This window comes from Saimiri boliviensis, chromosome 4 (genome assembly GCF_048565385.1).
Source record: "Saimiri boliviensis isolate mSaiBol1 chromosome 4, mSaiBol1.pri, whole genome shotgun sequence".
Lineage (NCBI taxonomy): Eukaryota > Metazoa > Chordata > Mammalia > Primates > Cebidae > Saimiri > Saimiri boliviensis.
Genome location: NC_133452.1, coordinates 135,743,867 through 136,320,582, shown reverse-complemented (window position 1 = coordinate 136,320,582; position 576,716 = coordinate 135,743,867). Strand labels below are relative to the sequence as shown.

At 40.8% G+C, this 576,716-nt stretch overlaps 2 non-coding genes and 1 pseudogene across 2 annotated transcripts; 2 read left to right on the top strand and 1 right to left on the bottom strand.

Moving 5' to 3' along the window:
• The first annotated feature begins 425,600 nt into the window (after positions 1 to 425,600).
• Positions 425,601 to 427,487, top strand: LOC120363023 (inositol polyphosphate 4-phosphatase type II pseudogene; annotated as a pseudogene).
• A 52,103-nt stretch (positions 427,488 to 479,590) lies between these two features.
• On the bottom strand, positions 479,591 to 479,731 carry LOC141584425 (U4 spliceosomal RNA). The gene has a single exon (XR_012517484.1). It is a non-coding gene; the product is annotated as a U4 spliceosomal RNA (small nuclear RNA).
• Positions 479,732 to 481,142: 1,411 nt separating this feature from the next.
• LOC141584427 (U4 spliceosomal RNA) lies at positions 481,143 to 481,283 on the top strand. Its single transcript, XR_012517486.1, has one exon. It is a non-coding gene; the product is annotated as a U4 spliceosomal RNA (small nuclear RNA).
• The last annotated feature ends 95,433 nt before the right edge of the window (positions 481,284 to 576,716 follow it).

The window sequence follows — 576,716 nt, the reverse complement described above, 5'->3', positions numbered from 1 at the left end:
CTTACTGCTAACTCTTATATGCGTCTCTAGGGCTGGAAATGACTGTTTGTGCATTCTCCAAAGAAAGGGTTTCTGAACTGCTGTAAACACACATCAGTTTAACTCTGGAAGTTGAATGCACACATTGACCACCATTCTGCTAGATAGCTCCGTTTCGGTTTTAGAGCAAGTTATTTCTCTTTACAGCCTGTTCTCCCATCCACTGTGGAATGTCCAAACGCAGCTTTTAGAAGAAACGTGTTTCTTCCTCGCTGAATCTAAACACAGATGCAACTTCCTAAAAGGAACCAACACACAGCACATCAGTTTGTAAGAAGCGGGTCTTCTGTGTTTGAAACGCATTCTTACTGCTAACTCTTATATGCGTCTCTAGGGCTGCAAATGACTGTTTCTGCATTCTCCAAAGAAAGGGTTTCTGAACTGCTGTAAACACACATCAGTTTATCTCCTGAAGTTGAATGTACACATTGAAAACCATTCTGCTAGATAGCTCCGTTTTGGTTTTAGAGCAAGGTATTTCTCTTTACAGCCTGTTCTCCCATCCACTCTGGAATGTCCAAACGCAGCTTTAAGAAGAAACGTGTTTCTACCTCGCTGAATCTAAACATAGATGTAACTTCCTAAAAGGAACCAACACACAGCAGATCAGTTTGTACGAAACGGGTCTTCTGTGTTTGAAACACATTCTTACTGCTAACTTTTATATGCGTCTGTAGGGCTGGAAATGACTGTTTCTGCATTCTCCAAAGAAAGGGTTTTTGAACTGCTGTGAACACACATCAGTTTAACTCTGGACGTTAAATGCACACATTGAAAACCATACTGCTAGATAGCTGAGTTTTGGTTTTAGAGCTAGGTATTTCTCTTTACAGCCTGTTCTCCCATCCACTCTGGAATGTCCAAACTCAGCTTTTAGAAGAAACGTGTTTCTACCTCGCTGAATCTAAACATAGATGCAACTTCCAAAAAGGAACGAACACACAGCAGATCAGTTTGTACGAAGCGGGTCTTCTGTGTTTGAAACGCATTCTTACTGCTAACTCTTATATGCGTCTCTAGGGCTGGAAATGACTGTTTCTGCATTCTCCAAAGAAAGGGTTTAGAACTGCTGCAAACACACATCAGTTTAACTCTGGAAGTTGAATGCACACATTGACAACCATTCTGCTAGATAGCTCCGTTTCGGTTTTAGAGCAAGGTATTTCTCTTTACAGCCTGTTCTCCCATCCACTCTGGAATGTCCAAACGCAGCTTTAAGAAGAAACGTGTTTCTACCTCGCTGAATCTAAACATAGATGTAACTTCCTAAAAGGAACCAACACACAGCAGATCAGTTTGTACGAAGCGGGTCTTCTGTGTTTGAAACGCATTCTTACTGCTAACTCTTATATGCGTCTCTAGGGCTGGAAATGACTGTTTCTGCATTCTCCAAAGAAAGGGTTTCTGAACTGCTGTAAACACACATCAGTTTAACTCTGGAAGTTGAATACACACATTGACAACCATACTGCTAGATAGCTCCGTTTTGGTTTTAGAGCAAGATATTTCTCTTTACAGCCTGTTCTCCCATCCACTCTGGAATGTCCAAACGCAGCTTTTAGAAGAAACGTGTTTCTTCCTCGCTGAATCTAAACACAGATGCAACTTCCTTAAAGGAACCAACACACAGCACATCAGTTTGTATGAAGCGGGTCTTCTGTGTTTGAAACGCATTCTTACTGCTAACTCTTATATGCGTCTCTAGGGCTGGAAATGACTGTTTGTGCATTCTCCAAAGAAAGGGTTTCTGAACTGCTGTAAACACACATCAGTTTAACTCTGGAAGTTGAATGCACACATTGACCTCCATTCTGCTAGATAGCTCCGTTTCGGTTTTAGAGCAAGTTATTTCTCTTTACAGCCTGTTCTCCCATCCACTCTGGAATGTCCAAACGCAGCTTTAAGAAGAAACGTGTTTCTACCTCGCTGAATCTAAACATAGATGTAACTTCCTAAAAGGAACCAACACACAGCAGATCAGTTTGTACGAAGCGGGTCTTCTGTGTTTGAAACGCATTCTTACTGCTAACTCTTATATGCGTCTCTAGGGCTGGAAATGACTGTTTGTGCATTCTCCAAAGAAAGGGTTTCTAAACTGCTGCAAAAACACATCAGTTTAACTCTGGAAGTTGAATGCACACATTGACAACCATACTGCTAGATAGCTCCGTTTTGGTTTTAGAGCAAGTTATTTCTCTTTACAGCCTGTTCTCCCATCCACTGTGGAATGTCCAAACGCAGCTTTTAGAATAAACGTGTTTCTTCCTCGCTGAATCTAAACACAGATGCAACTTCCTAAAAGGAACCAACACACAGCACATCAGTTTGTAAGAAGCGGGTCTTCTGTGTTTGAAACGCATTCTTACTGCTAACTCTTATATGCGTCTCTAGGGCTGGAAATGACTGTTTCTGCATTCTCCAAAGAAAGGGTTTCTGAACTGCTGTAAACACGCATCAGTTTATCTCCTGAAGTTGAATGTACACATTGAAAACCATTCTGCTAGATAGCTCCGTTTTGGTTTTAGAGCAAGGTATTTCTCTTTACAGCCTGTTCTCCCATCCACTCTGGAATGTCCAAACGCAGCTTTTAGAAGAAACGTGATTCTACCTCGCTGAATCTAAACATAGATGCAACTTCCTAAAAGGAACCAACACACAGCAGATCAGTTTGTACGAAGCGGGTCTTCTGTGTTTGAAACGCATTCTTACTGCTAACTCTTATATGCGTCTCTAGGGCTGGAAATGACTGTTTCTGCATTCTCCAAAGAAAGGGTTTCTGAACTGCTGCAAACACACATCAGTTTAACTCTGGAAGTTGAATGCACACATTGACAACCATACTGCTAGATAGCTCCGTTTTGGTTTTAGAGCAAGATATTTCTCTTTACAGCCTGTTCTCCCATCCACTCTGGAATGTCCAAACGCAGCTTTTAGAAGAAACGTGTTTCTTCCTCGCTGAATCTAAACACAGATGCAACTTCCTTAAAGGAACCAACACACAGCACATCAGTTTGTATGAAGCGGGTCTTCTGTGTTTGAAACGCATTCTTACTGCTAACTCTTATATGCGTCTCTAGGGCTGGAAATGACTGTTTGTGCATTCTCCAAAGAAAGGGTTTCTGAACTGCTGTAAACACACATCAGTTTAACTCTGGAAGTTGAATGCACACATTGACCACCATTCTGCTAGATAGCTCCGTTTCGGTTTTAGAGCAAGTTATTTCTCTTTACAGCCTGTTCTCCCATCCACTGTGGAATGTCCAAACGCAGCTTTTAGAAGAAACGTGTTTCTTCCTCGTTGAATCTAAACACAGATGCAACTTCCTAAAAGGAACCAACACACAGCACATCAGTTTGTAAGAAGCGGGTCTTCTGTGTTTGAAACGCATTCTTACTGCTAACTCTTATATGCGTCTCTAGGGCTGCAAATGACTGTTTCTGCATTCTCCAAAGAAAGGGTTTCTGAACTGCTGTAAACACACATCAGTTTATCTCCTGAAGTTGAATGTATACATTGAAAACCATTCTGCTAGATAGCTCCGTTTTGGTTTTAGAGCAAGGTATTTCTCTTTACAGCCTGTTCTCCCATCCACTCTGGAATGTCCAAACGCAGCTTTAAGAAGAAACGTGTTTCTACCTCGCTGAATCTAAACATAGATGTAACTTCCTAAAAGGAACCAACACACAGCAGATCAGTTTGTACGAAACGGGTCTTCTGTGTTTGAAACACATTCTTACTGCTAACTTTTATATGCGTCTGTAGGGCTGGAAATGACTGTTTCTGCATTCTCCAAAGAAAGGGTTTTTGAACTGCTGTGAACACACATCAGTTTAACTCTGGACGTTAAATGCACACATTGAAAACCATACTGCTAGATAGCTGAGTTTTGGTTTTAGAGCTAGGTATTTCTCTTTACAGCCTGTTCTCCCATCCACTCTGGAATGTCCAAACTCAGCTTTTAGAAGAAACGTGTTTCTACCTCGCTGAATCTAAACATAGATGCAACTTCCAAAAAGGAACGAACACACAGCAGATCAGTTTGTACGAAGCGGGTCTTCTGTGTTTGAAACGCATTCTTACTGCTAACTCTTATATGCGTCTCTAGGGCTGGAAATGACTGTTTCTGCATTCTCCAAAGAAAGGGTTTAGAACTGCTGCAAACACACATCAGTTTAACTCTGGAAGTTGAATGCACACATTGACAACCATACTGCTAGATAGCTCCGTTTTGGTTTTAGAGCAAGTTATTTCTCTTTACAGCCTGTTCTCCCATCCACTCTGGAATGTCCAAACGCATCTTTTAGAAGAAACGTGTTTCTTCCTCGCTGAATCTAAACACAGATGCAACTTCCTTAAAGGAACCAACACACAGCACATCTGTTTGTATGAAGCGGGTCTTCTGTGTTTGAAACGCATTCTTACTGCTAACTCTTATATGCGTCTCTAGGGCTGGAAATGACTGTTTGTGCATTCTCCAAAGAAAGGGTTTCTAAACTGCTGCAAAAACACATCAGTTTAACTCTGGAAGTTGAATGCACACATTGACAACCATACTGCTAGATAGCTCCGTTTTGGTTTTAGAGCAAGTTATTTCTCTTTACAGCCTGTTCTCCCATCCACTGTGGAATGTCCAAACGCAGCTTTTAGAATAAACGTGTTTCTTCCTCGCTGAATCTAAACACAGATGCAACTTCCTAAAAGGAACCAACACACAGCACATCAGTTTGTAAGAAGCGGGTCTTCTGTGTTTGAAACGCATTCTTACTGCTAACTCTTATATGCGTCTCTAGGGCTGGAAATGACTGTTTCTGCATTCTCCAAAGAAAGGGTTTCTGAACTGCTGTAAACACGCATCAGTTTATCTCCTGAAGTTGAATGTACACATTGAAAACCATTCTGCTAGATAGCTCCGTTTTGGTTTTAGAGCAAGGTATTTCTCTTTACAGCCTGTTCTCCCATCCACTCTGGAATGTCCAAACGCAGCTTTTAGAAGAAACGTGATTCTACCTCGCTGAATCTAAACATAGATGCAACTTCCTAAGAGGAACCAACACACAGCAGATCAGTTTGTACGAAGCGGGTCTTCTGTGTTTGAAACGCATTCTTACTGCTAACTCTTATATGCGTCTCTAGGGCTGGAAATGACTGTTTGTGCATTCTCCAAAGAAAGGGTTTCTGAACTGCTGTAAACACACATCAGTTTAACTCTGGAAGTTGAATGCACACATTGACCTCCATTCTGCTAGATAGCTCCGTTTCGGTTTTAGAGCAAGTTATTTCTCTTTACAGCCTGTTCTCCCATCCACTCTGGAATGTCCAAACGCAGCTTTAAGAAGAAACGTGTTTCTACCTCGCTGAATCTAAACATAGATGTAACTTCCTAAAAGGAACCAACACACAGCAGATCAGTTTGTACGAAGCGGGTCTTCTGTGTTTGAAACGCATTCTTACTGCTAACTCTTATATGCGTCTCTAGGGCTGGAAATGACTGTTTCTGCGTTCTCCAAACAAAGGGTTTCTGAACTGCTGCAAACACTCATCAGTTTAACTCTGGAAGTTGAATGTACACTTTGACAACCATACTGCTAGATAGCTCCGTTTTTGTTTTAGAGCCAGGTATTTCTCTTTACAGCCTGTTCTCCCATCCACTCTGGAATGTCCAAACGCAGCTTTTAGAAGAAACGTGTTTCTACCTCGCTGAATCTAAACATAGATGCATCTTCCTAAAAGGAACCAACACACAGCATATCAGTTTGTACGAAGCGGGTCTTCTGTGTTTGAAACGCATTCTTACTGCTAACTCTTATATGCGTCTCTAGGGCTGGAAATGACTGTTTCTGCGTTCTCCAAAGAAAGGGTTTCTGAACTGCTGCAAACACACATCAGTTTAACTCTGGAAGTTGAATGCACACATTGACAACCATACTGCTAGATAGCTCCGTTTTGGTTTTAGAGCAAGTTATTTCTCTTTACAGCCTGTTCTCCCATCCACTCTGGAATGTCCAAACGCATCTTTTAGAAGAAACGTGTTTCTTCCTCGCTGAATCTAAACACAGATGCAACTTCCTTAAAGGAACCAACACACAGCACATCTGTTTGTATGAAGCGGGTCTTCTGTGTTTGAAACGCATTCTTACTGCTAACTCTTATATGCGTCTCTAGGGCTGGAAATGACTGTTTGTGCATTCTCCAAAGAAAGGGTTTCTAAACTGCTGCAAAAACACATCAGTTTAACTCTGGAAGTTGAATGCACACATTGACAACCATACTGCTAGATAGCTCCGTTTTGGTTTTAGAGCAAGTTATTTCTCTTTACAGCCTGTTCTCCCATCCACTGTGGAATGTCCAAACGCAGCTTTTAGAATAAACGTGTTTCTTCCTCGCTGAATCTAAACACAGATGCAACTTCCTAAAAGGAACCAACACACAGCACATCAGTTTGTAAGAAGCGGGTCTTCTGTGTTTGAAACGCATTCTTACTGCTAACTCTTATATGCGTCTCTAGGGCTGGAAATGACTGTTTCTGCATTCTCCAAAGAAAGGGTTTCTGAACTGCTGTAAAAACGCATCAGTTTATCTCCTGAAGTTGAATGTACACATTGAAAACCATTCTGCTAGATAGCTCCGTTTTGGTTTTAGAGCAAGGTATTTCTCTTTACAGCCTGTTCTCCCATCCACTCTGGAATGTCCAAACGCAGCTTTTAGAAGAAACGTGATTCTACCTCGCTGAATCTAAACATAGATGCAACTTCCTAAAAGGAACCAACACACAGCAGATCAGTTTGTATGAAGCGGGTCTTCTGTGTTTGAAACGCATTCTTACTGCTAACTCTTATATGCGTCTCTAGGGCTGGAAATGACTGTTTGTGCATTCTCCAAAGAAAGGGTTTCTGAACTGCTGTAAACACACATCAGTTTAACTCTGGAAGTTGAATGCACACATTGACCACCATTCTGCTAGATAGCTCCGTTTCGGTTTTAGAGCAAGTTATTTCTCTTTACAGCCTGTTCTCCCATCCACTGTGGAATGTCCAAACGCAGCTTTTAGAAGAAACGTGTTTCTTCCTCGCTGAATCTAAACACAGATGCAACTTCCTAAAAGGAACCAACACACAGCACATCAGTTTGTAAGAAGCGGGTCTTCTGTGTTTGAAACGCATTCTTACTGCTAACTCTTATATGCGTCTCTAGGGCTGCAAATGACTGTTTCTGCATTCTCCAAAGAAAGGGTTTCTGAACTGCTGTAAACACACATCAGTTTATCTCCTGAAGTTGAATGTACACATTGAAAACCATTCTGCTAGATAGCTCCGTTTTGGTTTTAGAGCAAGGTATTTCTCTTTACAGCCTGTTCTCCCATCCACTCTGGAATGTCCAAACGCAGCTTTAAGAAGAAACGTGTTTCTACCTCGCTGAATCTAAACATAGATGTAACTTCCTAAAAGGAACCAACACACAGCAGATCAGTTTGTACGAAACGGGTCTTCTGTGTTTGAAACACATTCTTACTGCTAACTTTTATATGCGTCTGTAGGGCTGGAAATGACTGTTTCTGCATTCTCCAAAGAAAGGGTTTTTGAACTGCTGTGAACACACATCAGTTTAACTCTGGACGTTAAATGCACACATTGAAAACCATACTGCTAGATAGCTGAGTTTTGGTTTTAGAGCTAGGTATTTCTCTTTACAGCCTGTTCTCCCATCCACTCTGGAATGTCCAAACTCAGCTTTTAGAAGAAACGTGTTTCTACCTCGCTGAATCTAAACATAGATGCAACTTCCAAAAAGGAACGAACACACAGCAGATCAGTTTGTACGAAGCGGGTCTTCTGTGTTTGAAACGCATTCTTACTGCTAACTCTTATATGCGTCTCTAGGGCTGGAAATGACTGTTTCTGCATTCTCCAAAGAAAGGGTTTAGAACTGCTGCAAACACACATCAGTTTAACTCTGGAAGTTGAATGCACACATTGACAACCATTCTGCTAGATAGCTCCGTTTCGGTTTTAGAGCAAGGTATTTCTCTTTACAGCCTGTTCTCCCATCCACTCTGGAATGTCCAAACGCAGCTTTAAGAAGAAACGTGTTTCTACCTCGCTGAATCTAAACATAGATGTAACTTCCTAAAAGGAACCAACACACAGCAGATCAGTTTGTACGAAGCGGGTCTTCTGTGTTTGAAACGCATTCTTACTGCTAACTCTTATATGCGTCTCTAGGGCTGGAAATGACTGTTTCTGCATTCTCCAAAGAAAGGGTTTCTGAACTGCTGTAAACACACATCAGTTTAACTCTGGAAGTTGAATGCACACATTGACAACCATACTGCTAGATAGCTCCGTTTTGGTTTTAGAGCAAGATATTTCTCTTTACAGCCTGTTCTCCCATCCACTCTGGAATGTCCAAACGCAGCTTTTAGAAGAAACGTGTTTCTTCCTCGCTGAATCTAAACACAGATGCAACTTCCTTAAAGGAACCAACACACAGCACATCAGTTTGTATGAAGCGGGTCTTCTGTGTTTGAAACGCATTCTTACTGCTAACTCTTATATGCGTCTCTAGGGCTGGAAATGACTGTTTGTGCATTCTCCAAAGAAAGGGTTTCTGAACTGCTGTAAACACACATCAGTTTAACTCTGGAAGTTGAATGCACACATTGACCACCATTCTGCTAGATAGCTCCGTTTCGGTTTTAGAGCAAGTTATTTCTCTTTACAGCCTGTTCTCCCATCCACTCTGGAATGTCCAAACGCAGCTTTAAGAAGAAACGTGTTTCTACCTCGCTGAATCTAAACATAGATGTAACTTCCTAAAAGGAACCAACACACAGCAGATCAGTTTGTACGAAGCGGGTCTTCTGTGTTTGAAACGCATTCTTACTGCTAACTCTTATATGCGTCTCTAGGGCTGGAAATGACTGTTTCTGCATTCTCCAAAGAAAGGGTTTCTGAACTGCTGCAAACACTCATCAGTTTAACTCTGGAAGTTGAATGTACACTTTGACAACCATACTGCTAGATAGCTCCGTTTTTGTTTTAGAGCCAGGTATTTCTCTTTACAGCCTGTTCTCCCATCCACTCTGGAATGTCCAAACGCAGCTTTTAGAAGAAACGTGTTTCTACCTCGCTGAATCTAAACATAGATGCATCTTCCTAAAAGGAACCAACACACAGCATATCAGTTTGTACGAAGCGGGTCTTCTGTGTTTGAAACGCATTCTTACTGCTAACTCTTATATGCGTCTCTAGGGCTGGAAATGACTGTTTCTGCGTTCTCCAAAGAAAGGGTTTCTGAACTGCTGCAAACACACATCAGTTTAACTCTGGAAGTTGAATGCACACATTGACAACCATACTGCTAGATAGCTCCGTTTTGGTTTTAGAGCAAGTTATTTCTCTTTACAGCCTGTTCTCCCATCCACTCTGGAATGTCCAAACGCATCTTTTAGAAGAAACGTGTTTCTTCCTCGCTGAATCTAAACACAGATGCAACTTCCTTAAAGGAACCAACACACAGCACATCTGTTTGTATGAAGCGGGTCTTCTGTGTTTGAAACGCATTCTTACTGCTAACTCTTATATGCGTCTCTAGGGCTGGAAATGACTGTTTGTGCATTCTCCAAAGAAAGGGTTTCTAAACTGCTGCAAACACACATCAGTTTAACTCTGGAAGTTGAATGCACACATTGACAACCATACTGCTAGATAGCTCCGTTTTGGTTTTAGAGCAAGTTATTTCTCTTTACAGCCTGTTCTCTTATCCACTGTGGAATGTCCAAACGCAGCTTTTAGAAGAATCATGTTTCTTCCTCGCTGAATCTAAACACAGATGCAACTTCCTAAAAGGAACCAACACACAGCACATCAGTTTATAAGAAGCGGGTCTTCTGTGTTTGAAACGCATTCTTACTGCTAACTCTTATATGCGTCTCTAGGGCTGGAAATGACTGTTTCTGCATTCTCCAAAGAAAGGGTTTCTGAACTGCTGTAAACACGCATCAGTTTATCTCCTGAAGTTGAATGTACACATTGAAAACCATTCTGCTAGATAGCTCCGTTTTGGTTTTAGAGCAAGGTATTTCTCTTTACAGCCTGTTCTCCCATCCACTCTGGAATGTCCAAACGCAGCTTTTAGAAGAAACGTGATTCTACCTCGCTGAATCTAAACATAGATGCAACTTCCTAAAAGGAACCAACACACAGCAGATCAGTTTGTACGAAGCGGGTCTTCTGTGTTTGAAACGCATTCTTACTGCTAACTCTTATATGCGTCTCTAGGGCTGGAAATGACTGTTTCTGCATTCTCCAAAGAAAGGGTTTCTGAACTGCTGCAAACACACATCAGTTTAACTCTGGAAGTTGAATGCACACATTGACAACCATACTGCTAGATAGCTCCGTTTTGGTTTTAGAGCAAGATATTTCTCTTTACAGCCTGTTCTCCCATCCACTCTGGAATGTCCAAACGCAGCTTTTAGAAGAAACGTGTTTCTTCCTCGCTGAATCTAAACACAGATGCAACTTCCTTAAAGGAACCAACACACAGCACATCAGTTTGTATGAAGCGGGTCTTCTGTGTTTGAAACGCATTCTTACTGCTAACTCTTATATGCGTCTCTAGGGCTGGAAATGACTGTTTGTGCATTCTCCAAAGAAAGGGTTTCTGAACTGCTGTAAACACACATCAGTTTAACTCTGGAAGTTGAATGCACACATTGACAACCATACTGCTAGGTAGCTCCGTTTCAGTTTTAGAGCAAGTTATTTCTCTTTACAGCCTGTTCTCCCATCCACTGTGGAATGTCCAAACGCAGCTTTTAGAAGAAACGTGTTTCTTCCTCGCTGAATCTAAACACAGATGCAACTTCCTAAAAGGAACCAACACACAGCACATCAGTTTGTAAGAAGCGGGTCTTCTGTGTTTGAAACGCATTCTTACTGCTAACTCTTATATGCGTCTCTAGGGCTGCAAATGACTGTTTCTGCATTCTCCAAAGAAAGGGTTTCTGAACTGCTGTAAACACACATCAGTTTATCTCCTGAAGTTGAATGTACACATTGAAAACCATTCTGCTAGATAGCTCCGTTTTGGTTTTAGAGCAAGGTATTTCTCTTTACAGCCTGTTCTCCCATCCACTCTGGAATGTCCAAACGCAGCTTTAAGAAGAAACGTGTTTCTACCTCGCTGAATCTAAACATAGATGTAACTTCCTAAAAGGAACCAACACACAGCAGATCAGTTTGTACGAAACGGGTCTTCTGTGTTTGAAACACATTCTTACTGCTAACTTTTATATGCGTCTGTAGGGCTGGAAATGACTGTTTCTGCATTCTCCAAAGAAAGGGTTTTTGAACTGCTGTGAACACACATCAGTTTAACTCTGGACGTTGAATGCACACATTGAAAACCATACTGCTAGATAGCTGAGTTTTGGTTTTAGAGCTAGGTATTTCTCTTTACAGCCTGTTCTCTCATCCACTCTGGAATGTCCAAACTCAGCTTTTAGAAGAAACGTGTTTCTACGTCGCTGAATCTAAACATAGATGCAACTTCCAAAAAGGAACGAACACACAGCAGATCAGTTTGTACGAAGCGGGTCTTCTGTGTTTGAAACGCATTCTTACTGCTAACTCTTATATGCGTCTCTAGGGCTGGAAATGACTGTTTCTGCATTCTCCAAAGAAAGGGTTTCTGAACTGCTGTAAACACACATCAGTTTAACTCTGGAAGTTGAATGCACACATTGACAACCATACTGCTAGATAGCTCCGTTTTGGTTTTAGAGCAAGATATTTCTCTTTACAGCCTGTTCTCCCATCCACTCTGGAATGTCCAAACGCAGCTTTTAGAAGAAACGTGTTTCTTCCTCGCTGAATCTAAACACAGATGCAACTTCCTAAAAGGAACCAACACACAGCACATCAGTTTGTAAGAAGCGGGTCTTCTGTGTTTGAAACGCATTCTTACTGCTAACTCTTATATGCGTCTCTAGGGCTGCAAATGACTGTTTCTGCATTTTCCAAAGAAAGGGTTTCTGAACTGCTGTAAACACACATCAGTTTATCTCCTGAAGTTGAATGTACACATTGAAAACCATTCTGCTAGATAGCTCCGTTTTGGTTTTAGAGCAAGGTATTTCTCTTTACAGCCTGTTCTCCCATCCACTCTGGAATGTCCAAACGCAGCTTTAAGAAGAAACGTGTTTCTACCTCGCTGAATCTAAACATAGATGTAACTTCCTAAAAGGAACCAACACACAGCAGATCAGTTTGTACGAAACGGGTCTTCTGTGTTTGAAACACATTCTTACTGCTAACTTTTATATGCGTCTGTAGGGCTGGAAATGACTGTTTCTGCATTCTCCAAAGAAAGGGTTTTTGAACTGCTGTGAACACACATCAGTTTAACTCTGGACGTTAAATGCACACATTGAAAACCATACTGCTAGATAGCTGAGTTTTGGTTTTAGAGCTAGGTATTTCTCTTTACAGCCTGTTCTCCCATCCACTCTGGAATGTCCAAACTCAGCTTTTAGAAGAAACGTGTTTCTACCTCGCTGAATCTAAATATAGATGCAACTTCCAAAAAGGAACGAACACACAGCAGATCAGTTTGTACGAAGCGGGTCTTCTGTGTTTGAAACGCATTCTTACTGCTAACTCTTATATGCGTCTCTAGGGCTGGAAATGACTGTTTGTGCATTCTCCAAAGAAAGGGTTTCTGAACTGCTGTAAACACACATCAGTTTAACTCTGGAAGTTGAATGCACACATTGACCTCCATTCTGCTAGATAGCTCCGTTTCGGTTTTAGAGCAAGTTATTTCTCTTTACAGCCTGTTCTCCCATCCACTCTGGAATGTCCAAACGCAGCTTTAAGAAGAAACGTGTTTCTACCTCGCTGAATCTAAACATAGATGTAACTTCCTAAAAGGAACCAACACACAGCAGATCAGTTTGTACGAAGCGGGTCTTCTGTGTTTGAAACGCATTCTTACTGCTAACTCTTATATGCGTCTCTAGGGCTGGAAATGACTGTTTCTGCATTCTCCAAAGAAAGGGTTTCTGAACTGCTGCAAACACTCATCAGTTTAACTCTGGAAGTTGAATGTACACTTTGACAACCATACTGCTAGATAGCTCCGTTTTTGTTTTAGAGCCAGGTATTTCTCTTTACAGCCTGTTCTCCCATCCACTCTGGAATGTCCAAACGCAGCTTTTAGAAGAAACGTGTTTCTACCTCGCTGAATCTAAACATAGATGCATCTTCCTAAAAGGAACCAACACACAGCATATCAGTTTGTACGAAGCGGGTCTTCTGTGTTTGAAACGCATTCTTACTGCTAACTCTTATATGCGTCTCTAGGGCTGGAAATGACTGTTTGTGCATTCTCCAAAGAAAGGGTTTCTAAACTGCTGCAAAAACACATCAGTTTAACTCTGGAAGTTGAATGCACACATTGACAACCATACTGCTAGATAGCTCCGTTTTGGTTTTAGAGCAAGTTATTTCTCTTTACAGCCTGTTCTCCCATCCACTGTGGAATGTCCAAACGCAGCTTTTAGAATAAACGTGTTTCTTCCTCGCTGAATCTAAACACAGATGCAACTTCCTAAAAGGAACCAACACACAGCACATCAGTTTGTAAGAAGCGGGTCTTCTGTGTTTGAAACGCATTCTTACTGCTAAGTCTTATATGCGTCTCTAGGGCTGGAAATGACTGTTTCTGCATTCTCCAAAGAAAGGGTTTCTGAACTGCTGTAAACACGCATCAGTTTATCTCCTGAAGTTGAATGTACACATTGAAAACCATTCTGCTAGATAGCTCCGTTTTGGTTTTAGAGCAAGGTATTTCTCTTTACAGCCTGTTCTCCCATCCACTCTGGAATGTCCAAACGCAGCTTTTAGAAGAAACGTGATTCTACCTCGCTGAATCTAAACATAGATGCAACTTCCTAAAAGGAACCAACACACAGCAGATCAGTTTGTACGAAGCGGGTCTTCTGTGTTTGAAACGCATTCTTACTGCTAACTCTTATATGCGTCTCTAGGGCTGGAAATGACTGTTTCTGCATTCTCCAAAGAAAGGGTTTCTGAACTGCTGCAAACACACATCAGTTTAACTCTGGAAGTTGAATGCACACATTGACAACCATACTGCTAGATAGCTCCGTTTTGGTTTTAGAGCAAGATATTTCTCTTTACAGCCTGTTCTCCCATCCACTCTGGAATGTCCAAACGCAGCTTTTAGAAGAAACGTGTTTCTTCCTCGCTGAATCTAAACACAGATGCAACTTCCTTAAAGGAACCAACACACAGCACATCTGTTTGTATGAAGCGGGTCTTCTGTGTTTGAAACGCATTCTTACTGCTAACTCTTATATGCGTCTCTAGGGCTGGAAATGACTGTTTGTGCATTCTCCAAAGAAAGGGTTTCTAAACTGCTGCAAACACACATCAGTTTAACTCTGGAAGTTGAATGCACACATTGACAACCATACTGCTAGATAGCTCCGTTTTGGTTTTAGAGCAAGTTATTTCTCTTTACAGCCTGTTCTCCCATCCACTGTGGAATGTCCAAACGAAGCTTTTAGAATAAACGTGTTTCTTTCTCGCTGAATCTAAACACAGATGCAACTTCCTAAAAGGAACCAACACACAGCACATCAGTTTGTAAGAAGCGGGTCTTCTGTGTTTGAAACGCATTCTTACTGCTAACTCTTATATGCGTCTCTAGGGCTGGAAATGACTGTTTCTGCATTCTCCAAAGAAAGGGTTTCTGAACTGCTGTAAACACGCATCAGTTTATCTCCTGAAGTTGAATGTACACATTGAAAACCATTCTGCTAGATAGCTCCGTTTTGGTTTTAGAGCAAGGTATTTCTCTTTACAGCCTGTTCTCCCATCCACTCTGGAATGTCCAAACGCAGCTTTAAGAAGAAACGTGTTTCTACCTCGCTGAATCTAAACATAGATGTAACTTCCTAAAAGGAACCAACACACAGCAGATCAGTTTGTACGAAACGGGTCTTCTGTGTTTGAAACACATTCTTACTGCTAACTTTTATATGCGTCTGTAGGGCTGGAAATGACTGTTTCTGCATTCTCCAAAGAAAGGGTTTTTGAACTGCTGTGAACACACATCAGTTTAACTCTGGACGTTAAATGCACACATTGAAAACCATACTGCTAGATAGCTGAGTTTTGGTTTTAGAGCTAGGTATTTCTCTTTACAGCCTGTTCTCCCATCCACTCTGGAATGTCCAAACTCAGCTTTTAGAAGAAACGTGTTTCTACCTCGCTGAATCTAAACATAGATGCAACTTCCAAAAAGGAACGAACACACAGCAGATCAGTTTGTACGAAGCGGGTCTTCTGTGTTTGAAACGCATTCTTACTGCTAACTCTTATATGCGTCTCTAGGGCTGGAAATGACTGTTTGTGCATTCTCCAAAGAAAGGGTTTCTGAACTGCTGTAAACACGCATCAGTTTATCTCCTGAAGTTGAATGTACACATTGAAAACCATTCTGCTAGATAGCTCCGTTTTGGTTTTAGAGCAAGGTATTTCTCTTTACAGCCTGTTCTCCCATCCACTCTGGAATGTCCAAACGCAGCTTTTAGAAGAAACGTGATTCTACCTCGCTGAATCTCAACATAGATGCAACTTCCTAAAAGGAACCAACACACAGCAGATCAGTTTGTACGAAGCGGGTCTTCTGTGTTTGAAACGCATTCTTACTGCTAACTCTTATATGCGTCTCTAGGGCTGGAAATGACTGTTTCTGCATTCTCCAAAGAAAGGGTTTCTGAACTGCTGCAAACACACATCAGTTTAACTCTGGAAGTTGAATGCACACATTGACAACCATACTGCTAGATAGCTCCGTTTTGGTTTTAGAGCAAGATATTTCTCTTTACAGCCTGTTCTCCCATCCACTCTGGAATGTCCAAACGCAGCTTTTAGAAGAAACGTGTTTCTTCCTCGCTGAATCTAAACACAGATGCAACTTCCTTAAAGGAACCAACACACAGCACATCTGTTTGTATGAAGCGGGTCTTCTGTGTTTGAAACGCATTCTTACTGCTAACTCTTATATGCGTCTCTAGGGCTGGAAATGACTGTTTGTGCATTCTCCAAAGAAAGGGTTTCTAAACTGCTGCAAACACACATCAGTTTAACTCTGGAAGTTGAATGCACACATTGACAACCATACTGCTAGATAGCTCCGTTTTGGTTTTAGAGCAAGTTATTTCTCTTTACAGCCTGTTCTCCCATCCACTGTGGAATGTCCAAACGCAGCTTTTAGAATAAACGTGTTTCTTCCTCGCTGAATCTAAACACAGATGCAACTTCCTAAAAGGAACCAACACACAGCACATCAGTTTGTAAGAAGCGGGTCTTCTGTGTTTGAAACGCATTCTTACTGCTAACTCTTATATGCGTCTCTAGGGCTGGAAATGACTGTTTCTGCATTCTCCAAAGAAAGGGTTTCTGAACTGCTGTAAACACGCATCAGTTTATCTCCTGAAGTTGAATGTACACATTGAAAACCATTCTGCTAGATAGCTCCGTTTTGGTTTTAGAGCAAGGTATTTCTCTTTACAGCCTGTTCTCCCATCCACTCTGGAATGTCCAAACGCAGCTTTTAGAAGAAACGTGATTCTACCTCGCTGAATCTAAACATAGATGCAACTTCCTAAAAGGAACCAACACACAGCAGATCAGTTTGTACGAAGCGGGTCTTCTGTGTTTGAAACGCATTCTTACTGCTAACTCTTATATGCGTCTCTAGGGCTGGAAATGACTGTTTCTGCATTCTCCAAAGAAAGGGTTTCTGAACTGCTGCAAACACACATCAGTTTAACTCTGGAAGTTGAATGCACACATTGACAACCATACTGCTAGATAGCTCCGTTTTGGTTTTAGAGCAAGATATTTCTCTTTACAGCCTGTTCTCCCATCCACTCTGGAATGTCCAAACGCAGCTTTTAGAAGAAACGTGTTTCTTCCTCGCTGAATCTAAACACAGATGCAACTTCCTTAAAGGAACCAACACACAGCACATCAGTTTGTATGAAGCGGGTCTTCTGTGTTTGAAACGCATTCTTACTGCTAACTCTTATATGCGTCTCTAGGGCTGGAAATGACTGTTTGTGCATTCTCCAAAGAAAGGGTTTCTGAACTGCTGTAAACACACATCAGTTTAACTCTGGAAGTTGAATGCACACATTGACCACCATTCTGCTAGATAGCTCCGTTTCGGTTTTAGAGCAAGTTATTTCTCTTTACAGCCTGTTCTCCCATCCACTGTGGAATGTCCAAACGCAGCTTTTAGAAGAAACGTGTTTCTTCCTCGCTGAATCTAAACACAGATGCAACTTCCTAAAAGGAACCAACACACAGCACATCAGTTTGTAAGAAGCGGGTCTTCTGTGTTTGAAACGCATTCTTACTGCTAACTCTTATATGCGTCTCTAGGGCTGCAAATGACTGTTTCTGCATTCTCCAAAGAAAGGGTTTCTGAACTGCTGTAAACACACATCAGTTTATCTCCTGAAGTTGAATGTACACATTGAAAACCATTCTGCTAGATAGCTCCGTTTTGGTTTTAGAGCAAGGTATTTCTCTTTACAGCCTGTTCTCCCATCCACTCTGGAATGTCCAAACGCAGCTTTAAGAAGAAACGTGTTTCTACCTCGCTGAATCTAAACATAGATGTAACTTCCTAAAAGGAACCAACACACAGCAGATCAGTTTGTACGAAACGGGTCTTCTGTGTTTGAAACACATTCTTACTGCTAACTTTTATATGCGTCTGTAGGGCTGGAAATGACTGTTTCTGCATTCTCCAAAGAAAGGGTTTTTGAACTGCTGTGAACACACATCAGTTTAACTCTGGACGTTAAATGCACACATTGAAAACCATACTGCTAGATAGCTGAGTTTTGGTTTTAGAGCTAGGTATTTCTCTTTACAGCCTGTTCTCCCATCCACTCTGGAATGTCCAAACTCAGCTTTTAGAAGAAACGTGTTTCTACCTCGCTGAATCTAAACATAGATGCAACTTCCAAAAAGGAACGAACACACAGCAGATCAGTTTGTACGAAGCGGGTCTTCTGTGTTTGAAACGCATTCTTACTGCTAACTCTTATATGCGTCTCTAGGGCTGGAAATGACTGTTTCTGCATTCTCCAAAGAAAGGGTTTAGAACTGCTGCAAACACACATCAGTTTAACTCTGGAAGTTGAATGCACACATTGACAACCATTCTGCTAGATAGCTCCGTTTCGGTTTTAGAGCAAGGTATTTCTCTTTACAGCCTGTTCTCCCATCCACTCTGGAATGTCCAAACGCAGCTTTAAGAAGAAACGTGTTTCTACCTCGCTGAATCTAAACATAGATGTAACTTCCTAAAAGGAACCAACACACAGCAGATCAGTTTGTACGAAGCGGGTCTTCTGTGTTTGAAACGCATTCTTACTGCTAACTCTTATATGCGTCTCTAGGGCTGGAAATGACTGTTTCTGCATTCTCCAAAGAAAGGGTTTCTGAACTGCTGTAAACACACATCAGTTTAACTCTGGAAGTTGAATACACACATTGACAACCATACTGCTAGATAGCTCCGTTTTGGTTTTAGAGCAAGATATTTCTCTTTACAGCCTGTTCTCCCATCCACTCTGGAATGTCCAAACGCAGCTTTTAGAAGAAACGTGTTTCTTCCTCGCTGAATCTAAACACAGATGCAACTTCCTTAAAGGAACCAACACACAGCACATCAGTTTGTATGAAGCGGGTCTTCTGTGTTTGAAACGCATTCTTACTGCTAACTCTTATATGCGTCTCTAGGGCTGGAAATGACTGTTTGTGCATTCTCCAAAGAAAGGGTTTCTGAACTGCTGTAAACACACATCAGTTTAACTCTGGAAGTTGAATGCACACATTGACCTCCATTCTGCTAGATAGCTCCGTTTCGGTTTTAGAGCAAGTTATTTCTCTTTACAGCCTGTTCTCCCATCCACTCTGGAATGTCCAAACGCAGCTTTAAGAAGAAACGTGTTTCTACCTCGCTGAATCTAAACATAGATGTAACTTCCTAAAAGGAACCAACACACAGCAGATCAGTTTGTACGAAGCGGGTCTTCTGTGTTTGAAACGCATTCTTACTGCTAACTCTTATATGCGTCTCTAGGGCTGGAAATGACTGTTTGTGCATTCTCCAAAGAAAGGGTTTCTAAACTGCTGCAAAAACACATCAGTTTAACTCTGGAAGTTGAATGCACACATTGACAACCATACTGCTAGATAGCTCCGTTTTGGTTTTAGAGCAAGTTATTTCTCTTTACAGCCTGTTCTCCCATCCACTGTGGAATGTCCAAACGCAGCTTTTAGAATAAACGTGTTTCTTCCTCGCTGAATCTAAACACAGATGCAACTTCCTAAAAGGAACCAACACACAGCACATCAGTTTGTAAGAAGCGGGTCTTCTGTGTTTGAAACGCATTCTTACTGCTAACTCTTATATGCGTCTCTAGGGCTGGAAATGACTGTTTCTGCATTCTCCAAAGAAAGGGTTTCTGAACTGCTGTAAACACGCATCAGTTTATCTCCTGAAGTTGAATGTACACATTGAAAACCATTCTGCTAGATAGCTCCGTTTTGGTTTTAGAGCAAGGTATTTCTCTTTACAGCCTGTTCTCCCATCCACTCTGGAATGTCCAAACGCAGCTTTTAGAAGAAACGTGATTCTACCTCGCTGAATCTAAACATAGATGCAACTTCCTAAAAGGAACCAACACACAGCAGATCAGTTTGTACGAAGCGGGTCTTCTGTGTTTGAAACGCATTCTTACTGCTAACTCTTATATGCGTCTCTAGGGCTGGAAATGACTGTTTCTGCATTCTCCAAAGAAAGGGTTTCTGAACTGCTGCAAACACACATCAGTTTAACTCTGGAAGTTGAATGCACACATTGACAACCATACTGCTAGATAGCTCCGTTTTGGTTTTAGAGCAAGATATTTCTCTTTACAGCCTGTTCTCCCATCCACTCTGGAATGTCCAAACGCAGCTTTTAGAAGAAACGTGTTTCTTCCTCGCTGAATCTAAACACAGATGCAACTTCCTTAAAGGAACCAACACACAGCACATCAGTTTGTATGAAGCGGGTCTTCTGTGTTTGAAACGCATTCTTACTGCTAACTCTTATATGCGTCTCTAGGGCTGGAAATGACTGTTTGTGCATTCTCCAAAGAAAGGGTTTCTGAACTGCTGTAAACACACATCAGTTTAACTCTGGAAGTTGAATGCACACATTGACCACCATTCTGCTAGATAGCTCCGTTTCGGTTTTAGAGCAAGTTATTTCTCTTTACAGCCTGTTCTCCCATCCACTGTGGAATGTCCAAACGCAGCTTTTAGAAGAAACGTGTTTCTTCCTCGCTGAATCTAAACACAGATGCAACTTCCTAAAAGGAACCAACACACAGCACATCAGTTTGTAAGAAGCGGGTCTTCTGTGTTTGAAACGCATTCTTACTGCTAACTCTTATATGCGTCTCTAGGGCTGCAAATGACTGTTTCTGCATTCTCCAAAGAAAGGGTTTCTGAACTGCTGTAAACACACATCAGTTTATCTCCTGAAGTTGAATGTATACATTGAAAACCATTCTGCTAGATAGCTCCGTTTTGGTTTTAGAGCAAGGTATTTCTCTTTACAGCCTGTTCTCCCATCCACTCTGGAATGTCCAAACGCAGCTTTAAGAAGAAACGTGTTTCTACCTCGCTGAATCTAAACATAGATGTAACTTCCTAAAAGGAACCAACACACAGCAGATCAGTTTGTACGAAACGGGTCTTCTGTGTTTGAAACACATTCTTACTGCTAACTTTTATATGCGTCTGTAGGGCTGGAAATGACTGTTTCTGCATTCTCCAAAGAAAGGGTTTTTGAACTGCTGTGAACACACATCAGTTTAACTCTGGACGTTAAATGCACACATTGAAAACCATACTGCTAGATAGCTGAGTTTTGGTTTTAGAGCTAGGTATTTCTCTTTACAGCCTGTTCTCCCATCCACTCTGGAATGTCCAAACTCAGCTTTTAGAAGAAACGTGTTTCTACCTCGCTGAATCTAAACATAGATGCAACTTCCAAAAAGGAACGAACACACAGCAGATCAGTTTGTACGAAGCGGGTCTTCTGTGTTTGAAACGCATTCTTACTGCTAACTCTTATATGCGTCTCTAGGGCTGGAAATGACTGTTTCTGCATTCTCCAAAGAAAGGGTTTAGAACTGCTGCAAACACACATCAGTTTAACTCTGGAAGTTGAATGCACACATTGACAACCATACTGCTAGATAGCTCCGTTTTGGTTTTAGAGCAAGTTATTTCTCTTTACAGCCTGTTCTCCCATCCACTCTGGAATGTCCAAACGCATCTTTTAGAAGAAACGTGTTTCTTCCTCGCTGAATCTAAACACAGATGCAACTTCCTTAAAGGAACCAACACACAGCACATCTGTTTGTATGAAGCGGGTCTTCTGTGTTTGAAACGCATTCTTACTGCTAACTCTTATATGCGTCTCTAGGGCTGGAAATGACTGTTTGTGCATTCTCCAAAGAAAGGGTTTCTAAACTGCTGCAAAAACACATCAGTTTAACTCTGGAAGTTGAATGCACACATTGACAACCATACTGCTAGATAGCTCCGTTTTGGTTTTAGAGCAAGTTATTTCTCTTTACAGCCTGTTCTCCCATCCACTGTGGAATGTCCAAACGCAGCTTTTAGAATAAACGTGTTTCTTCCTCGCTGAATCTAAACACAGATGCAACTTCCTAAAAGGAACCAACACACAGCACATCAGTTTGTAAGAAGCGGGTCTTCTGTGTTTGAAACGCATTCTTACTGCTAACTCTTATATGCGTCTCTAGGGCTGGAAATGACTGTTTCTGCATTCTCCAAAGAAAGGGTTTCTGAACTGCTGTAAACACGCATCAGTTTATCTCCTGAAGTTGAATGTACACATTGAAAACCATTCTGCTAGATAGCTCCGTTTTGGTTTTAGAGCAAGGTATTTCTCTTTACAGCCTGTTCTCCCATCCACTCTGGAATGTCCAAACGCAGCTTTTAGAAGAAACGTGATTCTACCTCGCTGAATCTAAACATAGATGCAACTTCCTAAGAGGAACCAACACACAGCAGATCAGTTTGTACGAAGCGGGTCTTCTGTGTTTGAAACGCATTCTTACTGCTAACTCTTATATGCGTCTCTAGGGCTGGAAATGACTGTTTGTGCATTCTCCAAAGAAAGGGTTTCTGAACTGCTGTAAACACACATCAGTTTAACTCTGGAAGTTGAATGCACACATTGACCTCCATTCTGCTAGATAGCTCCGTTTCGGTTTTAGAGCAAGTTATTTCTCTTTACAGCCTGTTCTCCCATCCACTCTGGAATGTCCAAACGCAGCTTTAAGAAGAAACGTGTTTCTACCTCGCTGAATCTAAACATAGATGTAACTTCCTAAAAGGAACCAACACACAGCAGATCAGTTTGTACGAAGCGGGTCTTCTGTGTTTGAAACGCATTCTTACTGCTAACTCTTATATGCGTCTCTAGGGCTGGAAATGACTGTTTCTGCGTTCTCCAAACAAAGGGTTTCTGAACTGCTGCAAACACTCATCAGTTTAACTCTGGAAGTTGAATGTACACTTTGACAACCATACTGCTAGATAGCTCCGTTTTTGTTTTAGAGCCAGGTATTTCTCTTTACAGCCTGTTCTCCCATCCACTCTGGAATGTCCAAACGCAGCTTTTAGAAGAAACGTGTTTCTACCTCGCTGAATCTAAACATAGATGCATCTTCCTAAAAGGAACCAACACACAGCATATCAGTTTGTACGAAGCGGGTCTTCTGTGTTTGAAACGCATTCTTACTGCTAACTCTTATATGCGTCTCTAGGGCTGGAAATGACTGTTTCTGCGTTCTCCAAAGAAAGGGTTTCTGAACTGCTGCAAACACACATCAGTTTAACTCTGGAAGTTGAATGCACACATTGACAACCATACTGCTAGATAGCTCCGTTTTGGTTTTAGAGCAAGTTATTTCTCTTTACAGCCTGTTCTCCCATCCACTCTGGAATGTCCAAACGCATCTTTTAGAAGAAACGTGTTTCTTCCTCGCTGAATCTAAACACAGATGCAACTTCCTTAAAGGAACCAACACACAGCACATCTGTTTGTATGAAGCGGGTCTTCTGTGTTTGAAACGCATTCTTACTGCTAACTCTTATATGCGTCTCTAGGGCTGGAAATGACTGTTTGTGCATTCTCCAAAGAAAGGGTTTCTAAACTGCTGCAAAAACACATCAGTTTAACTCTGGAAGTTGAATGCACACATTGACAACCATACTGCTAGATAGCTCCGTTTTGGTTTTAGAGCAAGTTATTTCTCTTTACAGCCTGTTCTCCCATCCACTGTGGAATGTCCAAACGCAGCTTTTAGAATAAACGTGTTTCTTCCTCGCTGAATCTAAACACAGATGCAACTTCCTAAAAGGAACCAACACACAGCACATCAGTTTGTAAGAAGCGGGTCTTCTGTGTTTGAAACGCATTCTTACTGCTAACTCTTATATGCGTCTCTAGGGCTGGAAATGACTGTTTCTGCATTCTCCAAAGAAAGGGTTTCTGAACTGCTGTAAAAACGCATCAGTTTATCTCCTGAAGTTGAATGTACACATTGAAAACCATTCTGCTAGATAGCTCCGTTTTGGTTTTAGAGCAAGGTATTTCTCTTTACAGCCTGTTCTCCCATCCACTCTGGAATGTCCAAACGCAGCTTTTAGAAGAAACGTGATTCTACCTCGCTGAATCTAAACATAGATGCAACTTCCTAAAAGGAACCAACACACAGCAGATCAGTTTGTATGAAGCGGGTCTTCTGTGTTTGAAACGCATTCTTACTGCTAACTCTTATATGCGTCTCTAGGGCTGGAAATGACTGTTTGTGCATTCTCCAAAGAAAGGGTTTCTGAACTGCTGTAAACACACATCAGTTTAACTCTGGAAGTTGAATGCACACATTGACCACCATTCTGCTAGATAGCTCCGTTTCGGTTTTAGAGCAAGTTATTTCTCTTTACAGCCTGTTCTCCCATCCACTGTGGAATGTCCAAACGCAGCTTTTAGAAGAAACGTGTTTCTTCCTCGCTGAATCTAAACACAGATGCAACTTCCTAAAAGGAACCAACACACAGCACATCAGTTTGTAAGAAGCGGGTCTTCTGTGTTTGAAACGCATTCTTACTGCTAACTCTTATATGCGTCTCTAGGGCTGCAAATGACTGTTTCTGCATTCTCCAAAGAAAGGGTTTCTGAACTGCTGTAAACACACATCAGTTTATCTCCTGAAGTTGAATGTACACATTGAAAACCATTCTGCTAGATAGCTCCGTTTTGGTTTTAGAGCAAGGTATTTCTCTTTACAGCCTGTTCTCCCATCCACTCTGGAATGTCCAAACGCAGCTTTAAGAAGAAACGTGTTTCTACCTCGCTGAATCTAAACATAGATGTAACTTCCTAAAAGGAACCAACACACAGCAGATCAGTTTGTACGAAACGGGTCTTCTGTGTTTGAAACACATTCTTACTGCTAACTTTTATATGCGTCTGTAGGGCTGGAAATGACTGTTTCTGCATTCTCCAAAGAAAGGGTTTTTGAACTGCTGTGAACACACATCAGTTTAACTCTGGACGTTAAATGCACACATTGAAAACCATACTGCTAGATAGCTGAGTTTTGGTTTTAGAGCTAGGTATTTCTCTTTACAGCCTGTTCTCCCATCCACTCTGGAATGTCCAAACTCAGCTTTTAGAAGAAACGTGTTTCTACCTCGCTGAATCTAAACATAGATGCAACTTCCAAAAAGGAACGAACACACAGCAGATCAGTTTGTACGAAGCGGGTCTTCTGTGTTTGAAACGCATTCTTACTGCTAACTCTTATATGCGTCTCTAGGGCTGGAAATGACTGTTTCTGCATTCTCCAAAGAAAGGGTTTAGAACTGCTGCAAACACACATCAGTTTAACTCTGGAAGTTGAATGCACACATTGACAACCATTCTGCTAGATAGCTCCGTTTCGGTTTTAGAGCAAGGTATTTCTCTTTACAGCCTGTTCTCCCATCCACTCTGGAATGTCCAAACGCAGCTTTAAGAAGAAACGTGTTTCTACCTCGCTGAATCTAAACATAGATGTAACTTCCTAAAAGGAACCAACACACAGCAGATCAGTTTGTACGAAGCGGGTCTTCTGTGTTTGAAACGCATTCTTACTGCTAACTCTTATATGCGTCTCTAGGGCTGGAAATGACTGTTTCTGCATTCTCCAAAGAAAGGGTTTCTGAACTGCTGTAAACACACATCAGTTTAACTCTGGAAGTTGAATGCACACATTGACAACCATACTGCTAGATAGCTCCGTTTTGGTTTTAGAGCAAGATATTTCTCTTTACAGCCTGTTCTCCCATCCACTCTGGAATGTCCAAACGCAGCTTTTAGAAGAAACGTGTTTCTTCCTCGCTGAATCTAAACACAGATGCAACTTCCTTAAAGGAACCAACACACAGCACATCAGTTTGTATGAAGCGGGTCTTCTGTGTTTGAAACGCATTCTTACTGCTAACTCTTATATGCGTCTCTAGGGCTGGAAATGACTGTTTGTGCATTCTCCAAAGAAAGGGTTTCTGAACTGCTGTAAACACACATCAGTTTAACTCTGGAAGTTGAATGCACACATTGACCACCATTCTGCTAGATAGCTCCGTTTCGGTTTTAGAGCAAGTTATTTCTCTTTACAGCCTGTTCTCCCATCCACTCTGGAATGTCCAAACGCAGCTTTAAGAAGAAACGTGTTTCTACCTCGCTGAATCTAAACATAGATGTAACTTCCTAAAAGGAACCAACACACAGCAGATCAGTTTGTACGAAGCGGGTCTTCTGTGTTTGAAACGCATTCTTACTGCTAACTCTTATATGCGTCTCTAGGGCTGGAAATGACTGTTTCTGCATTCTCCAAAGAAAGGGTTTCTGAACTGCTGTAAACACACATCAGTTTAACTCTGGAAGTTGAATACACACATTGACAACCATACTGCTAGATAGCTCCGTTTTGGTTTTAGAGCAAGATATTTCTCTTTACAGCCTGTTCTCCCATCCACTCTGGAATGTCCAAACGCAGCTTTTAGAAGAAACGTGTTTCTTCCTCGCTGAATCTAAACACAGATGCAACTTCCTTAAAGGAACCAACACACAGCACATCAGTTTGTATGAAGCGGGTCTTCTGTGTTTGAAACGCATTCTTACTGCTAACTCTTATATGCGTCTCTAGGGCTGGAAATGACTGTTTGTGCATTCTCCAAAGAAAGGGTTTCTGAACTGCTGTAAACACACATCAGTTTAACTCTGGAAGTTGAATGCACACATTGACCTCCATTCTGCTAGATAGCTCCGTTTCGGTTTTAGAGCAAGTTATTTCTCTTTACAGCCTGTTCTCCCATCCACTCTGGAATGTCCAAACGCAGCTTTAAGAAGAAACGTGTTTCTACCTCGCTGAATCTAAACATAGATGTAACTTCCTAAAAGGAACCAACACACAGCAGATCAGTTTGTACGAAGCGGGTCTTCTGTGTTTGAAACGCATTCTTACTGCTAACTCTTATATGCGTCTCTAGGGCTGGAAATGACTGTTTGTGCATTCTCCAAAGAAAGGGTTTCTAAACTGCTGCAAAAACACATCAGTTTAACTCTGGAAGTTGAATGCACACATTGACAACCATACTGCTAGATAGCTCCGTTTTGGTTTTAGAGCAAGTTATTTCTCTTTACAGCCTGTTCTCCCATCCACTGTGGAATGTCCAAACGCAGCTTTTAGAATAAACGTGTTTCTTCCTCGCTGAATCTAAACACAGATGCAACTTCCTAAAAGGAACCAACACACAGCACATCAGTTTGTAAGAAGCGGGTCTTCTGTGTTTGAAACGCATTCTTACTGCTAACTCTTATATGCGTCTCTAGGGCTGGAAATGACTGTTTCTGCATTCTCCAAAGAAAGGGTTTCTGAACTGCTGTAAACACGCATCAGTTTATCTCCTGAAGTTGAATGTACACATTGAAAACCATTCTGCTAGATAGCTCCGTTTTGGTTTTAGAGCAAGGTATTTCTCTTTACAGCCTGTTCTCCCATCCACTCTGGAATGTCCAAACGCAGCTTTTAGAAGAAACGTGATTCTACCTCGCTGAATCTAAACATAGATGCAACTTCCTAAAAGGAACCAACACACAGCAGATCAGTTTGTACGAAGCGGGTCTTCTGTGTTTGAAACGCATTCTTACTGCTAACTCTTATATGCGTCTCTAGGGCTGGAAATGACTGTTTCTGCATTCTCCAAAGAAAGGGTTTCTGAACTGCTGCAAACACACATCAGTTTAACTCTGGAAGTTGAATGCACACATTGACAACCATACTGCTAGATAGCTCCGTTTTGGTTTTAGAGCAAGATATTTCTCTTTACAGCCTGTTCTCCCATCCACTCTGGAATGTCCAAACGCAGCTTTTAGAAGAAACGTGTTTCTTCCTCGCTGAATCTAAACACAGATGCAACTTCCTTAAAGGAACCAACACACAGCACATCAGTTTGTATGAAGCGGGTCTTCTGTGTTTGAAACGCATTCTTACTGCTAACTCTTATATGCGTCTCTAGGGCTGGAAATGACTGTTTGTGCATTCTCCAAAGAAAGGGTTTCTGAACTGCTGTAAACACACATCAGTTTAACTCTGGAAGTTGAATGCACACATTGACCACCATTCTGCTAGATAGCTCCGTTTCGGTTTTAGAGCAAGTTATTTCTCTTTACAGCCTGTTCTCCCATCCACTGTGGAATGTCCAAACGCAGCTTTTAGAAGAAACGTGTTTCTTCCTCGCTGAATCTAAACACAGATGCAACTTCCTAAAAGGAACCAACACACAGCACATCAGTTTGTAAGAAGCGGGTCTTCTGTGTTTGAAACGCATTCTTACTGCTAACTCTTATATGCGTCTCTAGGGCTGCAAATGACTGTTTCTGCATTCTCCAAAGAAAGGGTTTCTGAACTGCTGTAAACACACATCAGTTTATCTCCTGAAGTTGAATGTATACATTGAAAACCATTCTGCTAGATAGCTCCGTTTTGGTTTTAGAGCAAGGTATTTCTCTTTACAGCCTGTTCTCCCATCCACTCTGGAATGTCCAAACGCAGCTTTAAGAAGAAACGTGTTTCTACCTCGCTGAATCTAAACATAGATGTAACTTCCTAAAAGGAACCAACACACAGCAGATCAGTTTGTACGAAACGGGTCTTCTGTGTTTGAAACACATTCTTACTGCTAACTTTTATATGCGTCTGTAGGGCTGGAAATGACTGTTTCTGCATTCTCCAAAGAAAGGGTTTTTGAACTGCTGTGAACACACATCAGTTTAACTCTGGACGTTAAATGCACACATTGAAAACCATACTGCTAGATAGCTGAGTTTTGGTTTTAGAGCTAGGTATTTCTCTTTACAGCCTGTTCTCCCATCCACTCTGGAATGTCCAAACTCAGCTTTTAGAAGAAACGTGTTTCTACCTCGCTGAATCTAAACATAGATGCAACTTCCAAAAAGGAACGAACACACAGCAGATCAGTTTGTACGAAGCGGGTCTTCTGTGTTTGAAACGCATTCTTACTGCTAACTCTTATATGCGTCTCTAGGGCTGGAAATGACTGTTTCTGCATTCTCCAAAGAAAGGGTTTAGAACTGCTGCAAACACACATCAGTTTAACTCTGGAAGTTGAATGCACACATTGACAACCATACTGCTAGATAGCTCCGTTTTGGTTTTAGAGCAAGTTATTTCTCTTTACAGCCTGTTCTCCCATCCACTCTGGAATGTCCAAACGCATCTTTTAGAAGAAACGTGTTTCTTCCTCGCTGAATCTAAACACAGATGCAACTTCCTTAAAGGAACCAACACACAGCACATCTGTTTGTATGAAGCGGGTCTTCTGTGTTTGAAACGCATTCTTACTGCTAACTCTTATATGCGTCTCTAGGGCTGGAAATGACTGTTTGTGCATTCTCCAAAGAAAGGGTTTCTAAACTGCTGCAAAAACACATCAGTTTAACTCTGGAAGTTGAATGCACACATTGACAACCATACTGCTAGATAGCTCCGTTTTGGTTTTAGAGCAAGTTATTTCTCTTTACAGCCTGTTCTCCCATCCACTGTGGAATGTCCAAACGCAGCTTTTAGAATAAACGTGTTTCTTCCTCGCTGAATCTAAACACAGATGCAACTTCCTAAAAGGAACCAACACACAGCACATCAGTTTGTAAGAAGCGGGTCTTCTGTGTTTGAAACGCATTCTTACTGCTAACTCTTATATGCGTCTCTAGGGCTGGAAATGACTGTTTCTGCATTCTCCAAAGAAAGGGTTTCTGAACTGCTGTAAACACGCATCAGTTTATCTCCTGAAGTTGAATGTACACATTGAAAACCATTCTGCTAGATAGCTCCGTTTTGGTTTTAGAGCAAGGTATTTCTCTTTACAGCCTGTTCTCCCATCCACTCTGGAATGTCCAAACGCAGCTTTTAGAAGAAACGTGATTCTACCTCGCTGAATCTAAACATAGATGCAACTTCCTAAGAGGAACCAACACACAGCAGATCAGTTTGTACGAAGCGGGTCTTCTGTGTTTGAAACGCATTCTTACTGCTAACTCTTATATGCGTCTCTAGGGCTGGAAATGACTGTTTGTGCATTCTCCAAAGAAAGGGTTTCTGAACTGCTGTAAACACACATCAGTTTAACTCTGGAAGTTGAATGCACACATTGACCTCCATTCTGCTAGATAGCTCCGTTTCGGTTTTAGAGCAAGTTATTTCTCTTTACAGCCTGTTCTCCCATCCACTCTGGAATGTCCAAACGCAGCTTTAAGAAGAAACGTGTTTCTACCTCGCTGAATCTAAACATAGATGTAACTTCCTAAAAGGAACCAACACACAGCAGATCAGTTTGTACGAAGCGGGTCTTCTGTGTTTGAAACGCATTCTTACTGCTAACTCTTATATGCGTCTCTAGGGCTGGAAATGACTGTTTCTGCGTTCTCCAAACAAAGGGTTTCTGAACTGCTGCAAACACTCATCAGTTTAACTCTGGAAGTTGAATGTACACTTTGACAACCATACTGCTAGATAGCTCCGTTTTTGTTTTAGAGCCAGGTATTTCTCTTTACAGCCTGTTCTCCCATCCACTCTGGAATGTCCAAACGCAGCTTTTAGAAGAAACGTGTTTCTACCTCGCTGAATCTAAACATAGATGCATCTTCCTAAAAGGAACCAACACACAGCATATCAGTTTGTACGAAGCGGGTCTTCTGTGTTTGAAACGCATTCTTACTGCTAACTCTTATATGCGTCTCTAGGGCTGGAAATGACTGTTTCTGCGTTCTCCAAAGAAAGGGTTTCTGAACTGCTGCAAACACACATCAGTTTAACTCTGGAAGTTGAATGCACACATTGACAACCATACTGCTAGATAGCTCCGTTTTGGTTTTAGAGCAAGTTATTTCTCTTTACAGCCTGTTCTCCCATCCACTCTGGAATGTCCAAACGCATCTTTTAGAAGAAACGTGTTTCTTCCTCGCTGAATCTAAACACAGATGCAACTTCCTTAAAGGAACCAACACACAGCACATCTGTTTGTATGAAGCGGGTCTTCTGTGTTTGAAACGCATTCTTACTGCTAACTCTTATATGCGTCTCTAGGGCTGGAAATGACTGTTTGTGCATTCTCCAAAGAAAGGGTTTCTAAACTGCTGCAAAAACACATCAGTTTAACTCTGGAAGTTGAATGCACACATTGACAACCATACTGCTAGATAGCTCCGTTTTGGTTTTAGAGCAAGTTATTTCTCTTTACAGCCTGTTCTCCCATCCACTGTGGAATGTCCAAACGCAGCTTTTAGAATAAACGTGTTTCTTCCTCGCTGAATCTAAACACAGATGCAACTTCCTAAAAGGAACCAACACACAGCACATCAGTTTGTAAGAAGCGGGTCTTCTGTGTTTGAAACGCATTCTTACTGCTAACTCTTATATGCGTCTCTAGGGCTGGAAATGACTGTTTCTGCATTCTCCAAAGAAAGGGTTTCTGAACTGCTGTAAAAACGCATCAGTTTATCTCCTGAAGTTGAATGTACACATTGAAAACCATTCTGCTAGATAGCTCCGTTTTGGTTTTAGAGCAAGGTATTTCTCTTTACAGCCTGTTCTCCCATCCACTCTGGAATGTCCAAACGCAGCTTTTAGAAGAAACGTGATTCTACCTCGCTGAATCTAAACATAGATGCAACTTCCTAAAAGGAACCAACACACAGCAGATCAGTTTGTATGAAGCGGGTCTTCTGTGTTTGAAACGCATTCTTACTGCTAACTCTTATATGCGTCTCTAGGGCTGGAAATGACTGTTTGTGCATTCTCCAAAGAAAGGGTTTCTGAACTGCTGTAAACACACATCAGTTTAACTCTGGAAGTTGAATGCACACATTGACCACCATTCTGCTAGATAGCTCCGTTTCGGTTTTAGAGCAAGTTATTTCTCTTTACAGCCTGTTCTCCCATCCACTGTGGAATGTCCAAACGCAGCTTTTAGAAGAAACGTGTTTCTTCCTCGCTGAATCTAAACACAGATGCAACTTCCTAAAAGGAACCAACACACAGCACATCAGTTTGTAAGAAGCGGGTCTTCTGTGTTTGAAACGCATTCTTACTGCTAACTCTTATATGCGTCTCTAGGGCTGCAAATGACTGTTTCTGCATTCTCCAAAGAAAGGGTTTCTGAACTGCTGTAAACACACATCAGTTTATCTCCTGAAGTTGAATGTACACATTGAAAACCATTCTGCTAGATAGCTCCGTTTTGGTTTTAGAGCAAGGTATTTCTCTTTACAGCCTGTTCTCCCATCCACTCTGGAATGTCCAAACGCAGCTTTAAGAAGAAACGTGTTTCTACCTCGCTGAATCTAAACATAGATGTAACTTCCTAAAAGGAACCAACACACAGCAGATCAGTTTGTACGAAACGGGTCTTCTGTGTTTGAAACACATTCTTACTGCTAACTTTTATATGCGTCTGTAGGGCTGGAAATGACTGTTTCTGCATTCTCCAAAGAAAGGGTTTTTGAACTGCTGTGAACACACATCAGTTTAACTCTGGACGTTAAATGCACACATTGAAAACCATACTGCTAGATAGCTGAGTTTTGGTTTTAGAGCTAGGTATTTCTCTTTACAGCCTGTTCTCCCATCCACTCTGGAATGTCCAAACTCAGCTTTTAGAAGAAACGTGTTTCTACCTCGCTGAATCTAAACATAGATGCAACTTCCAAAAAGGAACGAACACACAGCAGATCAGTTTGTACGAAGCGGGTCTTCTGTGTTTGAAACGCATTCTTACTGCTAACTCTTATATGCGTCTCTAGGGCTGGAAATGACTGTTTCTGCATTCTCCAAAGAAAGGGTTTAGAACTGCTGCAAACACACATCAGTTTAACTCTGGAAGTTGAATGCACACATTGACAACCATTCTGCTAGATAGCTCCGTTTCGGTTTTAGAGCAAGGTATTTCTCTTTACAGCCTGTTCTCCCATCCACTCTGGAATGTCCAAACGCAGCTTTAAGAAGAAACGTGTTTCTACCTCGCTGAATCTAAACATAGATGTAACTTCCTAAAAGGAACCAACACACAGCAGATCAGTTTGTACGAAGCGGGTCTTCTGTGTTTGAAACGCATTCTTACTGCTAACTCTTATATGCGTCTCTAGGGCTGGAAATGACTGTTTCTGCATTCTCCAAAGAAAGGGTTTCTGAACTGCTGTAAACACACATCAGTTTAACTCTGGAAGTTGAATGCACACATTGACAACCATACTGCTAGATAGCTCCGTTTTGGTTTTAGAGCAAGATATTTCTCTTTACAGCCTGTTCTCCCATCCACTCTGGAATGTCCAAACGCAGCTTTTAGAAGAAACGTGTTTCTTCCTCGCTGAATCTAAACACAGATGCAACTTCCTTAAAGGAACCAACACACAGCACATCAGTTTGTATGAAGCGGGTCTTCTGTGTTTGAAACGCATTCTTACTGCTAACTCTTATATGCGTCTCTAGGGCTGGAAATGACTGTTTGTGCATTCTCCAAAGAAAGGGTTTCTGAACTGCTGTAAACACACATCAGTTTAACTCTGGAAGTTGAATGCACACATTGACCACCATTCTGCTAGATAGCTCCGTTTCGGTTTTAGAGCAAGTTATTTCTCTTTACAGCCTGTTCTCCCATCCACTCTGGAATGTCCAAACGCAGCTTTAAGAAGAAACGTGTTTCTACCTCGCTGAATCTAAACATAGATGTAACTTCCTAAAAGGAACCAACACACAGCAGATCAGTTTGTACGAAGCGGGTCTTCTGTGTTTGAAACGCATTCTTACTGCTAACTCTTATATGCGTCTCTAGGGCTGGAAATGACTGTTTCTGCATTCTCCAAAGAAAGGGTTTCTGAACTGCTGCAAACACTCATCAGTTTAACTCTGGAAGTTGAATGTACACTTTGACAACCATACTGCTAGATAGCTCCGTTTTTGTTTTAGAGCCAGGTATTTCTCTTTACAGCCTGTTCTCCCATCCACTCTGGAATGTCCAAACGCAGCTTTTAGAAGAAACGTGTTTCTACCTCGCTGAATCTAAACATAGATGCATCTTCCTAAAAGGAACCAACACACAGCATATCAGTTTGTACGAAGCGGGTCTTCTGTGTTTGAAACGCATTCTTACTGCTAACTCTTATATGCGTCTCTAGGGCTGGAAATGACTGTTTCTGCGTTCTCCAAAGAAAGGGTTTCTGAACTGCTGCAAACACACATCAGTTTAACTCTGGAAGTTGAATGCACACATTGACAACCATACTGCTAGATAGCTCCGTTTTGGTTTTAGAGCAAGTTATTTCTCTTTACAGCCTGTTCTCCCATCCACTCTGGAATGTCCAAACGCATCTTTTAGAAGAAACGTGTTTCTTCCTCGCTGAATCTAAACACAGATGCAACTTCCTTAAAGGAACCAACACACAGCACATCTGTTTGTATGAAGCGGGTCTTCTGTGTTTGAAACGCATTCTTACTGCTAACTCTTATATGCGTCTCTAGGGCTGGAAATGACTGTTTGTGCATTCTCCAAAGAAAGGGTTTCTAAACTGCTGCAAACACACATCAGTTTAACTCTGGAAGTTGAATGCACACATTGACAACCATACTGCTAGATAGCTCCGTTTTGGTTTTAGAGCAAGTTATTTCTCTTTACAGCCTGTTCTCTTATCCACTGTGGAATGTCCAAACGCAGCTTTTAGAAGAATCATGTTTCTTCCTCGCTGAATCTAAACACAGATGCAACTTCCTAAAAGGAACCAACACACAGCACATCAGTTTATAAGAAGCGGGTCTTCTGTGTTTGAAACGCATTCTTACTGCTAACTCTTATATGCGTCTCTAGGGCTGGAAATGACTGTTTCTGCATTCTCCAAAGAAAGGGTTTCTGAACTGCTGTAAACACGCATCAGTTTATCTCCTGAAGTTGAATGTACACATTGAAAACCATTCTGCTAGATAGCTCCGTTTTGGTTTTAGAGCAAGGTATTTCTCTTTACAGCCTGTTCTCCCATCCACTCTGGAATGTCCAAACGCAGCTTTTAGAAGAAACGTGATTCTACCTCGCTGAATCTAAACATAGATGCAACTTCCTAAAAGGAACCAACACACAGCAGATCAGTTTGTACGAAGCGGGTCTTCTGTGTTTGAAACGCATTCTTACTGCTAACTCTTATATGCGTCTCTAGGGCTGGAAATGACTGTTTCTGCATTCTCCAAAGAAAGGGTTTCTGAACTGCTGCAAACACACATCAGTTTAACTCTGGAAGTTGAATGCACACATTGACAACCATACTGCTAGATAGCTCCGTTTTGGTTTTAGAGCAAGATATTTCTCTTTACAGCCTGTTCTCCCATCCACTCTGGAATGTCCAAACGCAGCTTTTAGAAGAAACGTGTTTCTTCCTCGCTGAATCTAAACACAGATGCAACTTCCTTAAAGGAACCAACACACAGCACATCAGTTTGTATGAAGCGGGTCTTCTGTGTTTGAAACGCATTCTTACTGCTAACTCTTATATGCGTCTCTAGGGCTGGAAATGACTGTTTGTGCATTCTCCAAAGAAAGGGTTTCTGAACTGCTGTAAACACACATCAGTTTAACTCTGGAAGTTGAATGCACACATTGACAACCATACTGCTAGGTAGCTCCGTTTCAGTTTTAGAGCAAGTTATTTCTCTTTACAGCCTGTTCTCCCATCCACTGTGGAATGTCCAAACGCAGCTTTTAGAAGAAACGTGTTTCTTCCTCGCTGAATCTAAACACAGATGCAACTTCCTAAAAGGAACCAACACACAGCACATCAGTTTGTAAGAAGCGGGTCTTCTGTGTTTGAAACGCATTCTTACTGCTAACTCTTATATGCGTCTCTAGGGCTGCAAATGACTGTTTCTGCATTCTCCAAAGAAAGGGTTTCTGAACTGCTGTAAACACACATCAGTTTATCTCCTGAAGTTGAATGTACACATTGAAAACCATTCTGCTAGATAGCTCCGTTTTGGTTTTAGAGCAAGGTATTTCTCTTTACAGCCTGTTCTCCCATCCACTCTGGAATGTCCAAACGCAGCTTTAAGAAGAAACGTGTTTCTACCTCGCTGAATCTAAACATAGATGTAACTTCCTAAAAGGAACCAACACACAGCAGATCAGTTTGTACGAAACGGGTCTTCTGTGTTTGAAACACATTCTTACTGCTAACTTTTATATGCGTCTGTAGGGCTGGAAATGACTGTTTCTGCATTCTCCAAAGAAAGGGTTTTTGAACTGCTGTGAACACACATCAGTTTAACTCTGGACGTTGAATGCACACATTGAAAACCATACTGCTAGATAGCTGAGTTTTGGTTTTAGAGCTAGGTATTTCTCTTTACAGCCTGTTCTCTCATCCACTCTGGAATGTCCAAACTCAGCTTTTAGAAGAAACGTGTTTCTACCTCGCTTAATCTAAACATAGATGCAACTTCCAAAAAGGAACGAACACACAGCAGATCAGTTTGTACGAAGCGGGTCTTCTGTGTTTGAAACGCATTCTTACTGCTAACTCTTATATGCGTCTCTAGGGCTGGAAATGACTGTTTCTGCATTCTCCAAAGAAAGGGTTTCTGAACTGCTGTAAACACACATCAGTTTAACTCTGGAAGTTGAATGCACACATTGACAACCATACTGCTAGATAGCTCCGTTTTGGTTTTAGAGCAAGATATTTCTCTTTACAGCCTGTTCTCCCATCCACTCTGGAATGTCCAAACGCAGCTTTTAGAAGAAACGTGTTTCTTCCTCGCTGAATCTAAACACAGATGCAACTTCCTAAAAGGAACCAACACACAGCACATCAGTTTGTAAGAAGCGGGTCTTCTGTGTTTGAAACGCATTCTTACTGCTAACTCTTATATGCGTCTCTAGGGCTGCAAATGACTGTTTCTGCATTTTCCAAAGAAAGGGTTTCTGAACTGCTGTAAACACACATCAGTTTATCTCCTGAAGTTGAATGTACACATTGAAAACCATTCTGCTAGATAGCTCCGTTTTGGTTTTAGAGCAAGGTATTTCTCTTTACAGCCTGTTCTCCCATCCACTCTGGAATGTCCAAACGCAGCTTTAAGAAGAAACGTGTTTCTACCTCGCTGAATCTAAACATAGATGTAACTTCCTAAAAGGAACCAACACACAGCAGATCAGTTTGTACGAAACGGGTCTTCTGTGTTTGAAACACATTCTTACTGCTAACTTTTATATGCGTCTGTAGGGCTGGAAATGACTGTTTCTGCATTCTCCAAAGAAAGGGTTTTTGAACTGCTGTGAACACACATCAGTTTAACTCTGGACGTTAAATGCACACATTGAAAACCATACTGCTAGATAGCTGAGTTTTGGTTTTAGAGCTAGGTATTTCTCTTTACAGCCTGTTCTCCCATCCACTCTGGAATGTCCAAACTCAGCTTTTAGAAGAAACGTGTTTCTACCTCGCTGAATCTAAATATAGATGCAACTTCCAAAAAGGAACGAACACACAGCAGATCAGTTTGTACGAAGCGGGTCTTCTGTGTTTGAAACGCATTCTTACTGCTAACTCTTATATGCGTCTCTAGGGCTGGAAATGACTGTTTGTGCATTCTCCAAAGAAAGGGTTTCTGAACTGCTGTAAACACACATCAGTTTAACTCTGGAAGTTGAATGCACACATTGACCTCCATTCTGCTAGATAGCTCCGTTTCGGTTTTAGAGCAAGTTATTTCTCTTTACAGCCTGTTCTCCCATCCACTCTGGAATGTCCAAACGCAGCTTTAAGAAGAAACGTGTTTCTACCTCGCTGAATCTAAACATAGATGTAACTTCCTAAAAGGAACCAACACACAGCAGATCAGTTTGTACGAAGCGGGTCTTCTGTGTTTGAAACGCATTCTTACTGCTAACTCTTATATGCGTCTCTAGGGCTGGAAATGACTGTTTCTGCATTCTCCAAAGAAAGGGTTTCTGAACTGCTGCAAACACTCATCAGTTTAACTCTGGAAGTTGAATGTACACTTTGACAACCATACTGCTAGATAGCTCCGTTTTTGTTTTAGAGCCAGGTATTTCTCTTTACAGCCTGTTCTCCCATCCACTCTGGAATGTCCAAACGCAGCTTTTAGAAGAAACGTGTTTCTACCTCGCTGAATCTAAACATAGATGCATCTTCCTAAAAGGAACCAACACACAGCATATCAGTTTGTACGAAGCGGGTCTTCTGTGTTTGAAACGCATTCTTACTGCTAACTCTTATATGCGTCTCTAGGGCTGGAAATGACTGTTTGTGCATTCTCCAAAGAAAGGGTTTCTAAACTGCTGCAAAAACACATCAGTTTAACTCTGGAAGTTGAATGCACACATTGACAACCATACTGCTAGATAGCTCCGTTTTGGTTTTAGAGCAAGTTATTTCTCTTTACAGCCTGTTCTCCCATCCACTGTGGAATGTCCAAACGCAGCTTTTAGAATAAACGTGTTTCTTCCTCGCTGAATCTAAACACAGATGCAACTTCCTAAAAGGAACCAACACACAGCACATCAGTTTGTAAGAAGCGGGTCTTCTGTGTTTGAAACGCATTCTTACTGCTAACTCTTATATGCGTCTCTAGGGCTGGAAATGACTGTTTCTGCATTCTCCAAAGAAAGGGTTTCTGAACTGCTGTAAACACGCATCAGTTTATCTCCTGAAGTTGAATGTACACATTGAAAACCATTCTGCTAGATAGCTCCGTTTTGGTTTTAGAGCAAGGTATTTCTCTTTACAGCCTGTTCTCCCATCCACTCTGGAATGTCCAAACGCAGCTTTTAGAAGAAACGTGATTCTACCTCGCTGAATCTAAACATAGATGCAACTTCCTAAAAGGAACCAACACACAGCAGATCAGTTTGTACGAAGCGGGTCTTCTGTGTTTGAAACGCATTCTTACTGCTAACTCTTATATGCGTCTCTAGGGCTGGAAATGACTGTTTCTGCATTCTCCAAAGAAAGGGTTTCTGAACTGCTGCAAACACACATCAGTTTAACTCTGGAAGTTGAATGCACACATTGACAACCATACTGCTAGATAGCTCCGTTTTGGTTTTAGAGCAAGATATTTCTCTTTACAGCCTGTTCTCCCATCCACTCTGGAATGTCCAAACGCAGCTTTTAGAAGAAACGTGTTTCTTCCTCGCTGAATCTAAACACAGATGCAACTTCCTTAAAGGAACCAACACACAGCACATCTGTTTGTATGAAGCGGGTCTTCTGTGTTTGAAACGCATTCTTACTGCTAACTCTTATATGCGTCTCTAGGGCTGGAAATGACTGTTTGTGCATTCTCCAAAGAAAGGGTTTCTAAACTGCTGCAAACACACATCAGTTTAACTCTGGAAGTTGAATGCACACATTGACAACCATACTGCTAGATAGCTCCGTTTTGGTTTTAGAGCAAGTTATTTCTCTTTACAGCCTGTTCTCCCATCCACTGTGGAATGTCCAAACGAAGCTTTTAGAATAAACGTGTTTCTTTCTCGCTGAATCTAAACACAGATGCAACTTCCTAAAAGGAACCAACACACAGCACATCAGTTTGTAAGAAGCGGGTCTTCTGTGTTTGAAACGCATTCTTACTGCTAACTCTTATATGCGTCTCTAGGGCTGGAAATGACTGTTTCTGCATTCTCCAAAGAAAGGGTTTCTGAACTGCTGTAAACACGCATCAGTTTATCTCCTGAAGTTGAATGTACACATTGAAAACCATTCTGCTAGATAGCTCCGTTTTGGTTTTAGAGCAAGGTATTTCTCTTTACAGCCTGTTCTCCCATCCACTCTGGAATGTCCAAACGCAGCTTTAAGAAGAAACGTGTTTCTACCTCGCTGAATCTAAACATAGATGTAACTTCCTAAAAGGAACCAACACACAGCAGATCAGTTTGTACGAAACGGGTCTTCTGTGTTTGAAACACATTCTTACTGCTAACTTTTATATGCGTCTGTAGGGCTGGAAATGACTGTTTCTGCATTCTCCAAAGAAAGGGTTTTTGAACTGCTGTGAACACACATCAGTTTAACTCTGGACGTTAAATGCACACATTGAAAACCATACTGCTAGATAGCTGAGTTTTGGTTTTAGAGCTAGGTATTTCTCTTTACAGCCTGTTCTCCCATCCACTCTGGAATGTCCAAACTCAGCTTTTAGAAGAAACGTGTTTCTACCTCGCTGAATCTAAACATAGATGCAACTTCCAAAAAGGAACGAACACACAGCAGATCAGTTTGTACGAAGCGGGTCTTCTGTGTTTGAAACGCATTCTTACTGCTAACTCTTATATGCGTCTCTAGGGCTGGAAATGACTGTTTGTGCATTCTCCAAAGAAAGGGTTTCTGAACTGCTGTAAACACACATCAGTTTAACTCTGGAAGTTGAATGCACACATTGACCTCCATTCTGCTAGATAGCTCCGTTTCGGTTTTAGAGCAAGTTATTTCTCTTTACAGCCTGTTCTCCCATCCACTCTGGAATGTCCAAACGCAGCTTTAAGAAGAAACGTGTTTCTACCTCGCTGAATCTAAACATAGATGTAACTTCCTAAAAGGAACCAACACACAGCAGATCAGTTTGTACGAAGCGGGTCTTCTGTGTTTGAAACGCATTCTTACTGCTAACTCTTATATGCGTCTCTAGGGCTGGAAATGACTGTTTCTGCATTCTCCAAAGAAAGGGTTTCTGAACTGCTGCAAACACTCATCAGTTTAACTCTGGAAGTTGAATGTACACTTTGACAACCATACTGCTAGATAGCTCCGTTTTTGTTTTAGAGCCAGGTATTTCTCTTTACAGCCTGTTCTCCCATCCACTCTGGAATGTCCAAACGCAGCTTTTAGAAGAAACGTGTTTCTACCTCGCTGAATCTAAACATAGATGCATCTTCCTAAAAGGAACCAACACACAGCATATCAGTTTGTACGAAGCGGGTCTTCTGTGTTTGAAACGCATTCTTACTGCTAACTCTTATATGCGTCTCTAGGGCTGGAAATGACTGTTTCTGCGTTCTCCAAAGAAAGGGTTTCTGAACTGCTGCAAACACACATCAGTTTAACTCTGGAAGTTGAATGCACACATTGACAACCATACTGCTAGATAGCTCCGTTTTGGTTTTAGAGCAAGTTATTTCTCTTTACAGCCTGTTCTCCCATCCACTCTGGAATGTCCAAACGCATCTTTTAGAAGAAACGTGTTTCTTCCTCGCTGAATCTAAACACAGATGCAACTTCCTTAAAGGAACCAACACACAGCACATCTGTTTGTATGAAGCGGGTCTTCTGTGTTTGAAACGCATTCTTACTGCTAACTCTTATATGCGTCTCTAGGGCTGGAAATGACTGTTTGTGCATTCTCCAAAGAAAGGGTTTCTAAACTGCTGCAAAAACACATCAGTTTAACTCTGGAAGTTGAATGCACACATTGACAACCATACTGCTAGATAGCTCCGTTTTGGTTTTAGAGCAAGTTATTTCTCTTTACAGCCTGTTCTCCCATCCACTGTGGAATGTCCAAACGCAGCTTTTAGAATAAACGTGTTTCTTCCTCGCTGAATCTAAACACAGATGCAACTTCCTAAAAGGAACCAACACACAGCACATCAGTTTGTAAGAAGCGGGTCTTCTGTGTTTGAAACGCATTCTTACTGCTAACTCTTATATGCGTCTCTAGGGCTGGAAATGACTGTTTCTGCATTCTCCAAAGAAAGGGTTTCTGAACTGCTGTAAACACGCATCAGTTTATCTCCTGAAGTTGAATGTACACATTGAAAACCATTCTGCTAGATAGCTCCGTTTTGGTTTTAGAGCAAGGTATTTCTCTTTACAGCCTGTTCTCCCATCCACTGTGGAATGTCCAAACGCAGCTTTTAGAAGAAACGTGATTCTACCTCGCTGAATCTAAACATAGATGCAACTTCCTAAAAGGAACCAACACACAGCAGATCAGTTTGTAAGAAGCGGGTCTTCTGTGTTTGAAACGCATTCTTACTGCTAACTCTTATATGCGTCTCTAGGGCTGGAAATGACTGTTTCTGCATTCTCCAAAGAAAGGGTTTCTGAACTGCTGTAAACACGCATCAGTTTATCTCCTGAAGTTGAATGTACACATTGAAAACCATTCTGCTAGATAGCTCCGTTTTGGTTTTAGAGCAAGGTATTTCTCTTTACAGCCTGTTCTCCCATCCACTCTGGAATGTCCAAACGCAGCTTTAAGAAGAAACGTGTTTCTACCTCGCTGAATCTAAACATAGATGTAACTTCCTAAAAGGAACCAACACACAGCAGATCAGTTTGTACGAAACGGGTCTTCTGTGTTTGAAACACATTCTTACTGCTAACTTTTATATGCGTCTGTAGGGCTGGAAATGACTGTTTCTGCATTCTCCAAAGAAAGGGTTTTTGAACTGCTGTGAACACACATCAGTTTAACTCTGGACGTTAAATGCACACATTGAAAACCATACTGCTAGATAGCTGAGTTTTGGTTTTAGAGCTAGGTATTTCTCTTTACAGCCTGTTCTCCCATCCACTCTGGAATGTCCAAACTCAGCTTTTAGAAGAAACGTGTTTCTACCTCGCTGAATCTAAACATAGATGCAACTTCCAAAAAGGAACGAACACACAGCAGATCAGTTTGTACGAAGCGGGTCTTCTGTGTTTGAAACGCATTCTTACTGCTAACTCTTATATGCGTCTCTAGGGCTGGAAATGACTGTTTGTGCATTCTCCAAAGAAAGGGTTTCTGAACTGCTGTAAACACACATCAGTTTAACTCTGGAAGTTGAATGCACACATTGACCACCATTCTGCTAGATAGCTCCGTTTCGGTTTTAGAGCAAGTTATTTCTCTTTACAGCCTGTTCTCCCATCCACTCTGGAATGTCCAAACGCAGCTTTAAGAAGAAACGTGTTTCTACCTCGCTGAATCTAAACATAGATGTAACTTCCTAAAAGGAACCAACACACAGCAGATCAGTTTGTACGAAGCGGGTCTTCTGTGTTTGAAACGCATTCTTACTGCTAACTCTTATATGCGTCTCTAGGGCTGGAAATGACTGTTTCTGCATTCTCCAAAGAAAGGGTTTCTGAACTGCTGCAAACACTCATCAGTTTAACTCTGGAAGTTGAATGTACACTTTGACAACCATACTGCTAGATAGCTCCGTTTTTGTTTTAGAGCCAGGTATTTCTCTTTACAGCCTGTTCTCCCATCCACTCTGGAATGTCCAAACGCAGCTTTTAGAAGAAACGTGTTTCTACCTCGCTGAATCTAAACATAGATGCATCTTCCTAAAAGGAACCAACACACAGCATATCAGTTTGTACGAAGCGGGTCTTCTGTGTTTGAAACGCATTCTTACTGCTAACTCTTATATGCGTCTCTAGGGCTGGAAATGACTGTTTCTGCGTTCTCCAAAGAAAGGGTTTCTGAACTGCTGCAAACACACATCAGTTTAACTCTGGAAGTTGAATGCACACATTGACAACCATACTGCTAGATAGCTCCGTTTTGGTTTTAGAGCAAGTTATTTCTCTTTACAGCCTGTTCTCCCATCCACTCTGGAATGTCCAAACGCATCTTTTAGAAGAAACGTGTTTCTTCCTCGCTGAATCTAAACACAGATGCAACTTCCTTAAAGGAACCAACACACAGCACATCTGTTTGTATGAAGCGGGTCTTCTGTGTTTGAAACGCATTCTTACTGCTAACTCTTATATGCGTCTCTAGGGCTGGAAATGACTGTTTGTGCATTCTCCAAAGAAAGGGTTTCTAAACTGCTGCAAACACACATCAGTTTAACTCTGGAAGTTGAATGCACACATTGACAACCATACTGCTAGATAGCTCCGTTTTGGTTTTAGAGCAAGTTATTTCTCTTTACAGCCTGTTCTCTTATCCACTGTGGAATGTCCAAACGCAGCTTTTAGAAGAATCATGTTTCTTCCTCGCTGAATCTAAACACAGATGCAACTTCCTAAAAGGAACCAACACACAGCACATCAGTTTATAAGAAGCGGGTCTTCTGTGTTTGAAACGCATTCTTACTGCTAACTCTTATATGCGTCTCTAGGGCTGGAAATGACTGTTTCTGCATTCTCCAAAGAAAGGGTTTCTGAACTGCTGTAAACACGCATCAGTTTATCTCCTGAAGTTGAATGTACACATTGAAAACCATTCTGCTAGATAGCTCCGTTTTGGTTTTAGAGCAAGGTATTTCTCTTTACAGCCTGTTCTCCCATCCACTCTGGAATGTCCAAACGCAGCTTTTAGAAGAAACGTGATTCTACCTCGCTGAATCTAAACATAGATGCAACTTCCTAAAAGGAACCAACACACAGCAGATCAGTTTGTACGAAGCGGGTCTTCTGTGTTTGAAACGCATTCTTACTGCTAACTCTTATATGCGTCTCTAGGGCTGGAAATGACTGTTTCTGCATTCTCCAAAGAAAGGGTTTCTGAACTGCTGCAAACACACATCAGTTTAACTCTGGAAGTTGAATGCACACATTGACAACCATACTGCTAGATAGCTCCGTTTTGGTTTTAGAGCAAGATATTTCTCTTTACAGCCTGTTCTCCCATCCACTCTGGAATGTCCAAACGCAGCTTTTAGAAGAAACGTGTTTCTTCCTCGCTGAATCTAAACACAGATGCAACTTCCTTAAAGGAACCAACACACAGCACATCAGTTTGTATGAAGCGGGTCTTCTGTGTTTGAAACGCATTCTTACTGCTAACTCTTATATGCGTCTCTAGGGCTGGAAATGACTGTTTGTGCATTCTCCAAAGAAAGGGTTTCTGAACTGCTGTAAACACACATCAGTTTAACTCTGGAAGTTGAATGCACACATTGACAACCATACTGCTAGGTAGCTCCGTTTCAGTTTTAGAGCAAGTTATTTCTCTTTACAGCCTGTTCTCCCATCCACTGTGGAATGTCCAAACGCAGCTTTTAGAAGAAACGTGTTTCTTCCTCGCTGAATCTAAACACAGATGCAACTTCCTAAAAGGAACCAACACACAGCACATCAGTTTGTAAGAAGCGGGTCTTCTGTGTTTGAAACGCATTCTTACTGCTAACTCTTATATGCGTCTCTAGGGCTGCAAATGACTGTTTCTGCATTCTCCAAAGAAAGGGTTTCTGAACTGCTGTAAACACACATCAGTTTATCTCCTGAAGTTGAATGTACACATTGAAAACCATTCTGCTAGATAGCTCCGTTTTGGTTTTAGAGCAAGGTATTTCTCTTTACAGCCTGTTCTCCCATCCACTCTGGAATGTCCAAACGCAGCTTTAAGAAGAAACGTGTTTCTACCTCGCTGAATCTAAACATAGATGTAACTTCCTAAAAGGAACCAACACACAGCAGATCAGTTTGTACGAAACGGGTCTTCTGTGTTTGAAACACATTCTTACTGCTAACTTTTATATGCGTCTGTAGGGCTGGAAATGACTGTTTCTGCATTCTCCAAAGAAAGGGTTTTTGAACTGCTGTGAACACACATCAGTTTAACTCTGGACGTTGAATGCACACATTGAAAACCATACTGCTAGATAGCTGAGTTTTGGTTTTAGAGCTAGGTATTTCTCTTTACAGCCTGTTCTCTCATCCACTCTGGAATGTCCAAACTCAGCTTTTAGAAGAAACGTGTTTCTACCTCGCTTAATCTAAACATAGATGCAACTTCCAAAAAGGAACGAACACACAGCAGATCAGTTTGTACGAAGCGGGTCTTCTGTGTTTGAAACGCATTCTTACTGCTAACTCTTATATGCGTCTCTAGGGCTGGAAATGACTGTTTCTGCATTCTCCAAAGAAAGGGTTTCTGAACTGCTGTAAACACACATCAGTTTAACTCTGGAAGTTGAATGCACACATTGACAACCATACTGCTAGATAGCTCCGTTTTGGTTTTAGAGCAAGATATTTCTCTTTACAGCCTGTTCTCCCATCCACTCTGGAATGTCCAAACGCAGCTTTTAGAAGAAACGTGTTTCTTCCTCGCTGAATCTAAACACAGATGCAACTTCCTAAAAGGAACCAACACACAGCACATCAGTTTGTAAGAAGCGGGTCTTCTGTGTTTGAAACGCATTCTTACTGCTAACTCTTATATGCGTCTCTAGGGCTGCAAATGACTGTTTCTGCATTTTCCAAAGAAAGGGTTTCTGAACTGCTGTAAACACACATCAGTTTATCTCCTGAAGTTGAATGTACACATTGAAAACCATTCTGCTAGATAGCTCCGTTTTGGTTTTAGAGCAAGGTATTTCTCTTTACAGCCTGTTCTCCCATCCACTCTGGAATGTCCAAACGCAGCTTTAAGAAGAAACGTGTTTCTACCTCGCTGAATCTAAACATAGATGTAACTTCCTAAAAGGAACCAACACACAGCAGATCAGTTTGTACGAAACGGGTCTTCTGTGTTTGAAACACATTCTTACTGCTAACTTTTATATGCGTCTGTAGGGCTGGAAATGACTGTTTCTGCATTCTCCAAAGAAAGGGTTTTTGAACTGCTGTGAACACACATCAGTTTAACTCTGGACGTTAAATGCACACATTGAAAACCATACTGCTAGATAGCTGAGTTTTGGTTTTAGAGCTAGGTATTTCTCTTTACAGCCTGTTCTCCCATCCACTCTGGAATGTCCAAACTCAGCTTTTAGAAGAAACGTGTTTCTACCTCGCTGAATCTAAATATAGATGCAACTTCCAAAAAGGAACGAACACACAGCAGATCAGTTTGTACGAAGCGGGTCTTCTGTGTTTGAAACGCATTCTTACTGCTAACTCTTATATGCGTCTCTAGGGCTGGAAATGACTGTTTGTGCATTCTCCAAAGAAAGGGTTTCTGAACTGCTGTAAACACACATCAGTTTAACTCTGGAAGTTGAATGCACACATTGACCTCCATTCTGCTAGATAGCTCCGTTTCGGTTTTAGAGCAAGTTATTTCTCTTTACAGCCTGTTCTCCCATCCACTCTGGAATGTCCAAACGCAGCTTTAAGAAGAAACGTGTTTCTACCTCGCTGAATCTAAACATAGATGTAACTTCCTAAAAGGAACCAACACACAGCAGATCAGTTTGTACGAAGCGGGTCTTCTGTGTTTGAAACGCATTCTTACTGCTAACTCTTATATGCGTCTCTAGGGCTGGAAATGACTGTTTCTGCATTCTCCAAAGAAAGGGTTTCTGAACTGCTGCAAACACTCATCAGTTTAACTCTGGAAGTTGAATGTACACTTTGACAACCATACTGCTAGATAGCTCCGTTTTTGTTTTAGAGCCAGGTATTTCTCTTTACAGCCTGTTCTCCCATCCACTCTGGAATGTCCAAACGCAGCTTTTAGAAGAAACGTGTTTCTACCTCGCTGAATCTAAACATAGATGCATCTTCCTAAAAGGAACCAACACACAGCATATCAGTTTGTACGAAGCGGGTCTTCTGTGTTTGAAACGCATTCTTACTGCTAACTCTTATATGCGTCTCTAGGGCTGGAAATGACTGTTTGTGCATTCTCCAAAGAAAGGGTTTCTAAACTGCTGCAAAAACACATCAGTTTAACTCTGGAAGTTGAATGCACACATTGACAACCATACTGCTAGATAGCTCCGTTTTGGTTTTAGAGCAAGTTATTTCTCTTTACAGCCTGTTCTCCCATCCACTGTGGAATGTCCAAACGCAGCTTTTAGAATAAACGTGTTTCTTCCTCGCTGAATCTAAACACAGATGCAACTTCCTAAAAGGAACCAACACACAGCACATCAGTTTGTAAGAAGCGGGTCTTCTGTGTTTGAAACGCATTCTTACTGCTAACTCTTATATGCGTCTCTAGGGCTGGAAATGACTGTTTCTGCATTCTCCAAAGAAAGGGTTTCTGAACTGCTGTAAACACGCATCAGTTTATCTCCTGAAGTTGAATGTACACATTGAAAACCATTCTGCTAGATAGCTCCGTTTTGGTTTTAGAGCAAGGTATTTCTCTTTACAGCCTGTTCTCCCATCCACTCTGGAATGTCCAAACGCAGCTTTTAGAAGAAACGTGATTCTACCTCGCTGAATCTAAACATAGATGCAACTTCCTAAAAGGAACCAACACACAGCAGATCAGTTTGTACGAAGCGGGTCTTCTGTGTTTGAAACGCATTCTTACTGCTAACTCTTATATGCGTCTCTAGGGCTGGAAATGACTGTTTCTGCATTCTCCAAAGAAAGGGTTTCTGAACTGCTGCAAACACACATCAGTTTAACTCTGGAAGTTGAATGCACACATTGACAACCATACTGCTAGATAGCTCCGTTTTGGTTTTAGAGCAAGATATTTCTCTTTACAGCCTGTTCTCCCATCCACTCTGGAATGTCCAAACGCAGCTTTTAGAAGAAACGTGTTTCTTCCTCGCTGAATCTAAACACAGATGCAACTTCCTTAAAGGAACCAACACACAGCACATCTGTTTGTATGAAGCGGGTCTTCTGTGTTTGAAACGCATTCTTACTGCTAACTCTTATATGCGTCTCTAGGGCTGGAAATGACTGTTTGTGCATTCTCCAAAGAAAGGGTTTCTAAACTGCTGCAAACACACATCAGTTTAACTCTGGAAGTTGAATGCACACATTGACAACCATACTGCTAGATAGCTCCGTTTTGGTTTTAGAGCAAGTTATTTCTCTTTACAGCCTGTTCTCCCATCCACTGTGGAATGTCCAAACGAAGCTTTTAGAATAAACGTGTTTCTTTCTCGCTGAATCTAAACACAGATGCAACTTCCTAAAAGGAACCAACACACAGCACATCAGTTTGTAAGAAGCGGGTCTTCTGTGTTTGAAACGCATTCTTACTGCTAACTCTTATATGCGTCTCTAGGGCTGGAAATGACTGTTTCTGCATTCTCCAAAGAAAGGGTTTCTGAACTGCTGTAAACACGCATCAGTTTATCTCCTGAAGTTGAATGTACACATTGAAAACCATTCTGCTAGATAGCTCCGTTTTGGTTTTAGAGCAAGGTATTTCTCTTTACAGCCTGTTCTCCCATCCACTCTGGAATGTCCAAACGCAGCTTTAAGAAGAAACGTGTTTCTACCTCGCTGAATCTAAACATAGATGTAACTTCCTAAAAGGAACCAACACACAGCAGATCAGTTTGTACGAAACGGGTCTTCTGTGTTTGAAACACATTCTTACTGCTAACTTTTATATGCGTCTGTAGGGCTGGAAATGACTGTTTCTGCATTCTCCAAAGAAAGGGTTTTTGAACTGCTGTGAACACACATCAGTTTAACTCTGGACGTTAAATGCACACATTGAAAACCATACTGCTAGATAGCTGAGTTTTGGTTTTAGAGCTAGGTATTTCTCTTTACAGCCTGTTCTCCCATCCACTCTGGAATGTCCAAACTCAGCTTTTAGAAGAAACGTGTTTCTACCTCGCTGAATCTAAACATAGATGCAACTTCCAAAAAGGAACGAACACACAGCAGATCAGTTTGTACGAAGCGGGTCTTCTGTGTTTGAAACGCATTCTTACTGCTAACTCTTATATGCGTCTCTAGGGCTGGAAATGACTGTTTGTGCATTCTCCAAAGAAAGGGTTTCTGAACTGCTGTAAACACACATCAGTTTAACTCTGGAAGTTGAATGCACACATTGACCTCCATTCTGCTAGATAGCTCCGTTTCGGTTTTAGAGCAAGTTATTTCTCTTTACAGCCTGTTCTCCCATCCACTCTGGAATGTCCAAACGCAGCTTTAAGAAGAAACGTGTTTCTACCTCGCTGAATCTAAACATAGATGTAACTTCCTAAAAGGAACCAACACACAGCAGATCAGTTTGTACGAAGCGGGTCTTCTGTGTTTGAAACGCATTCTTACTGCTAACTCTTATATGCGTCTCTAGGGCTGGAAATGACTGTTTCTGCATTCTCCAAAGAAAGGGTTTCTGAACTGCTGCAAACACTCATCAGTTTAACTCTGGAAGTTGAATGTACACTTTGACAACCATACTGCTAGATAGCTCCGTTTTTGTTTTAGAGCCAGGTATTTCTCTTTACAGCCTGTTCTCCCATCCACTCTGGAATGTCCAAACGCAGCTTTTAGAAGAAACGTGTTTCTACCTCGCTGAATCTAAACATAGATGCATCTTCCTAAAAGGAACCAACACACAGCATATCAGTTTGTACGAAGCGGGTCTTCTGTGTTTGAAACGCATTCTTACTGCTAACTCTTATATGCGTCTCTAGGGCTGGAAATGACTGTTTCTGCGTTCTCCAAAGAAAGGGTTTCTGAACTGCTGCAAACACACATCAGTTTAACTCTGGAAGTTGAATGCACACATTGACAACCATACTGCTAGATAGCTCCGTTTTGGTTTTAGAGCAAGTTATTTCTCTTTACAGCCTGTTCTCCCATCCACTCTGGAATGTCCAAACGCATCTTTTAGAAGAAACGTGTTTCTTCCTCGCTGAATCTAAACACAGATGCAACTTCCTTAAAGGAACCAACACACAGCACATCTGTTTGTATGAAGCGGGTCTTCTGTGTTTGAAACGCATTCTTACTGCTAACTCTTATATGCGTCTCTAGGGCTGGAAATGACTGTTTGTGCATTCTCCAAAGAAAGGGTTTCTAAACTGCTGCAAAAACACATCAGTTTAACTCTGGAAGTTGAATGCACACATTGACAACCATACTGCTAGATAGCTCCGTTTTGGTTTTAGAGCAAGTTATTTCTCTTTACAGCCTGTTCTCCCATCCACTGTGGAATGTCCAAACGCAGCTTTTAGAATAAACGTGTTTCTTCCTCGCTGAATCTAAACACAGATGCAACTTCCTAAAAGGAACCAACACACAGCACATCAGTTTGTAAGAAGCGGGTCTTCTGTGTTTGAAACGCATTCTTACTGCTAACTCTTATATGCGTCTCTAGGGCTGGAAATGACTGTTTCTGCATTCTCCAAAGAAAGGGTTTCTGAACTGCTGTAAACACGCATCAGTTTATCTCCTGAAGTTGAATGTACACATTGAAAACCATTCTGCTAGATAGCTCCGTTTTGGTTTTAGAGCAAGGTATTTCTCTTTACAGCCTGTTCTCCCATCCACTGTGGAATGTCCAAACGCAGCTTTTAGAAGAAACGTGATTCTACCTCGCTGAATCTAAACATAGATGCAACTTCCTAAAAGGAACCAACACACAGCAGATCAGTTTGTAAGAAGCGGGTCTTCTGTGTTTGAAACGCATTCTTACTGCTAACTCTTATATGCGTCTCTAGGGCTGGAAATGACTGTTTCTGCATTCTCCAAAGAAAGGGTTTCTGAACTGCTGTAAACACGCATCAGTTTATCTCCTGAAGTTGAATGTACACATTGAAAACCATTCTGCTAGATAGCTCCGTTTTGGTTTTAGAGCAAGGTATTTCTCTTTACAGCCTGTTCTCCCATCCACTCTGGAATGTCCAAACGCAGCTTTAAGAAGAAACGTGTTTCTACCTCGCTGAATCTAAACATAGATGTAACTTCCTAAAAGGAACCAACACACAGCAGATCAGTTTGTACGAAACGGGTCTTCTGTGTTTGAAACACATTCTTACTGCTAACTTTTATATGCGTCTGTAGGGCTGGAAATGACTGTTTCTGCATTCTCCAAAGAAAGGGTTTTTGAACTGCTGTGAACACACATCAGTTTAACTCTGGACGTTAAATGCACACATTGAAAACCATACTGCTAGATAGCTGAGTTTTGGTTTTAGAGCTAGGTATTTCTCTTTACAGCCTGTTCTCCCATCCACTCTGGAATGTCCAAACTCAGCTTTTAGAAGAAACGTGTTTCTACCTCGCTGAATCTAAACATAGATGCAACTTCCAAAAAGGAACGAACACACAGCAGATCAGTTTGTACGAAGCGGGTCTTCTGTGTTTGAAACGCATTCTTACTGCTAACTCTTATATGCGTCTCTAGGGCTGGAAATGACTGTTTGTGCATTCTCCAAAGAAAGGGTTTCTGAACTGCTGTAAACACACATCAGTTTAACTCTGGAAGTTGAATGCACACATTGACCTCCATTCTGCTAGATAGCTCCGTTTCGGTTTTAGAGCAAGTTATTTCTCTTTACAGCCTGTTCTCCCATCCACTCTGGAATGTCCAAACGCAGCTTTAAGAAGAAACGTGTTTCTACCTCGCTGAATCTAAACATAGATGTAACTTCCTAAAAGGAACCAACACACAGCAGATCAGTTTGTACGAAGCGGGTCTTCTGTGTTTGAAACGCATTCTTACTGCTAACTCTTATATGCGTCTCTAGGGCTGGAAATGACTGTTTCTGCATTCTCCAAAGAAAGGGTTTCTGAACTGCTGCAAACACTCATCAGTTTAACTCTGGAAGTTGAATGTACACTTTGACAACCATACTGCTAGATAGCTCCGTTTTTGTTTTAGAGCCAGGTATTTCTCTTTACAGCCTGTTCTCCCATCCACTCTGGAATGTCCAAACGCAGCTTTTAGAAGAAACGTGTTTCTACCTCGCTGAATCTAAACATAGATGCATCTTCCTAAAAGGAACCAACACACAGCATATCAGTTTGTACGAAGCGGGTCTTCTGTGTTTGAAACGCATTCTTACTGCTAACTCTTATATGCGTCTCTAGGGCTGGAAATGACTGTTTCTGCGTTCTCCAAAGAAAGGGTTTCTGAACTGCTGCAAACACACATCAGTTTAACTCTGGAAGTTGAATGCACACATTGACAACCATACTGCTAGATAGCTCCGTTTTGGTTTTAGAGCAAGTTATTTCTCTTTACAGCCTGTTCTCCCATCCACTCTGGAATGTCCAAACGCATCTTTTAGAAGAAACGTGTTTCTTCCTCGCTGAATCTAAACACAGATGCAACTTCCTTAAAGGAACCAACACACAGCACATCTGTTTGTATGAAGCGGGTCTTCTGTGTTTGAAACGCATTCTTACTGCTAACTCTTATATGCGTCTCTAGGGCTGGAAATGACTGTTTGTGCATTCTCCAAAGAAAGGGTTTCTAAACTGCTGCAAAAACACATCAGTTTAACTCTGGAAGTTGAATGCACACATTGACAACCATACTGCTAGATAGCTCCGTTTTGGTTTTAGAGCAAGTTATTTCTCTTTACAGCCTGTTCTCCCATCCACTGTGGAATGTCCAAACGCAGCTTTTAGAATAAACGTGTTTCTTCCTCGCTGAATCTAAACACAGATGCAACTTCCTAAAAGGAACCAACACACAGCACATCAGTTTGTAAGAAGCGGGTCTTCTGTGTTTGAAACGCATTCTTACTGCTAACTCTTATATGCGTCTCTAGGGCTGGAAATGACTGTTTCTGCATTCTCCAAAGAAAGGGTTTCTGAACTGCTGTAAACACGCATCAGTTTATCTCCTGAAGTTGAATGTACACATTGAAAACCATTCTGCTAGATAGCTCCGTTTTGGTTTTAGAGCAAGGTATTTCTCTTTACAGCCTGTTCTCCCATCCACTCTGGAATGTCCAAACGCAGCTTTTAGAAGAAACGTGATTCTACCTCGCTGAATCTAAACATAGATGCAACTTCCTAAAAGGAACCAACACACAGCAGATCAGTTTGTACGAAGCGGGTCTTCTGTGTTTGAAACGCATTCTTACTGCTAACTCTTATATGCGTCTCTAGGGCTGGAAATGACTGTTTCTGCATTCTCCAAAGAAAGGGTTTCTGAACTGCTGCAAACACACATCAGTTTAACTCTGGAAGTTGAATGCACACATTGACAACCATACTGCTAGATAGCTCCGTTTTGGTTTTAGAGCAAGATATTTCTCTTTACAGCCTGTTCTCCCATCCACTCTGGAATGTCCAAACGCAGCTTTTAGAAGAAACGTGTTTCTTCCTCGCTGAATCTAAACACAGATGCAACTTCCTTAAAGGAACCAACACACAGCACATCTGTTTGTATGAAGCGGGTCTTCTGTGTTTGAAACGCATTCTTACTGCTAACTCTTATATGCGTCTCTAGGGCTGGAAATGACTGTTTGTGCATTCTCCAAAGAAAGGGTTTCTAAACTGCTGCAAACACACATCAGTTTAACTCTGGAAGTTGAATGCACACATTGACAACCATACTGCTAGATAGCTCCGTTTTGGTTTTAGAGCAAGTTATTTCTCTTTACAGCCTGTTCTCCCATCCACTGTGGAATGTCCAAACGCAGCTTTTAGAATAAACGTGTTTCTTTCTCGCTGAATCTAAACACAGAGGCAACTTCCTAAAAGGAACCAACACACAGCACATCAGTTTGTAAGAAGCGGGTCTTCTGTGTTTGAAACGCATTCTTACTGCTAACTCTTATATGCGTCTCTAGGGCTGGAAATGACTGTTTCTGCATTCTCCAAAGAAAGGGTTTCTGAACTGCTGTAAACACGCATCAGTTTATCTCCTGAAGTTGAATGTACACATTGAAAACCATTCTGCTAGATAGCTCCGTTTTGGTTTTAGAGCAAGGTATTTCTCTTTACAGCCTGTTCTCCCATCCACTCTGGAATGTCCAAACGCAGCTTTTAGAAGAAACGTGATTCTACCTCGCTGAATCTAAACATAGATGCAACTTCCTAAAAGGAACCAACACACAGCAGATCAGTTTGTACGAAGCGGGTCTTCTGTGTTTGAAACGCATTCTTACTGCTAACTCTTATATGCGTCTCTAGGGCTGGAAATGACTGTTTCTGCATTCTCCAAAGAAAGGGTTTCTGAACTGCTGCAAACACACATCAGTTTAACTCTGGAAGTTGAATGCACACATTGACAACCATACTGCTAGATAGCTCCGTTTTGGTTTTAGAGCAAGATATTTCTCTTTACAGCCTGTTCTCCCATCCACTCTGGAATGTCCAAACGCAGCTTTTAGAAGAAACGTGTTTCTTCCTCGCTGAATCTAAACACAGATGCAACTTCCTTAAAGGAACCAACACACAGCACATCAGTTTGTATGAAGCGGGTCTTCTGTGTTTGAAACGCATTCTTACTGCTAACTCTTATATGCGTCTCTAGGGCTGGAAATGACTGTTTGTGCATTCTCCAAAGAAAGGGTTTCTGAACTGCTGTAAACACACATCAGTTTAACTCTGGAAGTTGAATGCACACATTGACCACCATTCTGCTAGATAGCTCCGTTTCGGTTTTAGAGCAAGTTATTTCTCTTTACAGCCTGTTCTCCCATCCACTGTGGAATGTCCAAACGCAGCTTTTAGAAGAAACGTGTTTCTTCCTCGCTGAATCTAAACACAGATGCAACTTCCTAAAAGGAACCAACACACAGCACATCAGTTTGTAAGAAGCGGGTCTTCTGTGTTTGAAACGCATTCTTACTGCTAACTCTTATATGCGTCTCTAGGGCTGCAAATGACTGTTTCTGCATTCTCCAAAGAAAGGGTTTCTGAACTGCTGTAAACACACATCAGTTTATCTCCTGAAGTTGAATGTACACATTGAAAACCATTCTGCTAGATAGCTCCGTTTTGGTTTTAGAGCAAGGTATTTCTCTTTACAGCCTGTTCTCCCATCCACTCTGGAATGTCCAAACGCAGCTTTAAGAAGAAACGTGTTTCTACCTCGCTGAATCTAAACATAGATGTAACTTCCTAAAAGGAACCAACACACAGCAGATCAGTTTGTACGAAACGGGTCTTCTGTGTTTGAAACACATTCTTACTGCTAACTTTTATATGCGTCTGTAGGGCTGGAAATGACTGTTTCTGCATTCTCCAAAGAAAGGGTTTTTGAACTGCTGTGAACACACATCAGTTTAACTCTGGACGTTAAATGCACACATTGAAAACCATACTGCTAGAAAGCTGAGTTTTGGTTTTAGAGCTAGGTATTTCTCTTTACAGCCTGTTCTCCCATCCACTCTGGAATGTCCAAACTCAGCTTTTAGAAGAAACGTGTTTCTACCTCGCTGAATCTAAACATAGATGCAACTTCCAAAAAGGAACGAACACACAGCAGATCAGTTTGTACGAAGCGGGTCTTCTGTGTTTGAAACGCATTCTTACTGCTAACTCTTATATGCGTCTCTAGGGCTGGAAATGACTGTTTCTGCATTCTCCAAAGAAAGGGTTTAGAACTGCTGCAAACACACATCAGTTTAACTCTGGAAGTTGAATGCACACATTGACAACCATTCTGCTAGATAGCTCCGTTTCGGTTTTAGAGCAAGGTATTTCTCTTTACAGCCTGTTCTCCCATCCACTCTGGAATGTCCAAACGCAGCTTTAAGAAGAAACGTGTTTCTACCTCGCTGAATCTAAACATAGATGTAACTTCCTAAAAGGAACCAACACACAGCAGATCAGTTTGTACGAAGCGGGTCTTCTGTGTTTGAAACGCATTCTTACTGCTAACTCTTATATGCGTCTCTAGGGCTGGAAATGACTGTTTCTGCATTCTCCAAAGAAAGGGTTTCTGAACTGCTGTAAACACACATCAGTTTAACTCTGGAAGTTGAATGCACACATTGACAACCATACTGCTAGATAGCTCCGTTTTGGTTTTAGAGCAAGATATTTCTCTTTACAGCCTGTTCTCCCATCCACTCTGGAATGTCCAAACGCAGCTTTTAGAAGAAACGTGTTTCTTCCTCGCTGAATCTAAACACAGATGCAACTTCCTTAAAGGAACCAACACACAGCACATCAGTTTGTATGAAGCGGGTCTTCTGTGTTTGAAACGCATTCTTACTGCTAACTCTTATATGCGTCTCTAGGGCTGGAAATGACTGTTTGTGCATTCTCCAAAGAAAGGGTTTCTGAACTGCTGTAAACACACATCAGTTTAACTCTGGAAGTTGAATGCACACATTGACCTCCATTCTGCTAGATAGCTCCGTTTCGGTTTTAGAGCAAGTTATTTCTCTTTACAGCCTGTTCTCCCATCCACTCTGGAATGTCCAAAGGCAGCTTTAAGAAGAAACGTGTTTCTACCTCGCTGAATCTAAACATAGATGTAACTTCCTAAAAGGAACCAACACACAGCAGATCAGTTTGTACGAAGCGGGTCTTCTGTGTTTGAAACGCATTCTTACTGCTAACTCTTATATGCGTCTCTAGGGCTGGAAATGACTGTTTCTGCATTCTCCAAAGAAAGGGTTTCTGAACTGCTGCAAACACTCATCAGTTTAACTCTGGAAGTTGAATGTACACTTTGACAACCATACTGCTAGATAGCTCCGTTTTTGTTTTAGAGCCAGGTATTTCTCTTTACAGCCTGTTCTCCCATCCACTCTGGAATGTCCAAACGCAGCTTTTAGAAGAAACGTGTTTCTACCTCGCTGAATCTAAACATAGATGCATCTTCCTAAAAGGAACCAACACACAGCATATCAGTTTGTACGAAGCGGGTCTTCTGTGTTTGAAACGCATTCTTACTGCTAACTCTTATATGCGTCTCTAGGGCTGGAAATGACTGTTTCTGCGTTCTCCAAAGAAAGGGTTTCTGAACTGCTGCAAACACACATCAGTTTAACTCTGGAAGTTGAATGCACACATTGACAACCATACTGCTAGATAGCTCCGTTTTGGTTTTAGAGCAAGTTATTTCTCTTTACAGCCTGTTCTCCCATCCACTCTGGAATGTCCAAACGCATCTTTTAGAAGAAACGTGTTTCTTCCTCGCTGAATCTAAACACAGATGCAACTTCCTTAAAGGAACCAACACACAGCACATCTGTTTGTATGAAGCGGGTCTTCTGTGTTTGAAACGCATTCTTACTGCTAACTCTTATATGCGTCTCTAGGGCTGGAAATGACTGTTTCTGCATTCGCCAAAGAAAGGGTTTCTAAACTGCTGCAAACACACATCAGTTTAACTCTGGAAGTTGAATGCACACATTGACAACCATACTGCTAGATAGCTCCGTTTTGGTTTTAGAGCAAGTTATTTCTCTTTACAGCCTGTTCTCCCATCCACTGTGGAATGTCCAAACGCAGCTTTTAGAATAAACGTGTTTCTTCCTCGCTGAATCTAAACACAGATGCAACTTCCTAAAAGGAACCAACACACAGCACATCAGTTTGTAAGAAGCGGGTCTTCTGTGTTTGAAACGCATTCTTACTGCTAACTCTTATATGCGTCTCTAGGGCTGGAAATGACTGTTTCTGCATTCTCCAAAGAAAGGGTTTCTGAACTGCTGTAAACACGCATCAGTTTATCTCCTGAAGTTGAATGTACACATTGAAAACCATTCTGCTAGATAGCTCCGTTTTGGTTTTAGAGCAAGGTATTTCTCTTTACAGCCTGTTCTCCCATCCACTCTGGAATGTCCAAACGCAGCTTTTAGAAGAAACGTGATTCTACCTCGCTGAATCTAAACATAGATGCAACTTCCTAAAAGGAACCAACACACAGCAGATCAGTTTGTACGAAGCGGGTCTTCTGTGTTTGAAACGCATTCTTACTGCTAACTCTTATATGCGTCTCTAGGGCTGGAAATGACTGTTTCTGCATTCTCCAAAGAAAGGGTTTCTGAACTGCTGCAAACACACATCAGTTTAACTCTGGACGTTGAATGCACACATTGACAACCATACTGCTAGATAGCTCCGTTTTGGTTTTAGAGCAAGATATTTCTCTTTACAGCCTGTTCTCCCATCCACTCTGGAATGTCCAAACGCAGCTTTTAGAAGAAACGTGTTTCTTCCTCGCTGAATATAAACACAGATGCAACTTCCTTAAAGGAACCAACACACAGCACATCAGTTTGTATGAAGCGGGTCTTCTGTGTTTGAAACGCATTCTTACTGCTAACTCTTATATGCGTCTCTAGGGCTGGAAATGACTGTTTGTGCATTCTCCAAAGAAAGGGTTTCTGAACTGCTGTAAACACACATCAGTTTAACTCTGGAAGTTGAATGCACACATTGACCACCATTCTGCTAGATAGCTCCGTTTCGGTTTTAGAGCAAGTTATTTCTCTTTACAGCCTGTTCTCCCATCCACTGTGGAATGTCCAAACGCAGCTTTTAGAAGAAACGTGTTTCTTCCTCGCTGAATCTAAACACAGATGCAACTTCCTAAAAGGAACCAACACACAGCACATCAGTTTGTAAGAAGCAGGTCTTCTGTGTTTGAAACGCATTCTTACTGCTAACTCTTATATGCGTCTCTAGAGCTGCAAATGACTGTTTCTGCATTCTCCAAAGAAAGGGTTTCTGAACTGCTGTAAACACACATCAGTTTATCTCCTGAAGTTGAATGTACACATTGAAAACCATTCTGCTAGATAGCTCCGTTTTGGTTTTAGAGCAAGGTATTTCTCTTTACAGCCTGTTCTCCCATCCACTCTGGAATGTCCAAACGCAGCTTTAAGAAGAAACGTGTTTCTACCTCGCTGAATCTAAACATAGATGTAACTTCCTAAAAGGAACCAACACACAGCAGATCAGTTTGTACGAAACGGGTCTTCTGTGTTTGAAACACATTCTTACTGCTAACTTTTATATGCGTCTGTAGGGCTGGAAATGACTGTTTCTGCATTCTCCAAAGAAAGGGTTTTTGAACTGCTGTGAACACACATCAGTTTAACTCTGGACGTTGAATGCACACATTGAAAACCATACTGCTAGATAGCTGATTTTTGGTTTTAGAGCTAGGTATTTCTCTTTACAGCCTGTTCTCCCATCCACTCTGGAATGTCCAAACTCAGCTTTTAGAAGAAACGTGTTTCTACCTCGCTGAATCTAAACATAGATGCAACTTCCAAAAAGGAACGAACACACAGCAGATCAGTTTGTACGAAGCGGGTCTTCTGTGTTTGAAACGCATTCTTACTGCTAACTCTTATATGCGTCTCTAGGGCTGGAAATGACTGTTTCTGCATTCTCCAAAGAAAGGGTTTCTGAACTGCTGTAAACACACATCAGTTTAACTCTGGAAGTTGAATGCACACATTGACAACCATACTGCTAGATAGCTCCGTTTTGGTTTTAGAGCAAGATATTTCTCTTTACAGCCTGTTCTCCCATCCACTCTGGAATGTCCAAACGCAGCTTTTAGAAGAAACGTGTTTCTTCCTCGCTGAATCTAAACACAGATGCAACTTCCTTAAAGGAACCAACACACAGCACATCAGTTTGTATGAAGCGGGTCTTCTGTGTTTGAAACGCATTCTTACTGCTAACTTTTATATGCGTCTCTAGGGCTGGAAATGACTGTTTGTGCATTCTCCAAAGAAAGGGTTTCTGAACTGCTGTAAACACACATCAGTTTAACTCTGGAAGTTGAATGCACACATTGACCACCATTCTGCTAGATAGCTCCGTTTCGGTTTTAGAGCAAGTTATTTCTCTTTACAGCCTGTTCTCCCATCCACTCTGGAATGTCCAAACGCAGCTTTAAGAAGAAACGTGTTTCTACCTCGCTGAATCTAAACATAGATGTAACTTCCTAAAAGGAACCAACACACAGTAGATCAGTTTGTACGAAGCGGGTCTTCTGTGTTTGAAACGCATTCTTACTGCTAACTCTTATATGCGTCTGTAGGGCTGGAAATGACTGTTTCTGCATTCTCCAAAGAAAGGGTTTTTGAACTGCTGTGAACACACATCAGTTTAACTCTGGACGTTGAATGCACACACTGAAAACCATACTGCTAGATAGCTGAGTTTTGGTTTTAGAGCAAGGTATTTCTCTTTACAGCCTGTTCTCCCATCCACTCTGGAATGTCCAAACGCAGCTTTTAGAAGAAACGTGTTTCTACCTCGCTGAATCTAAACATAGATGCAACTTCCTAAAAGGAACGAACACACAGCAGATCAGTTTGTACGAAGCGGGTCTTCTGTGTTTGAAACGCATTCTTACTGCTAACTCTTATATGCGTCTCTAGGGCTGCAAATGACTGTTTCTGCATTCTCCAAAGAAAGGGTTGTTGAACTGCTGCAAACACACGTCAGTTTAACTCTGGAAGTTGAATGCACACATTGAGAACCATACTGCTAGATAGCTGAGTTTTGGTTTTTGAGCAAGGTATTTCTCTTTACAGCCTGTTCTCCCATCCACTCTGGAATGTCCAAACGCAGCTTTTAGAAGAAACGTGTTTCTACCTCGCTGAATCTAAACATAGATGCAACTTCCTAAAAGGAACCAACACACAGCAGATCAGTTTGTACGAAGCGGGTCTTCTGTGTTTGAAACTCATTCTTATTGCTAACTCATATATGCGTCTCTAGGGCTGGAAATTACTGTTTCTGCATTCTCCAAAGAAAGGGTTTTTGAACTGCTGCAAGCACACATAAGGTTAACTCTGGAAGGTGAATGCACACATTGACAAACATTCTGCTAGATAGCTCCGTTTTGGTTTTAGAACAAGGTATTTCACTTTACAGCCTGTTCTCCCAACCACTCTGGAATGTCCAAACGCAGCTTTTAGAAGAAACGTGTTTCCACCTCGCTGAATCTAAACATAGATGCAACTTCCTAAATGGAACGAACACACAGCAGATCAGTTTGTACGAAGCGGGTCTTCTGTGTTTGAAACGCATTCTTACTGCTAACTCTTATATGCGTCTCTAGGGCTGGAAATGACTGTTTCTGCATTCTCCAAAGAAAGGGTTTCTGAACTGCTGCAAACACACATCAGTTTAACTCTGGAAGTTGAATGCACACATTGACAACCATTCTGCTAGATAGCTCCGTTTTGGTTTTAGAGCCAGGTATTTCTCTTTACAGCCTGTTCTCCCATCCACTCTGGAATGTCCAAACGTAGCTTTTAGAAGAAACGTGTTTCTACCTCGCTGAATCTAAACATAGATGCAACTTCCTAAAAGGAACCAACACACAGCAGATTTGTTTGTACGAAGCGGGTCTTCTGTGTTTGAAACACATTCTTACTGCTAACTCTTATATGCGTCTCTAGGGCTGGAAATGACTGTTTCTGCATTCTCCAAAGAAAGGGTTTCTAAACTGCTGCAAACACACATCAGTTTAACTCTGGAAGTTGAATGCACACATTGACAACCATACTGCTAGATAGCTCCGTTTTGGTTTTAGAGCAAGTTATTTCTCTTTACAGCCTGTTCTCCCATCCACTGTGGAATGTCCAAACGCAGCTTTTAGAATAAACGTGTTTCTTCCTCGCTGAATCTAAACACAGATGCAACTTCCTAAAAGGAACCAACACACAGCACATCAGTTTGTAAGAAGCGGGTCTTCTGTGTTTGAAACGCATTCTTACTGCTAACTCTTATATGCGTCTCTAGGGCTGGAAATGACTGTTTCTGAATTCTCCAAAGAAAGGGTTTCTGAACTGCTGCAAACACTCATCAGTTTAACTCTGGAAGTTGAATGTACACTTTGACAACCATACTGCTAGATAGCTCCGTTTTTGTTTTAGAGCCAGGTATTTCTCTTTACAGCCTGTTCTCCCATCCACTCTGGAATGTCCAAACGCAGCTTTTAGAAGAAACGTGTTTCTACCTCGCTGAATCTAAACATAGATGCATCTTCCTAAAAGGAACCAACACACAGCAGATCAGTTTGTACGAAGCGGGTCTTCTGTGTTTGAAACGCATTCTTACTGCTAACTCTTATATGCGTCTCTAGGGCTGGAAATGACAGTTTCTGCGTTCTCCAAAGAAAGGGTTTCTGAACTGCTGCAAACACACATCAGTTTAACTCTGGAAGTTGAATGCACACATTGACAACCATTCTGCTAGATAGCTCCGTTTTGGTTTTAGAGCCAGGTATTTCTCTTTACAGCCTGTTCTCCCATCCACTCTGGAATGTCCAAACGTAGCTTTTAGAAGAAACGTGTTTCTACCTCGCTGAATCTAAACATAGATGCAACTTCCTAAAAGGAACCAACACACAGCAGATTTGTTTGTACGAAGCGGGTCTTCTGTGTTTGAAACACATTCTTACTGCTAACTCTTATATGCGTCTCTAGGGCTGGAAATGACTGTTTCTGCATTCTCCAAAGAAAGGGTTTCTAAACTGCTGCAAATACACATCAGTTTAACTCTGGAAGTTGAATGCACACATTGACAACCATACTGCTAGATAGCTCCGTTTTGGTTTTAGAGCAAGTTATTTCTCTTTACAGCCTGTTCTCCCATCCACTGTGGAATGTCCAAACGCAGCTTTTAGAATAAACGTGTTTCTTCCTCGCTGAATCTAAACACAGATGCAACTTCCTAAAAGGAACCAACACACAGCACATCAGTTTGTAAGAAGCGGGTCTTCTGTGTTTGAAACGCATTCTTACTGCTAACTCTTATATGCGTCTCTAGGGCTGGAAATGACTGTTTCTGCATTCTCCAAAGAAAGGGTTTCTGAACTGCTGTAAACACACATCAGTTTATCTCCTGAAGTTGAATGTACACATTGAAAACCATTCTGCTAGATAGCTCCGTTTTGGTTTTAGAGCAAGGTATTTCTCTTTACAGCCTGTTCTCCCATCCACTCTGGAATGTCCAAACGCAGCTTTTAGAAGAAACGTGATTCTACCTCGCTGAATCTAAACATAGATGCAACTTCCTAAAAGGAACCAACACACAGCAGATCAGTTTGTACGAAGCGGGTCTTCTGTGTTTGAAACGCATTCTTACTGCTAACTCTTATATGCGTCTCTAGGGCTGGAAATGACGGTTTCTGCATTCTCCAAAGAAAGAGTTGTTGAACTGCTGCAAACACACGTCAGTTTAACTCTGGAAGTTGAATGCACACATTGACAACCATACTGCTAGATAGCTCCGTTTTGGTTTTAGAGCAAGTTATTTCTCTTTACAGCCTGTTCTCCCATCCACTCTGGAATGTCCAAACGCATCTTTTAGAAGAAACGTGTTTCTTCCTCGCTGAATCTAAACACAGATGCAACTTCCTTAAAGGAACCAACACACAGCACATCTGTTTGTATGAAGCGGGTCTTCTGTGTTTGAAACGCATTCTTACTGCTAACTCTTATATGCGTCTCTAGGGCTGGAAATGACTGTTTGTGCATTCTCCAAAGAAAGGGTTTCTAAACTGCTGCAAACACACATCAGTTTAACTCTGGAAGTTGAATGCACACATTGACAACCATACTGCTAGATAGCTCCGTTTTGGTTTTAGAGCAAGTTATTTCTCTTTACAGCCTGTTCTCCCATCCACTGTGGAATGTCCAAACGCAGCTTTTAGAAGAAACGTGTTTCTTCCTCGCTGAATCTAAACACAGATGCAACTTCCTAAAAGGAACCAACACACAGCACATCAGTTTGTAAGAAGCGGGTCTTCTGTGTTTGAAACGCATTCTTACTGCTAACTCTTATATGCGTCTCTAGGGCTGGAAATGACTGTTTCTGCATTCTCCAAAGAAAGGGTTTCTGAACTGCTGTAAACACACTTCAGTTTATCTCCTGAAGTTGAATGTACATATTGAAAACCATTCTGCTAGATAGCTCCGTTTTGGTTTTAGAGCAAGGTATTTCACTTTACAGTCTGTTCTCCCATCCACTCTGGAATGTCCAAACGCAGCTTTTAGAAGAAACGTGATTCTACCTCGCTGAATCTAAACATAGATGCAACTTCCTAAAAGGAACCAACACACAGCAGATCAGTTTGTACGAAGCGGGTCTTCTGTGTTTGAAACGCATTCTTACTGCTAACTCTTATATGCGTCTCTAGGGCTGGAAAGGACTGTTTCTGCATTCTCCAAAGAAAGGGTTTCTGAACTGCTGCAAACACACATCAGTTTAACTCTGGAAGTTGAATGCACACATTGACAACCATACTGCTAGATAGCTCCGTTTTGGTTTTAGAGCAAGATATTTCTCTTTACAGCCTGTTCTCCCATCCACTCTGGAATGTCCAAACGCAGCTTTTAGAAGAAACGTGTTTCTTCCTCGCTGAATATAAACACAGATGCAACTTCCTTAAAGGAACCAACCCACAGCACATCAGTTTGTATGAAGCGGGTCTTCTGTGTTTGAAACGCATTCTTACTGCTAACTCTTATATGCGTCTCTAGGGCTGGAAATGACTGTTTGTGCATTCTCCAAAGAAAGGGTTTCTGAACTGCTGTAAACACACATCAGTTTAACTCTGGAAGTTGAATGCACACATTGACCACCATTCTGCTAGATAGCTCCGTTTCGGTTTTAGAGCAAGTTATTTCTCTTTACAGCCTGTTCTCCCATCCACTCTGGAATGTCCAAACGCAGCTTTAAGAAGAAACGTGTTTCTACCTCGCTGAATCTAAACATAGATGTAACTTCCTAAAAGGAACCAACACACAGCAGATCAGTTTGTACGAAGCGGGTCTTCTGTGTTTGAAACGCATTCTTACTGCTAACTCTTATATGCGTCTCTAGGGCTGGAAATGACTGTTTCTGCATTCTTCAAAGAAAGGGTTTCTGAACTGCTGCAAACACTCATCAGTTTAACTCTGGAAGTTGAATGTACACTTTGACAACCATACTGCTAGATAGCTCCGTTTTTGTTTTAGAGCCAGGTATTTCTCTTTACAGCCTGTTCTCCCATCCACTCTGGAATGTCCAAACGCAGCTTTTAGAAGAAACGTGTTTCTACCTCGCTGAATCTAAACATAGATGCATCTTCCTAAAAGGAACCAACACACAGCAGATCAGTTTGTACGAAGCGGGTCTTCTGTGTTTGAAACGCATTCTTACTGCTAACTCTTATATGCGTCTCTAGGGCTGGAAATGACTGTTTCTGCGTTCTCCAAAGAAAGGGTTTCTGAACTGCTGCAAACACACATCAGTTTAACTCTGGAAGTTGAATGCACACATTGACAACCATTCTGCTAGATAGCTCCGTTTTGGTTTTAGAGCCAGGTATTTCTCTTTACAGCCTGTTCTCCCATCCACTCTGGAATGTCCAAACGTAGCTTTTAGAAGAAACGTGTTTCTACCTCGCTGAATCTAAACATAGATGCAACTTCCTAAAAGGAACCAACACATAGCAGATCAGTTTGTACGAAGCGGGTCTTCTGTGTTTGAAACACATTCTTACTTCTAACTCTTATATGCGTCTGTAGGGCTGGAAATGACTGTTTCTGCGTTCTCCAAAGAAAGGGTTTTTGAACTGCTGTGAACACACATCAGTTTAACTCTGGACGTTGAATGCACACATTGAAAACCATACTGCTAGATAGCTGAGTTTTGGTTTTAGAGCAAGGTATTTCTCTTTACAGCCTGTTCTCCCATCCACTCTGGAATGTCCAAACGCAGCTTTTAGAAGAAACGTGTTTCTACCTCGCTGAATCTAAACATAGATGCAACTTCCTAAAAGGAACGAACACACAGCAGATCAGTTTGTACGAAGCGGGTCTTCTGTGTTTGAAACGCATTCTTACTGCTAACTCTTATATGCGTCTCTAGGGCTGCAAATGACTGTTTCTGCATTCTCCAAAGAAAGGGTTGTTGAACTGCTGCAAACACACGTCAGTTTAACTCTGGAAGTTGAATGCACACATTGAGAACCATACTGCTAGATAGCTGAGTTTTGGTTTTTGAGCAAGGTATTTCTCTTTACAGCCTGTTCTCCCATCCACTCTGGAATGTCCAAACGCAGCTTTTAGAAGAAACGTGTTTCTACCTCGCTGAATCTAAACATAGATGCAACTTCCTAAAAGGAACCAACACACAGCAGATCAGTTTGTACGAAGCAGGTCTTCTGTGTTTGAAACTCATTCTTATTGCTAACTCATATATGCGTCTCTAGGGCTGGAAATTACTGTTTCTGCATTCTCCAAAGAAAGGGTTTTTGAACTGCTGCAAGCACACATAAGGTTAACTCTGGAAGGTGAATGCACACATTGACAAACATTCTGCTAGATAGCTCCGTTTTGGTTTTAGAACAAGGTATTTCACTTTACAGCCTGTTCTCCCAACCACTCTGGAATGTCCAAACGCAGCTTTTAGAAGAAACGTGTTTCCACCTCGCTGAATCTAAACATAGATGCAACTTCCTAAATGGAACGAACACACAGCAGATCAGTTTGTACGAAGCGGGTCTTCTGTGTTTGAAACGCATTCTTACTGCTAACTCTTATATGCGTCTCTAGGGCTGGAAATGACTGTTTCTGCATTCTCCAAAGAAAGGGTTTCTGAACTGCTGCAAACACACATCAGTTTAACTCTGGAAGTTGAATGCACACATTGACAACCATTCTGCTAGATAGCTCCGTTTTGGTTTTAGAGCCAGGTATTTCTCTTTACAGCCTGTTCTCCCATCCACTCTGGAATGTCCAAACGTAGCTTTTAGAAGAAACGTGTTTCTACCTCGCTGAATCTAAACATAGATGCAACTTCCTAAAAGGAACCAACACACAGCAGATTTGTTTGTACGAAGCGGGTCTTCTGTGTTTGAAACACATTCTTACTGCTAACTCTTATATGCGTCTCTAGGGCTGGAAATGACTGTTTCTGCATTCTCCAAAGAAAGGGTTTCTAAACTGCTGCAAACACACATCAGTTTAACTCTGGAAGTTGAATGCACACATTGACAACCATACTGCTAGATAGCTCCGTTTTGGTTTTAGAGCAAGTTATTTCTCTTTACAGCCTGTTCTCCCATCCACTGTGGAATGTCCAAACGCAGCTTTTAGAATAAACGTGTTTTTTCCTCGCTGAATCTAAACACAGATGCAACTTCCTAAAAGGAACCAACACACAGCACATCAGTTTGTAAGAAGCGGGTCTTCTGTGTTTGAAACGCATTCTTACTGCTAACTCTTATATGCGTCTCTAGGGCTGGAAATGACTGTTTCTGCATTCTCCAAAGAAAGGGTTTCTGAACTGCTGTAAACACACATCAGTTTATCTCCTGAAGTTGAATGCACACATTGACCACCATTCTGCTAGATAGCTCCGTTTTGGTTTTAGAGCAAGTTATTTCTCTTTACAGCCTGTTCTCCCATCCACTCTGGAATGTCCAAACGCAGCTTTAAGAAGAAACGTGTTTCTACCTCGCTGAATCTAAACATAGATGTAACTTCCTAAAAGGAACCAACACACAGCAGATCAGTTTGTACGAAGCGGGTCTTCTGTGTTTGAAACGCATTCTTACTGCTAACTCTTATATGCGTCTCTAGGGCTGGAAATGACTCTTTCTGAATTCTCCAAAGAAAGGGTTTCTGAACTGCTGCAAACACTCATCAGTTTAACTCTGGAAGTTGAATGTACACTTTGACAACCATACTGCTAGATAGCTCCGTTTTTGTTTTAGAGCCAGGTATTTCTCTTTACAGCCTGTTCTCCCATCCACTCTGGAATGTCCAAACGCAGCTTTTAGAAGAAACGTGTTTCTACCTCGCTGAATCTAAACATAGATGCATCTTCCTAAAAGGAACCAACACACAGCAGATCAGTTTGTACGAAGCGGGTCTTCTGTGTTTGAAACGCATTCTTACTGCTAACTCTTATATGCGTCTCTAGGGCTGGAAATGACAGTTTCTGCGTTCTCCAAAGAAAGGGTTTCTGAACTGCTGCAAACACACATCAGTTTAACTCTGGAAGTTGAATGCACACATTGACAACCATTCTGCTAGATAGCTCCGTTTTGGTTTTAGAGCCAGGTATTTCTCTTTACAGCCTGTTCTCCCATCCACTCTGGAATGTCCAAACGTAGCTTTTAGAAGAAACGTGTTTCTACCTCGCTGAATCTAAACATAGATGCAACTTCCTAAAAGGAACCAACACACAGCAGATTTGTTTGTACGAAGCGGGTCTTCTGTGTTTGAAACACATTCTTACTGCTAACTCTTATATGCGTCTCTAGGGCTGGAAATGACTGTTTCTGCATTCTCCAAAGAAAGGGTTTCTAAACTGCTGCAAATACACATCAGTTTAACTCTGGAAGTTGAATGCACACATTGACAACCATACTGCTAGATAGCTCCGTTTTGGTTTTAGAGCAAGTTATTTCTCTTTACAGCCTGTTCTCCCATCCACTGTGGAATGTCCAAACGCAGCTTTTAGAATAAACGTGTTTCTTCCTCGCTGAATCTAAACACAGATGCAACTTCCTAAAAGGAACCAACACACAGCACATCAGTTTGTAAGAAGCGGGTCTTCTGTGTTTGAAACGCATTCTTACTGCTAACTCTTATATGCGTCTCTAGGGCTGGAAATGACTGTTTCTGCATTCTCCAAAGAAAGGGTTTCTGAACTGCTGTAAACACACATCAGTTTATCTCCTGAAGTTGAATGTACACATTGAAAACCATTCTGCTAGATAGCTCCGTTTTGGTTTTAGAGCAAGGTATTTCTCTTTACAGCCTGTTCTCCCATCCACTCTGGAATGTCCAAACGCAGCTTTTAGAAGAAACGTGATTCTACCTCGCTGAATCTAAACATAGATGAAACTTCCTAAAAGGAACCAACACACAGCAGATCAGTTTGTACGAAGCGGGTCTTCTGTGTTTGAAACGCATTCTTACTGCTAACTCTTATATGCGTCTCTAGGGCTGGAAATGACGGTTTCTGCATTCTCCAAAGAAAGAGTTGTTGAACTGCTGCAAACACACGTCAGTTTAACTCTGGAAGTTGAATGCACACATTGACAACCATACTGCTAGATAGCTCCGTTTTGGTTTTAGAGCAAGTTATTTCTCTTTACAGCCTGTTCTCCCATCCACTCTGGAATGTCCAAACGCATCTTTTAGAAGAAACGTGTTTCTTCCTCGCTGAATCTAAACACAGATGCAACTTCCTTAAAGGAACCAACACACAGCACATCTGTTTGTATGAAGCGGGTCTTCTGTGTTTGAAACGCATTCTTACTGCTAACTCTTATATGCGTCTCTAGGGCTGGAAATGACTGTTTGTGCATTCTCCAAAGAAAGGGTTTCTAAACTGCTGCAAACACACATCAGTTTAACTCTGGAAGTTGAATGCACACATTGACAACCATACTGCTAGATAGCTCCGTTTTGGTTTTAGAGCAAGTTATTTCTCTTTACAGCCTGTTTTCCCATCCACTGTGGAATGTCCAAACGCAGCTTTTAGAATAAACGTGTTTCTTCCTCGCTGAATCTAAACACAGATGCAACTTCCTAAAAGGAACCAACACACAGCACATCAGTTTGTAAGAAGCGGGTCTTCTGTGTTTGAAACGCATTCTTACTGCTAACTCTTATATGCGTCTCTAGGGCTGGAAATGACTGTTTCTGCATTCTCCAAAGAAAGGGTTTCTGAACTGCTGTAAACACACATCAGTTTATCTCCTGAAGTTGAATGTACACATTGAAAACCATTCTGCTAGATAGCTCCGTTTTGGTTTTAGAGCAAGGTATTTCACTTTACAGTCTGTTCTCCCATCCACTCTGGAATGTCCAAACGCAGCTTTTAGAAGAAACGTGATTCTACCTCGCTGAATCTAAACATAGATGCAACTTCCTAAAAGGAACCAACACGCAGCAGATCAGTTTGTACGAAGCGGGTCTTCTGTGTTTGAAACGCATTCTTACTGCTAACTCTTATATGCGTCTCTAGGGCTGGAAATGACTGTTTCTGCATTCTCCAAAGAAAGTGTTTCTGAACTGCTGCAAACACACATCAGTTTAACTCTGGAAGTTGAATGCATACATTGACAACCATACTGCTAGATAGCTCCGTTTTGGTTTTAGAGCAAGATATTTCTCTTTACAGCCTGTTCTCCCATCCACTCTGGAATGTCCAAACGCAGCTTTTAGAAGAAACGTGTTTCTTCCTCGCTGAATATAAACACAGATGCAACTTCCTTAAAGGAACCAACACACAGCACATCAGTTTGTATGAAGCGGGTCTTCTGTGTTTGAAACGCATTCTTACTGCTAACTCTTATATGCGTCTCTAGGGCTGGAAATGACTGTTTGTGCATTCTCCAAAGAAAGGGTTTCTGAACTGCTGTAAACACACATCAGTTTAACTCTGGAAGTTGAATGCACACATTGACCACCATTCTGCTAGATAGCTCCGTTTCGGTTTTAGAGCAAGTTATTTCTCTTTACAGCCTGTTCTCCCATCCACTCTGGAATGTCCAAACGCAGCTTTAAGAAGAAACGTGTTTCTACCTCGCTGAATCTAAACATAGATGTAACTTCCTAAAAGGAACCAACACACAGCAGATCAGTTTGTACGAAGCGGGTCTTCTGTGTTTGAAACGCATTCTTACTGCTAACTCTTATATGCGTCTCTAGGGCTGGAAATGACTGTTTCTGCATTCTCCAAAGAAAGGGTTTCTGAACTGCTGCAAACACTCATCAGTTTAACTCTGGAAGTTGAATGTACACTTTGACAACCATTCTGCTAGATAGCTCCGTTTTGGTTTTAGAGCCAGGTATTTCTCTTTACAGCCTGTTCTCCCATCCACTCTGGAATGTCCAAACGTAGCTTTTAGAAGAAACGTGTTTCTACCTCGCTGAATCTAAACATAGATGCAACTTCCTAAAAGGAACCAACACATAGCAAATCAGTTTGTACGAAGCGGGTCTTCTGTGTTTGAAACACATTCTTACTGCTAACTCTTATATGCGTCTGTAGGGCTGGAAATGACTGTTTCTGCATTCTCCAAAGAAAGGGTTTTTGAACTGCTGTGAACACACATCAGTTTAACTCTGGACGTTGAATGCACACATTGAAAACCATACTGCTAGATAGCTGAGTTTTGGTTTTAGAGCAAGGTATTTCTCTTTACAGCCTGTTCTCCCATCCACTCTGGAATGTCCAAACGCAGCTTTTAGAAGAAACGTGTTTCTACCTCGCTGAATCTAAACATAGATGCAACTTCCTAAAAGGAACGAACACACAGCAGATCAGTTTGTACGAAGCGGGTCTTCTGTGTTTGAAACGCATTCTTACTGCTAACTCTTATATGCGTCTCTAGGGCTGCAAATGACTGTTTCTGCATTCTCCAAAGAAAGGGTTGTTGAACTGCTGCAAACACACGTCAGTTTAACTCTGGAAGTTGAATGCACACATTGAGAACCATACTGCTAGATAGCTGAGTTTTGGTTTTTGAGCAAGGTATTTCTCTTTACAGCCTGTTCTCCCATCCACTCTGGAATGTCCAAACGCAGCTTTTAGAAGAAACGTGTTTCTACCTCGCTGAATCTAAACATAGATGCAACTTCCTAAAAGGAACCAACACACAGCAGATCAGGTTGTACGAAGCGGGTCTTCTGTGTTTGAAACGCATTCTTATTGCTAACTCTTATATGCGTCTCTAGGGCTGGAAATTACTGTTTCTGCATTCTCCAAAGAAAGTGTTTTTGAACTGCTGCAAGCACACATAAGGTTAACTCTGGAAGGTGAATGCACACATTGACAACCATACTGCTAGATAGCTCCGTTTTGGTTTTAGAGCAAGATATTTCTCTTTACAGCCTGTTCTCCCATCCACTCTGGAATGTCCAAACGCAGCTTTTAGAAGAAACGTGTTTCTTCCTCGCTGAATCTAAACACAGATGCAACTTCCTTAAAGGAACCAACACACAGCACATCAGTTTGTATGAAGCGGGTCTTCTGTGTTTGAAACGCATTCTTACTGCTAACTCTTATATGCGTCTCTAGGGCTGGAAATGACTGTTTGTGCATTCTCCAAAGAAAGGGTTTCTGAACTGCTGTAAACACACATCAGTTTAACTCTGGAAGTTGAATGCACACATTGACCACCACTCTGCTAGATAGCTCCGTTTCGGTTTTAGAGCAAGTTATTTCTCTTTACAGCCTGTTCTCCCATCCACTGTGGAATGTCCAAACGCAGCTTTTAGAAGAAACGTGTTTCTACCTCGCTGAATCTAAACATAGATGCAACTTCCAAAAAGGAACGAACACACAGCAGATCAGTTTGTACGAAGCGGGTCTTCTGTGTTTGAAACGCATTCTTACTGCTAACTCTTATATGCGTCTCTAGGGCTGGAAATGACTGTTTCTGCATTCTCCAAAGAAAGGGTTTAGAACTGCTGCAAACACACATCAGTTTAACTCTGGAAGTTGAATGCACACATTGACAACCATTCTGCTAGATAGCTCCGTTTCGGTTTTAGAGCAAGGTATTTCTCTTTACAGCCTGTTCTCCCATCCACTCTGGAATGTCCAAACGCAGCTTTAAGAAGAAACGTGTTTCTACCTCGCTGAATCTAAACATAGATGTAACTTCCTAAAAGGAACCAACACACAGCAGATCAGTTTGTACGAAGCGGGTCTTCTGTGTTTGAAACGCATTCTTACTGCTAACTCTTATATGCGTCTCTAGGGCTGGAAATGACTGTTTCTGCATTCTCCAAAGAAAGGGTTTCTGAACTGCTGTAAACACACATCAGTTTAACTCTGGAAGTTGAATGCACACATTGACAACCATACTGCTAGATAGCTCCGTTTTGGTTTTAGAGCAAGATATTTCTCTTTACAGCCTGTTCTCCCATCCACTCTGGAATGTCCAAACGCAGCTTTTAGAAGAAACGTGTTTCTTCCTCGCTGAATCTAAACACAGATGCAACTTCCTAAAAGGAACCAACACACAGCACATCAGTTTGTAAGAAGCGGGTCTTCTGTGTTTGAAACGCATTCTTACTGCTAACTCTTATATGCGTCTCTAGGGCTGCAAATGACTGTTTCTGCATTCTCCAAAGAAAGGGTTTCTGAACTGCTGTAAACACACATCAGTTTATCTCCTGAAGTTGAATGTACACATTGAAAACCATTCTGCTAGATAGCTCCGTTTTGGTTTTAGAGCAAGGTATTTCTCTTTACAGCCTGTTCTCCCATCCACTCTGGAATGTCCAAACGCAGCTTTAAGAAGAAACGTGTTTCTACCTCGCTGAATCTAAACATAGATGTAACTTCCTAAAAGGAACCAACACACAGCAGATCAGTTTGTACGAAACGGGTCTTCTGTGTTTGAAACACATTCTTACTGCTAACTTTTATATGCGTCTGTAGGGCTGGAAATGACTGTTTCTGCATTCTCCAAAGAAAGGGTTTTTGAACTGCTGTGAACACACATCAGTTTAACTCTGGACGTTGAATGCACACATTGAAAACCATACTGCTAGATAGCTGAGTTTTGGTTTTAGAGCTAGGTATTTCTCTTTACAGCCTGTTCTCCCATCCACTCTGGAATGTCCAAACTCAGCTTTTAGAAGAAACGTGTTTCTACCTCGCTGAATCTAAACATAGATGCAACTTCCAAAAAGGAACGAACACACAGCAGATCAGTTTGTACGAAGCGGGTCTTCTGTGTTTGAAACGCATTCTTACTGCTAACTCTTATATGCGTCTCTAGGGCTGGAAATGACTGTTTCTGCATTCTCCAAAGAAAGGGTTTCTGAACTGCTGCAAACACACATCAGTTTAACTCTGGACGTTGAATGCACACATTGACAACCATACTGCTAGATAGCTCCGTTTTGGTTTTAGAGCAAGATATTTCTCTTTACAGCCTGTTCTCCCATCCACTCTGGAATGTCCAAACGCTGCTTTTAGAAGAAACGTGTTTCTTCCTCGCTGAATCTAAACACAGATGCAACTTCCTTAAAGGAACCAACACACAGCACATCAGTTTGTATGAAGCGGGTCTTCTGTGTTTGAAACGCATTCTTACTGCTAACTCTTATATGCGTCTCTAGGGCTGGAAATGACTGTTTGTGCATTCTCCAAAGAAAGGGTTTCTGAACTGCTGTAAACACACATCAGTTTAACTCTGGAAGTTGAATGCACACATTGACCACCATTCTGCTAGATAGCTCCGTTTCGGTTTTAGAGCAAGTTATTTCTCTTTACAGCCTGTTCTCCCATCCACTCTGGAATGTCCAAACGCAGCTTTAAGAAGAAACGTGTTTCTACCTCGCTGAATCTAAACATAGATGTAACTTCCTAAAAGGAACCAACACACAGCAGATCAGTTTGTACGAAGCGGGTCTTCTGTGTTTGAAACGCATTCTTACTGCTAACTCTTATATGCGTCTCTAGGGCTGGAAATGACTGTTTCTGCATTCTCCAAAGAAAGGGTTTCTGAACTGCTGCAAACACTCATCAGTTTAACTCTGGAAGTTGAATGTACACTTTGACAACCATACTGCTAGATAGCTCCGTTTTTGTTTTAGAGCCAGGTATTTCTCTTTACAGCCTGTTCTCCCATCCACTCTGGAATGTCCAAACGCAGCTTTTAGAAGAAACGTGTTTCTACCTCGCTGAATCTAAACATAGATGCATCTTCCTAAAAGGAACCAACACACAGCATATCAGTTTGTACGAAGCGGGTCTTCTGTGTTTGAAACGCATTCTTACTGCTAACTCTTATATGCGTCTCTAGGGCTGGAAATGACTGTTTCTGCGTTCTCCAAAGAAAGGGTTTCTGAACTGCTGCAAACACACATCAGTTTAACTCTGGAAGTTGAATGCACACATTGACAACCATTCTGCTAGATAGCTCCGTTTTGGTTTTAGAGCCAGGTATTTCTCTTTACAGCCTGTTCTCCCATCCACTCTGGAATGTCCAAACGTAGCTTTTAGAAGAAACGTGTTTCTACCTCGCTGAATCTAAACATAGATGCAACTTCCTAAAAGGAACCAACACATAGCAGATCAGTTTGTACGAAGCGGGTCTTCTGTGTTTGAAACACATTCTTACTTCTAACTCTTATATGCGTCTGTAGGGCTGGAAATGACTGTTTCTGCATTCTCCAAAGAAAGGGTTTTTGAACTGCTGTGAACACACATCAGTTTAACTCTGGACGTTGAATGCACAAATTGAAAACCATACTGCTAGATAGCTGAGTTTTGGTTTTAGAGCAAGGTATTTCTCTTTACAGCCTGTTCTCCCATCCACTCTGGAATGTCCAAACGCAGCTTTTAGAAGAAACGTGTTTCTACCTCGCTGAATCTAAACATAGATGCAACTTCCTAAAAGGAACGAACACACAGCAGATCAGTTTGTACGAAGCGGGTCTTCTGTGTTTGAAACGCATTCTTACTGCTAACTCTTATATGCGTCTCTAGGGCTGCAAATGACTGTTTCTGCATTCTCCAAAGAAAGGGTTGTTGAACTGCTGCAAACACACGTCAGTTTAACTCTGGAAGTTGAATGCACACATTGAGAACCATACTGCTAGATAGCTGAGTTTTGGTTTTTGAGCAAGGTATTTCTCTTTACAGCCTGTTCTCCCATCCACTCTGGAATGTCCAAACGCAGCTTTTAGAAGAAACGTGTTTCTACCTCGCTGAATCTAAACATAGATGCAACTTCCTAAAAGGAACCAACACACAGCAGATCAGTTTGTACGAAGCGGGTCTTCTGTGTTTGAAACTCATTCTTATTGCTAACTCATATATGCGTCTCTAGGGCTGGAAATTACTGTTTCTGCATTCTCCAAAGAAAGGGTTTTTGAACTGCTGCAAGCACACATAAGGTTAACTCTGGAAGGTGAATGCACACATTGACAAACATTCTGCTAGATAGCTCCGTTTTGGTTTTAGAACAAGGTATTTCACTTTACAGCCTGTTCTCCCAACCACTCTGGAATGTCCAAACGCAGCTTTTAGAAGAAACGTGTTTCCACCTCGCTGAATCTAAACATAGATGCAACTTCCTAAATGGAACGAACACACAGCAGATCAGTTTGTACGAAGCGGGTCTTCTGTGTTTGAAACGCATTCTTACTGCTAACTCTTATATGCGTCTCTAGGGCTGGAAATGACTGTTTCTGCGTTCTCCAAAGAAAGGGTTTCTGAACTGCTGCAAACACACATCAGTTTAACTCTGGAAGTTGAATGCACACATTGACAACCATTCTGCTAGATAGCTCCGTTTTGGTTTTAGAGCCAGGTATTTCTCTTTACAGCCTGTTCTCCCATCCACTCTGGAATGTCCAAACGTAGCTTTTAGAAGAAACGTGTTTCTACCTCGCTGAATCTAAAAATAGATGCAACTTCCTAAAAGGAACCAACACACAGCAGATTTGTTTGTACGAAGCGGGTCTTCTGTGTTTGAAACACATTCTTACTGCTAACTCTTATATGCGTCTCTAGGGCTGGAAATGACTGTTTCTGCATTCTCCAAAGAAAGGGTTTCTAAACTGCTGCAAACACACATCAGTTTAACTCTGGAAGTTGAATGCACACATTGACAACCATACTGCTAGATAGCTCCGTTTTGGTTTTAGAGCAAGATATTTCTCTTTACAGCCTGTTCTCCCATCCACTCTGGAATGTCCAAACGCAGCTTTTAGAAGAAACGTGTTTCTTCCTCGCTGAATCTAAACACAGATGCAACTTCCTTAAAGGAACCAACACACAGCACATCAGTTTGTATGAAGCGGGTCTTCTGTGTTTGAAACGCATTCTTACTGCTAACTCTTATATGCGTCTCTAGGGCTGGAAATGACTGTTTCTGCATTCTCCAAAGAAAGGGTTTCTGAACTGCTGTAAACACACATCAGTTTACCTCTGGAAGTTGAATGCACACATTGACCACCATTCTGCTAGATAGCTCCGTTTCGGTTTTAGAGCAAGTTATTTCTCTTTACAGCCTGTTCTCCCATCCACTCTGGAATGTCCAAACGCAGCTTTAAGAAGAAACGTGTTTCTACCTCGCTGAATCTAAACATAGATGTAACTTCCTAAAAGGAACCAACACACAGCAGATCAGTTTGTACGAAGCGGGTCTTCTGTGTTTGAAACGCATTCTTACTGCTAACTCTTATATGCGTCTCTAGGGCTCGAAATGACTGTTTCTGAATTCTCCAAAGAAAGGGTTTCTGAACTGCTGCAAACACTCATCAGTTTAACTCTGGAAGTTGAATGTACACTTTGACAACCATACTGCTAGATAGCTCCGTTTTTGTTTTAGAGCCAGGTATTTCTCTTTACAGCCTGTTCTCCCATCCACTCTGGAATGTCCAAACTCAGCTTTTAGAAGAAACGTGTTTCTACCTCGCTGAATCTAAACATAGATGCAACTTCCTAAAAGGAACCAACACACAGCAGATCAGTTTGTACGAAGCGGGTCTTCTTTATTTGAAACGCATTCTTACTGCTAACTCTTATATGCGTCTCTAGGGCTGGAAATGACTGTTTCTGCGTTCTCCAAAGAAAGGGTTTCTGAACTGCTGCAAACACACATCAGTTTAACTCTGGAAGTTGAATGCACACATTGACAACCATTCTGCTAGATAGCTCCGTTTTGGTTTTAGAGCCAGGTATTTCTCTTTACAGCCTGTTCTCCCATCCACTCTGGAATGTCCAAACGTAGCTTTTAGAAGAAACGTGTTTCTACCTCGCTGAATCTAAACATAGATGCAACTTCCTAAAAGGAACCAACACACAGCAGATCTGTTTGTACGAAGCGGGTCTTCTGTGTTTGAAACACATTCTTACTGCTAACTCTTATATGCGTCTCTAGGGCTGGAAATGACTGTTTCTGCATTCTCCAAAGAAAGGGTTTCTAAACTGCTGCAAACACACATCAGTTTAACTCTGGAAGTTGAATGCACACATTGACAACCATACTGCTAGATAGCTCCGTTTTGGTTTTAGAGCAAGTTATTTCTCTTTACAGCCTGTTCTCCCATCCACTGTGGAATGTCCAAACGCAGCTTTTAGAAGAAACGTGTTTCTTCCTCGCTGAATATAAACACAGATGCAACTTCCTTAAAGGAACCAACACACAGCACATCAGTTTGTATGAAGCGGGTCTTCTGTGTTTGAAACGCATTCTTACTGCTAACTCTTATATGCGTCTCTAGGGCTGGAAATGACTGTTTGTGCATTCTCCAAAGAAAGGGTTTCTGAACTGCTGTAAACACACATCAGTTTAACTCTGGAAGTTGAATGCACACATTGACCACCACTCTGCTAGATAGCTCCGTTTCGGTTTTAGAGCAAGTTATTTCTCTTTACAGCCTGTTCTCCCATCCACTGTGGAATGTCCAAACGCAGCTTTTAGAAGAAACGTGTTTCTTCCTCGCTGAATCTAAACACAGATGCAACTTCCTAAAAGGAACCAACACACAGCACATCAGTTTGTAAGACGCGGGTCTTCTGTGTTTGAAACGCATTCTTACTGCTAACTCTTATATGCGTCTCTAGGGCTGCAAATGACTGTTTCTGCATTCTCCAAAGAAAGGGTTTCTGAACTGCTGTAAACACACATCAGTTTATCTCCTGAAGTTGAATGTACACATTGAAAACCATTCTGCTAGATAGCTCCGTTTTGGTTTTAGAGCAAGGTATTTCTCTTTACAGCCTGTTCTCCCATCCACTCTGGAATGTCCAAACGCAGCTTTAAGAAGAAACGTGTTTCTACCTCGCTGAATCTAAACATAGATGTAACTTCCTAAAAGGAACCAACACACAGCAGATCAGTTTGTACGAAACGGGTCTTCTGTGTTTGAAACACATTCTTACTGCTAACTTTTATATGCGTCTGTAGGGCTGGAAATGACTGTATCTGCATTCTCCAAAGAAAGGGTTTTTGAACTGCTGTGAACACACATCAGTTTAACTCTGGACGTTGAATGCACACATTGAAAACCATACTGCTAGATAGCTGAGTTTTGGTTTTAGAGCTAGGTATTTCTCTTTACAGCCTGTTCTCCCATCCACTCTGGAATGTCCAAACTCAGCTTTTAGAAGAAACGTGTTTCTACCTCGCTGAATCTAAACATAGATGCAACTTCCAAAAAGGAACGAACACACAGCAGATCAGTTTGTACGAAGCGGGTCTTCTGTGTTTGAAACGCATTCTTACTGCTAACTCTTATATGAGTCTCTAGGGCTGGAAATGACTGTTTCTGCATTCTCCAAAGAAAGGGTTTAGAACTGCTGCAAACACACATCAGTTTAACTCTGGAAGTTGAATGCACACATTGACAACCATTCTGCTAGATAGCTCCGTTTCGGATTTAGAGCAAGGTATTTCTCTTTACAGCCTGTTCTCCCATCCACTCTGGAATGTCCAAACGCAGCTTTAAGAAGAAACGTGTTTCTACCTCGCTGAATCTAAACATAGATGTAACTTCCTAAAAGGAACCAACACACAGCAGATCAGTTTGTACGAAGCGGGTCTTCTGTGTTTGAAACGCATTCTTACAGCTAACTCTTATATGCGTCTCTAGGGCTGGAAATGACTGTTTCTGCATTCTCCAAAGAAAGGGTTTCTGAACTGCTGTAAACACACATCAGTTTAACTCTGGAAGTTGAATGCACACATTGACAACCATACTGCTAGATAGCTCCGTTTTGGTTTTAGAGCAAGATATTTCTCTTTACAGCCTGTTCTCCCATCCACTCTGGAATGTCCAAACGCAGCTTTTAGAAGAAACGTGTTTCTTCCTCGCTGAATCTAAACACAGATGCAACTTCCTTAAAGGAACCAACACACAGCACATCAGTTTGTATGAAGCGGGTCTTCTGTGTTTGAAACGCATTCTTACTGCTAACTCTTATATGCGTCTCTAGGGCTGGAAGTGACTGTTTGTGCATTCTCCAAAGAAAGGGTTTCTGAACTGCTGTAAACACACATCAGTTTAACTCTGGAAGTTGAATGCACGCATTGACCACCATTCTGCTAGATAGCTCCGTTTCGGTTTTAGAGCAAGTTATTTCTCTTTACAGCCTGTTCTCCCATCCACTCTGGAATGTCCAAACGCAGCTTTAAGAAGAATCGTGTTTCTACCTCGCTGAATCTAAACATAGATGTAACTTCCTAAAAGGAACCAACACACAGCAGATCAGTTTGTACGAAGCGGGTCTTCTGTGTTTGAAACGCATTCTTACTGCTAACTCTTATATGCGTCTCTAGGGCTGGAAATGACTGTTTCTGCATTCTCCAAAGAAAGGGTTTCTGAACTGCTGCAAACACTCATCAGTTTAACTCTGGAAGTTGAATGTACACTTTGACAACCATACTGCTAGATAGCTCCGTTTTTGTTTTAGAGCCAGGTATTTCTCTTTACAGCCTGTTCTCCCATCCACTCTGGAATGTCCAAACGCAGCTTTTAGAAGAAACGTGTTTCTACCTCGCTGAATCTAAACATAGATGCATCTTCCTAAAAGGAACCAACACACAGCAGATCAGTTTGTACGAAGCGGGTCTTCTGTGTTTGAAACGCATTCTTACTGCTAACTCTTATATGCGTCTCTAGGGCTGGAAATGACTGTTTCTGCGTTCTCCAAAGAAAGGGTTTCTGAACTGCTGCAAACACACATCAGTTTACCTCTGGAAGTTGAATGCACACATTGACAACCATTCTGCTAGATAGCTCCGTTTTGGTTTTAGAGCCAGGTATTTCTCTTTACAGCCTGTTCTCCCATCCACTCTGGAATGTCCAAACGTAGCTTTTAGAAGAAACGTGTTTCTACCTCGCTGAATCTAAACATAGATGCAACTTCCTAAAAGGAACCAACACATAGCAGATCAGTTTGTACGAAGCGGGTCTTCTGTGTTTGAAACACATTCTTACTTCTAACTCTTATATGCGTCTGTAGGGCTGGAAATGACTGTTTCTGCATTCTCCAAAGAAAGGGTTTTTGAACTGCTGTGAACACACATCAGTTTAACTCTGGACGTTGAATGCACACATTGAAAACCATACTGCTAGATAGCTGAGTTTTGGTTTTAGAGCAAGGTATTTCTCTTTACAGCCTGTTCTCCCATCCACTCTGGAATGTCCAAACTCAGCTTTTAGAAGAAACGTGTTTCTACCTCGCTGAATCTAAACATAGATGCAACTTCCTAAAAGGAACCAACACACAGCAGATCAGTTTGTACGAAGCGGGTCTTCTGTGTTTGAAACGCATTCTTACTGCTAACTCTTATATGCGTCTCTAGGGCTGGAAATGACTGTTTCTGCGTTCTCCAAAGAAAGGGTTTCTGAACTGCTGCAAACACACATCAGTTTAACTCTGGAAGTTGAATGCACACATTGACAACCATTCTGCTAGATAGCTCCGTTTTGGTTTTAGAGCCAGGTATTTCTCTTTACAGCCTGTTCTCCCATCCACTCTGGAATGTCCAAACGTAGCTTTTAGAAGAAACGTGTTTCTACCTCGCTGAATCTAAACATAGATGCAACTTCCTAAAAGGAACCAACACACAGCAGATCTGTTTGTACGAAGCGGGTCTTCTGTGTTTGAAACACATTCTTACTGCTAACTCTTATATGCGTCTCTAGGGCTGGAAATGACTGTTTCTGCATTCTCCAAAGAAAGGGTTTCTAAACTGCTGCAAACACACATCAGTTTAACTCTGGAAGTTGAATGCACACATTGACAACCATACTGCTAGATAGCTCCGTTTTGGTCTTAGAGCAAGTTATTTCTCTTTACAGCCTGTTCTCCCATCCACTGTGGAATGTCCAAACGCAGCTTTTAGAAGAAACGTGTTTCTTCCTCGCTGAATCTAAACACAGATGCAACTTCCTAAAAGGAACCAACACACAGCAGATCAGTTTGTACGAAGCGGGTCTTCTGTGTTTGAAACGCATTCTTACTGCTAACTCTTATATGCGTCTCTAGGGCTGGAAATGACTGTTTGTGCATTCTCCAAAGAAAGGGTTTCTGAACTGCTGTAAACACACATCAGTTTATCTCCTGAAGTTGAATGTACACATTGAAAACCATTCTGCTAGATAGCTCCGTTTTGGTTTTAGAGCAAGGTATTTCTCTTTACAGCCTGTTCTCCCATCCACTCTGGAATGTCCAAACGCAGCTTTTAGAAGAAACGTGATTCTACCTCGCTGAATCTAAACATAGATGCAACTTCCTAAAAGGAACCAACACACAGCAGATCAGTTTGTACGAAGCGGGTCTTCTGTGTTTGAAACGCATTCTTACTGCTAACACTTATATGCGTCTCTAGGGCTGGAAATGACGGTTTCTGCATTCTCCAAAGAAAGGGTTGTTGAACTGCTGCAAACACACGTCAGTTTAACTCTGGAAGTTGAATGCACACATTGACAACCATACTGCTAGATAGCTCCGTTTTGGTTTTAGAGTAAGTTATTTCTCTTTACAGCCTGTTCTCCCATCCACTCTGGAATGTCCAAACGAATCTTTTAGAAGAAACGTGTTTCTTCCTCGCTGAATCTAAACACAGATGCAACTTCCTTAAAGGAACCAACACACAGCACATCTGTTTGTATGAAGCGGGTCTTCTGTGTTTGAAACGCATTCTTACTGCTAACTCTTATATGCGTCTCTAGGGCTGGAAATGACTGTTTGTGCATTCTCCAAAGAAAGGGTTTCTAAACTGCTGCAAACACACATCAGTTTAACTCTGGAAGTTGAATGCACACATTGACAACCATACTGCTAGATAGCTCCGTTTTGGTTTTAGAGCAAGTTATTTCTCTTTACAGCCTGTTCTCCCATCCACTGTGGAATGTCCAAACGCAGCTTTTAGAATAAACGTGTTTCTTCCTCGCTGAATCTAAACACAGATGCAACTTCCTAAAAGGAACCAACACACAGCACATCAGTTTGTAAGAAGCGGGTCTTCTGTGTTTGAAACGCATTTTTACTGCTAACTCTTATATGCGTCTCTAGGGCTGGAAATGACTGTTTCTGCATTCTCCAAAGAAAGGGTTTCTGAACTGCTGTAAACACACATCAGTTTATCTCCTGAAGTTGAATGTACACATTGAAAACCATTCTGCTAGATAGCTCCGTTTTGGTTTTAGAGCAAGGTATTTCTCTTTACAGCCTGTTCTCCCATCCACTCTGGAATGTCCAAACGCAGCTTTTAGAAGAAACGTGATTCTACCTCGCTGAATCTAAACATAGATGCAACTTCCTAAAAGGAACCAACACACAGCAGATCAGTTTGTACGAAGCGGGTCTTCTGTGTTTGAAACGCATTCTTACTGCTAACTCTTATATGCGTCTCTAGGGCTGGAAATGACTGTTTCTGCATTCTCCAAAGAAAGGGTTTCTGAACTGCTGCAAACACACATCAGTTTAACTCTGGACGTTGAATGCACACATTGACAACCATACTGCTAGATAGCTCCGTTTTGGTTTTAGAGCAAGATATTTCTCTTTACAGCCTGTTCTCCCATCCACTCTGGAATGTCCAAACGCAGCTTTTAGAAGAAACGTGTTTCTTCCTCGCTGAATATAAACACAGATGCAACTTCCTTAAAGGAACCAACACACAGCACATCAGTTTGTATGAAGCGGGTCTTCTGTGTTTGAAACGCATTCTTACTGCTAACTCTTATATGCGTCTCTAGGGCTGGAAATGACTGTTTGTGCATTCTCCAAAGAAAGGGTTTCTGAACTGCTGTAAACACACATCAGTTTAACTCTGGAAGTTGAATGCACACATTGACCACCACTCTGCTAGATAGCTCCGTTTCGGTTTTAGAGCAAGTTATTTCTCTTTACAGCCTGTTCTCCCATCCACTCTGGAATGTCCAAACGTAGCTTTTAGAAGAAACGTGTTTCTACCTCGCTGAATCTAAACATAGATGCAACTTCCTAAAAGGAACCAACACATAGCAGATCAGTTTGTACGAAGCGGGTCTTCTGTGTTTGAAACACATTCTTACTTCTAACTCTTATATGCGTCTGTAGGGCTGGAAATGACTGTTTCTGCATTCTCCAAAGAAAGGGTTTTTGAACTGCTGTGAACACACATCAGTTTAACTCTGGACGTTGAATGCACACATTGAAAACCATACTGCTAGATAGCTGAGTTTTGGTTTTAGAGCCAGGTATTTCTCTTTACAGCCTGTTCTCCCATCCACTCTGGAATGTCCAAACGCAGCTTTTAGAAGAAACGTGTTTCTACCTCGCTGAATCTAAACATAGATGCAACTTCCTAAAAGGAACGAACACACAGCAGATCAGTTTGTACGAAGCGGGTCTTCTGTGTTTGAAACGCATTCTTACTGCTAACTCTTATATGCGTCTCTAGGGCTGCAAATGACTGTTTCTGCATTCTTCAAAGAAAGGGTTGTTGAACTGCTGCAAACACACGTCAGTTTAACTCTGGAAGTTGAATGCACACATTGAGAACCATACTGCTAGATAGCTGAGTTTTGGTTTTTGAGCAAGGTATTTCTCTTTACAGCCTGTTCTCCCATCCACTCTGGAATGTCCAAACGCAGCTTTTAGAAGAAACGTGTTTCTACCTCGCTGAATCTAAACATAGATGCAACTTCCTAAAAGGAACCAACACACAGCAGATCAGTTTGTACGAAGCGGGTCTTCTGTGTTTGAAACTCATTCTTATTGCTAACTCTTATATGCGTCTCTAGGGCTGGAAATAACTGTTTCTGCATTCTCCAAAGAAAGGGTTTTTGAACTGCTGCAAGCACACATAAGGTTAACTCTGGAAGGTGAATGCACACATTGACAAACATTCTGCTAGATAGCTCCGTTTTGGTTTTAGAACAAGGTATTTCACTTTACAGCCTGTTCTCCCAACCACTCTGGAATGTCCAAACGCAGCTTTTAGAAGAAACGTGTTTCCACCTCGCTGAATCTAAACATAGATGCAACTTCCTAAATGGAACGAACACACAGCAGATCAGTTTGTACGAAGCGGGTCTTCTGTGTTTGAAACGCATTCTTACTGCTAACTCTTATATGCGTCTCTAGGGCTGCAAATGACTGTTTCTGCATTCTCCAAAGAAAGGGTTTCTGAACTGCTGCAAACACACATCAGTTTAACTCTGGAAGTTGAATGCACACATTGACAACCATACTGCTAGATAGCTCCGTTTTGGTTTTAGAGCAAGATATTTCTCTTTACAGCCTGTTCTCCCATCCACTCTGGAATGTCCAAACGCAGCTTTTAGAAGAAACGTGTTTCTTCCTCGCTGAATCTAAACACAGATGCAACTTCCTTAAAGGAACCAACACACAGCACATCAGTTTGTATGAAGCGGGTCTTCTCTGTTTGAAACGCATTCTTACTGCTAACTCTTATATGCGTCTCTAGGGCTGGAAATGACTGTTTGTGCATTCTCCAAAGAAAGGGTTTCTGAACTGCTGTAAACACACATCAGTTTACCTCTGGAAGTTGAATTCACACATTGACCACCATTCTGCTAGATAGCTCCGTTTCGGTTTTAGAGCAAGTTATTTCTCTTTACAGCCTGTTCTCCCATCCACTCTGGAATGTCCAAACGCAGCTTTAAGAAGAAACGTGTTTCTACCTCGCTGAATCTAAACATAGATGTAACTTCCTAAAAGGAACCAACACACAGCAGATCAGTTTGTACGAAGCGGGTCTTCTGTGTTTGAAACGCATTCTTACTGCTAACTCTTATATGCGTCTCTAGGGCTGGAAATGACTGTTTCTGAATTCTCCAAAGAAAGGGTTTCTGAACTGCTGCAAACACTCATCAGTTTAACTCTGGAAGTTGAATGTACACTTTGACAACCATACTGCTAGATAGCTCCGTTTTTGTTTTAGAGCCAGGTATTTCTCTTTACAGCCTGTTCTCCCATCCACTCTGGAATGTCCAAACGCAGCTTTTAGAAGAAACGTGTTTCTACCTCGCTGAATCTAAACATAGATGCATCTTCCTAAAAGGAACCAACACACAGCATATCAGTTTGTACGAAGCGGGTCTTCTGTGTTTGAAACGCATTCTTACTGCTAACTCTTATATGCGTCTCTAGGGCTGGAAATGACTGTTTCTGCGTTCTCCAAAGAAAGGGTTTCTGAACTGCTGCAAACACACATCAGTTTAACTCTGGAAGTTGAATGCACACATTGACAACCATTCTGCTAGATAGCTCCGTTTTGGTTTTAGAGCCAGGTATTTCTCTTTACAGCCTGTTCTCCCATCCACTCTGGAATGTCCAAACGTAGCTTTTAGAAGAAACGTGTTTCTACCTCGCTGAATCTAAACATAGATGCAACTTCCTAAAAGGAACCAACACATAGCAGATCAGTTTGTACGAAGCGGGTCTTCTGTGTTTGAAACACATTCTTACTTCTAACTCTTATATGCGTCTGTAGGGCTGGAAATGACTGTTTCTGCATTCTCCAAAGAAAGGGTTTTTGAACTGCTGTGAACACACATCAGTTTAACTCTGGACGTTGAATGCACACATTGAAAACCATACTGCTAGATAGCTGAGTTTTGGTTTTAGAGCAAGGTATTTCTCTTTACAGCCTGTTCTCCCATCCACTCTGGAATGTCCAAACGCAGCTTTAAGAAGAAACGTGTTTCTACCTCGCTGAATCTAAACATAGATGTAACTTCCTAAAAGGAACCAACACACAGCAGATCAGTTTGTACGAACCGGGTCTTCTGTGTTTGAAACGCATTCTTACTGCTAACTCTTATATGCGTCTCTAGGGCTGGAAATGACTGTTTCTGAATTCTCCAAAGAAAGGGTTTCTGAACTGCTGCAAACACTCATCAGTTTAACTCTGGAAGTTGAATGTACACTTTGACAACCATACTGCTAGATAGCTCCGTTTTTGTTTTAGAGCCAGGTATTTCTCTTTACAGCCTGTTCTCCCATCCACTCTGGAATGTCCAAACGCAGCTTTTAGAAGAAACGTGTTTCTACCTCGCTGAATCTAAACATAGATGCATCTTCCTAAAAGGAACCAACACACAGCATATCAGTTTGTACGAAGCGGGTCTTCTGTGTTTGAAACGCATTCTTACTGCTAACTCTTATATGCGTCTCTAGGGCTGGAAATGACTGTTTCTGCGTTCTCCAAAGAAAGGGTTTCTGAACTGCTGCAAACACACATCAGTTTAACTCTGGAAGTTGAATGCACACATTGACAACCATTCTGCTAGATAGCTCCGTTTTGGTTTTAGAGCCAGGTATTTCTCTTTACAGCCTGTTCTCCCATCCACTCTGGAATGTCCAAACGTAGCTTTTAGAAGAAACGTGTTTCTACCTCGCTGAATCTAAACATAGATGCAACTTCCTAAAAGGAACCAACACATAGCAGATCAGTTTGTACGAAGCGGGTCTTCTGTGTTTGAAACACATTCTTACTTCTAACTCTTATATGCGTCTGTAGGGCTGGAAATGACTGTTTCTGCATTCTCCAAAGAAAGGGTTTTTGAACTGCTGTGAACACACATCAGTTTAACTCTGGACGTTGAATGCACACATTGAAAACCATACTGCTAGATAGCTGAGTTTTGGTTTTAGAGCAAGGTATTTCTCTTTACAGCCTGTTCTCCCATCCACTCTGGAATGTCCAAACGCAGCTTTTAGAAGAAACGTGTTTCTACCTCGCTGAATCTAAACATAGATGCAACTTAGTAAAAGGAACGAACACACAGCAGATCAGTTTGTACGAAGCGGGTCTTCTGTGTTTGAAACGCATTCTTACTGCTAACTCTTATATGCGTCTCTAGGGCTGCAAATGACTGTTTCTGCATTCTCCAAAGAAAGGGTTGTTGAACTGCTGCAAACACACGTCAGTTTAACTCTGGAAGTTGAATGCACACATTGAGAACCATACTGCTAGATAGCTGAGTTTTGGTTTTTGAGCAAGGTATTTCTCTTTACAGCCTGTTCTCCCATCCACTCTGGAATGTCCAAACGCAGCTTTTAGAAGAAACGTGTTTCTACCTCGCTGAATCTAAACATAGATGCAACTTCCTAAAAGGAACCAACACACAGCAGATCAGTTTGTACGAAGCGGGTCTTCTGTGTTTGAAACTCATTCTTATTGCTAACTCTTATATGCGTCTCTAGGGCTGGAAATTACTGTTTCTGCATTCTCCAAAGAAAGGGTTTTTGAACTGCTGCAAGCACACATAAGGTTAACTCTGGAAGGTGAATGCACACATTGACAAACATTCTGCTAGATAGCTCCGTTTTGGTTTTAGAACAAGGTATTTCACTTTACAGCCTGTTCTCCCAACCACTCTGGAATGTCCAAACGCAGCTTTTAGAAGAAACGTGCTTCCACCTCGCTGAATCTAAACATAGATGCAACTTCCTAAATGGAACGAACACACAGCAGATCAGTTTGTACGAAGCGGGTCTTCTGTGTTTGAAACGCATTCTTACTGCTAACTCTTATATGCGTCTCTAGGGCTGGAAATGACTGTTTGTGCATTCTCCAAAGAAAGGGTTTCTGAACTGCTGTAAACACACATCAGTTTACCTCTGGAAGTTGAATTCACACATTGACCACCATTCTGCTAGATAGCTCCGTTTCGGTTTTAGAGCAAGTTATTTCTCTTTACAGCCTGTTCTCCCATCCACTCTGGAATGTCCAAACGCAGCTTTAAGAAGAAACGTGTTTCTACCTCGCTGAATCTAAACATAGATGTAACTTCCTAAAAGGAACCAACACACAGCAGATCAGTTTGTACGAAGCGGGTCTTCTGTGTTTGAAACGCATTCTTACTGCTAACTCTTATATGCGTCTCTAGGGCTGGAAATGACTGTTTCTGAATTCTCCAAAGAAAGGGTTTCTGAACTGCTGCAAACACTCATCAGTTTAACTCTGGAAGTTGAATGTACACTTTGACAACCATACTGCTAGATAGCTCCGTTTTTGTTTTAGAGCCAGGTATTTCTCTTTACAGCCTGTTCTCCCATCCACTCTGGAATGTCCAAACGTAGCTTTTAGAAGAAACGTGTTTCTACCTCGCTGAATCTAAACATAGATGCAACTTCCTAAAAGGAACCAACACATAGCAGATCAGTTTGTACGAAGCGGGTCTTCTGTGTTTGAAACACATTCTTACTTCTAACTCTTATATGCGTCTGTAGGGCTGGAAATGACTGTTTCTGCATTCTCCAAAGAAAGGGTTTTTGAACTGCTGTGAACACACATCAGTTTAACTCTGGACGTTGAATGCACACATTGAAAACCATACTGCTAGATAGCTGAGTTTTGGTTTTAGAGCAAGGTATTTCTCTTTACAGCCTGTTCTCCCATCCACTCTGGAATGTCCAAACGCAGCTTTTAGAAGAAACGTGTTTCTACCTCGCTGAATCTAAACATAGATGCAACTTCCTAAAAGGAACGAACACACAGCAGATCAGTTTGTACGAAGCGGGTCTTCTGTGTTTGAAACGCATTCTTACTGCTAACTCTTATATGCGTCTCTAGGGCTGCAAATGACTGTTTCTGCATTCTCCAAAGAAAGGGTTGTTGAACTGCTGCAAACACACGTCAGTTTAACTCTGGAAGGTGAATGCACACATTGAGAACCATACTGCTAGATAGCTGAGTTTTGGTTTTTGAGCAAGGTATTTCACTTTACAGCCTGTTCTCCCAACCACTCTGGAATGTCCAAACGCAGCTTTTAGAAGAAACGTGCTTCCACCTCGCTGAATCTAAACATAGATGCAACTTCCTAAATGGAACGAACACACAGCAGATCAGTTTGTACGAAGCGGGTCTTCTGTGTTTGAAACGCATTCTTACTGCTAACTCTTATATGCGTCTCTAGGGCTGGAAATGACTGTTTGTGCATTCTCCAAAGAAAGGGTTTCTGAACTGCTGTAAACACACATCAGTTTACCTCTGGAAGTTGAATTCACACATTGACCACCATTCTGCTAGATAGCTCCGTTTCGGTTTTAGAGCAAGTTATTTCTCTTTACAGCCTGTTCTCCCATCCACTCTGGAATGTCCAAACGCAGCTTTAAGAAGAAACGTGTTTCTACCTCGCTGAATCTAAACATAGATGTAACTTCCTAAAAGGAACCAACACACAGCAGATCAGTTTGTACGAAGCGGGTCTTCTGTGTTTGAAACGCATTCTTACTGCTAACTCTTATATGCGTCTCTAGGGCTGGAAATGACTGTTTCTGAATTCTCCAAAGAAAGGGTTTCTGAACTGCTGCAAACACTCATCAGTTTAACTCTGGAAGTTGAATGTACACTTTGACAACCATACTGCTAGATAGCTCCGTTTTTGTTTTAGAGCCAGGTATTTCTCTTTACAGCCTGTTCTCCCATCCACTCTGGAATGTCCAAACGCAGCTTTTAGAAGAAACGTGTTTCTACCTCGCTGAATCTAAACATAGATGCATCTTCCTAAAAGGAACCAACACACAGCAGATCAGTTTGTACGAAGCGGGTCTTCTGTGTTTGAAACGCATTCTTACTGCTAACTCTTATATGCGTCTCTAGGGCTGGAAATGACTGTTTCTGCGTTCTCCAAAGAAAGGGTTTCTGAACTGCTGCAAACACACATCAGTTTACCTCTGGAAGTTGAATGCACACATTGACAACCATTCTGCTAGATAGCTCCGTTTTGGTTTTAGAGCCAGGTATTTCTCTTTACAGCCTGTTCTCCCATCCACTCTGGAATGTCCAAACGCAGCTTTTAGAAGAAACGTGTTTCTACCTCGCTGAATCTAAACATAGATGCAACTTCCTAAAAGGAACCAACACATAGCAGATCAGTTTGTACGAAGCGGGTCTTCTGTGTTTGAAACACATTCTTACTTCTAACTCTTATATGCGTCTGTAGGGCTGGAAATGACTGTTTCTGCATTCTCCAAAGAAAGGGTTTTTGAACTGCTGTGAACACACATCAGTTTAACTCTGGACGTTGAATGCACACATTGAAAACCATACTGCTAGATAGCTGAGTTTTGGTTTTAGAGCAAGGTATTTCTCTTTACAGCCTGTTCTCCCATCCACTCTGGAATGTCCAAACGCAGCTTTTAGAAGAAACGTGTTTCTACCTCGCTGAATCTAAACATAGATGCAACTTCCTAAAAGGAACGAACACACAGCAGATCAGTTTGTACGAAGCGGGTCTTCTGTGTTTGAAACGCATTCTTACTGCTAACTCTTATATGCGTCTCTAGGGCTGCAAATGACTGTTTCTGCATTCTCCAAAGAAAGGGTTGTTGAACTGCTGCAAACACACGTCAGTTTAACTCTGGAAGTTGAATGCACACATTGAGAACCATACTGCTAGATAGCTGAGTTTTGGTTTTTGAGCAAGGTATTTCTCTTTACAGCCTGTTCTCCCATCCACTCTGGAATGTCCAAACGCAGCTTTTAGAAGAAACGTGTTTCTACCTCGCTGAATCTAAACATAGATGCAACTTCCTAAAAGGAACCAACACACAGCAGATCAGTTTGTACGAAGCGGGTCTTCTGTGTTTGAAACTCATTCTTATTGCTAACTCTTATATGCGTCTCTAGGGCTGGAAATTACTGTTTCTGCATTCTCCAAAGAAAGGGTTTTTGAACTGCTTCAAGCACACATAAGGTTAACTCTGGAAGGTGAATGCACACATTGACAAACATTCTGCTAGATAGCTCCGTTTTGGTTTTAGAACAAGGTATTTCACTTTACAGCCTGTTCTCCCAACCACTCTGGAATGTCCAAACGCAGCTTTTAGAAGAAACGTGTTTCCACCTCGCTGAATCTAAACATAGATGCAACTTCCTAAATGGAACGAACACACAGCAGATCAGTTTGTACGAAGCGGGTCTTCTGTGTTTGAAACGCATTCTTACTGCTAACTCTTATATGCGTCTCTAGGGCTGCAAATGACTGTTTCTGCATTCTCCAAAGAAAGGGTTTCTGAACTGCTGCAAACACACATCAGTTTAACTCTGGAAGTTGAATGCACACATTGACAACCATACTGCTAGATAGCTCCGTTTTGGATTTAGAGCAAGATATTTCTCTTTACAGCCTGTTCTCCCATCCACTCTGGAATGTCCAAACGCAGCTTTTAGAAGAAACGTGTTTCTTCCTCGCTGAATCTAAACACAGATGCAACTTCCTTAAAGGAACCAACACACAGCACATCAGTTTGTATGAAGCGGGTCTTCTGTGTTTGAAACGGATTCTTACTGCTAACTCTTATATGCGTCTCTAGGGCTGGAAATGACTGTTTGTGCATTCTCCAAAGAAAGGGTTTCTGAACTGCTGTAAACACACATCAGTTTACCTCTGGAAGTTGAATGCACACATTGACCACCATTCTGCTAGATAGCTCCGTTTCGGTTTTAGAGCAAGTTATTTCTCTTTACAGCCTGTTCTCCCATCCACTCTGGAATGTCCAAACGCAGCTTTAAGAAGAAACGTGTTTCTACCTCGCTGAATCTAAACATAGATGTAACTTCCTAAAAGGAACCAACACACAGCAGATCAGTTTGTACGAAGCGGGTCTTCTGTGTTTGAAACGCATTCTTACTGCTAACTCTTATATGCGTCTCTAGGGCTGGAAATGACTGTTTCTGAATTCTCCAAAGAAAGGGTTTCTGAACTGCTGCAAACACTCATCAGTTTAACTCTGGAAGTTGAATGTACACTTTGACAACCATACTGCTAGATAGCTCCGTTTTTGTTTTAGAGCCAGGTATTTCTCTTTACAGCCTGTTCTCCCATCCACTCTGGAATGTCCAAACGCAGCTTTTAGAAGAAACGTGTTTCTACCTCGCTGAATCTAAACATAGATGCATCTTCCTAAAAGGAACCAACACACAGCATATCAGTTTGTACGAAGCGGGTCTTCTGTGTTTGAAACGCATTCTTACTGCTAACTCTTATATGCGTCTCTAGGGCTGGAAATGACTGTTTCTGCGTTCTCCAAAGAAAGGGTTTCTGAACTGCTGCAAACACACATCAGTTTAACTCTGGAAGTTGAATGCACACATTGACAACCATTCTGCTAGATAGCTCCGTTTTGGTTTTAGAGCCAGGTATTTCTCTTTACAGCCTGTTCTCCCATCCACTCTGGAATGTCCAAACGTAGCTTTTAGAAGAAACGTGTTTCTACCTCGCTGAATCTAAACATAGATGCAACTTCCTAAAAGGAACCAACACATAGCAGATCAGTTTGTACGAAGCGGGTCTTCTGTGTTTGAAACACATTCTTACTTCTAACTCTTATATGCGTCTGTAGGGCTGGAAATGACTGTTTCTGCATTCCCCAAAGAAAGGGTTTTTAAACTGCTGTGAACACACATCAGTTTAACTCTGGACGTTGAATGCACACATTGAAAACCATACTGCTAGATAGCTGAGTTTTGGTTTTAGAGCAAGGTATTTCTCTTTACAGCCTGTTCTCCCATCCACTCTGGAATGTCCAAACGCAGCTTTTAGAAGAAACGTGTTTCTACCTCGCTGAATCTAAACATAGATGCAACTTCCTAAAAGGAACGAACACACAGCAGATCAGTTTGTACGAAGCGGGTCTTCTGTGTTTGAAACGCATTCTTACAGCTAACTCTTATATGCGTCTCTAGGGCTGGAAATGACTGTTTCTGCATTCTCCAAAGAAAGGGTTTCTGAACTGCTGTAAACACACATCAGTTTAACTCTGGAAGTTGAATGCACACATTGACAACCATACTGCTAGATAGCTCCGTTTTGGTTTTAGAGCAAGATATTTCTCTTTACAGCCTGTTCTCCCATCCACTCTGGAATGTCCAAACGCAGCTTTTAGAAGAAACGTGTTTCTTCCTCGCTGAATCTAAACACCGATGCAACTTCCTTAAAGGAACCAACACACAGCACATCAGTTTGTATGAAGCGGGTCTTCTGTGTTTGAAACGCATTCTTACTGCTAACTCTTATATGCGTCTCTAGGGCTGGAAGTGACTGTTTGTGCATTCTCCAAAGAAAGGGTTTCTGAACTGCTGTAAACACACATCAGTTTAACTCTGGAAGTTGAATGCACACATTGACCACCATTCTGCTAGATAGCTCCGTTTCGGTTTTAGAGCAAGTTATTTCTCTTTACAGCCTGTTCTCCCATCCACTCTGGAATGTCCAAACGCAGCTTTAAGAAGAAACGTGTTTCTACCTCGCTGAATCTAAACATAGATGTAACTTCCTAAAAGGAACCAACACACAGCAGATCAGTTTGTACGAAGCGGGTCTTCTGTGTTTGAAACGCATTCTTACTGCTAACTCTTATATGCGTCTCTAGGGCTGGAAATGACTGTTTCTGCATTCTCCAAAGAAAGGGTTTCTGAACTGCTGCAAACACTCATCAGTTTATCTCTGGAAGTTGAATGTACACTTTGACAACCATACTGCTAGATAGCTCCGTTTTTGTTTTAGAGCCAGGTATTTCTCTTTACAGCCTGTTCTCCCATCCACTCTGGAATGTCCAAACGCAGCTTTTAGAAGAAACGTGTTTCTACCTCGCTGAATCTAAACATAGATGCATCTTCCTAAAAGGAACCAACACACAGCATATCAGTTTGTACGAAGCGGGTCTTCTGTGTTTGAAACGCATTCTTACTGCTAACTCTTATATGCGTCTCTAGGGCTGGAAATGACTGTTTCTGCGTTCTCCAAAGAAAGGGTTTCTGAACTGCTGCAAACACACATCAGTTTAACTCTGGAAGTTGAATGCACACATTGACAACCATTCTGCTAGATAGCTCCGTTTTGGTTTTAGAGCCAGGTATTTCTCTTTACAGCCTGTTCTCCCATCCACTCTGGAATGTCCAAACGTAGCTTTTAGAAGAAACGTGTTTCTACCTCGCTGAATCTAAACATAGATGCAACTTCCTAAAAGGAACCAACACATAGCAGATCAGTTTGTACGAAGCGGGTCTTCTGTGTTTGAAACACATTCTTACTTCTAACTCTTATATGCGTCTGTAGGGCTGGAAATGACTGTTTCTGCATTCTCCAAAGAAAGGGTTTTTGAACTGCTGTGAACACACATCAGTTTAACTCTGGACGTTGAATGCACACATTGAAAACCATACTGCTAGATAGCTGAGTTTTGGTTTTAGAGCCAGGTATTTCTCTTTACAGCCTGTTCTCCCATCCACTCTGGAATGTCCAAACGCAGCTTTTAGAAGAAACGTGTTTCTACCTCGCTGAATCTAAACATAGATGCAACTTCCTAAAAGGAACGAACACACAGCAGATCAGTTTGTACGAAGCGGGTCTTCTGTGTTTGAAACGCATTCTTACTGCTAACTCTTATATGCGTCTCTAGGGCTGCAAATGACTGTTTCTGCATTCTTCAAAGAAAGGGTTGTTGAACTGCTGCAAACACACGTCAGTTTAACTCTGGAAGTTGAATGCACACATTGAGAACCATACTGCTAGATAGCTGAGTTTTGGTTTTTGAGCAAGGTATTTCTCTTTACAGCCTGTTCTCCCATCCACTCTGGAATGTCCAAACGCAGCTTTTAGAAGAAACGTGTTTCTACCTCGCTGAATCTAAACATAGATGCAACTTCCTAAAAGGAACCAACACACAGCAGATCAGTTTGTACGAAGCGGGTCTTCTGTGTTTGAAACTCATTCTTATTGCTAACTCTTATATGCGTCTCTAGGGCTGGAAATTACTGTTTCTGCATTCTCCAAAGAAAGGGTTTTTGAACTGCTGCAAGCACACATAAGGTTAACTCTGGAAGGTGAATGCACACATTGACAAACATTCTGCTAGATAGCTCCGTTTTGGTTTTAGAACAAGGTATTTCACTTTACAGCCTGTTCTCCCAACCACTCTGGAATGTCCAAACGCAGCTTTTAGAAGAAACGTGTTTCCACCTCGCTGAATCTAAACATAGATGCAACTTCCTAAATGGAACGAACACACAGCAGATCAGTTTGTACGAAGCGGGTCTTCTGTGTTTGAAACGCATTCTTACTGCTAACTCTTATATGCGTCTCTAGGGCTGCAAATGACTGTTTCTGCATTCTCCAAAGAAAGGGTTTCTGAACTGCTGCAAACACACATCAGTTTAACTCTGGAAGTTGAATGCACACATTGACAACCATACTGCTAGATAGCTCCGTTTTGGTTTTAGAGCAAGATATTTCTCTTTACAGCCTGTTCTCCCATCCACTCTGGAATGTCCAAACGCAGCTTTTAGAAGAAACGTGTTTCTTCCTCGCTGAATCTAAACACAGATGCAACTTCCTTAAAGGAACCAACACACAGCACATCAGTTTGTATGAAGCGGGTCTTCTCTGTTTGAAACGCATTCTTACTGCTAACTCTTATATGCGTCTCTAGGGCTGGAAATGACTGTTTGTGCATTCTCCAAAGAAAGGGTTTCTGAACTGCTGTAAACACACATCAGTTTACCTCTGGAAGTTGAATTCACACATTGACCACCATTCTGCTAGATAGCTCCGTTTCGGTTTTAGAGCAAGTTATTTCTCTTTACAGCCTGTTCTCCCATCCACTCTGGAATGTCCAAACGCAGCTTTAAGAAGAAACGTGTTTCTACCTCGCTGAATCTAAACATAGATGTAACTTCCTAAAAGGAACCAACACACAGCAGATCAGTTTGTACGAAGCGGGTCTTCTGTGTTTGAAACGCATTCTTACTGCTAACTCTTATATGCGTCTCTAGGGCTGGAAATGACTGTTTCTGAATTCTCCAAAGAAAGGGTTTCTGAACTGCTGCAAACACTCATCAGTTTAACTCTGGAAGTTGAATGTACACTTTGACAACCATACTGCTAGATAGCTCCGTTTTTGTTTTAGAGCCAGGTATTTCTCTTTACAGCCTGTTCTCCCATCCACTCTGGAATGTCCAAACGCAGCTTTTAGAAGAAACGTGTTTCTACCTCGCTGAATCTAAACATAGATGCATCTTCCTAAAAGGAACCAACACACAGCATATCAGTTTGTACGAAGCGGGTCTTCTGTGTTTGAAACGCATTCTTACTGCTAACTCTTATATGCGTCTCTAGGGCTGGAAATGACTGTTTCTGCGTTCTCCAAAGAAAGGGTTTCTGAACTGCTGCAAACACACATCAGTTTAACTCTGGAAGTTGAATGCACACATTGACAACCATTCTGCTAGATAGCTCCGTTTTGGTTTTAGAGCCAGGTATTTCTCTTTACAGCCTGTTCTCCCATCCACTCTGGAATGTCCAAACGTAGCTTTTAGAAGAAACGTGTTTCTACCTCGCTGAATCTAAACATAGATGCAACTTCCTAAAAGGAACCAACACATAGCAGATCAGTTTGTACGAAGCGGGTCTTCTGTGTTTGAAACACATTCTTACTTCTAACTCTTATATGCGTCTGTAGGGCTGGAAATGACTGTTTCTGCATTCTCCAAAGAAAGGGTTTTTGAACTGCTGTGAACACACATCAGTTTAACTCTGGACGTTGAATGCACACATTGAAAACCATACTGCTAGATAGCTGAGTTTTGGTTTTAGAGCAAGGTATTTCTCTTTACAGCCTGTTCTCCCATCCACTCTGGAATGTCCAAACGCAGCTTTTAGAAGAAACGTGTTTCTACCTCGCTGAATCTAAACATAGATGCAACTTCCTAAAAGGAACGAACACACAGCAGATCAGTTTGTACGAAGCGGGTCTTCTGTGTTTGAAACGCATTCTTACTGCTAACTCTTATATGCGTCTCTAGGGCTGCAAATGACTGTTTCTGCATTCTCCAAAGAAAGGGTTGTTGAACTGCTGCAAACACACGTCAGTTTAACTCTGGAAGTTGAATGCACACATTGAGAACCATACTGCTAGATAGCTGAGTTTTGGTTTTTGAGCAAGGTATTTCTCTTTACAGCCTGTTCTCCCATCCACTCTGGAATGTCCAAACGCAGCTTTTAGAAGAAACGTGTTTCTACCTCGCTGAATCTAAACATAGATGCAACTTCCTAAAAGGAACCAACACACAGCAGATCAGTTTGTACGAAGCGGGTCTTCTGTGTTTGAAACTCATTCTTATTGCTAACTCTTATATGCGTCTCTAGGGCTGGAAATTACTGTTTCTGCATTCTCCAAAGAAAGGGTTTTTGAACTGTTGCAAGCACACATAAGGTTAACTCTGGAAGGTGAATGCACACATTGACAAACATTCTGCTAGATAGCTCCGTTTTGGTTTTAGAACAAGGTATTTCACTTTACAGCCTGTTCTCCCAACCACTCTGGAATGTCCAAACGCAGCTTTTAGAAGAAACGTGTTTCCACCTCGCTGAATCTAAACATAGATGCAACTTCCTAAATGGAACGAACACACAGCAGATCAGTTTGTACGAAGCGGGTCTTCTGTGTTTGAAACGCATTCTTACTGCTAACTCTTATATGCGTCTCTAGGGCTGGAAATGACTGTTTCTGCATTCTCCAAAGAAAGGGTTTCTGAACTGCTGTAAACACACATCAGTTTACCTCTGGAAGTTGAATGCACACATTGACCACCATTCTGCTAGATAGCTCCGTTTCGGTTTTAGAGCAAGTTATTTCTCTTTACAGCCTGTTCTCCCATCCACTCTGGAATGTCCAAACGCAGCTTTAAGAAGAAACGTGTTTCTACCTCGCTGAATCTAAACATAGATGTAACTTCCTAAAAGGAACCAACACACAGCAGATCAGTTTGTACGAAGCGGGTCTTCTGTGTTTGAAACGCATTCTTACTGCTAACTCTTATATGCGTCTCTAGGGCTGGAAATGACTGTTTCTGCATTCTCCAAAGAAAGGGTTTCTGAACTGCTGCAAACACTCATCAGTTTAACTCTGGAAGTTGAATGTACACTTTGACAACCATACTGCTAGATAGCTCCGTTTTTGTTTTAGAGCCAGGTATTTCTCTTTACAGCCTGTTCTCCCATCCACTCTGGAATGTCCAAACGCAGCTTTTAGAAGAAACGTGTTTCTACCTCGCTGAATCTAAACATAGATGCATCTTCCTAAAAGGAACCAACACACAGCAGATCAGTTTGTACGAAGCGGGTCTTCTGTGTTTGAAACGCATTCTTACTGCTAACTCTTATATGCGTCTCTAGGGCTGGAAATGACTGTTTCTGCGTTCTCCAAAGAAAGGGTTTCTGAACTGCTGCAAACACACATCAGTTTAACTCTGGAAGTTGAATGCACACATTGACAACCATTCTGCTAGATAGCTCCGTTTTGGTTTTAGAGCCAGGTATTTCTCTTTACAGCCTGTTCTCCCATCCACTCTGGAATGTCCAAACGTAGCTTTTAGAAGAAACGTGTTTCTACCTCGCTGAATCTAAACATAGATGCAACTTCCTAAAAGGAACCAACACATAGCAGATCAGTTTGTACGAAGCGGGTCTTCTGTGTTTGAAACACATTCTTACTTCTAACTCTTATATGCGTCTGTAGGGCTGGAAATGACTGTTTCTGCATTCTCCAAAGAAAGGGTTTTTGAACTGCTGTGAACACACATCAGTTTAACTCTGGACGTTGAATGCACACATTGAAAACCATACTGCTAGATAGCTGAGTTTTGGTTTTAGAGCAAGGTATTTCTCTTTACAGCCTGTTCTCCCATCCACTCTGGAATGTCCAAACGCAGCTTTTAGAAGAAACGTGTTTCTACCTCGCTGAATCTAAACATAGATGCAACTTCCTAAAAGGAACGAACACACAGCAGATCAGTTTGTACGAAGCGGGTCTTCTGTGTTTGAAACGCATTCTTACTGCTATCTCTTATATGCGTCTCTAGGGCTGCAAATGACTGTTTCTGCATTCTCCAAAGAAAGGGTTGTTGAACTGCTGCAAACACACGTCAGTTTAACTCTGGAAGTTGAATGCACACATTGAGAACCATACTGCTAGATAGCTGAGTTTTGGTTTTTGAGCAAGGTATTTCTCTTTACAGCCTGTTCTCCCATCCACTCTGGAATGTCCAAACGCAGCTTTTAGAAGAAACGTGTTTCTACCTCGCTGAATCTAAACATAGATGCAACTTCCTAAAAGGAACCAACACACAGCAGATCAGTTTGTACGAAGCGGGTCTTCTGTGTTTGAAACTCATTCTTATTGCTAACTCTTATATGCGTCTCTAGGGCTGGAAATTACTGTTTCTGCATTCTCCAAAGAAAGGGTTTTTGAACTGCTGCAAGCACACATAAGGTTAACTCTGGAAGGTGAATGCACACATTGACAAACATTCTGCTAGATAGCTCCGTTTTGGTTTTAGAACAAGGTATTTCACTTTACAGCCTGTTCTCCCAACCACTCTGGAATGTCCAAACGCAGCTTTTAGAAGAAACGTGCTTCCACCTCGCTGAATCTAAACATAGATGCAACTTCCTAAATGGAACGAACACACAGCAGATCAGTTTGTACGAAGCGGGTCTTCTGTGTTTGAAACGCATTCTTACTGCTAACTCTTATATGCGTCTCTAGGGCTGGAAATGACTGTTTGTGCATTCTCCAAAGAAAGGGTTTCTGAACTGCTGTAAACACACATCAGTTTACCTCTGGAAGTTGAATTCACACATTGACCACCATTCTGCTAGATAGCTCCGTTTCGGTTTTAGAGCAAGTTATTTCTCTTTACAGCCTGTTCTCCCATCCACTCTGGAATGTCCAAACGCAGCTTTAAGAAGAAACGTGTTTCTACCTCGCTGAATCTAAACATAGATGTAACTTCCTAAAAGGAACCAACACACAGCAGATCAGTTTGTACGAAGCGGGTCTTCTGTGTTTGAAACGCATTCTTACTGCTAACTCTTATATGCGTCTCTAGGGCTGGAAATGACTGTTTCTGAATTCTCCAAAGAAAGGGTTTCTGAACTGCTGCAAACACTCATCAGTTTAACTCTGGAAGTTGAATGTACACTTTGACAACCATACTGCTAGATAGCTCCGTTTTTGTTTTAGAGCCAGGTATTTCTCTTTACAGCCTGTTCTCCCATCCACTCTGGAATGTCCAAACGCAGCTTTTAGAAGAAACGTGTTTCTACCTCGCTGAATCTAAACATAGATGCATCTTCCTAAAAGGAACCAACACACAGCAGATCAGTTTGTACGAAGCGGGTCTTCTGTGTTTGAAACGCATTCTTACTGCTAACTCTTATATGCGTCTCTAGGGCTGGAAATGACTGTTTCTGCGTTCTCCAAAGAAAGGGTTTCTGAACTGCTGCAAACACACATCAGTTTAACTCTGGAAGTTGAATGCACACATTGACAACCATTCTGCTAGATAGCTCCGTTTTGGTTTTAGAGCCAGGTATTTCTCTTTACAGCCTGTTCTCCCATCCACTCTGGAATGTCCAAACGTAGCTTTTAGAAGAAACGTGTTTCTACCTCGCTGAATCTAAACATAGATGCAACTTCCTAAAAGGAACCAACACATAGCAGATCAGTTTGTACGAAGCGGGTCTTCTGTGTTTGAAACACATTCTTACTTCTAACTCTTATATGCGTCTGTAGGGCTGGAAATGACTGTTTCTGCATTCTCCAAAGAAAGGGTTTTTGAACTGCTGTGAACACACATCAGTTTAACTCTGGACGTTGAATGCACACATTGAAAACCATACTGCTAGATAGCTGAGTTTTGGTTTTAGAGCAAGGTATTTCTCTTTACAGCCTGTTCTCCCATCCACTCTGGAATGTCCAAACGCAGCTTTTAGAAGAAACGTGTTTCTACCTCGCTGAATCTAAACATAGATGCAACTTCCTAAAAGGAACGAACACACAGCAGATCAGTTTGTACGAAGCGGGTCTTCTGTGTTTGAAACGCATTCTTACTGCTAACTCTTATATGCGTCTCTAGGGCTGCAAATGACTGTTTCTGCATTCTCCAAAGAAAGGGTTGTTGAACTGCTGCAAACACACGTCAGTTTAACTCTGGAAGTTGAATGCACACATTGAGAACCATACTGCTAGATAGCTGAGTTTTGGTTTTTGAGCAAGGTATTTCTCTTTACAGCCTGTTCTCCCATCCACTCTGGAATGTCCAAACGCAGCTTTTAGAAGAAACGTGTTTCTACCTCGCTGAATCTAAACATAGATGCAACTTCCTAAAAGGAACCAACACACAGCAGATCAGTTTGTACGAAGCGGGTCTTCTGTGTTTGAAACTCATTCTTATTGCTAACTCTTATATGCGTCTCTAGGGCTGGAAATTACTGTTTCTGCATTCTCCAAAGAAAGGGTTTTTGAACTGTTGCAAGCACACATAAGGTTAACTCTGGAAGGTGAATGCACACATTGACAAACATTCTGCTAGATAGCTCCGTTTTGGTTTTAGAACAAGGTATTTCACTTTACAGCCTGTTCTCCCAACCACTCTGGAATGTCCAAACGCAGCTTTTAGAAGAAACGTGTTTCCACCTCGCTGAATCTAAACATAGATGCAACTTCCTAAATGGAACGAACACACAGCAGATCAGTTTGTACGAAGCGGGTCTTCTGTGTTTGAAACGCATTCTTACTGCTAACTCTTATATGCGTCTCTAGGGCTGGAAATGACTGTTTCTGCATTCTCCAAAGAAAGGGTTTCTGAACTGCTGTAAACACACATCAGTTTAACTCTGGAAGTTGAATGCACACATTGACCACCATTCTGCTAGATAGCTCCGTTTCGGTTTTAGAGCAAGTTATTTCTCTTTACAGCCTGTTCTCCCATCCACTCTGGAATGTCCAAACGCAGCTTTAAGAAGAATCGTGTTTCTACCTCGCTGAATCTAAACATAGATGTAACTTCCTAAAAGGAACCAACACACAGCAGATCAGTTTGTACGAAGCGGGTCTTCTGTGTTTGAAACGCATTCTTACTGCTAACTCTTATATGCGTCTCTAGGGCTGGAAATGACTGTTTCTGCATTCTCCAAAGAAAGGGTTTCTGAACTGCTGCAAACACTCATCAGTTTAACTCTGGAAGTTGAATGTACACTTTGACAACCATACTGCTAGATAGCTCCGTTTTTGTTTTAGAGCCAGGTATTTCTCTTTACAGCCTGTTCTCCCATCCACTCTGGAATGTCCAAACGCAGCTTTTAGAAGAAACGTGTTTCTACCTCGCTGAATCTAAACATAGATGCATCTTCCTAAAAGGAACCAACACACAGCAGATCAGTTTGTACGAAGCGGGTCTTCTGTGTTTGAAACGCATTCTTACTGCTAACTCTTATATGCGTCTCTAGGGCTGGAAATGACTGTTTCTGCGTTCTCCAAAGAAAGGGTTTCTGAACTGCTGCAAACACACATCAGTTTACCTCTGGAAGTTGAATGCACACATTGACAACCATTCTGCTAGATAGCTCCGTTTTGGTTTTAGAGCCAGGTATTTCTCTTTACAGCCTGTTCTCCCATCCACTCTGGAATGTCCAAACGTAGCTTTTAGAAGAAACGTGTTTCTACCTCGCTGAATCTAAACATAGATGCAACTTCCTAAAAGGAACCAACACATAGCAGATCAGTTTGTACGAAGCGGGTCTTCTGTGTTTGAAACACATTCTTACTTCTAACTCTTATATGCGTCTGTAGGGCTGGAAATGACTGTTTCTGCATTCTCCAAAGAAAGGGTTTTTGAACTGCTGTGAACACACATCAGTTTAACTCTGGACGTTGAATGCACACATTGAAAACCATACTGCTAGATAGCTGAGTTTTGGTTTTAGAGCAAGGTATTTCTCTTTACAGCCTGTTCTCCCATCCACTCTGGAATGTCCAAACGCAGCTTTTAGAAGAAACGTGTTTCTACCTCGCTGAATCTAAACATAGATGCAACTTCCTAAAAGGAACGAACACACAGCAGATCAGTTTGTACGAAGCGGGTCTTCTGTGTTTGAAACGCATTCTTACTGCTAACTCTTATATGCGTCTCTAGGGCTGCAAATGACTGTTTCTGCATTCTCCAAAGAAAGGGTTGTTGAACTGCTGCAAACACACGTCAGTTTAACTCTGGAAGTTGAATGCACACATTGAGAACCATACTGCTAGATAGCTGAGTTTTGGTTTTTGAGCAAGGTATTTCTCTTTACAGCCTGTTCTCCCATCCACTCTGGAATGTCCAAACGCAGGTTTTAGAAGAAACGTGTTTCTACCTCGCTGAATCTAAACATAGATGCAACTTCCTAAAAGGAACCAACACACAGCAGATCAGTTTGTACGAAGCGGGTCTTCTGTGTTTGAAACTCATTCTTATTGCTAACTCTTATATGCGTCTCTAGGGCTGGAAATTACTGTTTCTGCATTCTCCAAAGAAAGGGTTTTTGAACTGCTGCAAGCACACATAAGGTTAACTCTGGAAGGTGAATGCACACATTGACAAACATTCTGCTAGATAGCTCCGTTTTGGTTTTAGAACAAGGTATTTCACTTTACAGCCTGTTCTCCCAACCACTCTGGAATGTCCAAACGCAGCTTTTAGAAGAAACGTGTTTCCACCTCGCTGAATCTAAACATAGATGCAACTTCCTAAATGGAACGAACACACAGCAGATCAGTTTGTACGAAGCGGGTCTTCTGTGTTTGAAACGCATTCTTACTGCTAACTCTTATATGCGTCTCTAGGGCTGGAAATGACTGTTTCTGCATTCTCCAAAGAAAGGGTTTCTGAACTGCTGTAAACACACATCAGTTTACCTCTGGAAGTTGAATGCACACATTGACCACCATTCTGCTAGATAGCTCCGTTTCGGTTTTAGAGCAAGTTATTTCTCTTTACAGCCTGTTCTCCCATCCACTCTGGAATGTCCAAACGCAGCTTTAAGAAGAAACGTGTTTCTACCTCGCTGAATCTAAACATAGATGTAACTTCCTAAAAGGAACCAACACACAGCAGATCAGTTTGTACGAAGCGGGTCTTCTGTGTTTGAAACGCATTCTTACTGCTAACTCTTATATGCGTCTCTAGGGCTGGAAATGACTGTTTCTGCATTCTCCAAAGAAAGGGTTTCTGAACTGCTGCAAACACTCATCAGTTTAACTCTGGAAGTTGAATGTACACTTTGACAACCATACTGCTAGATAGCTCCGTTTTTGTTTTAGAGCCAGGTATTTCTCTTTACAGCCTGTTCTCCCATCCACTCTGGAATGTCCAAACGCAGCTTTTAGAAGAAACGTGTTTCTACCTCGCTGAATCTAAACATAGATGCATCTTCCTAAAAGGAACCAACACACAGCATATCAGTTTGTACGAAGCGGGTCTTCTGTGTTTGAAACGCATTCTTACTGCTAACTCTTATATGCGTCTCTAGGGCTGGAAATGACTGTTTCTGCGTTCTCCAAAGAAAGGGTTTCTGAACTGCTGCAAACACACATCAGTTTAACTCTGGAAGTTGAATGCACACATTGACAACCATTCTGCTAGATAGCTCCGTTTTGGTTTTAGAGCCAGGTATTTCTCTTTACAGCCTGTTCTCCCATCCACTCTGGAATGTCCAAACGTAGCTTTTAGAAGAAACGTGTTTCTACCTCGCTGAATCTAAACATAGATGCAACTTCCTAAAAGGAACCAACACATAGCAGATCAGTTTGTACGAAGCGGGTCTTCTGTGTTTGAAACACATTCTTACTTCTAACTCTTATATGCGTCTGTAGGGCTGGAAATGACTGTTTCTGCATTCTCCAAAGAAAGGGTTTTTGAACTGCTGTGAACACACATCAGTTTAACTCTGGACGTTGAATGCACACATTGAAAACCATACTGCTAGATAGCTGAGTTTTGGTTTTAGAGCAAGGTATTTCTCTTTACAGCCTGTTCTCCCATCCACTCTGGAATGTCCAAACGCAGCTTTTAGAAGAAACGTGTTTCTACCTCGCTGAATCTAAACATAGATGCAACTTCCTAAAAGGAACGAACACACAGCAGATCAGTTTGTACGAAGCGGGTCTTCTGTGTTTGAAACGCATTCTTACTGCTATCTCTTATATGCGTCTCTAGGGCTGCAAATGACTGTTTCTGCATTCTCCAAAGAAAGGGTTGTTGAACTGCTGCAAACACACGTCAGTTTAACTCTGGAAGTTGAATGCACACATTGAGAACCATACTGCTAGATAGCTGAGTTTTGGTTTTTGAGCAAGGTATTTCTCTTTACAGCCTGTTCTCCCATCCACTCTGGAATGTCCAAACGCAGCTTTTAGAAGAAACGTGTTTCTACCTCGCTGAATCTAAACATAGATGCAACTTCCTAAAAGGAACCAACACACAGCAGATCAGTTTGTACGAAGCGGGTCTTCTGTGTTTGAAACTCATTCTTATTGCTAACTCTTATATGCGTCTCTAGGGCTGGAAATTACTGTTTCTGCATTCTCCAAAGAAAGGGTTTTTGAACTGCTGCAAGCACACATAAGGTTAACTCTGGAAGGTGAATGCACACATTGACAAACATTCTGCTAGATAGCTCCGTTTTGGTTTTAGAACAAGGTATTTCACTTTACAGCCTGTTCTCCCAACCACTCTGGAATGTCCAAACGCAGCTTTTAGAAGAAACGTGCTTCCACCTCGCTGAATCTAAACATAGATGCAACTTCCTAAATGGAACGAACACACAGCAGATCAGTTTGTACGAAGCGGGTCTTCTGTGTTTGAAACGCATTCTTACTGCTAACTCTTATATGCGTCTCTAGGGCTGGAAATGACTGTTTGTGCATTCTCCAAAGAAAGGGTTTCTGAACTGCTGTAAACACACATCAGTTTACCTCTGGAAGTTGAATTCACACATTGACCACCATTCTGCTAGATAGCTCCGTTTCGGTTTTAGAGCAAGTTATTTCTCTTTACAGCCTGTTCTCCCATCCACTCTGGAATGTCCAAACGCAGCTTTAAGAAGAAACGTGTTTCTACCTCGCTGAATCTAAACATAGATGTAACTTCCTAAAAGGAACCAACACACAGCAGATCAGTTTGTACGAAGCGGGTCTTCTGTGTTTGAAACGCATTCTTACTGCTAACTCTTATATGCGTCTCTAGGGCTGGAAATGACTGTTTCTGAATTCTCCAAAGAAAGGGTTTCTGAACTGCTGCAAACACTCATCAGTTTAACTCTGGAAGTTGAATGTACACTTTGACAACCATACTGCTAGATAGCTCCGTTTTTGTTTTAGAGCCAGGTATTTCTCTTTACAGCCTGTTCTCCCATCCACTCTGGAATGTCCAAACGCAGCTTTTAGAAGAAACGTGTTTCTACCTCGCTGAATCTAAACATAGATGCATCTTCCTAAAAGGAACCAACACACAGCAGATCAGTTTGTACGAAGCGGGTCTTCTGTGTTTGAAACGCATTCTTACTGCTAACTCTTATATGCGTCTCTAGGGCTGGAAATGACTGTTTCTGCGTTCTCCAAAGAAAGGGTTTCTGAACTGCTGCAAACACACATCAGTTTAACTCTGGAAGTTGAATGCACACATTGACAACCATTCTGCTAGATAGCTCCGTTTTGGTTTTAGAGCCAGGTATTTCTCTTTACAGCCTGTTCTCCCATCCACTCTGGAATGTCCAAACGTAGCTTTTAGAAGAAACGTGTTTCTACCTCGCTGAATCTAAACATAGATGCAACTTCCTAAAAGGAACCAACACATAGCAGATCAGTTTGTACGAAGCGGGTCTTCTGTGTTTGAAACACATTCTTACTTCTAACTCTTATATGCGTCTGTAGGGCTGGAAATGACTGTTTCTGCATTCTCCAAAGAAAGGGTTTTTGAACTGCTGTGAACACACATCAGTTTAACTCTGGACGTTGAATGCACACATTGAAAACCATACTGCTAGATAGCTGAGTTTTGGTTTTAGAGCCAGGTATTTCTCTTTACAGCCTGTTCTCCCATCCACTCTGGAATGTCCAAACGCAGCTTTTAGAAGAAACGTGTTTCTACCTCGCTGAATCTAAACATAGATGCAACTTCCTAAAAGGAACGAACACACAGCAGATCAGTTTGTACGAAGCGGGTCTTCTGTGTTTGAAACGCATTCTTACTGCTAACTCTTATATGCGTCTCTAGGGCTGCAAATGACTGTTTCTGCATTCTTCAAAGAAAGGGTTGTTGAACTGCTGCAAACACACGTCAGTTTAACTCTGGAAGTTGAATGCACACATTGAGAACCATACTGCTAGATAGCTGAGTTTTGGTTTTTGAGCAAGGTATTTCTCTTTACAGCCTGTTCTCCCATCCACTCTGGAATGTCCAAACGCAGCTTTTAGAAGAAACGTGTTTCTACCTCGCTGAATCTAAACATAGATGCAACTTCCTAAAAGGAACCAACACACAGCAGATCAGTTTGTACGAAGCGGGTCTTCTGTGTTTGAAACTCATTCTTATTGCTAACTCTTATATGCGTCTCTAGGGCTGGAAATAACTGTTTCTGCATTCTCCAAAGAAAGGGTTTTTGAACTGCTGCAAGCACACATAAGGTTAACTCTGGAAGGTGAATGCACACATTGACAAACATTCTGCTAGATAGCTCCGTTTTGGTTTTAGAACAAGGTATTTCACTTTACAGCCTGTTCTCCCAACCACTCTGGAATGTCCAAACGCAGCTTTTAGAAGAAACGTGTTTCCACCTCGCTGAATCTAAACATAGATGCAACTTCCTAAATGGAACGAACACACAGCAGATCAGTTTGTACGAAGCGGGTCTTCTGTGTTTGAAACGCATTCTTACTGCTAACTCTTATATGCGTCTCTAGGGCTGCAAATGACTGTTTCTGCATTCTCCAAAGAAAGGGTTTCTGAACTGCTGCAAACACACATCAGTTTAACTCTGGAAGTTGAATGCACACATTGACAACCATACTGCTAGATAGCTCCGTTTTGGTTTTAGAGCAAGATATTTCTCTTTACAGCCTGTTCTCCCATCCACTCTGGAATGTCCAAACGCAGCTTTTAGAAGAAACGTGTTTCTTCCTCGCTGAATCTAAACACAGATGCAACTTCCTTAAAGGAACCAACACACAGCACATCAGTTTGTATGAAGCGGGTCTTCTCTGTTTGAAACGCATTCTTACTGCTAACTCTTATATGCGTCTCTAGGGCTGGAAATGACTGTTTGTGCATTCTCCAAAGAAAGGGTTTCTGAACTGCTGTAAACACACATCAGTTTACCTCTGGAAGTTGAATTCACACATTGACCACCATTCTGCTAGATAGCTCCGTTTCGGTTTTAGAGCAAGTTATTTCTCTTTACAGCCTGTTCTCCCATCCACTCTGGAATGTCCAAACGCAGCTTTAAGAAGAAACGTGTTTCTACCTCGCTGAATCTAAACATAGATGTAACTTCCTAAAAGGAACCAACACACAGCAGATCAGTTTGTACGAAGCGGGTCTTCTGTGTTTGAAACGCATTCTTACTGCTAACTCTTATATGCGTCTCTAGGGCTGGAAATGACTGTTTCTGCATTCTCCAAAGAAAGGGTTTCTGAACTGCTGCAAACACTCATCAGTTTAACTCTGGAAGTTGAATGTACACTTTGACAACCATACTGCTAGATAGCTCCGTTTTTGTTTTAGAGCCAGGTATTTCTCTTTACAGCCTGTTCTCCCATCCACTCTGGAATGTCCAAACGCAGCTTTTAGAAGAAACGTGTTTCTACCTCGCTGAATCTAAACATAGATGCATCTTCCTAAAAGGAACCAACACACAGCAGATCAGTTTGTACGAAGCGGGTCTTCTGTGTTTGAAACGCATTCTTACTGCTAACTCTTATATGCGTCTCTAGGGCTGGAAATGACTGTTTCTGCGTTCTCCAAAGAAAGGGTTTCTGAACTGCTGCAAACACACATCAGTTTACCTCTGGAAGTTGAATGCACACATTGACAACCATTCTGCTAGATAGCTCCGTTTTGGTTTTAGAGCCAGGTATTTCTCTTTACAGCCTGTTCTCCCATCCACTCTGGAATGTCCAAACGTAGCTTTTAGAAGAAACGTGTTTCTACCTCGCTGAATCTAAACATAGATGCAACTTCCTAAAAGGAACCAACACATAGCAGATCAGTTTGTACGAAGCGGGTCTTCTGTGTTTGAAACACATTCTTACTTCTAACTCTTATATGCGTCTGTAGGGCTGGAAATGACTGTTTCTGCATTCTCCAAAGAAAGGGTTTTTGAACTGCTGTGAACACACATCAGTTTAACTCTGGACGTTGAATGCACACATTGAAAACCATACTGCTAGATAGCTGAGTTTTGGTTTTAGAGCAAGGTATTTCTCTTTACAGCCTGTTCTCCCATCCACTGTGGAATGTCCAAACGCAGCTTTTAGAAGAAACGTGTTTCTACCTCGCTGAATCTAAACATAGATGCAACTTCCTAAAAGGAACGAACACACAGCAGATCAGTTTGTACGAAGCGGGTCTTCTGTGTTTGAAACGCATTCTTACTGCTAACTCTTATATGCGTCTCTAGGGCTGCAAATGACTGTTTCTGCATTCTCCAAAGAAAGGGTTGTTGAACTGCTGCAAACACACGTCAGTTTAACTCTGGAAGTTGAATGCACACATTGAGAACCATACTGCTAGATAGCTGAGTTTTGGTTTTTGAGCAAGGTATTTCTCTTTACAGCCTGTTCTCCCATCCACTCTGGAATGTCCAAACGCAGCTTTTAGAAGAAACGTGTTTCTACCTCGCTGAATCTAAACATAGATGCAACTTCCTAAAAGGAACCAACACACAGCAGATCAGTTTGTACGAAGCGGGTCTTCTGTGTTTGAAACTCATTCTTATTGCTAACTCTTATATGCGTCTCTAGGGCTGGAAATTACTGTTTCTGCATTCTCCAAAGAAAGGGTTTTTGAACTCCTTCAAGCACACATAAGGTTAACTCTGGAAGGTGAATGCACACATTGACAAACATTCTGCTAGATAGCTCCGTTTTGGTTTTAGAACAAGGTATTTCACTTTACAGCCTGTTCTCCCAACCACTCTGGAATGTCCAAACGCAGCTTTTAGAAGAAACGTGTTTCCACCTCGCTGAATCTAAACATAGATGCAACTTCCTAAATGGAACGAACACACAGCAGATCAGTTTGTACGAAGCGGGTCTTCTGTGTTTGAAACGCATTCTTACTGCTAACTCTTATATGCGTCTCTAGGGCTGCAAATGACTGTTTCTGCATTCTCCAAAGAAAGGGTTTCTGAACTGCTGCAAACACACATCAGTTTAACTCTGGAAGTTGAATGCACACATTGACAACCATACTGCTAGATAGCTCCGTTTTGGATTTAGAGCAAGATATTTCTCTTTACAGCCTGTTCTCCCATCCACTCTGGAATGTCCAAACGCAGCTTTTAGAAGAAACGTGTTTCTTCCTCGCTGAATCTAAACACAGATGCAACTTCCTTAAAGGAACCAACACACAGCACATCAGTTTGTATGAAGCGGGTCTTCTGTGTTTGAAACGGATTCTTACTGCTAACTCTTATATGCGTCTCTAGGGCTGGAAATGACTGTTTGTGCATTCTCCAAAGAAAGGGTTTCTGAACTGCTGTAAACACACATCAGTTTACCTCTGGAAGTTGAATGCACACATTGACCACCATTCTGCTAGATAGCTCCGTTTCGGTTTTAGAGCAAGTTATTTCTCTTTACAGCCTGTTCTCCCATCCACTCTGGAATGTCCAAACGCAGCTTTAAGAAGAAACGTGTTTCTACCTCGCTGAATCTAAACATAGATGTAACTTCCTAAAAGGAACCAACACACAGCAGATCAGTTTGTACGAAGCGGGTCTTCTGTGTTTGAAACGCATTCTTACTGCTAACTCTTATATGCGTCTCTAGGGCTGGAAATGACTGTTTCTGAATTCTCCAAAGAAAGGGTTTCTGAACTGCTGCAAACACTCATCAGTTTAACTCTGGAAGTTGAATGTACACTTTGACAACCATACTGCTAGATAGCTCCGTTTTTGTTTTAGAGCCAGGTATTTCTCTTTACAGCCTGTTCTCCCATCCACTCTGGAATGTCCAAACGCAGCTTTTAGAAGAAACGTGTTTCTACCTCGCTGAATCTAAACATAGATGCATCTTCCTAAAAGGAACCAACACACAGCATATCAGTTTGTACGAAGCGGGTCTTCTGTGTTTGAAACGCATTCTTACTGCTAACTCTTATATGCGTCTCTAGGGCTGGAAATGACTGTTTCTGCGTTCTCCAAAGAAAGGGTTTCTGAACTGCTGCAAACACACATCAGTTTAACTCTGGAAGTTGAATGCACACATTGACAACCATTCTGCTAGATAGCTCCGTTTTGGTTTTAGAGCCAGGTATTTCTCTTTACAGCCTGTTCTCCCATCCACTCTGGAATGTCCAAACGTAGCTTTTAGAAGAAACGTGTTTCTACCTCGCTGAATCTAAACATAGATGCAACTTCCTAAAAGGAACCAACACATAGCAGATCAGTTTGTACGAAGCGGGTCTTCTGTGTTTGAAACACATTCTTACTTCTAACTCTTATATGCGTCTGTAGGGCTGGAAATGACTGTTTCTGCATTCCCCAAAGAAAGGGTTTTTAAACTGCTGTGAACACACATCAGTTTAACTCTGGACGTTGAATGCACACATTGAAAACCATACTGCTAGATAGCTGAGTTTTGGTTTTAGAGCAAGGTATTTCTCTTTACAGCCTGTTCTCCCATCCACTCTGGAATGTCCAAACGCAGCTTTTAGAAGAAACGTGTTTCTACCTCGCTGAATCTAAACATAGATGCAACTTCCTAAAAGGAACGAACACAGAGCAGATCAGTTTGTACGAAGCGGGTCTTCTGTGTTTGAAACGCATTCTTACAGCTAACTCTTATATGCGTCTCTAGGGCTGGAAATGACTGTTTCTGCATTCTCCAAAGAAAGGGTTTCTGAACTGCTGTAAACACACATCAGTTTAACTCTGGAAGTTGAATGCACACATTGACAACCATACTGCTAGATAGCTCCGTTTTGGTTTTAGAGCAAGATATTTCTCTTTACAGCCTGTTCTCCCATCCACTCTGGAATGTCCAAACGCAGCTTTTAGAAGAAACGTGTTTCTTCCTCGCTGAATCTAAACACCGATGCAACTTCCTTAAAGGAACCAACACACAGCACATCAGTTTGTATGAAGCGGGTCTTCTGTGTTTGAAACGCATTCTTACTGCTAACTCTTATATGCGTCTCTAGGGCTGGAAGTGACTGTTTGTGCATTCTCCAAAGAAAGGGTTTCTGAACTGCTGTAAACACACATCAGTTTAACTCTGGAAGTTGAATGCACACATTGACCACCATTCTGCTAGATAGCTCCGTTTCGGTTTTAGAGCAAGTTATTTCTCTTTACAGCCTGTTCTCCCATCCACTCTGGAATGTCCAAACGCAGCTTTAAGAAGAAACGTGTTTCTACCTCGCTGAATCTAAACATAGATGTAACTTCCTAAAAGGAACCAACACACAGCAGATCAGTTTGTACGAAGCGGGTCTTCTGTGTTTGAAACGCATTCTTACTGCTAACTCTTATATGCGTCTCTAGGGCTGGAAATGACTGTTTCTGCATTCTCCAAAGAAAGGGTTTCTGAACTGCTGCAAACACTCATCAGTTTAACTCTGGAAGTTGAATGTACACTTTGACAACCATACTGCTAGATAGCTCCGTTTTTGTTTTAGAGCCAGGTATTTCTCTTTACAGCCTGTTCTCCCATCCACTCTGGAATGTCCAAACGCAGCTTTTAGAAGAAACGTGTTTCTACCTCGCTGAATCTAAACATAGATGCATCTTCCTAAAAGGAACCAACACACAGCATATCAGTTTGTACGAAGCGGGTCTTCTGTGTTTGAAACGCATTCTTACTGCTAACTCTTATATGCGTCTCTAGGGCTGGAAATGACTGTTTCTGCGTTCTCCAAAGAAAGGGTTTCTGAACTGCTGCAAACACACATCAGTTTAACTCTGGAAGTTGAATGCACACATTGACAACCATTCTGCTAGATAGCTCCGTTTTGGTTTTAGAGCCAGGTATTTCTCTTTACAGCCTGTTCTCCCATCCACTCTGGAATGTCCAAACGTAGCTTTTAGAAGAAACGTGTTTCTACCTCGCTGAATCTAAACATAGATGCAACTTCCTAAAAGGAACCAACACATAGCAGATCAGTTTGTACGAAGCGGGTCTTCTGTGTTTGAAACACATTCTTACTTCTAACTCTTATATGCGTCTGTAGGGCTGGAAATGACTGTTTCTGCATTCTCCAAAGAAAGGGTTTTTGAACTGCTGTGAACACACATCAGTTTAACTCTGGACGTTGAATGCACACATTGAAAACCATACTGCTAGATAGCTGAGTTTTGGTTTTAGAGCCAGGTATTTCTCTTTACAGCCTGTTCTCCCATCCACTCTGGAATGTCCAAACGCAGCTTTTAGAAGAAACGTGTTTCTACCTCGCTGAATCTAAACATAGATGCAACTTCCTAAAAGGAACGAACACACAGCAGATCAGTTTGTACGAAGCGGGTCTTCTGTGTTTGAAACGCATTCTTACTGCTAACTCTTATATGCGTCTCTAGGGCTGCAAATGACTGTTTCTGCATTCTTCAAAGAAAGGGTTGTTGAACTGCTGCAAACACACGTCAGTTTAACTCTGGAAGTTGAATGCACACATTGAGAACCATACTGCTAGATAGCTGAGTTTTGGTTTTTGAGCAAGGTATTTCTCTTTACAGCCTGTTCTCCCATCCACTCTGGAATGTCCAAACGCAGCTTTTAGAAGAAACGTGTTTCTACCTCGCTGAATCTAAACATAGATGCAACTTCCTAAAAGGAACCAACACACAGCAGATCAGTTTGTACGAAGCGGGTCTTCTGTGTTTGAAACTCATTCTTATTGCTAACTCTTATATGCGTCTCTAGGGCTGGAAATAACTGTTTCTGCATTCTCCAAAGAAAGGGTTTTTGAACTGCTGCAAGCACACATAAGGTTAACTCTGGAAGGTGAATGCACACATTGACAAACATTCTGCTAGATAGCTCCGTTTTGGTTTTAGAACAAGGTATTTCACTTTACAGCCTGTTCTCCCAACCACTCTGGAATGTCCAAACGCAGCTTTTAGAAGAAACGTGTTTCCACCTCGCTGAATCTAAACATAGATGCAACTTCCTAAATGGAACGAACACACAGCAGATCAGTTTGTACGAAGCGGGTCTTCTGTGTTTGAAACGCATTCTTACTGCTAACTCTTATATGCGTCTCTAGGGCTGCAAATGACTGTTTCTGCATTCTCCAAAGAAAGGGTTTCTGAACTGCTGCAAACACACATCAGTTTAACTCTGGAAGTTGAATGCACACATTGACAACCATACTGCTAGATAGCTCCGTTTTGGTTTTAGAGCAAGATATTTCTCTTTACAGCCTGTTCTCCCATCCACTCTGGAATGTCCAAACGCAGCTTTTAGAAGAAACGTGTTTCTTCCTCGCTGAATCTAAACACAGATGCAACTTCCTTAAAGGAACCAACACACAGCACATCAGTTTGTATGAAGCGGGTCTTCTCTGTTTGAAACGCATTCTTACTGCTAACTCTTATATGCGTCTCTAGGGCTGGAAATGACTGTTTGTGCATTCTCCAAAGAAAGGGTTTCTGAACTGCTGTAAACACACATCAGTTTACCTCTGGAAGTTGAATTCACACATTGACCACCATTCTGCTAGATAGCTCCGTTTCGGTTTTAGAGCAAGTTATTTCTCTTTACAGCCTGTTCTCCCATCCACTCTGGAATGTCCAAACGCAGCTTTAAGAAGAAACGTGTTTCTACCTCGCTGAATCTAAACATAGATGTAACTTCCTAAAAGGAACCAACACACAGCAGATCAGTTTGTACGAAGCGGGTCTTCTGTGTTTGAAACGCATTCTTACTGCTAACTCTTATATGCGTCTCTAGGGCTGGAAATGACTGTTTCTGAATTCTCCAAAGAAAGGGTTTCTGAACTGCTGCAAACACTCATCAGTTTAACTCTGGAAGTTGAATGTACACTTTGACAACCATACTGCTAGATAGCTCCGTTTTTGTTTTAGAGCCAGGTATTTCTCTTTACAGCCTGTTCTCCCATCCACTCTGGAATGTCCAAACGCAGCTTTTAGAAGAAACGTGTTTCTACCTCGCTGAATCTAAACATAGATGCATCTTCCTAAAAGGAACCAACACACAGCATATCAGTTTGTACGAAGCGGGTCTTCTGTGTTTGAAACGCATTCTTACTGCTAACTCTTATATGCGTCTCTAGGGCTGGAAATGACTGTTTCTGCGTTCTCCAAAGAAAGGGTTTCTGAACTGCTGCAAACACACATCAGTTTAACTCTGGAAGTTGAATGCACACATTGACAACCATTCTGCTAGATAGCTCCGTTTTGGTTTTAGAGCCAGGTATTTCTCTTTACAGCCTGTTCTCCCATCCACTCTGGAATGTCCAAACGTAGCTTTTAGAAGAAACGTGTTTCTACCTCGCTGAATCTAAACATAGATGCAACTTCCTAAAAGGAACCAACACATAGCAGATCAGTTTGTACGAAGCGGGTCTTCTGTGTTTGAAACACATTCTTACTTCTAACTCTTATATGCGTCTGTAGGGCTGGAAATGACTGTTTCTGCATTCTCCAAAGAAAGGGTTTTTGAACTGCTGTGAACACACATCAGTTTAACTCTGGACGTTGAATGCACACATTGAAAACCATACTGCTAGATAGCTGAGTTTTGGTTTTAGAGCAAGGTATTTCTCTTTACAGCCTGTTCTCCCATCCACTCTGGAATGTCCAAACGCAGCTTTAAGAAGAAACGTGTTTCTACCTCGCTGAATCTAAACATAGATGTAACTTCCTAAAAGGAACCAACACACAGCAGATCAGTTTGTACGAACCGGGTCTTCTGTGTTTGAAACGCATTCTTACTGCTAACTCTTATATGCGTCTCTAGGGCTGGAAATGACTGTTTCTGAATTCTCCAAAGAAAGGGTTTCTGAACTGCTGCAAACACTCATCAGTTTAACTCTGGAAGTTGAATGTACACTTTGACAACCATACTGCTAGATAGCTCCGTTTTTGTTTTAGAGCCAGGTATTTCTCTTTACAGCCTGTTCTCCCATCCACTCTGGAATGTCCAAACGCAGCTTTTAGAAGAAACGTGTTTCTACCTCGCTGAATCTAAACATAGATGCATCTTCCTAAAAGGAACCAACACACAGCATATCAGTTTGTACGAAGCGGGTCTTCTGTGTTTGAAACGCATTCTTACTGCTAACTCTTATATGCGTCTCTAGGGCTGGAAATGACTGTTTCTGCGTTCTCCAAAGAAAGGGTTTCTGAACTGCTGCAAACACACATCAGTTTAACTCTGGAAGTTGAATGCACACATTGACAACCATTCTGCTAGATAGCTCCGTTTTGGTTTTAGAGCCAGGTATTTCTCTTTACAGCCTGTTCTCCCATCCACTCTGGAATGTCCAAACGTAGCTTTTAGAAGAAACGTGTTTCTACCTCGCTGAATCTAAACATAGATGCAACTTCCTAAAAGGAACCAACACATAGCAGATCAGTTTGTACGAAGCGGGTCTTCTGTGTTTGAAACACATTCTTACTTCTAACTCTTATATGCGTCTGTAGGGCTGGAAATGACTGTTTCTGCATTCTCCAAAGAAAGGGTTTTTGAACTGCTGTGAACACACATCAGTTTAACTCTGGACGTTGAATGCACACATTGAAAACCATACTGCTAGATAGCTGAGTTTTGGTTTTAGAGCAAGGTATTTCTCTTTACAGCCTGTTCTCCCATCCACTCTGGAATGTCCAAACGCAGCTTTTAGAAGAAACGTGTTTCTACCTCGCTGAATCTAAACATAGATGCAACTTCCTAAAAGGAACGAACACACAGCAGATCAGTTTGTACGAAGCGGGTCTTCTGTGTTTGAAACGCATTCTTACTGCTAACTCTTATATGCGTCTCTAGGGCTGCAAATGACTGTTTCTGCATTCTCCAAAGAAAGGGTTGTTGAACTGCTGCAAACACACGTCAGTTTAACTCTGGAAGTTGAATGCACACATTGAGAACCATACTGCTAGATAGCTGAGTTTTGGTTTTTGAGCAAGGTATTTCTCTTTACAGCCTGTTCTCCCATCCACTCTGGAATGTCCAAACGCAGCTTTTAGAAGAAACGTGTTTCTACCTCGCTGAATCTAAACATAGATGCAACTTCCTAAAAGGAACCAACACACAGCAGATCAGTTTGTACGAAGCGGGTCTTCTGTGTTTGAAACTCATTCTTATTGCTAACTCTTATATGCGTCTCTAGGGCTGGAAATTACTGTTTCTGCATTCTCCAAAGAAAGGGTTTTTGAACTGCTTCAAGCACACATAAGGTTAACTCTGGAAGGTGAATGCACACATTGAAAAACATTCTGCTAGATAGCTCCGTTTTGGTTTTAGAACAAGGTATTTCACTTTACAGCCTGTTCTCCCAACCACTCTGGAATGTCCAAACGCAGCTTTTAGAAGAAACGTGTTTCTTCCTCGCTGAATCTAAACACAGATGCAACTTCCTTAAAGGAACCAACACACAGCACATCAGTTTGTATGAAGCGGGTCTTCTGTGTTTGAAACGGATTCTTACTGCTAACTCTTATATGCGTCTCTAGGGCTGCAAATGACTGTTTCTGCATTCTCCAAAGAAAGGGTTTCTGAACTGCTGTAAACACACATCAGTTTACCTCTGGAAGTTGAATGCACACATTGACCACCATTCTGCTAGATAGCTCCGTTTCGGTTTTAGAGCAAGTTATTTCTCTTTACAGCCTGTTCTCCCATCCACTCTGGAATGTCCAAACGCAGCTTTAAGAAGAAACGTGTTTCTACCTCGCTGAATCTAAACATAGATGTAACTTCCTAAAAGGAACCAACACACAGCAGATCAGTTTGTACGAAGCGGGTCTTCTGTGTTTGAAACGCATTCTTACTGCTAACTCTTATATGCGTCTCTAGGGCTGGAAATGACTGTTTCTGAATTCTCCAAAGAAAGGGTTTCTGAACTGCTGCAAACACTCATCAGTTTAACTCTGGAAGTTGAATGTACACTTTGACAACCATACTGCTAGATAGCTCCGTTTTTGTTTTAGAGCCAGGTATTTCTCTTTACAGCCTGTTCTCCCATCCACTCTGGAATGTCCAAACGCAGCTTTTAGAAGAAACGTGTTTCTACCTCGCTGAATCTAAACATAGATGCATCTTCCTAAAAGGAACCAACACACAGCATATCAGTTTGTACGAAGCGGGTCTTCTGTGTTTGAAACGCATTCTTACTGCTAACTCTTATATGCGTCTCTAGGGCTGGAAATGACTGTTTCTGCGTTCTCCAAAGAAAGGGTTTCTGAACTGCTGCAAACACACATCAGTTTAACTCTGGAAGTTGAATGCACACATTGACAACCATTCTGCTAGATAGCTCCGTTTTGGTTTTAGAGCCAGGTATTTCTCTTTACAGCCTGTTCTCCCATCCACTCTGGAATGTCCAAACGTAGCTTTTAGAAGAAACGTGTTTCTACCTCGCTGAATCTAAACATAGATGCAACTTCCTAAAAGGAACCAACACATAGCAGATCAGTTTGTACGAAGCGGGTCTTCTGTGTTTGAAACACATTCTTACTTCTAACTCTTATATGCGTCTGTAGGGCTGGAAATGACTGTTTCTGCATTCCCCAAAGAAAGGGTTTTTAAACTGCTGTGAACACACATCAGTTTAAATCTGGACGTTGAATGCACACATTGAAAACCATACTGCTAGATAGCTGAGTTTTGGTTTTAGAGCAAGGTATTTCTCTTTACAGCCTGTTCTCCCATCCACTCTGGAATGTCCAAACGCAGCTTTTAGAAGAAACGTGTTTCTACCTCGCTGAATCTAAACATAGATGCAACTTCCTAAAAGGAACGAACACACAGCAGATCAGTTTGTACGAAGCGGGTCTTCTGTGTTTGAAACGCATTCTTACAGCTAACTCTTATATGCGTCTCTAGGGCTGGAAATGACTGTTTCTGCATTCTCCAAAGAAAGGGTTTCTGAACTGCTGTAAACACACATCAGTTTAACTCTGGAAGTTGAATGCACACATTGACAACCATACTGCTAGATAGCTCCGTTTTGGTTTTAGAGCAAGATATTTCTCTTTACAGCCTGTTCTCCCATCCACTCTGGAATGTCCAAACGCAGCTTTTAGAAGAAACGTGTTTCTTCCTCGCTGAATCTAAACACCGATGCAACTTCCTTAAAGGAACCAACACACAGCACATCAGTTTGTATGAAGCGGGTCTTCTGTGTTTGAAACGCATTCTTACTGCTAACTCTTATATGCGTCTCTAGGGCTGGAAGTGACTGTTTGTGCATTCTCCAAAGAAAGGGTTTCTGAACTGCTGTAAACACACATCAGTTTAACTCTGGAAGTTGAATGCACACATTGACCACCATTCTGCTAGATAGCTCCGTTTCGGTTTTAGAGCAAGTTATTTCTCTTTACAGCCTGTTCTCCCATCCACTCTGGAATGTCCAAACGCAGCTTTAAGAAGAAACGTGTTTCTACCTCGCTGAATCTAAACATAGATGTAACTTCCTAAAAGGAACCAACACACAGCAGATCAGTTTGTACGAAGCGGGTCTTCTGTGTTTGAAACGCATTCTTACTGCTAACTCTTATATGCGTCTCTAGGGCTGGAAATGACTGTTTCTGCATTCTCCAAAGAAAGGGTTTCTGAACTGCTGCAAACACTCATCAGTTTATCTCTGGAAGTTGAATGTACACTTTGACAACCATACTGCTAGATAGCTCCGTTTTTGTTTTAGAGCCAGGTATTTCTCTTTACAGCCTGTTCTCCCATCCACTCTGGAATGTCCAAACGCAGCTTTTAGAAGAAACGTGTTTCTACCTCGCTGAATCTAAACATAGATGCATCTTCCTAAAAGGAACCAACACACAGCATATCAGTTTGTACGAAGCGGGTCTTCTGTGTTTGAAACGCATTCTTACTGCTAACTCTTATATGCGTCTCTAGGGCTGGAAATGACTGTTTCTGCGTTCTCCAAAGAAAGGGTTTCTGAACTGCTGCAAACACACATCAGTTTAACTCTGGAAGTTGAATGCACACATTGACAACCATTCTGCTAGATAGCTCCGTTTTGGTTTTAGAGCCAGGTATTTCTCTTTACAGCCTGTTCTCCCATCCACTCTGGAATGTCCAAACGTAGCTTTTAGAAGAAACGTGTTTCTACCTCGCTGAATCTAAACATAGATGCAACTTCCTAAAAGGAACCAACACATAGCAGATCAGTTTGTACGAAGCGGGTCTTCTGTGTTTGAAACACATTCTTACTTCTAACTCTTATATGCGTCTGTAGGGCTGGAAATGACTGTTTCTGCATTCTCCAAAGAAAGGGTTTTTGAACTGCTGTGAACACACATCAGTTTAACTCTGGACGTTGAATGCACACATTGAAAACCATACTGCTAGATAGCTGAGTTTTGGTTTTAGAGCCAGGTATTTCTCTTTACAGCCTGTTCTCCCATCCACTCTGGAATGTCCAAACGCAGCTTTTAGAAGAAACGTGTTTCTACCTCGCTGAATCTAAACATAGATGCAACTTCCTAAAAGGAACGAACACACAGCAGATCAGTTTGTACGAAGCGGGTCTTCTGTGTTTGAAACGCATTCTTACTGCTAACTCTTATATGCGTCTCTAGGGCTGCAAATGACTGTTTCTGCATTCTTCAAAGAAAGGGTTGTTGAACTGCTGCAAACACACGTCAGTTTAACTCTGGAAGTTGAATGCACACATTGAGAACCATACTGCTAGATAGCTGAGTTTTGGTTTTTGAGCAAGGTATTTCTCTTTACAGCCTGTTCTCCCATCCACTCTGGAATGTCCAAACGCAGCTTTTAGAAGAAACGTGTTTCTACCTCGCTGAATCTAAACATAGATGCAACTTCCTAAAAGGAACCAACACACAGCAGATCAGTTTGTACGAAGCGGGTCTTCTGTGTTTGAAACTCATTCTTATTGCTAACTCTTATATGCGTCTCTAGGGCTGGAAATTACTGTTTCTGCATTCTCCAAAGAAAGGGTTTTTGAACTGCTGCAAGCACACATAAGGTTAACTCTGGAAGGTGAATGCACACATTGACAAACATTCTGCTAGATAGCTCCGTTTTGGTTTTAGAACAAGGTATTTCACTTTACAGCCTGTTCTCCCAACCACTCTGGAATGTCCAAACGCAGCTTTTAGAAGAAACGTGTTTCCACCTCGCTGAATCTAAACATAGATGCAACTTCCTAAATGGAACGAACACACAGCAGATCAGTTTGTACGAAGCGGGTCTTCTGTGTTTGAAACGCATTCTTACTGCTAACTCTTATATGCGTCTCTAGGGCTGCAAATGACTGTTTCTGCATTCTCCAAAGAAAGGGTTTCTGAACTGCTGCAAACACACATCAGTTTAACTCTGGAAGTTGAATGCACACATTGACAACCATACTGCTAGATAGCTCCGTTTTGGTTTTAGAGCAAGATATTTCTCTTTACAGCCTGTTCTCCCATCCACTCTGGAATGTCCAAACGCAGCTTTTAGAAGAAACGTGTTTCTTCCTCGCTGAATCTAAACACAGATGCAACTTCCTTAAAGGAACCAACACACAGCACATCAGTTTGTATGAAGCGGGTCTTCTCTGTTTGAAACGCATTCTTACTGCTAACTCTTATATGCGTCTCTAGGGCTGGAAATGACTGTTTGTGCATTCTCCAAAGAAAGGGTTTCTGAACTGCTGTAAACACACATCAGTTTACCTCTGGAAGTTGAATTCACACATTGACCACCATTCTGCTAGATAGCTCCGTTTCGGTTTTAGAGCAAGTTATTTCTCTTTACAGCCTGTTCTCCCATCCACTCTGGAATGTCCAAACGCAGCTTTAAGAAGAAACGTGTTTCTACCTCGCTGAATCTAAACATAGATGTAACTTCCTAAAAGGAACCAACACACAGCAGATCAGTTTGTACGAAGCGGGTCTTCTGTGTTTGAAACGCATTCTTACTGCTAACTCTTATATGCGTCTCTAGGGCTGGAAATGACTGTTTCTGAATTCTCCAAAGAAAGGGTTTCTGAACTGCTGCAAACACTCATCAGTTTAACTCTGGAAGTTGAATGTACACTTTGACAACCATACTGCTAGATAGCTCCGTTTTTGTTTTAGAGCCAGGTATTTCTCTTTACAGCCTGTTCTCCCATCCACTCTGGAATGTCCAAACGCAGCTTTTAGAAGAAACGTGTTTCTACCTCGCTGAATCTAAACATAGATGCATCTTCCTAAAAGGAACCAACACACAGCATATCAGTTTGTACGAAGCGGGTCTTCTGTGTTTGAAACGCATTCTTACTGCTAACTCTTATATGCGTCTCTAGGGCTGGAAATGACTGTTTCTGCGTTCTCCAAAGAAAGGGTTTCTGAACTGCTGCAAACACACATCAGTTTAACTCTGGAAGTTGAATGCACACATTGACAACCATTCTGCTAGATAGCTCCGTTTTGGTTTTAGAGCCAGGTATTTCTCTTTACAGCCTGTTCTCCCATCCACTCTGGAATGTCCAAACGTAGCTTTTAGAAGAAACGTGTTTCTACCTCGCTGAATCTAAACATAGATGCAACTTCCTAAAAGGAACCAACACATAGCAGATCAGTTTGTACGAAGCGGGTCTTCTGTGTTTGAAACACATTCTTACTTCTAACTCTTATATGCGTCTGTAGGGCTGGAAATGACTGTTTCTGCATTCTCCAAAGAAAGGGTTTTTGAACTGCTGTGAACACACATCAGTTTAACTCTGGACGTTGAATGCACACATTGAAAACCATACTGCTAGATAGCTGAGTTTTGGTTTTAGAGCAAGGTATTTCTCTTTACAGCCTGTTCTCCCATCCACTCTGGAATGTCCAAACGCAGCTTTTAGAAGAAACGTGTTTCTACCTCGCTGAATCTAAACATAGATGCAACTTCCTAAAAGGAACGAACACACAGCAGATCAGTTTGTACGAAGCGGGTCTTCTGTGTTTGAAACGCATTCTTACTGCTAACTCTTATATGCGTCTCTAGGGCTGCAAATGACTGTTTCTGCATTCTCCAAAGAAAGGGTTGTTGAACTGCTGCAAACACACGTCAGTTTAACTCTGGAAGTTGAATGCACACATTGAGAACCATACTGCTAGATAGCTGAGTTTTGGTTTTTGAGCAAGGTATTTCTCTTTACAGCCTGTTCTCCCATCCACTCTGGAATGTCCAAACGCAGCTTTTAGAAGAAACGTGTTTCTACCTCGCTGAATCTAAACATAGATGCAACTTCCTAAAAGGAACCAACACACAGCAGATCAGTTTGTACGAAGCGGGTCTTCTGTGTTTGAAACTCATTCTTATTGCTAACTCTTATATGCGTCTCTAGGGCTGGAAATTACTGTTTCTGCATTCTCCAAAGAAAGGGTTTTTGAACTGTTGCAAGCACACATAAGGTTAACTCTGGAAGGTGAATGCACACATTGACAAACATTCTGCTAGATAGCTCCGTTTTGGTTTTAGAACAAGGTATTTCACTTTACAGCCTGTTCTCCCAACCACTCTGGAATGTCCAAACGCAGCTTTTAGAAGAAACGTGTTTCCACCTCGCTGAATCTAAACATAGATGCAACTTCCTAAATGGAACGAACACACAGCAGATCAGTTTGTACGAAGCGGGTCTTCTGTGTTTGAAACGCATTCTTACTGCTAACTCTTATATGCGTCTCTAGGGCTGGAAATGACTGTTTCTGCATTCTCCAAAGAAAGGGTTTCTGAACTGCTGTAAACACACATCAGTTTACCTCTGGAAGTTGAATGCACACATTGACCACCATTCTGCTAGATAGCTCCGTTTCGGTTTTAGAGCAAGTTATTTCTCTTTACAGCCTGTTCTCCCATCCACTCTGGAATGTCCAAACGCAGCTTTAAGAAGAAACGTGTTTCTACCTCGCTGAATCTAAACATAGATGTAACTTCCTAAAAGGAACCAACACACAGCAGATCAGTTTGTACGAAGCGGGTCTTCTGTGTTTGAAACGCATTCTTACTGCTAACTCTTATATGCGTCTCTAGGGCTGGAAATGACTGTTTCTGAATTCTCCAAAGAAAGGGTTTCTGAACTGCTGCAAACACTCATCAGTTTAACTCTGGAAGTTGAATGTACACTTTGACAACCATACTGCTAGATAGCTCCGTTTTTGTTTTAGAGCCAGGTATTTCTCTTTACAGCCTGTTCTCCCATCCACTCTGGAATGTCCAAACGCAGCTTTTAGAAGAAACGTGTTTCTACCTCGCTGAATCTAAACATAGATGCATCTTCCTAAAAGGAACCAACACACAGCAGATCAGTTTGTACGAAGCGGGTCTTCTGTGTTTGAAACGCATTCTTACTGCTAACTCTTATATGCGTCTCTAGGGCTGGAAATGACTGTTTCTGCGTTCTCCAAAGAAAGGGTTTCTGAACTGCTGCAAACACACATCAGTTTAACTCTGGAAGTTGAATGCACACATTGACAACCATTCTGCTAGATAGCTCCGTTTTGGTTTTAGAGCCAGGTATTTCTCTTTACAGCCTGTTCTCCCATCCACTCTGGAATGTCCAAACGTAGCTTTTAGAAGAAACGTGTTTCTACCTCGCTGAATCTAAACATAGATGCAACTTCCTAAAAGGAACCAACACATAGCAGATCAGTTTGTACGAAGCGGGTCTTCTGTGTTTGAAACACATTCTTACTTCTAACTCTTATATGCGTCTGTAGGGCTGGAAATGACTGTTTCTGCATTCTCCAAAGAAAGGGTTTTTGAACTGCTGTGAACACACATCAGTTTAACTCTGGACGTTGAATGCACACATTGAAAACCATACTGCTAGATAGCTGAGTTTTGGTTTTAGAGCAAGGTATTTCTCTTTACAGCCTGTTCTCCCATCCACTCTGGAATGTCCAAACGCAGCTTTTAGAAGAAACGTGTTTCTACCTCGCTGAATCTAAACATAGATGCAACTTCCTAAAAGGAACGAACACACAGCAGATCAGTTTGTACGAAGCGGGTCTTCTGTGTTTGAAACGCATTCTTACTGCTAACTCTTATATGCGTCTCTAGGGCTGCAAATGACTGTTTCTGCATTCTCCAAAGAAAGGGTTGTTGAACTGCTGCAAACACACGTCAGTTTAACTCTGGAAGTTGAATGCACACATTGAGAACCATACTGCTAGATAGCTGAGTTTTGGTTTTTGAGCAAGGTATTTCTCTTTACAGCCTGTTCTCCCATCCACTCTGGAATGTCCAAACGCAGGTTTTAGAAGAAACGTGTTTCTACCTCGCTGAATCTAAACATAGATGCAACTTCCTAAAAGGAACCAACACACAGCAGATCAGTTTGTACGAAGCGGGTCTTCTGTGTTTGAAACTCATTTTTATTGCTAACTCTTATATGCGTCTCTAGGGCTGGAAATTACTGTTTCTGCATTCTCCAAAGAAAGGGTTTTTGAACTGCTGCAAGCACACATAAGGTTAACTCTGGAAGGTGAATGCACACATTGACAAACATTCTGCTAGATAGCTCCGTTTTGGTTTTAGAACAAGGTATTTCACTTTACAGCCTGTTCTCCCAACCACTCTGGAATGTCCAAACGCAGCTTTTAGAAGAAACGTGTTTCCACCTCGCTGAATCTAAACATAGATGCAACTTCCTAAATGGAACGAACACACAGCAGATCAGTTTGTACGAAGCGGGTCTTCTGTGTTTGAAACGCATTCTTACTGCTAACTCTTATATGCGTCTCTAGGGCTGGAAATGACTGTTTCTGCATTCTCCAAAGAAAGGGTTTCTGAACTGCTGTAAACACACATCAGTTTACCTCTGGAAGTTGAATGCACACATTGACCACCATTCTGCTAGATAGCTCCGTTTCGGTTTTAGAGCAAGTTATTTCTCTTTACAGCCTGTTCTCCCATCCACTCTGGAATGTCCAAACGCAGCTTTAAGAAGAAACGTGTTTCTACCTCGCTGAATCTAAACATAGATGTAACTTCCTAAAAGGAACCAACACACAGCAGATCAGTTTGTACGAAGCGGGTCTTCTGTGTTTGAAACGCATTCTTACTGCTAACTCTTATATGCGTCTCTAGGGCTGGAAATGACTGTTTCTGCATTCTCCAAAGAAAGGGTTTCTGAACTGCTGCAAACACTCATCAGTTTAACTCTGGAAGTTGAATGTACACTTTGACAACCATACTGCTAGATAGCTCCGTTTTTGTTTTAGAGCCAGGTATTTCTCTTTACAGCCTGTTCTCCCATCCACTCTGGAATGTCCAAACGCAGCTTTTAGAAGAAACGTGTTTCTACCTCGCTGAATCTAAACATAGATGCATCTTCCTAAAAGGAACCAACACACAGCATATCAGTTTGTACGAAGCGGGTCTTCTGTGTTTGAAACGCATTCTTACTGCTAACTCTTATATGCGTCTCTAGGGCTGGAAATGACTGTTTCTGCGTTCTCCAAAGAAAGGGTTTCTGAACTGCTGCAAACACACATCAGTTTAACTCTGGAAGTTGAATGCACACATTGACAACCATTCTGCTAGATAGCTCCGTTTTGGTTTTAGAGCCAGGTATTTCTCTTTACAGCCTGTTCTCCCATCCACTCTGGAATGTCCAAACGTAGCTTTTAGAAGAAACGTGTTTCTACCTCGCTGAATCTAAACATAGATGCAACTTCCTAAAAGGAACCAACACATAGCAGATCAGTTTGTACGAAGCGGGTCTTCTGTGTTTGAAACACATTCTTACTTCTAACTCTTATATGCGTCTGTAGGGCTGGAAATGACTGTTTCTGCATTCTCCAAAGAAAGGGTTTTTGAACTGCTGTGAACACACATCAGTTTAACTCTGGACGTTGAATGCACACATTGAAAACCATACTGCTAGATAGCTGAGTTTTGGTTTTAGAGCAAGGTATTTCTCTTTACAGCCTGTTCTCCCATCCACTCTGGAATGTCCAAACGCAGCTTTTAGAAGAAACGTGTTTCTACCTCGCTGAATCTAAACATAGATGCAACTTCCTAAAAGGAACGAACACACAGCAGATCAGTTTGTACGAAGCGGGTCTTCTGTGTTTGAAACGCATTCTTACTGCTATCTCTTATATGCGTCTCTAGGGCTGCAAATGACTGTTTCTGCATTCTCCAAAGAAAGGGTTGTTGAACTGCTGCAAACACACGTCAGTTTAACTCTGGAAGTTGAATGCACACATTGAGAACCATACTGCTAGATAGCTGAGTTTTGGTTTTTGAGCAAGGTATTTCTCTTTACAGCCTGTTCTCCCATCCACTCTGGAATGTCCAAACGCAGCTTTTAGAAGAAACGTGTTTCTACCTCGCTGAATCTAAACATAGATGCAACTTCCTAAAAGGAACCAACACACAGCAGATCAGTTTGTACGAAGCGGGTCTTCTGTGTTTGAAACTCATTCTTATTGCTAACTCTTATATGCGTCTCTAGGGCTGGAAATTACTGTTTCTGCATTCTCCAAAGAAAGGGTTTTTGAACTGCTGCAAGCACACATAAGGTTAACTCTGGAAGGTGAATGCACACATTGACAAACATTCTGCTAGATAGCTCCGTTTTGGTTTTAGAACAAGGTATTTCACTTTACAGCCTGTTCTCCCAACCACTCTGGAATGTCCAAACGCAGCTTTTAGAAGAAACGTGCTTCCACCTCGCTGAATCTAAACATAGATGCAACTTCCTAAATGGAACGAACACACAGCAGATCAGTTTGTACGAAGCGGGTCTTCTGTGTTTGAAACGCATTCTTACTGCTAACTCTTATATGCGTCTCTAGGGCTGGAAATGACTGTTTGTGCATTCTCCAAAGAAAGGGTTTCTGAACTGCTGTAAACACACATCAGTTTACCTCTGGAAGTTGAATTCACACATTGACCACCATTCTGCTAGATAGCTCCGTTTCGGTTTTAGAGCAAGTTATTTCTCTTTACAGCCTGTTCTCCCATCCACTCTGGAATGTCCAAACGCAGCTTTAAGAAGAAACGTGTTTCTACCTCGCTGAATCTAAACATAGATGTAACTTCCTAAAAGGAACCAACACACAGCAGATCAGTTTGTACGAAGCGGGTCTTCTGTGTTTGAAACGCATTCTTACTGCTAACTCTTATATGCGTCTCTAGGGCTGGAAATGACTGTTTCTGAATTCTCCAAAGAAAGGGTTTCTGAACTGCTGCAAACACTCATCAGTTTAACTCTGGAAGTTGAATGTACACTTTGACAACCATACTGCTAGATAGCTCCGTTTTTGTTTTAGAGCCAGGTATTTCTCTTTACAGCCTCTTCTCCCATCCACTCTGGAATGTCCAAACGCAGCTTTTAGAAGAAACGTGTTTCTACCTCGCTGAATCTAAACATAGATGCATCTTCCTAAAAGGAACCAACACACAGCAGATCAGTTTGTACGAAGCGGGTCTTCTGTGTTTGAAACGCATTCTTACTGCTAACTCTTATATGCGTCTCTAGGGCTGGAAATGACTGTTTCTGCGTTCTCCAAAGAAAGGGTTTCTGAACTGCTGCAAACACACATCAGTTTAACTCTGGAAGTTGAATGCACACATTGACAACCATTCTGCTAGATAGCTCCGTTTTGGTTTTAGAGCCAGGTATTTCTCTTTACAGCCTGTTCTCCCATCCACTCTGGAATGTCCAAACGTAGCTTTTAGAAGAAACGTGTTTCTACCTCGCTGAATCTAAACATAGATGCAACTTCCTAAAAGGAACCAACACATAGCAGATCAGTTTGTACGAAGCGGGTCTTCTGTGTTTGAAACACATTCTTACTTCTAACTCTTATATGCGTCTGTAGGGCTGGAAATGACTGTTTCTGCATTCTCCAAAGAAAGGGTTTTTGAACTGCTGTGAACACACATCAGTTTAACTCTGGACGTTGAATGCACACATTGAAAACCATACTGCTAGATAGCTGAGTTTTGGTTTTAGAGCCAGGTATTTCTCTTTACAGCCTGTTCTCCCATCCACTCTGGAATGTCCAAACGCAGCTTTTAGAAGAAACGTGTTTCTACCTCGCTGAATCTAAACATAGATGCAACTTCCTAAAAGGAACGAACACACAGCAGATCAGTTTGTACGAAGCGGGTCTTCTGTGTTTGAAACGCATTCTTACTGCTAACTCTTATATGCGTCTCTAGGGCTGCAAATGACTGTTTCTGCATTCTCCAAAGAAAGGGTTGTTGAACTGCTGCAAACACACGTCAGTTTAACTCTGGAAGTTGAATGCACACATTGAGAACCATACTGCTAGATAGCTGAGTTTTGGTTTTTGAGCAAGGTATTTCTCTTTACAGCCTGTTCTCCCATCCACTCTGGAATGTCCAAACGCAGCTTTTAGAAGAAACGTGTTTCTACCTCGCTGAATCTAAACATAGATGCAACTTCCTAAAAGGAACCAACACACAGCAGATCAGTTTGTACGAAGCGGGTCTTCTGTGTTTGAAACTCATTCTTATTGCTAACTCTTATATGCGTCTCTAGGGCTGGAAATTACTGTTTCTGCATTCTCCAAAGAAAGGGTTTTTGAACTGTTGCAAGCACACATAAGGTTAACTCTGGAAGGTGAATGCACACATTGACAAACATTCTGCTAGATAGCTCCGTTTTGGTTTTAGAACAAGGTATTTCACTTTACAGCCTGTTCTCCCAACCACTCTGGAATGTCCAAACGCAGCTTTTAGAAGAAACGTGTTTCCACCTCGCTGAATCTAAACATAGATGCAACTTCCTAAATGGAACGAACACACAGCAGATCAGTTTGTACGAAGCGGGTCTTCTGTGTTTGAAACGCATTCTTACTGCTAACTCTTATATGCGTCTCTAGGGCTGGAAATGACTGTTTCTGCATTCTCCAAAGAAAGGGTTTCTGAACTGCTGTAAACACACATCAGTTTACCTCTGGAAGTTGAATGCACACATTGACCACCATTCTGCTAGATAGCTCCGTTTCGGTTTTAGAGCAAGTTATTTCTCTTTACAGCCTGTTCTCCCATCCACTCTGGAATGTCCAAACGCAGCTTTAAGAAGAAACGTGTTTCTACCTCGCTGAATCTAAACATAGATGTAACTTCCTAAAAGGAACCAACACACAGCAGATCAGTTTGTACGAAGCGGGTCTTCTGTGTTTGAAACGCATTCTTACTGCTAACTCTTATATGCGTCTCTAGGGCTGGAAATGACTGTTTCTGAATTCTCCAAAGAAGGGTTTCTGAACTGCCGCAAACACTCATCAGTTTAACTCTGGAAGTTGAATGTACACTTTGACAACCATACTGCTAGATAGCTCCGTTTTTGTTTTAGAGCCAGGTATTTCTCTTTACAGCCTGTTCTCCCATCCACTCTGGAATGTCCAAACGCAGCTTTTAGAAGAAACGTGTTTCTACCTCGCTGAATCTAAACATAGATGCATCTTCCTAAAAGGAACCAACACACAGCAGATCAGTTTGTACGAAGCGGGTCTTCTGTGTTTGAAACGCATTCTTACTGCTAACTCTTATATGCGTCTCTAGGGCTGGAAATGACTGTTTCTGCGTTCTCCAAAGAAAGGGTTTCTGAACTGCTGCAAACACACATCAGTTTAACTCTGGAAGTTGAATGCACACATTGACAACCATTCTGCTAGATAGCTCCGTTTTGGTTTTAGAGCCAGGTATTTCTCTTTACAGCCTGTTCTCCCATCCACTCTGGAATGTCCAAACGTAGCTTTTAGAAGAAACGTGTTTCTACCTCGCTGAATCTAAACATAGATGCAACTTCCTAAAAGGAACCAACACATAGCAGATCAGTTTGTACGAAGCGGGTCTTCTGTGTTTGAAACACATTCTTACTTCTAACTCTTATATGCGTCTGTAGGGCTGGAAATGACTGTTTCTGCATTCTCCAAAGAAAGGGTTTTTGAACTGCTGTGAACACACATCAGTTTAACTCTGGACGTTGAATGCACACATTGAAAACCATACTGCTAGATAGCTGAGTTTTGGTTTTAGAGCAAGGTATTTCTCTTTACAGCCTGTTCTCCCATCCACTCTGGAATGTCCAAACGCAGCTTTTAGAAGAAACGTGTTTCTACCTCGCTGAATCTAAACATAGATGCAACTTCCTAAAAGGAACGAACACACAGCAGATCAGTTTGTACGAAGCGGGTCTTCTGTGTTTGAAACGCATTCTTACTGCTATCTCTTATATGCGTCTCTAGGGCTGCAAATGACTGTTTCTGCATTCTCCAAAGAAAGGGTTGTTGAACTGCTGCAAACACACGTCAGTTTAACTCTGGAAATTGAATGCACACATTGAGAACCATACTGCTAGATAGCTGAGTTTTGGTTTTTGAGCAAGGTATTTCTCTTTACAGCCTGTTCTCCCATCCACTCTGGAATGTCCAAACGCAGCTTTTAGAAGAAACGTGTTTCTACCTCGCTGAATCTAAACATAGATGCAACTTCCTAAAAGGAACCAACACACAGCAGATCAGTTTGTACGAAGCGGGTCTTCTGTGTTTGAAACTCATTCTTATTGCTAACTCTTATATGCGTCTCTAGGGCTGGAAATTACTGTTTCTGCATTCTCCAAAGAAAGGGTTTTTGAACTGCTGCAAGCACACATAAGGTTAACTCTGGAAGGTGAATGCACACATTGACAAACATTCTGCTAGATAGCTCCGTTTTGGTTTTAGAACAAGGTATTTCACTTTACAGCCTGTTCTCCCAACCACTCTGGAATGTCCAAACGCAGCTTTTAGAAGAAACGTGCTTCCACCTCGCTGAATCTAAACATAGATGCAACTTCCTAAATGGAACGAACACACAGCAGATCAGTTTGTACGAAGCGGGTCTTCTGTGTTTGAAACGCATTCTTACTGCTAACTCTTATATGCGTCTCTAGGGCTGGAAATGACTGTTTGTGCATTCTCCAAAGAAAGGGTTTCTGAACTGCTGTAAACACACATCAGTTTACCTCTGGAAGTTGAATTCACACATTGACCACCATTCTGCTAGATAGCTCCGTTTCGGTTTTAGAGCAAGTTATTTCTCTTTACAGCCTGTTCTCCCATCCACTCTGGAATGTCCAAACGCAGCTTTAAGAAGAAACGTGTTTCTACCTCGCTGAATCTAAACATAGATGTAACTTCCTAAAAGGAACCAACACACAGCAGATCAGTTTGTACGAAGCGGGTCTTCTGTGTTTGAAACGCATTCTTACTGCTAACTCTTATATGCGTCTCTAGGGCTGGAAATGACTGTTTCTGAATTCTCCAAAGAAAGGGTTTCTGAACTGCTGCAAACACTCATCAGTTTAACTCTGGAAGTTGAATGTACACTTTGACAACCATACTGCTAGATAGCTCCGTTTTTGTTTTAGAGCCAGGTATTTCTCTTTACAGCCTGTTCTCCCATCCACTCTGGAATGTCCAAACGCAGCTTTTAGAAGAAACGTGTTTCTACCTCGCTGAATCTAAACATAGATGCATCTTCCTAAAAGGAACCAACACACAGCAGATCAGTTTGTACGAAGCGGGTCTTCTGTGTTTGAAACGCATTCTTACTGCTAACTCTTATATGCGTCTCTAGGGCTGGAAATGACTGTTTCTGCGTTCTCCAAAGAAAGGGTTTCTGAACTGCTGCAAACACACATCAGTTTAACTCTGGAAGTTGAATGCACACATTGACAACCATTCTGCTAGATAGCTCCGTTTTGGTTTTAGAGCCAGGTATTTCTCTTTACAGCCTGTTCTCCCATCCACTCTGGAATGTCCAAACGTAGCTTTTAGAAGAAACGTGTTTCTACCTCGCTGAATCTAAACATAGATGCAACTTCCTAAAAGGAACCAACACATAGCAGATCAGTTTGTACGAAGCGGGTCTTCTGTGTTTGAAACACATTCTTACTTCTAACTCTTATATGCGTCTGTAGGGCTGGAAATGACTGTTTCTGCATTCTCCAAAGAAAGGGTTTTTGAACTGCTGTGAACACACATCAGTTTAACTCTGGACGTTGAATGCACACATTGAAAACCATACTGCTAGATAGCTGAGTTTTGGTTTTAGAGCAAGGTATTTCTCTTTACAGCCTGTTCTCCCATCCACTCTGGAATGTCCAAACGCAGCTTTTAGAAGAAACGTGTTTCTACCTCGCTGAATCTAAACATAGATGCAACTTCCTAAAAGGAACGAACACACAGCAGATCAGTTTGTACGAAGCGGGTCTTCTGTGTTTGAAACGCATTCTTACTGCTAACTCTTATATGCGTCTCTAGGGCTGCAAATGACTGTTTCTGCATTCTCCAAAGAAAGGGTTGTTGAACTGCTGCAAACACACGTCAGTTTAACTCTGGAAGTTGAATGCACACATTGAGAACCATACTGCTAGATAGCTGAGTTTTGGTTTTTGAGCAAGGTATTTCTCTTTACAGCCTGTTCTCCCATCCACTCTGGAATGTCCAAACGCAGCTTTTAGAAGAAACGTGTTTCTACCTCGCTGAATCTAAACATAGATGCAACTTCCTAAAAGGAACCAACACACAGCAGATCAGTTTGTACGAAGCGGGTCTTCTGTGTTTGAAACTCATTCTTATTGCTAACTCTTATATGCGTCTCTAGGGCTGGAAATGACTGTTTCTGAATTCTCCAAAGAAAGGGTTTCTGAACTGCTGCAAACACTCATCAGTTTAACTCTGGAAGTTGAATGTACACTTTGACAACCATACTGCTAGATAGCTCCGTTTTTGTTTTAGAGCCAGGTATTTCTCTTTACAGCCTGTTCTCCCATCCACTCTGGAATGTCCAAACGCAGCTTTTAGAAGAAACGTGTTTCTACCTCGCTGAATCTAAACATAGATGCATCTTCCTAAAAGGAACCAACACACAGCAGATCAGTTTGTACGAAGCGGGTCTTCTGTGTTTGAAACGCATTCTTACTGCTAACTCTTATATGCGTCTCTAGGGCTGGAAATGACTGTTTCTGCGTTCTCCAAAGAAAGGGTTTCTGAACTGCTGCAAACACACATCAGTTTAACTCTGGAAGTTGAATGCACACATTGACAACCATTCTGCTAGATAGCTCCGTTTTGGTTTTAGAGCCAGGTATTTCTCTTTACAGCCTGTTCTCCCATCCACTCTGGAATGTCCAAACGTAGCTTTTAGAAGAAACGTGTTTCTACCTCGCTGAATCTAAACATAGATGCAACTTCCTAAAAGGAACCAACACACAGCAGATCTGTTTGTACGAAGCGGGTCTTCTGTGTTTGAAACACATTCTTACTGCTAACTCTTATATGCGTCTGTAGGGCTGGAAATGACTGTTTCTGCATTCTCCAAAGAAAGGGTTTTTGAACTGCTGTGAACACACATCAGTTTAACTCTGGAAGTTGAATGCACACATTGAGAACCATACTGCTAGATAGCTGAGTTTTGGTTTTTGAGCAAGGTATTTCTCTTTACAGCCTGTTCTCCCATCCACTCTGGAATGTCCAAACGCAGCTTTTAGAAGAAACGTGTTTCTACCTCGCTGAATCTAAACATAGATGCAACTTCCTAAAAGGAACCAACACACAGCAGATCAGTTTGTACGAACCGGTCTTCTGTGTTTGAAACTCATTCTTATTGCTAACTCTTATATGCGTCTCTAGGGCTGGAAATTACTGTTTCTGCATTCTCCAAAGAAAGGGTTTTTGAACTGCTGCAAGCACACATAAGGTTAACTCTGGAAGGTGAATGCACACATTGACAAACATTCTGCTAGATAGCTCCGTTTTGGTTTTAGAACAAGGTATTTCACTTTACAGCCTGTTCTCCCAACCACTCTGGAATGTCCAAACGCAGCTTTTAGAAGAAACGTGTTTCCACCTCGCTGAATCTAAACATAGATGCAACTTCCTAAATGGAACGAACACACAGCAGATCAGTTTGTACGAAGCGGGTCTTCTGTGTTTGAAACGCATTCTTACTGCTAACTCTTATATGCGTCTCTAGGGCTGGAAATGACTGTTTCTGCATTCTCCAAAGAAAGGGTTTCTGAACTGCTGCAAACACACATCAGTTTAACTCTGGAAGTTGAATGCACACATTGACAACCATACTGCTAGATAGCTCCGTTTTGGTTTTAGAGCAAGATATTTCTCTTTACAGCCTGTTCTCCCATCCACTCTGGAATGTCCAAACGCAGCTTTTAGAAGAAACGTGTTTCTTCCTCGCTGAATCTAAACACAGATGCAACTTCCTTAAAGGAACCAACACACAGCACATCAGTTTGTATGAAGCGGGTCTTCTGTGTTTGAAACGCATTCTTACTGCTAACTCTTATATGGGTCTCTAGGGCTGGAAATGACTGTTTGTGCATTCTCCAAAGAAAGGGTTTCTGAACTGCTGTAAACACACATCAGTTTAACTCTGGAAGTTGAATGCACACATTGACCACCATTCTGCTAGATAGCTCCGTTTCGGTTTTAGAGCAAGTTATTTCTCTTTACAGCCTGTTCTCCCATCCACTCTGGAATGTCCAAACGCAGCTTTAAGAAGAAACGTGTTTCTACCTCGCTGAATCTAAACATAGATGTAACTTCCTAAAAGGAACCAACACACAGCAGATCAGTTTGTACGAAGCGGGTCTTCTGTATTTGAAACGCATTCTTACTGCTAACTCTTATATGCGTCTCTAGGGCTGGAAATGACTGTTTCTGCATTCTCCAAAGAAAGGGTTTCTGAACTGCTGCAAACACTCATCAGTTTAACTCTGGAAGTTGAATGTACACTTTGACAACCATACTGCTAGATAGCTCCGTTTTTGTTTTAGAGCCAGGTATTTCTCTTTACAGCCTGTTCTCCCATCCACTCTGGAATGTCCAAACGCAGCTTTTAGAAGAAACGTGTTTCTACCTCGCTGAATCTAAACATAGATGCAACTTCCTAAAAGGAACGAACACACAGCAGATCAGTTTATACGAAGCGGGTCTTCTGTGTTTGAAACGCATTCTTACTGCTAACTCTTATATGCGTCTCTAGGCCTGCAAATGACTGTTTCTGCATTCTCCAAAGAAAGGGTTGTTGAACTACTGCAAACACACGTCAGTTTAACTCTGGAAGTTGAATGCACACATTGAGAACCATACTGCTAGATAGCTGAGTTTTGGTTTTTGAGCAAGGTATTTCTCTTTACAGCCTGTTCTCCCATCCACTCTGGAATGTCCAAACGCAGCTTTTAGAAGAAACGTGTTTCTACCTCGCTGAATCTAAACATAGATGCAACTTCCTAAAAGGAACCAACACACAGCAGATCAGGTTGTACGAAGCGGGTCTTCTGTGTTTGAAACTCATTCTTATTGCTAACTCTTATATGCGTCTCTAGGGCTGGAAATTACTGTTTCTGCATTCTCCAAAGAAAGGGTTTTTGAACTGCTGCAAGCACACATAAGGTTAACTCTGGAAGGTGAATGCACACATTGACAAACATTCTGCTAGATAGCTCCGTTTTGGTTTTAGAACAAGGTATTTCACTTTACAGCCTGTTCTCCCAACCACTCTGGAATGTCCAAACGCAGCTTTTAGAAGAAACGTGTTTCCACCTCGCTGAATCTAAACATAGATGCAACTTCCTAAATGGAACGAACACACAGCAGATCAGTTTGTACTAAGCGGGTCTTCTGTGTTTGAAACGCATTCTTACTGCTAACTCTTATATGCGTCTCTAGGGCTGGAAATGACTGTTTCTGCATTCTCCAAAGAAAGGGTTTCTGAACTGCTGCAAACACACATCAGTTTAACTCTGGAAGTTGAATGCACACATTGACAACCATACTGCTAGATAGCTCCGTTTTGGTTTTAGAGCAAGATATTTCTCTTTACAGCCTGTTCTCCCATCCACTCTGGAATGTCCAAACGCAGCTTTTAGAAGAAACGTGTTTCTTCCTCGCTGAATCTAAACACAGATGCAACTTCCTTAAAGGAACCAACACACAGCACATCAGTTTGTATGAAGCGGGTCTTCTGTGTTTGAAACGCATTCTTACTGCTAACTCTTATATGGGTCTCTAGGGCTGGAAATGACTGTTTGTGCATTCTCCAAAGAAAGGGTTTCTGAACTGCTGCAAACACTCATCAGTTTAACTCTGGAAGTTGAATGTACACTTTGACAACCATACTGCTAGATAGCTCCGTTTTTGTTTTAGAGCCAGGTATTTCTCTTTACAGCCTGTTCTCCCATCCACTCTGGAATGTCCAAACGCAGCTTTTAGAAGAAACGTGTTTCTACCTCGCTGAATCTAAACATAGATGCATCTTCCTAAAAGGAACCAACACACAGCAGATCAGTTTGTACGAAGCGGGTCTTCTGTGTTTGAAACGCATTCTTACTGCTAACTCTTATATGCGTCTCTAGGGCTGGAAATGACTGTTTCTGAATTCTCCAAAGAAAGGGTTTCTGAACTGCTGCAAACACTCATCAGTTTAACTCTGGAAGTTGAATGTACACTTTGACAACCATACTGCTAGATAGCTCCGTTTTTGTTTTAGAGCCAGGTATTTCTCTTTACAGCCTGTTCTCCCATCCACTCTGGAATGTCCAAACGCAGCTTTTAGAAGAAACGTGTTTCTACCTCGCTGAATCTAAACATAGATGCATCTTCCTAAAAGGAACCAACACACAGCAGATCAGTTTGTACGAAGCGGGTCTTCTGTGTTTGAAACGCATTCTTACTGCTAACTCTTATATGCGTCTCTAGGGCTGGAAATGACTGTTTCTGCGTTCTCCAAAGAAAGGGTTTCTGAACTGCTGCAAACACACATCAGTTTAACTCTGGAAGTTGAATGCACACATTGACAACCATTCTGCTAGATAGCTCCGTTTTGGTTTTAGAGCCAGGTATTTCTCTTTACAGCCTGTTCTCCCATCCACTCTGGAATGTACAAACGTAGCTTTTAGAAGAAACGTGTTTCTACCTCGCTGAATCTAAACATAGATGCAACTTCCTAAAAGGAACCAACACACAGCAGATCTGTTTGTACGAAGCGGGTCTTCTGTGTTTGAAACGCATTCTTACTGCTAACTCTTATATGCGTCTCTAGGGCTGGAAATGACGGTTTCTGCATTCTCCAAAGAAAGGGTTGTTGAACTGCTGCAAACACACGTCAGTTTAACTCTGGAAGTTGAATGCACACATTGACAACCATACTGCTAGATAGCTCCGTTTTGGTTTTAGAGCAAGTTATTTCTCTTTACAGCCTGTTCTCCCATCCACTCTGGAATGTCCAAACGCATCTTTTAGAAGAAACGTGTTTCTTCCTCGCTGAATCTAAACACAGATGCAACTTCCTTAAAGGAACCAACACACAGCACATCTGTTTGTATGAAGCGGGTCTTCTGTGTTTGAAACGCATTCTTACTGCTAACTCTTATATGCGTCTCTAGGGCTGGAAATGACTGTTTGTGCATTCTCCAAAGAAAGGGTTTCTAAACTGCTGCAAACACACGTCAGTTTAACTCTGGAAGTTGAATGCACACATTGACAACCATACTGCTAGATAGCTCCGTTTTGGTTTTAGAGCAAGGTATTTCTCTTTACAGCCTGTTCTCCCATCCACTCTGGAATGTCCAAACGCAGCTTTTAGAAGAAACGTGATTCTACCTCGCTGAATCTAAACATAGATGCAACTTCCTAAAAGGAACCAACACACAGCAGATCAGTTTGTACGAAGCGGGTCTTCTGTGTTTGAAACGCATTCTTACTGCTAACTCTTATATGCGTCTCTAGGGCTGGAAATGACTGTTTGTGCATTCTCCAAAGAAAGGGTTTCTGAACTGCTGCAAACATACATCAGTTTAACTCTGGAAGTTGAATGCACACATTGACAACCATACTGCTAGATAGCTCCGTTTTGGTTTTAGAGCAAGATATTTCTCTTTACAGCCTGTTCTCCCATCCACTCTGGAATGTCCAAACTCAGCTTTTAGAAGAAACGTGTTTCTACCTCGCTGAATCTAAACATAGATGCAACTTCCTAAAAGGAACGAACACACAGCAGATCAGTTTGTACGAAGCGGGTCTTCTGTGTTTGAAACGCATTCTTACTGCTAACTCTTATATGCGTCTCTAGGGCTGGAAATGACTGTTTCTGCATTCTCCAAAGAAAGGGTTTAGAACTGCTGCAAACACACATCAGTTTAACTCTGGAAGTTGAATGCACACATTGACAACCATTCTGCTAGATAGCTCCGTTTCGGTTTTAGAGCAAGGTATTTCTCTTTACAGCCTGTTCTCCCATCCACTCTGGAATGTCCAAACGCAGCTTTAAGAAGAAACTTGTTTCTACCTCCCTGAATCTAAACATAGATGTAACTTCCTAAAAGGAACCAACACACAGCAGATCAGTTTGTACGAAGCGGGTCTTCTGTGTTTGAAACGCATTCTTACTGCTAACTCTTATATGCGTCTCTAGGGCTGGAAATGACTGTTTCTGCATTCTCCAAAGAAAGGGTTTCTGAACTGCTGCAAACACTCATCAGTTTAACTCTGGAAGTTGAATGTACACTTTGACAACCATACTGCTAGATAGCTCCGTTTTTGTTTTAGAGCCACTTATTTCTCTTTACAGTCTGTTCTCCCATCCACTCTGGAATGTCCAAACGCAGCTTTTAGAAGAAACGTGTTTCTACCTCGCTGAATCTAAACATAGATGCAACTTCCTAAAAGGAACCAACACACAGCAGATCAGTTTGTACGAAGCGGGTCTTCTGTGTTTGAAACGCATTCTTACTGCTAACTCTTATATGCGTCTCTAGGGCTGCAAATGACTGTTTCTGCATTCTCCAAAGAAAGGGTTGTTGAACTGCTGCAAACACACGTCAGTTTAACTCTGGAAGTTGAATGCACACATTGACAACCATACTGCTAGATAGCTCCATTTTGGTTTTAGAGCAAGTTATTTCTCTTTACAGCCTGTTCTCCCATCCAGTCTGGAATGTCCAAACGCATCTTTTGGAAGAAACGTGTTTCTTCCTCGCTGAATCTAAACACAGATGCAACTTCCTTAAAGGAACCAACACACAGCACATCTGTTTGTATGAAGCGGGTCTTCTGTGTTTGAAACGCATTCTTACTGCTAACTCTTATATGTGTCTCTAGGGCTGGAAATGACTGTTTCTGCATTCTCCAAAGAAAGGGTTTCTGAACTGCTGTAAACACACTTCAGTTTAACTCTGGAAGTTGAATGCACACATTGACAACCATTCTGCTAGATAGCTCCGTTTTGGTTTTAGAGCAAGGTATTTCTCTTTACATCCTGTTCTCCCATCCACTCTGGAATGTCCAAACGCAGCTTTAAGAAGAAACGTGTTTCTACCTTGCTGAATCTAAACATAGATGTAACTTCCTAAAAGGAACCAACACACAGCAGATCAGTTTGTACGAAGCGGGTCTTCTGTGTTTGAAACGCATTCTTACTGCTAACTCTTATATGCGTCTCTAGGGCTGGAAATGACTGTTTCTGCGTTCTCCAAAGAAAGGGTTTCTGAACTGCTGTGAACACACATCAGTTTAACTCTGGAAGTTGAATGCACACATTGACAACCATTCTGCTAGATAGCTCCGTTTTGGTTTTAGAGCAAGGTATTTCTCTTTACATCCTGTTCTCCCATCCACTCTGGAATGTCCAAACGCAGCTTTAAGAAGAAACGTGTTTCTACCTCGCTGAATCTAAACATAGATGTAACTTCCTAAAAGGAACCAACACACAGCAGATCAGTTTGTACGAAGCGGGTCTTCTGTGTTTGAAACCCATTTTTACTGCTAACTCTTATATGCGTCTCTAGGGCTGGAAATGACTGTTTCTGCATTCTCCAAAGAAAGGGTTTCTGAACTGCAGTAAACACACGTCAGTTTAACTCTGGAAGTTGAATGCACACATTGAGAACCATACTGCTAGATAGCTGAGTTTTGGTTTTTGAGCAAGGTATTTCTCTTTACAGCCTGTTCTCCCATCCACTCTGGAATGTCCAAACGCAGCTTTTAGAAGAAACGTGTTTCTACCTCGCTGAATCTAAACATAGATGCAACTTCCTAAAAGGAACCAACACACAGCAGATCAGTTTGTACGAAGCGGGTCTTCTGTGTTTGAAACTCATTCTTATTGCTAACTCTTATATGCGTCTCTAGGGCTGGAAATGACTGTTTCTGCATTCTCCAAAGAAAGGGTTTCTGAACTGCTGCAAACACACATCAGTTTAACTCTGGAAGTTGAATGCACACATTGACAACCATACTGCTAGATAGCTCCGTTTTGGTTTTAGAGCAAGATATTTCTCTTTACAGCCTGTTCTCCCATCCACTCTGGAATGTCCAAACGCAGCTTTTAGAAGAAACGTGTTTCTTCCTCGCTGAATCTAAACACAGATGCAACTTCCTTAAAGGAACCAACACACAGCACATCAGTTTGTATGAAGCGGGTCTTCTGTGTTTGAAACGCATTCTTACTGCTAACTCTTATATGCGTCTCTAGGGCTGGAAATGACTGTTTGTGCATTCTCCAAAGAAAGGGTTTCTGAACTGCTGTAAACACACATCAGTTTAACTCTGGAAGTTGAATGCACACATTGACCACCATTCTGCTAGATAGCTCCGTTTCGGTTTTAGAGCAAGTTATTTCTCTTTACAGCCTGTTCTCCCATCCACTGTGGAATGTCCAAACGCAGCTTTTAGAAGAAACGTGTTTCTTCCTCGCTGAATCTAAACACAGATGTAACTTCCTAAAAGGAACCAACACACAGCAGATCAGTTTGTACGAAGCGGGTCTTCTGTGTTTGAAACGCATTCTTACTGCTAACTCTTATATGCGTCTCTAGGGCTGGAAATGACTGTTTCTGAATTCTCCAAAGAAAGGGTTTCTGAACTGCTGCAAACACTCATCAGTTTAACTCTGGAAGTTGAATGTACACTTTGACAACCATACTGCTAGATAGCTCCGTTTTTGTTTTAGAGCCAGGTATTTCTCTTTACAGCCTGTTCTCCCATCCACTCTGGAATGTCCAAACGCAGCTTTTAGAAGAAACGTGTTTCTACCTCGCTGAATCTAAACATAGATGCATCTTCCTAAAAGGAACCAACTCACAGCAGATCAGTTTGTACGAAGCGGGTCTTCTGTGTTTGAAACGCATTCTTACTGCTAACTCTTATATGCGTCTCTAGGGCTGGAAATGACTGTTTCTGAATTCTCCAAAGAAAGGGTTTCTGAACTGCTGCAAACACTCATCAGTTTAACTCTGGAAGTTGAATGTACACTTTGACAACCATACTGCTAGATAGCTCCGTTTTTGTTTTAGAGCCAGGTATTTCTCTTTACAGCCTGTTCTCCCATCCACTCTGGAATGTCCAAACGCAGCTTTTAGAAGAAACGTGTTTCTACCTCGCTGAATCTAAACATAGATGCATCTTCCTAAAAGGAACCAACACACAGCAGATCAGTTTGTACGAAGCGGGTCTTCTGTGTTTGAAACGCATTCTTACTGCTAACTCTTATATGCGTCTCTAGGGCTGGAAATGACTGTTTCTGCGTTCTCCAAAGAAAGGGTTTCTGAACTGCTGCAAACACACATCAGTTTAACTCTGGAAGTTGAATGCACACATTGACAACCATACTGCTAGATAGCTCCGTTTTGGTTTTAGAGCAAGATATTTCTCTTTACAGCCTGTTCTCCCATCCACTCTGGAATGTCCAAACGCAGCTTTTAGAAGAAACGTGTTTCTTCCTCGCTGAATCTAAACACAGATGCAACTTCCTTAAAGGAACCAACACACAGCACATCAGTTTGTATGAAGCGGGTCTTCTGTGTTTGAAACGCATTCTTACTGCTAACTCTTATATGGGTCTCTAGGGCTGGAAATGACTGTTTGTGCATTCTCCAAAGAAAGGGTTTCTGAACTGCTGTAAACACACATCAGTTTAACTCTGGAAGTTGAATGCACACATTGACCACCATTCTGCTAGATAGCTCCGTTTCGGTTTTAGAGCAAGTTATTTCTCTTTACAGCCTGTTCTCCCATCCACTCTGGAATGTCCAAACGCAGCTTTAAGAAGAAACGTGTTTCTACCTCGCTGAATCTAAACATAGATGTAACTTCCTAAAAGGAACCAACACACAGCAGATCAGTTTGTACGAAGCGGGTCTTCTGTGTTTGAAACGCATTCTTACTGCTAACTCTTATATGCGTCTCTAGGGCTGGAAATGACTGTTTCTGAATTCTCCAAAGAAAGGGTTTCTGAACTGCTGCAAACACTCATCAGTTTAACTCTGGAAGTTGAATGTACACTTTGACAACCATACTGCTAGATAGCTCCGTTTTTGTTTTAGAGCCAGGTATTTTTCTTTACAGCCTGTTCTCCCATCCACTCTGGAATGTCCAAACGCAGCTTTTAGAAGAAACGTGTTTCTACCTCGCTGAATCTAAACATAGATGCATCTTCCTAAAAGGAACCAACACACAGCAGATCAGTTTGTACGAAGCGGGTCTTCTGTGTTTGAAACGCATTCTTACTGCTAACTCTTATATGCGTCTCTAGGGCTGGAAATGACTGTTTCTGAATTCTCCAAAGAAAGGGTTTCTGAACTGCTGCAAACACTCATCAGTTTAACTCTGGAAGTTGAATGTACACTTTGACAACCATACTGCTAGATAGCTCCGTTTTTGTTTTAGAGCCAGGTATTTCTCTTTACAGCCTGTTCTCCCATCCACTCTGGAATGTCCAAACGCAGCTTTTAGAAGAAACGTGTTTCTACCTCGCTGAATCTAAACATAGATGCATCTTCCTAAAAGGAACCAACACACAGCAGATCAGTTTGTACGAAGCGGGTCTTCTGTGTTTGAAACGCATTCTTACTGCTAACTCTTATATGCGTCTCTAGGGCTGGAAATGACTGTTTCTGCGTTCTCCAAAGAAAGGGTTTCTGAACTGCTGCAAACACACATCAGTTTAACTCTGGAAGTTGAATGCACACATTGACAACCATTCTGCTAGATAGCTCCGTTTTGGTTTTAGAGCCAGGTATTTCTCTTTACAGCCTGTTCTCCCATCCACTCTGGAATGTCCAAACGTAGCTTTTAGAAGAAACGTGTTTCTACCTCGCTGAATCTAAACATAGATGCAACTTCCTAAAAGGAACCAACACACAGCAGATCAGTTTGTACGAAGCGGGTCTTCTGTGTTTGAAACGCATTCTTACTGCTAACTCTTATATGCGTCTCTAGGGCTGGAAATGACGGTTTCTGCATTCTCCAAAGAAAGGGTTGTTGAACTGCTGCAAACACACGTCAGTTTAACTCTGGAAGTTGAATGCACACATTGACAACCATACTGCTAGATAGCTCCGTTTTGGTTTTAGAGCAAGTTATTTCTCTTTACAGCCTGTTCTCCCATCCACTCTGGAATGTCCAAACGCATCTTTTAGAAGAAACGTGTTTCTTCCTCGCTGAATCTAAACACAGATGCAACTTCCTTAAAGGAACCAACACACAGCACATCTGTTTGTATGAAGCGGGTCTTCTGTGTTTGAAACGCATTCTTACTGCTAACTCTTATATGCGTCTCTAGGGCTGGAAATGACTGTTTGTGCATTCTCCAAAGAAAGGGTTTCTAAACTGCTGCAAACACACGTCAGTTTAACTCTGGAAGTTGAATGCACACATTGACAACCATACTGCTAGATAGCTCCGTTTTGGTTTTAGAGCAAGGTATTTCTCTTTACAGCCTGTTCTCCCATCCACTCTGGAATGTCCAAACGCAGCTTTTAGAAGAAACGTGATTCTACCTCGCTGAATCTAAACATAGATGCAACTTCCTAAAAGGAACCAACACACAGCAGATCAGTTTGTACGAAGCGGGTCTTCTGTGTTTGAAACGCATTCTTACTGCTAACTCTTATATGCGTCTCTAGGGCTGGAAATGACTGTTTGTGCATTCTCCAAAGAAAGGGTTTCTGAACTGCTGCAAACATACATCAGTTTAACTCTGGAAGTTGAATGCACACATTGACAACCATACTGCTAGATAGCTCCGTTTTGGTTTTAGAGCAAGATATTTCTCTTTACAGCCTGTTCTCCCATCCACTCTGGAATGTCCAAACTCAGCTTTTAGAAGAAACGTGTTTCTACCTCGCTGAATCTAAACATAGATGCAACTTCCTAAAAGGAACGAACACACAGCAGATCAGTTTGTACGAAGCGGGTCTTCTGTGTTTGAAACGCATTCTTACTGCTAACTCTTATATGCGTCTCTAGGGCTGGAAATGACTGTTTCTGCATTCTCCAAAGAAAGGGTTTAGAACTGCTGCAAACACACATCAGTTTAACTCTGGAAGTTGAATGCACACATTGACAACCATTCTGCTAGATAGCTCCGTTTCGGTTTTAGAGCAAGGTATTTCTCTTTACAGCCTGTTCTCCCATCCACTCTGGAATGTCCAAACGCAGCTTTTAGAAGAAACGTGTTTCTACCTCGCTGAATCTAAACATAGATGCATCTTCCTAAAAGGAACCAACACACAGCAGATCAGTTTGTACGAAGCGGGTCTTCTGTGTTTGAAACGCATTCTTACTGCTAACTCTTATATGCGTCTCTAGGGCTGGAAATGACTGTTTCTGAATTCTCCAAAGAAAGGGTTTCTGAACTGCTGCAAACACTCATCAGTTTAACTCTGGAAGTTGAATGTACACTTTGACAACCATACTGCTAGATAGCTCCGTTTTTGTTTTAGAGCCAGGTATTTCTCTTTACAGCCTGTTCTCCCATCCACTCTGGAATGTCCAAACGCAGCTTTTAGAAGAAACGTGTTTCTACCTCGCTGAATCTAAACATAGATGCATCTTCCTAAAAGGAACCAACACACAGCAGATCAGTTTGTACGAAGCGGGTCTTCTGTGTTTGAAACGCATTCTTACTGCTAACTCTTATATGCGTCTCTAGGGCTGGAAATGACTGTTTCTGCGTTCTCCAAAGAAAGGGTTTCTGAACTGCTGCAAACACACATCAGTTTAACTCTGGAAGTTGAATGCACACATTGACAACCATACTGCTAGATAGCTCCGTTTTGGTTTTAGAGCAAGTTATTTCTCTTTACAGCCTGTTCTCCCATCCACTCTGGAATGTCCAAACGCATCTTTTAGAAGAAACGTGTTTCTTCCTCGCTGAATCTAAACACAGATGCAACTTCCTTAAAGGAACCAACACACAGCACATCTGTTTGTATGAAGCGGGTCTTCTGTGTTTGAAACGCATTCTTACTGCTAACTCTTATATGCGTCTCTAGGGCTGGAAATGACTGTTTGTGCATTCTCCAAAGAAAGGGTTTCTAAACTGCTGCAAACACACGTCAGTTTAACTCTGGAAGTTGAATGCACACATTGACAACCATACTGCTAGATAGCTCCGTTTTGGTTTTAGAGCAAGGTATTTCTCTTTACAGCCTGTTCTCCCATCCACTCTGGAATGTCCAAACGCAGCTTTTAGAAGAAACGTGATTCTACCTCGCTGAATCTAAACATAGATGCAACTTCCTAAAAGGAACCAACACACAGCAGATCAGTTTGTACGAAGCGGGTCTTCTGTGTTTGAAACGCATTCTTACTGCTAACTCTTATATGCGTCTCTAGGGCTGGAAATGACTGTTTGTGCATTCTCCAAAGAAAGGGTTTCTGAACTGCTGCAAACATACATCAGTTTAACTCTGGAAGTTGAATGCACACATTGACAACCATACTGCTAGATAGCTCCGTTTTGGTTTTAGAGCAAGAGATTTCTCTTTACAGCCTGTTCTCCCATCCACTCTGGAATGTCCAAACTCAGCTTTTAGAAGAAACGTGTTTCTACCTCGCTGAATCTAAACATAGATGCAACTTCCTAAAAGGAACGAACACACAGCAGATCAGTTTGTACGAAGCGGGTCTTCTGTGTTTGAAACGCATTCTTACTGCTAACTCTTATATGCGTCTCTAGGGCTGGAAATGACTGTTTCTGCATTCTCCAAAGAAAGGGTTTAGAACTGCTGGAAACACACATCAGTTTAACTCTGGAAGTTGAATGCACACATTGACAACCATTCTGCTAGATAGCTCCGTTTCGGTTTTAGAGCAAGGTATTTCTCTTTACAGCCTGTTCTCCCATCCACTCTGGAATGTCCAAACGCAGCTTTAAGAAGAAACTTGTTTCTACCTCCCTGAATCTAAACATAGATGTAACTTCCTAAAAGGAACCAACACACAGCAGATCAGTTTGTACGAAGCGGGTCTTCTGTGTTTGAAACGCATTCTTACTGCTAACTCTTATATGCGTCTCTAGGGCTGGAAATGACTGTTTCTGCATTCTCCAAAGAAAGGGTTTCTGAACTGCTGCAAACACTCATCAGTTTAACTCTGGAAGTTGAATGTACACTTTGACAACCATACTGCTAGATAGCTCCGTTTTTGTTTTAGAGCCAGGTATTTCTCTTTACAGTCTGTTCTCCCATCCACTCTGGAATGTCCAAACGCAGCTTTTAGAAGAAACGTGTTTCTACCTCGCTGAATCTAAACATAGATGCAACTTCCTAAAAGGAACCAACACACAGCAGATCAGTTTGTACGAAGCGGGTCTTCTGTGTTTGAAACGCATTCTTACTGCTAACTCTTATATGCGTCTCTAGGGCTGCAAATGACTGTTTCTGCATTCTCCAAAGAAAGGGTTGTTGAACTGCTGCAAACACACGTCAGTTTAACTCTGGAAGTTGAATGCACACATTGAGAACCATACTGCTAGATAGCTGAGTTTTGGTTTTTGAGCAAGGTATTTCTCTTTACAGCCTGTTCTCCCATCCACTCTGGAATGTCCAAACGCAGCTTTTAGAAGAAACGTGTTTCTACCTCGCTGAATCTAAACATAGATGCAACTTCCTAAAAGGAACCAACACACAGCAGATCAGTTTGTACGAAGCGGGTCTTCTGTGTTTGAAACTCATTCTTATTGCTAACTCTTATATGCGTCTCTAGGGCTGGAAATTACTGTTTCTGCATTCTCCAAAGAAAGGGTTTTTGAACTGCTGCAAGCACACATAAGGTTAACTCTGGAAGGTGAATGCACACATTGACAAACATTCTGCTAGATAGCTCCGTTTTGGTTTTAGAACAAGGTATTTCACTTTACAGCCTGTTCTCCCAACCACTCTGGAATGTCCAAACGCAGCTTTTAGAAGAAACGTGTTTCCACCTCGCTGAATCTAAACATAGATGCAACTTCCTAAATGGAACGAACACACAGCAGATCAGTTTGTACGAAGCGGGTCTTCTGTGTTTGAAACGCATTCTTACTGCTAACTCTTATATGCGTCTCTAGGGCTGGAAATGACTGTTTCTGCATTCTCCAAAGAAAGGGTTTCTGAACTGCTGCAAACACACATCAGTTTAACTCTGGAAGTTGAATGCACACATTGACAACCATACTGCTAGATAGCTCCGTTTTGGTTTTAGAGCAAGATATTTCTCTTTACAGCCTGTTCTCCCATCCACTCTGGAATGTCCAAACGCAGCTTTTAGAAGAAACGTGTTTCTTCCTCGCTGAATCTAAACACAGATGCAACTTCCTTAAAGGAACCAACACACAGCACATCAGTTTGTATGAAGCGGGTCTTCTGTGTTTGAAACGCATTCTTACTGCTAACTCTTATATGCGTCTCTAGGGCTGGAAATGACTGTTTGTGCATTCTCCAAAGAAAGGGTTTCTGAACTGCTGTAAACACACATCAGTTTAACTCTGGAAGTTGAATGCACACATTGACCAGCATTCTGCTAGATAGCTCCGTTTCGGTTTTAGAGCAAGGTATTTCTCTTTACAGCCTGTTCTCCCATCCACTCTGGAATGTCCAAACGCAGCTTTAAGAAGAAACGTGTTTCTACCTCGCTGAATCTAAACATAGATGTAACTTCCTAAAAGGAACCAACACACAGCAGATCAGTTTGTACGAAGCGGGTCTTCTGTGTTTGAAACGCATTCTTACTGCTAACTCTTATATGCGTCTCTAGGGCTGGAAATGACTGTTTCTGCGTTCTCCAAAGAAAGGGTTTCTGAACTGCTGCAAACACACATCAGTTTAACTCTGGAAGTTGAATGCACACATTGACAACCATTCTGCTAGATAGCTCCGTTTTGGTTTTAGAGCCAGGTATTTCTCTTTAAGGCCTGTTCTCCCATCCACTCTGGAATGTCCAAACGTAGCTTTTAGAAGAAACGTGTTTCTACCTCGCTGCATCTAAACATAGATGCAACTTCCTAAAAGGAACCAACACACAGAAGATCAGTTTGTACGAAGCGGGTCTTCTGTGTTTGAAACACATTCTTACTGATAACTCTTATATGCGTCTGTAGGGCTGGAAATGACTGTTTCTGCATTCTCCAAAGAAAGGGTTTTTGAACTGCTGTGAACACACATCAGTTTAACTCTGGACGTTGAATGCACACATTGAAAACCATACTGCTAGATAGCTGAGTTTTGGTTTTAGAACAAGGTATTTCACTTTACTGCCCGTTCTCCCAACCACTCTGGAATGTCCAAACGCAGCTTTTAGAAGAAACGTGTTTCTACCTCGCTGAATCTAAACATAGATGCAACTTCCTAAAAGGAACGAACACACAGCAGATCAGTTTGTACGAAGCGGGTCTTCTGTGTTTGAAACGCATTCTTACTCCTAACTCTTATATGCGTCTCTAGGGCTGGAAATGACTGTTTCTGCATTCTCCAAAGAAAGGGTTTCTGAACTGCTGCAAACACACATCAGTTTACCTCTGGAAGTTGAATGCACACATTGACAACCATACTGCTAGATAGCTCCGTTTTGGTTTTAGAGCAAGTTATTTCTCTTTACAGCCTGTTCTCCCATCCACTGTGGAATGTCCAAACGCAGCTTTTAGAAGAAACGTGTTTCTTCCTCGCTGAATCTAAACACAGATGCAACTTCCTAAAAGGAACCAACACACAGCACATCAGTTTGTAAGAAGTGGGTCTTCAGTGTTTGAAACGCATTCTTACTGCTAACTCTTATATGCGTCTCTAGGGCTGGAAATGACTGTTTCTGCATTCTCCAAAGAAAGAGTTTCTGAACTGCTGTAAACACACATCAGATTATCTCCTGAAGTTGTATGTACACATTGAAAACCATTCTGCTAGATAGCTCCGTTTTGGTTTTAGAGCAAGGTATTTCTCTTTACAGCCTGTTCTCCCATCCACTCTGGAATGTCCAAACGCAGCTTTTAGAAGAAACGTGATTCTACCTCGCTGAATCTAAACATAGATGCAACTTCCTAAAAGGAACCAACACACAGCAGATCATTTTGTACGAAGCGGGTCTTCTGTGTTTGAAACGCATTCTTACTGTTAACTCTTATATGCGTCTCTAGGGCTGGAAATGACTGTTTCTGCATTCTCCAAAGAAAGGGTTTCTGAACTGCTGCAAACACGCATCAGTTTAACTCTGGAAGTTGAATGCACACATTGACAACCATACTGCTAGATAGCTCCGTTTTGGTTTTAGAACAATTTATTTCTCTTTACAGCCTGTTCTCCCACCCACTCTGGAATGTCCAAACGCAGCTTTTAGAAGAAACGTGTTTCTTCCTCGCTGAATCTAAACACAGATGCAACTTCCTAAAAGGAACCAACACACAGCACATCAGTTTGTATGAAGCGGGTCTTCTGTGTTTGAAACGCATTCTTACTGCTAACTCTTATATGCGTCTCTAGGGCTGGAAATGACTGTTTCTGCATTCTCCAAAGAAAGGGTTTCTGAACTGCTGTAAACACACATCAGTTTAACTCTGGAAGTTGAATGCACACATTGACAACCATTCTGCTAGATAGCTCCGTTTTGGTTTTAGAACCAGGTATTTCTCTTTACAGCCTGTTCTCCCATCCACTCTGGAATGTCCAAACGTAGCTTTTAGAAGAAACGTGTTTCTACCTCGCTGAATCTAAATATAGATGCAACTTCCTAAAAGGAACCAACACACAGCAGATCAGTTTGTACGAAGCGGGTCTTCTGTGTTTGAAACACATTCTTACTGCTAACTCTTATATGCGTCTGTAGGGCTGGAAATGACTGTTTCTGCATTCTCCAAAGAAAGGGTTTTTGAACTGCTGTGAACACACATCAGTTTAACTCTGGACGTTGAATGCACACATTGAAAACCATACTGCTAGATAGCTGAGTTTTGGTTTTACAGCTAGGTATTTCTCTTTACAGCCTGTTCTCCCATCCACTCTGGAATGTCCAAACTCAGCTTTTAGAAGAAACGTGTTTCTTCCTCGCTGAATCTAAACATAGAGGCAACTTCCTAAAAGGAACGAACACACAGCAGATCAGTTTGTACGAAGCGGGTCTTCGGTGTTTGAAACGCATTCTTACTGCTAACTCTTATATGCGTCTCTAGGGCTGGAAATGACTGTTTCTGCATTCTCCAAAGAAAGGGTTTAGAACTGCTGCAAACACACATCAGTTTAACTCTGGAAGTTGAATGGACACATTGACAACCATACTGCTAGATAGCTCCGTTTTGGTTTTAGAGCCAGTTATTTCTCTTTACAGCCTGTTCTCCCATCCACTCTGGAATGTCCAAACGCAGCTTTTAGAAGAAACGTGTTTCTTCCTCGCTGAATCTAAACACAGATGCAACTTCCTTAAAGGAACCAACACACAGCACATCAGTTTGTATGAAGCGGGTCTTCGTGTTTGAAACGCATTCTTACTGCTAACTCTTATATGCGTCTCTAGGGCTGGAAATGACTGTTTCTGCATTCTCCAAAGAAAGGGTTTCTGAACTGCTGTAAACACACATCAGTTTAACTCTGGAAGTTGAATGCACACATTGACAACCATTCTGCTAGATAGCTTCGTTTCGGTTTTAGAGCAAGGTATTTCTCTTTACAGCCTGTTCTCCCATCCACTCTGGAATGTCCAAACGCAGCTTTAAGAAGAAACGTGTTTCTACCTCGCTGAATCTAAACATAGATGTAACTTCCTAAAAGGAACCAACACACAGCAGATCAGTTTGTACGAAGCGGGTCTTCTGTGTTTGAAACGCATTCTTACTGCTAACTCTTATATGCGTCTCTAGGGCTGGAAATGACAGTTTCTGCATTCTCCAAAGAAAGGGTTTCTGAACTGCTGCAAACACACATCAGTTTAACTCTGGAAGTTGAATGTACACTTTGACAACCATACTGCTAGATAACTCCGTTTTTGTTTTAGATCCAGGTATTTCTCTTTACAGCCTGTTCTCCCATCCACTCTGGAATGTCCAAACGCAGCTTTTAGAAGAAACGTGTTTCTACCTCGCTGAATCTAAACATAGATGCATCTTCCTAAAAGGAACCAACACACAGCAGATCAGTTTGTACTAAGCGGGTCTTCTGTGTTTGAAACGCATTCTTACTGCTAACTCTTATATGCGTCTCTAGGGCTGGAAATGACTGTTTCTGCGTTCTCCAAAGAAAGGGTTTCTGAACTGCTGCAAACACACATCAGTTTAACTCTGGAAGTTGAATGCAGACATTGACAACCATTCTGCTAGATAGCTCCGTTTTGGTTTTAGAGCCAGGTATTTCTTTTTACAGCCTGTTCTCCCATCCACTCTGGAATGTCCAAACGTAGCTTTTAGAAGAAACGTGTTTCTACCTCGCTGAATCTAAACATAGATGCAACTTCCTAAAAGGAACCAACACACAGCAGATCAGTTTGTACGAAGCGGGTCTTCTGTGTTTGAAACACATTCTTACTGATAACTATTATATGCGTCTGTAGGGCTGGAAATGACTGTTTCTGCATTCTCCAAAGAAAGGGTTTTTGAACTGCTGTGAACACACATCAGTTTAACTCTGGACGTTGAATGCACAGATTGAAAACCATACTGCTATATAGCTGAGTTTTGGTTTTATAGCAAGGTATTTCACTTTACTGCCCGTTCTCCCAACCACTCTGGAATGTCCAAACGCAGCTTTTAGAAGAAACGTGTTTCTACCTCGCTGAATCTAAACATAGATGCAACTTCCTAAAACGAACGAACACACACCGCAGATCAGTTTGTACGAAGCGGGTCTTCTGTTTTTGAAACGCATTCTTACTCCTAACTCTTATATGCGTCTCTAGGGCTGGAAATGACTGTTTCTGCATTCTCCAAAGAAAGGGTTTCTGAACTGCTGTAAACACACATCAGATTATCTCCTGAAGTTGAATGTACACATTGAAAACCATTCTGCTAGATAGCTCCGTTTTGGTTTTAGAGCAAGGTATTTCTCTTTACAGCCTGTTCTCCCATCCACTCTGGAATGTCCAAACGCAGCTTTTAGAAGAAACGTGATTCTACCTCGCTGAATCTAAACATAGATGCAACTTCCTAAAAGGAACCAACACACAGCAGATCAGTTTGTACGAAGCGGGTCTTCTGTGTTTGAAACGCATTCTTACTGTTAACTCTTATATGCGTCTCTAGGGCTGGAAATGACTGTTTCTGCATTCTCCAAAGAAAGGGTTTCTGAACTGCTACAAACACACATCAGTTTAACTCTGGAAGTTGAATGCACACATTGACAACCATACTGCTAGATAGCTCCGTTTTGGTTTTAGAACAATTTATTTCTCTTTACAGCCTGTTCTCCCACCCACTCTGGAATGTCCAAACGCAGCTTTTAGAAGAAACGTGTTTCTTCCTCGCTGAATCTAAACACAGATGCAACTTCCTAAAAGGAACCAACACACAGCACATCAGTTTGTATGAAGCGGGTCTTCTGTGTTTGAAACGCATTCTTACTGCTAACTCTTATATGCGTCTCTAGGGCTGGAAATGACTGTTTCTGCATTCTCCAAAGAAAGGGTTTCTGAACTGCTGTAAACACACATCAGTTTAACTCTGGAAGTTGAATGCACACATTGACAACCATTCTGCTAGATAGCTCCGTTTTGGTTTTAGAACCAGGTATTTCTCTTTACAGCCTGTTCTCCCATCCACTCTGGAATGTCCAAACGTAGCTTTTAGAAGAAACGTGTTTCTACCTCGCTGAATCTAAACATAGATGCAACTTCCTAAAAGGAACCAACACACAGCAGATCAGTTTGTACGAAGCGGGTCTTCTGTGTTTGAAACACATTCTTACTGCTAACTCTTATATGCGTCTGTAGGGCTGGAAATGACTGTTTCTGCATTCTCCAAAGAAAGGGTTTTTGAACTGCTGTGAACACACATCAGTTTAACTCTGGACGTTGAATGCACACATTGAAAACCATACTGCTAGATAGCTGAGTTTTGGTTTTAGAGCTAGGTATTTCTCTTTACAGCCTGTTCTCCCATCCACTCTGGAATGTCCAAACTCAGCTTTTAGAAGAAACGTGTTTCTACCTCGCTGAATCTAAACATAGAGGCAACTTCCTAAAAGGAACGAACACACAGCAGATCAGTTTGTACGAAGCGGCTCTTCTGTGTTTGAAACGCATTCTTACTGCTAACTCTTATATGCGTCTCTAGGGCTGGAAATGACTGTTTCTGCATTCTCCAAAGAAAGGGTTTAGAACTGCTGCAAACACACATCAGTTTAACTCTGGAAGTTGAATGGACACATTGACAACCATACTGCTAGATAGCTCCGTTTTGGTTTTAGAGCCAGTTATTTCTCTTTACAGCCTGTTCTCCCATCCACTCTGGAATGTCCAAACGCAGCTTTTAGAAGAAACGTGTTTCTTCCTCGCTGAATCTAAACACAGATGCAACTTCCTTAAAGGAACCAACACACAGCACATCAGTTTGTATGAAGCGGGTCTTCGTGTTTGAAACGCATTCTTACTGCTAACTCTTATATGCGTCTCTAGGGCTGGAAATGACTGTTTCTGCATTCTCCAAAGAAAGGGTTTCTGAACTGCTGCAAACACACGTCAGTTTAACTCTGGAAGCTGAATGCACACATTGACAACCATACTGCTAGATAGCTCCGTTTTGGTTTTAGAACAATTTATTTCTCTTTACAGCCTGTTCTCCCATCCACTCTGGAATGTCCAAACGCAGCTTTTAGAAGAAACGTGTTTCTTCCTCGCTGAATCTAAACACAGATGCAACTTCCTAAAAGGAACCAACACACAGCACATCAGTTTGTATGAAGCCGGTCTTCTGTGTTTGAAACGCATTCTTACTGCTAACTCTTATATGCGTCTCTAGGGCTGGAAATGACTGTTTCTGCATTCTCCAAAGAAAGGGTTTCTGAACTGCTGTAAACACACATCAGTTTAACTCTGGAAGTTGAATGCACACATTGACAACCATTCTGCTAGATAGCTCCGTTTTGGTTTTAGAGCAAGATATTTCTCTTTACAGCCTGTTCTCCCATCCACTCTGGAATGTCCAAACGCAGCTTTAAGAAGAAACGTGTTTCTACCTCGCTGAATCTAAACATAGATGCAACTTCCTAAAAGGAACCAACACACAGCAGATCAGTTTGTACGAAGCGGGTCTTCTGTGTTTGAAACACATTCTTACTGCTAACTCTTATATGCGTCTCTAGGGCTGGAAATGACTGTTTCTGCATTCTCCAAAGAAAGGGTTTCTGAACTGCTGCAAACACACATCAGTTTAACTCTGGAAGTTGAACGCACACATTGACAACCATACTGCTAGATAGCTCCGTTTTGGTTTTAGAACAATTTATTTCTCTTTACAGCCTGTTCTCCCATCCACTCCGGAATGTCCAAACGCAGCTTTTAGAAGAAACGTGTTTCTTCCTCGCTGAATCTAAACACAGATGCAACTTCCTAAAAGGAACCAACACACAGCACATCAGTTTGTATGAAGCGGGTCTTCTGTGTTTGAAACGCATTCTTACTGCTAACTCTTATATGCGTCTCTAGGGCTGGAAATGACTGTTTCTGCATTCTCCAAAGAAAGGGTTTCTGAACTGCTGTAAACACACATCAGTTTAACTCTGGAAGTTGAATGCACACATTGACAATCATTCTGCTAGATAGCTCCGTTTTGGTTTTAGAGCAAGGTATTTCTCTTTACAGCCTGTTCTCCCATCCACTGTGGAATGTCCAAACGCAGCTTTAAGAAGAAACGTGTTTCTACCTCGCTGAATCTAAACATAGATGTAACTTCCTAAAAGGAACCAACACACAGCAGATCAGTTTGTACGAAGCGGGTCTTCTGTGTTTGAAACACATTCTTACTGCTAACTCTTATATGCGTCTGTAGGGCTGGAAATGACTGTTTCTGCATTCTCCAAATAAAGGGTTTTTGAACTGCTGTGAACACACATCAGTTTAACTCTGGACGTTGAATGCACTCATTGAAAACCATACTGCTAGATAGCTGAGTTTTGGTTTTAGAGCTAGGTATTTCTCTTTACAGCCTGTTCTCCCATCCGCTCTGGAATGTCCAAACTCAGCTTTTAGAAGAAACGTGTTTCTACCTCGCTGTATCTAAACATAGATGCAACTTCCTAAAAGGAACGAACACACAGCAGATCAGTTTGTACGAAGCGGGTCTTCTGTGTTTGAAACGCATTCTTACTGCTAACTCTTATATGCGTCTCTAGGGCTTGAAATGACTGTTTCTGCATTCTCCAAAGAAAGGGTTTCTGAACTGCTGCAAACACACATCAGTTTAACTCTGGAAGTTGAATGCACACATTGACAACCATACTGCTAGATAGCTCCGTTTTGGTTTTAGAGCAAGATATTTCTCTTTACAGCCTGTTCTCCCATCCACTCTGGAATGTCCAAACGCAGCTTTTAGAAGAAACGTGTTTCTTCCTCGCTGAATCTAAACACAGATGCAACTTCCTTAAAGGAACCAACACACAGCACATCAGTTTGTATGAAGCGGGTCTTCTGTGTTTGAAACGCATTCTTACTGCTAACTCTTATATGCGTCTCTAGGGCTGGAAATGACTGTTTGTGCATTCTCCAAAGAAAGGGTTTCTGAACTGCTGTAAACACACATCAGTTTAACTCTGGAAGTTGAATGCACACATTGACAACCATTCTGCTAGATAGCTCCGTTTCGGTTTTAGAGCAAGGTATTTCTCTTTACAGCCTGTTCTCCCATCCACTCTGGAATGTCCAAACGCAGCTTTAAGAAGAAACGTGTTTCTACCTCGCTGAATCTAAACATAGATGTAACTTCCTAAAAGGAACCAACACACAGCAGATCAGTTTGTACGAAGCGGGTCTTCTGTGTTTGAAACGCATTCTTACTGCTAACTCTTATATGCGTCTCTAGGGCTGGAAATGACTCTTTCTGCATTCTCCAAAGAAAGGGTTTCTGAACTGCTGCAAACACACATCAGTTTAACTCTGGAAGTTGAATGTACACTTTGACAACCATACTGCTAGATAGCTCCGTTTTTGTTTTAGAGCCAGGTATTTCTCTTTACAGCCTGTTCTCCCATCCACTCTGGAATGTCCAAACGCAGCTTTTAGAAGAAACGTGTTTCTACCTCGCTGAATCTAAACATAGATGCATCTTCCTAAAAGGAACCAACACACAGCAGATCAGTTTGTACGAAGCGGGTCTTCTGTGTTTGAAACGCATTCTTACTGCTAACTCTTATATGCGTCTCTAGGGCTGGAAATGACTGTTTCTGCGTTCTCCAAAGAAAGGGTTTCTGAACTGCTTCAAACACACATCAGTTTAACTCTGGAAGTTGAATGCACACATTGACAACCATTCTGCTAGATAGCTCCGTTTTGGTTTTAGAGCCAGGTATTTCTTTTTACAGCCTGTTCTCCCATCCACTCTGGAATGTCCAAACGTAGCTTTTAGAAGAAACGTGTTTCTACCTCGCTGAATCTAAACATAGATGCAACTTCCTAAAAGGAACCAACACACAGCAGATCAGTTTGTACGAAGCGGGTCTTCTGTGTTTGAAAAGCATTCTTACTGCTAACCCATATATGCATCTCTAGGGCTGGAAATGACTGTTTCTGCGTTCTCCAAAGAAAGGGTTTCTGAACTGCTGCAAACACACATCAGTTTAACTCTGGAAGTTGAATGCACACATTGACAACCATTCTGCTAGATAGCTCCGTTTTGGTTTTAGAGCCAGGTATTTCTCTTTAAGGCCTGTTCTCCCATCCACTCTGGAATGTCCAAACGTAGCTTTTAGAAGAAACGTGTTTCTACCTCGCTGCATCTAAACATAGATGCAACTTCCTAAAAGGAACCAACACACAGAAGATCAGTTTGTACGAAGCGGGTCTTCTGTGTTTGAAACACATTCTTACTGATAACTCTTATATGCGTCTGTAGGGCTGGAAATGACTGTTTCTGCATTCTCCAAAGAAAGGGTTTTTGAACTGCTGTGAACACACATCAGTTTAACTCTGGACGTTGAATGCACACATTGAAAACCATACTGCTAGATAGCTGAGTTTTGGTTTTAGAACAAGGTATTTCACTTTACTGCCCGTTTTCCCAACCACTCTGGAATGTCCAAACGCAGCTTTTAGAAGAAACGTGTTTCTACCTCGCTGAATCTAAACATAGATGCAACTTCCTAAAAGGAACGAACACACAGCAGATCAGTTTGTACGAAGCGGGTCTTCTGTGTTTGAAACGCATTCTTACTCCTAACTCTTATATGCGTCTCTAGGGCTGGAAATGACTGTTTCTGCATTCTCCAAAGAAAGGGTTTCTGAACTGCTGCAAACACACATCAGTTTACCTCTGGAAGTTGAATGCACACATTGACAACCATACTGCTAGATAGCTCCGTTTTGGTTTTAGAGCAAGTTATTTCTCTTTACAGCCTGTTCTCCCATCCACTGTGGAATGTCCAAACGCAGCTTTTAGAAGAAACGTGTTTCTTCCTCGCTGAATCTAAACACAGATGCAACTTCCTAAAAGGAACCAACACACAGCACATCAGTTTGTAAGAAGCGGGTCTTCAGTGTTTGAAACGCATTCTTACTGCTAACTCTTATAGGCGTCTCTAGGGCTGGAAATGACTGTTTCTGCATTCTCCAAAGAAAGGGTTTCTGAACTGCTGTAAACACACATCAGATTATCTCCTGAAGTTGAATGTACACATTGAAAACCATTCTGCTAGATAGCTCCGTTTTGGTTTTAGAGCAAGGTATTTCTCTTTACAGCCTATTCTCCCATCCACTCTGGAATGTCCAAACGCAGCTTTTAGAAGAAACGTGATTCTACCTCGCTGAATCTAAACATAGATGCAACTTCCTAAAAGGAACCAACACACAGCAGATCATTTTGTACGAAGCGGGTCTTCTGTGTTTGAAACGCATTCTTACTGTTAACTCTTATATGCGTCTCTAGGGCTGGAAATGACTGTTTCTGCATTCTCCAAAGAAGGGGTTTCTGAACTGCTGCAAACACACATCAGTTTAACTGTGGAAGTTGAATGCACACATTGACAACCATACTGCTAGATAGCTCCGTTTTGGTTTTAGAACAATTTATTTCTCTTTACAGCCTGTTCTCCCACCCACTCTGGAATGTCCAAACGCAGCTTTTAGAAGAAACGTGTTTCTTCCTCGCTGAATCTAAACACAGATGCAACTTCCTAAAAGGAACCAACACACAGCACATCAGTTTGTATGAAGCGGGTCTTCTGTGTTTGAAACGCATTCTTACTGCTAACTCTTATATGCGTCTCTAGGGCTGGAAATGACTGTTTCTGCATTCTCCAAAGAAAGGGTTTCTGAACTGCTGTAAACACACATCAGTTTAACTCTGGAAGTTGAATGCACACATTGACAACCATTCTGCTAGATAGCTCCGTTTTGGTTTTAGAACCAGGTATTTCTCTTTACAGCCTGTTCTCCCATCCACTCTGGAATGTCCAAACGTAGCTTTTAGAAGAAACGTGTTTCTACCTCGCTGAATCTAAACATAGATGCAACTTCCTAAAAGGAACCAACACACAGCAGATCAGTTTGTACGAAGCGGGTCTTCTGTGTTTGAAACACATTCTTACTGCTAACTCTTATATGCGTCTGTAGGGCTGGAAATGACTGTTTCTGCATTCTCCAAAGAAAGGGTTTTTGAACTGCTGTGAACACACATCAGTTTAACTCTGGACGTTGAATGCACACATTGAAAACCATACTGCTAGATAGCTGAGTTTTGGTTTTAGAGCTAGGTATTTCTCTTTACAGCCTGTTCTCCCATCCACTCTGGAATGTCCAAACTCAGCTTTTAGAAGAAACGTGTTTCTACCTCGCTGAATATAAACATAGAGGCAACTTCCTAAAAGGAACGAACACACAGCAGATCAGTTTGTACGAAGCGGGTCTTCTGTGTTTGAAACGCATTCTTACTGCTAACTCTTATATGCGTCTCTAGGGCTGGAAATGACTGTTTCTGCATTCTCCAAAGAAAGGGTTTAGAACTGCTGCAAACACACATCAGTATAACTCTGGAAGTTGAATGGACACATTGACAACCATACTGCTAGATAGCTCCGTTTTGGTTTTAGAGCCAGTTATTTCTCTTTACAGCCTGTTCTCCCATCCACTCTGGAATGTCCAAACGCAGCTTTTAGAAGAAACGTGTTTCTACCTCGCTGAATCTAAACATAGATGTAACTTCCTAAAAGGAACCAACACACAGCAGATCAGTTTGTACGAAGCGGGTCTTCTGTGTTTGAAACGCATTCTTACTGCTAACTCTTATATGCGTCTCTAGGGCTGGAAATGACTGTTTCTGCATTCTCCAAAGAAAGGGTTTCTGAACTGCTGCAAACACACATCAGTTTAACTCTGGAAGTTGAATGTACACTTTGACAACCATACTGCTAGATAACTCCGTTTTTGTTTTAGATCCAGGTATTTCTCTTTACAGCCTGTTCTCCCATCCACTCTGGAATGTCCAAACGCAGCTTTTAGAAGAAACGTGTTTCTACCTCGCTGAATCTAAACATAGATGCATCTTCCTAAAAGGAACCAACACACAGCAGATCAGTTTGTACTAAGCGGGTCTTCTGTGTTTGAAACGCATTCTTACTGCTAACTCTTATATGCGTCTCTAGGGCTGGAAATGACTGTTTCTGCATTCTCCAAAGAAAGGGTTTTTGAACTGCTGTGAACACACATCAGTTTAACTCTGGACGTTGAATGCACAGATTGAAAACCATACTGCTATATAGCTGAGTTTTGGTTTTATAGCAAGGTATTTCACTTTACTGCCCGTTCTCCCAACCACTCTGGAATGTCCAAACGCAGCTTTTAGAAGAAACGTGTTTCTACCTCGCTGAATCTAAACATAGATGCAACTTCCTAAAACGAACGAACACACACCGCAGATCAGTTTGTACGAAGCGGGTCTTCTGTTTTTGAAACGCATTCTTACTCCTAACACTTATATGCGTCTCTAGGGCTGGAAATGACTGTTTCTGCATTCTCCAAAGAAAGGGTTTCTGAACTGCTGTAAACACACATCAGATTATCTCCTGAAGTTGAATGTACACATTGAAAACCATTCTGCTAGATAGCTCCGTTTTGGTTTTAGAGCAAGGTATTTCTCTTTACAGCCTGTTCTCCCATCCACTCTGGAATGTCCAAACGCAGCTTTTAGAAGAAACGTGATTCTACCTCGCTGAATCTAAACATAGATGCAACTTCCTAAAAGGAACCAACACACAGCAGATCATTTTGTACGAAGCGGGTCTTCTGTGTTTGAAACGCATTCTTACTGTTAACTCTTATATGCGTCTCTAGGGCTGGAAATGACTGTTTGTGCATTCTCCAAAGAAAGGGTTTCTGAACTGCTGCAAACACACATCAGTTTATCTCTGGAAGTTGAATGCACACATTGACAACCATACTGCTAGATAGCTCCGTTTTGGTTTTAGAACAATTTATTTCTCTTTACAGCCTGTTCTCCCACCCACTCTGGAATGTCCAAACGCAGCTTTTAGAAGAAACGTGTTTCTTCCTCGCTGAATCTAAACACAGATGCAACTTCCTAAAAGGAACCAACACACAGCACATCAGTTTGTATGAAGCGGGTCTTCTGTGTTTGAAACGCATTCTTACTGCTAACTCTTATATGCGTCTCTAGGGCTGGAAATGACTGTTTCTGCATTCTCCAAAGAAAGGGTTTCTGAACTGCTGTAAACACACATCAGTTTAACTCTGGAAGTTGAATGCACACATTGACAACCATTCTGCTAGATAGCTCCGTTTTGGTTTTAGAACCAGGTATTTCTCTTTACAGCCTGTTCTCCCATCCACTCTGGAATGTCCAAACGTAGCTTTTAGAAGAAACGTGTTTCTACCTCGCTGAATCTAAACATAGATGCAACTTCCTAAAAGGAACCAACACACAGCAGATCAGTTTGTACGAAGCGGGTCTTCTGTGTTTGAAACACATTCTTACTGCTAACTCTTATATGCGTCTGTAGGGCTGGAAATGACTGTTTCTGCATTCTCCAAAGAAAGGGTTTTTGAACTGCTGTGAACACACATCAGTTTAACTCTGGACGTTGAATGCACACATTGAAAACCATACTGCTAGATAGCTGAGTTTTGGTTTTAGAGCTAGGTATTTCTCTTTACAGCCTGTTCTCCCATCCACTCTGGAATGTCCAAACTCAGCTTTTAGAAGAAACGTGTTTCTACCTCGCTGAATCTAAACATAGAGGCCACTTCCTAAAAGGAACGAACACACAGCAGATCAGTTTGTACGAAGCGGGTCTTCTGTGTTTGAAACGCATTCTTACTGCTAACTCTTATATGCGTCTCTAGGGCTGGAAATGACTGTTTCTGCATTCTCCAAAGAAAGGGTTTAGAACTGCTGCAAACACACATCAGTTTAACTCTGGAAGTTGAATGGACACATTGACAACCATACTGCTACATAGCTCCGTTTTGGTTTTAGAGCCAGTTATTTCTCTTTACAGCCTGTTCTCCCATCCACTCTGGAATGTCCAAACGCAGCTTTTAGAAGAAACGTGTTTCTTCCTCGCTGAATCTAAACACAGATGCAACTTCCTTAAAGGAACCAACACACAGCACATCAGTTTGTATGAAGCGGGTCTTCTGTGTTTGAAACGCATTCTTACTGCTAACTCTTATATGCGTCTCTAGGGCTGGAAATGACTGTTTCTGCATTCTCCAAAGAAAGGGTTTCTGAACTGCTGTAAACACACATCAGTTTAACTCTGGAAGTTGAATGCACACATTGACAACCATTCTGCTAGATAGCTCCGTTTCGGTTTTAGAGCAAGGTATTTCTCTTTACAGCCTGTTCTCCCATCCACTCTGGCATGTCCAAACGCAGCTTTAAGAAGAAACGTGTTTCTACCTCGCTGAATCTAAACATAGATGTAACTTCCTAAAAGGAACCAACATACAGCAGATCAGTTTGTACGAAGCGGGTCTTCTGTGTTTGAAACGCATTCTTACTGCTAACTCTTATATGCGTCTCTAGGGCTGGAAATGACAGTTTCTGCATTCTCCAAAGAAAGGGTTTCTGAACTGCTGCAAACACTCATCAGTTTAACTCTGGAAGTTGAATGTACACTTTGACAACCATACTGCTAGATAACTCCGTTTTTGTTTTAGATCCAGGTATTTCTCTTTACAGCCTGTTCTCCCATCCACTCTGGAATGTCCAAACGCAGCTTTTAGAAGAAACGTGTTTCTACCTCGCTGAATCTAAACATAGATGCATCTTCCTAAAAGGAACCAACACACAGCAGATCAGTTTGTACTAAGCGGGTCTTCTGTGTTTGAAACGCATTCTTACTGCTAACTCTTATATGCGTCTCTAGGGCTGGAAATGACTGTTTCTGCGTTCTCCAAAGAAAGGGTTTCTGAACTGCTGCAAACACACATCAGTTTAACTCTGGAAGTTGAATGCAGACATTGACAACCATTCTGCTAGATAGCTCCGTTTTGGTTTTAGAGCCAGGTATTTCTTTTTACAGCCTGTTCTCCCATCCACTCTGGAATGTCCAAACGTAGCTTTTAGAAGAAACGTGTTTCTACCTCGCTGAATCTAAACATAGATGCAACTTCCTAAAAGGAACCAACACACAGCAGATCAGTTTGTACGAAGCGGGTCTTCTGTGTTTGAAACACATTCTTACTGATAACTATTATATGCGTCTGTAGGGCTGGAAATGACTGTTTCTGCATTCTCCAAAGAAAGGGTTTTTGAACTGCTGTGAACACACATCAGTTTAACTCTGGACGTTGAATGCACAGATTGAAAACCATACTGCTATATAGCTGAGTTTTGGTTTTATAGCAAGGTATTTCACTTTACTGCCCGTTCTCCCAACCACTCTGGAATGTCCAAACGCAGCTTTTAGAAGAAACGTGTTTCTACCTCGCTGAATCTAAACATAGATGCAACTTCCTAAAACGAACGAACACACAGCAGATCAGTTTGTACGAAGCGGGTCTTCTGTTTTTGAAACGCATTCTTACTCCTAACTCTTATATGCGTCTCTAGGGCTGGAAATGACTGTTTCTGCATTCTCCAAAGAAAGGGTTTCTGAACTGCTGCAAACACACATCAGTTTAATTCTGGAAGTTGAATGCACACATTGACAACCATACTGCTAGATAGCTCCGTTTTGGTTTTAGAGCAAGTTATTTCTCTTTACAGCCTGTTCTCCCATCCACTCTGGAATGTCCAAACGCAGCTTTTAGAAGAAACGTGTTTCTTCCTCGCTGAATCTAAACACAGATGCAACTTCCTAAAAGGAACCAACACACAGCACATCAGTTTGTAAGAAGCGGGTCTTCAGTGTTTGAAACGCATTCTTACTGCTAACTCTTATATGCGTCTCTAGGGCTGGAAATGACTGTTTCTGCATTCTCCAAAGAAAGGGTTTAGAACTGCTGCAAACACACATCAGTTTAACTCTGGAAGTTGAATGGACACATTGACAACCATACTGCTAGATAGCTCCGTTTTGGTTTTAGAGCCAGTTATTTCTCTTTACAGCCTGTTCTCCCATCCACTCTGGAATGTCCAAACGCAGCTTTTAGAAGAAACGTGTTTCTTCCTCGCTGAATCTAAACACAGATGCAACTTCCTTAAAGGAACCAACACACAGCACATCAGTTTGTATGAAGCGGGTCTTCGTGTTTGAAACGCATTCTTACTGCTAACTCTTATATGCGTCTCTAGGGCTGGAAATGACTGTTTCTGCATTCTCCAAAGAAAGGGTTTCTGAACTGCTGTAAACACACATCAGTTTAACTCTGGAAGTTGAATGCACACATTGACAACCATTCTGCTAGATAGCTTCGTGTCGGTTTTAGAGCAAGGTATTTCTCTTTACAGCCTGTTCTCCCATCCACTCTGGAATGTCCAAACGCAGCTTTAAGAAGAAACGTGTTTCTACCTCGCTGAATCTAAACATAGATGTAACTTCCTAAAAGGAACCAACACACAGCAGATCAGTTTGTACGAAGCGGGTCTTCTGTGTTTGAAACGCATTCTTACTGCTAACTCTTATATGCGTCTCTAGGGCTGGAAATGACAGTTTCTGCATTCTCCAAAGAAAGGGTTTCTGAACTGCTGCAAACACACATCAGTTTAACTCTGGAAGTTGAATGTACACTTTGACAACCATACTGCTAGATAACTCCGTTTTTGTTTTAGATCCAGGTATTTCTCTTTACAGCCTGTTCTCCCATCCACTCTGGAATGTCCAAACGCAGCTTTTAGAAGAAACGTGTTTCTACCTCGCTGAATCTAAACATAGATGCATCTTCCTAAAAGGAACCAACACACAGCAGATCAGTTTGTACTAAGCGGGTCTTCTGTGTTTGAAACGCATTCTTACTGCTAACTCTTATATGCGTCTCTAGGGCTGGAAATGACTGTTTCTGCGTTCTCCAAAGAAAGGGTTTCTGAACTGCTGCAAACACACATCAGTTTAACTCTGGAAGTTGAATGCAGACATTGACAACCATTCTGCTAGATAGCTCCGTTTTGGTTTTAGAGCCAGGTATTTCTTTTTACAGCCTGTTCTCCCATCCACTCTGGAATGTCCAAACGTAGCTTTTAGAAGAAACGTGTTTCTACCTCGCTGAATCTAAACATAGATGCAACTTCCTAAAAGGAACCAACACACAGCAGATCAGTTTGTACGAAGCGGGTCTTCTGTGTTTGAAACACATTCTTACTGATAACTATTATATGCGTCTGTAGGGCTGGAAATGACTGTTTCTGCATTCTCCAAAGAAAGGGTTTTTGAACTGCTGTGAACACACATCAGTTTAACTCTGGACGTTGAATGCACAGATTGAAAACCATACTGCTATATAGCTGAGTTTTGGTTTTATAGCAAGGTATTTCACTTTACTGCCCGTTCTCCCAACCACTCTGGAATGTCCAAACGCAGCTTTTAGAAGAAACGTGTTTCTACCTCGCTGAATCTAAACATAGATGCAACTTCCTAAAACGAACGAACACACACCGCAGATCAGTTTGTACGAAGCGGGTCTTCTGTTTTTGAAACGCATTCTTACTCCTAACTCTTATATGCGTCTCTAGGGCTGGAAATGACTGTTTCTGCATTCTCCAAAGAAAGGGTTTCTGAACTGCTGTAAACACACATCAGATTATCTCCTGAAGTTGAATGTACACATTGAAAACCATTCTGCTAGATAGCTCCGTTTTGGTTTTAGAGCAAGGTATTTCTCTTTACAGCCTGTTCTCCCATCCACTCTGGAATGTCCAAACGCAGCTTTTAGAAGAAACGTGATTCTACCTCGCTGAATCTAAACATAGATGCAACTTCCTAAAAGGAACCAACACACAGCAGATCAGTTTGTACGAAGCGGGTCTTCTGTGTTTGAAACGCATTCTTACTGTTAACTCTTATATGCGTCTCTAGGGCTGGAAATGACTGTTTCTGCATTCTCCAAAGAAAGGGTTTCTGAACTGCTACAAACACACATCAGTTTAACTCTGGAAGTTGAATGCACACATTGACAACCATACTGCTAGATAGCTCCGTTTTGGTTTTAGAACAATTTATTTCTCTTTACAGCCTGTTCTCCCACCCACTCTGGAATGTCCAAACGCAGCTTTTAGAAGAAACGTGTTTCTTCCTCGCTGAATCTAAACACAGATGCAACTTCCTAAAAGGAACCAACACACAGCACATCAGTTTGTATGAAGCGGGTCTTCTGTGTTTGAAACGCATTCTTACTGCTAACTCTTATATGCGTCTCTAGGGCTGGAAATGACTGTTTCTGCATTCTCCAAAGAAAGGGTTTCTGAACTGCTGTAAACACACATCAGTTTAACTCTGGAAGTTGAATGCACACATTGACAACCATTCTGCTAGATAGCTCCGTTTTGGTTTTAGAACCAGGTATTTCTCTTTACAGCCTGTTCTCCCATCCACTCTGGAATGTCCAAACGTAGCTTTTAGAAGAAACGTGTTTCTACCTCGCTGAATCTAAACATAGATGCAACTTCCTAAAAGGAACCAACACACAGCAGATCAGTTTGTACGAAGCGGGTCTTCTGTGTTTGAAACACATTCTTACTGCTAACTCTTATATGCGTCTGTAGGGCTGGAAATGACTGTTTCTGCATTCTCCAAAGAAAGGGATTTTGAACTGCTGTGAACACACATCAGTTTAACTCTGGACGTTGAATGCACACATTGAAAACCATACTGCTAGATAGCTGAGTTTTGGTTTTAGAGCTAGGTATTTCTCTTTACAGCCTGTTCTCCCATCCACTCTGGAATGTCCAAACTCAGCTTTTAGAAGAAACGTGTTTCTACCTCGCTGAATCTAAACATAGAGGAAACTTCCTAAAAGGAACGAACACACAGCAGATCAGTTTGTACGAAGCGGCTCTTCTGTGTTTGAAACGCATTCTTACTGCTAACTCTTATATGCGTCTCTAGGGCTGGAAATGACTGTTTCTGCATTCTCCAAAGAAAGGGTTTAGAACTGCTGCAAACACACATCAGTTTAACTCTGGAAGTTGAATGGACACATTGACAACCATACTGCTAGATAGCTCCGTTTTGGTTTTAGAGCCAGTTATTTCTCTTTACAGCCTGTTCTCCCATCCACTCTGGAATGTCCAAACGCAGCTTTTAGAAGAAACGTGTTTCTTCCTCGCTGAATCTAAACACAGATGCAACTTCCTTAAAGGAACCAACACACAGCACATCAGTTTGTATGAAGCGGGTCTTCGTGTTTGAAACGCATTCTTACTGCTAACTCTTATATGCGTCTCTAGGGCTGGAAATGACTGTTTCTGCATTCTCCAAAGAAAGGGTTTCTGAACTGCTGTAAACACACATCAGTTTAACTCTGGAAGTTGAATGCACACATTGACAACCATTCTGCTAGATAGCTCCGTTTCGGTTTTAGAGCAAGGTATTTCTCTTTACAGCCTGTTCTCCCATCCACTCTGGAATGTCCAAACGCAGCTTTAAGAAGAAACGTGTTTCTACCTCGCTGAATCTAAACATAGATGTAACTTCCTGAAAGGAACCAACACACAGCAGATCAGTTTGTACGAAGCGGGTCTTCTGTGTTTGAAACGCATTCTTACTGCTAACTCTTATATGCGTCTCTAGGGCTGGAAATGACTGTTTCTGCATTCTCCAAAGAAAGGGTTTCTGAACTGCTGCAAACACACGTCAGTTTAACTCTGGAAGCTGAATGCACACATTGACAACCATACTGCTAGATAGCTCCGTTTTGGTTTTAGAACAATTTATTTCTCTTTACAGCCTGTTCTCCCATCCACTCTGGAATGTCCAAACGCAGCTTTTAGAAGAAACGTGTTTCTTCCTCGCTGAATCTAAACACAGATGCAACTTCCTAAAAGGAACCAACACACAGCACATCAGTTTGTATGAAGCCGGTCTTCTGTGTTTGAAACGCATTCTTACTGCTAACTCTTATATGCGTCTCTAGGGCTGGAAATGACTGTTTCTGCATTCTCCAAAGAAAGGGTTTCTGAACTGCTGTAAACACACATCAGTTCAACTCTGGAAGTTGAATGCACACATTGACAACCATTCTGCTAGATAGCTCCGTTTTGGTTTTAGAGCAAGATATTTCTCTTTACAGCCTGTTCTCCCATCCACTCTGGAATGTCCAAACGCAGCTTTAAGAAGAAACGTGTTTCTACCTCGCTGAATCTAAACATAGATGCAACTTCCTAAAAGGAACCAACACACAGCAGATCAGTTTGTACGAAGCGGGTCTTCTGTGTTTGAAACACATTCTTACTGCTAACTCTTATATGCGTCTCTAGGGCTGGAAATGACTGTTTCTGCATTCTCCAAAGAAAGGGTTTCTGAACTGCTGCAAACACACATCAGTTTAACTCTGGAAGTTGAACGCACACATTGACAACCATACTGCTAGATAGCTCCGTTTTGGTTTTAGAACAATTTATTTCTCTTTACAGCCTGTTCTCCCATCCACTCCGGAATGTCCAAACGCAGCTTTTAGAAGAAACGTGTTTCTTCCTCGCTGAATCTAAACACAGATGCAACTTCCTAAAAGGAACCAACACACAGCACTTCAGTTTGTATGAAGCGGGTCTTCTGTGTTTGAAACGCATTCTTACTGCTAACTCTTATATGCGTCTCTAGGGCTGGAAATGACTGTTTCTGCATTCTCCAAAGAAAGGGTTTCTGAACTGCTGTAAACACACATCAGTTTAACTCTGGAAGTTGAATGCACACATTGACAATCATTCTGCTAGATAGCTCCGTTTTGGTTTTAGAGCAAGGTATTTCTCTTTACAGCCTGTTCTCCCATCCACTGTGGAATGTCCAAACGCAGCTTTAAGAAGAAACGTGTTTCTACCTCGCTGAATCTAAACATAGATGTAACTTCCTAAAAGGAACCAACACACAGCAGATCAGTTTGTACGAAGCGGGTCTTCTGTGTTTGAAACACATTCTTACTGCTAACTCTTATATGCGTCTGTAGGGCTGGAAATGACTGTTTCTGCATTCTCCAAATAAAGGGTTTTTGAACTGCTGTGAACACACATCAGTTTAACTCTGGACGTTGAATGCACTCATTGAAAACCATACTGCTAGATAGCTGAGTTTTGGTTTTAGAGCTAGGTATTTCTCTTTACAGCCTGTTCTCCCATCCGCTCTGGAATGTCCAAACTCAGCTTTTAGAAGAAACGTGTTTCTACCTCGCTGTATCTAAACATAGATGCAACTTCCTAAAAGGAACGAACACACAGCAGATCAGTTTGTACGAAGCGGGTCTTCTGTGTTTGAAACGCATTCTTACTGCTAACTCTTATATGCGTCTCTAGGGCTTGAAATGACTGTTTCTGCATTCTCCAAAGAAAGGGTTTCTGAACTGCTGCAAACACACATCAGTTTAACTCTGGAAGTTGAATGCACACATTGACAACCATACTGCTAGATAGCTCCGTTTTGGTTTTAGAGCAAGATATTTCTCTTTACAGGCTGTTCTCCCATCCACTCTGGAATGTCCAAACGCAGCTTTTAGAAGAAACGTGTTTCTTCCTCGCTGAATCTAAACACAGATGCAACTTCCTAAAAGGAAGCAACACACAGCACATCAGTTTGTATGAAGCGGGTCTTCTGTGTTTGAAACGCATTCTTACTGCTAACTCTTATATGCGTCTCTAGGGCTGGAAATGACTGTTTGTGCATTCTCCAAAGAAAGGGTTTCTGAACTGCTGTAAACACACATCAGTTCAACTCTGGAAGTTGAATGCACACATTGACAACCATTCTGCTAGATAGCTCCGTTTTGGTTTTAGAGCAAGATATTTCTCTTTACAGCCTGTTCTCCCATCCACTCTGGAATGTCCAAACGCAGCTTTAAGAAGAAACGTGTTTCTACCTCGCTGAATCTAAACATAGATGCAACTTCCTAAAAGGAACCAACACACAGCAGATCAGTTTGTACGAAGCGGGTCTTCTGTGTTTGAAACACATTCTTACTGCTAACTCTTATATGCGTCTCTAGGGCTGGAAATGACTGTTTCTGCATTCTCCAAAGAAAGGGTTTCTGAACTGCTGCAAACACACATCAGTTTAACTCTGGAAGTTGAACGCACACATTGACAACCATACTGCTAGATAGCTCCGTTTTGGTTTTAGAACAATTTATTTCTCTTTACAGCCTGTTCTCCCATCCACTCCGGAATGTCCAAACGCAGCTTTTAGAAGAAACGTGTTTCTTCCTCGCTGAATCTAAACACAGATGCAACTTCCTAAAAGGAACCAACACACAGCACATCAGTTTGTATGAAGCGGGTCTTCTGTGTTTGAAACGCATTCTTACTGCTAACTCTTATATGCGTCTCTAGGGCTGGAAATGACTGTTTCTGCATTCTCCAAAGAAAGGGTTTCTGAACTGCTGTAAACACACATCAGTTTAACTCTGGAAGTTGAATGCACACATTGACAATCATTCTGCTAGATAGCTCCGTTTTGGTTTTAGAGCAAGGTATTTCTCTTTACAGCCTGTTCTCCCATCCACTGTGGAATGTCCAAACGCAGCTTTAAGAAGAAACGTGTTTCTACCTCGCTGAATCTAAACATAGATGTAACTTCCTAAAAGGAACCAACACACAGCAGATCAGTTTGTACGAAGCGGGTCTTCTGTGTTTGAAACACATTCTTACTGCTAACTCTTATATGCGTCTGTAGGGCTGGAAATGACTGTTTCTGCATTCTCCAAATAAAGGGTTTTTGAACTGCTGTGAACACACATCAGTTTAACTCTGGACGTTGAATGCACTCATTGAAAACCATACTGCTAGATAGCTGAGTTTTGGTTTTAGAGCTAGGTATTTCTCTTTACAGCCTGTTCTCCCATCCGCTCTGGAATGTCCAAACTCAGCTTTTAGAAGAAACGTGTTTCTACCTCGCTGTATCTAAACATAGATGCAACTTCCTAAAAGGAACGAACACACAGCAGATCAGTTTGTACGAAGCGGGTCTTCTGTGTTTGAAACGCATTCTTACTGCTAACTCTTATATGCGTCTCTAGGGCTTGAAATGACTGTTTCTGCATTCTCCAAAAAAAGGGTTTCTGAACTGCTGCAAACACACATCAGTTTAACTCTGGAAGTTGAATGCACACATTGACAACCATACTGCTAGATAGCTCCGTTTTGGTTTTAGAGCAAGATATTTCTCTTTACAGCCTGTTCTCCCATCCACTCTGGAATGTCCAAACGCAGCTTTTAGAAGAAACGTGTTTCTTCCTCGCTGAATCTAAACACAGATGCAACTTCCTTAAAGGAACCAACACACAGCACATCAGTTTGTATGAAGCGGGTCTTCTGTGTTTGAAACGCATTCTTACTGCTAACTCTTATATGCGTCTCTAGGGCTGGAAATGACTGTTTGTGCATTCTCCAAAGAAAGTGTTTCTGAACTGCTGTAAACACACATCAGTTTAACTCTGGAAGTTGAATGCACACATTGACAACCATTCTGCTAGATAGCTCCGTTTCGGTTTTAGAGCAAGGTATTTCTCTTTACAGCCTGTTCTCCCATCCACTCTGGAATGTCCAAACGCAGCTTTTAGAAGAAACGTGTTTCTACCTCGCTGAATCTAAACATAGATGTAACTTCCTAAAAGGAACCAACACACAGCAGATCAGTTTGTACGAAGCGGGTCTTCTGTGTTTGAAACGCATTCTTACTGCTAACTCTTATATGCGTCTCTAGGGCTGGAAATGACTGTTTCTGCATTCTCCAAAGAAAGGGTTTCTGAACTGCTGCAAACACTCATCAGTTTAACTCTGGAAGTTGAATGTACACTTTGACAACCATACTGCTAGATAGCTCCGTTTTTGTTTTAGAGCCAGGTATTTCTCTTTACAGCCTGTTCTCCCATCCACTCTGGAATGTCCAAACGCAGCTTTTAGAAGAAACGTGTTTCTACCTCGCTGAATCTAAACATAGATGCATCTTCCTAAAAGGAACCAACACACAGCAGATCAGTTTGTACGAAGCGGGTCTTCTGTGTTTGAAACGCATTCTTACTGCTAACTCTTATATGCGTCTCTAGGGCTGGAAATGACTGTTTCTGCGTTCTCCAAAGAAAGGGTTTCTGAACTGCTTCAAACACACATCAGTTTAACTCTGGAAGTTGAATGCACACATTGACAACCATTCTGCTAGATAGCTCCGTTTTGGTTTTAGAGCCAGGTATTTCTTTTTACAGCCTGTTCTCCCATCCACTCTGGAATGTCCAAACGTAGCTTTTAGAAGAAACGTGTTTCTACCTCGCTGAATCTAAACATAGATGCAACTTCCTAAAAGGAACCAACACACAGCAGATCAGTTTGTACGAAGCGGGTCTTCTGTGTTTGAAAAGCATTCTTACTGCTAACCCATATATGCATCTCTAGGGCTGGAAATGACTGTTTCTGCGTTCTCCAAAGAAAGGGTTTCTGAACTGCTGCAAACACACATCAGTTTAACTCTGGAAGTTGAATGCACACATTGACAACCATTCTGCTAGATAGCTCCGTTTTGGTTTTAGAGCCAGGTATTTCTCTTTAAGGCCTGTTCTCCCATCCACTCTGGAATGTCCAAACGTAGCTTTTAGAAGAAACGTGTTTCTACCTCGCTGCATCTAAACATAGATGCAACTTCCTAAAAGGAACCAACACACAGAAGATCAGTTTGTACGAAGCGGGTCTTCTGTGTTTGAAACACATTCTTACTGATAACTCTTATATGCGTCTGTAGGGCTGGAAATGACTGTTTCTGCATTCTCCAAAGAAAGGGTTTTTGAACTGCTGTGAACACACATCAGTTTAACTCTGGACGTTGAATGCACACATTGAAAACCATACTGCTAGATAGCTGAGTTTTGGTTTTAGAACAAGGTATTTCACTTTACTGCCCGTTTTCCCAATCACTCTGGAATGTCCAAACGCAGCTTTTAGAAGAAACGTGTTTCTACCTCGCTGAATCTAAACATAGATGCAACTTCCTAAAAGGAACGAACACACAGCAGATCAGTTTGTACGAAGCGGGTCTTCTGTGTTTGAAACGCATTCTTACTCCTAACTCTTATATGCGTCTCTAGGGCTGGAAATGACTGTTTCTGCATTCTCCAAAGAAAGGGTTTCTGAACTGCTGCAAACACACATCAGTTTACCTCTGGAAGTTGAATGCACACATTGACAACCATACTGCTAGATAGCTCCGTTTTGGTTTTAAAGCCAGTTATTTCTCTTTACAGCCTGTTCTCCCATCCACTGTGGAATGTCCAAACGCAGCTTTTAGAAGAAACGTGTTTCTTCCTCGCTGAATCTAAACACAGATGCAACTTCCTAAAAGGAACCAACACACAGCACATCAGTTTGTAAGAAGCGGGTCTTCAGTGTTTGAAACGCATTCTTACTGCTAACTCTTATAGGCGTCTCTAGGGCTGGAAATGACTGTTTCTGCATTCTCCAAAGAAAGGGTTTCTGAACTGCTGTAAACACACATCAGATTATCTCCTGAAGTTGAATGTACACTTTGACAACCATACTGCTAGATAACTCCGTTTTTGTTTTAGATCCAGGTATTTCTCTTTACAGCCTGTTCTCCCATCCACTCTGGAATGTCCAAACGCAGCTTTTAGAAGAAACGTGTTTCTACCTCGCTGAATCTAAACATAGATGCATCTTCCTAAAAGGAACCAACACACAGCAGATCAGTTTGTACTAAGCGGGTCTTCTGTGTTTGAAACGCATTCTTACTGCTAACTCTTATATGCGTCTCTAGGGCTGGAAATGACTGTTTCTGCATTCTCCAAAGAAAGGGTTTTTGAACTGCTGTGAACACACATCAGTTTAACTCTGGACGTTGAATGCACAGATTGAAAACCATACTGCTATATAGCTGAGTTTTGGTTTTATAGCAAGGTATTTCACTTTACTGCCCGTTCTCCCAACCACTCTGGAATGTCCAAACGCAGCTTTTAGAAGAAACGTGTTTCTACCTCGCTGAATCTAAACATAGATGCAACTTCCTAAAACGAACGAACACACACCGCAGATCAGTTTGTACGAAGCGGGTCTTCTGTTTTTGAAACGCATTCTTACTCCTAACACTTATATGCGTCTCTAGGGCTGGAAATGACTGTTTCTGCATTCTCCAAAGAAAGGGTTTCTGAACTGCTGTAAACACACATCAGATTATCTCCTGAAGTTGAATGTACACATTGAAAACCATTCTGCTAGATAGCTCCGTTTTGGTTTTAGAGCAAGGTATTTCTCTTTACAGCCTGTTCTCCCATCCACTCTGGAATGTCCAAACGCAGCTTTTAGAAGAAACGTGATTCTACCTCGCTGAATCTAAACATAGATGCAACTTCCTAAAAGGAACCAACACACAGCAGATCATTTTGTACGAAGCGGGTCTTCTGTGTTTGAAACGCATTCTTACTGTTAACTCTTATATGCGTCTCTAGGGCTGGAAATGACTGTTTGTGCATTCTCCAAAGAAAGGGTTTCTGAACTGCTGCAAACACACATCAGTTTAACTCTGGAAGTTGAATGCACACATTGACAACCATACTGCTAGATAGCTCCGTTTTGGTTTTAGAACAATTTATTTCTCTTTACAGCCTGTTCTCCCACCCACTCTGGAATGTCCAAACGCAGCTTTTAGAAGAAACGTGTTTCTTCCTCGCTGAATCTAAACACAGATGCAACTTCCTAAAAGGAACCAACACACAGCACATCAGTTTGTATGAAGCGGGTCTTCTGTGTTTGAAACGCATTCTTACTGCTAACTCTTATATGCGTCTCTAGGGCTGGAAATGACTGTTTCTGCATTCTCCAAAGAAAGGGTTTCTGAACTGCTGTAAACACACATCAGTTTAACTCTGGAAGTTGAATGCACACATTGACAACCATTCTGCTAGATAGCTCCGTTTTGGTTTTAGAACCAGGTATTTCTCTTTACAGCCTGTTCTCCCATCCACTCTGGAATGTCCAAACGTAGCTTTTAGAAGAAACGTGTTTCTACCTCGCTGAATCTAAACATAGATGCAACTTCCTAAAAGGAACCAACACACAGCAGATCAGTTTGTACGAAGCGGGTCTTCTGTGTTTGAAACACATTCTTACTGCTAACTCTTATATGCGTCTGTAGGGCTGGAAATGACTGTTTCTGCATTCTCCAAAGAAAGGGTTTTTGAACTGCTGTGAACACACATCAGTTTAACTCTGGACGTTGAATGCACACATTGAAAACCATACTGCTAGATAGCTGAGTTTTTGTTTTAGAGCTAGGTATTTCTCTTTACAGCCTGTTCTCCCATCCACTCTGGAATGTCCAAACTCAGCTTTTAGAAGAAACGTGTTTCTACCTCGCTGAATCTAAACATAGAGGCAACTTCCTAAAAGGAACGAACACACAGCAGATCAGTTTGTACGAAGCGGGTCTTCTGTGTTTGAAACGCATTCTTACTGCTAACTCTTATATGCGTCTCTAGGGCTGGAAATGACTGTTTCTGCATTCTCCAAAGAAAGGGTTTAGAACTGCTGCAAACACACATCAGTTTAACTCTGGAAGTTGAATGGACACATTGACAACCATACTGCTACATAGCTCCGTTTTGGTTTTAGAGCCAGTTATTTCTCTTTACAGCCTGTTCTCCCATCCACTCTGGAATGTCCAAACGCAGCTTTTAGAAGAAACGTGTTTCTTCCTCGCTGAATCTAAACACAGATGCAACTTCCTTAAAGGAACCAACACACAGCACATCAGTTTGTATGAAGCGGGTCTTCTGTGTTTGAAACGCATTCTTACTGCTAACTCTTATATGCGTCTCTAGGGCTGGAAATGACTGTTTCTGCATTCTCCAAAGAAAGGGTTTCTGAACTGCTGTAAACACACATCAGTTTAACTCTGGAAGTTGAATGCACACATTGACAACCATTCTGCTAGATAGCTCCGTTTCGGTTTTAGAGCAAGGTATTTCTCTTTACAGCCTGTTCTCCCATCCACTCTGGAATGTCCAAACGCAACTTTAAGAAGAAACGTGTTTCTACCTCGCTGAATCTAAACATAGATGTAACTTCCTAAAAGGAACCAACACACAGCAGATCAGTTTGTACGAAGCGGGTCTTCTGTGTTTGAAACGCATTCTTACTGCTAACTCTTATATGCGTCTCTAGGGCTGGAAATGACAGTTTCTGCATTCTCCAAAGAAAGGGTTTCTGAACTGCTGCAAACACTCATCAGTTTAACTCTGGAAGTTGAATGTACACTTTGACAACCATACTGCTAGATAACTCCGTTTTTGTTTTAGATCCAGGTATTTCTCTTTACAGCCTGTTCTCCCATCCACTCTGGAATGTCCAAACGCAGCTTTTAGAAGAAACGTGTTTCTACCTCGCTGAATCTAAACATAGATGCATCTTCCTAAAAGGAACCAACACACAGCAGATCAGTTTGTACTAAGCGGGTCTTCTGTGTTTGAAACGCATTCTTACTACTAACTCTTATATGCGTCTCTAGGGCTGGAAATGACTGTTCCTGCGTTCTCCAAAGAAAGGGTTTCTGAACTGCTGCAAACACACATCAGTTTAACTCTGGAAGTTGAATGCAGACATTGACAACCATTCTGCTAGATAGCTCCGTTTTGGTTTTAGAGCCAGGTATTTCTTTTTACAGCCTGTTCTCCCATCCACTCTGGAATGTCCAAACGTAGCTTTTAGAAGAAACGTGTTTCTACCTCGCTGAATCTAAACATAGATGCAACTTCCTAAAAGGAACCAACACACAGCAGATCAGTTTGTACGAAGCGGGTCTTCTGTGTTTGAAACACATTCTTACTGATAACTATTATATGCGTCTGTAGGGCTGGAAATGACTGTTTCTGCATTCTCCAAAGAAAGGGTTTTTGAACTGCTGTGAACACACATCAGTTTAACTCTGGACGTTGAATGCACAGATTGAAAACCATACTGCTATATAGCTGAGTTTTGGTTTTATAGCAAGGTATTTCACTTTACTGCCCGTTCTCCCAACCACTCTGGAATGTCCAAACGCAGCTTTTAGAAGAAACGTGTTTCTACCTCGCTGAATCTAAACATAGATGCAACTTCCTAAAACGAACGAACACACAGTAGATCAGTTTGTACGAAGCGGGTCTTCTGTTTTTGAAACGCATTCTTACTCCTAACTCTTATATGCGTCTCTAGGGCTGGAAATGACTGTTTCTGCATTCTCCAAAGAAAGGGTTTCTGAACTGCTGCAAACACACATCAGTTTAATTCTGGAAGTTGAATGCACACATTGACAACCATACTGCTAGATAGCTCCGTTTTGGTTTTAGAGCAAGTTATTTCTCTTTACAGCCTTTTCTCCCATCCACTCTGGAATGTCCAAACGCAGCTTTTAGAAGAAACGTGTTTCTTCCTCGCTGAATCTAAACACAGATGCAACTTCCTAAAAGGAACCAACACACAGCACATCAGTTTGTAAGAAGCGGGTCTTCAGTGTTTGAAACGCATTCTTACTGCTAACTCTTATATGCGTCTCTAGGGCTGGAAATGACTGTTTCTGCATTCTCCAAAGAAAGGGTTTCTGAACTGCTGTAAACACACATCAGTTTATCTCCTGAAGTTGAATGTACACATTGAAAACCATTCTGCTAGATAGCTCCGTTTTGGTTTTAGAGCAAGGTATTTCTCTTTACAGCCTGTTCTCCCATCCTCTCTGGAATGTCCAAACGCAGCTTTTAGAAGAAACGTGATTCTACCTCGCTGAATCTAAACATAGATGCAACTTCCTAAAAGGAACCAACACACAGCAGATCAGTTTGTACGAAGCGGGTCTTCTGTGTTTGAAACGCATTCTTACTGCTAACTCTTATATGCGTCTCTAGGGCTGGAAATGACTGTTTCTGCATTCTCCAAAGAAAGGGTTTCTGAACTGCTGCAAACACACGTCAGTTTAACTCTGGAAGCTGAATGCACACATTGACAACCATACTGCTAGATAGCTCCGTTTTGGTTTTAGAACAATTTATTTCTCTTTACAGCCTGTTCTCCCATCCACTCTGGAATGTCCAAACGCATCTTTTAGAAGAAACGTGTTTCTTCCTCGCTGAATCTAAACACAGATGCAACTTCCTTAAAGGAACCAACACACAGCACATCTGTTTGTATGAAGCGGGTCTTCTGTGTTTGAAACGCATTCTTACTGCTAACTCTTATATGCGTCTCTAGGGCTGGAAATGACTGTTTCTGCATTCTCCAAAGAAAGGGTTTCTGAACTGCTGTAAACACACATCAGTTTAACTCTGGAAGTTGAATGCACACATTGACAACCATTCTGCTAGATAGCTCCGTTTTGGTTTTAGAGCAAGGTATTTCTCTTTACATCCTGTTCTCCCATCCACTCTGGAACGTCCAAACGCAGCTTTAAGAAGAAACGTGTTTCTACCTCGCTGAATCTAAACATAGATGTAACTTCCTAAAAGGAACCAACACACAGCAGATCAGTTTGTACGAAGCGGGTCTTCTGTGTTTGAAACGCATTCTTACTGCTAACTCTTATATGCGTCTCTAGGGCTGGAAATGACTGTTCCTGCATTCTCCAAAGAAAGGGTTTCTGAACTGCTGTAAACACACATCAGTTTAACTCTGGAAGTTGAATACACACATTGAGAACCATACTGCTAGATAACTGAGTTTTGGTTTTAGAGCAAGGTATTTCTCTTTACAACCTGTTCTCCCATCCACTCTGGAATGTCCAAACGCAGCTTTTAGAAGAAACGTGTTTCTACCTCGCTGAATCTAAACATAGATGCAACTTCCTAAAAGGAACCAACACACAGCAGATCAGTTTGTGCGAAGCGGGTCTTCTGTGTTTGAAACTCATTCTTATTGCTAACTCTTATATGCGTCTCTAGGGCTGGAAATTACTGTTTCTGCATTCTCCAAAGAAAGGGTTTTTGAACTGCTGCAAGCACACATAAGGTTAACTCTGGAAGGTGAATGCACACATTGACAAACATTCTGCTAGATAGCTCCGTTTTGGTTTTAGAACAAGGTATTTCACTTTACAGCCTGTTCTCCCAAGCACTCTGGAATGTACAAACGCAGCTTTTAGAAGAAACGTGTTTCCACCTCGCTGAATCTAAACATAGATGCAACTTCCTAAAAGGAACGAACACACAGCAGATCAGTTTGTACGAAGCGGGTCTTCTGTGTTTGAAACGCATTCTTACTGCTAACTCTTATATGCGTCTCTAGGGCTGGAAATGACTGTTTCTGCATTCTCCAAAGAAAGGGTTTCTGAACTGCTGCAAACACACATCAGTTTAACTCTGGAAGTTGAATGCACACATTGACAACCATACTGCTAGATAGCTCCGTTTTGGTTTTAGAGCAAGTTATTTCTCTTTACAGCCTGTTCTCCCATCCACTCTGGAATGTCCAAACGCAGCTTTTAGAAGAAACGTGTTTCTCCCTCGCTGAATCTAAACACAGATGCAAGTTCCTTAAAGGAACCAACACACAGCACATCAGTTTGTATGAAGCGGGTCTTCTGTGTTTGAAACGCATTCTTACTGCTAACTCTTATATGCGTCTCTAGGGCTGGAAATGACTGTTTCTGCATTCTCCAAAGAAAGGGTTTCTGAACTGCTGTAAACACACATCAGTTTAACTCTGGAAGTTGAATGCACACATTGACAACCATTCTGCTAGATAGCTCCGTTTCGGTTTTAGAGCAAGGTATTTCTCTTTACAGCCTGTTCTCCCATCCACTCTGGAATGTCCAAACGCAGCTTTAAGATGAAACGTGTTTCTACCTCGCTGAATCTAAACATAGATGTAACTTCCTAAAAGGAACCAACACACAGCAGATCAGTTTGTACGAAGCGGGTCTTCTGTGTTTGAAACGCATTCTTACTGCTAACTCTTATATGCGTCTCTAGGGCTGGAAATGACTGTTTCTGCATTCTCCAAAGAAAGGGTTTCTGAACTGCTGCAAACACTCATCAGTTTAACTCTGGAAGTTGAATGTACACTTTGACAACCATACTGCTAGATAGCTCCGTTTTTGTTTTAGAGCCAGGTATTTCTCTTTACAGCCTGTTCTCCCATCCACTCTGGAATGTCCAAACGCAGCTTTTAGAAGAAACGTGTTTCTACCTCGCTGAATCTAAACATAGATGCATCTTCCTAAAAGGAACCAACACACAGCAGATCAGTTTGTACGAAGCGGGTCTTCTGTGTTTGAAACGCATTCTTACTGCTAACTCTTATATGCGTCTCTAGGGCTGGAAATGACTGTTTCTGCGTTCTCCAAAGAAAGGGTTTCTGAACTGCTTCAAACACACATCAGTTTAACTCTGGAAGTTGAATGCACACATTGACAACCATTCTGCTAGATAGCTCCGTTTTGGATTTAGAGCCAGGTATTTCTCTTTACAGCCTGTTCTCCCATCCACTCTGGAATGTCCAAACGTAGCGTTTAGAAGAAACGTGTTTCTACCTCGCTGAATCTAAACATAGATGCAACTTCCTAAAAGGAACCAACACACAGCAGATCAGTTTGTACGAAGCGGGTCTTCTGTGTTTGAAACACATTCTTACTGCTAACTCTTATATGCGTCTGTAGGGCTGGAAATGACTGTTTCTGCATTCTCCAAAGAAAGGGTTTTTGAACTGCTGTGAACACACATCAGTTTAACTCTGGACGTTGAATGCACACATTGAAAACCATACTGCTAGATAGCTGAGTTTTGGTTTTAGAGCTAGGTATTTCTCTTTACAGCCTGTTCTCCCATCCACTCTGGAATGTCCAAACTCAGCTTTTAGAAGAAACGTGTTTCTACCTCGCTGAATCTAAACATAGAGGCAACTTCCTAAAAGGAACGAACACACAGCAGATCAGTTTGTACGAAGCGGGTCTTCTGTGTTTGAAACGCATTCTTACTGCTAACTCTTATATGCGTCTCTAGGGCTGGAAATGACTGTTTCTGCATTCTCCAAAGAAAGGGTTTAGAACTGCTGCAAACACACATCAGTTTAACTCTGGAAGTTGAATGGACACATTGACAACCATACTGCTAGATAGCTCCGTTTTGGTTTTAGAGCCAGTTATTTCTCTTTACAGCCTGTTCTCCCATCCACTCTGGAATGTCCAAACGCAGCTTTTAGAAGAAACGTGTTTCTTCCTCGCTGAATCTAAACACAGATGCAACTTCCTAAAAGGAACCAACACACAGCACATCAGTTTGTATGAAGCGGGTCTTCTGTGTTTGAAACGCATTCTTACTGCTAACTCTTATATGCGTCTCTAGGGCTGGAAATGACTGTTTCTGCATTCTCCAAAGAAAGGGTTTCTGAACTGCTGCAAACACACATCAGTTTAACTCTGGAAGTTGAATGCACACATTGACAACCATTCTGCTAGATAACTCCGTTTTGGTTTTAGAGCAAGGTATTTCTCTTTACAGCCTGTTCTCCCATCCACTCTGGAATGTCCAAACGCAGCTTTTAGAAGAAACGTGTTTCTACCTCGCTGAATCTAAACATAGATGCAACTTCCTAAAAGGAACCAACACACAGCAGATCAGTTTGTACGAAGCGGGTCTTCTGTGTTTGAAACGCATTCTTACTGCTAACTCTTATATGCGTCTCTAGGGCTGGAAATGACTGTTTCTGCATTCTCCAAAGAAAGGGTTTCTGAACTGCTGCAAACACACATCAGTTTAACTCTGGAAGTTGAATGCACACATTGACAACCATTCTGCTAGATAGCTCCGTTTTGGTTTTAGAGCCAGGTATTTCTCTTTACAGCCTGTTCTCCCATCCACTCTGGAATGTCCAAACGTAGCTTTTAGAAGAAACGTGTTTCTACATCGCTGAATCTAAACATAGATGCAACTTCCTAAAAGGAACCAACACACAGCAGATCAGTTTGTACGAAGCGGGTCTTCTGTGTTTGAAACACATTCTTACTGCTAACTCTTATATGCGTCTGTAGGGCTGGAAATGACTGTTTCTGCATTCTCCAAAGAAAGGGTTTTTGAACTGCTGTGAACACACATCAGTTTAACTCTGGACGTTGAATGCACACATTGAAAACCATACTGCTAGATAGCTGAGTTTTGGTTTTAGAGCAAGGTATTTCTCTTTACAGCCTGTTCTCCCATCCACTCTGGAATTTCCAAACGCAGCTTTTAGAAGAAACGTGTTTCTACCTCGCTGAATCTAAACATAGATGCAACTTCCTAAAAGGAACGAACACACAGCAGATCAGTTTGTACGAAGCGGGTCTTCTGTGTTTGAAACGCATTCTTACTGCTAACTCTTATATGCGTCTCTAGGGCTGGAAATGACTGTTTCTGCATTCTCCAAAGAAAGGGTTTCTGAACTGCTGAAAACACACGTCCGTTTAACTCTGGAAGTTGAATGCACACATTGACAACCATACTGCTAGATAGCTCTGTTTTGGTTTTAGAGCAAGGTATTTCTCTTTACAGCCTGTTCTCCCATCCACTCTGGAATGTCCAAACGCATCTTTTAGAAGAAACGTGTTTCTTCCTCGCTGAATCTAAACACAGATGCAACTTCCTTAAAGCAACCAACACACAGCACATCTGTTTGTATGAAGCGGGTCTTCTGTGTTTGAAACGCATTCTTACTGCTAACTGTTATATGCGTCTCTAGGGCTGGAAATGACTGTTTCTGCATTCTCCAAAGAAATGGTTTCTGAACTGCTGTAAACACACATCAGTTTTACTCTGGAAGTTGAATGCACACATTGAGAACCATACTGCTAGATAGCTGAGTTTTGGTTTTAGAGCAAGGTATTTCTCTTTACAGCCTGTTCTCCCATCCACTCTGGAATGTCCAAACGCAGCTTTTAGAAGAAACGTGTTTCTACCTCGCTGAATCTAAACATAGATGCAACTTCATAAAAGAAACCAACACACAGCAGATCAGTTTGTACGAAGCGGGTCTTCTGTGTTTGAAACTCATTCTTATTGCTAACTCTTATATGCGTCTCTAGGGCTGGAAATTACTGTTTCTGCATTCTCCAAAGAAAGGGTTTTTGAACTGCTGCAAGCACACATAAGGTTAACTCTGGAAGGTGAATGCATACATTGACAAACATTCTGCTAGATAACTCCGTTTTGGTTTTAGAAGAAGGTATTTCACTTTACAGCCTGTTCTCCGAACCACTCTGGAATGTCCAAACGCAGCTTTTAGAAGAAACGTGTTTCCACCTCGCTGAATCTAAACATAGATGCAACTTCCTAAAAGGAACGAACACACAGCAGATCAGTTTGTACGAAGCGGGTCTTCTGTGTTTGAAACGCATTCTTACTGCTAACTCTTATATGCGTCTCTAGGGCTGGAAATGACTGTTTCTGCATTCTCCAAAGAAAGGGTTTCTGAACTGCTGCAAACACACATCAGTTTATCTCTGGAATTTGAATGCACACATTGAGAACCATACTGCTAGATAGCTGAGTTTTGGTTTTAGTGCAAGGTATTTCTCTTTACAGCCTGTTCTCCCATCCACTCTGGAATGTCCAAACGCAGCTTTTAGAAGAAACGTGTTTCTACCTCGCTGAATCTAAACATAGATGCAACTTCCTAAAAGGAACCAACACACAGCACATCAGTTTGTACGAAGCGGGTCTTCTTTGTTTGAAACGCATTCTTACTGCTAACTCATATATGCGTCTCTAGGGCTGGAAATGACTGTTTCTGCATTCTCCAAAGAAAGGGTTTCTGAACTGTTGCAAACACACATCAGTTTAACTCTGGAAGTTGAATGCACACATTGACAACCATACTGCTAGATAGCTGAGTTTTGGTTTTAGAGCAAGGTATTTCTCTTTACAGCCTGTTCTTCCATCCACTCTGGAATGTCCAAACGCAGCTTTTAGAAGAAACGTGATTCTACCTCGCTGAATCTAAACATAGATGCAACTTCCTAAAAGGAACCAACACACAGCAGATCAGTTTGTACGACGTGGGTCTTCTGTGTTTGAAACGCATTCTTACTGCTAACTCTTATATGCGTCTCTAGGGCTGGAAATGACTGTTTCTGCGTTCTCCAAAGAAAGAGTTTCTGAACTGCTGTAAACACACATCAGTTTAACTCTGGAAGTTGAATGAACTCATTGACAACCAAACTGCTAGAAAGTTCCGTTTTTGTTTTAGACCCAGGTATTTCTCTTTACAGCCTGTTCTCCCATCCACTCTGGAATGTCCAAACGCAGCTTTTAGAAGAAACGTGTTTCTACCTCGCTGTATCTAAACATAGATGCAAATTCCTAAAAGGAACCAACACACAGCAGATCAGTTTGTAAGAAGAGGGTCTTCTGTGTTTGAAACGCGTTCTTACTTTAACTCTTATATGCGTCTCAAGGGCTGGAAATGACTGTTTCTGCATTCTCCAAAGAAAGGGTTTCTGAACTGCTGCAAAAACACATCAGTTTAACTCTGGAAGTTGAATGCACACCTTGACAACCATTCTGCTAGATAGCTCCGTTTTGGTTTTAGAGCCAGGTATTTCTCTTTACAGCCTGTTCTCCCATCCACTCTGGAATGTCCAAACGCAGCTTTTAGAAGAAACGTGTTCTACCTCGCTGAATCTAAACATAGATACAACTCCCTAAAAGGAACCAACACACAGCAGATCAGTTTGTAAGAAGCGGGTCTTCTGTGTTTGAAACGCATTCTTACTGCTAACTCTTATATGCGTCTCTAGGGTTGGAAATGACTGTTTCTGCGTTCTCCAAAGAAAGGCTTTCTGAACTGCTGCAAACAAACATCAGTTTATCTCTGGAAGTTGAATGCACACATTGAAAACCATTCTGCTAGATTGCTCCGTTTTGGTTTTAGAGCAAGGTATTTCTCTTTACACCCTGTTCTCCCATCCACTCTGGAATGTCCAAACGCAGCTTTTAGAAGAAACGTGTTTCTACCTCGCTGAATCTAAAAATAGATGCAACTTCCTAAAAGGAACCAACACACAGCAGATCAGTTTGTACGAAGCGGGTCTTCTGTGTTTGAAACGCATTCTTACTGCTAACTCTTATATGGGTCTCTAGGGCTGGAAATGACTGTTTCTGCATTCTCCAAAGAAAGGCTTTCTGAACTGCTGCAATCACACATAAGGTTAACTCTGGAAGTTGAATGCACACATTGACAACCATACTGCTAGATAGCTCCGTTTTTGTTTTAGAGCCAGGTATTTCTCTTTACAGCCTGTTCTCCCATCCACTCTGGAATGTCCAAACGCAGCTTTTAGAAGAAACGTGTTTCTACCTCGCTGAATCTAAACATAGATGCAACTTCCTAAAAGGAACCAACACACAGCAGATCAGTTTGTAAGAAGCGGGTCTTCTGTGTTTGAAACGCATTCTTCCTGCTAACTCTTATATGCGTCTCTAGGGCTGGAAATGACTTTTTCTGCGTTCTCCAAAGAAAGGCTTTCTGAACTGCTGCAAACACACATCAGTTTATCTCTGCAAGTTGAATGCACACATTGAAAACCATTCTGCTAGATAGCTCCGTTTTGGTTTTAGAGCCAGGTATTTCTCTTTAGAGCCTGTTCTCCCATCCACTCTGGAATGTCCAAACGCAGCTTTTAGAAGAAACGTGTTTCTACCTCGCTGAATCTAAACATTGATGCAACTTCCTAAAAGGAACCAACACACAGCAGATCAGTTAGTACGAAGCGGGTCTTCTGTGTTTGAAACGCATTCTTACTGCTAACTCTTATATGCGTCTCTAGGGCTGGAAATGACTGTTTCTGCATTCTCCAAAGAAAGGGTTTCTGAACTGCTGCAAACACACATCAGTTTATCTCTGGAAGTTGAATGCACACATTGAGAACCATACTGCTAGATAGCTGAGTTTTGGTTTTAGTGCAAGGTATTTCTCTTTACAGCCTGTTCTCCCATCCACTCTGGAATGTCCAAACGCAGCTTTTAGAAGAAACGTGTTTCTACCTCGCTGAATCTAAACATAGATGCAACTTCCTAAAAGGAACCAACACACAGCACATCAGTTTGTACGAAGCGGGTCTTCTTTATTTGAAACGCATTCTTACTGCTAACTCTTATATGCGTCTCTAGGGCTGGAAATGACTGTTTCTGCATTCTCCAAAGAAAGGGTTTCTGAACTGTTGCAAACACACATCAGTTTAACTCTGGAAGTTGAATGCACACATTGAGAACCATACTGCTGGATAGCTGAGTTTTGGTTTTAGAGCAAGGTATTTCTCTTTACAGCCTGTTCTCCCATCCACTCTGGAATGTCCAAACGCAGCTTTTAGAAGAAACGTGATTCTACCTCGCTGAATCTAAACATAGATGCAACTTCCTAAAAGGAACCAACACACAGCAGATCAGCTTGTACGACGTGGGTCTTCTGTGTTTGAAACGCATTCTTACTGCTAACTCTTATATGTGTCTCTAGGGCTGGAAATGACTGTTTCTGCGTTCTCCAAAGAAGAGTTTCTGAACTGCTGTAAACACACATCAGTTTAACTCTGGAAGTTGAATGAACTCATTGACAACCATACTGCTAGAAAGTTCCGTTTTTGTTTTAGACCCAGGTATTTCTCTTTACAGCCTGTTCTCCCATCCACTCTGGAATGTCCAAACGCAGCTTTTAGAAGAAACGTGTTTCTACCTCGCTGAATCTAAACATAGATGCAACTTCCTAAAAGGAACCAACACACAGCAGATCAGTTTGTAAGAAGCGGGTCTTCTGTGTTTGAAACGCGTTCTTACTGCTAACTCTTATATGCGTCTCAAGGGCTGGAAATGACTGTTTCTGCATTCTCCAAAAAAAGGGTTTCTGAACTGCTGCAAACACACATCAGTTTAACTCTGGAAGTTGAATGCACACCTTGACAACCATTCTGCTAGATAGCTCCGTTTTGGTTTTAGAGCTAGGTATTTGTCTTTACAGCCTGTTCTCCCATCCACTCTGGAATGTCCAAACGCAGCTTTTAGAAGAAACGTGTTTCTACCTCGCTGAATCTAAACATAGATGCAACTTCCTAAAAGGAACCAACACACAGCACATCAGTTTGTACGAAGCGGGTCTTCTGTGTTTGAAACGCGTTCTTACTGCTAACTCTTATATGCGTCTCTAGGGCTGGAAATGACTGTTTCTGCATTCTCCAAAGAAAGGGTTTCTGAACTGCTGCAAACACACATCAGTTTAACTCTGGAAGTTGAATGCACACATTGAGAACCATACTGCTAGATAGCTGAGTTTTGGTTTTAGAGCCAGGTATTTCTCTTTACAGCCTGTTCTCCCATCCACTCTGGAATGTCCAAACGCAGCTTTTACAAGAAACGTGTTTCTACCTCGCTGAATCTAAACATAGATGCAACTTCCTAAAAGGAACCAACACACAGCAGATCAGTTTGTACGAAGCCGGTCTTCTGTGTTTGAAACGCATTCTTTCTGCTAACTCTTTTATAGGTCTCTAGGGCTGGAAATGACTGTTTCTGCGTTCTCCAAAGAAAGGGTTTCTGAACTGCTGCAAACACATATCAGTTTAACTCTGTAAGTTGAATGCACACATTGACAACCATTCTGCTAGATAGCTCCGTTTTGGTTTTAGAGCCAGGTATTTCTCTTTAGAGCCTGTTCTCCCATCCACTCTGGAATGTCCAAACGCAGCTTTTAGAAGAAACGTGTTTCTACCTCGCTGAATCTAAACATTGATGCAACTTCCTAAAAGGAACCAACACACAGCAAATCAGTTTGTACGAAGCGGGTCTTCTGTGTTTGAAACGCATTCTTACTGCTAACTCTTATATGCGTCTCTAGGGCTGGAAATGACTGTTTCTGCATTCTCCAAAGAAAGGGTTTCTGAACTGCTGCAAACACACATCAGTTTATCTCTGGAAGTTGAATGCACACATTGAGAACCATACTGCTAGATAGCTGAGTTTTGGTTTTAGAGCAAGGTATTTCTCTTTACAGCCTGTTCTCCCATCCACTCTGGAATGTCCAAACGCAGCTTTTAGAAGAAACGTGTTTCTACCTCGCTGAATCTAAACATAGATGCAACTTCCTAAAAGGAACAAACACACAGCACATCAGTTTGTACGAAGCGGGTCTACTTTGTTTGAAACGCATTCTTACTGCTAATTCTTATATGCGTCTCTAGGGCTGGAAATGACTGTTTCTGCATTCTCCAAAGAAAGGGTTTCTGAACTGTTGCAAACACACATCAGTTTAACTCTGGAAGTTGAATGCACACATTGAGAACCATACTGCTAGATAGCTGAGTTTTGGTTTTAGAGCAAGGTATTTCTCTTTACAGCCTGTTCTCCCATCCTCTCTGGAATGTCCAAACGCAGCTTTTAGAAGAAACGTGTTTCTACCTCGCTGAATCTAAACATAGATGCAACTTTTTAAAAGGAACCAACACACAGCAGATCAGTTTGTACGACGTGGGTCCTCTGTGTTTGAAACGCATTCTTACTGCTAACTCTTATATGCGTCTCTAGGGTTGGAAATGACTGTTTCTGCGTTCTCCAAAGAAAGAGTTTCTGAACTGCTGTAAACACACATCAGTTTAACTCTGGAAGTTGAATGAACTCATTGACAACCATACTGCTAGAAAGTTCCGTTTTTGTTTTAGACCCAGGTATTTCTCTTTACAGCCTGTTCTCCCATCCACTCTGGAATGTCCAAACGCAGCTTTTAGAAGAAACGTGTTTCTACCTCGCAGAATCTAAACATAGATGCAACTTCCTAAAAGGAACCAACACACAGCAGATCAGTTTGTAAGAAGCGGGTCTTCTGTGTTTGAAACGCGTTCTTACTGCTAACTCTTATATGCGTCTCTAGGGCTGGAAATGACTGTTTCTGCATTCTCCAAAGAAAGGGTTTCTGAACTGCTGCAAACACACATCAGTTTAACTCTGGAAGTTGAATGAACACCTTGACAACCATTCTGCTAGATAGCTCCGTTTTGGTTTTAGAGCAAGGTATTTGTCTTTACAGCCTGTTCTCCCATCCACTCTGGAATGTCCAAACGCAGCTTTTAGAAGAAACGTGTTTCTACCTCGCTGAATCTAAACATAGATGCAACTTCCTAAAAGGAACCAACACACAGCACATCAGTTTGTACGAAGTGGGTCTTCTGTGTTTGAAACGCGTTCTTACTGCTAACTCTTATATGCGTCTCTAGGGCTGGAAATGACTGTTTCTGCATTCTCCAAAGAAAGGGTTTCTGAACTGCTGCAAACACACATCAGTTTAACTCTGGAAGTTGAATGCACACATTGAGAACCATACTGCTAGATAGCTGAGTTTTGGTTTTAGAGCCAGGTATTTCTCTTTACAGCCTGTTCTCCCATCCACTCTGGAATGTCCAAACGCAGCTTTTAGAAGAAACGTGTTTCTACCTCGCTGAATCTAAACATAGATGCAACTTCCTAAAAGGAACCAACACACAGCAGATCAGTTTGTACCAAGCCGGTCTTCTGTGTTTGAAACGCATTCTTTCTGCTAACTCTTTTATAGGTCTCTAGGGCTGGAAATGACTGTTTCTGCGTTCTCCAAAGAAAGGGTTTCTGAACTGCTGCAAACACACATCAGTTTAACTCTGGAAGTTGAATGCACACATTGACAACCATTCTGCTAGATAGCTCCGTTTTGGTTTTAGAGCCAGGTATTTCACTTTACAGCCTGTTCTCCCATCCACTATGGAATGTCCAAACGCAGCTTTTAGAAGAAACGTGTTTCTACCTCGCTGAATCTAAACATAGATGCAACTTCCTAAAAGGAACCAACACACAGCAGATCAGTTTGTACGAAGCGGGTCTTCTGTGTTTGAAACGCATTCTTACTGCTAACTCTTATATGCGTCTCTAGGGCTGGAAATGACTTTTTCTGCGTTCTCCAAAGAAAGGCTTTCTGAACTGCTGCAAACACACATCAGTTTATCTCTGGAAGTTGAATGCTCACATTGAAAACCATTCTGCTAGATAGCTCCGTTTTGGTTTTAGAGCTAGGTATTTCTCTTTACAGCCTGTTCTCCCATCCACTCTGGAATGTCCAAACGCAGCTTTTAGAAGAAACGTGTTTCTACCTCGCTGAATCTAAACATAGATGCAACTTCCTAAAAGGAACCAACACACAGCAGATCAGTTTGTAAGAAGCGGGTCTTCTGTGTTTGAAACACATTCTTCCTGCTAACTCTTATATGCGTCTCTAGGGCTGGAAATGACTTTTTCTGCGTTCTCCAAAGAAAGGCTTTCTGAACTGCTGCAAACACACATCAGTTTATCTCTGCAAGTTGAATGCACACATTGAGAACCATACTGCTAGATAGCTGAGTTTTGGTTTTAGAGCAAGGTATTTGTCTTTACAGCCTGTTCTCCCGTCCACTCTGGAATGTCCAAACGCAGCTTTTAGAAGAAACGTGTTTCTACCTCGCTGAACCTAAACATAGATGCAACTTCCTAAAAGGAACCAACACACAGCACATCAGTTTGTACGAAGCGGGTCTTCTGTGTTTGAAACGCGTTCTTACTGCTAACTCTTATATGCGTCTCTAGGGCTGGAAATGACTGTTTCTGCATTCTCCAAAGAAAGGGTTTCTGAACTGCTGCAAACACACATCAGTTTAACTCTGGAAGTTGAATGCACACATTGAGAACCATACTGCTAGATAGCTGAGTTTTGGTTTTAGAGCCAGGTATTTCTCTTTACAGCCTGTTCTCCCATCCACTCTGGAATGTCCAAACGCAGCTTTTAGAAGAAACGTGTTTCTACCTCGCTGAATCTAAACATAGATGCAACTTCCTAAAAGGAACCAACACACAGCAGATCAGTTTGTACGAAGCCGGTCTTCTGTGTTTGAAACGCATTCTTTCTGCTAACTCTTTTATAGGTCTCTAGGGCTGGAAATGACTGTTTCTGCGTTCTCCAAAGAAAGGGTTTCTGAACTGCTGCAAACACACATCAGTTTAACTCTGGAAGTTGAATGCACACATTGACAACCATTCTGCTAGATAGCTCCGTTTTGGTTTTAGAGCCAGGTATTTCTCTTTACAGCCTGTTCTCCCATCCACTATGGAATGTCCAAACGCAGCTTTTAGAAGAAACGTGTTTCTACGTCGCTGAATCTAAACATAGATGCAACTTCCTAAAAGGAACCAACACACAGCAGATCAGTTTGTACGAAGCCGGTCTTCTGTGTTTGAAACGCATTCTTTCTGCTAACTCTTTTATAGGTCTCTAGGGCTGGAAATGACTCTTTCTGCGTTCTCCAAAGAAAGGGTTTCTGAACTGCTGCAAACACACATCAGTTTAACTCTGGAAGTTGAATGCACACATTGACAACCATTCTGCTAGATAGCTCCGTTTTGGTTTTAGAGCCAGATATTTCTCTTTACAGCCTGTTCTCCCATCCACTATGGAATGTCCAAACGCAGCTTTTAGAAGAAACGTGTTTCTACCTCGCTGAATCTAAACATAGATGCAACTTCCTAAAAGGAACGAACACACAGCAGATCAGTTTGTACGAAGCGGGTCTTCTGTGTTTGAAACGCATTCTTACTGCTAACTCTTATATGCGTCTCTAGGGCTGGAAATGACTGTTTCTGCTTTCTCCAAAGAAAGGCTTTCTGAACTGCTGCAAACACACATCAGTTTATCTCTGGAAGTTGAATGATCACATTGAAAACCATTCTGCTAGATAGCTCCGTTTTGGTTTTAGAGCCAGGTATTTCTCTTTACAGCCTGTTCTCCCATCCACTCTGGAATGTCCAAACGCAGCTTTTAGAAGAAACGTGTTTCTACCTCGCTGAATCTAAACATAGATGCAACTTCCTAAAAGGAACCAACACACAGCAGATCAGTTTGTAAGAAGCGGGTCTTCTGTGTTTGAAACACATTCTTCCTGCTAACTCTTATATGCGTCTCTAGGGCTGGAAATGACTTTTTCTGCGTTCTCCAAAGAAAGGCTTTCTGAACTGCTGCAAACACACATCAGTTTATCTCTGCAAGTTGAATGCACACATTGAAAACCATTCTGCTAGATAGCTCCGTTTTGGTTTTAGAGCCAGATATTTCTCTTTGGAGCCTGTTCTCCCATCCACTCTGGAATGTCCAAACGCAGCTTTAAGAAGAAACGTGTTTCTACCTCGCTGAATCTAAACATTGATGCAACTTCCTAAAAGGAGCCAACACACAGCAGATCAGTTTGTACGAAGCGGGTCTTCTGTGTTTGAAACGCATTCTTACTGCTAACTCTGATATGCGTCTCTAGGGCTGGAAATGACTGTTTCTGCATTCTCCAAAGAAAGGGTTTCTGAACTGCTGCAAACACACATCAGTTTATCTCTGGAAGTTGAATGCACACATTGAGAACCATACTGCTAGATAGCTGAGTTTTGGTTTTAGAGCAAGGTATTTCTCTTTACAGCCTGTTCTCCCATCCACTCTGGAATGTCCAAACGCAGCTTTTAGAAGAAACGTGTTTCTACCTCGCTGAATCTAAACATAGATGCAACTTCCTAAAAGGAACCAACACACAGCAGATCAGTTTGTAAGAAGCGGGTCTTCTGTGTTTGAAACGCGTTCTTACTGCTAACTCTTATATGCGTCTCTAGGGCTGGAAATGACTGTTTCTGCATTCTCCAAAGAAAGGGTTTCTGAACTGCTGCAAACACACATCAGTTTAACTCTGGAAGTTGAATGCACACCTTGACAACCATTCTGCTAGATAGCTCCGTTTTGGTTTTAGAGCAAGGTATTTGTCTTTACAGCCTGTTCTCCCATCCACTCTGGAATGTCCAAACGCAGCTTTTAGAAGAAACGTGTTTCTACCTCGCTGAATCTAAACATAGATGCAACTTCCTAAAAGGAACCAACACACAGCACATCAGTTTGTACGAAGCGGGTCTTCTGTGTTTGAAACGCGTTCTTACTGCTAACTCTTATATGCGTCTCTAGGGCTGGAAATGACTGTTTCTGCATTCTCCAAAGAAAGGGTTTCTGAACTGCTGCAAACACACATCAGTTTAACTCTGGAAGTTGAATGCACACATTGAGAACCATACTGCTAGATAGCTGAGTTTTGGTTTTAGAGCCAGGTATTTCTCTTTACATCCTGTTCTCCCATCCACTCTGGAATGTCCAAACGCAGCTTTTAGAAGAAACGTGTTTCTACCTCGCTGAATCTAAACATAGATGCAACTTCCTAAAAGGAACCAACACACAGCAGATCAGTTTGTACGAAGCCGGTCTTCTGTGTTTGAAACGCATTCTTTCTGCTAACTCTTTTATAGGTCTCTAGGGCTGGAAATGACTGTTTCTGCGTTCTCCAAAGAAAGGGTTTCTGAACTGCTGCAAACACACATCAGTTTAACTCTGGAAGTTGAATGCACACCTTGACAACCATTCTGCTAGATAGCTCCGTTTTGGTTTTAGAGCCAGGTATTTCTCTTTACAGCCTGTTCTCCCATCCACTATGGAATGTCCAAACGCAGCTTTTAGAAGAAACGTGTTTCTACCTCGCTGAATCTAAACATAGATGCAACTTCCTAAAAGGAACCAACACACAGCAGATCAGTTTGTACGAAATGGGTCTTCTGTGTTTGAAACGCATTCTTACTGCTAACTCTTATATGCGTCTCTAGTGCTGGAAATGACTTTTTCTGCGTTCTCCAAAGAAAGGCTTTCTGAACTGCTGCAAACACACATCAGTTTATCTCTGGAAGTTGAATGCTCACATTGAAAACCATTCTGCTAGATAGCTCCGTTTTGGTTTTAGAGCCAGGTATTTCTCTTTACAGCCTGTTCTCCCATCCACTCTGGAATGTCCAAACGCAGCTTTTAGAAGAAACGTGTTTCTACCTCGCTGAATCTAAACATAGATGCAACTTCCTAAAAGGAACCAACACACAGCAGATCAGTTTGTAAGAAGCGGGTCTTCTGTGTTTGAAACACATTCTTCCTGCTAACTCTTATATGCGTCTCTAGGGCTGGAAATGACTTTTTCTGCGTTCTCCAAAGAAAGGCTTTCTGAACTGCTGCAAACACACATCAGTTTATCTCTGCAAGTTGAATGCACACATTGAAAACCATTCTGCTAGATAGCTCCGTTTTGGTTTTAGAGCCAGGTATTTCTCTTTAGAGCCTGTTCTCCCATCCACTCTGGAATGTCCAAACGCAGCTTTTAGAAGAAACGTGTTTCTACCTCGCTGAATCTAAACATTGATGCAACTTCCTAAAAGGAACCAACACACAGCAGATCAGTTTGTACGAAGCGGGTCTTCTGTGTTTGAAACGCATTCTTACTGCTAACTCTTATATGTGTCTCTAGGGCTGGAAATGACTGTTTCTGCATTCTCCAAAGAAAGGGTTTCTGAACTGCTGCAAACACACATCAGTTTATCTCTGGAAGTTGAATGCACACATTGAGAACCATACTGCTAGATAGCTGAGTTTTGGTTTTAGAGCAAGGTATTTCTCTTTACAGCCTGTTCTCCCATCCACTCTGGAATGTCCAAACGCAGCTTTTAGAAGAAACGTGTTTCTACCTCGCTGAATCTAAACATAGATGCAACTTCCTAAAAGGAACCAACACACAGCACATCAGTTTGTACGAAGCGGGTCTTCTTTGTTTGAAACGCATTCTTACTGCTAACTCTTATATGCGTCTCTAGGGCTGGAAATGACTGTTTCTGCATTCTCCAAAGAAAGGGTTTCTGAACTGTTGCAAACACACATCAGTTTAAATCTGGAAGTTGAATGCACACATTGAGAACCATACTGCTAGATAGCTGAGTTTTGGTTTTAGAGCAAGGTATTTCTCTTTACAGCCTGTTCTCCCATCCACTCTGGAATGTCCAAACGCAGCTTTTAGAAGAAACGTGTTTCTACCTCGCTGAATCTAAACATAGATGCAACTTTTTAAAAGGAACCAACACACAGCAGATCAGTTTGTACGACGTTGGTCTTCTGTGTTTGAAACGCATTCTTACTGCTAACACTTATATGCGTCTCTAGGGCTGGAAATGACTGTTTCTGCGTTCTCCAAAGAAAGAGTTTCTGAACTGCTGTAAACACACATCAGTTTAACTCTGGAAGTTGAATGCACACATTGAGAACCATACTGCTAGATAGCTGAGTTTTGGTTTTAGTGCAAGGTATTTCTCTTTACAGCCTGTTCTCCCATCCACTCTGGAATGTCCAAACGCAGCTTTTAGAAGAAACGTGTTTCTACCTCGCTGAATCTAAAAATAGATGCAACTTCCTAAAAGGAACCAACACACAGCACATCAGTTTGTACGAAGCGGGTCTTCTTTATTTGAAACGCATTCTTACTGCTAACTCTTATATGCGTCTCTAGGGCTGGAAATGACTGTTTCTGCATTCTCCAAAGAAAGGGTTTCTGAACTGTTGCAAACACACATCAGTTTAACTCTGGAAGTTGAATGCACACATTGAGAACCATACTGCTGGATAGCTGAGTTTTGGTTTTAGAGCAAGGTATTTCTCTTTACAGCCTGTTCTCCCATCCACTCTGGAATGTCCAAACGCAGCTTTTAGAAGAAACGTGATTCTACCTCGCTGAATCTAAACATAGATGCAACTTCCTAAAAGGAACCAACACACAGCAGATCAGCTTGTACGACGTGGGTCTTCTGTGTTTGAAACGCATTCTTACTGCTAACTCTTATATGCGTCTCTAGGGCTGGAAATGACTGTTTCTGCGTTCTCCAAAGAAGAGTTTCTGAACTGCTGTAAACACACATCTGTTTAACTCTGGAAGTTGAATGAACTCATTGACAACCATACTGCTAGAAAGTTCCGTTTTTGTTTTAGACCCAGGTATTTCTCTTTACAGCCTGTTCTCCCATCCACTCTGGAATGTCCAAACGCAGCTTTTAGAAGAAACGTGTTTCTACCTCGCTGAATCTAAACATAGATGCAACTTCCTAAAAGGAACCAACACACAGCACATCAGTTTGTACGAAGCGGGTCTTCTTTGTTTGAAACGCATTCTTACTGCTAACTCTTATATGCGTCTCTAGGGCTGGAAATGACTGTTTCTGCATTCTCCAAAGAAAGGGTTTCTGAACTGTTGCAAACACACATCAGTTTAAATCTGGAAGTTGAATGCACACATTGAGAACCATACTGCTAGATAGCTGAGTTTTGGTTTTAGAGCAAGGTATTTCTCTTTACACCCTGTTCTCCCATCCACTCTGGAATGTCCAAACCCAGCTTTTAGAAGAAACTTGTTTCTACCTCGCTGAATCTAAACATAGATGCAACTTTTTAAAAGGAACCAACACACAGCAGATCAGTTTGTACGACGTGGGTCTTCTGTGTTTGAAACGCATTCTTACTGCTAACACTTATATGCGTCTCTAGGGCTGGAAATGACTGTTTCTGCGTTCTCCAAAGAAAGAGTTTCTGAACTGCTGTAAACACACATCAGTTTAACTCTGGAAGTTGAATGCACACATTGAGAACCATACTGCTAGATAGCTGAATTTTGGTTTTAGTGCAAGGTATTTCTCTTTACAGCCTGTTCTCCCATCCACTCTGGAATGTCCAAACGCAGCTTTTAGAAGAAACGTGTTTCTACCTCGCTGAATCTAAACATAGATGCAACTTCCTAAAAGGAACCAACACACAGCACATCAGTTTGTACGAAGCGGGTCTTCTTTATTTGAAACGCATTCTTACTGCTAACTCTTATATGCGTCTCTAGGGCTGGAAATGACTGTTTCTGCATTCTCCAAAGAAAGGGTTTCTGAACTGTTGCAAACACACATCAGTTTAACTCTGGAAGTTGAATGCACACATTGAGAACCATACTGCTGGATAGCTGAGTTTTGGTTTTAGAGCAAGGTATTTCTCTTTACAGCCTGTTCTCCCATCCACTCTGGAATTTCCAAACGCAGCTTTTAGAAGAAACGTGATTCTACCTCGCTGAATCTAAACATAGATGCAACTTCCTAAAAGGAACCAACACACAGCAGATCAGCTTGTACGACGTGGGTCTTCTGTGTTTGAAACGCATTCTTACTGCTAACTCTTATATGCGTCTCTAGGGCTGGAAATGACTGTTTCTGCGTTCTCCAAAGAAGAGTTTCTGAACTGCTGTAAACACACATCAGTTTAACTCTGGAAGTTGAATGAACTCATTGACAACCATACTGCTAGAAAGTTCCGTTTTTGTTTTAGACCCAGGTATTTCTCTTTACAGCCTGTTCTCCCATCCACTCTGGAATGTCCAAACGCAGCTTTTAGAAGAAACGTGTTTCTACCTCGCTGAATCTAAACATAGATGCAACTTCCTAAAAGGAACCAACACACAGCAGATCAGTTTGTAAGAAGCGGGTCTTCTGTGTTTGAAACGCGTTCTTACTGCTAACTCTTATATGCGTCTCAAGGGCTGGAAATGACTGTTTCTGCATTCTCCAAAGAAAGGGTTTCTGAACTGCTGCAAACACACATCAGTTTAACTCTGGAAGTTGAATGCACACCTTGACAACCATTCTGCTAGATAGCTCCGTTTTGGTTTTAGAGCTAGGTATTTCTCTTTACACCCTGTTCTCCCATCCACTCTGGAATGTCCAAACGCAGCTTTTAGAAGAAACGTGTTTCTACCTCGCTGAATCTAAACATAGATGCAACTTCCTAAAAGGAACCAACACACAGCACATCAGTTTGTACGAAGCGGGTCTTCTGTGTTTGAAACGCGTTCTTACTGCTAACTCTTATATGCGTCTCTAGGGCTGGAAATGACTGTTTCTGCATTCTCCAAAGAAAGGCTTTCTGAACTGCTGCAATCACACATCAGTTTAACTCTGGAAGTTGAATGCACACATTGAGAACCATACTGCTAGATAGCTGAGTTTTGGTTTTAGAGCCAGGTATTTCTCTTTACAGCCTGTTCTCCCATCCACTCTGGAATGTCCAAACGCAGCTTTTACAAGAAACGTGTTTCTACCTCGCTGAATCTAAACATAGATGCAACTTCCTAAAAGGAACCAACACACAGCAGATCAGTTTGTACGAAGCCGGTCTTCTGTGTTTGAAACGCATTCTTTCTGCTAACTCTTTTATAGGTCTCTAGGGCTGGAAATGACTGTTTCTGCGTTCTCCAAAGAAAGGGTTTCTGAACTGCTGCAAACACACATCAGTTTAACTCTGTAAGTTGAATGCACACATTGACAACCATTCTGCTAGATAGCTCCGTTTTGGTTTTAGAGCCAGGTATTTCTCTTTAGAGCCTGTTCTCCCATCCACTCTGGAATGTCCAAACGCAGCTTTTAGAAGAAACGTGTTTCTACCTCGCTGAATCTAAACATTGATGCAACTTCCTAAAAGGAACCAACACACAGCAAATCAGTTTGTACGAAGCGGGTCTTCTGTGTTTGAAACGCATTCTTACTGCTAACTCTTATATGCGTCTCCAGGGCTGGAAATGACTGTTTCTGCATTCTCCAAAGAAAGGGTTTCTGAACTGCTGCAAACACACATCAGTTTATCTCTGGAAGTTGAATGCACACATTGAGAACCATACTGCTAGATAGCTGAGTTTTGGTTTTAGAGCAAGGTATTTCACTTTACAGCCTGTTCTCCCATCCACTCTGGAATGTCCAAACGCAGCTTTTAGAAGAAACGTGTTTCTACCTCGCTGAATCTAAACATAGATGCAACTTCCTAAAAGGAACCAACACACAGCACATCAGTTTGTACGAAGCGGGTCTTCTTTGTTTGAAACGCATTCTTACTGCTATCTCTTATATGCGTCTCTAGGGCTGGAAATGACTGTTTCTGCATTCTCCAAAGAAAGGGTTTCTGAACTGTTGCAAACACACATCAGTTTAACTCTGGAAGTTGAATGCACACATTGAGAACCATACTGCTAGATAGCTGAGTTTTGGTTTTAGAGCAAGGTATTTCTCTTTACAGCCCTTTCTCCCATCCTCTCTGGAATGTCCAAACGCAGCTTTTAGAAGAAACGTGTTTCTACCTCGCTGAATCTAAACATAGATGCAACTTTTTAAAAGGAACCAACACACAGCAGATCAGTTTGTACGACGTGGGTCTTCTGTGTTTGAAACGCATTCTTACTGCTAACTCTTATATGCGTCTCTAGGGTTGGAAATGACTGTTTCTGCGTTCTCCAAAGAAAGAGTTTCTGAACTGCTGTAAACACACATCAGTTTAACTCTGGAAGTTGAATGAACTCATTGACAACCATACTGCTAGAAAGTTCCGTTTTTGTTTTAGACCCAGGTATTTCTCTTTACAGCCTGTTCTCCCATCCACTCTGGAATGTCCAAACGCAGCTTTTAGAAGAAACGTGTTTCTACCTCGCTGAATCTAAACAGAGATGCAACTTCCTAAAAGGAACCAACACACAGCAGATCAGTTTGTAAGAAGCGGGTCTTCTGTGTTTGAAACGCGTTCTTACTGCTAACTCTTATATGCGTCTCTAGGGCTGGAAATGACTGTTTCTGCATTCTCCAAAGAAAGGGTTTCTGAACTGCTGCAAACACACATCAGTTTAACTCTGGAAGTTGAATGCACACCTTGACAACCATTCTGCCAGATAGCTCCGTTTTGGTTTTAGAGCAAGGTATTTGTCTTTACAGCCTGTTCTCCCATCCACTCTGGAATGTCCAAACGCAGCTTTTAGAAGAAACGTGTTTCTACCTCGCTGAATCTAAACATAGATGCAACTTCCTAAAAGGAACCAACACACAGCACATCAGTTTGTACGAAGTGGGTCTTCTGTGTTTGAAACGCGTTCTTACTGCTAACTCTTATATGCGTCTCTAGGGCTGGAAATGACTGTTTCTGCATTCTCCAAAGAAAGGGTTTCTGAACTGCTGCAAACACACATCAGTTTAACTCTGGAAGTTGAATGCACACATTGAGAACCATACTGCTAGATAGCTGAGTTTTGGTTTTAGAGCCAGGTATTTCTCTTTACAGCCTGTTCTCCCATCCACTCTGGAATGTCCAAACGCAGCTTTTAGAAGAAACGTGTTTCTACCTCGCTGAATCTAAACATAGATGCAACTTCCTAAAAGGAACCAACACACAGCAGATCAGTTTGTACGACGTGGGTCTTCTGTGTTTGAAACGCATTCTTACTGCTAACTCTTAAATGCGTCTCTAGGGCTGGAAATGACTGTTTCTGCGTTCTCCAATGAAAGAGTTTCTGAACTGCTGTAAACACACATCAGTTTAACTCTGGAAGTTGAATGAACTCATTGACAACCATACTGCTAGAAAGTTCCGTTTTTGTTTTAGACCCAGGTATTTCTCTTTACATCCTGTTCTCCCATCCACTCTGGAATGTCCAAACGCAGCTTTTAGAAGAAACGTGTTTCTACCTCGCTGAATCTAAACATATATGCAACTTCCTAAAAGGAACCAACACACAGCAGATCAGTTTGTACGAAGCCGGTCTTCTGTGTTTGAAACGCATTCTTTCTGCTAACTCTTTTATAGGTCTCTAGGGCTGGAAATGACTGTTTCTGCGTTCTCCAAAGAAAGGGTTTCTGAACTGCTGCAAACACACATCAGTTTAACTCTGGAAGTTGAATGCACACCTTGACAACCATTCTGCTAGATAGCTCCGTTTTGGTTTTAGAGCCAGGTATTTCTCTTTACAGCCTGTTCTCCCATCCACTATGGAATGTCCAAACGCAGCTTTTAGAAGAAACGTGTTTCTACCTCGCTGAATCTAAACATAGATGCAACTTCCTAAAAGGAACCAACACACAGCAGATCAGTTTGTACGAAATGGGTCTTCTGTGTTTGAAACGCATTCTTACTGCTAACTCTTATATGCGTCTCTAGTGCTGGAAATGACTTTTTCTGCGTTCTCCAAAGAAAGGCTTTCTGAACTGCTGCAAACACACATCAGTTTATCTCTGGAAGTTGAATGCTCACATTGAAAACCATTCTGCTAGATAGCTCCGTTTTGGTTTTAGAGCCAGGTATTTCTCTTTACAGCCTGTTCTCCCATCCACTCTGGAATGTCCAAACGCAGCTTTTAGAAGAAACGTGTTTCTACCTCGCTGAATCTAAACATAGATGCAACTTCCTAAAAGGAACCAACACACAGCAGATCAGTTTGTAAGAAGCGGGTCTTCTGTGTTTGAAACACATTCTTCCTGCTAACTCTTATATGCGTCTCTAGGGCTGGAAATGACTTTTTCTGCGTTCTCCAAAGAAAGGCTTTCTGAACTGCTGCAAACACACATCAGTTTATCTCTGCAAGTTGAATGCACACATTGAAAACCATTCTGCTAGATAGCTCCGTTTTGGTTTTAGAGCCAGGTATTTCTCTTTAGAGCCTGTTCTCCCATCCACTCTGGAATGTCCAAACGCAGCTTTTAGAAGAAACGTGTTTCTACCTCGCTGAATCTAAACATTGATGCAACTTCCTAAAAGGAACCAACACACAGCAGATCAGTTTGTACGAAGCGGGTCTTCTGTGTTTGAAACGCATTCTTACTGCTAACTCTTATATGTGTCTCTAGGGCTGGAAATGACTGTTTCTGCATTCTCCAAAGAAAGGGTTTCTGAACTGCTGCAAACACACATCAGTTTATCTCTGGAAGTTGAATGCACACATTGAGAACCATACTGCTAGATAGCTGAGTTTTGGTTTTAGAGCAAGGTATTTCTCTTTACAGCCTGTTCTCCCATCCACTCTGGAATGTCCAAACGCAGCTTTTAGAAGAAACGTGTTTCTACCTCGCTGAATCTAAACATAGATGCAACTTCCTAAAAGGAACCAACACACAGCACATCAGTTTGTACGAAGCGGGTCTTCTTTGTTTGAAACGCATTCTTACTGCTAACTCTTATATGCGTCTCTAGGGCTGGAAATGACTGTTTCTGCATTCTCCAAAGAAAGGGTTTCTGAACTGTTGCAAACACACATCAGTTTAAATCTGGAAGTTGAATGCACACATTGAGAACCATACTGCTAGATAGCTGAGTTTTGGTTTTAGAGCAAGGTATTTCTCTTTACAGCCTGTTCTCCCATCCACTCTGGAATGTCCAAACGCAGCTTTTAGAAGAAACGTGTTTCTACCTCGCTGAATCTAAACATAGATGCAACTTTTTAAAAGGAACCAACACACAGCAGATCAGTTTGTACGACGTTGGTCTTCTGTGTTTGAAACGCATTCTTACTGCTAACACTTATATGCGTCTCTAGGGCTGGAAATGACTGTTTCTGCGTTCTCCAAAGAAAGAGTTTCTGAACTGCTGTAAACACACATCAGTTTAACTCTGGAAGTTGAATGCACACATTGAGAACCATACTGCTAGATAGCTGAGTTTTGGTTTTAGTGCAAGGTATTTCTCTTTACAGCCTGTTCTCCCATCCACTCTGGAATGTCCAAACGCAGCTTTTAGAAGAAACGTGTTTCTACCTCGCTGAATCTAAAAATAGATGCAACTTCCTAAAAGGAACCAACACACAGCACATCAGTTTGTACGAAGCGGGTCTTCTTTATTTGAAACGCATTCTTACTGCTAACTCTTATATGCGTCTCTAGGGCTGGAAATGACTGTTTCTGCATTCTCCAAAGAAAGGGTTTCTGAACTGTTGCAAACACACATCAGTTTAACTCTGGAAGTTGAATGCACACATTGAGAACCATACTGCTGGATAGCTGAGTTTTGGTTTTAGAGCAAGGTATTTCTCTTTACAGCCTGTTCTCCCATCCACTCTGGAATGTCCAAACGCAGCTTTTAGAAGAAACGTGATTCTACCTCGCTGAATCTAAACATAGATGCAACTTCCTAAAAGGAACCAACACACAGCAGATCAGCTTGTACGACGTGGGTCTTCTGTGTTTGAAACGCATTCTTACTGCTAACTCTTATATGCGTCTCTAGGGCTGGAAATGACTGTTTCTGCGTTCTCCAAAGAAGAGTTTCTGAACTGCTGTAAACACACATCTGTTTAACTCTGGAAGTTGAATGAACTCATTGACAACCATACTGCTAGAAAGTTCCGTTTTTGTTTTAGACCCAGGTATTTCTCTTTACAGCCTGTTCTCCCATCCACTCTGGAATGTCCAAACGCAGCTTTTAGAAGAAACGTGTTTCTACCTCGCTGAATCTAAACATAGATGCAACTTCCTAAAAGGAACCAACACACAGCACATCAGTTTGTACGAAGCGGGTCTTCTTTGTTTGAAACGCATTCTTACTGCTAACTCTTATATGCGTCTCTAGGGCTGGAAATGACTGTTTCTGCATTCTCCAAAGAAAGGGTTTCTGAACTGTTGCAAACACACATCAGTTTAAATCTGGAAGTTGAATGCACACATTGAGAACCATACTGCTAGATAGCTGAGTTTTGGTTTTAGAGCAAGGTATTTCTCTTTACACCCTGTTCTCCCATCCACTCTGGAATGTCCAAACCCAGCTTTTAGAAGAAACTTGTTTCTACCTCGCTGAATCTAAACATAGATGCAACTTTTTAAAAGGAACCAACACACAGCAGATCAGTTTGTACGACGTGGGTCTTCTGTGTTTGAAACGCATTCTTACTGCTAACACTTATATGCGTCTCTAGGGCTGGAAATGACTGTTTCTGCGTTCTCCAAAGAAAGAGTTTCTGAACTGCTGTAAACACACATCAGTTTAACTCTGGAAGTTGAATGCACACATTGAGAACCATACTGCTAGATAGCTGAATTTTGGTTTTAGTGCAAGGTATTTCTCTTTACAGCCTGTTCTCCCATCCACTCTGGAATGTCCAAACGCAGCTTTTAGAAGAAACGTGTTTCTACCTCGCTGAATCTAAACATAGATGCAACTTCCTAAAAGGAACCAACACACAGCACATCAGTTTGTACGAAGCGGGTCTTCTTTATTTGAAACGCATTCTTACTGCTAACTCTTATATGCGTCTCTAGGGCTGGAAATGACTGTTTCTGCATTCTCCAAAGAAAGGGTTTCTGAACTGTTGCAAACACACATCAGTTTAACTCTGGAAGTTGAATGCACACATTGAGAACCATACTGCTGGATAGCTGAGTTTTGGTTTTAGAGCAAGGTATTTCTCTTTACAGCCTGTTCTCCCATCCACTCTGGAATTTCCAAACGCAGCTTTTAGAAGAAACGTGATTCTACCTCGCTGAATCTAAACATAGATGCAACTTCCTAAAAGGAACCAACACACAGCAGATCAGCTTGTACGACGTGGGTCTTCTGTGTTTGAAACGCATTCTTACTGCTAACTCTTATATGCGTCTCTAGGGCTGGAAATGACTGTTTCTGCGTTCTCCAAAGAAGAGTTTCTGAACTGCTGTAAACACACATCAGTTTAACTCTGGAAGTTGAATGAACTCATTGACAACCATACTGCTAGAAAGTTCCGTTTTTGTTTTAGACCCAGGTATTTCTCTTTACAGCCTGTTCTCCCATCCACTCTGGAATGTCCAAACGCAGCTTTTAGAAGAAACGTGTTTCTACCTCGCTGAATCTAAACATAGATGCAACTTCCTAAAAGGAACCAACACACAGCAGATCAGTTTGTAAGAAGCGGGTCTTCTGTGTTTGAAACGCGTTCTTACTGCTAACTCTTATATGCGTCTCAAGGGCTGGAAATGACTGTTTCTGCATTCTCCAAAGAAAGGGTTTCTGAACTGCTGCAAACACACATCAGTTTAACTCTGGAAGTTGAATGCACACCTTGACAACCATTCTGCTAGATAGCTCCGTTTTGGTTTTAGAGCTAGGTATTTCTCTTTACACCCTGTTCTCCCATCCACTCTGGAATGTCCAAACGCAGCTTTTAGAAGAAACGTGTTTCTACCTCGCTGAATCTAAACATAGATGCAACTTCCTAAAAGGAACCAACACACAGCACATCAGTTTGTACGAAGCGGGTCTTCTGTGTTTGAAACGCGTTCTTACTGCTAACTCTTATATGCGTCTCTAGGGCTGGAAATGACTGTTTCTGCATTCTCCAAAGAAAGGCTTTCTGAACTGCTGCAATCACACATCAGTTTAACTCTGGAAGTTGAATGCACACATTGAGAACCATACTGCTAGATAGCTGAGTTTTGGTTTTAGAGCCAGGTATTTCTCTTTACAGCCTGTTCTCCCATCCACTCTGGAATGTCCAAACGCAGCTTTTACAAGAAACGTGTTTCTACCTCGCTGAATCTAAACATAGATGCAACTTCCTAAAAGGAACCAACACACAGCAGATCAGTTTGTACGAAGCCGGTCTTCTGTGTTTGAAACGCATTCTTTCTGCTAACTCTTTTATAGGTCTCTAGGGCTGGAAATGACTGTTTCTGCGTTCTCCAAAGAAAGGGTTTCTGAACTGCTGCAAACACACATCAGTTTAACTCTGTAAGTTGAATGCACACATTGACAACCATTCTGCTAGATAGCTCCGTTTTGGTTTTAGAGCCAGGTATTTCTCTTTAGAGCCTGTTCTCCCATCCACTCTGGAATGTCCAAACGCAGCTTTTAGAAGAAACGTGTTTCTACCTCGCTGAATCTAAACATTGATGCAACTTCCTAAAAGGAACCAACACACAGCAAATCAGTTTGTACGAAGCGGGTCTTCTGTGTTTGAAACGCATTCTTACTGCTAACTCTTATATGCGTCTCCAGGGCTGGAAATGACTGTTTCTGCATTCTCCAAAGAAAGGGTTTCTGAACTGCTGCAAACACACATCAGTTTATCTCTGGAAGTTGAATGCACACATTGAGAACCATACTGCTAGATAGCTGAGTTTTGGTTTTAGAGCAAGGTATTTCACTTTACAGCCTGTTCTCCCATCCACTCTGGAATGTCCAAACGCAGCTTTTAGAAGAAACGTGTTTCTACCTCGCTGAATCTAAACATAGATGCAACTTCCTAAAAGGAACCAACACACAGCACATCAGTTTGTACGAAGCGGGTCTTCTTTGTTTGAAACGCATTCTTACTGCTATCTCTTATATGCGTCTCTAGGGCTGGAAATGACTGTTTCTGCATTCTCCAAAGAAAGGGTTTCTGAACTGTTGCAAACACACATCAGTTTAACTCTGGAAGTTGAATGCACACATTGAGAACCATACTGCTAGATAGCTGAGTTTTGGTTTTAGAGCAAGGTATTTCTCTTTACAGCCCTTTCTCCCATCCTCTCTGGAATGTCCAAACGCAGCTTTTAGAAGAAACGTGTTTCTACCTCGCTGAATCTAAACATAGATGCAACTTTTTAAAAGGAACCAACACACAGCAGATCAGTTTGTACGACGTGGGTCTTCTGTGTTTGAAACGCATTCTTACTGCTAACTCTTATATGCGTCTCTAGGGTTGGAAATGACTGTTTCTGCGTTCTCCAAAGAAAGAGTTTCTGAACTGCTGTAAACACACATCAGTTTAACTCTGGAAGTTGAATGAACTCATTGACAACCATACTGCTAGAAAGTTCCGTTTTTGTTTTAGACCCAGGTATTTCTCTTTACAGCCTGTTCTCCCATCCACTCTGGAATGTCCAAACGCAGCTTTTAGAAGAAACGTGTTTCTACCTCGCTGAATCTAAACAGAGATGCAACTTCCTAAAAGGAACCAACACACAGCAGATCAGTTTGTAAGAAGCGGGTCTTCTGTGTTTGAAACGCGTTCTTACTGCTAACTCTTATATGCGTCTCTAGGGCTGGAAATGACTGTTTCTGCATTCTCCAAAGAAAGGGTTTCTGAACTGCTGCAAACACACATCAGTTTAACTCTGGAAGTTGAATGCACACCTTGACAACCATTCTGCCAGATAGCTCCGTTTTGGTTTTAGAGCAAGGTATTTGTCTTTACAGCCTGTTCTCCCATCCACTCTGGAATGTCCAAACGCAGCTTTTAGAAGAAACGTGTTTCTACCTCGCTGAATCTAAACATAGATGCAACTTCCTAAAAGGAACCAACACACAGCACATCAGTTTGTACGAAGTGGGTCTTCTGTGTTTGAAACGCGTTCTTACTGCTAACTCTTATATGCGTCTCTAGGGCTGGAAATGACTGTTTCTGCATTCTCCAAAGAAAGGGTTTCTGAACTGCTGCAAACACACATCAGTTTAACTCTGGAAGTTGAATGCACACATTGAGAACCATACTGCTAGATAGCTGAGTTTTGGTTTTAGAGCCAGGTATTTCTCTTTACAGCCTGTTCTCCCATCCACTCTGGAATGTCCAAACGCAGCTTTTAGAAGAAACGTGTTTCTACCTCGCTGAATCTAAACATAGATGCAACTTCCTAAAAGGAACCAACACACAGCAGATCAGTTTGTACGACGTGGGTCTTCTGTGTTTGAAACGCATTCTTACTGCTAACTCTTAAATGCGTCTCTAGGGCTGGAAATGACTGTTTCTGCGTTCTCCAATGAAAGAGTTTCTGAACTGCTGTAAACACACATCAGTTTAACTCTGGAAGTTGAATGAACTCATTGACAACCATACTGCTAGAAAGTTCCGTTTTTGTTTTAGACCCAGGTATTTCTCTTTACATCCTGTTCTCCCATCCACTCTGGAATGTCCAAACGCAGCTTTTAGAAGAAACGTGTTTCTACCTCGCTGAATCTAAACATATATGCAACTTCCTAAAAGGAACCAACACACAGCAGATCAGTTTGTAAGAAGCGGGTCTTCTGTGTTTGAAACGCATTCTTACTGCTAACTCTTATATGCGTCTCTAGGGCTGGAAATGACTGTTTCTGCATTCTCCAAAGAAAGGGTTTCTGAACTGCTGCAAACACACATCAGTTTTACTCTGGAAGTTGAATGCACACCTTGACAACCATTCTGCTAGATAGCTCCGTTTTGGTTTTAGAGCCAGGTATTTCTCTTTACAGCCTGTTCTCCCATCCACTCTGGAATGTCCAAACGCAGCTTTTAGAAGAAACGTGTTTCAACCTCGCTGAATCTAAACATAGATACAACTCCCTAAAAGGAACCAACACACAGCAGATCAGTTTGTAAGAAGCGGGTCTTCTGTGTTTGAAACGCATTCTTACTGCTAACTCTTATATGCGTCTCTAGGGTTGGAAATGACTGTTTCTGCGTTCTCCAAAGAAAGGCTTTCTGAACTGCTGCAAACAAACATCAGTTTATCTCTGGAAGTTGAATGCACACATTGAAAACCATTCTGCTAGATTGCTCCGTTTTGGTTTTAGAGCAAGGTATTTCTCTTTACACCCTGTTCTCCCATCCACTCTGGAATGTCCAAACGCAGCTTTTAGAAGAAACGTGTTTCTACCTCGCTGAATCTAAACATAGATGCAACTTCCTAAAAGGAACCAACACACAGCACATCAGTTTGTACGAAGCGGGTCTTCTTTGTTTGAAACGCATTCTTACTGCTATCTCTTATATGCGTCTCTAGGGCTGGAAATGACTGTTTCTGCATTCTCCAAAGAAAGGGTTTCTGAACTGTTGCAAACACACATCAGTTTAACTCTGGAAGTTGAATGCACACATTGAGAACCATACTGCTAGATAGCTGAGTTTTGGTTTTAGAGCAAGGTATTTCTCTTTACAGCCTGTTCTCCCATCCTCTCTGGAATGTCCAAACGCAGCTTTTAGAAGAAACGTGTTTCTACCTCGCTGAATCTAAACATAGATGCAACTTTTTAAAAGGAACCAACACACAGCAGATCAGTTTGTACGACGTGGGTCTTCTGTGTTTGAAACGCATTCTTACTGCTAACTCTTATATGCGTCTCTAGGGTTGGAAATGACTGTTTCTGCGTTCTCCAAAGAAAGAGTTTCTGAACTGCTGTAAACACACATCAGTTTAACTCTGGAAGTTGAATGAACTCATTGACAACCATACTGCTAGAAAGTTCCGTTTTTGTTTTAGACCCAGGTATTTCTCTTTACAGCCTGTTCTCCCATCCACTCTGGAATGTCCAAACGCAGCTTTTAGAAGAAACGTGTTTCTACCTCGCTGAACCTAAACATAGATGCAACTTCCTAAAAGGAACCAACACACAGCACATCAGTTTGTACGAAGCGGGTCTTCTGTGTTTGAAACGCGTTCTTACTGCTAACTCTTATATGCGTCTCTAGGGCTGGAAATGACTGTTTCTGCATTCTCCAAAGAAAGGGTTTCTGAACTGCTGCAAACACACATCAGTTTAACTCTGGAAGTTGAATGCACACATTGAGAACCATACTGCTAGATAGCTGAGTTTTGGTTTTAGAGCCAGGTATTTCTCTTTACAGCCTGTTCTCCCATCCACTCTGGAATGTCCAAACGCAGCTTTTAGAAGAAACGTGTTTCTACCTCGCTGAATCTAAACATAGATGCAACTTCCTAAAAGGAACCAACACACAGCAGATCAGTTTGTACGAAGCCGGTCTTCTGTGTTTGAAACGCATTCTTTCTGCTAACTCTTTTATAGGTCTCTAGGGCTGGAAATGACTGTTTCTGCGTTCTCCAAAGAAAGGGTTTCTGAACTGCTGCAAACACACATCAGTTTAACTCTGGAAGTTGAATGCACACATTGACAACCATTCTGCTAGATAGCTCCGTTTTGGTTTTAGAGCCAGGTATTTCTCTTTACAGCCTGTTCTCCCATCCACTATGGAATGTCCAAACGCAGCTTTTAGAAGAAACGTGTTTCTACGTCGCTGAATCTAAACATAGATGCAACTTCCTAAAAGGAACCAACACACAGCAGACCAGTTTGTACGAAGCGGGTCTTCTGTGTTTGAAACGCATTCTTACTGCTAATTCTTATATGCGTCTCTAGGGCTGGAAATGACTTTTTCTGCGTTCTCCAAAGAAAGGCTTTCTGAACTGCTGCAAACACACATCAGTTTATCTCTGGAAGTTGAATGCTCACATTGAAAACCATTCTGCTAGATAGCTCCGTTTTGGTTTTAGAGCCAGGTATTTCTCTTTACAGCCTGTTCTCCCATCCACTCTGGAATGTCCAAACGCAGCTTTTAGAAGAAACGTTTTTCTACCTCGCTGAATCTAAACATAGATGTAACTTCCTAAAAGGAACCAACACACAGCAGATCAGTTTGTAAGAAGCGGGTCTTCTGTGTTTGAAACACATTCTTCCTGCTAACTCTTATATGCGTCTCTAGGGCTGGAAATGACTTTTTCTGCGTTCTCCAAAGAAAGGCTTTCTGAACTGCTGCAAACACACATCAGTTTATCTCTGCAAGTTGAATGCACACATTGAGAACCATACTGCTAGATAGCTGAGTTTTGGTTTTAGAGCAAGGTATTTCTCTTTACAGCCTGTTCTCCCATCCACTCTGGAATGTCCAAACGCAGCTTTTAGAAGAAACGTGTTTCTACCTCGCTGAATCTAAACATAGATGCAACTTCCTAAAAGGAACCAACACACAGCACATCAGTTTGTACGAAGCGGGTCTTCTTTGTTTGAAACGCATTCTTACTGCTAACTCTTATATGCGTCTCTAGGGCTGGAAATGACTGTTTCTGCATTCTCCAAAGAAAGGGTTTCTGAACTGTTGCAAACACACATCAGTTTAACTCTGGAAGTTGAATGCACACATTGAGAACCATACTGCTAGATAGCTGAGTTTTGGTTTTAGAGCAAGGTATTTCTCTTTACAGCCTGTTCTCCCATCCACTCTGGAATGTCCAAACGCAGCTTTTAGAAGAAACGTGTTTCTACCTCGCTGAATCTAAACATAGATGCAACTTTTTAAAAGGAACCAACACACAGCAGATCAGTTTGTACGACGTGGGTCTTCTGTGTTTGAAACGCATTCTTACTGCTAACTCTTATATGCGTCTCTAGGGCTGGAAATGACTGTTTCTGCGTTCTCCAAAGAAAGAGTTTCTGAACTGCTGTAAACACACATCAGTTTAACTCTGGAAGTTGAATGAACTCATTGACAGCCATACTGCTAGAAAGTTCCGTTTTTGTTTTAGACCCATGTTTCTCTTTACAGCCTGTTCTCCCATCCACTCTGGAATGTCCAAACGCAGCTTTTAGAAGAAACGTGTTTCTACCTCGCTGAATGTAAACATAGATGCAACTTTTTAAAAGGAACCAACACACAGCAGATCAGTTTGTACGACGTGGGTCTTCTGTGTTTGAAACGCATTCTTACTGCTAACTCTTAAATGCGTCTCTAGGGCTGGAAATGACTGTTTCTGCGTTCTCCAAAGAAAGAGTTTCTGAACTGCTGTAAACACACATCAGTTTAACTCTGGAAGTTGAATGAACTCATTGACAACCATACTGCTAGAAAGTTCCGTTTTTGTTTTAGACCCAGGTATTTCTCTTTACAGCCTGTTCTCCCATCCACTCTGGAATGTCCAAACGCAGCTTTTAGAAGAAACGTGTTTCTACCTCGCTGAATCTAAACATATATGCAACTTCCTAAAAGGAACCAACACACAGCAGATCAGTTTGTAAGAAGCGGGTCTTCTGTGTTTGAAACGCGTTCTTACTGCTAACTCTTATATGCGTCTCTAGGGCTGGAAATGACTGTTTCTGCATTCTCCAAAGAAAGGGTTTCTGAACTGCTGCAAACACACATCAGTTTAACTCTGGAAGTTGAATGCACACCTTGACAACCATTCTGCTAGATAGCTCCGTTTTGGTTTTAGAGCCAGGTATTTCTCTTTACAGCCTGTTCTCCCATCCACTCTGGAATGTCCAAACGCAGCTTTTAGAAGAAACGTGTTTCAACCTCGCTGAATCTAAACATAGATACAACTCCCTAAAAGGAACCAACACACAGCAGATCAGTTTGTAAGAAGCGGGTCTTCTGTGTTTGAAACGCATTCTTACTGCTAACTCTTATATGCGTCTCTAGGGTTGGAAATGACTGTTTCTGCGTTCTCCAAAGAAAGGCTTTCTGAACTGCTGCAAACAAACATCAGTTTATCTCTGGAAGTTGAATGCACACATTGAAAACCATTCTGCTAGATTGCTCCGTTTTGGTTTTAGAGCAAGGTATTTCTCTTTACACCCTGTTCTCCCATCCACTCTGGAATGTCCAAACGCAGCTTTTAGAAGAAACGTGTTTCTACCTCGCTGAATCTAAAAATAGATGCAACTTCCTAAAAGGAACCAACACACAGCAGATCAGTTTGTACGAAGCGGGTCTTCTGTGTTTGAAACGCATTCTTACTGCTAACTCTTATATGCGTCTCTAGGGCTGGAAATGACTGTTTCTGCATTCTTCAAAGAAAGGGTTTCTGAACTGCTGCAATCACACATAAGGTTAACTCTGGAAGGTGAATGCACACATTGACAACCATTCTGCTAGATAGCTCCGTTTTGGTTTTAGAACAAGGTATTTCTCTTTACAGCCTGTTCTCCGAACCACTCTGGAATGTCCAAACGCAACTTTTAGAAGAAACGTGTTTCTACCTCGCTTAATCTAAACATAGATGCAACTTCCTAAAAGAAACGGACACACAGCAGATCAGTTTGTACGAAGCGGGTCTTCTGTGTTTGAAACGCATTCTTACTGCTAACTCTTATATGCGTCTCTAGGGCTGCAAATGACTTTTTCTGCGTTCTCCAAAGAAAGGCTTTCTGAACTGCTGCAAACACACATCAGTTTATCTCTGCAAGTTGAATGCACACATTGAAAACCATTCTGCTAGATAGCTCCGTTTTGGTTTTAGAGCCAGGTATTTCTCTTTAGAGCCTGTTCTCCCATCCACTCTGGAATGTCCAAACGCAGCTTTTAGAAGAAACTTGTTTCTACCTCGCTGAATCTAAACATTGATGCAACTTCCTAAATGGAACCAACACACAGCAGATCAGTTTGTACGAAGCGGGTCTTCTGTGTTTGAAACGCATTCTTACTGCTAACTCTTATATGCGTCTCTAGGGCTGGAAATGACTGTTTCTGCATTCTCCAAAGAAAGGGTTTCTGAACTGTTGCAAACACACATCAGTTTAACTCTGGAAGTTGAATGCACACATTGAGAACCATACTGCTAGATAGCTGAGTTTTGGTTTTAGAGCAAGGTATTTCTCTTTACAGCCTGTTCTCCCATCCACTCTGGAATGTCCAAACGCAGCTTTTAGAAGAAACGTGATTCTACCTCGCTGAATCTAAACATAGATGCAACTTCCTAAAAGGAACCAACACACAGCAGATCAGTTTGTACGACGTGGGTCTTCTGTGTTTGAAACGCATTCTTACTGCTAACTCTTATATGCGTCTCTAGGGCTGGAAATGACTGTTTCTGCGTTCTCCAAAGAAAGAGTTTCTGAACTGCTGTAAACACACATCAGTTTAACTCTGGAAGTTGAATGAACTCATTGACAACCATACTGCTAGATAGCTGAGTTTTGGTTTTAGAGCCAGGTATTTCTCTTTACAGCCTGTTCTCCCATCCACTCTGGAATGTCCAAACGCAGCTTTTAGAAGAAACGTGTTTCTACCTCGCTGAATCTAAACATAGATGCAACTTCCTAAAAGGAACCAACACACAGCAGATCAGTTTGTAAGAAGCGGGTCTTCTGTGTTTGAAACGCGTTCTTACTGCTAACTCTTATATGCGTCTCAAGGGCTGAAAATGACTGTTTCTGCATTCTCTAAAGAAAGGGTTTCTGAACTGCTGCAAACACACATCAGTTTAACTCTGGAAGTTGAATGCACACCTTGACAACCATTCTGCTAGATAGCTCCGTTTTGGTTTTAGAGCAAGGTATTTGTCTTTACAGCCTGTTCTCCCATCCACTCTGGAATGTCCAAACGCAGCTTTTAGAAGAAACGTGTTTCTACCTCGCTGAATCTAAACATAGATGCAACTTCCTAAAAGGAACCAACACACAGCAGATCAGTTTGTACGAAGCCGGTCTTCTGTGTTTGAAACGCATTCTTTCTGCTAACTCTTTTGTAGGTCTCTAGGGCTGGAAATGACTCTTTCTGCGTTCTCCAAAGAAAGGGTTTCTGAACTGCTGCAAACACACATCAGTTTAACTCTGGAAGTTGAATGCACACATTGACAACCATTCTGCTAGATAGCTCCGTTTTGGTTTTAGAGCCAGATATTTCTCTTTACAGCCTGTTCTCCCATCCACTATGGAATGTCCAAACGCAGCTTTTAGAAGAAACGTGTTTCTACCTCGCTGAATCTAAACATAGATGCAACTTCCTAAAAGGAACCAACACACAGCAGATCAGTTTGTACGAAGCCGGTCTTCTGTGTTTGAAACGCATTCTTTCTGCTAACTCTTTTATAGGTCTCTAGGGCTGGAAATGACTGTTTCTGCGTTCTCCAAAGAAAGGGTTTCTGAACTGCTGCAAACACACATCAGTTTAACTCTGGAAGTTGAATGCACACCTTGACAACCATTCTGCTAGATAGCTCCGTTTTGGTTTTAGAGCCAGGTATTTCTCTTTACAGCCTGTTCTCCCATCCACTATGGAATGTCCAAACGCAGCTTTTAGAAGAAACGTGTTTCTACCTCGCTGAATCTAAACATAGATGCAACTTCCTAAAAGGAACCAACACACAGCAGATCAGTTTGTACGAAATGGGTCTTCTGTGTTTGAAACGCATTCTTACTGCTAACTCTTATATGCGTCTCTAGTGCTGGAAATGACTTTTTCTGCGTTCTCCAAAGAAAGGCTTTCTGAACTGCTGCAAACACACATCAGTTTATCTCTGGAAGTTGAATGCTCACATTGAAAACCATTCTGCTAGATAGCTCCGTTTTGGTTTTAGAGCCAGGTATTTCTCTTTACAGCCTGTTCTCCCATCCACTCTGGAATGTCCAAACGCAGCTTTTAGAAGAAACGTGTTTCTACCTCGCTGAATCTAAACATAGATGCAACTTCCTAAAAGGAACCAACACACAGCAGATCAGTTTGTAAGAAGCGGGTCTTCTGTGTTTGAAACACATTCTTCCTGCTAACTCTTATATGCGTCTCTAGGGCTGGAAATGACTGTTTCTGCGTTCTCCAAAGAAAGGCTTTCTGAACTGCTGCAAACAAACATCAGTTTATCTCTGGAAGTTGAATGCACACATTGAAAACCATTCTGCTAGATTGCTCCGTTTTGGTTTTAGAGCAAGGTATTTCTCTTTACACCCTGTTCTCCCATCCACTCTGGAATGTCCAAACGCAGCTTTTAGAAGAAACGTGTTTCTACCTCGCTGAATCTAAACATAGATGCAACTTCCTAAAAGGAACCAACACACAGCACATCAGTTTGTACGAAGCGGGTCTTCTTTGTTTGAAACGCATTCTTACTGCTATCTCTTATATGCGTCTCTAGGGCTGGAAATGACTGTTTCTGCATTCTCCAAAGAAAGGGTTTCTGAACTGTTGCAAACACACATCAGTTTAACTCTGGAAGTTGAATGCACACATTGAGAACCATACTGCTAGATAGCTGAGTTTTGGTTTTAGAGCAAGGTATTTCTCTTTACAGCCTGTTCTCCCATCCTCTCTGGAATGTCCAAACGCAGCTTTTAGAAGAAACGTGTTTCTACCTCGCTGAATCTAAACATAGATGCAACTTTTTAAAAGGAACCAACACACAGCAGATCAGTTTGTACGACGTGGGTCTTCTGTGTTTGAAACGCATTCTTACTGCTAACTCTTATATGCGTCTCTAGGGTTGGAAATGACTGTTTCTGCGTTCTCCAAAGAAAGAGTTTCTGAACTGCTGTAAACACACATCAGTTTAACTCTGGAAGTTGAATGAACTCATTGACAACCATACTGCTAGAAAGTTCCGTTTTTGTTTTAGACCCAGGTATTTCTCTTTACAGCCTGTTCTCCCATCCACTCTGGAATGTCCAAACGCAGCTTTTAGAAGAAACGTGTTTCTACCTCGCTGAACCTAAACATAGATGCAACTTCCTAAAAGGAACCAACACACAGCACATCAGTTTGTACGAAGCGGGTCTTCTGTGTTTGAAACGCGTTCTTACTGCTAACTCTTATATGCGTCTCTAGGGCTGGAAATGACTGTTTCTGCATTCTCCAAAGAAAGGGTTTCTGAACTGCTGCAAACACACATCAGTTTAACTCTGGAAGTTGAATGCACACATTGAGAACCATACTGCTAGATAGCTGAGTTTTGGTTTTAGAGCCAGGTATTTCTCTTTACAGCCTGTTCTCCCATCCACTCTGGAATGTCCAAACGCAGCTTTTAGAAGAAACGTGTTTCTACCTCGCTGAATCTAAACATAGATGCAACTTCCTAAAAGGAACCAACACACAGCAGATCAGTTTGTACGAAGCCGGTCTTCTGTGTTTGAAACGCATTCTTTCTGCTAACTCTTTTATAGGTCTCTAGGGCTGGAAATGACTGTTTCTGCGTTCTCCAAAGAAAGGGTTTCTGAACTGCTGCAAACACACATCAGTTTAACTCTGGAAGTTGAATGCACACATTGACAACCATTCTGCTAGATAGCTCCGTTTTGGTTTTAGAGCCAGGTATTTCTCTTTACAGCCTGTTCTCCCATCCACTATGGAATGTCCAAACGCAGCTTTTAGAAGAAACGTGTTTCTACGTCGCTGAATCTAAACATAGATGCAACTTCCTAAAAGGAACCAACACACAGCAGACCAGTTTGTACGAAGCGGGTCTTCTGTGTTTGAAACGCATTCTTACTGCTAATTCTTATATGCGTCTCTAGGGCTGGAAATGACTTTTTCTGCGTTCTCCAAAGAAAGGCTTTCTGAACTGCTGCAAACACACATCAGTTTATCTCTGGAAGTTGAATGCTCACATTGAAAACCATTCTGCTAGATAGCTCCGTTTTGGTTTTAGAGCCAGGTATTTCTCTTTACAGCCTGTTCTCCCATCCACTCTGGAATGTCCAAACGCAGCTTTTAGAAGAAACGTTTTTCTACCTCGCTGAATGTAAACATAGATGTAACTTCCTAAAAGGAACCAACACACAGCAGATCAGTTTGTAAGAAGCGGGTCTTCTGTGTTTGAAACACATTCTTCCTGCTAACTCTTATATGCGTCTCTAGGGCTGGAAATGACTTTTTCTGCGTTCTCCAAAGAAAGGCTTTCTGAACTGCTGCAAACACACATCAGTTTATCTCTGCAAGTTGAATGCACACATTGAGAACCATACTGCTAGATAGCTGAGTTTTGGTTTTAGAGCAAGGTATTTCTCTTTACAGCCTGTTCTCCCATCCACTCTGGAATGTCCAAACGCAGCTTTTAGAAGAAACGTGTTTCTACCTCGCTGAATCTAAACATAGATGCAACTTCCTAAAAGGAACCAACACACAGCACATCAGTTTGTACGAAGCGGGTCTTCTTTGTTTGAAACGCATTCTTACTGCTAACTCTTATATGCGTCTCTAGGGCTGGAAATGACTGTTTCTGCATTCTCCAAAGAAAGGGTTTCTGAACTGTTGCAAACACACATCAGTTTAACTCTGGAAGTTGAATGCACACATTGAGAACCATACTGCTAGATAGCTGAGTTTTGGTTTTAGAGCAAGGTATTTCTCTTTACAGCCTGTTCTCCCATCCACTCTGGAATGTCCAAACGCAGCTTTTAGAAGAAACGTGTTTCTACCTCGCTGAATCTAAACATAGATGCAACTTTTTAAAAGGAACCAACACACAGCAGATCAGTTTGTACGACGTGGGTCTTCTGTGTTTGAAACGCATTCTTACTGCTAACTCTTATATGCGTCTCTAGGGCTGGAAATGACTGTTTCTGCGTTCTCCAAAGAAAGAGTTTCTGAACTGCTGTAAACACACATCAGTTTAACTCTGGAAGTTGAATGAACTCATTGACAGCCATACTGCTAGAAAGTTCCGTTTTTGTTTTAGACCCATGTTTCTCTTTACAGCCTGTTCTCCCATCCACTCTGGAATGTCCAAACGCAGCTTTTAGAAGAAACGTGTTTCTACCTCGCTGAATGTAAACATAGATGCAACTTTTTAAAAGGAACCAACACACAGCAGATCAGTTTGTACGACGTGGGTCTTCTGTGTTTGAAACGCATTCTTACTGCTAACTCTTAAATGCGTCTCTAGGGCTGGAAATGACTGTTTCTGCGTTCTCCAAAGAAAGAGTTTCTGAACTGCTGTAAACACACATCAGTTTAACTCTGGAAGTTGAATGAACTCATTGACAACCATACTGCTAGAAAGTTCCGTTTTTGTTTTAGACCCAGGTATTTCTCTTTACAGCCTGTTCTCCCATCCACTCTGGAATGTCCAAACGCAGCTTTTAGAAGAAACGTGTTTCTACCTCGCTGAATCTAAACATATATGCAACTTCCTAAAAGGAACCAACACACAGCAGATCAGTTTGTAAGAAGCGGGTCTTCTGTGTTTGAAACGCGTTCTTACTGCTAACTCTTATATGCGTCTCTAGGGCTGGAAATGACTGTTTCTGCATTCTCCAAAGAAAGGGTTTCTGAACTGCTGCAAACACACATCAGTTTAACTCTGGAAGTTGAATGCACACCTTGACAACCATTCTGCTAGATAGCTCCGTTTTGGTTTTAGAGCCAGGTATTTCTCTTTACAGCCTGTTCTCCCATCCACTCTGGAATGTCCAAACGCAGCTTTTAGAAGAAACGTGTTTCAACCTCGCTGAATCTAAACATAGATACAACTCCCTAAAAGGAACCAACACACAGCAGATCAGTTTGTAAGAAGCGGGTCTTCTGTGTTTGAAACGCATTCTTACTGCTAACTCTTATATGCGTCTCTAGGGTTGGAAATGACTGTTTCTGCGTTCTCCAAAGAAAGGCTTTCTGAACTGCTGCAAACAAACATCAGTTTATCTCTGGAAGTTGAATGCACACATTGAAAACCATTCTGCTAGATTGCTCCGTTTTGGTTTTAGAGCAAGGTATTTCTCTTTACACCCTGTTCTCCCATCCACTCTGGAATGTCCAAACGCAGCTTTTAGAAGAAACGTGTTTCTACCTCGCTGAATCTAAAAATAGATGCAACTTCCTAAAAGGAACCAACACACAGCAGATCAGTTTGTACGAAGCGGGTCTTCTGTGTTTGAAACGCATTCTTACTGCTAACTCTTATATGCGTCTCTAGGGCTGGAAATGACTGTTTCTGCATTCTTCAAAGAAAGGGTTTCTGAACTGCTGCAATCACACATAAGGTTAACTCTGGAAGGTGAATGCACACATTGACAACCATTCTGCTAGATAGCTCCGTTTTGGTTTTAGAACAAGGTATTTCTCTTTACAGCCTGTTCTCCGAACCACTCTGGAATGTCCAAACGCAACTTTTAGAAGAAACGTGTTTCTACCTCGCTTAATCTAAACATAGATGCAACTTCCTAAAAGAAACGGACACACAGCAGATCAGTTTGTACGAAGCGGGTCTTCTGTGTTTGAAACGCATTCTTACTGCTAACTCTTATATGCGTCTCTAGGGCTGCAAATGACTTTTTCTGCGTTCTCCAAAGAAAGGCTTTCTGAACTGCTGCAAACACACATCAGTTTATCTCTGCAAGTTGAATGCACACATTGAAAACCATTCTGCTAGATAGCTCCGTTTTGGTTTTAGAGCCAGGTATTTCTCTTTAGAGCCTGTTCTCCCATCCACTCTGGAATGTCCAAACGCAGCTTTTAGAAGAAACTTGTTTCTACCTCGCTGAATCTAAACATTGATGCAACTTCCTAAATGGAACCAACACACAGCAGATCAGTTTGTACGAAGCGGGTCTTCTGTGTTTGAAACGCATTCTTACTGCTAACTCTTATATGCGTCTCTAGGGCTGGAAATGACTGTTTCTGCATTCTCCAAAGAAAGGGTTTCTGAACTGTTGCAAACACACATCAGTTTAACTCTGGAAGTTGAATGCACACATTGAGAACCATACTGCTAGATAGCTGAGTTTTGGTTTTAGAGCAAGGTATTTCTCTTTACAGCCTGTTCTCCCATCCACTCTGGAATGTTTAAACGCAGCTTTTAGAAGAAACGTGATTCTACCTCGCTGAATCTAAACATAGATGCAACTTCCTAAAAGGAACCAACACACAGCAGATCAGTTTGTACGACGTGGGTCTTCTGTGTTTGAAACGCATTCTTACTGCTAACTCTTATATGCGTCTCTAGGGCTGGAAATGACTGTTTCTGCGTTCTCCAAAGAAAGAGTTTCTGAACTGCTGTAAACACACATCAGTTTAACTCTGGAAGTTGAATGAACTCATTGACAACCATACTGCTAGATAGCTGAGTTTTGGTTTTAGAGCCAGGTATTTCTCTTTACAGCCTGTTCTCCCATCCACTCTGGAATGTCCAAACGCAGCTTTTAGAAGAAACGTGTTTCTACCTCGCTGAATCTAAACATAGATGCAACTTCCTAAAAGGAACCAACACACAGCAGATCAGTTTGTAAGAAGCGGGTCTTCTGTGTTTGAAACGCGTTCTTACTGCTAACTCTTATATGCGTCTCAAGGGCTGAAAATGACTGTTTCTGCATTCTCTAAAGAAAGGGTTTCTGAACTGCTGCAAACACACATCAGTTTAACTCTGGAAGTTGAATGCACACCTTGACAACCATTCTGCTAGATAGCTCCGTTTTGGTTTTAGAGCAAGGTATTTGTCTTTACAGCCTGTTCTCCCATCCACTCTGGAATGTCCAAACGCAGCTTTTAGAAGAAACGTGTTTCTACCTCGCTGAATCTAAACATAGATGCAACTTCCTAAAAGGAACCAACACACAGCAGATCAGTTTGTACGAAGCCGGTCTTCTGTGTTTGAAACGCATTCTTTCTGCTAACTCTTTTGTAGGTCTCTAGGGCTGGAAATGACTCTTTCTGCGTTCTCCAAAGAAAGGGTTTCTGAACTGCTGCAAACACACATCAGTTTAACTCTGGAAGTTGAATGCACACATTGACAACCATTCTGCTAGATAGCTCCGTTTTGGTTTTAGAGCCAGATATTTCTCTTTACAGCCTGTTCTCCCATCCACTATGGAATGTCCAAACGCAGCTTTTAGAAGAAACGTGTTTCTACCTCGCTGAATCTAAACATAGATGCAACTTCCTAAAAGGAACCAACACACAGCAGATCAGTTTGTACGAAGCCGGTCTTCTGTGTTTGAAACGCATTCTTTCTGCTAACTCTTTTATAGGTCTCTAGGGCTGGAAATGACTGTTTCTGCGTTCTCCAAAGAAAGGGTTTCTGAACTGCTGCAAACACACATCAGTTTAACTCTGGAAGTTGAATGCACACCTTGACAACCATTCTGCTAGATAGCTCCGTTTTGGTTTTAGAGCCAGGTATTTCTCTTTACAGCCTGTTCTCCCATCCACTATGGAATGTCCAAACGCAGCTTTTAGAAGAAACGTGTTTCTACCTCGCTGAATCTAAACATAGATGCAACTTCCTAAAAGGAACCAACACACAGCAGATCAGTTTGTACGAAATGGGTCTTCTGTGTTTGAAACGCATTCTTACTGCTAACTCTTATATGCGTCTCTAGTGCTGGAAATGACTTTTTCTGCGTTCTCCAAAGAAAGGCTTTCTGAACTGCTGCAAACACACATCAGTTTATCTCTGGAAGTTGAATGCTCACATTGAAAACCATTCTGCTAGATAGCTCCGTTTTGGTTTTAGAGCCAGGTATTTCTCTTTACAGCCTGTTCTCCCATCCACTCTGGAATGTCCAAACGCAGCTTTTAGAAGAAACGTGTTTCTACCTCGCTGAATCTAAACATAGATGCAACTTCCTAAAAGGAACCAACACACAGCAGATCAGTTTGTAAGAAGCGGGTCTTCTGTGTTTGAAACACATTCTTCCTGCTAACTCTTATATGCGTCTCTAGGGCTGGAAATGACTTTTTCTGCGTTCTCCAAAGAAAGGCTTTCTGAACTGCTGCAAACACACATCAGTTTATCTCTGCAAGTTGAATGCACACATTGAAAACCATTCTGCTAGATAGCTCCGTTTTGGTTTTAGAGCCAGGTATTTCTCTTTAGAGCCTGTTCTCCCATCCACTCTGGAATGTCCAAACGCAGCTTTTAGAAGAAACGTGTTTCTACCTCGCTGAATCTAAACATTGATGCAACTTCCTAAAAGGAACCAACACACAGCAGATCAGTTTGTACGAAGCGGGTCTTCTGTGTTTGAAACGCATTCTTACTGCTAACTCTTATATGTGTCTCTAGGGCTGGAAATGACTGTTTCTGCATTCTCCAAAGAAAGGGTTTCTGAACTGCTGCAAACACACATCAGTTTATCTCTGGAAGTTGAATGCACACATTGAGAACCATACTGCTAGATAGCTGAGTTTTGGTTTTAGAGCAAGGTATTTCTCTTTACAGCCTGTTCTCCCATCCACTCTGGAATGTCCAAACGCAGCTTTTAGAAGAAACGTGTTTCTACCTCGCTGAATCTAAACATAGATGCAACTTCCTAAAAGTAACCAACACACAGCACATCAGTTTGTACGAAGTGGGTCTTCTTTGTTTGAAACGCATTCTTACTGCTAACTCTTATATGCGTCTCTAGGGCTGGAAATGACTGTTTCTGCATTCTCCAAAGAAAGGGTTTCTGAACTGTTGCAAACACACATCAGTTTAAATCTGGAAGTTGAATGCACACATTGAGAACCATACTGCTAGATAGCTGAGTTTTGGTTTTAGAGCAAGGTATTTCTCTTTACAGCCTGTTCTCCCATCCACTCTGGAATGTCCAAACGCAGCTTTTAGAAGAAACGTGTTTCTACCTCGCTGAATCTAAACATAGATGCAACTTCCTAAAAGGAACCAACACACAGCACATCAGTTTGTACGAAGTGGGTCTTCTTTGTTTGAAACGCATTCTTACTGCTAACTCTTATATGCGTCCCTAGGGCTGGAAATGACTGTTTCTGCATTCTCCAAAGAAAGGGTTTCTGAACTGTTGCAAACACACATCAGTTTAAATCTGGAAGTTGAATGCACACATTGAGAACCATACTGCTAGATAGCTGAGTTTTGGTTTTAGAGCAAGGTATTTCTCTTTACAGCCTGTTCTCCCATCCACTCTGGAATGTCCAAACGCAGCTTTTAGAAGAAACGTGTTTCTACCTCGCTGAATCTAAACATAGATGCAACTTTTTAAAAGGAACCAACACACAGCAGGTCAGTTTGTACGACGTGGGTCTTCTGTGTTTGAAACGCATTCTTACTGCTAACACTTATATGCGTCTCTAGGGCTGGAAATGACTGTTTCTGCGTTCTCCAAAGAAAGAGTTTCTGAACTGCTGTAAACACACATCAGTTTAACTCTGGAAGTTGAATGCACACATTGAGAACCATACTGCTAGATAGCTGAGTTTTGGTTTTAGTGCAAGGTATTTCTCTTTACAGCCTGTTCTCCCATCCACTCTGGAATGTCCAAACGCAGCTTTTAGAAGAAACGTGTTTCTACCTCGCTGAATCTAAACATAGATGCAATTTCCTAAAAGGAACCAACACACAGCACATCAGTTTGTACGAAGCGGGTCTTCTTTATTTGAAACGCATTCTTACTGCTAACTCTTATATGCGTCTCTAGGGCTGGAAATGACTGTTTCTGCATTCTCCAAAGAAAGGGTTTCTGAACTGTTGCAAACACACATCAGTTTAACTCTGGAAGTTGAATGCACACATTGAGAACCATACTGCTGGATAGCTGAGTTTTGGTTTTAGAGCAAGGTATTTCTCTTTACAGCCTGTTCTCCCATCCACTCTGGAATGTCCAAACGCAGCTTTTAGAAGAAACGTGATTCTACCTCGCTGAATCTAAACATAGATGCAACTTCCTAAAAGGAACCAACACACAGCAGATCAGCTTGTACGACGTGGGTCTTCTGTGTTTGAAACGCATTCTTACTGCTAACTCTTATATGCGTCTCTAGGGCTGGAAATGACTGTTTCTGCGTTCTCCAAAGAAGAGTTTCTGAACTGCTGTAAACACACATCTGTTTAACTCTGGAAGTTGAATGAACTCATTGACAACCATACTGCTAGAAAGTTCCGTTTTTGTTTTAGACCCAGGTATTTCTCTTTACAGCCTGTTCTCCCATCCACTCTGGAATGTCCAAACGCAGCTTTTAGAAGAAACGTGTTTCTACCTCGCTGAATCTAAACATAGATGCAACTTCCTAAAAGGAACCAACACACAGCACATCAGTTTGTACGAAGCGGGTCTTCTTTGTTTGAAACGCATTCTTACTGCTAACTCTTATATGCGTCTCTAGGGCTGGAAATGACTGTTTCTGCATTCTCCAAAGAAAGGGTTTCTGAACTGTTGCAAACACACATCAGTTTAAATCTGGAAGTTGAATGCACACATTGAGAACCATACTGCTAGATAGCTGAGTTTTGGTTTTAGAGCAAGGTATTTCTCTTTACACCCTGTTCTCCCATCCACTCTGGAATGTCCAAACCCAGCTTTTAGAAGAAACTTGTTTCTACCTCGCTGAATCTAAACATAGATGCAACTTTTTAAAAGGAACCAACACACAGCAGATCAGTTTGTACGACGTGGGTCTTCTGTGTTTGAAACGCATTCTTACTGCTAACACTTATATGCGTCTCTAGGGCTGGAAATGACTGTTTCTGCGTTCTCCAAAGAAAGAGTTTCTGAACTGCTGTAAACACACATCAGTTTAACTCTGGAAGTTGAATGCACACATTGAGAACCATACTGCTAGATAGCTGAATTTTGGTTTTAGTGCAAGGTATTTCTCTTTACAGCCTGTTCTCCCATCCACTCTGGAATGTCCAAACGCAGCTTTTAGAAGAAACGTGTTTCTACCTCGCTGAATCTAAACATAGATGCAACTTCCTAAAAGGAACCAACACACAGCACATCAGTTTGTACGAAGCGGGTCTTCTTTATTTGAAACGCATTCTTACTGCTAACTCTTATATGCGTCTCTAGGGCTGGAAATGACTGTTTCTGCATTCTCCAAAGAAAGGGTTTCTGAACTGTTGCAAACACACATCAGTTTAACTCTGGAAGTTGAATGCACACATTGAGAACCATACTGCTGGATAGCTGAGTTTTGGTTTTAGAGCAAGGTATTTCTCTTTACAGCCTGTTCTCCCATCCACTCTGGAATTTCCAAACGCAGCTTTTAGAAGAAACGTGATTCTACCTCGCTGAATCTAAACATAGATGCAACTTCCTAAAAGGAACCAACACACAGCAGATCAGCTTGTACGACGTGGGTCTTCTGTGTTTGAAACGCATTCTTACTGCTAACTCTTATATGCGTCTCTAGGGCTGGAAATGACTGTTTCTGCGTTCTCCAAAGAAGAGTTTCTGAACTGCTGTAAACACACATCAGTTTAACTCTGGAAGTTGAATGAACTCATTGACAACCATACTGCTAGAAAGTTCCGTTTTTGTTTTAGACCCAGGTATTTCTCTTTACAGCCTGTTCTCCCATCCACTCTGGAATGTCCAAACGCAGCTTTTAGAAGAAACGTGTTTCTACCTCGCTGAATCTAAACATAGATGCAACTTCCTAAAAGGAACCAACACACAGCAGATCAGTTTGTAAGAAGCGGGTCTTCTGTGTTTGAAACGCGTTCTTACTGCTAACTCTTATATGCGTCTCAAGGGCTGGAAATGACTGTTTCTGCATTCTCCAAAGAAAGGGTTTCTGAACTGCTGCAAACACACATCAGTTTAACTCTGGAAGTTGAATGCACACCTTGACAACCATTCTGCTAGATAGCTCCGTTTTGGTTTTAGAGCTAGGTATTTCTCTTTACACCCTGTTCTCCCATCCACTCTGGAATGTCCAAACGCAGCTTTTAGAAGAAACGTGTTTCTACCTCGCTGAATCTAAACATAGATGCAACTTCCTAAAAGGAACCAACACACAGCACATCAGTTTGTACGAAGCGGGTCTTCTGTGTTTGAAACGCGTTCTTACTGCTAACTCTTATATGCGTCTCTAGGGCTGGAAATGACTGTTTCTGCATTCTCCAAAGAAAGGCTTTCTGAACTGCTGCAATCACACATCAGTTTAACTCTGGAAGTTGAATGCACACATTGAGAACCATACTGCTAGATAGCTGAGTTTTGGTTTTAGAGCCAGGTATTTCTCTTTACAGCCTGTTCTCCCATCCACTCTGGAATGTCCAAACGCAGCTTTTACAAGAAACGTGTTTCTACCTCGCTGAATCTAAACATAGATGCAACTTCCTAAAAGGAACCAACACACAGCAGATCAGTTTGTACGAAGCCGGTCTTCTGTGTTTGAAACGCATTCTTTCTGCTAACTCTTTTATAGGTCTCTAGGGCTGGAAATGACTGTTTCTGCGTTCTCCAAAGAAAGGGTTTCTGAACTGCTGCAAACACACATCAGTTTAACTCTGTAAGTTGAATGCACACATTGACAACCATTCTGCTAGATAGCTCCGTTTTGGTTTTAGAGCCAGGTATTTCTCTTTAGAGCCTGTTCTCCCATCCACTCTGGAATGTCCAAACGCAGCTTTTAGAAGAAACGTGTTTCTACCTCGCTGAATCTAAACATTGATGCAACTTCCTAAAAGGAACCAACACACAGCAAATCAGTTTGTACGAAGCGGGTCTTCTGTGTTTGAAACGCATTCTTACTGCTAACTCTTATATGCGTCTCTAGGGCTGGAAATGACTGTTTCTGCATTCTCCAAAGAAAGGGTTTCTGAACTGCTGCAAACACACATCAGTTTATCTCTGGAAGTTGAATGCACACATTGAGAACCATACTGCTAGATAGCTGAGTTTTGGTTTTAGAGCAAGGTATTTCACTTTACAGCCTGTTCTCCCATCCACTCTGGAATGTCCAAACGCAGCTTTTAGAAGAAACGTGTTTCTACCTCGCTGAATCTAAACATAGATGCAACTTCCTAAAAGGAACCAACACACAGCACATCAGTTTGTACGAAGCAGGTCTTCTTTGTTTGAAACGCATTCTTACTGCTATCTCTTATATGCGTCTCTAGGGCTGGAAATGACTGTTTCTGCATTCTCCAAAGAAAGGGTTTCTGAACTGTTGCAAACACACATCAGTTTAACTCTGGAAGTTGAATGCACACATTGAGAACCATACTGCTAGATAGCTGAGTTTTGGTTTTAGAGCAAGGTATTTCTCTTTACAGCCCTTTCTCCCATCCTCTCTGGAATGTCCAAACGCAGCTTTTAGAAGAAACGTGTTTCTACCTCGCTGAATCTAAACATAGATGCAACTTTTTAAAAGGAACCAACACACAGCAGATCAGTTTGTACGACGTGGGTCTTCTGTGTTTGAAACGCATTCTTACTGCTAACTCTTATATGCGTCTCTAGGGTTGGAAATGACTGTTTCTGCGTTCTCCAAAGAAAGAGTTTCTGAACTGCTGTAAACACACATCAGTTTAACTCTGGAAGTTGAATGAACTCATTGACAACCATACTGCTAGAAAGTTCCGTTTTTGTTTTAGACCCAGGTATTTCTCTTTCCAGCCTGTTCTCCCATCCACTCTGGAATGTCCAAACGCAGCTTTTAGAAGAAACGTGTTTCTACCTCGCTGAATCTAAACAGAGATGCAACTTCCTAAAAGGAACCAACACACAGCAGATCAGTTTGTAAGAAGCGGGTCTTCTGTGTTTGAAACGCGTTCTTACTGCTAACTCTTATATGCGTCTCTAGGGCTGGAAATGACTGTTTCTGCATTCTCCAAAGAAAGGGTTTCTGAACTGCTGCAAACACACATCAGTTTAACTCTGGAAGTTGAATGAACACCTTGACAACCATTCTGCCAGATAGCTCCGTTTTGGTTTTAGAGCAAGGTATTTGTCTTTACAGCCTGTTCTCCCATCCACTCTGGAATGTCCAAACGCAGCTTTTAGAAGAAACGTGTTTCTACCTCGCTGAATCTAAACATAGATGCAACTTCCTAAAAGGAACCAACACACAGCACATCAGTTTGTACGAAGTGGGTCTTCTGTGTTTGAAACGCGTTCTTACTGCTAACTCTTATATGCGTCTCTAGGGCTGGAAATGACTGTTTCTGCATTCTCCAAAGAAAGGGTTTCTGAACTGCTGCAAACACACATCAGTTTAACTCTGGAAGTTGAATGCACACATTGAGAACCATACTGCTAGATAGCTGAGTTTTGGTTTTAGAGCCAGGTATTTCTCTTTACAGCCTGTTCTCCCATCCACTCTGGAATGTCCAAACGCAGCTTTTAGAAGAAACGTGTTTCTACCTCGCTGAATCTAAACATAGATGCAACTTCCTAAAAGGAACCAACACACAGCAGATCAGTTTGTACGACGTGGGTCTTCTGTGTTTGAAACGCATTCTTACTGCTAACTCTTAAATGCGTCTCTAGGGCTGGAAATGACTGTTTCTGCGTTCTCCAATGAAAGAGTTTCTGAACTGCTGTAAACACACATCAGTTTAACTCTGGAAGTTGAATGAACTCATTGACAACCATACTGCTAGAAAGTTCCGTTTTTGTTTTAGACCCAGGTATTTCTCTTTACATCCTGTTCTCCCATCCACTCTGGAATGTCCAAACGCAGCTTTTAGAAGAAACGTGTTTCTACCTCGCTGAATCTAAACATATATGCAACTTCCTAAAAGGAACCAACACACAGCAGATCAGTTTGTAAGAAGCGGGTCTTCTGTGTTTGAAACGCATTCTTACTGCTAACTCTTATATGCGTCTCTAGGGCTGGAAATGACTGTTTCTGCATTCTCCAAAGAAAGGGTTTCTGAACTGCTGCAAACACACATCAGTTTTACTCTGGAAGTTGAATGCACACCTTGACAACCATTCTGCTAGATAGCTCCGTTTTGGTTTTAGAGCCAGGTATTTCTCTTTACAGCCTGTTCTCCCATCCACTCTGGAATGTCCAAACGCAGCTTTTAGAAGAAACGTGTTTCAACCTCGCTGAATCTAAACATAGATACAACTCCCTAAAAGGAACCAACACACAGCAGATCAGTTTGTAAGAAGCGGGTCTTCTGTGTTTGAAACGCATTCTTACTGCTAACTCTTATATGCGTCTCTAGGGTTGGAAATGACTGTTTCTGCGTTCTCCAAAGAAAGGCTTTCTGAACTGCTGCAAACAAACATCACTTTATCTCTGGAAGTTGAATGCACACATTGAAAACCATTCTGCTAGATTGCTCCGTTTTGGTTTTAGAGCAAGGTATTTCTCTTTACACCCTGTTCTCCCATCCACTCTGGAATGTCCAAACGCAGCTTTTAGAAGAAACGTGTTTCTACCTCGCTGAATCTAAACATAGATGCAACTTCCTAAAAGGAACCAACACACAGCACATCAGTTTGTACGAAGCGGGTCTTCTTTGTTTGAAACGCATTCTTACTGCTATCTCTTATATGCGTCTCTAGGGCTGGAAATGACTGTTTCTGCATTCTCCAAAGAAAGGGTTTCTGAACTGTTGCAAACACACATCAGTTTAACTCTGGAAGTTGAATGCACACATTGAGAACCATACTGCTAGATAGCTGAGTTTTGGTTTTAGAGCAAGGTATTTCTCTTTACAGCCTGTTCTCCCATCCTCTCTGGAATGTCCAAACGCAGCTTTTAGAAGAAACGTGTTTCTACCTCGCTGAATCTAAACATAGATGCAACTTTTTAAAAGGAACCAACACACAGCAGATCAGTTTGTACGACGTGGGTCTTCTGTGTTTGAAACGCATTCTTACTGCTAACTCTTATATGCGTCTCTAGGGTTGGAAATGACTGTTTCTGCGTTCTCCAAAGAAAGAGTTTCTGAACTGCTGTAAACACACATCAGTTTAACTCTGGAAGTTGAATGAACTCATTGACAACCATACTGCTAGAAAGTTCCGTTTTTGTTTTAGACCCAGGTATTTCTCTTTACAGCCTGTTCTCCCATCCACTCTGGAATGTCCAAACGCAGCTTTTAGAAGAAACGTGTTTCTACCTCGCTGAATCTAAACAGAGATGCAACTTCCTAAAAGGAACCAACACACAGCAGATCAGTTTGTAAGAAGCGGGTCTTCTGTGTTTGAAACGCGTTCTTACTGCTAACTCTTATATGCGTCTCTAGGGCTGGAAATGACTGTTTCTGCATTCTCCAAAGAAAGGGTTTCTGAACTGCTGCAAACACACATCAGTTTAACTCTGGAAGTTGAATGCACACCTTGACAACCATTCTGCTAGATAGCTCCGTTTTGGTTTTAGAGCAAGGTATTTGTCTTTACAGCCTGTTCTCCCATCCACTCTGGAATGTCCAAACGCAGCTTTTAGAAGAAACGTGTTTCTACCTCGCTGAATCTAAACATAGATGCAACTTCCTAAAAGGAACCAACACACAGCACATCAGTTTGTACGAAGTGGGTCTTCTGTGTTTGAAACGCGTTCTTACTGCTAACTCTTATATGCGTCTCTAGGGCTGGAAATGACTGTTTCTGCATTCTCCAAAGAAAGGGTTTCTGAACTGCTGCAAACACACATCAGTTTAACTCTGGAAGTTGAATGCACACATTGAGAACCATACTGCTAGATAGCTGAGTTTTGGTTTTAGAGCCAGGTATTTCTCTTTACAGCCTGTTCTCCCATCCACTCTGGAATGTCCAAACGCAGCTTTTAGAAGAAACGTGTTTCTACCTCGCTGAATCTAAACATAGATGCAACTTCCTAAAAGGAACCAACACACAGCAGATCAGTTTGTACGACGTGGGTCTTCTGTGTTTGAAACGCATTCTTACTGCTAACTCTTAAATGCGTCTCTAGGGCTGGAAATGACTGTTTCTGCGTTCTCCAATGAAAGAGTTTCTGAACTGCTGTAAACACACATCAGTTTAACTCTGGAAGTTGAATGAACTCATTGACAACCATACTGCTAGAAAGTTCCGTTTTTGTTTTAGACCCAGGTATTTCTCTTTACATCCTGTTCTCCCATCCACTCTGGAATGTCCAAACGCAGCTTTTAGAAGAAACGTGTTTCTACCTCGCTGAATCTAAACATATATGCAACTTCCTAAAAGGAACCAACACACAGCAGATCAGTTTGTAAGAAGCGGGTCTTCTGTGTTTGAAACGCGTTCTTACTGCTAACTCTTATATGCGTCTCTAGGGCTGGAAATGACTGTTTCTGCATTCTCCAAAGAAAGGGTTTCTGAACTGCTGCAAACACACATCAGTTTAACTCTGGAAGTTGAATGCACACCTTGACAACCATTCTGCTAGATAGCTCCGTTTTGGTTTTAGAGCCAGGTATTTCTCTTTACAGCCTGTTCTCCCATCCACTCTGGAATGTCCAAACGCAGCTTTTAGAAGAAACGTGTTTCAACCTCGCTGAATCTAAACATAGATACAACTCCCTAAAAGGAACCAACACACAGCAGATCAGTTTGTAAGAAGCGGGTCTTCTGTGTTTGAAACGCATTCTTACTGCTAACTCTTATATGCGTCTCTAGGGTTGGAAATGACTGTTTCTGCGTTCTCCAAAGAAAGGCTTTCTGAACTGCTGCAAACACACATCAGTTTATCTCTGGAAGTTGAATGCTAACATTGAAAACCATTCTGCTAGATAGCTCCGTTTTGGTTTTAGAGCCAGGTATTTCTCTTTAGAGCCTGTTCTCCCATCCACTCTGGAATGTCCAAACGCAGCTTTTAGAAGAAACGTGTTTCTACCTCGCTGAATCTAAACATAGATGAAACTTCCTAAAAGGAACCAACACACAGCAGATCAGTTTGTACGAAGCCGGTCTTCTGTGTTTGAAACGCATTCTTTCTGCTAACTCCTTTATACGTCTCTAGGGCTGGAAATGACTGTTTCTGCGTTCTCCAAAGAAAGGGTTTCTGAACTGCTGCAAAAACACATCAGTTTATCTCTGGAATTTAAATGCACACATTGACAATCATTCTGCTAGATAGCTCCGTTTTGGTTTTAGAGCCAGGTATTTCTCTTTACAGCCTGTTCTCCCATCCACTATGGAATGTCCAAAAGCAGCTTTTAGAAGAAACGTGTTTCTACCTCGCTGAATCTAAACATAGATGCAACTTCCTAAAAGGAACCAACACACAGCAGATCAGTTTGTAAGAAGCGGGTCTTCTGTGTTTGAAACGCATTCTTCCTGCTAACTCTTATATGTGTCTCTAGGGCTGGAAATGACTTTTTCTGCGTTCTCCAAAGAAAGGCTTTCTGAACTGCTGCAAACACACATCAGTTTATCTCTGCAAGTTGAATGCACACATTGAAAACCATTCTGCTAGATAGCTCCGTTTTGGTTTTAGAGCCAGGTATTTCTCTTTAGAGCCTGTTCTCCCATCCACTCTGGAATGTCCAAACGCAGCTTTTAGAAGAAACTTGTTTCTACCTCGCTGAATCTAAACATTGATGCAACTTCCTAAATGGAACCAACACACAGCAGATCAGTTTGTACGAAGCGGGTCTTCTGTGTTTGAAACGCATTCTTACTGCTAACTCTTATATGCGTCTCTAGGGCTGGAAATGACTGTTTCTGCATTCTCCAAAGAAAGGGTTTCTGAACTGCTGCAAACACGCATCAGTTTATCTATGGAAGTTGAATGCACACATTGAGAACCATACTGCTAGATAGCTGAGTTTTGGTTTTAGTGCAAGGTATTTCTCTTTACAGCCTGTTCTCCCATCCACTCTGGAATGTCCAAACGCAGCTTTTAGAAGAAACGTGTTTCTACCTCGCTGAATCTAAACATAGATGCAACTTCCTAAAAGGAACCAACACACAGCACATCAGTTTGTACGAAGCGGGTCTTCTTTGTTTGAAACGCATTCTTACTGCTAACTCTTATATGCGTCTCTAGGGCTGGAAATGACTGTTTCTGCATTCTCCAAAGAAAGGGTTTCTGAACTGTTGCAAACACACATCAGTTTAACTCTGGAAGTTCAATGCACACATTGAGAACCATACTGCTAGATAGCTGAGTTTTGGTTTTAGAGCAAGGTATTTCTCTTTACAGCCTGTTCTCCCATCCACTCTGGAATGTCCAAACGCAGCTTTTAGAAGAAACGTGATTCTACCTCGCTGAATCTAAACATAGATGCAACTTCCTAAAAGGAACCAACACACAGCAGATCAGTTTGTACGACGTGGGTCTTCTGTGTTTGAAACGCATTCTTACTGCTAACTCTTATATGCGTCTCTAGGGCTGGAAATGACTGTTTCTGCGTTCTCCAAAGAAAGAGTTTCTGAACTGCTGTAAACACACATCAGTTTAACTCTGGAAGTTGAATGCACACATTGAGAACCATACTGCTAGATAGCTGAGTTTTGGTTTTAGAGCAAGGTATTTCTCTTTACAGCCTGTTCTCCCATCCACTCTGGAATGTCCAAACGCAGCTTTTAGAAGAAACGTGTTTCTACCTCGCTGAATCTAAACATAGATGCAACTTCCTAAAAGGAACCAACACACAGCAGATCAGTTTGTACGAAGCCGGTCTTCTGTGTTTGAAACGCATTCTTTCTGCTAACTCTTTTATAGGTCTCTAGGGCTGGAAATGACTCTTTCTGCGTTCTCCAAAGAAAGGGTTTCTGAACTGCTGCAAACACACATCAGTTTAACTCTGGATGTTGAATGCACACATTGACAACCATTCTGCTAGATAGCTCCGTTTTGGTTTTAGAGCCAGGTATTTCTCTTTACAGCCTGTTCTCCCATCCACTCTGGAATGTCCAAACGCAGCTTTTAGAAGAAACGTGTTTCTACCTCGCTGAATCTAAACATAGATGCAACTTCCTAAAAGGAACCAACACACAGCAGATCAGTTTGTACGAAGCGGGTCTTCTGTGTTTGAAACGCATTCTTACTGCTAACTCTTATATGCGTCTCTAGGGCTGGAAATGACTTTTTCTGCGTTCTCCAAAGAAAGGCTTTCTGAACTGCTGCAAACACACATCAGTTTATCTCTGGAAGTTGAATGATCACATTGAAAACCATTCTGCTAGATAGCTCCGTTTTGGTTTTAGAGCCAGGTATTTCTCTTTACAGCCTGTTCTCCCATCCACTCTGGAATGTCCAAACGCAGCTTTTAGAAGAAACGTGTTTCTACCTCGCAGAATCTAAACATAGATGCAACTTCCTAAAAGGAACCAACACACAGCAGATCAGTTTGTAAGAAGCGGGTCTTCTGTGTTTGAAACACATTCTTCCTGCTAACTCTTATATGCGTCTCTTGGGCTGGAAATGACTTTTTCTGCATTCTCCAAAGAAAGGCTTTCTGAACTGCTGCAAACACACATCAGTTTATCTCTGCAAGTTGAATGCACACATTGAAAACCATTCTGCTAGATAGCTCCGTTTTGGTTTTAGAGCCAGATATTTCTCTTTGGAGCCTGTTCTCCCATCCACTCTGGAATGTCCAAACGCAGCTTTTAGAAGAAACGTGTTTCTACCTCGCTGAATCTAAACATTGATGCAACTTCCTAAAAGGAACCAACACACAGCAGATCAGTTTGTACGAAGCGGGTCTTCTGTGTTTGAAACGCATTCTTACTGCTAACTCTGATATGCGTCTCTAGGGCTGGAAATGACTGTTTCTGCATTCTCCAAAGAAAGGGTTTCTGAACTGCTGCAAACACACATCAGTTTATCTCTGGAAGTTGAATGCACACATTGAGAACCATACTGCTAGATAGCTGAGTTTTGGTTTTAGAGCAAGGTATTTCTCTTTACAGCCTGTTCTCCCATCCACTCTGGAATGTCCAAACGCAGCTTTTAGAAGAAACGTGTTTCTACCTCGCTGAATCTAAACATAGATGCAACTTCCTAAAAGGAACCAACACACAGCAGATCAGTTTGTAAGAAGCGGGTCTTCTGTGTTTGAAACGCGTTCTTACTGCTAACTCTTATATGCGTCTCTAGGGCTGGAAATGACTGTTTCTGCATTCTCCAAAGAAAGGGTTTCTGAACTGCTGCAAACACACATCAGTTTAACTCTGGAAGTTGAATGCACACCTTGACAACCATTCTGCTAGATAGCTCCGTTTTGGTTTTAGAGCAAGGTATTTGTCTTTACAGCCTGTTCTCCCATCCACTCTGGAATGTCCAAACGCAGCTTTTAGAAGAAACGTGTATCTACCTCGCTGAATCTAAACATAGATGCAACTTCCTAAAAGGAACCAACACACAGCACATCAGTTTGTACGAAGCGGGTCTTCTGTGTTTGAAACGCGTTCTTACTGCTAACTCTTATATGCGTCTCTAGGGCTGGAAATGACTGTTTCTGCATTCTCCAAAGAAAGGGTTTCTGAACTGCTGCAAACACACATCAGTTTAACTCTGGAAGTTGAATGCACACATTGAGAACCATACTGCTAGATAGCTGAGTTTTGGTTTTAGAGCCAGGTATTTCTCTTTACAGCCTATTCTCCCATCCACTCTGAAATGTCCAAACGCAGCTTTTAGAAGAAACGTGTTTCTACCTCGCTGAATCTAAACATAGATGCAACTTCCTAAAAGGAACCAACACACAGCAGATCAGTTTGTACGAAGCCGGTCTTCTGTGTTTGAAACGCATTCTTTCTGCTAACTCTTTTATAGGTCTCTAGGGCTGGAAATGACTGTTTCTGCGTTCTCCAAAGAAAGGGTTTCTGAACTGCTGCAAACACACATCAGTTTAACTCTGGAAGTTGAATGCACACCTTGACAACCATTCTGCTAGATAGCTCCGTTTTGGTTTTAGAGCCAGGTATTTCTCTTTACAGCCTGTTCTCCCATCCACTATGGAATGTCCAAACGCAGCTTTTAGAAGAAACGTGTTTCTACCTCGCTGAATCTAAACATAGATGCAACTTCCTAAAAGGAACCAACACACAGCAGATCAGTTTGTACGAAATGGGTCTTCTGTGTTTGAAACGCATTCTTACTGCTAACTCTTATATGCGTCTCTAGTGCTGGAAATGACTTTTTCTGCGTTCTCCAAAGAAAGGCTTTCTGAACTGCTGCAAACACACATCAGTTTATCTCTGGAAGTTGAATGCTCACATTGAAAACCATTCTGCTAGATAGCTCCGTTTTGGTTTTAGAGCCAGGTATTTCTCTTTACAGCCTGTTCTCCCATCCACTCTGGAATGTCCAAACGCAGCTTTTAGAAGAAACGTGTTTCTACCTCGCAGAATCTAAACATAGATGCAACTTCCTAAAAGGAACCAACACACAGCAGATCAGTTTGTAAGAAGCGGGTCTTCTGTGTTTGAAACACATTCTTCCTGCTAACTCTTATATGCGTCTCTAGGGCTGGAAATGACTTTTTCTGCGTTCTCCAAAGAAAGGCTTTCTGAACTGCTGCAAACACACATCAGTTTATCTCTGCAAGTTGAATGCACACATTGAAAACCATTCTGCTAGATAGCTCCGTTTTGGTTTTAGAGCCAGATATTTCTCTTTGGAGCCTGTTCTCCCATCCACTCTGGAATGTCCAAACGCAGCTTTTAGAAGAAACGTGTTTCTACCTCGCTGAATCTAAACATTGATGCAACTTCCTAAAAGGAACCAACACACAGCAGATCAGTTTGTACGAAGCGGGTCTTCTGTGTTTGAAACGCATTCTTACTGCTAACTCTGATATGCGTCTCTAGGGCTGGAAATGACTGTTTCTGCATTCTCCAAAGAAAGGGTTTCTGAACTGCTGCAAACACACATCAGTTTATCTCTGGAAGTTGAATGCACACATTGAGAACCATACTGCTAGATAGCTGAGTTTTGGTTTTAGAGCAAGGTATTTCTCTTTACAGCCTGTTCTCCCATCCACTCTGGAATGTCCAAACGCAGCTTTTAGAAGAAACGTGTTTCTACCTCGCTGAATCTAAACATAGATGCAACTTCCTAAAAGGAACCAACACACAGCAGATCAGTTTGTAAGAAGCGGGTCTTCTGTGTTTGAAACGCGTTCTTACTGCTAACTCTTATATGCGTCTCTAGGGCTGGAAATGACTGTTTCTGCATTCTCCAAAGAAAGGGTTTCTGAACTGCTGCAAACACACATCAGTTTAACTCTGGAAGTTGAATGCACACCTTGACAACCATTCTGCTAGATAGCTCCGTTTTGGTTTTAGAGCAAGGTATTTGTCTTTACAGCCTGTTCTCCCATCCACTCTGGAATGTCCAAACGCAGCTTTTAGAAGAAACGTGTTTCTACCTCGCTGAATCTAAACATAGATGCAACTTCCTAAAAGGAACCAACACACAGCACATCAGTTTGTACGAAGCGGGTCTTCTGTGTTTGAAACGCGTTCTTACTGCTAACTCTTATATGCGTCTCTAGGGCTGGAAATGACTGTTTCTGCATTCTCCAAAGAAAGGGTTTCTGAACTGCTGCAAACACACATCAGTTTAACTCTGGAAGTTGAATGCACACATTGAGAACCATACTGCTAGATAGCTGAGTTTTGGTTTTAGAGCCAGGTATTTCTCTTTACAGCCTGTTCTCCCATCCACTCTGGAATGTCCAAACGCAGCTTTTAGAAGAAACGTGTTTCTACCTCGCTGAATCTAAACATAGATGCAACTTCCTAAAAGGAACCAACACACAGCAGATCAGTTTGTACGAAGCCGGTCTTCTGTGTTTGAAACGCATTCTTTCTGCTAACTCTTTTATAGGTCTCTAGGGCTGGAAATGACTGTTTCTGCGTTCTCCAAAGAAAGGGTTTCTGAACTGCTGCAAACACACATCAGTTTAACTCTGGAAGTTGAATGCACACCTTGACAACCATTCTGCTAGATAGCTCCGTTTTGGTTTTAGAGCCAGGTATTTCTCTTTACAGCCTGTTCTCCCATCCACTATGGAATGTCCAAACGCAGCTTTTAGAAGAAACGTGTTTCTACCTCGCTGAATGTAAACATAGATGCAACTTCCTAAAAGGAACCAACACACAGCAGATCAGTTTGTACGAAATGGGTCTTCTGTGTTTGAAACGCATTCTTACTGCTAACTCTTATATGCGTCTCTAGTGCTGGAAATGACTTTTTCTGCGTTCTCCAAAGAAAGGCTTTCTGAACTGCTGCAAACACACATCAGTTTATCTCTGGAAGTTGAATGCTCACATTGAAAACCATTCTGCTAGATAGTTCCGTTTTGGTTTTAGAGCCAGGTATTTCTCTTTACAGCCTGTTCTCCCATCCACTCTGGAATGTCCAAACGCAGCTTTTAGAAGAAACGTGTTTCTACCTCGCTGAATCTAAACATAGATGCAACTTCCTAAAAGGAACCAACACACAGCACATCAGTTTGTAAGAAGCGGGTCTTCTGTGTTTGAAACACATTCTTCCTGCTAACTCTTATATGCGTCTCTAGGGCTGGAAATGACTTTTTCTGCGTTCTCCAAAGAAAGGCTTTCTGAACTGCTGCAAACACACATCAGTTTATCTCTGCAAGTTGAATGCACACATTGAAAACCATTCTGCTAGATAGCTCCGTTTTGGTTTTAGAGCCAGGTATTTCTCTTTAGAGCCTGTTCTCCCATCCACTCTGGAATGTGCAAACGCAGCTTTTAGAAGAAACGTGTTTCTACCTCGCTGAATCTAAACATTGATGCAACTTCCTAAAAGGAACCAACACACAGCAGATCAGTTTGTACGAAGCGGGTCTTCTGTGTTTGAAACGCATTCTTACTGCTAACTCTTATATGTGTCTCTAGGGCTGGAAATGACTGTTTCTGCATTCTCCAAAGAAAGGGTTTCTGAACTGCTGCAAACACACATCAGTTTATCTCTGGAAGTTGAATGCACACATTGAGAACCATACTGCTAGATAGCTGAGTTTTGGTTTTAGAGCAAGGTATTTCTCTTTACAGCCTGTTCTCCCATCCACTCTGGAATGTCCAAACGCAGCTTTTAGAAGAAACGTGTTTCTACCTCGCTGAATCTAAACATAGATGCAACTTCCTAAAAGGAACCAACACACAGCACATCAGTTTGTACGAAGCGGGTCTTCTTTGTTTGAAACGCATTCTTACTGCTAACTCTTATATGCGTCTCTAGGGCTGGAAATGACTGTTTCTGCATTCTCCAAAGAAAGGGTTTCTGAACTGTTGCAAACACACATCAGTTTAAATCTGGAAGTTGAATGCACACATTGAGAACCATACTGCTAGATAGCTGAGTTTTGGTTTTAGAGCAAGGTATTTCTCTTTACAGCCTGTTCTCCCATCCACTCTGGAATGTCCAAACGCAGCTTTTAGAAGAAACGTGTTTCTACCTCGCTGAATCTAAACATAGATGCAACTTTTTAAAAGGAACCAACACACAGCAGATCAGTTTGTACGACGTGGGTCTTCTGTGTTTGAAACGCATTCTTACTGCTAACACTTATATGCGTCTCTAGGGCTGGAAATGACTGTTTCTGCGTTCTCCAAAGAAAGAGTTTCTGAACTGCTGTAAACACACATCAGTTTAACTCTGGAAGTTGAATGAACTCATTGACAACCATACTGCTAGAAAGTTCCGTTTTTGTTTTAGACCCAGGTATTTCTCTTTACAGCCTGTTCTCCCATCCACTCTGGAATGTCCAAACGCAGCTTTTAGAAGAAACGAGTTTCTACCTCGCTGAATCTAAACATAGATGCAACTTCCTAAAAGGAACCAACACACAGCAGATCAGTTTGTAAGAAGCGGGTCTTCTGTGTTTGAAACGCTTTCTTACTGCTAACACTTATATGCGTCTCTTGGGCTGGAAATGACTGTTTCTGCATTCTCCAAAGAAAGGGTTTCTGAACTGCTGCAAACACACATCAGTTTAACTCTGGAAGTTGAATGCACACCTTGACAACCATTCTGCTAGATAGCTCCGTTTTGGTTTTAGAGCAAGGTATTTGTCTTTACAGCCTGTTCTCCCATCCACTCTGGAATGTCCAAACGCAGCTTTTAGAAGAAACGTGTTTCTACCTCGCTGAATCTAAACATTGATGCAACTTCCTAAAAGGAACCAACACACAGCACATCAGTTTGTACGAAGCGGGTCTTCTGTGTTTGAAACGCATTCTTACTGCTAACTCTTATATGCGTCTCTAGGGCTGGAAATGACTGTTTCTGCATTCTCCAAAGAAAGGGTTTCTGAACTGCTGCAAACACACATCAGTTTATCTCTGGAAGTTGAATGCACACATTGAGAACCATACTGCTAGATAGCTGAGTTTTGGTTTTAGAGCCAGGTATTTCTCTTTACAGCCTGTTCTCCCATCCACTCTGGAATGTCCAAACGCAGCTTTTAGAAGAAACGTGATTCTACCTCGCTGAATCTAAACATAGATGCAACTTCCTAAAAGGAACCAACACACAGCAGATCAGTTTGTACGAAGCCGGTCTTCTGTGTTTGAAACGCATTCTTTCTGCTAACTCTTTTATAGGTCTCTAGGGCTGGAAATGACTGTTTCTGCGTTCTCCAAAGAAAGGGTTTCTGAACTGCTGCAAACACACATCAGTTTAACTCTGGAAGTTGAATGCACACATTGACAACCATTCTGCTAGATAGCTCCGTTTTGGTTTTAGAGCCAGGTATTTCTCTTTACAGCCTGTTCTCCCATCCACTCTGGAATGTCCAAACGCAGCTTTTAGAAGAAACGTGTTTCTACCTCGCTGAATCTAAACATAGATGCAACTTCCTAAAAGGAACCAACACACAGCAGATCAGTTTGTACGACGTGGGTCTTCTGTGTTTGAAACGCATTCTTACTGCTAACTCTTATATGCGTCTCTAGGGCTGGAAATGACTTTTTCTGCGTTCTCCAAAGAAAGGCTTTCTGAACTGCTGCAAACACACATCAGTTTATCTCTGGAAGTTGAATGCTCACATTGAAAACCATTCTGCTAGATAGCTCCGTTTTGGTTTTAGAGCCAGGTATTTCTCTTTACAGCCTGTTCTCCCATCCACTCTGGAATGTCCAAACGCAGCTTTTAGAAGAAACGTGTTTCTACCTCGCTGAATCTAAACATAGATGCAACTTCCTAAAAGGAACCAACACACAGCAGATCAGTTTGTAAGAAGCGGGTCTTCTGTGTTTGAAACACATTCTTCCTGCTAACTCTTATATGCGTCTCTAGGGCTGGAAATGACTTTTTCTGCGTTCTCCAAAGAAAGGCTTTCTGAACTGCTGCAAACACACATCAGTTTATCTCTGCAAGTTTAATGCACACATTGAAAACCATTCTGCTAGATAGCTCCGTTTTGGTTTTAGAGCCAGGTATTTCTCTTTAGAGCCTGTTCTCCCATCCACTCTGGAATGTCCAAACGCAGCTTTTAGAAGAATCGTGTTTCTGCCTCGCTGAATCTAAACATTGATGCAACTTCCTAAAAGGAACCAACACACAGCAGATCAGTTTGTACGAAGCAGGTCTTCTGTGTTTGAAACGCATTCTTACTGCTAGCTCTTATATGCGTCTCTAGGGCTGGAAATGACTGTTTCTGCATTCTCCAAAGAAAGGGTTTCTGAACTGCTGCAAACACACATCAGTTTATCTCTGGAAGTTGAATGCACACATTGAGAACCATACTGCTAGATAGCTGAGTTTTGGTTTTAGAGCAAGGTATTTCTCTTTACAGCCTGTTCTCCCATCCACTCTGGAATGTCCAAACGCAGCTTTTAGAAGAAACGTGTTTCTACCTCGCTGAATCTAAACATAGATGCAACTTCCTAAAAGGAACCAACACACAGCACATCAGTTTGTACGAAGCGGGTCTTCTGTGTTTGAAACGCATTCTTATTTCTAACTCTTATATGCGTCTCTAGGGCTGCAAATTACTGTTTCTGCATTCTCCAAAGAAAGGGTTTCTGAACTGCTGCAAGCACACATAAGGTTAACTCTGGAAGGTGAATGCACACATTGACAAACATTCTGCTAGATAGTTCCGTTTTGGTTTTAGAACAAGGTATTTGTCTTTACAGCCTGTTCTCACAACCACTCTGGAATGTCCAAACGCAACTTTTAGAAGAAACGTGTTTCTACCTCGCTGTATCTAAACATAGATGCAACTTCCTAAAGGGATCGAACACACAGCAGATCAGTTTGTACGAAGCGGGTCTTCTGTGTTTGAAAGGCATTCTTACTGCTAACTCTTATATGCGTCTCTAGGGCTGGAAATGACTGTTTCTGCATTCTCCAAAGAAAGGGTTTCTGAACTGCTGCAAACACACATCAGTTTAAATCTGGAAGTTTAATGCACTCATTGACAACCATACTGCTAGAAAGCTCCGTTTTGATTTAGACCCAGGAATTTCTCTTTACAGCCTGTTCTCCCATCCACTCTGGAATGTCCAAACGCAGCTTTTAGAAGAAACGTGTTTCTACCTCGCTGAATCTAAACATAGATGCAACTTCCTAAAAGGAACCAACACACAGCACATCAGTTTGTACGATATGGGTCTTCTGTGTTTGAAACGCATTCTTACTGCTAACTCTTATATGCGTCTCTAGGGCTGGAAATGACTGTTTCCGCGTTCTCCAAAGAAAGAGTTTCTGAACTGCTGTAAACACACATCAGTTTAACTCTGGAAGTTGAATGAACTCATTGACAACCATACTGATAGAAAGTTCCGTTTTTGTTTTAGACCCAGGTATTTCTCTTTACAACCTGTTCTCCCATCCACTCTGGAATGTCCAAACGCAGCTTTTAGAAGAAACGTGTTTCTACCTCGCTGAATCTAAACATAGATGCAACTTCCTAAAAGGAACCAACACACAGCAGATCAGTTTGTAAGAAGCGGGTCTTCTGTGTTTGAAACGCGTTCTTACTGCTAACTCTTATATGCGTCTCTAGGGCTGGAAATGACTGTTTCTGCATTCTCCAAAGAAAGGGTTTCTGAACTGCTGCAAACACACATCAGTTTAACTCTGGAAGTTCAATGCACACCTTGACAACCATTCTGCTAGATAGCTCCATTTTGGTTTTAGAGCAAGGTATTTGTCTTTACAGCCTGTTCTCCCATCCACTCTGGAATGTCCAAACGCAGCTTTTAGAAGAAACGTGTTTCTACCTCTCTGAATCTAAACATAGATGCAACTTCCTAAAAGGAACCAACACACAGCACATCAGTTTGTACGAAGCGGGTCTTCTTTGTTTGAAACGCATTCTTACTGCTTACTCTTATATGCGTCTCTAGGGCTGGAAATGACTGTTTCTGCATTCTCCAAAGAAAGGGTTTCTGAACTGCTGCAAACACACATCAGTTTAACTCTGGAAGTTGAATGCACACATTGAGAACCATACTGCTAGATAGCTGAGTTTTGGTTTTAGAGCCAGGTATTTCTCTTTACAGCCTGTTCTCCCATCCACTCTGGAATGTCCAAACGCAGCTTTTAGAATAAACGTGTTTCTTCCTCGCTGAATCTAAACACAGATGCAACTTCCTAAAAGGAACCAACACTCCGCAGATCAGTTTGTACGAAGCGGGTCTTCTGTGTTTGAAACGCATTCTTACTGCTAACTCTTATATGCGTCTCTAGGGCTGGAAATGACTGTTTCTGCATTCTACAAAGAAAGGGTTTCTGAACTGCTGTAAACACACATCAGTTTAACTCTGGAAGTTGAATGCACACATTGACAACCATTCTGCTAGATAGCTCCGTTTTGGTTTTAGAGCAAGGTATTTCTCTTTACAGCCTGTTCTCCCATCCACTCTGGAATGTCCAAACGCAGCTTTTAGAAGAAACGTGTTTCTACCTTGCTGAATCTAAACATAGATGCAACTTCCCAAAAGGAACCAACACACAGCAGATCAGTTTGTAAGAAGCGGGTCTTCTGTGTTTGAAACACATTCTTACTGCTAACTCTTATATGCGTCTGTAGGGCTGGAAATGACTGTTTCTGCATTCTCCAAAGAAAGGGTTTCTGAACTGCTGCCAGCACACGTCAGTTTAACTCTGGAAGTTGAATGCACACATTGACAACCATTCTGCTAGATAGCTCCGTTTTGGTTTTAGAGCAAGGTATTTCTCTTCACAGCCTGTTCTCCCATCCACTCTGGAATGTCCAAACGCAGCTTTTAGAAGAAACGTGTTTCTACCTCGCTGAGTCTAAACATAGATGCAACTTCCTAAAAGGAACCAACAAACAGCAGATCAGCTTGTACGAAGCGGATCTTCTGTGTTTGAAACGCATTCTCACTGCTAACTCTTATATGCGTCTCTAGGGCAGGAAATGACTGTTTCTGCATTCTCCAAAGAAAAGTTTTCTGAACTGCTGCAAAAACCCATCAGTTTAACTCTGGGAGTTGAATGCACACATTGAGAACCATACTGCTAGATAGCTCCGTTTTTGTTTTAGAGCCAGGTATTTCTCTTTACAGCCTGTTCTCCCATCCACTCTGGAATGTCCAAACGCAGCTTTTAGATGAAACGTGTTTCTACCTCGCTGAATCTAAACATAGATGCAACTTCCTAAAAGGAACCAACACACAGCAGATCAGTTTGTACGAAGCCGGTCTTCTGTGTTTGAAACGCATTCTTTCTGCTAACTCTTTTATACGTCTCTAGGGCTGGAAATGACTGATTCTGCGTTCTCCAAAGAAAGGGTTTCTGAACTGCTGCAAACACACATCAGTTTAACTCTGGAAGTTGAATGCACACATTGACAACCATTCTGCTAGATAGCTCCGTTTTGGTTTTAGAGCCAGGTATTTCTCTTTAGGGCCTGTTCTCCCATCCACTATGGAATGTCCAAACGCAGCTTTTAGAAGAAACGTGTTTCTACCTCGCTGAATCTAAACATAGATGCAACTTCCTAAAAGCAACCAACACACAGCAGATCAGTTTGTACGAAGCGGGTCCTCTGTGTTTGAAACGCATTCTTACTGCTAACTCTTATATGCGTCTCTAGGGCTGGAAATGACTTTTTCTGCGTTCTCCAAAGAAAGGCTTTCTGAACTGCTGCAAACACACATCAGTTTATCTCTGGAAGTTGAATGCACACATTGAAAACCATTCTGCTAGATATCTCCGTTTTGGTTTTAGTGCCAGGTATTTCTCTTTAGAGCCTGTTCTCCAATCCACTCTGGAATGTCCAAACGCAGCTTTTAGAAGAAACGTGTTTCTACCTCGCTGAATCTAAACATAGAAGCAACTTCCTAAAAGGAACCAACACACAGCAGATCAGTTTGTACGAAGCCGGTGTTCTGTGTTTGAAACGCATTCTTTCTGCTAACTCTTTTATACGTCTCTAGGGCTGGAAATGACTGTTTCTGCATTCTCTAAAGAAAGGGTTTCTGAACTGCTGCAAACACACATCAGTTTAACTCTGGAAGTTGAATGCACACATTGACAACCATACTGCTAGATAGCTCCGTTTTGGTTTTAGAGCCAGGTATTTCTCTTTACAGCCTGTTCTCCCATCCACTATGGAATGTCCAAAAGCAGCTTTTAGAAGAAACGTGTTTCTACCTCGCTGAATCTAAACATAGATGCAACTTCCTAAAAGGAACCAACACACAGCAGATCAGTTTGTAAGAAGCGGGTCTTCTGTGTTTGAAACGCATTCTTCCTGCTAACTCTTATATGCGTCTCTAGGGCTGGAAATGACTTTTTCTGCGTTCTCCAAAGAAAGGCTTTCTGAACTGCTGCAAACACACATCAGTTTATCTCTGGAAGTTGAATGCACACATTGAGAACCATACTGCTAGATAGCTGAGTTTTGGTTTTAGAGCAAGGTATTTCTTTTTACAGCCTGTTCTCCCATCCACTCTGGAATGTCCAAACGCAGCTTTTAGAAGAAACGTGTTTCTACCTCGCTGAATCTAAACATTGATGCAACTTCCTAAAAGGAACCAACACACAGCAGATCAGTTTGTACGAAGCGGGTTTTCTGTGTTTGAAACGCATTCTTACTGCTAACTCTTATATGCGTCTCTAGGGCTGGAAATGACTGTTTCTGCATTCTCCAAAGAAAGGGTTTCTGAACTGCTGCAAACACACATCAGTTTATCTCTGGAAGTTGAATGCACACATTGAGAACCATACTGCTAGATAGCTGAGTTTTGGTTTTAGAGCAAGGTATTTCTCTTTACAGCCTGTTCTCCCATCCACTCTGTAATGTCCAAACGCAGCTTTTAGAAGAAACGTGTTTCTACCTCGCTGAATCTAAACATAGATGCAACTTCCTAAAAGGAACCAACACACAGCACATCAGTTTGTACGAAGCGGGTCTTCTTTGTTTGAAACGCATTCTTACTGCTAACTCTTTTATGCGTCTCTAGGGCTGGAAATGACGGTTTCTGCATTCTCCAAAGAAAGGGTTTCTGAACTGCTGCAAACACACATCAGTTTAACTCTGGAAGTTGAATGCACACATTGAGAACCATACTGCTAGATAGCTGAGTTTTGGTTTTAGAGCAAGGTATTTCTCTTTACAGCCTGTTCTCCCATCCACTCTGGAATGTCCAAACGCAGCTTTTAGAAGAAACGTGTTTCTACCTCGCTGAATCTAAACATAGATGCAACTTCCTAAAAGGAACCAACACACAGCAGATCAGTTTGTACGACGTGGGTCTTCTGTGTTTGAAACGCATTCTTACTGCTAACTCTTATATGCGTCTCTAGGGCTGGAAATGACTGTTTCTGCGTTCTCCAAAGAAAGAGTTTCTGAACTGCTGTAAACACACATCAGTTTAACTCTGGAAGATGAATGAACTCATTGACAACGATACTGCTAGAAAGTTCCGTTTTTGTTTTAGACCCAGGTATTTCTCTTTACAGCCTGTTCTCCCATCCACTCTGGAATGTCCAAACGCAGCTTTTAGAAGAAACGTGTTTCTACCTCGCTGAATCTAAACATAGATGCAACTTCCTAAAAGGAACCAACACACAGCAGATCAGTTTGTACGACGTGGGTCTTCTGTGTTTGAAACGCATTCTTACTGCTAACTCTTATATGCGTCTCTAGGGCTGGAAATGACTGTTTCTGCGTTCTCCAAAGAAAGTGTTTCTGAACTGCTGTAAACACACATCAGTTTAACTCTGGAAGTTGAATGAACTCATTGACAACCATACTGCTAGAAAGTTCCGTTTTTGTTTTAGACCCAGGTATTTCTCTTTACAGCCTGTTCTCCCATCCACTCTGGAATGTCCAAACGCAGCTTTTAGAAGAAACGTGTTTCTACCTCGCTGAATCTAAACATAGATGCAACTTCCTAAAAGGATCCAACACACAGCAAATCAGTTTGTAAGAAGCGGGTCTTCTGTGTTTGAAACGCGTTCTTACTGCTAACTCTTACATGCGTCTCTAGGGCTGGAAATGACTGTTTCTGCATTCTCCAAAGAAAGGGATTCTGAACTGCTGCAAACACACATCAGTTTAACTCTGGAAGTTGAATGCACACATTGACAATCATACTGCTAAATAGCTCCGCTTTTGTTTTACAGCCAGGTATTTCTCTTTACAACCTGTTCTCCCATTCACTCTGGAATGTCCAAACGCAGCTTTTAGAAGAAACGTGTTTCTACCTCGCTGAATCTAAACATAGATGCAACTTCCTAAAAGCAACCAACACACAGCAGATCAGTTTGTAAGAAGCGGGTCTTCTGGGTTTGAAACGCATTCTTACTGCTAACTCTTATATGCGTCTCTAGGGCTGGAAATGACTGTTTCTGCATTCTCCAAAGAAAGGGTTTCTGAACTGCTGCAAACACACATCAGTTTAACTCTGGAAGTTGAATGCACACATTGACAACCATTCTGCTAGATAGCCGAGTTTTCGTTTTAGAGCAAGGTATTTCTCTTTACAGCCTGTTCTCCCATCCACTCTGGAATGTCCAAACGCAGCTTTAAGAAGAAACGTGTTTCTACCTCGCTGAATCTAAACATAGATGCAACTTCCTAAAAGGAACCAACACACAGCAGATCAGTTTGTACGAAGTGGGTCTTCTGTTTTTGAAACGCATTCTTACTGCTAACTCTTATATGCGTCTCTAGGGTTGGAAATGACTGTTTCTGCGTTCTCCAAAGAAAGAGTTTCTGAACTGCTGTAAACACACATCAGTTTACCTCTGGAAGTTGAATGAACTCATTGACAACCATACTGCTAGAAAGTTCCGTTTTTGTTTTAGACCCAGGTATTTCTCTTTACAGCCTGTTCTCCCATCCACTCTGGAATGTACAAACTCAGCTTTAAGAAGAAACGTGTTTCTACCTCGCTGAATCTAAACATAGATGCAACTTCCTAAAAGAAATGAACACACAGCAGATCAGTTGGTACGAAGCGGGTTTCTGTGTTTGAAACGCATTATTACTGCTAACTCTTATATGCGTCCCTAGGGCTGGAATGACTGTTTCTGCATTCTCCAAAGAAAGGGTTTCTGAACTGCTGCAAACACATATCAGTTTAACTCTGGAAGTTGAATGCACACATTGACAACCATACTGCTAGATAGCTCCGTTTTGGTTTTAGAGGAAGTTATGTCTCTTTACAGCCTGTTCTCCCATCCACTCTGGAATGTCCAAACGCAGCTTTTAGAAGAAACGTGTTTCTTCCTTGCTGAATCTAAACACAGATGCAACTTCCTAAAAGGAACCAACACACAGCACATCAGTTTGTATGAAGCGGGTCTTCTGTGTTTGAAACACATTCTTTCTTCTAACTCTTATATGCGTCTCTAGGGCTGGAAATGACTGTTTCTGCAGTCTCCAAAGAAAGGGTTTCTGAACTGCTGCAAACACACATCAGTTTAACTCTGGAAGTTGAATGCACACATTGACACCCATACTGCTAGAAAGCTCCGTTTTGGTTTTAGAGCTAGGTATTTCTCTTTACAGCCTGTTCTCCCATCCACTCTGGAATGTCCAAACGCAGCTTTTAGAAGAAACGTGTTTCTACCTCGCTGAATCTAAACATAGATGCAACTTCTTAAAAGGAACCAACACACAGCAGATCAGTTTGTACGAAGCGGGTCTTCTGTGTTTGAAACGCATTCTTACTGCTAACTCTTATATGCGTCTCTAGGGCTGGAAATGACTGTTTCTGCATTCTCCAAAGAAAGGGTTTCTGAACTGCTGCGAACACACATCAGTTTAACTCTGGAAGTTGAATGCACACATTGACAACCATACTGCTAGATAGCTCCGTTTTGGTTTTAGAGCAAGTTATTTCTCTTTACAGCCTGTTCTCCCATCCACTCTGGAATGTCCAAACGCAGCTTTTAGAAGAAACGTGTTTCTACCTCGCTGAATCTAAACATAGATGCAACTTCCTAAAAGGAACCAACACACAGCACATCAGTTTGTAAGAAGCGGGTCTTCTGTGTTTGAAACGCATTCTTACTGCTAACTCTTATATGCGTCTCTAGGGCTGGAAATGACTGTTTCTGCATTCTCCAAAGAAAGGGTTTCTGAACTGCTGCAAACACACATCAGTTTATCTCCTGAAGTTGAATGCACACATTGAAAACCATTCTTTTAGATAGCTCCGTTTCTGTTTTAGAGGAAGGTATTTCTCTTTACAGCCTGTTCTTCCATCCACTCTGGAATGTCCAAACGCAGCTTTTAGAAGAAACGTGTTTCTACCTCGTTGAATCTTAACATAGATTCAACTTCCTAAAAGGAACCAACGCACAGCAGATCAGTTTGTACGAAGCGGGTCTTCTGTGTTTGAAACGCATTCTTACTGCTAACTCTTATATGCGTCTCTAGGGCTGGAAATGACTGTTTCTGCATTCTCCAAAGAAAGGTTTTCTGAACTGCTGCAAACACACATCAGTTTAACTCTGGAAGTTGAATGCACACATTGACAACCATACTGCAAGATAGCTCCGTTGTTGTTTTACAGCCAGGCATTTCTCTTTACAGCCTGTTCTCTGATCCACTCTGGAATGTCTAAACGCAGCTTTTATAAGAAACGTGTTTCAACCTCGCTGGATCTAAACATAGATGCAACTTCCTAAAAGGAACCAACCCACAGCAGATCAGTTTGTACGAAGCGGGTCTTCTGTGTTTGAAACGCATTCTTATTGTTAACTCTTATATGCGTCTCAAGGGCTGCAAATTACTGTTTCTGCATTCTCCAAAGAAAGGGTTTTTGAACTGCTGCAAGCACACATAAGGTTAACTCTGGAAGGTGAATGCACACATTGACAAACATTCTGCTAGATAGTTCCGTTTTGGTTTTAGAACAAGGTATTTCTCTTTACAGCCTGTTCTCACAACCACTCTGGAATGTCCAAACGCAACTTTTAGAAGAATCGTGTTTCTACCTCGCTGAATCTAAACATAGATGCAACTTCCTAAAGGGATCGAACACACAGCAGATCAGTTTGTACGAAGCGGGTCTTCTGTGTTTGAAAGGCATTCTTACTGCTAACTCTTATATGAGTCTCTAGGGCTGGAAATGACTGTTTCTGCATTCTCCAAGGAAGGGTTTCTGAACTGCTTCAAACACACATCAGTTTAAATCTGGAAGTTTAATGCACTCATTGACAACCATACTGCTAGAAAGCTCCGTTTTGATTTAGACCCAGGAATTTCTCTTTACAGCCTGTTCTCCCATCCACTCTGGAATGTCCAAACGCAGCTTTTAGAAGAAACGTGTTTCTACCTCGCTGAATCTAAACATAGATGGAAATTCCTAAAAGGAACCAACACACAGCACATCAGTTTGTAAGAAGCGGGTCTTCTGTGTTTGAAACGCATTCTTACTGCTAACTCTTATATGCGTCTCTAGGGCTGGAAATGACTGTTTCTGCATTCTCCAAAGAAAGGGTTTCTGAACTGCTGCAAACATACATCAGTTTATCTCCTGAAGTTGAATGTACACATTGAAAACCATTCTGCTAGATAGCTCCGTTTTGGTTTTAGAGCAAGGTATTTCTCTTTACAGCCTGTTCTGCCATCCACTCTGGAATGTCCAAACGCAGCTTTTAGAAGAAACGTGTTTCTACCTCGCTGAATCTTAACATAGATTCAACTTCCTAAAAGGAACCAACACACAGCAGATCAGTTTGTACGAAGCGGGTCTTCTGTGTTTGAAACTCATTCTTACTGCTAACTCTTATATGCGTCTCTAGGGCTGGAAATGACTGTTTCTGCATTCTCCAAAGAAAGATTTTCTGAACTGCTGCAAACACACATCACTTTAACTCTGGAAGTTGAATACACACATTGACAACCATACTGATAGATAGCTCCGTTGTAGTTTTACAGCCAGGTATTTCTCTTTACAGCCTGTTCTCTGATCCACTCTGGAATGTCCAAACGCAGCTTTTATAAGAAACGTGTTTCTACCTCGCTGAATCTAAACATAGATGCAACTTCCTAAAAGGAACCAACCCAAAGCAGATCAGTTTGTACTAAGCGGGTCTTCTGTGTTTGAAACGCATTCTTACTGCTAACTCTTATATGCGTCTCTAGGGCTGGAAATGACTGTTTCTGCGTTCTCCAAAGAAAGGGTTTCTGAACTGCTGCAAACACACATCAGTTTAACTCTGGAAGTTGAATGCACACATTGACAACCATTCTGCTAGATAGCTCCGTTTTGGTTTTAGAGCCAGGTATTTCTCTTTACAGCCTGTTCTCCCATCCACTCTGGAAGGTCCAAACGCAGCTTTTAGAAGAAACGTGTTCTACCTCGCTGAATCTAAACATAGATACAACTCCCTAAAAGGAACCAACACACAGCAGATCAGTTTGTAAGAAGCGGGTCTTCTGTGTTTGAAACGCATTCTTACTGCTAACTCTTATATGCGTCTCTAGGGCTGGAAATGACTGTTTCTGCATTCTCCAAAGAAAGGGTTTCTGAACTGCTGCAAACACATATCAGTTTAACTCTGGAAGTTGAATGCACACATTGACAACCATTCTGCTAGATAGCTCCGTTTTGGTTTTAGAGCCAGGTATTTCTCTTTACAGCCTGTTCTCCCATCCACTCTGGAATGTCCAAACGCAGATTTTAGAAGAAACGTGTTTCTACCTCGTTAAATCTAAACATAGATGCAACTCCCTAAAAGGAACCAACACACAGCAGATCAGTTTGTAAGAAGCGAGTCTTCTGTGTTTGAAACGCATTCTTACTGCTAACTCTTATATGCGTCTCTAGGGTTGGAAATGACTGTTTCTGCGTTCTCCAAAGAAAGGCTTTCTGAACTGCTGCAAACACATATCAGTTTATCTCTGGAAGTTGAATGCACACATTGAAAACCATTCTGCTAGATAGCTCCGTTTTGGTTTTAGAGCAAGGTATTTCTCTTTACACCCTGTTCTCCCAACCACTCTGGAATGTCCAAACGCAGCTTTTAGAAGAAACGTGTTTCTACCTCGTTGAATCTAAACATAGATGCAACTTCCTAAAAGGAACCAACACACAGCAGATCAGTTTGTACGAAGCGGGTCTTCTGTGTTTGAAACGCATTCTTACTGCTAACTCTTATATGCGTCTCTAGGGCTGGAAATGACTGTTTCTGCATTCTCCAAAGAAAGGGTTTCTGAACTGCTGCAAGCACACATAAGGTTAACTCTGGAAGGTGAATGCACACATTGACAACCATTCTGCTAGATAGCTCCGTTTTGGTTTTAGAGCCAGGTATTTCTCTTTACAGCCTGTTCTCCCATCCACTATGGAATGTACAAACGCAGCTTTTAGAAGAAACGTGTTTCTACCTCACTGAATCTAAACATAGATGCAACTTCCTAAAAGGAACCAACACACAGCAGATCAGTTTGTAAGAAGCGGGTCTTCTGTGTTTGAAACACATTCTTCCTGCTAACTCTTATATGTGTCTCTAGGGCTGGAAATGACTTTTTCTGTGTTCTCCAAAGAAAGGCTTTCTGAACTGCTGCAAACACACATCAGTTTATCTCTGCAAGTTGAATGCACACATTGAAAACCATTCTGCTAGATAGCTCCGTTTTGGTTTTAGAGCCAGGTATTTCTCTTTAGAGCCTGTTCTCCCATCCACTCTGGAATGTCCAAACGCAGCTTTTAGAAGAAATGTGTTTCTACCTCGCTGAATCTAAACATTGATGCAACTTCCTAAAAGGAACCAACACACAGCAGATCAGTTTGTACGAAGCGGGTCTTCTGTGTTTGAAACGCATTCTTACTGCTAACTCTTATATGCGTCTCTAGGGCTGGAAATGACTGTTTCTGCATTCTCCAAAGAAAGGGTTTCTGAACTGCTGCAAACACACATCAGTTTATCTCTGGAAGTTGAATGCACACATTGAGAACCATACTGCTATATAGCTGAGTTTTGGTTTTAGAGCAAGGTATTTCTCTTTACAGCCTGTTCTCCCATCCACTCTGGAATGTCCAAACGCAGCTTTTAGAAGAAACGTGTTTCTACCTCGCTGAATCTAAACATAGATGCAACTTCCTAAAAGGAACCAACACACAGCAGATCAGTTTGTACGAAGCCGGTCTTCTGTGTTTGAAACGCATTCTTTCTGCTAACTCTTTTATACGTCTCTAGGGCTGGAAATGTCTGTTTCTGCGTTCTCCAAAGAAAGGGTTTCTGTACTGCTGCAAACACACAACAGTTTAACTCTGGAATTTGAATCCACACATTGACAATCATTCTGCTAGATAGCTCCGTTTTGGTTTTAGAGCCAGGTATTTCTCTTTACAGCCTGTTCTCCCATCCACTCTGGAATGTCCAAACGCAGCTTTTAGAAGAAACGTGTTTCTTCCTCGCTGAATCTAAACACAGATTCAACTTCCTAAAAGGAACCAACACACAGCACATCAGTTTGTATGAAGCGGGTCTTCTGTGTTTGAAACGCATTCTTACTGCTAACTCTTATATGCGTCTCTAGGGCTGGAAATGACTGTTTCTGCATTCTCCAAAGAAAGGGTTTCTGAACTGCTGCAAACACACATCAGTTTAACTCTGGAAGTTGAATGCACACATTGACAACCATTCTGCTAGATAACTCCGTTTTGGTTTTAGAGCAAGGTATTTCTCTTTACAGCCTGTTCTCCCATCCACTCTGGAATGTCCAAACGCAGCTTTAAGAAGAAACGTGTTTCTACCTCGCTGAATCTAAACATAGATGTAACTTCCTAAAAGGAACCAACACACAGCAGATCAGTTTGTACGAAGCGGGTCTTCTGTGTTTGAAACGCATTCTTACTGCTAACTCTTATATGCGTCTCTAGGGCTGGAAATGACTGTTTCTGCATTCTCCAAAGAAAGGGTTTCTGAACTGCTGCAAACACTCATCAGTTTAACTCTGGAAGTTAAATGTACACTTTGACAACCATACTGCTAGATAGCTCCGTTTTTGTTTTAGAGCCAGGTATTACTCTTTACAGCCTGTTCTCCCATCCACTCTGGAATGTCCAAACGCAGCTTTTAGAAGAAACGTGTTTCTACCTCGCTGAATCTAAACATAGATGCAACTTCCTAAAAGGAACCAACACACAGCAGATCAGTTTGTACGAAGCGGGTCTTCTGTGTTTGAAACGCATTCTTACTGCTAACTCTTATATGCGTCTCTAGGGCTGGAAATGACTGTTTCTGCGTTCTCCAAAGAAAGGGTTTCTGAACTGCTGCAAACACACATCAGTTTAACTCTGGAAGTTGAATGCACACATTGACAACCATTCTGCTAGATAGCTCCGTTTTGGTTTTAGAGCCAGGTATTTCTCTTTACAGCCTGTTCTCCCATCCACTCTGGAATGTCCAAACGTAGCTTTTAGAAGAAACGTGTTTCTACATCGCTGAATCTAAACATAGATGCAACTTCCTAAAAGGAACCAACACACAGCAGATCAGTTTGTACGAAGCGGGTCTTCTGTGTTTGAAACACATTCTTACTGCTAACTCTTATATGCGTCTGTAGGGCTGGAAATGACTGTTTCTGCATTCTCCAAAGAAAGGGTTTTTGAACTGCTGTGAACACACATCAGTTTAACTCTGGACGTTGAATGCACACATTGAAAACCATACTGCTAGATAGCTGAGTATTGGTTTTAGAGCAAGGTATTTCTCTTTACAGCCTGTTCTCCCATCCACTCTGGAATTTCCAAACGCAGCTTTTAGAAGAAACGTGTTTCTACCTCGCTGAATCTAAACATAGATGCAACTTCCTAAAAGGAACGAACACACAGCAGATCAGTTTGTACGAAGCCGGTCTTCTGTGTTTGAAACGCATTCTTACTGCTAACTCTTATATGCGTCTCTAGGGCTGGAAATGACTGTTTCTGCATTCTCCAAAGAAAGGGTTTCTGAACTGCTGCAAACACACGTCCGTTTAACTCTGGAAGTTGAATGCACACATTGACAACCATACTGCTAGATAGCTCTGTTTTGGTTTTAGAGCAAGGTATTTCTCTTTACAGCCTGTTCTCCCATCCACTCTGGAATGTCCAAACGCATCTTTTAGAAGAAACGTGTTTCTTCCTCGCTGAATCTAAACACAGATGCAACTTCCTTAAAGCAACCAACACACAGCACATCTGTTTGTATGAAGCGGGTCTTCTGTGTTTGAAACGCATTCTTACTGCTAACTGTTATATGCGTCTCTAGGGCTGGAAATGACTGTTTCTGCATTCTCCAAAGAAATGGTTTCTGAACTGCTGTAAACACACATCAGTTTTACTCTGGAAGTTGAATGCACACATTGAGAACCATACTGCTAGATAGCTGAGTTTTGGTTTTAGAGCAAGGTATTTCTCTTTACAGCCTGTTCTCCCATCCACTCTGGAATGTCCAAACGCAGCTTTTAGAAGAAACGTGTTTCTACCTCGCTGAATCTAAACATAGATGCAACTTCATAAAAGAAACCAACACACAGCAGATCAGTTTGTACGAAGCGGGTCTTCTGTGTTTGAAACTCATTCTTATTGCTAACTCTTATATGCGTCTCTAGGGCTGGAAATGACTGTTTCTGCATTCTCCAAAGAAAGGGTTTTTGAACTGCTGCAAGCACACATAAGGTTAACTCTGGAAGGTGAATGCATACATTGACAAACATTCTGCTAGATAACTCCGTTTTGGTTTTAGAAGAAGGTATTTCACTTTACAGCCTGTTCTCCGAACCACTCTGGAATGTCCAAACGCAGCTTTTAGAAGAAACGTGTTTCCACCTCGCTGAATCTAAACATAGATGCAACTTCCTAAAAGGAACGAACACACAGCAGATCAGTTTGTACGAAGCGGGTCTTCTGTGTTTGAAACGCATTCTTACTGCTAACTCTTATATGCGTCTCTAGGGCTGGAAATGACTGTTTCTGCATTCTCCAAAGAAAGGGTTTCTGAACTGCTGCAAACACACATCAGTTTATCTCTGGAAGTTGAATGCACACATTGAGAACCATACTGCTAGATAGCTGAGTTTTGGTTTTAGTGCAAGGTATTTCTCTTTACAGCCTGTTCTCCCATCCACTCTGGAATGTCCAAACGCAGCTTTTAGAAGAAACGTGTTTCTACCTCGCTGAATCTAAACATAGATGCAACTTCCTAAAAGGAACCAACACACAGCACATCAGTTTGTACGAAGCGGGTCTTCTTTGTTTGAAACGCATTCTTACTTCTAACTCATATATGCGTCTCTAGGGCTGGAAATGACTGTTTCTGCATTCTCCAAAGAAAGGGTTTCTGAACTGTTGCAAACACACATCAGTTTAACTCTGGAAGTTGAATGCACACATTGACAACCATACTGCTAGATAGCTGAGTTTTGGTTTTAGAGCAAGGTATTTCTCTTTACAGCCTGTTCTTCCATCCACTCTGGAATGTCCAAACGCAGCTTTTAGAAGAAACGTGATTCTACCTCGCTGAATCTAAACATTGATGCAACTTCCTAAAAGGAACCAACACACAGCAGATCAGTTTGTACGACGTGGGTCTTCTGTGTTTGAAACGCATTCTTACTGCTAACTCTTATATGCGTCTCTAGGGCTGGAAATGACTGTTTCTGCGTTCTCCAAAGAAAGAGTTTCTGAACTGCTGTAAACACACATCAGTTTAACTCTGGAAGTTGAATGAACTCATTGACAACCAAACTGCTAGAAAGTTCCGTTTTTGTTTTAGACCCAGGTATTTCTCTTTACAGCCTGTTCTCCCATCCACTCTGGAATGTCCAAACGCAGCTTTTAGAAGAAACGTGTTTCTACCTCGCTGAATCTAAACATAGATGCAAATTCCTAAAAGGAACCAACACACAGCAGATCAGTTTGTAAGAAGAGGGTCTTCCGTGTTTGAAACGCGTTCTTACTGCTAACTCTTATATGCGTCTCAAGGGCTGGAAATGACTGTTTCTGCATTCTCCAAAGAAAGGGTTTCTGAACTGCTGCAAACACACATCAGTTTAACTCTGGAAGTTGAATGCACACCTTGACAACCATTCTGCTAGATAGCTCCGTTTTGGTTTTAGAGCCAGGTATTTCTCTTTACAGCCTGTTCTCCCATCCACTCTGGAATGTCCAAACGCAGCTTTTAGAAGAAACGTGTTCTACCTCGCTGAATCTAAACATAGATACAACTCCCTAAAAGGAACCAACACACAGCAGATCAGTTTGTAACAAGCGGGTCTTCTGTGTTTGAAACGCATTCTTACTGCTAACTCTTATATGCGTCTCTAGGGTTGGAAATGACTGTTTCTGCGTTCTCCAAAGAAAGGCTTTCTGAACTGCTGCAAACAAACATCAGTTTATCTCTGGAAGTTGAATGCACACATTGAAAACCATTCTGCTAGATTGCTCCGTTTTGGTTTTAGAGCAAGGTATTTCTCTTTACACCCTGTTCTCCCATCCACTCTGGAATGTCCAAACGCAGCTTTTAGAAGAAACGTGTTTCTACCTCGCTGAATCTAAAAATAGATGCAACTTCCTAAAAGGAACCAACACACAGCAGATCAGTTTGTACGAAGCGGGTCTTCTGTGTTTGAAACGCATTCTTACTGCTAACTCTTATATGGGTCTCTAGGGCTGGAAATGACTGTTTCTGCATTCTCCAAAGAAAGGGTTTCTGAACTGCTGCAATCACACATAAGGTTAACTCTGGAAGTTGAATGCACACATTGACAACCATACTGCTAGATAGCTCCGTTTTTGTTTTAGAGCCAGGTATTTCTCTTTACAGCCTGTTCTCCCATCCACTCTGGAATGTCCAAACGCAGCTTTTAGAAGAAACGTGTTTCTACCTCGCTGAATCTAAACATAGATGCAACTTCCTAAAAGGAACCAACACACAGCAGATCAGTTTGTAAGAAGCGGGTCTTCTGTGTTTGAAACGCATTCTTCCTGCTAACTCTTATATGCGTCTCTGGGGCTGGAAATGACTTTTTCTGCGTTCTCCAAAGAAAGGCTTTCTGAACTGCTGCAAACACACATCAGTTTATCTCTGCAAGTTGAATGCACACATTGAAAACCATTCTGCTAGATAGCTCCGTTTTGGTTTTAGAGCCAGGTATTTCTCTTTAGAGCCTGTTCTCCCATCCACTCTGGAATGTCCAAACGCAGCTTTTAGAAGAAACGTGTTTCTACCTCGCTGAATCTAAACATTGATGCAACTTCCTAAAAGGAACCAACACACAGCAGATCAGTTAGTACAAAGCGGGTCTTCTGTGTTTGAAACGCATTCTTACTGCTAACTCTTATATGCGTCTCTAGGGCTGGAAATGACTGTTTCTGCATTCTCCAAAGAAAGGGTTTCTGAACTGCTGCAAACACACATCAGTTTATCTCTGGAAGTTGAATGCACACATTGAGAACCATACTGCTAGATAGCTGAGTTTTGGTTTTAGTGCAAGGTATTTCTCTTTACAGCCTGTTCTCCCATCCACTCTGGAATGTCCAAACGCAGCTTTTAGAAGAAACGTGTTTCTACCTCGCTGAATCTAAACATAGATGCAACTTCCTAAAAGGAACCAACACACAGCACATCAGTTTGTACGAAGCGGGTCTTCTTTATTTGAAACGCATTCTTACTGCTAACTCTTATATGCGTCTCTAGGGCTGGAAATGACTGTTTCTGCATTCTCCAAAGAAAGGGTTTCTGAACTGTTGCAAACACACATCAGTTTAACTCTGGAAGTTGAATGCACACATTGAGAACCATACTGCTGGATAGCTGAGTTTTGGTTTTAGAGCAAGGTATTTCTCTTTACAGCCTGTTCTCCCATCCACTCTGGAATGTCCAAACGCAGCTTTTAGAAGAAACGTGATTCTACCTCGCTGAATCTAAACATAGATGCAACTTCCTAAAAGGAACCAACACACAGCAGATCAGCTTGTACGACGTGGGTCTTCTGTGTTTGAAACGCATTCTTACTGCTAACTCTTATATGCGTCTCTAGGGCTGGAAATGACTGTTTCTGCGTTCTCCAAAGAAGAGTTTCTGAACTGGTGTAAACACACATCAGTTTAACTCTGGAAGTTGAATGAACTCATTGACAACCATACTGCTAGAAAGTTCCGTTTTTGTTTTAGACCCAGGTATTTCTCTTTACAGCCTGTTCTCCCATCCACTCTGGAATGTCCAAACGCAGCTTTTAGAAGAAACGTGTTTCTACCTCGCTGAATCTAAACATAGATGCAACTTCCTAAAAGGAACCAACACACAGCAGATCAGTTTGTAAGAAGCGGGTCTTCTGTGTTTGAAACGCGTTCTTACTGCTTACTCTTATATGCGTCTCAAGGGCTGGAAATGACTGTTTCTGCATTCTCCAAAGAAAGGGTTTCTGAACTGCTGCAAACACACATCAGTTTAACTCTGGAAGTTGAATGCACACCTTGACAACCATTCTGCTAGATAGCTCCGTTTTGGTTTTAGAGCTAGGTATTTGTCTTTACAGCCTGTTCTCCCATCCACTCTGGAATGTCCAAACGCAGCTTTTAGAAGAAACGTGTTTCTACCTCGCTGAATCTAAACATAGATGCAACTTCCTAAAAGGAACCAACACACAGCACATCAGTTTGTACGAAGCGGGTCTTCTGTGTTTGAAACGCGTTCTTACTGCTAACTCTTATATGCGTCTCTAGGGCTGGAAATGACTGTTTCTGCATTCTCCAAAGAAAGGGTTTCTGAACTGCTGCAAACACACATCAGTTTAACTCTGGAAGTTGAATGCACACATTGAGAACCATACTGCTAGATAGCTGAGTTTTGGTTTTAGAGCCAGGTATTTCTCTTTACAGCCTGTTCTCCCATCCACTCTGGAATGTCCAAACGCAGCTTTTACAAGAAACGTGTTTCTACCTCGCTGAATCTAAACATAGATGCAACTTCCTAAAAGGAACCAACACACAGCAGATCAGTTTGTACGAAGCCGGTCTTCTGTGTTTGAAACGCATTCTTTCTGCTAACTCTTTTATAGGTCTCTAGGGCTGGAAATGACTGTTTCTGCGTTCTCCAAAGAAAGGGTTTCTGAACTGCTGCAAACACACATCAGTTTAACTCTGTAAGTTGAATGCACACATTGACAACCATTCTGCTAGATAGCTCCGTTTTGGTTTTAGAGCCAGGTATTTCTCTTTAGAGCCTGTTCTCCCATCCACTCTGGAATGTCCAAACGCAGCTTTTAGAAGAAACGTGTTTCTACCTCGCTGAATCTAAACATTGATGCAACTTCCTAAAAGGAACCAACACACAGCAAATCAGTTTGTACGAAGCGGGTCTTCTGTGTTTGAAACGCATTCTTACTGCTAACTCTTATATGCGTCTCTAGGGCTGGAAATGACTGTTTCTGCATTCTCCAAAGAAAGGGTTTCTGAACTGCTGCAAACACACATCAGTTTATCTCTGGAAGTTGAATGCACACATTGAGAACCATACTGCTAGATAGCTGAGTTTTGGTTTTAGAGCAAGGTATTTCTCTTTACAGCCTGTTCTCCCATCCACTCTGGAATGTCCAAACGCAGCTTTTAGAAGAAACGTGTTTCTACCTCGCTGAATCTAAACATAGATGCAACTTCCTAAAAGGAACCAACACACAGCACATCAGTTTGTACGAAGCGGGTCTTCTTTGTTTGAAACGCATTCTTACTGCTAACTCTTATATGCGTCTCTAGGGCTGGAAATGACTGTTTCTGCATTCTCCAAAGAAAGGGTTTCTGAACTGTTGCAAACACACATCAGTTTAACTCTGGAAGTTGAATGCACACATTGAGAACCATACTGCTAGATAGCTGAGTTTTGGTTTTAGAGCAAGGTATTTCTCTTTACAGCCTGTTCTCCCATCCTCTCTGGAATGTCCAAACGCAGCTTTTAGAAGAAACGTGTTTCTACCTCGCTGAATCTAAACATAGATGCAACTTTTTAAAAGGAACCAACACACAGCAGATCAGTTTGTACGACGTGGGTCTTCTGTGTTTGAAACGCATTCTTACTGCTAACTCTTATATGCGTCTCTAGGGTTGGAAATGACTGTTTCTGCGTTCTCCAAAGAAAGAGTTTCTGAACTGCTGTAAACACACATCAGTTTAACTCTGGAAGTTGAATGAACTCATTGACAACCATACTGCTAGAAAGTTCCGTTTTTGTTTTAGACCCAGGTATTTCTCTTTACAGCCTGTTCTCCCATCCACTCTGGAATGTCCAAACGCAGCTTTTAGAAGAAACGTGTTTCTACCTCGCTGAATCTAAACATAGATGCAACTTCCTAAAAGGAACCAACACACAGCAGATCAGTTTGTAAGAAGCGGGTCTTCTGTGTTTGAAACGCGTTCTTACTGCTAACTCTTATATGCGTCTCTAGGGCTGGAAATGACTGTTTCTGCATTCTCCAAAGAAAGGGTTTCTGAACTGCTGCAAACACACATCAGTTTAACTCTGGAAGTTGAATGCACACCTTGACAACCATTCTGCTAGATAGCTCCGTTTTGGTTTTAGAGCAAGGTATTTGTCTTTACAGCCTGTTCTCCCATCCACTCTGGAATGTCCAAACGCAGCTTTTAGAAGAAACGTGTTTCTACCTCGCTGAATCTAAACATAGATGCAACTTCCTAAAAGGAACCAACACACAGCACATCAGTTTGTACGAAGTGGGTCTTCTGTGTTTGAAACGCGTTCTTACTGCTAACTCTTATATGCGTCTCTAGGGCTGGAAATGACTGTTTCTGCATTCTCCAAAGAAAGGGTTTCTGAACTGCTGCAAACACACATCAGTTTAACTCTGGAAGTTGAATGCACACATTGAGAACCATACTGCTAGATAGCTGAGTTTTGGTTTTAGAGCCAGGTATTTCTCTTTACAGCCTGTTCTCCCATCCACTCTGGAATGTCCAAACGCAGCTTTTAGAAGAAACGTGTTTCTACCTCGCTGAATCTAAACATAGATGCAACTTCCTAAAAGGAACCAACACACAGCAGATCAGTTTGTACCAAGCCGGTCTTCTGTGTTTGAAACGCATTCTTTCTGCTAACTCTTTTATAGGTCTCTAGGGCTGGAAATGACTGTTTCTGCGTTCTCCAAAGAAAGGGTTTCTGAACTGCTGCAAACACACATCAGTTTAACTCTGGAAGTTGAATGCACACATTGACAACCATTCTGCTAGATAGCTCCGTTTTGGTTTTAGAGCCAGGTATTTCACTTTACAGCCTGTTCTCCCATCCACTATGGAATGTCCAAACGCAGCTTTTAGAAGAAACGTGTTTCTACCTTGCTGAATCTAAACATAGATGCAACTTCCTAAAAGGAACCAACACACAGCAGATCAGTTTGTAAGAAGCGGGTCTTCTGTGTTTGAAACACATTCTTCCTGCTAACTCTTATATGCGTCTCTAGGGCTGGAAATGACTTTTTCTGCGTTCTCCAAAGAAAGGCTTTCTGAACTGCTGCAAACACACATCAGTTTATCTCTGGAAGTTGAATGCTCACATTGAAAACCATTCTGCTAGATAGCTCCGTTTTGGTTTTAGAGCTAGGTATTTCTCTTTACAGCCTGTTCTCCCATCCACTCTGGAATGTCCAAACGCAGCTTTTAGAAGAAACGTGTTTCTACCTCGCTGAATCTAAACATTGATGCAACTTCCTAAAAGGAACCAACACACAGCAGATCAGTTTGTAAGAAGCGGGTCTTCTGTGTTTGAAACACATTCTTCCTGCTAACTCTTATATGCGTCTCTAGGGCTGGAAATGACTTTTTCTGCGTTCTCCAAAGAAAGGCTTTCTGAACTGCTGCAAACACACATCAGTTTATCTCTGCAAGTTGAATGCACACATTGAGAACCATACTGCTAGATAGCTGAGTTTTGGTTTTAGAGCAAGGTATTTGTCTTTACAGCCTGTTCTCCCATCCACTCTGGAATGTCCAAACGCAGCTTTTAGAAGAAACGTGTTTCTACCTCGCTGAATCTAAACATTGATGCAACTTCCTAAAAGGAACCAACACACAGCAGATCAGTTTGTAAGAAGCGGGTCTTCTGTGTTTGAAACACATTCTTCCTGCTAACTCTTATATGCGTCTCTAGGGCTGGAAATGACTTTTTCTGCGTTCTCCAAAGAAAGGCTTTCTGAACTGCTGCAAACACACATCAGTTTATCTCTGCAAGTTGAATGCACACATTGAGAACCATACTGCTAGATAGCTGAGTTTTGGTTTTAGAGCAAGGTATTTGTCTTTACAGCCTGTTCTCCCATCCACTCTGGAATGTCCAAACGCAGCTTTTAGAAGAAACGTGTTTCTACCTCGCTGAATCTAAACATAGATGCAACTTCCTAAAAGGAACCAACACACAGCACATCAGTTTGTACGAAGCCGGTCTTCTGTGTTTGAAACGCGTTCTTACTGCTAACTCTTATATGCGTCTCTAGGGCTGGAAATGACTGTTTCTGCATTCTCCAAAGAAAGGGTTTCTGAACTGCTGCAAACACACATCAGTTTAACTCTGGAAGTTGAATGCACACATTGAGAACCATACTGCTAGATAGCTGAGTTTTGGTTTTAGAGCCAGGTATTTCTCTTTACAGCCTGTTCTCCCATCCACTCTGGAATGTCCAAACGCAGCTTTTAGAAGAAACGTGTTTCTACCTCGCTGAATCTAAACATAGATGCAACTTCCTAAAAGGAACCAACACACAGCAGATCAGTTTGTACGAAGCCGGTCTTCTGTGTTTGAAACGCATTCTTTCTGCTAACTCTTTTATAGGTCTCTAGGGCTGGAAATGACTGTTTCTGCGTTCTCCAAAGAAAGGGTTTCTGAACTGCTGCAAACACACATCAGTTTAACTCTGGAAGTTGAATGCACACATTGACAACCATTCTGCTAGATAGCTCCGTTTTGGTTTTAGAGCCAGGTATTTCTCTTTACAGCCTGTTCTCCCATCCACTATGGAATGTCCAAACGCAGCTTTTAGAAGAAACGTGTTTCTACGTCGCTGAATCTAAACATAGATGCAACTTCCTAAAAGGAACCAACACACAGCAGATCAGTTTGTACGAAGCGGGTCTTCTGTGTTTGAAACGCATTCTTACTGCTAACTCTTATATGCGTCTCTAGGGCTGGAAATGACTTTTTCTGCGTTCTCCAAAGAAAGGCTTTCTGAACTGCTGCAAACACACATCAGTTTATCTCTGGAAGTTGAATGCTCACATTGAAAACCATTCTGCTAGATAGCTCCGTTTTGGTTTTAGAGCCAGGTATTTCTCTTTACAGCCTGTTCTCCCATCCACTCTGGAATGTCCAAACGCAGCTTTTAGAAGAAACGTGTTTCTACCTCGCTGAATCTAAACATAGATGTAACTTCCTAAAAGGAACCAACACACAGCAGATCAGTTTGTAAGAAGCGGGTCTTCTGTGTTTGAAACACATTCTTCCTGCTAACTCTTATATGCGTCTCTAGGGCTGGAAATGACTTTTTCTGCGTTCTCCAAAGAAAGGCTTTCTGAACTGCTGCAAACAAACATCAGTTTATCTCTGCAAGTTGAATGCACACATTGAGAACCATACTGCTAGATAGCTGAGTTTTGGTTTTAGAGCAAGGTATTTGTCTTTACAGCCTGTTCTCCCATCCACTCTGGAATGTCCAAACGCAGCTTTTAGAAGAAACGTGTTTCTACCTCGCTGAATCTAAACATAGATGCAACTTCCTAAAAGGAACCAACACACAGCACATCAGTTTGTACGAAGCCGGTCTTCTGTGTTTGAAACGCGTTCTTACTGCTAACTCTTATATGCGTCTCTAGGGCTGGAAATGACTGTTTCTGCATTCTCCAAAGAAAGGGTTTCTGAACTGCTGCAAACACACATCAGTTTAACTCTGGAAGTTGAATGCACACATTGAGAACCATACTGCTAGATAGCTGAGTTTTGGTTTTAGAGCCAGGTATTTCTCTTTACAGCCTGTTCTCCCATCCACTCTGGAATGTCCAAACGCAGCTTTTAGAAGAAACGTGTTTCTACCTCGCTGAATCTAAACATAGATGCAACTTCCTAAAAGGAACCAACACACAGCAGATCAGTTTGTACGAAGCCGGTCTTCTGTGTTTGAAACGCATTCTTTCTGCTAACTCTTTTATAGGTCTCTAGGGCTGGAAATGACTGTTTCTGCGTTCTCCAAAGAAAGGGTTTCTGAACTGCTGCAAACACACATCAGTTTAACTCTGGAAGTTGAATGCACACATTGACAACCATTCTGCTAGATAGCTCCGTTTTGGTTTTAGAGCCAGGTATTTCTCTTTACAGCCTGTTCTCCCATCCACTCTGGAATGTCCAAACGCAGCTTTTAGAAGAAACGTGTTTCAACCTCGCTGAATCTAAACATAGATACAACTCCCTAAAAGGAACCAACACACAGCAGATCAGTTTGTAAGAAGCGGGTCTTCTGTGTTTGAAACGCATTCTTACTGCTAACTCTTATATGCGTCTCTAGGGTTGGAAATGACTGTTTCTGCGTTCTCCAAAGAAAGGCTTTCTGAACTGCTGCAAACAAACATCAGTTTATCTCTGGAAGTTGAATGCACACATTGAAAACCATTCTGCTAGATTGCTCCGTTTTGGTTTTAGAGCAAGGTATTTCTCTTTACACCCTGTTCTCCCATCCACTCTGGAATGTCCAAACGCAGCTTTTAGAAGAAATGTGTTTCTACCTCGCTGAATCTAAAAATAGATGCAACTTCCTAAAAGGAACCAACACACAGCAGATCAGTTTGTACGAAGCGGGTCTTCTGTGTTTGAAACGCATTCTTCCTGCTAACTCTTATATGCGTCTCTAGGGCTGGAAATGACTGTTTCTGCATTCTTCAAAGAAAGGGTTTCTGAACTGCTGCAATCACACATAAGGTTAACTCTGGAAGGTGAATGCACACATTGACAACCATTCTGCTAGATAGCTCCGTTTTGGTTTTAGAACAAGGTATTTCTCTTTACAGCCTGTTCTCCGAACCACTCTGGAATGTCCAAACGCAACTTTTAGAAGAAACGTGTTTCTACCTCGCTTAATCTAAACATAGATGCAACTTCCTAAAAGACACGAACACACAGCAGATCAGTTTGTACGAAGCGGGTCTTCTGTGTTTGAAACGCATTCTTACTGCTAACTCTTATATGCGTCTGAAGGGCTGCAAATTACTGTTTCTGCATTCTCCAAAGAAAGGGTTTCTGAACTGCTGCAAACACACATCAGTTTAACTCTGGAAGTTGAATGCACACATTGAGAACCATACTGCTAGATAGCTGAGTTTTGGTTTTAGAGCAAGGTATTTCTCTTTACAGCCTGTTCTCCCATCCACTCTGGAATGTCCAAACGCAGCTTTTAGAAGAAACGTGTTTCTACCTCGCTGAATCTAAACATAGATGCAACTTTTTAAAAGGAACAAACACACAGCAGATCAGTTTGTACGACGTGGGTCTTCTGTGTTTGAAACGCATTCTTACTGCTAACTCTTAAATGCGTCTCTAGGGCTGGAAATGACTGTTTCTGCGTTCTCCAAAGAAAGAGTTTCTGAACTGCTGTAAACACACATCAGTTTAACTCTGGAAGTTGAATGAACTCATTGACAACCATACTGCTAGAAAGTTCCGTTTTTGTTTTAGACCCAGGTTTCTCTTTACAGCCTGTTCTCCCATCCACTCTGGAATGTCCAAACGCAGCTTTTAGAAGAAACGTGTTTCTACCTCGCTGAATCTAAACATATATGCAACTTCCTAAAAGGAACCAACACACAGCAGATCAGTTTGTAAGAAGCGGGTCTTCTGTGTTTGAAACGCGTTCTTACTGCTAACTCTTATATGCGTCTCTAGGGCTGGAAATGACTGTTTCTGCATTCTCCAAAGAAAGGGTTTCTGAACTGCTGCAAACACACATCAGTTTAACTCTGGAAGTTGAATGCACACCTTGACAACCATTCTGCTAGATAGCTCCGTTTTGGTTTTAGAGCCAGGTATTTCTCTTTACAGCCTGTTCTCCCATCCACTCTGGAATGTCCAAACGCAGCTTTTAGAAGAAACGTGTTTCAACCTCGCTGAATCTAAACATAGATACAACTCCCTAAAAGGAACCAACACACAGCAGATCAGTTTGTAAGAAGCGGGTCTTCTGTGTTTGAAACGCATTCTTACTGCTAACTCTTATATGCGTCTCTAGGGTTGGAAATGACTGTTTCTGCGTTCTCCAAAGAAAGGCTTTCTGAACTGCTGCAAACAAACATCAGTTTATCTCTGGAAGTTGAATGAACACATTGAAAACCATTCTGCTAGATTGCTCCGTTTTGGTTTTAGAGCAAGGTATTTCTCTTTACACCCTGTTCTCCCATCCACTCTGGAATGTCCAAACGCAGCTTTTAGAAGAAACGTGTTTCTACCTCGCTGAATCTAAAAATAGATGCAACTTCCTAAAAGGAACCAACACACAGCAGATCAGTTTGTACGAAGCGGGTCTTCTGTGTTTGAAACGCATTCTTACTGCTAACTCTTATATGCGTCTCTAGGGCTGGAAATGACTGTTTCTGCATTCTTCAAAGAAAGGGTTTCTGAACTGCTGCAATCACACATAAGGTTAACTCTGGAAGGTGAATGCACACATTGACAACCATTCTGCTAGATAGCTCCGTTTTGGTTTTAGAACAAGGTATTTCTCTTTACAGCCTGTTCTCCGAACCACTCTGGAATGTCCAAACGCAACTTTTAGAAGAAACGTGTTTCTACCTCGCTTAATCTAAACATAGATGCAACTTCCTAAAAGAAACGAACACACAGCAGATCAGTTTGTACGAAGCGGGTCTTCTGTGTTTGAAACGCATTCTTACTGCTAACTCTTATATGCGTCTCTAGGGCTGCAAATTACTGTTTCTGCATTCTCCAAAGAAAGGGTTTCTGAACTGCTGCAAACACACATCAGTTTAACTCTGGAAGTTGAATGCACACATTGACAACCATACTGCTAGATAGCTCCGTTTTTGTTTTAGACCCAGGTATTTCTCTTTACAGCCTGTTCTCCCATGCACTCTGGAATGTCCAAACGCAGCTTTTAGAAGAAACGTGTTTCTACGTCGCTGAATCTAAACATAGATGCAACTTCCTAAAAGGAACCAACACACAGCAGATCAGTTTGTACGAAGCCGGTCTTCTGTGTTTGAAACGCATTCTTACTGCTAACTCTCATATGCGTCTCTAGGGCTGGAAATGACTGTTTCTGCGTTCTCCAAAGAAAGGCTTTCTGAACTGCTGCAAACACACATCAGTTTATCTCTGGAAGTTGAATGCTAACATTGAAAACCATTCTGCTAGATAGCTCCGTTTTGGTTTTAGAGCCAGGTATTTCTCTTTAGAGCCTGTTCTCCCATCCACTCTGGAATGTCCAAACGCAGCTTTTAGAAGAAACGTGTTTCTACCTCGCTGAATCTAAACATAGATGAAACTTCCTAAAAGGAACCAACACACAGCAGATCAGTTTGTACGAAGCCGGTCTTCTGTGTTTGAAACGCATTCTTTCTGCTAACTCCTTTATACGTCTCTAGGGCTGGAAATGACTGTTTCTGCGTTCTCCAAAGAAAGGGTTTCTGAACTGCTGCAAAAACACATCAGTTTATCTCTGGAATTTGAATGCACACATTGACAATCATTCTGCTAGATAGCTCCGTTTTGGTTTTAGAGCCAGGTATTTCTCTTTACAGCCTGTTCTCCCATCCACTATGGAATGTCCAAAAGCAGCTTTTAGAAGAAACGTGTTTCTACCTCGCTGAATCTAAACATAGATGCAACTTCCTAAAAGGAACCAACACACAGCAGATCAGTTTGTAAGAAGCGGGTCTTCTGTGTTTGAAACGCATTCTTCCTGCTAACTCTTATATGCGTCTCTAGGGCTGGAAATGACTTTTTCTGCGTTCTCCAAAGAAAGGCTTTCTGAACTGCTGCAAACACACATCAGTTTATCTCTGCAAGTTGAATGCACACATTGAAAACCATTCTGCTAGATAGCTCCGTTTTGGTTTTAGAGCCAGGTATTTCTCTTTAGAGCCTGTTCTCCCATCCACTCTGGAATGTCCTAACGCAGCTTTTAGAAGAAACTTGTTTCTACCTCGCTGAATCTAAACATTGATGCAACTTCCTAAAAGGAACCAACACACAGCAGATCAGTTTGTACGAAGCGGGTCTTCTGTGTTTGAAACGCATTCTTACTGCTAACTCTTATATGCGTCTCTAGGGCTGGAAATGACTGTTTCTGCATTCTCCAAAGAAAGGGTTTCTGAACTGCTGCAAACACACATCAGTTTATCTCTGGAAGTTGAATGCACACATTGAGAACCATACTGCTAGATAGCTGAGTTTTGGTTTTAGTGCAAGGTATTTCTCTTTACAGCCTGTTCTCCCATCCACTCTGGAATGTCCAAACGCAGCTTTTAGAAGAAACGTGTTTCTACCTCGCTGAATCTAAACATAGATGCAACTTCCTAAAAGGAACCAACACACAGCACATCAGTTTGTACGAAGCGGGTCTTCTTTGTTTGAAACGCATTCTTACTGCTAACTCTTATATGCGTCTCTAGGGCTGGAAATGACTGTTTCTGCATTCTCCAAAGAAAGGGTTTCTGAACTGTTGCAAACACACATCAGTTTAACTCTGGAAGTTGAATGCACACATTGAGAACCATACTGCTAGATAGCTGAGTTTTGGTTTTAGAGCAAGGTATTTCTCTTTACAGCCTGTTCTCCCATCCACTCTGGAATGTCCAAACGCAGCTTTTAGAAGAAACGTGATTCTACCTCGCTGAATCTAAACATAGATGCAACTTCCTAAAAGGAACCAACACACAGCAGATCAGTTTGTACGACGTGGGTCTTCTGTGTTTGAAACGCATTCTTACTGCTAACTCTTATATGCGTCTCTAGGGCTGGAAATGACTGTTTCTGCGTTCTCCAAAGAAAGAGTTTCTGAACTGCTGTAAACACACATCAGTTTAACTCTGGAAGTTGAATGAACTCATTGACAACCATACTGCTAGATAGCTGAGTTTTGGTTTTAGAGCAAGGTATTTCTCTTTACAGCCTGTTCTCCCATCCACTCTGGAATGTCCAAACGCAGCTTTTAGAAGAAACGTGTTTCTACCTCGCTGAATCTAAACATAGATGCAACTTCCTAAAAGGAACCAACACACAGCAGATCAGTTTGTAAGAAGCGGGTCTTCTGTGTTTGAAACGCGTTCTTACTGCTAACTCTTATATGCGTCTCAAGGGCTGGAAATGACTGTTTCTGCATTCTCTAAAGAAAGGGTTTCTGAACTGCTGCAAACACACATCAGTTTAACTCTGGAAGTTGAATGCACACCTTGACAACCATTCTGCTAGATAGCTCCGTTTTGGTTTTAGAGCAAGGTATTTGTCTTTACAGCCTGTTCTCCCATCCACTCTGGAATGTCCAAACGCAGCTTTTAGAAGAAACGTGTTTCTACCTCGCTGAATCTAAACATAGATGCAACTTCCTAAAAGGAACCAACACACAGCACATCAGTTTGTACGAAGCGGGTCTTCTGTGTTTGAAACGCGTTCTTACTGCTAACTCTTATATGCGTCTCTAGGGCTGGAAATGACTGTTTCTGCATTCTCCAAAGAAAGGGTTTCTGAACTGCTGCAAACGCACATCAGTTTAACTCTGGAAGTTGAATGCACACATTGAGAACCATACTGCTAGATAGCTGAGTTTTGGTTTTAGAGCCAGGTATTTCTCTTTACAGCCTGTTCTCCCATCCACTCTGGAATGTCCAAACGCAGCTTTTAGAAGAAACGTGTTTCTACCTCGCTGAATCTAAACATAGATGCAACTTCCTAAAAGGAACCAACACACAGCAGATCAGTTTGTACGAAGCCGGTCTTCTGTGTTTGAAACGCATTCTTTCTGCTAACTCTTTTATAGGTCTCTAGGGCTGGAAATGACTCTTTCTGCGTTCTCCAAAGAAAGGGTTTCTGAACTGCTGCAAACACACATCAGTTTAACTCTGGAAGTTGAATGCACACATTGACAACCATTCTGCTAGATAGCTGAGTTTTGGTTTTAGAGCCAGGTATTTCTCTTTACAGCCTGTTCTCCCATCCACTCTGGAATGTCCAAACGCAGCTTTTAGAAGAAACGTGTTTCTACCTCGCTGAATCTAAACATAGATGCAACTTCCTAAAAGGAACCAACACACAGCAGATCAGTTTGTACGAAGCGGGTCTTCTGTGTTTGAAACGCATTCTTACTGCTAACTCTTATATGCGTCTCTAGGGCTGGAAATGACTTTTTCTGCGTTCTCCAAAGAAAGGCTTTCTGAACTGCTGCAAACACACATCAGTTTATCTCTGGAAGTTGAATGATCACATTGAAAACCATTCTGCTAGATAGCTCCGTTTTGGTTTTAGAGCCAGGTATTTCTCTTTACAGCCTGTTCTCCCATCCACTCTGGAATGTCCAAACGCAGCTTTTAGAAGAAACGTGTTTCTACCTCGCTGAATCTAAACATAGATGCAACTTCCTAAAAGGAACCAACACACAGCAGATCAGTTTGTAAGAAGCGGGTCTTCTGTGTTTGAAACACATTCTTCCTGCTAACTCTTATATGCGTCTCTAGGGCTGGAAATGACTTTTTCTGCGTTCTCCAAAGAAAGGCTTTCTGAACTGCTGCAAACACACATCAGTTTATCTCTGCAAGTTGAATGCACACATTGAAAACCATTCTGCTAGATAGCTCCGTTTTGGTTTTAGAGCCAGATATTTCTCTTTGGAGCCTGTTCTCCCATCCACTCTGGAATGTAAAAACGCAGCTTTTAGAAGAAACGTGTTTCTACCTCGCTGAATCTAAACATTGATGCAACTTCCTAAAAGGAACCAACACACAGCAGATCAGTTTGTACGAAGCGGGTCTTCTGTGTTTGAAACGCATTCTTACTGCTAACTCTGATATGCGTCTCTAGGGCTGGAAATGACTGTTTCTGCATTCTCCAAAGAAAGGGTTTCTGAACTGCTGCAAACACACATCAGTTTATCTCTGGAAGTTGAATGCACACATTGAGAACCATACTGCTAGATAGCTGAGTTTTGGTTTTAGAGCAAGGTATTTCTCTTTACAGCCTGTTCTCCCATCCACTCTGGAATGTCCAAACGCAGCTTTTAGAAGAAACGTGTTTCTACCTCGCTGAATCTAAACATAGATGCAACTTCCTAAAAGGAACCAACACACAGCAGATCAGTTTGTAAGAAGCGGGTCTTCTGTGTTTGAAACGCGTTCTTACTGCTAACTCTTATATGCGTCTCTAGGGCTGGAAATGACTTTTTCTGCATTCTCCAAAGAAAGGGTTTCTGAACTGCTGCAAACACACATCAGTTTAACTCTGGAAGTTGAATGCACACCTTGACAACCATTCTGCTAGATAGCTCCGTTTTGGTTTTAGAGCAAGGTATTTGTCTTTACAGCCTGTTCTCCCATCCACTCTGGAATGTCCAAACGCAGCTTTTAGAAGAAACGTGTTTCTACCTCGCTGAATCTAAACATAGATGCAACTTCCTAAAAGGAACCAACACACAGCACATCAGTTTGTACGAAGCGGGTCTTCTGTGTTTGAAACGCGTTCTTACTGCTAACTCTTATATGCGTCTCTAGGGCTGGAAATGACTGTTTCTGCATTCTCCAAAGAAAGGGTTTCTGAACTGCTGCAAACACACATCAGTTTAACTCTGGAAGTTGAATGCACACATTGAGAACCATACTGCTAGATAGCTGAGTTTTGGTTTTAGAGCCAGGTATTTCTCTTTACAGCCTGTTCTCCCATCCACTCTGGAATGTCCAAACGCAGCTTTTAGAAGAAACGTGTTTCTACCTCGCTGAATCTAAACATAGATGCAACTTCCTAAAAGGAACCAACACACAGCAGATCAGTTTGTACGAAGCCGGTCTTCTGTGTTTGAAACGCATTCTTTCTGCTAACTCTTTTATAGGTTTCTAGGGCTGGAAATGACTGTTTCTGCGTTCTCCAAAGAAAGGGTTTCTGAACTGCTGCAAACACACATCAGTTTAACTCTGGAAGTTGAATGCACACCTTGACAACCATTCTGCTAGATAGCTCCGTTTTGGTTTTAGAGCCAGGTATTTCTCTTTACAGCCTGTTCTCCCATCCACTATGGAATGTCCAAACGCAGCTTTTAGAAGAAACGTGTTTCTACCTCGCTGAATCTAAACATAGATGCAACTTCCTAAAAGGAACCAACACACAGCAGATCAGTTTGTAAGAAGCGGGTCTTCTGTGTTTGAAACACATTCTTCCTGCTAACTCTTATATGCGTCTCTAGGGCTGGAAATGACTTTTTCTGCGTTCTCCAAAGAAAGGCTTTCTGAACTGCTGCAAACACACATCAGTTTATCTCTGCAAGTTGAATGCACACATTGAAAACCATTCTGCTAGATAGCTCCGTTTTGGTTTTAGAGCCAGGTATTTCTCTTTAGAGCCTGTTCTCCCATCCACTCTGGAATGTCCAAACGCAGCTTTTAGAAGAAACGTGTTTCTACCTCGCTGAATCTAAACATTGATGCAACTTCCTAAAAGGAACCAACACACAGCAGATCAGTTTGTACGAAGCGGGTCTTCTGTGTTTGAAACGCATTCTTACTGCTAACTCTTATATGTGTCTCTAGGGCTGGAAATGACTGTTTCTGCATTCTCCAAAGAAAGGGTTTCTGAACTGCTGCAAACACACATCAGTTTATCTCTGGAAGTTGAATGCACACATTGAGAACCATACTGCTAGATAGCTGAGTTTTGGTTTTAGAGCAAGGTATTTCTCTTTACAGCCTGTTCTCCCATCCACTCTGGAATGTCCAAACGCAGCTTTTAGAAGAAACGTGTTTCTACCTCGCTGAATCTAAACATAGATGCAACTTCCTAAAAGGAACCAACACACAGCACATCAGTTTGTACGAAGCGGGTCTTCTTTGTTTGAAACGCATTCTTACTGCTAACTCTTATATGCGTCTCTAGGGCTGGAAATGACTGTTTCTGCATTCTCCAAAGAAAGGGTTTCTGAACTGTTGCAAACACACATCAGTTTAAATCTGGAAGTTGAATGCACACATTGAGAACCATACTGCTAGATAGCTGAGTTTTGGTTTTAGAGCAAGGTATTTCTCTTTACAGCCTGTTCTCCCATCCACTCTGGAATGTCCAAACGCAGCTTTTAGAAGAAACGTGTTTCTACCTCGCTGAATCTAAACATAGATGCAACTTTTTAAAAGGAACCAACACACAGCAGATCAGTTTGTACTACGTGGGTCTTCTGTGTTTGAAACGCATTCTTACTGCTAACACTTATATGCGTCTCTAGGGCTGGAAATGACTGTTTCTGCGTTCTCCAAAGAAAGAGTTTCTGAACTGCTGTAAACACACATCAGTTTAACTCTGGAAGTTGAATGAACTCATTGACAACCATACTGCTAGAAAGTTCCGTTTTTGTTTTAGACCCAGGTATTTCTCTTTACAGCCTGTTCTCCCATCCACTCTGGAATGTCCAAACGCAGCTTTTAGAAGAAACGTGTTTCTACCTCGCTGAATCTAAACATTGATGCAACTTCCTAAAAGGAACCAACACACAGCAGATCAGTTTGTACGAAGCGGGTCTTCTGTGTTTGAAACGCATTCTTACTGCTAACTCTTATATGCGTCTCTAGGGCTGGAAATGACTGTTTCTGCATTCTCCAAAGAAAGGGTTTCTGAACTGCTGCAAACACACATCAGTTTATCTCTGGAAGTTGAATGCACACATTGAGAACCATACTGCTAGATAGCTGAGTTTTGGTTTTAGAGCAAGGTATTTCTCTTTACAGCCTGTTCTCCCATCCACTCTGTAATGTCCAAACGCAGCTTTTAGAAGAAACGTGTTTCTACCTCGCTGAATCTAAACATAGATGCAACTTCCTAAAAGGAACCAACACACAGCACATCAGTTTGTACGAAGCGGGTCTTCTTTGTTTGAAACGCATTCTTACTGCTAACTCTTATATGCGTCTCTAGGGCTGGAAATGACTGTTTCTGCATTCTCCAAAGAAAGGGTTTCTGAACTGCTGCAAACACACATCAGTTTAACTCTGGAAGTTGAATGCACACATTGAGAACCATACTGCTAGATAGCTGAGTTTTGGTTTTAGACCCAGGTATTTCTCTTTACAGCCTGTTCTCCCATCCACTCTGGAATGTCCAAACGCAGCTTTTAGAAGAAACGTGTTTCTACCTCGCTGAATCTAAACATAGATGCAACTTCCTAAAAGGAACCAACACACAGCAGATCAGTTTGTACGACGTGGGTCTTCTGTGTTTGAAACGCATTCTTACTGCTAACTCTTATATGCGTCTCTAGGGCTGGAAATGACTGTTTCTGCGTTCTCCAAAGAAAGTGTTTCTGAACTGCTGTAAACACACATCAGTTTAACTCTGGAAGTTGAATGAACTCATTGACAACCATACTGCTAGAAAGTTCCGTTTTTGTTTTAGACCCAGGTATTTCTCTTTACAGCCTGTTCTCCCATCCACTCTGGAATGTCCAAACGCAGCTTTTAGAAGAAACGTGTTTCTACCTCGCTGAATCTAAACATAGATGCAACTTCCTAAAAGGATCCAACACACAGCAAATCAGTTTGTAAGAAGCGGGTCTTCTGTGTTTGAAACGCGTTCTTACTGCTAACTCTTACATGCGTCTCTAGGGCTGGAAATGACTGTTTCTGCATTCTCCAAAGAAAGGGATTCTGAACTGCTGCAAACACACATCAGTTTAACTCTGGAAGTTGAATGCACACATTGACAATCATACTGCTAAATAGCTCCGTTTTTGTTTTACAGCCAGGTATTTCTCTTTACAACCTGTTCTCCCATTCACTCTGGAATGTCCAAACGCAGCTTTTAGAAGAAACGTGTTTCTACCTCGCTGAATCTAAACATAGATGCAACTTCCTAAAAGCAACCAACACACAGCAGATCAGTTTGTAAGAAGCGGGTCTTCTGGGTTTGAAACGCATTCTTACTGCTAACTCTTATATGCGTCTCTAGGGCTGGAAATGACTGTTTCTGCATTCTCCAAAGAATGGGTTTCTGAACTGCTGCAAACACACATCAGTTTAACTCTTGAAGTTGAATGCACACATTGACAACCATTCTGCTAGATAGCCGAGTTTTCGTTTTAGAGCAAGGTATTTCTCTTTACAGCCTGTTCTCCCATCCACTCTGGAATGTCCAAACGCAGCTTTAAGAAGAAACGTGTTTCTACCTCGCTGAATCTAAACATAGATGCAACTTCCTAAAAGGAACCAACACACAGCAGATCAGTTTGTACGAAGTGGGTCTTCTGTTTTTGAAACGCATTCTTACTGCTAACTCTTATATGCGTCTCTAGGGTTGGAAATGACTGTTTCTGCGTTCTCCAAAGAAAGAGTTTCTGAACTGCTGTAAACACACATCAGTTTACCTCTGGAAGTTGAATGAACTCATTGACAACCATACTGCTAGAAAGTTCCGTTTTTGTTTTAGACCCAGGTATTTCTCTTTACAGCCTGTTCTCCCATCCACTCTGGAATGTACAAACTCAGCTTTAAGAAGAAACGTGTTTCTACCTCGCTGAATCTAAACATAGATGCAACTTCCTAAAAGAAATGAACACACAGCAGATCAGTTGGTACGAAGCGGGTTTCTGTGTTTGAAACGCATTATTACTGCTAACTCTTATATGCGTCCCTAGGGCTGGAAATGACTGTTTCTGCATTCTCCAAAGAAAGGGTTTCTGAACTGCTGCAAACACATATCAGTTTAACTCTGGAAGTTGAATGCACACATTGACAACCATACTGCTAGATAGCTCCGTTTTGGTTTTAGAGGAAGTTATGTCTCTTTACAGCCTGTTCTCCCATCCACTCTGGAATGTCCAAACGCAGCTTTTAGAAGAAACGTGTTTCTTCCTTGCTGAATCTAAACACAGATGCAACTTCCTAAAAGGAACCAACACACAGCAGATCAGTTTGTATGAAGCGGGTCTTCTGTGTTTGAAACGCATTCTTACTGCTAACTCTTATATGCGTCTCTAGGGCTGGAAATGACTGTTTCTGCATTCTCCAAAGAAAGGGTTTCTGAACTGCTGCGAACACACATCAGTTTAACTCTGGAAGTTGAATGCACACATTGACAACCATACTGCAAGATAGCTCCGTTGTTGTTTTACAGCCAGGCATTTCTCTTTACAGCCTGTTCTCTGATCCACTCTGGAATGTCTAAACGCAGCTTTTATAAGAAACGTGTTTCAACCTCGCTGGATCTAAACATAGATGCAACTTCCTAAAAGGAACCAACCCACAGCAGATCAGTTTGTACGAAGCGGGTCTTCTGTGTTTGAAACGCATTCTTATTGTTAACTCTTATATGCGTCTCAAGGGCTGCAAATTACTGTTTCTGCATTCTCCAAAGAAAGGGTTTTTGAACTGCTGCAAGCACACATAAGGTTAACTCTGGAAGGTGAATGCACACATTGACAAACATTCTGCTAGATAGTTCCGTTTTGGTTTTAGAACAAGGTATTTCTCTTTACAGCCTGTTCTCACAACCACTCTGGAATGTCCAAACGCAACTTTTAGAAGAATCGTGTTTCTACCTCGCTGAATCTAAACATAGATGCAACTTCCTAAAGGGATCGAACACACAGCAGATCACTTTGTACGAAGCGGGTCTTCTGTGTTTGAAAGGCATTCTTACTGCTAACTCTTATATGAGTCTCTAGGGCTGGAAATGACTGTTTCTGCATTCTCCAAAGAAAGGGTTTCTGAACTGCTTCAAACACACATCAGTTTAAATCTGGAAGTTTAATGCACTCATTGACAACCATACTGCTAGAAAGCTCCGTTTTGATTTAGACCCAGGAATTTCTCTTTACAGCCTGTTCTCCCATCCACTCTGGAATGTCCAAACGCAGCTTTTAGAAGAAACGTGTTTCTACCTCGCTGAATCTAAACATAGATGGAAATTCCTAAAAGGAACCAACACACAGCACATCAGTTTGTAAGAAGCGGGTCTTCTGTGTTTGAAACGCATTCTTACTGCTAACTCTTATATGCGTCTCTAGGGCTGGAAATGACTGTTTCTGCATTCTCCAAAGAAAGGGTTTCTGAACTGCTGCAAACATACATCAGTTTATCTCTGGAAGTTGAATGTACACATTGAAAACCATTCTGCTAGATAGCTCCGTTTTGGTTTTAGAGCAAGGTATTTCTCTTTACAGCCTGTTCTGCCATCCACTCTGGAATGTCCAAACGCAGCTTTTAGAAGAAACGTGTTTCTACCTCGCTGAATCTTAACATAGATTCAACTTCCTAAAAGGAACCAACACACAGCAGATCAGTTTGTACGAAGCGGGTCTTCTGTGTTTGAAACTCATTCTTACTGCTAACTCTTATATGCGTCTCTAGGGCTGGAAATGACTGTTTCTGCATTCTCTAAAGAAAGATTTTCTGAACTGCTGCAAACACACATCACTTTAACTCTGGAAGTTGAATACACACATTGACAACCATACTGATAGATAGCTCCGTTGTAGTTTTACAGCCAGGTATTTCTCTTTACAGCCTGTTCTCTGATCCACTCTGGAATGTCCAAACGCAGCTTTTATAAGAAACGTGTTTCTACCTCGCTGAATCTAAACATAGATGCAACTTCCTAAAAGGAACCAACCCAAAGCAGATCAGTTTGTACTAAGCGGGTCTTCTGTGTTTGAAACGCATTCTTACTGCTAACTCTTATATGCGTCTCTAGGGCTGGAAATGACTGTTTCTGCGTTCTCCAAAGAAAGGGTTTCTGAACTGCTGCAAACACACATCAGTTTAACTCTGGAAGTTGAATGCACACATTGACAACCATTCTGCTAGATAGCTCCGTTTTGGTTTTAGAGCCAGGTATTTCTCTTTACAGCCTGTTCTCCCATCCACTCTGGAATGTCCAAACGCAGCTTTTAGAAGAAACGTGTTCTACCTCGCTGAATCTAAACATAGATACAACTCCCTAAAAGGAACCAACACACAGCAGATCAGTTTGTAAGAAGCGGGTCTTCTGTGTTTGAAACGCATTCTTACTGCTAACTCTTATATGCGTCTCTAGGGCTGGAAATGACTGTTTCTGCATTCTCCAAAGAAAGGGTTTCTGAACTGCTGCAAACACATATCAGTTTAACTCTGGAAGTTGAATGCACACATTGACAACCATTCTGCTAGATAGCTCCGTTTTGGTTTTAGAGCCAGGTATTTCTCTTTACAGCCTGTTCTCCCATCCACTCTGGAATGTCCAAACGCAGATTTTAGAAGAAACGTGTTTCTACCTCGTTAAATCTAAACATAGATGCAACTCCCTAAAAGGAACCAACACACAGCAGATCAGTTTGTAAGAAGCGAGTCTTCTGTGTTTGAAACGCATTCTTACTGCTAACTCTTATATGCGTCTCTAGGGTTGGAAATGACTGTTTCTGCGTTCTCCAAAGAAAGGCTTTCTGAACTGCTGCAAACACATATCAGTTTATCTCTGGAAGTTGAATGCACACATTGAAAACCATTCTGCTAGATAGCTCCGTTTTGGTTTTAGAGCAAGGTATTTCTCTTTACACCCTGTTCTCCCAACCACTCTGGAATGTCCAAACGCAGCTTTTAGAAGAAACGTGTTTCTACCTCGCTGAATCTAAACATAGATGCAACTTCCTAAAAGGAACCAACACACAGCAGATCAGTTTGTACGAAGCGGGTCTTCTGTGTTTGAAACGCATTCTTACTGCTAACTCTTATATGCGTCTCTAGGGCTGGAAATGACTGTTTCTGCATTCTCCAAAGAAAGGGTTTCTGAACTGCTGCAAGCACACATAAGGTTAACTCTGGAAGGTGAATGCACACATTGACAACCATTCTGCTAGATAGCTCCGTTTTGGTTTTAGAGCCAGGTATTTCTCTTTACAGCCTGTTCTCCCATCCACTATGGAATGTACAAACGCAGCTTTTAGAAGAAACGTGTTTCTACCTCGCTGAATCTAAACATAGATGCAACTTCCTAAAAGGAACCAACACACAGCAGATCAGTTTGTAAGAAGCGGGTCTTCTGTGTTTGAAACACATTCTTCCTGCTAACTCTTATATGTGTCTCTAGGGCTGGAAATGACATTTTCTGTGTTCTCCAAAGAAAGGCTTTCTGAACTGCTGCAAACACACATCAGTTTATCTCTGCAAGTTGAATGCACACATTGAAAACCATTCTGCTAGATAGCTCCGTTTTGGTTTTAGAGCCAGGTATTTCTCTTTAGAGCCTGTTCTCCCATCCACTCTGGAATGTCCAAACGCAGCTTTTAGAAGAAACGTGTTTCTACCTCGCTGAATCTAAACATTGATGCAACTTCCTAAAAGGAACCAACACACAGCAGATCAGTTTGTACGAAGCGGGTCTTCTGTGTTTGAAACGCATTCTTACTGCTAACTCTTATATGCGTCTCTAGGGCTGGAAATGACTGTTTCTGCATTCTCCAAAGAAAGGGTTTCTGAACTGCTGCAAACACACATCAGTTTATCTCTGGAAGTTGAATGCACACATTGAGAACCATACTGCTATATAGCTGAGTTTTGGTTTTAGAGCAAGGTATTTCTCTTTACAGCCTGTTCTCCCATCCACTCTGGAATGTCCAAACGCAGCTTTTAGAAGAAACGTGTTTCTACCTCGCTGAATCTAAACATAGATGCAACTTCCTAAAAGGAACCAACACACAGCAGATCAGTTTGTACGAAGCCGGTCTTCTGTGTTTGAAACGCATTCTTTCTGCTAACTCTTTTATACGTCTCTAGGGCTGGAAATGTCTGTTTCTGCGTTCTCCAAAGAAAGGGTTTCTGAACTGCTGCAAACACACAACAGTTTAACTCTGGAATTTGAATGCACACATTGACAATCATTCTGCTAGATAGCTCCGTTTTGGTTTTAGAGCCACGTATTTCTCTTTACAGCCTGTTCTCCCATCCACTATGGAATGTCCAAAAGCAGCTTTTAGAAGAAACGTGTTTCTACCTCGCTGAATCTAAACATAGATGCAACTTCCTAAAAGGAACCAACACACAGCAGATCAGTTTGTAAGAAGCGGGTCTTCTGTGTTTGAAACGCATTCTTCCTGCTAACTCTTATATGCGTCTCTAGGGCTGGAAATGACTTTTTCTGCGTTCTCCAAAGAAAGGCTTTCTGAACTGCTGCAAACACACATCAGTTTATCTCTGCAAGTTGAATGCACACATTGAAAACCATTCTGCTAGATAGCTCCGTTTTGGTTTTAGAGCCAGGTATTTCTCTTTAGAGCCTGTTCTCCCATCCACTCTGGAATGTCCAAACGCAGCTTTTAGAAGAAACGTGTTTCTACCTCGCTGAATCTAAACATAGATGCAACTTCCTAAAAGGAACCAACACACAGCAGATCAGTTTGTACGACGTGGGTCTTCTGGGTTTGAAACGCATTCTTACTGCTAACTCTTATATGCGTCTCTAGGGCTGGAAATGACTGTTTCTGCGTTCTCCAAAGAAAGAGTTTCTGAACTGCTGTAAACACACATCAGTTTAACTCTGGAAGTTGAATGAACTCATTGACAACCATACTGCTTGAAAGTTCCGTTTCTGTTTTAGACCCAGGTATTTCTCTTTACAGCCTGTTCTCCCATCCACTCTGGAATGTCCAAACGCAGCTTTTAGAAGAAACGTGTTTCTACCTCGCTGAATCTAAACATAGATGCAACTTCCTAAAAGGAACCAACACACAGCAGATCAGTTTCTAAGAAGCGGGTCTTCTGTGTTTGAAACGCGTTCTTACTGCTAACTCTTATATGCGTCTCTAGGGCTGGAAATGACTGTTTCTGCATTCTCCAAAGAAAGGGTTTCTGAACTGCTGCAAACACACATCAGTTTAACTCTGGAAGTTGAATGCACACCTTGACAACCATTCTGCCAGATAGCTCCGTTTTGGTTTTAGAGCAAGGTATTTGTCTTTACAGCCTGTTCTCCCATCCACTCTGGAATGTCCAAACGCAGCTTTTAGAAGAAACGTGTTTCTACCTCGCTGAATCTAAACATAGATGCAACTTCCTAAAAGGAACCAACACACAGCACATCAGTTTGTACGAAGTGGGTCTTCTGTGTTTGAAACGCGTTCTTACTGCTAACTCTTATATGCGTCTCTAGGGCTGGAAATGACTGTTTCTGCATTCTCCAAAGAAAGGGTTTCTGAACTGCTGCAAACACACATCAGTTTAACTCTGGAAGTTGAATGCACACATTGAGAACCATACTGCTAGATAGCTGAGTTTTGGTTTTAGAGCCAGGTATTTCTCTTTACAGCCTGTTCTCCCATCCACTCTTGAATGTCCAAACGCACCTTTTAGAAGAAACGTGTTTCTACCTCGCTGAATATAAACATAGATGCAACTTCCTAAAAGGAACCAACACACAGCAGATCAGTTTGTAAGAAGCGGGTCTTCTGTGTTTGAAACACATTCTTCCTGCTAACTCATATATGCGTCTCTAGGGCTGGAAATGACTTTTTCTGCGTTCTCCAAAGAAAGGCTTTCTGAACTGCTTCAAACACACATCAGTTTATCTCTGCAAGTTGAATGCACACATTGAAAACCATTCTGCTAGATAGCTCCGTTTTGGTTTTAGAGCCAGGTGTTTCTCTTTACAGCCTGTTCTCCCATCCACTCTGGAATGTCCAAACGCAGCTTTTAGAAGAAACGTGTTTCTACCTCGCTGAATCTAAACATAGATGCAACTTCCTAAAAGGAACCAACACACAGCAGATCAGTTTGTAAGAAGCGGGTCTTCTTTGTTTGAAACGCATTCTTACTGCTAACTCTTATATGCGTCTCTAGGGCTGGAAATGACTGTTTCTGCGTTCTCCAAAGAAAGAGTTTCTGAACTGCTGTAAACACACATCAGTTTACCTCTGGAAGTTGAATGAACTCATTGACAACCATACTGCTAGAAAGTTCCGTTTTTGTTTTAGACCCAGGTATTTCTCTTTATAGCCTGTTCTCCCATCCACTCTGGAATGTACAAACTCAGCTTTAAGAAGAAACGTGTTTCTACCTCGCTGAATGTAAACATAGATGCAACTTCCTAAAAGGAACCAGCACACAGCATATCACTTTGTAAGAAGCGGGTCTTCTGTGTTTGAAACGCATTCTTACTCCTAACTCTTATATGCGTCTTTAGGGCTGGAAATGACTGTTTCTGCATTCTCCAAAGAAAGGGTTTCTGAACTGCTGCAAACACACATCAGTTTATCTCCTGAAGTTGAATGCACACATTGAAAACCATTCTGCTAGATAGCTCCGTTTTGGTTTTAGAGCAAGGTATTTCTCTTTACAGCCTGTTCTCCCAGCCACTCTGGAATGTCCAAACGCAGCTTTTAGAAGAAACGTGATTCTACCTCGCTGAATCTTAACATAGATTCAACTTCCTAAAAGGAACCAACACACAGCAGATCAGTTTGTACGAAGCGGGTCTTCTGTGTTTGAAACGCATTCTTACTGCTAACACTTATATGCGTCTCTAGGGCTGGAAATGACTGTTTCTGCATTCTCCAAAGAAAGGTTTTCTGAACTGCTGCAAACACACATCAGTTTAACTCTGGAAGTTGAATGCACACATTGACATCCATACTGCTAGATAGCTCCTTTGTTGTTTTACAGCCAGGTATTTCTCTTTACAGCCTGTTCTCCCATCCACTCTGTAATGTCCAAACGCAGCTTTTATAAGAAACGTGTTTCTACCTCGCTGAATCTAAACATAGATGCAACTTCCTAAAAGGAACCAACCCACAGCAGATCAGTTTGTACTAAGCGGGTCTTCTGTGTTTGAAACGCATTCTTACTGCTAACACTTATATGCGTCTCTAGGGCTGGAAATGACTTTTTCTGCGTTCTCAAAAGAAAGGGTTTCTGAACTGCTGCAAACACACATCAGTTTAACTCTGGAAGTTGAATGCACACATTGACAACCATTCTGCTAGATAGCTGAGTTTTGGTTTTAGAGCCAGGTATTTCTCTTTACAGCCTGTTCTCCCATCCACTCTGGAATGTCCAAACGCAGCTTTTAGAAGAAACGTGTTTCTACCTCGCTGAATCTAAACATAGATGCAACTTCCTAAAAGGAACCAACACACAGCAGATCAGTTTGTAAGAAGCGGGTCTTCTTTGTTTGAAACGCATTCTTACTGCTAACTCTTATATGCGTCTCTAGGGTTGGAAATGACTGTTTCTGCGTTCTCCAAAGAAAGGCTTTCTGAACTGCTGCAAACACACATCAGTTTATCTCTGGAAGTTGAATGCACACAATGAAAACCATTCTGCTAGAAAGCTCCGTTTTGGTTTTAGAGCAAGGTATTTCACTTTACAGCCTGTTCTCCCATCCACTCTGGAATGTCCAAACGCAGCTTTTAGAAGAAACGTGTTTCTACCTCGCTGAATCTAAACATAGATGCAACTTCCTAAAAGGAACCAACACACAGCACATCAGTTTGTACGAAGCGGGTCTTCTGTGTTTGAAACGCATTCTTACTGCTAACTCTTATATGCGTTCTAGGGCTGGAAATGACTGTTTCTGCATTCTACAAAGAAAGGGTTTCTGAACTGCTGCAAACACGCATCAGTTTAACTCTGGAAGTTGAATGGACACATTGACAATCATACTGCTAGATAGCTCCGTTTTTGTTTTAGAGCCAGGTATTTCTCTTTACAGCCTGTTCTCCCATCCACTCTGGAATGTCCAAACGCAGCTTTTAGAAGAAACGTGTTTCTACCTCGCTGAATCTAAACATAGATGCAGCTTCCTAAAAGGAACCAACACACAGCAGATCAGTTTGTACGAAGCGGGTCTTCTGTGTTTGAAAAGCATTCTTACTGGTAACTCTTATATGCGTCTCTAGGGCTGGAAATGACTGTTTCTGCATTCTCCAAAGAAAGGGTTTCTGAACTGCTGCAAAAACACATCAGTTTAACTCTGGAAGTTGAATGCACACATTGACAACCATACTGCTAGATAGCTCCGTTTTGGTTTTACAGCAAGTTATTTCTCTTTACAGCCTGTTCTCCCATCCACTCTGGAATGTCCAAACGCAGCTTTTAGAAGAAACGTGTTTCTTCCTCGCTGAATCTAAACACAGATGCAACTTCCTAAAAGGAACCAACACACAGCACATCAGTTTGTATGAAGCGGGTCTTCTGTGTTTGAAACGCATTCTTACTGCTTACTCTTATACGCGTCTGTAGGGCTGGAAATGACTGTTTCTGCATTCTCCAAAGAAAGGGTTTCTGAACTGCTGTAAACACACATCAGTTTAACTCTGGAAGTTGAATGCACACATTGAAAACCATTCTGCTAGATAGCTCCGTTTTTGTTTTAGAGCAAGGTATTTCTCTTTACAGCCTGTTCTCCCATCCACTCTGGATTGTCCAAACGCAGCTTTTAGAAGAAAGGTGTTTCTACCTCGCTGAATCTAAACATAGATGCAACTTCCTGAAAGGAACCAACACACAGCAGATCAGTTTGTACGAGGCGGGTCTTCTATGTTTGAAACACATTCTTACTGCTAACTCTTATATGCGTCTGTAGGGCTGGAAATGACTGTTTCTGCATTCTCCAAAGAAAGGGTTTCTGAACAGCTGCGAACACACATCAGTTTAATTCTGGAAGTTGAATGCACACATTGAAAACCATTCTGCTGGATAGCTCTGTTTTGGTTTTAGAGCAAGGTATTTCTCTTTACAGCCTGTTCTCCCATCCACTCTGGAATGTCCAAACGCAACTTTTAGAAGAAACGTGTTTCTACCTCGCTGAATCTAAACATAGATGCAACTTCCTAAAAGGAACCAACACACAGCACATCAGTTTGTACGAAGCGGGTCTTCTGTGTTTGAAACGCATTCTTACTGCTAACTCTTATATGCGTCTCTAGGGCTGGAAATGACTGTTTCTGCATTCTCCAAAGAAAGGGTTTCTGAACTGCTGCAAACACACATCAGTTTAACTCTGGAAGTTGAATGCACACCTTGACAACCATTCTGCTAGATAGCTCCGTTTTGGTTTTAGAGCAAGGTATTTCTCTTTACAGCCTGTTCTCCCATCCACTCTGGAATGTCCAAACGCAGCTTTTAGAAGAAACGTGTTTCTACCTCGCTGAATCTAAACATAGATGCAACTTCCTAAAAGGAACCAACACACAGCAGATCAGTTTGTAAGAAGCGGGTCTTCTGGGTTTGAAACGCATTCTTACTGCTAACTCTTATATGCGTCTCTAGGGCTGGAAATGACTGTTTCTGCATTCTCCAAAGAAAGGGTTTCTGAACTGCTGCAAACACACATCAGTTTAACTCTGGAAGTTGAATGCACACCTTGACAACCATTCTGCTAGATAGCTCCGTTATTGTTTTAGAGCAAGGTATTTCTCTTTACAGCCTGTTCTCCCATCCACTCTGGAATGTCCAAACGCAGCTTTTAGAAGAAACGTGTTTCTACCTCGCTGAATCTAAACATAGATGCAACTTCCTAAAAGGAACCAACACACAGCACATCAGTTTGTACGAAGCGGGTCTTCTGTGTTTTAAACGCATTCTTCCTGCTAACTCTTATATGCGTCTCTAGGGCTGGAAATGACTGTTTCTGCATTCTCCAAAGAAAGGGTTTCTGAACTGCTGCAAACACACATCAGTTTAACTCTGGAAGTTGAATGCACACATTGAGAACCATACTGCTAGATAGCTGAGTTTTGGTTTTAGAGCAAGGTATTTCTCTTTACAGCCTGTTCTCCCATCCACTCTGGAATGTCCAAACGCAGCTTTTAGAATAAACGTGTTTCTTCCTCGCTGAATCTAAACACAGATGCAACTTCCTAAAAGGAACCAACACACAGCAGATCAGTTTGTAAGAAGCGGGTCTTCTGTGTTTGAAACGCATTCTTACTGCTAACTCTTATATGCGTCTCTAGGGCTGGAAATGACTTTTTCTGCGTTCTGCAAAGAAAGGCTTTCTGAACTGCTGCAAAGACACATCAGTTTATCTCTGGAAGTTGAATGCTCACATTGAAAACCATTCTGCTAGATAGCTCCGTCTTGGTTTTAGAGCCAGGTATTTCTCTTTACAGCCTGTTCTCCCATCCACTATGGAATGTCCAAACGCAGCTTTTAGAAGAAACGTGTTTCTACCTCGCTGAATCTAAACATAGATGCAACTTCCTAAAAGGAACCAACACACAGCAGATCAGTTTGTAAGAAGCGGGTCTTCTGTGTTTGAAACACATTCTTCCTGCTAACTCATATATGCGTCTCTAGGGCTGGAAATGACTTTTTCTGCGTTCTCCAAAGAAAGGTTTTCTGAACTGCTGCAAACACACATCAGTTTATCTCTGCAAGTTGAATGAACACATTGAAAACCATTCTGCTAGATAGCTCCGTTTTGGTTTTAGAGCCAGGTATTTCTCTTTACAGCCTGTTCTCCCATCCACTCTGGAATGTCCAAACGCAGCTTTTAGAAGAAACGTGTTTCTACCTCGCTGAATCTAAACATAGATGCAACTTCCTAAAAGGAACCAACACACAGCAGATCAGTTTGTAAGAAGCGGGTCTTCTTTGTTTGAAACGCATTCTTACTGCTAACTCTTATATGCGTTTCTAGGGCTGGAAATGACTGTTTCTGCATTCTACAAAGAAAGGGTTTCTGAACTGCTGCAAACACGCATCAGTTTAACTCTGGAAGTTGAATGGACACATTGACAATCATACTGCTAGATAGCTCCGTTTTTGTTTTAGAGCCAGGTATTTCTCTTTACAGCCTGTTCTCCCATCCACTCTGGAATGTCCAAACGCAGCTTTTAGAAGAAACGTGTTTCTACCTCGCTGAATCTAAACATAGATGCAGCTTCCTAAAAGGATCCAACACACAGCAGATCAGTTTGTACGAAGCGGGTCTTCTGGGTTTGAAAAGCATTCTTACTGGTAACTCTTATATGCGTCTCTAGGGCTGGAAATGACTGTTCTGCATTCTCCAAAGAAAGGGTTTCTGAACTGTTGCAAAAACACATCAGTTTAACTCTGGAAGTTGAATGCACACATTGAGAACCATACTGCTAGATAGCTGAGTTTTGGTTTTAGAGCAAGGTATTTCTCTTTACAGCCTGTTCTCCCATCCACTCTGGAATGTCCAAACGCAGCTTTTAGAAGAAACGTGTTTCTTCCTCGCTGAATCTAAACTTTGATGCAACTTCCTGAAAGGAACCAACACACAGCAGATCAGTTTGTACGAGGCGGGTCTTCTATGTTTGAAACACATTCTTACTGCTAACTCTTATATGCGTCTGTAGGGCTGGAAATGACTGTTTCTGCATTCTCCAAAGAAAGGGTTTCTGAAAAGCTGCGAACACACATCAGTTTAATTCTGGAAGTTGAATGCACGCATTGAAAACCATTCTGCTGGATAGCTCTGTTTTGGTTTTAGAGCAAGGTATTTCTCTTTACAGCCTGTTCTCCCATCCACTCTGGAATGTCCAAACGCAGCTTTTAGAAGAAACGTGTTTCTACCTCGCTGAATCTAAACATAGATGCAACTTCCTAAAAGGAACCAACACACAGCACATCAGTTTGTACGAAGCGGGTCTTCTGTGTTTGAAACGCATTCTTACTGCTATCTCTTATATGCGTCTCTAGGGCTGGAAATGACTGTTTCTGCATTCTCCAAAGAAAGGGTTTCTGAACTGCTGCAAACACACATCAGTTTAACTCTGGAAGTTGAATGCACACATTGACAACCATACTGCTAGATAGCTCCGTTTTGGTTTTAGAGGCAGGTATTTCTCTTTACAGCCTGTTCTCCCATCTACTATGGAATGTCCAAACGCAGCTTTTAGAAGAAACGTGTTTCTACCTCGCTGAATCCAAACATAGATGCAACTTCCTAAAAGGATCCAACACACAGCAGATCAGTTTGTAAGAAGCGGGTCTTCTGGGTTTGAAACGCATTCTTACTGCTAACTCTTATATGCGTCTCTAGGGCTGGAAATGACTGTTTCTGCATTCTCCAAAGAAAGGGTTTCTGAACTGCTGCAAACACACATCAGTTTAACTCTGGAAGTTGAATGCACACATTGAGAACCATTCTGCTAGATAGCTGAGTTTTCGTTTTAGAGCAAGGTATTTCTCTTTACAGCCTGTTCTCCCATCCACTCTGGAATGTCCAAACGCAGCTTTAAGAAGAAACGTGTTTCTACCTCGCTGAATCTAAACATAGATGCAACTTCCTAAAAGGAACCAACACACAGCAGATCAGTTTGTACGAAGTGGGTCTTCTGTTTTTGAAACGCATTCTTACTGCTAACTCTTATATGCGTCTCTAGGGCTGGAAATGACTGTTTCTGCGTTCTCCAAAGAAAGAGTTTCTGAACTGCTGTAAACACACATCAGTTTACCTCTGGAAGTTGAATGAACTCATTGACAACCATACTGCTAGAAAGTTCCGTTTTTGTTTTAGACCCATGTATTTCTCTTTACAGCCTGTTCTCCCATCCACTCTGGAATGTACAAACTCAGCTTTAAGAAGAAACGTGTTTCTACCTCGCTGAATCTAAACATAGATGCAACTTCCTAAAAGGAACCAACACACAGCAGATCACTTTGTAAGAAGCGGGTCTTCTGTGTTTGAAACGCATTCTTACTGCTAACTCTTATATGCGTCTTTAGGGCTGGAAATGACTGTTTCTGCATTCTCCAAAGAAAGGGTTTCTGAACTGCTGCAAACACACATCAGTTTAACTCTGGAAGTTGAATACACTCATTGACATCCATACTGCTAGATAGCTCCTTTGTTGTTTTACAGCCAGGTATTTTTCTTTACAGCCTGTTCTCCCATCCACTCTGTAATGTCCAAACGCAGCTTTTATAAGAAACGTGTTTCTACCTCGCTGAATCTAAACATAGATGCAACTTCCTAAAAGGAACCAACCCACAGCAGATCAGTTTGTACTAAGCGGGTCTTCTTTGTTTGAAACGCATTCTTACTGCTAACACTTATATGCGTCTCTAGGGCTGGAAATGACTGTTTCTGCGTTCTCAAAAGAAAGGGTTTCTGAACTGCTGCAAACACACATCAGTTTAACTCTGGAAGTTGAATGCACACATTGACAACCATTCTGCTAGATAGCTGAGTTTTGGTTTTAGAGACAGGTATTTCTCTTTACAGCCTGTTCTCCCATCCACTCCGGAATGTCCAAACGCAGCTTTTAGAAGAAACGTGTTTCTACCTCGCTGAATCTAAACATAGATGCAACTTCCTAAAAGGAACCAACACACAGCAGATCAGTTTGTAAGAAGCGGGTCTTCTTTGTTTGAAACGCATTCTTACTGCTAACTCTTATATGCGTCTCTAGGGTTGGAAATGACTGTTTCTGCGTTCTCCAAAGAAAGGGTTTCTGAACTGCTGCAAACACACATCAGTTTATCTCTGGAAGTTGAATGCACACAATGAAAACCATTCTGCTAGAAAGCTCCGTTTTGGTTTTAGAGCAAGGTATTTCACTTTACAGCCTGTTCTCCCATCCACTCTGGAATGTCCAAACGCAGCTTTTAGAAGAAACGTGTTTCTACCTCGCTGAATCTAAACATAGATGCAACTTCCTAAAAGGAACCAACACACAGCAAATCAGTTTGTACGAAGCGGGTCTTCTGTGTTTGAAACGCATTCTTACTGCTAACTCTTATATGCGTCTCTAGGGCTGGAAATGACTGTTTCTGCATTCTCCAAAGAAAGGGTTTCTGAACTGCTGCAAACACACATCAGTTTAACTCTGGAAGTTGAATGCACACATTGACAACCATTCTGCTAGATAGCTGAGTTTTGGTTTTAGAGCAAGGTATTTCTCTTTACAGCCTGTTCTCCCATCCACTCTGGAATGTCCAAACGCAGCTTTTAGAAGAAACGTGTTTCTACCTCGCTGAATCTAAACATAGATGCAACTTCCTAAAAGGAACCAACACACAGCAGATCAGTTTGTACGAAGCCGGTCTTCTGTGTTTGAAACGCATTGTTACTGCTAACTCTTTTATACGTCTCTATGGCTGGAAATGACTGTTTCTGCGTTTTGCAAAGAAAGGCTTTCTGAACTTCTGCAAACACACAGCAGTTTAACTCTGGAAGTTGAATGCACACATTGACAACCATTCTGCTAGATAGCTCCGTTTTGGTTTTAGAGCCAGGTATTTCTCTTTACAGCCTGTTCTCCCATCCACTCTGGAATGTCCAAATGCAGCTTTTCGAAGAAACGTGTTTCTACTTCGCTGAATCTAAACATAGATGCAACTTCCTAAAAGGAACCAACACACAGCAGATCAGTTAGTAAGAAGCGGGTCTTCTGTGTTTGAAACACATTCTTATTGCTAACTCTTATATGCGTCTCTAGGGCTGGAAATGACTTTTTCTGCGTTCTCCAAAGAAAGGCTTTCTGAACTGCTGCAAACACACATCAGTTTATCTCTGGAAGTTGAATGTAAACATTGAAAACCATTCTGCTAGATAGCTCCGTTTTGGTTTTAGAGCAAGTTATTTCTCTTTACAGCCTGTTCTCCCATCCACTCTGGAATGTCCAAACGCAGCTTTTAGAAGAAACGTGTTTCTACCTCGCTGAATCTAAACATAGATAAAACTTCCTAAAAGGAACCAACACACAGCAGATCAGTTTGTAAGAAGCGGGTCTTCTTTGTTTGAAACGCATTCTTACTGCTAACTCTTATATGCGTCTCTAGGGTTGGAAATGACTGTTTCTGCGTTCTCCAAAGAAAGGCTTTCTGAACTGCTGCAAACACACATCAGTTTATCTCTGGAAGTTGAATGCACACAATGAAAACCATTCTGCTAGATAGCTCCGTTTTGGTTTTAGAGCAAGGTATTTCACTTTACAGCCTGTTCTCCCATCCACTCTGGAATGTCCAAACGCAGCTTTTAGAAGAAACGTGTTTCTACCTCGCTGAATCTAAACATAGATGCAACTTCCTAAAAGGAACCAACACACAGCACATCAGTTTGTACGAAGCGGGTCTTCTGTGTTTGAAACGCATTCTTACTGCTAACTCTTATATGCGTTTCTAGGGCTGGAAATGACTGTTTCTGCATTCTACAAAGAAAGGGTTTCTGAACTGCTGCAAACACGCATCAGTTTAACTCTGGAAGTTGAATGGACACATTGACAATCATACGGCTAGATAGCTCCGTTTTTGTTTTAGAGCCAGGTATTTCTCTTTACAGCCTGTTCTCCCATCCACTCTGGAATGTCCAAACGCAGCTTTTAGAAGAAACGTGTTTCTACCTCGCTGAATCTAAACATAGATGCAGCTTCCTAAAAGGAACCAACACACAGCAGATCAGTTTGTACGAAGCGGGTCTTCTGTGTTTGAAAAGCATTCTTACTGGTAACTCTTATATGCGTCTCTAGGGCTGGAAATGACTATTTCTGCGTTCTCCAAAGAAAGGGTTTCTGAACTGCTGCAAACACACATCAGTTTAACTCTGGAAGTTGAATGCACACATTGACAACCATTCTGCTAGATAGCTCCGTTTTGGTTTTAGAGCCAGGTATTTCTCTTTACAGCCTGTTCTCCCATCCACTATGGAATGTCCAAACGCAGGTTTTAGAAGAAACGTGTTTCTACCTCGCTGAATCTAAACATAGATGCAACTTCCTAAAAGGAACCAACACACAGCAGATCAGTTTGTAAGAAGCGGGTCTTCTGTGTTTGAAACGCATTCTTACTGCTAACTCTTATATGCGTCTCTAGGGCTGGAAATGACTTTTTCTGCGTTCTGCAAAGAAAGGCTTTCTGAACTGCTGCAAAGACACATCAGTTTATCTCTGGAAGTTGAATGCTCACATTGAAAACCATTCTGCTAGATAGCTCCGTCTTGGTTTTAGAGCCAGGTATTTCTCTTTACAGCCTGTTCTCCCATCCACTATGGAATGTCCAAAAGCAGCTTTTAGAAGAAACGTGTTTCTACCTCGCTGAATCTAAACATAGATGCAACTTCCTAAAAGGAACCAACACACAGCAGATCAGTTTGTAAGAAGCGGGTCTTCTGTGTTTGAAACACATTCTTCCTGCTAACTCATATATGCGTCTCTAGGGCTGGAAATGACTTTTTCTGCGTTCTCCAAAGAAAGGTTTTCTGAACTGCTGCAAACACACATCAGTTTATCTCTGCAAGTTGAATGCACACATTGAAAACCATTCTGCTAGATAGCTCCGTTTTGGTTTTAGAGCCAGGTATTTCTCTTTACAGCGTGTTCTCCCATCCACTCTGGAATGTCCAAACGCAGCTTTTAGAAGAAACGTGTTTCTACCTCGCTGAATCTAAACATAGATGCAACTTCCTAAAAGGAACCAACACACAGCAGATCAGTTTGTAAGAAGCGGGTCTTCTTTGTTTGAAACGCATTCTTACTGCTAACTCTTATATGCGTCTCTAGGGTTGGAAATGACTGTTTCTGCCTTCTCCAAAGAAAGGCTTTCTGAACTGCTGCAAACACACATCAGTTTATCTCTGGAAGTTGAATGCACACAATGAAAACCATTCTGCTAGATAGCTCCGTTTTTGTTTTAGAGCAAGGTATTTCACTTTACAGCCTGTTCTCCCATCCACTCTGGAATGTCCAAACGCAGCTTTTAGAAGAAACGTGTTTCTACCTCGCTGAATCTAAACATAGATGCAACTTCCTAAAAGGAACCAACACACAGCACATCAGTTTGTACGAAGCGGGTCTTCTGTGTTTGAAACGCATTCTTACTGCTAACTCTTATATGCGTTTCTAGGGCTGGAAATGACTGTTTCTGCATTCTACAAAGAAAGGGTTTCTGAACTGCTGCAAACACGCATCAGTTTAACTCTGGAAGTTGAATGGACACATTGACAATCATACTGCTAGATAGCTCCGTTTTTGTTTTAGAGCCAGGTATTTCTCTTTACAGCCTGTTCTCCCATCCACTCTGGAATGTCCAAACGCAGCTTTTAGAAGAAACGTGTTTCTACCTCGCTGAATCTAAACATAGATGCAGCTTCCTAAAAGGATCCAACACACAGCAGATCAGTTTGTACGAAGCGGGTCTTCTGTGTTTGAAAAGCATTCTTACTGGTAACTCTTATATGCGTCTCTAGGGCTGGAAATGACTGTTCTGCATTCTCCAAAGAAAGGGTTTCTGAACTGTTGCAAAAACACATCAGTTTAACTCTGGAAGTTGAATGCACACATTGAGAACCATACTGCTAGATAGCTGAGTTTTGGTTTTAGAGCAAGGTATTTCTCTTTACAGCCTGTTCTCCCATCCACTCTGGAATGTCCAAACGCAGCTTTTAGAAGAAACGTGTTTCTTCCTCGCTGAATCTAAACTTTGATGCAACTTCCTGAAAGGAACCAACACACAGCAGATCAGTTTGTACGAGGCGGGTCTTCTATGTTTGAAACACATTCTTACTGCTAACTCTTATATGCGTCTGTAGGGCTGGAAATGACTGTTTCTGCATTCTCCAAAGAAAGGGTTTCTGAAAAGCTGCGAACACACATCAGTTTAATTCTGGAAGTTGAATGCACGCATTGAAAACCATTCTGCTGGATAGCTCTGTTTTGGTTTTAGAGCAAGGTATTTCTCTTTACAGCCTGTTCTCCCATCCACTCTGGAATGTCCAAACGCAACTTTTAGAAGAAACGTGTTTCTACCTCGCTGAATCTAAACATAGATGCAACTTCCTAAAAGGAACCAACACACAGCACATCAGTTTGTACGAAGCGGGTCTTCTGTGTTTGAAACGCATTCTTACTGCTATCTCTTATATGCGTCTCTAGGGCTGGAAATGACTGTTTCTGCATTCTCCAAAGAAAGGGTTTCTGAACTGCTGCAAACACACATCAGTTTAACTCTGGAAGTTGAATGCACACATTGACAACCATACTGCTAGATAGCTCCGTTTTGGTTTTAGAGCCAGGTATTTCTCTTTACAGCCTGTTCTCCCATCTACTATGGAATGTCCAAACGCAGCTTTTAGAAGAAACGTGTTTCTACCTCGCTGAATCCAAACATAGATGCAACTTCCTAAAAGGATCCAACACACAGCAGATCAGTTTGTAAGAAGCGGGTCTTCTGGGTTTGAAACGCATTCTTACTGCTAACTCTTATATGCGTCTCTAGGGCTGGAAATGACTGTTTCTGCATTCTCCAAAGAAAGGGTTTCTGAACTGCTGCAAACACACATCAGTTTAACTCTGGAAGTTGAATGCACACATTGAGAACCATTCTGCTAGATAGCTGAGTTTTCGTTTTAGAGCAAGGTATTTCTCTTTACAGCCTGTTCTCCCATCCACTCTGGAATGTCCAAACGCAGCTTTAAGAAGAAACGTGTTTCTACCTCGCTGAATCTAAACATAGATGCAACTTCCTAAAAGGAACCAACACACAGCAGATCAGTTTGTACGAAGTGGGTCTTCTGTTTTTGAAACGCATTCTTACTGCTAACTCTTATATGCGTCTCTAGGGCTGGAAATGACTGTTTCTGCGTTCTCCAAAGAAAGAGTTTCTGAACTGCTGTAAACACACATCAGTTTACCTCTGGAAGTTGAATGAACTCATTGACAACCATACTGCTAGAAAGTTCCGTTTTTGTTTTAGACCCATGTATTTCTCTTTACAGCCTGTTCTCCCATCCACTCTGGAATGTACAAACTCAGCTTTAAGAAGAAACGTGTTTCTACCTCGCTGAATCTAAACATAGATGCAACTTCCTAAAAGGAACCAACACACAGCATATCACTTTGTAAGAAGCGGGTCTTCTGTGTTTGAAACGCATTCTTACTGCTAACTCTTATATGCGTCTTTAGGGCTGGAAATGACTGTTTCTGCATTCTCCAAAGAAAGGGTTTCTGAACTGCTGCAAACACACATCAGTTTAACTCTGGAAGTTGAATACACTCATTGACATCCATACTGCTAGATAGCTCCTTTGTTGTTTTACAGCCAGGTATTTCTCTTTACAGCCTGTTCTCCCATCCACTCTGTAATGTCCAAACGCAGCTTTTATAAGAAACGTGTTTCTACCTCGCTGAATCTAAACATAGATGCAACTTCCTAAAAGGAACCAACCCACAGCAGATCAGTTTGTACTAAGCGGGTCTTCTGTGTTTGAAACGCATTCTTACTGCTAACACTTATATGCGTCTCTAGGGCTGGAAATGACTGTTTCTGCGTTCTCAAAAGAAAGGGTTTCTGAACTGCTGCAAACACACATCAGTTTAACTCTGGAAGTTGAATGCACACATTGACAACCATTCTGCTAGATAGCTGAGTTTTGGTTTTAGAGACAGGTATTTCTCTTTACAGCCTGTTCTCCCATCCACTCCGGAATGTCCAAACGCAGCTTTTAGAAGAAACGTGTTTCTACCTCGCTGAATCTAAACATAGATGCAACTTCCTAAAAGGAACCAACACACAGCAGATCAGTTTGTAAGAAGCGGGTCTTCTTTGTTTGAAACGCATTCTTACTGCTAACTCTTATATGCGTCTCTAGGGTTGGAAATGACTGTTTCTGCGTTCTCCAAAGAAAGGGTTTCTGAACTGCTGCAAACACACATCAGTTTATCTCTGGAAGTTGAATGCACACAATGAAAACCATTCTGCTAGAAAGCTCCGTTTTGGTTTTAGAGCAAGGTATTTCACTTTACAGCCTGTTCTCCCATCCACTCTGGAATGTCCAAACGCAGCTTTTAGAAGAAACGTGTTTCTACCTCGCTGAATCTAAACATAGATGCAACTTCCTAAAAGGAACCAACACACAGCAAATCAGTTTGTACGAAGCGGGTCTTCTGTGTTTGAAACGCATTCTTACTGCTAACTCTTATATGCGTTCTAGGGCTGGAAATGACTGTTTCTGCATTCTACAAAGAAAGGGTTTCTGAACTGATGCAAACACGCATCAGTTTAACTCTGGATGGTGAATGGACACATTGACAATCATACTGCTAGATAGCTCCGTTTTTGTTTTAGAGCCAGGTATTTCTCTTTACAGCCTGTTCTCCCATCCACTCTGGAATGTCCAAACGCAGCTTTTAGAAGAAACGTGTTTCTACCTCGCTGAATCTAAACATAGATGCAGCTTCCTAAAAGGAACCAACACACAGCAGATCAGTTTGTACGAAGTGGGTCTTCTGTGTTTGAAAAGCATTCTTACTGGTAACTCTTATATGCGTCTCTAGGGCTGGAAATGACTGTTTCTACATTCTCCAAAGAAAGGGTTTCTGAACTGCTGCAAAAACAAATCAGTTTAACTCTGGAAGTTGAATGCACACATTGAGAACCATACTGCTAGATAGCTGAGTTTTGGTTTTAGAGCAAGGTATTTCTCTTTACAGCCTGTTCTCCCATCCACTCTGGAATGTCCAAACGCAGCTTTTAGAATAAACGTGTTTCTTCCTCGCTGAATCTAAACACAGATGGAACTTCCTAAAAGGAACCAACACACCGCAGATCAGTTTGTACGAAGCGGGTCTTCTGTGTTTGAAACTCATTCTTACTGCTAACTCTAATATGCGTCTCTAGGGCTGGAAATGACTGTTTCTGCATTCTACAAAGAAAGGGTTTCTGAACTGCTGTAAACACACATCAGTTTATCTCTGGAAGTTGAATGCACACATTGACAACCATTCTGCTAGATAGCTCCGTTTTGGTTTTAGAGCAAGGTATTTCTCTTTACAGCCTGTTCTCCCACCCACTCCGGAATGTCCAAACGCAGCTTTTAGAAGAAACGTGTTTCTACCTCCCTGAATCTAAACATAGATGCAACTTCCTAAAAGGAACCAACACACAGCAGATCAGTTTGTACGACGTGGGTCTTCTGTGTTTGAAACGCATTCTTACTGCTAACTCTTATATGCGTCTCTAGGGCTGGAAATGACTGTTTCTGCGTTCTCCAAAGAAAGAGTTTCTGAACTGCTGTAAACACACATCAGTATAACTCTGGAAGTTGAATGAACTCATTGACAACCATACTGCTAGAAAGTTCCGTTTTTGTTTTAGACCCAGGTATTTCTCTTTACAGCCTGTTCTCCCATCCACTCTGGAATGTCCAAACGCAGCTTTTAAAAGAAACGTGTTTCTACCTCGCTGAATCTAAACATAGATGCAACTTCCTAAAAGGAACGAACACACAGCAGATCAGTTTGTAAGAAGCGGGTCTTCTGTGTTTGAAACACATTCTTACTGCTAACTCTTATATGCGTCTCTAGGGCTGGAAATGACTGTTTCTGCATTCTCCAAAGAAAGGGTTTCTGAACTGCTGCAAACACACATCAGTTTAACTCTGGAAGTTGAATGCACACCTTGACAACCATTCTGCTAGATAGCTCCGTTATAGTTTTAGAGCAAGGTATTTCTCTTCACAGCCTGTTCTCCCATCCACTCTGGAATGTCCAAACGCAGCTTTTAGAAGAAACGTGTTTCTACCTCGCTGAATCTAAACATAGATGCAACTTCCTAAAAGGAACCAACACACAGCAGATCTGCTTGTACGAAGCGGGTCTTCTGTGTTTGAAACGCATTCTTACTGCTAACTCTTATATGCGTCTATAGGGCTGGAAATGACTGTTTCTGCATTCTCCAAAGAAAGGGTTTCTGAACTGCTGCAAACACACATCAGTTTAACTCTGGAAGTTGAATGCACACCTTGACAACCATTCTGCTAGATAGCTGAGTTTTGGTTTTAGAGCAAGGTATTTCTCTTTACAGCCTGTTCTCCCATCCACTCTGGAATGTCCAAACGCAGCTTTTAGAAGAAACGTGTTTCTACCTCGCTGAATCTAAACATAGATGCAACTTCCTAAAAGGAACCAACACACAGCAGATCAGTTTGTACGAAGCCGGTCTTCTGTGTTTGAAACGCATTCTTACTGCTAACTCTTTTATACGTCTCTATGGCTGGAAATGACTCTTTCTGCGTTTTCCAAAGAAAGGCTTTCTGAACTTCTGCAAACACACAGCAGTTTAACTCTGGAAGTTGAATGCACACATTGACAACCATTCTGCTAGATAGCTCCGTTTTGGTTTTAGAGCCAGGTATTTCTCTTTACAGCCTGTTCTCCCATCCACTCTGGAATGTCCAAATGCAGCTTTTCGAAGAAACGTGTTTCTACTTCGCTGAATCTAAACATAGATGCAACTTCCTAAAAGGAACCAACACACAGCAGATCAGTTAGTAAGAAGCGGGTCTTCTGTGTTTGAAACACATTCTTATTGCTAACTCTTATATGCGTCTCTAGGGCTGGAAATGACTTTTTCTGCGTTCTCCAAAGAAAGGCTTTCTGAACTGCTGCAAACACACATCAGTTTATCTCTGGAAGTTGAATGCAAACATTGAAAACCATTCTGCTAGATAGCTCCGTTTTGGTTTTAGAGCAAGTTATTTCTCTTTACAGCCTGTTCTCCCATCCACTCTGGAATGTCCAAACGCAGCTTTTAGAAGAAACGTGTTTCTACCTCGCTGAATCTAAACATAGATGCAACTTCCTAAAAGGAACCAACACACAGCAGATCAGTTTGTAAGAAGCGGGTCTTCTTTGTTTGAAACGCATTCTTACTGCTAACTCTTATATGCGTCTCTAGGGTTGGAAATGACTGTTTCTGCGTTCTCCAAAGAAAGGCTTTCTGAACTGCTGCAAACACACATCAGTTTATCTCTGGAAGTTGAATGCACACAATGAAAACCATTCTGCTAGATAGCTCCGTTTTGGTTTTAGAGCAAGGTATTTCACTTTACAGCCTGTTCTCCCATCCACTCTGGAATGTCCAAACGCAGCTTTTAGAAGAAACGTGTTTCTACCTCGCTGAATCTAAACATAGATGCAACTTCCTAAAAGGAACCAACACACAGCACATCAGTTTGTACGAAGCGGGTCTTCTGTGTTTGAAACGCATTCTTACTGCTAACTCTTATATGCGTTTCTAGGGCTGGAAATGACTGTTTCTGCATTCTACAAAGAAAGGGTTTCTGAACTGCTGCAAACACGCATCAGTTTAACTCTGGAAGTTGAATGGACACATTGACAATCATACGGCTAGATAGCTCCGTTTTTGTTTTAGAGCCAGGTATTTCTCTTTACAGCCTGTTCTCCCATCCACTCTGGAATGTCCAAACGCAGCTTTTAGAAGAAACGTGTTTCTACCTCGCTGAATTTAAACATAGATGCAACTCCCTAAAAGGAACCAACACACAGCACATCAGTTTGTACGAAGCGGGTCTTCTGTGTTTGAAACGCATTCTTACTGCTAACTCTTATATGCGTCTCTAGGGCTGGAAATGACTGTTTCTGCATTCTCCAAAGAAAGGGTTTCTGAACTGCTGCAAACACACATCAGTTTAACTCTGGAAGTTGAATGCACTCATTGACATCCATACTGCTAGATAGCTCCTTTGTTGTTTTACAGCCAGGTATTTCTCTTTACAGCCTGTTCTCCCATCCACTCTGTAATGTCCAAACGCAGCTTTTATAAGAAACGTGTTTCTACCTCGCTGAATCTAAACATAGATGCAACTTCCTAAAAGGAACCAACCCACAGCATATCAGTTTGTACTAAGCGGGTCTTCTGTGTTTGAAACGCATTCTTACTGCTAACACTTATATGCGTCTCTAGGGCTGGAAATGACTGTTTCTGCGTTCTCAAAAGAAAGGGTTTCTGAACTGCTGCAAACACACATCAGTTTAACTCTGGAAGTTGAATGCACACATTGACAACCATTCTGCTAGATAGCTGAGTTTTGGTTTTAGAGCCAGGTATTTCTCTTTACAGCCTGTTCTCCCATCCACTCTGGAATGTCCAAACGCAGCTTTTAGAAGAAACGTGTTTCTACCTCGCTGAATCTAAACATAGATGCAACTTCCTAAAAGGAACCAACACACAGCAGATCAGTTTGTAAGAAGCGGGTCTTCTTTGTTTGAAACGCATTCTTACTGCTAACTCTTATATGCGTCTCTAGGGTTGGAAATGACTGTTTCTGCGTTCTCCAAAGAAAGGCTTTCTGAACTGCTGCAAACACACATCAGTTTATCTCTGGAACTTGAATGCACACAATGAAAACCATTCTGCTAGAAAGCTCCGTTTTGGTTTTAGAGCAAGGTATTTCACTTTACAGCCTGTTCTCCCATCCACTCTGGAATGTCCAAACGCAGCTTTTAGAAGAAACGTGTTTCTACCTCGCTGAATCTAAACATAGATGCAACTCCCTAAAAGGAACCAACACACAGCACATCAGTTTGTACGAAGCGGGTCTTCTGTGTTTGAAACGCATTCTTACTGCTAACTCTTATATGCGTTCTAGGGCTGGAAATGACTGTTTCTGCATTCTACAAAGAAAGGGTTTCTGAACTGCTGCAAACACGCATCAGTTTAACTCTGGAAGGTGAATGGACACATTGACAATCATACTGCTAGATAGCTCCGTTTTTGTTTTAGAGCCAGGTATTTCTCTTTACGCCTGTTCTCCCATCCACTCTGGAATGTCCAAACGCAGCTTTTAGAAGAAACGTGTTTCTACCTCGCTGAATCTAAACATAGATGCAGCTTCCTAAAATGAACCAACACACAGCAGATCAGTTTGTACGAAGCGGGTCTTCTGTGTTTGAAAAGCATTCTTACTGGTAACTCTTATATGCGTCTCTAGGGCTGGAAATGACTGTTTCTGCATTCTCCAAAGAAAGGGTTTCTGAACTGCTGCAAAAACACATCAGTTTAACTCTGGAAGTTGAATGCACACATTGAGAACCATACTGCTAGATAGCTGAGTTTTGGTTTTAGAGCAAGGTATTTCTCTTTACAGCCTGTTCTCCCATCCACTCTGGAATGTCCAAATGCAGCTTTTAGAAGAAACGTGTTTCTTTTTCGCTGAATCTAAACACAGATGCAACTTCATAAAAGGAACCAACACACCGCAGATCAGTTTGTACGAAGCGGGTCTTCTGTGTTTGAAACGCATTCTTACTGCGAACTCTTATATGCGTCTCTAGGGCTGGAAATGACTGTTTCTGCATTCTACAAAGAAAGGGTTTCTGAACTGCTGTAAACACACATCAGTTTAACTCTGGAAGTTGAATGCACACATTGAAAACCATTCTGCTAGATAGCTCCGTTTTTGTTTTAGAGCAAGGTATTTCTCTTTACAGCCTGTTCTCCCATCCACTCTGGAATGTCCAAACGCAGCTTTTAGAAGAAAGGTGTTTCTACCTCGCTGAATCTAAACATAGATGCAACTTCCTGAAAGGAACCAACACACAGCAGATCAGTTTGTACGAGGCTGGTCTTCTATGTTTGAAACACATTCTTACTGCTAACTCTTATATGCGTCTGTAGGGCTGGAAATGACTGTTTCTGCATTCTCCAAAGAAAGGGTTTCTGAACAGCTGCGAACACACATCAGTTTAATTCTGGAAGTTGAATGCACACATTGAAAACCATTCTGCTGGATAGCTCTGTTTTGGTTTTAGAGCAAGGTATTTCTCTTTACAGCCTGTTCTCCCATCCACTCTGGAATGTCCAAACGCAACTTTTAGAAGAAACGTGTTTCTACCTCGCTGAATCTAAACATAGATGCAACTTCCTAAAAGGAACCAACACACAGCACATCAGTTTGTACGAAGCGGGTCTTCTGTGTTTGAAACGCATTCTTACTGCTAACTTTTATGTGCGTCTCTAGGGCTGGAAATGACTGTTTCTGCATTCTCCAAAGAAAGGGTTTCTGAACTGCTGCAAACACACATTAGTTTAACTCTGGAAGTTGAATGCACACCTTGACAACCATTCTGCTAGATAGCTCCGTTTTGGTTTTAGAGCAAGGTATTTCTCTTTACAGCCTGTTCTCCCATCCACTCTGGAATGTCCAAACGCAGCTTTTAGAAGAAACGTGTTTCTACCTCGCTGAATCTAAACATAGATGCAACTTCCTAAAAGGAACCAACACACAGCACATCAGTTTGTACCAAATGGGTCTTCTGTGTTTGAAACGCATTCTTACTGCTAACTCTTATATGCGTTTCTAGGGCTGGAAATGACTGTTTCTGCATTCTACAAAGAAAGGGTTTCTGAACTGCTGCAAACACGCATCAGTTTAACTCTGGAAGTTGAATGGACACATTGACAATCATACTGCTAGATAGCTCCGTTTTTGTTTTAGAGCCAGGTATTTCTCTTTACAGCCTGTTCTCCCATCCACTCTGGAATGTCCAAACGCAGCTTTTAGAAGAAACGTGTTTCTACCTCGCTGAATCTAAACATAGATGCAGCTTCCTAAAAGGAACCAACACACAGCAGATCAGTTTGTACGAAGCGGGTCTTCTGTGTTTGAAAAGCATTCTTACTGGTAACTCTTATATGCGTCTCTAGGGCTGGAAATGACTGTTTCTGCATTCTCCAAAGAAAGGGTTTCTGAACTGTTGCAAAAACACATCAGTTTAACTCTGGAAGTTGAATGCACACATTGAGAACCATACTGCTAGATAGCTGAGTTTTGGTTTTAGAGCAAGGTATTTCTCTTTACAGCCTGTTCTCCCATCCACTCTGGAATGTCCAAACGCAGCTTTTAGAAGAAATGTGTTTCTTCCTCGCTGAATCTAAACTTTGATGCAACTTCCTGAAAGGAACCAACACACAGCAGATCAGTTTGTACGAGGCGGGTCTTCTATGTTTGAAACACATTCTTACTGCTAACTCTTATATGCGTCTGTAGGGCTGGAAATGACTGTTTCTGCATTCTCCAAAGAAAGGGTTTCTGAACAGCTGCGAACACACATCAGTTTAATTCTGGAAGTTGAATGCACGCATTGAAAACCATTCTGCTGGATAGCTCTGTTTTGGTTTTAGAGCAAGGTATTTCTCTTTACAGCCTGTTCTCCCATCCACTCTGGAATGTCCAAACGCAACTTTTAGAAGAAACGTGTTTCTACCTCGCTGAATCTAAACATAGATGCAACTTCCTAAAAGGAACCAACACACAGCACATCAGTTTGTACGAAGCGGGTCTTCTGTGTTTGAAACGCATTCTTACTGCTATCTCTTATATGCGTCTCTAGGGCTGGAAATGACTGTTTCTGCATTCTCCAAAGAAAGGGTTTCTGAACTGCTGCAAACACACATCAGTTTAACTCTGGAAGTTGAATGCACACATTGACAACCATACTGCTAGATAGCTCCGTTTTGGTTTTAGAGCCAGGTATTTCTCTTTACAGCCTGTTCTCCCATCCACTATGGAATGTCCAAAAGCAGATTTTAGAAGAAACGTGTTTCTACCTCGCTGAATCTAAACATAGATTCAACTTCCTAAAAGGAACCAACACACAGCAGATCAGTTTGTAAGAAGCGGGTCTTCTGGGTTTGAAACGCATTCTTACTGCTAACTCTTATATGCGTCACTAGGGCTGGAAATGACTGTTTCTGCATTCTCCAATGAAAGGGTTTCTGAACTGCTGCAAACACACATCAGTTTAACTCTGGAAGTTGAATGCACACATTGAGAACCATTCTGCTAGATAGCTGAGTTTTCGTTTTAGAGCAAGATATTTCTCTTTACAGCCTGTTCTCCCATCCACTCTGGAATGTCCAAACGCAGCTTTAAGAAGAAACGTGTTTCTACCTCGCTGAATCTAAACATAGATGCAACTTCCTAAAAGGAACCAACACACAGCAGATCAGTTTGTACGAAGTGGGTCTTCTGTTTTTGAAACGCATTCTTACTGCTAACTCTTATATGCGTCTCTAGGGCTGGAAATGACTGTTTCTGCGTTCTCCAAAGAAAGAGTTTCTGAACTGCTGTAAACACACATCAGTTTACCTCTGGAAGTTGAATGAACTCATTGACAACCATACTGCTAGAAAGTTCCGTTTTTGTTTTAGACCCAGGTATTTCTCTTTACAGCCTGTTCTCCCATCCACTCTGGAATGTACAAACTCAGCTTTAAGAAGAAACGTGTTTCTACCTCGCTGAATCTAAACATAGATGCAACTTCCTAAAAGGAACCAACACACAGCATATCACTTTGTAAGAAGCGGGTCTTCTGTGTTTGAAACGCATTCTTACTGCTAACTCTTATATGCGTCTTTAGGGCTGGAAATGACTGTTTCTGCATTCTCCAAAGAAAGGGTTTCTGAACCGCTGCAAACACACATCAGTTTATCTCCTGAAGTTGAATGCACACATTGAAAACCATTCTGCTAGATAGCTCTGTTTTGGTTTTAGAGCAAGGTATTTCTATTTACAGCCTGTTCTCCCAGCCACTCTGGAATGTCCAAACGCAGCTTTTAGAAGAAACGTGTTTCTACCTCGCTGAATCTTAACATAGATTCAACTTCCTAAAAGGAACCAACAAACAGCAGATCAGTTTGTACGAAGCGGGTCTTCTGTGTTTGAAACGCATTCTTACTGCTAACTCTTATATGCGTCTCTAGGGCTGGAAATGACTGTTTCTACATTCTCCAAAGAAAGGTTTTCTGAACTGCTGCAAACACACATCAGTTTAACTCTGGAAGTTGAATGCACTCATTGACATCCATACTGCTAGATAGCTCCTTTGTTGTTTTACAGCCAGGTATTTCTCTTTACAGCCTGTTCTCCCATCCACTCTGGAATGTCCAAACGCAGCTTTTAGAAGAAACGTGTTTCTACCTCGCTGAATCTAAACATAGATGTAACTTCCTAAAAGGAACCAACACACAGCAGATCTGTTGTACGAAGCGGGTCTTCTGTGTTTGAAACGCATTCTTACTGCTAACTCTTATATGCGTCTCTAGGGCTGGAAATGACTGTTTCTGCATTCTCCAAAGAAAGGGTTTCTGAACTGCTGCAAACACACATCAGTTTAACTCTGGAAGTTGAATGCACACATTGACAACCATACTGCTAGATAGCTGAGTTTTGGTTTTAGAGCAAGGTATTTCTCTTTACAGCCTGTTCTCCCATCCACTCTGGAATGTCCAAACGCAGCTTTTAGAAGAAACGTGTTTCTACCTCGCTGAATCTAAACATAGATGCAACTTCCTAAAAGGAACCAACACACAGCAGATCAGTTTGTACGAAGCCGGTCTTCTGTGTATGAAACTCATTCTTACTGCTAACTCTTTTATACGTCTCTATGGCTGGAAATGACTGTTTCTGCGTTTTCCAAAGAAAGGCTTTCTGAACTTCTGCAAACACACAGCAGTTTAACTCTGGAAGTTGAATGGACACATTGACAATCATACTGCTAGATAGCTCCGTTTTTGTTTTAGAGCCAGGTATTTCTCTTTACAGCCTGTTCTCCCATCCACTCTGGAATGTCCAAACGCAGCTTTTAGAAGAAACGTGTTTCTACCTCGCTGAATCTAAACATAGATGCAACTTCCTAAAAGGAACCAACACACAGCAGATCAGTTTGTACGAAGCCGGTCTTCTGTGTTTGAAACGCATTCTTACTGCTAACTCTTTTATACGTCTCTATGGCTGGAAATGACTGTTTCTGCGTTTTCCAAAGAAAGGCTTTCTGAACTTCTGCAAACACACAGCAGTTTAACTCTGGAAGTTGAATGCACACATTGACAAACATTCTGCTAGATAGCTCCGTTTTGGTTTTAGAGCCAGGTATTTCTCTTTACAGCCTGTTCTCCCATCCACTCTGGAATGTCCAAATGCAGCTTTTCGAAGAAACGTGTTTCTACTTCGCTGAATCTAAACATAGATGCAACTTCCTAAAAGGAACCAACACACAGCAGATCAGTTAGTAAGAAGCGGGTCTTCTGTGTTTGAAACACATTCTTATTGCTAACTCTTATATGCGTCTCTAGGGCTGGAAATGACTTTTTCTGCGTTCTCCAAAGAAAGGCTTTCTGAACTGCTGCAAACACACATCAGTTTATCTCTGGAAGTTGAATGTAAACATTGAAAACCATTCTGCTAGATAGCTCCGTTTTGGTTTTAGAGCAAGTTATTTCTCTTTACAGCCTGTTCTCCCATACACTCTGGAATGTCCAAACGCAGCTTTTAGAAGAAACGTGTTTCTACCTCGCTGAATCTAAACATAGATAAAACTTCCTAAAAGGAACCAACACACAGCAGATCAGTTTGTAAGAAGCGGGTCTTCTTTGTTTGAAACGCATTCTTACTGCTAACTCTTATATGCGTCTCTAGGGTTGGAAATGACTGTTTCTGCGTTCTCCAAAGAAAGGCTTTCTGAACTGCTGCAAACACACATCAGTTTATCTCTGGAAGTTGAATACACACAATGAAAACCATTCTGCTAGATAGCTCCGTTTTGGTTTTAGAGCAAGGTATTTCACTTTACAGCCTGTTCTCCCATCCACTCTGGAATGTCCAAACGCAGCTTTTAGAAGAAACGTGTTTCTACCTCGCTGAATCTAAACATAGATGCAACTTCCTAAAAGGAACCAACACACAGCACATCAGTTTGTACGAAGCGGGTCTTCTGTGTTTGAAACGCATTCTTACTGCTAACTCTTATATGCGTTTCTAGGGCTGGAAATGACTGTTTCTGCATTCTACAAAGAAAGGGTTTCTGAACTGCTGCAAACACGCATCAGTTTAACTCTGGAAGTTGAATGGACACATTGACAATCATACGGCTAGATAGCTCCGTTTTTGTTTTAGAGCCAGGTATTTCTCTTTACAGCCTGTTCTCCCATCCACTCTGGAATGTCCAAACGCAGCTTTTAGAAGAAACGTGTTTCTACCTCGCTGAATCTAAACATAGATGCAGCTTCCTAAAAGGAACCAACACACAGCAGATCAGTTTGTACGAAGCGGGTCTTCTGTGTTTGAAAAGCATTCTTACTGGTAACTCTTATATGCGTCTCTAGGGCTGGAAATGACTATTTCTGCGTTCTCCAAAGAAAGGGTTTCTGAACTGCTGCAAACACACATCAGTTTAACTCTGGAAGTTGAATGCACACATTGACAACCATTCTGCTAGATAGCTCCGTTTTGGTTTTAGAGCCAGATATTTCTCTTTACAGCCTGTTCTCCCATCCACTATGGAATGTCCAAACGCAGGTTTTAGAAGAAACGTGTTTCTACCTCGCTGAATCTAAACATAGATGCAACTTCCTAAAAGGAACCAACACACAGCAGATCAGTTTGTAAGAAGCGGGTCTTCTGTGTTTGAAACGCATTCTTACTGCTAACTCTTATATGCGTCTCTAGGGCTGGAAATGACTTTTTCTGCGTTCTGCAAAGAAAGGCTTTCTGAACTGCTGCAAAGACACATCAGTTTATCTCTGGAAGTTGAATGCTCACATTGAAAACCATTCTGCTAGATAGCTCCGTCTTGGTTTTAGAGCCAGGTATTTCTCTTTACAGCCTGTTCTCCCATCCACTATGGAATGTCCAAAAGCAGCTTTTAGAAGAAACGTGTTTCTACCTCGCTGAATCTAAACATAGATGCAACTTCCTAAAAGGAACCAACACACAGCAGATCAGTTTGTAAGAAGCGGGTCTTCTGTGTTTGAAACACATTCTTCCTGCTAACTCATATATGCGTCTCTAGGGCTGGAAATGACTTTTTCTGCGTTCTCCAAAGAAAGGTTTTCTGAACTGCTGCAAACACACATCAGTTTATCTCTGCAAGTTGAATGCACACATTGAAAACCATTCTGCTAGATAGCTCCGTTTTGGTTTTAGAGCCAGGTATTTCTCTTTACAGCCTGTTCTCCCATCCACTCTGGAATGTCCAAACGCAGCTTTTATAAGAAACGTGTTTCTACCTCGCTGAATCTAAACATAGATGCAACTTCCTAAAAGGAACCAACACACAGCAGATCAGTTTGTAAGAAGCGGGTCTTCTTTGTTTGAAACGCATTCTTACTGCTAACTCTTATATGCGTCTCTAGGGTTGGAAATGACTGTTTCTGCGTTCTCCAAAGAAAGGCTTTCTGAACTGCTGCAAACACACATCAGTTTATCTCTGGAAGTTGAATGCACACAATGAAAACCATTCTGCTAGATAGCTCCGTTTTGGTTTTAGAGCAAGGTATTTCACTTTACAGCCTGTTCTCCCATCCACTCTGGAATGTCCAAACGCAGCTTTTAGAAGAAACGTGTTTCTACCTCGCTGAATCTAAACATAGATGCAACTTCCTAAAAGGAACCAACACACAGCACATCAGTTTGTACGAAGCGGGTCTTCTGTGTTTGAAACGCATTCTTACTGCTAACTCTTATATGCGTTTCTAGGGCTGGAAATGACTGTTTCTGCATTCTACAAAGAAAGGGTTTCTGAACTGCTGCAAACACGCATCAGTTTAACTCTGGAAGTTGAATGGACACATTGACAATCATACTGCTAGATAGCTCCGTTTTTGTTTTAGAGCCAGGTATTTCTCTTTACAGCCTGTTCTCCCATCCACTCTGGAATGTCCAAACGCAGCTTTTAGAAGAAACGTGTTTCTACCTCGCTGAATCTAAACATAGATGCAGCTTCCTAAAAGGATCCAACACACAGCAGATCAGTTTGTACGAAGCGGGTCTTCTGTGTTTGAAAAGCATTCTTACTGGTAACTCTTATATGCGTCTCTAGGGCTGGAAATGACTGTTCTGCATTCTCCAAAGAAAGGGTTTCTGAACTGTTGCAAAAACACATCAGTTTAACTCTGGAAGTTGAATGCACACATTGAGAACCATACTGCTAGATAGCTGAGTTTTGGTTTTAGAGCAAGGTATTTCTCTTTACAGCCTGTTCTCCCATCCACTCTGGAATGTCCAAACGCAGCTTTTAGAAGAAACGTGTTTCTTCCTCGCTGAATCTAAACTTTGATGCAACTTCCTGAAAGGAACCAACACACAGCAGATCAGTTTGTACGAGGCGGGTCTTCTATGTTTGAAACACATTCTTACTGCTAACTCTTATATGCGTCTGTAGGGCTGGAAATGACTGTTTCTGCATTCTCCAAAGAAAGGGTTTCCGAAAAGCTGCGAACACACATCAGTTTAATTCTGGAAGTTGAATGCACGCATTGAAAACCATTCTGCTGGATAGCTCTGTTTTGGTTTTAGAGCAAGGTATTTCTCTTTACAGCCTGTTCTCCCATCCACTCTGGAATGTCCAAACGCAACTTTTAGAAGAAACGTGTTTCTACCTCGCTGAATCTAAACATAGATGCAACTTCCTAAAAGGAACCAACACACAGCACATCAGTTTGTACGAAGCGGGTCTTCTGTGTTTGAAACGCATTCTTACTGCTATCTCTTATATGCGTCTCTAGGGCTGGAAATGACTGTTTCTGCATTCTCCAAAGAAAGGGTTTCTGAACTGCTGCAAACACACATCAGTTTAACTCTGGAAGTTGAATGCACACATTGACAACCATACTGCTAGATAGCTCCGTTTTGGTTTTAGAGCCAGGTATTTCTCTTTACAGCCTGTTCTCCCATCTACTATGGAATGTCCAAACGCAGCTTTTAGAAGAAACGTGTTTCTACCTCGCTGAATCCAAACATAGATGCAACTTCCTAAAAGGATCCAACACACAGCAGATCAGTTTGTAAGAAGCGGGTCTTCTGGGTTTGAAACGCATTCTTACTGCTAACTCTTATATGCGTCTCTAGGGCTGGAAATGACTGTTTCTGCATTCTCCAAAGAAAGGGTTTCTGAACTGCTGCAAACACACATCAGTTTAACTCTGGAAGTTGAATGCACACATTGAGAACCATTCTGCTAGATAGCTGAGTTTTCGTTTTAGAGCAAGGTATTTCTCTTTACAGCCTGTTCTCCCATCCACTCTGGAATGTCCAAACGCAGCTTTAAGAAGAAACGTGTTTCTACCTCGCTGAATCTAAACATAGATGCAACTTCCTAAAAGGAACCAACACACAGCAGATCAGTTTGTACGAAGTGGGTCTTCTGTTTTTGAAACGCATTCTTACTGCTAACTCTTATATGCGTCTCTAGGGCTGGAAATGACTGTTTCTGCGTTCTCCAAAGAAAGAGTTTCTGAACTGCTGTAAACACACATCAGTTTACCTCTGGAAGTTGAATGAACTCATTGACAACCATACTGCTAGAAAGTTCCGTTTTTGTTTTAGACCCATGTATTTCTCTTTACAGCCTGTTCTCCCATCCACTCTGGAATGTACAAACTCAGCTTTAAGAAGAAACGTGTTTCTACCTCGCTGAATCTAAACATAGATGCAACTTCCTAAAAGGAACCAACACACAGCATATCACTTTGTAAGAAGCGGGTCTTCTGTGTTTGAAACGCATTCTTACTGCTAACTCTTATATGCGTCTTTAGGGCTGGAAATGACTGTTTCTGCATTCTCCAAAGAAAGGGTTTCTGAACTGCTGCAAACACACATCAGTTTAACTCTGGAAGTTGAATACACTCATTGACATCCATACTGCTAGATAGCTCCTTTGTTGTTTTACAGCCAGGTATTTCTCTTTACAGCCTGTTCTCCCATCCACTCTGTAATGTCCAAACGCAGCTTTTATAAGAAACGTGTTTCTACCTCGCTGAATCTAAACATAGATGCAACTTCCTAAAAGGAACCAACCCACAGCAGATCAGTTTGTACTAAGCGGGTCTTCTGTGTTTGAAACGCATTCTTACTGCTAACACTTATATGCGTCTCTCGGGCTGGAAATGACTGTTTCTGCGTTCTCAAAAGAAAGGGTTTCTGAACTGCTGCAAACACACATCAGTTTAACTCTGGAAGTTGAATGCACACATTGACAACCATTCTGCTAGATAGCTGAGTTTTGGTTTTAGAGACAGGTATTTCTCTTTACAGCCTGTTCTCCCATCCACTCCGGAATGTCCAAACGCAGCTTTTAGAAGAAACGTGTTTCTACCTCGCTGAATCTAAACATAGATGCAACTTCCTAAAAGGAACCAACACACAGCAGATCAGTTTGTAAGAAGCGGGTCTTCTTTGTTTGAAACGCATTCTTACTGCTAACTCTTATATGCGTCTCTAGGGTTGGAAATGACTGTTTCTGCGTTCTCCAAAGAAAGGGTTTCTGAACTGCTGCAAACACACATCAGTTTATCTCTGGAAGTTGAATGCACACAATGAAAACCATTCTGCTAGAAAGCTCCGTTTTGGTTTTAGAGCAAGGTATTTCACTTTACAGCCTGTTCTCCCATCCACTCTGGAATGTCCAAACGCAGCTTTTAGAAGAAACGTGTTTCTACCTCGCTGAATCTAAACATAGATGCAACTTCCTAAAAGGAACCAACACACAGCAAATCAGTTTGTACGAAGCGGGTCTTCTGTGTTTGAAACGCATTCTTACTGCTAACTCTTATATGCGTTCTAGGGCTGGAAATGACTGTTTCTGCATTCTACAAAGAAAGGGTTTCTGAACTGATGCAAACACGCATCAGTTTAACTCTGGATGGTGAATGGACACATTGACAATCATACTGCTAGATAGCTCCGTTTTTGTTTTAGAGCCAGGTATTTCTCTTTACAGCCTGTTCTCCCATCCACTCTGGAATGTCCAAACGCAGCTTTTAGAATAAACGTGTTTCTTCCTCGCTGAATCTAAACACAGATGCAACTTCCTAAAAGGAACCAACACACCGCAGATCAGTTTGTACGAAGCGGGTCTTCTGTGTTTGAAACTCATTCTTACTGCTAACTCTAATATGCGTCTCTAGGGCTGGAAATGACTGTTTCTGCATTCTACAAAGAAAGGGTTTCTGAACTGCTGTAAACACACATCAGTTTATCTCTGGAAGTTGAATGCACACATTGACAACCATTCTGCTAGATAGCTCCGTTTTGGTTTTAGAGCAAGGTATTTCTCTTTACAGCCTGTTCTCCCACCCACTCCGGAATGTCCAAACGCAGCTTTTAGAAGAAACGTGTTTCTACCTCCCTGAATCTAAACATAGATGCAACTTCCTAAAAGGAACCAACACACAGCAGATCAGTTTGTACGACGTGGGTCTTCTGTGTTTGAAACGCATTCTTACTGCTAACTCTTATATGCGTCTCTAGGGCTGGAAATGACTGTTTCTGCGTTCTCCAAAGAAAGAGTTTCTGAACTGCTGTAAACACACATCAGTATAACTCTGGAAGTTGAATGAACTCATTGACAACCATACTGCTAGAAAGTTCCGTTTTTGTTTTAGACCCAGGTATTTCTCTTTACAGCCTGTTCTCCCATCCACTCTGGAATGTCCAAACGCAGCTTTTAAAAGAAACGTGTTTCTACCTCGCTGAATCTAAACATAGATGCAACTTCCTAAAAGGAACGAACACACAGCAGATCAGTTTGTAAGAAGCGGGTCTTCTGTGTTTGAAACACATTCTTACTGCTAACTCTTATATGCGTCTCTAGGGCTGGAAATGACTGTTTCTGCATTCTCCAAAGAAAGGGTTTCTGAACTGCTGCAAACACACATCAGTTTAACTCTGGAAGTTGAATGCACACCTTGACAACCATTCTGCTAGATAGCTCCGTTATAGTTTTAGAGCAAGGTATTTCTCTTCACAGCCTGTTCTCCCATCCACTCTGGAATGTCCAAACGCAGCTTTTAGAAGAAACGTGTTTCTACCTCGCTGAATCTAAACATAGATGCAACTTCCTAAAAGGAACCAACACACAGCAGATCTGCTTGTACGAAGCGGGTCTTCTGTGTTTGAAACGCATTCTTACTGCTAACTCTTATATGCGTCTATAGGGCTGGAAATGACTGTTTCTGCATTCTCAAAAGAAAGGGTTTCTGAACTGCTGCAAACACACATCAGTTTAACTCTGGAAGTTGAATGCACACATTGACAACCATTCTGCTAGATAGCTGAGTTTTGGTTTTAGAGCAAGGTATTTCTCTTTACAGAATGTTCTCCCATCCACTCTGGAATGTCCAAACGCAGCTTTTAGAAGAAACGTGTTTCTACCTCGCTGAATCTAAACATAGATGCAACTTCCTAAAAGGAACCAACACACAGCAGATCAGTTTGTACGAAGCCGGTCTTCTGTGTTTGAAACGCATTCTTACTGCTAACTCTTTTATACGTCTCTATGGCTGGAAATGACTGTTTCTGCGTTTTCCAAAGAAAGGCTTTCTGAACTTCTGCAAACACACAGCAGTTTAACTCTGGAAGTTGAATGCACACATTGACAACCATTCTGCTAGATAGCTCCGTTTTGGTTTTAGAGCCAGGTATTTCTCTTTACAGCCTGTTCTCCCATCCACTCTGGAATGTCCAAATGCAGCTTTTCGAAGAAACGTGTTTCTACTTCGCTGAATCTAAACATAGATGCAACTTCCTAAAAGGAACCAACACACAGCAGATCAGTTAGTAAGAAGCGGGTCTTCTGTGTTTGAAACACATTCTTATTGCTAACTCTTATATGCGTCTCTAGGGCTGGAAATGACTTTTTCTGCGTTCTCCAAAGAAAGGCTTTCTGAACTGCTGCAAACACACATCAGTTTATCTCTGGAAGTTGAATGCAAACATTGAAAACCATTCTGCTAGATAGCTCCGTTTTGGTTTTAGAGCAAGTTATTTCTCTTTACAGCCTGTTCTCCCATCCACTCTGGAATGTCCAAACGCAGCTTTTAGAAGAAACGTGTTTCTACCTCGCTGAATCTAAACATAGATAAAACTTCCTAAAAGGAACCAACACACAGCAGATCAGTTTGTAAGAAGCGGGTCTTCTTTGTTTGAAACGCATTCTTACTGCTAACTCTTATATGCGTCTCTAGGGTTGGAAATGACTGTTTCTGCGTTCTCCAAAGAAAGGCTTTCTGAACTGCTGCAAACACACATCAGTTTATCTCTGGAAGTTGAATGCACACAATGAAAACCATTCTGCTAGATAGCTCCGTTTTGGTTTTAGAGCAAGGTATTTCACTTTACAGCCTGTTCTCCCATCCACTCTGGAATGTCCAAACGCAGCTTTTAGAAGAAACGTGTTTCTACCTCGCTGAATCTAAACATAGATGCAACTTCCTAAAAGGAACCAACACACAGCACATCAGTTTGTACGAAGCGGGTCTTCTGTGTTTGAAACGCATTCTTACTGCTAACTCTTATATGCGTTTCTAGGGCTGGAAATGACTGTTTCTGCATTCTACAAAGAAAGGGTTTCTGAACTGCTGCAAACACGCATCAGTTTAACTCTGGAAGTTGAATGGACACATTGACAATCATACGGCTAGATAGCTCCGTTTTTGTTTTAGAGCCAGGTATTTCTCTTTACAGCCTGTTCTCCCATCCACTCTGGAATGTCCAAACGCAGCTTTTAGAAGAAACGTGTTTCTACCTCGCTGAATCTAAACATAGATGCAACTCCCTAAAAGGAACCAACACACAGCACATCAGTTTGTACGAAGCGGGTCTTCTGTGTTTGAAACGCATTCTTACTGCTAACTCTTATATGCGTCTCTAGGGCTGGAAATGACTGTTTCTGCATTCTCCAAAGAAAGGTTTTCTGAACTGCTGCAAACACACATCAGTTTAACTCTGGAAGTTGAATGCACTCATTGACATCCATACTGCTAGATAGCTCCTTTGTTGTTTTACAGCCAGGTATTTCTCTTTACAGCCTGTTCTCCCATCCACTCTGTAATGTCCAAACGCAGCTTTTATAAGAAACGTGTTTCTACCTCGCTGAATCTAAACATAGATGCAACTTCCTAAAAGGAACCAACCCACAGCATATCAGTTTGTACTAAGCGGGTCTTCTGTGTTTGAAACGCATTCTTACTGCTAACACTTATATGCGTCTCTAGGGCTGGAAATGACTGTTTCTGCGTTCTCAAAAGAAAGGGTTTCTGAACTGCTGCAAACACACATCAGTTTAACTCTGGAAGTTGAATGCACACATTGACAACCATTCTGCTAGATAGCTGAGTTCTGGTTTTAGAGCCAGGTATTTCTCTTTACAGCCTGTTCTCCCATCCACTCTGGAATGTCCAAACGCAGCTTTTAGAAGAAACGTGTTTCTACCTCGCTGAATCTAAACATAGATGCAACTTCCTAAAAGGAACCAACACACAGCAGATCAGTTTGTAAGAAGCGGGTCTTCTTTGTTTGAAACGCATTCTTACTGCTAACTCTTATATGCGTCTCTAGGGTTGGAAATGACTGTTTCTGCGTTCTCCAAAGAAAGGCTTTCTGAACTGCTGCAAACACACATCAGTTTATCTCTGGAAGTTGAATGCACACAATGAAAACCATTCTGCTAGAAAGCTCCGTTTTGGTTTTAGAGCAAGGTATTTCACTTTACAGCCTGTTCTCCCATCCACTCTGGAATGTCCAAACGCAGCTTTTAGAAGAAACGTGTTTCTACCTCGCTGAATCTAAACATAGATGCAACTCCCTAAAAGGAACCAACACACAGCACATCAGTTTGTACGAAGCGGGTCTTCTGTGTTTGAAACGCATTCTTACTGCTAACTCTTATATGCGTTCTAGGGCTGGAAATGACTGTTTCTGCATTCTACAAAGAAAGGGTTTCTGAACTGCTGCAAACACGCATCAGTTTAACTCTGGAAGGTGAATGGACACATTGACAATCATACTGCTAGATAGCTCCGTTTTTGTTTTAGAGCCAGGTATTTCTCTTTACGCCTGTTCTCCCATCCACTCTGGAATGTCCAAACGCAGCTTTTAGAAGAAACGTGTTTCTACCTCGCTGAATCTAAACATAGATGCAGCTTCCTAAAATGAACCAACACACAGCAGATCAGTTTGTACGAAGCGGGTCTTCTGTGTTTGAAAAGCATTCTTACTGGTAACTCTTATATGCGTCTCTAGGGCTGGAAATGACTGTTTCTGCATTCTCCAAAGAAAGGGTTTCTGAACTGCTGCAAAAACACATCAGTTTAACTCTGGAAGTTGAATGCACACATTGAGAACCATACTGCTAGATAGCTGAGTTTTGGTTTTAGAGCAAGGTATTTCTCTTTACAGCCTGTTCTCCCATCCACTCTGGAATGTCCAAACGCAGCTTTTAGAAGAAACGTGTTTCTTCCTCGCTGAATCTAAACACAGATGCAACTTCATAAAAGGAACCAACACACCGCAGATCAGTTTGTACGAAGCGGGTCTTCTGTGTTTGAAACGCATTCTTACTGCGAACTCTTATATGCGTCTCTAGGCCTGGAAATGACTGTTTCTGCATTCTACAAAGAAAGGGTTTCTGAACTGCTGCAAACACGCATCAGTTTAACTCTGGAAGTTGAATGGACACATTGACAATCATACGGCTAGATAGCTCCGTTTTTGTTTTAGAGCCAGGTATTTCTCTTTACAGCCTGTTCTCCCATCCACTCTGGAATGTCCAAACGCAGCTTTTAGAAGAAACGTGTTTCTACCTCGCTGAATCTAAACATAGATGCAGCTTCCTAAAATGAACCAACACACAGCAGATCAGTTTGTACGAAGCGGGTCTTCTGTGTTTGAAAAGCATTCTTACTGGTAACTCTTATATGCGTCTCTAGGGCTGGAAATGACTGTTTCTGCATTCTCCAAAGAAAGGGTTTCTGAACTGCTGCAAAAACACATCAGTTTAACTCTGGAAGTTGAATGCACACATTGAGAACCATACTGCTAGATAGCTGAGTTTTGGTTTTAGAGCAAGGTATTTCTCTTTACAGCCTGTTCTCCCATCCACTCTGGAATGTCCAAACGCAGCTTTTAGAAGAAACGTGTTTCTTCCTCGCTGAATCTAAACACAGATGCAACTTCATAAAAGGAACCAACACACCGCAGATCAGTTTGTACGAAGCGGGTCTTCTGTGTTTGAAACGCATTCTTACTGCGAACTCTTATATGCGTCTCTAGGGCTGGAAATGACTGTTTCTGCATTCTACAAAGAAAGGGTTTCTGAACTGCTGCAAACACGCATCAGTTTAACTCTGGAAGTTGAATGGACACATTGACAATCATACGGCTAGATAGCTCCGTTTTTGTTTTAGAGCCAGGTATTTCTCTTTACAGCCTGTTCTCCCATCCACTCTGGAATGTCCAAACGCAGCTTTTAGAAGAAACGTGTTTCTACCTCGCTGAATCTAAACATAGATGCAGCTTCCTAAAAGGAACCAACACACAGCAGATCAGTTTGTACGAAGCGGGTCTTCTGTGTTTGAAAAGCATTCTTACTGGTAACTCTTATATGCGTCTCTAGGGCTGGAAATGACTATTTCTGCGTTCTCCAAAGAAAGGGTTTCTGAACTGCTGCAAACACACATCAGTTTAACTCTGGAAGTTGAATGCACACATTGACAACCATTCTGCTAGATAGCTCCGTTTTGGTTTTAGAGCCAGATATTTCTCTTTACAGCCTGTTCTCCCATCCACTATGGAATGTCCAAACGCAGGTTTTAGAAGAAACGTGTTTCTACCTCGCTGAATCTAAACATAGATGCAACTTCCTAAAAGGAACCAACACACAGCAGATCAGTTTGTAAGAAGCGGGTCTTCTGTGTTTGAAACGCATTCTTACTGCTAACTCTTATATGCGTCTCTAGGGCTGGAAATGACTTTTTCTGCGTTCTGCAAAGAAAGGCTTTCTGAACTGCTGCAAAGACACATCAGTTTATCTCTGGAAGTTGAATGCTCACATTGAAAACCATTCTGCTAGATAGCTCCGTCTTGGTTTTAGAGCCAGGTATTTCTCTTTACAGCCTGTTCTCCCATCCACTATGGAATGTCCAAAAGCAGCTTTTAGAAGAAACGTGTTTCTACCTCGCTGAATCTAAACATAGATGCAACTTCCTAAAAGGAACCAACACACAGCAGATCAGTTTGTAAGAAGCGGGTCTTCTGTGTTTGAAACACATTCTTCCTGCTAACTCATATATGCGTCTCTAGGGCTGGAAATGACTTTTTCTGCGTTCTCCAAAGAAAGGTTTTCTGAACTGCTGCAAACACACATCAGTTTATCTCTGCAAGTTGAATGCACACATTGAAAACCATTCTGCTAGATAGCTCCGTTTTGGTTTTAGAGCCAGGTATTTCTCTTTACAGCCTGTTCTCCCATCCACTCTGGAATGTCCAAACGCAGCTTTTATAAGAAACGTGTTTCTACCTCGCTGAATCTAAACATAGATGCAACTTCCTAAAAGGAACCAACACACAGCAGATCAGTTTGTAAGAAGCGGGTCTTCTTTGTTTGAAACGCATTCTTACTGCTAACTCTTATATGCGTCTCTAGGGTTGGAAATGACTGTTTCTGCCTTCTCCAAAGAAAGGCTTTCTGAACTGCTGCAAACACACATCAGTTTATCTCTGGAAGTTGAATGCACACAATGAAAACCATTCTGCTAGATAGCTCCGTTTTTGTTTTAGAGCAAGGTATTTCACTTTACAGCCTGTTCTCCCATCCACTCTGGAATGTCCAAACGCAGCTTTTAGAAGAAACGTGTTTCTACCTCGCTGAATCTAAACATAGATGCAACTTCCTAAAAGGAACCAACACACAGCACATCAGTTTGTACGAAGCGGGTCTTCTGTGTTTGAAACGCATTCTTACTGCTAACTCTTATATGCGTTTCTAGGGCTGGAAATGACTGTTTCTGCATTCTACAAAGAAAGGGTTTCTGAACTGCTGCAAACACGCATCAGTTTAACTCTGGAAGTTGAATGGACACATTGACAATCATACTGCTAGATAGCTCCGTTTTTGTTTTAGAGCCAGGTATTTCTCTTTACAGCCTGTTCTCCCATCCACTCTGGAATGTCCAAACGCAGCTTTTAGAAGAAACGTGTTTCTACCTCGCTGAATCTAAACATAGATGCAGCTTCCTAAAAGGATCCAACACACAGCAGATCAGTTTGTACGAAGCGGGTCTTCTGTGTTTGAAAAGCATTCTTACTGGTAACTCTTATATGCGTCTCTAGGGCTGGAAATGACTGTTCTGCATTCTCCAAAGAAAGGGTTTCTGAACTGTTGCAAAAACACATCAGTTTAACTCTGGAAGTTGAATGCACACATTGAGAACCATACTGCTAGATAGCTGAGTTTTGGTTTTAGAGCAAGGTATTTCTCTTTACAGCCTGTTCTCCCATCCACTCTGGAATGTCCAAACGCAGCTTTTAGAAGAAACGTGTTTCTTCCTCGCTGAATCTAAACTTTGATGCAACTTCCTGAAAGGAACCAACACACAGCAGATCAGTTTGTACGAGGCGGGTCTTCTATGTTTGAAACACATTCTTACTGCTAACTCTTATATGCGTCTGTAGGGCTGGAAATGACTGTTTCTGCATTCTCCAAAGAAAGGGTTTCCGAAAAGCTGCGAACACACATCAGTTTAATTCTGGAAGTTGAATGCACGCATTGAAAACCATTCTGCTGGATAGCTCTGTTTTGGTTTTAGAGCAAGGTATTTCTCTTTACAGCCTGTTCTCCCATCCACTCTGGAATGTCCAAACGCAACTTTTAGAAGAAACGTGTTTCTACCTCGCTGAATCTAAACATAGATGCAACTTCCTAAAAGGAACCAACACACAGCACATCAGTTTGTACGAAGCGGGTCTTCTGTGTTTGAAACGCATTCTTACTGCTATCTCTTATATGCGTCTCTAGGGCTGGAAATGACTGTTTCTGCATTCTCCAAAGAAAGGGTTTCTGAACTGCTGCAAACACACATCAGTTTAACTCTGGAAGTTGAATGCACACATTGACAACCATACTGCTAGATAGCTCCGTTTTGGTTTTAGAGCCAGGTATTTCTCTTTACAGCCTGTTCTCCCATCTACTATGGAATGTCCAAACGCAGCTTTTAGAAGAAACGTGTTTCTACCTCGCTGAATCCAAACATAGATGCAACTTCCTAAAAGGATCCAACACACAGCAGATCAGTTTGTAAGAAGCGGGTCTTCTGGGTTTGAAACGCATTCTTACTGCTAACTCTTATATGCGTCTCTAGGGCTGGAAATGACTGTTTCTGCATTCTCCAAAGAAAGGGTTTCTGAACTGCTGCAAACACACATCAGTTTAACTCTGGAAGTTGAATGCACACATTGACAACCATTCTGCTAGATAGCTGAGTTCTGGTTTTAGAGCCAGGTATTTCTCTTTACAGCCTGTTCTCCCATCCACTCTGGAATGTCCAAACGCAGCTTTTAGAAGAAACGTGTTTCTACCTCGCTGAATCTAAACATAGATGCAACTTCCTAAAAGGAACCAACACACAGCAGATCAGTTTGTAAGAAGCGGGTCTTCTTTGTTTGAAACGCATTCTTACTGCTAACTCTTATATGCGTCTCTAGGGTTGGAAATGACTGTTTCTGCGTTCTCCAAAGAAAGGCTTTCTGAACTGCTGCAAACACACATCAGTTTATCTCTGGAAGTTGAATGCACACAATGAAAACCATTCTGCTAGAAAGCTCCGTTTTGGTTTTAGAGCAAGGTATTTCACTTTACAGCCTGTTCTCCCATCCACTCTGGAATGTCCAAACGCAGCTTTTAGAAGAAACGTGTTTCTACCTCGCTGAATCTAAACATAGATGCAACTCCCTAAAAGGAACCAACACACAGCACATCAGTTTGTACGAAGCGGGTCTTCTGTGTTTGAAACGCATTCTTACTGCTAACTCTTATATGCGTTCTAGGGCTGGAAATGACTGTTTCTGCATTCTACAAAGAAAGGGTTTCTGAACTGCTGCAAACACGCATCAGTTTAACTCTGGAAGGTGAATGGACACATTGACAATCATACTGCTAGATAGCTCCGTTTTTGTTTTAGAGCCAGGTATTTCTCTTTACGCCTGTTCTCCCATCCACTCTGGAATGTCCAAACGCAGCTTTTAGAAGAAACGTGTTTCTACCTCGCTGAATCTAAACATAGATGCAGCTTCCTAAAATGAACCAACACACAGCAGATCAGTTTGTACGAAGCGGGTCTTCTGTGTTTGAAAAGCATTCTTACTGGTAACTCTTATATGCGTCTCTAGGGCTGGAAATGACTGTTTCTGCATTCTCCAAAGAAAGGGTTTCTGAACTGCTGCAAAAACACATCAGTTTAACTCTGGAAGTTGAATGCACACATTGAGAACCATACTGCTAGATAGCTGAGTTTTGGTTTTAGAGCAAGGTATTTCTCTTTACAGCCTGTTCTCCCATCCACTCTGGAATGTCCAAACGCAGCTTTTAGAAGAAACGTGTTTCTTCCTCGCTGAATCTAAACACAGATGCAACTTCATAAAAGGAACCAACACACCGCAGATCAGTTTGTACGAAGCGGGTCTTCTGTGTTTGAAACGCATTCTTACTGCGAACTCTTATATGCGTCTCTAGGCCTGGAAATGACTGTTTCTGCATTCTACAAAGAAAGGGTTTCTGAACTGCTGCAAACACGCATCAGTTTAACTCTGGAAGTTGAATGGACACATTGACAATCATACGGCTAGATAGCTCCGTTTTTGTTTTAGAGCCAGGTATTTCTCTTTACAGCCTGTTCTCCCATCCACTCTGGAATGTCCAAACGCAGCTTTTAGAAGAAACGTGTTTCTACCTCGCTGAATCTAAACATAGATGCAGCTTCCTAAAATGAACCAACACACAGCAGATCAGTTTGTACGAAGCGGGTCTTCTGTGTTTGAAAAGCATTCTTACTGGTAACTCTTATATGCGTCTCTAGGGCTGGAAATGACTGTTTCTGCATTCTCCAAAGAAAGGGTTTCTGAACTGCTGCAAAAACACATCAGTTTAACTCTGGAAGTTGAATGCACACATTGAGAACCATACTGCTAGATAGCTGAGTTTTGGTTTTAGAGCAAGGTATTTCTCTTTACAGCCTGTTCTCCCATCCACTCTGGAATGTCCAAACGCAGCTTTTAGAAGAAACGTGTTTCTTCCTCGCTGAATCTAAACACAGATGCAACTTCATAAAAGGAACCAACACACCGCAGATCAGTTTGTACGAAGCGGGTCTTCTGTGTTTGAAACGCATTCTTACTGCGAACTCTTATATGCGTCTCTAGGGCTGGAAATGACTGTTTCTGCATTCTACAAAGAAAGGGTTTCTGAACTGCTGCAAACACGCATCAGTTTAACTCTGGAAGTTGAATGGACACATTGACAATCATACGGCTAGATAGCTCCGTTTTTGTTTTAGAGCCAGGTATTTCTCTTTACAGCCTGTTCTCCCATCCACTCTGGAATGTCCAAACGCAGCTTTTAGAAGAAACGTGTTTCTACCTCGCTGAATCTAAACATAGATGCAGCTTCCTAAAAGGAACCAACACACAGCAGATCAGTTTGTACGAAGCGGGTCTTCTGTGTTTGAAAAGCATTCTTACTGGTAACTCTTATATGCGTCTCTAGGGCTGGAAATGACTATTTCTGCGTTCTCCAAAGAAAGGGTTTCTGAACTGCTGCAAACACACATCAGTTTAACTCTGGAAGTTGAATGCACACATTGACAACCATTCTGCTAGATAGCTCCGTTTTGGTTTTAGAGCCAGATATTTCTCTTTACAGCCTGTTCTCCCATCCACTATGGAATGTCCAAACGCAGGTTTTAGAAGAAACGTGTTTCTACCTCGCTGAATCTAAACATAGATGCAACTTCCTAAAAGGAACCAACACACAGCAGATCAGTTTGTAAGAAGCGGGTCTTCTGTGTTTGAAACGCATTCTTACTGCTAACTCTTATATGCGTCTCTAGGGCTGGAAATGACTTTTTCTGCGTTCTGCAAAGAAAGGCTTTCTGAACTGCTGCAAAGACACATCAGTTTATCTCTGGAAGTTGAATGCTCACATTGAAAACCATTCTGCTAGATAGCTCCGTCTTGGTTTTAGAGCCAGGTATTTCTCTTTACAGCCTGTTCTCCCATCCACTATGGAATGTCCAAAAGCAGCTTTTAGAAGAAACGTGTTTCTACCTCGCTGAATCTAAACATAGATGCAACTTCCTAAAAGGAACCAACACACAGCAGATCAGTTTGTAAGAAGCGGGTCTTCTGTGTTTGAAACACATTCTTCCTGCTAACTCATATATGCGTCTCTAGGGCTGGAAATGACTTTTTCTGCGTTCTCCAAAGAAAGGTTTTCTGAACTGCTGCAAACACACATCAGTTTATCTCTGCAAGTTGAATGCACACATTGAAAACCATTCTGCTAGATAGCTCCGTTTTGGTTTTAGAGCCAGGTATTTCTCTTTACAGCCTGTTCTCCCATCCACTCTGGAATGTCCAAACGCAGCTTTTATAAGAAACGTGTTTCTACCTCGCTGAATCTAAACATAGATGCAACTTCCTAAAAGGAACCAACACACAGCAGATCAGTTTGTAAGAAGCGGGTCTTCTTTGTTTGAAACGCATTCTTACTGCTAACTCTTATATGCGTCTCTAGGGTTGGAAATGACTGTTTCTGCCTTCTCCAAAGAAAGGCTTTCTGAACTGCTGCAAACACACATCAGTTTATCTCTGGAAGTTGAATGCACACAATGAAAACCATTCTGCTAGATAGCTCCGTTTTTGTTTTAGAGCAAGGTATTTCACTTTACAGCCTGTTCTCCCATCCACTCTGGAATGTCCAAACGCAGCTTTTAGAAGAAACGTGTTTCTACCTCGCTGAATCTAAACATAGATGCAACTTCCTAAAAGGAACCAACACACAGCACATCAGTTTGTACGAAGCGGGTCTTCTGTGTTTGAAACGCATTCTTACTGCTAACTCTTATATGCGTTTCTAGGGCTGGAAATGACTGTTTCTGCATTCTACAAAGAAAGGGTTTCTGAACTGCTGCAAACACGCATCAGTTTAACTCTGGAAGTTGAATGGACACATTGACAATCATACTGCTAGATAGCTCCGTTTTTGTTTTAGAGCCAGGTATTTCTCTTTACAGCCTGTTCTCCCATCCACTCTGGAATGTCCAAACGCAGCTTTTAGAAGAAACGTGTTTCTACCTCGCTGAATCTAAACATAGATGCAGCTTCCTAAAAGGATCCAACACACAGCAGATCAGTTTGTACGAAGCGGGTCTTCTGTGTTTGAAAAGCATTCTTACTGGTAACTCTTATATGCGTCTCTAGGGCTGGAAATGACTGTTCTGCATTCTCCAAAGAAAGGGTTTCTGAACTGTTGCAAAAACACATCAGTTTAACTCTGGAAGTTGAATGCACACATTGAGAACCATACTGCTAGATAGCTGAGTTTTGGTTTTAGAGCAAGGTATTTCTCTTTACAGCCTGTTCTCCCATCCACTCTGGAATGTCCAAACGCAGCTTTTAGAAGAAACGTGTTTCTTCCTCGCTGAATCTAAACTTTGATGCAACTTCCTGAAAGGAACCAACACACAGCAGATCAGTTTGTACGAGGCGGGTCTTCTATGTTTGAAACACATTCTTACTGCTAACTCTTATATGCGTCTGTAGGGCTGGAAATGACTGTTTCTGCATTCTCCAAAGAAAGGGTTTCCGAAAAGCTGCGAACACACATCAGTTTAATTCTGGAAGTTGAATGCACGCATTGAAAACCATTCTGCTGGATAGCTCTGTTTTGGTTTTAGAGCAAGGTATTTCTCTTTACAGCCTGTTCTCCCATCCACTCTGGAATGTCCAAACGCAACTTTTAGAAGAAACGTGTTTCTACCTCGCTGAATCTAAACATAGATGCAACTTCCTAAAAGGAACCAACACACAGCACATCAGTTTGTACGAAGCGGGTCTTCTGTGTTTGAAACGCATTCTTACTGCTATCTCTTATATGCGTCTCTAGGGCTGGAAATGACTGTTTCTGCATTCTCCAAAGAAAGGGTTTCTGAACTGCTGCAAACACACATCAGTTTAACTCTGGAAGTTGAATGCACACATTGACAACCATACTGCTAGATAGCTCCGTTTTGGTTTTAGAGCCAGGTATTTCTCTTTACAGCCTGTTCTCCCATCTACTATGGAATGTCCAAACGCAGCTTTTAGAAGAAACGTGTTTCTACCTCGCTGAATCCAAACATAGATGCAACTTCCTAAAAGGATCCAACACACAGCAGATCAGTTTGTAAGAAGCGGGTCTTCTGGGTTTGAAACGCATTCTTACTGCTAACTCTTATATGCGTCTCTAGGGCTGGAAATGACTGTTTCTGCATTCTCCAAAGAAAGGGTTTCTGAACTGCTGCAAACACACATCAGTTTAACTCTGGAAGTTGAATGCACACATTGAGAACCATTCTGCTAGATAGCTGAGTTTTCGTTTTAGAGCAAGGTATTTCTCTTTACAGCCTGTTCTCCCATCCACTCTGGAATGTCCAAACGCAGCTTTAAGAAGAAACGTGTTTCTACCTCGCTGAATCTAAACATAGATGCAACTTCCTAAAAGGAACCAACACACAGCAGATCAGTTTGTACGAAGTGGGTCTTCTGTTTTTGAAACGCATTCTTACTGCTAACTCTTATATGCGTCTCTAGGGCTGGAAATGACTGTTTCTGCGTTCTCCAAAGAAAGAGTTTCTGAACTGCTGTAAACACACATCAGTTTACCTCTGGAAGTTGAATGAACTCATTGACAACCATACTGCTAGAAAGTTCCGTTTTTGTTTTAGACCCATGTATTTCTCTTTACAGCCTGTTCTCCCATCCACTCTGGAATGTACAAACTCAGCTTTAAGAAGAAACGTGTTTCTACCTCGCTGAATCTAAACATAGATGCAACTTCCTAAAAGGAACCAACACACAGCATATCACTTTGTAAGAAGCGGGTCTTCTGTGTTTGAAACGCATTCTTACTGCTAACTCTTATATGCGTCTTTAGGGCTGGAAATGACTGTTTCTGCATTCTCCAAAGAAAGGGTTTCTGAACTGCTGCAAACACACATCAGTTTAACTCTGGAAGTTGAATACACTCATTGACATCCATACTGCTAGATAGCTCCTTTGTTGTTTTACAGCCAGGTATTTCTCTTTACAGCCTGTTCTCCCATCCACTCTGTAATGTCCAAACGCAGCTTTTATAAGAAACGTGTTTCTACCTCGCTGAATCTAAACATAGATGCAACTTCCTAAAAGGAACCAACCCACAGCAGATCAGTTTGTACTAAGCGGGTCTTCTGTGTTTGAAACGCATTCTTACTGCTAACACTTATATGCGTCTCTAGGGCTGGAAATGACTGTTTCTGCGTTCTCAAAAGAAAGGGTTTCTGAACTGCTGCAAACACACATCAGTTTAACTCTGGAAGTTGAATGCACACATTGACAACCATTCTGCTAGATAGCTGAGTTTTGGTTTTAGAGACAGGTATTTCTCTTTACAGCCTGTTCTCCCATCCACTCCGGAATGTCCAAACGCAGCTTTTAGAAGAAACGTGTTTCTACCTCGCTGAATCTAAACATAGATGCAACTTCCTAAAAGGAACCAACACACAGCAGATCAGTTTGTAAGAAGCGGGTCTTCTTTGTTTGAAACGCATTCTTACTGCTAACTCTTATATGCGTCTCTAGGGTTGGAAATGACTGTTTCTGCGTTCTCCAAAGAAAGGGTTTCTGAACTGCTGCAAACACACATCAGTTTATCTCTGGAAGTTGAATGCACACAATGAAAACCATTCTGCTAGAAAGCTCCGTTTTGGTTTTAGAGCAAGGTATTTCACTTTACAGCCTGTTCTCCCATCCACTCTGGAATGTCCAAACGCAGCTTTTAGAAGAAACGTGTTTCTACCTCGCTGAATCTAAACATAGATGCAACTTCCTAAAAGGAACCAACACACAGCAAATCAGTTTGTACGAAGCGGGTCTTCTGTGTTTGAAACGCATTCTTACTGCTAACTCTTATATGCGTTCTAGGGCTGGAAATGACTGTTTCTGCATTCTACAAAGAAAGGGTTTCTGAACTGATGCAAACACGCATCAGTTTAACTCTGGATGGTGAATGGACACATTGACAATCATACTGCTAGATAGCTCCGTTTTTGTTTTAGAGCCAGGTATTTCTCTTTACAGCCTGTTCTCCCATCCACTCTGGAATGTCCAAACGCAGCTTTTAGAATAAACGTGTTTCTTCCTCGCTGAATCTAAACACAGATGCAACTTCCTAAAAGGAACCAACACACCGCAGATCAGTTTGTACGAAGCGGGTCTTCTGTGTTTGAAACTCATTCTTACTGCTAACTCTAATATGCGTCTCTAGGGCTGGAAATGACTGTTTCTGCATTCTACAAAGAAAGGGTTTCTGAACTGCTGTAAACACACATCAGTTTATCTCTGGAAGTTGAATGCACACATTGACAACCATTCTGCTAGATAGCTCCGTTTTGGTTTTAGAGCAAGGTATTTCTCTTTACAGCCTGTTCTCCCACCCACTCCGGAATGTCCAAACGCAGCTTTTAGAAGAAACGTGTTTCTACCTCCCTGAATCTAAACATAGATGCAACTTCCTAAAAGGAACCAACACACAGCAGATCAGTTTGTACGACGTGGGTCTTCTGTGTTTGAAACGCATTCTTACTGCTAACTCTTATATGCGTCTCTAGGGCTGGAAATGACTGTTTCTGCGTTCTCCAAAGAAAGAGTTTCTGAACTGCTGTAAACACACATCAGTATAACTCTGGAAGTTGAATGAACTCATTGACAACCATACTGCTAGAAAGTTCCGTTTTTGTTTTAGACCCAGGTATTTCTCTTTACAGCCTGTTCTCCCATCCACTCTGGAATGTCCAAACGCAGCTTTTAAAAGAAACGTGTTTCTACCTCGCTGAATCTAAACATAGATGCAACTTCCTAAAAGGAACGAACACACAGCAGATCAGTTTGTAAGAAGCGGGTCTTCTGTGTTTGAAACACATTCTTACTGCTAACTCTTATATGCGTCTCTAGGGCTGGAAATGACTGTTTCTGCATTCTCCAAAGAAAGGGTTTCTGAACTGCTGCAAACACACATCAGTTTAACTCTGGAAGTTGAATGCACACCTTGACAACCATTCTGCTAGATAGCTCCGTTATAGTTTTAGAGCAAGGTATTTCTCTTCACAGCCTGTTCTCCCATCCACTCTGGAATGTCCAAACGCAGCTTTTAGAAGAAACGTGTTTCTACCTCGCTGAATCTAAACATAGATGCAACTTCCTAAAAGGAACCAACACACAGCAGATCTGCTTGTACGAAGCGGGTCTTCTGTGTTTGAAACGCATTCTTACTGCTAACTCTTATATGCGTCTATAGGGCTGGAAATGACTGTTTCTGCATTCTCAAAAGAAAGGGTTTCTGAACTGCTGCAAACACACATCAGTTTAACTCTGGAAGTTGAATGCACACATTGACAACCATTCTGCTAGATAGCTGAGTTTTGGTTTTAGAGCAAGGTATTTCTCTTTACAGCCTGTTCTCCCATCCACTCTGGAATGTCCAAACGCAGCTTTTAGAAGAAACGTGTTTCTACCTCGCTGAATCTAAACATAGATGCAACTTCCTAAAAGGAACCAACACACAGCAGATCAGTTTGTACGAAGCCGGTCTTCTGTGTTTGAAACGCATTCTTACTGCTAACTCTTTTATACGTCTCTATGGCTGGAAATGACTGTTTCTGCGTTTTCCAAAGAAAGGCTTTCTGAACTTCTGCAAACACACAGCAGTTTAACTCTGGAAGTTGAATGCACACATTGACAACCATTCTGCTAGATAGCTCCGTTTTGGTTTTAGAGCCAGGTATTTCTCTTTACAGCCTGTTCTCCCATCCACTCTGGAATGTCCAAATGCAGCTTTTCGAAGAAACGTGTTTCTACTTCGCTGAATCTAAACATAGATGCAACTTCCTAAAAGGAACCAACACACAGCAGATCAGTTAGTAAGAAGCGGGTCTTCTGTGTTTGAAACACATTCTTATTGCTAACTCTTATATGCGTCTCTAGGGCTGGAAATGACTTTTTCTGCGTTCTCCAAAGAAAGGCTTTCTGAACTGCTGCAAACACACATCAGTTTATCTCTGGAAGTTGAATGCAAACATTGAAAACCATTCTGCTAGATAGCTCCGTTTTGGTTTTAGAGCAAGTTATTTCTCTTTACAGCCTGTTCTCCCATCCACTCTGGAATGTCCAAACGCAGCTTTTAGAAGAAACGTGTTTCTACCTCGCTGAATCTAAACATAGATAAAACTTCCTAAAAGGAACCAACACACAGCAGATCAGTTTGTAAGAAGCGGGTCTTCTTTGTTTGAAACGCATTCTTACTGCTAACTCTTATATGCGTCTCTAGGGTTGGAAATGACTGTTTCTGCGTTCTCCAAAGAAAGGCTTTCTGAACTGCTGCAAACACACATCAGTTTATCTCTGGAAGTTGAATGCACACAATGAAAACCATTCTGCTAGATAGCTCCGTTTTGGTTTTAGAGCAAGGTATTTCACTTTACAGCCTGTTCTCCCATCCACTCTGGAATGTCCAAACGCAGCTTTTAGAAGAAACGTGTTTCTACCTCGCTGAATCTAAACATAGATGCAACTTCCTAAAAGGAACCAACACACAGCACATCAGTTTGTACGAAGCGGGTCTTCTGTGTTTGAAACGCATTCTTACTGCTAACTCTTATATGCGTTTCTAGGGCTGGAAATGACTGTTTCTGCATTCTACAAAGAAAGGGTTTCTGAACTGCTGCAAACACGCATCAGTTTAACTCTGGAAGTTGAATGGACACATTGACAATCATACGGCTAGATAGCTCCGTTTTTGTTTTAGAGCCAGGTATTTCTCTTTACAGCCTGTTCTCCCATCCACTCTGGAATGTCCAAACGCAGCTTTTAGAAGAAACGTGTTTCTACCTCGCTGAATCTAAACATAGATGCAACTCCCTAAAAGGAACCAACACACAGCACATCAGTTTGTACGAAGCGGGTCTTCTGTGTTTGAAACGCATTCTTACTGCTAACTCTTATATGCGTCTCTAGGGCTGGAAATGACTGTTTCTGCATTCTCCAAAGAAAGGTTTTCTGAACTGCTGCAAACACACATCAGTTTAACTCTGGAAGTTGAATGCACTCATTGACATCCATACTGCTAGATAGCTCCTTTGTTGTTTTACAGCCAGGTATTTCTCATTACAGCCTGTTCTCCCATCCACTCTGTAATGTCCAAACGCAGCTTTTATAAGAAACGTGTTTCTACCTCGCTGAATCTAAACATAGATGCAACTTCCTAAAAGGAACCAACCCACAGCATATCAGTTTGTACTAAGCGGGTCTTCTGTGTTTGAAACGCATTCTTACTGCTAACACTTATATGCGTCTCTAGGGCTGGAAATGACTGTTTCTGCGTTCTCAAAAGAAAGGGTTTCTGAACTGCTGCAAACACACATCAGTTTAACTCTGGAAGTTGAATGCACACATTGACAACCATTCTGCTAGATAGCTGAGTTTTGGTTTTAGAGCCAGGTATTTCTCTTTACAGCCTGTTCTCCCATCCACTCTGGAATGTCCAAACGCAGCTTTTAGAAGAAACGTGTTTCTACCTCGCTGAATCTAAACATAGATGCAACTTCCTAAAAGGAACCAACACACAGCAGATCAGTTTGTAAGAAGCGGGTCTTCTTTGTTTGAAACGCATTCTTACTGCTAACTCTTATATGCGTCTCTAGGGTTGGAAATGACTGTTTCTGCGTTCTCCAAAGAAAGGCTTTCTGAACTGCTGCAAACACACATCAGTTTATCTCTGGAAGTTGAATGCACACAATGAAAACCATTCTGCTAGAAAGCTCCGTTTTGGTTTTAGAGCAAGGTATTTCACTTTACAGCCTGTTCTCCCATCCACTCTGGAATGTCCAAACGCAGCTTTTAGAAGAAACGTGTTTCTACCTCGCTGAATCTAAACATAGATGCAACTTCCTAAAAGGAACCAACACACAGCACATCAGTTTGTACGAAGCGGGTCTTCTGTGTTTGAAACGCATTCTTACTGCTAACTCTTATATGCGTTTCTAGGGCTGGAAATGACTGTTTCTGCATTCTACAAAGAAAGGGTTTCTGAACTGCTGCAAACACGCATCAGTTTAACTCTGGAAGTTGAATGGACACATTGACAATCATACGGCTAGATAGCTCCGTTTTTGTTTTAGAGCCAGGTATTTCTCTTTACAGCCTGTTCTCCCATCCACTCTGGAATGTCCAAACGCAGCTTTTAGAAGAAACGTGTTTCTACCTCGCTGAATCTAAACATAGATGCAACTCCCTAAAAGGAACCAACACACAGCACATCAGTTTGTACGAAGCGGGTCTTCTGTGTTTGAAACGCATTCTTACTGCTAACTCTTATATGCGTCTCTAGGGCTGGAAATGACTGTTTCTGCATTCTCCAAAGAAAGGTTTTCTGAACTGCTGCAAACACACATCAGTTTAACTCTGGAAGTTGAATGCACTCATTGACATCCATACTGCTAGATAGCTCCTTTGTTGTTTTACAGCCAGGTATTTCTCATTACAGCCTGTTCTCCCATCCACTCTGTAATGTCCAAACGCAGCTTTTATAAGAAACGTGTTTCTACCTCGCTGAATCTAAACATAGATGCAACTTCCTAAAAGGAACCAACCCACAGCATATCAGTTTGTACTAAGCGGGTCTTCTGTGTTTGAAACGCATTCTTACTGCTAACACTTATATGCGTCTCTAGGGCTGGAAATGACTGTTTCTGCGTTCTCAAAAGAAAGGGTTTCTGAACTGCTGCAAACACACATCAGTTTAACTCTGGAAGTTGAATGCACACATTGACAACCATTCTGCTAGATAGCTGAGTTTTGGTTTTAGAGCCAGGTATTTCTCTTTACAGCCTGTTCTCCCATCCACTCTGGAATGTCCAAACGCAGCTTTTAGAAGAAACGTGTTTCTACCTCGCTGAATCTAAACATAGATGCAACTTCCTAAAAGGAACCAACACACAGCAGATCAGTTTGTAAGAAGCGGGTCTTCTTTGTTTGAAACGCATTCTTACTGCTAACTCTTATATGCGTCTCTAGGGTTGGAAATGACTGTTTCTGCGTTCTCCAAAGAAAGGCTTTCTGAACTGCTGCAAACACACATCAGTTTATCTCTGGAAGTTGAATGCACACAATGAAAACCATTCTGCTAGAAAGCTCCGTTTTGGTTTTAGAGCAAGGTATTTCACTTTACAGCCTGTTCTCCCATCCACTCTGGAATGTCCAAACGCAGCTTTTAGAAGAAACGTGTTTCTACCTCGCTGAATCTAAACATAGATGCAACTCCCTAAAAGGAACCAACACACAGCACATCAGTTTGTACGAAGCGGGTCTTCTGTGTTTGAAACGCATTCTTACTGCTAACTCTTATATGCGTTCTAGGGCTGGAAATGACTGTTTCTGCATTCTACAAAGAAAGGGTTTCTGAACTGCTGCAAACACGCATCAGTTTAACTCTGGAAGGTGAATGGACACATTGACAATCATACTGCTAGATAGCTCCGTTTTTGTTTTAGAGCCAGGTATTTCTCTTTACGCCTGTTCTCCCATCCACTCTGGAATGTCCAAACGCAGCTTTTAGAAGAAACGTGTTTCTACCTCGCTGAATCTAAACATAGATGCAGCTTCCTAAAATGAACCAACACACAGCAGATCAGTTTGTACGAAGCGGGTCTTCTGTGTTTGAAAAGCATTCTTACTGGTAACTCTTATATGCGTCTCTAGGGCTGGAAATGACTGTTTCTGCATTCTCCAAAGAAAGGGTTTCTGAACTGCTGCAAAAACACATCAGTTTAACTCTGGAAGTTGAATGCACACATTGAGAACCATACTGCTAGATAGCTGAGTTTTGGTTTTAGAGCAAGGTATTTCTCTTTACAGCCTGTTCTCCCATCCACTCTGGAATGTCCAAACGCAGCTTTTAGAAGAAACGTGTTTCTTCCTCGCTGAATCTAAACACAGATGCAACTTCATAAAAGGAACCAACACACCGCAGATCAGTTTGTACGAAGCGGGTCTTCTGTGTTTGAAACGCATTCTTACTGCGAACTCTTATATGCGTCTCTAGGGCTGGAAATGACTGTTTCTGCATTCTACAAAGAAAGGGTTTCTGAACTGCTGTAAACACACATCAGTTTAACTCTGGAAGTTGAATGCACACATTGAAAACCATTCTGCTAGATAGCTCCGTTTTTGTTTTAGAGCAAGGTATTTCTCTTTACAGCCTGTTCTCCCATCCACTCTGGAATGTCCAAACGCAGCTTTTAGAAGAAAGGTGTTTCTACCTCGCTGAATCTAAACATAGATGCAACTTCCTGAAAGGAACCAACACACAGCAGATCAGTTTGTACGAGGCTGGTCTTCTATGTTTGAAACACATTCTTACTGCTAACTCTTATATGCGTCTGTAGGGCTGGAAATGACTGTTTCTGCGTTCTCCAAAGAAAGGGTTTCTGAACAGCTGCGAACACACATCAGTTTAATTCTGGAAGTTGAATGCACACATTGAAAACCATTCTGCTGGATAGCTCTGTTTTGGTTTTAGAGCAAGGTATTTCTCTTTACAGCCTGTTCTCCCATCCACTCTGGAATGTCCAAACGCAACTTTTAGAAGAAACGTGTTTCTACCTCGCTGAATCTAAACATAGATGCAACTTCCTAAAAGGAACCAACACACAGCACATCAGTTTGTACGAAGCGGGTCTTCTGTGTTTGAAACGCATTCTTACTGCTAACTTTTATGTGCGTCTCTAGGGCTGGAAATGACTGTTTCTGCATTCTCCAAAGAAAGGGTTTCTGAACTGCTGCAAACACACATCAGTTTAACTCTGGAAGTTGAATGCACACATTGACAACCATACTGCTAGATAGCTCCGTTTTGGTTTTAGAGCCAGGTATTTCTCTTTACAGCCTGTTCTCCCATCCACTATGGAATGTCCAAAAGCAGCTTTTAGAAGAAACGTGTTTCTACCTCGCTGAATCTAAACATAGATTCAACTTCCTAAAAGGAACCAACACACAGCAGATCAGTTTGTAAGAAGCGGGTCTTCTGGGTTTGAAACGCATTCTTACTGCTAACTCTTATATGCGTCACTAGGGCTGGAAATGACTGTTTCTGCATTCTCCAATGAAAGGGTTTCTGAACTGCTGCAAACACACATCAGTTTAACTCTGGAAGTTGAATGCACACATTGAGAACCATTCTGCTAGATAGCTGAGTTTTCGTTTTAGAGCAAGATATTTCTCTTTACAGCCTGTTCTCCCATCCACTCTGGAATGTCCAAACGCAGCTTTAAGAAGAAACGTGTTTCTACCTCGCTGAATCTAAACATAGATGCAACTTCCTAAAAGGAACCAAAACACAGCAGATCAGTTTGTACGAAGTGGGTCTTCTGTTTTTGAAACGCATTCTTACTGCTAACTCTTATATGCGTCTCTAGGGCTGGAAATGACTGTTTCTGCGTTCTCCAAAGAAAGAGTTTCTGAACTGCTGTAAACACACATCAGTTTACCTCTGGAAGTTGAATGAACTCATTGACAACCATACTGCTAGAAAGTTCCGTTTTTGTTTTAGACCCAGGTATTTCTCTTTACAGCCTGTTCTCCCATCCACTCTGGAATGTACAAACTCAGCTTTAAGAAGAAACGTGTTTCTACCTCGCTGAATCTAAACATAGATGCAACTTCCTAAAAGGAACCAACACACAGCATATCACTTTGTAAGAAGCGGGTCTTCTGTGTTTGAAACGCATTCTTACTGCTAACTCTTATATGCGTCTTTAGGGCTGGAAATAACTGTTTCTGCATTCTCCAAAGAAAGGGTTTCTGAACCGCTGCAAACACACATCAGTTTATCTCCTGAAGTTGAATGCACACATTGAAAACCATTCTGCTAGATAGCTCCGTTTTGGTTTTAGAGCAAGGTATTTCTATTTACAGCCTGTTCTCCCAGCCACTCTGGAATGTCCAAACGCAGCTTTTAGAAGAAACGTGTTTCTACCTCGCTGAATCTTAACATAGATTCAACTTCCTAAAAGGAACCAACAAACAGCAGATCAGTTTGTACGAAGCGGGTCTTCTGTGTTTGAAACGCATTCTTACTGCTAACTCTTATATGCGTCTCTAGGGCTGGAAATGACTGTTTCTACATTCTCCAAAGAAAGGTTTTCTGAACTGCTGCAAACACATCAGTTTAACTCTGGAAGTTGAATGCACTCATTGACATCCATACTGCTAGATAGCTCCTTTGTTGTTTTACAGCCAGGTATTTCTCTTTACAGCCTGTTCTCCCATCCACTCTGGAATGTCCAAACGCAGCTTTTAGAAGAAACGTGTTTCTACCTCGCTGAATCTAAACATAGATGTAACTTCCTAAAAGGAACCAACACACAGCAGATCTGTTGTACGAAGCGGGTCTTCTGTGTTTGAAACGCATTCTTACTGCTAACTCTTATATGCGTCTCTAGGGCTGGAAATGACTGTTTCTGCATTCTCCAAAGAAAGGGTTTCTGAACTGCTGCAAACACACATCAGTTTAACTCTGGAAGTTGAATGCACACATTGACAACCATACTGCTAGATAGCTGAGTTTTGGTTTTAGAGCAAGGTATTTCTCTTTACAGCCTGTTCTCCCATCCACTCTGGAATGTCCAAACGCAGCTTTTAGAAGAAACGTGTTTCTACCTCGCTGAATCTAAACATAGATGCAACTTCCTAAAAGGAACCAACACACAGCAGATCAGTTTGTACGAAGCCGGTCTTCTGTGTATGAAACGCATTCTTACTGCTAACTCTTTTATACGTCTCTATGGCTGGAAATGACTGTTTCTGCGTTTTCCAAAGAAAGGCTTTCTGAACTTCTGCAAACACACAGCAGTTTAACTCTGGAAGTTGAATGGACACATTGACAATCATACTGCTAGATAGCTCCGTTTTTGTTTTAGAGCCAGGTATTTCTCTTTACAGCCTGTTCTCCCATCCACTCTGGAATGTCCAAACGCAGCTTTTAGAAGAAACGTGTTTCTACCTCGCTGAATCTAAACATAGATGCAACTTCCTAAAAGGAACCAACACACAGCAGATCAGTTTGTACGAAGCCGGTCTTCTGTGTTTGAAACGCATTCTTACTGCTAACTCTTTTATACGTCTCTATGGCTGGAAATGACTGTTTCTGCGTTTTCCAAAGAAAGGCTTTCTGAACTTCTGCAAACACACAGCAGTTTAACTCTGGAAGTTGAATGCACACATTGACAACCATTCTGCTAGATAGCTCCGTTTTGGTTTTAGAGCCAGGTATTTCTCTTTACAGCCTGTTCTCCCATCCACTCTGGAATGTCCAAATGCAGCTTTTCGAAGAAACGTGTTTCTACTTCGCTGAATCTAAACATAGATGCAACTTCCTAAAAGGAACCAACACACAGCAGATCAGTTAGTAAGAAGCGGGTCTTCTGTGTTTGAAACACATTCTTATTGCTAACTCTTATATGCGTCTCTAGGGCTGGAAATGACTTTTTCTGCGTTCTCCAAAGAAAGGCTTTCTGAACTGCTGCAAACACACATCAGTTTATCTCTGGAAGTTGAATGTAAACATTGAAAACCATTCTGCTAGATAGCTCCGTTTTGGTTTTAGAGCAAGTTATTTCTCTTTACAGCCTGTTCTCCCATACACTCTGGAATGTCCAAACGCAGCTTTTAGAAGAAACGTGTTTCTACCTCGCTGAATCTAAACATAGATAAAACTTCCTAAAAGGAACCAACACACAGCAGATCAGTTTGTAAGAAGCGGGTCTTCTTTGTTTGAAACGCATTCTTACTGCTAACTCTTATATGCGTCTCTAGGGTTGGAAATGACTGTTTCTGCGTTCTCCAAAGAAAGGCTTTCTGAACTGCTGCAAACACACATCAGTTTATCTCTGGAAGTTGAATGCACACAATGAAAACCATTCTGCTAGATAGCTCCGTTTTGGTTTTAGAGCAAGGTATTTCACTTTACAGCCTGTTCTCCCATCCACTCTGGAATGTCCAAACGCAGCTTTTAGAAGAAACGTGTTTCTACCTCGCTGAATCTAAACATAGATGCAACTTCCTAAAAGGAACCAACACACAGCACATCAGTTTGTACGAAGCGGGTCTTCTGTGTTTGAAACGCATTCTTACTGCTAACTCTTATATGCGTTTCTAGGGCTGGAAATGACTGTTTCTGCATTCTACAAAGAAAGGGTTTCTGAACTGCTGCAAACACGCATCAGTTTAACTCTGGAAGTTGAATGGACACATTGACAATCATACGGCTAGATAGCTCCGTTTTTGTTTTAGAGCCAGGTATTTCTCTTTACAGCCTGTTCTCCCATCCACTCTGGAATGTCCAAACGCAGCTTTTAGAAGAAACGTGTTTCTACCTCGCTGAATCTAAACATAGATGCAGCTTCCTAAAAGGAACCAACACACAGCAGATCAGTTTGTACGAAGCGGGTCTTCTGTGTTTGAAAAGCATTCTTACTGGTAACTCTTATATGCGTCTCTAGGGCTGGAAATGACTATTTCTGCGTTCTCCAAAGAAAGGGTTTCTGAACTGCTGCAAACACACATCAGTTTAACTCTGGAAGTTGAATGCACACATTGACAACCATTCTGCTAGATAGCTCCGTTTTGGTTTTAGAGCCAGATATTTCTCTTTACAGCCTGTTCTCCCATCCACTATGGAATGTCCAAACGCAGGTTTTAGAAGAAACGTGTTTCTACCTCGCTGAATCTAAACATAGATGCAACTTCCTAAAAGGAACCAACACACAGCAGATCAGTTTGTAAGAAGCGGGTCTTCTGTGTTTGAAACGCATTCTTACTGCTAACTCTTATATGCGTCTCTAGGGCTGGAAATGACTTTTTCTGCGTTCTGCAAAGAAAGGCTTTCTGAACTGCTGCAAAGACACATCAGTTTATCTCTGGAAGTTGAATGCTCACATTGAAAACCATTCTGCTAGATAGCTCCGTCTTGGTTTTAGAGCCAGGTATTTCTCTTTACAGCCTGTTCTCCCATCCACTATGGAATGTCCAAAAGCAGCTTTTAGAAGAAACGTGTTTCTACCTCGCTGAATCTAAACATAGATGCAACTTCCTAAAAGGAACCAACACACAGCAGATCAGTTTGTAAGAAGCGGGTCTTCTGTGTTTGAAACACATTCTTCCTGCTAACTCATATATGCGTCTCTAGGGCTGGAAATGACTTTTTCTGCGTTCTCCAAAGAAAGGTTTTCTGAACTGCTGCAAACACACATCAGTTTATCTCTGCAAGTTGAATGCACACATTGAAAACCATTCTGCTAGATAGCTCCGTTTTGGTTTTAGAGCCAGGTATTTCTCTTTACAGCCTGTTCTCCCATCCACTCTGGAATGTCCAAACGCAGCTTTTATAAGAAACGTGTTTCTACCTCGCTGAATCTAAACATAGATGCAACTTCCTAAAAGGAACCAACACACAGCAGATCAGTTTGTAAGAAGCGGGTCTTCTTTGTTTGAAACGCATTCTTACTGCTAACTCTTATATGCGTCTCTAGGGTTGGAAATGACTGTTTCTGCCTTCTCCAAAGAAAGGCTTTCTGAACTGCTGCAAACACACATCAGTTTATCTCTGGAAGTTGAATGCACACAATGAAAACCATTCTGCTAGATAGCTCCGTTTTGGTTTTAGAGCAAGGTATTTCACTTTACAGCCTGTTCTCCCATCCACTCTGGAATGTCCAAACGCAGCTTTTAGAAGAAACGTGTTTCTACCTCGCTGAATCTAAACATAGATGCAACTTCCTAAAAGGAACCAACACACAGCACATCAGTTTGTACGAAGCGGGTCTTCTGTGTTTGAAACGCATTCTTACTGCTAACTCTTATATGCGTTTCTAGGGCTGGAAATGACTGTTTCTGCATTCTACAAAGAAAGGGTTTCTGAACTGCTGCAAACACGCATCAGTTTAACTCTGGAAGTTGAATGGACACATTGACAATCATACTGCTAGATAGCTCCGTTTTTGTTTTAGAGCCAGGTATTTCTCTTTACAGCCTGTTCTCCCATCCACTCTGGAATGTCCAAACGCAGCTTTTAGAAGAAACGTGTTTCTACCTCGCTGAATCTAAACATAGATGCAGCTTCCTAAAAGGATCCAACACACAGCAGATCAGTTTGTACGAAGCGGGTCTTCTGTGTTTGAAAAGCATTCTTACTGGTAACTCTTATATGCGTCTCTAGGGCTGGAAATGACTGTTCTGCATTCTCCAAAGAAAGGGTTTCTGAACTGTTGCAAAAACACATCAGTTTAACTCTGGAAGTTGAATGCACACATTGAGAACCATACTGCTAGATAGCTGAGTTTTGGTTTTAGAGCAAGGTATTTCTCTTTACAGCCTGTTCTCCCATCCACTCTGGAATGTCCAAACGCAGCTTTTAGAAGAAACGTGTTTCTTCCTCGCTGAATCTAAACTTTGATGCAACTTCCTGAAAGGAACCAACACACAGCAGATCAGTTTGTACGAGGCGGGTCTTCTATGTTTGAAACACATTCTTACTGCTAACTCTTATATGCGTCTGTAGGGCTGGAAATGACTGTTTCTGCATTCTCCAAAGAAAGGGTTTCCGAAAAGCTGCGAACACACATCAGTTTAATTCTGGAAGTTGAATGCACGCATTGAAAACCATTCTGCTGGATAGCTCTGTTTTGGTTTTAGAGCAAGGTATTTCTCTTTACAGCCTGTTCTCCCATCCACTCTGGAATGTCCAAACGCAACTTTTAGAAGAAACGTGTTTCTACCTCGCTGAATCTAAACATAGATGCAACTTCCTAAAAGGAACCAACACACAGCACATCAGTTTGTACGAAGCGGGTCTTCTGTGTTTGAAACGCATTCTTACTGCTATCTCTTATATGCGTCTCTAGGGCTGGAAATGACTGTTTCTGCATTCTCCAAAGAAAGGGTTTCTGAACTGCTGCAAACACACATCAGTTTAACTCTGGAAGTTGAATGCACACATTGACAACCATACTGCTAGATAGCTCCGTTTTGGTTTTAGAGCCAGGTATTTCTCTTTACAGCCTGTTCTCCCATCTACTATGGAATGTCCAAACGCAGCTTTTAGAAGAAACGTGTTTCTACCTCGCTGAATCCAAACATAGATGCAACTTCCTAAAAGGATCCAACACACAGCAGATCAGTTTGTAAGAAGCGGGTCTTCTGGGTTTGAAACGCATTCTTACTGCTAACTCTTATATGCGTCTCTAGGGCTGGAAATGACTGTTTCTGCATTCTCCAAAGAAAGGGTTTCTGAACTGCTGCAAACACACATCAGTTTAACTCTGGAAGTTGAATGCACACATTGAGAACCATTCTGCTAGATAGCTGAGTTTTCGTTTTAGAGCAAGGTATTTCTCTTTACAGCCTGTTCTCCCATCCACTCTGGAATGTCCAAACGCAGCTTTAAGAAGAAACGTGTTTCTACCTCGCTGAATCTAAACATAGATGCAACTTCCTAAAAGGAACCAACACACAGCAGATCAGTTTGTACGAAGTGGGTCTTCTGTTTTTGAAACGCATTCTTACTGCTAACTCTTATATGCGTCTCTAGGGCTGGAAATGACTGTTTCTGCGTTCTCCAAAGAAAGAGTTTCTGAACTGCTGTAAACACACATCAGTTTACCTCTGGAAGTTGAATGAACTCATTGACAACCATACTGCTAGAAAGTTCCGTTTTTGTTTTAGACCCATGTATTTCTCTTTACAGCCTGTTCTCCCATCCACTCTGGAATGTACAAACTCAGCTTTAAGAAGAAACGTGTTTCTACCTCGCTGAATCTAAACATAGATGCAACTTCCTAAAAGGAACCAACACACAGCATATCACTTTGTAAGAAGCGGGTCTTCTGTGTTTGAAACGCATTCTTACTGCTAACTCTTATATGCGTCTTTAGGGCTGGAAATGACTGTTTCTGCATTCTCCAAAGAAAGGGTTTCTGAACTGCTGCAAACACACATCAGTTTAACTCTGGAAGTTGAATACACTCATTGACATCCATACTGCTAGATAGCTCCTTTGTTGTTTTACAGCCAGGTATTTCTCTTTACAGCCTGTTCTCCCATCCACTCTGTAATGTCCAAACGCAGCTTTTATAAGAAACGTGTTTCTACCTCGCTGAATCTAAACATAGATGCAACTTCCTAAAAGGAACCAACCCACAGCAGATCAGTTTGTACTAAGCGGGTCTTCTGTGTTTGAAACGCATTCTTACTGCTAACACTTATATGCGTCTCTAGGGCTGGAAATGACTGTTTCTGCGTTCTCAAAAGAAAGGGTTTCTGAACTGCTGCAAACACACATCAGTTTAACTCTGGAAGTTGAATGCACACATTGACAACCATTCTGCTAGATAGCTGAGTTTTGGTTTTAGAGACAGGTATTTCTCTTTACAGCCTGTTCTCCCATCCACTCCGGAATGTCCAAACGCAGCTTTTAGAAGAAACGTGTTTCTACCTCGCTGAATCTAAACATAGATGCAACTTCCTAAAAGGAACCAACACACAGCAGATCAGTTTGTAAGAAGCGGGTCTTCTTTGTTTGAAACGCATTCTTACTGCTAACTCTTATATGCGTCTCTAGGGTTGGAAATGACTGTTTCTGCGTTCTCCAAAGAAAGGGTTTCTGAACTGCTGCAAACACACATCAGTTTATCTCTGGAAGTTGAATGCACACAATGAAAACCATTCTGCTAGAAAGCTCCGTTTTGGTTTTAGAGCAAGGTATTTCACTTTACAGCCTGTTCTCCCATCCACTCTGGAATGTCCAAACGCAGCTTTTAGAAGAAACGTGTTTCTACCTCGCTGAATCTAAACATAGATGCAACTTCCTAAAAGGAACCAACACACAGCAAATCAGTTTGTACGAAGCGGGTCTTCTGTGTTTGAAACGCATTCTTACTGCTAACTCTTATATGCGTTCTAGGGCTGGAAATGACTGTTTCTGCATTCTACAAAGAAAGGGTTTCTGAACTGATGCAAACACGCATCAGTTTAACTCTGGATGGTGAATGGACACATTGACAATCATACTGCTAGATAGCTCCGTTTTTGTTTTAGAGCCAGGTATTTCTCTTTACAGCCTGTTCTCCCATCCACTCTGGAATGTCCAAACGCAGCTTTTAGAATAAACGTGTTTCTTCCTCGCTGAATCTAAACACAGATGCAACTTCCTAAAAGGAACCAACACACCGCAGATCAGTTTGTACGAAGCGGGTCTTCTGTGTTTGAAACTCATTCTTACTGCTAACTCTAATATGCGTCTCTAGGGCTGGAAATGACTGTTTCTGCATTCTACAAAGAAAGGGTTTCTGAACTGCTGTAAACACACATCAGTTTATCTCTGGAAGTTGAATGCACACATTGACAACCATTCTGCTAGATAGCTCCGTTTTGGTTTTAGAGCAAGGTATTTCTCTTTACAGCCTGTTCTCCCACCCACTCCGGAATGTCCAAACGCAGCTTTTAGAAGAAACGTGTTTCTACCTCCCTGAATCTAAACATAGATGCAACTTCCTAAAAGGAACCAACACACAGCAGATCAGTTTGTACGACGTGGGTCTTCTGTGTTTGAAACGCATTCTTACTGCTAACTCTTATATGCGTCTCTAGGGCTGGAAATGACTGTTTCTGCGTTCTCCAAAGAAAGAGTTTCTGAACTGCTGTAAACACACATCAGTATAACTCTGGAAGTTGAATGAACTCATTGACAACCATACTGCTAGAAAGTTCCGTTTTTGTTTTAGACCCAGGTATTTCTCTTTACAGCCTGTTCTCCCATCCACTCTGGAATGTCCAAACGCAGCTTTTAAAAGAAACGTGTTTCTACCTCGCTGAATCTAAACATAGATGCAACTTCCTAAAAGGAACGAACACACAGCAGATCAGTTTGTAAGAAGCGGGTCTTCTGTGTTTGAAACACATTCTTACTGCTAACTCTTATATGCGTCTCTAGGGCTGGAAATGACTGTTTCTGCATTCTCCAAAGAAAGGGTTTCTGAACTGCTGCAAACACACATCAGTTTAACTCTGGAAGTTGAATGCACACCTTGACAACCATTCTGCTAGATAGCTCCGTTATAGTTTTAGAGCAAGGTATTTCTCTTCACAGCCTGTTCTCCCATCCACTCTGGAATGTCCAAACGCAGCTTTTAGAAGAAACGTGTTTCTACCTCGCTGAATCTAAACATAGATGCAACTTCCTAAAAGGAACCAACACACAGCAGATCTGCTTGTACGAAGCGGGTCTTCTGTGTTTGAAACGCATTCTTACTGCTAACTCTTATATGCGTCTATAGGGCTGGAAATGACTGTTTCTGCATTCTCAAAAGAAAGGGTTTCTGAACTGCTGCAAACACACATCAGTTTAACTCTGGAAGTTGAATGCACACATTGACAACCATTCTGCTAGATAGCTGAGTTTTGGTTTTAGAGCAAGGTATTTCTCTTTACAGAATGTTCTCCCATCCACTCTGGAATGTCCAAACGCAGCTTTTAGAAGAAACGTGTTTCTACCTCGCTGAATCTAAACATAGATGCAACTTCCTAAAAGGAACCAACACACAGCAGATCAGTTTGTACGAAGCCGGTCTTCTGTGTTTGAAACGCATTCTTACTGCTAACTCTTTTATACGTCTCTATGGCTGGAAATGACTGTTTCTGCGTTTTCCAAAGAAAGGCTTTCTGAACTTCTGCAAACACACAGCAGTTTAACTCTGGAAGTTGAATGCACACATTGACAACCATTCTGCTAGATAGCTCCGTTTTGGTTTTAGAGCCAGGTATTTCTCTTTACAGCCTGTTCTCCCATCCACTCTGGAATGTCCAAATGCAGCTTTTCGAAGAAACGTGTTTCTACTTCGCTGAATCTAAACATAGATGCAACTTCCTAAAAGGAACCAACACACAGCAGATCAGTTAGTAAGAAGCGGGTCTTCTGTGTTTGAAACACATTCTTATTGCTAACTCTTATATGCGTCTCTAGGGCTGGAAATGACTTTTTCTGCGTTCTCCAAAGAAAGGCTTTCTGAACTGCTGCAAACACACATCAGTTTATCTCTGGAAGTTGAATGCAAACATTGAAAACCATTCTGCTAGATAGCTCCGTTTTGGTTTTAGAGCAAGTTATTTCTCTTTACAGCCTGTTCTCCCATCCACTCTGGAATGTCCAAACGCAGCTTTTAGAAGAAACGTGTTTCTACCTCGCTGAATCTAAACATAGATAAAACTTCCTAAAAGGAACCAACACACAGCAGATCAGTTTGTAAGAAGCGGGTCTTCTTTGTTTGAAACGCATTCTTACTGCTAACTCTTATATGCGTCTCTAGGGTTGGAAATGACTGTTTCTGCGTTCTCCAAAGAAAGGCTTTCTGAACTGCTGCAAACACACATCAGTTTATCTCTGGAAGTTGAATGCACACAATGAAAACCATTCTGCTAGATAGCTCCGTTTTGGTTTTAGAGCAAGGTATTTCACTTTACAGCCTGTTCTCCCATCCACTCTGGAATGTCCAAACGCAGCTTTTAGAAGAAACGTGTTTCTACCTCGCTGAATCTAAACATAGATGCAACTTCCTAAAAGGAACCAACACACAGCACATCAGTTTGTACGAAGCGGGTCTTCTGTGTTTGAAACGCATTCTTACTGCTAACTCTTATATGCGTTTCTAGGGCTGGAAATGACTGTTTCTGCATTCTACAAAGAAAGGGTTTCTGAACTGCTGCAAACACGCATCAGTTTAACTCTGGAAGTTGAATGGACACATTGACAATCATACGGCTAGATAGCTCCGTTTTTGTTTTAGAGCCAGGTATTTCTCTTTACAGCCTGTTCTCCCATCCACTCTGGAATGTCCAAACGCAGCTTTTAGAAGAAACGTGTTTCTACCTCGCTGAATCTAAACATAGATGCAACTCCCTAAAAGGAACCAACACACAGCACATCAGTTTGTACGAAGCGGGTCTTCTGTGTTTGAAACGCATTCTTACTGCTAACTCTTATATGCGTCTCTAGGGCTGGAAATGACTGTTTCTGCATTCTCCAAAGAAAGGTTTTCTGAACTGCTGCAAACACACATCAGTTTAACTCTGGAAGTTGAATGCACTCATTGACATCCATACTGCTAGATAGCTCCTTTGTTGTTTTACAGCCAGGTATTTCTCTTTACAGCCTGTTCTCCCATCCACTCTGTAATGTCCAAACGCAGCTTTTATAAGAAACGTGTTTCTACCTCGCTGAATCTAAACATAGATGCAACTTCCTAAAAGGAACCAACCCACAGCATATCAGTTTGTACTAAGCGGGTCTTCTGTGTTTGAAACGCATTCTTACTGCTAACACTTATATGCGTCTCTAGGGCTGGAAATGACTGTTTCTGCGTTCTCAAAAGAAAGGGTTTCTGAACTGCTGCAAACACACATCAGTTTAACTCTGGAAGTTGAATGCACACATTGACAACCATTCTGCTAGATAGCTGAGTTCTGGTTTTAGAGCCAGGTATTTCTCTTTACAGCCTGTTCTCCCATCCACTCTGGAATGTCCAAACGCAGCTTTTAGAAGAAACGTGTTTCTACCTCGCTGAATCTAAACATAGATGCAACTTCCTAAAAGGAACCAACACACAGCAGATCAGTTTGTAAGAAGCGGGTCTTCTTTGTTTGAAACGCATTCTTACTGCTAACTCTTATATGCGTCTCTAGGGTTGGAAATGACTGTTTCTGCGTTCTCCAAAGAAAGGCTTTCTGAACTGCTGCAAACACACATCAGTTTATCTCTGGAAGTTGAATGCACACAATGAAAACCATTCTGCTAGAAAGCTCCGTTTTGGTTTTAGAGCAAGGTATTTCACTTTACAGCCTGTTCTCCCATCCACTCTGGAATGTCCAAACGCAGCTTTTAGAAGAAACGTGTTTCTACCTCGCTGAATCTAAACATAGATGCAACTCCCTAAAAGGAACCAACACACAGCACATCAGTTTGTACGAAGCGGGTCTTCTGTGTTTGAAACGCATTCTTACTGCTAACTCTTATATGCGTTCTAGGGCTGGAAATGACTGTTTCTGCATTCTACAAAGAAAGGGTTTCTGAACTGCTGCAAACACGCATCAGTTTAACTCTGGAAGGTGAATGGACACATTGACAATCATACTGCTAGATAGCTCCGTTTTTGTTTTAGAGCCAGGTATTTCTCTTTACGCCTGTTCTCCCATCCACTCTGGAATGTCCAAACGCAGCTTTTAGAAGAAACGTGTTTCTACCTCGCTGAATCTAAACATAGATGCAGCTTCCTAAAATGAACCAACACACAGCAGATCAGTTTGTACGAAGCGGGTCTTCTGTGTTTGAAAAGCATTCTTACTGGTAACTCTTATATGCGTCTCTAGGGCTGGAAATGACTGTTTCTGCATTCTCCAAAGAAAGGGTTTCTGAACTGCTGCAAAAACACATCAGTTTAACTCTGGAAGTTGAATGCACACATTGAGAACCATACTGCTAGATAGCTGAGTTTTGGTTTTAGAGCAAGGTATTTCTCTTTACAGCCTGTTCTCCCATCCACTCTGGAATGTCCAAACGCAGCTTTTAGAAGAAACGTGTTTCTTCCTCGCTGAATCTAAACACAGATGCAACTTCATAAAAGGAACCAACACACCGCAGATCAGTTTGTACGAAGCGGGTCTTCTGTGTTTGAAACGCATTCTTACTGCGAACTCTTATATGCGTCTCTAGGGCTGGAAATGACTGTTTCTGCATTCTACAAAGAAAGGGTTTCTGAACTGCTGCAAACACGCATCAGTTTAACTCTGGAAGTTGAATGGACACATTGACAATCATACGGCTAGATAGCTCCGTTTTTGTTTTAGAGCCAGGTATTTCTCTTTACAGCCTGTTCTCCCATCCACTCTGGAATGTCCAAACGCAGCTTTTAGAAGAAACGTGTTTCTACCTCGCTGAATCTAAACATAGATGCAGCTTCCTAAAATGAACCAACACACAGCAGATCAGTTTGTACGAAGCGGGTCTTCTGTGTTTGAAAAGCATTCTTACTGGTAACTCTTATATGCGTCTCTAGGGCTGGAAATGACTGTTTCTGCATTCTCCAAAGAAAGGGTTTCTGAACTGCTGCAAAAACACATCAGTTTAACTCTGGAAGTTGAATGCACACATTGAGAACCATACTGCTAGATAGCTGAGTTTTGGTTTTAGAGCAAGGTATTTCTCTTTACAGCCTGTTCTCCCATCCACTCTGGAATGTCCAAACGCAGCTTTTAGAAGAAACGTGTTTCTTCCTCGCTGAATCTAAACACAGATGCAACTTCATAAAAGGAACCAACACACCGCAGATCAGTTTGTACGAAGCGGGTCTTCTGTGTTTGAAACGCATTCTTACTGCGAACTCTTATATGCGTCTCTAGGGCTGGAAATGACTGTTTCTGCATTCTACAAAGAAAGGGTTTCTGAACTGCTGCAAACACGCATCAGTTTAACTCTGGAAGTTGAATGGACACATTGACAATCATACGGCTAGATAGCTCCGTTTTTGTTTTAGAGCCAGGTATTTCTCTTTACAGCCTGTTCTCCCATCCACTCTGGAATGTCCAAACGCAGCTTTTAGAAGAAACGTGTTTCTACCTCGCTGAATCTAAACATAGATGCAGCTTCCTAAAAGGAACCAACACACAGCAGATCAGTTTGTACGAAGCGGGTCTTCTGTGTTTGAAAAGCATTCTTACTGGTAACTCTTATATGCGTCTCTAGGGCTGGAAATGACTATTTCTGCGTTCTCCAAAGAAAGGGTTTCTGAACTGCTGCAAACACACATCAGTTTAACTCTGGAAGTTGAATGCACACATTGACAACCATTCTGCTAGATAGCTCCGTTTTGGTTTTAGAGCCAGATATTTCTCTTTACAGCCTGTTCTCCCATCCACTATGGAATGTCCAAACGCAGGTTTTAGAAGAAACGTGTTTCTACCTCGCTGAATCTAAACATAGATGCAACTTCCTAAAAGGAACCAACACACAGCAGATCAGTTTGTAAGAAGCGGGTCTTCTGTGTTTGAAACGCATTCTTACTGCTAACTCTTATATGCGTCTCTAGGGCTGGAAATGACTTTTTCTGCGTTCTGCAAAGAAAGGCTTTCTGAACTGCTGCAAAGACACATCAGTTTATCTCTGGAAGTTGAATGCTCACATTGAAAACCATTCTGCTAGATAGCTCCGTCTTGGTTTTAGAGCCAGGTATTTCTCTTTACAGCCTGTTCTCCCATCCACTATGGAATGTCCAAAAGCAGCTTTTAGAAGAAACGTGTTTCTACCTCGCTGAATCTAAACATAGATGCAACTTCCTAAAAGGAACCAACACACAGCAGATCAGTTTGTAAGAAGCGGGTCTTCTGTGTTTGAAACACATTCTTCCTGCTAACTCATATATGCGTCTCTAGGGCTGGAAATGACTTTTTCTGCGTTCTCCAAAGAAAGGTTTTCTGAACTGCTGCAAACACACATCAGTTTATCTCTGCAAGTTGAATGCACACATTGAAAACCATTCTGCTAGATAGCTCCGTTTTGGTTTTAGAGCCAGGTATTTCTCTTTACAGCCTGTTCTCCCATCCACTCTGGAATGTCCAAACGCAGCTTTTATAAGAAACGTGTTTCTACCTCGCTGAATCTAAACATAGATGCAACTTCCTAAAAGGAACCAACACACAGCAGATCAGTTTGTAAGAAGCGGGTCTTCTTTGTTTGAAACGCATTCTTACTGCTAACTCTTATATGCGTCTCTAGGGTTGGAAATGACTGTTTCTGCCTTCTCCAAAGAAAGGCTTTCTGAACTGCTGCAAACACACATCAGTTTATCTCTGGAAGTTGAATGCACACAATGAAAACCATTCTGCTAGATAGCTCCGTTTTTGTTTTAGAGCAAGGTATTTCACTTTACAGCCTGTTCTCCCATCCACTCTGGAATGTCCAAACGCAGCTTTTAGAAGAAACGTGTTTCTACCTCGCTGAATCTAAACATAGATGCAACTTCCTAAAAGGAACCAACACACAGCACATCAGTTTGTACGAAGCGGGTCTTCTGTGTTTGAAACGCATTCTTACTGCTAACTCTTATATGCGTTTCTAGGGCTGGAAATGACTGTTTCTGCATTCTACAAAGAAAGGGTTTCTGAACTGCTGCAAACACGCATCAGTTTAACTCTGGAAGTTGAATGGACACATTGACAATCATACTGCTAGATAGCTCCGTTTTTGTTTTAGAGCCAGGTATTTCTCTTTACAGCCTGTTCTCCCATCCACTCTGGAATGTCCAAACGCAGCTTTTAGAAGAAACGTGTTTCTACCTCGCTGAATCTAAACATAGATGCAGCTTCCTAAAAGGATCCAACACACAGCAGATCAGTTTGTACGAAGCGGGTCTTCTGTGTTTGAAAAGCATTCTTACTGGTAACTCTTATATGCGTCTCTAGGGCTGGAAATGACTGTTCTGCATTCTCCAAAGAAAGGGTTTCTGAACTGTTGCAAAAACACATCAGTTTAACTCTGGAAGTTGAATGCACACATTGAGAACCATACTGCTAGATAGCTGAGTTTTGGTTTTAGAGCAAGGTATTTCTCTTTACAGCCTGTTCTCCCATCCACTCTGGAATGTCCAAACGCAGCTTTTAGAAGAAACGTGTTTCTTCCTCGCTGAATCTAAACTTTGATGCAACTTCCTGAAAGGAACCAACACACAGCAGATCAGTTTGTACGAGGCGGGTCTTCTATGTTTGAAACACATTCTTACTGCTAACTCTTATATGCGTCTGTAGGGCTGGAAATGACTGTTTCTGCATTCTCCAAAGAAAGGGTTTCCGAAAAGCTGCGAACACACATCAGTTTAATTCTGGAAGTTGAATGCACGCATTGAAAACCATTCTGCTGGATAGCTCTGTTTTGGTTTTAGAGCAAGGTATTTCTCTTTACAGCCTGTTCTCCCATCCACTCTGGAATGTCCAAACGCAACTTTTAGAAGAAACGTGTTTCTACCTCGCTGAATCTAAACATAGATGCAACTTCCTAAAAGGAACCAACACACAGCACATCAGTTTGTACGAAGCGGGTCTTCTGTGTTTGAAACGCATTCTTACTGCTATCTCTTATATGCGTCTCTAGGGCTGGAAATGACTGTTTCTGCATTCTCCAAAGAAAGGGTTTCTGAACTGCTGCAAACACACATCAGTTTAACTCTGGAAGTTGAATGCACACATTGACAACCATACTGCTAGATAGCTCCGTTTTGGTTTTAGAGCCAGGTATTTCTCTTTACAGCCTGTTCTCCCATCTACTATGGAATGTCCAAACGCAGCTTTTAGAAGAAACGTGTTTCTACCTCGCTGAATCCAAACATAGATGCAACTTCCTAAAAGGATCCAACACACAGCAGATCAGTTTGTAAGAAGCGGGTCTTCTGGGTTTGAAACGCATTCTTACTGCTAACTCTTATATGCGTCTCTAGGGCTGGAAATGACTGTTTCTGCATTCTCCAAAGAAAGGGTTTCTGAACTGCTGCAAACACACATCAGTTTAACTCTGGAAGTTGAATGCACACATTGAGAACCATTCTGCTAGATAGCTGAGTTTTCGTTTTAGAGCAAGGTATTTCTCTTTACAGCCTGTTCTCCCATCCACTCTGGAATGTCCAAACGCAGCTTTAAGAAGAAACGTGTTTCTACCTCGCTGAATCTAAACATAGATGCAACTTCCTAAAAGGAACCAACACACAGCAGATCAGTTTGTACGAAGTGGGTCTTCTGTTTTTGAAACGCATTCTTACTGCTAACTCTTATATGCGTCTCTAGGGCTGGAAATGACTGTTTCTGCGTTCTCCAAAGAAAGAGTTTCTGAACTGCTGTAAACACACATCAGTTTACCTCTGGAAGTTGAATGAACTCATTGACAACCATACTGCTAGAAAGTTCCGTTTTTGTTTTAGACCCATGTATTTCTCTTTACAGCCTGTTCTCCCATCCACTCTGGAATGTACAAACTCAGCTTTAAGAAGAAACGTGTTTCTACCTCGCTGAATCTAAACATAGATGCAACTTCCTAAAAGGAACCAACACACAGCATATCACTTTGTAAGAAGCGGGTCTTCTGTGTTTGAAACGCATTCTTACTGCTAACTCTTATATGCGTCTTTAGGGCTGGAAATGACTGTTTCTGCATTCTCCAAAGAAAGGGTTTCTGAACTGCTGCAAACACACATCAGTTTAACTCTGGAAGTTGAATACACTCATTGACATCCATACTGCTAGATAGCTCCTTTGTTGTTTTACAGCCAGGTATTTCTCTTTACAGCCTGTTCTCCCATCCACTCTGTAATGTCCAAACGCAGCTTTTATAAGAAACGTGTTTCTACCTCGCTGAATCTAAACATAGATGCAACTTCCTAAAAGGAACCAACCCACAGCAGATCAGTTTGTACTAAGCGGGTCTTCTGTGTTTGAAACGCATTCTTACTGCTAACACTTATATGCGTCTCTAGGGCTGGAAATGACTGTTTCTGCGTTCTCAAAAGAAAGGGTTTCTGAACTGCTGCAAACACACATCAGTTTAACTCTGGAAGTTGAATGCACACATTGACAACCATTCTGCTAGATAGCTGAGTTTTGGTTTTAGAGACAGGTATTTCTCTTTACAGCCTGTTCTCCCATCCACTCCGGAATGTCCAAACGCAGCTTTTAGAAGAAACGTGTTTCTACCTCGCTGAATCTAAACATAGATGCAACTTCCTAAAAGGAACCAACACACAGCAGATCAGTTTGTAAGAAGCGGGTCTTCTTTGTTTGAAACGCATTCTTACTGCTAACTCTTATATGCGTCTCTAGGGTTGGAAATGACTGTTTCTGCGTTCTCCAAAGAAAGGGTTTCTGAACTGCTGCAAACACACATCAGTTTATCTCTGGAAGTTGAATGCACACAATGAAAACCATTCTGCTAGAAAGCTCCGTTTTGGTTTTAGAGCAAGGTATTTCACTTTACAGCCTGTTCTCCCATCCACTCTGGAATGTCCAAACGCAGCTTTTAGAAGAAACGTGTTTCTACCTCGCTGAATCTAAACATAGATGCAACTTCCTAAAAGGAACCAACACACAGCAAATCAGTTTGTACGAAGCGGGTCTTCTGTGTTTGAAACGCATTCTTACTGCTAACTCTTATATGCGTTCTAGGGCTGGAAATGACTGTTTCTGCATTCTACAAAGAAAGGGTTTCTGAACTGATGCAAACACGCATCAGTTTAACTCTGGATGGTGAATGGACACATTGACAATCATACTGCTAGATAGCTCCGTTTTTGTTTTAGAGCCAGGTATTTCTCTTTACAGCCTGTTCTCCCATCCACTCTGGAATGTCCAAACGCAGCTTTTAGAATAAACGTGTTTCTTCCTCGCTGAATCTAAACACAGATGCAACTTCCTAAAAGGAACCAACACACCGCAGATCAGTTTGTACGAAGCGGGTCTTCTGTGTTTGAAACTCATTCTTACTGCTAACTCTAATATGCGTCTCTAGGGCTGGAAATGACTGTTTCTGCATTCTACAAAGAAAGGGTTTCTGAACTGCTGTAAACACACATCAGTTTATCTCTGGAAGTTGAATGCACACATTGACAACCATTCTGCTAGATAGCTCCGTTTTGGTTTTAGAGCAAGGTATTTCTCTTTACAGCCTGTTCTCCCACCCACTCCGGAATGTCCAAACGCAGCTTTTAGAAGAAACGTGTTTCTACCTCCCTGAATCTAAACATAGATGCAACTTCCTAAAAGGAACCAACACACAGCAGATCAGTTTGTACGACGTGGGTCTTCTGTGTTTGAAACGCATTCTTACTGCTAACTCTTATATGCGTCTCTAGGGCTGGAAATGACTGTTTCTGCGTTCTCCAAAGAAAGAGTTTCTGAACTGCTGTAAACACACATCAGTATAACTCTGGAAGTTGAATGAACTCATTGACAACCATACTGCTAGAAAGTTCCGTTTTTGTTTTAGACCCAGGTATTTCTCTTTACAGCCTGTTCTCCCATCCACTCTGGAATGTCCAAACGCAGCTTTTAAAAGAAACGTGTTTCTACCTCGCTGAATCTAAACATAGATGCAACTTCCTAAAAGGAACGAACACACAGCAGATCAGTTTGTAAGAAGCGGGTCTTCTGTGTTTGAAACACATTCTTACTGCTAACTCTTATATGCGTCTCTAGGGCTGGAAATGACTGTTTCTGCATTCTCCAAAGAAAGGGTTTCTGAACTGCTGCAAACACACATCAGTTTAACTCTGGAAGTTGAATGCACACCTTGACAACCATTCTGCTAGATAGCTCCGTTATAGTTTTAGAGCAAGGTATTTCTCTTCACAGCCTGTTCTCCCATCCACTCTGGAATGTCCAAACGCAGCTTTTAGAAGAAACGTGTTTCTACCTCGCTGAATCTAAACATAGATGCAACTTCCTAAAAGGAACCAACACACAGCAGATCTGCTTGTACGAAGCGGGTCTTCTGTGTTTGAAACGCATTCTTACTGCTAACTCTTATATGCGTCTATAGGGCTGGAAATGACTGTTTCTGCATTCTCAAAAGAAAGGGTTTCTGAACTGCTGCAAACACACATCAGTTTAACTCTGGAAGTTGAATGCACACATTGACAACCATTCTGCTAGATAGCTGAGTTTTGGTTTTAGAGCAAGGTATTTCTCTTTACAGCCTGTTCTCCCATCCACTCTGGAATGTCCAAACGCAGCTTTTAGAAGAAACGTGTTTCTACCTCGCTGAATCTAAACATAGATGCAACTTCCTAAAAGGAACCAACACACAGCAGATCAGTTTGTACGAAGCCGGTCTTCTGTGTTTGAAACGCATTCTTACTGCTAACTCTTTTATACGTCTCTATGGCTGGAAATGACTGTTTCTGCGTTTTCCAAAGAAAGGCTTTCTGAACTTCTGCAAACACACAGCAGTTTAACTCTGGAAGTTGAATGCACACATTGACAACCATTCTGCTAGATAGCTCCGTTTTGGTTTTAGAGCCAGGTATTTCTCTTTACAGCCTGTTCTCCCATCCACTCTGGAATGTCCAAATGCAGCTTTTCGAAGAAACGTGTTTCTACTTCGCTGAATCTAAACATAGATGCAACTTCCTAAAAGGAACCAACACACAGCAGATCAGTTAGTAAGAAGCGGGTCTTCTGTGTTTGAAACACATTCTTATTGCTAACTCTTATATGCGTCTCTAGGGCTGGAAATGACTTTTTCTGCGTTCTCCAAAGAAAGGCTTTCTGAACTGCTGCAAACACACATCAGTTTATCTCTGGAAGTTGAATGCAAACATTGAAAACCATTCTGCTAGATAGCTCCGTTTTGGTTTTAGAGCAAGTTATTTCTCTTTACAGCCTGTTCTCCCATCCACTCTGGAATGTCCAAACGCAGCTTTTAGAAGAAACGTGTTTCTACCTCGCTGAATCTAAACATAGATAAAACTTCCTAAAAGGAACCAACACACAGCAGATCAGTTTGTAAGAAGCGGGTCTTCTTTGTTTGAAACGCATTCTTACTGCTAACTCTTATATGCGTCTCTAGGGTTGGAAATGACTGTTTCTGCGTTCTCCAAAGAAAGGCTTTCTGAACTGCTGCAAACACACATCAGTTTATCTCTGGAAGTTGAATGCACACAATGAAAACCATTCTGCTAGATAGCTCCGTTTTGGTTTTAGAGCAAGGTATTTCACTTTACAGCCTGTTCTCCCATCCACTCTGGAATGTCCAAACGCAGCTTTTAGAAGAAACGTGTTTCTACCTCGCTGAATCTAAACATAGATGCAACTTCCTAAAAGGAACCAACACACAGCACATCAGTTTGTACGAAGCGGGTCTTCTGTGTTTGAAACGCATTCTTACTGCTAACTCTTATATGCGTTTCTAGGGCTGGAAATGACTGTTTCTGCATTCTACAAAGAAAGGGTTTCTGAACTGCTGCAAACACGCATCAGTTTAACTCTGGAAGTTGAATGGACACATTGACAATCATACGGCTAGATAGCTCCGTTTTTGTTTTAGAGCCAGGTATTTCTCTTTACAGCCTGTTCTCCCATCCACTCTGGAATGTCCAAACGCAGCTTTTAGAAGAAACGTGTTTCTACCTCGCTGAATCTAAACATAGATGCAACTCCCTAAAAGGAACCAACACACAGCACATCAGTTTGTACGAAGCGGGTCTTCTGTGTTTGAAACGCATTCTTACTGCTAACTCTTATATGCGTCTCTAGGGCTGGAAATGACTGTTTCTGCATTCTCCAAAGAAAGGTTTTCTGAACTGCTGCAAACACACATCAGTTTAACTCTGGAAGTTGAATGCACTCATTGACATCCATACTGCTAGATAGCTCCTTTGTTGTTTTACAGCCAGGTATTTCTCATTACAGCCTGTTCTCCCATCCACTCTGTAATGTCCAAACGCAGCTTTTATAAGAAACGTGTTTCTACCTCGCTGAATCTAAACATAGATGCAACTTCCTAAAAGGAACCAACCCACAGCATATCAGTTTGTACTAAGCGGGTCTTCTGTGTTTGAAACGCATTCTTACTGCTAACACTTATATGCGTCTCTAGGGCTGGAAATGACTGTTTCTGCGTTCTCAAAAGAAAGGGTTTCTGAACTGCTGCAAACACACATCAGTTTAACTCTGGAAGTTGAATGCACACATTGACAACCATTCTGCTAGATAGCTGAGTTTTGGTTTTAGAGCCAGGTATTTCTCTTTACAGCCTGTTCTCCCATCCACTCTGGAATGTCCAAACGCAGCTTTTAGAAGAAACGTGTTTCTACCTCGCTGAATCTAAACATAGATGCAACTTCCTAAAAGGAACCAACACACAGCAGATCAGTTTGTAAGAAGCGGGTCTTCTTTGTTTGAAACGCATTCTTACTGCTAACTCTTATATGCGTCTCTAGGGTTGGAAATGACTGTTTCTGCGTTCTCCAAAGAAAGGCTTTCTGAACTGCTGCAAACACACATCAGTTTATCTCTGGAAGTTGAATGCACACAATGAAAACCATTCTGCTAGAAAGCTCCGTTTTGGTTTTAGAGCAAGGTATTTCACTTTACAGCCTGTTCTCCCATCCACTCTGGAATGTCCAAACGCAGCTTTTAGAAGAAACGTGTTTCTACCTCGCTGAATCTAAACATAGATGCAACTCCCTAAAAGGAACCAACACACAGCACATCAGTTTGTACGAAGCGGGTCTTCTGTGTTTGAAACGCATTCTTACTGCTAACTCTTATATGCGTTCTAGGGCTGGAAATGACTGTTTCTGCATTCTACAAAGAAAGGGTTTCTGAACTGCTGCAAACACGCATCAGTTTAACTCTGGAAGGTGAATGGACACATTGACAATCATACTGCTAGATAGCTCCGTTTTTGTTTTAGAGCCAGGTATTTCTCTTTACGCCTGTTCTCCCATCCACTCTGGAATGTCCAAACGCAGCTTTTAGAAGAAACGTGTTTCTACCTCGCTGAATCTAAACATAGATGCAGCTTCCTAAAATGAACCAACACACAGCAGATCAGTTTGTACGAAGCGGGTCTTCTGTGTTTGAAAAGCATTCTTACTGGTAACTCTTATATGCGTCTCTAGGGCTGGAAATGACTGTTTCTGCATTCTCCAAAGAAAGGGTTTCTGAACTGCTGCAAAAACACATCAGTTTAACTCTGGAAGTTGAATGCACACATTGAGAACCATACTGCTAGATAGCTGAGTTTTGGTTTTAGAGCAAGGTATTTCTCTTTACAGCCTGTTCTCCCATCCACTCTGGAATGTCCAAACGCAGCTTTTAGAAGAAACGTGTTTCTTCCTCGCTGAATCTAAACACAGATGCAACTTCATAAAAGGAACCAACACACCGCAGATCAGTTTGTACGAAGCGGGTCTTCTGTGTTTGAAACGCATTCTTACTGCGAACTCTTATATGCGTCTCTAGGGCTGGAAATGACTGTTTCTGCATTCTACAAAGAAAGGGTTTCTGAACTGCTGTAAACACACATCAGTTTAACTCTGGAAGTTGAATGCACACATTGAAAACCATTCTGCTAGATAGCTCCGTTTTTGTTTTAGAGCAAGGTATTTCTCTTTACAGCCTGTTCTCCCATCCACTCTGGAATGTCCAAACGCAGCTTTTAGAAGAAAGGTGTTTCTACCTCGCTGAATCTAAACATAGATGCAACTTCCTGAAAGGAACCAACACACAGCAGATCAGTTTGTACGAGGCTGGTCTTCTATGTTTGAAACACATTCTTACTGCTAACTCTTATATGCGTCTGTAGGGCTGGAAATGACTGTTTCTGCGTTCTCCAAAGAAAGGGTTTCTGAACAGCTGCGAACACACATCAGTTTAATTCTGGAAGTTGAATGCACACATTGAAAACCATTCTGCTGGATAGCTCTGTTTTGGTTTTAGAGCAAGGTATTTCTCTTTACAGCCTGTTCTCCCATCCACTCTGGAATGTCCAAACGCAACTTTTAGAAGAAACGTGTTTCTACCTCGCTGAATCTAAACATAGATGCAACTTCCTAAAAGGAACCAACACACAGCACATCAGTTTGTACGAAGCGGGTCTTCTGTGTTTGAAACGCATTCTTACTGCTAACTTTTATGTGCGTCTCTAGGGCTGGAAATGACTGTTTCTGCATTCTCCAAAGAAAGGGTTTCTGAACTGCTGCAAACACACATTAGTTTAACTCTGGAAGTTGAATGCACACCTTGACAACCATTCTGCTAGATAGCTCCGTTTTGGTTTTAGAGCAAGGTATTTCTCTTTACAGCCTGTTCTCCCATCCACTCTGGAATGTCCAAACGCAGCTTTTAGAAGAAACGTGTTTCTACCTCGCTGAATCTAAACATAGATGCAACTTCCTAAAAGGAACCAACACACAGCACATCAGTTTGTACCAAATGGGTCTTCTGTGTTTGAAACGCATTCTTACTGCTAACTCTTATATGCGTTTCTAGGGCTGGAAATGACTGTTTCTGCATTCTACAAAGAAAGGGTTTCTGAACTGCTGCAAACACGCATCAGTTTAACTCTGGAAGTTGAATGGACACATTGACAATCATACTGCTAGATAGCTCCGTTTTTGTTTTAGAGCCAGGTATTTCTCTTTACAGCCTGTTCTCCCATCCACTCTGGAATGTCCAAACGCAGCTTTTAGAAGAAACGTGTTTCTACCTCGCTGAATCTAAACATAGATGCAGCTTCCTAAAAGGAACCAACACACAGCAGATCAGTTTGTACGAAGCGGGTCTTCTGTGTTTGAAAAGCATTCTTACTGGTAACTCTTATATGCGTCTCTAGGGCTGGAAATGACTGTTTCTGCATTCTCCAAAGAAAGGGTTTCTGAACTGTTGCAAAAACACATCAGTTTAACTCTGGAAGTTGAATGCACACATTGAGAACCATACTGCTAGATATCTGAGTTTTGGTTTTAGAGCAAGGTATTTCTCTTTACAGCCTGTTCTCCCATCCACTCTGGAATGTCCAAACGCAGCTTTTAGAAGAAATGTGTTTCTTCCTCGCTGAATCTAAACTTTGATGCAACTTCCTGAAAGGAACCAACACACAGCAGATCAGTTTGTACGAGGCGGGTCTTCTATGTTTGAAACACATTCTTACTGCTAACTCTTATATGCGTCTGTAGGGCTGGAAATGACTGTTTCTGCATTCTCCAAAGAAAGGGTTTCTGAACAGCTGCGAACACACATCAGTTTAATTCTGGAAGTTGAATGCACGCATTGAAAACCATTCTGCTGGATAGCTCTGTTTTGGTTTTAGAGCAAGGTATTTCTCTTTACAGCCTGTTCTCCCATCCACTCTGGAATGTCCAAACGCAACTTTTAGAAGAAACGTGTTTCTACCTCGCTGAATCTAAACATAGATGCAACTTCCTAAAAGGAACCAACACACAGCACATCAGTTTGTACGAAGCGGGTCTTCTGTGTTTGAAACGCATTCTTACTGCTATCTCTTATATGCGTCTCTAGGGCTGGAAATGACTGTTTCTGCATTCTCCAAAGAAAGGGTTTCTGAACTGCTGCAAACACACATCAGTTTAACTCTGGAAGTTGAATGCACACATTGACAACCATACTGCTAGATAGCTCCGTTTTGGTTTTAGAGCCAGGTATTTCTCTTTACAGCCTGTTCTCCCATCCACTATGGAATGTCCAAAAGCAGCTTTTAGAAGAAACGTGTTTCTACCTCGCTGAATCTAAACATAGATTCAACTTCCTAAAAGGAACCAACACACAGCAGATCAGTTTGTAAGAAGCGGGTCTTCTGGGTTTGAAACGCATTCTTACTGCTAACTCTTATATGCGTCACTAGGGCTGGAAATGACTGTTTCTGCATTCTCCAATGAAAGGGTTTCTGAACTGCTGCAAACACACATCAGTTTAACTCTGGAAGTTGAATGCACACATTGAGAACCATTCTGCTAGATAGCTGAGTTTTCGTTTTAGAGCAAGATATTTCTCTTTACAGCCTGTTCTCCCATCCACTCTGGAATGTCCAAACGCAGCTTTAAGAAGAAACGTGTTTCTACCTCGCTGAATCTAAACATAGATGCAACTTCCTAAAAGGAACCAAAACACAGCAGATCAGTTTGTACGAAGTGGGTCTTCTGTTTTTGAAACGCATTCTTACTGCTAACTCTTATATGCGTCTCTAGGGCTGGAAATGACTGTTTCTGCGTTCTCCAAAGAAAGAGTTTCTGAACTGCTGTAAACACACATCAGTTTACCTCTGGAAGTTGAATGAACTCATTGACAACCATACTGCTAGAAAGTTCCGTTTTTGTTTTAGACCCAGGTATTTCTCTTTACAGCCTGTTCTCCCATCCACTCTGGAATGTACAAACTCAGCTTTAAGAAGAAACGTGTTTCTACCTCGCTGAATCTAAACATAGATGCAACTTCCTAAAAGGAACCAACACACAGCATATCACTTTGTAAGAAGCGGGTCTTCTGTGTTTGAAACGCATTCTTACTGCTAACTCTTATATGCGTCTTTAGGGCTGGAAATAACTGTTTCTGCATTCTCCAAAGAAAGGGTTTCTGAACCGCTGCAAACACACATCAGTTTATCTCCTGAAGTTGAATGCACACATTGAAAACCATTCTGCTAGATAGCTCCGTTTTGGTTTTAGAGCAAGGTATTTCTATTTACAGCCTGTTCTCCCAGCCACTCTGGAATGTCCAAACGCAGCTTTTAGAAGAAACGTGTTTCTACCTCGCTGAATCTTAACATAGATTCAACTTCCTAAAAGGAACCAACAAACAGCAGATCAGTTTGTACGAAGCGGGTCTTCTGTGTTTGAAACGCATTCTTACTGCTAACTCTTATATGCGTCTCTAGGGCTGGAAATGACTGTTTCTACATTCTCCAAAGAAAGGTTTTCTGAACTGCTGCAAACACATCAGTTTAACTCTGGAAGTTGAATGCACTCATTGACATCCATACTGCTAGATAGCTCCTTTGTTGTTTTACAGCCAGGTATTTCTCTTTACAGCCTGTTCTCCCATCCACTCTGGAATGTCCAAACGCAGCTTTTAGAAGAAACGTGTTTCTACCTCGCTGAATCTAAACATAGATGTAACTTCCTAAAAGGAACCAACACACAGCAGATCTGTTGTACGAAGCGGGTCTTCTGTGTTTGAAACGCATTCTTACTGCTAACTCTTATATGCGTCTCTAGGGCTGGAAATGACTGTTTCTGCATTCTCCAAAGAAAGGGTTTCTGAACTGCTGCAAACACACATCAGTTTAACTCTGGAAGTTGAATGCACACATTGACAACCATACTGCTAGATAGCTGAGTTTTGGTTTTAGAGCAAGGTATTTCTCTTTACAGCCTGTTCTCCCATCCACTCTGGAATGTCCAAACGCAGCTTTTAGAAGAAACGTGTTTCTACCTCGCTGAATCTAAACATAGATGCAACTTCCTAAAAGGAACCAACACACAGCAGATCAGTTTGTACGAAGCCGGTCTTCTGTGTATGAAACGCATTCTTACTGCTAACTCTTTTATACGTCTCTATGGCTGGAAATGACTGTTTCTGCGTTTTCCAAAGAAAGGCTTTCTGAACTTCTGCAAACACACAGCAGTTTAACTCTGGAAGTTGAATGGACACATTGACAATCATACTGCTAGATAGCTCCGTTTTTGTTTTAGAGCCAGGTATTTCTCTTTACAGCCTGTTCTCCCATCCACTCTGGAATGTCCAAACGCAGCTTTTAGAAGAAACGTGTTTCTACCTCGCTGAATCTAAACATAGATGCAACTTCCTAAAAGGAACCAACACACAGCAGATCAGTTTGTACGAAGCCGGTCTTCTGTGTTTGAAACGCATTCTTACTGCTAACTCTTTTATACGTCTCTATGGCTGGAAATGACTGTTTCTGCGTTTTCCAAAGAAAGGCTTTCTGAACTTCTGCAAACACACAGCAGTTTAACTCTGGAAGTTGAATGCACACATTGACAACCATTCTGCTAGATAGCTCCGTTTTGGTTTTAGAGCCAGGTATTTCTCTTTACAGCCTGTTCTCCCATCCACTCTGGAATGTCCAAATGCAGCTTTTCGAAGAAACGTGTTTCTACTTCGCTGAATCTAAACATAGATGCAACTTCCTAAAAGGAACCAACACACAGCAGATCAGTTAGTAAGAAGCGGGTCTTCTGTGTTTGAAACACATTCTTATTGCTAACTCTTATATGCGTCTCTAGGGCTGGAAATGACTTTTTCTGCGTTCTCCAAAGAAAGGCTTTCTGAACTGCTGCAAACACACATCAGTTTATCTCTGGAAGTTGAATGCAAACATTGAAAACCATTCTGCTAGATAGCTCCGTTTTGGTTTTAGAGCAAGTTATTTCTCTTTACAGCCTGTTCTCCCATCCACTCTGGAATGTCCAAACGCAGCTTTTAGAAGAAACGTGTTTCTACCTCGCTGAATCTAAACATAGATAAAACTTCCTAAAAGGAACCAACACACAGCAGATCAGTTTGTAAGAAGCGGGTCTTCTTTGTTTGAAACGCATTCTTACTGCTAACTCTTATATGCGTCTCTAGGGTTGGAAATGACTGTTTCTGCGTTCTCCAAAGAAAGGCTTTCTGAACTGCTGCAAACACACATCAGTTTATCTCTGGAAGTTGAATGCACACAATGAAAACCATTCTGCTAGATAGCTCCGTTTTGGTTTTAGAGCAAGGTATTTCACTTTACAGCCTGTTCTCCCATCCACTCTGGAATGTCCAAACGCAGCTTTTAGAAGAAACGTGTTTCTACCTCGCTGAATCTAAACATAGATGCAACTTCCTAAAAGGAACCAACACACAGCACATCAGTTTGTACGAAGCGGGTCTTCTGTGTTTGAAACGCATTCTTACTGCTAACTCTTATATGCGTTTCTAGGGCTGGAAATGACTGTTTCTGCATTCTACAAAGAAAGGGTTTCTGAACTGCTGCAAACACGCATCAGTTTAACTCTGGAAGTTGAATGGACACATTGACAATCATACGGCTAGATAGCTCCGTTTTTGTTTTAGAGCCAGGTATTTCTCTTTACAGCCTGTTCTCCCATCCACTCTGGAATGTCCAAACGCAGCTTTTAGAAGAAACGTGTTTCTACCTCGCTGAATCTAAACATAGATGCAACTCCCTAAAAGGAACCAACACACAGCACATCAGTTTGTACGAAGCGGGTCTTCTGTGTTTGAAACGCATTCTTACTGCTAACTCTTATATGCGTCTCTAGGGCTGGAAATGACTGTTTCTGCATTCTCCAAAGAAAGGTTTTCTGAACTGCTGCAAACACACATCAGTTTAACTCTGGAAGTTGAATGCACTCATTGACATCCATACTGCTAGATAGCTCCTTTGTTGTTTTACAGCCAGGTATTTCTCTTTACAGCCTGTTCTCCCATCCACTCTGTAATGTCCAAACGCAGCTTTTATAAGAAACGTGTTTCTACCTCGCTGAATCTAAACATAGATGCAACTTCCTAAAAGGAACCAACCCACAGCATATCAGTTTGTACTAAGCGGGTCTTCTGTGTTTGAAACGCATTCTTACTGCTAACACTTATATGCGTCTCTAGGGCTGGAAATGACTGTTTCTGCGTTCTCAAAAGAAAGGGTTTCTGAACTGCTGCAAACACACATCAGTTTAACTCTGGAAGTTGAATGCACACATTGACAACCATTCTGCTAGATAGCTGAGTTTTGGTTTTAGAGCCAGGTATTTCTCTTTACAGCCTGTTCTCCCATCCACTCTGGAATGTCCAAACGCAGCTTTTAGAAGAAACGTGTTTCTACCTCGCTGAATCTAAACATAGATGCAACTTCCTAAAAGGAACCAACACACAGCAGATCAGTTTGTAAGAAGCGGGTCTTCTTTGTTTGAAACGCATTCTTACTGCTAACTCTTATATGCGTCTCTAGGGTTGGAAATGACTGTTTCTGCGTTCTCCAAAGAAAGGCTTTCTGAACTGCTGCAAACACACATCAGTTTATCTCTGGAAGTTGAATGCACACAATGAAAACCATTCTGCTAGAAAGCTCCGTTTTGGTTTTAGAGCAAGGTATTTCACTTTACAGCCTGTTCTCCCATCCACTCTGGAATGTCCAAACGCAGCTTTTAGAAGAAACGTGTTTCTACCTCGCTGAATCTAAACATAGATGCAACTCCCTAAAAGGAACCAACACACAGCACATCAGTTTGTACGAAGCGGGTCTTCTGTGTTTGAAACGCATTCTTACTGCTAACTCTTATATGCGTTCTAGGGCTGGAAATGACTGTTTCTGCATTCTACAAAGAAAGGGTTTCTGAACTGCTGCAAACACGCATCAGTTTAACTCTGGAAGGTGAATGGACACATTGACAATCATACTGCTAGATAGCTCCGTTTTTGTTTTAGAGCCAGGTATTTCTCTTTACGCCTGTTCTCCCATCCACTCTGGAATGTCCAAACGCAGCTTTTAGAAGAAACGTGTTTCTACCTCGCTGAATCTAAACATAGATGCAGCTTCCTAAAATGAACCAACACACAGCAGATCAGTTTGTACGAAGCGGGTCTTCTGTGTTTGAAAAGCATTCTTACTGGTAACTCTTATATGCGTCTCTAGGGCTGGAAATGACTGTTTCTGCATTCTCCAAAGAAAGGGTTTCTGAACTGCTGCAAAAACACATCAGTTTAACTCTGGAAGTTGAATGCACACATTGAGAACCATACTGCTAGATAGCTGAGTTTTGGTTTTAGAGCAAGGTATTTCTCTTTACAGCCTGTTCTCCCATCCACTCTGGAATGTCCAAACGCAGCTTTTAGAAGAAACGTGTTTCTTCCTCGCTGAATCTAAACACAGATGCAACTTCATAAAAGGAACCAACACACCGCAGATCAGTTTGTACGAAGCGGGTCTTCTGTGTTTGAAACGCATTCTTACTGCGAACTCTTATATGCGTCTCTAGGGCTGGAAATGACTGTTTCTGCATTCTACAAAGAAAGGGTTTCTGAACTGCTGTAAACACACATCAGTTTAACTCTGGAAGTTGAATGCACACATTGAAAACCATTCTGCTAGATAGCTCCGTTTTTGTTTTAGAGCAAGGTATTTCTCTTTACAGCCTGTTCTCCCATCCACTCTGGAATGTCCAAACGCAGCTTTTAGAAGAAAGGTGTTTCTACCTCGCTGAATCTAAACATAGATGCAACTTCCTGAAAGGAACCAACACACAGCAGATCAGTTTGTACGAGGCTGGTCTTCTATGTTTGAAACACATTCTTACTGCTAACTCTTATATGCGTCTGTAGGGCTGGAAATGACTGTTTCTGCATTCTCCAAAGAAAGGGTTTCTGAACAGCTGCGAACACACATCAGTTTAATTCTGGAAGTTGAATGCACACATTGAAAACCATTCTGCTGGATAGCTCTGTTTTGGTTTTAGAGCAAGGTATTTCTCTTTACAGCCTGTTCTCCCATCCACTCTGGAATGTCCAAACGCAACTTTTAGAAGAAACGTGTTTCTACCTCGCTGAATCTAAACATAGATGCAACTTCCTAAAAGGAACCAACACACAGCACATCAGTTTGTACGAAGCGGGTCTTCTGTGTTTGAAACGCATTCTTACTGCTAACTTTTATGTGCGTCTCTAGGGCTGGAAATGACTGTTTCTGCATTCTCCAAAGAAAGGGTTTCTGAACTGCTGCAAACACGCATCAGTTTAACTCTGGAAGTTGAATGGACACATTGACAATCATACTGCTAGATAGCTCCGTTTTTGTTTTAGAGCCAGGTATTTCTCTTTACAGCCTGTTCTCCCATCCACTCTGGAATGTCCAAACGCAGCTTTTAGAAGAAACGTGTTTCTACCTCGCTGAATCTAAACATAGATGCAGCTTCCTAAAAGGAACCAACACACAGCAGATCAGTTTGTACGAAGCGGGTCTTCTGTGTTTGAAAAGCATTCTTACTGGTAACTCTTATATGCGTCTCTAGGGCTGGAAATGACTGTTTCTGCATTCTCCAAAGAAAGGGTTTCTGAACTGTTGCAAAAACACATCAGTTTAACTCTGGAAGTTGAATGCACACATTGAGAACCATACTGCTAGATAGCTGAGTTTTGGTTTTAGAGCAAGGTATTTCTCTTTACAGCCTGTTCTCCCATCCACTCTGGAATGTCCAAACGCAGCTTTTAGAAGAAATGTGTTTCTTCCTCGCTGAATCTAAACTTTGATGCAACTTCCTGAAAGGAACCAACACACAGCAGATCAGTTTGTACGAGGCGGGTCTTCTATGTTTGAAACACATTCTTACTGCTAACTCTTATATGCGTCTGTAGGGCTGGAAATGACTGTTTCTGCATTCTCCAAAGAAAGGGTTTCTGAACAGCTGCGAACACACATCAGTTTAATTCTGGAAGTTGAATGCACGCATTGAAAACCATTCTGCTGGATAGCTCTGTTTTGGTTTTAGAGCAAGGTATTTCTCTTTACAGCCTGTTCTCCCATCCACTCTGGAATGTCCAAACGCAACTTTTAGAAGAAACGTGTTTCTACCTCGCTGAATCTAAACATAGATGCAACTTCCTAAAAGGAACCAACACACAGCACATCAGTTTGTACGAAGCGGGTCTTCTGTGTTTGAAACGCATTCTTACTGCTATCTATTATATGCGTCTCTAGGGCTGGAAATGACTGTTTCTGCATTCTCCAAAGAAAGGGTTTCTGAACTGCTGCAAACACACATCAGTTTAACTCTGGAAGTTGAATGCACACATTGACAACCATACTGCTAGATAGCTCCGTTTTGGTTTTAGAGCCAGGTATTTCTCTTTACAGCCTGTTCTCCCATCCACTATGGAATGTCCAAAAGCAGCTTTTAGAAGAAACGTGTTTCTACCTCGCTGAATCTAAACATAGATTCAACTTCCTAAAAGGAACCAACACACAGCAGATCAGTTTGTAAGAAGCGGGTCTTCTGGGTTTGAAACGCATTCTTACTGCTAACTCTTATATGCGTCACTAGGGCTGGAAATGACTGTTTCTGCATTCTCCAATGAAAGGGTTTCTGAACTGCTGCAAACACACATCAGTTTAACTCTGGAAGTTGAATGCACACATTGAGAACCATTCTGCTAGATAGCTGAGTTTTCGTTTTAGAGCAAGATATTTCTCTTTACAGCCTGTTCTCCCATCCACTCTGGAATGTCCAAACGCAGCTTTAAGAAGAAACGTGTTTCTACCTCGCTGAATCTAAACATAGATGCAACTTCCTAAAAGGAACCAACACACAGCAGATCAGTTTGTACGAAGTGGGTCTTCTGTTTTTGAAACGCATTCTTACTGCTAACTCTTATATGCGTCTCTAGGGCTGGAAATGACTGTTTCTGCGTTCTCCAAAGAAAGAGTTTCTGAACTGCTGTAAACACACATCAGTTTACCTCTGGAAGTTGAATGAACTCATTGACAACCATACTGCTAGAAAGTTCCGTTTTTGTTTTAGAGCCAGGTATTTCTCTTTACGCCTGTTCTCCCATCCACTCTGGAATGTCCAAACGCAGCTTTTAGAAGAAACGTGTTTCTACCTCGCTGAATCTAAACATAGATGCAGCTTCCTAAAATGAACCAACACACAGCAGATCAGTTTGTACGAAGCGGGTCTTCTGTGTTTGAAAAGCATTCTTACTGGTAACTCTTATATGCGTCTCTAGGGCTGGAAATGACTGTTTCTGCATTCTCCAAAGAAAGGGTTTCTGAACTGCTGCAAAAACACATCAGTTTAACTCTGGAAGTTGAATGCACACATTGAGAACCATACTGCTAGATAGCTGAGTTTTGGTTTTAGAGCAAGGTATTTCTCTTTACAGCCTGTTCTCCCATCCACTCTGGAATGTCCAAACGCAGCTTTTAGAAGAAACGTGTTTCTTCCTCGCTGAATCTAAACACAGATGCAACTTCATAAAAGGAACCAACACACCGCAGATCAGTTTGTACGAAGCGGGTCTTCTGTGTTTGAAACGCATTCTTACTGCTAACTCTTATATGCGTCTCTAGGGCTGGAAATGACTGTTTCTGCATTCTACAAAGAAAGGGTTTCTGAACTGCTGTAAACACACATCAGTTTAACTCTGGAAGTTGAATGCACACATTGAAAACCATTCTGCTAGATAGCTTCGTTTTTGTTTTAGAGCAAGGTATTTCTCTTTACAGCCTGTTCTCCCATCCACTCTGGAATGTCCAAACGCAGCTTTTAGAAGAAAGGTGTTTCTACCTCGCTGAATCTAAACATAGATGCAACTTCCTGAAAGGAACCAACACACAGCAGATCAGTTTGTACGAGGCTGGTCTTCTATGTTTGAAACACATTCTTACTGCTAACTCTTATATGCGTCTGTAGGGCTGGAAATGACTGTTTCTGCATTCTCCAAAGAAAGGGTTTCTGAACAGCTGCGAACACACATCAGTTTAATTCTGGAAGTTGAATGCACACATTGAAAACCATTCTGCTGGATAGCTCTGTTTTGGTTTTAGAGCAAGGTATTTCTCTTTACAGCCTGTTCTCCCATCCACTCTGGAATGTCCAAACGCAACTTTTAGAAGAAACGTGTTTCTACCTCGCTGAATCTAAACATAGATGCAACTTCCTAAAAGGAACCAACACACAGCACATCAGTTTGTACGAAGCGGGTCTTCTGTGTTTGAAACGCATTCTTACTGCTAACTTTTATGTGCGTCTCTAGGGCTGGAAATGACTGTTTCTGCATTCTCCAAAGAAAGGGTTTCTGAACTGCTGCAAACACGCATCAGTTTAACTCTGGAAGTTGAATGGACACATTGACAATCATACTGCTAGATAGCTCCGTTTTTGTTTTAGAGCCAGGTATTTCTCTTTACAGCCTGTTCTCCCATCCACTCTGGAATGTCCAAACGCAGCTTTTAGAAGAAACGTGTTTCTACCTCGCTGAATCTAAACATAGATGCAGCTTCCTAAAAGGAACCAACACACAGCAGATCAGTTTGTACGAAGCGGGTCTTCTGTGTTTGAAAAGCATTCTTACTGGTAACTCTTATATGCGTCTCTAGGGCTGGAAATGACTGTTTCTGCATTCTCCAAAGAAAGGGTTTCTGAACTGTTGCAAAAACACATCAGTTTAACTCTGGAAGTTGAATGCACACATTGAGAACCATACTGCTAGATAGCTGAGTTTTGGTTTTAGAGCAAGGTATTTCTCTTTACAGCCTGTTCTCCCATCCACTCTGGAATGTCCAAACGCAGCTTTTAGAAGAAATGTGTTTCTTCCTCGCTGAATCTAAACTTTGATGCAACTTCCTGAAAGGAACCAACACACAGCAGATCAGTTTGTACGAGGCGGGTCTTCTATGTTTGAAACACATTCTTACTGCTAACTCTTATATGCGTCTGTAGGGCTGGAAATGACTGTTTCTGCATTCTCCAAAGAAAGGGTTTCTGAACAGCTGCGAACACACATCAGTTTAATTCTGGAAGTTGAATGCACGCATTGAAAACCATTCTGCTGGATAGCTCTGTTTTGGTTTTAGAGCAAGGTATTTCTCTTTACAGCCTGTTCTCCCATCCACTCTGGAATGTCCAAACGCAACTTTTAGAAGAAACGTGTTTCTACCTCGCTGAATCTAAACATAGATGCAACTTCCTAAAAGGAACCAACACACAGCACATCAGTTTGTACGAAGCGGGTCTTCTGTGTTTGAAACGCATTCTTACTGCTATCTATTATATGCGTCTCTAGGGCTGGAAATGACTGTTTCTGCATTCTCCAAAGAAAGGGTTTCTGAACTGCTGCAAACACACATCAGTTTAACTCTGGAAGTTGAATGCACACATTGACAACCATACTGCTAGATAGCTCCGTTTTGGTTTTAGAGCCAGGTATTTCTCTTTACAGCCTGTTCTCCCATCCACTATGGAATGTCCAAAAGCAGCTTTTAGAAGAAACGTGTTTCTACCTCGCTGAATCTAAACATAGATTCAACTTCCTAAAAGGAACCAACACACAGCAGATCAGTTTGTAAGAAGCGGGTCTTCTGGGTTTGAAACGCATTCTTACTGCTAACTCTTATATGCGTCACTAGGGCTGGAAATGACTGTTTCTGCATTCTCCAATGAAAGGGTTTCTGAACTGCTGCAAACACACATCAGTTTAACTCTGGAAGTTGAATGCACACATTGAGAACCATTCTGCTAGATAGCTGAGTTTTCGTTTTAGAGCAAGATATTTCTCTTTACAGCCTGTTCTCCCATCCACTCTGGAATGTCCAAACGCAGCTTTAAGAAGAAACGTGTTTCTACCTCGCTGAATCTAAACATAGATGCAACTTCCTAAAAGGAACCAACACACAGCAGATCAGTTTGTACGAAGTGGGTCTTCTGTTTTTGAAACGCATTCTTACTGCTAACTCTTATATGCGTCTCTAGGGCTGGAAATGACTGTTTCTGCGTTCTCCAAAGAAAGAGTTTCTGAACTGCTGTAAACACACATCAGTTTACCTCTGGAAGTTGAATGAACTCATTGACAACCATACTGCTAGAAAGTTCCGTTTTTGTTTTAGAGCCAGGTATTTCTCTTTACGCCTGTTCTCCCATCCACTCTGGAATGTCCAAACGCAGCTTTTAGAAGAAACGTGTTTCTACCTCGCTGAATCTAAACATAGATGCAGCTTCCTAAAATGAACCAACACACAGCAGATCAGTTTGTACGAAGCGGGTCTTCTGTGTTTGAAAAGCATTCTTACTGGTAACTCTTATATGCGTCTCTAGGGCTGGAAATGACTGTTTCTGCATTCTCCAAAGAAAGGGTTTCTGAACTGCTGCAAAAACACATCAGTTTAACTCTGGAAGTTGAATGCACACATTGAGAACCATACTGCTAGATAGCTGAGTTTTGGTTTTAGAGCAAGGTATTTCTCTTTACAGCCTGTTCTCCCATCCACTCTGGAATGTCCAAACGCAGCTTTTAGAAGAAACGTGTTTCTTCCTCGCTGAATCTAAACACAGATGCAACTTCATAAAAGGAACCAACACACCGCAGATCAGTTTGTACGAAGCGGGTCTTCTGTGTTTGAAACGCATTCTTACTGCTAACTCTTATATGCGTCTCTAGGGCTGGAAATGACTGTTTCTGCATTCTACAAAGAAAGGGTTTCTGAACTGCTGTAAACACACATCAGTTTAACTCTGGAAGTTGAATGCACACATTGAAAACCATTCTGCTAGATAGCTTCGTTTTTGTTTTAGAGCAAGGTATTTCTCTTTACAGCCTGTTCTCCCATCCACTCTGGAATGTCCAAACGCAGCTTTTAGAAGAAAGGTGTTTCTACCTCGCTGAATCTAAACATAGATGCAACTTCCTGAAAGGAACCAACACACAGCAGATCAGTTTGTACGAGGCTGGTCTTCTATGTTTGAAACACATTCTTACTGCTAACTCTTATATGCGTCTGTAGGGCTGGAAATGACTGTTTCTGCATTCTCCAAAGAAAGGGTTTCTGAACAGCTGCGAACACACATCAGTTTAATTCTGGAAGTTGAATGCACACATTGAAAACCATTCTGCTGGATAGCTCTGTTTTGGTTTTAGAGCAAGGTATTTCTCTTTACAGCCTGTTCTCCCATCCACTCTGGAATGTCCAAACGCAACTTTTAGAAGAAACGTGTTTCTACCTCGCTGAATCTAAACATAGATGCAACTTCCTAAAAGGAACCAACACACAGCACATCAGTTTGTACGAAGCGGGTCTTCTGTGTTTGAAACGCATTCTTACTGCTAACTTTTATGTGCGTCTCTAGGGCTGGAAATGACTGTTTCTGCATTCTCCAAAGAAAGGGTTTCTGAACTGCTGCAAACACGCATCAGTTTAACTCTGGAAGTTGAATGGACACATTGACAATCATACTGCTAGATAGCTCCGTTTTTGTTTTAGAGCCAGGTATTTCTCTTTACAGCCTGTTCTCCCATCCACTCTGGAATGTCCAAACGCAGCTTTTAGAAGAAACGTGTTTCTACCTCGCTGAATCTAAACATAGATGCAGCTTCCTAAAAGGAACCAACACACAGCAGATCAGTTTGTACGAAGCGGGTCTTCTGTGTTTGAAAAGCATTCTTACTGGTAACTCTTATATGCGTCTCTAGGGCTGGAAATGACTGTTTCTGCATTCTCCAAAGAAAGGGTTTCTGAACTGTTGCAAAAACACATCAGTTTAACTCTGGAAGTTGAATGCACACATTGAGAACCATACTGCTAGATAGCTGAGTTTTGGTTTTAGAGCAAGGTATTTCTCTTTACAGCCTGTTCTCCCATCCACTCTGGAATGTCCAAACGCAGCTTTTAGAAGAAATGTGTTTCTTCCTCGCTGAATCTAAACTTTGATGCAACTTCCTGAAAGGAACCAACACACAGCAGATCAGTTTGTACGAGGCGGGTCTTCTATGTTTGAAACACATTCTTACTGCTAACTCTTATATGCGTCTGTAGGGCTGGAAATGACTGTTTCTGCATTCTCCAAAGAAAGGGTTTCTGAACAGCTGCGAACACACATCAGTTTAATTCTGGAAGTTGAATGCACGCATTGAAAACCATTCTGCTGGATAGCTCTGTTTTGGTTTTAGAGCAAGGTATTTCTCTTTACAGCCTGTTCTCCCATCCACTCTGGAATGTCCAAACGCAACTTTTAGAAGAAACGTGTTTCTACCTCGCTGAATCTAAACATAGATGCAACTTCCTAAAAGGAACCAACACACAGCACATCAGTTTGTACGAAGCGGGTCTTCTGTGTTTGAAACGCATTCTTACTGCTATCTATTATATGCGTCTCTAGGGCTGGAAATGACTGTTTCTGCATTCTCCAAAGAAAGGGTTTCTGAACTGCTGCAAACACACATCAGTTTAACTCTGGAAGTTGAATGCACACATTGACAACCATACTGCTAGATAGCTCCGTTTTGGTTTTAGAGCCAGGTATTTCTCTTTACAGCCTGTTCTCCCATCCACTATGGAATGTCCAAAAGCAGCTTTTAGAAGAAACGTGTTTCTACCTCGCTGAATCTAAACATAGATTCAACTTCCTAAAAGGAACCAACACACAGCAGATCAGTTTGTAAGAAGCGGGTCTTCTGGGTTTGAAACGCATTCTTACCGCTAACTCTTATATGCGTCACTAGGGCTGGAAATGACTGTTTCTGCATTCTCCAATGAAAGGGTTTCTGAACTGCTGCAAACACACATCAGTTTAACTCTGGAAGTTGAATGCACACATTGAGAACCATTCTGCTAGATAGCTGAGTTTTCGTTTTAGAGCAAGATATTTCTCTTTACAGCCTGTTCTCCCATCCACTCTGGAATGTCCAAACGCAGCTTTAAGAAGAAACGTGTTTCTACCTCGCTGAATCTAAACATAGATGCAACTTCCTAAAAGGAACCAACACACAGCAGATCAGTTTGTACGAAGTGGGTCTTCTGTTTTTGAAACGCATTCTTACTGCTAACTCTTATATGCGTCTCTAGGGCTGGAAATGACTGTTTCTGCGTTCTCCAAAGAAAGAGTTTCTGAACTGCTGTAAACACACATCAGTTTACCTCTGGAAGTTGAATGAACTCATTGACAACCATACTGCTAGAAAGTTCCGTTTTTGTTTTAGACCCAGGTATTTCTCTTTACAGCCTGTTCTCCCATCCACTCTGGAATGTACAAACTCAGCTTTAAGAAGAAACGTGTTTCTACCTCGCTGAATCTAAACATAGATGCAACTTCCTAAAAGGAACCAACACACAGCATATCACTTTGTAAGAAGCGGGTCTTCTGTGTTTGAAACGCATTCTTACTGCTAACTCTTATATGCGTCTTTAGGGCTGGAAATGACTGTTTCTGCATTCTCCAAAGAAAGGGTTTCTGAACCGCTGCAAACACACATCAGTTTATCTCCTGAAGTTGAATGCACACATTGAAAACCATTCTGCTAGATAGCTCCGTTTTGGTTTTAGAGCAAGGTATTTCTATTTACAGCCTGTTCTCCCAGCCACTCTGGAATGTCCAAACGCAGCTTTTAGAAGAAACGTGTTTCTACCTCGCTGAATCTTAACATAGATTCAACTTCCTAAAAGGAACCAACAAACAGCAGATCAGTTTGTACGAAGCGGGTCTTCTGTGTTTGAAACGCATTCTTACTGCTAACTCTTATATGCGTCTCTAGGGCTGGAAATGACTGTTTCTGCATTCTCCAAAGAAAGGTTTTCTGAACTGCTGCAAACACACATCAGTTTAACTCTGGAAGTTGAATGCACTCATTGACATCCATACTGCTAGATAGCTCCTTTGTTGTTTTACAGCCAGGTATTTCTCTTTACAGCCTGTTCTCCCATCCACTCTGTAATGTCCAAACGCAGCTTTTAGAAGAAACGTGTTTCTACCTCGCTGAATCTAAACATAGATGTAACTTCCTAAAAGGAACCAACACACAGCAGATCTGTTGTACGAAGCGGGTCTTCTGTGTTTGAAACGCATTCTTACTGCTAACTCTTATATGCGTCTCTAGGGCTGGAAATGACTGTTTCTGCATTCTCCAAAGAAAGGGTTTCTGAACTGCTGCAAACACACATCAGTTTAACTCTGGAAGTTGAATGCACACATTGACAACCATACTGCTAGATAGCTGAGTTTTGGTTTTAGAGCAAGGTATTTCTCTTTACAGCCTGTTCTCCCATCCACTCTGGAATGTCCAAACGCAGCTTTTAGAAGAAACGTGTTTCTACCTCGCTGAATCTAAACATAGATGCAACTTCCTAAAAGGAACCAACACACAGCAGATCAGTTTGTACGAAGCCGGTCTTCTGTGTATGAAACGCATTCTTACTGCTAACTCTTTTATACGTCTCTATGGCTGGAAATGACTGTTTCTGCGTTTTCCAAAGAAAGGCTTTCTGAACTTCTGCAAACACACAGCAGTTTAACTCTGGAAGTTGAATGGACACATTGACAATCATACTGCTAGATAGCTCCGTTTTTGTTTTAGAGCCAGGTATTTCTCTTTACAGCCTGTTCTCCCATCCACTCTGGAATGTCCAAACGCAGCTTTTAGAAGAAACGTGTTTCTACCTCGCTGAATCTAAACATAGATGCAGCTTCCTAAAAGGAACCAACACACAGCAGATCAGTTAGTACGAAGCGGGTCTTCTGTGTTTGAAAAACATTCTTACTGGTAACTCTTATATGCGTCTCTAGGGCTGGAAATGACTGTTTCTGCATTCTCCAAAGAAAGGGTTTCTGAACTGTTGCAAAAACACATCAGTTTAACTCTGGAAGTTGAATGCACACATTGAGAACCATACTGCTAGATAGCTGAGTTTTGGTTTTAGAGCAAGTTATTTCTCTTTACAGCCTGTTCTCCCATCCACTCTGGAATGTCCAAACGCAGCTTTTAGAAGAAACGTGTTTCTACCTCGCTGAATCTAAACATAGATGCAACTTCCTAAAAGGAACCAACACACAGCAGATCAGTTTGTAAGAAGCGGGTCTTCTTTGTTTGAAACGCATTCTTACTGCTAACTCTTATATGCGTCTGTAGGGCTGGAAATGACTGTTTCTGCGTTCTCCAAAGAAAGGCTTTCTGAACTGCTGCAAACACACATCAGTTTAATTCTGGAAGTTGAATGCACGCATTGAAAACCATTCTGCTGGATAGCTCCGTTTTGGTTTTAGAGCAAGGTATTTCACTTTACAGCCTGTTCTCCCATCCACTCTGGAATGTCCAAACGCAGCTTTTAGAAGAAACGTGTTTCTACCTCGCTGAATCTAAACATAGATGCAACTTCCTAAAAGGAACCAACACACAGCACATCAGTTTGTACGAAGCGGGTCTTCTGTGTTTGAAACGCATTCTTACTGCTATCTCTTATATGCGTCTCTAGGGCTGGAAATGACTGTTTCTGCATTCTCCAAAGAAAGGGTTTCTGAACTGCTGCAAACACACATCAGTTTAACTCTGGAAGTTGAATGCACACATTGACAACCATACTGCTAGATAGATCCGTTTTGGTTTTAGAGCCAGGTATTTCTCTTTACAGCCTGTTCTCCCATCCACTATGGAATGTCCAAAAGCAGCTTTTAGAAGAAACGTGTTTCTACCTCGCTGAATCTAAACATAGATGCAACTTCCTAAAAGGAACCAACACACAGCAGATCAGTTTGTAAGAAGCGGGTCTTCTGGGTTTGAAACGCATTCTTACTGCTAACTCTTATATGCGTCTCTAGGGCTGGAAATGACTGTTTCTGCATTCTCCAATGAAAGGGTTTCTGAACTGCTGCAAACACACATCAGTTTAACTCTGGAAGTTGAATGCACACATTGAGAACCATTCTGCTAGATAGCTGAGTTTTCGTTTTAGAGCAAGGTATTTCTCTTTACAGCCTGTTCTCCCATCCACTCTGGAATGTCCAAACGCAGCTTTAAGAAGAAACGTGTTTCTACCTCGCTGAATCTAAACATAGATGCAACTTCCTAAAAGGAACCAACACACAGCAGATCAGTTTGTACGAAGTGGGTCTTCTGTTTTTGAAACGCATTCTTACTGCTAACTCTTATATGCGTCTCTAGGGCTGGAAATGACTGTTTCTGCGTTCTCCAAAGAAAGAGTTTCTGAACTGCTGTAAACACACATCAGTTTACCTCTGGAAGTTGAATGAACTCATTGACAACCATACTGCTAGAAAGTTCCGTTTTTGTTTTAGACCCAGGTATTTCTCTTTACAGCCTGTTCTCCCATCCACTCTGGAATGTACAAACTCAGCTTTAAGAAGAAACGTGTTTCTACCTCGCTGAATCTAAACATAGATGCAACTTCCTAAAAGGAACCAACACACAGCATATCACTTTGTAAGAAGCGGGTCTTCTGTGTTTGAAACGCATTCTTACTGCTAACTCTTATATGCGTCTTTAGGGCTGGAAATGACTGTTTCAGCATTCTCCAAAGAAAGGGTTTCTGAACCGCTGCAAACACACATCAGTTTATCTCCTGAAGTTGAATGCACACATTGAAAACCATTCTGCTAGATAGCTCCGTTTTGGTTTTAGAGCAAGGTATTTCTATTTACAGCCTGTTCTCCCAGCCACTCTGGAATGTCCAAACGCAGCTTTTAGAAGAAACGTGTTTCTACCTCGCTGAATCTTAACATAGATTCAACTTCCTAAAAGGAACCAACACACAGCAGATCAGTTTGTACGAAGCGGGTCTTCTGTGTTTGAAACGCATTCTTACTGCTAACTCTTATATGCGTCTCTAGGGCTGGAAATGACTGTTTCTGCATTCTCCAAAGAAAGGTTTTCTGAACTGCTGCAAACACACATCAGTTTAACTCTGGAAGTTGAATGCACTCATTGACATCCATACTGCTAGATAGCTCCTTTGTTGTTTTACAGCCAGGTATTTCTCTTTACAGCCTGTTCTCCCATCCACTCTGTAATGTCCAAACGCAGCTTTTATAAGAAACGTGTTTCTACCTCGCTGAATCTAAACATAGATGCAACTTCCTAAAAGGAACCAACCCACAGCAGATCAGTTTGTACTAAGCGGGTCTTCTGTGTTTGAAACGCATTCTTACTGCTAACACTTATATGCGTCTCTAGGGCTGGAAATGACTGTTTCTGCGTTCTCAAAAGAAAGGGTTTCTGAACTGCTGCAAACACACATCAGTTTAATTCTGGAAGTTGAATGCACACATTGACAACCATTCTGCTAGATAGCTGAGTTTTGGTTTTAGAGCCAGGTATTTCTCTTTACAGCCTGTTCTCCCATCCACTCTGGAATGTCCAAACGCAGCTTTTAGAAGAAACGTGTTTCTACCTCGCTGAATCTAAACATAGATGCAACTTCCTAAAAGGAACCAACACACAGCAGATCAGTTTGTAAGAAGCGGGTCTTCTTTGTTTGAAACGCATTCTTACTGCTAACTCTTATATGCGTCTCTAGGGTTGGAAATGACTGTTTCTGCGTTCTCCAAAGAAGGGCTTTCTGAACTGCTGCAAACACACATCAGTTTATCTCTGGAAGTTGAATGCACACAATGAAAACCATTCTGCTAGAAAGCTCCGTTTTGGTTTTAGAGCAAGGTATTTCACTTTACAGCCTGTTCTCCCATCCACTCTGGAATGTCCAAACGCAGCTTTTAGAAGAAACGTGTTTCTACCTCGCTGAATCTAAACATAGATGCAACTTCCTAAAAGGAACCAACACACAGCACATCAGTTTGTACGAAGCGGGTCTTCTGTGTTTGAAACGCATTCTTACTGCTAACTCTTATATGCGTTCTAGGGCTGGAAATGACTGTTTCTGCATTCTACAAAGAAAGGGTTTCTGAACTGCTGCAAACACGCATCAGTTTAACTCTGGAAGGTGAATGGACACATTGACAATCATACTGCTAGATAGCTCCGTTTTTGTTTTAGAGCCAGGTATTTCTCTTTACAGCCTGTTCTCCCATCCACTCTGGAATGTCCAAACGCAGCTTTTAGAAGAAACGTGTTTCTACCTCGCTGAATCTAAACATAGATGCAGCTTCCTAAAAGGAACCAACACACAGCAGATCAGTTTGTACGAAGCGGGTCTTCTGTGTTTGAAAAGCATTCTTACTGGTAACTCTTATATGCGTCTCTAGGGCTGGAAATGACTGTTTCTGCATTCTCCAAAGAAAGGGTTTCTGAACTGCTGCAAAAACACATCAGTTTAACTCTGGAAGTTGAATGCACACATTGAGAACCATACTGCTAGATAGCTGAGTTTTGGTTTTAGAGCAAGGTATTTCTCTTTACAGCCTGTTCTCCCATCCACTCTGGAATGTCCAAACGCAGCTTTTAGAAGAAACGTGTTTCTTCCTCGCTGAATCTAAACACAGATGCAACTTCATAAAAGGAACCAACACACCGCAGATCAGTTTGTACGAAGCGGGTCTTCTGTGTTTGAAACGCATTCTTACTGCGAACTCTTATATGCGTCTCTAGGGCTGGAAATGACTGTTTCTGCATTCTACAAAGAAAGGGTTTCTGAACTGCTGTAAACACACATCAGTTTAACTCTGGAAGTTGAATGCACACATTGAAAACCATTCTGCTAGATAGCTCCGTTTTTGTTTTAGAGCCAGGTATTTCTCTTTACAGCCTGTTCTCCCATCCACTCTGGAATGTCCAAACGCAGCTTTTAGAAGAAAGGTGTTTCTACCTCGCTGAATCTAAACATAGATGCAACTTCCTGAAAGGAACCAACACACAGCAGATCAGTTTGTACGAGGCGGGTCTTCAATGTTTGAAACACATTCTTACTGCTAACTCTTATATGCGTCTGTAGGGCTGAAAATGACTGTTTCTGCATTCTCCAAAGAAAGGGTTTCTGAACAGCTGCGAACACACATCAGTTTAATTCTGGAAGTTGAATGCACACATTGAGAACCATACTGCTAGATAGCTGAGTTTTGGTTTTAGAGCAAGGTATTTCTCTTTACAGCCTGTTCTCCCATCCACTCTGGAATGTCCAAACGCAGCTTTTAGAAGAAACGTGTTTCTACCTCGCTGAATCTAAACATAGATGCAACTTCCTAAAAGGAACCAACACACAGCACATCAGTTTGTACGAAGCGGGTCTTCTGTGTTTGAAACGCATTCTTACTGCTAACTCTTATATGCGTCTCTAGGGCTGGAAATGACTGCTTCTGGATTCTCCAAAGAAAGGGTTTCTGAACTGCTGCAAACACACATCAGTTTATCTCTGGAAGTTGAATGTACACATTGACAACCATTCTGCTAGATAGATCCGTTTTGGTTTAAGAGCAAGGTATTTCTCTTAACAGCCTGTTCTCCCATCCACTCTGGAATGTGCAAACGCAGCTTTTAGAAGAAACGTGTTTCTACCTCGCTGAATCTAAACATAGATGCAACTCCCTGAAAGGAACCAACACACAGCAGATCAGTTTGTAAGAAACGGGTCTTCTGTGTTTGAAACGCATTCTTATTGCTAACTCTTATATGCGTCTCTAGGGCTGGAAATGACTGTTTCTGCATTCTCCAAAGAAAGGGTTTCTGAACTGCTGTAAGCACACATAAGTTTAACTCTGGAAGGTGAATGCAGACATTGACAACCATTCTGCTAGATAGTTCCGTTTTGGTTTTAGAGCAAGGTATTTCTCTTTACAGCCTGTTCTCCCAACCACTCTGGAATGTCCAAAGGCAACTTTTAGAAGAAACGTGTTTCTACCTCGCTGAATCTAAACATAGATGCAACTTCTTAAGTGGAACCAACACACAGCAGATCAGTTTGTACGAAGCGGGTCTTCTGTGTTTGAAACGCATTCTTACTGCTAACTCTAATATGCGTCTCTAGGGTTTGAAATGACTGTTTCTGCATTCTCCAAAGAAAGGGTTTCTGAACTGCTGCAAACACACATCAGTTTAACTCTGGAAGTTGAATGCACACATTGACAACCATACTGCTAGATAGCTCCGTTTTTGTTTTAGAGCAAGGTATTTCTCTTTACAGCCTGTTCTCCTATCCACTCTGGAATGTCCAAACGCAGCTTTTAGAAGAAACGTGTTTCTGCGTCGCTGAATCTAAACATAGATGCAACTTCCTAAAAGGAACCAACACACAGCAGATCAATTTGTACGAAGCGGGTCTTCTGTGTTTGAAACGCATTTTTACTGCTAACTCTTATATGCGTCTCTAGGGCTGGAAATGACTGTTTCTGCGTTCTCCAAAGAAAGGGTTTCTGAACTGCTGCAAGCACACATAAGTTTAACTCTGGAAGGTGAATGCAGACATTGACAACCATTCTGCTAGATAGTTCCGTTTTGGTTTTAGAGCAAGGTATTTCTCTTTACAGCCTGTTCTCCCAACCACTCTGGAATGTCCAAAGGCAACTTTTAGAAGAAACGTGTTTCTACCTCGCTGAATCTAAACATAGATGCAACTTCCTAAAAGGAACCAACACACAGCAGATCCGTTTGTACGAAGCGGGTCTTCTGTGTTTGAAACGCATTCTTACTGCTAACTCTAATATGCGTCTCTAGGGCTGGAAATGACTGTTTCTGCATTCTCCAAAGAAAGGGTTTCTGAACTGCTGCAAACACACATCAGTTTAATTCTGGAAGTTGAATGCACACATTGACAACCATACTGCTAGATAGCTCCGTTTTTGTTTTAGAGCAAGGTATTTCTCTTTACAGCCTGTTCTATCCACTCTGGAATGTCCAAACGCAACTTGTAGAAGAAACGTGTTTCTGCCGAGCTGAATCTAAACATAGATGCAACTTCCTAAAAGGAACCAACACTCAGCAGATCAATTTGTACGAAGCGGGTCTTCTGTGTTTGAAACGCATTCTTACTGCTAACTCTTATATGCGTCTCTAGGGCTGGAAATGACTGTTTCTGCGTTCTCCAAAGAAAGGGCTTCTGAACTGCTGCAAACACACATCAGTTTAACTCTGGAAGTTGAATACACATTGACAACCATTCTGCTAGATAGCTCCGTTTTGGGTTTAGAGCAAGGTATTTCTCTTTACAGCCTGTTCTCCCATCCACTCTGGAATGTCCAAACGCAGCTTTTAGAAGAAATGTGTTTCTACCTCGCTGAATCTAAACATAGATGCAACTTCCTAAAAGGAACCAACACACAGCAGATCAGTTTGTACGAAGCGGGTCTTCTGTGTTTGAAACGCATTCTTACTGCTAACTCTTATATGCGTCTCTAGGGCTGGAAATGACTGTTTCTGCATTCTCCAAAGAAAGGGTTTCTGAACTGCTGCAAACACGCATCAGTTTAACTCTCGAAGTTGAATGCACACATTGACAACCATACTGCTAGATAGCTCCGTTTTGGTTTTAGAGCAAGGTATTTCTCTTTACAGCCTGTTCTCCCATCCACTCTGGAATGTCCAAACGCAGCATTTAGAAGAAACGTGTTTCTTCCTCGCGGAATCTAAACATACATGCAACTTCCTAAGAGGAACTAACACACAGCAGATCAGTTTGTACGAAGCGGGTGTTCTGTGTTTGAAACGCATTCTTACTGCTAACTCTTATATGCGTCTCTAGGCTGGAAATGACTGTTTCTGCATTCTCCAAAGAAAGAGTTTCTGAAGTGCTGCAAACCCACATCTGTTTAACTCTGGACGTTCTATGCACACATTGACAAACATACTGCCAGATAGATCCATTTTGGTTTTAGAGCAAGGTATTTCTCCTCACAGCCTGTTCTCCCATCCACTCTGGAATGTCCAAACGCAGCTTTTAGAAGAAACGTGTTTCAACCTCGCTGAATCTAAACATAGATGCAACTTCCTAAAAGGAACCAACAGAGAGCAGATCAGTTTGTACGAAGCGGGTCTTCTGTGTTTGAAACGCATTCTTACTGCTAACTCTTATATGCGTCTGTAGGGCTGGAAATGACTGTTTCTGCATTCTCCAAAGAAAGGGTTTCTGAACTGCTGCAAACACACATCAGTTTAACTCTGGAAGTTGAATGCACACATTGAAAACCATTCTGCTAGATAGCTCCGTTTTGGTTTTAGAGCAAGGTATTTCTCTTTACAGCCTGTTCTCCCATCCACTCTGGAATGTCCAAACGCAGCTTTTAGAAGAAACGTGTTTCTTCCTCCCTGAATCTAAACATAGATGCAACTTCCTAAAAGGAACCAACACACAGCAGATCAGTTTGTACGAAGCGGGTCTTCTGTGTCTGAAACGCATTCTTACTGTAAATCTTATATGCGTCTCTAGGGCTGGAAATGACTGTTTCTGAATTCTCCAAAGAAAGGGTTTCTGAACTGCTGCAAACACACATCAGTTTTACTCTGGAAGTTGAATGCACACATTGACAACCATACTGATAGATAGCTCCGTTTTGGTTTTAGAACAAGGTATTTCTCTTTACAGCCTGTTCTCCCATCCACTCTGGAATGTCCAAACGCAGCTTTTAGAAGAAACGTGTTTCTACCTCGCTGAATCTAAACATAGATGCAACTTCCTAAAAGGAACGAACACACAGCAGATCAGTTTGTACGAAGCGGGTGTTCTGTGTTTGAAACGCATTCTTACTGCTAACTCTTATATGCATCTCTAGGCTGGAAATGACTGTTTCTGCATTCTCCAAAGAAAGAGTTTCTGAAGTGCTGCAAACCCACATCTGTTTAACTCTGGACGTTGTATGCACACATTGACAAACACTGCCAGATAGATCCGTTTTGGTTTTAGAGCAAGGTGTTTCTCCTCACAGCCTGTTCTCCCATCCAGTCTGGAATGTCCAAACGCAGTTTTTAGAAGTAACGTGTTTCCTCGTCGCTGAATCTAAACATAGATGCAACTTTCTAAAAGGAACCAACACACAGCAGATCAGTTTGTACGAAGCGGGTCATCTGTGTTTGAAACGCATTCTTACTGTAAATCTTAAATGCGTCTCTAGGGCTGGAAATGACTGTTTCTGCATTCTCCAAAGAAAGGGTTTCTGAACTGCTGCAAACACACATCAGTTTACCTCTGGAAGTTGAATGCACACATTGACAACCATTCTGCTAGATAGCTCCGTTTTGGTTTTAGAGCAAGGTATTTCTCTTTACAGCCTGTTCTCCCATCCACTCTGGAATGTCCAAACGCAGCTTTTAGAAGAAACGTGTTTCTGCGTCGCTGAATCTAAACATAGATGCAACTTCCTAAAAGGAACCAACACACAGCAGATCAATTTGTACGAAGCGGGTCTTCTGTGTTTGAAACGCATTTTTACTGCTAACTCTTATATGCGTCTATAGGGCTGGAAATGACTGTTTCTGCGTTCTCCAAAGATAGGGTTTCTGAACTGCTGCAAGCACACATAAGTTTAACTCTGGAAGGTGAATGCAGACATTGACAACCATTCTGCTAGATAGTTCCGTTTTGGTTTTAGAGCAAGGTATTTCTCTTTACAGCCTGTTCTCCCAACCACTCTGGAATGTCCAAAGGCAACTTTTAGAAGAAACGTGTTTCTACCTCGCTGAATCTAAACATAGATGCAACTTCCTAAAAGGAACCAACACACAGCAGATCCGTTTGTACGAAGCGGGTCTTCTGTGTTTGAAACGCATTCTTACTGCTAACTCTAATATGCGTCTCTAGGGCTGGAAATGACTGTTTCTGCATTCTCCAAAGAAAGGGTTTCTGAACTGCTGCAAACACACATCAGTTTAATTCTGAAAGTTGAATGCACACATTGACAACCATACTGCTAGATAGCTCCGTTTTTGTTTTAGAGCAAGGTATTTCTCTTTACAGCCTGTTCTATCCACTCTGGAATGTCCAAACGCAACTTTTAGAAGAAACTTGTTTCTGCCGCGCTGAATCTAAACATAGATGCAACTTCCTAAAAGGAACCAACACTCAGCAGATCAATTTGTACGAAGCGGGTCTTCTGTGTTTGAAACGCATTCTTACTGCTAACTCTTATATGCGTCTCTAGAGCTGGAAATGACTGTTTCTGCGTTCTCCAAAGAAAGGGCTTCTGAACTGCTGCAAACACACATCAGTTTAACTCTGGAAGTTGAATACACATTGACAACCATTCTGCTAGATAGCTCCGTTTTGGTTTTAGAGCAAGGTATTTCTCTTTACAGCCTGTTCTCCCATCCACTCTGGAATGTCCAAACGCAGCTTTTAGAAGAAATGTGTTTCTACCTCGCTGAATCTAAACATAGATGCAACTTCCTAAAAGGAACCAACACACAGCAGATCAGTTTGTACGAAGCGGGTCTTCTGTGTTTGAAACGCATTCTTACTGCTAACTCTTATATGCGTCTCTAGGGCTGGAAATGACTGTTTCTGCATTCTCCCAAGAAAGGGTTTCTGAACTGCTGCAAACACACATCAGTATAACTCTGGAAGTTGAATGCACACATTGACAACCATACTGCTAGATAGCTCCGTTTTGGTTTTAGAGCAAGGTATTTCTCTTTACAGCCTGTTCTCCCATCCACTCTGGAATGTCCAAACGCAGCATTTAGAAGAAACGTGTTTCTTCCTCGCTGAATCTAAACATACATGCCACTTCCTAAGAGGAACTAACAAACAGGAGATCAGTTTGTACGAAGCGGGTCTTCTGTGTTTGAAACGCATTCTTACTGTAAATCTTATATGCGTCTCTAGGGCTGGAAATGACTGTTTCTGCATTCTCCAAAGAAAGGGTTTCTGAACTGCTGCAAACAAACATCAGTTTTACTCTGGAAGATGAATGCACACATTGACAACCATTCTGCTAGATAGCTCCGTTTTGCTTTTAGACCAAGGTATTTCTCTTTACACCATGTTCTCCCATCCACTCTGGAATGTCCAAACGCAGCTTTTAGAAGAAACGTGTTTCTTCCTCGCTGAATCTAAATATTCATGCCACTTCCTAAGAGGAACTAACACACAGCAGATCAGTTTGTAAGAAACGGGTCTTCTGTGTTTGAAACGCATTCTTATTGCTAACTCTTATATGAATCTCTAGGGCTGGAAATGACTGTTTCTGCATTCTCCAAAGAAAGGGTTTTTGAACTGCTGCAAACAAACATAAGGTTAACTCTGGAAGGTGAATGCACACATTGACAACCATTCTGCTAGATAGCTCCTTTTTTGTTTTAGAGCAATGTATTTCTCTTCACAGCCTGTTCTCCCATCCACTCTGGAATGTCCAAACGCAGCTTTTAGAAGAAACGTGTTTCTACGTCGATGAATCTAAACATACATGCAACTTCCTAAGCGGAACTAACACACAGCAGATCAGTTTGTAAGAAACGGGTCTTCTGTGTTTGAAACGCATTCTTATTGCTAACCCTTTATGCGTCTCTAGGGCTGGAAATGACTGTTTCTGCATTCTCCAAAGAAAGGGTTTCTGAACTGCTGCAAACACACATCAGTTTAACTCTGGAAGTTGAATGCACACATTGACAACCATTCTGCTAGACAGTTCCGTTTTGGTTTTAGAGCAAGGTATTTCTCTTTACAGCCTGATCTCCCATCCACTCTGGAATGTCCAAACGCAGCTTTTAGAGGAAACGTGTTTATACCTCACTGAATCTAAACTTAGATGCAACTTCCTAAAAGGAACCAACACCCAGCAGATCAGTTTGTACGAAGCGGGTCTTCTGTGTTTGAAACGCATTCTTACTGCTAACTCTTATATGCGTCTCTAGGGCTGGAAATGACTGTTTCTGCACTCTCCAAAGAAAAAGTTTCTGAACTGCTGCAATCCCCCATCAGTTTTACTCTGGAAGTTGAATGCACACATTGACAACCATACTGCCAAATAGATCCGTTTTGGTTTTAGAGCAAGGTATTTCTCTTTACAGCCTGTTCTCCCATCCACTCTGGAATGTCCAAACGCAGCTTTTAGAAGAAACGTGTTTCTACCTCGCTGAATCTAAATATAGATGCAACTTCCTAAAAGGAACCAACACACAGCAGATCAGTATGTACGAAGCGGGTCTTCTGTGTTTGAAACGCATTCTTACTTCTAACTCTTATATGCGTCTCTAGGGCTGGAAATGACTGTTTCTGCATTATCCAAAGAAAGGGTTTTTGAACTGCAGCAAACACCCATAAGTTTTACTCTGGAAGGTGAATGGAAACATTGACAGCCATTCTACTAGATAGCTCCGTTTTGGTTTTAGAGCCAGGTATTTCTCTTCACAGCCTGTTCTCCCATCTACTCTGGAACGTCCAAACGCAGCTTTTAGAGGAAACGTGTTTCTACCTCACTGAATCGAAACATAGATGCAACTTCCTAAAAAGAACCAACGCACAGCAGATCAGTTTGTACGAAGCGGGTCTTCTGTGTTTGAAACGCATTCTTACTGCTAACTCTTATATGCGTCTCTAGGGCTGGAAATGACTGTTTCTGCATTCTCCAAAAAAGGGTTTCTGAACTGCTGCAGACACACATCAGTTTAACTCTGGAAGTTGAATGCACACAGTGACAACCATTCTGCTAGATAGCTCCGTTTAGGTTTTAGAGCAAAGTATTTCTCTTTACAGCCTGTTCTCCAATCCACTCTGGAATGTCCAAATGCAGCTTTTAGAAGAAACGTGTTTCTACCTTGCTGAATCGAAACATAGATGCAACTTCCTAAAAGGAACCAACACTCAGCAGATCAGTTTGTATGAAGCGGGTCTTCTGTGTTTGAAACGCATTCTTACTGCTAACTCTTATATGCGTCTCTAGGGCTGGAAATGACTGTTTTTATATTCCTCAAAGAATGGGTTTCTGAAAGCAGCAAACACACTTTAGTTTAACTCTGGATGTTGAATGCACACATTGACAACCATTCTGCTAGATAGCTCCGTTTTTGTTTTAGAGCAAGGTATTTCTCTTTAGTGCCTGTTCTTCCTTCCACTCTGGAATGTCCAATCGAAGCTTTTATAAGAAACTTGTTTCTACCTCGCTGAATCTAAACATAAATGCAACTTCCTAAAAGGAACCAACACACAGCAGATCAGTTTGTACGAAGCGGGTGTTCTGTGTTTGAAACGCATTCTTACTGCTAACTCTTATATGCGTCTCTAGGGCTGGAAATGACTGTTTCTGCATTCGCCAAAGAAAGGGTTTCTGAACTGCTGCAAACACACATCAGTTTAACTCTGGAAGTTGAATGTACACATTGACAACCATACTGCTAGACAGCTCCGTTTTGGTTTTAGAGCAAGGTGTTTCTCTTTACTGCCTGTTCTCCCATCCACTCTGGAATGTCCAAAGGCAACTTTTAGAAGAAACGTGTTTCTTCCTCGCTGAATTTAAACATACATGCAACTTCCTAAGAGGAACTAACACACAGCAGATCAGTTTGTAAGAAGCGGGTCTTCTGTGTTTGAAACGCATTCTTACTGATAACTCTTATATGCGTCTCTAGGGCTGGAAATGACTGTTTCTGCATTCTCCAAAGAAAGGGTTTCTGAACTGCTGCAGACACACATCAGTTTAACTCTGAAAGTTGAATGCAAACATTGACAACCATTCTGCTAGATAGCTCCGTTTTGGTTTTAGTGCAAGGTATTTCTCTTTACAGCCTGTTCTCCCATCCACTCTGGAATGTCCAAACGCAGCTTTTCGAAGAAACGTGTTTCTACCTCGCTGAATCTAAATTTAGATGCAACTTCCTAAGAGGAAGCAACACACAGCAGATCAATTTGTACGAAGCGGGTCTTCTGTGTTTGAAACGCATTCTTACTGCTAACTCTTATATGCGTCTCTAGGGCTGGAAATGACTCTTTCTGTATTCTCCAAAGAAAGAGTTTCTGAATTGCTTCAAACCCACATCAGTTTAACTCTGGACGTTGAATGCACACATTGTCAACCATACTGCCAAATAGATCCTTTTTGGTTTTAGAGCAAGGTATTTCTCTTCACAGCCTGTTCTCCCATCCACTCTGGAATGTCCAAACGCAGCTTTTAGAAGAAACGTGTTTCTACCTCGCTGAATCTAAACATAGATTCAACTTCCTAAAAGGAACCAACACACAGCAGATTAGTTTGTAAGAAGCGGGTCTTCTGTTTTTGAAACGCATTCTTACTGATAACTCTTATATGCGTCTCTAGGGCTGGAAATGACTGTTTCTGCATTCTCCAAAGAAAGGGTTTTTCAACTGCTGCAAACACATATCAGTTTAACTCTGGAAGTTGAATGCACACATTAACAACCATACTGCTAGATAGCTCCGTTTTGGTTTTAGAGCAAGGTATTTCTCTTCACAGCCTGTTCTCCCATCCACTCTGGAATGTCCAAACGCAGCTTTTAGAAGAAACGTGTTTCTACCTCGCTGAATCTAAACATAGATGCAACTTCCTGAAAGGAACCAACACACAGCAGATCAGTTTGTACGAAGCTGGTCTTCTGTGTTTGAAACACATTCTTACTGCTAACTCTTATATGCGTCTGTAGAGCTCGAAATGACTGTTTCTGCATTCTCCAAAGAAAGGATTTCTGAACTGCTGCAAACACACATCAGTTTAACTCTTGAAGTTGAATGCACACATTGAAAACCATTCTGCAATATAGCTCCGTTTTGGTTTTAGAGCAAGGTATTTCTCTTTACAGCCTGTTCTCCCATCCACTCTGGAATGTCCAAACGCAGCTTTTAGAAGAAACGTGTTTCAACCTCGTTGAATCTAAACATAGATGCAACTTCCTAAAAGGAACCAACACACAGCAGATCAGTTTGTACGAAGCGGGTCTTCTGTGTTTGAAACGCATTCTTACTGCTAACTCTTATATGAATCTCTAGGGCTGGAAATGACTGTTTCTGCATTCTCAAAAGAAAGGGTTTTTGAACTGCTGCAAACACACATAAGGTTATCTTTGGAAGGTGAATGCACACATTGACAACCATTCTGCTAGATAGCTCCGTTTTGGTTTTAGAACAAGGTATTTCTCTTCACAGCCTGTTCTCCCATCCACTCTGTAATGTCCAAACGCAGCTTTTAGAAGAAACGTGTTTCTAACTCGCTGAATCGAAACATAGATGCAACTTCCTAAAAAGAACCAACGCACAGCATATCAGTTTGTACGAAGCGGGTCTTCTGTGTTTGAAACGCATTCTTACTGCTAACTCTTATATGTGTCTCTAGGGCTGGAAAAGACTGTTTCTGCATTCTCCAAAGAAAGAGTTTCTGAACTGCTGCAAACCCACATCAGTTTAACTCTGGACGTTGAATGCACAAATTGACAACCATACTGCTAGATAGATCCGTTTTTGTTTTAGACCAAGTATTTCTCTTTACACCCTGTTCTCCCATCCACTCTGGATTGTCCAAACGCAGCTTTTAGAAGAAACGTGTTTCTACCTCGCTGAATCTAAACATAGATGCAACTCCCTAAAAGGAATGAACACACAGCAGATCAGTTTGTACGAAGCGGCTCTTCTGTGTTTGAAACGCATTCTTACTGCTAACTCTTATATGCGTCCCTAGGGCTGGAAATGACTGTTTCTGCATTCTCCCAAGAAAGGGTTTCTGAACTGCTGCAAACACACATCAGTTTACCTCTGGAAGTTGAATGCACACATTGACAACCATTCTGCTAGATAGCTCCGTTTTGGTTTTAGAGCAAGGTATTTCTCTTTACAGCCTGTTCTCCCATCCATTCTGGAATGTCCAAAAGCAGCTTTTAGAAGAAACGTGTTTCTTCCTCGCTGAATCTAAACATAGATGCAACTTCCTAAAAGGAACCAACACACAGCAGAATAGTTTGTAAGAAGCGGGTCTTCTGTTTTTGAAACGCATTCTTACTGATAACTCTTATATGCGTCTCTAGGGCTGGAAATGACTGTTTCTGCATTCTCCAAAGAAAGGGTTTTTGAACTGCTGCAAACACACGTAAGTTTGACTATGGAAGTTTAATGGAAACATTGACAACCATTCTGCTGGATAGCTCTGTTTTGGTTTTAGAGCAAGGTATTTCTCTTCACAGCCAGTTCTCACATCCACTCTGGAATGTCCAAACGCAGGTTTTAGAAGAAACGTGTTTCTACCTCGCTGAATCGAAACATACATGCAACTTCCTAAAAGGAACCACCACACAGCAGATCACTTTGTACGAAGCGGGTCTTCTGTGTTTGAAACGCATTCTTAATGCTAACTCTTATATGCGTCTCTAGGGCTGGAAATGACTGTTTCTGCATTTTCCAAAGAAAGGGTTTCTGAACTGCTGCAAACCCACATCAGTTTAACTCTGCAAGTTGAATGCACACATTGACAACCATACTGCTTCATAGCTCCGTTTTGGTTTCAGAGCAAGGTATTTCTCTTTAGAGCCTGTTCTCCCATCCACTCTGGAATGTCCAAACGCAGCTTTTAGAAGAAACGTGTTTCTTCCTCGCTGAATCTAAACATACATGCCACTTCCTAAGAGGAACTAACAAACAGGAGATCAGTTTGTACGAAGCGGGTCTTCTGTGTTTGAAACGCATTCTTACTGTAAATCTTATATGCGTCTCTAGGGCTGGAAATGACTGTTTCTGCATTCTCCAAAGAAAGGGTTTCTGAACTGCTGCAAACAAACATCAGTTTTACTCTGGAAGTTGAATGCACACATTGACAACCATTCTGCTAGATAGCTCCGTTTTGGTTTTAGACCAAGGTATTTCTCTTTACACCATGTTCTCCCATCCACTCTGGAATGTCCAAACGCAGCTTTTAGAAGAAACGTGTTTCTTCCTCGCTGAATCTAAATATTCATGCCACTTCCTAAGAGGAACTAACACACAGCAGATCAGTTTGTAAGAAACGGGTCTTCTGTGTTTGAAACGCATTCTTATTGCTAACTCTTATATGAATCTCTAGGGCTGGAAATGACTTTTTCTGCATTCTCCAAAGAAAGGGTTTTTGAACTGCTGCAAACAAACATAAGGTTAACTCTGGAAGGTGAATGCACACATTGACAACCATTCTGCTAGATAGCTCCTTTTTTGTTTTAGAGCAATGTATTTCTCTTCACAGCCTGTTCTCCCATCCACTCTGGAATGTCCAAACGCAGCTTTTAGAAGAAACGTGTTTCTACGTCGATGAATCTAAACATACATGCAGCTTCCTAAGCGGAACTAACACACAGCAGATCAGTTTGTACGAAACGGGTCTTCTGTGTTTGAAACGCATTCTTATTGCTAACTCTTATATGCGTCTCTAGGGCTGGAAATGACTGTTTCTGCATTCTCCAAAGAAAGGGTTTCTGAACTGCTGCAAACACACATCAGTTTAACTCTGGAAGTTGAATGCACACATTGACAACCATTCTGCTAGACAGTTCCGTTTTGGTTTTAGAGCAAGGTATTTCTCTTTACAGCCTGATCTCCCATCCACTCTGGAATGTCCAAACGCAGCTTTTAGAGGAAACGTGTTTATACCTCACTGAATCTAAACTTAGATGCAACTTCCTAAAAGGAACCAACACACAGCAGATCAGTTTGTACGAAGCGGGTCTTCTGTGTTTGAAACGCATTCTTACTGCTAACTCTTATATGCGTCTCTAGGGCTGGAAATGACTGTTTCTGCACTCTCCAAAGAAAAAGTTTCTGAACTGCTGCAATCCCCCATCAGTTTTACTCTGGAAGTTGAATGCACACATTGACAACCATACTGCCAAATAGATCCGTTTTGGTTTTAGAGCAAGGTATTTCTCTTTACAGCCTGTTCTCCCATCCACTCTGGAATGTCCAAACGCAGCTTTTAGAAGAAACGTGTTTCTACCTCGCTGAATCTAAATATAGATGCAACTTCCTAAAAGGAATCAACACACAGCAGATCAGTATGTACGAAGCGGGTCTTCTGTGTTTGAAACGCATTCTTACTTCTAACTCTTATATGCGTCTCTAGGGCTGGAAATGACTGTTTCTGCATTATCCAAAGAAAGGGTTTTTGAACTGCAGCAAACACCCATAAGTTTTACTCTGGAAGGTGAATGGAAACATTGACAGCCATTCTACTAGATAGCTCCGTTTTGGTTTTAGAGCCAGGTATTTCTCTTCACAGCCTGTTCTCCCATCTACTCTGGAACGTCCAAACGCAGCTTTTAGAGGAAACGTGTTTCTACCTCACTGAATCGAAACATAGATGCAACTTCCTAAAAAGAACCAACGCACAGCAGATCAGTTTGTACGAAGCGGGTCTTCTGTGTTTGAAACGCATTCTTACTGCTAACTCTTATATGCGTCTCTAGGGCTGGAAATGACTGTTTCTGCATTCTCCAAAAAAGGGTTTCTGAACTGCTGCAGACACACATCAGTTTAACTCTGGAAGTTGAATGCACACAGTGACAACCATTCTGCTAGATAGCTCCATTTTGGTTTTAGAGCAAAGTATTTCTCTTTACAGCCTGTTCTCCAATCCACTCTGGAATGTCCAAATGCAGCTTTTAGAAGAAACGTGTTTCTACCTTGCTGAATCGAAACATAGATGCAACTTCCTAAAAGGAACCAACACTCAGCAGATCAGTTTGTATGAAGCGGGTCTTCTGTGTTTGAAACGCATTCTTACTGCTAACTCTTATATGCGTCTCTAGGGCTGGAAATGACTGTTTTTATATTCCTCAAAGAATGGGTTTCTGAAAGCAGCAAACACACTTTAGTTTAACTCTGGATGTTGAATGCACACATTGACAACCATTCTGCTAGATAGCTCCGTTTTTGTTTTAGAGCAAGGTATTTCTCTTTAGTGCCTGTTCTTCCTTCCACTCTGGAATGTCCAATCGAAGCTTTTATAAGAAACTTGTTTCTACCTCGCTGAATCTAAACATAAATGCAACTTCCTAAAAGGAACCAACACACAGCAGATCAGTTTGTACGAAGCGGGTCTTCTGTGTTTGAAACGCATTCTTACTGCTAACTCTTATATGCGTCTCTAGGGCTGGAAATGACTGTTTCTGCATTCGCCAAAGAAAGGGTTTCTGAACTGCTGCAAACACACATCAGTTTAACTCTGGAAGTTGAATGTACACATTGACAACCATACTGCTAGACAGCTCCGTTTTGGTTTTAGAGCAAGGTGTTTCTCTTTACTGCCTGTTCTCCCATCCACTCTGGAATGTCCAAAGGCAACTTTTAGAAGAAACGTGTTTCTTCCTCGCTGAATTTAAACATACATGCAACTTCCTAAGAGGAACTAACACACAGCAGATCAGTTTGTAAGAAGCGGGTCTTCTGTGTTTGAAACGCATTCTTACTGATAACTCTTATATGCGTCTCTAGGGCTGGAAATGACTGTTTCTGCATTCTCCAAAGAAAGGGTTTCTGAACTGCTGCAGACACACATCAGTTTAACTCTGAAAGTTGAATGCAAACATTGACAACCATTCTGCTAGATAGCTCCGTTTTGGTTTTAGTGTAAGGTATTTCTCTTTACAGCCTGTTCTCCCATCCACTCTGGAATGTCCAAACGCAGCTTATAGAAGAAACGTGTTTCTACCTCGCTGAATCTAAACATAGTTGCAACTTCCTAAAAGGAACGAACACACAGCAGATCAGTTTGTACGAAGCGGGTCTTCTGTGTTTGAAACGGATTCTTACTGCTAACTCTTATATGCGTCTCTAAAGCTGGAAATGACTGTTTCTGCATTCTCCAAAGAACGGGTTTCTGAACTCCTGCAAACACTCATCAGTTTAACTCTGGATGTTGAATGCACACATTGACAACCATTCTGCTAGATAGCGCCGTTTTTGTTTTAGAGCCAGGTATTTCTCTTTACAGCCACTTCTCCCATCCACTCTGGAATGTCCAAGCGCAGCTTTTAGAAGAAACGTGTTTCTACCTCGCTGAATCTAAACATAGATGCAACTTCCGAAAAAAAACCAACACAGAGCAGATCAGTTTGTACGAAGGGGGTCTTCTGTGTTTGAAACGGATTCTTACTGTTAACTCTTATATGCGTCCTTAGGGCTGGAAAGGACTGTTTCTGCATTCTCCAAAGAAAGGGTTTCTGAACTGCTGCAAACACACATCAGTTTACCTCTGGTAGTTGAATGCACATATTGACAACCATTCTGCTAGATAGCTCCGTTTTAGTTTTAGAGCAAGGTATTTCTCTTTACAGCCTGTTCTCCCATCCACTCTGGAATGTCCAAACGCAGCTTTTAGAAGAAACGTGTTTCTACCTCGCTGAATCTAAACATAGATGAAATTTCCTAAAAGGAACCAAAACACAGCAGATCAGTTTGTTCGTAGCGGGTCTTCTGTGTTTGAAACGCATACTTACTGCTAAATCTTATAAGCGTCTCTAGGGCTGGAAATGACTGTTTCTGCATTCTCCAAAGAAAGAGTTTCTGAACTGCAGCAAACACACACCAGTTTAGCTCTGGAAGTTGAATGCACACATTGACAACCATTCTGCTAGATAGCTCCGTTTTGGTTTTAGAGCAAGGTATTTCTCTTTACAGCCTGTTCTCTCATCCACTCTGGAATGTCCAAACGCAGCTTTTAGAAGAAACGTGTTTCTACCACGCTGAATCTAAACACAGATGCAACTTCCTAAAAGGAACCAACACGCAGCCGATCAGTTTGTACGAAGCAGGTGTGCTGTGTATGAAACGGATTCTTACTGCTAATTCTTATATGCTTCTCTAGGGCTGGAAAGGACTGTTTCTGCATTCTCCAAGGAAAGGGTTTCTGAACTGATGCAAACACACATCAGTTTATCTCTGGAAGTTGAATGCACACATTTACAACCATTCTGCTAGATAGCTCCATTTTGGTTTTAGAGCAAGGTATTTCTCTTTACAGCCTGTTCTCCCATCCACTCTGGAATGTCCAAACGCAGCTTTTAGAAGAAACGTGTTTCTACCTCGCTGAATCTAAATATAGATGCAACTTCCTAAAAGGAACCAACACACAGCAGATCAGTATGTACGAAGCGGGTCTTCTGTGTTTGAAACGCATTCTTACTTCTAACTCTTATATGCGTCTCTAGGGCTGGAAATGACTGTTTCTGCATTATCCAAAGAAAGGGTTTTTGAACTGCAGCAAACACCCATAAGTTTTACTCTGGAAGGTGAATGGAAACATTGACAGCCATTCTACTAGATAGCTCCGTTTTGGTTTTAGAGCCAGGTATTTCTCTTCACAGCCTGTTCTCCCATCTACTCTGGAACGTCCAAACGCAGCTTTTAGAGGAAACGTGTTTCTACCTCGCTGAATCGAAACATAGATGCAACTTCCTAAAAGGAACCAACGCACAGCAGATCAGTTTGTACGAAGCGGGTCTTCTGTGTTTGAAACGCATTCTTACTGCTAACTCTTATATGCGTCTCTAGGGCTGGAAATGACTGTTTCTGCATTCGCCAAAGAAAGGGTTTCAGAACTGCTGCAGACACACATCAGTTTAACTCTGGAAGTTGAATGCACACAGTGACAACCATTCTGCTAGATAGCTCCGTTTTGGTTTTAGAGCAAAGTATTTCTCTTTACAGCCTGTTCTCCAATCCACTCTGGAATGTCCAAATGCAGCTTTTAGAAGAAACGTGTTTCTACCTTGCTGAATCGAAACATAGATGCAACTTCCTAAAAGGAACCAACACTCAGCAGATCAGTTTGTATGAAGCGGGTCTTCTGTGTTTGAAACGCATTCTTACTGCTAACTCTTATATGCGTCTCTAGGGCTGGAAATGACTGTTTTTATATTCCTCAAAGAATGGGTTTCTGAAAGCAGCAAACACCCTTTAGTTTAACTCTGGATGTTGAATGCACACATTGACAACCATTCTGCTAGATAGCTCCGTTTTTGTTTTAGAGCAAGGTATTTCTCTTTAGTGCCTGTTCTTCCTTCCACTCTGGAATGTCCAATCGAAGCTTTTATAAGAAACTTGTTTCTACCTCGCTGAATCTAAACATAAATGCAACTTCCTAAAAGGAACCAACACACAGCAGATCAGTTTGTACGAAGCGGGTCTTCTGTGTTTGAAACGCATTCTTACTGCTAACTCTTATATGCGTCTCTAGGGCTGGAAATGACTGTTTCTGCATTCGCCAAAGAAAGGGTTTCTGAACTGCTGCAAACACACATCAGTTTAACTCTGGAAGTTGAATGTACACATTGACAACCATACTGCTAGACAGCTCCGTTTTGGTTTTAGAGCAAGGTGTTTCTCTTTACTGCCTGTTCTCCCATCCACTCTGGAATGTCCAAAGGCAACTTTTAGAAGAAACGTGTTTCTTCCTCGCTGAATTTAAACATACATGCAACTTCCTAAGAGGAACTAACACACAGCAGATCAGTTTGTAAGAAGCGGGTCTTCTGTGTTTGAAACGCATTCTTACTGATAACTCTTATATGCGTCTCTAGGGCTGGAAATGACTGTTTCTGCATTCTCCAAAGAAAGGGTTTCTGAACTGCTGCAGACACACATCAGTTTAACTCTGAAAGTTGAATGCAAACATTGACAACCATTCTGCTAGATAGCTCCGTTTTGGTTTTAGTGCAAGGTATTTCTCTTTACAGCCTGTTCTCCCATCCACTCTGGAATGTCCAAACGCAGCTTATAGAAGAAACGTGTTTCTACCTCGCTGAATCTAAACATAGTTGCAACTTCCTAAAAGGAACCAACACACAGCAGATCAGTTTGTACGAAGCGGGTCTTCTGTGTTTGAAACGGATTCTTACTGCTAACTCTTATATGCGTCTCTAAAGCTGGAAATGACTGTTTCTGCATTCTCCAAAGAACGGGTTTCTGAACTCCTGCAAACACTCATCAGTTTAACTCTGGATGTTGAATGCACACATTGACAACCATTCTGCTAGATAGCGCCGTTTTTGTTTTAGAGCCAGGTATTTCTCTTTACAGCCACTTCTCCCATCCACTCTGGAATGTCCAAGCGCAGCTTTTAGAAGAAACGTGTTTCTACCTCGCTGAATCTAAACATAGATGCAACTTCCGAAAAAAAACCAACACAGAGCAGATCAGTTTGTACGAAGGGGGTCTTCTGTGTTTGAAACGGATTCTTACTGTTAACTCTTATATGCGTCCTTAGGGCTGGAAAGGACTGTTTCTGCATTCTCCAAAGAAAGGGTTTCTGAACTGCTGCAAACACACATCAGTTTACCTCTGGTAGTTGAATGCACATATTGACAACCATTCTGCTAGATAGCTCCGTTTTAGTTTTAGAGCAAGGTATTTCTCTTTACAGCCTGTTCTCCCATCCACTCTGGAATGTCCAAACGCAGCTTTTAGAAGAAACGTGTTTCTACCTCGCTGAATCTAAACATAGATGAAATTTCCTAAAAGGAACCAAAACACAGCAGATCAGTTTGTTCGTAGCGGGTCTTCTGTGTTTGAAACGCATACTTACTGCTAAATCTTATAAGCGTCTCTAGGGCTGGAAATGACTGTTTCTGCATTCTCCAAAGAAAGAGTTTCTGAACTGCAGCAAACACACACCAGTTTAGCTCTGGAAGTTGAATGCACACATTGACAACCATTCTGCTAGATAGCTCCGTTTTGGTTTTAGAGCAAGGTATTTCTCTTTACAGCCTGTTCTCTCATCCACTCTGGAATGTCCAAACGCAGCTTTTAGAAGAAACGTGTTTCTACCACGCTGAATCTAAACACAGATGCAACTTCCTAAAAGGAACCAACACGCAGCCGATCAGTTTGTACGAAGCAGGTGTGCTGTGTATGAAACGGATTCTTACTGCTAATTCTTATATGCTTCTCTAGGGCTGGAAAGGACTGTTTCTGCATTCTCCAAGGAAAGGGTTTCTGAACTGATGCAAACACACATCAGTTTATCTCTGGAAGTTGAATGCACACATTTACAACCATTCTGCTAGATAGCTCCATTTTGGTTTTAGAGCAAGGTATTTCTCTTTACAGCCTGTTCTCCCATCCACTCTGGAATGTCCAAACGCAGCTTTTAGAAGAAACGTGTTTCTACCTCGCTGAATCTAAATATAGATGCAACTTCCTAAAAGGAACCAACACACAGCAGATCAGTATGTACGAAGCGGGTCTTCTGTGTTTGAAACGCATTCTTACTTCTAACTCTTATATGCGTCTCTAGGGCTGGAAATGACTGTTTCTGCATTATCCAAAGAAAGGGTTTTTGAACTGCAGCAAACACCCATAAGTTTTACTCTGGAAGGTGAATGGAAACATTGACAGCCATTCTACTAGATAGCTCCGTTTTGGTTTTAGAGCCAGGTATTTCTCTTCACAGCCTGTTCTCCCATCTACTCTGGAACGTCCAAACGCAGCTTTTAGAGGAAACGTGTTTCTACCTCGCTGAATCTAAACATAGATGCAACTTCCTAAAAGGAACCAACGCACAGCAGATCAGTTTGTACGAAGCGGGTCTTCTGTGTTTGAAACGCATTCTTACTGCTAACTCTTATATGCGTCTCTAGGGCTGGAAATGACTGTTTCTGCATTCGCCAAAGAAAGGGTTTCAGAACTGCTGCAGACACACATCAGTTTAACTCTGGAAGTTGAATGCACACAGTGACAACCATTCTGCTAGATAGCTCCGTTTTGGTTTTAGAGCAAAGTATTTCTCTTTACAGCCTGTTCTCCAATCCACTCTGGAATGTCCAAATGCAGCTTTTAGAAGAAACGTGTTTCTACCTTGCTGAATCGAAACATAGATGCAACTTCCTAAAAGGAACCAACACTCAGCAGATCAGTTTGTATGAAGCGGGTCTTCTGTGTTTGAAACGCATTCTTACTGCTAACTCTTATATGCGTCTCTAGGGCTGGAAATGACTGTTTTTATATTCCTCAAAGAATGGGTTTCTGAAAGCAGCAAACACACTTTAGTTTAACTCTGGATGTTGAATGCACACATTGACAACCATTCTGCTAGATAGCTCCGTTTTTGTTTTAGAGCAAGGTATTTCTCTTTAGTGCCTGTTCTTCCTTCCACTCTGGAATGTCCAATCGAAGCTTTTATAAGAAACTTGTTTCTACCTCGCTGAATCTAAACATAAATGCAACTTCCTAAAAGGAACCAACACACAGCAGATCAGTTTGTACGAAGCGGGTCTTCTGTGTTTGAAACGCATTCTTACTGCTAACTCTTATATGCGTCTCTAGGGCTGGAAATGACTGTTTCTGCATTCGCCAAAGAAAGGGTTTCTGAACTGCTGCAAACACACATCAGTTTAACTCTGGAAGTTGAATGTACACATTGACAACCATACTGCTAGACAGCTCCGTTTTGGTTTTAGAGCAAGGTGTTTCTCTTTACTGCCTGTTCTCCCATCCACTCTGGAATGTCCAAAGGCAACTTTTAGAAGAAACGTGTTTCTTCCTCGCTGAATTTAAACATACATGCAACTTCCTAAGAGGAACTAACACACAGCAGATCAGTTTGTAAGAAGCGGGTCTTCTGTGTTTGAAACGCATTCTTACTGATAACTCTTATATGCGTCTCTAGGGCTGGAAATGACTGTTTCTGCATTCTCCAAAGAAAGGGTTTCTGAACTGCTGCAGACACACATCAGTTTAACTCTGAAAGTTGAATGCAAACGTTGACAACCATTCTGCTAGATAGCTCCGTTTTGGTTTTAGTGCAAGGTATTTCTCTTTACAGCCTGTTCTCCCATCCACTCTGGAATGTCCAAACGCAGCTTATAGAAGAAACGTGTTTCTACCTCGCTGAATCTAAACATAGTTGCAACTTCCTAAAAGGAACCAACACACAGCAGATCAGTTTGTACGAAGCGGGTCTTCTGTGTTTGAAACGGATTCTTACTGCTAACTCTTATATGCGTCTCTAAAGCTGGAAATGACTGTTTCTGCATTCTCCAAAGAACGGGTTTCTGAACTCCTGCAAACACTCATCAGTTTAACTCTGGATGTTGAATGCACACATTGACAACCATTCTGCTAGATAGCGCCGTTTTTGTTTTAGAGCCAGGTATTTCTCTTTACAGCCACTTCTCCCATCCACTCTGGAATGTCCAAGCGCAGCTTTTAGAAGAAACGTGTTTCTACCTCGCTGAATCTAAACATAGATGCAACTTCCGAAAAAAAACCAACACAGAGCAGATCAGTTTGTACGAAGGGGGTCTTCTGTGTTTGAAACGGATTCTTACTGTTAACTCTTATATGCGTCCTTAGGGCTGGAAAGGACTGTTTCTGCATTCTCCAAAGAAAGGGTTTCTGAACTGCTGCAAACACACATCAGTTTAACTCTGGTAGTTGAATGCACATATTGACAACCATTCTGCTAGATAGCTCCGTTTTAGTTTTAGAGCAAGGTATTTCTCTTTACAGCCTGTTCTCCCATCCACTCTGGAATGTCCAAACGCAGCTTTTAGAAGAAACGTGTTTCTACCTCGCTGAATCTAAACATAGATGCAATTTCCTAAAAGGAACCAACACACAGCAGATCAGTTTGTACGAAGCAGTTCTTCTGTTTTTGAAACGCATTCTTACTGCAAACTCTTATATGCGTTTCTAGGGCTGGAAATGACTGTTTCTGCATTCTGCAAAGAAAGGGTTTCTGAACTGCTGCAGACACACATCAGTTTAACTCTGAAAGTTGAATGCACACATTGACAACCATTCTGCTAGATAGCTCCGTTTTGGTTTTAGAGCAAGGTATTTCTCTTTACAGCCTGTTCTCCCATCCACTCTGGAATGTCCAAACGCAGCTTTTAGAAGAAACGTGTTTCTACCTCACTGAATCCAAACATAGATGCAACTTCCTAAAAGGAACCAACACACAGCAGATAAGTTTGTACGAAGCGGGTCTTCTGTGTTTGAAACGCATTCTTCCTGCTAACTCTTATATGCGTCTCTAGGGCTGGAATTCACTCTTTCTGCATACTCCAAAGAAAGGGATTCTAAACTGCTGCAAACAGACATCAGTTTAGCTCTGGAAGTTGAATGCACACATTGACAACCATTCTGCTAAACAGTTCCATTTTGGTTTTAGAGCTAGGTATTTCTCTTTACAGCCTGTTCTCACATCCATTCTGGAATGTCCAAACGCAGCCTTCAGAAGAAATGTGTTTCTACCTCTCTGAATCTAAACATAGATGCAACTTCCTAAAAGGAAACAACACACAGCAGATCAGTTTGTACGAAGCGGGTCTTCTGTGTTTGAAACGCATTCTTACTGCTAACTCCTATATGCGTCTCTAGGGCTAGAAACGACTGTTTCTACATTCTCCAAAGAAAGGGATTCTGAACTGCTGGACACACACATTAATTTAACTCTGGAAGTTGAATGCACACATTGACAACCATTCTGCTAGATAGCTCCGTTTTGGTTTTAGAACAAGGTATTTCTCTTTACAGCCTGTTCTCCCATCCGCTCTGGAAAGTCCAAACGCAGCTTTTTGAAGAAAAGTGTTTCTACCTCGCTGAATCTAAACATAGGTGCTAATTCCTAAAAGGGACCAACACACAGCAGATAAGTTTGTAAGAAGCGGGTTTGTAAAGTTTCCCTTTACAGCCTGTTCTCCCATCCACTCTGGAATATCCAAACACAGCTTTTAGAAGAAAGATGTTTCTACCTTGCTGAATCTAAACATTGATACACCTTCCTAAAAGGAACCAACACACAGCAGATCAGTTTGTAAGAAGCGGGTCTGCTCTGTTTGAAACGCATTATTACTGCTAACTCTTATATGCGTCTCTAGGGCTGGAAATGACTGTTTCTGCATTCTCCAAAGAAAGGGTTTCTGAACTGCTGCAAACACACATCAGTTTAACTCTGGAAGCTGAATGCACACATTGACAACCATTGCGCTAGACGGCTCCGTTTTTGTTTCAGAGCAAGGAATTTCTCTTTACAGCCTGTTCTCCCATCCACTCTGGTGTGTCCAAACGCAGCTTTTAGAAGAAACGTGTTTCTACCTCGCTGAATCTAAACATAGATGCAACTTCCTAAAAGGAACCAACACACAGCAGATCAGTTTGTACGAAGCTGGTCTTCTGTCTTAGAAACGCATTTTTACTGCTATCTCTTATATGCCTCTCTAGGGCTGTAATTCACTGTTTCTACATATTCCAAAGAAAGGGGTTTTGAACTGCTGGAAACACACATCGGTTTAACTCTGGAATTTAATGCAAACATTGACAACCATTCTGCTAAATAGCTCCGTTTTGGTTTTAGAGCAAGGTGTTTCACTTTACAACCTGTTCTCAAATCCAGTCTTGAATGTCCAAACGCAGCTTTCAGAAGAAACGTGTTTCTACCTCGCTGAATCTAAACATAGATGCAAGTTCCTAAAAGGAACCAAAACACAGCAGATCAGTTTGTAAGAAGCGGGTCTGCTGTGTTTGAAACGCATTCTTACTGCTAACTCTTAATTGCGTCTCTAGGGTTGGAAATTACTGTTTCCGCATTCTCCAAAGAAAGGGTTTCTGAACTGCTGCAAACACACATCAGTTTAACTCTGGAAGTTGAATGCACACATTGACAACCATTCTGCTAGATAGCTCCGTTTTGGTTTTAGAGCAAGGTATTTCTCTTTACGGCCTGTTCTCCCATCCACTCTGGAATGTCCAAACGCAGCTTTTAGAAGAAACGTGTTTCTACCTCGCTGAATTAAACATAGATGCAACTTCCTAAAAGGAACCAACACACAGCAGAGCAGTTTGTACGAAGCGGGTCTTCTGTGTTTGAAACGCATTCTTACTGCAAACTCTTATATGCATCTCTAGGGCTGGAAATGACTGTTTCTGCGTTCCCAAAGAAAGGGTTTCTGAACTGCTGCAAACACACATCAGTTTAACTCTGGAGTTGAATGAACACATTGACAACCATTCCGCTAGATAGCTCCGTTTTGGTTTTAGAGCAAGGTGTTTCCCTTAACAGCCTATTGTCCCATCGACCCTGGAATGTCCAAACGCACCTTTTAGAAGAAACGTGTTTCTACCTCGCTGAATCTAAACATAGATGCAAGTTCCTAAAAAAAACCAAAACACAGCAGATCGGTTTGTACGAAGTGGGTCTTCTGTGTTTGAAACGCATTCTTACTGCTAACCCTTATATGCGTCTCTAGGGCTGGAAATGACTGTTCCTGCATTCTCCAAAGAAAGGGTTTCTGAACTGTTGCAAACACACATCAGTTTAACTCTGGAAGTTGAATGCACACATTGACAACCATTCTGCTAGATAGCTCCGTTTTGGTTTTAGAGCAAGGTATTTCTCTTTACAGCCTGTTCTCCCATCCAGTCTGGAATGTCCAAACGCAGCTTTTAGAAGAAACGTGTTTCTACCTCGCCGAATCTAAACATAGATGCAACTTCCTAAAAGGAAACAGCAACCAGCAGATCAGTTTGTACGAAGCGAGTCTGCTGTGTTTGAAACGCACTCTTACTGCTAACTCTTATATGCGTCTCTAGGGCTGGAAATGACTGTTTCTGCATTCTCCAAACAAAGGGTTTCTGAACTCTTGCAAACACACAGCAGTTTACCTCTGGAAGTTCAATGCACACATTGACAACCATTCTGTTAGTTAGCTCCGTTTTGGTTTTAGAGCAAGGTACTTCTCTTTATAGCCTGTTCTCCCATCCAGTCTGGAATGTCCAAACGCAGCTTTTAGAAGAAACGTGTTTCTACCTCGCTGAATCTAAACATAGATGCAACTTCCTAAAAGGAACCAACACACAGCAGATCAGTTTGTACGAAGCGGGTCTTCTGTGTTTGAAATGCATTCTTACTGCTAATTCTTACTTGCGTCTCTACGGCTGGAAATGACTATTTCTGCATTCTCCAAAGAAAGGGTTTCTGAACTGCTGCAAATACACATCAGTTTAACTCTAAAGATGTATGAACACATTGACAACCATTCTGCAAGACAGCTCCGTTTTTGTTTTAGAGCAAGGAATTTCTCTTTACAGCCTGTTCTCCCATCCACTCTGGAGTGTCCAAACGCAGCTTTTAGAAGAAACGTGTTTCTAACTCGCTGAATCTAAACCTAGAGGCAACTTCCTAAAAGGAAACAACATACAGCAGATCATTTGTTCGTAGTGGGTCTGCTGTGTTTGAAACGCATTCTTACTGCAACCTCTTATATGCGTCTCTAGGGCTGGAAAAGACTGTTTCTGCATTAGCCAAAGAAAGGGTTTCTGAACTGCTGCAAAAACACATCAGTTTAACTCTGGACGTTGTATGCACACTTTGACAAACATACTGCCAGATAGATCCGTTTTGGTTTTAGAGCAAGGTATTTCTCCTCACAGCCTGTTCTCCCATCCACTCTGGAATATCCAAACGCAGCTTTTAGAAGAAACGTGTTTCTACCTCGTTGAATCTAAACATAGATGCAGCTTTCTAAAAGGAACCAACACACAGCAGATAAGTTTGTACGAAGCGGGTCTTCTGTGTTTGAAATGCATTCTTACTGTAAATCTTATATGCGTTTCTAGGGCTGGAAATGACTGTTTCTGCATTCTCCAAAGAAAGGGTTTCTGAACTGCTGCAAACACACATCAGTTTACCTCTGGAATTTGAATGCACACATTGACAAACATTCTGCTAGATAGCTCCGTTTTGGTTTTAGAGCAAGGTATTTCTCTTTACACCCTGTTCTCCCATCCACTCTGGAATGTCCAAACGCAGCTTTTAGAAGAAACGTGTTTCTTCCTCGCTGAATCTAAACATAGATGCAACCTCCTAAAAAAAACCAACATACAGCAGATTAGTTTGTAAGAAGCGGGTCTTTTGTTTTTGAAACGCATTCTTACTGATAACTCTTATATGCGTCTCTAGGGCTGGAAATGACTGTTTCTGCATTCTCCAAAGAAAGGGTTTTTGAACTGCTGCAAACACACATCAGTTTAACTCTGGAAGTTGAATGCACACATTAACAACCATACTGCTAGATAGCTCCGTTTTTGTTTTAGAGCAAGGTATTTCTCTTTACAGCCTGTTATCCCATCCACTCTGGAATGTCCAAACGCAGCTTTTAGAAGAAACGTGTTTCTTCCTCGCTGAATCTAAACATAGATGCAACTTCCTAAAAGGAACCAACACACAGCAGATCAGTTTGTACGAAGCGGTTCTTCTGTGTTTGAAACGCATTCTTACTGTAAATCTTATATGCGTCTCTAGGGCTGGAAATGACTGTTTCTGCATTCTCCAAAAAAGGGTTTCTGAACTGTTGCAAACACACATCAGTTTAACTCAGTAAGTTGAATGCACACATTGACAACCATACTGCTAGATAGCTCCTTTTTTGTTTTAGAGCAATGTATTTCTCTTCACAGCCTGTTCTCCCATCCACTCTGGAATGTCCAAACGCAGCTTTTCGAAGAAACGTGTTTCTACCTCGCTGAATCTAAATTTAGATGCAACTTCCTAAGAGGAAGCAACACACAGCAGATCAATTTGTACGAAGCGGGTCTTCTGTGTTTGAAACGCATTCTTACTGCTAACTCTTATATGCGTCTCTAGGGCTGGAAATGACTCTTTCTGTATTCTCCAAAGAAAGAGTTTCTGAATTGCTTCAAACCCACATCAGTTTAACTCTGAACGTTGAATGCACACATTGACAACCATACTGCCAAATAGATCCTTTTTGGTTTTAGAGCAAGGTATTTCACTTCACAGCCTGTTCTCCCATCCACTCTGGAATGTCCAAACGCAGCTTTTAGAAGAAACGTGTTTCTACCTCGCTGAATCTAAACATAGATGCAACTTCCTAAAAGGAACCAACACACAGCAGATTAGTTTGTAAGAAGCGGGTCTTCTGTTTTTGAAACGCATTCTTACTGATAACTCTTATATGCGTCTCTAGGGCTGGAAATGACTGTTTCTGCATTCTCCAAAGAAAGGGTTTTTGAACTGCTGCAAACACATATCAGTTTAACTCTGGAAGTTGAATGCACACATTAACAACCATACTGCTAGATAGCTCCGTTTTGGTTTTAGAGCAAGGTATTTCTCTTCACAGCCTGTTCTCCCATCCACTCTGGAATGTCCAAACGCAGCTTTTAGAAGAAACGTGTTTCTACCTCGCTGAGTCTAAACATAGATGCAACTTCCTGAAAGGAACCAACACACAGCAGATCAGTGTGTACGAAGCTGGTCTTCTGTGTTTGAAACACATTCTTACTGCTAACTCTTATATGCGTCTGTAGAGCTGGAAATGACTGTTTCTGCATTCTCCAAAGAAAGGGTTTCTGAACTGCTGCAAACACACATCAGTTTAACTCTTGAAGTTGAATGCACACATTGAAAACCATTCTGCAATATAGCTCCGTTTTGGTTTTAGAGCAAGGTATTTCTCTTTACAGCCTGTTCTCCCATCCACTCTGGAATGTCCAAACGCAGCTTTTAGAAGGAACGTGTTTCAACCTCGTTGAATCTAAACATAGATGCAACTTCCTAAAAGGAACCAACACACAGCAGATCAGTTTGTACGAAGCGGGTCTTCTGTGTTTGAAACGCATTCTTACTGCTAACTCTTATATGAATCTCTAGGGCTGGAAATGACTGTTTCTGCATTCTCAAAAGAAAGGGTTTTTGAACTGCTGCAAACACACATAAGGTTAACTTTGGAAGGTGAATGCACACATTGACAACCATTCTGCTAGAGAGCTCCGTTTTGGTTTTAGAACAAGGTATTTCTCTTCACAGCCTGTTCTCCCATCCACTCTGGAATGTCCAAACGCAGCTTTTAGAAGAAACGTGTTTCTAACTCGCTGAATCGAAACATAGATGCAACTTCCTAAAAGGAACCATCGCACAGCATATCAGTTTGTACGAAGTGGGTCTTCTGTGTTTGAAACGCATTCTTACTGCTAACTCTTATATGTGTCTCTAGGGCTGGAAAAGACTGTTTCTGGGTTCTCCAAAGAAAGAGTTTCTGAACTGCTGCAAACCCACATCAGTTTAACTCTGGACGTTGAATGCATAAATTGACAACCATACTGCTAGATAGATCAGTTTTTGTTTTAGACCAAGTATTTCTCTTTACACCCTGTTCTCCCATCCACTCTGGATTGTCCAAACGCAGCTTTTAGAAGAAACGTGTTTCTACCTCGCTGAATCTAAACATAGATGCAACTCCCTAAAAGGAATGAACACACAGCAGATCAGTTTGTACGAAGCGGCTCTTCTGTGTTTGAAACGCATTCTTACTGCTAACTCTTATATGCGTCCCTAGGGCTGGAAATGACTGTTTCTGCATTCTCCCAAGAAAGGGTTTCTGAACTGCTGCAAACACAGATCAGTTTACCTCTGGGAGTTGAATGCACACATTGACAACCATTCTGCTAGATAGCTCCGTTTTGGTTTTAGACCAAGGTATTTCTCTTTACACCATGTTCTCCCATCCACTCTGGAATGTCCAAACGCAGCTTTTAGAAGAAACGTGTTTCTTCCTCGCTGAATCTAAACATACATGCCACTTCCTAAGAGGAACTAACACACAGCAGATCAGTTTGTTAGAAACGGGTCTTCAGTGTTTGAAACGCATTCTTATTGCTAAGTCTTATATTAATCTCTAGGGCTGGAAATGACTGTTTCTGCATTCTCCAAAGAAAGGGTTTTTGAACTGCTGAAAACACACATAAGGTTAACTCTGGAAGGTGAATGCACACATTGACAACCATTCTGCTAGATAGCTCCTTTTTTGTTTTAGAGCAATGTATTTCTCTTCACAGCCTGTTCTCCCATCCACTCTGGAATGTCCAAACGCAGCTTTTAGAAGAAACGTGTTTCTACGTCGCTGAATCTAAACATAGAAGCAACTTCCTAAAAGGAACCAACACACAGCTGATCAGTTTGTATGAAGTGGGTCTTCTGTGTTTGAAACGCATTCTTACTGCTAACTCTTATATGCGTCTCTAGGGCTGGAAATGACTGTTTCTGCATTCTCCAAAGAAAGGGTTTTTGGACTGCTGCAAACACACATCAGTTTAACTCTGGAAGTTAAATGCACACAGTGACAACCATTCTGCTAGATAGCTCCGTTTTGGTTTTAGAGCAACGTGTTTCTCTTTACAGCCTGTTCTCCCAACCACTCGGGAATGTCCAAACGCAACTTTTAGAAGAAACGTGTTTCTACCTCGCTGAATCTAAACATAGATGCAACTTCCTAAAAGAAACCAACACACAGCAGATCAGTTTGTACGAAGCGGGTCTTCTGTGTTTGAAACGCATTCTTATTGCTAACTCTTATATGCGTCTCTAGGGCTGGAAATGACTGTTTCTGCATTCTCCAAAGAAAGGGTTTCTGAACTGCTGCAAACACACATCAGTTTAACTCTGGAAGTTGAATGCACACATTGAAAACCATTCTGCTAGATAGCTCCGTTTTGGTTTTAGAGCAGGGTATTTCTCTTTACAGCCTGTTCTCCCATCCACTCTGGAATGTCCAAACGCAGCTTTTAGAAGAAACATGTTTGTTCCTCCCTGAATCTAAACATAGATGCAACTTCCTAAAAGGAACCAACACACAGCAGATCAGTTTGTACGAAGCGGGTCTTCTGTGTCTGAAACGCATTCTTACTATAAATCTTAAATGCGTCTCTAGGGCTGGAAATGACTGTTTCTGCATTCTCCAAAGAAAGGGTATCTGAACTGCTGCAAACACACCTCAGTTTTACTCTGGAAGTTGAATGTACACATTGACAACCATACTGCTAGATAGCTTTGTTTTGGTTTTAGAGCAAGGTATTTCTCTTTACTGCCTGTTCTCCCATCCACTCTGGAATGTCCAAACGCAGCTTTTAGAAGAAACGTGTTTCTTCCTCGCTGAATCTAAACATACATGCAACTTCCTAAGAGGAACTAAACCACAGCAGATCAGTTTGTAAGAAACGGGTCTGATGTGTTTGAAACGCATTCTTATTGCGAACTCTTATATGCGTCTCTTGGGCTGGAAATGACTGTATCTGCATTCTCCAAAGAAAGGGTTTTTGAACTGCTGCAAACACACATAAGTTTAACTCTGGAAGTTGAATGGAAATATTGACAACCATTCTGCTGGATAGCTCCGTTTTTCTTTTAGAGCAAGGTATTTCTCTTCACAGCCTGTTCTCCCATCCATTCTGGAATGTACAAAAGCAGCTTTTAGAAGAAACGTGTTTCTACCTCGCTGAATCGAAACATAGATCCAACTTCCTAAAAGGAACCAACACACAGCAGATTAGTTTGTACGAAGCGGCTCTTCTGTGTTTGAAACGCATTCTTACTGCTAACTCTTATATGCGTCTCTAGGGCTGGAAATGACTGTTTCTGCATTCTCCAAAGAAAGGGTTTCTGAACTGCTGCAAACACACATCAGTTTAACTCTGGAAGTTGAATGAACACATTGACAGCCATACTGCTAGATAGCTCCTTTTTGGTTTTAGAGCAAGGTATTTCTCTTTACAGCCTCTTCTCCCATCCACTCTGGAATGTCCAATCGCAGCTTTTAGAAGAAACGTGTTTCTTCCTCGCTGAATCTAAACATACATGCAACTTCCTAAGCGGAACTAACACACAGCAGATCAGTTTGTAAGAAACGGGTCTTCTGTGTTTGAAACGCATTCTTATTGCTAACTCTTATATGCGTCTCTAGGGCTGGAAATGACTGTTTCTGCATTCTCCAAAGAAAGGGTTTCTGAACTGCTGCAAACACACATCAGTTTAACTCTGGAAGTTGAATGCACACATTGACAACCATTCTGCTAGACAGCTCCGTTTTGGTTTTAGAGCAAGGTATTTCTCTTTACAGCCTGTTCTCCCATCCACTCTGGAATGTCCAAACGCAGCTTTTAGAGGAAACGTGTTTATACCTCGCTGAATCTAAACTTAGATGCAACTTCCTAAAAGGAACCAACACACAGCAGATCAGTTTGTACGAAGCGGGTCTTCTGTGTTTGAAATGCATTCTTACTGCTAACTCTTATATGCGTCTCTAGGGCTGGAAATGACTGTTTCTGCACTCTCCAAAGAAAGAGTTTCTGAACTGCTGCAATCCCCCATCAGTTTTACTCTGGAAGTTGAATGCACACATTGACAACCATACTGCCAAATAGATCCGTTTTGGTTTTAGAGCAAGGTATTTCTCTTCACAGCCTGTTCTCCCATCCACTCTGGAATGTCCAAACGCAGCTTTTAGAAGAAACGTGTTTCTACCTCGCTGAATCTAAACATAGATGCAACTTCCTAAAAGGAACCAACACACAGCAGATTAGTTTGTAAGAAGCGGGTCTTCTGTTTTTGAAACGCATTCTTACTGATAACTCTTATATGCGTCTCTAGGGCTGGAAATGACTGTTTCTGCATTCTCCAAAGAAAGGGTTTTTGAACTGCTGCAAACACATATCAGTTTAACTCTGGAAGTTGAATGCACACATTAACAACCATACTGCTAGATAGCTCCGTTTTGGTTTTAGAGCAAGGTATTTCTCTTCACAGCCTGTTCTCCCATCCACTCTGGAATGTCCAAACGCAGCTTTTAGAAGAAACGTGTTTCTACCTCGCTGAATCTATACATAGATGCAACTTCCTGAAAGGAACCAACACACAGCAGATCAGTTTGTACGAAGCTGGTCTTCTGTGTTTGAAACACATTCTTACTGCTAACTCTTATATGCGTCTGTAGAGCTGGAAATGACTGTTTCTGCATTCTCCAAAGAAAGGGTTTCTGAACTGCTGCAAACACACATCAGTTTAACTCTTGAAGTTGAATGCACACATTGAAAACCATTCTGCAAGATAGCTCCGTTTTGGTTTTAGAGCAAGGTATTTCTCTTTACAGCCTGTTCTCCCATCCACTCTGGAATGTCCAAACGCAGCTTTTAGAAGAAACGTGTTTCAACCTCGTTGAATCTAAACATAGATGCAACTCCCTAAAAGGAATGAACACACAGCAGATCAGTTTGTACGAAGCGGCTCTTCTGTGTTTGAAACGCATTCTTACTGCTAACTCTTATATGCGTCCCTAGGGCTGGAAATGACTGTTTCTGCATTCTCCCAAGAAAGGGTTTCTGAACTGCTGCAAACACACATCAGTTTACCTCTGGAAGTTGAATGCACACATTGACAACCATTCCGCTAGATAGCTCCGTTTTGGTTTTAGAGCAAGGTATTTCTCTTTACAGCCTGTTCTCCCATCCACTCTGGAATGTCCAAACGCAGCTTTTAGAAGAAACGTGTTTCTTCCTCGCTGAATCTAAACATACATGCAACTTCCTAAGCGGAACTAACACACAGCAGATCAGTTTGTAAGAAACGGGTCTTCTGTGTTTGAAACGCATTCTTATTGCTAACTCTTATATGCGTCTCTAGGGCTGGAAATGACTGTTTCTGCATTCTCCAAAGAAAGGGTTTCTGAACTGCTGCAAACACACATCAGTTTAACTCTGGAAGTTGAATGCACACATTGACAACCATTCTGCTAGACAGCTCCGTTTTGGTTTTAGAGCAAGGTATTTCTCTTTACAGCCTGATCTCCCATCCACTCTGGAATGTCCAAACGCAGCTTTTGGAGGAAACGTGTTTATACCTCGCTGAATCTAAACTTAGATGCAACTTCCTAAAAGGAACCAACACACAGCAGATCAGTTTGTAAGAAGTGGGTCTTCTGTGTTTAAAACGAATTCTTACTGCTAACTCTTATATGCGTCTCTAGTGCTGCACATGAATGTTTCTGCATTCTCCAAAGAAAGGGTTTCTGAACTGCTGCAAACACACATCACTTTAACTCTGGAAGTTGAATGCACACATTGACAACCATTCTGCTAGACAGCTCCGTTTTTGTTTTAGAGCAAGGAATTTCTCTTTACAGCCTGTTCTCCCCTTTACTCTGGAGTGTCCAAATGCAACTTTTAGAAGAAACATGTTTCTAACTCGCTGAATCTAAACCTAGAGGCAACTTTCTAAAAGGAAACAACACACAGCAGATGTTTTTGTACGTAGCGGGTCTGCTGTGTTTGAAACGCATTCTTACTGCCACCTCTTATATGCGTCTCTATGGCTGGAAATGACCGACTCTACATTCACCAAAGAAAGGGTTTCTGAATTGCTGCAAACACATATCAGTTTAACTCTGGAAATTGAATTTACACATTGACAACCATTGTGCTAGATAGATCCGTTTTGGTTTTAGAGCAAGGTATTTCTCCTTACAGCCTGTTCTCCCATCCACTCTGGAATGTCCAAACGCAGCTTTTGGAAGACACGTGTTTCTACCTCCCTGAATCTAAACATAGATGCAATTTCCTAAAAGAAACCAACACACAGCAAATCAGTTTGTACGAAGCGGGTCTTCTGTGTTTGAAACACATTCTTACTGTTAATTCTTATATGCGTCTCTAGGGCTGGAAATGACTGTTTCTACATTCTCCAATGAAAGGGTTTCTGAAGGGCTGCCAACACCCATCAGTTTAACTCTGGAAGTTTAATGCACACATTGACAACCATTCTTGCTAGATAGCTTTGTTTTGGTTTTAAAGCAAGGTATTTCTCTTTACAGCCTGTTCTCCCATCCACTCTGGACTGTCCAAATGCAGCTTTTAGAAGAAACGTGTTTCTACCTCGCTGAATCTAAACATAGATGCAACTTCCTAAAAGGAACCAACACACAGCAGATCAGTTTGTACGAAGCGGGTCTTCTGTGTCTGAAACGCATTCTTACTGTAAATCTTAAATGCGTCTCTAGGGCTGGAAATGACTGTTTCTGCATTCTCCAAACAAAGGGTTTCTGAACTCTTGCAAACACACAGCAGTTTACCTCTGGAAGTTCAATGCACACATTGACAACCATTCTGTTAGTTAGCTCCGTTTTGGTTTTAGAGCAAGGTACTTCTCTTTATAGCCTGTTCTCCCATCCAGTCTGGAATGTCCAAACGCAGCTTTTAGAAGAAACGTGTTTCTACCTCGCTGAATCTAAACATAGATGCAACTTCCTAAAAGGAACCAACACACAGCAGATTTGTTTGTAAGAAGCGGGTCTTCTGCTTTTGAAACGCATTCTTACTGATAACTCTTATATGCGTCTCTAGGGCTGGAAATGACTGTTTCTGCATTCTCCAAAGAAAGGGTTTTTGAACTGCTGCAAACACATATCAGTTTACCTCTGGAAGTTGAATGCACACATTAACAACCATACTGCTAGATAGCTCCATTTTGGTTTTAGAGCCAGGTATTTCTCTTCACAGCCTGTTCTCCCATCCACTCTGGAATGTCCAAACGCAGCTTTTAGAAGAAACGTGTTTCTACCTCGCTGAATCTAAACATAGATGCAACTTCCTGAAAGGAACCAACACACAGCAGATCCGTTTGTACGAAGCTGGTCTTCTGTGTTTGAAACACATTCTTACTGCTAACTCTTATATGCGTCTGTAGAGCTGGAAATGACTGTTTCTGCATTCTCCAAAGAAAGGGTTTCTGAACTGCTGCAAACACACATCAGTTTAACTCTTGAAGTTGAATGCACACATTGAAAACCATTCTGCAATATAGCTCCGTTTTGGTTTTAGAGCAAGGTATTTCTCTTTACAGCCTGTTCTCCCATCCACTCTGGAATGTCCAAACGCAGCTTTTAGAAGAAACGTGTTTCAACCTCGTTGAATCTAAACATAGATGCAACTTCCTAAAAGGAACCAACACACAGCAGATCAGTTTGCACGAATCGGGTCTTCTGTGCTTGAAACGCATTCTTACTGCTAACTCTTATATGAATCTCTATGGTTGGAAATGACTGTTTCTGCATTCTCAAAAGAAAGGGTTTTTGAACTGCTGCAAACACACATAAGGTTAACTTTGGAAGGTGAATGCACACATTGACAACCATTCTGCTAGATAGCTCCGTTTTGGTTTTAGAACAAGGTATTTCTCTTCACAGCCTGTTCTCCCATCCACTCTGGAATGTCCAAACGCAGCTTTTAGAAGAAACGTGTTTCTAACTCGCTGAATCCAAACATAGATGCAACTTCCTAAAAGGAACCAACGCACAGCATATCAGTTTTTACGAAGCGGGTCTTCTGTGTTTGAAACGCATTCTTACTGCTAACTCTTATATGTGTCTCTAGGGCTGGAAAAGACTGTTTCTGCATTCTCCAAAGAAAGAGTTTCTGAACTGCTGCAAACCCAAATCAGTTTAACTCTGGACGTTGAATGCACAAATTGACAACCATACTGCTAGATAGATCCGTTTTTGTTTTAGAGCCAGGTATTTCTCTTTACAGCCTGTTCTCCCATCCTCTCTGGAATGAAGAAACGCAGCTTTTAGAAGAAACGTGTTTCTACCTAGCTGAATCTAAACATAGATGCAATTTCCTAAAAGGAACCAACACACAGCAGATCAGTTTGTAAGAAGCGGGTATTCTGTGTTTGAAACGCATTCTTACTGCTAACTCTTATATGCGTCCCTAGGGCTGGAAATGACTGTTTCTGCATTCTCCAAAGAAAGGGTTTCTGAACTGCTGCAAACACACATCAGTTTAACTCTGGAAGTTGAATGCACACATTGAAAACCATTCTGCAAGATAGCTCCGTTTTGGTTTTAGAGCAAGGTATTTCTCTGTAAAGCCTGTTCTCCCATCCACTCTGGAATGTCCAAACGCAGCTTTTAGAAGAAACGTGTTTCAACCTCGCTGAATCTAAACATAGATGCAACTTCCTAAAAGGAACCAACACAGAGCAGATCAGTTTGTACGAAGCGGGTCTTCTGTGTTTGAAACGCATTCTTACTGCTAACTCTTATATGAATCTCTAGGGCTGGAAATGACTGTTTCTGCATTCTCAAAAGAAAGGGTTTTTGAACTGCTGCAAACGCACGTAAGGTTAACTTTGGAAGGTGAATGCACACATTGACAACCATTCTGCTAGATAGCTCCGTTTTGGTTTTAGAGCAAGGTATTTCTCTTCACAGCCTGTTCTCCCATCCACTCTGGAATGTCCAAAAGCAGCTTTTAGAAGAAACGTGTTTCTTCCTCGCTGAATCTAAACATAGATGCAACTTCCTAAAAGGAACCAACAGACAGCAGATCAGTTTGTACGAAGCGGGTCTTCTGTGTTTGAAACGCATTTTTACTGCTAACTCTTATATGCGTCTCTAGGGCTGGAAATGACTGTTTCTGCATTCTCCAAAGAAAGGGTTTCTGAACTGCTGCAAACACACATCAGTTTAACTCTGCAAGTTGAATGCACACATGGACAACCATACTGCTAGATAGCTCCGTTTTGGTTTCAGAGCAAGGTATTTCTCTTTACAGCCTGTTCTCCCATCCACTCTGGAATGTCCAAACGCAGCTTTTAGAAGAAACGTGTTTCTACCTAGCTGAATCTAAACATAGATGCAATTTCCTAAAAGGAACCAACACACAGCAGATCAGTTTGTAAGAAGCGGGTATTCTGTGCTTGAAACGCATTCTTACTGCTAACTCTTATATGCTTCCCTAGGGCTGGAAATGACTGTTTCTGCATTCTCCAAAGAAAGGGTTTCTGAACTGCTGCAAACACACATCAGTTTAACTCTGGAAGTTGAATGCACACATTGAAAACCATTCTGCAAGATAGCTCCGTTTTGGTTTTAGAGCAAGGTATTTCTCTTTACAACCTGTTCTCCCATCCACTCTGGAATGTCCAAACGCAGCTTTTAGAAGAAACGTGTTTCAACCTCGCTGAATCTAAACATAGATGCAACTTCCTAAAAAGAACCAACACAGAGCAGATGAGTTTGTACGAAGCGGGTCTTCTGTGTTTGAAACGCATTCTTACTGCTAACTCTTATATGAATCTCTAGGGCTGGAAATGACTGTTTCTGCATTCTCAAAAGAAAGGGTTTTTGAACTGCTGCAAACGCATGTAAGGTTAACTTTGGAAGGTGAATTCACACATTGACAACCATTCTGCTAGATAGCTCCGTTTTGGTTTTAGAGCAAGGTATTTCACTTCACAGCCTGTTCTCCCATCCACTCTGGAATGTCCAAAAGCAGCTTTTAGAAGAAACGTGTTTCTTCCTCGCTGAATCTAAACATAGATGCAACTTCCTAAAAGGAACCAACAGACAGCAGATCAGTTTGTACGAAGCGGGTCTTCTGTGTTTGAAACGCATTCTTACTGCTAACTCTTATATGCGTCTCTAGGGCTGGAAATGACTCTTTCTGTATTCTCCAAAGAAAGGGTTTCTGAACTGCTGCAAACACACATCAGTTTAACTCTGCAAGTTGAATGCACACATGGACAACCATACTGCTAGACAGCTCCGTTTTGGTTTCAGAGCAAGGTATTTCTCTTTACAGCCTGTTCTCCCATCTACTCTGGAATGTCCAAACGCAGCTTTTAGAAGAAACGTGTTTCTTCCTCACTGAATCTAAACATACTTGCCACTTCCTAAGAGAAACTAACACACAGCAGATCAGTTTGTAAGAAACGGGTCTTCTGTGTTTGAAACGCATTCTTATTGCTAACACTTATATGAATCTCTAGGGCTGGAAATGACTGTTTCTGCATTCTCCAAAGAAACGGTTTTTGAACTGCTGCAAACACACATAAGTTAAACTCTGGAAGGTGAATGCACACATTGACAACCATTCTGCTAGATAGCTCCTTTTTTGTTTTAGAGCAATGTATTTCTCTTCACAGCCTGTTCTCCCATCCACTCAGGAATGTCCAAACGCAGCTTTTCGAAGAAACGTGTTTCTACCTCGCTGAATCTAAATTTAGATGCAACTTCCTAAGAGGAAGCAACACACAGCAGATCAATTTGTACGAAGCGGGTCTTCTGTGTTTGAAACGCATTCTTACTGCTAACTCTTATATGCGTCTCTAGGGCTGGAAATGACTCTTTCTGTATTCTCCAAAGAAAGAGTTTCTGAATTGCTTCAAACCCACATCAGTTTAACTCTGGACGTTGAATGCACACATTGACAACCATACTGCCAAATAGATCCTTTTTGGTTTTAGAGCAAGGTATTTCTCTTCACAGCCTGTTCTCCCATCCACTCTGGAATGTCCAAACGCAGCTTTTAGAAGAAACGTGTTTCTACCTCGCTGAATCTAAACATAGATGCAACTTCCTAAAAAGAACCAACACACAGTAAATCAGTTTGTAAGAATCGGGTCTTCTTTGTTTGAAACGCATTCTTACTGCTAACTCTTATATGTGTCTCTAGGGCTGGAAATGACTGTTTCTACATTCTCCAAAGAAAGGGTTTCTGAACTGCTGCAAACACACATCAGTTTAACTCTGGAAGTTGAATGCACACATGGACAACCATTCTGCTAGATAGCTTCGTTTTGATTTCAGAGCAAGGTATTTCTCTTTACAGCCTGTTCTCCAATCCACTCTGGAATGTCCAAAGGCAGCTTTTAGAAGAAACGTGTTTCTACCTCGCTGAATCTAAACATAGATGCAAGATCCTAAAAGGAACCAACACACAGCAGATCAGTTTGTAAGAAACGGGTCTTCTGTGTTTGAAATGCATTCTTACCGCTAACTCTTATATGGGTCTCTAGGGCTGGAAATGACTGTTTCTACATTCTCCAAAGAAAGTGTTTCTGAACTGCTGCAAATACACATCAGTTTATCTCTGGAAGTTGAATGCACACATTGACAACCATTCTGCTTGATAGCTCCGTTTTGGTTTTAGAGGAAAGTATTTCTCTTTACAGCCTGTTCTCCCATCCACTCTGGAATGTTCAAATGCAGCTTTTAGAAGAGACGTGTTTCTTTGTCTAAACATTCTTGTAACTTCCTAAGGGAATCAACACACAGCAGATCAGTTTCTAAGAATCGGGTCTTCTGTGTTTGAAACGCATTCTTACTGCTAACTCTTATATGCGTCTCTAGGGCAGGAAATGACTGTTTCTACATTCTCCAAAGAAAGGGTTTCTGAACTGCTGCAAACACAGCAGTTTAACATTGGAGGTTGAATGCACACATTGGCAACCATTCTGCTAGATAGCTCCGTTTTGGTTTTAGAGCAAGGTATTTCTCTTTACAGCCTATTCTCCCATCCACTCTGGAATGTCAAACTTAGCTTTTAGAAGAAACGTGTTTCTACCTCGCTGAATCTAAACATTCTTGCTACTTTCCAAGGGAAGCAACACACAGCAGATCAGTTTGCACGAAGCGGGTCTTCTGTGTTTGAAACGCATTCTTCCTGCTTACTCTTATATGCGTATCTAGGGCTTGAAATGATTGTTTCTAAATTCTCCAAAGAAAGGGTTTCTGAACTGCGGCAAACACACATCAGTTTAACTCTGAAAGCTTAATGCACACATTGACAACCATTCTGCTAGATAGCTCCTTTTTGGTTTTAGAGCAAGGAATTTCTCTTTACAGCCTGTTCTCCCATTCACTCTGGAATGTCCAAAGGCAGCTTTTAGAAGAAAACGTGTTTCTACCTCGCTGAATCTAAACATAGATGCAACTTCCTAAAAGGAACCAACACACAGCAGATGAGTTTGTAAAAAGCGGGTCTTCCGTGTTTGAAACGCATTTTTATTTCTAAATCTTATAAGCGTCTCTAGGGCTGGAAATGACTGTTTCTACATTCTCCAAAGAAAGGGTTTCTGAACTGCTGCAAACACACATCAGTTTACCTCTGAAACTTTTATGCACAAATTGACAACCATTCTGCTAGGTAGCTCCGTTTTGGTTTTAGAGCAAGGTATTTCTCTTTACAGCCTGTTCTCCCATGCACTGTGAAGTGTCCAAACGCAGCTTTTAGAAGAAACGTGTTTCTACCTCCCTGAATCTAAAAATAGATGCAACTTCCTAAAAGAATCCAACATACAGAAGATCAGGTTGTAAGAAGCGGGACTTCTATGTTTTAACCGCATTTTTACTGCTAACTCTTATATGCGTCTCCAGGGCTGGAAATGACTGTTTCTACATTCTCTAAAGAAAGGGTTTCTGAACTGCGGCAAACACACATCAGTTTTTCTCTGGAAGTTGAATACACACATTGACAACTATTCCTCTAGATAGCTCCGTTTTGGTTTTAGAGCAAGGTATTTCCCTTTACAGCCTGTTCTCCCATCCACTCTGGAATGTCCAAACACAACTTTTAGAAGAAACGTGTTTTCACCTCGCTGAATCTAAACATACATGCAACTTACTAAAAGGAACCAGCACACAGCAGATCAGTTTGTAAGAAGCGGGTCTTCTGTGTTATAAACACATTCTTACTGATAACTCTTATATGCCTCTCTAGGTCTGGAAATGACTGTTTCTACATTCTCCAAAGAAAGGGTTTCTGAACTGCTGCAAACACACATCAGTTTACCTCTGGAATTTGAATACACACATTGACAACCATTCTGCTAGATAGCTCCGTTTTGTTTTCAGAGCAAGGTATTTCTCTTTACAGCCTATTCTCCAATCCACTCTGGAATGTCCAAACGCAGCTTTTAGAAGAAACGTTTTTCTACCTCGCTGAATCTAAACATAGTTGCAACTTCTTAAAAGGAACCGACACACAGCAGGTCAGTTTGTAAGAAGCGGGTCTTCTGTGTTTGAAACGGATTCTTACTGCTAACTCTTATCTGGGTCTCTAGGGCTGGAAATGACTGTTTCTACATTCTCCCAAGAAAGGGTTTCTGAACTGCTGCAAACACACATCAGTTTACCTCTGGAATTTGAATACACACATTGACAACCATTCTGCTAGATAGCTCCTTTTTGTGTTGGAGCAAGGTATTTCTTTTTACAGCCTATTCTCCCATCCACAATGCAATGTCTAAACGCAGCTTTTAGAAGAAACCTGTTTCTACCTCGCTTAATCTAAACATAGAGACAACTTCCTAAAAGGAACCAACTCACAGCAGATCAGTTTGTAAGAAGCGGGTCTTTTGTGTTTTAAATTCATTCTAACTGCGAACTCTTATATGCGTCTCTAGGGCTGGAAATGACTGTTTCTACATTCTCCAAAGAAAGGTTTTCTGAAGTACTGCAAAGACACATCAGTTTAACTCTGGAAACTGAGTGCACACATTGACAACCATTCTGTTAGATAGCTCCGTTTTGGTTTTAGAGCAAGGTATTTCTTTTTACAGCCTGTTCTCCCATCCACTCTGGAATGTCCAAACGCAGCTTTTAGAAGAAACGTGTTTCTACCTCGCTGAATCTAAACATAGATGCCACTTCCTAAATGGAACCAACACACAGCAGATCAGTTTGTAAGAAGCGGGTCTTCTGTGTTTTAAATGCATTCTTACTGCTAACTCTCATCTGCATCTGTAGGGCTGGAAATGACTGTTTCTACATTCTCCAAAGAAAGGGTTTCTGAACTGCTGCAAACACACATCAGTTTAACTCTGGAAGTTGAATGCACACATTGACAACCATTCTGCTAGATCGCTCCTTTTTGGTTTTAAAGCAAGGTATTTCTCTTTACAGCCTGTTCTCCCATCCACTCTGGAATGTCCAAACACAGCTTTTAGAAGAAACGTGTTTCTACCTCTCTGAATCTAAACACAGATGCAACTTCCTAAAAGGAACAAACACACAGCAGATCAGTTTGCAAGAAGCGGGTCTTCTGTGTTTTAAACGCATTCTTACTGCTAACTCTTATATTCGTCTCTAGGGCTGGAAATGACTGTTTCTACATTTTCCAAAGAATGGGTGTCTGAACTGCTGTGAACATACATCAGTTTAACTCTGGTGTTGAATGCACATATTGACAACCATTCTGCTAGATAGCTCCGTTTTGGTTTTAGAGCAAGGTATTTCTCTTTACAGCCTGTTCTCCCATCCACTCTGTAATGTCCAAACGCAGCTTTTAGAAGAAATGTGTTTCTACCTCGCTGAATCTAAACATAGATGCAACTTCCTAAAAGGAACCAACACACAGCAGATCAGTTTGTAAGAAGTGGTTGTTCTGTGTTTTAAACACATTCTTACTGCTAACTCTTATATGCGTCTCTAGGGCTGGAAATGACTGTTTCTACATTCTCCAAAGAAAGGGTTTCTGAACTGCTGAAATGCAAATCAGTTTAACTCTGTAATTTGAATGCACACATTGACAAGCATTCTGCTGGATAGCTCCGTTTTTCTTTCAGAGTCAGATATTTCTCTTTACATTCTGTAATCCCATCCACTATGGAATGTCCAAACCTAGATTTTTGAAGAAATGTGTTTGTAACTGGCAGAATCTAAACATAGTTGCAACTTCCTAAAAGGATCCAACACACAGCGGATCAGTTTGTAAGTAGGGCGTTTTCTGTGTTTAAACGCACTTACTGCTAACTCTTAGATGCCATTATAGGGCTTTAAATGACTTTCTACATTCTCCAAAGAAAAGGTTTTTGAACTGCTTAAATAGAAATCAGTTTAAGTTTGTAAGTTGAATGCACACTTTGTCAACCATTCTGCTGGATACCTGCGTTTTTGTTTTAGAGCCAGATATTTCTGTTTACATCCTGTACTCCCATCCACTTTGGAATGTCCAAAGGCAACTTTTAGAAGAAATGTGTTTCTAAATCGCTGAATCTAAACATAGTTGCAACTTCGTAAAGGAACCACCACACAGAAGATCAGTTTTTAAGAAGCGGGTCTTGTGTGTTTTAAACGCATTCTTATTGTTAACTCTGATATGCCAGTATAGGGCTGGAAATGACTGTTCCTACATTCTCCAGAGAAAGTGTTTCTGAACCGCTGAAATACAAATCAGTTTACCTCTGTAAGTTGAATGCACAGATTGACAACCATTCTGCTAGATAGCTCTGTTTTTGTTTTAGAGCCAGATACTTCTCATTACAGCCTGTACTCCCATCCTGTCTGGAATGTCCAAATGAAGCTTTCGGAAGAAACGTGTTTCTAACTCGCTGAATCTAAATACAGATGCAACTACCAAAAGGAACCAACGCATAGCATATCAGTTTGTAAGAACCGGGTCTTCTTTGTTTTAAGCGCATTAAAGAATATTTGTGTAGAAACCAGGAGATAAAAGAACTTGGTGAGCTTTCTCCACATTGGGACAATCTGCGAAAAAACGTCCTTACTCACTGTGATCAAATGGTGAATATGTACCAAGACATTCTCACAGAACTTTGCAAGGAAACAGGATCCTTTTTTCAAATCAAGCAGCAGCAAAGGAGAGAAAACATTAGAATTTGTTCCAGTAAATCTACATCTGCAAAGAATGCAGGTACACAGCCGTCACTTGAAAGATGCTCTCTGATGTCATCACTGTGGGAGACCCAGCTGCCCATTTTCAGGGATTTAAGAATGGTGGTCTGCGGAAACTACTCCATAGATTTGAAACAGAAAGAAGAAATACTGGATACCAGTTTATTTACTATTCACCTGAAAACAGAGCCAAAGCAAAAGAAGTTCTCAGCAACATCAATCAACTACAACCTCTTATAGCATGCAGACCTACTGCTTAATTCTGCAAGCCAGCATTCTCCAGACAGCTTGAGGAATTCTTTAAAGATGCTTTCAGAAAAACCAGAGCTCTTCGTACATGCCTTCAAGTATCAACTCGTCAGGAGTGCTCTTTTAGCCCTCTACACTGCAAGGCCAGGAGGTATTCTTAAAAAGCCACCCTCTCCTAAGAGCAGCACAGAGGAGAGCAGTCCCCAGGACCAGCCCCCACTGATGAGAAGACAGGACTCCATACCACATCATTCAGACTACGATGAGGAAGAGTGGGATAGAGTGTGGGCCAACGTGGGGAAGAGCCTGAACTGCATTATCGCTATGGTGGACAAACTGATTGAAAGAGATGGTGGCAGTGAAGGCAGTGGCGGCAGAAATGATGGAGAAAAGGAACCTTCATTAGCAGACACCATCCCCTCTCACCCAAGAGAGGACTGGTATGAACAGTTGTATCCCCTCATCCTTACCCTGAAGGACTGCATGGGAGAAGTGGTGAACCAAGCCAAGCAGTCCCTGACGTTTGTGCTCCTTCAGGAACTTGCATACAGCTTGCCCCAGTGTCTGATGCTGACGCTAAGAAGAGACATCGTCTTCAGTCAAGCACTTGCTGGATTGGTTTGTGGTTTTATCATCAAATTACAGACAAGTCTGTATGACCCAGGCTTCCTACAGCAGCTTCACACAGTGGGGTTGATAGTACAATATGAAGGACTGCTAAGTACATACAGCGATGAAATTGGAATGCTAGAGGACATGGCTGTTGGCATTTCCGATTTAAAGAAAGTCGCATTTAAAATAATTGAAGCCAAATCCAGTGATGTGTTGCCAGTTATAACAGGAAGACGAGAACATTACGTGGTAGAGGTCAAGCTACCAGCCAGAATGTTTGAGTCGTTACCTCCACAGATTAAAGAAGGACAGTTGCTTCATGTGTATCCAGTACTCTTTAACGTTGGAATCAATGAACAGCAAACTCTGGCTGAGAGGTTTGGAGATGTCTCTTTGCAAGAAAGTATTAATCAGGAAAACTTTGAACTTCTATAAGAATATTACAAGATATTTGTGGAAAAGATGCCTCCTGACTACATTTCGCATTTTCAGGAACAAAATGATTTAAAAGGATTACTAGAAAATCTCCATCAAAATATCCAATCCAAAAAAAGAAAGAATGTAGAAATTATGTGGCTGGCTGCAACGATTTGCCACAAACTAAATGGTATTCGTTTCACCTGTTGTAAAAGTGCCAAAGACAGGACATCGATGTCAGTGACACTTGAACAGTGCTCCATCTTGAGAGATTAGCACCAGCTGCACAAGGACTTCTTCATCCGAGCACTGGATTGCATGAGAAGATGGGCACAAGAGGAGAGAGTCTGCTTTATTATGTGGGAGTTGAAGAGTATAATTAATCTAATTGTTCTACACATAATCTCTACTCCACACCCCATGGACTACTAATGAGATCTTGGTCCTTGTCCGGAGGCCTCTGCTTTTTCATCTGAAAAATGAAGGGGGTTGGACCAGGTGATCTCTAAGGGTGCCTTCTAACTCTAACGGTCTGAGTAGAAGAAAAGTTGTAAGATTTTAGCAGTTTGGCACAAGCCTAAACAAAAGAGTCGGATATATATATATATATATATATATATATATATATATCCGTTTTCCAAGCTCCATGTCTTCATGTCTTACTCAATTGAACAGAATAGTCAATACAGAATGTCATTTCTGACTGATGTGCAACAAAGCACAAACCAAATGGATAGAAAAAGAAATTGGGGTGCCCTTAGAATTCTCTTGGCTCTACTAGGATATAACTACTGAAACACTCTTTATTTTTATCAAAAAAGTTAACTCTGAGCAAATTACTACTGTTGGCTCCAAGTGATATTTTGTACTCTCCCTGATAGCCGTCTTCTTGACAAACAACTAGCCATTTCAAGCGTTATTGCAGAGAACTGTTGCAATTGTCAGAAGTGATGGCTCTGTTGGACCAAGTTCAATTATCTGCTTCTGTGTAGTCATAAGAGAGAGGGAGTGAGAGAGAGAAGAGAGAGAGAGAAGAAAGGGAAAAAAAGTATCTGAGATAAAATACTGTCTCCTCAGTCTTAGAGTTTTTAATTGCTACCTTTATAATCTTCATAAACTGAGCTCTCTAAGATGCTGATTCACTCACTCCCATCTTTAATAGGTGGTCTCTCATTCATTTCCATTTCTCTTACCTTACTCCAGACATTTATGACTTTTCACCCAGAGCAATGCAGTAGTCACTTAATACCCTTTTCTGTAGTCCTTTATCTTCCAATCTACTTTCTGCATTCCCATCAAAGAGTAGTTTTTTAAAGTTCAAAAAAGATATTTCTCCCCACTATATGCAGAATAATTTTTAAAATTCCTAGAATTTAGGGGGACTCTGCCATTTCAGGATCAATCATCTTTTCCAACATTATCATCCTCTCCTCTTTCTTTTAACTCTAGCCTCCATTCAGTTTGGATTATTCATAATTCTCTGTATATGTCTTTAAATTTTCTTTATTAATACCTTTCTTCATGCTGTTCTTTCTTTCTCCTGAGTTGATTACATACCTCCTTCAACTCTACTACATTCATGCATCTTTTAGGCACCAATTTGTCTTCCACAGGAAACCATGGAGATGTCCATGAATTCCCAAGGCCAAGATAATCTCTTTTTCCTCTGGGCCAGCACTTAGTTCTGTTGGTCTCATCAGTCTTTGATTGTAGTTGATTTTAATTTTAACAAAGCTCTAAAATATTGTATATGCTCAAAAAATACTGTTTCTAAAATTAAACTGCCATTCCAGGTCATGTTGTCAAACTTGTTCCTTAGCTTACAATAAACGTTTAAGATGCCATATATAACATTTTTCTTATTATACAATGTTATTAATAGAATCCAGATTTAGAAAGGTAGGGGAACACAGAATTCTGATACTTCTTAAAATTTGTTTGTAGAATATTGGTTCACATTTTTTTATTACCAATAAAAAAGTTGCAGGATGAAAAAAAAAAAACAAACAATCAAACAAACAAACAAACAAACAAACAAACAAACAAAACGCATTCTTACTGCTAACTCTGATATGCCACTATAGGGCTGGAAATGACTGTTTCCACATTCTCCAAAGATATGGTTTCTGAACTGCTGCAAACACCCATCAGTTTAACTCTGTGAGTTGAATGCACACATTGACAACCATTCTGCTAGATAGCTCCGTTTTGGTTTTAGAGCCAGATATTTCTCATTACAGCCTGTATTCCCATCCACTCTGGAATGTCCAAATGCAGCCTTTAGAATAAACATGTTTCTACCTCGCTGAATCTAAACATAGATGCAACTTCCTAAAAGGAACCAACACAAAGTAGATCAGTTTTAAGAAGCGGGTCTTCTGTGTTTTAAACGCATTGTTACTGCTAACTCTTATATACCACGTTAGGGCTATAATTGACTGTTTCTACATTCTCAAAATAATGGGTTTCTGAACTGCTGCAAACACAAATCAGTTCACATTTGTAAGTTTAATACACACATCGACAACCCTTCTGCTAGATAGCTCCGTTTTGGTTTTAGAGCCAGATATTTCTCCTTACAGCCGGTATTCCCATTCACTCAGGAATGTCCAAACGCAGCTTGTAGAAGGAAAGTGTTTCCAACTCGCTGAATCTAAACATAGATGCAACTTTCTAAAAGGAACCAACACACAGCAGATCAGTTTGTAAGAAGCTGGTCTGCTGTGTTTTAAACGCATTCTTAGTGCTAACTCTTATATGCCACTATAGGGCTGGAAATGACTGTTTCCACATTCTCCAAAGAAATGGTTTCTGAACTGCTGGAAACAAACATCAGTTGAAATCTGTAAGTTTGATGCACACATCGACAACCATTCTGCTAGATAGCGCCTTTTTCTGTGTTAGCCCCAGATATTTCTCATTACAGCCTATACTCCCATCCACTCTGGAATGTCCAAACGCAGCTTTTAGAAGAAATGTGTTTATAGCTCGCTGAATCTAAGCATAGTTGCAACTTCCTAAAAGGAAACAACACACAGCAGATCGATTTGTAAGAAGCGGGTATTCTGTGTTTTAAAGGCATTCTTACTGTTAACTCTAATATGCCACTATAGGGCTGGAAATGACAGTTTCTACATTCTCCAAAGAAAGGGTTTCTGAACTGCTGAAATACAAATCAGTTTAACTCTGTAAGTTGAATGCACATATTGACAAGCATTCTGCTGGATAGCTCCATTTATCTTTCAGAGTCAGATATTTCTCTTTACATCCTGTACTCCCATCCACTCTGGAATGTCCAAACCTAGCTTTTAGAAGAAATGTGTTTCTAACTGGCAGAATCTAAACATAGTTGCAACTTCCTAAAAGGAACCAACACAGAGCGGATCAGTTTGTAAGTAGGGGGTCTTCTGTGTTTTAAACGCATTCTTCCTGTTAACTCTTAGATGCCAATATAGGGCTGGAAATGACAGTTTCTACATTCTCCAAAGAAAGGCATTTGAACTGCTGAAATACAAATCAGTTTAACTCTGTAAGTTGAATGCACACATTGACAACCATTCTACTGGATAGCTGCATTTTTGTTTTAGAGCCAGATACTTCTCTTTTCATCCTGTACTCCCATCCACTCTGGAATGTCCAAATGCAGCTTTAAGAAGAAACGTGTTTCTAACTCGCCGAATCTAAATACAGATGCAACTACCAAAAGGAACCAACGCATAGCAGATCAGTTTGTAAGAACCGGGTCTTCTGTGTTTTAAACACATTCTTACCGCTAACTCTGATATGCCACTATAGGGCTGGAAATGACTGTTTCTACATTCTCCAAAGAAAAGGTTTCTGAACTGCTGCAAACACCCATCCATATAACTCTGTAAGTTGAATGCACACATTGACAACCATTCTGCTAGAAAGCTCCGTTTTGGTTTTAGAGCCAGATATTTCTCATTACAGCCGGTATTCTCATCCACTCTGGAATGTCCAAACGCAGCCTTTAGAAGAAACGTGTTTCTAACTCGCAGAATCTAAACATAGATGCAACTTCCTAAAAGGAACCAACATTACTGCTAACTCTTGTATACCACTATAGGGCTATAATTGACTGTTTCTACATTCTGCAAATAACGGGTTTCTGAACTGCTGCAAACACACCTCAGTTCACATTTGTAAGTTTAATGCACACATCGACAACCCTTCTGCTAGATAGCTCCGTTTTGGTTTTAGAGCCAGATATTTCTCATTACCCCCAGTATTCCCATCCACTCAGAAATGTCCAAACACAGCTTGTAGGAGAAACGTGTTTCTAAGTCGCTGAATCTAAACATAGATGCAACTTTCTAAAAGGAACGAACACGCAGCAGATAAGATTGTCAGAAGCTGGTCTGCTGTGTTTTAAATGCATTCTTAGTGCTAACTCTTATATGCCACTACAGGGCTGGAAATGACTGGTTCTACATTCTCCAAAGAAAGGGTTTCAGAACTGCTGGAAACAAACATCAGTTTATATCTGCAAGTTGAATGCACACATCGTCAACCATTCTGCTAGATAGCTCCTTTTTTGTTTTAGCGCCAGATATTTCTCATTACAGCGTATACTCCCATCCACTCTGGAATGTCCAAACGCAGCTTTTAGAAGAAATGTGTTTCTAACTGGCAGAATCTGAACATAGTTGCAACTTCCTAAAAGGAACCATCACACAGCGGATCAGTTTGTAAGTAGCGGGTCTTCTATGTTTTAAACCCATTCTTACTGCTAACTCTTAGATGCCACTCTAGGGCTGGAAATGACTGTTTCTATATTCTCCAAAAAAAGGGTTTTTGAACTGGTTAAATACAAATCAGTTTAACTCTGTAAGTTGAATACACACATTGACAACCATTCTGCTGGATAGCTCCGTTTTGTTTTAGAGCCAGATATTTCTCTTTACATCCTGTACTCCCATCCACTGTGGAATGACCAAACGCAGCTTTTAGAAGAAATGTGTTTCTAACTCGCTGAATCTAAACATAGTTGCAACTTTGTAAAGGAACCACCACATAGCAGATCAGTTTGTAGGAAGTGGGTCTTGTGTGTTTTAAACGCATTCTTACTGTTAACACTAATATGCCACTATAGGGCTGGAAATGACAGTTTCTACATACTCCAAAGAAAGGGTTTCTGAACTGCTGAAATACAAATCAGTTTAACTCTGTAAGTTGAATGCACACATTGACAAGCATTCTGCTTGATAGCTCCATTTATCTTTCAGAGTCAGATATTTCTCTTTACATCCTGTACTCCCATCCACTCTGCAATGTCCAAACCTAGCTTTTAGAAGAAATGTGTTTCTAACTGGCAGAATCTAAACATAGTTGCAACTTCCTAAAAGGAACCAACACAGAGCGGATCAGTTTGTAAGTAGGGGGTCTTCTGTGTTTTAAACGCATTCTTACTGCAAACTCTTAGATGCCAATGTAGGGCTGGAAATGACAGTTTCTACATTCTCGAAATAACGGCTTTCTGAACTCCTGCAAACACACGTCAGTTCACATTTGTAAGTTTAATGCACACATCGAAAACCCTTCTGCTAGATACCTCCATTTTGGTTTTAGAGCCACATATTTCTCATTACAGCCGGTATTCCCATCCACTCAGGAATGTCCAAACGCAGCTTGTAGAAGAAACGTGTTTCTAACTCGCTGAATCTAAACATAGATGCAACTTTCTAAAAGGAACCAACACACAGCAGATCAGTTTGTCAGAAGCTAACTCTTTTATGCCACTATAGGGCTGCTAACTCTTTTATGCCACTATAGGGCTGAAAATGACTGTTTCTACATTCTCTAAAGAATGGATTTCTGAACTGCTGCAAACACACATTAGTTTAATACTGTAAATTGAATGTACACACTGACAACCATTCTGCTAGATAGCTTCGCCTTTGTTTTAGAGTCAGATATTTCACAATAAAGCCTGAACAACCTTTCACTCTGGAATGTCCAAATACAGCTTTTGGAAGAAACGTGTTCCTAACTCGCTCAAACTAAACATAGATGCAACGTCCTAAACGGAACCAACACACAGCGGATCGGTTTGTTAGAAGCGGGTCTTCTGTGTTTTAAAGGCACTCTTACTGCTAACTCTTTTGTACCACGTTAGGGCTGGAAATGACTGTTTCTAAATTCTCTAAAGAAAGGATTTCTGCACTGCTGCAAACACACATTAGTTTAACTCTGTAAATTGAATGCACACACTGACAACCATTGTGCTAGATAGGTCCGCCTTTGTTTTAGAGCCAGATATTTCACATTACAGCCTGAACTCCTTTTCACTCTCAAATGTCCAAGCTCGGCTTTTGGAAGAAACGTGTTTCTAACTCGCTGAAACTAAACATAGATGCAACCCCCTATAAGGAACCAACACACAGCATATCAGTTTGTAGGAAGTGGGTCTTCTGTGTTTTCAAGGCATTCTTACTGCTAACTCTTATATTACTCTATAAGGCTGGAAATGACTGTTTCTATATTCTCTAAGGAAAGGGTTTCTGAACTGCTGCAAACACACGTAAATTTAACTCTGTAAGTTGAATGCACACATTGACAAACATTTTGCTAGACAGCTACATTTTTGTTTTAGAGCCAGATATTTCACATTGCAGCCTGAACTCACTTTCACTCTGGAATGCCCCAACGCAGCTTTTGGAATAAACGTGGTAGTAACTCGCTGAATCTAAACATAGATGCAACTTCCAAAAACGAAAAAACACACAGCAGATCAGTTTGTAAGAAGCGGATATTCTGTGTTTCAAGGCATTCTTACTGCTAAATCTTATTTGCCACTATAGGGCTGGAAATGACTGTTTCTACATTCTCCAAAGAAAAGGTTTCTAAACTGCTGCAAACACACATCAGTTTAACTTTTTAAGTTGAATATACACATGGACAACCATTCTGCTAGATACCTCCTTTTTTGTTTTAGAGCCAGATATTTCACATTACAGCATGAACTACCTTTCACTCTGGAATGTCCAAATGCAGCGTTTGGAAGAAACGTGTTTCTAACTCGCTGAATCTAAACACAGTTACAACTTCCTAAAAGGAAACAACACACAGCAGATCAGTTTGTGAGAAGCGGGTCTTCTGTGTTTTAAAGGCTTTCTTACTTGTAACTCTTATATGCCATTATAGGGCTAAAATTGACTGTTTCTGCATTCTCCAAAGAAATGGTTTCTGAACTGCTACGAACCCACATCAGTTTAACTATGTAGGTTGAATGCACACATTGACAACCATTCTGCTAGATAGCTCCGTTTTTCTTTTAGAGCCACATATTTCACATTGCTACCTGAACTCCCTTTCTCTCTGGAATGTCCAAACGCAGCTTTTGGAAGTAACGTGTTTCCACCTCGCTAAATCTAAACACAGATGCAACTTCCTAAAAGGAACCAACACACATCACATCAGTTTGTAAGAAGCTGGTCTTCTGTGTTTTAAAGACATTCTTACTGCTAACTCTTATATGCCAATATAGCATTGGAAATATCTGTTTCTACATTCTCCAATTAAAAAGTTTCTGAACTGCTGCAAACACACATCAGTTTAACTCTGTAATCTGAATACACTCATTGACAAACATTCTGCAATATTGCTCCATTTTGGTTTAAGAGCTAGATATTTCACATTGCAGCCTGAACTCACTTTCACTCTGGAATGCCGAAACGCAGCTTTCGGAAGAATCGTGTTAGTAACTTGCTGAGTCTAAACATATATTCAACTTCCTAAACCGAAACAACACACAGCAGATCAATTTGTAAGAAGCGGGTCTTCTGTGTTTTAAAGGCATTCTTACCGCTAATTCTCATATGCCATTATACGGCTGGAAATGACTGTTTCTACATTCTCCAAAGAAAGGGTTTCTGAACTGCTGCAAACACGCATCAGTTTAACTCTATAAGTTGAATATACACATTGAAAACCATTCTGCTAGATAGCTCCTTTTTTGTTTTAGAGCCAGATATTTGATATTACAGCCTGAACTACCTTTCACTCTGGAATTTCCAGACGCAGGTTTTCGAAGAAACGTGTTTCTAACTCGCTGAAACTAAACATAGACGCAACTTCATAAAAGGAACCAACACACAGCAGATCAGTTTGTACGTCGCTGGTATTCTTTGTTTTAAAGGTGTTCTTACTGCTATCTTTTTTTGCCACTATAGGGCCTGAAATGACTCTTTCTACATTCTCTAAAGAAAGGATTTCTGAACTGCTGCAAACACACATCAGTTTAACTCTGTAAATTGAATGCAAACACTGACAACAATTCTGCTAGATAGCTCTGCCTTTGTTTTAGAGCGAGATATTTCACATTACAGCCTGAACTCCCTTGCACTCTGGAATGCCCAAACGCAGCTTTTGGAAGACACGTTTTTCTAACTCGCTGAATCTAAACATAGTTGCAACTTTCTAAAAGGAAACAACACACAGCAGATCAGTTTGTAAGAAGTGGGTCTTCTGTGATTTAAAGGATTTCTTACTTCTAATTCTTATATGCCATTATAGGGCTGGAAATAACTGTTTCTACATTCTTCAAAGAAAGGGTTTCTGACCTGCTGCAAACACACATCAGTTTTACTCTGTAGGTTGAATGGAATCATTAACAACCATTCTGCTATGTAGCTCCGATTTTGTTTTAGAACCAGATATTTCACATTGCAACCTGAACTCCCATTCAGTCTGGAATGTACAAACGTAGCTTTTGGAAGAAACGTGTTTCTACCTCGCTGAATCTAAACACAGATGCAATTTCCTAAACGGAACCAACACACAGCAGATCAGTTTGTAAGAAGCAGGTCTTCTGTGTTTTAAAGTCATTCTTACTGCTAACTGTTTTATGACACTACAGTGCTGGAAATGACTGTTTCTACATTCTATAAAGAAAGGATTTCTGATATGCTGCAAAAGCACCTCAGTTTAACCCTGTAAATTGAATGCACACACTGACAACCATTCTGCTAGATAGCTCCGCTTTTGTTTTAGAGCCAAATATTTCACATTACAGCCTGAACTCCCTTTCACTCTGTAATGTCCAAACGCAGCTTCTCGAAGAAACTTGTTTCTAACTCGCTGAATCTAAGCATAGTTACCACTCCCTAAAAGGAAACAACACACAGCAGATCAGTTTGGAGGAAGTGGGTCTTCTGTGTTTTCAAGGCATTCTTACTGCTAACTCTTATATGCCACTATAGCATTGGAAATGACTGTTTCTAAATTCTCCAATTAAAGGGTTTCTGTACTCCTGCAAACACACATCACCTTAACTCTTTAAGTTGAATATGCACATTGACAACCATTCTCCAAGATATCTCCTTTTTCGTTTTAGAGCCGGATATTTCACATTACAGCCCGAACTAACTTTCACTCTGGAATGTCCAAACGCAGCTTTTGGAAGAAACGTGTTTCTACCTCGCTGGAACTAAACATAGATGCAACTTCTTAAAAGGAACAAACACACAGCAGATCATATTGTAAGAAGCGGGTCTTCTGTGTTTTCAAGGCCTTCTTACTGCTACCTCTTATATTCCACTATAAGGCTGAATATGACTCTTTCCACATTCTCCAAAGAAAGGGTTTCTGAACTGCTGCAAACACACATCAGTTTAACTCTGTAAGATGAATGCACACACTGACAACCATTCTGCTTGATAGCTCCATTTTATGTTTAGAACCAGATATTTCATATTGCAGCCTGAACTCACTTTCACTCTGGAATGCCCAAATGCTGCTTTTCGAAGAAACGTGTTAGTAACTCACTGAATCTAAACATAGATGCAACTTCCTAAAACGAAACAACACACAGCAGATCTGTTTCTAAGAAGAGGGTCTTCTGTGTTTTCAAGGCATTGTTACTGCTAACTCTTATATTCCACTATAGGTCTGGAAATGACTGTTTCTAAAATCTCCAAAAAAGGGTTTCTGAACTGCTGCAAAGAAACATCAGTTAAACTCTTTAAGTTCAATATACACATTGACAACCATTCTACAAGATATCTCCTTTTTTGTTTTAGAGCCACATATTTCACATTACAGCCTGAACTCACTTTCACTCTGGAATGTCCAAACGCAGCTTTTGGAAGAAACCTGTTTCTAACTCGCTGAAACTAAACATAGATGCAACTTCCTAAAAGGAACCAACACACAGCAGATCAGTTTGTAAGAACCGGGTCTTCTGTGTTTTGAAGGCATTCTTACTGCTAACTCTTTTATGCCACTACAGGGCTGGAAATGACTGTTTCTACATTCTCTAACGAAAGCATTGTTGAACTGCTGCAAACACAGTTCAGTTTAACTCTGTAAATTGAACGCACACACTGACAACCATTATGCTAGAGAGCTCCGCCTTTGTTTTAGAGCCAGATATTTCACATTAAAGCCTGAACTCCCTTTCACTCTGGAATGGCGAAATGCAGCTTTTGGAAGAAACGTGTTTCTAAATCGCTGAATCTAAACATAGATGCAACTTCCTAAAAGGAACCAACACACATGAGATCAGTTTGTAGGAAGCCGGACTTTTGTGTTTTCAAGGCATTCTGTCTGCAAACTCTTACATACCACTATAGGGCTAAAAATGACTCTATATTATCCAAAGAAACGGTTTTTGAACTGCTGCAAACACTCGTCAGTTTAACTCTGTAAGTTGAATGCATAGATTGACAACAATTCTGCTAGATAGCTCCGCTTTTGTTTTAGACCCAGATATTTCGCATTGCAGCCAGAACTCCCTTTCACTCAGGAAGGCCCAAACGCAGCTTTTGGATGAAATGTGTTTCTAACACGCTGAAACTAAACATAGATGTAACTACCTAAAAGGAACCAACACACAGCAGATCAGTTTGTAGGAAGCGGGTGTTCTGTGTTTTCAAGGCATTCTTACTGCTAACTCATATATGCCTCTATAAGACTGGGAATGACTGTTTCTACATTCTCCAAAGAAAGGTTTTCTGAACTGCTGCAAACACATATCAGTTTAATTCTGTAAGTTGAATGAACATATTGACAACCATTCTGCTAGATGTCTCCATTTTTGTTTTACAGCCAGATATTTCACATTACAGCCTGAACTCCCTTTCACTCTGGAATGTCCAAACGCAGCTTTTGGAAGAAACGTGTTTCTAAATCGCTGAATCTAAACATAGATGCAAATGACTAAAACGAAGCAACACACAGCAGATCAGTTTGTAAGAAGCGGGTCTTCTGTGTTTTAAAGGCATTCTTACTGCTAACTCTTATATGTCACTATAGGGCTGGAAATGACTGTTTCTGCATTCTCCAAAGAAAGGGTTTCTGAACTGCTGCAAACACACATCAGTTTAACTCCTTAAATTGAATAAACACATTGATAACCATTCTGCTAGATATCTCCTTTCTTGTTTTAGAGCCAGATATTTCTCATTACAGCCTGAACTTCCTTTCACTCTCGAATGTCTAAACGCAGCTTTTGGAAGAAACCTGTTTCTAACTCGCTAAAAGTAAACATAGATGCAATTTCCTAAAAGGAACCAACACACAGCACATCAGTTTGTAAGAAGCAGGTCTTGTGTGTTGTAAACGCATTCTTAGTGCTAACTCTTATATGCCACTATAGGGTTGGAAAGGACTGTTTCTACATTCTCCAAAGAAAGGGTTTCTAAACTGCTGGAAACAAACATGAGTTTAAATCTGTAAGTTTAATGCACACATCGACAACCATTCTCCTAGATAGCTCCTTTTTTTTGGTTTTAGAGACAGATATTTCTCATTACAGCCTGTATTTCCATCCACTCTGGAATTTCCAAACGCAGCCTTTAGAAGAAACGTGTTTCTAACTCGCTTTATCTTAACATAGTTGCAACTTCCTAAAGGGAATCAACACACAGCAGAACGGTTTGTAAGAAGCGGGTCCTCTGTGTTTTAAAGGCATTCTTACTGTTAACTCTAATATACCACTATAGGGCTGAAAATGACTGTTTCTACATTCTCCAAAGAAAGGGTTTCTGAACTGCTGAAATACAAATCAGTTTAACTCTGTAAGTTGAATGCACAAATTGACAAGCATTCTGCTGTGCAGCTCCGTTTTTGTTTTATAGCCAGATATTTCTTATTACAGCCGGTCTTCCCATCCATTCAGGAAGGCCCAAACGGAGCTTGTAGAAGAAACATGTTTCTAAGTCGCTGAATCTAAACATTGATGCAACTTCCTCAAAGGAACCAACACACAGCAGATTAGTTTGTAAGAAGTGGGTCTTCTGTGTTTTAAAGGCATTCTTACTGGTTAGTCTTACATGACACTGTAGCGCTGGAAATGACTGTTTCTACATTCTCCAAAGAAAAGGTTTCTGAACTGCTGCAAAAACACATCAGTTTAACATTTTAAGTTGAATATACACATTGACAACAATTCTGCTAGATATCTCCTTTTTTCTTTTAGAGACAGATATTTCACATTACAACATGAACCTCCTTTCACTCTGGAATATCCAAACACAGCTTTTGGAACAAACCTGTTTCTAACTCGCTGAATCTAAACATAGTTGCAACTTTCAAAAAGGAACCAACACACAGCAGATCAGTTTGTAAGAAGCAGGTCTTCTGTGTTTTAAAGGCTTTCTTACTTGTAAATCATATATGCCATTATAGGGCTAGAATTGACTGTTTCTACATTCTCCAAAGAAAGGGTTTCTGTACTGCTGCAAACACACATCATTTTAACTCTGCAGGTTGAATGCACACATTGACAAGTATTCTGCTATATAGCTCCGTTTTTTTTTAGAGCCAGTTATTTCACATTGCAACCTAAACTATTTTTCACTCAGGAATGTCTAAGCCCAGCTTTTGGAAGAAACGTGTTTCTACCTCGCTGAATCTAAACACAGATGCAACTTCCTAAAAGGTACCAACACAGAGCAGATCAGTTTGTCGGAAGCTGGTCTTCTTTATTTTAAACGCATTCTTAGTGCTAACTCTTACATGCCATTATAGGGCTGGAAAGGACTATTACTACAGTCTCCAAAGAAAGGGTTTCTGAACTGCTGGAAACAAAAATCAGTTTAAATCTCTAAGTTTAATGCACACATCGACAACCATTCTGTTGGATAGCTCCTTTTTTTCTTTTAACGCCAGATATTTCTCATTACAGCCTATACTCCCATCCACTCTGGAATGTCCAAACGCAGCTTGTAGAAGAAATGTGTTTATAGCTCGCTGAATCTAAACATAGTTGCAACTTCCTAATAGGAACCAACACTCAGCAGATCGTTCTCTAAGAAGCGGGTCTTCTGTGTTTTAAAGGCATTCTTACTGTTAACTCTAATATGCCACTATAGTGCTGTAAATGACAGTTTCTACATTTTCAAAAGAAAGGTTTTCTGAACTGCTTAAATACAAATCAGTTTAACTCTGTTAGTTGAATGCACACATTGACAAGCATTTTGCTGGATAGCTCCTTTTTTGTTTTAGAGTCATATATTTCTCTTTACATCCTGTACTCCCATCCACTCTGGAAGGTCCAAAGGCAGCTTTTAGAAGAAACGTGTTTCTAACTTGCTCAATCAAAACATAGTTGCAAATTCGTAAAGGAACCAACACACAGCAGATCAGTTTGTAAGAAGCGGGTCTTCTGTGTTGTAAACGCATTCTTAGTGCAACTCTTATATGCCACTATAGGGCTGGAAATGACTGTTTCTACATTCTCCAAAGAAAGCGTTTCTAAACTGCTGGAAACAAACATCAATTAAAATCTGTACATTTTATGCACAAATCGACAACCATTCTCCTAGATGGCTCCTTTTCTTTGGTTTTAGAGACAGATATTTCTCATCACAGCCTGTATTCCCACCCACTCTGGAATGTCCAAACACAGCCTTTAGAAGAAACGTGTTTCTAACTCGCTGAATCTTAACATAGTTGCAAATTCCTATAGGGAATAAACACACAGCAGATCGGTTTGTAAGAAGCGGGTCTTCTGTGTTTTAAAGGCATTCTTACTGCTAACTCTAATATGCCACTAAAGGGCTGGGAAAGACTGTTTCTACATTCTCTAAAGAAAGGGTTTCTGAACTGTTACAAACACATATCAGTTTAACTCTGTAAATTGAATGCACACACTGACAACCATTCTGCTAGATAGCTTCACTTTTGTTTTAGAGCTAGATATTTCACATTACAGCCTGAACTCCCTTTCATTCTGGAATGTCCAAATGCCGGTTTTGGAAGAAACGTGTTTCTACCTCACTGAATCTAAACCTAGTTGCAACTTCCTAAATGGAAACAACACAGAGCAGATCAGTTTGTAAGAAGCGGGTCTTCTGTGTTTGAAACGCATTCTTACTGCTAACTCTTATATGCCACTATGGAGCTGGAAATGACTGTTTCTACATTCTCCAAAGAATGGGTTTCGGAACTGCTGCAAACACACGTCTGTTTAATTCTTTAATTTGAATATACACATTGACAACCATTGTGCTAAATATCTCCTTTTTTGTTTTAGAGCCAGATATTTCACTTTACAGCCTGAACTCCCTTTCACTCTGGAAAGTCCAAACGCAACTTTTGGAATAAAAGTGTTTCTAACTCGCTGAAACTAAACATAGATGCAACTTCCTAAAAGGAACCAACACACAGCAGATCAGTTTGTAAGAAGCGGGTCTTCTGTGTTTTAAACGCATTCTTACTGCTAACTCTTTTATGCCACTATAGGGCTGGAAATGACTGTTTCTACATTCTCCAAAGAAAGGGTTTCTGAACTGCTGGAAACAAACATCAGTTTAAATCTGTAAGTTTAATGCACACATCAACAACCATTCTGCTAGATAGGTCCTTTTTTTTTTTTTTTAGCGCCAGGTATTTCTCATTACAGCCTAGACTCCCATCCACTCTGCAATGTCAAAACGCAGCTTTTAGAAGAAATGTGTTTATAGCTCGCTGAATCTAAACATAGTTGCAACTTCCTAAAAGGAACCAACACTCAGCAGATCAGTTTGTAAGAAGCGGGTCTTCTGTGTTTTAAAGGCATTCTTACTGTTAACGCTAATATGCCACTATAGGGCTGTAAATGACAGTTTCTACATTCTCCAAAGAAAGGGTTTCTGAACTGCTGAAATACAAATCAGTTTAACTCTGCAAGTTGAATGCACACATTGACAAGCATTCTGCTGGATAGCTCCGTTTTTGTATTAGAGTCAGATGTTTCTCTTTACATCCTGTACTCCCATCCACTCTGGAATATCCAAACCTAGCTTTTAGAAGAAATGTGTTTCTATCTGGCAGAATCTAAACATAGTTGCAACTTCCTAAAAGGAACCAACAGACAGCGGATCAGTTTGTAAGTAGGGGTCTTCTGTGTTTTAAACGCATTCTTACTGCTAACTCTTATATGCCAGTATAGGGCTGGTAAGGAGTCTTTCTACATTCTCCAAAGAAAGGGTTTTTGAACTGCTTAAATACAAATCAGTTTAACTCTGTAATCTGAATGCACACATTGACAACCATTCTGCTTGATAGCTTTGTTTTTGTTTTAGAGCCAGAGACTTCTCATTACAGCCTGTACTCCCATCCAATCTGGATTGTCCAAATGCAGATTTTAGAAGAAACGTGTTTCTAACTCGCCTAATCTAAATACAGATGCAGCCACCTAAAAGAACCAACGCATAGCAGATCAGTTTGTAAGAACCGTGTCTTCTGTGTTTTAAACACATTCTTACTGCTAACTCTGATATGCCACTATAGGGCTGGAAATGACTGTTTGTACATTCTCCAAAGAAAGGGTTTCTGAACTGCTGTAAACACCCATCAGTTTATCTCTGTAAATTGAATACACACATTGAAAACCATTCTGCTAGATATCTCCGTTTTGATTTTAGAGCCAAATATTTCTCATTACAGCCTGTATTCCCATCCACTCTGAAATGTCCAAACACAGCCTTTGGAAGTAAAGTGTTTCTAACTCACAGAATCTAAACATAGCTGCAACTTCCTAAAAGGAACCAACGCAAAGCAGATCGGTTTTTAAGAAGCACGTCTTCTGTGTTTTAAACGCATTCTTTCTGCTAACTCTTATATACCACTATAGTGCTATAATTGACTGTTTCTACATTCTCCAAATAACGGTTTTCTGAACTGCTGCAAACACACATCAGTTCAAGTTTTTAGGTTTAATGCACACATCGACAACCATTCTGCTAGATAGCTCCGTTTTGGTTTTAGAGCCAGATATTTCTTATTACAGCCAGTATTCCCATCCACTCAGGAATGTCCAAAAGCAGCTTGTAGCAGAAACGTGTTTCGGAGAATGCTGGGAAGATGGCCGCCTAAGACCAGCTAAGGACTTCAACTCCCAGTAAACGTGCAGAGTGTGAGTGGACGCCGCATTTCCAGACGAACTCTTATTGCCCACAGACCAGAAGATACCCAGGCAGAGGGGTCGCCAGCGTCGCAGTCCCAGCCGGTGCGACTGTTTTGGCCCCCGTGGGGCTGATTCCGCCCGCGCGGCTGCTGTGACTACTCCCTGTTGCTGCGGTTCTCCGTACAAAAGCCACTGCTCTGGGAGCCCTCTTAGCTGGCGAGCAGAGCCCTGAGACGGCAGAGTTGCCCATTCGTCTGAAATAGCGAGTCAGGCCAGGAGATTCCTAGGCAAAAAATCCGCCAGGAGACAGCGCCCAGTTCGAGCCGACTCCTTGAGTCGCAGCACAGGAGATCCCGGCGCCTTTTCAACAAGCGACCGGAATGCGGGGTCTTTCAACTTAAAATAAAAGACTCTGAGTCAGGGAGCCAGGTGATCAGGCTCAGTTGGTCCCACCCCTCCACCCCCAACAACAACAAAAACAAAAACAGTAATTGGAAACCCTCTGGGTTGAGCCCTTCAAACCAAGCACAGCTGAACCAGGAGGGTCCGGCTGGGTGGGGGAGGGGCTTCTGCCATTACTGAGACTCTCCACTGCTACAGAGGTAGGCTGCCGTTGCCGAGGCAACCCACCATTGCCGAGGCAACCTGCCACAACAGAGAGAGTCCGCCATAACAGAGGCAGGGCCACCATTGCCTAGTTCTAACTACGCCCGTATAAAAAGGACTACAGGGAAGAGCTCAGGGCAGCTGGGCGGAGCCCACAGCAGCTCAGCAAAGTCCCTGTGGGCAGGCAGTGGCTAGGCATGCTGCTAGCTGGGCGGGTCAGACCTGAAAGGAAAATCAAAAAAGGCAGTAGTGCAATGGAAACTCATAAAGTTCCAACTCCCTGGGACAGAGACAGACAACAGGTGGATAAACCCACAAAAATGGGAAGAAACCAGCGCAAAAAGGATGAAAACTCCCGAAACCAGAACACCTCTCCTCCTAAAAGGGATCACAACTCCTCACCAGCAAGGGAACCAGACCGGATGGAGAAGGAGGGTGATGAAATGACAGAATCAGACTTCAGAAGGTGGGTAGTAAGAAATTACAGTGAGCTAAAAGAACATGTTCTAACCGAACGCAAAGAAAATAGGAACCTTGAAAAAAGATTGGACGAACTGCTGACGAGAATGGACAGCATAGAGAGGAGTATAAGTGAATTGATGGAGCTGGAAAACGCAACACGAGAACTTCGTGAAGCATGCACAAGCTTCAACAGCCGAATTGACCAATCAGAAGAAAGGATATCAGAGGTCGAAGATCAACTCAATGAAATAAAAAGAGAAGGCAAGAACAGAGAAAAAAGCCCAAAAAGGAATGAACAAAATCTTCAAGAAATGTGGGACTATGTGAAAAGACCTAATCTACGTCTGATAGGTGTACCTGAATGTGATGAAGAGAATGAATCCAAGCTGGAAAATACTCTTCAGGATATTATCCAGGAAAACTTCCCCAACCTAGCAAGGCAGACCAATATTCAAATCCAGGAAATACAGAGAACACCACAATGATATTCCTCAAGAAGAGAAACCCCAAGGCACATAATTGTCAGATTCACCAGGGTTGAATGAAAGAGAAAATGCTAAGGGCAGCCAGAGGGAAAGGTCGGGTTACCCACAAAGGGAAGCCCATTAGACTCACAGCAGATCTCTCAGCAGAAACCCTACAAGCCAGAAGAGATTGGGGGCCAATATTCAACATCCTTAAAGAAAAGAACTTTCAACCCAGAATCTCCTATCCAGCCAAACTAAGCTTCATAAGTGAAGGAAAAATAAAATCCTTTGTGAACAAGCAAGCACTCAGAGATGTCATCACTACCAAACCTACTCTACAAGAAATCCTGAAAGAGGCTCTACACATATAAAGGAACAACCAGTACCAGCCACTTGAAGAACACACCAAATGATAAAAGAGCATCAACATAATCAAGAATCTGCATCAACTAACCAACAAAACAGCCAGGTAGCATCAAAATGACAGTATCAAATTCACACATAACGATACTATCCCTAAATGTCAATGGACTAAATGCCCCAATTAAAACACACAGACTAGCAAATTGGATAAAAAGCCAAAACCCATCAGTGTGCTGTATCCAGGAAACCCATCTTACATGCAAGGATACACAAAGGCTCAAAATAAAGGGATGGAGGAAGATCTACCAAGCAAATGAAGAGAGTTGCAGTTCTCATCTCTGATAAAATAGACTTTAAAGCAACAAAGATCAAAAGAGACAAAGAAGGACATTACATAATGGTAAAAGGATCACTGCAACAAGAAGAGCTAACGATCCTAAATATATACGCACCCAATACAGGAGCACCCAGATACATAAGGCAAGTTCTTAATGACTTACAAGGAGACTTAGACTCCCACACAATAATAGTGGGAGACTTTAACACCCCATTGTCAATATTAGACAGATCAACCAGACAGAAAATCAACAAGGATATCCAGGACCTGAATACAGACCTGGAACAAGCAAACCTAATAGACATTTACAGAACTCTCCACCCCAAATCCACAGAATACACATTCTTCTCAGCACCACATCACACCTACTCTAAAATTGACCACATAATTGGCAATAAATCACTCCTCAGCAAATGCAAAAGAACAGAAATCATAACAAACAGTCTCTCAGACCACAGTGCAATCGAGTTAGAACTCAGAATTCAGAAACTAACTCTGAACCGCACAGTTTCATGGAAACTGAACAACTTGCTCTTGAATGTTGACTGGATAAACAATGAAATGAAGGCAGAAATAAAGATGTTCTTCGAAACCAATGAGAATGAAGACACAACATACCAGAATCTCTGGGACACATTTAAGCAGTCTCTAGAGGAAAATATATAGCAATGAGTGCCCACATGAGAAGAAAGGAGAGATCTAAAATTGACACCCTATCAAAAAAATCGAAAGAGCTAGAGGAGCAAGATCAAAAAACCTCAAAACCTAGCAGAAGACAGGAAATAACTAAGATCAGAGCAGAACTGAAGGAAATAGAGACACAAAAAACTCTTCAAAAAATCAATAAATCCAGGAGCTGGTTTTTTGAAAAGATCAACAAAATAGACAGACCACTAGCCAGATTAATAAAAAAGAAAAGAGAGAATAACCAAATTGATGCAGTAAAAAACGATAAAGGGGATATCACCACAGATTCCACAGAAATCCAAACCATCATCAGAGATTATTACAAACAACTGTATGCACATAAACTAGTAAACCTGGAAGAAATGGATAAATTCCTGGACACCTGCACACTCCCAGCCTAAACCTGGAAGAAGCTGAAACCCTGAATAGACCAATAACATGGTCTGAAGTCGAGGCAGCAATAAAGAGCCTACCACCCAAAAGAAGCCCAGGTCCAGATGGGTTCACAGCTGAATTCTACCAGACATACAAAGAGGAGCTGATACCATTCCTTCTGAAACTATTCCAGACATTCCAAAAAGAGGGAATCCTTCCCAAATCATTTTACGAGACAAACATCATCCTGACACCAAAACTCGGCAGAGATTCAACAAGAAAAGATAATCTCAGGCCAATATCCATGATGAACATAGCTGCAAAAATCTTCAATGAAATACTGGCAAACCGATTGCAACAGCATATCAAAAAGCTCATCGACCATGATCAAGTAGGATTCATGCCGGGGATGCAAGGCTGGTTCAACATACACAAGTCCATAAACGTAATCCACCACATAAACAGAACCAAAGACAAAACCACATGATTATCTCAATTGATGCAGAGAAGGCTTTCGACAAAATTCAACAACCCTTTATGCTAAAAACCGTCAATAAACTAGGTATTGACGGAACGTATCTCAAAACAATAAAAGCTATTTATGACAAACCAACAGCCAATATCATACTGAATGGGCAAAACCTGGAAGCATTCCCTTTGAAATCTGGGACTAGACAAGGATGCCCTCTCTCACCACTCCTATTCAATATAGTACTGGAAGTTCTAGCCAGAGCAATCAGGCAAGGAAAAGAAATAAAGGGTATCCAAATTGGAAAGGAGGAAATCAAATTGTCTCTATTTGCAGATGACATGATTGTATATCTGGAAGACCCCATCATCTCAGCCCAAAGTCTCCTGAAACTGATAAACAACTTCAGCAAAGTCTCAGGATACAAAATCAACGTGCAAAAATCACAAGCATTCCTATACACCAGTAATAGACTTCAAGAGAGCCAAATCAAGAACGAACTGCCATTCACAATTGCTACAAAGAGAATAAAATACCTAGGAATACAATTAGCAAGGACCGTAAAGGACCTCTTCAAGGAGAACTACAAGCCCTTGCTCAATGAAATAAGAGAGGATACAAACAGATGGAGAAACATTCCAGGTTCATGGTTAGGAAGAATCAACATCATGAAAATGGCCATACTGCCCAAAGTAATTTACAGATTCAACGCTATTCCCATCAAGCTACCAATGACCTTCTTCACAGAACTAGAAAAAAACACCTTAAACTTCATATGGAACCAAAAGAGAGCCCGCATAGCCAAGTCAATTCTAAGCAAAAAGAACAAAGCAGGAGGCATCACACTACCGGACTTCAAACTATACTACAAGGCTACAGTAATCAAAACAGTATGGCACTGGTACCAAAACAGAGATACAGACCAATGGAACAGAACAGAGGCCTCAGAGGAAATACAACATACCCACAACCATCTGATCTTTGACAAATCTGACAAAAACAAGCAATGGGGAAAGGACTCCCTATTTAATAAACGGTGTTGGGAAAACTGGCTAGCCATGTACAGAAAGCAGAAACAGGTCCCCTTCCTGACACCTTACACCAAAATTAATTCCAGATGTATTAAAGACTTAAACATCAGACCTAATGCCATAAAAACCTTAGAAGAAAATGTAGGCAAAACCATTCAGGTGTAGGCAAGGACTTCATGACCAAAACGCCAAAAGCAATGGCAACAAAAGCCAAAATAGACAAATGGGACCTAATCAAACTCCACAGCTTCTGCACGGCAAAAGAAACAGTCAGTAGAGTGAATAGGCAACCAACAGAATGGGAAAAAATTTTTGCAGTCTACCCATCTGACAAGGGGCTGATATCCAGAATTTACAAAGAACTAAAGCAGATCTACAAGAAAAAAACAAACAAGCCCATTCAAAAATGGGCAAGGATATGAACAGATACTTTACAAAAGAAGACATACAGGAGGCCAACAAACATATGAAAAAATGCTCATCATCACTGGTCATCAGAGAAATGCAAATCAAAACCACGTTGAGATACCATCTCACACCAGTAAGAATGGCGATCATTAAAAAATCGGGAAACAACAGATGCTGGACACGATGTGGAGAAATAGGAACACTTTTACACTGTTAGTGGGAATGTAAATTAATTCAACCATTGTGGAAGACAGTGGCGATTCCTCAAGGACCTAAAAATAGAAATCCTGTTTGACCCAGCAATCCCATTACTGGGTATATATCCAAAGGATTATAAATCATTCTACTACAAGGGCACGTGCACACGAATGTTCATTGCAGCACTGCTTACAATAGCAAAGACCTGGAACCAACCCAAATTCCCAATTATGATAGACTGGATAGGGGAAATGTGGTACATATACACCATGGAAGATTACGTAGCCATCAAAAACGATGAGTTCACGTCCTTTGTAGGGACATGGATGAACCTGGAAACCATCATTCTCAGCAAACTGACACAAGAGCAGAAAATCAAACACCGTATATTTTCACTCATAAACGGGTGTTGAACAATGAGAACACATGGACACAGGGAGGGGAGCACTACATACTGGGGTCTGACGGGGGGGTGGGTAGGTGGGAAGAGATGGCATGCAGAGAAATGACACATACAGGTGAGGGGATGGAAGGCAGCAAACCACACTGCCATGTGTGTACCTATGAAACAGTCTTGCATGTTCATCACATGTACCCCCAAACCTAAAATGCAATAAAAGAAAAAAAAAACGGAGCTATCTAGGAGATTGGTTGTCAAAGAGTACATTCAACTTACAGAGTTAAACTGATGTGAGTATTAAGTAATTCAGAAACCCTTTCTTTGGAGAGTCTAAAAATAGATGTTTCCAGCCACATACAGCCATATGAGAATTAGCAGTAAGACTGTGTTTTAAACACAGAGGAAACGTTTCTCTCAAATTGCTCTGCTGTGAGTTCGTTCACCTCAGCAAGCTGCATCTATGCTTAGATTCAGTGAGTTAGTCACACGTTTCTTCTAAAAAGTGCGTTGGGATATTCCAGAGTGAATGAGACTATATGCTGTAAAGAGAAATATCTGGCTTTAAAGAAAAACGGAGCGATCTATCAGATTGGTTGTCAAAGAGCACATTCAATTTACAGAGTTACACTGATGTGAGTATGAAGTAATTCAGAAAGGCTTTCTTTGGAGAGTCTATAAATAGATGTTTCCAGCCGCATACTGCCATATGAGAATTAGCAGTAAGATGCATATATGTTTAGATTCAGTGAGTTATTCACATGTTGTTTCTAAAAAGCTGTGTTTGGATATTACAGAGTTAACGGGACTATAGGCCACAATGAGAAATATCTGGCTCTAAAACCAAAACGGAGCTATCTAGCAGATTGAATGTCAAACTGTACGTTCAACTTACACAGTTAAATAGATGTGTGTATGAAGTGTTTCAGAATCCCTTTCTTTGGAGAGTCTAGAAATACATGTTTCCAGCTGTATACTGCCTTATGAGAATTAGCAGTAAGATGCATTTATGTTTAGATTCAGTGAGTTAGTCACATGTTTCTTCTAAACACTGCGTTTGGATATTCCAGAATGAATGGGACTATAGGCTGTAGTGAGAAATATCTGGCTCTAAAACTAAAACGGAGCTATCTAGCAGATTGGTTGTCAAAGTGAACATTGAACGTACAGAAGTAAACTGATGTGTGTATGAAGCGTTTCAGAAAACCCTTCTTTGGAGAGTCTCGAAATAGATGTTTCCAGCCGTATACTGCCATATGAGAATTAGCGGTAAGACTGTGTTTTAAACACAGAGGAAACGTTTCTCTCAAATTGCTCTGCTTTGAGTTCGTTCACCTTAGGAAGCTGCATCTATGTTGAGATTCAGTGAGTTAGTCAAACGTTTCTTCTAAAGGCTGCGTTTGGATATTCCAGAGTGAATGGGACTATAGGCTGTAATGAGAAATATCTGGCTCAAAAAAAAAAAAAAAATGAACGGAGCTATATAGCAGATTGGTTTTCAAAGTGTATATTCAACTGACACAGTTAAACTCATGTGTGTATGAAGCGATTCAGAATCCCTTTCTTTGGAAAGTCTAGAAGTAGGTGTTTCCAGCCGCATACTACCATATGAGAATTAGAAGTAAGACTGCATTTTAAAAGCAGAGGAATCGTTTCACTCAAATTGCTCTGCTGTGAGTTCGTTCACCTTAGGAAACTGCATCTATGTTTAGATTCAGTGAGTTAGTCACACTTTTCTTCTAACAGCTGCATTTGGATATTCCAGAGTGAATAGCCTGTAATGAGAAATATCAGGCTCTAAAAAAAAAAAAACGGAGCTATCTAGGAGATTGGTTGTCAAAGTGTACATTCAACTTACAGAGTTAAACTGATGTGTGTATGAAGGGTTACATAAACCCTTTCTTTGGAGAGTCTAGAAATAGATGTTTTCAGCCGTATGCTGCCATATGAGAATTGGCAGTAAGATTGCATTTAAACAGAGAAGAAACATTTCTCTCAAATCTCTCTGCTGTGTGTTCATTAATGTTAGGAAGCTGCATCTTTGTTTAGATTCAGTGAGTTAGTCACACGTTTCTTCTAAAAGCTGCGTTTGGATATTCCAGAGTGAATGGGACTGTAGGCTGTAATGAGAAATACCTGGCTCTAAAACAAAAACGGAGCTATCTAGCAGATTGGTTGTCAAAGACTACATTCAACTTACAGAGGTAAACTGATGTGAGTATGAAGTAATTCAGAAACCCTTTCTTTGGAGAGTCTAGAAATTGATGTTTCCAGCCGTATACTGCCGTATGACAATTAGCAGTAAGATGGCGTTTTAAACACAGAGAAAACGTTTCTCTTGAATTGCTCTGCTGTGAATTCGTTCAACTTAGGAAGCTTCATCTATGTTTAGATTCAGCGAGTTAGTCACAAGTTTCTTCTAAAAGCTGCTTTGGATATTCCAGAGTGAATGGAACTATAGGCTGTAATGAGAAATATCTGGCTCTAAAACAAAAACGGAGCTATCTAGCAGATTGGTTGTCAAAGTGTACATTCAACTTACAGAGTTAAACTTATGTGTGTATGAAGTGTTTCACAAACCCTTTCTTTGGAGATTCTAGACAAAGATGTTTCTGGGCGTATACGGCCATATGAGAATTAGTAGTAAGACTGAGTTTTAAACACAGAGGAAACGTTTCTCTCCAATTCCTCTGCTGTGAGATCGTTCACTTTAGGAAGCTGCATCTATGTTTAGATTCAGAGAGTTAGTCACACGTTTTTTAAAAAACTGCCTTTGGATATTCCAGAGTGAATGGGACTATAGGCTGTAATGAGAAATATCAGGCTCTAAAACAAAACCGGAGCTATCTAGCAGATTCGTTTTCAAAGTGTATATTAAACTTACAAAGGTAAACTCATGTGTGTATGAAGCGTTTCAGAAACCTTTTCTTTGGAGAGTGTAGATATAGATCCTTCAAGCCATAAATTGCCATATGAGAATTAACAGTAAGACTGCATTTTAAACACAGAGAAAACGTTTCTCTCAAATTACTCTGCTGTGAGTCCCATCACCTTAGGAAGCTGCATCTATGTTTAGATTCAGTGTGTTATTCACACGATTCTTCAGAAAGTTGTGTGTGTATTCCAGAGTGAATGGGACTATAGGCTGTAATGAGAAATATCTGGCTCTAAAACTAAAACAGAGCTATCTAGCAGATTGTATGTCAAAGTGTACATTCAACTTACAGAGTTAAACTGATGTGTTTATGAAGGGTTTCATAAATCCTTTCTTTGGAGAGTCTAGAAATAGATGTTTTCAGCCGTATGCTGCCATATGAGAATTGGCAGTAAGATTGCGTATAAACAGAGAAGAAACGTTTCTCTCAAATTCCTCTGCTGTGAGTTTGTTCACCTTAGGAAGCTGCATCTCTGTTTAGATTCAATGAGTTAGTCACACGTTTCTTCTAAAAGCTGCGTTTGGATATTCCGGAGGGAATGGGACTATAGGCTGTATTGAGAAATATCTGGCTCTAATACAAAAACGGAGCTATCTAGCAGATTGGTTGTCAAAGTGAACATTGAACTTACAGAAGTAAACTGATGTGTGTATGAAGCGTTTCAGGTACCCTTTCTTTGGAGAGTCTAGAAATAGAGGTTTCCAGCCGTTTACTGCCATATGAGAATTAGCAGTAAGACTGCATTTTAAACACAGAGGAAACGTTTGTTACAAATTGATCAGCTGTGAGTTAGTTAACCTTAGGAAGCTGCATCTATGTTCAGATTCAGTGAGTTAGTCACACGTTTCTTCTAAAAGCTGCGTTTGGATATTCCAGAAGGAATCGGACTGTAGGCCATAATGAGAAATATCTGTCTCTAAAACAAAAACGGAGCTATCTAGCAGATTGGTTTTCAAAGTGTACATTCAACTTACAGAGTTAAACTGATGTGTGTTTGAAGCGTTTCAGAAACCCTTTCTTTGGAGAATCTAGAAATAGATGTTTCCACCCGTATACTGCCATATGAGAATTAGCAGTAAGACTACGTTTTAAACACAGAGGGAACGTTTCTCTCAAATTGCTCTGCTGTGAGTTCGTTCACCTTAGGAAGCTGCATCTATGTTTAGAGTCAGTGACTTAGTCACACATTTCTTCTAAAAGCTGCGTTTCGATATTCCAGAGTGGATGGGACTATAGGCTGTAATGAGAAGTATCTGGCTCTAAAATAAAAACGAAGCTATCTAGCAGATTGGTTGTCAAAGTGAACATTGAACTTACAGAAGTAAACTGATGTGTGTATGAAGCGTTTCGGGAACCCTTTCTTTGGAGACTCTAGAAATAGATGTTTCCAGCCATATACTGCCATATGAGATTTAACAGTAAGACTGCGTTTTAAACACAGAGGAAACATTTCTCTGAAATTGCTCTGCTGTGCGTTCGTTCACTTTAGGAAACTGCCTCTGTGTTTGGATATGCCAGAGGGAATGGGACTGTAGGCCGTAATGAGAAATATGTGTCTCTAAAACCAAAACGGAGCTATCTAGCAGATTGGTCGTCAAAGTGTACATTCAACTTACAGAGTTAAACTGATGTGTGTATGAAGCGTTTCAGAAATCCTTTCTTTGGAGAGTCTAGAAATAGATGTTTCCACCCGTATACTGCCATATGAGAATTAGCAGAAGGACTACGTTTTAATCACAGAGGGAACGTTTCTCTCAAATTGCTCTGCTGTGAGTTCTCTCACCTTAGGAAGCTGCATCTATGTTTAGATTCAGTGAGTTAGTCACACGTTTCTTCTAAAAGCTGCGTTTGGATATTCCAGAGGGAATGGGACTATAAGCTGTAAGGAGAAATATCTGGCGTTAAAACAAAAACGGAGCTATCTAGCAGATTGGTTGTCAAAGAGTACATTCAACTTACAGAGTTAAACTGATGTGAGTATGAAGTAATTCAGAAACCCTTTCTTTGGAAAGTCTAGAAATAGATGTTTCAAGCCGTATACTGCCGTATGACAATTAGAAGTACGACTGCGTTTTAAACACAGTGGAAACATTTCTCTCGAATTGCTCTGCTGTGAATTCGTTCAACTTAGGAAGCTTCATCTATGTTTAGATTCAGTGAGTTAGTCACAAGTTTCTTCTAAAAGTTGCTTTGAATATTCCAGAGTGAATGGGACTTTAGGCTGTAATGAGAAATATCTGGCTCCAAAACAAAAACGGAGCTATCTAGCAGATTGGTTGTCAAAGTGTACATTCAACTTACAGAGTTAAACTGATGTGTGTATGAAGTGTTTCAGAAACCCTTTCTTTGGAGATTCTAGAAAAAGATGTTTCCGGGCGTATACAGCCAAATGAGAATTTGTAGTAAGACTGAGTTTTAAACACAGGGGAAACGTTTCTCTCCAATTCCTCTGCTGTGAGATCGTTCACTTTAGGAAGCTGCATCTATGTTTAGATTCAGAGAGTTAGTCACACGTTTTTTTGAAAGCTGCCTATGGATATTGCAGAGTGAATGTGACTATAGGCTGTAATGAGAAATATCTGGCTCTAAAACAGAAACGGAGCTTTGTATCAGATTGGTTGTCAAAGTGTATATTCAACTAACAGAGATAAACTTAGGTGTATTTGAAGTGTTTCAGAAACCCTTTCTTTGGAGTGTCTAAAAGTAGATGTTTCCAGCCGTATACTGCCATATGTGAATTAGCAGTAAGACTGCGTTATACACACAGAGAAAACGCTTCTCTCAAATTACTCTGCCGTGAATTCGTTCACCTTAGGAAGCTGCATCTATGTTTAGATTCAGTGTGTTATTCACACGATTCTTTAAAAAGTTGTGTTTGTGTATTCCAGAGTAAATGAGATTATAGGCTGTAATGAGAAATATCTGGCTCTAAAACTAAAACGGAGCGATCTAGCAGATTGGATGTCAAAGTGTACATTCAACTTACAGAGGTAAACTGATGTGTGTATGAAGCGTTTCAGAAAACCTTTCTTTGGAGAGTCTCGAAATTGATGTTTCTAGCCATATACTGCCATATGAGAATTAGCAGTAAGACTGCGTTTTAAACACAGAGAAAACGTTTCTCTCAAATTGCTCTGCTTTCAGTTCGTTCACCTTAGGAAGCTGCATCTGTGTTTAGATTCAGTGAGTTAGTCACACGTTTCTTCTAAAAGCTGCATTTGGATATTCCAGAGGGAATGGGACTATAGGCTGTAATGAGAAATATCTGGCTCTAAAACAAAAACGGAGCTATCTAGGAGATTGGTTGTCAAAGTGTACATAAAATTTACAGAGTTGAACTAATGTGTGTATGAAGCGCTTCAGAAACCATTGTTTTGGAGAGTCTAGAAATAGATGTTTCCAGCTGTATACTTTCATATGAGAATTGGCAGTAAGTCTGCGTTTTAAACACAGAGAAAACTTTTAACTCAAATTGCTCTGCTGTGAGTTCGTTCACCTTAGGAAGCTGCATCTATGTTTAGATTCAGTGTGTTATTCACACGATTCTTCTAAAAGTTGTGTTTGTGTATTCCAGAGTGAATGGGACTATAGGCTGCAATGAGAAATATCTGGCTCTAAAACTAAAACGGAGCTATCTAGCAGGTTGGTTGTCAAAGTGTACATTCAACTTACAGAGTTAAACTGATGTATATGAAGCGTTTCAGAAATCCTTTCTTTGGAGGTTCTAGAAATAGATGTTTCCAGCCGTATACTGCCATATGAAAATTAGCAGTAAGACTGCGTTTTAAACACAGAGGAAACGTTTGTTTCAAATTGATCAGCTGTGAGTTAGTTAACCTTAGGAAGCTGAATCTATGTTTAGATTCAGTGAGTTAGTCACATGTTTCTTCTAAAAGCTGCGTTTCGATATTCCAGAGGGAATGGGACTGTAGGCCGTAATGAGAAATATCTGTCTCTAAAACAAAAACGGAGCTATCTAGCAGATTGGTTTTCAAAGTGTACATTCAACTTACAGAGTTAAACTGATGTGTGTATGAAGCGTTTCAGAAACCCTTTCTTTGGAGAGTCTAGAAATAGATGTTTCCAGCCGCATACTGCCATATGAGAATTAGCAGGAAGACTGTGTTTTAAACACAGATGAAACGTTTCTCTCAAATTACTCTGCTGTGAGTTCGTTCACCTCAGCAAGCTGCATCTATGTTTAGACTCAGTTAGTTAGTCACACGTTTCTTCTAAAATGTGCTTTGGGATATTCCAGAGTGAATGGGACTATATGCTGTAAAGAGAAATATCTGGCTTTAAAACAAAAACGGAGCAATCTATCAGATTGGTTGTCAAAGAGTACATTCAACTTACAGAGATAAACTGACGTGTGTATGAAGCGTTTCAGAAAACCTTTCTTTGGAGAGTCTCGAAATTGATGTTTCCAGCCGTATACTGCCCTATGAGAATTAGCAGTAAGACTGCATTTTAAAAACAGAGGAAACGTTTCTCTTAAACTGCTCTGCTTTGAGTTCATTCACCTTAGGAAGCTGCATCTATGTTTAGATTCAGTGAGTTAGTCACACGTTTCTTCTAAAAGCTCCGTTTGGATATTCCAGAGTGAATAGGACTATAGGCTGTATTGAGAAATATCTGGCTCTAATACAAAAACGGAGCTATCTAGCAGATTGGTTGTCAAAGTGAACTTACAGAAGTAAACTGATGTGTGTATGAAGCATTTCAGGAACCCTTTCTTTGGAGAGTCTAAAAATAGATGTTTCCAGCCGTATACTGCCATATGAGAATTAGAAGTAAGACTGCGTTTTAAACATAGAGGAAACGTTTCTCTGAAATTGCTCTGCTGTGGGTTCGTTCACCTTAGGAAGCTACCTCTGTGTTTACATTCAATGAGTTAGTCACACGTTTCTTCTAAAATGTGTGTTTGGATATTCCAGAGGGAATGGGACTATAAGCTGTAAAGAGAAATATCCGGCGTTGAAACAAAAACGGAGCTATCTATCAGATTGGTTGTCAAAGAGTACATTCAACTTACAGAGTTAAACTGATGTGAGTATTAAGTAATTCAGAAACGCTTTCTTTGGCGAGTCTAGAAATAGATGCTTCCAGCCGCATACTGCCATATGAGAATTAGCAGTAAGGTGCATCTATGTTTAGATTCAGTGAGTTATTCACACGTTGTTTCTAAAAGCTGTGTTTTGATATTCCAGAGTTAATGGGACTATAGGCCATAATGAGAAATATCTGTCTCTAAAACAAAAACGGAGCTATCTAGCAGATTGGTTGTCAAAGTGCACATTCAACTTACTGAGTTAAACTGATGTGTGTATGAAGCGTTTCAGAAATCCTTTCTTTGGAGAGTCTAGAAATAGGTGTTTCCCCCCGTATACTGCCGTATGAGAATTCGCAGTAAGACTACGTTTTAAACACAGAGGGAACGTATCTCTCAAATTGCTCTGCTGTGAGTTCGTTCAACTTAGGAGGCTTCATCTATTTTTAGATTCAGTGAGTTCATCACACGTTTCTTCTAAAAGCTGCGTTTGGATATTCCAGAGTGAATGGTACTCTAGGCTGTATTGAGAAATGTCTGGCTCTAAGATAAAAACGAAGCTATCTAGCAGATTGGTTGTCAAAGTGAACATTGAACTTACAGAAGTAAACTGATGTGTGTATGAAGCGTTTCAGAAAACCTTTCTTTGGGGAGTCTAGAAATAGATGTTTCCAGCCGCATACTGCAATGTGAGAATTAGCAGTAAGATGCATCTATGTTTAGATTCAGTGAGTTAGTCACAAGTTTCTTCTAAAAGCTGCTTTGGATATTCCAGAGTGAATGGGACTATAGGCTGTAATGAGAAATATGTGGCTCTAAAACAAAAACGGAGCTATCTAGCAGATTGGTTGTCAAAGTGTATGTTCAACTTACAGAGTTAAACTGATGTGTCTATGAAGCGTTTCAGAAACCCTTTCTTTGGAGAGTCTAGAAATAGATGTTTCCACCCGTATACTGCCATATGAGAATTAGCAGTAAGACTATTTTTTAAACACAGAGGGAACGTTTCTCTCAAATTGCTCTGCTGTGAGTTCGTTCACCTTAGGAAGCTTCATCTATGTTTAGATTCAGTGAGTTAGTCACACGTTTCTTCTAAAAGCTGCATTTGGATATTCCAGAGTGAATGGCACTATAGGCTGTATTGAGAAATATCTGGATCTAAAATGAAAACGAAGCTAACTAGCAGATTGGTTGTCAAAGTGAACATTGAACTTACAGAATTAAACTGATGTGTGTATGAAGCGTTTCAGGAACCCTTTCTTTGGAGAGTCTAGAAATAGATGTTTCCAGCCGTATACTGCCATATGAGAATTAGCAGTAAGACTGCGTTTTAAACACAGAGGAAACGTTCCTCTGAAATTGCTCTGCTGTGGGTTTGTTCACCTTAGGAAGCTGCCTCTGTGTTTAGATTCAGTGAGTTAGTCACACGTTTCTTCTAAAATGTGTGTTTGGATATTCCAGAGGGAATGGGACTATAAGGTGTAAAGAGAAATATCTGGCTTTAAAACAAAAACGGAGCGATCTATCAGATTGGTTGTCAAAGAGTACATTCAACTTACAGAGTTACACTGATGTGAGTATGAAGTAATTCAGAAACGCTTTCTTTGGAGAGTCTAGAAATAGATGGTTCCAGTCGCATACTTCCATATGAGAATTAGCAGTAAGATGCATCTATGTTTAGATTCAGTGAGTTATTCACACGTTGTTTCTAAAAGCTGTGTTTTGATATTCCAGAGTTAATGGGACTATAGGCCATAATGAGAAATATCTGTCTCTAAAACAAAAACGGAGCTATCTAGCAGATTTGTTGTCAAAGTGCACATTCAACTTAGAGAGTTAAATTGATGTGTGTATGAAGTGTTTCAGATTCCCTTTCTTTGGAGAGTCTATAAATACATGATTCCAGCTGTATACTGCCTTATGAGAATTAGCAGTAAGACTGCGTTTTAAACACAGAGGAAACGTTTCTCTCAAATTGTTCTGCTTTGAGTTCGTGCAACTTAGGAAGCTGCATCTATATTTAGATTCAGTGAGTTAGTCAAACGTTTCTTATAAAAGCTGCGTTTGGATATTCCAGAGTGAATGGGACTATAGGCTGTAATGAGAAATATCTGGCTCAAAAAATAAAATAAAATAAAATAAAAGACCAGAGCTATCTAGCAGATTGGTTTTCAAAGTGTATATTCAACTGACACAGTTAAACTCACGTGTGTATGAAGCGTGCCAGAATCCCTTTCTTTGGAAAGTCTAGAAATAGGTGTTTCCAGCCACATACTGCCATATGAGAATTAGCAGTAAGACTGCGTTTTAAACGCAGAGGAATCGTTTCTCTCAAATTGCTCTGCTGTGAGTTCGTACATATTAGGAAACTGCATCTACGTTTAGATTCAGTGAGTTAGTCACACTTTTCTTCTAAAAGCTGCGTTTGGATATTCCAGAGTGAATGGGACTATAGGCTGTAATGAGAAATATCTGGCTCTAAAACTAAAACGGAGCTATCTAACAGATTGGTTGTCAAAGTATACATTCAACTTACAGAGTTAAGCTGATGTGTGTATGAAGGGTTTCATAAACCCTTTCTTTGGAGAGTCTAGAAATAGATGTTTTCACCCGTATGCTGCCATATGAGAATTGGCATTAAGATTGCGTTTAAACAGAGAAGAAACGTTTCTCTCAAATTCCTCTGCTGTGAGTTCGTTCACGTTAGGAAGCTGCATCTATGTTTAGATTCAGTGAGTTAGTCACACATTTCTTCTAAAAACTGCGTTTGGATATTCCAGAGGGAATGGGACTATAGGCTGTAATGAGAAATATGTGGCTCTAAAACAAAAACGGAGCTATCTAGCAGATTGGTTGTCAAAGAGTACATTCAACTTACAGAGGTAAACTGATGTGAGTATGAAGTAATTCAGAAACCCTTTCTTTGGAGAGTCTAGAAATAGATGTTTCCAGCCGTATACTGCCGTATGACAATTAGCAGTAAGACTGCGTTTTAAACACAGAGGAAACGTTTCTCTCGAAATGCCCTGCTGTGAATTCGTTCAACTTAGGAAGCTTCATCTGTGTTTAGATTCAGTGAGTTAGTCACAAGTTTCTTCTAAAAGCTGCTTTGGATATTCCAGAGTGAATGGGACTATAGGCTGTAATGAGAAATACCTGACTCTAAAACAAAAATGGAGCTATCTAGCAGATTGGTTGTCAAAGTGTACATTCAACTTACAGAGTTAAACTTATGTGTTTATGAAATGTTTCAGAAACCCTTTCTTTGGAGATTCTAGAAAAAGATGTTTCCGGGCATATACAGCCATATGAGAATTAGTAGTAAGACTGAGTTTTAAACACAGAGGAAACGTTTCTCTCAAATTCCTCTTCTGTGAGACCATTCACTTTTGGAACCTGCATCTATGTTTAGATTCAGAGAGTTAGTCACACGTTTTTTTAAAAGCTGCCTTTGGATATTCCAGAGGGAATTGGACTATAGGCTGTAATGAGAAATATCTGGCTCTAAAACAAAAACGGAGCTTTCTATCAGATTGGTTGTCAAAGTGTATATTCAACTAACAGAGTTAAACAGTGATGTGTATGAAGCGTTTCAGAAACCCTTTCTTTGGAGAGTCTAAAAGTAGATGTTTCCAGTCGTATACGTCCATATGAGAATTGGCAGTAAGTCTGCGTTTTAAACACAGAGAAAACTTTTCTCTCAAATTCCTCTGCTGTGAGTTCGTTCACCTTAGGAAGCTGCATCTATGTTTAGATTCAGTGTGTTATACACACGATTCTTCAAAAAGTTGTGTTTGTGTATTCCAGAGTGAGTGGGACTATAGGCTGTAATGAGAAATATCTGGCTCTAAAACAAAAACGGAGCTATCGAGCAGATTGGTTGTCAAAGTGTATATTCAACTCACAGAGTTAACCTTAGGTTTGTATGAAGCATTTCAGAAACCCTTTCCTTGGATGAGTCTAGAAGTAGATATTTCCAGCCGTATACTGCCATATGTGAATTATCAGTAAGACTGCATTTTAAACACAGATGAAACATATGTCTCAAATTGCTCTGCTGTGAGTTCATTCACCTTAGGAAGCTGCATCTATGTTTAGATTTGGAAGTCATGAAATTTGGAAGTTTAGAATGTATGGATTCCAGAATGCTCAAACGTATGAATTCAAGCATCCTAAATGGGACTGAATTCTAAAATCATAGAATGTTTGAATTCTAGAATCATAAAATATCTGAATTTTAGAATTTTAAAATGCGTGAATTGTAGAAATGCAGAATCATGTAATGTCTGAATGCAGGAATCCTAAAATGTGTGTTGTAGAAGGTCTCAATTCTAGAATAGAACAATGTCTGAATTCTAGAATATTAGAATGTCTGAATTCTAGAAACATAAAGTGTCTGAATTCTAGAATCATAGATTGTATGAATTCTAGGATCCTATCATGTATAAATTCTAGAATCTTAAAAAGACCTGAATTCTAGAATTTTAGAATGTTTGTATTCAAGAGTCTTACATATGTTTAAATCCTAGAATCCTAGAATGTGTGAATTCTACCATTTTAAAAACGTCTGAATTTTGGAATCCTAGAAAGAGTGGCTTCTACGATGTTAAAAAGGCGTGTACTCTAGAATTCTGGAATGTGTGCATTTTATAATTTATAATGTATGAATTCCAGAATACTAAAATGTATGAAATCTAGTTTCCAAGAATGTATGAATTCTAGAATCCCAAATATGTCTGAAATCTAGAATCTTCGAATGTAAGATTTCTAGAATCATAAAGTGTCTGAATTCTAGGATCCAAAAATGAATGGATTCTAGAATCATAAAACACTGGAATTCTAGACTCTGCACATGTCCAAATTACAGAATTGTAAAACAATAAAACATTTGACTTCTAGAATCAGAAAATGTATGAGTTCTCGAATGGTAGACAGATACAATGCTAGAATCCAAGGATGTCTCAATTCTAGAATTTTTGTATGTGTGAATTCCAGAATCTCAGAATGAATGCATTCTAGAATCTTCAACAGGTCTGGATTCTCCAATGTGAAAATGTGGAAAACCTAGAATCATAAGATGTCTGAATTATGGATTCCTAGAATGTATGGACTCTAGAATCTTTAAAAGGTCCGAATTCTAGAATCTTCCAATGTCTGAATTCTAGAATCCTAAAATGTCTGAATTCCAGAGTCATAAAATGTTAGAATCCTAGAATCTCCGGATGTCTAATCTCCAGAATTGTAGAATCTTAAAACGTCTGAGTTCTGGAATCTTAAGACAGTGTGAATTCCAGAATCCCGGAAGGTTTGAATTCCATGAATCATAAGATGTCTGAATGCGAGATTCACAGAATGTCTGAACGCAAGACTACTAAAACGTGTGTTGCAGAAGGTCTCCACTCTAGAAACCAACGATGTCTGAATTCTAGAATTTTAGAACGTCTGAATGCCAGAAACAATGTCTGAATTCTAGACTCACAGAATGCGTGAATTGCAGTATCCCATAATGTATAAACTCTAGAATCCTAACAAGATCTGGGTTTCAGAATTTTAGAATGTATGAATTCTAGAATCTTAAATGTGTCCAAATCCTAGAATCCTAGAATGTATGAATTCAAGAATTTTAAGAATGCCTGAATTTTAGAATCCTCAAAAGAATGGATTCCACAAGGTGAAAAAGGCGTGTATTCTAGAATTGTAGAATGCATGAAATTTGGAAGTTTAGAATGTATGGATTCCAGAATGCCCAAACGTATGAATTCTAGAATCCTAAATAGGTCTGAATTCTAGATTCTTAGAATGCATGAATACTAGAATCCTAAATAGATCCGAATTCTAGAATCTTTGAATGCATGAGTTCTAGAATGATAAAACGTCTGAATTCTGGAATCCTAAATAGGTCTGAATTCTAGAATCCTAGAATGTGTGAATTCTAGAATCCTCAAATATCCGAATTTTAGAATTTTCAAATGCGTGAATTGTAGAAATGGAGAAAGTCTGAATTCCAGAATCCAAGCATGTAGGAATTGTAGAATTGTAGTATGTCCGAATCCTAGAACCATAAAAAGTCTGAATTTTAGAATCCTAGAATGTATGAATTCTAGAATTTTAGAGTGTATGAATTCTAGAATCTTAAACTGGTCTAAATTCCGGAATCTTAGAATGTATGAGTTCTAGAATCCTCAAAAGGTCCGAATTCTAGAATCCTAGAATGTCTGAATTCTAGAACCCTATAAAGATCTGAATTCTGGAATCCTAGAATGTATGAATTCTAGAATTTTGGATTGTATGAATTCTAGAATCTTAAACTGGTCTAAATTCCAGAATCTTAGAATGCATGAGTTCTAGAATCCTAAAATGGTCCGAATTCTAGAATCCTAGAATGTATGAATTCTAGAATCCGATAATGGTCTGAATTCTGGAATCCTAGAATGTATGAATTCTAGAACCCTAACATATATGAATTCTAGAATCCTAGAAGGTATGCATTCTAGAATCCTAAGACAGGATTGAACTTTAGAATCCTGGAATATGTGAATTTCTGGAATCCAAAAATGTTTGAGTTCTAGAATTGTAGAAAGTCTGAAATTTGGACTCCAACAGTATCTGAATTCTAGAGTTTTAGAATGTCTGAATTCTAGAATCACAAAATCTCTAAATTCTAGAATACTAGAATGTTTGAATCCCGGAATTATAATATAGGATGAATTCCAGAATCCTAGAACAGATGAACTTTAGAATCATAAAGTCTATGAATGCCAGAATGATAGAATGTCTGAATACTAGAATCCTGAAATGTATGAATTCTAGAATCTTAAAAAGGTCTGAATTCTATAGTCCTAAACTGTATGAATCCGAAAATCATAAAATGTCTGAATTCTAGGATATGAGGATGTCCATATTCTAGCATTCTACAATGATAAAAGGTCTCAAGTCTAAGACCCTAAAAAGTGTTAGTTCTAGAATTGTGGAAAGTCTTAATTTTAGAATCCAACGATGATGTCTGAATTCTAGAATTTTAAAATGACTGGATTCTAGCATCAAGAAACGTCTGAATTCTAGAATCCTAGAATGTGTGAATTCTGGAATCCTATAATGCACAAATTCTAGAATCCTAAAAAAAGTCTGAATTCTAGCATCTTAAAAACGTCTAAATTCTAGCATCCTAGAATGTAAAAAATTCCGAATCCTACAAAGTCTGTATTCTAGAATCCCGGAATGTATGAATTCTAGAATCATAAAATGTCTCAATTCTAGACTCCGAAAAATGTATGAATTGTGGAATCGTTAAAATGTCAAAATTTTCGAATTCTGAAATGTGTGAATTCTACCATTGAAGAAAGGCTGAATTCTAGAATGCAAGCATGTCCGAAGTGTCAAATGGTAGTGTGTCTGAATTCTAGAACCATAAAACGTCTGAGTTCTAGAATCCTAAAATGAATGAATTCTAGAATCCTAGGATTTATGAATTCTAGAATCTGAAAAAGGTCTCAATTCTAGAATCTTAGATTGCATGAATTCTAGAATGCTAGAAAAGTCTGAATTCTAGAATCCTCGAATGAATGAATTCCAGAATCCTCTAAAGGTCTGAATTCTGGAATTCTCGAATCCTAGAATGTACGATTTCCAGAATCCTAAAAAGTATGAATTCTAGGTTCCTAGAATGTATGAATTCTGGAATCCTAAAAAGAGCCGGATTCTAGATTCTTCGAATGCATGAATTCTAGAATCCTAAAATGTCTGAATTCTAGAATCAAAAAATGTGAGAAGCTTCTAGTAGCTCCGGATGTCTACATTCTAGAACTGTAGAATCATAAAATGTCTGAATTCGACAACCTGAAAATGCGTGAGTTCTAGAATTGTAGAATGTTAGATTTCCAGAATCCAACGATGTCTGAATTCTGGAATTTTAGCAGGTGTGAATTCTAGAATCTTGGAATGTATGCATTCTAGAATCTGAAACGGGTCTGAATTCTACAATGTTAAAATGTCAAAATCCTAGAATCAAAATGTGTGAATTGTAGATTCCTAGAATGCATGAATTCTAGAATCTTCAAATAGTGTGAATTCTAGAATCCTAGAATGTCTGAATTCGAGGATCGTTAGATGTCTGAAAGTGGGAATCATGGAATGTCTGAATGCAAGACTCCTAAAATGTGTGTTGTAGAAGGTCTCAATTCTAGATTCCAACCATGTCTGAATTCTGGAATATTAGAATGTCTGAATTCTAGAAACATAAAGTGCCTGAATTCTGGAATCATAGAATGTGTGAATTCCAGTATCCTATCATGTATAAATTCTAGAATCCTAACAAGACCTGAATTCTAGAATTTTAGAATGTTTGTATTCTAGAGTCTTAAATATGTCCAAATCCTAGAATCCTAGAATGTATGAATGCTACCATTTTAAAAACGTCTGAATTTTGGAATCCTAGAAAGAATGGCTTCTACGATGTTAAAAAGGGGTGTATTCTAGAATTCTGGAATGTGTGAATTTTATAATTTTAGAATGTATGAATTCCAGAATCCTAAAATGTATGAATCTAGATTCCAAGAATGTATGAATTCTAGAATCCCAAATATGTCTGAAATCTAGAATCTTCGAACATAAGATTTCTAGAATCATAAAGTGTCTGAATTCTAGAATCCAAAAATGAATGGATTCTAGAATCGTAAAACGCTGGAATTCTAGACTCTGCACATGTCCAAATTACAGAATTGTAAAACGATAAAACATCTGACTTCTAGAATCAGAAAATGTATGAGTTCTCGAATGGTAGACAGATACAATGCTAGAATCCAAGGATGTCTCAATTCTAGAATTTTTGTATGTGTGAATTCCAGAATCTCGGAATGTATGCATTCTAGAATCTTCAACAGGTCTGGATTCTCCAATGTGAAAATGTGGAAAACCTAGAATCATAAGATGTCTGAATTATGGATTCCTAGAATGTATGGACTCTAGAATCTTTAAAAGGTCTGAGCTCTAGAATCTTCGAATATCTGAATTCTAGAATCCTAAAATGTCTGAATTCCAGAGTCAAAAAATGTTAGAATCCTAGAATCTCCAGATGTCTAATTTCCAGAATTGTAGAATTACTTAAAACGTCTGAGTTCTGGAATCTTAAGACAGTGTGAATTCCAGAATCCCAGAAGGTTTAAATTGCATGAATCATAAGATGTCTGAATGCGAGATTCACAGAATGTCTGAACGCAAGACTACTGAAACGTGTGTTGCAGAAGGTCTCTGCTCCAGAAACCAACGATGTCTGAATTCTAGAATTTTAGAACGTCTGAATGCCAGAAACAATGTCTGAATTCTAGACTCACAGAATGCGTGAATTGCAGTATCCCATAATGTATAAACTCTAGAATCCTAACAAGGTCTGAGTTCCAGAATTTTAGAATGTATGAATTCTAGAATCTTAACTGTGTCCAAATCCTAGAATCCTAGAAAGTATGAAATCAAGAATTTTAAGAATGCCTGAATTTTAGAATCCTCGAAAGAAGGGATTCCACAATGTGAAAAAGGTGTGTATTCTAGAATTGTAGAAAGCATGAAATTTGGAATTTCAGAATGTATGGATTCCAGAATGCCCAAACGTATGAATTCTAGAATCCTAAATAGGTCTGAATTCTAGAATCTTAGAATGTATGAATTCTAGAATCCTAAATGGATCTGAATTCTAGAATATTTGAATGCATGCGTTCTAGAATGATAAAAAGTCTGAATTCTGGAATCCTACATAGGTCTGAATTCTAGAATCCTAGAATGTGTGAATTCTAGAATCATAAAATATCTGAATTTTAGAATTTGAAAATGTGTGAACTGTAGAAATGGAGAAAGTCTGAATTCTAGAATCCAAGCATGAGGGAATTGTAGAATTATGGTATGTCCGAATCCTAGAACCATGAAAAGTCTGAATTTTAGAGTCCTAGAATGTGTGAATTCTAGAATTTTAGATTGTATGAATTCTAGAATCTTAAACTGGTCTAAATTCCGGAATCTTAGAATGTATTCATTCTAGAATCCTAAAAAGGTCCGAATTCTAGAATCCTAGCATGTGTGAATTCTAGAATCCTATAAAGGTAGGAATTCTGGAATCCTAGAATGTATGAATTCTAGAACCCTAACATATATGAATTCTAGAATCCTAGGAGGTATGCATTCTAGAATCCTAGGACAGGATTGAACTTTAGAATCCTGGAATGTATGAATCTCTGGAATCCAAAGATGTCTGAGTTCTTGAACTGTAGAAAGTCTGAAATCCGGACTCCAACAATATCTGAATTCTAGAGTTCTAGAATGTCTGAATACTAGAATCACAATATATCTAAATGCTAGACTACTAGAATGTTTGAATTCAGGAATCATTATATGGTATGAATTCCAGAATCCTAGAACAGATGAACTTTAGAATCGTAAGGTCTATGAATGCAAGAATGATAGAATGTCTGAATACTAGAATCCTGAAAGGTATGAAATCTAGAATCTTCAAAAGGCCTGAATTCTATAGTCCTAAACTGTATGAATCCTAAAATCATAAAATATCTGAATTCTAGAACACGAGGAGGTCCGTATTCTAGAATTCTACAATGATCAAATGTCTAAATTCTAAAACCCTAAAAAGTGTTAGTTCTAGAATTGTGGAAAGTCTTAATTTTAGAATCCAACGATGATGTCTGAAATCTAGAATTTTAGAATGACTGAATTCTAGCATCAGGAAATTTCTGAATTCTAGAATCCTAGAATGTGTGAATTCTGGAATCCTATAATGCACAAATTCTAGAATCCTAAAAAAGTCTGAATTCCATCATCTTAAAAACGTCTAAATTCTAGAATCCTAGAATGTGTAAGTTTTCGAATCCTAAAAAGTCTGTATTCTAGGATTCCGGAATGTAGGAATTATAGAACCATAAAATGCCTCAATTCTAGAATCCGAAAAAAGGTATGAATTCTAGAATCAAAAAATGTTTCAATTCTAGAATCTAAGGATGTCCAAATTCCAGAATGGCAGAGTCATAAAACGTCCGAATTCTAGGATCCTAGAACGTGTGGGCTACAGAATTGTAGAAAGGTAGAATTCTAGAATCCCATGACTTCTGAATTTTAGAACTTTTAGAAGGTCTGAATTTTAGAATCGTAGGATGTATGAATTCTAGAATCTTAAACAAGTCTGAATTCTACGATTTCAGGATGTGTGAACTCTAGAGTCATAGAATGTCTGAATTCTCGAAACTCAGAATGTAGGAATTCCAGAATCCTGGAAAGATCTGATTTCTAGAATCCTAGAATGGATGAATTTCAAAATCCTCTAAAGGTCTGAATTCTGGAATTCTAGAATGTACGAATTCTAGAATCCTAGAATGTATGATTTCCAGAATCCTAAAAAGTATGAATTCTAGGTGCCTAGAATGTATGAATTCTGGAATCCTGAAAGGATCCAAATTCTAGAATCTTCGAATGCATGGATTCTAGAATCCTAAAATGTCTGAATTCTAGAATCAAAAAATGTGAGAAGCTTCTAGTAGCTCCGGATGTCTACATTCTAGAATTGCAGAATCATAACACGTCTGAATTCGACAACCTGAAAATGCGTGAGTTCTAGAATTGTAGAATGTTAGATTTCCAGAATCCAACGATGTCTGAATTCTAGACTTTTAGCATGTGTGAATTCTAGAATCTTGGAATGTATGCATTCTAGAATCTGAAACGGGTCTGAATTCTACAATGTTAAAATGTCAAAATCCTAGAATCATAACATGTCTGAATTGTAGATTCCTAGAGTGCATGAATTCTGGAATCTTCCAATAGTGCGAATTCTAGAATCCTAGAATGTAGGAATTATAGAATCCTAAGATGTCTGAATGTGGGAATCATGGAATGTCTGAATGCAAGACTCCTGAAATGTGTGTTTTACAATGTGTCAATTCTAGAATCCAACAGTATCTGAATTCTAGAATTTTAGAATATATGAATTCTAGAAACATAAAATATTTGAATTCTAGAATCATAGAATGTGTGAATTCTAGTGTCCTATAATGTATAAATTCTAGAACCCTTACAAGATCTGAATTCTAGAATTTTGTAGTGTATGTATTCTAGAATCTTAAATATGTCTAAATCCTAGAATCCTAGATTGTATGAATTCTACAGTTTTAAAAATGTCTGAATTTTAGAATCCTAGAAACATGGATTCTATGATGTTAAAAAGTTGTGTATTCTAGAATTTTAGAATGTATGAATTTTATAATTTTAGAATGTATGTATTCCAGAATGCTAAAATGTATGAATTCTAGAATCCTAAATAGGTCTGAATTATATAATTTTTGAATGTATTAATTCTAGAATCCTAAATATATCTGAATTCTAGAATATTTGAATTTTTGAATTCTAGAATCCTAAAAAGTCTGCATTCCAAAATTCTAGAATGTATGAATACTAGGATCATAAAATATCTGAATTTTAGTATCATAGAATGTCTGAATTCTAGGATTTTACAAAGTATAAATTTTAGAGTCTAAAATCGCTCTCAATTCTAAAATAGGAGAATGTAGCAATTGTGGTATAAAATATCTGAATTATAGAACATGAAAATATCCAAATTCTAGATTATTAGAGTCATAAAATGTTTAAATTCTATAATACTAAAGTGTGTGATTTTTTTGAATTTTAGAAAGGTTGAAGTCTGGAGTCCAATTTTATCTGAATTCTACATTTTTAGAATGTCTGAATTCCAGCACCATAAAATGTCTGTATTTTAGAATCATAGAATGTCTGAAACCTACAATATTTAATGTATGAATTCTAGAATTTTCAAAATGTTTAAATTCCAGTATCCTAAAATATATGAATTGTAGATCATAAAATGTCTGGCTGCTAGAATCATAGAATGTCTGCATTTTAGAATCTTAAAATGTATGAATTCTAGAATCTTAAATAGGTCTGAATTCTAGAAAGCTAGAATGTATGAATTTCTAGGATTCTAAAATGTCTGATATCTAGTATCTGAAAATATCCAAATTCTAGAATTGTGGAATCATAAAATGTCTGAATTTTAGAATCCTCAAATGTGTGAATTCTAGAATGGTAGAAAATCTGAATTCCAGTATTCAAGCATGTCGTAATTCTAGAATTGTAGTAGATCTGAATTCTAGAGCCATAAAATATCTGAAGTCTAGAATCCTAGAATCTTTGATTTTCAGAAACCTGGATTGTATGAGTTCTAGACCCTTAAAGAGTTCTAAATTCCAGAATCATAGAATGTCTGAATTCTAGAATCCTGAACGCATGATTTCTGGTGTTTTCAAAACGTCTAAATTCCAGAATCCTAAAATATATGAATTCTAGAATCATAGAATATATGATTTCCAGAATACTAAAATAGATGAATAATAGATTCCTAGAATGTATGAATTCTAGAACCCTAAAAAGTTCTGAATTCTGGAATCTTCAAATGTATGAATTCTAGAATCCTACAATGTATGACTTTCAAAACCCTAAAATACATGAATTCCAGATTCCTACAATGTATGAATTCTTGAATACTAAAAAGGTCTCAATTTAGAATCCTAGAATGTATCAATTCAAGAATCATAAAACGTCTGAGTTCTAGAATCCTAAAATGTATGAATTCTAGATTCATAAAATGTTAGAATTCTAGAATCCACATATGTCTAAATTCTAGAATTTTAGAAGCATAAAATGTCTGAAATCTAGAATCTTAAAATGTGTCAGTTCTAGAATTGTAGTAAGTTAAAATTCTTGAATCCAATGATGTCTGAATTCTCGTATATTAGTATGGGTGAATTCTAGAATCTTGGAATATATGCATTCTAGAATCAAAACAGGTTTAAATTCTACAATTTTAGAATATATGTACTCTGGAATTATTGAATATCTGAATCATAGATTCCTAGAATATATAAATTCTAGAATCTTAAAATAGTGTGAATTCTAGAATCCTAGAATGTATGAATTCTAGAATCATAAGATGTCCGAATGTGGGAATCATAGAATATCTGAATACAAGGCTCTTAAAATGTGTGTTGTAGAATGTCTCAATTCTAGAATGCAATGATGTCTGAATTCCAGAATTTTAGAATGTCTGGATTCTAAAAACAAAAAATGTCTGAATTCTAGAATCATAGAATGTGTGAATTCTAGTATCCTATAATGTATAAATTCTAGCATCCTAACAGGATTTGAAATTACAGAATTTTACAATGTACTAATTATAGAATCTTAAATATGTCTAAATTCTAGAATCTTAGAATCTATGAATTCTAAAAGGTCTGAATGCTGGAATCCTAGAGAGAATGTTAATAAGGTGTGTATTCTAGAATTCTGGAATGTATGAATTTTAGAATTTTAGGATGTATGAATTCCAGAATGCTAAAATGTATGAATTCTAGAATCCTAGATAGATCTGAATTGTAGAATCTTCAAAGAATTCTAGAATCCTAAATAGATCTGAATTCTAGAATCTTCGAATGTATGAATTCTAGAATCATAAAATATCTGAATTCTAGAATCATAAAATGTCTGAATTTTAGAATCATAAAATGTTTTTATTCTATATTCATTAAATATTTTAATTCTAGAATCTAAGGACGTCAAAATCCAGAATTGTAGAATCATAAAAGTTCTGAATTCTAGAATCCTAGAACATGTGAGTTCTAGAAGTGTAGAAAGGTAAACTTCTAGAATCCAATGATTCTAAATTCCAGAATTTAAAAATGTCTGAATTCTAGAATCATAGAATGTATGAGTTCTAGAATCTTAAACAGGTCTAAATTCTATGATTTTAGAGTGTATGAACTCTAGAATCATAGAATGTCAGAATTATAGACTCTTATAATATATGAATTCTAGAATCCTTAAAAGGTCTGAATTCTAGAATTTTAAAATGTATGGATTCTAGAATCCTAGAATGTATGGATTCTAATATCATAAAATGAATGAATTCTAAACTATAAGGATGTCTAAATTTTAGAATTGTAGAATCATAAACTGTCTGAATTTTAGAATCCTAAAATGTGTGAATTTTAGAATTGTAGAAACTCTGATTTCTAGAATCCAAGCATGTCAGAATTCTAGAATTGTAGTGTGTCTGAATTCTAGAACCATAAAATGTCTGATTTCTAGAATTCTAGAATTTATGAATTCTAGAATTCTAGTGTGTATGAATTCTAGAATCTTAAAAATGTCTAAATTCCATAATCTTAGAATATATGAATTCTAGAATCCATAAAAGTCTGAATTATAAAATTTTAGAATGATTTCTAGAATCCTAAAAAAGTTTGAATTCTAGAATTCTAGAATGTATGAATTTTAGAATCCTAGAATGTGTGAATTCTAGAATCCTAAAAAGGTGTGAATTCTAGAATCCTAGAATGAATGGATTCTACAATTCTAAAATGTATGAATTCTAGAATTTTAAATAGGTCTGAATTCTAGAATCTTTGAATGTATGAATTCTGGAATAATAAAGTGTCTGCATTCTAGAATTTATAATGTTTGAATTCTAGAATCATAAAATGTTTGAATTCTAGAATCTCATGATGTCTAAATTCTAGAATTGTAGAATCATAAAATGTTTGAAATCTAGAATCTTAAAATGTGTGAGTTCTAGAATTGTAGAAAGTTAAAATTCTAGAATACCACCATGTTTGAATTCTAGAATATTAGAATGTCTGAATTCTAGGATCATAGAATGTATGAATTCTGGAATCTTCAACAGGTCTGAATTACACAATTTTAGAATGTCTGAATTCTAGAGTCCTAGAATGTATGAATTCTAGAGCTGCATTTGGGCATTCCACGGTGAATGTAAGTATATCTTGTAATTAGAAATAAGTGGCTCTAACACTAAAACAGAGCTATTTAGCAGAATGGTTGTCAATGTGGGCATTTACCTTACAGAGTTACACTGATATGTGCATTCAGCAGTTCAGCAAACCTTTACGTGAAGTATCTAAAAACTGTTATTTCCATCCAAATCCCAACCTATGAAAATTGGCAGTAAGACTGCGTCTAAAACTCAGAAGAAACCTATCTTTCAAACTGCTCTACCGTGTGTTCCTTCAGCTTAGGGAGTTGCATGCATCTTTAGATTCAGCGAGTTAGAAACACGTTTCTTTTAGGAGCTCCGTTTGGACATTCCAGAGTGAATGGGATTATATCCTGCAATGAGAAATATCTGCCTCTAAAATAAAACCGGAGCTATCTGGTAGAACGGTTGTCAATGTGTGCATTCACCTTACAGAGTTACACTGATGTGTGCATGCAGCAGTTCGGAAACCCTTTCTTTGGAGAATGTAAAAGTAGATATTTCCAGCCAAATCTCGGCATATGAGAATTAGCGGTAAGACAGTGTGTAAAACACAGAAGATACGTATCTTTCAAGCTGCTCTGCTGTGTGTTCATTCACCTTAGTGAGTTGCATCTATCTTTATATCTAACGAGTTAGCAGCACGTTTCTTCTAAAAGCTGCATTTGTACATTCCAGAGTGAATGGGAGTATATGCTGTAATGGGAAATATCTGGCTCTAAAACTAAAATGGAGCTTATCTAGCAGAATGGGTGTCAATGTGTGAATTCACCTTACAGAGTTACACTGATGTATATATGCAGCAGCTCAGAAACCCTTTCTTTTGAGAATGTAAAAACAGATATTTACAGCCAAATCCAGCCATATGAGAATTAGCAGTAAGACTACATCTAAACCACAGAAGAAACGTATCTTTCAAAATTCTCTGCTGTGTGCTCATTCATCTTAGGGAGTTCCATCTATCTTTAGATTCAGTGAGGAAGAAACACGTTTCTTGGAGGAACTGCATTTTGACATTCCAGCATGAATGGGAGTATAGGCTGTAATGGGAAATATCTGGCTCTAAAACAAAAACCAAGCTATCCAGCAGAGTGGTTGTCAATGTGTGCTTTCATCTTACAGAGTTACACTGATGTGTGTATGCAGCAGTTCAGAAACCCTTTCTTTGGAATCTAAAAACAGATATTTCCAGCCAAATCCAGGCATATGAGAATTATCGGTATGACAGCATCTAAAACATGGAAGAAATGTATCTTTCAAACAGCGTGTGTTCATTCACCTGAGAGAGTTGTATCTATATTTAGATTCAGCTAGTAAGAAACACGTTTCTTCTATGTGCTGCGTTTGGGCATTCCAGGGTGAGAAGGCGTATATGTTGTAATGGGAAAAATCTAGCTCTAAAACTAAAACGGAGCTATCTTGCAGAATGGCTGTCCATGTGTGCATTCACCTTACAGAGTTACACTGATGTGTTTATGCAGCACTTCAGAAACCCTTTCATTGGAGAATCTAAAAACAGATATTTTCAGCCAAATCCATACATATGATATTTAGCAATAAGACTGCATATTAAACACAGAAGAAACATATCATTCATACTGCTCTGCTGTGTTCGTTCTCTTTAGAAAGTTTCATCCATTTTTAGTTTCAGCAAGTTAGAAACACATTTCTTCTAGGAGCTGCATTTGGACATTCCAGAGTGAAAGTATATGCTGTAATGAAAAATATCTGACCCTAAAATAAAAAGGAAGCTATCTAGCAGAATGGTTGTCAATGTGTGCATTCACATTACAGAGATACACTGATGTGTGCATGCAGCAGTTCAGAAACCCTTCCTTGGAGAATCTATAAACAGATATTTCCAGTCAAATCCAGGCATATGAGAATTAGTGGTAAGACTGCATGTAAAACACAAAAGAAACCTATCTTTCAAACTGCTCTACTTTCTGCTCATTCACCTTAGGAAGTTGCATCTATCTTTAGATTCAGCAAGTCAGAAACACGTTTCTTCTAGGAGCTGCGTTTGGACATTCCAGAGTAAATGGAAGTATATGATGTAATCAGAAATATGAAGTGTGTATGCAGCAGTTCAGAAACTCTTTCTTTGGAGAATCTAAAAACAGATATTTTTAGCCAAATCCAGGCATATAATAATTAGCAGTAATACAGCACCTAAAACACAGAAGAAACGTATCTTTCAAACTGTTCTGCTGTGTGTTCATTCACCTTAAAATGTTGCATCTAAGTTTATAAGCTCTATCAATTCACTTATATTCCTCTCTATGTTGTCCATTCTCGTTAGCATTCCTATACACCAATAACAGACTTAAAGAGAGCCAAATCAAGAAGGAACTGCCATTCACAACTGCTACAAAGAGAATAAAATACCTAGGAATACAACTAACAAGGAATGTAAAGGACCTCTTCAAGGAGAGCTACAAGCCACTGCTCAACGAAATAAGAGAGGACACAAACAGATGGAGAAACATTATTGTGAAAATGGCCATACTGCCCAAAGTAATTTACAGATTCAACGCTATTCCCATCAAGCTACCAATGACCTTCTTCACAGAACTGGAAAAAAACACCTTCAACTTCATATGGAACCAAAAGAGAGCCTGCATAGCCAAGTCAATTCTAAGCAAAAAAGAACAAAGCAGGAGGCACCACACTACTGGACTTCAAGCTATACTACAAGGCTACAGTAATCAAAACAGCATGGTACTGGTACCAAAACAGAGATGTAGACCAATGGAACAGAACAGAGACCTCAGAGGAAATACAACATACCTACAACCATCCGATTTTTGACTAGCCATGTGCAGAAAGCAGAAACTGGACCCCTTCCTGACAACTTACACTAAAATTAACTCCAGACGTATGAAAGACTTAAACATAAGACCTAACACCATAAAAACCCTAAAAGAAAATCTAGGCAAAACCATTCAGGACATAGGCATAGGCAAGGACTTCATGACCAAAACACAAAGGCGACAAAAGCCAAAATAGACAAACGGGACCTAATCAAACTCTCCAGCTTCTGCACAGCAAAAGAAACCATCATTAGAGTGAATCAGCAACCAACAGAATGGGAAAAAATTTTTGCAGTCTACCCATCTGATAAGGGGCTGATATCCAGAATTTACAAAGAACTAAAACAGATCTACAAGAAAAAAAAAAAAGCAAGCTCATTCAAAAGTGGGTGAAGGATATGAACAGACACTTTACAAAGGAAGACACACAGGAGACTAACAAAAATATGATAAAATGCTCATCACCACTGCTCATTAGAGAAATGCAAATCAAAACTACATTGAGATACTATCTCACGCCAGTTCGAATGGCGATCATTAAAAAATCTGGAGACAACAGATGCTGGAGAGGATGTAGAGAAATAGGAAAACTTCTACACTGTTGGTGGGAGTGTAAATTAGTTCAACCATTGTGGAAGATAGTGTGGTGATTCCTTAAGGACATAGAAATAGAAATTCCATTTGACCCAGCAATTCCATTACTGGATATATATCCGAAGGATTATAAATCGTTCTACTATAAGGACACATGCACATGAATGTTCATAGCAGCACTGTTTACAATAGCAAAGACCTGGAAGCAACCCAAGTGCCCACTGATGATAGACTGGACGGGGAAAATGCAATACATATACACCATGGAATATTACGCAGCCATCAAAAACGATGAATTCATGTCCTTTGTAGGGACATGGATGAACCTGGAAACCATCATTCTCAGCAAACTGACACAAGAGCTGAAAATCAAACACTGCATATTCTCACTCATAGGCGGGTGTTGAATAATGAGAACACATGGACACAGGAAGGGGAGCACTACATACTGGGGTCTGTTGGGGGGAAATGGGGGAGGGACGGAGGTGTGGGGAGGTGGGGAGAGACAGCATGCAGATAAATGTCAGATATAGGTGAAGGGGAGGAAGGCAGCAAATCACACAGCCATGACCCTTGACCCCAATCTCCAACCCCCAAACCCCAACACCAACCCCAAACTTAACCCCTAACCCTACCACTAACCTTAACACTTTACATATGCCCAGATTCTCCAGCAGAAGCAGGGACCCTTGGCTCCCAGCTGTGCACCACTGCATCTGGCACAGGACTCCATAGTAGTCCCCAAATAGGCACCTGAATGCCCACTGTGCCAGCCATGTAGTTGAAGCCCGTGCTATATTCTAACCTCCAAAACCAGGGCCCAGCACCTACATCAGGCTGCTCAGGGCCAAAGTAAGCTGGGACACCCACGGTCTTCATAAGACCAAGGCTCTCTCATGCCTTCTGTCACAGAGCGAGACGCAGACCCAGCATCATCACATGCCCCCTCCTTCCCTCTGTGGCAGCTCAGCAACCTTCCAAGTCAGGGGTCCTTCCCTGATGACACTCCAAGCACAAAGCACTGGACTTCCACACAGTGAGGCTGCACACATTATTCTGTGTAGATGCCCACTTAGGTCCCTGGGAGAAAGGGTGGTAGAGGGACCCTCAAGTTGCCCTGTGGTATGCATGCTCTAGTTTATACGACTGCAAACCATTTATGAGAAACTCAAGCTGAAACACTACTTGTTTCCAACGTTTTGTCGGGAGAGGATTTACAATGTACTCTTCCAAACAAGGTAGCCACAGAGCACAGTGACTACTTCCCCTCTTAAGTCGCTCTGAGGGCCTCTGCATCAGTTCTAGAATTGGAAGACTGGTGGAGAAGAACTGGGATGTTGAGGGGTACTGGATACTTGCTGGACACCAGCCTCCCCTAAACTAAGCTTACAGACAGCCCAGATCCCGCCTGATAAATCAGACATTTTAACACACACAGCTCTCGATAGCAGGACTTACAGATGCAAAACTCTAAGGCAAAGGATTGTCTCAACTCCTTGGTGTCTCAAAGAACTAAAACACTGCCTAACACAGGTGCACCATCAAAGTTATTATTAAATACGCTTCTATATTTTATTCATCTTTGATTGTGGAAGTGATGTGATAAACACAGTGGACTAATGACCTTTGAGATCTCTTCACGGGATCCTTTCTTGTGGACCCCCAGATCTGCCAACATGGAGAAGGCATCCATAAACATGTGCAGGACAGAGGCCAGATAAAACTGTCTCTCAGCCTCAAAGTGGCCTGGCAGTCACAGGAACGGCCATGTGGAGTCTGGCCCATATGAGGAGTCAAGCTTTTGGCTTCAGGCACCCTACTGCACTTGCAAAACCAAGTTGTGCCTAACAAAGAAGAATCAGCCAGCCTACTCTCTTTAATGAAAGATTCTCCCCGGGGCCTGAAAACTTGGGGGGATTACTCCTCCCTCCTCAGGCTGGGTCCCAAGGTACAAGACCACGTGCACCAGCAGCATGGGTCAGCAAGCCAGCAGAAGCCAGAAAAGGGCAGGCCGGAAGACAAGGACCCCCTGAAGATCAGGAGAGAGGCCGTCTAGGTACCATGGAGCAGTTACGTCAGACTGGAACACGTCCCATTTACAGGAGACTAGAAAACCCCAGCCTCACCCTCACTTGGGGCTGATACCATTTTAGGCCTCAGCCCGTCTGCACCCAGGCACTCATGAAAACATCATGTTGCTCCACACCACCTCAGGCTGTTTGCTGGCGCTCTCAGGGTTCGAACCAATAATAGAGCCTTGTGCCTAATATCCCAGGTGGTAATCCAAGAGCGATACCTGGGTGACACGCCTCCTCCTCCACCCTTCATATCCAAGTGATCACCAAGGTAACAAGCCGGCCAGGCAAGGTAGCTCACACCTGTAAGCACAGTACTTTAGGCGGCTGACGCATGTGGTTCACCTAAGGTCAAGAGTTCGAGACTGCTCTGGCCAACATTGGAAAAGCCTGTCTCTACTAGAAATTCAAAAATTAGCCAGTGTGGTGGCAGGCGCCTGTAATCCCAGCTACTCAGGAGGCTGAAACAGGAGAATCGCTTGAACCTGGGAGGCACAGGCTGCAGTGAGCTGAGATCACGCCATTTCACTCCAGCCTGGGCAACAGAGCAAGACTCTGTCTCAAAAAGAAAAGAAAAGAAAAGAAAAGAATTAATATAATTTTGACACCAGAAGAGGGATCCCATCCCAGACCCCAGCAACAGGATTTTGGGTCTCACACGAAATGGAATTTATGGCAAGTCGCACAGTCTAGTGACTTTAAAAGAGTTTATTAGCCACTACTAAGTGACAGAGCAAGGAGTCCTCAGAAAGCAAGAGGAGGAATGCACCTGTTTTAAAGAAGAAAAATTTTTTTGAGACGGAGTTTTACTGATTGTTACAATGACATGATCACGGCTCACTAAAACCCCTGCTTCCTGGGTTTAAGGATTCTCCTGAATAGGTGGGATTACATGTGTACACCACCACGTCCAGCTATTTTTTTTGTATTTCTTTTCCATTTTAATTTATTTTTTTATTCAATTTTCTTTATTCCATCTCTGTAAATTCCAAAAATTGCCAATGCTGACTATATTTCCAGTCGTCATGGCAGGGTATTGGGAAAAGTTTTCAATTAGCAATAATCGCACCTCAGATAAACCTCACCGGCTACGATACTGCCACCGTACAAAGCTATTTTTTTTTTAATTTTTAGTAGAGACTGGGTTTCACCATGTTTGCCATGCTGGTGTCCAACTCCTGGCCTCATGTTATCCGCCCTCCTTGGTGGATAAGTGATTAAGTAATCACACTTGTAATCCCAGCACATTAACGTACAAACAGAATTACTTAATGTTTGTTTATATAGGTCATTAAGAAGAGTGTTGTCTCTTATGAAGGATTGTGATCAATTTGTGTCAGGCTACTAGTATTGCTACTTTTCTTTGTTACTATTGATTTTAACAATAATTTATGAGTGTACTATTATCTTTAAAACTTATTTGTAAATTAAGAATGCTTTTTGCTGGCCAGGCACGGTGACTCAAGCCTGTAATCCCAGCACTTTGGGAGGCCAAGGCTGGTGGATCACGAGGTCAAGAGATCGAGACCATCCTGGTCAACATGGTGAAACCCCACCTCTACTAAAGGTGCAAAAAATTAGCTGGGCATGGTGGCACGTGCCTGTAATCCCAGCTACTCTGGAAGTTGAGGCAGGAGAATTGCCTGAACCCAGGAGGCAGAGGTTGCAGTGAGCCGAGATCGCGTCATTGCACTCCAGCCTGGGTAACAAGAGTGAAACTCCGTTATGAGATCCTCATGTCTACAAAAAATATAAAAATTAGCTGGCATGGTGGCTCGTGCCTGTGGTCCCAACTACACAGGAGGCTGAGGTTGGAGGATCACTTGAGCTCAGGGGTTTGAGGCCACAGTGAACCAGCCATCATGCTCACACCACTGCACTCAAGCCTGGGAGACAGAGTGACACATTCTCTCTCTCTCTCTCTCTCTCTCTCTCTCTCTCTCTCTCTCTTTCTCTTTCTATCTCTCTCCCTCTCTCACACACACACACACACACATACACACACACACACATACACACACACACACACATTCAGGTTAAATCTGTTGAATTATGTATTTAGGGACTGAGTACGTTTGGTCCTAAAATATTTATGGTTGCAGGAACAAGTTAATAACTAAGTACAGACCCAAAACTTATAAAATTATACCAGTACTTTAAGCAAAAAGCATTCTTAATTTAAAAATAAGTTTTAAAGATAATAGTACACTCCTAAATTATTGTTAAAATCAATAGTAACAGAGAAAAGTAGCAATACTAATAGCCTGACAGAAACTGATCACAATCATTCATAAGAGACAACACTATTCTTAATAACCTACATAGACAAACATTAAGTAATTCTGTTTGTACGTTAATGTGCTGGGGTTACAGGTGTGATTACTTAATGTTTACCTTAAGTAAGCACACCTGTAATCCCAGTACTTTGGGAGGCCGAGGAAGGCAGATAACCTGAGGCCAGGAGTTGGACACCAGCATGGCCAACATGGTAAAACTCAGTCTCTACTAAAAATACATAAAAAAATAGCTTTGCACAGTGGCATTATCATAGGTAGTGAGGTTTATCTGAGGTGCGATTATTGCTAATTGAAAACTTTTCCCAATACCCCGCTGTGATGACTGGAAATATAGTAAGCATTGGCAATTTTTGGAAGTCTCCACAGGGATGGAATAAAAAAAATTAAACAAAAAAATAAAAATAAATTAAAATAGAAAAGAAATAAAAAAATTAGCTGGACGTGGTGGTGCACATCTGTAATCCTACGTACTTGGGAGGTAGAAGCAGGAGAATCCTTAAACCCAGGAAGCAGAGGTTTTAGTGAGCCGAGATCATGTCATTGTGACAAGGGTAAAATTCCATCTGAAAAAAAACTTTGTTCTTTAAAGCAGCTGCGTTCCTCCTCTTGCTTTCTGAGGACTCCTTGCTCTGTCACTTAGTAGTGGCTAATAAACTCTTTTAATGTCACTAGACTGTGCGACTTGCCATAAATTCCATTTCGTGTGAGACCCAAAATCCTGTTGCTGGGGTCTGGGACAAGACCCCTCTTCTGGAGACAAAATTATACTAATTCTTTTCTTTTCTTTTGTTTTTTTGAGACTGAGTCTTGCTCTGTTGCCCAGGCTGGAGTGAAACAGCATGATATTGGCTCACTGCAGCCTGTGCCTCCCAGGTTCAAGTGATTCTCCTGTTTCAGCCTCCTGAGTAGCTGGGATTACAGGCGTCTGCCACCACTCTTGCTAATTTTTGAATTTCTAGTAGAGACAGGCTTTTTCAATGTTGGCCAGAGCAGTCTTGACCTCTTGACCTCAGGTGATCCACATGCCTCAGCCGCCTAAAGTACTGGGCTGACAGGCATGAGCTACCTTGCCTGGCTGGCTTGCAACCTTGGTGATCACTTAGATATGGAGGGTGAATGAGCAGGCGTGTCACGCAGATATCGCTCTTGGATTACCACCTGAGATATTAGGCACAAGGCTCTATTACTGGTTCAAACCCTGAGAGCACCAGTAAACAGCTCGAGGTGGTGTGGAGCAACATGCTGTTTTCATGAGCACCTAGGTGCAGACGGGCTGAGGCCTAAAATGGTATCAGCCCCAAGTGAGGGTGAGGCTGGGGTTTTCTAGTCTCCTGTAAATGGGACGTGTTCCAGTCTGACGTAACTGCTCCGTGGTACCTAAACGGACTCTCTCTTGATCTTCAAGGGGTCCTTGTCTTCCGGACTGCCCTTTTCTGGCTTCTGCTCATTTGCTGACCCACGCTGGTGGTGCACGTGGTCTTGTACCTTGGACCAAGCCTGAGGAGGGAAGAGTAATCCCCCCAAGCTTTCAGACCCCAGGGAGAATCTTTCATTAAAGAGAGTAGGCTGGCTGATTATTCTTTGTTAAGCACAACTCGTTTTTGCAGGTGCAGTGGGGTGCCTCAAGCTGAAAGCCTGACTCCTCATATGGCCCAGACCCTACGTGGCTGTTCTTGTGACTGCCAGACCACTTTGAGGTTCAGAGACAGTTTTATCTCACCTCTGTCCTGCACATGTTTATGGGTGCCTTATCTGTGTTGGCAGATCTGGGGGTCCAGATAGGATCCCGTGAAGAGATCTCAAAGGTCGTTAGTCCGCAGTGTTTATCACATCACTTCCACAATCAAAGATGAATAAAATATAGAGCATATTTAATAATAAGGTTGATGGTGCACCTGTGCTAGGCAGTGTTTTAGTTCCTGAGACACCAAGGAATTGAGACAATCGTTGCCTTCGAGTTTTGCATCTGTTAAGTCCTGCTATCGAGAACTGTGTGTGTTAAAATGTTTAATTTATCAGGCGGGATCTGGGCTGTCTGTAAGCTTAGGTAAGGGGAGGCTGGTATCAAGCAAGTATCCAGTACCCCCTCAACATTCCAGTTCTTCTCCACCAATCTTCCAATTCTAGGACTGATGCAGAGGCCCTCGGAGCAACTTAAGAGGGGAAGTAGTCAGTGTGCTCTGTGGCTAGCTTATTTGGGAGCATACATTGTAAATCCTCTGCTGACAAAACATTGGAAACAAGTAGTGTTTCAGCTTGAGTTTCTCATAAATGGCTTGCAGTCGTATAAACCAGAGCATGTATACCACAGAGCAACATGAGGGTCCCTCTACCACCCTTTCTCCCAGCGGCCTAAGTGGGCATCTACACAGAATAATGTGTGCAGCCTCACTGTGTGGAAGTCCAGTGCTTTGTGCTTGGAGTGTCATCAGGGAAGGGCCCCTGGCTTGGAAGGTTGATGAGCTGCCACGGTGGGAAGGAGGGGACGTGTGGTGCTGCTGGGTCTGCATCTCACTCTGTGACAGGAGGCATGAAAGAGCCTTGGTCTTATGAAGACCTTGGGTGTCCCAGCTCACTTCAGCCCTGAGCAGCCTGATGCAGGCACTGGGCCTTGGTTCTGGTAGTGAGAATATAGCACGGGCTTCCACTGCATGGCTGGCACAGTGGGCATTCAGGTGCCTATTTGGGGACTGCTACGGAGTCCTGTGCCAGATGCAGTGGTGCACAGCTGGGAGCCAAGGGTCTCTGCTTCTGCTGGAGAATCTAGGCAGATGTAAAGGGTTAAGGTTAGTGGTAGGGTTAGGGGTTAAGTTTAGGTTTGGTGTTGGGGTTTGGAGATTGGGGTCAAGGGTCAAGGTCAGGGCTAAAGAGTAGGATGAGGGATTGGGTAGGGGTAGGGTTAGGGTCACGGTGTTAGGGTTTAGGGTTAGAAGTTAAGGGGGTGAGGGTGAGGGTAATAAGCAGATTACTAAAACCAATTCTGCTTCACTTCAATAACAATCTTCTCCAACTCATTTTGTCTCCACAAACTTATTTTTTCCAAGAAGAATCCCAGGCTTCTTGAAGAACCCAGTGACTTTTCGCACCTTAAATCTGTGAAATTCTGTCTTCTGCCGTACACATAGTTCAAATATACAACGCGAGGCAAAGCCAGATGCCTTCCTGAAGGGACCCAAGAAATTCTTCTCTTTCTCTCTCTGGAACAAAATGAATTCTTTTCTCTCTCTCTCTGGAACAAAATGAATTCTCTGGACCATCAGTGCTAACCTTCAAAAGCCAAAGCCATTTGTGAGATCTCCTTTAAAACTACTGTAGAACCAAGTGTTTATATTTATATGACATTAATTTAGTATTTATATTAATATAAGGGAGAATGCTGAAATCTGTCTAAGACACATGTGCCTCTGGATTATTGCCCAGTAAACTGTTGCCTCAGACTAAACTTCGGTTTCTGTCTCTAATTTTTGAAGTAAAGAATATAACTGATCTCAAAACATCTGCTTTTATTTTAGCGACTCGTGCTGCCATCTCCATTCTTCCTTGTATTCTTGCAATCTGTGTGGAAGCTCTTTAATGTGAACATTTTAACCACCTTCATGCTCCCATGTATAAGGTCAGCACATTCTTGCTTGAGGCTTTGGCTGCTCATCATCGTAGTGTGCCCTAACATATTGTAAGATTTGGGTTTGTTTTGGGGATGAGGTCTACATATAGAGAAAGGAGAAATGCTTAGAGTCACCATCAGGACAGCTGGGATGAAAGCTGGGGATGGGCAGGTGCCTTTCAAGTCACCCCAAGCCTGAGGCTGGAGGAAACATGGCCACCCCCTGTAAACACTTTTATTCATGTTTTAATTACTCATTTGTCCTACAGCATTAAAGTAGTCAAAACAGGCGTATTAAAAAATGAAAAGTAGGCATATTAAAACTTGCAACATTATTTAAATTTAAATATATTATTCATACCTCATCAACATTTTCTTTTGTTGAAAAGTCTAAGGTTAATTGACAGTATAGTTTTAATAGTAGATAGAATGATGTGTGTTTTATAAACATTAACATCCTACATTACATGTATGAACCAAGAAAATCTGAGACAGACTTTAGATTTTTTAGGGAGTTAATTTTGCCAAGTTTGAGGATGCACACACCCGTGATGTATCCTCATGAGGTCCGGACAACATGTGCCCCAGGTGGTAGGAGCACAGTTTGGTTTTATACATTTCAGGAAGTCATGAGACATCAATTATGTGTAATATGTACATTGGTTCAGTTCAGAAAGGTGAGACAACTTGAAGAGAGGCCAAACGGGGGTCTTCCAGATCATAAGTAGATAAAGATGAATGGTTTCAATCTTTTGAGTTGCTGATTACCCTTTTCAAATGAGGCAATCAGATATGCATTTATCTCGGTGAGCAGATGTGTGACTTTGGATAGAATGGGAGGCAGGTTTGCCCTAAGCAGTTCCCAGCTTGACTTCTCCCTTTAGCTTAGTGATTTTGGGTCTCCAAGATTTTTTTCACAAGGTCTGACATGTTTTCCTATGAACATTAATTATTCATTATGTATTTTATTACACAAATAAGGCCGAGATATTTTAAAAAGTATCAACTTCATGACTAAGCTAAATAATTACATAGAAGTTCAACTAAATTTGTAAACATTCCAGAGTTTGGGTTTCCAATAATTTTTTGTGATTATTTTAAAGGTAAAGTATTTTTCCCCCATAAAACATAGAAACATCTAAAATCACCCATAGGATGTCCTGCCAATTTTGTTTCTCTAGTTTCCTCATTTTCTGCAAAGCCTTATTGAGGAAATTGACTTTGAATATCCTTTTAAACTTTTCTGTTTTAGAAAGTGTTGTGGTGAAACATTGAATTATCATGGTCACAAGTTCGGTTCCCGTTCTTTTTTTCTTTGAATATTTTTCTTAGTGGCCAATATTTGATTCTGGTGTATTATGGCTAAAAAGTAGACACTGGAAAAAAATAAAGACAAGAAGAATTTGGAATAAGTGATCCAGTCACAATGAGTCAATCAGCCATTGGAACATATTTTTACAAAGTCACTCTTGTTAAAATATTTATCCATGAATTGAAATCAAATCTGTAAGGTTATTATTTTTTTTCCTGATCTAGGGTGAACAGCATTTTAGAGAATGAACCCAGGACACATCCACAGCACAAGAAAAATATGTGAAAAATAAGTTTACACATATGTAAAGCCCATACTCAAGGAGTGAGGCGTTAGCTCCACCTTCTTGATGGTTGACTGTCTACATTAAGTATTTGGAATTCTTTTGCAAAGAAGATTTCTATTCAACTCCATTTGCTTATTCACCTACACATACAAATGGAGACACCTAGATAATTACTTGAAGCTTTAGTTAGTATTAAACACTGCAGCAGTATGTTGAACAGTTCATTCCTGTGTTGGCCAGCAGTAGCTCTTTTTATTGGCTCCAATTTTCCTTTGACATATTTCAATTTTTTTTTAGTACTTACTTACTTTTTGATACTTCAAGATTATCCTGGTTCATATATTTACTGTCCCAGTTCTAGTATCACACATTTCTTCAAAGAGACTGATTCCTTTCAGAATGGTAGGAAAACTTATATCTGGCTGCTGAGTGAGCACATTGTGTCTTGTCTCTCATTAGCAATGCTAGGAAGTATATGTGTGTATGTCACCTACCTATACACACCTAGTTAGGAAGATTTTGATGTGGAACTGTATCTGTATTAAACTAAACTTAAGTTTATGTTGATGTCTTCACCCCTGATCTACTATCACATGAATCTTTCTACCCTTCTCCTCTTGCTAATTTATAACCTCCCACGTCAACAGTGAGGGACCTAGTTTCTACCATCTGCGACTTATATAACTCATTGTTTGATTCCAGATACAGATACTGTGGTTTTACAATTGTTCACAATTATCCCTGTTGGAAGAAACTTTATAAAATGGAATCCAATGATGAAGTATAGTTTATTTTCCTTCAGCCTACAGATTCTATTCATTGGTAAGGAGACTTAGGTCAGCACCGTTTTCCCTACACCTTCAGAGAGTTGTTTCCCACATTTGTGTCTTAGTCCATTTTGTGCTTCTGTAACACAATACCTGAGGCAGGGTAATTTCTTAGTAAAGAAGATTCATTTGGCTCACAATGCTGGTGGCTGGAATGTTCAAGATTGGGCAGTTGCATCTGGTGGGGCCTCAGTCTTTTTTGCCTCATGGTGGAAAGTGGAAGGGGAGCAAGGGGTGCACCAGAGATCACAGCAAGAGTGAAAGCAGGAGGAACGCCAAGGAAGCAAGACTCTTTGACTATCTACTCTTGCAGGAATTAATCCATTCCTTTGAGAGCAGACAGAACTCACCCCCATGGGAGGGCATTAATCTATTTTTGAGGAATCAATCTCCATAATCCAAACACCTTCCACTAGGCCCCACCTCCCCACACTGCCACCTTGGGGGTCAAATTTCAACATGAGTTTTTGCAGAAACAAACCACATCTAAACCATTGTAATTTGTAACATAGTTAAATCATTTTTCACATTATGGATTCTGTGCTGGGATACTCCACATTCTGAATAATATTATTTAACTTGAATAGAGTTTGATTTACCCATTTAGCTGTATAATTCTGCATTCTTTTACAAATGGATAGTGGCCGGTATATACTATTAAAAAAACATATGGAACACTTCAAACCCCCACCCCATGCAGCCAATGGCTTTGCATCTGTGTAGTTTCCCTTCTCCAGAATCTCATTAAATAAGGTCACATTGTTAGGATTCTCCTCACACTGTCTTCTTCCACTTAGCAATGTGCATGAAAGATCACTCATGTCTTCGTGTGAGTTTATAGCTTGTTCCTTTCTATGGCGAAATAGTATTTCATTGCATAAATGTATTACAATTTGGTTATGCATTTTGGGGACTAAACCTTCCTCTTCTTTGGTCCAGGGTTGGAGGCCTTCAAATTATCTGACAATAGATACATTAATAGGGGAGACAATACTTGGCTGCTTGTTCCACATGTATCATCATGTGACAAAATTCATCAGATGGCAGGATCCAGTTTACAAAGAGGTAAAAATAGCCCAAAGAAAAGAAACAAGACTAGAATCTGATAACCCACAAGGGCTATAGTTTTCCTATTTAAAAACAATTTTTTCGGAAACAGGGTCTGGCTCTATGTCTGAGGCTGGAGTGCTCAGCTTACTTCACCCTCTATCTCCTGGGTACAAGAAAGCCTCCCTCTGCAGCCTCCTGATTAGCTGGGACCACAGGCACATGCCATCATGCCCAGCTAATTTTTGGATTTTTAGTAGAGGCAGGGTTTTGCCATGTTGCCCAGGCTGGTCTTGAACTCTTGGCATCCCAAAGTGCTGGAATTATAGGCATGTGCCACCATGCCTGGCTGAGTTTTTCATTGAAACATAAAATTTCTCTCTGTAGTAACCATCATTTTTGATCATAGATAATCAAAGATTAATCTTGTTTTAAAAATAAGTTCTAGTTTTGTTAGATTTTCCCTGACTATTTACGTAAGTGCAGCAAGAACAGGAGCTGACCACATAGGTGCTTTCAAGCTTCTTTGCTGAAAGTTTTCCTACAGAATCTCAGATTGGAGTTTTAAAGGCCTTATTGAGGCTAAAAGCCGAGCCCAGAACATACTATCAAATTTCAGCTGCAGTCCTAAAAACTTTGAATGAATTCCTCTCTTCTTGAGGCCCTCAAACTATCCCCAAATTCTTGGGCCTGCAAGGAAAGGACCTTTCTTACTAATCTGTATGGATGTGACTCTTGTAATCTAGGTATCAGGCTGGCTTTTCTCAGACTGCTTTGTAAGGATTGGGTCCATAAAAATCAACCTTAGTTCCTTAAAATTGCTGGTCGTAACTGATCTTAGGTACACTAATGCTGAATATAGTATTCCAGTAAAAGCCTTGATGATATAAACAAAGTTTCCAATTATGTCCTGTTCTAAGGTGAACAGATTCTTTTTGGACTTCTGCTAACAACTATATTGTCATGAAAATAAGAGTGTTCAGTAAGAATTTCAAAATTCTGGAGAAATCAGTCGAGGAAAAAGACAAATGCTTCATTTTTATTTAATTAAATGTAATCTTAATTGTTGTGAGTTATTGTTAGCTTAAGGGAAAGAGATTTCTTAAATCCAGAAACTATAACATTAAAGAACCAGCAATGCTCAAAAGAAGCTATAAAATTATAATCAATTTTCATCAGTTTATTCAGTGCCGTGTACTCAATTCCAGTCTTGCTGAATCTTGGGTTAGCCGTGTCATGAACCCATCAGTTTCTCAACTAGACTTCTGGACAGCTTCACTGAGTCAAGTGTATGGTCCAAGTGTATGATCTTAAAATTATTTGAGCAATATCATCAGGAGCCTGTAACCAGAGTACAGGTCATAGTCTTTTCTGTGAGTCTCAGAGGGAGTCCTGTGTTGGAGATGAACATTCTGATCCATAGCTGATTGCAGGAGCTTGTAGGAAAGCATCAGGCCTAAATAATATCTCAATGACAAAGAGCATGAAATGACTATGACAAAAGATCTGATGAGAGTTCAGGAATGATTTTGTTTTTTACATTTTGATTTATTTTATTTTTTTTGAGAAGATGTTTCACTCTGGTTGCCCAGGTTTGAGTACAATGGTGGGATCTTGGCTCACTGCAATCTCCACCTCCCGGATTCAAGCAGTTCTCCTTCCACAGCCTCTCAATTACTTGGGAGTGCAGATGTCCGTCACCAAGCCTGGCTAATTTTTTGTATTTTTAGTAGAGGCAAGGTTTCACCATGTTGGCCAGGCTGGTGTTAAACTCCTGAACTCAGGTGATCCACCCACTTTGGCTTTCCAAAATGCTGCGATTACAGGCATGAGTGCCTGCACCCAGTGAGAGATTTACTTCCTGTAAAGGGTTGCAGCCTGCAGGGAAATCCTTTTAACAGGCTGGGAAGCATAGACTCCAGCCAGAAGCCAGAAGCAGACACTTTAAGGGAGAGATAAAGAAAACAGAAATTTATGCTGAGTGGCATGGCCAAATACAAATATTGGATAAGCTCTAGGAGGAGTCATGAATATTTATGAAAGGAGAAATGAGTGCAATCGCAGTTGAGTTTCTTACTTCCTCGTGGGTCCCATGTACAAAAAATGGCAGTGTTACCATGATGACAGGGTAAAGGGTGAAGTTTTCAGCCTCTGACATCAAAAGGTGAAGCAAAGGATGTGAAAACTTGCTCTGTGCATCCACTGTATACTGTCCAGACCCTCTCTGTCATGGGTGGTCTCTTATCAGGCAAGAAAGGAAAGGCAGCTTCAGGCAAATGGTTGATATCAGTGGTGGAGTCTTTTGAAGGGGCGGGTTTCTCTTAAATCCTTTGGTTAGGTGTCTGTTCTGACTTGTGTGCATCTTTAATTGGGCTGCTTTACTTGTTTTTATTTTGTTTTGTTTTGTTTTGTTTTGTTTTGAGATGGAGTTTCACTCTTGTTACCGAGGCTGGAGTGCACTGGCACCATCTCGGCTCACCGCAACCTCTACCTCCTGGGTTCAGGCAATTCTCCTGCCTCAGCCTTCTGAGTAGCTGGGATTACAGGCACGTGCCACCATGCCCAGCTAATTTTTTGTATTTTTAGTAGAGACGGGGTTCCACCATGTTGACCAGGATGGTCTCGATCTCTTGACCTCGTGATCCACCCGCCTCAGCCTCCCAAAGTGCTGGAATTACAGGCTTGAGCCACCGCACACAGCCTGCTTTACTTGGTTTTAAGATATTTTTGTATATTGAATACAAATTCTTTCTCAGATCTGTATTTTGCAAATAGTTTCTTTCAATATGTGGTTTGTGTTTTTATTTCCTTAACAAGATATTTTCCAAAGTATACACTTTTAATATTAAAAAAAATTCACCCAATTGTTCCTTTGGTGTGTATTGACAGTTTGTGTTGCTTGTTAAAATTCATTACTGAACCCAAGAGCAGATAACTTTTATTCTATGTTTTCTTCTCAAAATTGTATAGTTTTGCATTTTTAGTGTAAGGATGATTTTGATTGATTATTTGAATAAGTTGCAAAGTTTTCATCTACACTTATTTTATTTCCTATGGTTTCCAATGAATTGTTCCTTCGTTTATTTTGGGAAAGACAGGATAGTGGGCTTTGTTAGAGTTGGTAGATAGCTAGACATGAACATGATGGGAAGGCTGACCTGGAGGGACCATCAAAAATTTATATATTAGTAGCATCTCTAATGCTGGAGTGGATGGGCTCTTGTCAGTTGTGGGTTGGAGGAAAAAGAGGTATCTATGCAGAAAGAAACACCCTAGAACTCCTCTTAGGATGCCCCGATCATCATTCACTCTACAGTTAAAATGTCAGAAAATTGCTAGCTGCATGCTGATAAGAAGGACAAAGGGGACATTTTTAAGAGAAACGTGGGGAAGAATTGTCTTCTCAGATTAGGGCAGGGAAGGGCATCCGAAAGAGATAGGGAGGCATAGGAGGTACAGACGTGTCTGCTGCAGGGCCTTCCTGGGAGGCAGGAAGGAGCCAGCCGCAACAGTGGAATTGGATTGATCACCACACATGTGCCTTAGCCAACAGTGAGGAAGCCCTACAAGCCAAAGAGAGGCACGTCGGGGACCAAAGGTGGGAGCAGAAAAACCAGACAGAGCAGGTGGAGAGTTGAGACAGAGGCAGGAATGTGAAGAAGTACTTAATAAAATTCCCTGCACAGGACTCTTGGGCTGTTTTCCTGCACAGTCAGCACGTTCCTCCCTTGAGGTCTACTTATATTTTCTATAAGAAGCTCTTTACACTGCATTTATTTTATTTTCTTTTTTGAGACAGAGTTTCACTGTTTTTACCCAGACTGGAGTGCACTGGCACGATCTCAGCTCACCGCAACCTCCGCCTCCTGGGTTCAAGCAATTCTCCTGCCTCAGCCTCCTGAGTAGCTGGGACTACAGGTGCAAACCACCATGCCCAGCTAATTTCTGTATTTTTAGTAGAGACAGGGTTTCACCATGTTGACCAGGATGGTCTTGATCTCTTGAGCTCGTAATCCACCCATCTGGGCCTCCCAAAGTGCTGGGATTATAGGTGTGAGCCACTGCGCCCGGCCTGTATTTATTTTCAATAATGTTATCTGCCATCTTTGTTCTGCCTTTTGGTTAAAATCTTTCTTCCAAGTTAGACAAGAACTGGGACATCAGCTCTTTCCAGTAATAGCTCCGTTTCAGTTTGAATTTCCAGAACTATGGGTGTTGAATAAACTGGCTTTCTGACTTTAAGTGCTGCAGAAGGAGGCCTGTAGGGGGCTCCAGCCATCACACAGGGAGCAAGAGGGCCCTGCGGTGTCTCAGCTGCCTGCAGGGAACGTCCTGCCACAACACTGAGCAAGAGGGTCATGCAGTGTCCCCTGCTGGCAGCAGTGTAGCTGGTGGGCATGCCACCACTACACTGTGTGCAAGAGGGCCCTACAGTGTCCCAAGCAGCCAGCAGGGGGCTTCATGCCAGTACACTATGAGCAAGATGACCCTGCAGTGTCCTAGCTGCCAGCAGGGCCACTACACTGTGAGCCAGAGGGCCCTACAGTGCCCCGAGCAGCCAACAGGGGGCACACGAATACACCACCATGAACAAGGGGACCCTGCAGTACTCTAGTTCCCATCACGGAAATGCTGCCAGGACACGATCGGAAAGAGGGTCTTGCAGTGCCCCCAGCGGCCAGCAGAAGGTGTGCCCCCACCACACCGCGAGTAAGAGTGCTCAGCTTCACAGGCACCACACCGTGAGCAAGAGGATGTAGCACTGCCTTGGTTGCCAGCAGCGGGCATATTTCCACTACACTATGAGCAAGAAGGCCCTTCAGTGCTCCAGCTGCCAGCAGGTGATGCCTGTCACCACACTGTAAGAGTGCCCTGCAGTGGCCCTAGCCACTAGCAGGGGGGCCCGAGCCTGCGTTTTCAGTTGGCGTCACAGTGCCAGCGTGCGTTGCTTCACGGTGCACATTGCCTCTCGGCGATCTGTGGAGTTGCATTCTCAGTACAGACCTGTGGGGCACCGTGAGGGTGCAGCTGCGTTCTCCACGGCAGAGATGTAGTGGGCACAGCTTCGGTTTGGGCCAACTCTGGATCATGTCCACAGTGAGTAAAATCCTTCCTGTTTGCATTCTTGACTGCTTAGGATCAGAGACTAGTAAGAAGAGCTCTGTGTGGGAAACTGAGCACGAAAAGCCCCTCTGAATCCTGCGCACCTGGGTTCTCCCCACTCAAGGCCAGGTGGCTGCAGTGTGAGGTGCACTCAGCAGCCTCAGAAGACAAATGGAGCGTTCCTAAGGCAGATATGACCTCTGAAATACGAATACAATAACCCCAGTGCTCAGGTAGAAAACACCTAATGCTAATGCAAGGCCTCCATCCAAAAATGTTACTATAAAATCTGCAATACTCATGCAGCCTTGCCAGTACAGCAGTTTCAATAATCAACACTGACATATCAATGCAAACATAGAAAATAACGTATGGTTAGGCTTTAGGGTGAGGATTAGGGGTAGCGGATAGAGTTAGAGTTAGGGGTTACCAGTTAAAGGTTAGGATATAGGGGTTAGAAAAATTTTAGGCCACAGTTTGTTTGAGCAAAGAAATGATTCATGAATCATGCCTGAAGCACAAGAATGAAAAACAGGGCTTGGGGCGTTGAGCTCTTAGCGGTGGCAGCTGAGTGAGGTTTCTCATTGGCTCCAGCTGGGTGACCGCTGGTTGTGAGGATGGTTCCCTCAGCGTCAATAGTCATACAGCCAACTGGCAGCTGGGCTTTTTGTCATTGACTGGTTGGTTGGTTAACGTTTTCAAGTCAGTTTACATGCCTCAAAGTTCGGTTTCCATCTGATTGGGCAAGATCTCAGGCTAACGGCTTCCTCCTTTTTTGCTTTAACATGTCAAAACCATAATTCATTTTCATTTTACTTTCCTGACATTAATAAAAGTAAGTTTACATTTTTGTAAACTTTCATTCAGAAAGTCGGTTTAATTGGCAACCTATTTGTGATGGTGGTTAAAATAATGTTTGTTAATTATTAGCATCTTAGAGTAGATGAAATATGTTAACTCTATTAAGCTTTGTTATTAAACCATAACAAGAGTTCAGTTGCTTTTTTCTTCTCCTAGGCTTTAACCATTTAAAATACACTCAAGCGTGTCCTAACAATGTGCATACTTTCTCAGAAATGTGTCCTTAGTGATTTCATCTTTGTGCAAACACCATAGAGTGTCCTTATAAAACCTGGATGGTGGCCGGGAGCGGTGGTGAACCCTGTCTCTACTAAAAATGCAAAAAAATTAGCTGGGTGATGGTGGTGGCTGGCCGCTGGGGGCACTGCAAGACCCTCTTTCCAATCATGTCCTGGCAGCATTTCCGTGATGGGAACTAGAGCACTGCAGGGTCCCCTTGTTCATGGTGGTGTATTCGTGTGCCCCCTGTTGGCTGCTCGGGGCACTGTAGGGCCCTCTGGCTCACAGTGTAGTGGCCCTGATGGCAGCTGGGACACTACAGGGCCATCTTGCTCATAGTGTACTGGCATGAAACCCCCTGCTGGCTGCTTGGGACACTGTAGGGCCCTCTTGCACACAGTGTAGTGGTGGCATGCCCACCAGCTACACTGCTGCCAGCAGGGGACACTGCAAGACCCTCTTGCTCAGTGTTGTGGCAGCACGTTCCCTGCAGGCAGCTGAGACACTGCAGGGCCCTCTTGTTCCCAGTGTGATGGCTGGAGCCCCCTACAGGCCTCCTTCTGCAGCACTTAAAGTCAGAAAGCCAGTTTATTCAACACCCACATGCCTGTAATCTCAGCACTTTAGGAGGCTGAGGCAGGTGGATCACGAGGTCAAGAGATCGAGACCATCTTGGTCAACTTGGAGAAACCCTGTCTCTACTAAAAATGCAAAAAAATTAGCTGGGCATTGTGGAGTGTGCCTGTAATCCCAGCTACTCAGGAGGCTGAGGCAGGAGAATTGCCTGAACTCAGGAGGCGGAGGTTGCGGTAGGCCGAGATCGCGTCCTTGCACTCCAGCCTGGGTAACAAGAGCGAAACTCTGTCTAAAAAAAAAAAAAAAAAAAAAAAAAAAAAAAAAAAAAAAAAAAAAAAGAAAAAAAACAACCTGGATGATGTAGCCCACTTCACACGTAAGTGATATGGTATAGCTTCTTGCTTTCAGGCTACATACCTGTATAGCTCATCTCTGTACTGAATGCTGTAGTCAAATGTCACACCATGGTGATTATGGATTGTGATCCCAAAATATCTGAGTCAGGTCTCAGTGAAGTAGAAAGCTTATTTCACCAAGGTTAAGGACATACCCATAACACAGCCTCAGGAGGTCCTGACACCATGGGCCCAAGGTGATCAGGGTAGAGCTTGCTTTTATATATTTTAGAGAGTAGGAAGGTGGGGTGGGGGGTGGTTCTAGGTCCAGAAGTAGATAAAACAAAAGTTGCATTCTTTTGAATTTTTTTTTTCTTGAGATGGAGTTTCACTCTTGTTACCGAGGCTGGAGTGCACTGGCACGATCTCGGCTCACCGCAACCTCCACCTCCTGGGTTCAGGCAATTCTCCTGCTTCAGCCTCCTGAGTAGCTGGGATTACAGGCAAGTGCCATCGTGCCCAGCTAATTTTTTGTATTTTTAGTAGAGACGGGGTTTCACCATGTTGAGCAGGATGGTCTCAATCTCTTGACCTCATGATCCACCCGCCTCAGCCTCCCAAAGTGTTGGGATGACAGGTTTGAGCCACCATGCCCAGCCTCTTTTGAATTTTTTGATCAGCCTTCCACTGAATACTATGTAGTTTGGTTCAGTGAATTTGCATTTTTACATAGACAGTACAGCAGTGGAATGGTGTGATCTTGGCCAACCACTCCCGCCTCCTCCCCAGTTTAAGCGATTGTCTTGCCACATCCTCGACAGTAGCTGGGATTACAGGCATGCACCACCAAGCCTGGGTAATTGTTTATTTTTAGTAGAGATGGAGTTTCTCCGTGTTTGTCAGGTGGCTCTCGAGCTCCTAACCTCAGGTGATCCACCTGCTTTGGCCTCTCAAAGTATTGGGATTACAGGCATGAGCCACCGTGCCTGGTCAGGAGGGTTATTTTGATTCTGATATTGTCAACTGTATTTCAGGTATAACTTGTTTTTCTTGGAGTGTTAAATACTACATTGGTATTGTATTACACAAATAAAACAGAGATTCCTTTTTATCACATTCATTGCTAGTGTTATTGATAACTAAATTTAGATACATTCCAGAGTCAGGGCTTCCAGTAATTCTTAGCGATTCTCTAAAGGTAAATTACTTTTTTCTCACAAGACACAGTAACATCTAAAGTCAGATTGATTGTCCTGCCACTTTTGTCTAAAAGGAATGCTGGGAAACAAAACAAAGACAAGCATTCATTATAATAAGTGATTCAGTCACAATCAATTGCTATTTTATCTTTTTTAAAAAAGTTATACTTTTGAAATCACCCTGCTTTAAATGGCAGTAGTCTCCAAACTGAATTCTTTACTTGGTTCTAAGGTGACCAGATTTCCTAGAGAGTGAACCATACCACAAGAAAAAAGATATGATAAATATGTTTACATGGATGTGTTATTTTAACATAAATCTTGTAAAATAGGCATTTCATTGAAATTATATGTTTGCGTCAGTTACTTTGTAGCATCAGGAATGCCCTTATTTTGAAAAGTAGAAGTAGTTAGTGTCAATTACTACTTATTATTAGTACAAATAAATAAGCAGATATTTGAAAATATTTACAATTTTTAAATAAAGGTTTTGTTTTAAATTAGTTTTAGATTCACACTGAAATTGGGAGGAAAATGCAGATTTCCTGTGTAAACCCAAGCTAGTTTCCCCTTGTATAAAGATATCAACTTGTATCAGATATGTTATTAACTTTTTTTTTTTTTTTGAGATGGAGTCTTGCTCTGTAACCCAGGTTGGAGTACAATGGCACGATACTGGCTCATTTCACCGTCTACCTCCCATGTTTAAGCAATTCTCCTGCTTCAGCCTCCCACGTAGCTGGGATTGCAGGCGCCAACCAGCACGCTTGGCTAATTTTTTGTGTTTTTAGTAGAGATAGGGTTTTGTCATGTTGGCCAGGTGGGTCTGGAACTCCTGACCAGTCCGGGATGGCACGTCTGCCGGGGGTCTCTCGACCTGCAAGAGGTCTCTACCAATATCTGGTAGAGAGCGTGCGCTTGAAGAAATAAGAGAGACAGAGAGGGGGGGTCTGGAGGGCTGGATAGGCTGTGCCTAAAGAGCAAATTTTATTTTTCAAAGGCCAGGAATAAATACACTTTCTTTGCTCTGGTTTACGTCATTGCAAGAGGAAATGCAAATCTATACCTTACATGGCCTATACAATAAAGAAGTCAGATACGCAATCAGTGGTTGTAAAAAGTAACAGAATTTCCTGTGATCACAAAGCTTGTTTACATCCAGACATTATTCCTCCTGGCTGCAGGTATCTCTGGTTTGATCTTGTTTTAGAAATGAAATGTGAAAAGGTTTTCCGGTTTTCCTCATCAGAATATCTTTTAACCAGATTCTGCTTTGTCTGCTCCTGACTCAACTTATCTCAACTCCCCCATTCAGGAGTCTCTGAGTCAGGGATCAAAGCCATCCATCCCGTATGGTGGCATTTGCTTTGCAAATATCCCCACAGTTAAACCATTATCTAGGGTACAAGGCAGTCAGGCAAGTAAAGAAAAGGTTAAAGCTTATTCTTAAAGAGTCATAAAAAGTTAAGAGCAGAAACTTGTTGCTTGTACGGAGTCACTCGGTCTAGCAGCACCACATAGTTTTAGGCCCAAATGATATCATGGTTGATATTAGAAACTGATCATTCATCTTTCAGTTCCTTTTTCCCGATAGCTCGACAGCCTCCAACAGGAAACTGTGTTTGGGGTCAAACTCACCGTATAGTGAGACCCACGCCTTTTGGGGGTCTCACACGGGATGTTCCCCACCCCTGACCTCAGATTATTTACCCGTCTAAGCCTTCAAAAGTTCTGGGATGACAAGCATGAGCCACCATGCCCAGCCTACTATCAGTATATTTGCTTTGGTTAGGTATCTGTTCAGATATTTACCCAGTTTTAAAGTCATGTATGTATTTTGTAAATATCTTCTCACATCTCTGTTCTCTTTTTTTTTTCTGAATACAGTTTTGCACAGTAGCATACTTAGTTTTATAAAGTCAGTGTTATCAATATTTTCATGAATTGGCATTTGATGTTTTGTGTTACAACTCAACACCAAACTCAACGTCATATAGATTTTCTTTTAGATTTTTTGTAGTTTTGCATTTTAAATTATGGTCTCTGGACTATTTTGAGTAGATTTTTGTTTTTCTTAATTTGTGTATATATTCATTTTATTCTACATGGCTTCCAAAGTCTTCCATCACCATCTTTGGGAAGGAATGCCTACAGTGGGCTTCATTTTGGTTTGCATTTCTAAAATTATTACATTGAGTAAACTCAATATTGAATTTTATAGGTATTTCAGGACAGCCAGGCGGGGTTGCACATCCACCTAGAAACTGAGCAAGAGTGTCTGTGCTGAGCACTGGCATCATCAGAGGGTGCACGAACCCACCCCTGACCAACTTCCCTCTGAGGTGCCAGAATCATCAAGAAGCTTTATCTACCTCAGGGCAGGATGAAGGTTGTGTCAACTTGGTGTTGTTCATTGGTGAGTAACAAGCTTCGTGTCCAAAGCCCTGAGTGCAGAGGAGAGAGTCTTTAGAGAGTACTTGGCAGAGGAAGGAATTCAGCTAGAAAAACAAAACCCTCATATCCACTGTTTTGACTACACTCTGATCTTATCAGTGTCCAAGACACAGCTGCTAATAAGTATTCTCACAGTGGTCTCTAATACAGTAATCACTCCATACCCTAATACCAATATAATATTCACAACATGCCCTAACACTGATATCCACATCATGCCGTAACACTAATATAGCCACACAGTAGCTTTTAATACTAGTAAATACAATGTCTACTAAGTGGACTCTGTTGACATTGAGACTCGTATAAGGATTTCACAGATCTGGTTGAATTATAGCCTCTATAATGGATTTTGGTGAGGTCTTTGCTTTTCTGGCATAATATTGATATGGCTGTTTTAAAAAGTAGTTTACTTTCCAATAATGTCATACTTCTAGGAATCTTCCAATAGCAGTACAAAGTATAACCTGTTTCTTGTCTTAGATTTTGCAGCAGTTGTTGCTGTGCCAGATTTACAATGTCCCAGAAAATACTTCAGTATATTTAACCCAAAGTACACTCTCCCAGGTAACCACCACGTAACCTCTAGATCAGGAAATCAGCATGGTTCCTACATGATAATTCAGTCTACAAACTCATTTCACTTTTACCTTCTGCACCACCTGGGAGTATGATGTATTTTTTCATTGTTCTGATCCAGTTTTCTTTTCCTGGCCCTGTTCCCCAGACTTTCCTGCATATTTGTCACCTTGACAGACTTAAAGAACATACAAGTTTTTGTTTGAACACCTGTCTTCAGTTCTTTGGGGTATATGCCGAGGAATGGAATCACTGAGTTATATGGAAAATCTATTTGTAACTGTCTGAAGAAACACCAAATGATTTTACACATAGGCTGGACCGTTTAATACAGTCAGAAGCGGTGTTTAAGGGTTCAAGTTACTGCACATCTTTGTCAACCCATTTTTTATGTTTTTTAGTATAACTATTCTAGTGTGAAATTATTTGAATTTTTTTTGAGATGGAGTCTTTCTCTGTCACCCAGGCTGGAGTGCAGTAGTACCATCTCGGCTCACTGTAAACTTCACCTCCCGGATTGAAGTGATCTTCTACCTCAGCCAGCTGAGGAGCTGAAATTACAGGCACATGCCACTCTGACTGGCCAATTTTTGTATTTTCAGTAGAGACACGTGTTCTTCATGTTGGTCAGGCTGGTCTCGAACTGCTAACGTCAGGCGCTCTGCTCGCCTCAGCCTCCCAAATTGCTGGGATTACAGGTGTGAGCCACGGCACCCTGCCACTCCCAGGCATTTTGGTTTTCTTTCTTGTTTTCTTTTTCAGATGTGATCTTGATGTGTCAGCCAGGCTGGAGTACAGTGGCTCGATATCGGCTTACTGTAGCCTCCACCTCCTGGGTTTAAGCAGTTCTCCTGCCTCAGCCTCCCACGTAGCTGGAATTCCAAGTGTATGCTAGCAAGCCCTGCTAATCTTCGTATTTTTAGTAGAGACGGGGTTCTGCCATATTGGCGAAGCTGGTCTTGAACTCCTAACGTTAAATGATTTGTCCGTCTCAGCCTTTCAAAGTGCTGGGATTACAGGTGTGAACGACCATGTCCACCCTTTCCTTTTTCGAGACAGGGTCCTGTGCTGGCACCCAAGTTGGAGTGCAGGGTTGTGTTCTTGGCTTACAGTGATCTCCACATTGTGGGCTCAAATAGTCCTCCCATTTCGGCCTCCCAAGTAGCTGGGACTACAGGTGTGTGCTACCATGAACTGGCTAATTTTTGTATTTCTAGTGGAGAGGGGTTTTTGCCATGTAGTCCTTGCTGGTCTTGAACTCCTGGAGTCACATGATGCATCTGCCTCGGCTTCCCCATGTCCTGGAATTACAGGCATCAACTGACGTGCCCAGTTTTTAACTTTTTGAGGAATTACCAAACTATGTTAAAAACAGGCTGCACCATTTCTGTTCCCCATACAGTATTTAAGGGTTGTGATTTCTCCCTGACCCTGCCAACACTTGTTAACTTACATTTCTTGGATTATAGCCTTTCTAGTGTGTGTGAGGGAGTATGTTGTGGTTTCAGTTTAGATGGCCATAATGATAATCATACTGATCATGTTTTTATGTTCTTGTTTTCCATTTGCATGTATTATTGGCAAAGTGTGTGTTTGTCATTGTGTATGACATTGAGTATGTGATTCAGTTTAGATGGCCATAATGATAAGGATAGTATTCATGTTTTATGTGCCTGTTTTTCACTTGAATGCCTTATTGGCAGAGTGTATGTTCAGCTGTGTCTACATTTTGTAATTTTTGTTGTTGAGTTATACAAATTATATTATACATTTTGGTTAACACACTGTTAGATATGTAATGCACAAATATATTCTTCCTTTCTTCCTTTCTGTGGGTTGTGTTTTCAGTTTTTTTGTTTTTTTTTTTGATATGGAAGGACTCTTGTGCTGTTTCTCAGGCTGTAGTGCAGTGGTGTGATCTCAGCTCACGGCAACCTCTACCTCCTGGTTTCAAATGATTCTCCTGCCTCAGTCTCCCAAGTAGCTGAGATTACAGTCTTCCACTACCATGCCCAGCTTATTTTCTGTATTTATTTATTTATTTTTGAGACTTTGTGTTGCTCTGTCACACAGGGTGTGAGTGCAGTAGTGCAATATCAGCTCACTGCAACTTCCACCTCCCAGGTTCAAGCGATTCTTCTCCCTGAGCCTTCTGACAGCCTTCTGGCCTGTGCCACCACGCCCAGCAATTTTTTTGTATTTTTCTTAGAGATGGTGTTTCTCCACAATGGTCAGGCTGGTCTCAAACTCTCAACCTCAGTTGATCTGCTTGCCTCAACTTCCCATAGTGCTGGGATTATAGGCATGAGCCACTGCACCTGCCACTCCTAGGTATTTTGGTTCTCTTTCTTATTTTGAGAAGGGTCTTGCTCTGTCAGCCAGGCTGGAGTGCAGTGGCCTGATAACTGCTCACTGGAATCTCTGCCTCCTGGGTTCAAGCAATTCTCCTGCCTCAGCCTCCCAAGTAGCTGGATTACAGCTTCCTGTTGCCATACCTGACTAATTTTCATGTTTTTAGTAGAAATGGGGTTTCACCATGTTGGGCAAGCTGGTCTCGAACTCCTGACCTTAAGAGATCTGTCTGCTTCGGCCTCCCAAAATGCTGGGATTACAGGCATGAGCTACCATGTTTGTCCTTTCTTTTTTGAGAAAGGGTCTTGTGCCGTCTCCCAGGCTGGAGGGCAGGGGTGTGATCTTGGCTTACTGCAACCTCCACATTCTGGGATCAAGCAATCCTTCTGTCTCAGCCTCCCAGGTAGCTGTGACTACAGGTGTGTGCCACCATGCCTGGCTAATTTTTGTATTTTTAGTTGAGATGGGGTTTTGCTATGTTGTCCTGGCTGGTCTTGAACTCCTGGACTCATGTGATACACCTGTCTCAGCCTCCCAATGTGCTGTGATTGCAGGCATTAGCTACTGTGCCCAAACTATTTTTCACTTGTGAGTAAATACGAAACTATGTTAAAAATAGGCTGCACCATTACATATGGTATTTAAGGATGGTGATTTCTCTCTGATTTTGCTAACACTTGTTCTTTTATATTTCTTTGGATTATAGCCTTTTGAGTGTGTGTTAAAGTAGTTTATCATTGTGGTTTCCATGTAGATTGCCATAATGAGAATTACATTGATCATCCTGTTATGTGCTTGTTTCCCATTTGCATGTCATATTGTCGAAATGTGTGTTCAACTGTTTTTAGATTTTGTAATTAGGTTGTTTTTATTGTTGAGTCAGACAAATTGTACACTGTAGTTAACAGACTGTTGTTAGATATATAATGCACTGTGTTGTCTTTTCACTTTCTTTTTATTTGAGATGGATTCTTGCTCTTTTGCTCAGGCTAGAGTGCAGTGGTGCAATCTCAGCTGATTGCAACCTCCCACTCTTGGATTCACATGACTCTTGTGTCTCACCTTTCGAGTATCTGAGATTACAGGCTCCTGTTAACATGCCCAGCTAAGTTTTGTATTTTTTTTTTCTTTTGGAGACAGAGTCTCGCTCTGACACACAGACCTGGAGTGTAGTAGTGCAATCTTGGCTTGCTGTAACTTCCACTTCTCGAGTTCAAAGGATTCCTGTGCCTCAGGTGGGCGCTTCCACGCCCAGCTAATTTTTTTATTTTCAGTAGAGACGAGGTTTCTCCATGTTGGTAAGGCTGGTCTCAAACACCCAACCTGAGGTACGTGCTTGTCTCAGTCTCCCAAAGTGCCAGATTATAGGTGTGAGCCACTACACTCCTTCAGTCCCAGGCTTGCCTTCCTTCCTTCCTTCCTTCCTTTCTTCCTTCCTTTCTTTCCTCCCTTTCCTTCCTTCCCTTTCTTTCTTTTCTTTCTTTCTTTCTTTCTTTCTTCTTTGAGGTGGGACCTTGCCTCTGTTGGCCAGGCTGGAGTGCAGTGGCCTGATATCAGCTCACTGAAACTTCAGTCTCTTGGGATCAAGCAATCCTCCCCTCAGCCTGCCAAGTAGCTGGGATTACAGGTACATGCCACCTCACCCGGTTAATTTTCATATTTTTAGTAGAGACCGTGTTTTGCCACATTGGCCAAGGTGGTCTTTAACTGCTGACCTCAAGCAATCCTTCCACCTCCACTTCTCAAAGTGGTGGTGTGAGTCACCATGTCTGGCTTTTCCTTTTTGAGATGAGGTATTGTGCTGTCTCCTAGGTTGAAGTGCACTGGTGCTATCAGCTTACTGCAGCCTCCACATACTACGCTCAAGCAATTTTCCTGTCTCAGCCTCCCATGTAGCTGGGACTACAGGTGTGTGCCATCATGCCGGGCTAATTTTTGTATTTCTAGTAGAGATTGGGTTTTGCTGTGTCATCCTGGCTAGTTTTTAACTGCCTGTCTCGGTCTCCCAGTGTGCTGTGATTATAGGCATTAGCTATCGTGCCTGGTGTATTTTTAACTTTTTTAGGAAACAACAAACTATGTTAACAATAGGCTGCACTAGAGAAATACAAATCAAAACTGCATTGAGATATCATCTCACACCAGTTAGAATGACAATCGTTAAAAAATCTAGAGACAACAGATGCTGGAGAGGATGTGGAGAAATAGAATACTTTTACACTGTTGGTGGGAGTGCAAATTAGTTCAACCATTGTGGAAAACAGTGTACCAATTCCTCAAGGACCTAAAAATAGAAACTCCATTTGACCCAGCAATCCCATTACTGGCTATATATCCAAAGGATTATAAATCATTCTATTATAAGGACACATGCACACAAATGTTCATTGCAGGACTATTTACAATAGCAAACACTTGGAACCCAAATGCCCATTGACGATAGACTGGACAGGGAAAGTGTGGCACATTTACACAATGGAATACTATGCAGCCATAGAAAACAATGAATTCATGTCGTTTGTAGGGACACTGATGAATCTGGAAACCATCAATCTCAGCAAACTGACAGAAGAACAGAAAACCAACCACCACATGTTCTCACTCATAGGTGGGTGTTGAACAGTGAGAACACATGGACAAAGGGAGGGGAGCATCACACACTAGGGTCTGTGGAGGGCATATAGTGAGAATTGGGGAGGGATATCATGGAGAGAAATGCCAGATATAGGTGATGGGGAGAAAGGCAGCAAACCACATTGCCAAGTATATACCTATGCGACAATCTTGTATATTCTTCAAATGTACACCAAAACCTAAAACACAGTAACATACATATTTTTTTAAATGGCTGCACTATTTTATATTCCCCATACTGTATTTAAGGATATTGATTTCTCTGAGACCTTGCTAACATTTCTTTGGAATATAGTCTTTGTAGTGTGTGTCAAAGGTATATGCCATTGTGGTTTTGGTGTAGATAGTCATAATGGTAATGATACTGATCATCTTGTTATGTGCTTGATGTCTGTTTGCATGTCTTATTAGTGAAGCATGTGTTTAACTGTGTCTCAATTTTCTTTTGGAGACAAAGTCTTGCACTGTTGCCCAGGTTGGAGTGTAGTGGGACGATATCAGTTCACTGTAACCTTTTTTTCCTGTGTTCAAACAAGTCCCCTGCCTCAGCCCCCTAAAGTAGTAGAGAATTCAGGCTTTCGCTACCATGCCTAGCTATTTTTTTTTATTTTTTCTTTTTGTTACAGAGTGTAACTCTGTTGCCAAAGTTGGAGAGCATTAGCACAATCTGTGCTCATTGTAAACTGTACTTAATGTGATTAGGCTCAGGGTTAGGGTTAGGGATTAGGGATTAGGGGTTAGGGGTTAGGGGTTAGGGGTGCGTGGCACAGCATCCCAGCACCAGCGTGCATCATGCCTGAAGCACCAGAATGAAAAATAGGGCTTGGGGCTTCAAGTTCTAAGTGGTGGCAGCTAAGTGAGGTTTCTCATTGGCTCCAGCTGGGCAACTGCCTGTTGTGGGGATGGTTCCCTCAGCGTCAATAGTCATACAGCCAACTGGCAGCTGGGCTTTTTGTCATTGACTGGTTTGTTTGTTAATGTTTTAAAATCAGTTTACATGCCTCAAAGTTCGATTTCCATTTACTTAGGCAAGACCTCAGGCTAACGGCTTCCTCCTTTTTTGCTTTAACATCTCAAAACCATAATTCATTTTCATTTTACTTTCCTGGCATTAATAGAAGTAAGTTTACATTTTTGTTGTCATTCAGAAAGTCAGTTTAATTGGCAACCTATTTGTGATGTTGCATAAAATAATGTTTGTTAATTATTAGCATCTTAGAGTAGATGACATATGTTAACTCTATTAAGCTTTGTTATTAAACCATAACAGGAGTTCAGTTGCTTTTATTTTCTCCTACGCTTTAACCAATTAAAATACACTCAAGCATCTCCTAACTATGTGAATACTTTCTGAGAAATGTTTCCTAAGTGATTTCATCTTTGTGAAAACACCATTGTGTGTCTTTATAAAACCTGGATGGTGTAGCCCACTTCACATGTAAGTGATATGGTATAGCTTCTTGCTTTCAGGTTACATACCTGTATAGCTCATCTCTGTACCGAATGCTGTAGTCAAATGTCACACCATGGTGATTGTGGATTGTGATCCTAAAATATCTGAGTCAGGTCTCAGTCAAGTAGAAAGCTTATTTCACCAAGGTTAAGGACATGTTCATGACACAGCCTCAGGAGGTCCTGACACCATGGTCCCAAGGTAGTCAGGGTAGAGCTTGCTTTTATATATTTTAGAAATACATGAGACACCAATCAATATGTGTAAGATGTATAGTCATTTGATTCAGTGAGGTGGAACAACTAGAAGTAGGAAGGCGGGGTGGTTCTAGGTCAGAAGTAGATAAACAAAAGTTGCATTCTTTTGAATTTTTTGATCAGCATTCCACTGAATATAATTTAGTCTGGTTCAGTGAATTTGCATTTTTACATAGACAGTAGGGCAGTGGAATGGTGTAATGTTGGTCCACCACACCCACCTCCTCCATGGTTTAAGCTATTGTCTTGCTGCATCCTCCGCAGTAGCTGGGATTAAAGGCATGCACCACCAATCCTGGATAATTTTTGTATTTTTACTAGAGATGGGGTTTCTCCATGTTTGTCAGGCAGCTCTTGAGCTCCCAAACTCAGGTGATCTGCCTGCTTGGCCTCTCAAAATGTTGGGATTACAGGCATGAGCCACTGTGCATTGTCAGAAAGCTTATTTGATTCTGATATGGTCAACTGTATTTCAGGTATAATTCGTTTTCTTTGGAGCATTAAATACTGCATTGGTATTGTATTACACAAATAAAACACAGATCTCTTTTTATCATTTTCATTGTTAGTGATATTAACAACTAAATGTAGATACATTTCAGAATCCGGGCTAGTAGTAATTCTTAGTTATCCTCTAAAGCTAAATAACTTTTTCTCTTTTTTTTTTTATTGCATTTTAGGTTTTGGGGTACATGTGATGAACATGCAAGATTGTTGCATAGGTACACACTTGGCAGTGTGGTTTGCTGCCTTCCGTCCCCTCACCTGTATCTGTCATTTCTCCCCATGCTATCTCTTCCCACCTCCCCACCCCCTGCCCCTCCCCCATTTCCCCCCAACGGACCCCAGTGTGTAGTGCTCCCCTCCCTGTGTCCATGTGTTCTCATTGTTCAACACCCACCTATGAGTGAGAATATATGGTGTTTGATTTTCTGCTCTTGTGTCAGTTTGCTGAGAATGATGGTTTCCAGGTTCATCCATGTCCCTACAAAGGACGTGAACTCATCGTTTTTGGTGGCTGCGTAATATTCCATGGTGTATATGTACCACATTTTCCCTATCCAGTCTATCATCGTTGGGCATTTGGGTTGGTTCCAGGTCTTTGCTATTGTAAACAGTGCTGCAATGAACATTCGTGTGCACGTGTCCTTGTAGTAGAATGATTTATAATCCTTTGGATATATACCCAGTAATGGGATTGCTGGGTCAAATGGGATTTCTATTTTTAGGTCTTTGAGGAATCGCCACACTGTCTTCCACAATGGTTGAATTAATTTACATTCCCACCAACAGTGTAAAAGTGTTCCTATTTCTCCACATCCTCTACAGCATCTGCTGTTTCCCGATTTTTTAATGATCGCCATTCTAACTGGTGTGAGATGGTATCTCAATGTGGTTTTGATTTGCATTTCTCTGATGACCAGTGATGATGAGCATTTTTTCATATGTTTCACAAGACACAGTGACATCTGGAGTCACACTGATTGTCCTGCCACTTTTGTTTCTCTAGTTTCATCAGTTTAACTCTGTAAGTTGCATGCACACATTGACAACCATTCTGCCAGATAGCTCCGTTTTTGTTTTAGAGGCAGATATTTCTCATTACAGCATATACTCCATTTCACTTTGGAATGCCCAAACGAAGCTCCTAGAAGAAACGTGTTTCCTACTCGCTGAATCTAAAGATGCATGCAACTCCCTAAGCTGAAGGAACACACAGCAGAGCAGTTTGAAAGATAACTTTCTTCTGTGTTTTAGGCGCAGACTGACCACTAATTTTCATAGGTTGCAATTTGGATGGAAATAACAGTTTTTAGATACTTCAAGGAAATGTTTGATGAACTACTGAATGAACATATCAGTGTAACTTTGTAAGGTAAATGCCCACATTGACAACCATTCTTCTAGATAGCTCCGTTTTAGTGTTAGAGCCAGATATTTCTAATTACAACATATACACCCATTCACTGCGGAATACCCAAAAGCAGCTGTAGAATTCATACATTCTAAAAATCTAGAATTCAGACATTTTATGATTCTAGAATTAAGACATTTTAAAATCGTAGACTTCAGACTTGTTGAAGATTCCAGAATTCATACATTCCATGATCCTAGAATTCTAACATTCTAATATTCTAGAATTCAAACATTGTGGGATTCTAGAATTTTAAATCCCTACAATTCTAGAACTCACGCATTTTAACATTATAGAATTCAAACATTTTATGATTTTAGAATTCATACATAATAAATTCTAGAATGCAGATAATTTATGATTCCAGATTTCATACATTCAAAGATTCTAGAATTCAGACCTATTTAAAATTCTAGAATTCATGCATTTTAGAATTGTAGAATACATTCATTCTAGGATTCTAGAATTCACACCTTTTTAGGATTCTAGAATTCATACATTCTAGGATTCTAAAATTCATACAATCTAGAATCTAGAATTAAGACTGTTTTAGGATTCAAGAATTCATTCTTTCTAAAATTCTATAATTCAGATCTTTTTGGGATACCAGAATTCATACATTCTAAGATTCTGGAATTTAGACTTTCTAAGATTCTAGAATTCATACACTCTAGAATTCTAGAATTTATACATTCTAGGATTCTAGAATTCAGTTATTTTGTGGTTCGAGGATTCAGACACACTACAATTCTAGAATACGGACATGCTTGGATTCTAGAATTCAGACTTTCTAAAATTCTAGAATACACACATTTTAGGATTCTGAAATTCAGACATTTTATGATTCTACAATTCTAAAATTTGGACATGCTCATAGTTTAGAATCCATTCATTTTATGATTATAGAATTCATATGTTCTAGGATTCTAGATTTCATATATTTTAGGATTCTAGAATTCATACATTTAAAAATTCTAGAATTCAGACCTTTTAAGGATTCTAGAATTCATACATAAGAGTCAATAATTCTGACCTTCCATTATTCTAGAGTTCATACACTCTAAAATCGTAGAATTAAGACCTGTTTAAGATTTGAGAACTCATACATTCTATGATTCTAGAATTCAGACATTCTAAAATTCTAGAATTCAGACATCATTGGATTCTGGAAATTTAACTTTCTATAATTCTGAAACTCACACATCCTAGGATTCTAGAATTCAGAGATTTTATGATTCTACAATTCTAGATTTTGACATCTTAAAATTCTCAAATTAAAATAGTTTATGAATCTATAATTAAAACATTTTATGATTCTAGAATTCAGACATTTTATTATTCTAGAATTCATACAGTCGAAGATTTTAGAATTCAGATCTATTTAGGATTCTAGAATCCATATATTCTAAGATTCTAGAATTCAGACCTATTTAGAATTCTAGAATTCATACATTTTGCATTCTGTAATTCATACATTCAAAAATTCTAAAATTCATACATTCTAGAATTCTAGAATACAAACCTTTTTAACATTATAGAATCCATTCTTTCCAGGATTCTAAAATTCAGACATTTTTAAAATTCCAAAATTTATACATTCTAGGAGTCTAGGGTTTAGACATATTTAATATTTTAGGATTCATACATTCTAAAATTCTAGAACTCAGATCTTGTTAGGATTCTAGAATTTATACACTATAGGTCACCAGAATTCACACATTCTAGGATTCCAGAATTCGGATATTTTATGTTTCTAGAATTCATACATCATTGGATTTTACAATTGAGACATTCTATAACACACATTTTAGGAGTCTTGCAGTCAGACATTATATGATTCCCGCATTCAGACATCTTATGATTCTAGAATTCGTACATTCTTAGGATTCTAGAATTCACACTATTTTAAGATTCTAGAATCCTTACTTTCTAGGAATCTGTAACTCAAACATTTTATGGTTCTAGGATTTCTACATTTTAACATTGTAGAATTCAGACCTCTTTAAGATTCTAGAATGCATACATTCCAAGATTCTAGAATTCATATGTACAAAAATTCTGGAATTCAGACATCATTGGATTCTAGAGTTTTAACTTTCTACAATTCTAGAACTCACATATTTTAAGATTCTAGAATTCAGACGTTTTATGATTCTACAACTCTAGAATTTAGACATCCGGAGATTATGGAATTCTAACATTTTATGCTTCTAGAATTCATATTCGAAGATTCTAGAATTGAGACCTTTTTTGATTCTACAATTCTAGAATTTGGACATGCTTAGATTCTATGATTTAAACATTTTCTGATTCTAGAATTCACACATTTTAGGATTCTAGAATTGAGACATGTTATGATTCCAGAATTCATACATTCTAGGATTCTAGAATTCAGACCTTTGTAGGATTCTAAATTTTATACATTCTAGGATTCTAGAGTTTAGACCTTTTTAAGATTCTAGAATTTTTACATTCTAAGATTCTGGAATTCAGACATTTTTAGGATTTTAGAATTTATCATTATAGGATTCCAGAATTCACGCATTCTAATATTCTACAATTCAGGCATTCTTTGATGCTAGAATTCAGTCATTCTAAAGTTCTAGAATTCAGACATTGTTGGATTCTAAAATTAAGACTTTCTACAATTCTAGAAATAACACAGTTTAGGGTTTTAGAATTTAGACGTTTTATAATTCAAGAATTCTAGAATTTGGACATCCACACATTCTAGAATTCAGACATTTTATGGTTTTAGAATTCATACAATTGAGGATTATAGATTTCAGACCTTTTTAAGATTCTAGAATCCATACATTTTAGGATTCTAGAATTCAGACATTCTATCATTCTTGCATTCATTGGCCTTATGATTCTAAAGTTCATATATTCTATGATTCTAGAATTCAGACCTTTTTAAGGATTCTAGAATGCATACATTCTAGGATTCCAGAATTCATCTATTGTAGGATTCTAGAATTCCTACATTATAGGATTCAAGAAGTCAGACCTTTTTATGATTCTAGAATGCATACATTCTAGGATTCAAGAATTCATCTATAAGGATTCTAGAATTCATATATTCTAGGATTCTAAAACTCAGACTTTTTTGGAATTTTTGAATTCATACCTTCTAAGATTCTAGAATTCAGACTTTTTGAGGGTTCTAGAATCCATACATTCTAGGATTCTAGAATTCAGACATTTTTAGGATTCTAGAACTCATACATTCTAAGATTCTGGAATTTAGACAATTTAAGATTCAAGAATTCATAGACTCTAAAATTCTAGAATTCATACATTCTAGGATTCTACAATTCAGATATTTTATGGTTCTAGAATTCAGACGTACTACAATTCTAGGATTCAGACATGCTTGAATTCTAGAATTCAGACTTTCTCCAATTCTAGAATCCACACATTTTAAAATTCTAAAATTCAGACATTTTATGATTCTGGACTTCTGGAATTTAAACATCCTCAGATACTAGTATTCAGATATTTTATGATTCTAGAATTCATACATTCTAGGTTTCTAGAATTCAGACCTTTTATGATTGTACAATTCTAGAACTTGGACATCCTTAGATTCTAGAATTTAAACATTTTACAATTCTAGAATTCATACATTTTAGGATCCTAAAATTGGGACCTTTAATGATTCTAGAATTGATCTAGTCAGGATTCTAAAATTCACACTTTTTTTGGGATTCTTGAATTCATACATTCTGGGATTCTAGAAATCATACCTATTTAGGGTTCTAGGATTCATACATTCTAGGATTATAGAATTCAGACATTTTTAAAATTCTAGAACTCATACATTTTAAGATTCTGGAATTTATACCAGTTTAATATTCTGGAATTCATACACTCAAAAATTCTAGAATTCATACATTCTAGGATTCTACAATTCAGACATTTCATGGTTCTAGAATTGAAACATACTACAATTCTATAATGCAAACATGCTTGTATTCTAGAATTCAGACTGTCTCTAATTCTAGAATTCACACATTTTAAAATTCTAAAATTGAGACATTTTATGATTCTGGACTACTGGAACTTAAACATCCTAAGATACTAGAATTCAGACATTTTAGGATTCTATAATTCACACATTCTAGGTTTCTAGAATTCAGACCTTTTATGATTGTACAATTCTAGAATTTGGACATCCTTAGATTCTAGAATTTAAACATTTTACGATTCTAGAATTCATACATTTTAGGATTCTAGATTTGAGACATTTAATAATTCTAGAATTATTCTGTTCTAGGATTCTAAAATTCACACTTTTTTGGGATTCTTGAATTCATACATTCTAGGATTCTAGTATTCTGACGTCTTTAGGGTTCTAGAATTCATACAGTCTAGCATTCTAGAATTGAGACATTTTTAGGATTCTGGAACTCATACATTCTAAGATTCTGGAATTTAGATCAGTTTAATATTCTAGAATTCATACACTGAAAAATTCTAGAATTCATACATTCTAGGATTCTACAATTCAGATATTGTATGGTTCTAGAATTGAGACATACTTCAATTCTAGTATTCAGACATGCTTGGATTCTAGAATTCAGACTTTCTCCAATTCTAGAACTCACACATTTAAAAATTCTAAAATGCAGACATTTTATGATTCTGGACTTCTGGAATTTAAACATCCTTTATGATTCTAGAATTCATACATTCTAGGTTTCTAGACTTCAGACATTTTATGATTCTACAATTGTAGAATTTGGACATTTTTAGATTCTAGAATTTAAATATTTTACGATTCTAGAATTCATGCATTTTAGGTTTCCAGAATTGAGACATTTAATGATTCTATAATTGATTCATTCATTTTAGGATTCTAAAATTCAGACTTTTTTGGGATTCTTGAATTCATACATTCTTGGATTCTAGAATTCATACACTCTAAAATCGTAGAATTCAGGCCTGTTCAAGATTTGAGAACTTATACATTCTATGAACATTCTAAAATTCTAGAATTCAGACATCATTGGATTCTAGAAATTTAACTTTCTACAATTCTAGAACTCACACATTCTAGGATTTATGCTTCTAGAATTCATACATTTGAAGATTCTAGATTTCAGACCTTTTTAGGATTTTAGAATTCATACATTCTAGGCATCTAGTATTCATACGTTTTAGGATTTTGAAATCATACATTCTAGGATTCTAGAATTCATACATTCTGGAATTCTAGAATTCAAATATTTTATGATTCTAGAATTCATACATTCTAAGATTCTAGAATTCAGACCTATTTAGGATTCTAGAATTCATACATTTTTGCATTCTGGAATTCATACATTCTAGAATTCTAGAATACAAACCTTTTTAACACTATAGAATCCATTCTTTCCAGGATTCAAAAATGCAGACATTTTTAAAATTCTAGAATTCATACATTCTAGGATTCTGGGATTTAGACATATTTAATATTCTGGAATTCATACATTCTAAAATTCTAGAATTCAGATCTTGTTAGGATTCTAGAATTTATACATTATAGGATACTAGAATACACATGTTCTATGATTTTTGGATTCAGATATTTGTTTCTAGAATTCGGACATTCTAAAATTAAAGAATTCAGACGTCGTTGGATTCTACAATTGAGACATTCTACAACACACATTTTAGGAGTCTGGCATTCAGATATTATATGATTCTCACATTCAGACATCTTATGGTTCTAGAATTCACACTATTTTAAGATTCTAGAATTCTTACGTTCTAGGAATCTATAACTCAGACATTTTATGGTTCTAGGATTTTGACATTTTAACATTGTAGAATACAGACCTCCTTAAGATGATAGAATGTATACATTCCAAGATTCTGGAATTCACATATACGAAATTCTAGAATTCAGACATCATTGGATTCTAGAATTTTAACTTTCTACAATTCCAGAACACACACATTTTTAGATTCTAGAATTCAGATGCTTTATGATTCTACAATTCTAGAATTTAGACATCCAGAGATTCTAGAATTCCAACATTTTATGCTTCTAGAATTCATACATTCGAAGATTCTAGATTTCAGACCTTTTTAGGATTTTAGAATTCATACATTCTAAGCATCTAGTATTCATACGTTTTAGGATTTTGAAATCATACATTCTAGGATTCTAGAATTCATACATTCTGGAATTCTAGAATTCAGACCTTCATGAATTCATTCATTCTAGGATTCTAGAATTCAAACTTTTTAGTAATCTAGAATTCATACATTCTAAGATTCTAGAATTGAGACCTTTTTGATTCTATAATTCTAGAATTTGGACATGCTTAGATTCTAGAATTTAAACATTATATGATTCTAGAATTCATACATTTTAGGATTCCAGAATTGAGACATTTTATGATTCTAGATTTCATTCATTCTAGGATTCTATAATTCGGACCTTTTTAGGATTCTAAAATTTATACATTCTAGGATTCAGTCATTCTAAAGTTCTAGAATTCAGATAGCATTGGATTCTAAAACTAGGACTTTCTACAGTTCTAGAACTAACACATTTTAGGATTTCAGAATTAATATATCTTATAATTCTAGAATTCTAGAATATGGACATCCTCATATTCTTGAATTCAGACATTTTATGGTTTTCGCATTCATTGAATTGAGGGATTATAAAATTTAGTCCTTTCATTTATTTATTTTTTTATTGCATTTTATGTTTTGGGGTACATGTGACGAACATGCAATATTGTTACATAGGTACACACATGGCAGTGTGGTTTGCTGCCTTGCTTCCCCTCACCTGTATCTGTCATTTCTCCCAATGCCATCTCCTCCCACCTCCCTACCTCCCTTCCCTCCCACATCTTCCCCCAATGGACCCAGTGTGTAGTGCTCCCCACCCTGTCCATCTGTTCTCCTTATTAAACACCTGCCTATGAGTGAGAACATGCGGTGTTCGATTTTCTGCTCTTGTGTCAGTTTGCTGAGAATGATGGTTTCCAGGTTCATCCATGTCCCTACAAAGGACACGAACTCACCATTTCTGATGGCTGCGTAATATTCCATGGTGTATGTGTACCACATTTTCCTTATCCATTAAATCATCGATGGGCATTTGGATTGGTTCTAGGTATTTGCTATTGTGAACAGTGTTACAATGAACACTCATGTGCATGTGTACTTATAGTACAATGATTTATAATCCTTTGGATATATACCCAGAAATAGGATTGCTGGGTCAAATGGGATTTCTATTTTTAGGTCATTGAGGAATCGCCACACTTTCTGTGTTTTAAACACAGTCTTACTGCTAATTCTCATATGGGTGTATAAAACTGGAAACTTCTTTTTCCAGACTCTGCAAAGAAAAGGTTTCTAAAATGCTTCATACACACATCAGTTTAACTCTGTAACTTGAATGCACACTTTGACAACCATATGGCTAGATAGCTCTGTTTTCGTTTAAGAGACAGATATTTCTCATGGCAGCCTATACTCCCATTCACTCTGGAATATCCAAACGCAGCTTTTATATGAAACATGTTACTAACTCGCTGAATCTAAACAAAGATGCAGCTTCCTAAGTTGAACGAACTCACTGCAGAGCAATTTGAGAGTAACGTTTATTCTGTGTTTTAAACGCACTCTTACTGCTAATTCCAATATTGCTGTATACGGCTGGAAATATCTATTTCTATAATCTCCAAAGAAAGGTTTTCTGAAATGCTTCATACACACATCAGTTTAACTCTGGAAGTTGAATGTGCACTTTGACAAGCATTCTACTAGATAGCTCCATTTATGTTTTAGAGCGAAATATTTCTCATTACAGCCTATACCACCCTTCACTCTGGAATATCCAAACGCAGCTTTTAGAAGAAAGGTGTTACTAACTTGCTGAATCTAAAAGTAGATGCAGCTTCCTAAGATGAGCGAACTAACAGGAGAGCAATTTGAGAGGAACGTTTCTTCTGTGTTTTAAACGCAGGCTTACTGCTAATTCTCATATGGCCGTAGATGGCTGGAAGCATCTATTTCTAGAACCTCCAAAGGAAGAGTTTCTGGAATGCTTCATACACATATCAGTTTAACTCTGGAAGGTGAATGAATGGACACTTTGAAAACCATTCTGCTAGATAGCTCCGTTTTTGTTTTACAGCCAAATATTTCTCATTACAACAAATACTCACATTCTATCTGGAATATCCAAATGCAGCTTTTAGAAGAAACGTATTACTAACTCGCAGAATCTAAACAAAGGTGCAGCTTCCTAAGGTGAACAAACTCACAGCAGAGCAATTTAAGAGAAAAGTTTTTTCTGTGTTTTAACTGCAGTTTTACTGCTAATTCTAATATGGCTGTATACGGCTGCAAACATCTATTTCTACCATCTCCAAAGTAAGGGTTTCTGAAATGCGTCATACAAATATCACTTTAAAACTACGTTGAATGTACGCTTTGACAACCATTCTGCTAGAGAACTCCATTTTTGTTTTAGAGCAAAATATTTCTCATTACAGCCTATAGTCCCGTTGACTTTGGAATATCCAAACTCAGCTTTTAGAAGAGACATGTTAGTAACTCGCTGAATCAAAACATAAATGCAGCTTCCTAACGTGAATTAAGTGACAGCAGAGCAATTTGAGAGAAAAGTTACTTCTGTGTTTTAAATGCAGTGTTACTGGTAAATCTCATATGGCTTTTCTCGGCTGTAAACATCTATTTCTAGACTCTCCAAAGAAAGGGTTTCTGAAAAGCTTCATACACAAATCAGTTTAACTCTGTAAGTTCAATGTATACTTTGACAACCATTCTGATAGATAGCTGCGTTGTTGTATTAGAGCCAGATATTTCTCACTACACTCTATACTCCAATTCACTCTGGAATATTCAAACACAGCTTTTAGATGAATCGTATTACTAACTTGCTTTATCAAAACAGAGATGCAGCTTCCTAAAGTGAACGAATTCACAGCAGAGCAGTTTGAGAGAAACGTTTCTTCTGTGTTTTAAATGCAGTCTTACCACTAATTCTCATAAGGCTGTGTACGGCTGGAAACATCTATTTCTAGACTCTCCAAAGAAAGGGATTTTGAAAAGCTTCATACACAAGTTTGTTTAACACTGTAAGTTCAATGTACACTTTGACAACTATTCTGTTAGATAGCTCCGTTTTTGTTTTGTTTTGTTTTGTTTTGTTTTTTAGAGCCAGATATTTCTCATTACCGCCTGTAGTCCCATTCACTATGGAATATCCAAACGCAGCTTTTAGAAAAATCATATTAGTAACTCGCTTTATCTAAACATAGATGCAGCTTCCTAACGTGAACGAAATCACAGCAGAGCAATTTGAGAGAAACATTTCTTCTCTGTTTCAAATGCAGTCTTGCTGCTAATTCTCATATGGCTCAATGCGTCCGGAAACAACTATTCCTAGACTATCAAAAGAAAGAGTTTCTGAAACGCTTCATACACAAATCAGTTTAACTCTGTAAGTTCAATGTACACTTTGGTAACCATTCTGCTAGATAGCTCCATTTTTGTCTTAGAGCCAGATATTTCTCATCACAGCCTATAGTCCTCTTCACTCTAGAATATCCAAACGCAGCTTTAAGAAGAAACGTGTTACTAACTCGCTGAATCTAAACTTCGATGCAGCTTCCAAAGTGAAGGAACTCACCGAAGACCAATTTGAGAGTCACATTTCTTCTGAGTTTTAAATGCATTCTTACTGCTAATTCTCATATGTCTGTATACGGCTGCAAACACCTATTTCTAGACTCTCCAAGGAAAGGGTTTCTGAAGCACAACATACACACATCAGTTTAACACTGTACATTGAATGAACACTTTGACAACCATTCTGTTAGATAGTTCCCTTTTTGTTTTAGAGCCATATATTTTTCATTACAGCCCATAATCCCATTCACTCTGGAATATCCAAACTCGGCTTTTAGAAGAAACATGTTACTAACTCGCTGAATCTAAACATAGATGCAGCTTCCTAAAGTGAACAAACTCACAGCAGAGCCATTTGAGAGAAACGTTTCTTCTGTGTTTTAAATGCATTCTTCCTGCTAATTCTCATATGGCAATACAGCTTGAAACATCTATTTCTAGACTCTCCAAAGAAAGGGTGTCTGAAACGCTTCATACGCATATCAGTTTAACTCTGTAAGTTCAATGTACACATTGACAACCATTCTGCTAGATAGCTCCATTTTTATTTTAGAACCAGATACTTCTCATTACAGCCTATAGTGCTGGAATATCACTCTGGACTATCCAAACGTAGGTTTTAGATTAAACGTGTTACTATCTCGCTGAATCTAAACATAAATCCTGCTTCCTAATGTAAACGAACTCACTGCAGAGCAATTTGAGGGAAACGTTTCTTCTGTGTTTTAAATGCATTCTTCCTGCTAATTCTCATATGGCTGTATGCGGATTTAAACATCTATTTCTGGACTCTCCAAAGGAAGAGTTTTAGCAATGCTTCATACACATCAGTTTTGCTCTGTAAGTTGAATGTACACTTTGACAAACACTCTGTTAGATAGCTTCGTTTTTGTTTTAGAGCCAGACATTTCCCATTACACCTTATAGTCCAATTCACTCTGGAATATCCGAACCCAGCTTTTAGAAGAAACTTGTTACTAACTTGCTGAATCTAAAGTTAGATGCAGCTTCCTAAGGTGATCGACTTGACTGCAGAGCAATTTGAGATAAATGTTTCTTTTGTGATTAAAATGCAATCTTACTACTAATTATCATATGACTGTATACGTCTGGAAACATTTATTCCTAGACTCTCCAATAAAAGGATTTCTAAAATGCTTCATACACACATTAGCTTAACTCAGTAAGTTGAATGTACTCTTTGACAACTATTCTGCTACACAGCTCCGTTTTTGTTTTAGAGCCAGATATTTCACATTACACCCTGAAGACCCATTCACTATGGAATATCCAAACGCATCTTTTAGAAAAACGTGTCACTAACTCGCTGAATCTAAACATAGATGCAGCTTCCCAAGATGAACGAACTCACAGCAGCGCACTTTAAGAGAAACTTTTCTTCTGTGTTTTAATCGAAGTCTTACTGATAATTCCCTTATGGCTGTATACGGCTGGAAACAACTATTTCTAGACTCTCCAAAGAAAGGGTATCTGCAATGCTTCATACACACATCAGTTTTACTCTGTAAGTTGAATGTACACTTTAAAAACAATTTCGCTAGATAGCTCCGTTTTTGTTTAAGAGCCAGATATTTCTCATTACAGCTTATTAATTCCATTAATTCTGGAATATCCAAATGCAGTTTTAGAAGGAACGTGTTACTAAGTCGCTGAAACTAAACATAGATGCAGCTTCCAAAGTCAACGAACTCACAGCAAAGCAATTTGAGAGAAACGTTTCTTCTGGGTTTTAAACGCAGTCTTACTGCTAATTCTCATATGGCTGTATACGGCTGCAAACACCTATTTCTAGACTCGCCAACGAAAGGGTTTCTGAAATGCTTCAAACACACATCAGTGTAACTCTGTAGGTTGAATGTATGTTTTGACAACCATTCTGCTAGATAGCTCTGTTTTTCTTTTAGAGCCAGATATTTCTCCTTACAGCCTATAGTCCCATTCACTCTGGAATATCCAAACGCAGCTTTTAGAAGAAACGTGTTACTAACTCCTGAATCTAAATATACATGTTGCTTCCTAATGTGAATGAACTCACAGCAGAGCAATTTGAGAGAAACGTTTCTTCTGTGTTTTAAGAGTAGATTTACTACTAATTCTCCTATGGCTGCATATGACTGGCAACATCTATTACTAGACTCTCCAAAGAAAGGGTTCCTGAAAAGCTTTATACAAATACCCGTTTAACTTGTAAGTTCAATGTACACTTTGACAAACATTCTGTTATATGATCCCTTTTGTTTTAGAGCCACATGTTTCTCTTTACAGCCTATAGTCCCAGTGACTCTGGAATATCCAAACACAGCTTTTAGAAGAAACCTATTACTAACTCGCTTTATCTCATATAGATGCAGTTTCCTAAAGTGAACGAACTCACAGGAGAGCATTTGGAGAGAAACCTTTCTTCAGTGTTTTAAATGCAGTCTTGCTGCTAACTCTCATATGACACTAAGTAGCTGGAAACATCCGTTTCTAGACTGTCCAAAGAAAGGGTTTATGAAATGCTTAATATACATATCAGTTTAAATTTGTAAGTTCAATGTACGCTTTGATAATCATTCCACTAGATAACTCCGTTTTTGTTTTAGAGCCAGATATTTCTCACCACAGCCGTTAGTACCATTCACTCTGATATATCCAAACGCAGCTTTTAGAAGACACGTATTACTAACTCACTGAATCTAAACATAGATGCAGCTTTCTAAGGTGAGGGACCTCAGAGCTGTGCTATTTTAGTGAAACATTTTTTCTGCCTTTTAAACGGATTATTTCTGCTAATTTTCATATTGCTGTATAGGGATGGAAACATCTATTTGTAGACTCTCCAAAGAGAGGGATTTTAAATCTCTTCATACACATATCAGTTTACTTTTGTAGGTTGAATGTACTCTTTGACAACCATTCTGCTAGGTAGCTCCATTTTTGTTTTAGAGCCAGATAATTTTCATTACAGCCTATGGTCCCATTCACTCTGGAATATCCAAACGCAGCTTTTAGAAGAAACGTGTTACTAACTCGCTGAATCTAAACATAGATGCAGCTTACTAAGGTGACCGATCTCACAGCAGAGCAATTTGAGAGAATCGTTTTTTCTGTGTTTAATACACAGTCTTACTGCTAATTCTCATCTGGCTGTATATGGCTGCAATCATCTATTTCTAGATTCTCCAAAGAAAGGGTTTCTGAAACGCTTCATACACACATCAGTTTAACTCTGTAAGTTGAATGTACCTACTCATTGAGAACCATTCTGCTAGAGAGCTCCGTTTTTATTTTAGAGCCAGATATTTCTCATTACAGCCTATAGTCCCATTCACTCTGGAATATCCAAACGTAGCTTTTAGAAGAAATGTGTTATTAACTCGTTGAATTTAAACATAGGTTGAGCATCCTAACGTGATCATTCTCACCGCTCAGCAATTTGAGAGAAACGTTTCTTCTGTGTTTTCAACGCAGTCTTACTGCTAATACTCATATGGCTGTATAAGGCTGAAAATATCTATTTCTAGACTCTCCAAAGAAAGGGTTTCTGAAATGCTTCATATACACATCAGTTTATCTCTGTAGGATGAATGTACACTTTGACAACCATTTTGCTATATAGCTCCCTTTTTGCTTTAGAGCCAGATATTTCTCCTTACAGCCAATAATCCCATTCACTCTGGAATATCCATAGGAAGCTTTTAGAAGAAACATGTTACTAACCTGCTGACTCTAAACTTAGATACAGCTTCCTAAGGTGACCGAACTCACACCAGAGGAATTTTAGAGAAACGTTTCTTCTGTGTTTTAAACCTAGTGTCACTGCTAATTCTCATATGGCTGCATACGGCTGGAAACATCTATTTCTAGACTTACTAAAGAAAGGGTTTCAGAAACACTTCATACAAATATTAGTTTAACTGTGTAAGTTGAATATACGCTTTGACAACCATTCTGCTAGATAGCTCCATTTTTTTTTAGAGCCAGATATTTCTACTTACAGGCTATAGTCCGATTCACTCTGGAATATCCAAACGCAGCTTTTACTAGAAAAGTATTGGTAACTCGCTTTATGTACATATAGATGCAGCTTTTTAAGGTGAACAAACTCACAGCAGAACAATTTGAGATAAACACTTCTTTGGTGTTTTCAACGCAGTCTTACTGCTAATTTTCAAATGACTATATATGGCTGGAAAAATCTATTTCTAGACTCTCCAAAGTCAGCGTTTCTGAAACCCTTCCTACACACATCGGTTAAACTCTGTACGTTAAATATACACCTTTGACAACCATTCTGCTACATAGCTCCGTTTTTGTTTTAGAGCCAGATATTTCTCATTACAGCCTATAGTCCCATTCACTCTGAAGAACCAAGCACAGCTTTTAGAAGAAACGTGTTACTAACTTGCTGAATCTAAACATAGGTGCAACTTCCTAAGGTGATTGACCTCACAGCAGAGTAATTTGAGAGAAACGTTTCTTCTGTGTTATCAACACAGTCTTACTGCTAATTCTCATCTGACTGTATATGACTGGAAACATCTATTTCTCGACTCTACAAAGAAAGGATTTCTGAAACACTTCATACACACATCAGTTTAACTCTGTAAGTTGAATGTAGACTTTGACATCCATTCTGCTAGATAGCTCCGTTTTTGTTTTAGAGCCAAATATTTCTCATTACAACCTATAGTCCCATTCACTCTGGAATATCCAAATGCAGCTTTTAGAAGAAATGTGTTACTAACTCGCAGAATTAAACAAAGGTGCAGCTTCCTAAGGTGAACAAACTCACAGCAGAGCAATTTAAGAGAAAAGTTTTTTCTGTGTTTTAACCGCAGTTTTACTGCTAATTCTCATATGGCTTTTTACGGCTGCAAGCATCTATTTCTACCCTTTCCAAAGAAAGGGTTTCTGAAAACTTCATACACACATCAGTTTAACACTCTACATTGAATGTACAATTTGACAACCCTTTTGGCAACCATAGAGAGCTCCGTTTTTGTTTTAGAGCAAAATACTTCTCTTTGAAGCCTATAGTTGCGTTCACTCTGGAATATCTAAAGTCAGCTTTTAGAAGAGACATCTTAGTATCTTGCTGAATCTAAACATAAAGGCAGCTTCCTAATGTGAACGATGTGACAGCAGAACAATTTGAGAGAAACATTTCTTTGTTTTAAACTCAGTGTTTAAATCTCATATGACTGTTGTCGACTGTAAACATCTATTTCTGAACTCTCCAAAGAAAAGGTTTCAGAAAAGCTTCATACACAAATCAGTCTAATTCTGTAAGTTCCATGTATACTTTGAGAACCATTCTGTTAGATAGCTGCATTTCTGTTTTACAGCCAGATATTTCTCATTACATTCTATAGTCCAATTTACTCTGGAGTATCCAAACGCATCTTTTAGAAAAACGTGTCACTAACTCGCTGAATCTAAACATAGATGCAGCTTCCCAAGGTGAACGAACTCACAGCAGCACAATTTAAGAGAAACTTTTTTTCTGTGTTTTAATCAAAGTCTTACTGATAATTCCCATATGCCTGTATACGCTTGCAAACATCTATTTCTAGACTCTCCAAAGAAAGGGTATCTGCAATGCTTCATACACACATCAGTGTTACTCTGTAAGTTGAATGCACACTTTAAAAACAATTCCGCTAGATAGCTCCGTTTTTGTTTAAGAGCCAAATATTTCTCATTACAGCCTATAGTCCCATTAATTCTGGAATACTCAAATGCAGCTTTTAGAAGGAACGTGTTACTAACTCGTTGAAACTAAACATAGATGCAGCTTCCAAAGTCAACGAAGTCACCGCAGAGCAATTTGAGAGAAACGTTTCTTCTGGGTTTTAAACGCAGTCTTACTGCTAATTCTCATATGGCTGTATATGGCTGCAAACACCTATTTCTAGACTCTCCAACGAAAGGGTTTCTGAAATGCTTCAAACACACATCAGTGTAACTCTCTAGGTTGAATGTATGTTTTGACAACCATTCTGCCAGATAGCTCTGTTTTTGTGTTAGAGCCAGATATTTCTCCTTACATCCTATAGTTGCATTCACTCTGGAATATCCAAACCCAGCTTTTAGAAGAAACGTGTTACTAAGTCCTGAATCTAAACATATATGTTTCTTCCTAATGTGAATGAACTCACAGCAGAGGAATTTGAGAGAAACGATTATTCTGTGTTTTAAAAGTAGATTTACTACTAATTCTCCTATGGCTGCATATGGCTGGAAACCTCTATTACTAGACTCTCCAAAGAAAGGGTTTCTGAAAAGCTTTATACAAACATCTGTTTAACTCTGTAAGTTCAATGTACACTTTAACAACCATTCTGTTATATAACTCCCTTTTGTTTTAGAGCCACATGTTTCTCTTTACAGCCTATAGTCCCATTCACTCTGGAATATCCGAACGCAGCTTTTAGAAGAAACTTGTAACTAACTCGCTGAATCTAAACTTAGATGCAGCTTCCTAAAGTGAACGAACTCAGAGCAGAGCATTTTAAGAGAAACTTTTCTTCGGTGTTTTAAATGCAGTCTTGCTGCTAACTGTCATATGACTCTAAGCGGCTGGAAACATCTATTTCTAGGCTGTCCGAAGAAAGGGTTTGTGAAATGCTTAATATAAACATCAGTTTAACTTTGTAAGTTCAATGTACGCTTTGATAATCATTCTGCTAGATAACTCCGTTTTTGTTTTAGAGCCAGATATTTCTCACTACAGCCTGTAGTACCATTCACTCTGGAATATCCAAACGCAGCTTTTAGGAGAAACTAGTTCCTAACTCGCTGAATCTAAACACAGATGCAGCTTCCTAAGGTGACCGACCTCAGAACAGTGCTATTTCAGTGAAACATTTCTTCTGTGTTGTAAACAGATTCTTTCTGCTAACTTTCATATTGCTGTATAGGGCTGGAAACATCCATTTGTAGACTTTCCAGAGAGGGATTTTAAATCTCTTCATACACATATCAGTTTACCTTTGTAGGTTGAGTGTACTCTTTGACAACCATTCAGCTAGGTAGCTCCGTTATTGTTTTAGAGCCAGAGAATTTTCATTACCGCCTATAGTCCCATTCATTCGGGAATATCCAAATGCAGCCTTTAGAAGAAACGTGTTACTAACTCCTGAATCTAAACATAGATGCAGCCTACTAAGGTGAAGGAACTCACAGCAGAGCAATTTGAGAGAATCTTTTCTTCTGTGTTTAAGAAGCAGTCTTACTGCTAACTCTCATCTGGCTGTATACAGCTGCAATCATCTATTTCTAGATTCTCCAAAGAAAGGGTTTCTGAAACGCTTCATACACACATCAGTTTAACTCTGTAAGTTGAATGTACCTACCCGTTGAGAACCATTCTGCTAGAGAGCTCCGTTTTTATTTTAGAGCCAGATATGTCTCATTACAGCCTATAGTCCCATTCACTCTGGAGAACCAAACACAGCTTTTAGAAGAAACGTGTTACTAACTCACTGAATCTAAACATAGGTGCAACTTCCTAAGGTGATCGACCTCACAGCAGAGTAATTTGAGAGAAACGTTTTTTCTTTATTATCAACGCAGTCTTACTGCTAATTCTCTTCTGGACGTATAGGGCTGGAAACATCTATTTCTCGACTCTACAAAGAAAGGGTTTCTGAAACACTTGATACACACATCAGTTTATCTCTGTAAGTTGAATGTATACTTTGGCATCCATTCTGCTAGATAGCTCCGTTTTTGTTTTAGAGCCAGATATTTCTCATTACAACCTGTAGTCGCATTCACTCTGTAATATCCAAATGCACCTTTTAGAAGAAACGTGTTACTAACTTGCAGAATCTAATCAAAGGTGCAGCTTCCTAAGGTGAATAAACTCACAGCAGAGCAATTTAAGAGAAAAGGTTTTTCTGTGTTTTAACCACAGTCTTACTGGTAATTCTCATATGGCTTTTTACGGCTGCAAACATCTATTTCTACCCTTTCCAAAGAAAGGGTTTCTGAAACGCTTCATCCACACATCAGTTTAACACTCTACGTTGAATGTACACTTTGACAATGCTTTGACAATCATAGAGACCTCTGTTTTTGTTTTAGAATAAAATACTGCTCATTGAAGCCTATAGTTGCATTCAGTCTGGAATATCTAAAGTCAGCTTTTAAAAGAGACATGTTAGTAACTCGCTGAATCTAAACATAAATGCAGCTTCCTCATGTGAACGAATTGACAGCAGAGCAATTTGAGAGAAACGTTTCTTTGTTTTAAACTCATTGTTACTACTAAATCTTATATGACTGTTATCAGCTGTAAACATCTATTTCTGGACTCTCCAAAGAAAGGGTTTCTCAAAAGCTTCAAACACACATCAGTTTAACTCTGTAAGTTAAATGTACACTTTGACAACCATTCTGCTAGATAGCTCGGTTTTTGTTTTAGAGCCAGATATTTCTCATTACAGCCTATAGTCCCCTTCACTCTAGAATATCCAAATGTAGCTTTCAGAAGAAATGTGTTACTAAGTCGCTGAATCTACACTTAGAGGCAGCTTCCAAAGTGCACGAACTCACAGTAGAACCATTTGAGAGTAACGTTTCTTCTGGGTTTTAACCGCATTCTTACTGCTAATTATCATATGGCTATATACAGCTGCAAACAACTATTTCTAGACTCTCCAATGAAAGGGTTTCTGAAACGCTTCAAACACACATCAGTGTAACTCTTTACGTTCAATGTACACTTTGACAACTATTCTGTTATACAGCTCCCTTTTTGTTTTAGAGCCAGATGTTTCTCTTTACAGCCTATAGTCCCATTCACTCTGGAATATCCAAACACAGCTTTTAGAAGAAACGTATTACTGAACTCGCATTATCTAAACATAGATGCAGCTTCCTAATGTGAATGAACTCACAGCAGAGCCATTTGAGAGAAACGTTTCTTCGGTTTTTTAAATGCATTCTTCCTGCCAATTCTCACACGAGTGTATATGGCTGCAAACACCTATTTCTAGACACTCCAACGAAATGGTGTCTGAAACGCTTCATACACACATCAGCATAACTATTTAATTTAAATGTTCACATTGACAACCATTCTGTCGATACATCCCTTTTAGTTTTAGAGCCAGATATTTCTCATTACAGCCCATAATCCCATTCACTCTGGAATATGCAGACACAGCTTTTAGAAGAAACGTTTCCTCTGTGCTTAAAACACAGTCTTACTGCTACTTCTCACATGGTAGTATACGGCTGAAAAAACCTATTTCTAGACTCTCCAAAATGTTTCTGAAACGCTTCACATACACATCAGTTTAACTCTGTAAGTTGAATGTATGTTTTGAAAACCAATCTGCTAGATAGCTCCGTTTTTGTTTTAGAGCCAGATATTTCTCATTACAGCCTATAGTCCCATTCACTCTGGCATATCCAAACGCAGCTTTTAGAAGAAATGTGTTACTAACTCACTGAATCTAAACAAAATGCAGCTTCGGAAGTTAAACGAACTCACAGCAGAGCAATTTGAGAGAAACGTTTCCTCTGTGTTTAAAACGCAGTCTTGGCCGGGCACGGTGGCTCAAGCCTGTAATCCCAGCACTTTGGGAGGCCGAGGCGGGTGGATCAAGAGGTCAAGAGATCGAGACCATCCCGGTCAACATGGTGAAACCCCGTCTCAACTAAAAATACAAAAAATTAGCTGGGCATGGTGGCACATGCCTGTAATCCCAGCTACTCAGGAGGCTGAGGCAGGAGAATTGCCTGAACCCAGGAGGCGGAGGTTGCAGTGAGCCAAGATCGTGCCATTGCACTCCAGCCTGGGTAACAAGAGTGAAACTCCATCTCCAAAAAATAAAAAAAATAAATAAAAAATAAAACGCAGTCTTACTGCTAATTCTCATATAGCAGTATATGGCTGGAAACATCTATTTCTAGACTCTACAAAGAAACGGTTTCAGAAACACTTCATACACACATCAGTTTAACTCTGTAAGTTGAATGTACACTTTGAAAACCAATCTGATAGATAGCTCCGTTTTTGTTTTAGAGCCATATATTTCTCATTACAGCCTATAGTCCTTTTCACTCTGGAATATCCAAACGCAACTTTTAGAAGAAACGTGTTACTAACTCACTGAATCTCAACATACATGCAGCTTCCTAAGGTGAATGAACTCACAGCAGAGCAATTTGAGAGAAACGTTTCCTCTGTGGTTAAAACGCAGTCTTATTGCTAATTCTCATATGGCAGTATACAGCCAGAAACATCTATTTCTAGACCCCCCAAAGACAGGGTTTCTGAAACGCTTCATACACACATCAGTTTAACTCTGTAAGTTGAATGTACACTTTGAAAACCAATCTGCTAGATATCTCCATTTTTGTTGTAGAGCCAGATATTTCTCATTACAGCCTATAATCTCATTCGCTCTGGAATATCCAAACGCAGCTTTTAGAAGAAACGTGTTTCTAACTCACTGAATATAAACATAGATGCAGCTTCCTAAGGTGAATGAACACAAAGCAGAGTAATTTGAGGGAAAAGTTTCCTCAGTGTTTAAAACGCAGTCTTACTGCTAATTCTCATATGGCAGTATGCGGCTGGAAACATCTGTTTCTAGACTCTCCAAAGAAAGAGTTTCTGAAACGCTTCATACGCACATCAGTCTAACTCTGTAAGTTGAATGTACACTTTGACAAGCAATCTGCTAGATAGCTCCGTTTTTGTTTGGAGCCAGATAGTTCTCATTACAGCCTACAGTCCCATACACTCTGGAATATCCAAACGCAGCTTTTAGAAGAAACGTGTTACTAACTCACTCAATCTAAACATAGATGCAGCTTCCTAACGTGAACGAAATCACAGCAGAGCAATTTGAGAGAAACGTTTTCTCTGTGTTTAAAACACAGTCTTACTGCTAATTCTCATACGGCAGTATACGGCTGGAAACATCTATTTCTAGACTCTTCAAAGAAAGGGTTTCTGAAACGCTTCCTACACACTTCAGTGTAACTCTGTAAGTTGAATGTACACTTTGACAACCAATCTGCTAGATAACTCCGTTTTTGTTTTGGAGCCAGATATTTCTCATTACAGTCTATAGTCCCATTCACTCTGGAATATCCAAACGCAGCTTTTAGAAGAAACGTGTTACCAACTCTCTGAATCTAAACACAAACACAGCTTCCTAAGGTGAATGAACTCACAGCAGAGCAATTTGAGAGAAACGTTTCCTTTGTGTTTAAAACGCACTCCTACTGCTAATTCTCATATGGCAGTATACAGCTGGAAACATCTATTTCTAGACTCTCCAAAGTAAGAATTTCTGAAACGTGTCATACACACTTCAGTTTTACTCTGTAAGTTGAATGTACACTTTGACAACCTATCTGCTAGATAGCTCCGTTTTTTGTTTGTTTGTTTGTTTGTTTGTTTGTTTGTTTGTTTGTTTGTTTTAACACCCAGATACTTCTCATTACTGCCTAGAGTCCCATTCACTCTGGAACATCCAAACGCAGCTTTTGAAAGAAACGTGTTACTAACTCACTGAATCTAAACATAGATCCAGCTTCCTAAGGTGAATGAACTCACAGTGGAGCTATTTGAGAAAAACGTTTCCTCTGTGTTTAAAAGGCAGTCTTACTGCTAATACTCATGTGGCAGTATACGGCTAGAAACATCTATTTCTAGACTCTCCAAAGAAAGGGTTTCTGAAACGCTTCATACACACATCAGTTTAACTCTGTAAGTTGAATGTAGACTTTGAAAACCAATTTGCTAGACAGCTCCGTTTTTGTTTTGGAGCGAGTTATTTCTCATTACAGCCTATAGTCGCATTCACTCTTGAATATCCAAATGCAGCTTTTAGAAGAAATGTGTTACTAACTCACTGAATCTAAACTTAGATGCAGATCCTGAAGGTGAAAGAACTCACAGCATGCAATTTGAGAGAAACTTTTCCTCTACATGTAAAACGAAGTCTTACTGCTAATTCTCATATGGCAGTATACGACTGGAAACATCTATTTCTAGACTATCCAAAGAAAGAGTTTCTGAAACGCTTCAAACACACATCAGTTTAACTACGTAAGTTGAATGTACACTTTGAAAACCAATCATGCTAGATAGCTCCATTTTTGTTTTAGAGGCAGATATTTCTCATTACAGCCTATAGTCCCATTAACTCTGGAATGTCCAAACGCAGTTTTTAGAATAAACGTTTTGTTAACTCGCTGAATCTAAACATAAATGCAACTTCCTAAAAGGAACCAACACACAGGAGATCAGTTTGCAAGAAGCGGGTCTTCTGTGTTTCAAACGCACTCTTACTGCTAACTCTTATACGCCTCTTTAGGACTGGAAATGACTGTTTCTACATTCTCCAAAGAAAGGATTTCTGAACAGCTGCAAACAAACATCAGTTTACCTCTGTAAGTTGAATGCACACATTGACAACTATTCAGCTAGATAGCTCCGTTTTTGTTTTAGAGCAAGATATTTCTCATTACAGCCTGTACTCCCATTCATTTTGGATTGTACAAATGTAGCATTAAGAAGAAACGTGTTTCTAACTCGCTGAATCTAAACATAGATGCAAATTCCTAAGAGGAACCAGCACACGGGAGATCAGTTTGCACGAAGTGGGTCTACTGTGTTTTAAACGCATTTTTACTGCTAAATATTATATGCCACTGTAGGGCTGGAAATGACTGTTTCTACATTCTCCAAGTAAGGGTTTCACAACTGCTGCAAACACACATCAGTTTAACTCTGTAAGTTGAATGCACACATTGACAACCATTCGGCTAGAAAGCTGCTTTTTTGTTTTAGAACCAGATATTTCTCATTACAGCCTGTACTACCATTCTCTCTGGAATGTCAAACGCAGCTTTTGGAAGAAATGTGTTTCTAACTCGGTGAATCTAAACATCGTTGCAACTTCCTAAGAGAAACCAACACACAGCCGATCAGTTTGTAAGAAGCGTGTTTTCTGTGTTTTAAATGCATTCTTACTGCAAACTGTTATATGCCACCATAAGGCTGGAAAAGACTGTTTCTACATACTCCAAAGAAATGGTTTCTGAACTACTGCAAACACACAATCAGTTTAACTCTGTAAGTTGAATGCACACATTGACAACCATTCTGCTGGATAGCTCCATTTTTATTTTAGAGCCAGATATTTCTCATTACGGCCTGTACTCCCATCCATTCTGAAATGTCCAAACCCAACTTTTAGAAAAAGCGTGTTTCTAACTCACTGAATCTTAACATAGAAGGAACTTCCTAAAAGGAACCAACACACAGAATATCAGATTTTACAAAGCGGGTCTTCCGTGTTTTAAACGCAATCTTATTTCTAACTCTCATTTGCCACTATAGGGCTGGAAATGACACTTTCTACATTCTCCAAAGAAAGGTTTTCTGAACTGCCGCAAACACACATCAGTTTAACTCTATAAGTTGAATGAACACATTGACAACCATTCTGCTAGATACTTCTGTTTTTGTTTTAGAGCCAGATATTTCTCATTACACCCTGTACGCCAATACACTCTGGAATGTCCAAGCACTGCTTTTAGAAGAAACGTGTTTCTAACACGCTGATTCTAACCATAGATGCAACTACGTAAAAGGAAGCAACACAAAGCCTATCAGATTGTAAGAAACGGGCATTCTGTGTTTTAAACGCATTCTTGCAGCTAACTCTTTATGCCACTATACGGCTGGAAATGACTGTTTCTACATTCTCCAAAGAAAGGGTTTCTAAACTACTGTAAACACACATCAGTTTAACACTAGAAGTCGAATACACACATTGACAACCATTCTGCTAGATAGCTCCGTTTCTGTTTCAGAGCAAGGTATTTCTCTTTACAGCCTCTACTCCCATCCACTCTGGAATGTCCAAACGCAGCTTTTAGAAGAAACGTGTTTCTACCTCACTGAATCTAAACATAGATGCAACTTCGTAAAAGGAACCAAAACACAGCAGATCAGTTTGCAGGAAGCGGGTCTTCTGTGTTTTAAACGCATTCTTTCTGCTAACTCTCATATGCCTGTCTAGAGCTGGAAATGACTGTTTCTACATTCTTCGAAGAAAGGGTTTCTGAACTGCTGCAAACACACATCAGTTTAACTCTGGAAATTGAATGCAAACATTGACAACCATTCTGCTAGATAGCTCCGAATTTGTTTCAGAGCAAGTTTTTTCGCCAAACAGCCGCTACTCCCATCTCCTCTGGAATGTCCAAACGAAGCTTTTAGAAGAAATCTGTTTCTATTTCGCTGAATCGAAACATAGATGGAACTTCCTAAAATGAACAAACACAAAGCAGATCAGTTTGTCGGAAGCGGGTCTTCTGTGTTTTAAACACATTCTTTCTGCTAACTCTCATATGCCTCTCTAGAGCTGGAAATGACTGTTTCTATGCTCTCCGAAGAAAGGGTTTCTGAACTGCTGCAAACACACATCAGTTTAACGCTGGAAGTTGAATGCACACATTGACAACCATTCTGCTAGATAGCTCCGTTTTGTTTTAGAGCAAGGTATTTCGCTTTACAGCCTCTACTCCCATCCACTCTGGAATGCCCAAACGCAGCTTTTAGAAGAAACGTGTTTCTACATCGCTGAATCTAAACAGAGATGCAACTTCCTAAAAGGAACCGACACACAGTAGATCAGTTTGTAGGAAGCGGGTCTTCTGTGTTTTAAACGTATTCTTACTGCTCACTCTCATATGACTCTCTAGAGCTGGAAATGACTGTTTCTACATTCTCAAAAGAAAAGGTTTCTGAACGGCTGCAAACAAACATCAGTTTAACTCTGGAAGTTGAAAGCACACATTGACAACCATTCTGCTAGATAGCTCCGTTTTTGTTTTAGAGCAAGTTATTTCTCTTTACAGCCTCTACTCCGATCCACACTGGAATGTCCAAATGCAGCTTTTAGAGGAAACGTTTTCTACCTCGCTGAATCTAAACATAGATGCAAATTCCTAAATGGAACGAACACACGGAAGATCAGTTTGTAGGAAGCGAATCTTCTGTGTTTTAAACGCATTCTTTCTGCTAACTCTCATATGACTCTCTAGAACGGGAAATGACTGTTTCTACATTCTCCGAAGAAAGGGTTTCTGAACTGCTGCAAACACACATGAGTTTAACTCTGGAATTTAAAGGCACGCATTGACAGCCATTCTGCTAGATAGCTCCGTTTTTGTTTTAGAGCAAGGTATTTCTATTTTCAGCCTCTACTCCCATCCACTCTGGAATGTTCAAATGCAGCTTTCAGAAGAAACGTGTTTCTACCTCGCTGAATCTAAACATTGATGCAACTTCCTAAAAGGAATCAACACACAGCAGATCAATTTGTAGGAATCGGGTAATCTGTGTTTTAAACCCATTCTTTCTGGTAACTCTCATCTGCCTCTCTAACGCTGGAAATGACTGTTTCAATGCTCTCCGAAGAAAGGGTTTCTGAACTGCTGCAAACACACATCAATTTAACTCTGGACGTTGAATGCAAACATTGACAACCATTCTGATAGATAGCTCCGTTTTTGTTTTAGAGCAAGGTATTTCCCCTTACAGCCTCTACTCCCATCCACTCTGGAATGTCCAAACGCAGCTTTTAGAAGAAACATGTTTCTACCTCGCTGAATCTAAACATAGAGGCAACTTCCTAAAAGGAACCGACACACAGTAGATCAGTTTGTAGGAAGCAGGTCTTCTGTGTTTTAAACGCATTATTTCTCCTAACTCTCATATGCCTCTCTAGAGCTGGAAATGACTGTTTCTACATTCTCCGATGAAAGGGTTTCTGAACTGCTGCAAACAAACATCAGTTTAACTCTGGAAGTTGAAAGCACACACTGACAGCCATTCTGCTAGATAGCTCGGTTTTTGTTTTAGAGCAAGGTATCTCTCTTTACAGCCTCTACTCCCATCCACTCTGGTATGTCCAAACGCAGCTTTTAGAAGAAACGTGTTTCTACCTCGCTGAATTGAAACATAGATGCAACTTCCTAAAAGGAACCAACACACAGCACTTCAGTTTGTAGGACGTGGGTCTTCTGTGTTTGAAATGCATTATTTCTGCTTACTCTCATATGCCTCTCTAGAGCTGGAAATGACAGTTTCTACATTTTCCGAAGAAAGGGTTTGTGTACTGCTGCAATCACACATCAGTTTAACTCTGGAAGTTGAATGCAAACATTGACAACCATTCTGCTAGATAGCTCCGTTTTGGATATAGAGCAAGGTATTTCTCTTTACAGCCTCTACTCCTATCCACTCTGGAATGTCCAAACGTAGCTTTTAGAAGAAACGTGTTTCTACATCACTGAATCTAAACATAGATGCAACTTCCTAAAAGGAACCAATAAACAGCAGATCAGTTTATACGAAGCGGGTCTTCTGTGTTTTAAACGTGTTCTTTCTGCTAACTCTCATATGACTCTCTAGAGCTGGAAATGACTGTTTCTACATTCTCAAAAGAAAAGGTTTCTGAACGGCTGCAAACAAACATCAGTTTAACTCTGGAAGTTGAAAGCACACATTGACAACCATTCTGCTAGATAGCTCCGTTTTTGTTTTAGAGCAAGTTATTTCTCTTTACAGCCTCTACTCCGATCCACACTGGAATGTCCAAATGCAGCTTTTAGAGGAAACGTTTTCTACCTCGCTGAATCTAAACATAGATGCAAATTCCTAAATGGAACGAACACACGGAAGATCAGTTTGTAGGAAGCGAATCTTCTGTGTTTTAAACGCATTCTTTCTGCTAACTCTCATATGACTCTCTAGAACGGGAAATGACTGTTTCTACATTCTCCGAAGAAAGGGTTTCTGAACTGCTGCAAACACACATGAGTTTAACTCTGGAATTTAAAGGCACGCATTGACAGCCATTCTGCTAGATAGCTCCGTTTTTGTTTTAGAGCAAGGTATTTCTATTTTCAGCCTCTACTCCCATCCACTCTGGAATGTTCAAATGCAGCTTTCAGAAGAAACGTGTTTCTACCTCGCTGAATCTAAACATTGATGCAACTTCCTAAAAGGAATCAACACACAGCAGATCAATTTGTAGGAATCGGGTAATCTGTGTTTTAAACCCATTCTTTCTGGTAACTCTCATCTGCCTCTCTAACGCTGGAAATGACTGTTTCAATGCTCTCCGAAGAAAGGGTTTCTGAACTGCTGCAAACACACATCAATTTAACTCTGGACGTTGAATGCAAACATTGACAACCATTCTGATAGATAGCTCCGTTTTTGTTTTAGAGCAAGGTATTTCCCCTTACAGCCTCTACTCCCATCCACTCTGGAATGTCCAAACGCAGCTTTTAGAAGAAACATGTTTCTACCTCGCTGAATCTAAACATAGAGGCAACTTCCTAAAAGGAACCGACACACAGTAGATCAGTTTGTAGGAAGCAGGTCTTCTGTGTTTTAAACGCATTATTTCTCCTAACTCTCATATGCCTCTCTAGAGCTGGAAATGACTGTTTCTACATTCTCCGATGAAAGGGTTTCTGAACTGCTGCAAACAAACATCAGTTTAACTCTGGAAGTTGAAAGCACACACTGACAGCCATTCTGCTAGATAGCTCGGTTTTTGTTTTAGAGCAAGGTATCTCTCTTTACAGCCTCTACTCCCATCCACTCTGGTATGTCCAAACGCAGCTTTTAGAAGAAACGTGTTTCTACCTCGCTGAATTGAAACATAGATGCAACTTCCTAAAAGGAACCAACACACAGCACTTCAGTTTGTAGGACGTGGGTCTTCTGTGTTTGAAATGCATTATTTCTGCTTACTCTCATATGCCTCTCTAGAGCTGGAAATGACAGTTTCTACATTTTCCGAAGAAAGGGTTTGTGTACTGCTGCAATCACACATCAGTTTAACTCTGGAAGTTGAATGCAAACATTGACAACCATTCTGCTAGATAGCTCCGTTTTGGATATAGAGCAAGGTATTTCTCTTTACAGCCTCTACTCCTATCCACTCTGGAATGTCCAAACGTAGCTTTTAGAAGAAACGTGTTTCTACATCACTGAATCTAAACATAGATGCAACTTCCTAAAAGGAACCAATAAACAGCAGATCAGTTTATACGAAGCGGGTCTTCTGTGTTTTAAACGTGTTCTTTCTGCTAACTCTCATATGACTCTCTAGAGCTGGAAATGACTGTTTCTACATTCTCCGAAGAAAGGGTTTCTGAACTGCTGCAAACACACATCAGTTTAACTCTGGAAGTTGAAAGCACACATTGACAACCATTCTGCGAGATAGCTCTGTTTTTGTTTTAGAGCAAGTTATTTCTCTTTACAGCCTCTACTCCCATCCACACTGGAATGTCTAAATGCAGCTTTTAGAGGAAAGGTTTTCTACCTCACTGAATCTAAACATAGATGCAAATTCCTAAATGGAACCAACACACAGCAGATCAGTTTGTAGGAAGCGGATCTTCTGTGTTGTAAACGCATTCTTTCTGCTAACTCTCATATGCCTCTCTAGAGCTGGAAATGACTGTTTCTACATTCTCCGAAGAAAGGGTTTCTGAACTGCTGCAAACACACATCAGTTTAACTCTGGAATTTAAAGGCACGCATTGACAGCCATTCTGCTAGATAGCTCCGTTTTTGTTTTAGAGCAACGTATTTCTCTTTTCAGCCTCTACTCCCATCCACTTTGGAATGTCCAAATGCAGCTTTTAGAAGAAACGTGTTTCTACCTCGCTGAATCTAAACATTGATGCAAATTCCTAAAGGGAACCAACACGCAGCAGATCAGTTTGTAGAAAGCGGGTCTTCTGAGTTTTAAACGCATTCTATCTGCTAACTCTCATATGCCTCTGTAGAACTGGAAACGACTGTTTCTATACTCTCAGAAGAAAGGTTTTCTGAACTGCTGCCAACACACGTCAGTTTACCTCTGGAAGTTGAATGCCCACATTGACAACCATTCTGCTAGATAGCTCCGTTTTTTTATTTTTTTTAGAGTAAGGTATTTCTCTTTACAGCCTCTACTTCCATCCACTTTGGAATGTCCAAAAGCAGCTTTTAGAAGAAACGTGTTTCTACCTCTCTGAATCTAAAGATAGATGCAACTTCCTAAAAGGAATCAACACACAGCAGATCAGTTTGTAGGAATCGGGTACTCTGTGTTTTAAACCCATTCTTTCTGGTAACTCTCATATGCCTCTCTAGCGCTGGAAATGACTGTTTCAATGCTCTCCGAAGAAAGGGTTTCTGAACTGCTGCAAACACACATCAGTTTAACTCTGGACGTTGAATGCACACATTGACAACCATTCTGATAGATAGCTCCGTTTTTGTTTTAGAGCAAGGTATTTCTCTTTACAGCTTGTACTCCCATCCAATCTGGAATGTCCAAACGCAGCTTTAGAAGAAAAGTGTTTCTATCTCGCTCAATCTAAACAAACATGTAACTTCCTAAAAGGATCCAACACACAGCAGATCTGTTTGTAAGAAGCGGGACTTCTGTGTTTTAAACGCATTCTTACTTCTAACTCTTATATGCCTCTCTAGGGCTGGAAATGACTGTTTCTACATTCCGCAGAGAAAGGGTTTCTGAACTGCTGCAAACACAAATCAGTTTAACTCTGGAAGTTGAATGCACACATTGACAACCATTCTGCTAGATCGCTCCGTTTTGGCTTTAGAGCAAGGTATTTCTCTTTACAGCCTGTACTCCCATCCACTCTGAAATGTCCAAACGCAGCTTTTAGAAGAAACGTGTTTCTACCTCGCTGCATCTAAACATTGATGCAACTTCCTAAATGGAACCAACACGCAGCAGATCAGTTTGTAGAAAGCGGGTCTTCTGTGTTTTAAACGCATTCTATCTGCTAACTCTCATATGCCTCTCTAGAGCTGGAAATGACTGTTTCTACATTCTCGGAGGAAAGGGTTTCTGAACTGCTGCCAACACACGTCAGTTTACCTCTGGAAGTTGAATGCACACATTGACAACCATTCTGCTAGATAGCTCCGTTTTTGTTTTAGAGCAAGGTATTTCTCTTTACAGCCTCTACTCCCATACACTCTGGAATATCCAAACGCAGCTTTGAGAGGAAACGTGTTTCTACCTCGCTAAATCTAAACATAGATGCAACTTCCTAAAAGTAATCAACACACAGCAGATCAGTTTGTAGGAATCGGGTCTTCTGTGTTTTAAACCTATTCTTTCTGGTAACTCTCATATGCCTCTCTAGCACTGGAAATGACTGTTTCAATGCTCTCTGAAGAAAGGGTTTCTGAACTGCTGCAAACAAACATCAGTTTAACTCTGGACTTTGAATGCACACATTGACAACCATTCTGCTAGATAGCTTTGTTTTTGTTTTAGAGCAAGGTATTTCTCTTTACAGCCTCTACTCCCATCCACTCTGGAATGTCCAAACGCAGCTTTTAGAAGAAACGTGTTTCTACCTCGCTGAATATAAACATAGATGCAACTTCCTAAAAGGAACCGACACACAGCAGATCAGTTTGTAGGAAGCGGGTCTTCTGTGTTTTAAACGCATTCTTTCTGCTAACTCTCATATGCCTCTCTAGAGCTGGAAATGACTGTTTCTACATTCTCCGATGAAAGGGTTTCTGAACTGCTGCAAAAACACATCAGTTTAACTCTGGAAGTTGAAAGAACACACTGACAACCATTCTGCTAGATATCTCCGTTTTTGTTTTAGAGCAAGGTATTTCGCTTTACAGCCTCTACTCCCATCCACTCTGGTATGTCCAAACGCAGCTTTTAGAAGAAACGTGTTTCTACCTCGCTGAATTGAAACATAGATGCAATTTCCTAAAAGGAACCAACACACAGCACTTCAGTTTGTAGGAAGCGGGTCTTCTGTGTTTTAAACGCATTATTTCTGCTTACTCTCATATGCCTCTCTAGAGCTGGAAATGACTATTTCTACATTATCCGAAGAAAGGGTTTCTGAACTGCTGCAAACACACATCAGTTTAGCTCTGGAAGTTGAATGCACACATTGACAACCATTGTGCTAGAAAGCTTTGTTTATGTTTTAGAGCAAGGTATTTCTTTTTACAGGCTCTACTCCCATTTCCTCTGGAATGTCCAAACGCAGCTTTTAGAAGAAACGTGTTTCTACCTCGCTGAATCTAAACATAGATGCAACTTCCTAAAAGGAAACAACACCCAGCAGATCAGTTTGTAGAAAGCGGGTATTCTGTGTTTTAAATGCATTCTTTCTGCAAACTCTCATATGCCTCTCTAGAGCTGGAAATGACTGTTTCTACATTCTCAGAATAAAGGGTTTCTGAACTGCCGCAAACACATCGTTTAAGTCTGGAAGTTGAATGCACTCATTGAGAGGTATTCTGCCAGATAGCTTCGTTTTTGTTTTAGAGCAAGGTATTTCTCTTTACAGCCTCTTCTCCTATCCACTCTGGAATATCCAAACGCAGCTATTAGAACTAACGTGTTTCTACCTCGCTGAAGCTAAACATAGATGCAGCTTCCTTAAAGGATCCAACACACAGCAGATCAGTTTGTAGGAAACGCGTGTTCTGTGTTTGAAACGTATTCTTTCTGCTAACTCTCATATGCCTCTCTAGACCTGGAATTGACTGTTTCTACATTCTCCGAAGAAAGGGTTTCTGAACTGCTGCAAACACACATCAGTTTAACTCTGGAAGTTGAATGCACACATTTAAAACCATTCTGCTAGATAGCTAGTTTTTGTTTTAGAGCAAGGTATTTCTCTTTACAGCCGTACTCCCTTCCACTCTGGAATGTCCTAACGCAGCTTTTAGAAGAAACGTGCTTCTACCTCGCTGAATCTAAACATAGATGCAACTTCCTAAAAGGAACCAACACACAGCATATCAGTTTGTAGGAAGCGGGTCTTCTATTTTTTAACTCATTATTTCTGCTAATTCTTATATACCTCTCTGGAGCTGGAAAGGAGTTTTTCTACATTCTCCAAAGAAAGGGTTTCTGGACTGCTGCAAACACACATCAGTTGAACTCTGGAAGTTGAATGCACACATTGACAACCATTCTGTTTGGTAGCTCCGTTTTTGTTTTACAGCAAGGTATTTCTCTTTACAGCGTGTACCCCCATCCAATCTGGAATGTCCAAACGCAGCTTTAGAAGAAACGTGTTTCTATCTTGCTCAATCTAAACAAACATGTAACTTCCTAAAAGGATCCAACACACAGCAGATCTGTTTGTAATAAGCGGGACTTCTGTGTTTTAAACGCATTCTTACTTCTAACTCTTATATGCCTCTCTAGGGCTGGAAATGACTGTTTCTACATTCCTCAGAGAGAGGGTTTCTGAACTGCTGCAAACACAAATCAGTTTAACTCTGGAAGTTGAATGCACACATTGACAACCATTCTGCTAGATCGCTCCGTTTTGGCTTTAGAGCAAGGTATTTCTCTTTACAGCCTGTACTCCCATCCACTCTGGAATAGACAAACGCAGCTTTTAGAAGAAACGTGTTTCTACCTCCCTGACTCTAACCATAGATGCAACGTCCTAAAAGGAACCAACACACAGCAGATCAGTTTGTAGGAAGCGGATCTTCTGTGTTTTAAACACATTCTTACTGCTAACTCTTATATGCCTATCTGTGGCTTGAAATAAATGTTTCTACATTCTCCAAAGAAAGAGTTTCTGAATTGCTGCAAGCACACATCAGTTTAACGCTAGAATTTCAATGCACACATTGACAACCATTCTGCTAGATAGCTCCGTTTTTGTTTTAGAGCAGGGTATTTCTCTTGAAAGCCTCAACTCCCATCCACTCTGGAATGTCCAAACGCAGCTTTTAGAAGAAACGTGTTTCTACCTCGCTGAATCGAAACATAGATGCAACTTCCTTAAAGGAACCAACACACAGCAGATCTGTTTTTAAGAACCGGGTCTTCTGTGTCTTAAACGCATTCTTACTGCTAACTCTCATATGCCTCTCTAGTGCTGGAAATGACTGTTTCTACATTCTCCAAAGAAAAAGTTTCTGAACTGCTGCAAAAACACATCAGCTTAACTATGGAAGTTGAATGCACACATTGACAACCATTCTGCTAGATAGGTCCATTTTGGTTTTTGAGCAAGGTATTTCTCTTTACAGCCTCTACTCCCAACCACTCTGGAATGTCCAAACGCAGCTTTTAGAAAAAACGTGTTTCTACCTCGCTGAATCTAAATACAGATGTAACTTCCTAAAAAAAAAACAACAAACAGCAGATAAGTTTGTTGGAACCTGGTCTTCTGTGTTTTAAACGCATTCTTACTGCTAACTCTCATATGCCTCTCTATGGCTGGAAATGACTGTTTCTACATTCTCCAAAAAAAGGATTTCTGAACTGCTGCAAACACACATCAGTTTAACTCTGAAAGTTGAATGCACACATTGACATCCATTCATTTAGATAGCTCTGTTTTTGTTTTAGAGCAAGGTATTTCTCTTTACAGCCTGTTCTCCAATGCACTCTGGAATGACCAAATGCAGCTTTTAGAAGAAACGTGTTTCTATCTCGCTGAATCCAAACATAGATGCAACTTCCTAAAAGGAACCAACACAAGGCATATCAGTTTGTAAGAAGCAGGTTTTCTGTGTTTTAAACGCATTCTTACTGCTATCTCTTATTTGCCTCTCTAGGGCTGGAAATGACTGTTTCTACATTCTCCAAAGAAAGCGTTTCTGAATTGCTGCAAACACACATCATTTTAACTCAGTATGTGGAATCCACACATTGAGGACAATTCTGCTAGATGCTTCTGTTGTTGTTATAAAGCCCGATATTTCTTACTACAGCCTGTACTCTCATTCCATATGAAATCTCCAAACGCTGCTTTTAGAACAAACGTGTTTCTAACTCGCTGAATCTACACATAGATGCCACTTTCTAAAAGGAACCAACACAAAGCAGGTCAGTTTGTAAGAAGCGGGTCTTCTGTGTTTTAAATGCATTCTTACTCCTAACTGTTATATGCCACTATAGGGCTGTAAATGACTGTTTCCATATTCTCCAAAGAAATGTTTTCTGAACTGTTGCAAACACACATCAGTTTAACTTTGTAAGTTGAATTCACACATTGAGAACCATTCTGCTAGTTGATTCTGTTTTTGTTATATAGTCAGATATTTCTCATTACAGCCTGTCTCCCTTTCAGTCTGTAATGTCCAAACGGTGCTTTTAGAAGAAACGTGTTTCTAACTCGCTGAATCTAAACATAGATGCAACTTCCTAAAAGGAACCAACACACAGCAGGTCAGTGTTTAGGTATTCTGAACTGTTGCAAACACACATCAGTTTATCTCTGTAAGTGAAATGCATACATTGAGAAGCATTCTGGTAGATGTTTCTGTTTTTGTTATATCCCCAGATATTTCTCATTACAGCCTGTACTCCCATTCAGTCTGAAATGTCCAAACGCAGCTTTTAGATGAAACGTGTTTCTAACTCGCTGAATCTAAACATATATGCAACTTTCTAAAGGAAAGGAACACACAGCAGGTCTGTTTTTAAGAAGCGGGTCTTCTGTGTTTTAAATGCATTCTTACTGCTAACTCTTATATGCCAGTATAGGGCAGGAAATGAGTGTTTCCATATTCTCCAAAGAAAGGGTTTCTGAACCGTTGCAAACACACATCAGTTTAACTCTGTAAGTTGAATGCACACATTGAGACCCATTCTGCTAGTTGGTTCTGTTTTTGTTATATAGTCAGATATTTCTCATTACAGCCTGTCTCCCTTTCAATCTGAAATGTCCAAACGCTGCTTTTAGAAGAAACGTGTTTCTAACTCGTTGAATCTAAACATAGATTCAACTTCATAAAAGTAACCAACACACAGCAGGTCAGTTTTTAAGGAGCGGGACTTCTGTGTTTTAAACGCATTCTTACTGCCACTTATATGCCACTATAGGGCTGGAAATGACTGTTTCCATATTCTCCAAAGGAAGGGATTCTGAACTGTTGCAAACAGATATCAGTTTAACTCTGTAAGTGGAATGCACACATTGAATATCATTCTGCCAGATGGCTCTGTTTTTATTATAAAGCCAGATAATTCTCATTACAGCCTGTACTCCCATTCCGTATGAAATGTCCAGATGCTGTTTTTAGAAGAAATGTGTTTCTATCTCACTGAATCTAAACATAGATGCAACTTCCTAAAAGGAACCAACACACAGTAGGTCAGTTTGTAAGACGCGGGACTTCTGGGTTTTTAAGGCATTCTTACTGCTAACTCTTATATGCCAGTATAGGGAAGGAAATGAGTGTTTCCATGTTCTCCAAAGAAAGGGTTTCTGAACCGTTGCAAACACACATCAGTTTAACTCTATAAGTTGAATGCACACATTGAGACCTATTCTGCTAGTTGGTTCTGTTTTTGTTATATAGTCAGATATTTCTCATTACAGCCGGTCTCCCTTTCAGTCTGAAATGTCTAAACGTTGCTTTTAGAAGAAACGTGTTTCTAACTCGCTGAATCTAAACATAGATGCAACTTCGTAAAAGGAAACAACACACAGCAGGTCAGTTTGTAAGAAACGGCTCTTGTGTGTTTTAAACATATTCTTACTGCTAACTCTTATATGCTACTATAGGGCTGGAAATGACTGTTTCCATATTCTCCAAAGAAAGGGTTTCTGAACTGTTGCAAGCACACATCAGTTTAACTCTGTAAGTTGAATGCACATATTGAGAACCATTCTGCTAGTTGGTTTTGTTTTGGTTTAATAGTCAGATATTTCTCATTACACCCTGTCTCCATTCAGTGTGAAATGTCCCAACTCAGCTTTTAGAAGAAATGTGTTTCTAACTCGCTGAATCTAAACATAGTTGCAACTTCCTAAAAGGAACCAACACACAGCAGGTTAGTTTGTAAGAAGTGGGTCTTCTGTGTTTTAAATGCATTCTTACTGCTCTCTCTTATATGCCACTATAGGGCTGGAAATGACTATTTCCATATTCTCCAAAGAAAGCGTTTCTGAACTGTTGCAAACACACATCAGTTTAACGCTGTAAGTTGAATGCACACATTGACAACCATTCAGCTAGTTCGTTCTGTTTTTGTTTTACACCCAGATATTTCTCATTACAGCCTGTACTCCTATTCAGTCTGAAATGTCCAAATACAGCTTTTAGAAGAAACGTGTTTCTAACTCACTGAATGTAAACATAGTTGCAATGTACTAAAAGGAACCAACACACAGCAGGTCTGTTTGTAAGAAGCGGGTCTTCTGTGTTTTAAACGCATTCTTACTGCTAACTCTCATACGCCACTATAGGGCTGAAAATGACTGTTTCCATATTTTTCAAAGAAAGGGTTTCTGAACTGTTGCAAACACACATCAGTTTAACTCTGTAAGTGGAATGCACACATTGAGATCCATTCTGCTAGTTGGTTCTGTTTTGTTATATAGTCAGATATTTCTCATTTCAGCCTGTCTCCCATTCAGTCTGAAACGTCCAAACGCAGCTTTTAGAAGAAACATGTTTCCAACTCGCTGAATCTAAACAATGATGCAACTTCCTGAAAGGAACCAACACACAGCAGGTCAGTTTGTAAGAAGCGGGTCTTCTGTGTTTGAAACGCATTCTTACTGCTAACTCTTTGTATGCCCCTATATGGCTGGAAATGACTGTTTCCATATTCTCCAAAGAAAGGGATTCTGAACTGTTGCAAACACACATCAGTTTAACTCTGCAAGTGGAAGGCACACATTGAGAACCATGCTGCTAGATGGTTCTGTTTTTGATATATAGCCAGATATTTCTCATTACAACCTGTACTCCCGTTCCATATGAAATGTCCAAACGCTGCTTTTAGAAGAAACGTGTTTCTAACTCGCTGAATCTAAACATAGATGCAACTTCCTAAAAGGAACCAAAACACAGCAGGTCATTTTGTAAGAAGCGGGCCTTCTGTGTTTTAAAGGCATTCTTACTGCTAACTCTTATATGCCATTATAGGGCAGGAAATGACTGTTTCCTCTCCAAAGAAAGGGATTCTTAACTGTTGCAAACACACATAAGTTTAACTCTTTAAGTAGAATGCACACATTGAGAACCATTCTGGTAGATGGTTCTGTTTTCGTGTTAGAGCCGGATATTTCCCTTTACAGACTGTACTCCCTTTCAGTCTGAAATGTCCAAACGCAGCTTTTAGAAGAAACGTGTTTCCAACTCGCTGAATCTAAAAAAAGATGCAACTTCCTAAAAGGAACCAACACATAGCAGGTCAGTTTGTAAGAAGCGGGTCTTCTGTGTTTTAAACGCAATCTTATTGCTAACTCTTATAGGCCACTATAGGGCTGGACATGACTGTTTCCATATTCTCCAAAGAAATGTTTTCTGAACTGTTGCAAACACACTTCAGTTTAACGCTGTATGTTGAATGCACACATTGACAACCATTCTGCTAGATCGTACTGTTTTTGTTTTACAGCCAGATATTTCTCATTAGAGACTGTACTCCAATTCAGTCTGAAATGTCCAAACGCAGCTTTTAGAATAAAAGTGTTTCTAACTCGCTGAATGTAAACATAGATGCAACGTTCTAAAAGGAACCAACACACAGCAGGTTAGTGTGTAAGAAGCGGGTCTTCTGTGTTTTAAACGCATTCTTACCGCTAACTCTTGTATGCCACTAAAGGGCTGGAAAGGACTGTTTCCATATACACCAATGGAAGGGATTCTGAACTGTTGGGAACACACATCTGTTTAACTCTCTAAGTGGAATGCACACATTGAGAACCATTCCGCTAGATGGTTCTGTTTTTGTTATATAGCCAGATATTTCTCATTACAGCCTGTACTCCCATTCAGCCTGAAATGTCCAAACGCAGCTTTTAATATAAACATGTTTCTAACTCGCTGAATCTAAACATAGATGCATCTTCCTAAAAGGACCAACACACAGCAGGTCAGTTTGTAATAAGCGGGTCTTCTGTGTTTTATACGCATTCTTACTGCTAACTCTTATATGCGTCTCTAGGGCTGGAAATGACTGTTTCCATATTCTCCAAAGAAAGGGTATCTGAACTGTTGCAAACACACATCAGGTTAACTCTGTAAGTTCAATGCACACATTGTGAACCATTCTGTTATATGGTTCAGTTTTTGTTGTATAGCCAGATATGTCTCATTACAGCCTGTACTCCCATTCAATCTGAAATGTCCAAACGTAGCTTTTAGAAGAAACGTGTTTCTAACTCGCTGAATCTAAACCTAGATGCAACTTCCTAAAAGGAAGCAACACACAGCAGGTTACTTTGTAAGAAGCGTTTATTCTGTGTTTCAAACGCATTCCTTCTGCTAACTCTTATATGCCACTATAGGGCTGGAAATGACTGATTCCATATTCTCCAAAGAAAGGGTTGCTGAACTCTTGCAAGCACACATCAGTTTATCTCTGTAAGTTGAATGACACATTGAGAATTATTCTGCTAGGTGGTTCTGTTTTTGTTTTAAAGCCAGATATTTCTTAATAAAGCCAGTACTCCCATTCAGCCTGAAATGTCCAAATGCAGGTTTTAAAAGAAACGTGTTTCTAATTTGCTGAATCTTAACATAGAGGCAACTTCCAAAAAGGAACCAACACACAGCAGGTCAGTTTGTAAGAAGTGGGTGTTTTGTGTTTTAAATGCATTCTTATTGCTAACTCTTATATGCCACTATAAGGCTGGAAATGACTGTTTCCATATTCTCCAAAGAAAGCGTTTCTGAACTCCTGCAAACACACATTAGTTAAACTCTGTAAGTTTAATGCACACATTGAGCACCATTCTGCTAGATGATTCTGTATTTGTATTAGAGCCAGATATTTCTCATTACAGCCTGTACTCTCATTTGGTCTGAAATATCCAAATGCAGCGTTTAGAAGAAACGTGTTTCTAACTCGCTGAACCTAAACAAAGATGCAACTTCCTAAAAGGAACCAAGACATAGCAGGTCAGTTTGTAAGAAGCGGGTCTTCTGTGTTTTAAACTCATTTTTACTGCTAACTGTTATATGCCACTATAGGGCTGTAAATGACTGTTTCCATATTCTCCAAAGAAAGGGTTTCTGAACTGTTTCAAACACACATCAGTTTAACGCTGTAAGTTGAATGGACACATTGACAACCATTCTGCCTGAGGGAACTGTTTTTGTTTTACAGCCAGATATTTCTCATTACAGCCTGTACTCCCATTCAGTCTGAAATGTCCAAACGCAGCTTTTAGAAGAAACGTGTTTCTAACTCGCTGAATGTAAACATAGATGAAACTTCCTAAAAGGAACCAACTCACAGCAGGTCAGTTTGTAAGAAGGGGGTCTTCCATGTTTTAAACGCATTCTTACTGCTAACTCTTATACACCACTGTAGGGCTGCAAATGACTGTTTCCATATTCTCCAAAGAAAGGGTTTCTGAAGTGTTGCAAACACACATCAGTTTAACTCTGTAAGTTGAATGCACACATTGAGAACCATTCTGCTAGTTGGTTCTGTTGTAGTTATATAGTCAGATATTTCTCATTACAGCCTGTCTCCCATTCAGTCTGAAAAGTCCAAATGCAGCTTTTAGAAGAAACGTGTTTCTAACTCGCTGAATCTAAACATTGATGCAACTTCCTAAAATGAACCAACACACAGCAGGTCAGTTTTAAGAAGCTGGTCTTCCGTGTTTTAAACGCATTCTTACTGCTAACTCTTATATGCCACTATAGGGCTGGAAATGACAGTTTCCATATTCTCCAAAGAAAGGGATTCTGAACTGTTGCAAACACACATCACTTTAACTCTGAAAGTGGAAAGCACACATTGAGAGCCATTCTACTAGATGGTTCTGTTTTTTGTTATATAGCCAGATATTTCTCATTACAGCCTGTAATCCCATTCCATATGAAATGTCCAAACGCTGCTTTTAGGAGAAACGTGTTATTAACTCGCTGAATCTAAACATAGATGCAACTTCCTAAAAGGAACCAACACACAGCAGGTCAGTTTGTAAGAAGCGGGACTTCTGTGTTTTAAACGCATTCTTACTGCTTACTCTTATATGCCACTATAGGGCTGGAAATGAGTGTTTCCATATTCTCCTAAGAAAGGGATTCTGAACTGTTGCAAACACACATCAGTTTAACTCTGAAAGCTGAATGCACACATTGAGAACTATTTTGGTAGATGGTTCTGTTTTTGTTTTAGTGTCAGATATTTCTCATTACAGACTGTACTCCCATTCAGTCTGAAATGTCCAAACGCAGCTTTTAGAAGAAACGTGTTTCTAACTCGCTGAATCTAAACAAAGATGCAACTTCCTAATAGGACCCAACACATAGCAGGTCAGTTTGTAGGAAGCGGGTCTTCTGTGTTTTAAATGCATTCTTACTGCTAACTCTTATATGCCACTATAGGGCTGGAAATGACTGTTTCCATATTCTCCAAAGGAAGGGATTCAGAACTGTTGCAAACACACATCAGTTTAACTCTGTAAGTTGAATGCACACATTAAGAACCATTCTGGTAGATGGTTCTGTTTTTGTTTTAGAGCCAGATATTTCTCATTACAGCCTGTACTCCCATTCAGTCTGAAATGTTCAAACGCAGCTTGTAGAAGAAACGTGTTTCTAACTCGCTGAATCTAAACATAGATGCAACTTCCTAAAAGGGACCAACACACAGCAGGTCAGTTTGTAAGAAGCAGGTCTTCTGTGTTTTAAACGCATTCTTACTGCTAATTCTTATATGCCACTATAGGGCTGGAAATGACTGTTTCCATATTCTCCAAAGAGAGGGTGTCTTTACTGTTGCAAACCAACATCAGTTTAATTCTGTAAGTTGAATGCACACAGTGAGAACCATTCTGCTAGATGGTTCTGTTTTTGTTGTATAGCCAGATATTTCTTATTACAGCCTGTAATCCCATTCCATCTGAAATGTCCAAATGCAGCTTTTAGAAGAAACCTGTTTCTAACTCGGGGAATCTAAATATAGATGCAACTTCCGAAAAGGAATCAACACACAGCAGGTTAGTTTGTAAGAAACGGGTCTTCTGTGTTTTAAACGCATTCTTACTGCTAACTCTTATATGCCACTATCGGGCTGGAAATGAGTGATTCCATATTCTACATAGAAAGGGTTTCTGAACTGTTGCAAACACACATCAGTTTAACTCTGTAAGTTGAATGCACACACTGAGAACCATTCTGCTAGATGGTTCTGGTTTTTTTTTAGAGATAGATATTTCTAACTAAAACCTGTAGTCCCATTCAGTCTGAAATGTCTAAATGCAGCTTTTAGAAGAAACGTGTTTCTAACTCGCTGAATCTAAACATAGATGCAACTTCCTAAAAGAAACCAACACACAGCAGGTCAGTTTGTAAGAAGCGGGTCTTCTGTGTTTTAAACGCATTCTTACTGCTAACTCTTATATGCCACTATAGGGCTGGAAATGACTGTTTCCATATTCTCCAAAGGAAGGGATTCAGAACTGTTGCAAACACACATCAGTTTAACTCTGTAAGTTGAATGCATACATTAAGAACCATTCTGGTAGATGGTTCTGTTTTTGTTTTAGAGCCAGATATTTCTCATTACAGCCTGTACTCCCATTCAGTCTGAAATGTTCAAACGCAGCTTGTAGAAGAAACGTGTTTCTAACTCGCTGAATCTAAACATAGATGCAACTTCCTAAAAGGGACCAACACACAGCAGGTCAGTTTGTAAGAAGCAGGTCTTCTGTGTTTTAAACGCATTCTTACTGCTAATTCTTATATGCCACTATAGGGCTGGAAATGACTGTTTCCATATTCTCCAAAGAGAGGGTGTCTTTACTGTTGCAAACCAACATCAGTTTAATTCTGTAAGTTGAATGCACACAGTGAGAACCATTCTGCTAGATGGTTCTGTTTTTGTTGTATAGCCAGATATTTCTTATTACAGCCTGTAATCCCATTCCATCTGAAATGTCCAAATGCAGCTTTTAGAAGAAACCTGTTTCTAACTCGGGGAATCTAAATATAGATGCAACTTCCGAAAAGGAATCAACACACAGCAGGTTAGTTTGTAAGAAACGGGTCTTCTGTGTTTTAAATGCATTCTTACTGCTAACTCTTATATGCCACTATAGGGCTGGAAATGAGTGATTCCATATTCTACATAGAAAGGGTTTCTGAACTGTTGCAAACACACATCAGTTTAACTCTGTAAGTTGAATGCACACACTGAGAACCATTCTGCTAGATGGTTCTGGTTTTTTTTTAGAGATAGATATTTCTAACTAAAACCTGTAGTCCCATTCAGTCTGAAATGTCTAAATGCAGCTTTTAGAAGAAACGTGTTTCTAACTCGCTGAATCTAAACATAGATGCAACTTCCTAAAAGAAACCAACACACAGCAGGTCAGTTTGTAAGAAGCGGGTCTTCTGTGTTTTAAACGCATTCTTACTGCTAACTCTTATATGCCACTATAGGGCTGAAAATGACTGTTTCCATATTCTCCAAAGAAAAGTTTTCTGAACTGTTGCAAACACCCATCAGTTTAACTATGTAAGTTGAATGCACACATTGAGAACCATTCTGCTAGATGGTTCTGTTTTGTTTTATAGCCAGATATTTCTAATTACAGTCTGGACTCCCATTCAGTCTGAAATGTCCAAATGCAGCTTTTAAGAGAATCGTGTTTCTAACTCGCTGAATTTAAATATAGATGCAACTTCCTAAAAGGAACCAACATACAGCAGGTCAATTTGTAAGAAGCGGGTTTTCTGTGTTTTAAACGCATTCTTACTGCTAAGTCTTATACGATAATATAGGGCTGGAAATGACTGTTTCCATATTCTCTAAAGAAAGGGTTTTTGAACTGTTGTAAACACACATCAGTTTAACTCTTTAAGTTGAATGCATACATTGAGAACCATTCTGCTAGATGGTTCTGTTTTTGTTTTATAGCCAGATATTTCTCATTGCCACCTGGACTCCAATTCAGTCTGAAATGTCCAAATGCAGATTTTAGAAGAAACGTGTTTCAAACTCGCTGAATCTAAACATAGATGCAACTTCCTAAAAGGAACCAAGACACAGCAGGTCAGTTTGTATGAAGCAGGTCTTCTGTGTTTTAAACGGATTCTTACTGCTAACTCTTATATGCCACTATAGGGCTGGAAATGACTATTTCCATATTCTCCAAAGAAAGGGTTTCTGAACTGTTGCAAACACACATCAGTTTAACTCTGTAAGGTGAATACATACATTGAGAATCATTCTGCTAGATGGATCTGTTTTTGTTTTATAGCCAGATATTTCTCATTACAGCCTGTACTCCCATTCAGTCTGAAATGTCCAAACACAGCTTTTAGAAGAAACGTGTTTGTAACTCGCTGAATCTAAACGTAGATGTAACTTTCTATAAGAAACCAACACACAGCAGGTCAGTTTTAAGAAGCTGGTCTTCTGTGTTATAAATGGATTCTTACTGCTAACTCTTATATGTCACTATAGGGCTGGAAATGACTTTTTCCATATTCTCCAAAGAAAAGGTTTCTGAACTGTTGCAAACACACATCAGTTTAACTCTGTAATTTGAATGCACGCATTGAGAAGTATTCTGCTAGATTTTTCAGTTTTTGTTGTATAACCAGATATTTCTCATTGCAGCCTGTACTCCCATTGAGTCTGAATTGAGCAAATGCAGCTTTTAGAAGAAACGTGTTTCTAACTCGCTGAATCTAAACATAGGTGCCACTTCCTAAATGGAACCAACGCACAGCAGGTCAGTTTGTAAGAAGCAGTTCTTCTGTGTTTTGAACGCATTCTTACTGCTAACTCTTATATGCCACTATCGGGCTGGAAATGACTTTTTCCATATTCTCCAAAGAAAGGTTTTCTGAACTGTTGCAAACACCCATCAGTTTAACTATGTAAGTTTAATGCACACATTGAGAACCATTCTGCTAGATGGTTCTGTTTTTGTTTTATAGCCAGATATTTCTCATTACAGCCTCGACTCCCATTCAGTCTGAAATGTCCAAACGCCGCTTTTAAGAGAATCGTGTTTCTAACTCGCTGAATCTAAATATAGATGCAACTTCCTAAAAGGAACCAACACACAGCAGATCAGTTTGTAAGAAGCTTGTCTTCTCTGTTTTAAACGCATTCTTACTGCTAATTCTTATATGCCACTATAAAGATTTAAATGACTGTTTCTACGTTCTCCAAAGAAAGGGTTTCTGAACTGCTTCAAACACAAGTCATTTTAACTCTCTATGTTGAATGCACACATTGACAACCATTCTGCTAGATAGCTCTGTTTTTGTTTTACAGCCAGATATTTCTCATTACAGCCTGTACTCCCATTCACTCTGAAATGTCTAAACTCAGCTTTTAGAAGAAACGTGTTTCTACCTTGCTGAATCTAAACATAGATGCAACTTCCTAAAAGGAAGCAACACACAGCAGATCAGTTTGTAAGTATCTTGTCTTCTGTGTTTTAAACCCATTCTTTCTGCTAACTCATATGCCACAATAGGGATGGGAATGACTGTTTCTACATATTTCAAAGAAAGGGTTTCTGTACTGCTGCAGATACAAATTAGTTTAACTCTGTAAGTTGAATGCACACATTGACAACCATTCTGCTACATAGCTCTGTTTTTGTTTTAGAGCCAGATATTTCTCATTACAGCCTTTAATCCCATTGAGTCTGAAATGTCCAAACACAGATTTTGGAAGACACGTGATTCTAACTCGCTGAATCTAAGCATAGATTACACTTCCAAAAAAGAACCAACACACAGCAGATCAGTTTGTAAGAAGCGGGTTTTCTGTGTTTTAAACGCATTATTACTGCTAACTCGTATATGCCACTATTGGGCTGGAAATGACTGTTTCTACATTCTCCAAAGAAAGGGTTTCTGAACTGCTGCACACACACATCAGTTTATCTCTTTAAGTTGAATGCACACATTGACAGCCATTCTGCCGGATAGCTCTGTTTATGTTTAGAGCCAGATATTTCTCTTTACCGCCTGTAGTCCCATTCACTCTGAAATGTCCAAATGCAACTTTTAGAAGAATCGTGTTTCTAACTCGCTGAATCTAAATATAGATGCAACTTCTTAAAATTAAGCAACACACAGATCAATTTGTAAGAAACTTGTCTTCTCTGTTTTAAACGCATTCTCACCGTTAACTCTTATATGCCACTATAGGGCTGGAAATGACAGTTTCTATATTCTCCAAAGAAACAGTTTCTGAACTGCTTCAAACACACATCAGTTTAACTCTGTAAGTTGAATGAACGCATTGACAACAATTCTGCTAGATAGCTCTGTTTTTGTTTTAGAGCCAGATATTTCTCATTACAGCCTGTACATTCACTCAAATGTCCAAACGGAGCTTTTAGAAGAAAAGTGTTTCTAACTCGCTGAATCTAAACGTAGATGCAACTTTCTAAAAGGAACCAACACACAGCATATCAGTTTATAAGAATCGGGTATTCTGTGTTTTAAACGAATTCTTACTGCTAACTATTATATGCCACTCTAAGGCTGGAAATGACTGTTTCTACATTCTCCATAGAAAGGGTTTCTGAAGTACTGCAAACACACATAAGCTGAACAATGTAATTTCAATAGACCCATTGACAGCCATTCTGCTAGATAGCTCCATTTTTTTTTCTTTTTTTAAATTGCATTTTAGGTTTTGGGGTACATTTTAAGAACATGCAAGATTGTTGCATAGTTACACACATGGCAGTGTTGTTTTCTGCCTTCCATCCCTTGCCTGTGTCTGTCATTTCTCCCCATGCTATGTCTTCCCACCTCCCCATGCCCTTATCCTTCCCCTATTTCTTCCCAACGGACCCCAATGTGTTGTACTCCCCTCTGTGTCCATGTGTTCTCATTGATCAACACCCACCTATGAGTGAAAATGTGCGGTATTTGATTTTCTGCTCTTGTGTCAGTTTGCTGAGAATGATGGTTTCCAGGTTCTTCCATGTGCCTACAAAGGACGTTAACTCATCATTTTTGATGGTTGTGTAATATTCCATGGTGTATATGTACCACATTTTTCCTATCCAGTCTATCATCGTTCGGCATTTGGGTTGGTTCCAAGTCTTTCCTATTGTAAACAGTGCTGCAATGAAGATTCATATGCATGTGTCCTTATATTAGAATGATTTATAATCCTTTGGATATATACCCAGTAATGGGATTGCTGGGTCAAATGGGATTTCTATTTTTAGGTCACTCTACCGACTGTTTCTTTTGCCGTGCAGAAGCTGCATTGTTTGATTAGGTCCCATTTGTCTATTTTGACTCATGTTTCCATTGCTTTTGGCGTTTTGGTCATGAAGTCCATTTGTCGAAGATCGGATGGTTGTGGGTATGTTGTATTTCCTCTGAGGCCTCTGTTCTGTTCCATTGGTCTATATCTCTGTTTTGGTACCAGTACCATGCTGTTTTGATTACTGTAGCCTTGTAGTATAGTTTGAAGTCCAGTAGTGTGACGCCTCCTGCTTTGTTCTTTTTGCTTAGAATTGACTTGGCTATGCAGGTTCTCTGTTGGTTCCATACGAAGTTTAAGGTGTTTTTTCCAGTTCTTTGAAGAAGGTCATTGGTAGCTTCATGGGAATAGTGTTGAATCTGTAAATTACTTTGGGCAGTATGGCCATTTCCACGATGTTGATTCTTCCTAACCACGAATATGGAATGTTTCTCCATCTGTTTGTGTCCTCTCTTATTTCGTTGAGCAGTGCCTTGCATCCTTCCATGCCTAAACCCAGAAGAAGCCAAAACCCTGAATAGACCAATAACAGGGTCTGAAGTCAAGGCAGCAATAAAGAGGATACCACCCAAAAAAACCCCAGGTCCAAATGGGTTCACAGCCGAATTCTACCAAACATACAAAGAGGAGCTTATACCATTCCTTCTGAAACTATTCCAGACAATCCAAAAAGAGGGAATCCTTCCCAAATCATTTTATGAGACAAACGTCATCCTGATACCAAACCTGGCGAGACTCAACAAGAAAAGAAAATTTCAGGCCAATTTCCATGATGAACATAGATGCAAAAATTTTCAACAAAATACTGACAGATTGCAACAGCGTATCAAAAAGCTCATCCACCATGATCAAGTAGGATTCATCCCAGAAATGCAAGGCTTCTTCAACACCCGCAAATCCATAAACGTATTTCACCACATAAACAGAACCGAAGACAAAAACCACATGATTATCTCAATTGATGCAGAGAAGATCTTTGACAAAATTCAACAGACTTTTATGATAAAAAACCTCAATAAACTAACTATTGATGAAACGTATCTCAAAACAATAAAAGCTATGCACGAAAAACGAACAGCCAATATCATACTGAATGGGCAAAAACTGGAAGCATTCCCTTTGAAATCTGGCACTAGACAAGGATGTCCTCTCTCTCCACTCCTATTCAATATAGTACTGGAAGTTCAAGCCAGAGAAATCAGGCAAGAAAAAGAAATAAAAGGTATTCAAATAGGAAAGGAGGAAATCAAATTGCCTCTATTTGCAGATGACAAGATTCTATAAGTAGAAGACCCCATCATCTCAGCCCTGAAACTGATAAACAACTTCGGCAAAGTCTCAGAATACAAAATCAAAGTGCAAAAATCACAAGCATTCCTATACAACAGTAACAGACTAAAAGAGAGCCAAATCAAGAACGAACTGCCATTAACAATTGCTACAAAGAGAATAAAATACCTAGGATAGCTCCGTCTTGTTTTAGAGCCACATATTTCTCATTACAGCCTGTACTCCCATTAATTCTGGAATGTCCAAACGCAGCTTTTAGAAGAAACGTGTTTCTAACTCTCTGAATCTAAATAAAGATGCAACATTCTAAAAGGAAAGAACACACAGAAGATCAGTTTGTAAGAAACGGGTCTTCTGTGTTTTAACCGCATTCTTACAGCTAACTCTTATATACCATGAAAGGTCTGGAAATATCTGTTCCTACATTCTCCAAAGAAAGAGTTTCTGAACTGCTGCAAACACAAATCAGTTTAGCTCTGTAAGTTGAATGTACACATTGACAACCATCCTGCTAGACAGGTCCTTTTTTGTTTTAGAGCCAGATATATCTCATTAGAGCATATCCTCCCATTCACTCTGGAATGTCCAAACGCAGGTATTAAAAGAAACGTGTTTCTAAGTCGTGGAATCTAAACATAGAAGCAACTTCCTAAAAGGAACTAACACACAGAAGATCAGTTTGTAAGAAGAGGGTTTTCTGTTTTGTAAACACATTATTACTGCTAATTCTCATATGCCACTAGAGGGCTGGAATTACCTGTATCTACATTCTTCAAAGAAAGGGATTCTGAACTGCTGCAAACACACATCAGTTTATCTCTGTAAGTCGAATATACACATTGACAACCACTCTGCTAGATAGCTCTTTTTGTTCTAGAACCAGATATTTCTCATTATAGCCTGTACTCCCATTCACTCTGGAATGTCCAAATGCAGCTTTTAGAAGAAACGTGTTTCTAACTCGCTGAATCTAAACATAGATGCAGCTTCCTAAAAGGAACCAACACACAGCAGATCAATTTGTAAGAAGCGGGTATTCTGTGTTTTAAACGCATTATTACTGCTAGCTCTTATATGCCACTATAATGCTGGAAATACCTGTTTCAACATTTTCCAAAGGGAGGGTTTCTGAACTGCTGCAAACACACATCATTTTAATTCTGTAAGTTGAATGCACACATTGACAACCATTCTGCTAGATAACTCCATTTTTGTTTTAGAGCCAGATATTTCTCATTACAGCCTGTACTCCCATTCATTCTGAAATGTCCAAACGCAGCTTTTAGAAGAAACGTGTTTCTAACTCGCTGAATTTAAACATAGATGCAACTTCCTAAAAAGGAACCAACGCACAACAGATCAGTTTGTAATAAGCAGGTCTCCTGTGTTTTAAACGCATTCTTACTGCTAACACTTATATGCCGGTATAGGGCTGGAAATACCTGTTTCTACATTCTCGAAAGAAAGGGTTACTGAACTGCTCCAAAGACATCAGTTTAACTCTGTAAGTTGAAGGCACACATTTACAACCATTCTGCTAGATAGCTCCGTTTTTATTTTAGAGCCAGATAATTCTCATTACAGCCTGTAATCCCTTTCACTATGGAATGTACAAACGAAGCGTTTGGAAGAAACGTGTTTCTAAATTGCTGAATCTAAACATAGATGCAACTTCCTAAAAAAAACCAACACACAGCACATCAGTTCGTAAGAAGTGAGTTTTCTTTGTTTTAAACGCAATCATGCGGCTAATTATTATATCCCAGTATAGGGCTGTAAATACCTGTTTCTGCATTCTCCAAAGAAAGGGTTTCTGAACTGCTGCAAACACAAATCAGTTTAACTCTGTAAGTTGAATGCACACGTTGACATCCATTCTTCTACATAACTCCGGTTTTGTCTTAGAGAAATGTGATTCTCATTACAACCTGTAATCCCATTTACTCTGGAATTTCCAAACGCAGCTTTTAGAAGAAATGTATTTCTAACTCGCTGAATGTAATCATAGATGCAACCTCCTAAAAGGAACCAACACACAGCAGTTGACTTTGTAAGAAGCGTGTCTTCTGTGTTTTAAAGGCTTTCTTACTGCTAACTCTAATATGCCACTATAGGTCTGGAAATACCTGTTTCTACATTCTCAAAAGAAAGGATTTCTGAACTGGTGCAAACACGCCTCAGTTTATTTCTTTAAGTTGAATGCACTCTTTGACCTCCATTCTGCTAGGTAGCTTCGTTTTTGTTTTAGAGTCAGATATTTCTCATTACAGCCTGTACTCCCATTCAATCTGGAACGTCTAAACGCAGCTTACAGAAGAAAAGTGTTTCCAACTTGCTGAATCTAAACATAGATGAAATTTCCTAATTGGAACTAAAACACAGCAGATCAGTTTGTAAGAAGCGTGTCTTCTGTGTCTTAAACGCATTCTTACTGAAAACTTTTATATGCCGATATAGGGCTGGAAATACCTGTTTAAACATTTACCAAAGAAAGGGTTTATGAACTGCTGCAAAAACACATCATTTTAACTCTGTAAGTTGAATGCACACATTGACAAGCATTCTGCTACATGGATCAATTTATATCTTAGAGCCAGATATTTCTCATTACAACCTGTACACCCATTCACTCTGGAATGTCAAAACGAATCTTTTAGCAGTATCATGTTTCTAATTCGCTGAATGTAAACACGGATGTGACTTCTTAAAAGGAATCAACACACAGAAGATCAGTTAGATACAAGCGGGTCTTCTGTGTTTTAAAAGCATTCTTCCTTCTAAGTCTTATATTCCACTATAGGGCTGGAAATACCTTTTTCTACAACCTCCCAAGAAAGGGTTTCTAAAGTTTTGCAAAAACACATAAGTTTACCTCCATAAGGTGAATGTACACATTGACAACCATTCTGCTAGATAGCTCTGTTTATATTTTAGAGACAATTATTTTTCATTACAGCCTGTACTCTCATTCACTCCGTAATGTCCAAACGCAGCTTTTAGAAGAAACGTGTTTCTAACTCGCTTAATCTAAGCATAGATGCAACTTTCTAAAAGGACCCAACACACAGCAGATCAGTTGGTGAGACGCGGGTCTTCTGTGATTTAAACGCATTCTTACTGCTAACTCTTATATGCCAATATAGGGCTGGAAATACCTGTTTCTACATTATCCAAAGAAAGGGATTCTGAACTACTGCAAACAAACATCAGTTTTACTCTGGAAGTTGAATGCAAAAATGACAACCATTCTGCTAGATAGCTCCTTTTTTGTTTTAGAGCCATATGTTTCTACTTACAGCCTGTACTCCCAGTCACTCTGGAATGTCCAAACGCATCTTTTAGAAGAAACGTGTTTCTAACTCACTTAATCTAAGCATAGATGCAACTTCCTAAAAGGAACCAACACACAGCAGATCAGTTTGATACAAGCGGGTCTTTTGTGTTTTAAATGCATTCTTACATCTAACTCTTATATTCCACTATAGGGCTGGAAATACCTGTTTCTACATTCTCCAAAGAAAGAGTTTCTGAACTGCTGCAAACACACTTCAGTTTAACTCTCTATGTTGAATGCACACATTGACAACCATTCTGCTAGATAGCTCCTTTTTTGTTTTAAGGTCAGATATTTCTCATTACAGCCTGTACTCACATTCTATCTGGAATGTCCAAACACAGTTTTTGGAATAAACCTGTTTTTAACTCACTGAATCTAAACATAGATGCAACTTCCTAAAAGGAACCAACACACAGCAGATCAGTTTGTAAGAAGCTTGTCTTCTGTGTTTTAAACGCAATCTTACTGCTAACTCTTATATGCTGATATTGGGCTGGAAATAACTGTTTCTACGTGATCCAAAGAAAGGGATTATGAACTCCTGCAAATACATCTGTTTACTTCCATTAGTTGAATGCACACAATGACAACCATTCTGCTAAATAGCTGCATTTTTGTTTCAGAGGCAGGTATCTCTGAATACAACGTGTACTCCCATCCACTCTGGAAAGTCTAAACACAGCTTTTAGAAGAAACGTGTTTCTAACTTGGTGACTCTAAACATAGATTCAAATTCCTAAAAGAAACAAATGCACAGCAGATTAGTTTGTAAGAAGTGGGTCTTCTGTGTTTTAAACGCATTCTTATTGCTATCTCTTATATGCCACTATATGGCTGGAAATTCCTGTTTCTACATTCTCCAAATAAAGGGTTTCTGAACTGTTGCAAACACACATCAGTTCTATTCTGTAAGTTGAATGCACAAATTGACAACCATTCTGCTAGATAGCTCCTTTTTTGTTTTAGAGCCATACGATTCTCTTTACAGACTGTACTCCTAGTCACTCTGGAATGTCCAAATGCATCGTTTAGAAGAAACTTGTTTCTAACTCCCTTAATCTAAGCACAGTTGCAACTTTCCAAAAGGAACCAACACATAGCAGATGAGTTTGATACAAGAGGTTCTTCTGTGTTTTGAAAGCATTCTTACTACTAACTCGTATATTCCACTACAGGGCTGGAAATATCTGTTTCCACATTCTCCAAAGAAAGAGTTTCTTTACTGCTGCAAACTCACATCAGTTTAGATCTGTAAGTTGAATGGACACATTGAATAACATTCTGCTAGAAAGCCCCATTTTTGTTTTGGAGCATAATATTTCGCATTTTACCCTATACTACCATTCACTCTGGAATGTCCAAACGCAGCTTTTATAAGAAACGTGTTTCTGACTCACCGAATCTAAACATAGATGCAACTTCCTAAAAGAAACCAACACATCGCAGATCAGTTTGTAAGAAGCAGAACTTCTGTGATTTAAACACATTCTTACTAGTAAATCATATATGCCACTATTGGCCTGGAAATACCTGTTTCTACATTCTCCAAAGAAAGGGGTTCTGAACTTCTGCAAATTCACATCAGTTTAACTCTGTAAGTTGAATGGACACTTTGAATACCATTCAGCTAGATATATCTGTATTTATTTTAGGGTCAGATGTTTCTCATTACAACCTGTACTCCCATTCACTCTGGAATGTCCAAACGCAGCTTTTAGAAGAGATTTGTTTGTAACTCACTGAATCTAAACATAGATGCAACCTCCTAAAGGGAGCCAACACATAGGATATCCGTTTGTAAGAAGTGGGTGGGTCCTGTGTGTTTTAAATGCCTTTTTACTGCTAATTATTATATGCCCTATATGGCTGGATATACCAAATTCTACATTCTCCAAAGAAAGGGTTTCTGAACTGCTGCAAACACACATTAGTTTAACTCTGTAAGTTGAATGACACATTGACAACCATTCTGCTAGATAGCTCTGTTTTTGTTTTATAACCAGATATTTCTCATTACAGCCTATAGTCTGATTCACTCAGGAATGTCTAAATGCAGCATATAGAGAAACATGTTTCTAGCTCGCTGAATCTAAACATAGATGCAACTTCGTAAAGGAAACCAACACATAGCAGATCAATTAGTAAGAAGTGGGCCTTCTTTGTTTTATACTTATTCTTACTGCTAACTCTTATATGCCAGTATAGGTATGGAAATACCTGTTTCTACATTCTCCAAAGAAAGGGTTTCTGAACTGCTGCAAACACATATCAGTTTAACTCTGTAAGTTGAATGCACACATTGACAACCATTCTCCTAGATAGCTCCGTTTTTGTTTTAGAGCCAGATATTTCTCATTACAGCCTGTACTCCCATTCACTCTGGAATGTCCAAGTGCAGCTTTTAGAAGAAACGTGTTTCTAACTCACTGAATCTGCACATATATGCAACTCCCTAAAACGAACCAAATTACAGCAAATCACTTTGTAAGAAGCGGGTCTTCTGTGTTTTAAATGCAGTCTTACTGCTATTTCTTATATGCCTCTACAGGGCTGGAAATACCTGTTTCTACATTCTCCAAAGAAAAGTTTTCCGAACTGCTGCAAACACACATTAGTTTACCTCTGTAAATTTAATGGACACATTGACAACCATTCTGCTCGATATCTCCGTTTTTGTTTTAGAGCCCGATATTTCCCATTACAAACTGTACTCCCATTCACTCTGGAATGTCCAAACACATCTTTTAGGAGAAGCGTGTTTCTAACTCGCTGAGTCTAAATACAGATGCAGCTTACTTAATGGAACCAACACACAGTAGATCAGTTTGTCGGAAGCGGGTCTTCTGTGTCTTAAACACATTCGTACTGCTAATTCTGATATGACCTATAGGGCTGAAAATACCTGTTTCTACATTCTCCAAAAAAAAAAAAAAAGGATTTCTGAACTGCTGCAAACACACATCAGTTTAACTCTAAGTTGATTGCACATATTGTAAACCCTTCTTCTTGATAGATCCGTTTATGTTTTAGAGCTATTTATTTCTCATTACAACCTGTACTCCGATTCATTCTTTAATGTGCAAACGCAGCTTTTAGAAGAAACGGGTTTCTAACTCACTGAATCTAAACATAGATGCAACTTCCTAAGATGAAGCAACAAACACCAGATCAGTTTGTAAGAAGCGGGTCTTCTGTGTTTTTAAAGCATTCACACTGTTAATTCTTATGTGACACTATAGGGTTGGAAATACCGGTTTCTACTTTCTCCAAAGAAAGGTTTTCTGATCCGCTGCAAACACACATCATTTTAACTCTGTAAGTTGAATGCACACATTGCCAACCATTCTGCTAGATAGCTCTGTTTTTGTTTTAGAGCCAGATATTTTTCATTACAGCCTGTACCCCCATTCTCCCAGGAATGTCCAAATGCAGCTTTTAGAAGAAACGTGTTTCTAATTTGCTGAATCTAAACATATATGCAACTTCCTAAGGTGAATGAACACACAGCAGATCAGTTTGTAAGAAGCGGGTCTTCTGCATTTTAAACACATTCTTACTGCTAATTCTTATGTGACACTACAGGGCTGGAAATACCTGTTTCTACATTCTCCAAACAAAGGCTTTCTGAACCGCTCCAAACACACATCAGTTTAACTCAATAAGATGAATTCACACATTGACAACCATGCTGCTAGATAGCTTTGTTTTTGTTATAGAGCGAGATATTTCTCATTACAGCTTGTACTCTCATTCACTCTGGAAAGTCCAAACACAGCTTTTAAAAGAAAGTTGTTTCTAACTCGATGTATTTAAACATAGATGCAACGTCCTAAGGTGGACCAACACACAGCAGCACAGTTTGTAGGAAGCATGTCTCCTATGTTTTAAACGCATTCTTACTGCTAATTCTTATTTGACACTACAGGGCTGGAATACCTGTTTCTACAGTCTCCAAAGAAAGGGTTTCTGAACTGCTGCAAACGCACCTCAGTTTCACTCCTAAGTTGAATGTACACATTGACAACCATTCTGCTAGATAGCTCCGTGTTTGTTTTAGAGTCAGATATTTCTCATTACAGCCTGTTCTCCTATTCACTATGGAATGTCCAACCGCAGCTTTTAGAAGAAACGTGTTTCTAACTGGCTGAATCTAAACATAGATGCAACATCCTAAAAGGAACCAACACACAGCAGATCAGTTTGTAAGAAACGGGTCTTCTGTGTTTGAAACGAATCCTTACTGCTAACTCTTATATGCGTCTCTAGGGCTGGAAATGACTCTTTCTACATTCTCCAAAGAAAGGGTTTCTGAACTGCTGCAAACACACATCAGTTTAACTCTGGAAGTTGAATGCACACATTGACAACCATTCTGCTACATAGTCGTTTTGGTTTTAGAGCAAGGTATTTCTCTTTACAGCCTGTTCTCCCATCCACTCTGGAATGACCAAATGCAGCTTTTAGAAGAAACGTGTTTCTACCTCGCTGAATCTAAACATAGATGCAACTTCCTAAAAGGAACCAACACACAGCAGATCAGTTTGTAAGAAGCGGGTCTTCTGTGTTTTGAACACATTCTTACTTCTAATTCTTATATTCTAGTATGGGGCTGGAAATACTGGTTTCTACATTCTTGAAAGAAAGAGTTTCTGAACCGCTGCAAATGCACATCAGTTTAACTCTGTAATTTGAATTCACACCTTAACAACCATTCTGCTTGATAGATCCGGTTTTTTTTAGAGCCATATATTTCTCATAGAGCCTATGCTGCCATTCACTCTAGAATATCCAAATGCAGCTTTTAGAAGAAACGTGTTTCTAACTTGCTGAATCTAAATATAGATGCAGCTGCATAACATGAAAGAACACTGAGCAGGGCATTTTGAAAGAAACATTTCTTCTTTGTTTCAGACGTATTCTTACTGCTAATTCCCATATGCCATTATATGGCTGGAAATATAAGTTTCTAGATTCACCAAAAAAAGTGTTTTTGAGGTGCTGCCCACAAACATCAGTTTAACTCTGTAAGTTGAATGAACACCTTCACAACAATTCTGCTTGATAGCTCCATTTTTGTTTTAGAGCCAGATACTTCTCTTTACAACCTGTGCTCCCATTCACTCTGGAATATCCAAAATGCAGCTATTAGAAGAAACGTTTTTCTAATTTGCTGTATCTAAATTTAGATGCAGATCATTAAGCTGAACAAACACAGAGCAGAGGAGTTTGAAAGAAATGTTTCTTCTGTGTTTTAGATGCACTCTTAATGCTATATTATCTGGCTGGAAATATCAGTTTACAGATTCTCCAAAGAACAGGTATCTGAAGTGCTGCACACAAACATCAGTTTAACAATGTAAGTTGAATGCACAACAGCTTCATTTTCTTTAAGAGCCAGATGTTTCTCATTACAGAATATGCTCCCATTCACTCTGGAATATCCAAAGGCAGCTTTTAAAAGAAATGTGTTTATAACTCTCTAAATCTACACATAGATGAAGCTTCCTAAGCTGAGTGAACACAGAGGAGAGCAGTTTGAAAGAAAAGTTCCTTCTGTGTTTTATTTACAGTCTCACTGCTAATTCTCATATGCTATTAAATGTCTGGAAATATTAGTTTATAGATTCTCCAAGGAAAGGGTTTCTCAACTGCTGCATATGCACATAAGTTTAACTCTGTAAGCTGAATGCAAACCTTGACAACCATTCTGCTAGATAGCCTCGTTTTTGTTTTAAAGTCAGGTATTTCTCATTACAACCTATCATCCAATTAACTCTGGAATAACCAAACGAAGCTTTTAGAAGAAACGTGTTTCTAACTCACTGAATCTAAAGACAGATGCAGCTTCCTAAGCTGAACGAACATAGAGCAGGGTAGTTTGAAAAAAACGTTTCTTCTGTGTTTTAGATGCAGTCTTACTGCTAATTCTCATATGACATTATATGGCTGGAAATATCAGTTTCTAGATTCTCCAAAGAAAGGTTTTCTGAACTACTGCTCAAACACATCAGTTTACCTCTGTAAGTTGAATGCAAACCTTGACAACCATTCTGCTAGATAGCTCTGTTTTTATTTTAGAGCCAGGTATTTCTCATTAGAGACTCTGCTGTCATTCACTCTAGAATATCTGAAGGCAGATTTTAGACGAAACGTGTTTCTAACTCACTGAACATAAACAACATGCAGCTTCCTAAGCTGAAAGAACAAAGAGCAGAGCAGTTTGAAAAACGTTTTTTCTGTGTTTCAGATCCATCTTTTTTTTTAATGTTTTTTTTTTTATTGCATTTTAGGTTTGGGGGTACATGGGATGAACATGCAAGATTGTTGCATAGGTACACACATGGCAGTGTGGTTTGCTGCCTTCCTTCCCCTCACCTGTATCTATCATTTCTCCCCATGCTAACTCTTCCCACCTCCCCACCCCCCACCCCTCCCCCATTTCCCCCCAACGGACCCCAGTGTGTAGTGTTCCCCTCCCTGTGTCCATGTGTTCTCATTGTTCAACACCCGCCTATGAGTGAGAATATACGGTTTTGATTTTCTGCTTTTGTGTCAGTTTGCTGAGAATGATGGTTTCCAGGTTCATCCATGTCCCTACAAAGGACGTGAACTCATCGTTTTTGGTGGCTGCGTAATATTCCATGGTGTATATGTACCACATTTTCTCTATCCAGTCTATCATCGTTGGGCATTTGGGTTGGTTCCAGGTCTTTGCTATTGTAAACAGTGCTGCAATGAACATTCGTGTGCACGTGTCCTTATAGTAGAATGATCTATAATCCTTTGGATATATACCCAGTAATGGGATTGCTGGGTCAAATGGGATTTCTATTTTTAGGTCTTTGAGGAATCGCCACACTGTCTTCCACAATGGTTGAATTAATTTACATTCCCACCAACAGTGTAAAAGTGTTCCTATTTCTCCACATCCTCTCCAGCATCTGTTGTTTCCTGATTTTTTAATAATCGCCATTCTAACTGGTGTGAGATGGTATCTCAATGTAGATTTGATTTGCATTTCTCTGACGACCAGTGATGATGAGAATTTTTTTAAATGTTTGTTGGCTTCCTGTATGTCTTCTTTTGTAAAGTATCTGTTCATATCCTTCGCCCATTTTTGAATAGGCTTGTTTGTTTTTTTCTTGTAGATCTGCTTTAGTTCTTTGTAAATTCGGATATCAGCCCCTTGTCAGATGGGTAGGCTGCAAAAATTTTTTCCCATTCTGTTGGTTGCCGATTCACTCTACTGACTGTTTCTTTTGCTGTGCAGAAGCTGTGGAGTTTGATTAGGTCCCATTTGTCTATTTTGGCTTTTGTTGCCATTGCTTTTGGCGTTTTGCTCATGAAGTCCTTGCCTACACCTATGTCCTGAATGGTTTTGCCTAGATTTTCTTCTAAGGTTTTTATGGTGTTAGGTCTGATGGTTAAGTCTTTAATCCATCTGGAGTTAATTTTGGTGTAAGGTGTCAGGAAGGGGTCCTGTTTCTGCTTTCTGCACATGGCTAGCCAGTTTTCCCAACACCATTTATTAAACAGGGAGTCCTTTCCCCATTGCTTGTTTTTGTCAGGTTTGTCGAAGATCAGATGGTTGTGGGTATGTTGTATTTCCTCTGAGGCCTCTGTTCTGTTCCATTGGTCTATATCTCTGTTTTGGTACCAGTATCATGCTGTTTTGATTACTGTAGCCTTGTAGTATAGTTTGAAGTCCGGTAGTGTGATGCCTCCTGCTTTGTTCTTTTTGCTTAGAATTGACTTAGCTGTGCGGGCTCTCTTTTGGTTCCATATGAAGTTTAAGGTGTTTTTTTCCAGTTCTGTGAAGAAGGTCATTGGTAGCTTGATGGGAATAGCGTTGAATTTGAAAATTACTTTGGGCAGTATGGCCATTTTCACGATGTTGATTCTTCCTAACCATGAACATGGAATGTTTCTCCATCTGTTTGTATCCTCTCTTATTTCATTGTGCAATGGCTTGTAGTTCTCCTTGAAGAGGTCCTTTCCGTTCCTTGTTAGTTGTATTCCTAGGTACTTTATTCTCTTTGTAGCAATTGTGAATGGCAGTTCGTTCTTGATTTGGCTCTCTTGAAGTCTATTACTGGTGTATAGGAATGCTTGTGATTTTTGCACGTTGATTTTGTATCCTGAGACTTTGCTGAAGTTGTTTATCAGTTTCAGGATATTTTGGGCTGAGATGATGGGGTCTTCCAGATATAAAATCATGTCATCTGCAAATAGAGACAATTTGATTTCCTCCTTTCCAATTTGGATACCCTTTATTTCTTTTTCTTGCCTGATTGCTCTGGCTAGAACTTCCAGTACTATATTGAATAGGAGTGGTGAGAGAGCGCATCCTTGTCTAGTGCCAAATTTCAAAGGGAATGCTTCCAGTTTTTGCCCATTCAGTATGATATTGGCTGTTGGTTTGTCGTAAATAGCTTTTAATGTTTTGAGATACGTTCGGTCAATACCTAGTTTATTGAGGGTTTTTAGCATAAAGGGTTGTTGAATTTTGTCAAAAGCCTTCTCTGCATCAATTGAGATAATCATGTGGTTTTTGCCTTTGGTTCTGTTTATGTGCTGAATTACGTTTATGGATTTGCGTATGTTGAACCAGCCTTGCATCCCCGAGATGAATCCGACTTAATCATGGTGGATGAGCTTTTTGATATGCTGTTGCAATCGGTTTGCCAGTATTTTATTGAAGATTTTTGCATCTATGTTCATCATGGATATTGGCCTGAAATTTTCTTTTCTTGTTGAGTCTCTGCCGGGTTTTGGTATCAGGATGACGTTTGTCTCATAAAATGATTTGGGAATGATTCCCTCTTTTTGGATTGTCTGGAATAGTTTCAGAAGAAATGGTATCAGCTCCTCTTTGTATGTCTGGTAGAATTCAGCTGTGAACCCATCTGGACCTGGGCTTCTTTTGGGTGGTAGGCTCTTTATTGCTGCCTCGACCTCAGACCATGATATTGGTCTATTCAGGGTTTCTGCTTCTTCCAGGTTTAGGCTTGGGAGGATGCAGGTGTCCAGGAATTTATCCATTTCTTCCAGGTTTACTAGTTTATGTGCATAGAGTTGTTTGTAATAATCTCTGATGATGGTTTGGATTTCTGTGGATTCTGTGGTGATATTCCCTTTATCTTTTTTTATTGCATCAATTTGTGTATTCTCTCTTTACTTTTTTATTAATTTGGCTAGTGGTCTGTCTATTTTGTTTATCTTTTCAAAAAACCACCTCCTTGATTGATTGATTTTTTGAAGAGGTTTTTGTGTCTCTATTTCCTTCAGTTCTGCTCTGATCTTAGTTATTTCCTGTCTTCTGCTAGGTTTTGAGTATTTTTGATCTTGCTCCTCTAGCTCTTTCAATTTTGATGATAGAATGTCAATTTTAGATCTCTCCTTTCTTCCCATGTGGGCACTCATTGCTATACATTTTCCTCTAGAGACTGCTTTAAATGTGTCCCAGAGATTCTGGTATGTTATGTCTTCATTCTCATTGGTTTCGAAGAACATCTTTATTTCTGCCTTCATTTCATTGTTTATCCAGTCAACATTCAAGAGCAAGTTGTTCAGTTTCCATGAAGGTGTGAGGTTCTGAGTTAGTTTCTGCATTCTGAGTTCTAACTTGATTGTACTGTGGTCTGAGAGAATGTTTGTTATGATTTCTGTTCTTCTGCATTTGCTGAGGAGTGATTTATTGCCAATTATGTGGTCAATTTTAGAGTAGGTGTGATGTGGTGCTGAGAAGAATGTATATTCTGTGGATTTGGGGTGGAGAGTTCTGTAAATGTCTATTAGGTTTGCTTGTTCCGGGTCTGTATTCATGTCCTGGATATCCTTGTTGATTTTCTGTCTGGTTGATCTGTCTAATATTGACAATGGGGTGTTAAAGTCTCCAACTATTATTGTGTGGGAGTCTAAGTCTCTTTGTAAGTCATTAAGAACTTGCCTTATGTATCTGGGTGCTCCTGTATTGGGTGCATATATATTTATGATCGTTAACACTTCTTGTTGCAATGATACTTTTACCATTATGTAATGTCCTTTCTTGTCTCTTTTGATCTTTGTTGCTTTAAAGTCTATTTTATCAGAGATGAGAATTGCAACTCCTGCTTTTTTTTGCTCTCCATTTGCTTGGTAGATCTTCCTCCATCCCTTTATTTTGAGCCTTTGTGTATCCTTGCATGTAAGATGTGTTTCCTGGATACAGCACACTGATGGGTTTTGGCTTTTTATCCAATTTGCCAGTCTGTGTCTTTTGATTGGGGCATTTAGTCCATTGACATTTAGGGATATTATTGTTATGTGTGAATTTGATACTGTCATTTTGATGCTACCTGGCTGTTTTGTTGGTTAGTTGATGCAGATTCTTGATTGTGTTGATGCTCTTTTACCATTTGGTGTGTTTTTGGAGTGGCTGGTACTGGTTGTTCCTTTATATGTGTAGAGCCTCTTTCAGGAGTTCTTGTAGAGCAGGTTTGGTGGTGATGAAATCTCTGAGTGCTTGCTTGTTCACAAAGGATTTTATTTTTCCTTCACTTATGAAGCTTAGTTTGGCTGGATAGGAGATTCTGGGTTGAATGTTCTTTTCTTTAAGGATGTTGAATATTGGCCCCCAATCTCTTCTGGCTTGTAGGGTTTCTACTGAGAGATCTGCTGTGAGTCTAATGGGCTTCCCTTTGTGGGTAACCCGACCTTTCTCTCTGGCTGCCCTTAGCATTTTCTCTTTCATTTTGACCCTGGTGAATCTGATGATTATGTACCTTGGGTTTGGTCTTCTTGAGGAATATTTTTGTGGTGTTCTCTGTATTTCCTGGATTTGTATATTGGTCTGCCTTGCTAGGTTGGAGAAGTTTTCCTGGATAATATCCTGAAGATTATTTTCCAGCTTGGATTCATTCTCTTCATCACATTCAGGTACACCTATCAGACGTAGATTAGGTCTTTTCACATAGTCCCACATTTCTTGAAGATTTTGTTCATTCCTTTTTGTGCTTTTTTCTCTGTTCTTGCCTTCTCTTTTTATTTCATTGAGTTGATCTTCGACCTCTGATATCCTTTCTTCTGCTTGGTCAATTCGGCTGTTGAAGCTTGTGCATGCTTCACGAAGTTCTTGTGTTGCATTTTTCAGCTCCATCAATTCACTTATACACCTCTCTATGCTGTCCATTCTCGTCAGCAGTTCGTCCAATCTTTTTTCAAGGTTCCTATTTTCTTTGTGTTCAGTTAGAACATGTTCTTTTAGCTCACTGTAGTTTTTTACTACCCACCTTCTGAAGTCTGATTCTGTCATTTCATCACCCTCCTTCTCCATCCGGTCTGGTTCCCTTGCTGGTGAGGAGTTGTGATCCCTTTTAAGAGGAGAGGTGTTCTGTTTTCGGGAGTTTTCATCCTTTTTACACTGGTTTCTTCCCATTTTTGTGGGTTTATCCACCTGTTGTCTGTCTCTGTCCCAGGGAGTTGGAGCTTTATGAGTTTCCGTTGCACTACTGCCTTTTTTGATTTTTCTTTCAGGTCGGACCCGCCCAGGTAGCAGCACACCTAGCCACTGCCTGCCCACAGGGACTTTGCTGAGCTGCTGTGGGCTCCACCCAGCTGCCCTGAGCTCTTCCCTGCACTCCTGTTTATATGGATGTAGTTAGAACTCTCTCGGCAATGGTGGCCCAGCCTCTGTTATGGCGGACTCTCTCTGTTGTGGCAGGTTGCCTCGGCAATGGCGGGTTGCCTCGGCCATGGCAGCCTGCCTCTGTAGCGGTGGAGAGTCTCAGTAATGGCGGAAGCCCCTCCCCCACCAGGCTGGACCGTTCTGGTTCAGCTGTGCTTGGTTTGAAGGGCTCAACCCAGAGGGTTTACAATTACTGTTTTTGTTTTCGTTGTTGTTGGGGGTGGAGGGGTGGGACCAACCGAGCCTGATCACGTGGCTCCCTGACTCAGAGTCTTTTTTTTTAAGTTGAACGACCCCGCGTTCTGTTCCTGTGGCTTGTTGAAAAGGCGCCGGGATCTCCCGTGCTGCGACTCAGGGAGTCAGCTCGAACTGTGGCGATGGCTCCTGGCGGATTTTTTGCCTAGGAATCTCCTGGCCTGGCTCGCTATTTCAGCTGGATGGGCAACTCTGCCATCTCAGAGCTCTGATCACCAGCTAAGAGGGCTCCCAGAACAGTGGCTTTTGTACAGAGAACCGCAGCAACAGGGCGTGGTCAGAGCAGCCGAGCGGGCGGAATCAGCCCCTTGGGGGCCAAAACAGCCACACCAACTGGGACTGTGACGCTGGCGACCCCTCTGCCTGGGTATCTTCTGGTCTGTGGGCAATAAGAGTTCGTCTGGAAATGCAACGTCCACTCACCCTCTGCACATTCACTGGGAGCTGAAGTCCTGAGCTGTTCTTAGGTGGCCATCTTCCCAGCATTCCCCCGTCAGATGCAGTCTTAATGCTAATTCCCATATGGTATTATATGGCTGGAAATATCGGTTTCTAGACGCTCCAAAGAAAAGGCTTCTGAACTGCTGTACACGCATCAGTATAACTCTGTAAATTGGATGCACATATTAACAACCATTCTGCTAGATAGCTCCATTTATGTTTCAGAGCCAAGTATTTCTCATTACAGTCTATGTTCCCATTCACTCTGGAATATTGAAACACAGCTTTCAGAAAAAACGTGTTTCTAACTCACGGAACCTAAACATAGATGCAGCTTCCTAATCTGAATGAACACAGAGCAGAGCAGTTTGAAAGAAATGTTTCTTCTTTTTTTAGACGCAGTATTACTGCTGATTCTCACGTGCTATTATATGGCTGGAAATAACAGTTTCTAGTTTCTCCAAAGAAAGGGTTTCTGAACTGCTGCACACTCACATCAGTTTAACTCTGTTAGTTGAATGCACACCTTGACAACCATTCTACTAGATATCTCCGTTTTTGTTTTAGAGCCAGATATTTATCGTTACAGTCTATGCTCCCATTCACTCTGGAATATTCAAACCCATCTTTTAGAAGAAACGTGTTTCTAACTCGTCGAATCTAAACATAGATGCAGCTTCCTAAGCTGAACAGACAAAGAATAGAGCAGTTTGAAAGAAGTGTTTCTTCTGTGTTTTAGACACAATTTTATGGAGAATTCTCATATGACATTAAAGGATTGGAAATATCAGTTTCTAGATTCTCCAAAGAAATGGTTTCTAAACTGCTGCACAAAAACATCAATTTAACTCTCTACCTTGAATACACACCTTGACAACCATTCTGCTAGATATTTCCATTTATGTTTTAGAGCCAGATATTTCACATTGCTGCCTATGCTTCCATTCACTCTAGAACATCCAAATGCAGCTTTTAAAAGAAACATGTTTCTAACTCATTGAATCTAAATATAGATGCAGCTTCCTAAGCTCAATGAACGCAGAGTAGAGCAGTTTGTAACAAATGGTTCTTCTCTGTTTTAGAGACAGTCTTACTGCTAATTCTCAAATGCTATTATATGGCTGGAAATATCAGTTTGTAGATGCTCCAAAGTAAGGGTTTCTGAACTGGTACACACTTGCGTCTGATTAACTCTGTAAGTTGAATGCACACCTTGACAACCATTCTGCTAGATAGACCCGTTTATGTTTTTAGATCCAGATATTTCACATTGCAGCCTATGCCCCCAATCACTCTGTAATATCCAAATGCAGCTTTTAGAAAAAATCTGTTTCTAACTCAGTGAATCTAAACAAAGATGCAGCATCCTAAGCTAAACGAACACACAGCAGAGCAGTTTGAAAGAAACATTTCTTCTGTGTTTAGATGCAGTGTTACTGCTAATTCTCATATGCCATTATATGGCTGGAAATATCAGTTTCTAGATTCTCCAGAGAAAGGGTTTCTGAACTGCTGTACAGACACATCAGTTTAACTCTATAAGTCGAATGCACACCTTGACAACCATTCTGCTAGATAGCTCCATTTTTGTTTTAGAGCCAGATATTTCTCTTTACAGCCTATGCTGTAATTAACTCTGGGATATGCAAAAGCAGCTTTTAGAAGAAATATATTTCTAACTCGTTGAATCTAAACATAGATGCAGCTTCCCAACTCAAAGAACACACAGCAGAGCAGTTTGAAAGAAATGTTTCTTCTGTGTTTTAGATGCACTCTTACTGCTATATTATATGGCTGGAAATATCAGTTTCCAGATTCTTCAAAGTAAGGGTTTCTGAACTGCTGCACACACACACATAGGTTTAACTCTGTAAGTTGAATGAACACCTTGAGAACCATTCAAAGCAGAGCAGTTTGAAAGAAACGTTTCTTCTGTGTTTCAGACGCAGTCTTACTGCTAATTCTCATATGCCATTATATGGCTGGAAATGTCAGTTTCTAGATACTCGAAAGAAAGGGTTTCTGAACTGCTGCACACACATCAGTTTATCTGTGTATGTTGAATGCACACCTTGACAAACATTCTGCTAGATAGCTCCACTTTTGTTTTAGAGATAGATATTACAGCCTATGCTCCCATTCCCTCTGGAATATCCAAACGCAGCTTTTAGAAGAAACGTGTTTCTAACTCGCCGAATTCAAACATAGATGCAGCTAGCTAAGCTGAACAAACGCAGAGCAGAGCACTTTGAAGGAAATGATTCTTTTGTGTTTTAGACGCAGTTGTACTGCTAAGTCTCATGTGCCATTATATGCTGGAAATATCAGTTTCTAGATTCTCCAAAGAAAGGGTTTCTGAACTGGTGCACACACATATCAGTTTAACTCTGTAAGTTGAATACACACCTTGACAACCATTCTGCTAGATATCTCTGTTTTTGTTTTGGAGCCAGATATTTCTAATTTATAGATTAAGCTCCCATTCACTCTGGAATATACAAACACAGCTTTTAGAAGAAACATGTTGATAACTCACTGGATTTAAACATAGATGCAGCTTCCTAAGCTGAAAGAACACAGAGCAGAGCAGCTTGAATGAAATGTTTCTTCTGTGTTTCAGACTCAGTCTTACGGATAATTCCCATATGCCATTATATCTCTGGAAATATCAGTTTCTAGGTTCTCCAAAGAAAGGGTTTCTGAACTGCTACACACACACGTCAGTTTATTTCTGTAAGTTGAATGCATACCTTCAAAACGATTCTGCTAAAGAGCTCCATTTTTCTTTTAAAGGCAGTTATTTCTCATTACAGCCAACGCTCCAATTCACTCTGGGATATCCAAACGCAGCTTTTAGGAGAAACGTTTTTCTGACTTTCTGAATCTAAACATTGATGCAGCTTCTTAAGCTGAACGAACGCAGAGCAAAACATTTTGAAAGAACATTTCTTCTGTGTTTTAGACACACTCTTACTGTTAATTCTCATATACCATTATGTGGCTGGAAATATCAGTTTCTTGTTTCTCCAAAGAGTTTCTGAACTTCCACACATACACATAAGTTTAACTCTCTAAGTTGAATGCACACCTTGACAACCATTCTGCTACATAGCCTTGTTTTTCTTTAGAGCCTGATAATTCTCATTACAGCCTGTGCTCCCATTCACTATGGAATGTACAAATGCAGCTTTTAGAAGAAACGTGTTTCTAACTTGCTGTATCTAAACATAGATGCAGCTTACTAAGCTGAATGAACGCAGAGCAGAGCAGTTGGAAAGAAACGTTTCTTCTGTCTTGTAGAAGATGACTTATGGCTAATTTTCATATGCCATTATATGGCTGGAAATATCAGTTTCTAGATTCTCCAAAGAATATGTTTCTGAACTGCTGCACACACATCAATTTAACTCTGTAAGTTGAATGCACACTTTGACAACCATTCTGCTAGATAGCTTCATTTTTGTTTTAGAGGCAGATATTTCTCATTTACAGCCTAAGCTCCCATTCACTCTGGAATATCCAAACTCAGCCTTAAGAAGAAATGTGTTTCTAACTCGCTGAATATAAACATAGATGCAACTTCTTAAGCTGAACAAACAAAGAGCAGAGCAGTTTGAAATAAACTATTCTTCTGTGTTTTAGAAGCAGTCTTACTGCTAATTCTGATAGGACATTATATGGCTGGAAATATCAGTCTCTAGATTTTTCAAAGAAAAGGATTCTGAAGCCCTGCTGACAAATATCAGTTTAACTCTGTAAGTTGAAAGCACACCTTGAAAACCATTCTGCAAGATAGCTCCATTTTTGTTTTAGAGTCAGATATTTCTCATTACAGCCTGTACACCCATTCACCCTGGAATGTCCAAACGCAGCTTTTAGAAGAAAGGTGTTTCTAACACGCTGACTCTAAACATAGATGCAGCTTCCTAAGCTCAATGAACACAGAGCAGAGCAGTTTGACAAAAACGTTTCTTCTGTGTTTTAGATGCTGTCTTACTACTAATTCTCATATGCCATTATATGGCTGGAAATATCAGTTTCTAGATTCTCCAAAGATAGGGTTTCTGAAATGCTGCACACACACTTCAGTTAACCGCTGTAAGTCGAATGCAACCTTGGCAACCATTCTGCTAGACAGCTGTGTTTTTTGTTTTTCAGCCAGATATTTCCCATTACAACCTATGCTCCCATTCACTTTGGAAAATCCAAAAGCAGATTTCAAAAGAAATGTGTTTCTACCTTCCTGAATGTAAGCATAGATGCAGCTTCCTAAGCTGAAATATCACAAACATAGCAATTTGATAGAAATGTTTCTTCTGTGTTTTAGACACAGTCTCACAGCTTCTCATGTACCATTATATGGCTGAAAATAGCAGTTTCTATTTTCTCCAAAGAAAGGGTTTCTTAACTGCTGCACACACAGATCAGTTTAACACTGTAAGTTGAGTGCACACCTAGAAAACCATTCTGCTAGATAGCTCCGTTTTTGTTTTAGAGCCAGATATTTCTCATTACAGCCTATGCTCCCATTCACTCTGGTATATCCAAAGGCAGCTTTCAGAAAAAACGTGTTTCTAACTCACTGAATCTAAACATATATGCAGCTTCCTAAGCTGAACGAAGACAGAGTACAGCAGTTTGAAAGAAGCGTTTCTTCTCTGTTTTAGAAGCAGTCTTACGGTGAATTCTCATATGCCATTACAGGGCTGGAAATATCAGTTTCTAGATTCTCCAAAGAAATGGTTTCTGAACTGCTGCACACACACATCAGTTTATCTCTGTAAGTTGATTGCACATCTTGACAATCATTCTTCTAGATATCTCTGTTTTTGTTTTACAGCCAGATATTTCTCATTACAGCCTTTGCTCCCATTCAATCTGGAATATCCAAACGCAGCTTTTTAGAAGAAACGTGTTTCTCACTCGCTGAATCTAAGCATAGATGCAGCTTTCTATGCTAAATGATCACCGAGCAGAGCAGTTTGAAAGAATCATTTCTTCTGTGTTTTATACGCAGTCTTACTGGTAATTATCATATGCCATTATATGGCTGGAAATATCAGTTTCTAGATTCTCCAAAGAAAGGATTTATGAACTGCTGGACACACACATCACTGCAACTCTGTAACTTGAATGCACACCTTGACAACCATTCTGCTAGATAACTAGGTTTTTGTTTTAGTGTCAGATATTTCTCACTACAACCTGTGCTCCCATTCACTCTGGAATATCCAAACGCAGCTTTCAGAAGAAACGTGTTTCTAACTCGCTGAAGCTCAACATAAATGCAGCTCCCTAAGCTAAACAAACACAGAGCGAGTAGTTTCAAAGAAACGTTTTTTCAATGTTTTAGACACAGTCTTAGTGCAAATCCTCATATGCCTTTATACAGCTGTAAATATCAGTTTCTAGATTCTTCAAAGCAAGGGTTTCTGAACTGCTGCACAAACACATCAGTTTAGCTCTGTAATGTGAATGCACACCTTAACAACCATTCTGCTAGATAGCTTCGTTTTTGTTTTAGAGCCAGATATTTTGCATTACAGCCTATGCTCCCTTTCACCCTGGAATATCCAAATGCAGCTTTTAGTAGAAACGTGTTTCTAACTTGCTGAATCTAAACATAGATGCAGCTTCCTAAGGTGGGCAAACACAGAGCAGAGCAGTTTGAAAGAAAGGTTTCATCTGTGTTTTAGACACAGCCTTACTGCTAATTCCCATATGCCATTATGTGACTGGAAATAACAGTTTCTAGATTCTCCAAAGAACTGGTTTCTGATCTGCTGTACACACACTTGAGTTTAAATCTGTAAGTTGAATGGACACCTTCACATCGATTCTGCTAGACAGC